Raw genomic sequence first — 430,889 nt, forward strand, 5'->3', positions numbered from 1 at the left:
GTGAGAGCAGTAAAACAAAGGAGAGATCACTAAAACTTATTCCTCTTATTTAACTGAAATTCTTGCACAGCACAGTGACTGTGGTGACTATATTTAGTAACAATGAACTGAATACTATTTCAAAATTTCTAAAACAGTGGATTTTTAAATGTTCTCACCACAAAAGAATGGTAAGAATGAGTGGGTGGTGAAAACGTAAGTTAGCTTTATTTAATCATTCCTTAATGTATACATATATCAAAACCTCACATTGTAACCCATAAATTATACAGCTATTATTTGTCAATTAAAAATTTTTTATTTTGTTTTAAATAAATGAAGAAAAAAGAAAGAAATGGTGAAAAACTTGGAATGTAAGCTGATGGAAATTCCCCAGAAAGAAAAAGTTGACATTCAACTCAACAGGTCATCTGCTGTCCCTTTCTGTTACTCCATGACTTCAGTAATGTTGAGTGCTGATACAAGTGCCTTTGGGCATGATAGTCCTCCTTGGGAATAATTGGTGAGGAAAGGATCAAAATTCCCAGAACAGCTAAATGAGCCATTCCCTGCATTTCTTCAGCAAAATAGAGACACTGAGCCAGAAAAGATTAGGAAAAATGTGATTTATGCTACTGGGTCTCCAGATCCCCCACTGCCAACAGGAAAGATTCTAGCCAATTCCACCTGATTCCCAAAGGTCAGCCTAGCTCAAATAACTGCTACAGAAGCTAGTTAAAATACAGATGTCACTGGTGCAGCTCACAGTCTCAGAACACAGGCAAAAATATAGGCTGCAACAACACCAGGTTTTTCGTAGACCAGTTAGAAAAGCAAAAGAGACCAGGTTGTGAATTTCTTTGTTCCCTGTTGTAAAAGTTGTCAGAATCAAATGGATTCAATTTAATGAACCCTAAGGAATGAATGAATGAATTCAGGAGTTTATGAAAGAAGAGTTCTCAAACACCATTTCCTGATAGTCACTCTCACAGAAGATTCTGCTTTTTGTGAGAAATGAACATATGTTCCAAAGCCATAACCTTGCACAAAGTTCACTGCAGCCTTACACAAAAAATTAAACACTTCTGCAAGGATACCTGCCCAGCAACTATCTACTCAATTCCACACTGCTGCCACCCTGTTATTTACCCTTGTGGCCAAGGATTATTGTCTTAAAATATTTCATGTAATCATCCTCATTTCACCTGCCTCAGTTTCTTCAAATATGCTTATAATCTACTATCATATATTATCTCCATTGCAAGGTTCTTCTGTTCCCAAATAAATGCCATTATTCTTTGGAGATTCCCTTTCTGATTACAATTTAGGTTGACTTTGTCATTCTGCTTAGGTTTTGTGTAATGATATCTGTTGAACAAATGAAAGGTCCTTTTCCCTCCCTCAGGAATGTCACTTTTTCCCTGGAATTCTCTTCCCTCAGGTTTTGAGGTTTCTCATATAGTCTCATCCCTAAGTCATAATTTAAATTTTTAATGTTAAGCAAAATAAAATCTGTGATGTTTACTTACTCTTTTACTACTTTCTTTAAAGCAAGTTACTCTCTTAATCATATTGCTTATTTCCTCATAGCAAAGTTTACAATCTGTATTTATCTTCTTTCTTTACTCTTCCATTAATGTCTCTCATAAATGATCTGAGAGCTAGAGCCTTCCTCACACTGTCTACAAGGCTCTCCCCATAAGAAGAGAGATGGCACTCAAGTGTTGACCAGCGACAGATTTCTAGCAGAGTTCTGCATTAGAGTTTTCTGCTCAGAATGCAAACTAAGAAAGACCAGATAGTCAGGAGGCCTTTTCTGAGTGTGAGTGTTTTGGGTTCCTTGCTAGGTTTGTTTGGCCTGTGAAGTTGAAGTATGATACAACAGTGCTCCATGCCAGTGTCTCTACATCATGCATATTTTTTCCACACATACATTTCTTTGTGGTACTGGCTTAATTTTGTTCTGGTATATACAACACTTTTTCTTTTTTCTTTATGTACTTATTTTATTTGTTTTAGGGAAAAAATGGATTCAGTTGTTGCATCAAAAATGCTTGTTAAGTCTCAAGTTAAAATTGACTTAATTTTGTTCCACACTTTTGAAAAGCTAATAATGCTTTTAAGAATGAAACCAGCCAGGTAGGGTGATGCACACCTGCAATCATAGCACTCAAAGGATGAGGCAGGAGGATTGCAAGTTCAAGTCCAGACTGGACTACATAGTGAGTTTCACACCAGCTTGGACTATATACCAATACTCTATCTTTAAAAAAAAAATGAAACTTATATTCACATGTTAGAACTATTTTCCACTTCAAGTGACTGCATGTATACACAAGAGCCTTTAAATAACTAGAGAAGATATTTTTTCTTTTTGGCGACTTCAATTAATCTTACTCTAAATGCTTTGATGGTGTCTAATCATAGAAAATCTCCATTTAATCATGTAATTAAAATTCTGGAATAATGTCATCATGGAGAAACTGGCTTTAGGACAAAGTTATGGCTTTAAAACTTATGTTCATTTCCCTCAGAAGCATTGCATTTCTTGATCAAGAGGTAATTTTTTGCATGAAACTACTTTGCTGGCTCAATTTTATACATAATTTTTGAATATTCTGTTCCAATTTTCCATCAAAAGGTACCATGGAAAAAGCAACCTGCTGTGCCCACACAATATTTTATTTTATCTCTGTATGTGTGCAAATGTCACAGAATCAGTCAGTTAAAACCAGTAAATTTGTGGGTATTTTTTTAAAATAAATCAGTCTGGAAGTAAAAAGCAAACCAGTTCAGGGAGAAGGCAGATGAAAAACTGTACTGTAATACAGGATTTAAAGTCCACCATATTCCATATATACTTTCAATCAATATATTTTTGTTGCTCAAATTTAACATCTTAATAAAAACCAACTAATAAGTCTACCCATTAATTTAAAAAGACCCTAACCTCTCTACTTTTGCACAAAATCAAATTGCCATCTTACCATTACAACAGGAAAATTTTATAAAACCAGCTCTTTTATTGATGTCAGATGTATTAGTTTATTTAGGAGTGATTTTAATTTATTTCATTGAGTTGTAGGTGATACTGATGAAAACACTAGGGCTCGGGGTTTGGCGATGTGTGGTAGGTGAAGTTCTTTGAGGTCATGTAAACAGACTGTCTCCACAATCAACGTATTTACAACGGAAGGCCACTCTATCTGGGATGGCCAGTGTCCACAATCAACATATTTACAATGGAAGGCCACTCTATCTGGGATGGCCAGTGTCCACAATCAACGTATTTACAATGGAAGGCCACTCTAACTGGGACGGCCAATGCTGTGGACTTTCCAGAACCATCACATTTACCAAACATATAAAATATCATAGCTCCTATCTTGTGTACATCTGAATGTGTACCAAGACTCCTTTTTCTAAATGTTCATTAAAAGAATAAACTTTCCAATTCTATCAGCCTCCAAGAACTCTTCTATCATGAAACTATGTATATCCTTAAAAGCAATCTTTAAAATTCTAACACATACTAGAATGAAACAATTTGAGAGCTCAAGAATAGACAGGAGCTAAAACTAAAATTCAGATAGTGGAAAAATATTTTGTCTCAACAGCCAACAGAACGGGAGAAAATCTTTGCCAGTTATACATCTGACAAGGGATTAATAACCAGAATTTATAGGGAACTCAAAAATTTAAACTCACAAAGAATCAAAAACCTAATTAATAAATGGGCAAATGAACTGAGCAATTTTCAAAGGAAGAAGTACAAATGGGCAATAAATACATGAAGAAATGCTCAGTATACCTGGCCAAGAAAGAAATGCAAATCAAAACTACATTAAGATTCTACCTCACTCCAGTCAGAATGGTTGTCATCGAGAACACAAACAAGTATGGAAATGTCACAATGAAACCCCCCCATACAGCTAATATATATTAATAAAAGTGTTTATAACCTTTTCTAAGGAATATTAATAAATCATTATATCATTTAAGAAGAATATAAACCTTCAAAGCACTGTAAATGCTACAAAAGGATAAGCTACCCTTTTGTTGTTTGTTGCCAGTTTTCTCTCATATGTGGAAGATAGATCCAAAGATAAACATATACACAAAAACAAGCATGACCATATACAACTCAGATGTAGAACATGTTTGTGATAGTGGAACTACTCTATGGAACTTGGGGAAAGGTGGTAAGGAAAAGAGAATGATAGAGCATCAGTAATATCGTAGAACATAATACGTGAAGATAGAGGATATCAAGATTTGTATTGAAAGATGTTGAAAAACGGGGAGGTAGGAGGTAAAGGAGTGAGGGAGAATAAATGGAAAGGGTTGAACAGACCAAAGTAAAGAATACCCACAGTGGGAATACATTGAGACACCCCTGTGAACATCAATTTAAATATTAATAACAAAAAACAGGACTGTAAAATAGGTACTGTGTGTATGTGTGTGTATATGTATACTAGTGGGAGGGGAGAGGGTGAATGAAGGAGATTAATATAAGGGTGAATGGTCGATGGACTTCATATACCTATACCAAATAGAACTAAGAAACCTCTTGCAACCGCTTTAAGTAGGGCAGGGAAGGGTGTGAGGGGAAGAGATGATGGAGGCAATGCAACTAATGTGCAACATAAGTCTAATCTGAATTGTCACTCTGAATCCCCCTCTATATGATGAATATATCCTAATTAAAAATTTATTTTAAAATGTGTTAAATTATAACCTATTAGTAAATATTTGTTTCACATTTATTATTGTACTAAATACTTGTACTAAGCAGTAAGGAAGTTTTAAATTTTTGCAAACATTGCTAATAGTCATGGAAATATCATTAACTTTCCTATTGATTGCTTTTCTAAGATCACTTTGTACAGTTTCAGCTTTCATGGTCATTTTTAAGTCCAATATTACCAGGCAAAAGCTACACTAGAAAAGAAATGTGGCAACTCAGTAAGATTAGCTTCCACCTAAAGAAACTAGAAAACAAAAAGCAAAATAATCCGTAGCAAGCAAAGAAAGGAAAGAAAAAAGATGAGAGCAGAAAATGATGACATAGAAAACAAAAAGAAAGAAGTCAATAAAATTAAAAGCTGATTCTTTTGAAAAGATGAATAAAATTGATAAACCTCTATCAACACTGACATAATAAAAACAAGAGAGGAAGCAAAAATTGCAATGTAAAGAATGAGAACATATCACTACATATCACACCAACATTAAAAGGAGCATCGAGCTGCAGCACCAACAAGTCTATTCACAGTAGTGCAACAACCTACATAAAATAAACCAGTTCCTCAAAACTTCACCCTGGCCCCCACTGCTAGGGGCTTCCTGGATGGACACACCACAATAGCAGCACAGAGGAACATTCACAACTTCTACTGCTATGGCACCTGTGTAGTTCTCACCATCAGCTACCCCCACACCTGTGGAACACATTGCTGACAAGACTAGGTGTGGTCATCACCAAGGGGGTGTTGTGATTCCTGCCTCCACTTCTCCCTGGGAAGCACCTGGGCCTGAACCACTGTCAGCTGGAGGACATGTGCTGCAGGACACTCACCACTACTGGTGAGTGCCAGGGACTGAGCCAATGTCAACAATGCCTGAGAAAATCCCCATCACCTAGCAGGTTCCACCACTCCCTCTGTAAGAGTAGCCATACATGTACACCCCACACACTCTGTTGTCTGAACTCACAGTGTCTCCACTCTTGTATGACCCACAGAGACAGTGTGTCTTCCCAACAAACATATAGTATGTACTGTGCCCAAACTCACTAATAACAGCCAGGAAGCTACCAGGAAATTACACTATGGTTCCAAGCTGGAAATAAATTAAACATTGCATAGCAAACTAATGCTCCAAGACACATTTTCAGGAGAAAGCCACTTATGAAGAAGACCATCCCATAAAAGTGGTAGAGTCACCTAATACACTAGATCCACAGATCTCAGAATAGAAATAAAAGAAATATGAAGAGACAATGTAATATGACACCTCCAAAAGATCATACTTCTCTGGTAACAGATTCCAAATATAGTGACACAGATGAAATGCCTGATGAAGAATTCAGAAAACATAATTTCTTAAAAACTCAATGAGATCCAAGAGAATACAGATAATCAAAGAAAATTAAGCAGGCAATGCAGGATATGAATAAGAAATCCAGCAAATAAAGATTTTGGAAAAGAACCAAACAAATCTTGGAAATGAGGAGCTCAATAAGTCAAATAAAAATTCGTTGAATGCCTCAACAACACACTAGACCAAGCAAAAGAAAGAACAGTGGAGCTTAAATACAGACCTTTCAAAATATTACATTCAGTCAGAAAAAAAAAAGAAGAAAAATGGACAAGCATTCCAGATCTTTGGGACACCACTAAACAATCAAATATCCATATCATTGGCATGTCTAAGGTTGAAAGAAGAACTAAAGCATAAGGGCATTTTTAAAAGCTATTTAATAAAATAAGATTATAAAACTTCCCTAATCTTGGGAAAGACAAGAACATCCACATATAGTAGACTTATAAAATCCTAAATAGACATGAACAGAAAAGACCTTCACTACAACATATTATAGTTAAAATTGCCAAAAGTTCAGAACAAAGATTTCTTAAACCTGAAAGAAAAAAGTCCCAAGTCACATTTAAGGGCAACTATTCTCAAAAAAATAAAAGTGCTGGAGACATGGTTCAAGTGGTAGTAGCAAGCACAAAACCCTGAATTCAAACCCCAGTACTGCCAAAAATAAAAACTAAAAACATATTTGCTGGTGAAGATGTAGAGAAAAAGAGATTCTTACACATTCTTGGTGGGAATGTAAATTACTACAACCACTATGGAAAACAATATGGAGTTTCCACAAAAAACTAAAAATAAGTCTACCATATAAATCAGCCATCCCACTCCTGGGTATATTTCCAAAGGAAATGAAGTCAGTATACAAAAGAGATCCCTGTGTGCCCACATTTATTTCAGCACCACTCATAATAGCTAAGATATGGAATAAGCCTTGGCACCCATCAATAGATGAATGCATAAAGAAAACATAGCATATATACACAACAGCATACTATTCAGCTTTGGAGAAAAACAAAACCCTGTTATTTGCAGCAAAATAAGCCAGACACAGAAAGTCAATTATCATTTGTGCTGTCTCATATGTGCAAACTGAAAAAATGTCAATCAAAAAATAGAATAATATTAACTAGAGACTCAGAAGGGTGCTGAAGAGTAGAGGAGGGGAAGGCATGGAATAAGTGTGGATGGATAGGATCAATGAATGCTCTAAGCATATGTGGAAATATCACAGTGAACCCATTAATATGTACAATTAATATGTGTCAAGAAAAATTAAACTGTCTCCTTATGAAAAAAAGGCATCTCTGGCAAATTTTTGTCCATATTATACAATACTTGTGAGACAGGTAAAGTGATCCAACTCTCTCCACAGTATTTGCTTAAGAGAAATCACTGTTAAATGTTGTTAAAACACTGATAATGCACACCCATTTGAAGGTTTATTTTCCTTTAAGTAAGCTGAGCTGTTAGGGGCTGGGACAATTTGACTCCCTATCTGACAATTGCTGGACCCTTCCTGGGAGCCATGGCTGCCTCGAGCAGAGGACCATCAGCCAAGCAGCAGGTTGCACTGTCCTCATGGCAGTGCAGCTCCTTTAAACCCTCCACAAATGCCTTGAGGAAGCTTCATAGCAGCCACAGCTGCTTGCTGCCAAAGCACAGCTCTGGCTCCAGAAAGCACTGTTCCAGCCATGACTGTTCCAGACCTCTTGCATCACAAGCTTCTATCAGTCATTTTCACCTAGGCCAGAGGAAGAGCACTTCCCCTCATGGCCCAGTGGAAGGCCTGTGGTTGATGCAAACACTATCCTTTATTTGCATGAAGGACTGCCATTATTGATGCAAACACCTTTGCCACATTCTCCTTCTGGTTATTTAATCAGGTTGTTCATCCAGGAAACACTTTCCTGTGCTTCCTTCTGCTGTTGGAACTTTAGGCCCAGTAAAAGGCTTATCTTGGTGCTCACTTGTTGCCTACTGTTGTTTTTATCATTAGTAGAATGGGTTGAGCTGATAACATGAGTGGTGAAAGCTTCAATTGAAGCAGTGGTGAGGTAGTGGCTGAAGAGATCCAGAAAGCGTATATGTTTATCTTTTGGATCTATCTTCCACATAAGAGAGAAACATGTGACCTTTGTCTTTCTGAGCCTGGTTTGCTTCACTTAACATGATGTCCTCCAATTGCATCCATTTACCTTCAAACTCCATGTTGTCATTATTCCTTATGGCTGAGTAAACATAAACATAAAAACAAACATGATCATGTACAAACTCATGCACAGAACATATTTATGATAGTGGAACTATTTTATGAAACTCGGGGAAGGAGGAAAAGGAAAAAGGAATGATAGAGGATCAGCAACATCATAAAACATAACATCTGTGAAGGTGGAGGATATAAGAATATGTGTTGAAAGCTGTTGAAAATAGGGAGTGGGAGGTAAAGGGGTAAGGGAGAGTAATGGAAAGGGCTGAACAGATCAAAGTAAATACTCACAGTGGGGATACATTGAGAAAACTCCTTGAACGTCAACTTAAATATTAATAATGAAAGACAGGACTGTAAAATAGGTTCAGCGTGTGTCTGAGGTGGAACTACTGGGAGAGGAAAGTGTGAATAAAGGAGATTAACATGAGCATATATAGTTGATGGACTTCATATATCTATATGAAACAGAACCTCTTGCAATGAAACCTCTTGCAATTGTTTTAAGTGAGATGGGGAGGGGGTTAAGAAGAGAGACAATGGGGGTGATCTAACCAATGTACAATATAAGCCTATTTGGAATTGTCACAATGAATCCCCGCTATACAATGAATATATCCTAATTTTAAAAAAAGAGATCCAGAAAATGACAAGGCACAGATTGCAGAGCTGTGAAGAGCTAAATATGAGAAACTGTGGGCCCCAGTGACTTGAAGAGTTCCAGGGAGCTTCCAGGAATCAAGGGCAAAGGGTCTCAACATCCCAAACCTGAGAGCTGTTAACACTGGTCATTACAGTAGCTGAGGGTCCCCTCATCCAGGGCATGTTCAGGCACTGGCACACTAGCAGGCACTCCCTGCTGCTCCCTGCTGCTGCCACCGTAACTGCTGGAAGCCGAGAATTCCAGGACCTACCAAGTGCTGGGGTCACTGGTAGTTAAAACTGACAGCAATAAAACTCTAACCTGAAGACCTAGAGTCATGAGTTTCAGGCTTCTAAAACCAGGAGCAGTAGATTCTTAGCTCTCAGCGTTTGGAATTATAAACCTCTGGGTGTGCCAGTCCAACCTCTTGGGATTGGGGACTCAAGGAAACTGAGATACCAATACTGGAAGAGCTTCTCCTCACCTGCTTATGATTTCCACCAAGGTGTAGCAAAGGGATCCTAACCAGATGGTTGGTAACACCATCATCCTAAGAATAGTAAGAATAGGAACAATGAGAGTCACTAGTATGCTGGAAGTCTCCTGAGAGCAATAAGGGAGAGAGGAACATATAGATTAAAACAAAAGTACAAAACTGTTCCTACTCAGACAACCTGACTTCCTAGATAGAAAATTCCAAGGAATTCACACACACACAAAAAAAAAACTAGTAAGTGAAAGTAGCAAAAGATTACAAGATACAAGGTCAACATATAAAACCCAATCATATTTCCAAATAACACCAATGAAAAATAGTCAATCACAAAACAAAAATTTTAATGTACATAATTACAATAATTGTAAAAAATTGGAATCTATGTTCATGGACATAGATTCCAACATAGTAAAGATGCCCATCCTCCCCAAGTGGATCTATAAATAAAATATAATTGCAGTCTAAATTCTAGTAGGATGTTTTTGACAATATAGACAAGCCCATTCTAAAATTAATTTATGCCTAGGAAGCATAAAATCCTGAGTTCAAATTCCAATATTGCCAAAAAATAAAAACTATAAATTCATTTCTTCTTAGTGCTGAATGATGCTGCATTGTCTGCATACACCACAGCTTACTTATCCACCACCTACTGAAGGACATCTTGGCCGTTACAAGTTTTTGCAATTATGAATAAATATCCCTGCATATGATTTTGTGTCTACAAAAGTTTTCAGCTTTTGGGAGTAATAACAAGGATCTGGATTATATGGTAGGTGTGTGGTCACTGTTATAATAAACTGCCACACTGTCTTGCAAAGGGCTTGCTCCATGTTGCATTATGACCAGCAGCAAATTAGCATTCTTTTTACTCCACATCCTCACACAGTGGGATTTGGCGTTAGTAGATGGGTGTGTAGCTGCATCTCAGTTTTATTTTGCAATTCTCGACTGACATACGATGTGGAATGTCTTTTCATTTACTTATTTTCCATCTGCATATCTTCTAAGAAAGGTGTCTTTTCAGGTCTTCTGCCCATTGTTTGAATCAAATTGCTCATTTTCTTATCATTGGGTTTTAAAACTATTTGTATATCATGGATAAAGTCCTTCATCAGGTATCTGCAAATATTTCTTCTCAGACTGAGACTTGTTCTCTCATTCTCTTGGGCCAATTCATTTTTTATATGGTAAAAAGGTAAATAAATGAGGAGAAAGATGCCCTTTTCCAGAAATAGTTGAGACAATTGGACAAACATTTTTTAAAGAGAGAACTTCACAAAAAAACCTAAATTAATCAAATGTATCTAAGTCAAAATTTAAATGAAAAAGTATTTCAAAAAATTAGAAAAAAATCTTCATTACCTCAGTTAAGCATATTCCTTAAATATCATACAAAAAGTGTGATCTTACAAGTAAAAACTTCATAAATCAAATTAAAATCTTTGGTTCTATGAATGATACTATTCAGAGAAAGAAAATTCAAGCTATAGACATTTTGAAAATCATACATGTAACAGGACTTATATCCAGAATATGTAAATAAACTTCTAAACATACCAGTAAAAAACAATCCTATTTAAAATGGACAAAAGATTTGTACAGACATTTCACCAAAGAGAAAATGTAGATGACTAAAACATGACAGCAGGGCTGGAGTTGGGGCTCAAGAAGTAGAGCACCTGCCTAAGCAAGTGTGAGGCCCTGAGTGCAAACCCCAAAAAAAGAGAACATGACAATATATCAGCAATGATCAGAGTCACTAGGAAAATGCAAATTAAAGCCATTAGAAGATATAAACACCACACGTCTATTAGAATTTCTTGCGTGTGTGTGCGTGTGTGTGTGTGTGTGTGCTTGTGTGTTGTACAGAGAGAGAGAATATCAACTGTTGGCAAGCAGCTGCAAACCTTGTATATTGTTAGCAACAATGCAAAGTGGTAAGGACACTCAACAAAACAGGTTGGCAATTTCTTTAAAGATTACATGCATTTACTAAATGACCAAGAAATCCCTTTCCAGGGAATTTAACTGATGTTCACATAAACTCTATACATGACCTTTGTAGCATTTCTATTGATAATCAGCAAAAATGGAAAGCAAGCCAAATGTCCTTCAACAAATAAATGAATAAACAAAGATTTATACATCCACAGAATGGAATACTACACAACAGTAAAAAGGAATGAACTGTTTATATATGCAATAACTTGGATGAATTTCAAAGCATACGTAGTGAAATAAGTCAAAAATGTGCATGATTCTCCTTAAATGATTTCCTTTAAAAGACAAAACAAATACAAAAATATTTGCCAGAAGGATAGGAGGAAGGAGGGAAGGGGAGGTTCAAACTGCAACAGCATAGGAACAGGGAGTTTAGAGTAGTAGAACTGTTCTTATACAGATTGCAGAGTAGCGATGTAAAACTATCCATGTGTTAAAATTTATAAAACCATACACTCAAAATAACCAATTTTGCTATATGATTATTAAAAATTTAAATTCATACAAATCAAGTCTTTCAGAAAGGGCAATCTATCTAGATGAACTTATTTTGATTATTCTGAGTTTTAAATTTTAAGATCCTAAATTTTATCTTGAGGTATTGCTTTGAATAATGATCTTTCTTTTCTATTCCTATGCATTTCTTTCCCAATTTTGATCTGAATTGTTTGACTTTTGTTTTGGTTTGGTTTGGTTTGGTTTGCAGTACTGGGGTTTGAACTCAGGGCTTTGAGTTTGCTAGGAAGGTGCTCTACTGCTTTAGCCACATCCCCTACTCCCTTTCTCCTCTCTCATTGCTTTCATCCTAATGTTAGTATTTATGGTGTCATAGATACTTATTTCTTTCACACTCTTTGTTATCATGTTTTAAGGAAAACAGATTTGTGGCAAGAGAGCAGCATTCTTATCTTCATGCACAAGGAATCTGTTGAGATTTCTCAGCCCTCTCGCAGACAGCCTCATACACAAGCCTGGACTAGGTCCTTGAGGATCACCCCGTGGTGTCCATATGGGTGTTGCCCTGGCCACTCTTTGCAAAGCGCTGCATTGGAGGCACATGCATGCAGGGCAAGGTGAGGACTCTTTCAGTTGTTGAAGGTCACTCCACGAAATGTCTCAATCAGCCTGGAATTTGGTAGGGTGCAAAATCAAACAACTTCAGTTATTAAAATCCAGTAGGCTCTCTCAGATTTGCATATGAGGTTTAGATCATTATTTGCCTACTGCACCCAGCTATTTTCTGGAGTTTTAAATTTTATTTATTTATTTATTTGTTTTCAGTACTGGGGAATTTAACTCAGGACCTCACACTAGGCAGGTGCTCTGCCGTTTGAGTCACTGGCAGCGCTTTTTGTATCGGTTATTGTTGAGATAGAGTCTTGCTTTATACCCAAACCTGCCTGGACTTTGATCCTCCTATTTGTGCTTCCCCACATAGCTGGGGTTGGCAGGCATGCACCACCATATCCAGTCATTGGTTGAGATGGGGTCTCCTGAAGTTTTTGCCCAGGCTGCCCTTAAAGCTCAATCTTCCCAACCTCTGCCTCCAAAGTCACTAGGATTACAGACTTGAGGCACTGCTCCTGGCTGGAGCTTTGATGTTTTACAGCAATGTTATTAGGCATGTTATAGTGCTAATACAGACATCTCTCACAACTTTCACAAAAACTAAAGTCACACGAAAATATAATCACAAGTTATTTCTCCTTCATGGATGCAACCCCAAATAAAGTATTGATGTGATTAGCAATGTGTCAAAAAGAAAAGCCTAACACTATTTATTATGTATTTGTTTAAACATTTAAGAAACACTCCAAGCCCTACAATAAAATGAACATATGTGCACACATGTATGAGTATGTATATGCAGGTTGAGTGTCTCTTATCTGAAATTTTAGGGAACAGAAGTGTTCGAGATTGTGAATTTTTTTGTACTTTGGAATGTTTGCGTGTATATAATGATATTATTTGAGGGCTGGGACCCAACCCTAAACAAAATTCTTTTATGCTTCATGTATACCTTATACCCATAGCCTGAAGGTAATTTAATACAATTTTTTAAAATAATTTTCAGCATGAGAATTCATGGAGTAGAACATTTTGGGTATTGAAGCATTTCAGATTTTAGAGTTTTGGATTTGGCATGCCCACCCTGGATGTGCTAATGCATATACACACATACGTGAATGCACACACACTTATATTCATATGTGTGTGAAATATGTGATATTTGCTAGGTATTTTCTTGTTCCATGATGAAAGGCACATTCCTATATTACCACTTTACAAATTATAAAACCCAAGGACCTGTAGAAGCTAACTAACTACTTATCTTGCTGAAGGTCACACAGTTAGAAAGTTTCATGATAAGCATGTAGAACCCACATAACAACACACCACTGCATTGCAAATATGCCAACTGCAATAACAATTGATGAACCATTAGTGTTTACTTTAAGCTTCTCTTGAGGTAAATATCCTTCTTAACATAAACATTGCTTAGCATATGCCAACGTGAATTTTCTTGTTTTGATATGAAACTGAAATTATGTAGGCTATCACTTGCCATTTGGAGAAGAACTGAGGATTCAAGAGACTCTGTGAGGTTTCTTTGCAGTCTTGTAAATCTGTAATCACTTCAAAATAAAGAGTTTAAATAACTCAACTTTGCTACCAACAAATATTTGAAGGTTTTTCAAAGCTAAGATCTGGAGTTAAGGACAGTCTCCTTCACCTTTTATCCTCTCTCTGTCCCAAATCACAATCTAGAAACAGCTAGAAAAGAAAATCTCATATTGGTGTTCGTGTATGGTGAAGCAGAGGCAGGAGAGACAATAGTCTTTGGGCCTGGTGCTGTCAAATTGTTGGACTTCTCAGGATGATGTCATAGGCAGTGACAGAAGACTCAACACAAACTGGCTAACACAGTTAATGGAATGCATTGGGTCATGTGTCCAGATGTTTCAGCTCCTGCCATGGCTTGACCAGGGCTTTACTCCATTTCTTAGGATACACACAGCTCTGCCACCCTGATATTTGAGCTTTAGCCTGAGACTGGCTTTCCTCACAGTAGCCAAATATTTGCAGCAGTTCCAGACTTCACATCAACGCTTCTCCACCTGTGAACAAATGCCGTGGACCTGATTCTGATTAGAACTACTCATATCATGTGGTACCCCTTATTCAATTCCTGTGACCAGGGAAATGGGATTAGAGTCTATCTACGAAGCTAGAGGTCACGTCAGTTCTCCATACTGGTGGCTGCTCTGTATCATAGGGGAGCAATGAATTATTGCTGGAGAAGCAAACTAATGTCTATTGCATATCAGCTTACATTTGAATAACAGAAATGTGCCTGCCAGACAATCACTTGTTTGGGATTGACCAGGATGATCTGTTTCTTCATCCAAATAACAGATCTAGGATTCAGGGTGAAAGATATTTTTTCCTTCATTCATCCTTCAGTCATTTTTTAAATGGTTAGAGAATGAAGTCGTTGTTCCAATACTTTCACAAGAAGCCTTCATAAAGGAGGCATCCAAATAATGGCTAACTTTTATGAGAATATGTTCAGACTGTACTTACACAAGTGTGGTGTTTTTCTAAAGATTTTACTGCCAATTTCTATAAATCACTCAATCTTTTCAAGATTAATTAATAATCACTTACTAATATAATCACTTGATTTCTTCATAATATAAATTTAGTGAACATGAAGTTACAGGGGAAAGCAAGTATTTTCTTAAGAGAAAACTGATTGCTTCCTTCCCCTCTATCAAATTTACTTGTAGTTTTATCAGATCAACTGATTGTTTTGGCACTACTAACCCACAATATATATTTGAGCTGTTTGCCAGTTAGTTAACTACAGTATCATGGAAGCATTTTCATATGCAAATGTAGCTATGAAGCTCACAGAACAAAACAGAAAACCAATAGCTGTTTCCTCTAAAATTTGAAAATCCACTCTTAAAATTTATCTTCTCTGATGATAGTACTCAGTGACATCCTAGAAAATTTGTCTATTTCACTGGCTTGAGAGAGGGTAAATTTTTGTTTTAAATATCTATCATTAACTTTGTTTTCAAAGGAATCAGTAGAGGGGATATATATATAGTATTTTATTTGTTTTATGTATAAAATATATATGTTACATACATATATAGTATTTTCAGTCTTCTGGAATGTTTTTCCCCTACATATTCCCACTTAATCTGTTTCACTATGATTCATATAGTCACATAATTCTTTTTGAAAAATGTCTTTATATATACAAAAAGATTTTTGTTCTTTTGATTTATCTTTTTACCCTGACTGGTTCGCAGCCATCCTTTTCTTTTATTTAATTATACTGTGTCATCCTCTACCTGAATCTCTTTTTAGCCAATTAGTGCAAAGGACCGTGCATACCTATGGATTCTCTTTTATTTTTAAAACACAATATGAACATCATTTTCTCCATGATTTCAAGATTGGTCTACTTTTAAATAATTGAATATCCCTTTTCACAAATTTCCCAAAAGAAAACTGTTTCTCTTAAGATTTACTTCTCACAGATAGCTTTGGAACTTCCTGGCACAGAAAAAAGATCATAAGCCGTTTTACTTATAGAAAAAGATATGTTGATTGAGCAACCATAGAGAACTGGCCAAATGCAAGATTTTAGAGATTTCAAAATCACATATGTATCATTTTCTCTCTGATTTAAATGTCATTTGGTTCCAAATGATGGCTAAAAAACCAAAGATAATGCACTATATCTACATAAAGCTCTGTTGCAAAAAAGATTACGAACAATTTTCATCCCTGATATTATTTCTTCCACCTATTTCCTAGTTCTCCAAATACCCAGACAGAACTACAATGCAAGGAACAGAAATAGATTGACTCCCAGAGGTCTCTAGCAAATGCTTAGATAATTTAATCTTTAACCAGCAATAAAACAAAATGCTGTTTAGTGAGAATGACTTTGTTTTATATTCTTGAGGAGACATATGCCAAATAATTTAGCAATTCCATGGCCAGAGGAATTTTCATGCTCTTTATTCTCTTGAAATAAATAACTAACTCAAGACAGATGGCCCCAGAGAGAGCAAAGCTAATGTTTCTGCTGTATGAAGTAAACCCAGGAGGAACACCTTTGCAGCTGATCACCACGCGGAGAGGACTCTGGCCCATGTGTAGTCTGCACACAAGTTGTCAGACTGTGATTTCATGGCAGGGGGCTTACCTCAGCCACACTGCAATGATGTGGCACTTGCTTTCAGATGCAACACTCTCTTCCTGTTTCTATCATAACCTTTTGTCATCTTGTTTTCCTCCATCTGCAAGAAGGAGGAAATTGCAACACCTGCCTCATAGGATTATTCTGAAGACATATTGCTTTTGCTAGTTTGAGATAAAGATAGCAATACTGAGAGATTCCTGGTGTTGTTTCCATGCACATGTGTATTGCAATCCACATTCATCTCTACCAGACCTCTTTCCTACTTCCCACAGTGGCCTCTGCCAGTTTTAGATTACTATATTCACTCCTCTACAGTGAGCACATCAACCACACTTAAGTTTTAGGTTTCCATGTCCAATAACATTTCTGCTTTTGTTTGGGGTCTACAATCTGCATATAACAAAGAACATGCGATTTTTGGCCTTCTGAGCCTGGCTAACTTCACGTAAGATGATGTTCGCCAGTTCCATCCATTTACATGCTAATGACAAAATTTCATTCTTTTTTGTGGCTGAGTAAAATTCCATTGTGTATAAAAACCACCTTTTCATGAACCGTTCATCGGTTGTGGGGCATCTTGGCTGTTTCCATAGCTTATCTATTATAAATAGTGCAGCAATAAACATGGGTGTGCAGGTGCTTTTGAAATAACTTGAGTTGCATTCCTTCAAGTATATCCTTAAGAGTGGGATTGCTGGATTATATGGCAGATCTATGTTTAGTTTTTTAAGAAGCCTCCATATTGCTTTCCAAAGTGGTTGTACTAGCTTACACTCCCACCAGCAGTGTATGAAGGTTCCTTTTTCCTGGATCCTTGCCAGCATTTGTTGTTAGTGGTGTTCTTGATGACAGCTATTCTAACAGGGGTGAGGTGGAATCATAGTGTGATTTTGATTTGCATTTCCTTTATGGCCAGAGAGGGTGAGCACTTTTTCTTCTGTTTTTTGGCCATTTGGATTTCTTCCTTTGAAAAAGTTCTGTTTAGTTCAGTTGCCCACTTCTTTTTTGGTTCACTGTTTTTTCTGGAGTTTAGTTTTTTGAGCTCTCTGTATATTCTGCGTATCAATCCTTTGTCTGATATATAGCTAGCAAATATTTTCTTCCACTCTATGGGTGGTTTCTTTGATTTAAAGACCATTTCTTTTGTTATGCAGAAGCTTTTTAATTTCATGTAGTCCCATTTGTTCATCCTTTCTCTTAGTTGCTGGGCTGCTGGAGTTCTACTGAGGAAGTCCTTGCCTTTGTTTCCGGATATTCCCTGCTCTTTCATGTACTAACTGCAAGGTGTCAGGTCTGATATTAATGTCCTTAATCCACTTTGAGTTGATACTAGTACAGGGTGACAGGCATGGATCTAGTTTCAGTTTTCTGCAGGCAGATCTCACTTTTCCCAGCAACATTTGTTGAAGAGGCTATCTTTTCTCCATCATACATTTTTGGCACCTTTGTCAAAAATAAGGTGGGATAGCTATGTGGATTCATATCCAGGTCCTCTATTCTGTTCCACTGGTCTTCATATCTGTTTTTGTGCCAGTACCATGCTGTTTTTATTGCTACGGCTCTGTAGTATAGTTTGAAGTCGGGTATTGTGAACTCCAGCATTGCTCTTTTTGCTCAGTATTGCCTTGACTATTCACATCTTTTGTGCTTCCAAATGAACTTTAGGGTAGAGTTTTCAATCTCTGTAATGAATGTCCTTGGGATTTTGATGGCAATCTCACAGAACATGTAGATTGCTTTTGGTCGTATAACCATTTTTACTATGTTGAGTCTGCCAATCCATGAACATGGGAGAGCTTTCCATCTTCTGTAGTCTTCCATGATCTCTTTCTTCAGTGGTTTGTAGCTCTCCTTGTAGAGATCATTTACATCCTTCATTAAGTTTACTCCTAGGTATTTGATTTTTTTTTTTGAGGCTATTGTAAATGGAATTGTTTTCCTATGTTCTTTCTCAATTTGTTCATTGTTGGTGTATAGAAAGGTTACTGATTTTTGTAAGTTGGTTTTGTATCCTGCCACATTGCTGAAGCTGTTTATGGTGTCTAGAAGATTTTGGGTGGAGTTTTTTGGGTTTTTGAAGTATAAGATCATGTCATCTGCAAATAGGGATATGTGTCTATGCTTTTAATCCTACATACTGTCTCCCATGGATAAGATTCATAGTCCAGCCATTCTGATGGTATTAATAACTAGCATTTGATTTTTCCACGATGTGAATCAGTTCTTTTCTAAGAGACTCAGAAGTATGGTGACCAGGTGAAATTTTCCATGCAGAAGTAAGACAACACATTTACAACACAGTCTTTTAGCTCTAGCCCCTGGATTACCAACTTGGGCTTGAAAAGCACAACAAAGGGCCTGAAAACAAACATCTTTGACATTTTAAACTACCTTTATGATTATTAACAAAGAACATCCAGAATGCACTCATCTTTCAAAGTATGAGAAATGTTTCAACTCTGCAGAGACTGGAAGCATCTTATACATTTCTGGAAATGGGACTAAGCTAACATTTCACTACCATGAGAAATTGATGTCAATATCACCTAGTGATATTAATTAACATGATGGATCTTAGGCTTGATTCATATGGGGTTTGAATGATAATTTATTTCTCAAAATAAGGCTTCTTTCATCATCTACACTTGAAAACCCAGATTCTAGAGTGACCCCGGTATAGGTCTCTTTATCACAAATAAACTTTCATGGCAGCTGCTGTGATGGCCCCTTTAAAATTGAGACACTTTTTCTTCTGGCTGCTAACAGCATTGATCACTGAAGATTTTCGGCGTTCATCCAGAATTACCTGTGTCTAAACTGTCACCTCACCCAAAATTCTACCCCTTCTGTCAATCACTTCACATTTGATGATGGTCAGCTTCAGACTATGAAGCCCCACACTTTTGCCTCTATTTGGTTCACTCTAGGGCATGCCGGCTCCATCCACCCATGAGATCTGCTGAAGTCTCTATTGCCACTGCGTCAAGGTCCAGCTTCTCCCTTTATCTAATCTTACTTTATTCTTCCAGAGGTAGAGCTCAAGAACGCTCCTCCCTACAACACACTTGCACACAAATCACTGTTTGAGCCTGCTTTCTGGGGAACCTTATCTACAACGATTGTTTGACCAAAGGTCTATAAACCTTCCCAACTTCTGCAGACTACACTGATATAGTCTTCTGTCTTCACATGATCAACAATATTTGTATTTCTGTGATACACAGGCACAGTGACATTTTCTCAGGTCAGTGTAATTATAAATATTACTTCAACCAAACATAGAGGGGTAGCATGTAATCTCAGCTACTCAGGAGATGGAGAGAGGAGGATTACTGCCTGAAGTCAGTCTGGACAAAATCATGAGACCCTACCTGAAAAGTAAACTAAAGCAAAAGACATAAAGGTTTGGCACAAGTGGAGGCCCTGAGTTTAATCCCCAGTACCACAAAAAAAAAAAATTGTTTCAAACATGGTCTGCCATAGAAGAACTTTTGTGTAATTCAACACACAATATAATCCCATGTATTATGTAAAGATCTCTAAAATTTTAATGTCAGAACTGAGAGCAGAGTCTGCAAAATAATTGTCAATAACTTTATAGGACCATTGACTCAATCTGTGAAATTCAAACCTCTTATGAATGACCAAGAGTTCTACTGAAGTGATGATTTCAATAAACATAAAATTTCATAAACCACTCATCTCCGTAAAATAGAAAAAAATGTTCTTCTAGCAAATGTTTCTTTCTCTCAAGTTTTTTCAAGAGTATACTTGTGTATCTCCAGAGTTCTCCTTTTATTTGCACAAAAGATTCAAATGTTGAAAAGTTTCCATTCCACTAAATGAGGACAAAAGGCATCCCAAACAACCCTGAGCAAATGTATCTCTTCATCAGGCAAAACTCCTCCCAATCCACCTCCAGTTGTGATAACTAAAAATGTATCTGGACATTTCCAGATATCCTCTGGTAAGAAAAATTGCTAAGAGTTAAAAATCATTGGTCATAGAGAAAAACGGAAAATCTGCCAGGCAACCATCAAGCCTTTGCCTAAGGGTTCAAGGCTGGTCATGCTGACACCCAAGGTGTCAGTGCCCACACAGTGCAGCTGGTGACCTCACCAGATTTTCTCATATCTAGGTTCAAAGGGGTCTGGTTATACTCTGCAATAAGGGCTTCAAAGCAGTGCTGTCATGCATTAAATGACTTATAAAGGCTTTCAAAAGCAACTCTTTTAAACAATTATTTTACTGTAGTCCTTCTAATAAGGTCCAGGATGAAGTAAAATGGACCTACCAGAGTACAATTGATAGACACATGCTACACTTGGGAGCTCCACTACTCTCTGAAAGGGCTTCTTCAGGGCTCAGGGTGTAATTAAATATATAAGTACCCAATCATGAGCATATCTTAGGCTCAACCTAGAGCCTTCACCATAATCATGTAGGAAATGAGAATGCTCATAGCAGGACAGAGAAATAAATAACTATATCAATCATCTGCCCACATTTCTATTCCCAAATCTTGTTGGAAAACTTATATAAAACATTAGCTAACATCTACTTTGTAACCATAATGTTCACTCAGAAGGATCTAGACAAGTTAAATGCCATAAAATGAGAATTTCTGCACACTCCTTCAAGTAGACCAGACATTTCCAAAGGTCTTATTCCAAATGGTATTCCCTCAAAGACATTTCTACATTTCAGTGGATTAAAATTGATATTGTCTCCTGAGTCCCAAGCAATAGAAATACAATAACTCACATGCTTTTCTGCCTTCCTGCTGGTCTGATTATAGAGGAGGCAGCTTGCTAACAAATTATTGAAAAAGAAAAGTCAGATAATGATGTGTTTTGAGAACAGCCTCCAAAATATTGCTTGTGCACAATCCCGCTTGTATTTTAAGGCTGTATGTTCTCTGGCTGTGAGGGTCCTAGTTTAATGGGAACAATGGGGCTGTGGTCAAGCCCCATAAAGCTCACTTTAAAAGTAGTCTTCCCCTTGCAGAGAGAATATAGACACTCCCAGGAAACATAATAGCCACTGTCAGTGATCTTAAAGCTTATGGTTTTAACTGTTCTCATCTAAGACTGAAAAAAAATTAGAGTGAGGAGAATTTGTCTTCTTTCTTGACCTTGCCCAATGCTTTGGAGATGAAATTAAGGGTATCATTCAAGACTGATTCACATACCTCCTCCTGCTTCAATTTGCCTATGAAATGTCTGAGAGTTATTTTATATTGTTTAAAATTTCAGAGAATTCTTTACGTATTATAAAATAACTCAATATTAGAGACATGTGTGTTTAAAAACTATAATACTATCAGTGAGATTTGAGGGTTTTTTCCACTATAAAATAGGCTTATGTGATGTTATTACTGGATCTATGAACAAGAAGGAGCCAGAAGCTCAGATAGTCTAGGATATGAATATTCAGCTTATTCATGATGAAACAGAACTCATCACTCACATAAATGCCAATGACTCTGACCTACCTGCCCTGTATAATAGGGAACCTGTCAGTGAAGCATTTGGGATGCAGAGCAAGTGTTTCATAGAATGGTGTGGCTGAGGAGAGCAAAGTCCTAGGCAAAAGAAGCATCCTGTTCTTTCCAAGAAGGAGTAAAGTGAGTGGGGTGATGCATTTCAGAGGTTACAATGATTTGGCTATAGTTTGAGAATATCCCCCAAGTGTTTGTGTGTTGGGAGCTTGGTCTCTACCGTGGAGGTGTTAAGAGGTGGTGGTACCTCTAAGAATTAGGACCTGGGGGAGTTCCTTAAGTCATGGGGACGTGCCCTTAAAAAGACTGGTGGAGCTTGACCTCTCTGGCTTCCTGTTTGACCACATGGTGTAATTCCTACCATCCACCATGAGACCTTCCCCAAAACCAAACTGATGACAGCACTATGCCCTTGAATTTTCAGACGTGTGAACTGAATAAATACCTTTTTTTGTAGTTAGCCTGATTCAGGTATTTTGTTGTAATAATGAAAAACGGGGCCAGTAGCATTTATCAATTTTATCATAAACAATATCAGGCTCATCGACTTTGAGCAAGAAAATAATATTCTTTCACTAAGAGAGAAAACAGTACATTAAAAATAAAAGTTCATTACAGACTATGAGCTTTACATAATTTTGAAGGGAAGAAAATAAAATATCAATAGAACTTTGCAAACAATCACCAGAGCAACTCCAAGGTACTTCAGCTAAAGCTTTCATTTTGGACAAAGTTTAACAGCATCTCTATCCTATCCTTTAGGCTTTTTATTTTCTTGCAAGTGGATATTAGTTTTTGCTTCAAGACTCTCTAGGACAAGAATAGATGAAATTTTCACCAAGACTCTTTCCTAAGAACCAAAGCAGGTAAGCCTCATTAGGAATGTAAGGAAAAGAATGCAATAAGGATGTCATGGTATTTAAAACCATTAATCCATGCTTGGGGTAGCATTTGGGGTAGAATTCTGAGCTCTACTGCTTCTATTTATAGTGTCAGCTGACTGCAGAAAAGAAAATGTGGTGGAACAAATGACGGTAAAAATGGCAGTAAAAGGAGCTAAATAAGTATTCTAAAATACTCTTAGGAACAGCAGGAGTCATGTCCTATAATGAAGATAAACAAAACATTAAACTAAATGCAGCTAATACTGTCAAAACTTTCACTATTTATTTAACTGTCCAAATGTACCATTGCTGTGCCCACTGTTGAAATGTCTTTGCTACTTCATTAGAAATATCTAGTCTATGTACTGAAAATTGACATGCAAGAGAAGTAAATGTGTTCAAAGAAGATTCTAGTTAATCTTCTCAAATCTCAGTTGCACAGAGAGTTGGGTGGCAATGTGGCTGTGGGGCTATTGTATTCTTTCCAGATCCTTTTTGGGGTGGAAGCATCCAACTTCCAATTACTGAGAGTACACAGCTTCATCCCACACTGGGAATTGACTCTGCCACAGAGAACTCTCTTGCTCAACATTACTTCTCCTGGAGAGGATGATCTCACAACTAATGAGAATTTTAATTCTTCCGTTGGGAGAATTTTAAGGACCATTCCATCTCTAGACTCTTAAGGGTCAACTGAAACCTCACTTGCAACTGAACTGGAAGTCAGCTTCTCATATTTCCAATCTTGCCCCCTTAACTTTCTTACCCATGAATCTTCCAAGAATGCTTGCTAATAAACCTTCTAATTCTCTCTGCAACTCTTCATCTCTGAATCTCATTTCAAGGAACTTAATTTAATTGAATTGATGTCAGGAGCAATCCCAAGAAGACTCTAAATTAGGATTTTGAACTGGATTGCCTATCATCTGGATGGCCATGAGGCCCCCTACTAGTGACAAGCTAAAGTATTGATAACATGGCATTCTGCAGTGGAGCAGTTGTTAAACTTTCATTGGTATTACACTGGAATGGTGTACCAGTGGAAGGAGAGGCACTAACTACTACATTATATTTCTGGCTTTGGGAAGATATAGAGGAAAAACATAAGGATATAATTGGGGAACTGAGTAACATTGATTCATGAAAATTCATAATGACTGACTAAGGGTAATTAAGGACTAATTCAAAGCAAAAGTGAAAGCACCTATGGTGCTACAGAATCTTGCTGACATATAGTGGTAGGAACTTAGAGAGAATGCCCAGAAATGCCCATGGTGAGAGAATGCTAAACCAAGGGAGGAAGACGGGAAGTACATTTAGACTATGGATAGTTGGTTAAAATGAGGGACTCTCTCAGAACACAGATTTAACACTCTGGCAAAGACCCTGGAAACAATGCTTACTCACCATTAGGATGGCTCTTGGAAGCTTAACCAATGCAATAGTCCACATGAAGTGAAGTAGAAATGCCAGAACCAGCATAACAGAGGGCAGAGGACAGAATAACAATATGGCTGATAGGAAACAGAGCTCCTACAGGAAAAAAGATGGGGCCCCCATCTCATAATTACCATCTCCCACTTTATAAAAGAAAGGCACAACTCTCACTCATCTTCAGACTTACCATGGTACATTGGTCCCCAATTTAGAGAAACCCTTATGGCAAGTTCCCTGCTTTCACTACTTAACTTACTAGTTTTCTAAGTGTCTACCCTAGGAATAAATGGCTATCTGCAGCTGCATGTTAATGTATTTATTTAAATTACAAAATAAATTCAGACTTCTTCCTGACCAAAAAAAAGAAATCTGATTTAGCTGAATGATTTGACAATAATAACTGGCTTTGTTAACCAGGTGACATAGCAATATATATCACAAGGAGCTAACTTCATCTACCATAGTTGAATGAGCTAAATAAAAGGTTTTGATAAGCATATGTTTAAAATTCTTACACAAAACACAATATGCACCCTTTGTTCTTACACCCTTTGTAACTAACTAAATTTAAGATATGTCAACTTTTAAATGTGGGGCTGTAACCTTTTTAAAGTTCTTTTAGTGAGTTTTAATGAATGAGAAAGACTATTCTACAGTAGATAGTAGAAAAAAATTTTAGACTTGAAAGGAATGTGGTTATTTAGTACAATTTTATTTCTAGAGAAGCAAACAGAGAAATTAAATGACCTGCAACCAATCTGTGACAGAACTGGGATTAGAACCTGACTATCCTGGTCTGTAAGGGATGTTTCCATTTGATATATGCCTTTTCTGGGATTCTTCCATTCCCCACCACCACCTGGCTTTCAAAGAGCCCCTAATGCAGAAAGCAGACACCGTTTAAATGAATGAACAATTCACTTCAGAACAGAAGTATCAAAGTAGGCAGAATCTACTGATTGCTTTTCCTTAATGGACTCTAGCTGAGAAGCCAATAGAAAGAAGGGGAATGAATTCCCAGGAGTCTGAAGGATTAACATTTGTCACAAAATATCCTGATTGGCCACAGGTTACTTCACAGTCCCTGGCCAGTCATTCAGAGGGAAGATAAATTTCACCCCAGCCTCACACAGTGATCACATCTGTCCCCTGAAATGTGTGCTCTTTAAGCTTACCCAGCTCCCCTTATTCTTCTGCCAGACTTCAGCCTGACACCTGGTAGCTTCCCAATATGTCTGCCTTTCAGACTTAATTAGCAGGATGCTCTGGAGGATTCTGCAGGCTCCTCACAGAGGCACAGCAGTCTCTGTCCCTGAGTACATTCCATCATGATTTTGCCTCATAGACGATGAAATTATCTCCCCTTTGGATCCATGAATACTTTAACTGTGACACTTCTAAGCTTTATTGTCCTAGGGTTTTTGCTTGGTTTGGGGGAAGGGGTTGTTTTTTTCTTTTGTTGTGTTATTTTTTTGAGGGCAGGTGTTGGATTTTTTTGTGGTTGGGGGTTAGGGGTGCTGTTTTGGTGCTAGGGATTGAACTCAAGGCCTCACATGGTAAGTTTGTGCTTTAGCACTGAACTACATCCCTGGCTTCTTTACTTTTTAGTTTATTTGTCTGGTTGGTTCAGGGTTTTTTTTAATGTTGTTTTGTTTTTGTTTGGGGGTTTTTGCTACTCCAGAGATTTTGGTTTTTTTAATTCACCTTAACTGAAGACTTTTACCTGATTGGGCTTAGAAGAATGAGGGATATACAAATTATCCCTGGGAGCAGATAAGGGAAAGTATTTGAGTTTGTTAAATTCCACTGACTTTCATTTGCTAACTAGACTAAAATTGAAAACTGCATGTTAAAAGCAAAAGAACTGCCTCTGTTAAATAAGCATATTATTGCAGTAGAACATTTAATAAGCAAAGTACAAAGGCAGAGCGGGCACAGAATAAAAATCATTGAAAGAGATTCAGTGACCATCGATTTTGATTGGGTGACATTAATTTATGAGCAATCGATACTTTTTTAATTGGAATTTTGCTGCCTCCAGGTACCTACACAGCACAGTCTATTAAAGCAAAGGGTAAGTCCCCTTTGATTCATAGCTTACAATGGGAAATTAGGAAACAGATCTTGCTTGGATCAGGGCCTTCATCCACTCACTTCTTTCATTTAGCCAGAAGATAAAAATAAAGGAGCAGCTTCCTTAAGTCAGAGACTCCAAATTTAAAGAGGCATTCTATCCCTCTGTCCATATAAATTCTTCCTGATTCACATACTTCTGCATCCTCCTCTTTATCATCCACTACTTCAGAAAAAGCCAGACCAGATACTTTAGAAATGGAATCTTCCTCTCTTGGGAGATTAGATGTTGAAAAACCTAAAGACCAGAGGGAGAAACCCAGATTTCATTTGAACACATCTCATCCATTCACTTCTTTGTCTTTCAGGTGAATCTGCTATAAAATGGGGAAATAATAACTATTTCTTCAAGATTGTGGCAAGGATCAAGAAGCAGAAGCATTGCACAGTGTACATCCCCATGACATCAGCGTGTGTCAATGAATACTTCTGGATGAATAGTCTGTGTTCTCATCTTAAATGCTCACCCATTAGTCAAAACAAAAAGCCCCCATAATTTTAGGAGCTCGGGTAGTTCTCACAGGCAGTGCACTACCATCACATCTACATCAGCTTTCATTGCTCTCCTGTACCATCAAAAGTCACATCCTTCCCCTGGTTTCTCATAAAAAAAGCCCACTGCTCTCTGAGCTAATTTCACCAGGGCTTGTTACATAGTGCCAAACCTCCTTCCAGTTCCAGTCAAAATGAAGGATGAGAAAGTGAGATGTTGCCCCATAGACCAGGAAGGATAGTGAGGGTGGATGCTAGAGAGGCTTTCTGTCCTGTCTGTCCTGATTCTAGAGCAAGTCAGTCCTGAGCAAACATTTTCCACATGATCTCTCACCTCTCTGGACTAACATTCAATGGAAAAATATGAAAGGAAAGCTCCTTAAAAGGATTGGTGGCAGCAAAATTGTGAAAGCTATGAAAATGAGCGGGGAGCTGCCAGAAAGAAAAACTGGGACCATATTATGCCCAAATGCATCATCTGTTCTGACAGGCAAATTTCACAGGGAGCCAAACTTTGACAATTCTCCTCCCCTGTTTTTTTTTTTAAACTGCTTTCTCAGCAACCCCTTACTAAACTGCAACAGTCACACCATATTACAGGTGCACTCTTTGCTGTCATGCCCCTCTCCATGAAGCTAATTTATGCAGGTGAATGGTACAGGTGGAGAATTTGGGTATAAGTAGGAGATGGAGACTTCTGCAGAGCTCGGGTCCCCCAAGAAGACACCACATCTTCCTCTTTTGCTCAACTCTTATAATTAATAAATTATCCGTCTCTAAAATGCTATTGAGGGGCATTTGTTTTATTTCTTTAGTTGTTAGTAGGATAGAAAACCAATGCCAATTCACTCTATAAACATTATAGAAGATCTAGCAACATAATGACCATATCTGCCACAGTGAGAGATGTATATTTAAATGGTGACAGTGAAGTTTAAAAATAAATAAGTGAAGACTATATTACAATATTCCAATACGAATGCATAGGATGTGAAGTGTGTCCTCATGCACACATACATTTGCAAAAAGAAGAATACCATAGAGAAGGAGCTCTATCTTTAAAACTACTTTAAAGATGCAGACATAGAATTCTGTGGGGTTTTTAATAAATACTTATTTAATATGGTTACACATGACCAAAAGAGGTCAAAACACAGAAAGGCTTTAGGAATGACTGAAGTACTACAGGTGTGTGCAAACTCCATTTTCTGTATGTTTGCAGCAATAACAGGCATATAGAACATATGCATTTCTATTTTTAGTTTTAAAACATCTCCAGTGTCTTGAAAGTAGAGTCAGAACATCCCATGGAAATGGATCAACCCTTGGACCTCTAAAATATGATATTTATCTCAATTGGTAAAACTTTGCAAAGGTACAAATGCTAGATTGGTATATTTTCCCAATAAATTCAAATAAGTTACATCCTTTGCTCCAAATCTCAATTCCTCTCCCTAATAAATAAATAATAAATATATGTTTGCTGAGCTTCTGCTATGTGTGAGGCATTGAAAAAAAATGAATGAAACTTTAAAACTGAGAACTTTCCCTTCAAGAAATTCCCATTCATTAAGGAAATTCAAACAATTAATAAATTGTTGAATTCAAGATAGAAAATGATATTCAAAACAAAAACATAAGGAGCTACTCTGATCAGCCAGTGGATTGATGGATTATTTTTGCTGGGATTAATAGGGAAAAGAAATTACATGTAAACTATTTTTTAGGAAAGGTAAAATTTGGAAAACTAAATTACGGAGGAGCAAAAAAAAGAAAATGGCAAGACCTTTAGTAAAGCAGAGAGCAATTAAAAATTGTGTTAAACATGAGGATAGAAAGTAGCTGGCTGGCTGGATTTTTCCCTCTCAACAGATTTGAACACAAATGTTCTACCACTTAAGCTATGTCTCTGGTCCTTTTTACCCCGGTTATTTTGGAGATAGGGTCCATTTTTTTTGCCCACACTATTTGGACTTCAATCCTCATATTTTATTCCTTACTGCTGTAGCTGGAATGACAGGTATGGGCCACCATGCCCAGCTTTTTTCTGTTGAAATGGGTCTCAGGAACTTTTTTTGCCGATGCTGGACTGGAACAGAGATCCTCTCAATCTCAGCTTCTTGCATACCTTGAGATGACAGATGTGCAAACGAGCTATTGGTTGAGATGAGGTCTTGCAATGTATTTCCCCGGGCTGGCCTCAAACTACAATCCTCCTCATCTCAGCCTTCCTGATAGCTAAGATTGAAAGCAGAAGCCACCAATGCCTGGAGTCTGGCTGGATTTGATGAAAGAGATCAAGAGAAATAAAGTTAGAAGGCTATGGAGGGCCCTAAATGTCAGGATAAAGAGTTTCCGTGGTGACTCTAAAACAGTTCCGGCAGTAATATTTGAACACACATACTCTAGAGTGATTGATGTGACAACATGGGTCAGACAAGTTTGTGTAGGCAGTACAGAGAGAGAGGGACTAACAGAAATTGTTTAAGGACATGGATTAAAATAAGGCAGTGGCAAAGAAAATGGAAACAGGAAGATAAATGAGAGAGGAAAACAAAATTAAACAAAAGCTCTGTCAATTAGAGCAAGAAAAGTCAATCCAGGCTCATGAGACTTAGAGCCTATATGACTAGAAGCACCACCATTGCTTTGAAAGACAGAAAAGAACAATTAAGACATGATTCCATCAGGAATTGTATTAGTCCCTTTAGTCAAAGTGACAAAACGTATGAGGTAAACATCTTAAGGGAGGAAGGACTTATTTGAGTTCAGTTTCAGATGATTCACTCTGTGGCCAGCAGGCTCCATTGCTATAAGCCTGGGGTGAGGTAGAACATCATGGCAGTGGGAGCATTGTGCAGGAAGGCTGCTCACGTGGTAGGTGTTAGGCAGACAGATAGAAAGCAGAGGGACAGAGTAAGGAGCCCAGGACAAGTTATATCCTTCAAAGGCATGCCACAATGACCGAAGTCCTCCAGCTAGGCTCCATGTCCTGAAGTTTTCACCACCTCCTTATAAAGCTATCAAATTATGAGTCTATTGGTTGATTAATCCATTGATCAGGTCAGGGTCCTCAAGATCCTGTCACTTCCCAAAAGCCCTTAAGCTGGCAACCAAGTCTTTAACACATGACCCTTTGGAGGGACATCTTCTTAAAGATGAAAGAACCAACCAAATTAACCCAAATGTCCCAACACAAGTAAATACTACCCTTGGAGAATCCATTTGATTATAACTTATGATATTATTAAGGTAAGGGTTTTTTTGTGACACAGGCTTACCTTGAACTCCTGAGCTCAGGTGATCCTCCTGCCTCAGCCTCCCATGTAAACAGAATTACAGGAATGCATCACCTAGGTCCTGAGGTAAGAATTTAATCCTGTAGTTTTCTGATGGTATAAGAAGCATGTTAAAATAGTAATGACAAAATAAACACAAAATCCTGTAGAGAAGATCATAACAATGTTAAAATATGCATTAGAGAAGACTGAAAGTTAATATATGTAAGGATTAGCAATTTTTCATATTAAATGATGAATGATGGTTTTTTCTGCTATTATTTTTCTGCATTTTCTAAATGTTATACAATTATCCTTACTATAGTATTAAAAAACAAACTTCATGCTAGGCAAGTAGCACATGTATAATCCCACCACTCAAGGAGTTGAGACAAGAGAACAGTGAGTTTGTGACCAGCGTGGACTACATGGCAAAACCTTGTTTCAACAAAAACAACAACAAATAAAAAAGTTTATTGTTTCAAATAGTGAATAAACATAGATCTGCCATATGACCCAGCAATCCCACTCCTGAGAATATACCCAAAGAAATACAATACAGATTACTCCAGAGGCACCTGCAGACCAATGTTTATTGCAGCGCTATTCACAATAGCCAAGTTATGGAAACAACAAAGATGCCTCACTATTGATGAATGGATCAAGAAAATGTGGTACTTGTACACAGTAGAATTTTGCTCAGCCATGAAGAAGAAAGAAATCTTATCATTTGCAGGTAAATGGATGGAACTGGAGAACATCATTCTGAGTGAGGTCAGTCAAACTCAGAAGACCAAAAATCATATGTTCTCCCTCATATGTGGACTTTAGATCTAGGGCAAATGCAGCAATGTGGTTGGACTGGGACCACATGACAAGGAGGGAGCACAGTTGGATGATAGAGAAATAGGTAGAAAACTCAAAACATGAAAGCGTCTGATGTCCCCACTCCAGAGGAAGTAATACAGAAACCTTAAAGCAACAGAGGTTATCAGGAGAAGGGGATCAGTAACCAGGGTAAAGATCAGTTAGAGATGAATCAACATGGATCATAACACATGTATATGAAAACAATGCTCAGAATATTTCTGTACAGCTATCCTCAACTCAGCTAGCAAAAACACTTTGTCTTCCTTATTAGGCTTATCTCTTTTCTTCCACAAAACTAGTGATAAAGGCAGAACAGGACCTGCCTGGAACTGAGTAGGGAAGGGGGAAGAGGGTGGGGGAGGGGGGGCAGGGGGGAGAAATGACCCAAACAATATACACACATGTGAATAAATGAATAAAAATAAATAAATAAACAAATAGTGAATAAGCTGTTGCTCCATGTCACAACCCATACCCTTTACGTTCAATTTTTGAGCAAATTAATGGGACTAGATGGCATCATCCCTAATCAACGATAAGAACTGATCAAATATATATATGATACATACATATATATCATGAAGTTTGTGCATAAATAAAACACATACAAAGAAAGCAAATTAGCAAATTCATAACAGCACTGGAAACATATATATATATATATATACATTTATATCATGAAATATATGTATTAATAAAACAGATACAAAGGAAACAAATTAACAAACTTATAACAGCATTGGAAACAAGGTTTGCCAGCAGACCATAACACAGAAAGATTTTTAGATGTGATAAATTAACAACAAATCCCAAAATTGCTGAGGAACCCCTCTCAGTAGAAAAATAAAACATACAAAATAGCATAGACAAATAAAATCTGTAGACCAGAGTGAGAGCTCCAGATTTCATTTGGATGCTTCTCAGCAGACAAATAAAAGACACCAAAATCATGTGCTTTCTCAATGAAACTCGAGTAAATCCATGGTCAAAGTCAGGGGAGGCAGGAAGGAGAGTGGGGCAATGTTTTGGATAATTAAATAAAGAATGGCACTGATAAGACAACAACCCCAAATTGTGTATTTGTCCCCAGATTGTAGTTAAATGAGTATTCCTTCCTAGGAAGTCTGACATTTGAAACTACTAGGGTGACTACTGAACAAAGGGAGAGTGTCTCTCAGCTAAGAGGATCCAGGAGCCTCATTTCAAAAAGTCAGACCACCTTCACATCTTCTAAGCCACACTTCTATCCTGTCTCCTGTAAAGTCATCAAAGGGAATCAGAGTTTGCATCAACTTCCAGACAAACAGGGAACCTCATCTGCCTGAGAAAATACAATCAAAAGACAATAAAAAAAAAAAGAAAGAAAAAGGAAACCTGTTCAACTTAGAGCTCAACCACAAATAGGAACAAACAACACAAGTATTTAAGGAATTTGGTACTCACAAAAGAGACTCTCTGAACTCAAAAATAGCTGCTACAGGAAATTGAAAAAAACCTTTAAAATATTAAGAGAAAATGGTGTAAATATTAGAAAGAACAAGAAAAACTATTATTGTTATGAATGTAAGTGTTCATCTAGCGGACGGGATGAAGTTCAGTGGTGAATGCTGAGCATACACAAGGCCGTAGGTTCAGTTCCCAGCAACAAAAACAAAACAAAAAATTCTGAGAATCCATCCAGCTTACACGAAATACTCTATTAATAAACATTTAGAATAAACAGGTTTAGTTGGGTGGATACAAAATCAGCACAGAAGAATCAATAGTAGGTTTTGTTAATACTTGAAATATTCAATTAGAATGTATTCAAAGATTCCACAATAATAACAAAGAAAATCATAATATATTCATAATTAAATACAATAAGAGATGCATAATAAATACATTTGTAATAACAGTTGTATAATAAAAAGAAAGCTGTAAAATTTTATAGGTGAAAATGAAAAAACTCTAAATCAATAAAAGGGCAAACTATGTTTCTGAATAGAAGAGTCAATAATAAAAGTTGTTGGTTCTCTCCAAATTTACATGTAAATTTGAAACTTCCCAATCAAGATTCTAAATGGATGTCTTAAAACAAAATAGCCTGTACAATGTTGAAGAGAGGGATAATGAGGAAGAACTTGTTTGATCATTCTAAATATCAGGAAAATGTGGCATTGGTCCAAAAATAGATCAATATGAAAATATAAATGAGGTGATATATCAAATTGAAGAGAAAGTACCAATAATTCGAAAGATAGTGTTGGAATAATAGGGTAGTTTTCTACAAACAGATTAAAAATTACATTCAATAATACATTTAAAACTATGTAAGGCCAGGGATGTAACTTAGTGGTAGAGTGCTTGCCTAGCATACTCAAGGTACTGGGTTTGATCTCAGTACCAAAAAAAAAAAAAAGCTATGTATTTTAGGGGAATCCTAACTATTCAAATTTGATTATTTATATTGTGCGCATATATCATAGAATTGTCACACTCCACTTTGTGAATCTGTACAATTAAAATAAAATTCTAATGCAAGTGCTAGGAAAATTTAAGTTATGTACAAGAACTTTGTGTCTTAATATCAAGAAGGAAAACACTCCCATAAGCAAAAACACAAAAGCCTTGAAGTTAGAAGATTTAGCTTTATAAATTTCAAATGTTTTAAATACCGGGAATATTACAAATTAAATTCAAAGATGAGAAGCTTGGAGAAAGTTGTATCCAGCACCTTTAATAACTAGTTAATAACCAATATAAAAGAATCCTGGAACCCAAAAAGAACTAAAACTACACCTACTAACAATAGACAAAGGAATTTACAGAAGAATATACGTTCATGAATATTTTTATTAGCATATAATAACCATATGGGAGAAATTTATTGTGACATTTACATATGTGCTTGTAATATTTTTTAATCAGACTCACCACTTGCATCAGCTTCACTTATGTCCCCTTTCCCCTTCTTAGAACAATTTCAAGAGGTTTCATTGTTATGTTTTTATACATGTATATAAAGTACATCCACCATATTCACCCTCCTACACCCTCTCTGTTTAACCTTCCCTACACACTGGTAGCCATCCCCTGACAGGACCTGTTTTACCTTGTGTCCTTCATTGTTTTTAAGTGTTTGATTGTTCAAATGGGTATCACCTTGGTATTTCACACACGTATACAATCTGCTTAGATTAACCCCTCTATTCCTTCCTCTTCATCACCATGTCCCTATTATTCAACAGTTTGCAGTGTTATGTTACACTATCTTCAAACACAGATGCATTGTCTTTCAATATTATTCACTACCATTCTCTTTTCCTCTCTTGCTTCAGACAGACCCACTAATAAAATCATGTTCTGTGTGTGTGCATGTATAGATCATACATGTATCTATGTATTTATCATATAGGTCTAGCTTCCACACATGAGGGAAAACATGTGGCCTTTGTCCTTCTGAGCCTGGCTTACTTCGTTTAACATGATAAAATCCAGTGTCATCCATTTACCTGCAAACAACATAATTATAATTTCATTTTTCTTTATGTCTAAATAATACTCTATTGTGTATATATACCACATTTCCTTAATGCATTCATCAGTTGTGGGGTGTCTGAGCTATTTGCATAGCTTGGCTATTGTGAATAGTGCTGCAATAAACATGGGTGTGCAGGTGACTCTATTGTATCCTGACTTACATTCCTTTGGGTATATGCCCAGGAGCCTCCTATTTCCTCACAGAAACATTTAGTGGTAAAAAACTTGTGAGTCAAATAAGACTGCAGACAGCTATTCTTGAGGAATAAAAACCTCCTTGATAAATTCTTATCACACAAGTGCTGCAATCAAAAGAAACTGAGAAAGGAAGACTTCATGGCATTAATGTGTTACTGATTTGTATTAAATTGATTAAAATACAGAAGTGAAGCTAAATAATTTGCAAATTCATAACCATAGAAATGTGTAAATAAGAGTATAGCTGAGGGCTGGAGGTACAGCTCAGTGGTAGAGCTCTTGCCTAGCATGTATAAGACCCTGGATTCAATCCTCAGGACACCTCCCCTCCCCCCACCAAAAAAAATATAGCAAAGACCTAGACACTGGAAGAATAAAGAGATCAGGAAAAAAGGACAAATTTTTCTATTTCTTAATCTTTTATATCAAGGAGTTAACGAATGTTATTTATTCCTGACACTCTAAGTTACCTTCTGATATTATTTCCTTCTGTCTGAAAAATCTCCTTTAGCCATCCCTTCAAGTCAGTCTACTGGCAATGAGTTATTTTCATTTTCCTTCATTTGCGGTCCTTATTTTACCTTCACTTTTGAAGAATGTTTTCACTGGAAATAGGATTGTAGATTGACATTTCTTTACCTTCAGTGCTTTAAAAATACTGTTCCACTTTCATCTGATTTTCATGGCTTCTATGAGAAACATACAGTCATTATAGTCATAGTTCCCTATGAATAAGGAATGTTGTTTCTTTAGCTGCTGGCAATATTTTTTCTTTGTTTTTAGTTTTCAACAGTTTGTCTTTGATGTATCTAGGTGGATTTTTCCTGTTTTGTGTTACTATAACAGAATATTACTGTGTTAGTCTACTTTTCATTTCATGAAATATCTGAGGTAGGCTATGTCTGAAAAAAAAAGATAGATTTAGAGGGAAGGAACCCTAGTACACCATTGGTGGGAATGCATATTAGTGCAACCATTATGGAAATCAGTATGGAGATTCAGCAAAAAGCTAAAAATAGACCTACCTTATGACTCTGCCATACCACTCCTGGGCATATAGCCAAAAGAGTATAATTCAATATACAAGACAGATATCTGCATACCCAGCTTCCTCACACCACTATCCACAATAACCAAGCTGTGGAATCAGCCCAGGCACTCAACAACTGATCAATGGATAAAGAAAATGTGGAAAATATATACAATAGAGTATTATTTAGCCATAAGGAAGACCAAAATGATGTTGTTTGTAGGAAAATAGATGGAACTAGAGATTGAGTGAAATAAGCCAAATTCAAAAAGCCAAATACTGCATTTTTAGCTCATATGTGGAGTCTAGGGCAAAAATGGTAATAATAATAATACTAATGTGGCATGAGAGTAAAAGGACTGTCAAGAGGGATCGATAGGAGGGGAAAAGGAAGGGATACTGGGGTGTGAAGAGGTTTGAAGAATATTACATATGTATATATGAAGATAGCATAATGAAACTCTCCAAAAACTGTTTGAGAAAGAGGAGGAAAAGGAAAAGCTAAAGGAAGATAATGGATGGGGTGAAATTCAAAGTATACTGTACCCATCTATGAAATTTTCACAATGAAATTCCCAGGTTTGAGAAATAATTCCTAAAACAAAGAAATTTATAAAGAAATTTGGACTGGTGGAATGGCTTAAAAGGTAGAACGTCTGCCTAAAAAGAAATTTATTTAGCTCTCAACTTTGGAAGTTGAAAGGACAAACAGCATAGCTCTGGCAAGGGCCCCATGGTAGACAGCAGATGGTATCATAAAGAGGGGACCATGTACAGGAGGAAGGAAACACATTGATAAACTGAAAGCCAGAAAGATACTAGGTGGGGACAGGCTCAGGATTTTCTTTCAAGAACTAACCCTAGTCTCATGAGAAATACCTTAATCCTTTCCAAGGGCATGCCCTCAATGACCTAAGGACCTCCCACTAGGCTTCAACAATTAAAGGTCTTCCACCTCCACCACCCCAGTGAGGATCAAGCATCTAACATATGAACCTTTGGGGAAACAAACAACATCCAAACCACAGCAACAAAAAACAACCAGTAGGGGTTCATTTGGTTCATGGTTCATGCATTTGGGCCTCTAGTGAGGTCCTTCATGCTGCATTATCCCATGATGAAGGCAGAAAAGAAAGACTGGGCAAGACAGCAAGCAAGAGCTGTATATAACAAATACACTCAATAACTAATTCATGATAATGATAATTATCTTATGATAGTGAATTAATCCATTCACAAAGGCAGAGTCTCATTATGCCTTATCCCCACCATTGCTGTTCATAAAATTGGGAAGAAACATTCAAATCATAGCACTAACATGAGTTTGAGTTTATCTTCTTTGGGTTTCTTTGGGGTCCATGAAGCTACAGGAGCTAGATAAAATTTTTGAAAAATTTAAGAACTTATATTTTTCATCAAGGAATTTATACTTCAATATTTTTCCTCCTTCTAGTATTCTGATGACACAAAATTATTCTTTTTTGGAGAGTCCCACAGATTCCAAAGGCTCTGCTCATTTTCTTTATAATTATTTTTTCTCTCAGTTGTATAATTTCTAAGAATTCTCTAATTCTTTTCCATCTTCATTCTGTTGAAACTGTCTGGTGGGATATCTGCTTTGATTCCTATATTTTTCACTGCAAAAACTTAAATTTGCATTATCTTTATGTTTTCTTATTTGCTGAAATTTTCTATCATTCAATTCATTTTAAAAGAATTCACCTTTACATTCTTTACTTCCTTCTGAAGAACTTTTCTGACCATTTCAACAATTTCATCTCAGCATTGCCTTTTGTTGATTATCTATTCCCAGGTAGTCTAGATTCTCCTGATTCTTGGGTTTTTGAAATTCTTATAATAATATATTACACCACAGAAAAATGGCTCTCTGGGTTTTATGTAAATCCTATGGAGAATGTTAATAATTTTGTTTTGTTTTAGTGAATGTGTACAGGCCACAAATTCCAACTGACCATCTCTGGTTTGTGGTTTCAATATCAGTTTTGTTTTCAAAGCATTTGTAGTGGTTCCCATCTGTGTTACATGTACATTACCCAATAGTCAATATCAAACCTAGGTGATGATCTATAATTAATGCTGGTCTCAAAGTCTCTCTTATGCTGTTTAGGATCAGGTTCACATATGGGTAGCTGAGAAATGAATCTCAGAACTTTCAAGGGTTCCTTCCCTCAGCTCCTCCTTTTTCATAATGTTCCCAATCCTTTTCAGTTCCCTACGGTTCCTCTTTCAGTCCTGTGGTCAAAGAGTTGCCACACTCTTCCAGTAACTGCAGAACATAGGCAGTTGGTGAAATGAAAAACAGCAATGATTCATATCATTCACTAGGGTGAAGTTACTCCAATGGAAAGGAAGTCTTTTTCCTCAGTTAGACCACTGCAGGCCACTGCTGTCATTGCCATTGCCACAGGATTTCCTGAGGATCAGGGCACAGGAAAACCAAAAAAGTAAAGAAAAGTGATGAATTTCCTCGACTGTGTCTGAAGTTTAGGAGGCCCCTTCCCACACTTTGAGCTAACCCTAGAGAGCCTCTCCTAAGCTCTGCCTGCACGGTCTTCCTTATCCATGCAACATCACATGTCCAGGGTTTGAATTTCAGGCAAACTTCAATTCAGGTCAAGGGAGAACAATACTATACGTAAATACACAAATAATGAATAGTAAACTGACTGGCACTTCAATGAAACTTTGAATTCTGGTCCTTTTCCCAGTCTCGCTGCTACTATGCCCTTTACAGGGTCCTTATATAACCTCTCTATGCATTTCATTCATTTTACATCTGTTTTCAAGGCACATTCAGAGATGGGGGGAGTTGATATATTTAGAAAGAAAGTTTAAGGTATATATTTATTTAAAATTTTGCAGGTAGTATCAAAACTATACTCAGACTTAAAGGTTTTCAAATTATCAAAGGTAAAGATGATGTATGGTATTATAAGAAAAAAACCTATAGGCCAATATCCTTCATGAACAAAGAAAGATCCTTACTAATATTTTATTTAATTCAAATGTAGGATAGGAATAATGCATGATATTCATTGCAGTTCATCACAGTAATTTAAGGTTGGCTTAGCATTTAAAAAACAATATGAGTCATCATAGTACTAGACTAAAACTAAACAACCATTTAAATTTTCTCAAACTTTTTTGCACTTACAAAATCCAATGGCCGTTTGTTATTTTAAAAGCATTATTTTCAAAGCACTAGTAATAAAACAGAATCTTCTCAGTTCAAAAAAGGAGATTTATGAAAAGCCTAAAGACACTATCATACTTTATAGCAAAAGATGGAAAGCTTTTACTACAAAGAAAGAAAAGGTATACATATTGGAAAGAAAAGAAATGAAACTATATTCACAAATAACATTATTATCTATGTAGAAAATTCTAAGGAATCTATAAAACATGTACTAAAATTAATGGCAAGGTCATAAGATTCAAGGTCAACATACCAAAATCAATAGTATTTTTATATACAAATAGTGAATTGTTGGATATTAAAACCAGAACCATAAAAAGGCAATAAAAATAGGAAACAAAAGAATAAATTTAACAAAACATGTAAAACATGTAAATAGAAAACTACTAAACATTACTGAGAAAAATTAAAGACAACTAGCTAAATGAAAAGTATAACGTTCTTATGGACTGAAATTAAAATCACAAGTGTCCCAAAATCAACCTATAGATTCAGCAACAGTTCGTAACCCAGCATCATTTTTCATAGAAATTACAAGGAGATTCCAAGATGGCGACTAGAGTGAGGAAGCAGAAAGTGTGCTTCCTAAAGTAAAATCTTGGGGAGACACTGGAAAAACACCTTGCAGGAAAAAACAAAAAGAGGCAAAACTCTGACACCTCCACACCCCCAGCCCACACATAGCACCCCCACTCCACGTTAAACCGAGAAACCAGGAGGGCTCCAGTGCAGCCAGATGCCAGCTCCTACTGACTTGAGAAAAGCAGACCCCCAGGTTAGCTAAGCGGCACATGGTACTCCCACAAACAACCCTGGGCCAGATCAGCATAGCCGCCTGGACAGACTGACCCCCACCCAGGGAAAAAAGAGAAAAAAAACAAACTGAATAATAAACAACAACAAAAAAAGACAGGTAGCAAAGAGGGTGGGGTACCCTGAGCACTGAAGGGGGGGGAGGGACAATCCCTCATGGAACTATAAATAAACAAGCCGGCCAGAGAAAGCACAAGGGACAGCACTGCCCAGCAACCTTGGAGTGGGAAAGCTTGTAAAAGTGGCTGTCATGAGGAAAGCTCCACTGGAGAGGGGGGAAGGGACACTTCCGACATGAACTGTAAATAAACAAGCTGGCTGGAGAAGGTGGGTGTAGCACCACCTCCCACAGTGTGCTTGGAGAAGGGAAACCTTTTAACAGTGGTAATGGCACCCAGGAGAACTCTAAATAAACAAAGTCTGCAGGGCTAGAGGAGTGTTAAGCTCATTTCTGAAATCTGCATAAATAAAGCCTCCAGCAACAGCTGGCTGACAGTAGCAGGCCGGTGAGCCGTAGCCTCAGATAGCCATTCACAGAACAGTCTCCAGACCCTTTTTTTTTTTTTCTGTCCCTTTGACGAGACAACAACTGAACTAGAACTGCATGCTGAAGGACTAACTGAAATTGTATTGCATTTGAACTTAGGAAATTTTGTTTTGTTTTTATTTTTTTTGTTTCTTTTGTTTTTTGTTTTTTTCCCCTTTGATGAGACAATGACAGAACTACATCTGATAAACCATCTCCAGGATTGGAGGCTGAGGGACTAACACCAAAATTATTAAAACTGAAACTTTATTGCATTTGAACTTGGGGATTTTTTTTTTATCCTCTCTCTGTCTCTCTAATGCCTGTTTAGCTTACTGTTCATTAGTACACTATCTCCCTGTTTATTTCTTTGGCACTGGTTTTTTTGTTGTTGTTTGTTTGTTTTCTTAGTTGTTTGTTTATTTTTCCCTTTTTCTTTACTTTCTTTGCTTTCCTTCTCCTCTCACCCTTCCATTCTAAATATCACCATTGTTATTATTACAAGCTAGAAAATATTTAATTTCACACAGTACAGGGACAGTAACAATACCAAGGGCAATGATGGGAAGACAGAAAAATGAGGGAAACCAGTTTCCCCCCAATAATAAATTAGTACAGGAACTACAGAGAAATGAAGAAAACAAATACTTAGATCCAGACTCCAACAAAACGAAGATAAACTATGCCAAAGAACCCAATGAAGCCCAAAAGAATAATCTGAACGAATAAATCCTGCAAGTAATCAATGAGAATTTTATAGAGATGATACCAGACATGGTCAACAAAAATGTACAGGAGACACTCAAGAAATTCTTAGACAACAAAAATAGAGAATTTGAGAAAGCACAAGAACAAATAAAAGAAACTATAGAAGCACTGTGTAAACACCAAAGGGAAACAAATAAAGCGATAAAGGAACTCAGGACAAAAATAGACAATATTAAAGAGGAAGAAAATGTGGTATTTATACACAATGGAATTTTATGCAGCCATGAAGAAGATTGAAATGTTATCATTCGCAGGTAAATGGATGGAACTAGAGAACATCATTCTGAGTGAGGCTAACCTGGCCCAAAAGACCAAAAATCATATGTTCTCCCTTATATGTGGACATTAGATCAAGGGCAAACACAACAAGGGGATTGGACTTTGATCACATGATAAAGAGAGAGCACATAAGGAAGGTATGAGGATAGGTAAGAACCCAAAAAACTAGATAGCATTTGTTGCCCTCAATCCAGAGAAACTAAAGCAGATACTTTAAAGCGACTGAGGCCAATAGGAGAAGGGGACCAGGAACTAGAGAAAAGGTGAGATCAAAAAGAATTAACCTAGAAGGTAACACACATGTACAGGAAAACAATGTGAGTCACCTCCCTGTATTGCTATCCTTATCTCAATTAGCAAAAACCCTTGGTCCTTCCTATTACTGCTTATACTCTCTCTTTAACAAAATTAGAGATAAGGGCAAAATAGTTTCTGTCTGGTAGCGAGGGGGTGGGGGGGTAGTTGAGGGGGTAGGGAAGTCAGGGAGGGGGCGGGGGGAAGGGGGGAGAAATGACCCAAACATTATATGCACATATGAATAAAATAAAATAAAATAAAATAAAAGAGACAGGGCCCCAAACATAAATAGTAAACAAGAAAAGAAATTACAAGATTCTAAAATTTACACAGAAATACAAAACACCTAGAATAGACCAAAGAAAAATAACTGAAGGTCTTTTTAAAAATAAATAAATGGAAGCCATATAGGCAGGCTTACTGAAACACTTATAAATAGACTTAACATAAAGTTATAGTAATCAAGACAGTCTGATACTGACATATAAATCATGGACCAGAATAGCAAGTCCAAAATAGAACTACACAGATTCAGCTAATTGACTCTCAACAAAGATGCCAATGTATTTCAGTCTGGGAAGGTTACTCATTGCAACATGCAGTACTGGAAAACTGAGAGAGAACTTTAACTTTCATCTCCATATTATATTCAAAATTTAACTCAGAAAGTAGCACAGACTACATGTAAGAATTAATACTTTAAGATTTCTATAAGAAAGCATAAAAGAAATATCTGTTACTTTAGGTTGCACTAAATTTTTAATGAGTTATAATAGCAAAAATATTAATAAGTTAGACTTAAAAAATAAAAAATCTCATTCTCAAAAGATACTAAGAAAATAAAAATGCAAGTCATAGAAGGGGAAAAAATATGCAAAATATAGATGATATGGGATTTGCTTTAGGAATATGTAAAAAAAAACTTTTACAACTCAGTGAGACAAATAATCCAATAAAAATTGAGAAAAATTCAAACAAGTGCTTCAACAAATAATACATATAAGTGGTAAGTAAATACATGCCAAGGTGTTCAACATCACTGGTTATTAGGGAAATGAAAATTAAAACCACATTGAGACACTGCAAAGTACCCACTAGAATTTAAAAAAACATAAAGACAATACCTGTCTTAGTCTGTTCTGTGCTGCTATAACAAAAATAACTGAGACTGGATAATTTATAAAGAAAATAAATTTGTTTTCACACAATTCTGAAGTCTATGAAAATCAAAGTCATGTCATCAGCAACTTCCTTGTCTAGTGAGAGCCAAGTCTCTGCTTCCAAAATGGTGCTTTCAACACTCATCACACAGAAGGGAAGAAGATTGTGTCCTCAGATCAGACTGCATGTCCACATGGCAGAGGAGTGGAAGAGAGCAAACCCACTCCTCCAACCCTTATTTTTATAAGGACACTAATTAATTCATGAAGGAAAAACCTTCAGGACTCAATCACCTCCCAAAGGTCACACACCCTAATACTGCTGCAGTGGGGATTAAGTTTCCAACACATGAACTTTGGCGGACACATTTGAACCACATCAAAATCAAATGCAGGTGAGAATGCTGGGCAACAACTGAATTAGTCAGACATTACTGTTGAAATTACAAGACGGTACAATCACACAGTTTGTTGGTTTCTTCCTTTTCTTCTTCCCATACAAACAGCAGTCTCACTCCTAAGTGTTGACCCAAGAGAAATGATAACTTGCCTAGAAAAGAACATATGCTTGAGTGTTCCTAGCCTCTTTATTCATTAATCACCCCAAATTGGTAAAAATCCCAAATGTTTGTCAAGTAGTTAATATTAACAAGTTGTATATCCATTTAATGGAATAAGTGAAAACAGACAGAAAAGGCTTCATACCATGTGATTCCATTCATACAAAATTCTAAAAGGGCAAAACTACAATGACCAAAATTCATTTAGTGGTGCCAGGAGCCAGGAATACAGAGAGGCCATTGACTGGAAAGGAGCAGCACAGAACTTTCTGGAAGGATTTCTATATTATGATTATGATTTACACAATCATGCATGCTTGTCAAAAACTAGAATTGCACACTCAATATTGGTAATTTTGTATCTAATTTACCTCATCAAAAGATATCTTAAATGAGGAAATTAGAAAGAAAATAATATTCCATTCTAAAATACATTCTATAACAGAATCTTGGAAAACCCATAAAAATCAACCAAAAATTACTAGAAATACTATGAGGATTCATTATGGTGATTCACTATGAAATCAATATCCAAATATCAAGGTTTTGTGTATGTAAATAGCAGCATGAAGCTTCCTTATAAGAGGGGGAACACCATGCTATGTGTTAGAAACCTCATCAACCAAATTCATATGTTGACTGTATTTGGAGGTGAAGTCTTCTGGAGATAATTAAGATTAGGTAAAGTCATGAGTGTAGGGCCTCATGATGACATTAGTGGGTTTCTAAGAAAAGGGACCGAGCTCGTCACCATGCCCTGCCTTACATGTGACACCTTCTCCATGCTATGATGCAACAGGAATGTCCTCGCCATACCTTTGGAGTCCCCAGCCCCCAGAACCCCAAAGAAACTACTTTTTATCAATTGCTCAGTCTATACTATTCAGTTATGGCAACAAAATATTTACTGAGATACATGGCATTCCAAAAATTTGCAAAATACTAAATCCATATGTAATAACTAAATGAAGAAAGCTTTAAGTCACTACAAAAGGAAAATATGAATAACTGAAAAAATATATGCTGTTTTAATTAAGGATACTTTGTGTTGACAGAATTTCTTCTCTAAATTAAATAAAATTAATTGTAATCTTAATCAATGGAATTAACTCTGGAAATAATCCAAAATACATATTCTAATTTTTAATAATATGCTTCATACGGTAGCTCATATCATTGGAGAAGATACAAATTACTTAGTACATGACATTGGGGTAACTTTTTTTTTTGTCATTACTGGGGCTTGAACTCAGGGCATCATGATTGCATGGCAGGTGCTCTACCAATGGAGCCATTCCGCCAGCCCTGACATTAGAATAACTTTTAGGCCTTAAAAAATGTAAGTTTACATATATATTTCATTCCTTAAGTCAAAATAAATTCCATTCACATCAAAGATTTATATGCTAAAATAAACCATAAAGTTAGAAGAAAATATGAGGGTTTTTATTACCTAGGTTTGGGAAGAGTTTTCTAACCATACATAAAATTCAAAATTCAGAAAGATAAAAACATAAATTTGACTACATAAAAATTTTAACTATCTGTAATGCAAAAAATGTATTTAACTAAATTCAAATAATGAATGCACACATGGCAAAAGAAAACTTGTACCACAAATAAAAAAGGGCTCATATCCTTAAAATTAAAGTAGCTCTCACAATTTAATAAAGACAACCAATCTATAGAAAATGTAGCAAATAAAAAGAGGTATAAAGAGAAAGAAGAAGAAAGTGGCCCACAAAATTTTTTAAAAAAAGATGCTTTAATTAGAGGTGAATCAACCTGGGTTGTAACACATTTGTACATGGAAGCAATGCTAGCAATCTCTCTGTATAGCTGTCCTTATCTCAACTAGCAAAAATGCTATGTCTTTCTTATTATTGCTTATTTCTAGTCTTCAATGGAACTGGAGAAAAGCACAGAACAGGTTCTACCTGGAAGTGAGGGGGAAGCGGGGAGAGGATAGAGGCAGAGGGCAGGAGGGAGAAATGACCCAAATAATGTATGCACATGTGAATAAATGAATAATAAAAAAGAAATTAATATTAAGTAGGAATGAGGTGCCATTTCTCAGATATTCAAGAAGTCAAAATTTATTTAATATTTGATGTGCCTACTGTATACCACCTGATGTGACAAGAAATATAACACAGAGACTTACGTTAGGAGAACCAGAGTTGCCTTACAAGTAATTAAGCACTCCACCAAATGCTAGTGTGCTCTCCCCCACCTATGGCATTAGATGCAGAGAGTATCTTCAACCTAAACCAGAGATTGCCAGGTTCACTTCCAAGACACATGAGGAAGGCACTGGGAGAACATGTCCTCTCCTTTGTCAAGCTCCTCTGCAGTTGTTCTCAAACTTTGGCAAGCAAAAAAATTAGCTAAAGAAATCATTAAACCCAGATTTCTGGGCACTGACTGCCTCCACAGTTTCTAACCTAGCATGTCTAGGATGAGACCTGAGAACTTACATTTCTAATAAGTTCAATAGTGATACTGATGCTCTGAGTCCAGGGACCCCATTTTTAGAGCCACTGGTCTAGCAAGCACCATTTGCCCTGCATGCTTGCTGTTTCAATGATAAGCTCAAACAAAAGCAGCACTGATCAGAGTCCTGTTCTTCCCTGTCAACCATCAAAGCCAGCCCAGCCCTCTCATCTGACTGAGCATGTTGCCATAGGCTGAATGAGTCCTCCCAAGGTTCAACACAGCAGTGCTGAGAGGTGAGACCTTCACAAGAGTGTTAGGCAGAGCCCTCGAGAATGGATAAATGCTGTTATCATGGCAGTAACTTCATCATTTGAGAGTTGTTTTGTTATTATATGTGTATATATATGTATACATATACACATATATATGTTTATCTCCCTCTTATTCTCGCGCTCTCTCTCTCTTTCGTGATTTCTTTCACCATGTGATGCTTTTCACCATATCATCATGCAGCAAGAAGGCCCTCACAAGATACAGCCCTTGCTCTTGGACTTGGCAGCTTCCAGAAACTTGAGCCAATATACCTGTCTTCTTAATAAATTACCCAGTCTTGGGTAATAATGTTATAGCAGCACAGAATGAACTAAAACACTTACTAGTAAAGACACAAATGATAAAAAATACTTCTCTATGTTGTTAGTAGTAAGTTAAGTCCTTTTCAGTTTGGTGATATTTCTCAAAGTTCATATGTATAGATTCTTAACCCAGAACTTCTATTTCTACATATGTACTTGCCCTAGTGCATCAAGATTGGATGCACAAAGAGATTTATTACAGCATTATGATAAAGGTGAAAACTGGAAGCAACTTAAATGTCAGCCAATTGAGAATTGTTTAAGTAAACTCATGCATTCCTTGGGGAAATACTTTGCAGTCATTAGAATAAATGCAGTAGATTTGTCACACTAAAATGAAAATATATCTATAATGTGGAAAGGAGAGTGCAGAAGGTAAATTGCAGGAAAGTAATATGTAATTTGTATTATATATATACCTGTATACTGCGACTGCTTTTGTCTGAATGCTTATATTCTCGACAAATTCATATATTGAAACCATAATCAATGTATGATAATCACCCAAGGTGACAATGGTCTTAGGAGTGAGGGCCTTTGAGAGGTTATTAGGTCATAAGGGCAAAGCCCTCAAGAATGGGAATAGTATTTTGATAAAAGAGATCCCAGAGCACTCCTTTGTCCCTCTTTCTACTAGGTGAGGACACAGTAAGAAGATCGCCATCTATGAACCAGGAAGTGGGCCCTCTCCAGCCTGTGGATCTACCAGTGCCCTGATCTTGGCCCTCTCAACCCCAGAACTGTGAGAAATAAGTTTCTGTTATACCCAGTCTATGTTATTTTGTTATAGCACTCCAAGAAAACCAAAATGATGGCAAATATATAAAGATAGGCATTTACCTTATAATACGCACACATATGTACACAGAGAGGTTTCTGAAAAGCTTTAACAAGTTACTTGGGAGAAAGGAGAAAGGTGCTTCAAAAGACATGAACTGCATGAATAGAGGAAGAACATGTATGACATCAAGTGATATGTTTTACAATTTTCCTATTTGAATTGTGTTACAGTAAGCACATATGCACTGTTTATTTTAAAAATTGCTTTTTTAAAAACAAAGCAAAACAGCCAGCTTAATACCACTGGTGCCTCAGCATTAAGCTGTCAGTGTGCGTGTGTGCATGCACGTGTGCAGTGGAGACTGAACCGAGGGGCTTCTACATGCTGAGTGCACACTCTGTCACTGAGCTACATCTGCAGACCCAACATTAAGCAATTTTTATCTATGGGTTATATGTGGTTTTTCCAGTGTCCATAATTGAGAACATCTGGGGTTTTTTTGTTTTTTTGTTTTAATTTTTATTTTATTCATACGTGCATACAATGTTTGGGTCATTTCTCCCCCCTTTCCCCACCCCCTCCCTTACCCCCCACCCCTTCCCTTCCCCCCCTACCCCCTCGCTACCCGGCAGAAACTATTTTGCCCTTATCTCTAATTTTGTTGTAGAGAGAGTATAAGCAATAATAGGAAGGAACAAGGGTTTTTGCTAGTTGAGATAAGGGTAGCTATACAGGGCGTTGACTTGCATTGTTTTCCTGTACATGTGTGTTACCTTCTAAATCAATTCTTCTCGAATTAACCTTTTCTCTAGTTCCTGGTCCCCTTCTCCTATTGGTCTCTGTTTCTTTAAAGTATCTGCATTAGTTTCTCTGCATTGAGGGCAACAAATGCTATCTAGTTTGTTTTTGGCTTGGGTTTTAATCACTGTATATAACTGAAATGAATAAAAGTGCTTATAAAAAAGAAAGAAAAATAGAAAAGGTATCCACCACAAATGGAGTATGACCCAATAGGTCCTTGCTCTTGCCATGCCCCATCCCTGGCCCCCATCTCACTTCTATCTCCAATGTCTTGAAGAAAACATAGCATTATCACTTAACATCCTTATATAATATGAAAGGTGAATGTTTACCTTATGTGTCTATAATTTCTCTGTTGACTCAATAGTTCTTTCAGTAATCATGCTCTGCTGACTCATGCCTGCCTTGTGTTGCTGCCATTTCTATGAATTCTGGGAAAAAAGGATATATCATCAAAAATAGTACATAATGGCAGTATTGATGACAAGACATGGGCCAGTATATGATAATAATATTGGGGACCCAGAATTCCCCTCGTGGGAAGAATGTACCTGAAATTAGCTTTAGTTAGGAGAAAATGGGAAATTACCAGCTTGTGAAGAAAAATTAATGGATTCTGGTATTGGCTTGACATTCAGGACTTTCAGGCAGCTAGGTCAAGTTGGCATTTTGATATGCAAACCTCCTGATATAAAGTATAAGGCCAGATCTCAGAGGAGAGAGAGAAGACTAGATGTGTATCATAATCTTAGATTTCTCTTTAGAGTCATGAAAGCTTTAGCTATATAAAGATAAATATTTATATGCTCTGATTTTTCTTAAATCCAGAAATCCATAATGGAGCAATATCTCACATTATTCCTCAGCCTAAAAGAACAAAATAAGACTTAGAATCCAAATAATGATGCATTTTCTCCTTCTTGCAAAGGCATATGGTGAGGCCCTAGTGCAATCTATCGGCATCTTCATGAGGAACTGCTGTCAGGCTCCTCTGCAAATTCTATCATTTGAAGAAAAGTGTTAAATTGAATCACTGACACCAAAATATACCACAAACTTTACACATCAGACAATGTGAATGAAGTTTCTTTATATCCTGAAATCAATTATCCTGTTTTCTTAACATGGCAAGAACGTCATATGTTATTGGTCAAGTGCCAAAAGACATAACAACATTTTGGCTATGTCCCTAATTCAATTCATGCACTCACTGATAACCTCTATTCACAGAAATCATGGTGTTTTCTTTAGTCACCTTAAGAAAGACTCAAAATCCTCTAACTTTTCTAATTTCCTACATCTATCTAGTTAATTTAATATAGCCCCATCATTTGGGATATATTATAAATTATCATTCAACCCTTTTGATTGTGTTTAGGGAACAAGGCTGGAATTGGGAAAGCCCTGGAAAAGTAATTGCAAAAGAATGCCAATGCAGAAAGTCGTTCTAAGTAATAATCCCAGTTAAATCTTGTCTCCTACTTTCTCTGTGGAACTCAAGTGCTATACAGTGACTATATCAAATGAATCACCCAAACATCCTTGTACATCAGCAGGGGGAATGTACTATAATAAGACATTTAATGGATTGGAAAAACTGCACTGCAGAAAGGTTAAGTGACTTACCAAATATTGTGAAATGAGCCAGGATTAGAACAGAGAATAGTCCTCAATGACTTTGATCTGGTCAACTGTCCAAACTGAATAAGCACCTTTTGTTTGTCTGCTTTAACTTTTTCCATGTAATTGGGACTAGAAAGTATTTAATCCTCTCTTTATTGACCACTATTGCTGATATTCTTTTCTTCCTCCTTATTTTCACTCCAGAAAAATGGAAATGGTGCTAGGAATCTCACAAAGTGCTTTTACATTCATGATCTCATCTAAGTAAGCAAACTCCACCTTGCATTCTGCATTTCTCCTGTCCCTGACTCTGGCTGACCTGAAGTTGTCCAAAGACATCATATGGGAAAGGAAGACCAGATTTCCCTTGAGTCATGATTTTTACTGTAGATCCCCAAGATCTACAGGGCAGCTTTTTATTCAGCAAACACACACTGGGATCCCTGTGTGCAAGATAATTCTAAGCACTAAGTTCATAGAGAGTCCTTAAATGAAGGAGCTGAGATCTAAGTGTGAAAAGACTTTACATATAATATCCCAGGTGCCTCAGTGAAGTATGAATAGAATGTTCTTAGAATATCAATGAGGGAGAAATATGTTCTGCTTGGCAGAGTCAGAAAAAGTGACTGTGCTCTACTGTCTCCATATGTCCGTTTCCCTGGCATTTCCAGTCTCCCTCTCCCTCCACCTATTCTATGCCCTAAGAAGCTAATTGCTATGGACAGTATCACCCAAACTCTCTTGCTTGTCCTATAGTTTTGGTTGGGTTTGGCACTTGGTGGCCTCAACAGATTAGGGGCCAGGCAGAAATAAGTTAGGATGTTTATTTCTCCTGGATTCCTCCCCTTCCAATTATAGTTCCTATATATGTCTATATTTCTCTGTCAAAGGCCAGTACTCCTGTCCTAAACTCTCAGGTTGCTCTAGGTCACTGGTCCTTGCTTCCTCAGATGCAGGGATGTTAGGTTTCCACCCATATTAGCCCTAGACAGCTTCATCATCTTTTATATATCCTTAACCCTTTGTAAATAGCATCTCTATTAAGATTTTAAGCAGGAGAGTGACTTAATGAGTTCAGAGTAGGGAGTTATTAAGGAAAGATGACCTAGAAGCAGAGTCTAATTGGATAGTGTTGGGATCATCTATGTGAGCTAGAATACAAATCAAAGTAATGATAGTTCAGAATGGAAGGAGATAACTGACTTGTAAAGCATTTTTGAAAGTTGAATTTCCAGGCCAGGTCACTAACTGGACATTGAGGAGACTGTTAAAAATATATATATATCCTTAAAAATATTTTTAAAACTATGTGGCACTACTTGTGAGATACACACATATTTTTTTTAATTAAAGATAATTTGACATAACTGCTGCCATCTGTCTATGAAATCTCCTGCCCTTGTATTTGGAAGGAAGTCAGTAGTCACCTGCAAGGGAGCTTACACAGAAAACTTAGGTAGCATAACACATCTGAGTATGTGCATTTTTTTCAGGTGTACTCCTCTGCTAGTACATATGAATGCAACCTCCTGAGTACCTTGTGTAGTTGTGCAGACATCCAGGATAGCAGGGACTATCACAATGCCTTTAGAATTCAATCTTTTTGCAGACATTGAAGTCAACACCTTCTGACAGTTTGCACAATGAAATTACTCCACAGTCTAAACACACGGCAATGATCTTGATGTCAGGCGTGAGGAGTATACCACATTCTGACATCATTTTAATGGTGAATCAGCTTGCCGCTATGATTGCTTTTTCTCCAGGCTTGGCTGTCCACCTGCACTTAAAATTTCCATTACCTTTAAAAGTACAAAAAACAGTTCCTTTAATTTCATTGTCAGACCTTTACATTGTTGAAATTCCTTGAGAAATGCTCATAGAATATGAGTAATACTTATAAATGGGTGCAGATCTAGGTAAAGGGGAACTCGCAGAGATAATAAAAAGTATATCCTTCTTTCTGAAATATTAATGGTCAGATATTATAACCATATTATAAGTGCATTCAAATATTACTAAAGATGGAAATCAAGCGTTTAGCAAATATTAGGCTCAAATAAAAAGAGGACAAAATGATATTGTCATTATTTTCATTCATTAATTTGTTAGGTTTTGATAAGGAAATCTTTCCCTTCAAGTAAAATCATACTAAATCCAAGGAAGCTGAAACCTTTCTGAAAGTACTCTGACAAAATGCAATACATAAAAATGTGTATGGGCAAAAAATTAAGACCATTTGTAAAAAACATGTTTTAGGATGTTGGTGGCATTATTCATGATTAAAAACACATCCATTAATGTTCAACATTAAAGAATAGAGAAGAAAATTGACAAACATGAGTTGGACAGGCAAGTGGAGCTAGAGATAGAAATGCAGACAAAATTGGAACCTCTAACTTGAGTATGGTTGTTATAGTTTGGATCTGGAATGTCCCCTAAAGGCCATGTGCTGAAATCTTGTTGCCAGTTGATATTATTGGTAGGTGGTGGGAACTTCAATAAGTGGGAACTAGTTGGAAAAGTAGGTCACTGAGGGTGTGCCTTTGAATGGTGTACGTGGTCCCCAAACTTTCTTCTCTCTCTTTGCTTCCTGGCCCTCATGATATGAGTTGCTTTTCTCTACTACCTACAGGGATGTCATGAAGTTCTGCCTCACCACATACCCTGAAACACCAGAGCCAAGTGACCATGGACCAAAAACTCTGAATCTGGTGAGCCAAAATCAATCTTTCTTCCTTTAAGCTGATTCTCTCAGGTATTTTGTCATAGCAATAGAAGGCTAACGAACACAGTGGTCATGTTTTTCCAGCATTATATCAGTGAGCAGAGATCAGGTCTATGTGCGCAAGAAACTTGACTCTGTGGAACAACTGGCCTGCTCATCCCATCCTGGTCAATCCTCCCCAGACAACACATACTCTAGACCATGAGTCACCAGCAAGAAATACTTATTGGGGGTGGGGTATGTAGTTCAGCGCTATCACTGGCTCAGCATGTTTGAGCCCTTAGGTTAATCTCCACCCTCACCCAAAAAAAAAAGAAGAGAGAAGAGAAGGGATACTTTGAGATGCTCATGCCCCAGAAACCAAGCCATGTCCTTGCCTAGTCCATTAAAATTTCATATCTCTTCCTCTTTCTTGTACTCCTTGGAGACTTTCTGTAAACAATAGATAAGCCTAGAAGCCTTCTTATCACCCTTGCTTTTTGGAATCCCTGTTGCATCATTGTCTTTGATCATGCTCCTCTGAGCAATCACAGTAGCATTCCCTATAGAGGGAATAAATTTAAATCTTTCCATATTTTTGAGTCATTGTCAGGTTATTAAAGATAAAATGATTTGAAGAAAAAGACACGATAAAACTGACTGAGTACATCTCTTTGGGTTCCAAGGAGTTAGTTATTTGGTTTAGCCTCATGAAGCCAACCCTTGATCCAGCAGGATAGGTAGAACATGGGATTACCAGCACCGTCTCTCTTCTCAAGGTGCGTATGTCTCCGGAGTTCTTTGTGTTTTTTTCTCATCTGCTGCAAAGGTTTTCTTACCATTGAATTTTGAAAAGAAAAATTGGTGTCTCTTCCAGAAGGCGTTTGGGCTTCTTATGCAGATTATCCCACATCACTACACCTCAAAAGTGACACAGCCTTTAAAAGTGGCTCACATTGAAAACATGTGTTATATCTTCTATTTGCTCTCAAAAATACCGCTAAAATGGAGATTTGTTTTAAAATCACCAGCAAAATACAAGTAGATGAGCCAGACAACAGCAATCAAGTTTGGAGACCAGAAATTAGATGGTAGGGCTATAACAGACAAAGAAAAAAATAGAACCTGTCCCCAAGTCAAGAGCTAGGCATCTGTCTTCTTAACAGAAGCACTGGATACCAGAGAAGCACTGGATACAATAAAGCCATGACTTCAAAACTCTGAAGGAAATGATTCCCAACTGGGAATTCTATATTGAGGCATACTTTTATTAGAATATCAGGGTAGGATATTTTTTTCAGACATGCAAAATTTCAAAAACTCTTGCCTCCTACACACCATGTCGCAGGAAGCTACCAGAATAGGTACTCCAACAAAAGAGAGTTTAACAAGAAATCAAAAGACAGAAACCCAGGGGACCAATCAGGACAAGCTAGATAATTTCCAGGACCCTGTGGACAATAAGCACACAGAGCCCTTTGCTCAAAGTTCATTAAAATTTTTTAAATGGCAACAGAAGAGCACTGAACCAAATGCAGACCCCTTCTAAGTACAATGGCACAGGTCATAGACACATGAAACCAGCCCAGATCCAATCCAAGTGTGAGAAGAAGGAATTCCAAAATCATGGAAATCCCAGGACAATAGCTGTCCTGCAAGTCTAGGGCTTCACCAACTCACAAGTTAACCAGAAAGAGACCAGCAGGATGACAGTTTGAAGCCAGCCCAAGCAAAAAGCAAAACCCTATCTCAAAAATACCCAGCACAAAAAAAGGGCTAGCAGAGTGGCTCAAATGGTAAATTTGAGCCTGCCTGGTGAACGTTGAGGCCCTGAGAGAGAGAGAGAGATTTAAGCCCTCAACTTGTATAATAAGGAAGTAGATATTCACTAGCATGGAAAAGTCCAGAAATAGAAATATAAGCATGTTATTTTAGAAATAGAGAGGTGAGTGCTAAGAAAAAAGTGCGACTGGGTTGAATGCCCTTAGCAACAGAGATGGGAGGTAGAAAGGAAGGAAGGGGCAGTAGGTTCAGCTTGCTGTTATGTCTTTTCAAAATTTTTGACTCTCCAGTCTTGCTTATTCTTGAAGTTTTTCTTTTTTTAATTATATAAGTTAAAGGAGAAAAAAAGCTATACAAAAGTGCCAAAATCTATTAATGCTTTTTCCCCCAGGGTGAGTTTCTAGTTAGTCTTATAAGACAAAACATATAGTCTGTTCAACTGACCCTTTCAAGAATAGCATCACTTTTCATTTATATTTTTTTGCTTTTTGTTTTACCAGCCACTCCTATACATACACATGTGTGTCTGTGTGTATAAATCTCTATAAAAGCCAGAAAAGATAAACAGTAAAACTTTAACTGGTCTTCTGTAGGTGGTAGGATATCAAATAATGCTTCCTTATATTTTCCTCTACGGTCTAAATGGTTTACATTGAATGCATATTAATTTTTCAAGCAGAAAAATTACAAGGTTGTTTTTCACTTAAAGAAAATTCATTACAGACGTTCCCTTTTCTGTAGTTGTGTGTATGTGTGTTGAGTATAGAATTTGTGAATCATTGTGAAAGCTACAGGTGTGAACAGGCACAAGTGAGAAGGAGGGCATCAACAGGCAGCCACGCTGCTCTAGGTGAAACAGGGCCTTCCTCCTGTGATTGACTCATTCCCCTCTTTTTAGCAAGATCTGAGGATTTTTTCAGTCTGACCACTGATATCCACATGTGTGCATTCATTTTTTCATTCAACAAACACGTATTGAATACTGACAGTATTATAAGTACAGTGTTGTGAAGATATAAGGATAAGCAAAAGACTGACCTCCAGACAGTTACATGATGTTGGGATACACAGATGTGAATCTAAGCCAGTCTTAATAGAACAGTGAGACTATTCTAGGGACTCAAAGTAGAAAGAGGCCTTCTAGTCAAACGTGAACATAGACTTCACAAGGCATGGACAATTATGAACAAGACTAGACCAACCAAATCTTCTTGGCTGATGAGGACTACCAGAATGTGGAAATAGTCTTCATTTCTTACTCATCATCCCCCAAATTTCCACTCAAAGATAGATGTGCTAGAAATACATGTTAAAAAATGGTTTCTATTTGGGATCTTATTAGGGCTTGTAAAACAAGCACACTTTGTTTTGTGTACATTGATTTCAGTGTATTGATTTTAATTTACTTGCTGTAATTAAACTTGTGTAATCATTGCAGGGAAATTTAATGAAAACAGTCTCACATATTTCCTGTTACTCGAGCTCTCCACACTGCTGTAGTTTATTAGGATTCTCCAGTGGCTCAGACTTAGGGAGTCAGAGTAGTAATGGTATGGCTTTCAAAACAGTGAGAAACTAAAGCAATCTGCATAGTTCACAGCAGATTTAATTCTTTATTAGTTTTCTTATGGCACAGGCTGATTTCCTCTTTTAAAGCTCTAACAGAGGAGAAAAATCTCAACAGAAAGTAATCCCCAAATCCCAACATCTAGGTGTAGTATTATTCAGTTTTATCATTCATCCTGCTATACATCTATGTACATACATGCAAAGAAAAAAAAGTGAACACTTTCATACAAATGGTAAAAGACAAAAGGTAAAATTGCATGTGACTCAGTGATCTACTTTGTTCATTCACCAATATATCATGGGTATTTTATACGTCAAAATATTATCTCCATGTCATCGTTTTAATGGTTATATCGTACTCTTAACTTTTAAATTTTATTTATGAATTATCATACATTACCACTATAAGGGGATTCCATTGTGGTAATTCCATACATGCATACAGTGTATCTTGAACAAGTTCACCCCTCCGTTATAGTTCCATTGTTTCTCTCTCTTCTCCCTTCTTTTTCAAATAGTGTTTGGTGGGTTTCAGTACTCTGTTTTATATACGTGAATCATTCATTTTAAAACTTCTTTTGCAGAATGTGTTTTCAATTTTTATTTGTTGTTTTAAAAAGCTACAATAATTTAGCACACGTCATTTTACACTTTTATAATCATCTCAGGATAAATTCTTACATATGGATTTATTGGCTTAAAAGAATGAAATTGCCAAACTGTTCTCCAAAGTATGGTTTCTATAAGAGTACATTTTCTTAAACACTCTAAAAATATAAAAATGGCAGTACACACATGAAAAAGATGACGGTGCCATTAGCCACTGGGGAAATACAAATCAAAACCACAGTGAGGCACTACTTCACACTCTCTGGGATGGCTATAAACGAAAAGACTGCTGAGGCTGTGGCACAATTGGGACCTCGTGTGTTGCTGATGGGATTATAAACTGGTGCACTTTGGGAATCAATGTGGCGATTCTTCAAACATAGAATTACATGACTTAACAATTCCATCCCCAGGTATATAACCAAAAGGATTGAAGCAAGGGACCTGAACAGATATTGATATGCCAAAGTTCACTGTAGCATTAGTCACAATCACCAAAAAGTAGAAACAGCTCAAGCATCTGTCCACACACGAATAGGAAAACAAAATGTAGAACATAATAGAAAGGTGCTTATTGACCTTCGGTCATGGTAAGTGAGTGATCCAGACACAAAATGACATATATTACATGATTCTACTTGTGTGAAATATCTAGAACTTCACTCCCATGAGAGCTCAGGGATCCTCTGAAATCTATCTTAATCCATCCTGACAGCAGCTCCCTCAGTGACTTAAGGACCTCCCAATAGGCCCCACTTCAAATGTCCTACGCCATTTACCCCTGATCACTACCCTACACACGAGCTCTTGGCCAGCAAAGCAGAGCCTAACCATGTAATTAGGATTGGAGGCTGGGGAAGGAGGGACTTAAGTTGAGATGAAAAAGAGAGTGATCCCTGATAGGTATGGGGTTTTATGGGGTAATAAAATGTTCTAAAATTAACTGTGGTAATGGCTGTACAAGTCTGTGAGCATACTAAAAAACATTGAAATATATTTTTAAGTAGATAGCCAATATGCCATGCAAATTCTTTCTTAAGAAAGTGTTAGGTTTTTCTAAATTCTAGATCTCTCTAATAATGGGTGAAGTGCTTGGTTTCTTGCCCTGGTTTGTTGAGATCCATGAGTTGCAATCTGACAAGATTGTTGCAGCTTAGCAGGATCCTGACAAAGTCAGAGACTGCAAGTGCACCACATCTCTCAATGGGGTTTTGAGGGAACATGGAGTGGCTCCCTTTGTCTGGAGAAAAGAAACATTAACCTGAAGGTATTTGTTTATGAAAGGTTAGGAACAGGGCAGCATGTCCTTGGCAACCAGGCCTGGGTTTTGTGTATGTGAAACTAGGGAGGTTCAGGTTTCGTATATGAAACCAAGGAGTTTGGTGTGAGGGCATTGTTTCCCAGGCATAGAAATTCTCCTTGCATTGTATAAACTCCTGCTTTGTACTGCTTATAAGCCTGATGCAAAAATTAAAAATTTGCCAGTTGGTCATCAGCCTTCTGGTCCTCTCAATTTGTGTCTTGTCTGTTCATTCCTTTCCCTGAGCCCTTTCAGGTCAAGAACCTCTGCAATCCTGGCACTGGTTGTTTGTTTGACTCTTTTTATTTTTAATAATGTAAGGATTCATTCAGAGTTCACATTGAGAAGTATTTTCTAAGTACATTATGTTCTTGAAGTTGGTGCAAAATTCTGCAGATGGCATGCCTCAAGCCAAAAGAGAAGACCGGTTCTGAACATGCTGATGTGTCTAACAGATTGAATTAATTTTGTTTGTTGCAGGATAAACATGGCAGGAAAGGTCACTGCAAAGAGAATGCTTCTTGAATTCGTAGTAGCATATGAAGTGCTTTACAAAGACGACCTCAGGTTCTCCATCATGCCTATTTACAAAGAAGAAAGGTCAAGTTCCCCCACATTAGACAGCCGGCTGCTTCAAGTGGGATTTAAAATTCTGCCTACACAGTGCTGGTGCAGCTTAAGTCCCTTCTGAAAAGAACTGATCACAGAGTCGTGACCCATAATAAGGAGCTGTGACAATGCCTTTGCACTTTCCAAGTTCAGATGCCAATGGCTGGAATAATGCTTACAGACCCCTGGCATTAGGAAATTGGAGCTGTCAGAATACGCGTTTCTTTCATTGCTCCCAGGAGGCCAGGCAGAAAAAGTTACCAACATGGACATAAATTCTTCAAGGTCCCTCAAATGTTTCTGTGGGGAATTATGAGCCTCTCTGGGTCATAAGGAAGGCACCTGGACATCTTTGCTCAGGGAAAGCTCTGGTTTGGGATATGGCGGTAATAGGTCAGATGCCATAGACACCACGAAAGATCAAAGTCCCACAGGCATCACACAGTCTAATAGCTATCATGCTTGGGGAATTAGTATGCAGATTCCACAGGGATGGATTATACATCTGTGTAATTGTGCATAATGCCCTACAAGCACCAAATTTTTATTTGAAAAAGACCTTAGGGCTAATCTATTCACACATTTTACTTCAGAAATGCAGAAATGGAGGTATTTGGACATTTATTAGCTATTTACTCAGAGAAAACTCAGTGCGGGAAAATAGCAAGATTCCATCCTCCCCACTCATGTGTCCTTCCTTCCCTCTCTGAAAGCCTCCATGGTCCATTTCTAATGGCAAAGTCTGAGCCTGGGACTTTAATATTTTCCAGCTTTCTCTGTTGCACTGAATTGTTCAGTTCTAACTCCCTTTAGCTATGAAGACTGGAAGATAATATACTTCTCAGCACTGCTCATGTTTTCAAGTCACATGTCCACAAGTTGCTAAAAATTTCTACTCTGTGAAATATGAAATGAAATGCCAGGATACTGTTTTTGATTGACACAGAAAGCAAGGAAGCAGATTTATATACACTGGAAAAATCTGAGGCAGATAGTGAGAAACTGCTAGTAATGAGATGTTACTACAGACCGTTGACGAAAATTCTACTTTTCCCATTGATTTATGTGACAGTGCCTCTCTTTAGCCTCCATTTTCTAATATTCTAAAATTAAACATTTTAGTTTACTTTTAATTACTTATGAATACAATTGTATCATGACATTCAGCCATGAAGAATGAAAAGAACCACTAACAGAGCTCAGCAAATCTTTATCTTTTGTTGTCTTCTATTTCATCTATGTTTTCCTTCACTTGAACTTTAGCAGATTTTTTGGGGTGGAGGTGGCATGGGGATTGAACTCAGGGCCTCGTACTTACTAGGCAGTAAGCACTTAAGCTGTTCCTCCTTCACTTGGAATTTAATCATGTTAATATATTTCAGTGTCTAAAAATGCTTCTTTAAATAGGTATATTCAGAAAACACATGTGAATTGCTTTTTCTAGTAGTTAAGATACTACAGAGGAGAAAACTTACTTCAATAACTATAAATAAATGTTTTAATCCTAATGTAGAATCTAAGATAATACAATAAATTGCTCAAAAGATAGAAAGTATTCAGTGAACTTTTAAAAGAATACTTCACATGTATTTAGGTGTTTGGCCAACCCCTGCCACAGTAGCAAGCAATTCAAGATAAGCACACTTAAAACATAAGGAAAGTATTTAAAATATGGCAGTTTACACAGCAATGTAGAACTCTGCTTCTTACTCTAGTTAATAAACACAATAGTCAGGCTTAAAAATAAATATTTAACAATACAGTGCAATTGGAATTAATTTAAAAGATTATAATATAATTCAATATACATGCATATGTGAGTACATATTCTGAGTTGAATATACTATACACAAATATATATCAACATACAATTTGATAAAAGTATTTTGAAACCTACTATATAATATATATTACTATATATAATACATCCATATATCCATATGTATGTAATATAATATATATTACTACATGTAATATATCTATATAGATACAGATATATAGATCATAAGATAAATACTGATACCTTTTGTCCACTGAATTATGTAGACACAAACAAGTATTTGTACCTATACAGCCAGAAAACAACCTGGAGGCTTCATTTTAGCTCTTCTTCTATTGTCCCTCATTTTGTTAGGGAAATAACCAGCTCTAGATGGGAGTTTTTGTGTTACTTTTTTCCAAGTTGATTTTTGTTTCACTCTTTAAGTTTGTGCCATTGTTTGCTGACATAGTGAAATGTGATTTACAGCACAAACACCAGCCAACTGGAGAACATATTATCTGGAAACTGGCAATGCCAACAGTGAAGAATGTCAGGATCCACTAAAAATAGGCCATTTCATACTTTCAGTTTAGTCATCTTTTTGTGGTATAAAAATCTCTTCAGCTCATCACGAGATTTGGGGGGGGTTGTTATTTAAGACAGGGGAAGGGAACAATTCAATGTGCAAGTCATTTTTTTAAACTGGATTTTTTTCTTTTTAGCCCATCAAATTTCAGTACACGTGGTTAATAACCACTTCAAATTGCTAGGAGAGGAGAAACTACTCTTACCTAATTGCCTGCCAAGGCTCATAAAGTGCTTCTGCGTCATTGGCAATTCATTGGTCTATTGATATCATAACTCACACTGATATTTTCTGGCTCTTATTTTTCACTCACTCTGATGTTCTCTTCCTGTGGTTTTTAAGATCCAGTAGCTCCAAAATGAAGACACATGCCTTGGCTATTCAATTTTTAGTAGGTTCTGCACAAGCCTTCTTAAGTAGGTGAATTTTCTCTTTCTCTCCAGTACGCAGATGGACACAAACATACACACATGTGTGTGCATGAATACACATATAGACAGGCACATACACACACACACACACACACACACACACACAAACACACTTGTGGTGGTTGAATAGATTCTTTTCCGAGTGGAATTTTTCACTAGATAGGCTCATTTAATTTTCATGTTGATCTACTATGCCTTTTAAAGCTACTCTTTGTGTGACATATTGGTGATCAAATCACTCAATCTCAAAATGCCAGGGTTTTTACAAGATCACAGCTAATGAGCTAGCTTCCAGCATCGTGTCACAAGGCTCAGTTCCTAGAACCAAATCATATCTGTCAGCCCCTTTCACAGTAGCACTCCACTTGTCAGTTGGTAGAGTGTCATGTAGTGGCCAGCACCATGCAAGGGGAAGCAGTCACACATCAGAATAGCTCCGTCATTTTCCCGCATGACTCTACAACGTGAAAAAAGAATGTTCACACCTATCATTAGGAGAAATTTCATCCTTTCTTACTACTCACCTATTTGTTTTCTATTTTCTGGAGGAAGGCAAGAGTGTGAAAAGTTGTCTTTTGGCAGGACTTGACTGTCCTCCACTACTACCCCAGAGGACAGTAGCATTCTTCCTCACTGGAAGGATGAAGAGAAATTTGGGAGGTGGTGGGAATACATTCCTGTAGAGAGTAAAATTGTCTTGAATGTGTCAAATTCATAGTTAGCTCAGCAAACATGTCTGTCTGGCTGCTTGTCTCCAGGTAAGTCAAGGTCCTCATTCCTCTCAATGCCACTTCTTGAGTCACTCAATGACCAAAGCGAAAGAAATAATTATTTCCATTGAGGATTGTGTAGCCAAGGCTGGTTAGGTTAGCTGCCACCAAAAATCCAAGAAGTCAAGTGTGATGGCACATGACTTTAATTCCAGCACTCTGGAAGCCAAGCTTGGATTGCAAGTTCAAGGCCAGCCTGGTCTACACAGTTAGACTCTGTCTAGAGATATAGAAAGAGACAAATCAGTCATTGTGCAGAAATTAGTCTAGTTTATCCACAGGCTGCCTTGACAACCACAACTTATAATTCTGATCAGTAAATGTGCCATTTGATCATTTTCCACAAAGTGACTAAAACATTTTAAGACACAATAATTATATTTACCTTTTTAAAAAAAATTAGTCCAATTTTTAAAGCCTGTTGAATTCAAAGCTACTAAATAAAAATCTTGTTTAGATCAAGGAAACTGAAAGGAACTCAAGGGAGCCAGAGTGACTAAACTGCAATCAAGGAACTGTTTGCCAAACAATTTCTCCATCAAAGGTCACCTTGCTGACCTCCCAGCCCCACCACTTCCTCCTTGGGTTTTCCAGCCAAGACAGCTAATGCCTCTACCGCATGTTCTCTGACTGTCATGGGAATGTCTTTGATTTTCTAGTTGTTGCATCATGAAGAGTCACAGTGTTCAAAATTTCAACAGTAATTTTATTGCTGTCATGTTGGCATGCAGTATTTGTGCAAGTGATACGCCTTAAAAGGAAAAGAATCTGAGACCTAAATGTCATGACCTTTCCTGAGTGGGAATGAGAGCAGTCGGGGAGAGGAAGGGTAGGGGTACGGCAGGCAGGTGTGAGGAAAAGAAAACAAGGATGAGTATAAAAACAACCTGGGATGAAGGGGCAATCTTCCCCCAAATTGATATTAAAAATAAAATAAAATGAACTCTCAAAAGTACAACAGAGTCAGGCATGATGGTTCATGATTGTAATCCCATCCAGAGCAAAGTTAGCAAGACCCTATCTCAAAAACAAGACAGTCATGGTGGTCACACCTGTGGTCCCAGCTACTCGAGAGATGGAGATAAGAGAATCAGGCCCAAAGCCCAGGTAAAAGTTAGCATGAAACCCACCTGAAAAACAAACCAAAGGCAGAAAGACTCAGGGCAGGCATGACTCAAGTGGTAGAACACTCAAGCACAAGTCCCCAAGTTCAATTCCCAGTACTGCAAAAAAAAAAAAAACCCACAATATAATCACAGTGATTCCACACTTAGATGTAGCAATGTCACATTGCTGTCAGAGTTTCTTGAGGCTCACCCAAAATTACTACTCCAATAGAATACAAAGCTACCTCGCCTCTCAAGCAGACCCCATTTCACATTGGCCTGCTAGCATAATAGGTCTGACAGAATTTTCAGATCTGAAACTTCAGTCTTCTCCCTGGCCATGACCTGCAAAGAATGATCTCTTTGCTCTTGTGTATTTTAGCTATGTAGCTACCCTGTTCCTCTGGACAGTCCAGGGGCCTTGGACTCCCATATGACAAGTCATTCCCAAGCTTTGCCTGAGGATCCTGACCAAGCTTTTCCCAACTTTCTTTCACCCATTTAGAGATCTCAGAGGTCCTGGGGTTCTGAAATCTGTTCAGAATACCCCTCTATTACCTCCTGGCTAATAAAGTTTTCTGAAATGTGCTTTCTCTAACTGTTAACGATTACTCAGCTTCTTTTCCACATGCCTACTGTATGTGGAATAAGATGAGGAACTCCAATATCCAAATTCTTCCCTCTCCTCTCAGGTTTTATATGTATTCCAAAGAGGTCCCAAGGCCCATATTAAGCCTCCTGCTCACTGTGGATCTGCAGTTTGGGAAAAGTAAATGATTTATCCTTTGCATATCCAAGACATAATCCTGCTGTCCTTGGCTAATCCAAATGTCTAATTTCAGTCCAAATGGCAAAATGCTAACTTTTTTGCTGATGCTCTAACACTTGAGCCACTCCCCAAGCCCTTTTTGCTTTGGTTGTCTTTGAGATAGAGCCTCACTTTAATCCCAGGCCAGCCTGGACCGAGACCTCTTATTTGTGCTTCCCAATTAGCTGTAATGACAGGTGCATGCCACCACACCCAGGTTTTATTGGTTGAGATGGGTTGAATCACTCAAACTTTTTGCCTGGAGTTGACCTTGAACTATGATTTTCCTAATCTCCGTCTCTTGAGTATCTAGGATGGCAGGCTTCAGCCACTGTACCGGGTCACAGGATGCTAACTCTTGCCACTTGTGATCTTAACAGACAGAGTTGACATCAAAAACCCTGTCCACATGTGGGAATACTGCCATCCATGTCGAAAGCAGAACTTTGCCTCCCTCAAGAAGAAGATGGGAGATTTATAAGCTTTCAGTGGAATTCCTCCTGATATTTGGTTAATGCCTAGACAGAAGCAGGGAAGATTTATTTCCTGACTGGCCTTCATTTGTGCAAGCTCAGTCATCTGCAACCCAGATAATTAAAAAGGTCAGTTGTACCTTTTGAGTAAAGCAGAGAAATAGACCTGAGCCAAACTGAAAATGCACATATTGCTAATGACTGTGCTGCATTAAAGCATGGAGGGACTAAGAATAATGCTCTTGTCTAATGGAGAACCTTCTTCAGAAACTTTTAAGGCAAAAGAGTGAATGCTGCTGCTGGAGCGGTCACTGTCAGCAGGCTCTGTGCAAAATTACTAACATAGCATGGCTGCTACCATGTTTCCTTGTTGTAGAAAGGGGTAGTTGCATTATGAATAAAGCGGAAATTATAAGAGTAAGAAAGAAAATATACAGTATGGAATATTCTTAGCTCAAAAACAGACTGCATATGAGCCTATGAAGCTACAAAATGCCACTAGCTCTTTACTGTAATTTTTTTGAGCATTTGGTATATTCTAGGTACCATATTAAGCTGATTTTCTGTATCACTGAAGTAATAAACTATTGTCCTCTTGTGTAAGTGAGAAAGCAGAGATACAGAGAAGCTATGTATCTCCAAGATCATACAACCAGCAAGTGTGAAGGCAAGGGCCACCATCTACCTGAATCCAGTGTCCATCTCCTATGTACCAATCGCCACTCCAAAGCAGATGGGTACAGGTTTTAATATCAGAACACTAGATATAGCAGTGCTACGTCAATTTAACTCATCTATCAAAATTAAATAATAGTATGATTACTATTAGATTAGATTATGATGGAAGCACTAGGATATTGCCTTTCACATTTGTTAAATAATACAATATATAAGAATTTGGACTTATATAGTATAAGTATACAGACACAAACTCTCATTTCCCTACTATGTTAGCCAAACAGATGTCATCAAGTAGCTAAGTGGTATTTGGTTTTATCAAATTATATTCCAACGCCAGAACTACAAGTATACTCACATCCTTAGCACATTTAGTTATGATTGAGAACTTGATAAAAAAAACTAAATTTCTCTAGAACATATCAGAACTTGAGAACAATAGGAAATTATGCCCCCTGTGGAGGTCAGAATACTTTATGAAGCCTATCACTACTGATATTGCTATTGTTTTATCTATAATAGAAAGTTCTACCAAAAATATCCCAGCTCATTTGAATTGCAGACTCAAAGTTTTACCTTCATTTCTTTTTTTTCCTACTTTCATTTCCAATTGGGTGTTTTGACACAAAACAAGAATAAGTGTTTCCAAGAACAAGTGTCTGCCCCAGCAACCCATAAATGAAACCAAGTCCATACGTGATAAATCCCCAGGATATGCCTATATGAGACTTGCCTTTACAAGAAAAACTGTTATTGAAGTTCCGTTCAGAAAAGTACTTATTTCCTTTTATCTGATCAAGAATGTTCTTTTTTTTATTTTACTGTTTTTACATTTGCTCGCATGTGTATACATTGTTTGGACCACTTCCCATAAACCTGTGATCTAAAAGAATTCTGTCTTTATATCCTATTTTCTATACCTTCAGCATTTCTAGTGTCAATAAAACTTTTTAGTTACCCAGAATCATCAACCATAGTGTCCAATCAAAGTAGACAGACCCTCCCTCCCGTGCTCTGGATTTCTCTCTACTTGTCCCTTCAAGATGTACTCCATCCTTTTCCCATCTGGTCAGGATCCTAGCATCATTACAGTGACAAGATTGTAAAACTACACATTAAAATGCATTAAAGGATTAATATTTTTCTTGGGAACCAAACTAGAGCTGAGAGGCATATTCTACAATGTAAAATAAGGTTGATAAGTTACAATGACAATGTCAAGGAAAGTGGAAACTCAAGTACATTCTTTTCTCTACTTTTCTGTTAGAGAGGACACACACATAATTAATCAGTAATCTACTGCCTTTGTTAACAATTGAACAAGGTCATAGAAAGAGTTAGCCATTCAACATGGCAAAACCTAGATGGTAAATATGTTTTAATTTTTAAGGAAAGTTTAGGATACCTCGTCAGGAATACATAATATAATCAAAATCAAAGATAAGTGCTATGGGTTGAAGGTGTAGTTCAGTGGTAAAGTGCTGGCCTAACATGAAAGAGACACTGGGCTCAATTTCGAACACTGCAAAAAACGAAAACAAAATATCATTTATTTTAAAAAATGCTTAGAAAATGGGAGATTTCAACATGATGTACAGTACATAGTTCCTGTACACCAATTACTGTATCATTGAGGACAGAATCCATAGACAAGCACAATTCTCAGGGGTAAACAGAGAAAATTGGTTGTCCCTGGAAGCTCTTAACAGGAAGCAGAGATTCAAGTACAGTTGAGCATCTGATGACCTCATGGAACGGACCTGACTAATGCTTAAATGTACCAGAAAAGAGTACAGTTTAGGAAAGACAAAGGAGCAGGGAAAGATTCTGTAATTTATTGACTTTACTTTATTTTTTTAATTTTGGAGTATATGCTTTATTTTATCTTTTTAAATTATTGTTGTTTTGGGAATACATTGAACTTTTTGTAGAAGTTCTTACAATAGACCATAGTTGGGTTCACCCCCTCAATTATCCTCCTTTATAACCCTTCCCCCTGCTCCTGGAATAGTTTCAACAGGTCTCATTTTTCTAGTTTCATACATGACCACATAGTACTTCCATTCCATTCAGCTTCCTTCACACTTTCCTTATATCTTTACCCTTCCCACTGATACCAACCCCCCCCCAAACAGGACCTATTTTACCTTCGTGTTCTCCACTTTTGGAAAAAAAAAGGCATTTTTGTTTCTTTAGGATAGCTTTACAGGGAGTCATTTGTTTTTATTTTTGTTTTGTTTTGTTTTGAGACAGGATCTCACTAGGTAGCCCAGTTGACCTTGAACTCAAAATCTTCCTGCCTCTGCCTCCCAAGTCCTGCATTACAGATGTGTGACACCAAGTCTGGTTCCATTTATTAATATTTTTGTATCATTACAATCATCTGAATTTTTGACTCTGTCCTTGAATTCAGACATACATAGAAGCTTTTGACTTCTTAGTGAATAAATCACTTAGGCATAAATTTTAAATTTTGTGATTATAATTAGTACTTAAGCCTTAATGAATGCTGATGGGTTACTTTTCTAATAAGAGTAGCATGTTATATTAGCAGGGGATTTTTATATACAAGACCTTAAATTTTTCAGATTTAACTGGAAATTTCAGACACTATACTAAGATCTGAGGATAGATATTGGTAAGGGAGGGAAGTGACCTCGTAAATCTTAAATAAATAATTTTACATTGTTATCTACTGCCCCCAATGTTTAAATTAAATCTCATACTCACTTTAATATGTGGCTCATAAATGGTCTGATTCTAGCAGCAATTGCCTTAGTCATCTCCTAAGATAGAGAAAAGAAATATGATTCATAATGAGAAATAGGTCCATTGGAAGAGAAAGCACAATCCCAGTTCAAAAGAGGTGTATCAGGAAAAAAAGTGTACTCTTTAAATGGGCTGAAATTGAATTTGAACTCTTGGTATCATAACTTCAGAATAACTCACTTGCATTAGAGGTTTCTTGAGCTGAGCTTACAGATTTCTGGTATGCCTTGGGAGAGTCAGAGAATAAATACAGGGAGTCCTCTGTAGACCCTCATTCTCAGCAATCAGTAGGTCCTGGGAAGTTGGATGCCTGGATTCTATATCTTTCACACATGGGAGAATATCTGGAGCTCAAATTGACATGATAGTGGTAATAAGATGACCCTACCTGCCAAGAATACACTTAGTTCTTTGCTGTGTTGAAATAGGGTGTCTCTAACAGGGGTAAGGTGGAATCTTAGCGTGGTTTTAATTTGCATTTCCTTTATTGCTAGAGATGGTGAGCATTTTTTCATGTGTTTTTTGGCCATTTGAATTTCTTCTTTTGAGAAAGTTCTGTTTAGTTCACTTGCCCATTTCTTTATTGGTTCATTAGTTTTGAAAGAATTTAGTTTTTTAAGTTCCCTATATATTCTGGTTATCAGTCCTTTGTCTGATTAGAATAGCCATCATCAGCAACACCACCAACAACAGGTGTTGGTGAGGATGTGGGGAAAAAGGAACCCTCTTACACTGTTGGTGGGAATGTAGACTAGTACAACCACTCTGGAAAAAAATCTGGAGGCTACTTAAAAAGCTAGACATCAATCTATCATTTGATCCAGCAATACCACTCTTGGGGATATACCCAAAAGACTGTGACACAGGTTACTCCAGAGGCACCTGCACACCCATGTTTATTGCAGCACTACTCACAATAGCCAAGTTATGGAAACAGCCAAGATGCCCCACCACTGACAAATGGATTAAGAAAATGTGGTATCTATACACAATGGAATTTTATGCAGCCATGAAGAAGAACGAAATGTTATCATTCGCTGGTAAATGGATGGAATTGGAGAACATCATTCTGAATGAGGTTAGCCTGGCCCAAAAGACCAAAAATCATATGTTCTCTCTCATATGCGGACATTAGATCAAGGGCAAACACAACAAGGGGATTGGACTTTGAGCACATGATAAAAACGAGAGCACACAAGGGAGGGGTAAGGATAGGTAAGACACCTAAAAAATTAGCTAGCATTTGTTGCCCTTAATGCAGAGAAACTAAAGCAGATACCTTAAAAGCAACTGAGGCCAATAGGAAAAGGGGAACAGGAACTAGAGAAAAGGTTAGATCAAAAAGAATTAACCTAGAAGGTAACACCCACGCACAGGAAATCAATGTGAGTCAATGCCCTGTATAGCTATCCTTATCTCAACCAGCAAAAACCTTTGTTCCTTCCTATTATTGCTTATACTCTCTCTACAACAAAATTAGAAATAAGGGCAAAATAGGTATTGAGGGGGTGGGGGGGAGAGGGAGGGGGAGGAGTGGGTGGTAAGGGAGGGGGTGGGGGCAGGGGGGAGAAATGACCCAAGCCTTGTATGCACATATGAATAATAAAAGAAAATAAATAAATAAATAAATAAATAGGGTGTCTCAACATTTCCCTCAGTCTCTTCTCCTCCATCTGTTCAATGGGAATGATGACACTATTGTTACATTAATAGAATACCTGAGATTGTGTCATGAAGAGCAGAGATGTTTCCTACAGTTCTGGATACTGGGAGGCCTAAATTTGAGGAACCCAGAGCTCAGAAGAACTTCTTTCCCATGGTGGAACGCAGAAGGGGGAGAAAGATTGAGAGAGAGAGAGAGAGAGAGAGAGAATGAGAGAGAGAGATGGGAAGGAAGGGGATTCATTCTTTTAATTAGGAACCCAATTCCATAGCAGTGGCATAAAGTTCCCTACTGTCAACACATGTTTACGAGTTATGTTCTTAGCACATTAACTTTGGGACACATTTAAACCATAGCAAAACATATCAAAAAGGCTACAGTGATGATAAAATAAGGGTGCAAGATTAGTACTTGACAAATATTTAAGCCCTACACAGTTCTTAAGCATTTGCAATACAGAATCAGATCTTCTATGCATATCTTCAATAAATAATTGGTGTTAACTCAAATATAGAAAAACCCTAAGAATCATTCATAAACAACTAAGAATCTAATGCACATTAAGAGAGGCCTATCAATAACCTTATTGTTTGGGCTTCTGCTCATTATAATTGGAAGAATTATTAAGCCTATTTTAGAGATTTGGGACAAATTTCAGTGCAGCTGAGTAGGAGGATATTGAAAACCCAAAGAAAGCCCTTTGCTATTTATCTACAAAAGGACAGATATTAAATAGTTAATTATATAGCCTCATCCCTCTCTCCTGTGTTCCAAGCCACAGGGACCTTGTGTGCCTGGGTGCAGACATGCTTCCCTTGCTTCATCTAGCATCTCTGTTCAAGGTCATTATCTCTGGGAAAGGGAACCATTGACCTCATTCCAGAGTAAATCAAACTTCTCAGTTAATACTTGCTCGTAGTTTTGTGTGTTTCCTTTCTTAGTAGTTACCACAGTTGAAGAATATTGCTGTGACTCTCTGATTAGCATCTGCTGTAAGTTCATTAAGGTAGAGAAGATGATTATTAAGCTTCCCAGTGTATCAATTCAGAGTCCAGGACAGGGTGTGGCACATGGGAGAATATTTGGAGTTTTAATGATGACTGAGAACTTGAAGCCCAATAGTCTGACACTGAAGCTAGTGTTCTTTTACTCCCAAAGAAATGCCTTTATATAAGTTTTACCTGGGGATCACATTGAAACACAATTTTCTTTTTTTTTTAATTTTTATTGTTTTATTATTCATATGTGCATACAAGGCTTGGGTCATTTCTCCCCCCTTCCCCCACACCCTCTCTTACCACCCACTCCGCCCCCTTCCCTCTCCCCTCCACCCCCTCAATACCCAGCATAAACTATTTTGCCCTTATCTCTAATTTTGTTGTAGAGAGAGTATAAGCAATAATAGGAAGGAACAAGGGTTTTTGCTAGTTGAGATAAGGATAGCTATACAGGGAGTTGACTCACATTAATTTCCTGTGCATGTGTTTTACCTTCTAGGTTAATTCTTCTTGATCTAATCTTCTCTCTAGTTCCTGGTCCCCTTTTCCTATTGGCCTCAGTTGCTTTTAAGGTATCTGCTTTAGTTTCTCTGCGTTAAGGACAACAAATGCTAGCTAATTTTTTAGGTGTCTTACCTATCCTTACCCCTCCCTTGTGTGCTCTCGCTTTTATCATGTGCTCAAAGTCCAATCCCATTGTTGTGTTTGCCCTTGATCTAATGTCCACATATGAGGGAGAACATACGATTTTTGGTCTTTTGGGCCAGGCTAACCTCACTCAGAATGATGTTCTCCAATTCCATCCATTTACCAGCGAATGATAACATTTCGTTCTTCTTCATGGCTGCATAAAATTCCATTGTGTATAGATACCACATTTTCTTAATCCATTTGTCAGTGGTGGGGCATCTTGGCTGTTTCCATAACTTGGCTATTGTGAATAGTGCTGCAATAAACATGGGTGTGCAGGTGCCTCTGGAGTAACCTGTGTCACAATCTTTTGGGTATATCCCCAAGAGTGGTATTGCTGGATCAAATGGTAGATCAACGTTTAGCTTTTTAAGTAGCCTCCAAATTTTTTTCCAGAGTGGTTGTACTAGTTTACATTCCCACCATCAGTGTAAGAGGGTTCCTTTTTCCCCGCATCCTCACCAACACCTGTTGGTGGGAAACACAATTTTCTAGATCTTACTCCAACCCCATAGACTCAAAAACTCCCAGATTTCTGATTTTCTGCATTTTTGTATGTTCTGTATTTTTGTAGGCAGTTCATGGTTCAGTTGTCAGAGCCATAGCACTACATTCACACATTACAAGTTTTAACCTCAATCAATGTTCTCATTTATAGAGGATCCAGAACCTGGTATTTTCACTTCCGTCCTCCTTCTCAATGCTGGAAGGGAAAGTCCCCATCTCTTCCATATTGGATAAGGATGCAGGCAAATATCAACACCAGTTCTCATGTCTTCCCATGGAACATGCCTTGTGTAGTCATTTTCATCAACTACAAGTCACATGCATTTATTTTTTTAATAAATGAAACTTGCAGTTAGGGAGTATAGCCCAGAATTGGAGTTCTTGCCTAGCATGCACAAGGCCCTGAGTTCAATCCCCAGTACTGTGTAATAAGGAGTAAATAAATAAATAAAATTTTTAAAAGAAAATGTAACTTCAAGGCATATTTCTAAATAACAGAGGCAGTCTGAAGAAGCTGCAAACTATATCATGGCAACCATATGACATTTTGGGAAAAAAAATATCAATAGAGACAACAAAATGACCAGTGGCTAGCAGAGACTCACAGAGAAGAATGAGGAAATAGGTGCACAGGGGATTTTTTTGGGTGGAGGAGGAAATTTACTATAACCTCTAAGAGTTTGTGAGCAAGGGCTTTATAGAAAGTAAGTGAAAATTCAAAGTGGTGGTCACATCTGGGGACTTAATTGAACAAAAGGTGGAAGAATGACAAGACAAATGTTTGGGCTCCTCTGGTAGTAAATATAAGATATACAGTGGGTAAGCAAGACTCGTTATGCAAATTCAAAGCCTCTCAGTCGTAGGAGTAAAAAGTCATTCTCCTCTCTTGGTTCAGGAGTGGGGATGAGTTTTCACAAGTGGGAATGTATGCCCTGCTTCTAGGCAGAAAGGGAAGGGCCGAGTTATTCCTGAGTCTCTGCCTATAAACTGCCTTCAGCTCAATATACTTCATAGGGCAAAGTAACACATTGTAGGGAGGTATATTCTGAACCTTCCAGTGGCTACCTCTATTATGCATTTGAAAGAACTCATAGAACTAGACAACGCAAAGAATGAACACTAATGCAGATTGCAGGCTGTACTTAATAATAATGGCTCATTAATTGCAACAAATCTACAACATCAATACAAGTTGCTCATAATTAGATAAACCACTGGGGGTATGGAGGGGTGGAAGGAGGTGGGTATAGGAAAGGCTAAGTAACATCTGTTCAATTATTCTATAAACCTGAAACTGTATTTTTTTTTAAAGTTTAAGCAATCAGCACTCACACGCAAATGACCATGAGAGGTCATGCCCAGTCTCAATCATCACAGTTCATTCACTGAGTGCTCTCACTATGAGCAGCTCCAAGCTAAGGATTTTCAAATGTCACCTCTTTTAACCCAGCCAACACCACATTCTGGTAGCTGACACAATCACACTGACTTGAGGCTTGAGGGAGAACAGTTAAGCCCTTGCCCAAAGGACACAGCAAGTGTCATCAGGCTTCAAGCTCAAGTCCAGTCTCTAAAGCCCTCACATTTCCCACACCGAGGCAGGGGGAAACTGCTTTCATTTTCTTATAGCTGCTTTTGCTTTGCACAAAACAAGTGGGTCATGCTAGTTCAGTCAGTAAATAAGCAAAAAAACACAGATATCCTCCTTATGGTGGAAGACAATTTCCAAGCCCCCCAGTGGATGCCTGAAAACATAAGGAGTACTAAACCATGTTCTGTTTTCCCTACATACTTACCTATGGTAAAGGTTAATTTATAAAGAATACACAGGAAGTAATTAATAGTAACTAATAAAAATAGAACAGTTATAACAACATACTGTAATAAATATTATGTGACGGTCGCTCTCTCTCTTTTTCAGTATCTTACTCCCCCCTCTCCTTCCTGTGACAATGTGAGAGAATGCCCGCATGATGACCAAACGCTTATTACACACTGGAGTCCGTAACTTTTGCAGTGCGAGGTACAATAGCAGAATGAATATGAATTTCTTTTTCATTGGAAAATGGCTGTTTCGCTTCCAGAAAGGAGAGCAGGTTGCTGAAATATTTCATCACACCATTCAGAACAATATACAATTTAAAACTCAAAATTTTTCTCTCTTTTTTTTTTTTGGTACTAGGATTTGTACTCAGGACCTTGCATTTGGTAGGCAAGTGCTTTTATCACTTGAGCCACACTCCCAGTTCTTTTGACTTTAGGTTAGTTTTCAGATAGGATCTAATGCTTTTTGTCTGGAGCTAACCTCAGACCATGGTCCTCCTACTTACGCTTCCCACACAACTAGGATTACAGATGTATGGCACCATGCTTGGCTTGTTTGTTGAGATGGGATCTCACTAACTTTTTACCCTGCTGACCTCAAATTGTGATCCTTCCAATCTCTGCCTCCTGAATAGCTAGGATTACAGGTGTGAGCCACCATGCCCAGCTATTTCTGGAATTTTCTATTTAATATTTTCATCCATGGTTGACCATAGGTATTATAGCTTAGACTGGGAATTTCCCCCAAAGGCCATATGTTAAAAGCTTGGCTCCAAGAGTGACACTATTCAGAGGTAGTAGAATCTTTAAGGGATGAAGCCTTAAAGGGGGGTCTTTAGGTCATTGGAAGTGTGTCCTCAAAGGGAATTATGAGATCCCAGTCCTTTCCTCTGGTCATGGTGTGTTTTGCTCCACCACACACTCCCACAACAATGTGCTGCCTCACCACAGGCTCAAAGCAAAAGAGCCAAATGATCATAGGCTGAAACCTCAAAACCATGAGCCAAAATAAACTTTTTCTCTTTATAAGTTAATTGTATCAGGTATTTTGTTACAGTAATGGAAAACTAACTAATATAGTAGGTAACTGAAGCCACAGAAATCCAACAGCAGTGAGGGGACTATTAGAACATAAGGAAGGCTCTGGTGAAAACTTCTCACAGTCTACTGATGATCCAGGAATACACAGGGAGTAAAACAGGCAAAGGTCTTTCCTTCATGAGGGTGGGAAAGCAGTGAAACATTGGGGAAAAAACATGACTGCTTCGCATGGAATAATGTTTTGAATAAACCAGTAGTGAAAACACTGATGTGCATACTTAACTGATAATATTTTACTATAAAACAAGACTATCAACACAGCAAAAAAAAAAAAATGGCAGAAAACAAGCCAGAAAGAGAAAGAGAGAGAAATTTGGACTGCTCACAAATTGAAGAGAGACATTGGGACATATTGGTTTATTGTAAGCCCCATGTGGATCCTTTTTTTTTTGGAGACAGGGTCTTGAACTTATAATCCTGCAGCTCAGTCTCCTATGCTGGGATTATAGCCTCAGCCACCACATCTGGCAGCCTCATCTGGATCTCAATTCAAACAAACCAACTGTAGGAACAGTTACAGATAAACAAGTAAAATTAAACATAGATTGGTCACTAGGTGATACTGAAGAATTGGTAGCTTTCTGTTATGGCAATTTTATTGTAGTTATGTTTAAAAACAAAAATCAAAAACCTTATCAACCAAGCATAGTGGTACATGTCTGTAAACACAGCACTCAGGAGGCCGAGGCAGGAAGATCAGTAGTTCAAGGTCAGCCTGCCCTATATATACTGACCCTGTCTCTGAACAAACAAACATTCAAATGTTTAAAATTTAAGCACTTGATGAACCATCAAAAATAGGTAAATATTATGTCTGGCATTTGCTTCAAAACCATTTGAGGAGGGATAGAGAGCAGGTGCAAGTCAAATAAAATTGGCCATAACCTGGACAACAACTGAATTGTTGGAGCAACTAAGTAATTGCTTAGAAGACACGTGAAGTTCATTATACTATTCTCGTTCCTTTTGAATACATTGGACATTTTCAACACTGAGTTTTTTATTAAGCATTAGCTGTGGCACTTATCTAACATTTTGCATTGCTTTTATTCAATAAATATGGGAAGTAAACATTAATTCTAAAAAAAAAGAATAGTAATTAAAATTGAAACATGAGACTACCATACACAAGCATTTCCACTCAGATTATTTCAGTAAATCACGCCTGTAGTTTCTGTTAACCTTTTCAGTAAACAGTCCACATCAGTCCCCACTCTTCCAGCCCTCTCTGGGATCTCTTAATATTCATTTCCCTCAAGTGCCTGTGACCAGAAAAGGACATCCATAGCAGAAAGAAGGAATCTTCTCTGTTACTTGTTGTGTTTTCCCTGGAGGTGAAGGGCAGGATGAGCTCTGACAGCTGCGTACTGCTGCTCTGAATACAGTAAAAGGTCTCCTTGTCTCCTGGGATCACTCACAACTTTTTACCCTTCCTTGGACCCATGTGATCAAGAGGATCTCAAGAGAGTTTTTCCATCATCCCCATGGAGTTTGAATTCATTTAGCATAACTGGAAGGGATGATTCCAATGGCTCTAAAAAATTAGATACAGAAAGGAAAATAAAGAGTGGGTGTACATCAGTGGTAGGACTTTTGTCTAGTAGGAGCAAAGGCCCTGTCTTCAATCCCTTGTACCACCAAAAAAATTAAATAGGAAAATAAGGTTCTATCTCCTTCCCAAAAGAAGTGAGAGTATTTCTTGGACAGCTATTGGGAGACATTGGCTTGGGATGGTTGTGAACATGAGGCCACAGAGGAAATTCATGTCCCCAGCAACAAAAGTATAAACCAAAGTTACAGCACAACTTCATGAATTCTCCTGTCAGAGGCTGGTAAATTATTTTGCTGTAGAAATTTCTTTGACAGTAATGCCCTAGGACTGGCCTGACATGGAATGGTCACAGCTATCCGAATGCAACATATGTGCCTCATTAGGTTCAAAGTTTAGTTGTGACATATATTTAGCACACTGGTTTGCAATATTTTCTTTCCAGTAGGGGCAAGAGATCAAAGTACTTACCTGTCATCCTCTTTCCCCCAAGAAGCTCCTCAGTTCTAAAAAGAAAAATTCCATAAGCAAGTGAAAGGAATTCTTCAATTCTGGTTGATTTGTTCAGCCAGCTGTTAAAAGTATTCTTTTTAAATGATGCTTGTCATTTACCTGTACTGGCTTTGGCTTTTAGTACTCAAAACACTCAAATGCCTGCATTCATAAGCCTTTCTTTCCACCAGTTTTCAAAGGCATCTGGGGAATTTCACTAAACCCAATGATTTAAAATTCTAAAGGTCAGAAAGTGCATCACTGTGTACTTAAACAGTGACCCTGCATGATGCAAAAGTGAAATATTGATTATGTAAATTGACAAATGCATATTATCTATGATGACATTGCAGTGTGTTGAACTAAATTCCACTCTAAATAGTTCCAGCTTATCCATGCATAAATGACTTGGTATTAGGTAAACTATTTACTTCTATTGGTTTCTGTAGAATGAAGGATACAGGTTAGATTACGTTCATGATCGTTCAAAACCTCAGATAAATTATTATCCTAATAACTCATCAATTTACAACTCTTTGGTTTTCTCTGGGATAAAAATTTGATACATGATAATAAGCCTCACGTAGTTGCCTTAAATCTTAACTACAATATGTTATTCCATGTATTTAGACCTTTATCTGAAAGATGGCCGTTTGCACAAGACTTTCATTTCCTGAGAGTACGTCCATCTGGGACACCCAAATACAGATCTGTTCTTGGTTAATGAACTTCAGATTGGCATTGTGTTTCCAAAAACTGCTTCCTTCAAGCCAAGATAGCTTGTTACACTAAGGCCATCACAGAAATATGTCAATTTAGATACTCAATATTAATCATGAGAATCACAGCATTCTCTTTTCTGAGTAATACTAGAGAAACTCCTTTATCTCTCATTTTGAACTATAGGGGAAGGAAAATAATTTTTTCTCTTAAAAGGTGGCTTTGAATTCATCATCTGCTGGAAGAAAGAAAGAAGAAATGAGAGGGACAAAATAAGGAGATGACCAAGAAAAGCACAGAAAAGAAGGATAATATGTGTCATGCAGATTAGAAACAGTACCTTGGACACTGCTCAGTCACTTCTCTTCCTGGTACAAAGAACGGACACCCTTACAAATGGCAATTTCCTTAACAAGTGTAAATGTCCCTTATAAAATGGTAACTTCTGTGTCTTTAGAACTCCTACTGCATCTGTAGTTTGTCCAAATAATCAGCTTAATGGAATTTTTATGCCTAAAAAAGCATATTTTTGGATGGCATATGCTGGTAACCAGAGTCCTAGGCCAGAGGCCCAACTCCAGGGATTCCAACATGTCAGCTTGGCAACTTTCCCAAATATACCAATTAAAGAGATGGGTAGTGATGAAGGGCAGAGAAAGGACATTTATTAATGTACAGGCTAACATAAGGGCAGAGAGCAGAAAGTATTTTAACCCAACTTTAAGTTACAGAAATGAGTTTCACATTTAAATAGAGGAAGAATTCGTTTGGGCAGGGGCCAAGAGGAATGCACAATTAAACAGTCTTGGTGAAACGTGTGGTGGCCAAAGGTATGGTCCAGCAGAGCATCATCTTAGCGTTGGTCAGACAGGGACTTGTCAGGAGAAGAAAATCTTTGTTGCCTGGGGAGCAGTTATGTCACAAGATGACGATCCATAAGCCCTGTCATTCTGAATCCAAGGTGACCACAGAAGGCATTGACTCAGAGCAAGGGTGCACAATGGAGGCAGACCATTTGCAGGCCCAAGGGAAGAGTCAGTGCTTTTAGCAAAAGCAGTCTCTAAACACCTGGTGTATTCTGATCTCTTGTACTACTTTATAAACATGTGATTCGAAAGCTACCACATTGCCTCAACTTTATTAAAAATGAGTAGGTAGATCTGAAATGTGCAAGGCTCTGGGTTTGATCCCCCAGCACCACAATATAAATAAATCGTATGTAGATGGATGAATAAATAGATAGATGATAAATAGATAGATAGATAACTTCTTAGTTTTTAGGAAAGTGGAGATCAGGAAGACTGAAGTTTGTGACCAGCCCATGCAAAAAGTTAACAAGACCCCATCTCAATCAATAAGCCAGGTATGCTGACATATGCCTGTAATCCCAGCTATGAGGGAGCCATAGGTAGGAAGATAGAGATACAAAGCCAGCTCTGGGACAAAAATGCAAAATCCTACCTGAAAAATAACTAACAGCAAAAAAGGGATGGGGACATGGCTCAAGTGGTAGAGCACCTGCCTGGCAAGCACGAGGCCCTGAGTTCAAACCTCACACTGCAAAAAATGAATAATAACTTCCCTTATACTATTTACTTTCTCTTCCTTGTAGCAGACACTTGTAGTGCCCCGGTCACATCCCTTAGTTTATAATCCTAGCACTCGAGATTCTGAGGCAGAAGGAACCTGAGTTTGTTTGAGGCCAGCCTGAACAAAAACAAACAAAAAACCAATGAGGCCTCTCTCTTATGGGATAAACAGGAACAGGTAGCAACACCAGCTCATCTTAAGGAGACACTGGTAACCTCTCAAGTGTCTGGACTCCAAGAAAGATGGTTCATTGAGCATGCAAGGTAATTGTAGCAACCTGATAAAACACGAGAGCATTAAGACTCATTTTGATCTAGCAAATCAATGATCCACAAAGTAAAAAATCCCTCTAAAGTAGAACTTGACAAAAAATTCTGCAAAAACTAGGCTGCCAAAATTCTGTGAGACCCGTTAGGCTTTATCATATTAAGGTCATTCTGCATTCAACTGATAAACTACATCAACTTTTAGAGATATGTTGATGCTTAGGAAAGGTGTGACCATTGATCAGTGAAATGAGGTGGTAGGATGTGAGCCCTTAAATCCTATCAATGCCTCCTGTTACTCCACCTGAATAAACCATGACCTGCCTCTTTGCGATTATACTAACTTTGTTATATAATAACAGTCAGAGTTCTCCAGAAAGACAGTACAAATGAACAAATGAGAGGAGAGGATTTATGGAATTAGCTCACATGATTACGGAGGCACTAGTCCCACAATAGGACATTGGTAACCAGGGAAATCAGGGAAGCTGGTAGTGCAGCACAGTCCAAGTCTGAAGACTTCAGAACCAGGAGGCCAATGGTGTAATTCAGCCCCAGACCCAAGGCTTGACAACGCAGATGGCTAATGGTACAAGCCCTAGTCCAAAGGCCGGAAAACGTAAAGTTCTGATATCCAATTCCAGGAAAAAGGCAGGGAGCAAGTTCTTTTGCTCTCTTTTTGTTCTGTCCTGAGTCTCCAGCTGATTGGATTGTCCACACTGAGAGATCTTCCCCACTCAGTTCACTACCTCACATGCCAATCTCCTATTGAAACTTCATAGATTCAGCCAGAAAATATGATTTGCTAACTACCTAGGCATCCCTTAATGCAGTCAAGTTGACACATAAAATTGACCATCATGCTAGGCTTCTGTCTTACTAAGTAGCAGTTATATTTTGTGGAAATGGATTCTCATTCCTGATATAAAATATGTGCTGTACTGGAGCCCCCAGACATAAGGCCTGGATCTGGAGCTACAAACAAGCTATAAATGTCACAAATAACAAGGCCAAATTTCCTTGCTAAACAAATGGTTCACAGCCCCATCACAAACTGGCTAAGAAGCCACAGACAACAAGGCCAAGTAAAAGAAAAACAAGGTCCAGTGTGTACAACCAACAAGAGTTTACCAGGGAAACAAATTCTGGGCCTGTGAATTTAAAAATTCATATTTCTTTCTTCTTCCCTTCCTTTTCTTTCTTTCTTCCTTCCTCCTTCCTCTCTCTCTTTTTCTTTTTTCTTTCTTTCTCCTTTTTTATCTCCAGAGGTGGCAAGGGCTGCCAACACTGACCAAAGGGAAAGAAAAGAAGTTTCTAGGACCAGCAAGCCACAAGGGAAATTCTGGAGTGATGCATCCAAAAGACATCATCAGATATTGTTCCTTTGTGGATCAATTTGTTACAGGAGTCTCCTCATCCTCACCTCCCGAACCAAAAGGGTCTGAACATTCACCTGCATTAAGAAAAACAAATAGAGAGAAAGAAATGCAAAAATTAATTTACTTATAGTTTTTATGCGAAACTGAGGCAAGTGAAATTTCAATCTGTCTCTGCCTTGCTCATGAAAGAATCACACGTATAGAAAAGCTGAAACAAGAACCAGGAATTATGCACATGGAGATATTGTTTTTCCTGGTGTCAGGGCTCCTGGAGGTGGCTCATCTTCCTCAGCATGGAATTTTCTAGGGGAATCCCAATTCCTAGAGCCCCTGTTACAATGCTACTTTGTGACTTGGTAAAGTAACAAATGATTTAAAATGGCTTATCACCTCCAAGAAAATGTTCTCTAGAAGCTTTAAGTCAGTCCCTTGCAATCTAAAAATCCAGGCCTTGCCTAGAAATGAAAAATAAAACATAACAAACAAGAATATTTTAAAATGCATCTTAACTAAAAGAAGGGCACTAAGTCCTAAAACTGTGTCTTTGGTGAAATTGTATCTGTTGCTCTCCCCTACCACTTTTAACCTATCAAGACTTTCTCTTCCCTGATGCCATGATTAACTTTACCAAGTGACACTTATTTTTCATCTAGTACTCTTTATGAACTAATAAAAAAGTTTCCAGAAATACACCTTATCCTTCTCTTTTAATAATATACTGATTTCTTTAAATATTTTAGAAGTTTGGTGTTTGATTTCAAAATCTAATAAATTGTTGTTCCTTTCCTTTTTGACCAACTTAATCATAAATCCAATACATAGGTCAGCCAGCTAATGTAATACTAGGGGTGGGAATATATGGAAACTGAAGGGACCAGCACAGGGCATCCTGTGAGAGAAGTAACAAGTACAACCACGTAAGAAGGCTACCTAAAGTGGGGTATCAGAGCCTAAAAGAGTGAGAAGGCGGTCTCATGGAAAGTGGTCTGGCACAGCATATCAGAGCCCAAGCAACAAGAGAGAACATCCAATAAAGGCAAGAAAGTGAAACTTGGTTACATCTGGAGGTGGGGTGATGAAATACAAAAATATATATTTGGTGGGGCACTGGTGGCTCACACCTGTAATCCTAGCTATTTGGGAGGGTGAGATTGGGAAGATCAAGGTTCAAGGACAGCCCAGGCAAATAGTTCGCAAGACTCCATCTCAACCAATAACCGGATGCAGTGGTGCATGCCTGTTATTCAAAGCTACATGGGAGGTTGGGTTTGGGAAGATTGCCATTTGAAACCAGCCTGGGCAAAAAAATTTGCGAAACTACATCTCAATAGAAAAAAACTGGATGTGGTGGCTGTCACCTGTTATCTTAGCTACAATGAGAACCATATAATAGGAGGACATGGTCTAGGTCAGCCTGGGTAAAAAGTGAGACCCTAACTCCAAACTAATCAGAGCAAAGAGGCATAACAAAATTTACAATGAGTTCAATCATATTGGATTGAAAGTGGAGAATTGGTAAGAATTCATGGATTTCAATAGATATAGGTATCCTATATATGTAAGGAATAAATATATGTATGTGTGCATATTACCACATACCCCTTGGTTTTTATCATCTGAGACAGTCTGGGAGGAGCAATGATCTCCCCCAACAGCAATGATCTCATTTAGCACCCAAATCTTTTTTTTTTTTTCATTTTTCTTTTATTATTAGTATGTGCATACAAGGCTTGGTTCATTTCTCCCCCCTGCCCCCACCCCCTCCCTTACCCCCCACTCCGCCCCCTCCCTCTCCCCACCCCTCAATACCCAGCAGAAACTATTTTGCCCTTATTTCTAATTTTGTTGTAGAGAGAGTATAAGCAATAATAGGAAGGAACAGGGTTTTTGCTGGTTGAGATAAGGATAGCTATACAGGGCATTGACTCACATTGATTTCCTGTGCGTGGGTGTTACCTTCTAGGTTAATTCTTTTTGATCTAACCTTTTCTCTAGTACCTGTTCCCCTTTTCCTATTGGCCTCAGTTGCTTTTAAGGTATCTGCTTTAGTTTCTCTGCGTTAAGGGCAACAAACGCTAGCTAGTTTTTTAGGTGTCTTACCTATCCTCACCCCTCCCTTGTGTAGCACCCAAATCTTGCCTTCTAAATTCTATTCTCACCAAAAGGAAACAAGACTCCTTAGGAAAATGACCAATTCCAGGTGGAACAGTGAAAGAACAAAATGAGTCTACAATGTTGTATTGTGCTAAAAAATCAGGAAATGCTCAAAGCATCTTGGAGATATGTCAAAAGATCAGAGTGGCTTCTCCAGAAACAATTTGAACATTAAAATAAATAATGAAGATAGTGGATTTTAGTCCATGAAATAAAATAGACCACAAAGTCTATAAAGATATAAGTAAATAATTGAATAACAAGTCTGAAGAGGAATGAGATATTCACATAACTTAAAGTAACTACTATGAAATACATATTTTTTTACTGAAGAGGCAGAGTAGACTTGACTATGAAGAAACCTGTCAGGTAACACCTTAATACAATTACCAAAGACAGTAATTGCACCAGTTGAAATCATGTACCACAGATAGGATGTAAAGAGAAGAAAGCAGCACCACTTCTGTGATATTCCTTCCAAAGACACATGAATTTAATCATGAGATAAAATTAGTGTCAAATTTAGGAAATTCAAAAAAAAAATTGACTTACTAAGTCTACAGAGGTTAAGAGACATGGTAACTAAATCCAACAAATAATTCTAAAATGCATCCTTGTTCTATAAGGAACATAATTGGCACAACTGGTAAAGCTTGATGTCAGTAATACACCAACTATAATTTCCTGATTTCAGTGGTTGTATTTCAGTTACATGGTAGGTGTCTTCACTTGTAATCTATTGAAGTAACCTGGGACCATGGAACATCATGTTAGAAGTTCATTTTCAAGTGGATGGGAAGCAAACTTTTTTTGTATTTTCCTTCTTACTTCCTATACTTTGATGATTGTTTCCAAAAGTGCTTAAGGTTAATGACAACTCATTACAAGTGAGTTATAAATATTTGCTATAATGAAGTTATAAATGCTGAGCTTTTTGTTTTTGTAGTGTTGGAGATTAAGTCCAGGGCCTTTTGCATGCTGGGTAAATACTCTCCCACAGATTTACCCCAAACTTAAATGCACGAACTTTAATACTTATAAAATACAACTTTCAAGAAATCTCACACCTTAAGTAATGTTCTTATTGGAAGTCCTATACAGAGTTTAGATTAAAAGAAACTGGGTCATGGATCATATCACATTAAAAAACAAATAGATTGAACAGGAACTGAACAAATTAAATTTGGCTCAGTTGTTATCAATCCCCCAAACCACACCCAAACAGAAGTTAGGAAAATTATATTTTAGTAGACTATGGTTCTGCCTAGCTTCATAGAATAGCAGTTATATTTGTCAAACTCTTTGATTTGCCCTCTCTGAGTGTTTCCATATGAATATGACTATGAAATAAGCTGGGCCTATCTCAGGTCACACAGAGGGAGAGAATTTCATGCCTGAAGAAAGTATAATCCCTTTCCTTTGTACAATAAGATTTAAATGTGTATAAATTTAACTTGCTTTGATAACCAAATTTCACTGGTAAAAGTTGTCTCTTTATATCAGTGATTGACGACTGGTAAAAATAAAGTTACAGATTGTCATCCAGCTTGCCAAGGCTGTGAAGGATGTTCCAGGATGGTGTTTCCTTCTCCAAATAGTCCTAATTATACTAATGTTATTTCAGCCCATCTGTGGATACGGTTTTTTTTTCACTATTTTTTCAATTGTTTTTTCTTAAGCAATTACAATTAACTGGCAAACATTCTTCTGCTCATGAGGCAACATTGTACAATGGAAAGAACACTGGACAAGAGTTAAGACCCAACACTGACACAATACAATGCTGTCTTTGGATATAAACACTTCATTTCAGTATATCTCAGTTTCTTCTTACATAAAAGTAAAGTACCAAGCAAGGTAATTTCTAATGTTCAACTCGTCTTTTGTCTTTTTCATTTGCAATCAAGCTATTGTCTTAATTAAATTGCAAATTTCTTTTCTCTATTTCATATTGGCTTGAATAGTGTTTCTGCTTATCATAGGACTTCATAAAACTGTCAACAAACTGTCAATATCTCGTCTTAAATTTATGGAACCTTTCCACAAAATAATGCAGAAACAATCCCCTGTCAGTATATGTTATCTCTGTGTTGTTTCCATTCATGGTTCTAATTTTGTACCTGCTTAGAAAATTCTTTAGTAAGAGTAATAAAAGACGGTAAAATTTCAATGGTCTCAGTGTTAGTCTTCTAATTTGCACGCCTCAGGACCAACCTCAGTAAGATGAATCATGTTAAAAATTCAACCTATTTGTATGACACCAATGAATCAGGAAACTTTAAAATGTATTACTGTAGAAGCAGTGAATAGAATCTATAAAATGTACAAATTCTATAGAATGCACCTTTGCTACTTCAAAGTATTACTAAATTATTTTCTTATTAAGGCTTTTCTTAGAAATTAACAATTGAAGATACAAGTATTGATTTGGAACAAATGAAACATAATTGGCTTACAACTATTTGCATTTTTAATATTTATTAATGTATATAAATCATGTCAAATATTTCATTGTGTAAATTATTTGCATAACAGTCTTTTAGCAATGTAGTGAAATGAAAAGGTTGCTAAGTACCTTCTCAAGGATGAAATATCAAAAGTAAAGAACTCTTTGGTAGCATTGGATAAAATATCATTTTTCTTTTACTTAGGTATTGTCCATTGTATAGAGTCCACTTGATACAAATGAAGAATTTCTATGGGCTGTAAGTTGACATAGGCATAAATATACTGAAAAACATTACAGTGATAAAGAGAATTCATATAAAGAATTTGCACACTATATTAAGGCACAATAATGTGAGAGCTATTCTCAGACAGTGTAGTTTTATAAAAAGGAAGACACTTTTAGAAATTTGTAGTCCTGGGCTCCCAATTTCAATTATATATTTCTGTTTAAAGAGTGAGGTACAAAATCCTTGTGGTCATAAGAGAAAAAAACAACATTCTTTCATTAACAGATGAGAGAGTCACCATAAATCACTTTCTTTAAAGTACTTGGGAAATTTATTGCTATCAATTCACCTCAGAATAGAGTTAAAATATTCATCAAAATGTAACAAGCCGTAATAGTACAATAGAACAAATTCTTATTCTCCATTTACCCAGAATCCTAACTGTTGTTACATATACTAATAATATATTTAATTTACTAAAATAAAATTCCCAAAGTTATGACAAGACAAATGTAATGAAAAGGTATGCACAATTATTAGTTGCTATGGTTACTGAAATACTGGTGGGTTGGGGACTGACAAGAAGAAATAAAACATGACAGTGAACTCCCTAATGCAAGGTGGTCTAATCTCTCACACGTGGGAATTCTCGTGCTCAAGAATCTGAAGAATTTTACAACTTGAATACTAACACTTAGAAAAGGGCTCACAGACACCTAAGTAGCATTTTAATTTTTTAGGGAAAACAATTAGGATCTTGAATATTTAATTTTGGAGTATTCACACATTAAGTTATCATAACTGTGGGGATGTGTTTTTTGTTTGGTTTTGTTTTGATCTGTTTTGCTTTGTTTTCTGGGGAGTGTAAAGATCCATTTCTCCTGGTGACAGTTCTGGAATACGAACTAAGTGGAGTTTAAGGCAATCAGGAAAATAGTTAAAATCCCTACTAAAGCACATAAATGTCGACAGAGCCTATAAGCCTCAGAAATGGTTTGTAAAAGCATAGAAATAGAATCAGAAATAAGACAATACAGAAAAGTTAGCTTGGGAGCCCATTTCTGCCTTTCTATGTCTGTCATCGCAGCAACGAGCCCAAGACACAGCACATAAGTGGTATTCTCCAAATATTGGTTGAATCAATAAATGAATACCTCAACCTCAAATATCTAGTCTTTTTCTTTTCAAAAATCAGAACAGAACTTCTTATCCAGTGTCTGACTCAGCACTTGACATTTCCCTTTATTTTCATTCTTAAGCTTTGTGCTCCTCTGGACTTACATAATCTCCTCTGGCCACATAAGCACAGAATGACCCAGGAGATACACCTTCCATTCTTTGGTCATTTAGGGCAAAACAGAATTGCTTAATTTCTCTTACCATTATTTGGAATTTTTGTCCCATCCAAACCAACAGATTTTAGTTCACACTTAATAAAATGTGTTGAAGATTCTGGTTCTGCATGATTCATAATGTTAATGAATTCATCAAGCCCACTATCACACATCTTTCTGTAAATGTCAAACAGGATGTAGCTGACAAGGTCATCGCCATCAAACACAAGTTCATGGACATATACACTAGTTCTTCACGGGAGGCATCTGTGGCTAACCTTTGGCTTTCTCTGCTTCTTCACTTGAATGTCAATAATTGTATACACATTTCCCATTTTTTGTCACTATATCTCAACATTTCCAAACATTTCCAAACATCTATGCATATTTCTACACACTTCATTTCATTTCGTTTACTATTTTGTAAATAAGTGCCTTTTTCCAAAAAGGTTTACATCATTTTTTTTAAACATTTTTCAGTACTTATCCTCATTTGGGACTCTTATAGTTTAAATGCCTCATCCAGAACTCATGCTGGAATTTAATTGCCATAACAATAATATTAAAAGGTGGAACTGTTAAGGGATTAGGTGGTCAATGTCATTACTGTAAGAATGAGTTGTCATAAAAGAGAATCATTTGGGAGCCAGGTGGCAGTGGTTTATGCCTGTAATCCTAGCTACACAGGAGGATCATGGTTCAAAGCCAGCCTGAACAAAAAAGTTTGCTAAACCCTATCACGAAAAGCCCTTCACAAAAATAAGGCTGGTGGAGTGGCTCAAGGTGAAGGCCATGAATTCAAGCCCCAGTACCACACACACACACAAAAAAGGTCATTTGACCCTCTCTTGCTTTCTTGTTCTTGTTCTTTTACCTTCTGCCATGGAATGATGATGTGTTATCCTTTACCAGGTGCTGGCTCCATACTCTTGAACTTCTTAGCCTTCAGAGTCATGAGCCAACACATTTCTGGTTATAAGTTAACCAGTCTTAGCTACTCTGTTACAGTAGCAGGGAATGCACTAAGACAGGGACTATACACTTTATGTTTAGTGTCTTATTGATTCCACCATGTCTGCTTCCATAGATCGCTTGTTGCTTTCATTGAGATGACTATGAAAGATGCAATACACCCTTGCAAATGAATGGAAGAAACAAAAACAGTTGCTTCTCATCTCACCCTTATATGCATGTACAACTGAGCCCATCATTTAGGCACAGGAGCATCAAGGCATTCCTGTCCTCCTGGCATTTCATAAGTATGAGATAGTGAGTGACAGCAAAGGCTCTGGAAGCTGACATATGCCAAACTGTGCTCAAGGGTACGGCACAGTAGTAGAACACATGGGAAAGGCCCTAATCCCCAGCACTGCCAAAAAACAGAAACATAAACTGTTTCTGTGTTACTTGGAGCATTGTGCTCCTATTTGCTTGTAAATGGTTGCCATAAGCTAGAGGCAGTAAATGACGATGAAAGATAAAGATTTAAGATGTTTAGCTTTCAAAAAGGAAGAGAGGATCTGGTGACTGACTGATGGAGTACAGATAAGAATAAAATGTGATATGCCCTGATGAAGCATCCTCTATCATCTGGAAATAGCCAAATTTTTCAGGAGCACAGAGGAAATACATTGTCTGTGAAGAAATGTGTACTATTGGATTGTTATGAGCAATCACAATCTTGAGAGCAAATGTTCCAAAACAACTATTTGGGAGGAGCTGAGGTCAGATAGGAGGTGTGAATTTTTTGTGAGTCATGGGGGGTGGAGTTGAAGAGGGATAAATGCAGACTTGAACTTGGGCTTTGGGAATTTTCTTTTCCAGGCTGAGGCATGAGTGGGTTGACATCCCTGAACCAAGTTTACAGCCAGTTTGAATTATTTTTGTCTCCCTTTTATCTTTTTATAAAAGTTCTTCAATCTGTTTAATCTGGAACCTAATCTATGACATAGTTTCCTCATGGTAAATACCTTAATCTGCCCAATACTTAGCTATATTTGGAACAATATTAGAAAATTCTTCAGACTTTACCTTTTTTTTGGCAACTTATGCATCACTTTTGAAAGGAAGTATTTATGATGTTCAATTCCCATTCAACATCTGATGACAGACAAGGCACAGAGAGGTTAACAGCTTGTCTGATGTCACTCAGTTATCTAATGAATACTTACAAATCATTGCATAGTTTTTCTCCTTTATTATTTCCTAGTAATTAACTATACATTAAGCAGTTAAATGTTCCCTTCTTTGAAGATTCTTTATCAAGCTTTATGATATAGCAACACTAGGCTAGCTGTACATGGTATTTCTCATATAAGACATGGCCTTGCTTTCTCTTTTCCTATATCTGGAAAGCCTCCCAGCCCTTCTTCATCTCTGCCCATTGCCTATTTCTATTTTTAGGAATAGACATAGCAATCCCAAGATGGGTTGAGAACATCTTGTCAATATTATATTGTCCCACAAAGTAGCCTACAATTATATCTGCTGCCAATAAAAGTAGTTGTGCTGGTCAGGCTCCATCCAGACCGGGAGAGACTGGGACCCAACATATCCCCCAAACTACCAAGTGCCTAGAATAGCATAAAATATCCAGTGAGCTTTCAGCCACTTTTAACAATGAATAAACATTCAGAAAACTAAGTGTTCTCATAGGAAAGGGTTTTAGGGAGATGAGGGTAGATTCACTAACTCTTGGTCTTCCAAGTGATATTATAATCAAGGTTGATACCTAGAAATTTCATTCCTAGGCATGCTTAATAGAAAAAAAATTAAAGTTTACATAAAAACTTATACACAAATATCTATAGCAGCATTCTTCATAATAACCAAAAGGTGGAAATAACCCAAATGCCTGTAAATTGATAATAAAAGGATAAATAAAATGGGCTGTATTGTATGATAGAATAGTATTTGGCATGAAAAGGAATGTACCCTTATATATGCATGCTGTGGATAAGCCCTGAAAACATTATGCTAAGTGAAGAAGCTATCACAAAAGAGCACACATTGCATGATTCTATTTGTATGAAATGTCCAGAACAGTGACATCTATAGAGATGGGAAGTATATTAACAGTTACTTAGGGCTGGGGAGAGGGAAAGGAAGAGGATTTAAAGGTGATGAAAATGTCCTAAAATTTACTGTTGATGATTGCACATGTCTATGAATATACTAAAAACCATTGAATTATACATTTTAAATGAGTGAATTGTAAGGCATACAAATTGTATCTCAATAAAAAGAGAGAGAGAATGTATGTGTGTGTGAGAGAGAAAGAGAGAGAGAGAAAGAAAGAGAGAGAGAGAGAGAGAGAGAGAGAGGGAGAGAGAGAAAGAAGATAGAGGCCACAGTATCTCAGATGAAAGACAGCCCATCAGAACTCTCTTCTTTCTTGTTTGTGTAACAGTCAATTGAACCAGATGAAAAGTCCTTGTCTAAGCCAAGACCATGGCTTCAACACCAAGCTAACACTTACTGAATGCTCATTATGTGCCAAGCATGAACAGATGTCATCTCTAAGCCTCATAATGACCCCAAGAAGCTCTGTTCTTATTTTACACAGGAAGAGAGATGGAACTAAGCTAAATTAGTGAGATGTCACCACATGGGAATGGATGCAACCAGGTTTAACTCATCTGATTATGTTTCACCATTTCTTTGTTCAATTTGCAATTTGTGTCCTTAAAATCTAGTCTGGTGGAAAAAAATGCATAAAGTGAGTTTAAGAGAGGGACTAGAAAGAATGTAGAATGTCTGATAAAGACAAATAACCTGATTCACTACTGCAACACAAAAGAGCTAAGTGAGAATTCTCTTTTAAAACTCTGCCCTAATGGTCTGCACAGTGACAAAGTGTTCTCCCGGGTGTGGGGCTGCTCAAGATGTCTGTTTGAAGTGGAGCTTTTAAATCTTGCTCCAGCTGAGCAAGTAATAGCATACAGGTCAGATTCTTCTGAAAATGACCTACAATTTTTCTCTCTTAATTTTAGTTGTCTGTACTATTCCACCAATACTTTGTGCCATCTATAAAGCCATATTTACATTGCTTTGTTGAAACATGAGATTTTCTTTTTTCCCACTCTCAATCAATAGTACATACACATTGGAAGCATCAATGTAAGTTTACTCCTTAGTCTGCTTCCTGTTATTTCCTGCGAGGGTATGTGATGGACCCCTTTTCTCTGCCACACCGCTTCCTTCATCTTCCTTGGTGTGCTTTTTTGTTTTGTTTTGTTTTGTTTTTTGGTGGGACTGGGGTTTGAACTCAGGGCTTCACACTGGCAAAGCAGGTGCTCTACCACTTGAGCCACACTTCTAATCCATTTTTGCTCTGGTTATTTTGGAAAAGTGGAGGGGGCTTCCTCAAACTATTTGCCCAGTCTGGCCTCAAACCATGATCCTCTTGATTGATCTCAGTCTTGCCAGTAGCTGGATCACAGGTATCAGCCATCAGGTACCCAGCTCTTGGTGTACTTTTAGCTAGATATTGTCCTCCACCCAACCCCTTTTGGCAATTTAGTTTCAAATAGTTTCATTGTTGATGGCCCAATTTCTTGCCATGGTATCCTCCAGGTAATGCAAGCTCTTTCTTGCTTACAATATTCTGGAATCTTCAATTCAGGTCTAGTGAATCAAACACAGGCTTGCTACCACTTACATGGCAAGAGATTGTTCACTTTCCCATCTTCCTTTACCCACCAAAGTCTGTTACTTAACTATCAGAAATAAGAAGAGATCCCCTCCCCACAAATGAGAGTAAAGGTGTAGACTACATTATTAAATGATTAGCAAGAAAGCACACAGAAAAAAGAAGCAGGACCAATCTGTATCATGTACCCAAACTGATTTAAACTAAATCTACATGTTTATTGAAAAAGAAAAAAGAAGCAGGAACCTCCGGAAGCTGAAGCTGTCAGATTCACCAGGAAATGCATGCCAGATTGACCTCTATTAGATAAATGGTATTTTTGGACTTTAGCAGAGCATGTGACTAAGACTCTCATGATACTTTCATGGACAAGCTAGATTGGGTTAAGCTCGATTGGGTTAGATAAGAACATAATTTTTTGTGATCATACCTGGCTGATCAAAGATTGATTATATTATAAGATGTTTGTATTCCAAGAGGAATGCTTCTTAGAAATCACATTTGGTCTCATCACCACCACTCAGGACTGTAGTGTCCATCTTACATGCAGCTTCTAAGGTCCTGAAATGTGTCTGCTCCATGTATTAAGCATAAAATACACACCAAATTTGGAAGACTAAGTTCTTTTAAAAGATATCAAATATCTCATTAATTTTGTACTGATTTCATGTTGAAATGTTTTTCATATATCTGATAACAAAATATATTATTAAAATTGTTTTCTTGTTTATTTTCTTTTTTCATGAGTTTTTTTTTTTTTAACTTTTAAACTATCTGTGTAGTGCACCTTGCATTTCTGTTGACTGAGCTGATTTGGACAAACACAGCAAGTCTCCTTGTGCCCTTTACACAATTTGTATTTGTTACCCAAAAACCCCTGCATTCTCAACTCATTCCTCATCTCCCATCAACCTGATCCTATCACCTACCACTCCACAACTCCTACATGACTTTCTTTGCACCTTGTAGTGCCCATGGTTCATCACCAGTAAAGCCCCCTTATCTCTCACTTCTCTGTACATTTGCTCCACATTCTTGCTCTACTTCTGTCGTTCTCTGCGAGGCTGTTTTAAATAGATCAATGCTCAGGACCCATTTTCAGAATTTTCCACCAGATCCTCTATCATCTGTGGAAAAGCTTCTCATTTTTTAATGGTGACTCAGGTGATTCTAATGTGAGCAGATTTGAGAATTCTTTATTCAACTAGCTCTGTCCTTCCACCTACTCCCTAAATTAGAGACCACTAGCTTAAAGCAGATGTTGAAAGCTGTCCAGAAATCCCGCCACTTTTCCCTTGTCCATTTACTAACACTGTCTCCTAGAAGAATATTCTATGCTGACTTAGTCTCTTTTCAGTTGCAATTAGAATAATACATACTTTGTAAAGGAAAGAATAGTTTTTGGCTTATGATTCTGGAGGCTAGAAAACATGAGATCAAGCAGTCACATCTGGTGAGGCCTCATAATGAATGAGGTAAAAAATACATGGCAAAAAAATCGAAAGTGCAAGAGAGTTTATGCAGAAAAGACAAAACATGAGGGGTGGCCTTGCTGTATAGCAACCCAGTCTTGTGATAACTAATCAGTCCCTCAAAAAAGGTATTAATCTCTCTTAACAGCCTCTTAATGGCCCCACTTTCCAACATCACCACCACAATGTCAATTGAATTCCAATATGAGCTTTGGAGAGAACAACCTACATCCCAACCATAGTATGCACTCTTTCCTCAAGGTTCCAGATCCTTCCCCAGCTCCACTTATGGCCCATGATCTTTTTTCCTAGTTCAGTGAGAAAATAAGAAGTCAGTAAAAGGGCTGAAGGCATGGCTCTAGTGGCAGAATAGAGCACCTGTCTCACAAGTGTGAAGCTCTGAGTTTGAACCTCAGTACCACCAGGAAGGAAGGAATGAGTGAGTTAAAAAGAAAGGAACAAAAGAGAGGAATAGAAGAGAAAAGATAAATAAATAAATTAAGACCTTTAGTAAGCTCCCATCATCTCATCCCCTGACTGACCTATCATGCCTTATCAAGGTTCCTTTGTTATGGATATAATTTCCCTCTGCATATAATTATATGTTAATCTCTTCCATTTTCTTTAAAAAAAAAATAACCCTCATTTGGGATTGCTTTTAAGGAATTTTCATTGCTTCCTTTACAGCAAAAATCCTCAAAAGAGTATCTTTTTTGCTAGCTCAAATTCCTATCCTTCATTCTCTCCTGAACCTATTCTAACCATACTTCTGTCCATGGTACTCCTTGAACCTGCTCTGCTTAATACAACAGTGACAGTGACTTCTCCGTCCTTAAGTCATATGTGGTCCTTATCTTGTTTGAAGTACCTGTAGCATTCACCCCAGTAATCAGTCTTTTTTCATGAAACACCTTCTTGATTTGGCTTCTTGGAAATCAGTCTCTCATTCCCTTCCTACTTGTTGCTCCTTCTTTCCTTTTTTTTCCTCATCGCTGCTTAGCATAACAACCTCAAAACCTCCATGTACACTAGAATGCAATCCCAAGTCCTTTTTTTGGTGTTGTTCCTCATTACATATTTTCAAGGACTTACACTATCAGGCCCTTTGCTCTTCCCAAGTGATCTCACTCAGTACTGTCCAGATCTGTGTCCTGATTGCTCCTCTGAATTCTAAATTCATACATCTAACAACCTTATCAGTATCTCAAAGATGAGTAAGCACCATCATAAACTCAGTGTGTGCAAAATAACTCTTGGTCATCCCCACTAAAACCTTCTGTTCCTAATCTTTCTCATCTTAATAAATATTAGCTTAATTCTTCCAGTAGCCATGAACAAAACCTGCCTGTCATTCTCAAGTTCTTAACTATTTAAATCCTCACCCATCACAGTTCCATTTCATCCCATAATACTATTGGCTCTGAGTTCAAAATATATTCTAAAATTTCTCTCTTCTCACCACTTCTTACCCTCATATAAATTTCTACAATAGTTTTCCACTGGTTTTCCTTCTTCTTTCCTTGTCTCCTATGGACTACTTTCAAAACAGAAGATAGATTGATTCCTTTCAAATATCAGTTAAATCACACTCTCAGTCTGCTCAAAAAAAACCTTACTGATTCCCATTCAACTCAACGCACTGAAAATGACTTTCAAGGACTTATACTGTGAGGCCCTTTGCTCTTCTGTATTAGTTTGCTAGGGCTGCCATAACAAAGTCCCAGAGACCACACGGCTTTAACACCATAAATTTGCTTTCTCTCAGCACTGGAGACTGGAAGCACAAGATCAAGGTGGCAGCAGGGTTGGTTTCTTCTGGGTACTTTCTCTTTGATTTGTAAGATGGTCATCTTCTCTTAAATCTTTATATGGTTTTCCTCATATGCAATCTGTGTCCTAATTTATCCTTCCAATGAGGACACCAATAGTATTGGATTAGGGCTTCACCTAATGACCTCATTTTAATCCATTTCCTCATTAAGGACCCTATTTCCAAAGACAGTCACATTCTGAGGTGGTAGGTGTTAGGGCTTCCACAGAACAGTTCATTCTATAACAATCTCCCCAACTTTACCTCTTTACCATTATCCCTCATTTCTTCCACCCAAGTCTCAAAGGTTGTCTTGCTGTTTTTCAAGCATTCTAGATTCATTTCTGCCTCAAGAGTTATTCCCTATTCCTAAATCTTATCTCTCCAAATAGTTGCAAGTCTTCCTCCATCTTGTCCTTTATAGGTTTGCTCAAATGTCACTTCATTAGCGAGGTCTTTCCTGGTCACCCTAAGTATAATACAAGTCTCCAGCCCCTAACTATATACATATTCTCCATCTCTACTTTTCCTTGCTCATAGCCTATATCAGTATATACCATATTATATTTTCTTATTTACGTGATTGGGTTTTTTAAAAATATATTTCAACTTAGTATGTGTTCATTAGACATTTGTTAAATGAATAATACCTAGAATAGTCATTTGCAGAAAGGAATATATCCAAAGTTCAGCATGATGAGGAATTCGACAGTTATATCTTAGAAGGCACAATTTAGAAAACTCAGACTTAGCTTTGAGAATAGAAGACGAATGGAATACTAGGTAACTGTCACTTCTGAAGGAGTGTCCTGTGGATAAACGCAGAGTCACTCTGCATTTAGCATTATTTTACATGACATTGGGACCACAAGATGTAAGTGTAAAGAAGGTAAATTTTAGTTCAATGTAACAACATGCACACAAAAATACCTGGTGATGTGTGGTGTTTCCTGAAGCTAGCTCCTGAAAAAAGAAAATAAGGAAGTAGCAGCCAGATGATTGTCTCAAGAACATGGCAGGATCGTGTGTTCTCCCTCGTATGTGGACTTTAGATCTAGGGCAAATAGAGTAACGTGGTTGAACTTGGGTCACATGATAAGGGGAGAGCACACACAGGAGGTATGGGGATAGGTAAGAAACCCAAAACATAATAGTATTTGATGTCCCCACTGCAGAAGAACTAATACAGAAACTTTAAAGCAACAGAGGTAAATGTGAGAAGGGGATCAGGAACTAGTGAAAAGGTCAGTTAGAGGTGAATCAACTTGGGATGGAACACATTTGTATGTGGAAGCAGTGCTAGGGATCTTTCCGTATAGCTATGCTTTTCTCAACTAGCAAAAATGCTTTGTCTTTCTTATTATTGCTTATACTTTCTCTTCAACAAAATTAGAGATAAGGGCAGAACAGATTCTGCCTGGAAGTGAGGTGGTATGGGGGAAAGAAGGAGGAAGAGGGGAGTAGAGGGGAGAAATGGCCCAAACAATGCATGCACAAGTGAATAAATGAATTAAAAAAAAAAAACATGGCAGGAGAGACACCTGTTTTCAAGGGAGAATCAAACAGATGATTTCTGAGTGGGCTCCATCTCCAAGATTCTAGAACGATGACCTAACTTTAGATGAGAAAAAAAATGTCACTAGTTCATAAAGAATATCTTCATGCCCCACTGTTTTCATGACTCAGGTCTGATGAGATCACAGATCTGGGAAACACCACAGGATGCAATGACAACAAGTCAGGGACACTAGGGCCATGCTTTGCCAATAAGTAATCTTGATCTTATGTAAGTTATTCCACTTCTCTGGCACCTGATAAATGGACTAAATGACCATTCCATCCCCTTCAGTTTTAAACATTGCAATTCTAGATTCTTTACTAGCTCACAGGATCTGGAAGAGAATTGCTAAAGAAAGGGCCAAACAGTTGCATGGTATGAAGGAGATAGGAGAGAGGTATTCTGACATTTTCACATTGGAGGAGAATCGTGGTAAATTGAATCCTTCCTTATCACAGGACTTCAGAAACAAGAAGAAAATGTCTTGTGTGCAAGGCGTCCAACACATTCTCTTCCATGTGTAAAAGACTAGAGGGCTCTGAGCTTGAAAAATCAGGATGAACCTGCTATTTATTCCGAGAACTGTGATTGTGATATGTGATAGAAACTGCTTTGCCCTCCCAAGGAAACTGTAAGCTGTAAGTCATGCTGTGCTTTGGTTCATGGAGAGCAAATCTTACTCTGAATGATGATCACTAAGGACTGATTCCAAAACAAGCAGGTCTATGAGTGAATGCACATCTCACTGTGCTTGCCAGAGCATCTTCATTTTAGTTGATAAAATCTTTCCTGGATGTTTGCTAATACATTGAATTACTGAGACCAAATGAGACAACATTAAAGACTTCAGTTACTTCAGCATAGTTTGGAATTACGTTGATTGCTTTTCTAGGCTATATGCATAGCCTGCATACGGCTTTGGAGATTGCTCACAAATTTGGATGGAAAGGCCACAAACAATGTTGATAGAATCTGATAAAAAAAAAAAAAGAAAATCCCAGTAGCTCCCATGTAATTGTGGCTGTAAGCAAATCTATGACATGATTTCTTATACAGCTCAAAAATTAGTACTATATTTGATATTTCTCAGGATTTAAGCCAGGGTTTATACTAGGGCTCTAGAATTATCTGAAAACCAAGATTTGTGTTTTCATTTTTTTTTTCTGTTTATTTCCACCTCATTTTATTCTTCCTCTATGAGAGGAAATGGGCCTGTTAGTACCACTTACCAAGTTTCACAAACTCATCAGAAGGTGGTTATTTTGACTTTGGCTCCGTGAGGTTTAAATAACAATCATTTTTCACTGACAGTTGGAAAATAGAAATGACAACATTCCTTTTCAGTCTTGGCTCCCTAAACCTTTTCCTTATTTTTCTTTTTGTTACAATAATGAGGGCTGACAGGGCCACTTGATACCATTAATGGTAAATGAATTTTTCAATAAGAACTAACGGTGAAAAACTATGGAAATTCAGATTTTTTTTTGACCCAGAGAGTTCTATATCCCCTTATGCCCTTGCTCTCTATGTACACTTTATGAGAAATTTCAGCAAAGGAGTCTCTCAAAATTAATTCCAGAGCTGTATTCTTCAATTCTCCTCCCTGAAACTCTTCACCCGTCTTCACTGGGGTCCTGGGCCAGTTCTTGAGGGCTTCACCCTGGACAATTAAAGGCAATGTAGTGAGCTCAGCCGTTATCCTGAGGCTTATCTTTGTAAACTTAGCAATACTTACTCCTTTTCTCATATGAAAATTTAAAAGTAAGCAGTCTCAAATGCAAATTGAATTCAATTACATTTCTCCCCTAAACTGGGAAGGAGCTGGCCATATTACTTGCATGTTTGTATAATAAATATTCAAAGACTCTAATCCAGTACCTTCCATATAACACACATTTTAGCTCCTACTTTAAACTTTCAAAATGCTTTTTGTGGCATGCTATGCCCTAGTTTTAAAATGTCTGCCAGCCTAATATTTCTGCATTCTTCTTTTATTAATTTATCATCAAGGTCATGTGTGGAAACACCTTTCAATGGAAAGAACCCATCTGCTTTAACAAAAATGCACACTATAAACTTCTATTTCTATAAGAAATAAATCAAAAAGTCTGATTAGAATATTTCCAGATCAGAGTTCCTTAATGTTTACTTTGTGTAATACCAGTCCAAGGAGCTGAACACAGTAAACAAAAATAAGAAACTAGAATAGAGGGAAGCTTCAGACTAGAGCTACCCTCTTTAGAATTCAAAATGCACCTTAGCATTTTAAAGGGTTGTAGACATTCTAAAATAAAGATATTTGCTTAATTTTATTTAACCCTGTATTTTTCAAATTTATTCAATTACCAATTCAATTGGTATTTCAATTCAATTATTCAATTTCTCTGGATAACTCTTTTCATGGATGGATTTAATATTTGGTACCATACTGCAGAAACAGTTCCATGTTTCCACAATTTGGAAATGATGCTAGAGAAATGCTATTCTTCATTTCTCAAAAATTATTATTCTAATGTACTTATGCATAGGAAAATAACTTTGAAATGGAAATGTAACTCAGTTCTTTCCATATCATATTTAGCAGGTGTGATGCTTAATTTTAATGTGCCGACTTGACTGGGTAAAGAGATGCCCAGATAGCTGGCAAGAAATTATTTGTATATACATATGTAAGAAGGCTTCTGGAAGAAATTAGCATTTGAATCAGTAGGCTGGGTAAAGAAGAACCTTCCTCACCAACATGAGTGAACATTACTAAACCATTGAGGGTGGAAATTGGACAAAAAGAGTACATTTATTCTCTCTTCTGGTACTGGGACATCCATCTTCTACCATCGGACATCAGAGCTCCAGTTTCTTAGGCCTTTAGCTCTGGATCTTTAACCAGTGGTCACTCCAGTTCTCAGGTCTACAGACTCAGGATTATGATTGACTTTCCTGGTTCTCCAGCTTGATTGCAGGATTTCTTGGACTCCATAATCTCATGAGTCAATTCTCATAACACACACACACACACACACACACACACACACACACACACACACACACATTTCTATTGGTTCAATTTCTCCGGATAACCCTAACTAAAATACAGGAGTGTTTATAGCTCATCTCCTAAATATTAGCCAAATCTCCAAGTGCCTATTGGCACTTACTTATAAGTAAACACAAAACATATCTGCTTATATATTATGATGCTAACTTCCTCTGATTGTTTTCAACACATCTGTTGGGGATAAGTCATCAATTTTGATGAACAATGCCTATGTTACATCTCCAGTGTTCTTCTACCACTCACTTTCCCTCTAAACTTTATTCATCATATTCAAGTTACTTCCTATTATATGCTTCTGATCTCTAAACACAAGCTGGGTGTTGAATTTATTATTTCCCTCATTTCCAAATCACTCTTTCTCCTTGGCAATTCAGCATCATAATAACAGGTGTTTAGGTGAGAAAGAACTGGGCTCAAATTCTCCCTCTTGTCCTCCTTACTGAATTAACCTCACTCCTCATCTGCAACATGGGATATTAACCCAATACATCTCAAGAGTATTCATTCAACGAAATCCTGTTTGTAAGTCCTCAGCTAGGCACCCAGTAATCCTTAGGCATTCCTACTAATGCATCCTATCATAATTTTTTTAAAACAAACTTTTCACAGATCCCATTTATGGAACTATCTGGACTCTCTGGCACTTTGTGCTTTATTCTTCCAGATTCCAACTTTTTCAACCTTCAAAACTACACATCTTCATCCCTATACAATCTCCACTGGGAAACTTTCTCTGGAAGTATTAAGGTATGTCAGGTTGTGATTTAAAATTTGCAGTGAGTAGTTGCCTATTCCATCTGACATAAATTCCTCAGCTCTCCTAACATTAAGCCCTTCTACAACAGCTAATTCCCACATATCACCCCTATCATGAACACTCTTGATATGTTTATCTGAACCCTTTTTAGAAGATCTCTTCTTTCTTTGTTATCAAATTCCCTAGCCAAGGAAATCTCCTCCTGATATCCCTAATTCACTCTTCCCAATGCTGCAGGTCTGTAACTGAATTTTCTTTTGGCTGATTTACATATATGTGCAAAAATGCTTCCTACTGCATGGTACTTACTAATGTACCTTTTTCCTTATTCATATTTTCTCTTCCCATATGTATTTTTTCATATAAGCACAAGGTTTTAGATGAGTAAATATGAGGTTTTTATACTTCCCACAGTGGAAGTACAAAAATTAGGGCTGATTCTTCAATACTAAACACTTTCATTTTTAATATTCATATTAACTTTAGCTGGAATGAATTACACAGAGCAGAAAATGTTGGCTGAGGGGTGAAGTTGGGTGTTTGCCCAGAGACAACGTGGGGTATTGAATAAATGTGGTGCTTTGTTTCTTGACTGGTTTTGTATGCTTGCTTCGTCATCTAGGATGTTGTTTATTTATCTGATGCATTTCCCAACTCTCAAAGTTTGTATGCCTCTAATCGGCTATTCGCCCCAGGCTTAGGTGACACTCCTCCGACCACAGCTTTCACTTAGAGCTTGGAAGATGATTTACTCATAAAAGTCTTTAGGACTTCTCTGCTTTTAAAGAGACTATGAAGGACAATCCCTACATGTAATTTGTGCAGAGATAAAGGCGATCCTTACTTTGGAACTTAATATTTCTCATCTTCAATATTTGTCACCAGTGTTGGGTGCTGGTACTGGCCCCAGACCCCAGCAATTCCTGTTAAAAGCAGTGACTCCCTGCAACTGCTTGGGGAGAGATTTTGCTTGACCACATGTTGTGGTTCTCCGTTTTGCAGGGCAAGCCCAGTGTCATCCTCTCAACACCTGTGGCAAGCAGCAAAAAGCTCTGTGCCATCTACAAACAGGATGTATATTTTTCACATGCCCAGTACACACCCTTGGAAGTGGTCAGGGTTTTGCTTAGTTCACAGCTTACCAACTATAGCTCCATTCCTTTCTCTCTTACTTGAGAAAACGTATGTTGGAATACTAACTGGAGAAGATTAATGGTAAACTTGAGTCTGCTTTTATTTACATTAAAAAAAGAAAAAGTCATTCACAAAACTGGAACTTTTATTAGCAAAACATTACTTAGGAATCCACTTAGGTAGCACTGGGTTTAGAGTCACTGTCCTCACTGGCAACCCCTGGCAAAGGCAATGCAAGTTCATTATGAGTTGCTTTGTTCTCAAGAGAACTGGTTTCTGTGGTAAACCGGCACCTTATCAAGCCATTACCACACCATGGATGGTGGGAGCATTTTTCAGAAAAGGAGGTTCTGGCGGGTTTCTAACTATTTCAAAAGCTGATATTCAATGATCAGTCTTTCTCAAAGTCTGAGTTCTTTTCTACTATAGGGTATCACCACCCACCTATGTAAGGGAGAAAAGCCATATAATGCTCAAGAGTCTCCACTAAGTCTTCCCCCTACTGGATTGGTTTTCACACTTCCTACCTCTGGGGTTACTATGTACAGCCTATTTGTTTCTCCTTTCTTGTTCTTCCTTTTTATTCCATGAAATATAGGAATGTTCATTGATATCACTCCTTGCTACAATCTGGGATTACCATCATTCCTCAAATAAGTTATGTAAGCCAACTGCCAATAGTGGTCCCTGGTTAAACTTTTAATTCTGTTGTTCCACTGAGTTACTACTGAAATACTAAGCCTATTTGTAAAATATGATTGATTTGATCTGAAGTCTGTCTCTAGTTTAGGTAGAGATAGTATTGTATTGTTTGAAAATATATGACTATTTCATAGATACACCAATAAAGACCCATAAACAAAGTATTAAGATAAAAGGTAAGTAAAATGTCACATCCCCTACTCACATGCAGGTCTACTAGATGCGTATAGTCAAATGTAGGTATCTTAGCTGCCAATTACTAATTTAAGCATTTCTTTATGTCTGCTCATTAAAAAGAAAGGAAAAAAAAAAACATGACTAGAGGCCAGCCCAGAAAAAAAATGAGATTCCATCTCAACAAATAAGCTTGGCATGGGATGGCATGTGTCTATAATTCCAGCTACAGAGGAGGTGTGGGTAGGAGGATCTCAGTCCTAGACTGGCCCTGGGCAAAAAATATAAGACTGTATTAAAAAAAAATAGCTAAAGCAAAAAAGGGCTTGTGGTTTGGCTCAAGTGGTAGAACACCAGCCTAGCAAGGTGAGGCCCTGAATTCAACATCCCCTCTCCCTCAAAGAAACCCAAACTTACTCTGCAAGAAATCAAGCCCATGATTGGGAGAAAGGATTTAATTATGCAAAGCTTGAATGCTGTTTCCAGTTTAGACTTCTATTAATATTGGATGCTGCAGTCCATGTAAAGAAATCCATAGCACCCTCTGTCTTGGAGAAGGTAGAAAAAAGATGAGCAAGAATGCAACTGAGGATTTGCTTTTGATCTGCAAACAGAAATTGACTTCAAGTTTGGGAAGGGAAGGCAGTTTCTAAGAAGCATGTGAAATGTTCAAACACATCATTGTTTCTGCCATCACAGATAATTCCTAGCAAGGCCATCCACGTGAGGACACAGCAAAAGGAATTCATCTGTGAGTCAAGGAGACAGGCTTCAGAGGTATCCAATCCTGCCTATACCTTCATCTTGGACTTTTCCAAAACTGAGTGATTTTTAAAGCTACCTGGTCTGTTGATATTTTGTTACAGAAGCTCTCCCAAACGAATACAGATTTTAAGTGGCAATACAAGTTTAAAATTTGATAGCATTTCCAAGGTGAAAACGTCAAAGGCCTTTTTATTTACTTGGAGAGTCTGTTAGTCATGAGAGCAGTGAGCCAGCTGCGCAGGGATCAGGCTTCCACCTTGGCGTATGACTGAGAAAAAGTTGATCTCTTCAGTTTCTATTTTTCTGTTCAGCAGGAAAAAAAAGAATCTTCCAACTGAAATGGGCAGAAGCACTATTGGTTATTGGTAATAAATGCCAAAGATTAGTGACAGGGTTATCCAGTAAACCTTAGCTGCTTTAAATGTGGCCCTGTTATCCCTACTCATTCTTAGATTCCAATGTTGATGTCCTAATCCCCCAAACCTCAGAATGGGTCTATGGTTGGAGCTGTTTTTAAATTAACGAGGTCAGTAGAGTGGGCTTTAAATCAATGTAACTGGTATCCTTTAAAAAAAGAAATTTACACAGACACACATGGGGAAGAAGATGTGAAGACCCAGGGAGAAGATGGCTGTCAACAAGCCAAGGACAGATACCACAGGAGAAATCAACTGTGCTGATACCTTCATCTTGAACTTCTAGTTTTCAGAACTGTGAGAAAATAAGTACCAGGTATTTAAGCCACTTTGTGGTGTGTGTACTCTTGTTTTCCCTTGGTGTTGGGGATCAAACCCAGGGGCCTCGCAGGGGCTAGGCAAGTGACCTACCACTGAACTACATCCCCAGGACCCAGTCTATGGTACTTTGTCATGGCGGCAGTCCTAGCAAATTAATAAAGCATTTATCTTCTGGCTGAGGCTTATGATTGTTTTTTGTGATATTTATGTGACACAATTGTGATATTTATGTGGCTTAATACAAGATGATAGAGACCTGGCTTACTTATGTAGCATCATGCATAAAACAGACTGGAAGATCTGGTAGCAAGTGTCACCAATCTGAGTTCATAGTAGGATGTAGCTACTAAAGTCAAATGCAGCACTAGGCAGGCTACAGACACAGACCAATCAGAACCTATTTAGAGGGGGCTAGCCAGGTTGTAGAAGGAATCAGAAACTCCATTTGTGTGACTGTCTTAGCTTTTGAAGTGGAGCAGAAAGTATGGTTTAGAAAAGGATCATTTTGCCTTGTCAGAGGCAGTATACGAAAGATATCTGTGTGGAAGTTTAAAGAAAGGGGATGTGGGCTTTGAACAGGGTAAGAACTTTCTAATAACCAGAAAGCTCAAAGCTAACATGTTGAAGAACTAGTGAACGTCTCAAGTGACAGCATTTAAGTCTAGTTGTTGTAAGGATTCCAGCAGATAGGTGGCTGGTCCCTTCCCCAGGAATGTTTCCTGCTCAGATGATCTAGAAGATACCTCAGGGCAGGAAATGACATTAAATGTATGACAGAGGTAGTGGGTGAGATGTAAAAAGCCATCAGGATTTCTCCAATGGTGGAACAGGAAAAAAAAATGTAAAGAATGTCCATCATTCTGACACAACCAGCAGCTAATCATTTTACCCAGGAACATCTTGACCAGGAATGTGTGAGTGGGATGATTTTCAACAGTGCAAAGGGAAACTGCTAAACCTAAGACTCTGCTCTTAGAAGGTCTGTGTGCTTGGTTTAATGTGGTGTCATCATCTTAAAATTCTTAATATTGGAACAAAAGGTAATACATTTTCATTTTGCACCAGATCCCACAAAATGTGTAGCTGGATCAGTTTCCTCCCCATGTTCAAGTCACACTCCTCTCTCATTCAGACTCCTTCCTTGCTCAGACAAACCTGGGATAAACAGGGAATCATGGTAGTGGGTCTATGTGTTTGGGAAGCAGTATGGTGGTGGAAGGTCAAGAACTGTTTTTTTGTGTTTGTGACCTTGGGCTTTTCCCAGTTCTTAACTTTATGTCACTTTCTTGCTGTCAGACTTAAGAGAAGTTCATTAGCTTTAGTTTCCTGACATTTAGATTTTGGGGAGAGGGTTGTGGGGATTGAACGCAGGGCTTCCTACATATTAAGCAAGCATTCTACCATTAAGCTACACCACAGTTTCTGGACTTATAAATAGAATAATAATACTAGTGGCCTCCTTAGCTTTTATAGAAGGTGAATGACATGAAGTATGAAAATTAATATTGTATAACTAACATTTGCCATTATTTGAGAACATTCAGGTCCAAAAAGAGACCAAAGGGTCAGGACTGAATGTGTAGAGCAGGAAAAGACAACACCTGGGCAAGCTAGTAAATAATGCTGACTTTTCAAAAAGGAAGAGGCATCCCCTGGTTGAGCTATTATTCTACATACAGTGCTGGGTATCCCTGACCCGTGCAATGAGCAGTTGAGAGGAAAGCAGGTTGCAGTGCCCAGCAAGGGCCAGAGCGCCCTTCCTTGCTTCATCCTCCTCCCTTGCTTCATTCTCTTCTTCTAGTCCTATAGGGACTGCGGCTTGGTGACTGATACCACTTCAGGGCAGGAGCAGGACTATGTCTGGGCAGTTCTAGACCATTGTAGACCAACTGGACACTAAGCACTGGACAGTGTGTGTTTAATGTAGAAAAAAGCGGAATGCGGAGGTTCATTTCTGTAATTTAGGACATATACTATGAAGAACAAGGATAGAGTTCGAGGTCGGAAGTCCTTAGTTAGGGAGGCAGGACAAGAATCATTTCCCAAGATTTCGTCTTCCCTCTGAACTTTCACTTCATCTCCATCTCAGATTTAAATCTCTGCCTGACCAAAAAAAAAAAAAAAAATCCAGTATGACTGTCACCTCCTGGGGGGGTGGGGAAGTCAAAGAACAAACAAACAAACAAAAACACAAAAACTCCTTTGCAGAAGAAAATGGGTCGCCCACTTCTTGGCCAGTTCCCGCGCCTCTCTCCTTTGCTTCCTTCTAAAGATAGAAATTCCAGGTTGCTCCTGCCTGCTTTCGACGGAAAAAACCCAAGGTTTTTCTTTTTCTCTTCTCTCACTCCTCTCTCCCCTCTCTCCAAGCAAAGAAATCCTATTTCCTTTAAGCTTCCATTGCAACCGTTCTTTTCCAGAAAGAAACGACTGCCTCACCTCTCCAAATCGAGACAAAAAACGAAGTGCGGATCAAAACGCACCCCAGCACGACCCCTTTTTTGCACGACACCCCCAGAGGCCTGCGGGGTCGGATGATTCAAGCTGACGGGAACGAGCGGGGAGCGCTCCCGACTTTCCAGAGCCCAAACGTCCTAGGACTCACCTTTCCATAATCTTACCCTCAAGGTCCCCCCTGCTGACCCCAGGCTCTTCCCTTCCCTGGCTCCCCGAGCCCAGGTGGGCCGTGGGCTCTGGAGGTGCGCGGGGTGCAGAGCGCAGGGCACTTAGGGGCGCGGGGGGCGCGGGCCCTCGCGGCGCGCGCGGGCGCAGCTCCCCGGAGCTCCGCTAGGGGTCTCTCTCGGGTGCCGAGCGGGGCGGGCCGGATCAGCTGACTCTCCGGGCTCCGAGCCCCGCCGCCGCGCTCCAGCTCCGTCAGTTTCCTCGGCAGCGGTAGGCGAGAGCACCAGGAGCTGTGCTAACGCGGGGGCCCCCGGAGACGGCGTTGGCGACACGGGTAGAGCAAGGGCGCGGCGGATCCCATTCGTATAGCAGCGCACTTGGTGCCCTGCGCAGGGTCGCGATGCTACCCAGTTTGGCGCTGCTCCTGCTGGCCGCCTGGACGGCTCGGGCGCTGGAGGTGGGTGCCGCGCCTTGAGTGGTAGTGGAGGGGGTGGGGTGGAGCACAGTGGGGAACTGATCCCCCCCAAATCTTTAATACTGAGAATCCGGGGACTCCCTAGGTCCCCTGCGCCCCCGCTTGCGGGTGCCCGGCGCATCCCCGCCTCTGGCCCTGCCCTGCCCCGGGGACGCGGGGAGAGAGAGCGAGTGAGGCACGGGGCTCCCCTGGTCCTCTCCAGCTCAGAAGAGACGAGGAGGGAGCGACCCCGATCTCAGACTCCCTGACTCAATCCCTGCCTCGAGAGCTGGGGCCCGAGAAGGCGAGAGATAGCCAGATGGGGGGAAGGGGAAGGGAACACGTGTAGAAAACCGAAAGCGCAGCGTCCCTGGATCGGGTCCCCAGCTCTGAAGTCGCCGCCCTTCCCTTTCTCTCGGTCCCGGGGAGGAGCTGGGATGGCTTTGGAACCCCCCCACCCTCTGGCGTCTCTCTGCATTCTGCACCCTGTTTCACCTTGCCTTTCTACCCCCACCCCGGTTCCTGGCCCGATTCCTGAACGGCGGCGGCCTGCGTGCGATCCTAGCCGGATCCTGCGCGGGGGTCGCGCGCCGCCTTCCGCGGGCAAACTTTGTACATTTCCGCGTCGCCCTTTTGTGTGAGTTGCTGGAGAGGGGAGGGGTCGGGGACCCAAGGCCACCCCGCACCTGCTCCGAGCCCATTCCTCCCCGCGTGCTTGCACCTCCCGCTCTCCGAGCGGGAGCATGTCCCGGGGAACAAAAGCCGCGACACCCCGCCCTGGCCGTCCGGGGCGCGGTGCCTGAGCCGCGGCGGGCTGTGCGCCACTGGGGCTCCCTAACCCCGCGCTCGCTGCGCGCCAGCCCTTGGGCGCTGGGGCCTCTCCAGCAGAGCCTCGGGGCCCTCCACTTCCCACTGCCCGATCACCACCCACGCGTGTTAATTCTGTGCGGGCTGTAAAGTCCTCGGGGAGACCTCGCGGGAGGAGAGTGGGGTGTGCGTCTGCAAAGGGCAGTGGTGGGTGGTTAGGAAGGCGCGGGCTCTCCCGTCCTGTGCATCAAAGGAGGCGTTTATCTGATTAAGCGCGGCCTCCTCTCTAGTTAGGCCCCTTGGGTGCGCAGAATGCTGGGGAGGGTCAGTAGGGTCTTTTTTGGGGGGAGGGGGTCTAGATAAAAGGATTGAATAGAGAGAAGATTAAGACGGAGAAGATGGCGCCTCTGCAGTGCAGCAAAGAAGAGCTGGGTAGAGGCTGCAGCCTGGTGAAATCCACCCACCACTAGGTGTGTAACAAGTCTTCCTCATTCACGCAACTCTCAACCTTCAGCTGGTGCTTGTGCAAATGACTATTTTTCTTTTTCCGTGAAGATGCTTAGAAGTTGTTTGCGTGACAGTTGTATTTTGCATCGGTTGGGTTCCTATTAAGGATCTTAACCATTTACAACCTTCCCTTCCCATTTTCCCCCCTCCTTTCCCCCTACCTCATAGTAATTTTCCAAAAAAAAAAAAAAAAAGCAATTTTCGGACAAGTGTTTTCTTGTAATTTCACTGTGGCTGTGTACACTTACTATTATTAAGTTTTTTAGTCCTTAATTTGCAAGGTCATTGAACTTTCTTCCTACGGCTTTTTATCCACAAGTAACTTAGGAATCACTTCAGGGCTAATTAAGACATTGTTTTTAAGAGTGTAAGAATTTGTTTTCCCATGGTTTTATTTAAAAAAAAAACATTAAGGAAATTCTGATGTCTCTGAAGATGTAAAATTTCATTTGTATAATTATTTTAAGTTTTTTTAAATTGTACTACAAATTTTAAAAACAAATCAAGTAATTAAAAACATGACCTTTATTTTTTTGGAGCTTTTGCTTTCTTGAATTTTTTTTTTTTTTTCCTGCATGAAGAGGCAGCCTGTAGGCTGATATGATTCAGATTATTTATTTATTTATTTTGGCCTATTTGATTGCATTTTCTTGCTTTTCCTGGCATCCTTTTGGAGATTTTTCCTCCTGTTATTGTCTCCTTTAAAGGGTGGAGATTGACATGAGTCCATTTTGCAAAGTATTGGTAGAAAGCTGGGTAATTCGCTCTAATAAGGTTCGAGGGGGATTTATGCAGCTCCGCGTGTGTTCACTGAAACCATGTAATTACAAGTTGACTGTCTTCTGTTGAGCTTCGAAAATAGGTCTGCTGCAGGTGGCTCTGGAAAAGAAGTGAGATAAATAAGGACAGTGATAATGGGGCCCTGGCTTGCAGGGAAGTGTTAATACCTACCTGGGTTGATGCTTTGCCTGGTGCATTGATTTATTTTGTTTACTTATTTATTCATTTGTTCTTGTGAGTTTTATTTTTCTGTGCTGAGGGATGAACCCAATCATGATCATCTTGCCTTGGTGGTGGTGCTGATTCACTGTAAAAAGCAACTGCTACTGAGTAGTACTGCCCCGGAGGTAGAAGCCAGCGCAGAGAGCGAAGCTGAGACTCACTGCGTGGTGATCTGTAAGGAGTCACCATTCTCTTTCTCATCAGTGGGAAGCCATGATCACTGGCAAACATATCTCTCTTGTTATCCTCAGCCGCAGAGTCCCCTGATGGCACTTGCGAGGCTATTAGTACTGCAGAGAAGTTACTAGATGGAACAAAATCATTCCTAGTCCAGACTGAGGAAATGAAAAGGAATATGCAAGATTACACGTTTAAATTAGAAATGACTGGTTTACAAAAACGAAAAGAAACGTGATCCATTGAATACTGATTTGAAGGGAAATGAAGAGGTTATTTTTATGGTTAAGGCTTTCTCCTTTGTCCTACAGGATCCCTATTTTGTTTTAGCGTTTATGACATACCAGAGTTTTCTATACAGGTAGTGGTATGATGGAGGCTGTCAGTCACTCTGGAAATAAGCACAGCTCATATGGACCTGAAGAAGTGAATAAAAGAAGTGCAATAAAATTCAGTAGACATGTATATTATTTCTGCAAATTTTATTGCCTTGAGATTTACAAAGCATCTCTCATTGATAGATTTCTTTTTAAATCTCTGCCTTTTATGTCAATCATGTCTGCAAAGGCAAACCTGCACAAATGTGCTTTAAATGTCAAGCTCCCAGAATGTAAGGTTTATTTTCCCTGTATACACCACATTACTTACATCCTTCTCCGCCTGGAAGTTTATAGGGTCAAGAAAACATGCACATAATTATAAAAGAAAATAGAGTGTGTTAAGTACTAAAAAAGAAAGTACAGGTTAAGTGGTAGACTGGGTAAAAGTGTTGCAGGGTAAACACCCATATTTAAAGAGTAAAGAAGCAATAGGATTATCTCATCCTGGAGCATTTCCTGGTAGTAAATTTCCAGCCAGGTTTGTATCTCAGGTCTGGGAAGCAGCATTTAAGTCCTTGCTTGTACAATATTTGTTTGGATGCCTCTTTCCACCTCTGCCCCACTCCCCCTCCACCACAGGACACTGTGTAGGCAGAGCCTCTGTTTTACCTCTCTGTTCTCTGTGCCTGCTTTACCACGGAACACAGGTGAGGTTCTCAAATAATAGAAGAATGCACAAGTGTGGAATTCAATTTGATTAATCTCTTCATCTATTCATTAGGGAAATTTTTATTGATTTACTTTTTTGGGCCAAACCCTGTGTCTCAGTTCTGATGATATTGTGACAAACCAAATATGAAGCTTCTAGTCTTTTGGGGAAGACAAATAGTAAACAAATGGTACACACAGGGACATAAGTAGTGACAGGTGCGGGTTCTGCTCTGGAGAGGAGCAGGAAGGTAGAAATAAGGAGGCGAGCTATCTGAGAGCTTATGGCGTCTTCAGGTGCATCTTGACTGAGGGAGTCCATGATGAAAACAGGGATTCCCTGGACAGCAATGAAGAGGATGGGGAAAACACTATTTGTAAAGCACTTCTTATCGTTATTTGATAACCAGAGGTTCTCACCTTGATTGTACATTGGGATCATGGGGATTTGTGTGTGTGTGTGCAAGTGCTGGAGATTGAACCCTGATTTACATCCCTAACTTAAGGCATCATGAGGATTAGAGAAAAAAACAAAAAGAACTCCAGTAAATGAGATCCCTAGGAGCAATGCCAAAATACTGGTATTAAAAAAAAAAAAAATCTCTGGGCAGTTCTTACGTGCAACCAGGATTTTTGAGGCCAGTTACGAACACCACACACAAGCCACCTTTGTAGACTCTTCTAACAGGATTCATCAAGTTGGTCTGAAAACAGAAGGCCAAGTAATGCAGAGATGCCAAGTAGAGCAAGAAATATAGAGAAAAGCAGAAGAAAACACTTGGCCATTTTCATATGTTTTTATCCCTTCTCAAAGTTGCTTTGGTAGCAAGGATTCCTATCAAACTGCACTCATTGGCCCAGAGACCCTTGCCTCTCATGTAGGATATTCTCATCTGCTATTTCTGAGGCAATTGGCCGGTCCTCAGCTCCTCCTCTGTTCTACTTGACCGTGAAATCTTTTCTTTGTCATAATGGTGCTAACCACCGTCTTATTCAAACCGTGGAGATGCTGTCACGCTGTGAGTCCTACAGCCTGTCACAAGATACAGATGCCTCCTCATCCGGGTGTGCAGAAGACAGGGGCACAGCAGACTGGCGAACCTTAGATGAGCGTGACCCTGAGTAAGAAGCAGGTTACAACAGTAAGATAAATCTCTCTCTCTCTCTCTCATCTTCTTATAAAAAGAAAAGCAGACAACGCCCAAACCTTCCAACTTGGTTTGCAGGTGAAAACCTTTATGAAGGGGTAGATGTTACATAACTATTTCTTCAGTTTAATTTGGATAGTTTAAGAAATAACCGTTTGTGTCAGTGAAGACTCCTTGTTATCTTCCGTTGGAAAAAAAAAATATGAATTTTCCTGCTCAGATTAATCCTGGTTAATAGCTAGATGTTACTGGTACCTCTTTAGAAGTAAAAATCCACCAAAAACTGGATTAGAATAACTGCTTTAAGAATAAATTTATTTAAGAGGAAAAACAAAGGTTGGACATGTTTGTCCATTATTAGCCTTTGCAGAAGCAATGCTTCATAGATAAGCTGACTGTTAAAGAAGGATACAAAGGCCGGGATGCAGCTCAGTGGTAGAGCACTGGCCTAACATGTGCAAGGCCCTGGCTCAATCCCTAGCACTGAAAAAAAAAAAAATTAAAAGAGAATCCAGAGGACTTAGGTTCGTTCACAGGTCTTAAGTCTTATTTGCTATAGGAAGGGAAGAGGCCATTGTTCTGTTTTGTTTTATAAGATGGGATCTCAGTGTGGTGCTCACAAAGGTCTTGAATTCCTGGGTTCAAGTGGTCTTCCTGCCTCAGCTTCCCTGGTAGCTGGGACTACAGGCTTGTGCTACTGCTTCCCATATGCGGCTACCTATTGAAGATGCATGCAGCACAGATTTAGCTTGAGTGTTGCTAGAATTAGAGTATCTTATGAAGGAAGATAGTAGTTGAAATGAGGAAAATGAGAGATTTTTTTTTTTAATCCAGCTCTATGAAAAGAACTGGAGTTGTTTTCACATTTATAATGTTGATTTGGATTCAGGTATGATGTTGGGCCAGTAACACTGAGTCATCGAGTGTTTTTCAGGTGTAGGTAGAGAAAGCAGTGTTGAATACTGTATTAGTCAGCTTTCTCTTGCTGTAACACATTACCTCAGGCAGTATACTTAAAAAGAGGAAAGGTTTATTATTTTGACTTACAGTTTTATAGTTGGTTGGCACCATTACTTTTGGACCTGTGGCAAGGCAGTACAGCATGGCAGAGAGTGCGAGATGAAGCAAACTTCTCAGCCATGGTGGCCTGAAAGCAAAAAGCAGAGGAAGAGACCACTGTCTCCCAGTGCTCTTTAAGGGAACACCCTCAGTAATCTAAAACCTCCCGCTAGGCTCTACCCATTAAAGGTTCCACCACCTCCAAATAGAGCCACCTGGTGACTAAGCCTGTAGTCTGTTGGCCTTTGGGGACATTCAAGATCCAAACTGTAAGATACTGTGATCCAGAAACTGGAGGGGACAAGATGACATGGGCATAAATCCTTGCTCTGTCCCCATTGTCAACATTTCCTTGCCTTTGTAAGTGTAGCTAGAAGTATTCATGGTTATTAAAATTAAATTGTTTTATATGTAAAATGCTGAGAACATGTATGTGAATTAATATTTATGCAGCAAGATGGCTCAATATAAAACTGTGTCAGTGCTGTTACTATTATAGATGACCATGATGCTAAGTGGATGTGTTTAAAAACTATGTATCTTAATTTTCATTTTTGAAAGTTAAAGAAATATACATGGTGTTTCGTTTACTAGACTAATTAGTTCATTTATCGGCCACCTAAGATAGGAACTGACACCTCGCTCTCCGAAAGAATGAATGAATTCAGCCAACTGTGTTGAAGCACATCTGTAATCCAGGCACTTGAGAGGTTGAGCCTAAAGCTAGCCTGCCTGGACTATTAAATAGGAAGACCCTGTTCAAAGGAAAAAAAATAGGAAAAAGAAAGAATGGATGAATTTGATTTAAATATAAAAAGCACATATCTCAGTTAAAAAATTTCAGAATATATGTTATAAAATTTCATTGATCAAATATATGATTAAATATATGACTTTTTATTTCAGTTGGCTTTTTGAAAAGTGTTAAAATAACTCATACTCATTGAAAAGCTTAGTACAGAAACATGCAAAAAGCATTAGCAAGTTTTGGACAAATGGGAAAGACCCACTTTTAATGTGCACTTTGACGCCTGCCATGGACACTGAGCAAGTTTGTACACTGGCTTGATTATTAACCCAACTATTAGCTGGCCATCAGTTATGTGCAAGGAGCTGTGTGAACAAGCTTGGTTTAGTTTCCAGCAAAACCTTTTCTAAACAGGCTTTGCCAACCTGAGCAGAAGAGGAAGATTTCAAATGCCAGCAAAAAGAATTTTGATACTAGAATGGAATCTCGATGTGAGCTTCACCCAGGGCAGGAAACCGAGGAGCAGACTGCCTGAGAACGCAGCCTTTCTGTTAAGAAACCAGTTTCAAAATAAAATAAACTTGTATAACCACTCATATTTTGACTTCCAAAACTTTTTAGTGATCTGCTGCTTAATTAAAACTTCATTAAAAAAAATCCATGTATTTTGCTCTCAAAAGGTTTTCCACACTTTATTTCAAAATTAAGCTAAAGGTATTTGGAAACTGTGAGCACATGGATCTGAGTATACTGTGATCAAGGTATGATTAACAAATGATACTTGGTTTGTAATTGAATTGATAGACCCATGTGATAGGAATAAGACAAGGACTATTTCTTAACCAGGTTTATTTATTTATTTTCATTATGGAAGGATTAAAAAGCAAAATTCCAAGGAATCGGTGTAGGTTTTTGCGGAACACCTGTGTATTTTTGATTGTCCTAGTCAACCAAAAGGAGATCAGAGGTAGGTTCAGGCAAGGGCATGTAACCCTAACTACAGAAGCCATAGTTGTAGTAAACTCTACTCTTAACTCTGTTAAGAGTAGATAAAGTAAGGTGTAAATGAGATGGCCTCAGAGTCATGTGCCTAGAATCCATGAGCAGGAATAAGAAATAAACAAAATAAATATTTCAGAAAAGGTGAAAGAGGAATAAGCCTGATTTGTAAGTTCTCATTCATGGTGGTCCTAATTCCCACATGGTCTCCTTTATCTTCTGAAGTTCAGAATAATTTTCAGTTGAAAAATTCAAATCAACAAGAAAAATTACTTGTTTTTTGTAGTTATGAAATTGTCCCTTGCCAGACCAGATTTCTTTCTTTCTTTTTTGTTTTTTTGGTGGTACTGGGTTTGAACCCAGGGCCTCACGCTTGCTAGGCAGGCACTCTACCACTTGAGCCTCTGTGCCAGACCTTTTTTTGTGTTAGGTGTTTTCAAGATAGGGTCTCGAGAACTATTTGCCCAGGATGGCTTTTAACCATGATCTTCCTGATCTCTGGCTCCTGAATAGCTAGGATTACAGGCAGGAGCTACCAGCACCTAGCCTGATTGTTTTTCTAATTTTGTTATGTGCTCTCAAAGCCACATACAATCCTCACTGAAAAAAAGTAAAGCATTTTGAGTGATGGAGACTGACAAATTGCTTTCCAATCTTAAAGGGCACTTATGAGGATAAGAGACTGTTGTATCAAGGAAAAGCCATTTATATTAAGTAAAAAAATGCATTTATCACTCTTGTTGCTTTAATGGCTGTAAAATTTGACCCCATGGAGACCCTTCACAGGAAAATAAACAAGAGGCTTTATCTTTCCCTCCATACATTCATGTGTTTTAGACCAGTCCCCTCTTCCCCAGGTACCAGACTCATTTGTTCAGTTTTTCTTTGTCTGTATATACTTGATTGGTATTTTACAATAAAATTAATGAAGCAATATACATTTCATTTTTAATAGAAAATAAAATGGTGTCTGTTAAGGCTTGATTAGTCCAACAAAAGCAATTTTTATATCTGTTCCTATTAGATGAATTTTCTAAAACATAATTATATTTTGTGCAGTATTGTTATTCAGTTATTTTGTTTGTAATTGAATTGGTAAACCACATGATAGAGATAGATAAGCACTACTTCTTACCCATATTGATTTGTTTTTAATCATTCAGAGAAAATTCCATACCTACTTTGAGAGTAATGCAAAGTGTTTTGCCAGATGTGGTGGTACATGCCTGTAATCCTAGCACTCTGGAGGTTGAGGCTAGGAGGTTCTTGAATGCCAGGCCAGGCTGAACTTCACAGCTAGGGCCTGTCTCAAAACAAAACAACAGAACACAGCAACAGCTAGAAAAAGAAACCATATCTCACAGCCAGTATTTCCCATCCTGATGCTCATAATTGCTTACTGTATTTTATTTAGAACAAATATAACTTTGGTATTACAATATATTAGTTTGAAGTGAAGAGTTCTTAAGAAACTCCCATGGAAATGCACAAATCTGCAGACTAATTCTGAAACATTTTATTCACAGATACTAACATATTAAATTAGTTAATTACTTTTAAAATTAAAATCCAATTTCTATAGAGAAGGTACTGGCTTATTTTCGTACTCAGAGAAACCAAGATTCTTAGGGGTATACCATAAGAAAAGCAAAATTCACTCTTAATTCACAAATATTTTTTAAGTCCCTGCCCCCAAAGGAGCAGTGAGGGGTAAACAGCAGGCTGTAGGTGATTTGGAAAAAATTTAGGTGGACAAGAGGTGTAGGGGAGTCTCATGGAAGTATCTTGTGGGTGTGATATTTCATGTGGTATTTTCAAAGGTCTGATGAGGTCACCACCCAAAGGTAAACTTAAGTATCTGAACTATATATTCACTGTAATATAAAAGCATAACAGCAATACAATAAGGGATCTAAGAATGAAGGTGGAGAGCAGAGAAAAGTTAACACTGATTATGACCCCACTGTTTTCTATATAGAATAATACCTTAAGTCTAGTGGTTACTAAATATTTGATAAATATTTTCAGTGAGTACTCCAGAAATTCTATATTGTGGTGATAAAGTATTATATGTTTGATTTTGGACAGTTGAAGGCATTTCTTTTATGTTTAAAAGATTATGGGGACTGAGGCTGTAGCTCAGTGGGAGAATGCTTGTCTAGCATGGGGAAGGCCCTGGGTTCCATCCCCAGAACCACTAGAAAAGGAAAAAAGATTATGAATAAGCATAGATAGAAAATTAAAGTCTTTTAAGTAAGAATTATGCTTGCAGCCTTTTCTAAAACATTTTATTGTGGAAAAGTTAAATGCTGTCAGTAATAATAATAGTCATTCATTTGCAACTCTTTATTTTAGAAATTCAGTTGACCCTGCAAAAATGCCTCCTTCTTTAAAATATATTTCATATATCCCCTGATTTGTTGGGACACTGTTGATTGAACATGCCTAGAAATTACTTTGCATGAGTAAGATAGTGGACTTTAGGAAGAAAATTGTATTGGAATTAATTGTGTAGCTATCAAAATGAAAATTTTATTTTCATGTCTTTTTTTTTTTCAGTTTGCCAAGTTTTTGCCGTTTGACAGCTAATATTTCCTTTTTATTTAAGTGTGAAGAGGAATCAACATTGGTCCTTTAAAGAAAGTATTCTGTTAGAATTCTGTTTTTTTTTTTTTTCCCTAAAGAAATTGTACTTTTCAAGTTGAAGGCCTTGCAGCCATGCCACCATGTGCCATCAACTTGACAGGCATTGAAAATGGAATTGAGGTAATTATGATTAGCCTTGTATCTTACTGTGTTTCCTCAGCCTTGTTTTTAATGTTTTATGTCAAGTGTTAAATCCCTTTACACCAAACAATCCAGAAAATTTAAATCCAATTTAAAGGCAGACGAAATTTTAAGATCTTCTAGTTGTTTGGGGATGGAGGGAGGTTCTTTTTTATCTCGTAGGGTTTGAATGTGAGGGTAGCTTACGTACTGGTGTTAGTTGAAAAGTAGTGAAGGAAGGGCTCTACTTTGAAGAGTGTATTTGTGACAAAATTGCAAGTTTGGAGTGACTGCTTCCTTGTTCAGGGAAGTCTGAGAGGAGAGACTCCCTGAGGGAAGTGGGAAGACTACAGGAGATGACAGGGTAGCCATGTGACTGTTTGGCTGAAACAGACTAGAAGGGAACGATGCTAGGTTGAGATGTCCCTATGACAGAGTAGTTTGTCCACGTGGCCATTAGCACTGGCCAGGACAAGGATGATGAATGGTGGGATGGCAGAGATGGTATACTTAATTAAATAAGCAGTGCAGGAAACGGATCTACCTTGTTCTTTCTTTTTATTTGCCGTTTGAATGTTTCTCTTTACTTTCCTGAGCTGGACTCTAAGGTTAAATTTGTGACTCTTGGGAGTCAGGTTGCATGGACCAAAGATGGGACAAGTTCAGTTTGTTGGGAGTGTTTCTTGTATGCATGGACTTCTAATAGTTGTTGGTTTCATAAATAACTGGGGAGATGAGAAAAATGGTATTAAGTTTTTCTGGAGAAGAAAAGACAGTGGATAAAATTTTAGTTTAAGAGTTAATGAGTACAGGTAAAATTGTTTAGACTTTTTAAGGAATCTGATATGTTGACTTTAATGCTCATTTGCTTGTTCACACCATAGGTCATTCATATCTTAGGTTGAACACATGATACCCAAGTCCAAGCCAAAGACCATGATTCTTTTGTTAGCAGAGGAGGGGAAGGTAAATGCAGGATGTTTAATTGGTATTTAGATTGTGTGTTTTCCTGTTCTGTCCCTACTCCAAATTTTCTCAGGACATTTGTGATTGACTTCTGTGATGTTGACATTGATATGGTCTTATGATTTTTTTATTATTTACTACTCATTATGTCTCCCTCTTGCAACTTTAAAAATCATTCAGTTGCTGGATAGGTAATGTATGGCGTCTATGTTTTGATTATGACAGGAAACTTTAGTATCAGGGAGGGGCTGTAAGTACACAGGTAACTCAGTCTGTACCTTGAGGAATTCTGTAGTCCAATGGGGAAGAAATAAATGCAGAAATAAGTAGGTGTGGTATGCAAAAGGCTATAGTAGAAGGATGTATAATGCCTTCACAGAAAGGGAGGCAACATTTGGACAAGATTTCAGGGATGGAGGGAGGTTAACTGGGGCAAGGTATGACTTCCCAGACAGACAAACAGTGAGAGTAGAGGTTCAAAAGAAGAATGCATGAGTGTGTTGGCAAGGGAGATGGTAGGAGATTAATGATTTGGGATGCCTCTGGTGATTTGAACTTCATTTTCCCAGCAGTGAGGTACTTTTAAATTCTCCTAATATGGGGTAGCTATTGATGACTAACATTCAGTCAGGTTTACTAGCTTTTGCAGAAGGCCTTATGAATATCTGCCTGATTTCCTTGGCCAGATGGTGATACTTAGCTGCAAGGGAGTCTGATAAATGTACTCTTAGCTCAGAACATTGCTACCAGGAACATATTCCAGGTTCTCTCTCTCTCTTTTTTTTTTCCTTCAGTACTGGGTATTGAACTCATGGCCTTATGTTCACTTAGCAAGTGCTCTACTTCTATTTTCCCCACCCTTTTTTTATATTTTGTTTTTGAGATAGACTCCTCAAGTTTATGATCCTCCTGCTTCTTTCTCCTAAGTAGCTAGGATTGTAGGCACATACCATCACTCCTTGCTACTCAGATTTTGTTAAGGATAAAAGAGTGGTAGAATATTTGGTGACAGGTGGCATTCTGGGATGCAGAGGAAATACAGTGCTATAAAGAGATGTAGAGGGAAATGAGGAATAATCATTCTGAACCAAAGTAGAGATTCTCCATGAGCAATTACAGTAGGTTTGGGTGGTTTGCCCACTTTTCTTACCTGCTAGCTAACCACACAGGAAAGCACATCTTTGTGGTGTGATGGAGGAGGGGATGGGAAATGCCAAGAACACCCAAGAGCTGTGCCTTCACTCTGTCTGATTGAACCTATGATGTATTCAGACATGTGTTCTTCGGAAATCCTTCCAACTGGAGAGATGGAAAAAAGGGATAATTTCAGTGGCTCTGTGGGTAGTAATGGCAGTGTCACTTTACTCTCCCTGTTGGTAAACTATCTTTCATTTGATCTCCAGACTGTTAGTTGCACTTGTTCTTTGAAAGGAATAGTGGATCAAACAAGCTTTGAGGTTTTTAGAAAAGAGCTCTCTATGCCTATCAAACTGAGCCCCTTTTCTGATGCTACACAGCTTTTCACATTTGCTATGTCTCCTTGTGTTAATGAAACAAATTGGAAATATTGATGGAAGAGATGCATCAGTAAAAATGGCGATGCTGATTTAACATTCACTTGAATTACATGTCTATTTTCTTAATTATTTACATTATTCTAAAAGTGTTCAGATGGAAATGTGTACCAGAAAGCACGTGATAAAATGAAGATGTGGGGGAAGAAAGTATAGTTCCGTGCAGGTTGACGTGGTCCTCAGGGCTCGCAGATTTTGTTGTAAATGTTGCACCTGCATGTGCAGGTGTGCATGTGTCTTAGTAGTGACACATACTGTACTTGGTTTTGTGCAAAGAACAGACTAAAATGTGGTTTCTCCAAAACTTGTTTTATTTTCAAGGTTATTTCCTTTTGGACTCTCTCTTCCTTTTAGGTGTAATCATAGTGTAATGCTTGACTATTTTTAAATCTTGGTGTTTAAAAAAAAATTTTTTTTTGAGTTTCTGTCTTATCTTACCCCACTACTAGTTTCCTACAGAAAACTAGATGAAGTTTTGTGTATGTCAGGGATGGTTGTTGATTGATGAAATTAGAAAAGTAGCCATATGTTTGAATGTATTTTTTCTCACATTTCATGGTCAGTATTTTAAAATTATACTTTTTATGCCCCATAAAGAGAGAGTAGGTGGTAATTTATGTGGCCAAGTTTTATTTTAATATTTTTAGATTTGAAAATAAAATTATTTAATTGCTGCTTAATTTTATAGCAGTTACATAGTTCATATCATCTGAAAAATTTTATTTAAAAAATTCTCCAAAAGAATATATATTTTATTCTGAATTCTGTTCAGCTTTCATATATCTGAAAATATTTGAGCTATCATAACTAATTATGCTTTGAACCCAGTCTGAAATAGGTGGTTGTCACTGATTTGGACTGCAGATGTAGGACTTGGTGGCTTTACTTGACTTTAAATAATCAGTAGTCAGTGTTGCAGGCAGTTGGATATATGCCTTTGTTCAAGATCATCAAATTGAAAAAGTTGTCAATGAAGGGTACACGAGAACACTTGAGTACTCTCGGCCAACCTGAATCTCTCTTTGCCTCTCTCTCTCTCTCTCTCTTCTCTCTCTGTTTTTTTCTTTTTCCCCTTTTTTCTTGGTTGGGGATTGAACCCAGGCCTTGTGCATATGAGGCAAGTGCTCTACCCCAGCCCTGACTAACCTGAATCTTGTAAATATTTTACTGGCAGCGTTTCATAGTCTGTTTCCTATCTAAGTAGATAAACTCACTAGAATCTTTCTTAGTTGAAAAAGTTTTAGTTAGATAAAAATGAAATAAAATGTGGCCCATTCATACAAATTCATTTTGGTTGTTCCTACTAAATTAAGACACATGTTTTAAAAAATGGAAAATTATAATTTTTATGAGGCAACCTAGATTATTACTATGAATACACATGGAATTCGAAGGAAACTGAAAAGCTAAAAGAACCTGTATGAAGGTATGTCCTTTTAGGATTGTCCTTAAGGCCGGCAGTTGATAATTAAGATTCACCCTTGGAATAAATGAAGAGACAGTGATTATTTTTAGACACAGTGTTATTTGCTTTTGATTAATTGTTGGTATGCAGAATAAGAAAACTGAAATATGGCTTTAAAACAACCATTAGCACATGGTGTGGCAGTATAATAAGCTCCAGTCTTACCATGAAGAGCCAAGGAATGGCACTATTCCATTCAAATGGCCCCTGGGGGTCATTTTATCTCAGAATTCCAGCACTGTCCTATAAAAGCATAATGGGACTCCTTTAACATCTTCAAGTAGCCACATAAAAAGAAAAGGGGAGCTAATGGTGTCACTCAGTAGTACAGAGTGTGTTTAACATGCGTGAAGCCCTGTATTAATCCCTAGCACCACAAAGCAAAACAAAACTAAACAGAAAAGTAAGGCAGGTAAAATTAATTTTAACATGTTAATAAAACTAAGATATTATTTCAACTTGTGATCAATATAAAAAGTATTCATGAAATGTATTACATGCTTTTTTTCATGTAATATCTTCAAATTTTAATTCATGGAACATATTTTAATTCAGATAAGTGACATAATCTCTAGTACTTGATAGCCACACGTGACTAGTGACTGCTCTGTTGGATATTACAACTCAACTTACTGCTGTCTAGGAAGAGAATCATAGTTTGGAGCAGATGGAATCCTGTCTTAGGCCCTCTCATTTTACAGGTGAAGAAAAGATCTGAAGATAAAGAATTGCTGCCTAAACTCACACAAATATTATTAAGTAACAGAAGCCCAGTCTCCCTTGCCTGACTCTCAGTCTCTTCATCACTTTGAACTCTTTGTCTGTGACCTCATTCACTTTAATATGGAGGAATGTTAGATTGTTGCTGTTAAGTATTGAGCCAAGAATCTTAGGAAAACCTGTCCCACTTAAGAAGGCATGGCCTAATGTGGACAAAACTCTGTTTTGGAGCAAGGTAGGTAGAATTACCAGGCATGTCTAGAACTTCTCTGTAAACTGGGTTCAGTGCGGTGATCACTTTGTCTTTGTTGTTGATTTGGGCCCTGTTGATGTGGGAATGGGTGGAGGCCCCCTTTGGGACCCAGGGCAAGTAACTGAACTCTGACATGTTAGCTACCCATTAAAAAGAAGTAGGACAGACATGGCATTACCGTCCACTATTTATTGTATATTTGGGATGCAGACATACACATACAATATATTGTGCTTTGCTCTGTTTCTGGGTTTCTGGAACTACCAGGGCTAAACTTTAATTTCTCTTCCCCTCACCCCCCGCTTTGGAAGGCTGCTTGTGTGTGTGCCCATAGTTCTTACTCAGTTATACTTTAAAGTATGATAATTTTTGACAACTTAATCCTATTGCACTCCTGGCATGTATTTTCTGAACGCAAGCAAACGTGGAAAGCTTACCAGCGTGGCCTGGTAAGTTGGCAAAGAGGAGGGGTGTGTTGTAAAGCATATGTTTTGCAGTATGAAAACATGCATGATGGATGAACTTTTACAACTAAAATTGTTTTTTCATTTTTTGCCTAAATTACTGATCATCATGGATGTTGTAGACTGTTTTAGAGTGCTTTGAAGAGAGTTTACGTTTATTCCTGTGCCTTAGTTTTAGTGATTTTACATTTAGGGCTAACAGTTTGTCTATTTTAACCTTCAGACTTCTCATCTGCAGCCAGGCTTTATCCACAGAGGAATTACTGACCTTCAAGTTAAGCTCGCACTGTATTTTCTTTATTTTTTGATGCAAGTAATGAATTTTGCCAGTGCTGATGTGTGCACAATACTCAGAAATTTCACAGCTGGTAGCAGTTACTTGGAAGTTTAGGTGTCTCTGTAGTCCCTTGGGCAACTACCTATAAACATTTAAACTTAAAGAAAAAAAACATTTAAAAAGCGGTTTCTTCTGTATTTTTTATAGTGTATGTAAGCAACAGGAACAGAAGTTGTGAGCCAAAAAAATGAGTGGGGAGTCATTTTAAATTATGCTTTAAGTTGGATTTTTGAATTGGGGAGCAATTATAAGTATGTTGTGGGCAACTTAGAATAAGTACATAAAAACATGCAAGTCCCACCAACCACAAGTGTCCTTTTTTGTTTTCATGTTTGAAAAAACCTCGAAATTATGCTGTGGACCCTGTTTAATATCCTGTGTTTATTCTTCATCATTAAATCTCATGCCATTACACATTCTTGTAAATAGAATGGTTGATGGACATAAAAATCTGTTTAGGGCACATGGGCCTTTGCAGTTGTGTACATGTGCATTTTTAATTGATGTTCCCATCCCCACGTTAGGCTGGAAGTAATGATGTAGGAAGGGAATTTGTGTGCTAAATACTTGGTAATAGTTTGATTATTTATTAAATGATCTAAAATTGCTCCTTTTCATCTGGAAGACCATCAACTGTAATATAGTACTTGAAGAAAATGAGATGAACAGACACTGTAAAGATTAACAAAAATAAATAAGGAAAAGCTGACCTAATAGTTCAAATAACCAGTCCTCTTATTTAATGGTGCCATGATCACTTGTGTAGGTGGAAGTTTCGGTGTAAGAAGTTGTTAGACTTGTCAAGCACACACAGCTGGGGCTTGGATGTAGACAGTGAAATTGTGATTTCAGTTCACTGGAATTGTTCAGTGTGAGCATAGTTGGGGTATGTGGCTACACAGATACTACTGTGTTGTTAAAGTCTCTCCTGATTTTATGTGGTTAAAAAACAATTCAGAAACATTAATCCTATGAAGTCACCAAGGGTAATATTAATTAATTGCTGCTCGCATGGTCCGTGAGCCAATTCTGTATTATTATATTTTGTATTATAGGTTTTAAGAGCAAAGATTATGTTGTCTATTGTTTATTTTTGTTGAGGGGGGGCTGCTGAGGATTGAACTCTGGGCTTCATGCATGCTGAAAATGCATTCTGCCACTGTTGAATGCCAACCCTATGCAAAGGATTGAGATGATACAGTCATGAAAAAGGACAACTCCCTAATTCTGCAGAGTTTATATTCTGTTAGGCCATCAATCCTGTCATATTGTTTGTGGTTTATTAGTTCTGGATTGAGCATCTGTATTTCTGGCATCTGTAAAATCGTACATAGAGAGGTTCCCTTGCCTGTGGCAATCATGATAATAAATAAGGGCTATGTAGCTCTTTCAATAAGCCAGGCACTGCTGGAAGTGTTTCTCATACCATCCTCAACAGCAGTCTGCAGCCTTAGAGGGAGCTGCTGCTGTTCCCAGCTGGGAGGGAGCTTGCCAGTGGACCAAATTGAAAATTCATCTTCATTGTCTTCATCTTCTTAACTACTTATGTCTCCTTCTTCTGGAGAATGTGCTGTTTCATCTTAGATCAGACAGCTCTGTGAAGAAACTAGCTGTGGAGTGTAGTAGACTGATAAGAAATCAGGAATCTGCTAGGCCTTCAGTTCCTGGTTCCTCTCCTGCTGCCTCCTTCCCCTGCAGGAAGTTCTGGTCACTGACATCTCTCCTTGGTGTCTTCTCTGTTCCTTCTCCAATGACTCCTTTTGTTCTAGTACCATTCTTTCCCTTTCTATCAATCCCAAATAAGGTAGTCCTGGTAGACATTGGAGTCAGTCAGACCTCTTTCATTTTACTAGAAATGAAATGCAGGAGAACACTTAGCTTCCTAGATCTAAATTTACACCTCTACAAAGTGTAAAGAGCTTGGTCTGGAGAAAAACTGAATTTAGAATAAGGTATATCATGTAGTCCACAGAAGGCCCTGAATGAATGCGAAAAAGTGGCTCTGATTTTCATTACTCAGACCTTTTGTAACGTCCCTTCTCCTACCCTTCTGAAGAGATCTGGATGTTCAAGTCAGCCCCGGTTAACACAGTTCAAGTAAACCCTGCAGTTAACACAGAGGCCAGGGAAGAGCCCAGTTGCCTAGGACTCTGCTTTGTCTCACATGTCAGTGCTATCAAATAGCCGGAAGGCTGTCCCTTCTCAGCTTTTCACTGGTAACATTTTTGATCTCTGAGAACAAGTGGCTTACTTGTATTTCTTCGTCAGCTTTGTTTGTGGTCAAGTTGTTACGGGTTTGAAATGAGCCTTTTAGGCTCCTTACTATCCCTCCCTACCTGACTGGCCTCTTCTTAGTGCACCTAGAAGAAAAACCCCTTGGAAAGGAATCTAAAGAATGTGACTCTCTCCTCTCTGTCCACTGTCCTCCTCTCCTTGTGTTTTCTGCAATGTCAGGGCACCAGTGACAACCTTGGTTGCGCGGACCAGCTGGAGACAGCCACAGAATTCCTGACTGCTTTCATTTAAAGTTCTCTGCTAACCCCTTTGAAAACAAAGGATTGTTTATCACATATCAAAGGGAACTGGGAGGTGGGTAGTTAATTGAGAGATCCTTCTGAAGGGACACAAGGCTTCTAGCACCAGCAGAGGCTTCCTGAAATGGTGGGTATGTCCCGTGCCTCAGGGACCTGCTCTCCTAGCATGTCCAGGGATCTGCTCCCTGTATAACTTTGACTGTGTATTGGAAACATGCCTTTCTGATTACATTTGATCATTGTTTTTTTTTTTTTTTTTTTCGTATGTCCTTTGATGTTAGATTCAGGAGAAAATCACCTTGTACCTTTGGTTTCAGATGTCTCTTAAATTTCACTAATTCACAAAATCTGAATTGAATGGAGCAGTCAATAGTAATATTATTATTATTACTACTGTTGTTATTATTTTAAAAGGATGGGTAGTTGAGTTGGGTTGGGGAGGGATTGAATTTTTCAAGACAAACCCAAGAGGCTGCAGGAATTTTTGATGGTCTGATTCTAGAGGGATATATTTTCCTCCCTCTCCAGTGCTTTGTCCTGACCTGGCGTGTGGATGGCCCTCTCAGATGTTAGGCCTCATGATCCTGTTACACCCACATCCTGTAGCTGCATCCAAGTGCTTTGAAGCCGACTTAACACGGATTAATTTAACAGTTGCTCTGTGAAAACAGATGTTCCTTGCTGCTTATTTCTGATAAATTGTCAAGCCATTTAAAAGACCTTTCTCTTTAAGAAGGCACATCTTCTATGAGGCTGTAACCCAATAAAGCAAAATCAAGATGCTTATGTCTAAACTTAGTGTTTTGTATTTAAAACCCTTGGCCTCAGACTGATTAGGACTTGCTTTGTTACGGCATCTGTGGTCATGTGCTTATTCATGAAAACAAGGCTTACATAAATGGCAGCGTTCAAATGTTACATCAGTCTGTCTTGGCAGTTTGACCTTTCACAGTATCTAAATAAATATTTTTTACACCTAGAAAAGAATTATTTAACATTTGTGTGCAGCAGTATGCCAAGAGAGTTCTGAATGCCATAGATGAGTCCCTAGGTAATCACATGAAAACAAGCCAATGGGAAAGAGAAAAGCCAGCTATGCTGTTTGGGAGGCAGTACTGTTGGGAGATCTGTTTATAAATATAATAAACACTTAAGAAAATTAATGTAATTTTTCTCCAAATTATCTAGGAAAATCAGGTAAGAAGAGTTAGAAGAAAATCTGAAGAAAAATGTAAATATAGATGTAGAAATTAAAACTGCACAGCATAGGCACAGATAAATCAGCGGGACAAAATTGAATTCTAGAAATAAATTTGTATGTATGTTGGAAACGGGTGCAGGATAAAGCTGGGGGAAATGTGGATCATTCAGTAAATGGTGGGTAGATCCAACTGTCCACTGAGAGAAGGAGGGAATTTTTTGCAGTGCCTGTAACAAAAGGCAACCTCCTTGACACTGTGAAGTGTTCTTACAAATCACTAAGACATGCTGAATATTAGCCTTTTTTGTGTACTGGGGTGTGAACTCAGGGTATTGCACTGGATAGGCAGCTACTCCTTCACTTGAGCCAAACCCCCAGCATGAATATGACTTTCTTTTTCTTTATTGTTGTGCTGAGTGGGGGTACACTGTGGCATTCACATTTACAAAGGTTCTTATACTGTATCAAATATATCATATTTGAGTTACCCCCTCCACTGCTGTTCTTCATCCCCTCCCGCATTGCTGGGAGAGTTTCAAAGGTATCATTTTTGCATTTAGATACATGTGTGCACATTTTTTGCACTGTTGTATATGAACATCTTAAGTGAGAAACAAGCAGACATTTGAGAAATTACCAAGAAAGTTTCTTTTCCATTTTGGGGGGGGGGGTGCTCATGCATGTTGAACACATGCTCTAACACAGAGCTGCACCCCGACCCATATAAAAAATTAAAACCCGAGGATAGTATGATGAATCTATCAAGTCTCACCCACTGTCAGCTCTCAGCTAATCTTGTTTTGTTTGTACCTCTCTTTTCTACCCCTCAGTGCTCCATTCCTTCACTGGGTTATTTTGAAATAAGCAAGTTCACATAGATGAGGATATTAGAACACTGTATTTGTCCATTAAACAAGTCAGTCATCTGAGTTCACTGGATGTCTAATGGAATCTCTGAAAGAAATGGACCAAAAGGCAGAGAATTCTATAGACTATAAGAAAAAGATATGCATAGCCGATAAGCCTAGGGAGATATTCTTAATGTCATTAGTGGTCAGGAAAATGTAAATTAAAACAGTGAATTAACATTTTTTTAACCCTCTGATTGAAGGTCTTGCCAGATTTGGCACTTTCTTCTACTGCCAGTTGGTAACAAAAAATTTTAAGAACAATCATTGCAAACTTTATATGCATCACCTTGATTTAGCAACTCTAAGTAATTAGTACCATAACATAGCGTATTAAGTGCACACAGATGAAGTTATTATTTATGTCAGTTAAATAAGCCCTTCTTAAAAACTGTGTTGCACCATACAGTGGAATATTATGCTGTCATATATTAAAAGTAGGCATAACTGTATGGGTGTAGAGAAATATCTAGAATATATGCTTAGGTGAAAAAAGGAATTTGCAGAAAGCAGGCATGATCACTTATGTTAAGAAATTATATATAAAATGCAGAAAATTTATGTGCATAAAATTTCTGAAAAGTTCAAGTGAATCTGACAGAATTTGACTCTGGATAGTGAGATATTGTCATGGAGAAGGCACTGCATATTCCTTTATGTCATCACCTTTTGTGTTGTAGCCATCCTTTGGTACTCTGCAAGTGCATTGGTTCCTGGACTCCCCTCAGATACCAAAATCCACAGATGCTCAACTTCCTTATATACAATGGCATAGTAATTGGTGTGATGTATTCACATCTTGCATATGTGTTCAATCATCTCTAGATTACTTGTAACACCTAGTCCAATGTAAATGCTGTGTGAGTAACTGGCATTCTGCGTTGTTTAGGGAGTAATGACAAGAAAAGTCTGTACATGTTTAGTATAAGTGCATTTTTTTCCCCAGGTATTTTTAGCTCAGCGGTTGGCTGAATCTGCAGATGCAGAACTAGCAGATAGATCTATATGGTGGATTGTGTTGAGTTTCCTCTAACTATAAGCAGACAATTTAGAGGTTGCTCCCTCTGGCTACACCTTGGATGTAGGACTGCTCATTCTGCCATCCTGGTATGTGGTCAAGCAGTTTCTTGTCCCCCGGAACTCTTCCCCCCATAAACGAGCCATCCCATTTAACTTAAGACATCCTTACAGTTAGGAAGGATGGGTATGTTGATGTGATATCTAGAGTCCTCCTAGTAGTTCTTCAAAGGAACATTACTTTTGTGAAGTTGAAAATAGTAAGTTTTATTGTATTATAAAGCTAAGTCATTTCAGTGAATTTCATCTATTTATTTTCATTGGTAACTGATTCTTACATCAAAACTGGTTTTGAAAGAATTGGAAACATAAATTACTTCAGGCCCAGTCACCCTATGCTGTACAGGACACAGGACATCAAACATCAAGAAGTAACTCCCTCCATCCAAAATTTGTAGTGTCAGTTTTTATAGTGTCACTTCTCAAGTTGACATTATTGCTAACCATGGAATTCTCCTGCTAAACCAGAAGAAAACAGTTTAACGGAACTACTCTCTCTCCAGATTGGTTATATTTTTTGCATCTTAATCCAACTACGGGAAGCAATTGGCCATGATAAGACATTTACCTTTAACTTACCTTTTATTTTCTTTGCAAATGGAAATTATAACTGACTTAAGTTTAAGGTTGAGTGTAGCCTCCCCGAACCAAAAACTTTTGAGTATGGGAGAGTGTAGTAAGATACATCTTGAGTAAGGTAGTAACCTCTTGAATTAAAACAGTAAATTGAGATTGTATCTAAGATAAGGTAAACCAAATGCAAAACGTGGGGCACATCTTTCCAGTTCACAAAGATGTATATAGTACAAAGATCCAGGTACTAATTTGATGCCCGTCATAGCTTTATAAGAAAGGCAGAGCAGACACTCTCTTAAAATGAAATTCAAATCAAATTAGATTCAGAGAGGCAGCATCATTTGTCCACATAGCAGTGACCAGTAAGGCTCAGGCTAGAATCTGGGCTCCCGATGGTCCGCTAAGTGAACTAGGCCAGACACAGAAAGAGCAAACTGCATAATCTCAGTTACGAGTGGAATCGGAAAAGGTTGAGATCATAAAAGCAGAAGAAGGGTGGCCTCCAGGGGAGGTGCAAAGGGAGGTGTTGGTCAGACGGCACAAATTTGCACTTAGGAGATGAATCAATTCCAGAGGCTAAATGCACTGGGTGGCTATAGTTAATAAAGATGTGTAATACACTTAAACTATGCGGAGAGAGGAGGTTCTAGGTATTCCCACTGCACACACACACGCACGTGCGCACATGCACACGCAGTGACTACATGAGGTGAGAGATGTGGTCATTGCTTCCTGAATAAATACAATCTTAACTTGTCAGTTAATACCTCAGTAACCTGGGTCTTGCGTTGTATCCCAGGATGAACTTATCTTTATCTTTTTTTTGGTGGTGCTTTGAACACAGGGCCTTGTGGATTCTACTACTTGAGGCATGCCCAAAGCCCTTTTTGCTTTAGTTGTTTTTCAGATAGATCCCAGGGCTTGCTTAGGACCAAGATCCTCCTACCTCTACTTCCTGAGTAGCTGTGATTACACCCATGTACCACCATGCTCAGCTTACTGTTTGAGATATGGTCTTGCTAACTGGGGTGGCCTTGAGGATTAATCATTTTATCTCCCAAGTACCTGAGAGTAAAGGTATGAGCCACAGTGACAATCTCTTTCTTTCTTATTTAAATACCTAATATTAAATATTTAACTTGAAGTACTTTTTTTCCTATCTCAAATTGATTTCCCACTCATTTTAATTGATGAAAAGTATTAGATTCTATTCTGATGCTACATTAGTTAAATGTTGGAGGTTATGGAAAGCAAAGTAGTACTGAATTTCTCTAAAATCAACTAAAATTTTTCTTGTTACTGGAAATGAATCCAGAGCCTCTTGCATTCTAAGCACACGCTGTACCCCTGAGCTACCCCCCAGCCCTCTAAAGTCATCATTGACCTTGAATTAAGATTTTATGATTTCTTATAACTTCAATGATTTTTTTAAAAATTCATCTTCATTTTTCATTAAAAAATCTAGCATTTGACACTCCATTGTAAGTTTTGTCTGTTCCTGAATTATAGGTGGGGCTTATTGTTAATTTTGAATGGGGAGCATCTAGTCATACTGAAATGAAGAAGTGGATCTGAGGCTGCACCGGCTGTGTTAGGTCCCAGGCTCCAGCAAGGGCTGTGTGGCAGTCAGCTTCGTAAGATCTACCACGTGCTCAGCTTGGCAGCTGTGACATTTTGCCTGTCCAGGATGGGAGGTGCCACGCTAGAGCAGCCTCACTGGATACTTACCAAGCCTCTTAGACTCTCAGCCATGTTGTCACCAACAGTCATCTTAAATGCTTGTGAACTCTCCTTTTGCATACCTTATCACTGGGCCTGGTATTTGCACACCAGACATTGCTTATCTCTCCTTCCCTTCTGGTATGTAGTGTGGCCCAGCGTCACCATGTGCGGGCTCCTTGTAGCCATAAAGAGGTGACCTAGTTTTTCAGTGTTTACTAGGTGCTGGGCATGACCTTGGTCAATTTCTTTGCAGACTGAATTTTCACACTGACCCCACGAGATAGGTACCCTGTTTTACAGATGAGGACCCCAGATCACTGTCTTTTCCCCAGGATCCTAGAATTTAAGCATAGGCAGGCTGATTCCAAATTGTCCTGTGTTTGCCACTCTAGAATGCCCTGTTAAGGGAACGCTTCAGAATTGGGCAGTGCTAAAGCTAAAAGGGAACTTGAGAACCCAGCCCCATGATGTGTGCAGGATGAGTTACCGTTCTGTCAGTAGGTAATAATTTATCTGAGTTTAAAGGAAAGTCTGTGAATTGACATCAGCACCCAAACCTCCACGAGGAGGTGGCATTGGGGATGACATTGGGGATGAAATTATTATTATTTTTTTGTAGTACTGAGGTTTGGACTCAGGGCTTTGCACTTGCCAAGCAGGGGCTCTACTGCCTCAGTCACATCTGCAGCCCCTTTTGTTCTACTTATTTTGGAAATAGGGTGTCACTTTTTGCACATGTCAGCCTGGACTGAAGATTCTTTTGATCTCAGTCTGTTAGATTTTTTTTTTGTTGAAATGGGGTCTTGCTAATTTTTTTTGCCCGGCCTGTCCTTCAACTGCCATCCTTCCAGTTTCAGCCTCCCAAGTAGCTAGGATTGTAAGCATGAGCTAGGATTACTTTCTAAAACTAGAATTTTCAAAGGTGTTAATTCAGTTATCATCTGCCTAGTAGATTTCCTATATTGATTGTGTAAACTTTGCTTATTCCAGTTCATATGCAATAGACTTTCTAAGTCTTAGTTTTCCTCTTGCCTTATGCTGTTGTGTCAGAAGCCTGGTATAGAGGAAACCAGATAGAAACCTTAGATAGAACTGGGGCCAGTAGTGCCCTCCCTCTCCATCTGGACACTAGGCCTTGTGTTAAGAAAATCCTACAGAGGAAGTTGATTTTCAGCACACAGAACAACCTAAGACTTGTTGACTCAGAACCTTGTGGAGTGTGTGTGGGAACCACATCCTATACAGCCTGGTCTGGCTGTGTCTGGTGGAGGCTGGGTCAGTTCTGACGGCATTGATTCACCTTCCCAGGATGGAAGCTGTGGCCTGGGTCAGGTTTGTTGAACTCAGGCAACATTCCACAGCTGCTGATGTAATTGAAAGTGATTGGAGCCAACTCTCTCCCAGATTCAAGTGGACCAATCAGAGAACTTGCTGGAACACAGTTCTGTGTTTTAGGGCCCTCCTTGGGTAAGATGAAATGCTATTCTCAGACAGTAGTGTTGTTTTTATAAGACACAATGCTATTTGTAGCAGCCAAAGGAGGAATAAAGTTTATAAATTACTTGGTACATAGTTTTTTAAAAAATATTTTTATTAGTGTATATATATATATATATATACATATATATATATATATATATACACTAATAAAAATTTTATATTTATCATATACATATATACCTGGGGCTTTGTTGTCACATTTCCATGTATACATATATTATGTCCTGTTTGGTTCATCTCTACTTTTCTCCCTCCTACCCCATTCCCCTTCTTAAAATAACTTCAACAGGTTTCAGTTTACTTTGGTCATTTATTCAGTGCAGTTTTCTAAAAAAGAGTTATAGTTCTTTTTGTAAAACACTTGCTCTGCCTGAATTTTTTTTTTTTTTTTGTCGTGGGGAAAGGCAGACAAAAAAGAGTGCTAGTTAAGCACTCTGTGATATACCCCAACCCTGACCATTCTTTTTACTATGATGTTTCTCATAGGATGTATATTTAGTTTCTTTTTTCAAAATGTGATTACTTTCAAAATCAGGTAATTTGCAAGAATTGGACATGCTATAAACACATAGTTCTCAAAGTGTGGTGCAGCGAAGCTGTACAGTTGATTCTGATGCAAACTGAAAATTGCATTAGTATAAGCTAACCTACAGACTCAACAAAATGTTGGCCAGATTTTGAGCTCCTAGAAGAAACAACCCCTTTTCTATCCCTCACAAGGTAAAAGATTTTTTTTTCAGTTATTTGTTAACAAGCTTACATTTGAGATTATGGTATGTCTACAGGATAACACACATTTTTCCTCAAGGTCAAGAAGATGTACCTTTGATTGTTTTTGTCTTTTTCTTTCCAAATACAGTGCAGTATTTGATTTTCTGCATTAGTAAACATTTTTCCTCTTACCTATTCCTTAATTACAGAAATTCTTGTAGCCCCTGCAGTTTAAAATATTAACTAGTTTTTTAAAAGATCATATTAAAATTATAGGCTCCATCTAAAATGATTTTGAATAATAGGTTATAACCAAAGTGTTAGCATGTCAAAAGTTTCCCCCTAGTCTGCATAGAATTACAAACACCTGTGGTTGGTTTGCCAAGAAAGAGGACAACAGTGTGGTGATATTAATTTAGACAATCTTTATAAAGCGTATTAAAGCTTTTATGAGTTTTCTAAGTATTCCTTAGAGCCAAAAACAAAAACAGAAACCACCTATCAGATTATGTCTTACAGAAAGGTAGGTTTCCTGGGAAACCCTGTGTTATGGAACAGGTATCTACTTGCTTCATCAGTAAAATCATGGAGACAGCCATGACTCACATTCACTAAATGAAGGAACAGAAATTAGATCTCCCGGACTTTTTTTATCTCTGGGATGGTTGACCAGACATTTTTATATTGTTGCTATGTAGGGTTTAAAAAAAAAAACAAAACTGAGTTATATTTGAATTTTGGAAACATATTGTCCTTTTTTTTAATCTACCTAGAGCTTCCAAACAAGTGGTTGTGGTTCCTAAAGCCGTTCTTGGCCTGGTGTTTACTTCTGCTCTTGGGTTTAGTTTAGCTCGCCCTCTCCCTGCTCTCCATTCCCAGCAGGGAAGGTGCCCTCCTGTCGCTGTTTCCTTCTCCCCACCCTCCCCCTACCTGTTTTCTGACAAAAGAAGTTATCTAGTATTTAAAACAACTTGAAATTAGAATGCTTTCAATCAAAGTATAGGGTATGGGATTTTATTTAGATTAAAAAAAAAAAAGCAGAGTGGCCTAGCCCATCCTTTACAAACAGAATATAGCTTGAATAGAACCTTCATTTATAAAATGGAATTTAAAATCCCAGTTGCTTTCATTAAAATTTATCTTATTCCTTTATTTGGCTTCCTTCAAAATACTGGGGAACCTCTAAAAAACCCCAAAGTCCTTTAAACACAGTTTGAAAACAAGTGACTAACAGTCTGGTTCCTGCTTTCTCAGGAGAAGACCATTCTAGACTCTTCATAGACTTAGAGTTGACAACAGAGAGGTAAAACTGACTTGCCTTGGAGGGCCAAGACTTAAACCTAGGTTAGAAACCAGCTCTATGTTTTCAGAAAACACTCATTCTGTGTTCTGGTCCCATGTCTACCTTGTAAGTTATTTGAAGATCAAAGAAGCAATCAGCATATACCATGATGATAGTTGCCCTGGCTGGGGAGCAGTGTTAGATGGACTGAGGTAAATGAACAGCTCTTTAAAAATCTATTTTTTGAAATGACTTCTTAATCAGATTGGTACAGATACTGAAGATGAGTTATAGAGGCCAGACTCCTGTCTTATACTTCAAATTTCAGTTTTTCTTAGGGAGTAAAACACCCCAGTGACCTGCTGAAAACCAGAACAAGGCTGTGTAGATTTTAAAAGTGACACCCCCTAGAGCATGATGGCTTCAGGATGAAGTAGAAACATCAAATCATTTAATTCTGTTTTGAAGATTTATCTGATTGCTTGGTTAGTGATAGAGTAATAATGTCGCCATTTTGTGAATCTGTGGCCATTTTATCCTCAGGCCTCACTTCTTGAGAAATGGAGCCTCTCCCAAGTAGCTCCACCCCCAGTGGCAGCCCCACCCTTAATAGAAATTCCCCTGCTCTAAGCCAGCTCCACCCCTAATGGAGACTCCCACATATGCTAACTTCCCCAAGCTCCCGCTTCTATGAAAGCCACCCCTAGCCCTGGTATTGGTTTGGAGCCTGTGGTGAGGCAGCACCTCATGGTAGGAGCACATGGGAGAGGAAGCTGCTCATCTCATAGTTAGAATGGGAAGATTAAAAAAAGAGGAAGAGGAAGGTGTGGGGTTTCCAAGGGCATGGCTCCAGTGACCAGAAGATCTTCCCCTAGGCCCACGTCTTAAAAAGTTCTGTCCCTCCCAATTACCACCATGGGCTGAGGACCATGAGTCTTTTAACATAGGAGTCTTTGGACACTTAATCCAACCCTAGCACCTGTGGGGTGTGTGTGTGTGTGTGTGTGTGTGTGTGTGAGAAATATGAAAGAGTCACAGATGTTTATGTGATAAAACTATTTCTCAAGGGTAATTCCAAATCTTTCTATCAGAGAGTTTCTGTTTTTCTCCCGAGTCATATGCAAAACGCCTGGTTTGGCACTGTTGGGAAAATGCAAGAGTGAGTGTGGGACAATAGGTAAGTGTGTTACCTCCTGTGTTTGCCCTCATATATGACAAAGGTTATTAAACATCAAAATTTGGGGTAGTTAAAAATCAAGTCTATAAAAAGCAATTCAATTAGGGCGGGGAATATAGCTCAGCTGCAGAGCACTTGAGACCCTGGGTTGATTTTCAGCACCAAAACAAAACACTTGGATTGATTTTGCATTGTGCTAAACAGTTCTGCTGGGTGTGGTAGTGTACTTCCAGAGATCCAGAGATCCAGAGATCCAGAGCTGAGGCAGGAGGACCTTGAGATTGAGGCTGAGTGAGACCCTGCATGTCTTTAAAGGAAAAGGAAGAAAAATAATGACTGGGAGGTGGAGGACTGGGGTGAGGATTCTGTATTTTGCATGATTTGTCATAGTTCTGTGGTCACTAGTTAGGAAGCCATGTAAAGTTCATTTATATTCGAGATACACTCAGATGCCTGTGGGTTGCAGAAGTCATGCATATTGTATGGCTGTTTTAATTGCTATAAACTTCCTGATAGCTCATGAGGTCTTGAATTCCTGAGTGCTATCTAAGTCATCGTATTAACCACCTTTACCTTCTTGATAAGCTTTGAATTTGAGGTAATTCTAATCCTGGCTTTATCTTTGGTTTGCTGTGTGATTATGCACAGAGATTAAGTTTAATAAGGAGTGATATCTCTTGGCTTTTATTCCCTAGGAATAGTGTGAGTGTAAGGATTTTTAAAAATATTAGGAGATGAACATTATGGTGTATTCAGAAAGTTTTTTTATTTTACAAAGTTTTTATTATGATATATTCATCATACCGGGGGGATTCATATTGATAATTCCAATTAGACTTATACATTATTTACGTTGCCCCATTGTTTCTTCCTCCAATACCCCCTTCCCACCCCACTTAAAGCAATTGCAAGAGGTTTCTTAGTTCTGTTTCATATAGGTATATGAAATCCATGAACCATATACCATCACCTTTATCTCCTTCCTTCATCCCCCCAATGGTGCCCCCATTATACATTATGCTTATTTTTCAGTCCTGATTTTCATTATTAATGTCTAAACTGATGTTCAAAGGGGTGTCTCAAATGTATGCCTCTGTGGGTGTGCTTTACTTTGGTCTGCTCAGCCCCTTCCATTACTCTCCCTTACCCCTTTACCGCCCACCCCCTGTTTTTCAGTACACGTCCTTATATCCTCTACCTTTATATGTTATGTTATGCAATATTACTGATGCTCTGTCATTCTCTCCTTTTCCCACTTCAGAAAGATTTGATGAAATGTTAAAATATTGGATGGTTTTGAATAATCTATTGGAAGCATAGCAGTAATATTTTACTTTTAGTCTTAAGTGAATACCTTCAATATTTAGAGACATTAAACTTTTATGAAATGTCAAATAGCTTCACTCCAAGGAAATGGTCAGTAGTGGGTGTCGGGAAAGTCTTTATAAATCTTGGGTTTAAAATGTGTTCTCATTTTGAATTTTGGCTTATTCACAGTAGATTTTACAATGTAATCATAGAAAGTTATCATCATCCCTGTTTTACACCAGAAAAAAGAGAACAAAAGGGGAAAAATAGATGACCAGGTGTTTTCCCCTCAAATCACATTTAGAAAATTACTTTGAAAAAGCACATTTTTTTTTTTTTTTAAAAGAAAGCATTTGTACTTTGTGTTAACCAACAGGGGCTGAAAATTCCCATAGGGAAAAAATCAAAAGTCAAGAGTAGATGGATATTTAAAAAAAAATTCTTCATAAAATGGTTTTTATCTAATTTACCTAATCAAAATATATTGCTTGATCACCTGCTTAAATTATGTGCTCTTTTAAGGTGAGTTTTGACTGATTTACAACCAAAGTTGTCTTATTTGGCTAGTAGTGATTTTTTTCATATTTATTATTGTCAGTAATTTAGAGTGTATCTTTTGATGGTACTTCTTAGAGTAGGTAAAATATATGTTTGTATTTAAAATATATAGGCAAACACTGTTTCTCCCGTAGATGCTGTATTTCCTATCACATTTGAGAATTCCTTCAATGTAATTCCATTGTTAGAATGTCAGTTAGAGGTTTATAAAAGATTGGATATCACTTTGAACCTGTCTAAAATCAAAGTCATAGCCAAGTGAAGTTCCAGATCTGGGACAGGAAGACAGATTTATTATCTAGGCCCCATATCAGATCTCTGGTGGAAGAAAATTTTCTCCTTTTGGTTTTTCCTTTATTCTAATGGTTAATTCATTAATACAGCTAAATAAAAATGTCTAAGATGGTTGTACCCCTAATCTATAGTCTAGTGGTTTATCTTCCTAGTAATTGTAATGAATAATTAAGAGATTGAAAATTAATCAGGATCTAGCATTATACAAACATTGGGTCAATCTTAAAATCAAAATGCTGGATAGAGTGAGGTTAGCCTGGCTCAAAAAACCAAAAATCATATGTTCTCCCTCATATGTGGACATTAGATCAAGGGCAAACACAACAAGGGGATTGGACTATGAGCACATGATAAAAGCGAGAGCACACAAGGGAGGGGTGAGGATAGGTAAGACACCTAAAAAACTAGCTAGCATTTGTTGCCCTTAACGCAGAGAAACTAAAGCAGATACCTTAAAGCAACTGAGGCCAATAGGAAAAGGGGAACAGGTACTAGAGAAAAGGTTAGATCAAAAAGAATTAACCTAGAAGGTAACACCCACGCACAGGAAATCAATGTGAGTCAATGCCCTGTATAGCTATCCTTATCTCAACCAGCAAAAACCCTTGTTCCTTCCTATTATTGCTTATACTCTCTCTACAACAAAATTAGAAATAAGGGCAAAATAGTTTCTGCTGGGTATTGAGTGGGGGGAGCGGGAGGGGGTGGAGTGGGTGGTAAGGGAGGGGGTGGGGGCAGGGGGGAGAAATGACCCAAGCTTTGTATGCACATATGAATAATAAAAGAAAAATGAAAAAAAAAAAAAACTAAATATTTGATACTAAGAGACACTCCTTCCTTAGGCTGCTGATTTGCAGTCACTATCAAATTCTTTAATCTTCTCTTCTTTGAGTTCCAGCAAAGAAGTATAGACAGAGTGCAATGCATTGAGCGAAGAGGACTACTACTGTTTACTTTTTTTATACCAAATAAAGCCAGTTCTTAATTCATTTTGCACAAACACTTAAAACTTACCATAAGCAACTAAAGGGAGGGTCTTTTGTGAGTCAGCACAGATGATTTTCTTAGAAATGGTTTTAAAACTCAATACTATAATCCATAACATAATTTAGTGCTTTTTTTTTTTAATGAAACTAAGTTGACGTGATCAAATATTTGTGCGTTCTGTGGGTACAGCACTGTATCAGAGTATTCACTTCTTACAGAGACAAATGTATGTTTGAAATACTCAATACATATTCAGGTAACAAGGCAGCCATCGTGTCCTCTGTAATGGAAGTATACAGTTCTGTGGGAGTTCAGTAGTGGGACAGAGATTTTAAAATGTAAGGTAGAACTGAAATTAGTTTTTTAGAAGGCAGACTGTTTCATATCTCAGATGTTGTCTAATTCATGGAACTGGGACCTTGCTCTTTTTGGAGATTTTGGCTTGAATGACCATCATTTTGCTGAAATGTCGAGGGGGCACAAGGTACAGATTTAATTATAAGGCTGAGTTAAAATCAGAGCTCAAGCGTATGGCATAATAATAAATTGTGTTTTTCCTTTCAAACAGCCTTTTTGGTGAACTTCAAATATCATGTATGAGGCGTATCTTTTTACTGTGGCAAACAATTTATCTTGAGTTGTTTCTTTTTTTTTTAAACTGTCCCTGTTTACAAGATTAATCCCTTTTCTAGTGGCACGGCAAAATAGTCCCACATTTGTTATCTAAAAATTTGATTATCGGTTTGCTTATTTGTTTAAAGGGGTTTGTTTTCCTTGGGATTTAAGTAGAAGACCTAATGATCACTGTTCCAGTAGGAAGTAGACAGATGTCATCTGTATACATTGGGTGTTAAGTTTGAATGTCAAGGTTTATTATTCTGAAGGTTTGAGATTCTAGGTCAACTTTTATATATTTTATTGCTTCTTGCTTATGAGGACAGTTACTTGGATTTCTTGGGATGACTTAATTCATTTGACAGCTTTAAGTCAGTTGTCAATAAACTCAGCTTTCCACTTGGGGAACTTATTATTTTAGAAATGTTTCTTAATTGTTACTTGGTCACTTATTTTGACTATAAAATATTGTCCTTCTGTGCTTTAAATTACACTTAGTACAGTAGAAATTTTCTTGCTTCCTTTACGGTTGAAGCATGTCTCCATTACAAAGCCAATGTCTCAGACAAGAGTTTAATAATCTTTGTTTTTCTCTTAGTAAAAGGAGCCGACATACCTTGACTGGCTGAGTATATTGCTCTACACTCAGTTGTCTTTAAGGGAAAAAAAGTTTATAGAATCGTTGCAAACTATAAAATGGTTACATTTTGCTAGGAAGCCTTGGAACACCTTGAGTAAATAATGAAGTGTTTTATTTTATGAGCCTTTTCACTACTTTATTGATAACATAAATTTCTATTACCCAGAAATAGGTGTACTCAAAGGGAAATAATAGAATTTATTCTTAGTAGTGAACTTCCATCGAAAAGATGGCTTGGGCTTTTTAAGTGGATTTTTTTTCTTCTTTTCTGTGGTGGTGAGGAAGGATGGCAAGACTACTAAAAATATGAATTGCTAAATGGAAGCAATTCATGTGTTGAAGCTCACATACTTGTGTTGTCCAGACCTGACAAATTTAGAAACAGGAATTTGCCTTAAGCATAATCTAGCCACACAGCTGAGTCATTTCTAAGTACATATCTTAACGTTATAGAATGTCTTAATGAAGTATTATGAATATCTAAGACAGGTTTTCTTGAGGATCTCATTAGTTTGATAAAAGACAGAGAGGAACTTGACTTTCACAGTGGGTACCTAAAACTTAAAGATGCCAGTTATTGGTGTGCTCTTCTTGTCAGCTCCAGGCCACACTTGTCATGAGCAAGCTTGTTTCCTTAGGAAGAGAGGCCTTGCTCTTTAAGACAGAAGTTCTTCCTCCCTCCCGCTCTTCTTCCTTCCTTTTTCTTCTTTCTCCTCCTCCTTTTTTTGGGGTAGTGCTGGGGATGGAACCCAGGACCTTGTGTGCATGACTTACCACTTAGCTACATACTGACTTCTCTTTTCCTTTGAAAGTCGGTGCCATGACACCTTCAGAGAAATGATAAGCAGCCGGTGATCTTCCACAGGTGTTTTAAACCTTTTGGTGAATGTCATGTACGAATCATGATGAGGATCTGATGATAGCAAAGCTGTTGTTTTATTAACAGTACACATTCTGCCATTTTAAACATGACAGAACGGTGCTCTGTCTGTAAATGGAACTTTCAGGTGAATTACTATTCCTAACTGGAAGTGTTGCAGTCTGGCATCTGTGTGATATTCAACACTTTATATACTGACAAAGAGCCCAACACATTCTCCCTTCAGTGAGGGTTCGGAATATTAAATTATCTTGTACTTAACTCTTGTTTTTTATTCTAAGGTAGACAGCTGCCTCACATCACCACGTGTTGTAACAGTACTTTGTAAAAGACTTCTAAACCCTTCTGTTTATAGAAAGGGATGTGTAATTCAGGAGTCAGGCTGACCTCTCACTTGTGTGAAAATGGGAAAATCAGAGATAATTTGTATTTTCCACTGTGAAATCAGAAGCTATTTGTGCTTTACGTGTGGACACAGAAGCACTAGTTTGTGTCTCTCCCTCATGTATGTGCTTCAGTTTAGGTCATGCATGGCATCTGCCTTTTCAGATCTTACTTTTATTTATTTATTTTTACAGTACTGGGACTTGAACTCAGGGCCTACACCTTGAGCCACTCCACCAGCCCTTTTTTTGTGAAGGGTTTTTTTTGAGATAGGGTCTCCTGAACTATTTGCCTGGGTTGGCTTTGAACTTCGATCCTCCTGATCTCTGCCTCCTGAGTAGCTGAGATTACAGGTGTGAGCCACTGGCACCTGACTTGGATCTTAAGTTTTTCCTCATCGTTTTCTCCTAGTATCACTTTACTAAATTTTACTACTGTGATTTAAGTCAACCCATTATCAACCCCTCTCACAATAATTTAGTTCATGAAATAAACGAACTAAATTCATTCGTGAAATATTTTGTCTGGAGTCCAGTCTTAACGGTTTATGATAATCATCTATCCTGCAGGTACTTGGTAACAGCACTCACTGTTCTTCTCCTCTTCAAGGCTTCTTTTGGTGTTGTTTATTTAGTTTTATTCAAAATGATCTGGTTAAGTTTTGCTTGATCAGCCATTTCAAATCTCCAAGAATGTTGTTCAAATTCTGTTCCAGTTATATTAAAATACATCACAATGGAAGGGTCCCCAGGGCAAATACATTTGGGACAGCCTGGTTTTTAAAATAGCTAAACTAGCTTGATTATTGTGGGATTTTCTCAAAGTTTCTAGCATTCATCTTGAAGGGTCCACTTCCTATCTGTGTTTAACAACAGAGTCTCTTAACATCTTCTGTAATGTGTTTTGAGAACACTCATTTAAAATTAAACATCTAATGTTTTAGATGCTACTGGACCATTGTTAGTATACATTCCCTAATGTGTATATATACACACACACAAATATATAATGTATATATTTACCACTCAGTGGTATGAAATAGATTGTAATAAAAAATTCTTCCATAAGAGAAATTCTATTTAAGAAACAAACTTAATACCTTGGCTAAACAGATGAACCAAAAGATTCTTAAAATCTTGAAATTTGCTTCTTAACCCTGTTTAGGGTTAAGTGAGCTGTCAAAAATGGGCTTCATAAGCTCGAGGTTTGAAGCCAGCTCTGGCAGTTTGTGAGACCCTATCTTGAAAAAAAACCCATCACAAAAAAGGGCTGGTGGAGTGACTCAAAGTGTAGGCCCTGAGTTCAAATCCCAGTACCACAAAAAAAGGGGGGAAGTGAGGGCTTCATGAACCATGCATCAGACATCCGAGCTAACATTGCAATAAAACTGCATGACTTAAAATGTCTCCTCACGCTTGGTGACTCAGCCCTGCCTCACTGAGCTTGCAGCATGGTGACTGGGAGCGAGGACCCATGGGCTGTGGTGTCCTTGCTAGTTTATCTCTTTTAGAGACAAGTTGGCAGGCAGACATCTTGCTGATAAATGTGGAAAGATTTTCTGTTTCAAGTGGCATAAGACATTCTTTAGGCCAGTGTGTCATGTAGCTGGTTATAACTATCAGCATTCTCTTTGGAGCAGAAAAGCCTCTCTCAGGATTCTTGAATAAATAGCAGACATCTTTGTAGGGATGGCTTTCAGGAGGTTGCTTATATTCATTAGTTCGGTCTTTTCCTTATTCTTGCTAGATGTAAGCTGAGTCAATGTGGATAGCTCTTAAAATAAAATGCCTTCTGTTTATTTTATAGATACCATTGAATTTTAATCCTCATGCTTTGAGGTTGAGCATTTTTCTATCCATTTTAGAGATAAAGGAAATGAAGAATTGAAGCTGACAGGATCCCCACCCCCCCAAGTTAGATTCACAAGGTGACCTTGTACTCTTAATTTCGGAGATCAGATTGGTCTCTTCAGGCATGGGTTGCTTTATCTAGTTCCTACAGGGACCCTGAGCCAACAGCTGTAAGTCCCCTGAGCTGTCTAGAGTTAGAGGCAGTGATGGATTGGACCTGGCTCACAGTTGTAGATATTAGACATGGAGAGGTCTCTGGAAACCATTTTCGTAGCCATCTACTTTTCATTTTTATTTGGAAGTTCATAGGTTTGAACTCAGGGCCTGTGCTTGCTAGGCAAATACTTTAAACTTGAGCCTGACTCACAGCCCTATTTTGCTGTAACTATTTTTCAGATAGGGACTCTCTTTTGTCCAGGGCTGGCCTCGAGCTGCTATCCTCTTCTTTCAGCCGAGTGGGATTATAGGTGTGAATCACTATGCCCAGCATGTTTTTTTAGATAAGGTCTCAGTAACTTTTTGCCGGACTGGCCTTGAACTTGTGATCCTCCTGTGTCTGCCTCCTGAATAGTTGGGATTACAGGCATGTACCATAACACATGGGCAACCCTCAAGACTTCTTAATTAATAGATTACTGTTATAGATTGACTCATAGTGAATTAATATAGCAAAAGTATTTTGATCACTGTATGTAACATAACTGTGAACCAATCTCGTGTGATCTTGGGTTGAAGGAGTTAGTCTGCTTTATATTATTAACTTTTGATCTCCCAGCTACCTTTTAAAAATTTTGAGATTTTTTTCTATCTTTTGTAGGATTTACAGTTTTAGTGCTAATTTTGATCTGAGTATTCTAGAAATATAGAAATGAGTAATAATGACACTTTTCCCCTAAGAAAAAAAGTCTTAGGCCAGAATTTTCAACCTATGCACTGTGGACATTTTGAGGGGGTTGCCTGGGGAACCTCCCTGGCTTCTGTAGCAGATACAAGTATTACCACTCACTTGTGACAATCAGTATCCCCAAGAACCTTGAGTCTTCACCTAGAAACAATTCTGGATCTCTGTGGGTTAACTCTGTGGAACTCTGTGGGTTTCCCCAGGGGAGAACCACTGCACAGCTGAAAACAGTGCCAGCTATAGCAGGCCTTGCCTGAAGTCTGACCATACACGTAAAGGGCAGCATATATACGGGATGTTTGAGAATTTCCCTCCAGTAGGCCAGGATCAGTTAGTGTCAGGGTGTGCGTAACCAAATCACTGTAGAAAACAGCCATGCATATAAAACTCCTAGCAAATCTGAAAAGGGGCCTCTTTCTAAGTACTTCAAATTCTTAGAATTACCTATGACGATCAATTGCTGTACAGGAAGAAGCCAGGATTCATATACTGTCTTTTTTTCTCTTTTTTTTTGTGATCACAGCTGTGTACTTCTCTTGGTTTATTTGAACAAATGTGTTTAAAAATTTTTTGTGCTTATGTAAACACTGCCTGGTTAGATTTCTTAGTCGAACTTAAATCTTTCCAACACACTGTAAGACCTCTCTGACCTGGGGCAGGATGTAGGTTGTCATTTCTGTTTCTGGGTTTATTCCTATGTAGACAAGGCCAGCAGCACCCTTGGGGGTCAGGAGTTCCTTAGTGATTCTGGATGATACAAATCGGCATGGTGAGCGTGCACATAATTCTTTCCCAGCTCAGAGGGGCTCTAATCTGTGAACATCTGCTACTTTGGAAAATAAAAATAATTTCTCATCACCTCAGTGCAGTGAATGCAGATGGATTACTCTACCAGAGTGATTCTGAGAACTCCTGATGTGGTGTTGGACTCGCAGAAGGAGAGGCCGAACAGGATGTTTGCTAATAAATCAGGAAGTGGAGACTTGTGGGAGGAGCTGTTTTCTTCCTTCTCCCACCCTAATGGGAGGAACCCAGATTCTCCATCTCAGAGCACTCTGATTGGTGCCTGTTGGTCCTAGCTATGAAGGCTGCGAACTCCTTCTCCACCACCACTCCTACCACTCCCGGTGTTCTTGTCCTTGGAGTCTCTCCCTCTCTTCCTGTGCTTGCTCTGGCTGTGCACATCTCCCCTTTCCATGTGCCCCGGCACCTACTTCTCCTTTAGAGCACAATAGGCACAGTGCCTGGAGCCTCACTACCTTCAGACACCCTCAAAAATAATTTTTAATTTATTTTTCTTTCTGAGGTAGCTTCTCACTGTGTTGCCTAGACTGGCCTCTAACTCTTGGGTTCAAGTGATCCTCCTGCTTTAGTCTCCCCAGTAGCTGGGACTACAAGCATTTGCACCGTGCTTGGTAAAAATGCTTTTAATTTACTATAAAGTCAGAAGGAAAAATAATGAATATAATAATAAGTCGGCCAGCCTGAATTAGTGTTACCTTTGTATCAACATGGTCCTAAAATATAACTTCCCATTGTTTTAAAAGGAAGAGGCTCATGAGTCCTCCTCATACACCAAAGGGATACCACTCTTCCTTTCTTTGAACTGTAGCAATAACTTCCAGTGACGTCAGACACTTAGCACAAATTCCAGGTTGCTTGCCTCCTTGTCCCGAACCTCTCTCACGCTCGCTTTCCCCACACTCACCTGTGCACACATTTTCAACCCCACTCCGTGGTGTGCTTACTCCAGGACAACTGTCCTCTTCCTCCTCCAAGTCAATAGGTCACTCCCTGTTCTTTGTCATACCATTGTTGTACTTTGCTTTATTATTTCAGCTCCTTCTGTGAGCCAGGTGGGACTCATTTGTGCCTGCACATTGGATCGTAGGTTAAGGATGTTTGGATCACTCCTCTGCCTCCATCAGGAGATAAGTTCAGTGCAATGTTCTGAATCTAAAGCATTAACCAGAATTTCCCTGAAACTTAACCCAGCCCTGAAAGAGCTCTGAAAGCTATCTGTTTGAAGTGGGAAGGACAAGTGTTCGATAACCATCAGCATATGCTAGTTGGCTTATCTGTCAACAGTGAGTTTCTGTGTCTTCCTCACAGTATTTTCAGGTGTGTTTTTCTTCCCTAGCCTTTCACTTTTGGTGTCAGGTTGCAGGCTGAAATTTCTGACGATCTCTGTGCTGCTGAAGGCTTTTACTTGCAGGATTTTTTTTTTTTTTTTAAAGCTGATTGGCTGCTTTTCTTTTTTTTTTTTCAAGAAGTCTGGCTGCCCATACTGTTTTTGCAGTTCTTGGAGTGTAGTAAGATAATCTGATTCCTTTTTTAATGCTGCCTGAATTGTAAAATGATGCTCCTCTCAGGAATGTGTTATCAGTGAATCAGGGAGTTAACATTGAAGTTTAGAGCCACATGGCTCACCTTTTTGAGCCCTTGTTTTTAGAATATTCTAGGAGTCTAGGTGGGGATAGGATGAGCTGCCTGTGGTGTGTAGAAACTGATTGAGACAGAGGTGTGGATACCATGTTTTCTTTTTTTCTACCTTTGGAAGTTACTCTCGTGTTGCAATAAACACACACACACAAATCTCACAGGTATTGAAGTTGGAATTTATTTTGTATTGCTCCACACCTTTGGCAATAATTACATTCTAGTTATTATTTTTCTTGCCAGGCATTCTTTAATTCTTTCTATAAAAAGAAGTGGGAGTGAGAGAGGCCAGGCAGGCAGCAAAAAAAAGGAAAATCTCTTAGTGATGTAACTTTTACTTGTTTGCAGTTTACAACAACAACGAAGACTTGCTCTGTGCAGGTGAAATGCTTGTATCTTGTAACAGATAAAATGCAGATGCATACTTACAGGCAATACCATCAATTGCACGTTATGGTAACAACAACCCTCTTACCTATACCGTTGTCACCTTCAAATTGCCTTCATGCCCTTTTTTATGTAGGCAAGAAATAGTCTTCACTATGACTTCTCTTTCAGAATTATTTTTTCCTAGTATTGCAGTTTTTGATAGTCTTTGTTCTGAAAGGAATGGCAATTTGAAACTTCTCGTTGTGAGACTAAGTGCTCTAGAAAGGGAAAGCTTCTTTGATAGTGCCTGGGTGTAAGTTATTTAAGAAGGATAATCTACCCTCGTTTATAAAGCAAATAGTCTGAAACTTGAACCATGAGCATTTTGGGGGGGTTCCAACTCTGGAGAAGAAGTAATTCTTGGCTTAAACCAAAAGTTAACAGAATACAGTTTGAACAATGAACAAGAATGCTGTCTGAAGGTTATCAAGAATTTTCACATGAACTTAAAATTCTCTGGATTTCTATTATGTTTGCAAAGCAGTTTGCTCATACACCAGAAGTCCTAGCAATAAAACCACAATAGTATGACAGTTATAAGCAGACAGGAAGGAAGATAAGTAAATATTATGGAACTCTGAAAGGAAGTAAACCAAAGGATAGAATGTAAATATCTGTTCTGCTTATCAGAAATAAAACACCTCATGTTCCCCTCCTGAAATATTTCTGTAAGGGTGCTAAAAATAGAAAGGTAAAGTTCTCAGACCCCGTAAGTTCTTGATGCTTCTCCTTTGAAGATATTTGGCATTTTATGTCACATAATCTACTTATTTTTAATTCCCTTGTTGTAACTGACTACTGGTCTCTTAGCATTTGTACGTAAATGTGCACATGAGCTTCTCTGTGTACAGAATTAATGATAAACATCTGAATTACTTTCTCAGTGAGTTTTCACATGCAGTAAATTCTTTCTTTCTCCTTTCTCACTCCCCTGATCTCTTCTAATCTGACTTGCTTTAAAGACCTTTTAGAAATCTTAGCAAAACTTGATAATTACCATTCTTCCACTTCATGATCTTCCTCATAATTGAAAACAAGGTCTCAATGGTGAGACCTGTTAGTACCATTTTATGAGACCACAAGTTCATGCTAGCACACACAAGTTCCTTAAATTTGGCATCGATGACAGCAGGGTGACTGGCTTGAAAAGTGTTCCATTCTCTCTACTAAGGGGGTTTAACAGGGCTCTGGACTTGCCGTCCCCTTATCCGAGAGCTGCTGTGATAGTTGAGTGCAAAGTGAAGGGCAGTAATGGTAACTTACCTGGAAAATTAATAATTTTTTGTTAGGGTATTCAAACTAATTAGTATATTCCTACCATTTTGGTACTAGAAATTACAATGACATTCAAGGGTGTGGACAGTGTGGTGTGTACTTGTCCAGATATGGCTACTTAGTCCTTCCCTGGAGCTGGCTCTTCGCATTCTAGCCTCCTCCCATTCTAGCCTCCCCCCATTCTAGCCCTGATTGCCTTTCCACCTGTGTGTTGGTTCACAATACTTGAAGCCTGAAGGCTGTTAGAAGTTGTAAAGAAAAACAGGACTGGGAGGAATTTCTGGGTTGACAAAAGATAGAAAAGTAGGCTTCTTTTTTTCTTTGTCCAGTTGTAGCGTCTAAAAAATAGACGTTAAGGCTGGCCATACTGTGCGTGTTCTAATTAAATGATAAACCCGCTGCCTCTTCTGGAAGCTTCTTTTCCATTATTTTCCCACCTGCAGATTTTCAAAGACATGATGCTTTCTTCCCCATTTGATGAGCTCTTGGAGCACTGATTCATCTTGCTCTATAGTACAAATAGGTCAACGTTGCAGTGAGTAAATGGGAAGAAAGAAATAAAGGGGAAAAAATAAAAGCTCAATAACTTTTGAATTTGCTCTTATTTTTACCTTAAGCATATTAGCATAAGACACAAGTTCTAGAAGACTCATTGTAGCGCTTTAAAGTGCTATTGATAAAGTCAAAGACCATTTTAGTGCTGTCATTAGTGATGAATGTGGTATTACATAAAAGACGAGACGCTGTCCTTTTGCCAGGTGACCAGTGAGGTATTATAGATACCATGCCAACATCCCAAATTTTCAGGTACGAGGAATGACTGTAGGAATAATCTGAACTGTTTAGCTTGTAAATTATGTGAAGATGGTCTACAACAAGACAATAGGTAAATTGTGTCCAAAGCTCATAAGTATTTCACATACGCGGTTAAGTCCCTGACATAAAGTCCAGTGATAATGAAGCTGTAACTTGGGGATTTTTTTGGAGCTAACACTGCTGCATCCTGAAATCAGGCATAATCTCAGTACGATTATCAGTCAGTCGGTCGGCTTGACCAGCACTCTTTATGTGTCACTCCACCCTTTTCTCTGCACACAGGCTGCCTACCTCCCAGCAGGCCCAGACCAGAGCTGGTGTGTACACTAGTTATGTACATGGGTTTCAATACAGTGATGGTAGTGAAGTGAAATTGGCACTCCCTTGCTGGGAGCAGTGTAATTAAACAGGATTTTATATTCACACAGGAACAAGATTTTTATATTCACGTGTAAAATGTGAGCAGAAACAGTCTATTTTGTAATGTTTGTAATTTTCCACCTGAAATATTTTCTTTTAAAAGGATATATATCGAGTGAAACAAAATACATAGAATTTAGAAACTTGCAAATTTAAACAAATCAGTTATCATCTGCAGAGGTCTAAAAGAAGACAAGAAAAAGACCATGAAATCAGTCAAATCTAAAGATTGCAACAATTGATTTACATCTCCCTAAAGGTGCATGTGTTTGGAGCACATGCCCTTATTCAGGTTTTTCATTTCCAGATCTAGGAGTGAGTACCAAGATAGTACATTTCCTGTCCTAACTGATCCTACCTACATTGTGTAACACATTAAGTATCAAAGATTTGTGACATTTCTGGTTATAAATGTGCAGTCTATGCAAACTGAAGCAATTGAAATTCTCACTTCTGGCTCAAGTCTGTAATCCTAGCTACTTGGGAGGCAGAAATCAAGGGGATAGAGTTTTAAGGTCAGGTCAGACACAAAAAGTTCATGAGACCCCATCTCAACCAATAGCTGGGTGTGGTGTATGTTCCCAGTTACGCAGGAAGCACAAGTAGGAAGATGGAAGTCCAGGCCTACCAAGGCATAAAGCAAAACCCTATCTCAAAAATAACCAGCACGTGCACACAAAGGCTGGCAGAGTGGCTTAAGTGCTACAGCGCCTACCTAGCAAGCACGACTCCCTGAGTTCAACCCCTGGTACCACAGACCCAAAAAAAGAAATTCCATTTTTCCAAGAGATTATAAAAAACATTCCAAGAGAGGTAGGTATGCAGTAAGATTAATGAAGGAAAAATGGGTGGTTTGTTGTCATGAATATTATTGTTGTGTTGTATATTTTTAGTTTATTTCTGGCATGTTTGGCACAGTGCCATCCAACAGAAATGTTATGCAATCCATTTGCATAATTTAAAAGTTTCTAGTAACTACATTTCAAAAAGGTAACTGGGATTAATTTTAGTAATATATTTTATTTAACCCAATTATTATTTTACCATGTAACTTACATAAAGTTGCTAATGAGATCTTTTTATATTATAGTTTCATAGTAAGTGCTTGAAATCAGTGTGTATTTTACATTTAAATAATACACTTCCATTGGGACACTAAATTTTCATCAGAAACATTTGTTTTTTAGGTTTATAAAATTTAGTTAAAAGATAGAGGCACCTATCCAAATTTTAAACATACTTTTAAAAGTTTTCAAGTTTAAATTTACATTTATTATAGTGAAATGAAAGGAAAAAGCAGTTCCTGGGTCTTTGTTTTGTTTGTACAGGGGTTTGAACTCAGGATCTTATGGCTGCTAGGCAGGCGCTCCACCTTTAGAGCCACACCTCCAGTCCTTTTGCTTTAGGTTACTTTTCAGATCGGATCCAGCCGTTTTGCCCTGACCAGCAGGCATGAGGCATTGGGCCTCTCCCCCCACCCCCCCAACACACCCATATTTTTAGACAATATTTTTTGTCTTTGTGAGCAATGGAAGAGAGCAAAGGTGCTTATTGGGTGGAGGGTGGTGAGGCCCACAGATGAATAGAAGAAAAGAGAGCAGAAAAGCAAATCTGTAGGTAAGCTCATCTACTGAATGAGTACCAGCTGCTTCTTCTTTTTTTTTTTTAACCAAAAATTAACGCTGTAAGGTGCCAGTGGTCGTGGTTAATAGTTAAGGGCACACTGACTTTAGGTCACAAGTCCAGCACTTTACAAGCACTGTGGGGCAGAAATCCTGGTTCCTAAGGGTTCACCGGTGCCCAGCAGTGAGGGTTCCACGCTAATTTTATATGAGCACAAGGTTCCGCTGTGACCCAACTCAGTCTCCTCTGAGACATGGATGGATGTTCTCCCTCAGCTTCAGTGGCTCATCCCCTGATCCTTCTCAACCAAAACTCTTTATACATGTCTGTGTAGGAGCTCCCTTCAGATACTCACTCTTCTGCCCGCGTTTCTTCAGATGAGCTAGTCCTATTTTCTTTCTCTCCAAGGTCACTGAGTTAGTCAGGTTTTCATCACTGTGACAAAATAACCTGAGAGAATGCACTTTAAAAAGAAGGAAAAGGTTTATTTTGCTTTAAAGTTTCAGAGGTTTCAGTCCATGGTCATTTTGCCCTGTTGCTTTGGGCCTGTGGTGACACAGTACATCAAGGACTTATTTAAAACAGGATATTATGTTCTATTTTTTTTAATACTTAAAATGAATTTGAGAAAGTTTTTGCCTTCTCAAATAATGCCGATCTTGGGTTCTATCATTTAGGATCTTAGCTGTTCCAATCAAACAAATGCCTGTGTTAGTTTCTCTTGCCACAATAATGCTGTAAGGTCACAACCCATGCCCAGTTTTAGTGCCTTAAAACAGTAATTATTTGTCCATAAATCTGAGAGTCCATGACCTTGGCCAGATTTGATGGAAAACAGTAAGCTTCAGAAATTGAGTCTTGTATCTAAATATTTCCTGTATATAAAACACTGAAGAGTAATTACTTTTGTTTTTCCTGTGTTGTTTCATGAACTGAATGCTAATCTGTCCTTGCTGCCAGAACTGGTAGAATTCATATTGGCAAGTTGTCCGTGTGTTACTGTGAAGTGTCTTTACAGTGAATACCATCCAAATGAGTATCTCTGAGGATCCATTTGTTAGCAATATGGACTTAAGTACAGTAACTCTACAGTGAGGTTTTAGCACAGCACCTGCATTTGAAGTTTACAGGTAGCAATACAGAAGGTTCTTGCACAATTACACCTAATGTAGGGATGTGCCCACTTTTGAAAAATTAGAAAATATAGACTGAGATAAGACTTGATGAACATGAATTGACAGAATATTAAAGCTCGTGAGTCTTTAGTTTGCAGGTTCAATTGACAGCATTTGATTTAAGGAAATAACTAAAAGTGGAGAAAGTTACATGTTTGTATTTTAAAGGCTTTGTCTTAAAGAGGAAACTACGAAATAGTTCCAGATGTTAATCTCCAGCGATTTAAATTTTAAAAATGCAGCTTAACATTTAAACTGTGGATATGCTTCTCCTTTTATTTGTTCTAAAATACAATTTTTTAGAAGGCTAGTCACACAGACTTGCAGAAAAAGTATTGCTGTGGGGGGAAGTTGTTTGAAAAATAATAATCAAGATTAAAAAATAAAAATGCCTAAGAAACTAGGATCACAAATGCTAGCTCGCTTATTATGAAAAAAGTAAGAGTGACCTTTGAAGTCACAGCATTGGTTAGACTGCTAGGCAGATTTTGAGTTTTTCTGATTATCTCAGTAGATGTGGAAGTTACTTATCTCAGCTCTTCTGAGAGTCAAATGAGATAACGAGGAAAGGCCTAAGAAGACGCTTTGATTTTTTGGCCTCAATCCTTCTCCTATCACAAGGTTGAGGCTGATGAGAGATCATAGTAGTGAGAGAATCAAGCAATATAAAGGTCTCAATACCGTATATTTTTGTTTGGTAACTCTAGGAAATAGGCTAGTAAAATCTTAAAAGAGAAGATGTTTTTATATCAAAAGAACCTTGAAAGGAATTTAACTCTGGAACGGAAGAGTACAATATTCGACAGAATTATATGAAGGATGATGTGCTAAATAGGTTTGTGTAGGAACATGCAGTTAAAATATAGACTTTTTACTTCTTAGGACTAAGTAGGCATTAGTTGGATTACAAAATGTTTTGAACCTAATGGTTTGGTTGCCGTGAGGAAGTCTCTATTTTTAAAAAAATTCCACTTTTTTATCCATTTATGAGTTTCAACAGTGCTCACCAGTCTCTTTTGGGCCTTCCTCCAATGCAGCCTTTAAATGTTGGTTATTAATTTTGTGGGTGTTTAATAACAGACATTTCTATTGATAAGACTCTTGATTTCCTACTGGGCACCAGTAGTAAGTATGCTTTCAACTTGAGAACACCTAGCCCTTGAGCACAAAGGAAAGCTTGGTATCCTAGAGGCTGTGATCAAGGAGCATCAGGAAGCAATAACTTGTAGTTCGAAGCCATGTCAACAGGGCTCCTCGAAAGAATGTCAAGTTTCCAGGAGTGAAAAATACATAGATTAGTTCTCTGAAAGGAATTTTTTTTTCTCTTTTCACTCACTTTTGTGACAAATCATTTTTAGGTTGAAGCTCAAGCTCTGAAATAATTATGCAGCTGGTTTTGGTGTGAATAGATGTGGTGACTCTCTTCGTGGGTAAATTGAAACCCTGGACCAATTCAGCAATCACATTTCATTCCCCTGTATGCTTTAACTAGCTTCTCTTTTCTTTCACACTGCACATACATACATGCACACACAAGGGTAAAGCCTTGGAAAATTGCAATTTTCCATTTTAATTTGAGTTACCCTGGTCATGTCAACAGAGTCTCTGACCTAGTAGTCCAGCCCCCTTCTCTGCCTCTGAAACTCTAGCCTCAGACAAATAAATCTTTTGCCAAGTCTTTTCCTCCTTTGAGTTGGCATGAATGATTTTTTACAGATTCTTCAGTCTGTGATTCTAATTTTCATTTCAGTTCTGTTGTGATAAAATGAGCAATTGCAGATGTGCTCCATTGAAGATAGATTTTTTTTTTTGAATTGAAAGGAAATTCTTGCATGTAGTTTTGTGCTTTGAACAATGAAAATTAGCTTAGGATATTTTACTTCTTGAAAGGAATTCACTCTCAAATTTTCTGGATTGTGACTATAGAGAGCAGTTCTTTACAGTTGAAAATGGAAAATTTCAATGTTTTTCGCATGGAATTTAAAAGCTATGTGGAGTGTGCATTTTTATCGGGAACAGTTGAACTATGCTCAGGTTATGGGAAAACCTTATTTACATGAGAAAAGCACAGGTGGGATAGAAATAGAATTACCATATACTGTATTGAAAAAAAAAAAGATTATACAAGAATCCCACCCAAAGGAAAAAAGGTACAAAATACTTCACCGTATGAAGCCAGCTATTCAGACCAGTGAGAGGTCTGTTCGGATGCAGAAACCAGATGGTTTTCATTAGCCAGAAACCTCAAAATTGCATAAATCCACAGATGCAGCTTCACTATGGATCTGTGTCCCCTCCTTGCCAAGCAGGACTTTTCATCCAGGGAAACAGAGAGCTCCTTGTTCCCTTCTTCCTTGTAGTTGTGACTGTGGGGAAGAATGCTGGCCAAGCCTGCTCTATAAGGAATTTTGATCTTCTTGATGATAATAAAGAGAGAAGCTTTTTGGAGAAAAGGAATACCCTGGTTGAAAGGCAGCTGGAGAACTAGTTCAAGAAGCTGGCTTTGCATTTAATTATAAATTGTGGCAGTTGTCCTTGTAAATTTCCAAGTTCATGTCTGCAGAATGATCTAGATTATATTTATTTTAACATTTATTTTAACTTGCCCATTTAAGGCTAATTTCTAGCTCAATTGCTTTGAAAGGTCCATTTCACTTCAGTACTCTATATTGTGACTTGAAAATATTTTTTTTTCTGGTAACAAAGGATTGTTTCAAAAATTTTGCAGCATTTTAAGGTGTAATGTTTGCCTCTCTGAAGTACAGAACATTCTATAAGCAGCCTCTTGCTTTTGGACCGTGAATGAACACTCCATTGTTGGAGTAACAGCCAGTTATTTTGTTCATTGTCACTGAACACAGTTTTCCCATGGGAAAGTATGGCCAGTTTATGATGTCACTGGAAAGTCATACAAGTTACAAGGATTATTTTCATATTCAGTCTCCCAGAAATGTTTTGACCAGGAATGGCCATTTACATATCAGGGTCTTATTGCTGAGGTGTTGTCTTAGATTTCTGAATAGTAACCTTAAGTTACCTCAGATGGTTTAAAATGTAGTGGTTATTTAAGTGATTGTATTTTCCATCTACTGAGGTATTTATATTTCTTTTCTATTCAGAGAAAATTTTTTTAAGTTAGGAGTAAATATCTGTAGAATGGCTTTGAGAGCATACATTTTTACTGACAGCAAATGTTCTAGGACCCAAAGATGTCAATTTTATGAAAGTCCATATTAATGGGTCTTAAATAGGACCTTGCAAATGATTTGCTAACCTATTTTTTTAAGGTTTCCTTTCAGGAAAAGGAATTTGAGTAAACCTGTTAGGTCCCCAAAGGGACAGCAAAGTATCATCTCCTGTGTGGCCACAGTGTGGTGCTTTGCTTTTGTCTGAATGCTTGGGCGTGTCATGCTTTTAGCAATTAAGCTTTGTTTCCTAAGTGGGTCATTTGGTGCAGGATGCTGTGAGTCCTTCATCTTGGGTTAATTAACTGAGCCAGGGATATGTTATTTCAAACAAGGGATTCTTTGCAGGTGGGCTTCAGTAAGACTGAATTGTACCTCCACACTAATTGCTTCAGTCTTCAGGTAAACAACTGATGTGGTTGTTTAGAAAAGAATTTTGACAGAGAAACATGGTTTTGTGATTTAAGTATTTATCTGTGAAGGGTCTTTTGTAATGTCAAGAGTAATAAGATGTCTATGTACAACCAATTTTATAATTTCTAGTTCAATAATTTGCTGGAATTTTTGAGGAATCAGTTTAAACTATTAAACTGTCTCCAGCTTTTGGAAATAAAGCATGTTAATTATCATGTTTATCTATACTCTTATTCTTAAAATTTGTATTAAGTCTGATCTGGTGGAAAACCTGAAAGGAGCTGAAGCATCTATTTTCTAGTCTATACTAACATTGTTAAAATTAAGAAATCACTAGATAATTACAGCAACATAATCAATTTATTTGAAGAAATGTGAAGAAAATGGCAACCATTTATTTAGTAGCTAGCATATACACATATCCTATCAGATGGCATTAAAAATAAAGTCAAGAAGAGGAAAGGATGACAACATGAAGAATGGAAGACATAAAAGTAAGTTAGGAAATCAAAGTAAAGAAAAGTGAAGCAGAATTGATAGGTTTTGTTTGATAGGTTCAAGTAGAGTATGCCACTTGTCCATTTTGCCAAGGGCTTTCCTGATTTTAGCACCAAAAATCTCTTCTGCTAACAGCACTTCTGTCCTGAACAAGCTGGAGTGCTTCATCATCTCATTGTCTGGGCAAGGACTTTGCCTCATTTACTGCTTTGCCCCCAAAACTACATCATTGCCTAGTGTCCTCATGTAATAGGTGCTTAAAAGCTGCTTTTGCTGAAAAGCAGTGACTCCTTATTTGGGCTCACAAATAAACTAGAAGCAGGAGACAAGTTTGGTATTCCTGCCTCCATTTTGTATTTGTGTTTAAGCCATTTTCTGTACAGTCACTTTGTCACCTTGGGTTCTGGGAAGGACAGGATGGATGGATAACATCTTTATGACAAGGGACTGAAAGTATCCCTATTCCTAAGGAGAAGCAGAGACTTACAGGAAAGACCACCCCCCCCCAAAAAAAAAGGAGGACAATTACCTATAATGATGAGGCTGCTTCCTGGAGCAGTAGTAATTATCTCATGGGAACCAGATTGTTCCCCTCAAGTGATGACAGCGATGACTTCTCTGGAACCCTCAGAGAACCAGAACTGGGATACTAATCAGGCCAGGACTGAACCCTTTGAGGAGGACTGTTTAATTGTACATACTTTTCTCCCCCTGCCCCAGTTTTTCTTCTGTATAAACCTAAAGCTTATGTCTGTACCTCAAAGATGGCTGAAGATGGGCAGAAATGCTTATGTGGCCTCTTCCCATGGTATTTCCTGGGAAGAAATAATGAGACCCCAGTTATGGTCTCATTATTTGGTGAATAGGGGTGAGTGGCCCGACCTGATGTGTGGAATGCCAGGAGTTTGGGCCTAGGATCTAAAACTCTGGTTTCAGCTTTATTGTCATTGTGTTTGTGCAGTGAGAAAATGAAAGAGTAAGACCAACAAGACTTTTCAGTAGGTAAAAGAGAAGCAACTGCCCCGTCTTTAGGATTGTCTAGTGTTGTGGAAATGGAGAAGGATAGTAAATCAGTAAAGGGATAATCAGAGAAGTAAGAGCCAGGGTAATTCATTGTAACAGAAGCCAAAGGAAGATACTTACAAAGAGGAATTCATGTGTGGCAAAGAAGGTGAAAGGTGACAGGTACTACCAAAAAGCCCAGCGGTTTCTCAGATAGGAGTCATGTAACTTGAGAAGTGAGGTCAGTGATGGGAGTGTAAAGTAGACTGCAGGGGTTTCAAGCAAGTGGGAAAATGTAGAGAATGAGTGTTTAAATCACAAGATGACTGAAAATTTGTGATCAGTGAAAGAAATGGAGGTGGTTTCTTTAAAGCGGGGGTCTACAGACTATGGCTAGATTTAGCCTACTGCTTCTTTTGTAAATAAAGTATTATTGGAAAAAAAGCCTCATCTGTTTGTGTGCATATTTGTCTAAGGCTGTTTTTGTGCCATACAACAATACAGTTGTATAGTCACAAAAGAGACTATGGCACACAAAACCTGAAATACAAATAGATCCTTTACAGAAAACATTTGACCCCCTGCTTTATAGGGTAATGGAGTGGAGGGAAGTGGTTTTTGTTGTTGTTGTTTTGTTTTTGTTGTTGTTGTTTATTTGCTGTTTTCAATAGAGAAACTCAAAGGCTGTGTGTGTGGATGTAATGAGGAGCTGAGAAAAGGGGGTGTTAGGTGTGTGACACTTCATCCCAAACTTAATAGTTTAAAACAACGAACAGTTATTGTCTCAGTTTCTGTGGTAAAGAATTTGGAAGAGTCTTCTAGGTGATTCTGACTCTGGGTCTGTCTTGAAATTGTAGTTAAGTTTTCAGGCAGGATCAAAGTAATATAAAGGCACAAATGAAACTGTTGGCTGTTTCCAGGCTCACTCACGTGGCTCGTGACAGGAGAGCTGAGTTCCTTACCACCTGGGCCTTTGCACAAGGCTACCGAGTGTCTTTGTAATGTGGCACCTGACCTTCACAGTGAGTGATCCCAGAGAGCAATAAAGAACTGTGTTGCCCATCATGACCTTGCTTTGGAAGTCACACAGCACCACTTCTGCCATACTGTATTTGTTGCACAGACAAAGCCCAGTGCATTATGGGAGGAGACTGCCCAAGGTCCTGATTATCGGGGGAGGAGGATCTTGGGAGACCTTCTTGGGGGGATCTGGCTACCACAGGAGAGAAATTTTCAATTAAATGTTCCATGAAGGGAAGAAATAGATTCAAGTGCATTTGTACTAACCAGGAATAGAACAGATTCCTTAGACTTGATAGTGAATGGACTGTAGAGAAATTAAGGGAAAATTTGAGGTTGAGAGGACAGAATTCGTTCACAAAATATTTACCAACTGTGACAAAGGCTTTAGTTAGGAATAATGTACCAAGATGCTGCTAAGACTGAAAATGTTCTGGACAGGAATGTGTTTAAAAATTAAGCAGAATAAAATGCTGCAGGAATACCATCGGTCTTACATTTCTGCATTATGAATTATTTCAGGGTAGTGCCTTCCTTGTCACCTACAGAGCCTCATCCATAGATATTGATCACTATTGACTTTCTTAAATGTTATTACCTGTACTACTTATTTTACTAAAATTGGCAAAATCTGTGTTCTGATCTTTCAGATCAGGCATTGAATTTCCTTTCAATCCATCAGGAGAGCCACGAAGCCTAACTTCATAGAGTGTTCTGCCTCAGCTATGCTTTGCCCCTGGTAGAGATTGGGTTCATTTTCATGGAAGTTGTAGGAGGTGGCAGGACATTTGGTGGAGGGGCTGAGGAATCCCAGCTATTGTGCAGATGATCTGACCTTGTGGATTCAGCCGCTGTTTGAAATGAATGGCCTAAACATCTAGCACTGTAGGACATAAATTTATTAAATATAGAAAATTCCCCTGGAAACGTGGTTTTAGGAATTCTGCCAGCAGCTCTTGCACCCATGGCTAGTTCAGTGTAAGGTTCAGTTTGTTTTGATTTTAAAAAGTCCTAAGTCCTCTGCTGTGGTTGGACAAGATACTTGTGCAGATGACTTGAATAGACAGATGTTTGATGTATTTTACATTTCTGTGGGAAGAAATGTCAGGAAGCTTCATTTCTTTTTTTTTTAACTCGTTTATTCATATGTGCATACATTGTTTGGATCATTTCTCCCCTTTACCCCCACCCCCCACTGCCCCCCAACTCCCCTCGCTTCTGGGCAGAATCTGTTCTGCCCTTTTCTCCAGATTTGTTAAAGAGAAGACATAAGCATTAATAAGAAAGACAAAGTGTTTTTGCTAGTTGAGATAAGACAGCTGTACAGAGAGATTCCTAGCATTGCTTCCATTTACTAATGTGTTACATCCCAAGTTCATTCATCTCTAACTGACCTTTTCACTAGTTCCTGATCCCTTTCTCATATTGACATCTGTTGCTTTAAGGTTTCTGTATTAATTCCTCTGCAGTGAGGACCTCAAATACTATCATGTTTTTTGGGTCTCCTACCTATCCCCTTACCTCCCGTATGTGTTCTCCCCTTATCATGCGACCCAAGTCCAACCACATTCTGTAGTTGTCCTAGATCTAATGTCCGAATGTGAGGGAGAACATACGATTTTTGGTCTTCTGAGCCTGGCTAACTTCGCTCAGAATGATGTTCTCCAGTTCCGTCCATTTACTTGAGAATGATAAGATTTCATTCTTCGTGCTGAGTAAAATTCCATTGTGTATAAATACCACATTTTTTTTCTTTTATTATTCATATGTGCATACAAGGCTTGGGTCATTTCTCCCCCCTGCCCCCACCCCCTCCCTTACCACCCACACCGCCCCCTTCCCTCTCCCCTCCACCCCCTCAATACCCAGCAGAAACTATTTTGCCCTTATTTCTAATTTTGTTGTAGAGAGAGTATAAGCCATAATAGGAAGGAACAAGGGTTTTTGCTGGTTGAGATAAGGATAGCTATACAGGGCATTGACTCACATTGATTTCCTGTGCGTGGGTGTTACCTTCTAGGTTAATTCTTTTTGATCTCACCTTTTCTCTAGTACCTGTTCCCCTTTTCCTATTGGCCTCAGTTGCTTTAAGGTATCTGCTTTAGTTTCTCTGCGTTAAGGGCAACAAATGCTAGCTAGTTTTTTAGGTGTCTTACCTATCCTCACCCCTCCCTTGTGTGCTCTCACTTTTATCATGTGCTCAAAGTCCAATCCCCTTGTTGTGTTTGCCCTTGATCTAATGTCCACATATGAGGGAGAACATACGATTTTTGGTCTTTTGGGCCAGGCTAACCTCACTCAGGATGATGTTCTCCAATTCCATCCATTTACCAGCGAATGATAACATTTCGTTCTTCTTCATGGCTGCATAAAATTCCATTGTGTATAGATACCACATTTTCTTAATCCATTCGTCAGTGGTGGGGCATCTTGGCTGTTTCCATGACTTGGCTATTGTGAATAGTGCCACAATAAACATGGGTGTGCAGGTGCCTCTGGAGTAACCTGTGTCACAGTCTTTTGGGTATATCCCCAAGAGTGGTATTGCTGGATCAAATGGTAGATCGATATCCAGCTTTTTAAGTAGCCTCCAAATTTTTTTCCAGAGTGGTTGTACTAGTCTACATTCCCACCAACAGTGTAAGAGGGTTCCTCTTTCCCCTGCATCCTCGCCAACACCTGTTGTTGTTGGTGCTGCTGCTGATGGCTATTCTAACAGGGGTGAGGTGGAATCTTAGCGTGGTTTTAATTTGCATTTCCTTTATTGCTAGAGATGGTGAGCATTTTTTCATGTGTTTTCTGGCCATTTGAATTTCTTCTTTTGAGAAAGTTCTGTTTAGTTCACCTGCCCATTTCTTTATTGGTTCATTAGTTTTGGGAGAATTTAGTTTTTTAAGTTCCCTGTATATTCTGGTTATCAGTCCTTTGTCTGATGTATAGTTGGCAAATATTTTCTCCCACTCTGTGGGTGTTCTCTTCAGTTTAGAGACCATTTCTTTTGTTGTGCAGAAGCTTTTTAATTTTATGAGGTCCCATTTATCTATGCTATCTCTTAGTTGCTGAGCTGCTGGGGTTTCGTTGAGAAAGTTCTTACCTATACCTACTAACTCCAGAGTATTTCCTACTCTTTCTTGTATCAACTTAAGAGTTTGGGGTCTGATATTAAGATCCTTGATCCATTTTGAGTTAATCTTGGTATAGGGTGATATACATGGATCTAGTTTCAGTTTTTTGCAGACTGCTAACCAGTTTTCCCAGCAGTTTTTGTTGAAGAGGCTGCTTTTTCTCCATCATATATTTTTAGCACCTTTGTCAAAGACAAGTTGGTTATAGTTGTGTGGCTTCATATCTGGGTCCTCTATTCTGTTCCACTGGTCTTCATGTCTGTGTTTGTGCCAGTACCATGCTGTTTTTATTGTTATTGCTTTGTAATATAGTTTGAAGTCGGGTATCGTGATACCTCCAGCATTGTTCTTTTGACTGAGTATTGCTTTGGCTATTCGTGGCCTCTTGTGTTTCCATATAAATTTAACGGTAGATTTTTCAATCTCTAATGAATGTCATTGGAATTTTGATGGGAATTGCATTAAACATGTAGATTACTTTTGGGAGTATAGACATTTTTACTGTGTTGATTCTACCAATCCATGAGCATGGGAGATCTCTCCACTTTCTATAGTCTTTCTCAGTCTCTTCAGAAGTTTATAGTTTTCGTTGTAGAGGTCATTCACATCCTTTGTTAGGTTTACATCTAGGTTAAATACCACATTTTCTTAATCCTTTCGTCAGTAGTGGGGCATCTTGGCTGTTTCCATAACTTGGCTATTGTGAATAGGGCTGCAATGAACATGGGTGTGCAGGTGCCTCTGGAATAACCTGTGTCACATTCCTTTGGGTATATCCCCAAGAGTGGTATTGCTGGATCATATGGCAGATCTATGTTTAGATTTTTAAGAAGCCTCCAAATTTTTTTTCCAGAGTGGTTGCACTAAGGAAACTTCGATTCTTAAGCTGAAATCTCCCCATGCAATTTTGTGGGGTTTTTCCCTTTTTTCTCCTGGGTACTATTTTTGGGACTGATTCAAGGTATTATGGAATCACCAGGATGTGACTGCATGAATGGCTGCTGTTGGAAGTTAATTCTTCCTGGCATGGATGGCTCAGATTTCCTCAGCAGTGGGATTTAACAAGGGAGGAGTTACACCTAATGTGTCTTTTGATTCCTTGGTTCAAGTAACTCTTTCACTCCTGTGGATTTATTTCTTATTTCTTGCAGAACCTAATTGAGTGAGGTAGGAAAGATATTGCAGAAGTTCCATTTTCCCTTTGAAAAATATTTATGTGAAGGTAATAATACCTGTGCACCGAAGGGACTGAACATACGGAAGGAACCCTTTTCAGAGTCATTTTTGTGAATCGGTATATTGCCTGCAATGGTCATAGCTAAGACTGGTTTCATACTTAACTGCTCTGCTGAACTCTGAATAAGAGGTTGTGACTGATCAGAGAATGTTCTGGGGGAAAGCAGGTGGAGTGGCCAACACACTGAGTTGCATTTTCAGTGGTCGATTCTACAGCAAATTCTTAGGGAGTCACTTGCTAACTAAGGAGGCACACTAATAATGACTTGCTGTCAGTGCTGACAGTTGGCCTATGTGACACTGTCAGGCAGAGACTGGCATCATACTTTGTGTGTCACCTGGTGGTTATTATAAAAATGTGGTTTCCTCCATAGTGATTATATTTATTTTAGAAAACCATCTTACTTTATTGTCAGAACCTTTCAACAGGTACTGCAAAATCTTCTACGGGAAAATGTATAAATTCCTTTCAGCATTAATTTCTCCCTCTATTTCAGTATAAAAGAAAGCACTGTATATAGGTGATTGGAAATGCCTATCACGCATGTAATACTTAACCCATAGCAGTGCTGAAGGCAGGGATAATGCGTAGTTGAGGATTAGCAGGAACAGAACTTTCTGATATCGTTGCTGGTTCCCCATTCCTCTTTCAGTGGAATCTAACTAACCGAAGCTTAATTTTTTAGGTACCTACTGATGGCAATGCTGGCCTGCTGGCAGAACCCCAGATCGCCATGTTCTGTGGCAAATTGAACATGCACATGAATGTACAGAATGGGAAGTGGGAGTCAGATCCATCGGGAACTAAAACCTGCATTGGTACCAAGGAGGGCATCCTGCAGTACTGCCAAGAAGTAAGTCCTGTCTCATTGGTTGCCGTGGTTCATGGTAGATCATGTACATTCATTTGTTTTTTAATTAACTTCGTAGATTTTATCTCCTACAATAAAAATCTTGATTCCTAATGATTTGCCATACCATAAATATGTATATTTGCTTTACCCTACAATTTACATGACTCTTTTTCTAAAATGATGATGTCATATTATGACCATCAATAAACTGAGTAAAGATTAAGGTATTTTAGCAATTCCTTTATTAAGGTATTTTAGCAATTCCTTTATCTTTAGAATGTATCCTGCTTTTGTTTGTCCAGTTAAGGTATTTTGGTTAAAAGTGCTGGAATTTTTTCTGCTAACAAATCAATATTATTTTAGTTCATTTCTGTTGGTATTCAATTTTAGTTTTTCCCTCTCATTAATTTTACTTTTTGAAATTGTAAAAATTGTTTAAACTGCTTTAACTCTATAAAAATTATACTCAAATCTCACTTTCACCCACCCATCCTTTTCATTATTTCTGATTTATCTTCCTCACAAAAGGACATACAGGTTAGGCTTCCCTTATCTAACATGTTTGGGATCAAAGGTGTTTTGAATTTTACATGGTTTTCAACATTTCGAAAATTCATAGTGAGTTGTCTTGGAGGTAGAACTCAAGTTTAAACATGAGCCTCATTTATGTTTCTCTACACCTTATGCACATAGCCTGAAGCTGCTTTTACGCAGTTATTTTAGTGTTCCTGGTGACCTGTCATGTGAGGTGAGGTGTGGAATTTCCACTTGTGGCAGGCATCATGTTAATTCTCACAAAATTTCAGATTTTTGGAGCATTTCAAATTTCAGATTTTTGCAATAGAGATGCTCAACCTGTTTTCTTTTTCTTTCTTTATTTTGTGCAATAAAAGTTCTTATAACAAAACAAATGTATCATACTTGAATTCACTCCTTGAATTAACAAAAGATAGCATACAATAAACACTTGCTTTTACTTTTTTACTTTATATCTTAGAAATGACACTCATCTAGTTCGTAGAGCTCTTCCTTCTTTAGGTAATTCTTCCAAGTTTCTTTGCACTTATTATACAAAGTGCTCCTTCCTTATTAATTCCATTGAAATTAACTGGAGTCCCAGGCATTTTCTGCTACACTTTCTGACAATTACCTATTCTAGGACATGTGGCTGTTTGTATTTTAAGACCATTTAAAGGAATTAATCTTATGACTGTTGACAAAGCAAAACTCTTTATGCTCTGTAAATAACAGATAACCTAGTAACTTTTTCTTTCTTGTACCCCTTTGAAATTCTCCTTGAGCCTATTTGGATCTGAAATATTTAACCAACATTGTCATTTAAATATTTTTATTTTAGCTACAAATATTAAAACTTTTAGGAAGATATTTGTTTTATTGGTAGTACTCTGTATAAGGACCGTCTTTAATTATTAACTTGTGTTTTAAGAAGCAAAATAGCACTTTATGTAACAGGTAATTTTTGTCTTGAAGGAGTAGGAATCATGGTGTGAAAACATAATTCTTCATATTTATATATATTTTTAAAAATCTGCTTGCCTGAGCTGAGTGGGCTGGAGGATAGCTCAGAAGTAGAGTGCTTGCCTGTCATGTTCAAAGCCCTGGATTTGATCACTAGTGCTTTAAGAAACCTGCCCGCTTATGTATGAAGTACTGATTACTCATAAATTTGTTCTGACACTCATGACATTTGTGAAGCATGCATCTTAGAAATAATACTCACATTTTGTTGAAGAGTTCCTCTAGTACAATATCATAGGTAATTTGTGAATTTGGTAAATTGGAACTCTATTGTATGCTTATGTTTTTGGTGCTGTCTCACTTTTGTGAATATGCATACAGATTCTGCAGTCTGAGTGTCAAATATCTTCTGTTACACTTTTAATTGACATGTGATATAGGGCATATGGTGTGACATTTCAGTGCACATGTACCATGTGTAAGGATTAGACCAGAGTAATTGGTCTGTCACTTAAAATATTTATCATTTCTTTGTTTTGGGAACATTCAAAATCCTCTCATTTGAAATATTCAAATGATTGTTACCTACCATTTACACCACTGTGCTATAGAATGTTAGTAGTTATTTCTCCCATCTAGCTACACCATAGTACCTTTTTTTTTTTGCAGTACTGGGGTTTGAACTCAGGGCCTACACCTTGAGCAATTCCACCAGCCCTTTTTTTGTGATGGGTTTTTTGAGATAGAGTCTCGAGAACTATTTGCCTGAGCTGACTTAGAACCTTGATCCTCCTGACCTCTGCCTCCTGAGTAGCTAGGATTATGGGCTTGAGCCATCAGTATAGGCTACCACTGTCCTTTAACCATCCCCCATCCCCAGCTCCTCCCAATCGTTCCCAAATGCTGATAACCACTGTTGAAGTAGAACTTTTGAAGAGACTGGGGTTCAAATTTAGTTAATGATGTTGACCGTGTCATTCTTTTTTGGTGAGTGGCTATCTTCCTATTTTTTTAAGTTTTAGCAAGAATTTCTTTTAGTGTAACAGGATGAAGTTGGACATAGTGGTGGAAGGGGGGAGAAACATTTCCTGCCCCTCAGGAAGGAAATAGAAGAGTAGAGACTCCTTGAATGGCTGTTTTGACATGTTTGTATCATAGCTTATAGTTGGGTTTCTGTGTCTTTAACTTCAGTTACAAACAAGCAGATGTTCTTTAACAATTGTATGTTGAACCTCCAAAAATTACTCTTGTTGACCCTGAAAACACCCCTAATTTCTTGTTTCACTTAGAGAGCCTGCTAACGTCTGAGTAGCTTCACTTCTCTTTTAGTGTGTGGTTTGTGCAGGGCTAAACCACAGAGTGGTTCTTCCCAATCCCAGACTTTGCCAGATTTTTGGCAGCAGTGTGGGAGTGGAGGGGAAAGAGAAAGCCCCTGGGTTTTCTCCTTCCTCTTGCTGTCCTAGTTTTACCCACATGTCTCTGCTCACCACCCATAGTGCACTGGACAAGTAAGAAAGGCCCAAAACATTAGGCCTTTTGAGCCATTCTCATGAATTTGATCTTTATTCTGTAGTAACAGGAAGCGTTGAAGCTATTTATTCACTAATTTTGTAAAGAAGACACTAGATTTGAATTTTAAAAAGTCTCCCTTGTGCTATGTCACTATGTCCCATACCAAACTTCTGTGTTCCCTCAGCCTACCTGGTCCCCATGCTTTCCCTCTGTGGTAGCCAGAGCCACAAGTCCTTCTTAAGCATTTGAAATGTTGCCAGTCCAAATGGATGTGTGCTCTACATGTAAGATAAATGCCATATTTCAGAAATTTAGTATGCATAAAGGTATAAAATATCAAATTAATAAATTTTATATAGGTCTCATATCGAAACAATTGTATTTGGATATCTTATTAAATATATCATAAAGCTATCAAATTTTAACTATGTGGTTAAAATTAATTTTACCTCTTTACTTTTTCATGGGGCTAATAAGAAAGTTAAAAGTACATAGACAGTTTGGCATATATTTCCATTAGACAATGCTTTCCACTCCCCAACCCTCATCCCATGCCAGTGACTGGGCTGCAATGGGTCCTAGATCCTATGATATGGAAAGTGGGAGAGAGAGGTAGAATTAGGGAATTCCCACAGACTGTCCCCCTAAAGTTTACTGATGGTTGGGAGTCAAGATTTTCTGGGGCCTTTTAAATCTATTTCTCATTTAAAATATTTTACTACAAGGTGATTACAGAGAACCGATGGTTCCCTCTTTCTCCTTCAAAGGTCTGTCTGTAGGACAAATAGAGGCATGGAACATAGGACTTGTTCTTAACAGGGGAGAAACTATCACGCTAGCAGTCTAAAGACTAAAGTGGCAAGATGATGGTGATGCTGTCACCAGCTAACCCTTCCTGAACGTTAGCAAAGCACTAACTGCTGTGCCCAAAGCTCACACGCAATGATGCCTCTGGGGAAGAACCTGAGGAAAGACCTTGGGGACCTGCAGTATTTACGGGTAACAAAAAGAAAGAACATCCTCAGCAGAGGATGGGAAGTAGCCAGAGAGACAGGCTAAAAATCAGAATTTGTTACGTGCTGGAAGACAAGCTAAGTTAATTGCCAAAGGGAAATGGTAAGATAACAAGTATAACTTTTAAAATCATGTCTGTTATGCAAAATGACCATAGGCTGAAAGATTCATTTCACATCTGCCTTTCACTAGGACTTTTTTACCCATTTCTAAGTCTTAGATGTTGTTTTGTGACAAAACATTCTTCAGAATAGGCAAATAAAAGGTTTTCACTGATCTTAGGGAAGCAATTCAGTGGAATAGCTGGAAGTCCAAATTGCTGGAGGATGTTATATTGCAGTAGTTGCTACAGGAAAGACATGAATGAACGCAGAGTTAGACAGCTAGAGTCTTTGAGGAAAAACATAGAGGCAAAGAGCTTGAGGGAAATTAAGGCAAAGGGAAAGTTTTTTTAGTATTTTTTACACGAGTGAAACTTAAACTAAAGGAACTTAAGCAGAATTATGGAAGGGTAGCTATCCATCATAAGAACCTGGCTCAACTATGTGGCAACGAAGAGACTGGGCATGTGCGGCACTCCTGTAATCCCAGCACTTGGGAGGCTGAGGCAGGAGGCTGTCTAGTTTGAGGCCAGCCTAGGCTATGTAGTGAAGAAAGAAAGAAAAGAAAATAAAAAGTAGGAAGAAATGAAGTGAAATAAGTGATTGATGGGGTCGTGGGAAGATGAGAGAACATCACCTGTTCTAAGAAAGAAAAATGGGGAAGTAGCAGCAGTGGGTTAATTAGGCAGTGCATGTTGCCTGTGGTGACAAAAGCCGCTAAACAACTTGTATGTATGAATGTTTTCTGTACATACAAGGCATTACTATTGGAAAGAATCCTGGACCGTGCGGAGCTTACAAAACTGAAAAACAAAACAAAACAAAAACACTGAAACCAGGTCCTCAAGTACAGGAGTTGAGACCTAGAATTTACTTGTTAGAACTTCTTTTGTATTCTGCTTTTTTTTTTAGCAGTACTGGGTTTGAACTCAGGGCCTCGGACTTGCTAGGCTGGAACTCTACCACTTGAACCACTCTTCCAGCCCTTTTTTGTGTTGGGTATTTTTGAGATAGGGTCTTGCAAACTATTTGCTTAGGCTGTCCTTTGAATCATGATCCTCCTGATCTCTGCCTCTTGAGTAGCTAGGATTACAGGCTTGAGCCACCAGTGTGGTGCTGGCTTTTGCTTATTCTTTCTCCTGTATATTCACTCATTTTCTTCTGCTATGAGCCGAGGGAAGATGTCACACAGAGGCTCTGGGAATGGGTAGTCTCAGCCTGGTATCCCAACTTTGTTTTGGTCCCGTGCATTATAATTGTAGGGGATTCTGAGTGGCCTTACTTTTGGCCACATTATATAGCCTTGGACCAGTTCCCGGGTACGTAGACTCCACGTGGACTACTGCTTCTTGGCCATGTGGATTTGTAGTCTGGCAGCCTATATAATGTGGGCTGAAGGAAAAGGATAAAGAATGTATGAGGTGGCTGCTACCAGAAAAGGGAAGATGAATGAGTGAGGCCAAATAGGATGATGACCACAGCCCAACCCAGTGGGTAAGGAGCAGAAGGTTTCAGGGTTGCAGAGTGGTGGCCGCTGGAATTCATAGTGCATTGTGACTTTAACTAGTTCAGGGAAGAGTAGGAAGATGGAGGAGAAATATTTACTGAGAACTTTAAAAAAGTGTTTGACATTTTCTACCCAGTGGTGCATCTGGAACCATCTAGAACATTCCTTATTGGCATTGTAGGGTCTTCTTGCCACCTTGCACATTATAGCTGTTCTGTTAGTTTTCTTTTGTAATTAGAAGTAATGAGTGGTTTTCATTTATAGGTTTGAATTATTTTGTGTGTTCCTGGAAGGTGTTTATTTTGCCTTTATTCCTGTTTTAAATTCCATGTTTTTATTTTGGACAGCATTGATTGACTCAGTCCTAGGAATGACAAGGAAAATAATACTTAACAATTTTTCTGCCTCCTTGTTCACAGGCATTGTGAGTTATATTATTTTCATATTTTCAAAGTTATAATCTTACCCTCTGTTTAGTACCATTGCCGTAATTCTCACAGTTCTAGGTTCTGTCTTTAACCAGATTGGTTGTTTAATCTTTTCACCCAATATTTTGTTGTTATTGAATGATTTTTATATTAATTCAGTTTTTTCAGAAATTATTATTATTGAAGAATACCTCAATTGTGTATAGAATTCCAGGTTCATAGGTACTTTTGTTCAGCACCATAAATTTGAGTGCTTCTATTGGCACCTAATTCCTTCTGTTTTTTTTAAACTGTATTTTTATTAAGCATACATTAATAATGCCATGGGGCTTCATTGTGACAATTGTATAGCTGTGGACAGTGCACTTTGAACAAATTCACCCCGTTGTATTCCTTCACTGTCCCTCTCTCCTCCCCCACTTTTTCAAACAGTGTTTGGTAACTTTCATTATGCTCTCTTCCTGTGTGCGTGTGCATGTGTGTGTTGTGTGTGTGCATGTGTGTTGCATGTATTTCTGTATGTGTGTGTGTGCATGTGTTACATGTATTTCTGCAAGCATGTGTTGTGTGCATGCGGGTGTTTGCATGTGTGTGTTGCGTGTGTGCGTGTGCATGTACGTCTGCATGCGTGTGTGTGGAATGTACTTGTTTTTCTTTAAGACAGGGTCTCACTACATAGCCCAGGGTTGCCTTGAACTTTCAAGCCTCCTGCCTCCACCTTCTGAGTGCTGGCATTGCAGGCGTGTTCCATCAAGCCTGGCCTTTTGTTTCTAATTTTTGATTTATCATACATTAATAATACAAAGATTTTTCATTGTGGTAATTCCATACATGCATACGGTGCACCTTGAACAAGTTCACCCCTCCATTCTATTCCCACTCTCCTTCTCCCTCTTCCCCTCTTTCCAGCAGTGTTTGGTGGCTTTCATTATGCTGTCTTCATATGTGCATGTGAGCATTCTTCCATCCTCTTCACCCTCAGCATCCTTTCCTTCTTAAAACATATGCAGAAACCATTACTGTTACTTACCATTAGGGCTACTCATTTAATGATTTTTTTCCTCTAATAGTAGTGAATTTCTTTCCTTTATGTGTTCCCACAATCCCTCTTACGACCAAAACACATGTTTTAAGGCAGCAGGCTGACTAAGAGGCAGCTGTTAGCAGTCTGTGATCTTGGGCAGAAGACACCAACTGAACTCATGATTGTGACCTCATTTTGACCTTTGCTAACCAGTTTAACTCACTTGCCACATTTGTTTTTTTGGAGAATTGCTTTAATTTGTATAAGTTGGTGCTTAGCTTGGTATGATGTGTTAAATATTTGCCCTTGAATGGTGAATTGCCTAGTCCATGACCTCCTTCACAGTCTCATGTCCTCAGTTGGTAGACCTTGTTATTGAGCTGCTTTTAAAAAATTTTCATTAACAGTGTCTTTTTTGCCACTGTGATTTTCTTGGTCTTATCCTTGGTCAAGGGCAAGATTCAGGAGAAAAAGTAAAACTTGAATTCTTTACTTTTGCTTCTAATTATTAATCCTTACAGAGTTTGAGATGGTAGGTTGAAATTTGTGATTTAACTTGCATATTTGTTTTATTCCAAGTTCTACACGTTTGGTACCCATATAGTCCCTTTTCTTCCCCAATCTTATGTTTTCTTCTGCCTTGTCGTTGTTCAAGCGCTTGGTTCCTTAAACTTTTTATTAGAACCATTTGTGGTTTTTCTTTCATTTCAGCATCAAGTATGTACTGAGTGTTGTTAATGGACTGAATGTTTGTGTCCCTCCCCACCCGATTCATAGTTGAAGCCACCCCCTTTGTAATGCTGTTTGGAGGTGAGACCTTTGAGAAGTGATTACTGTTGATTTTAGGTCATGTGGATGGGACCCTCCTGATGGCATTTCTGCTTTTATAGGAGACACAGAGGCATTACTCTTTTCTTGTTCACATGAAGAAGAGGTCATGTGAAGATAGAGCAAGAAAGCAGATGTGAGCCTTAGCCTCAACCAAAATCCACATATGCTGGTTCCTTAAGCTTGAGTTTTTAGCTTCCAAAACTGTGACAAAATAAATTTCTGTTGTTTAAGCCACTTAGGTTGTGGTGTTTTGTCATAGCAACCCAAAGCTGACCAAGACCAGCCACCTACTGTGGCTTCTATTGTAGCAAGAAAGGGAAGGCCAGAAAAGAAACAGACTGTGTTCTGACAATGAGACAGGGCGAGGGGATGGCAAAATAGAGATAGAACTTAAAGAATTGAAACATGAAGGTCACATAGCACTGGAGAAATGAAATAGCCAATGAAGTCACATGCAGCCATATGTGGGTTGAGCTTTGCTTTTTGCTTCTTGCTTCTGTAACCTGCTTGCAAGGGTATATAAGGGGAGACCCCTTTGTTCTTGGGGCTCAGCCTTTGGACACGAGTCCTGGGTCTGTGCCAGCACAATAAACATTGCTTCCTGCTAATCTGCCTCAGAGACTCCTATCTCAGCTCATAATTTCCCACAACACTATAGGCAAAGGTGTTGCTGCATGCCTCACAAAGGATTGTTTCTGTCACTTAGCTCGGGAGGCCAGAAAATGAGCATGCTGGTCATTGTGTAATATTGCTTGTGGCTGACATGTCATTGGCACAGGATTGGAGCAGAGTGGACAGGGGCCTTGCAGCCATCTCTACCCTGAATTTGCTCCCCATACAGTGGAGTCTGTGGTTTTCCTTCACAGAGTCAATTTCTTCCCATTGTTAGAATTCTAAAGAGATGTCTGGACAGAGTTGGGGGAATGTTGGCCCATGGTGCAGATTTATCCTTTGTTTATTTTCACCCTGTTAGATGCAAGTGCCATGGTACATAATATGACTTAAGTATTCAGTTGGCACATCCTGAACAACCACTAAGTACACCTGCTGGAAAATTAAGCCTGTAAGATCCCTCAGTTGTCATTGTTTAAAATGACTAAGTTTTAAGGTGGTTTGTATGCAGCAGCAAATGACCAGAACAGGCCTTCAATTATTATCTTCTCTGTGGCCCTTTGATGGGGGGAAAATGCCTTTTCTTTGTTCTATACTCAAGGCAAAAAGGGCTGGCATTATGGAAGCAACTTGAATATAACTATATAAATTATTTATAGTTAATTTAATAGCAGAAAGGGGACACTTGTGCTTATTAACTGTTACAGTACCCAAATTCTGGCCTATGGAGTTTCTAAATAGACATAGAAGACTGTATTTCTCTTGAAACACATACTAAAATGTAGGATCAAAAATAAGAATTATTAGATTATATCATACTCTTTCTTTTGGATGAAATGAGATAAAACAAACAAACAAACAAGCATGGTTTTGTTTAAACCAGATGCTTCAGTATATGAGAAGGAAAAGGGAATTATATTTCAACTTTATATCTCAAGAATCTTTGTCTTCCCAACTTTAATTCAAGTAAATTTAGTCAATATTGAACACCAGCCAGGGTATTTTGAGTCAGGCATTGATGAATGACTTATAGGGAGCTCAGAAATACACAGTTAAGTATAATTGTGAATAGCATTTACAAAATTGACAAGGCGGAATGAGGTTGAACAATGGTGGGTCTGGATTGTAAATCTAGATGTGTGGGATCTAATTTTGTAGATAAATAGGAAAATTATGGAGGGGGAATGAATCTAGACCGTATGTACACTTCTGTTTTTGTGTTCACATTCCTGTCCTGTCTTAAGTGTTTTCATGCCCTCCACACCCCATGTTTTTACACTCAGCACTTTGAAAGTATATTGACTTCTTGATCAAACAAAATCCAACATTTTCCAGCTCTGACTATGAATGTGTGGATGTAGCAGTATATTTGTATACAGTGTCAGAAGCAGAATGGGCAGATTATTGAGGATGCACCAATGCCCTGCAGCTTTTGCTTCTCTGAGGGAGGCAGGCATTGTGAAAATAGCCCTGTTGGAACTTCCCGATTGCTTAGTGTTTCATCAGCTGCTGTTATCTCTCAATACTGCATTACGCAGAGGAGCTTCTCAGCTTCCAGTTCTCTTTCTCCATTAAATTAGGTATTCTGTTTTTAGTTTCCCTTATTATTAATAGAATTTCTGTTGAAAACAGTTTAAGATGCGTTTTCTCTTCTTATTTCAGAAAAAATTTAAAATGTGTTATCTAAATACAGAAATAGGAATGTATTCTCTAAAGCATGCTTTGCTTGGTCGTTCACCAGAGTTTAAATAGTTTAAAACTTATGATTAATATAGTCTTCAAATGGTTAGAAAAGCCACCTTCTTTAGTTGTTATGTTCTAGTTTTATCTTCTGTGAAGTGGAGGAATTCCTCAGCTTAGAGGATTATGTGACATGGTACACGTAACGCATTTGCAGTGATGTCTGGCACTCGTTAAACCCTCAGTTACTGTTTATTTTTCTTATTCTCTTCTTGGACATGTTCTTTCAGAAGGGAATTGGTACATAAAATCTTCCAGAAATTGAAAATATTCATGATTAAGCTGTGTCTGAAGCATTTTGTTATAGGGTTTTTCTGTTTGTTTCTTTGCTTTGGGAACAGATCTTGCTTGCTATGTAGCGCACACTGGCCTGGAACTCACAATCCTCCTGCCTCTGCCTCCCAGGCTCTGGGATTACAGGTGTGTAGCACCACACTTGCTACAGCTTTTGATTCATTGCCTATGAATACCAGCTGCAGTAATCCAGATACAATGCAGATCTTGAGTTTTTGTTTTTTCATATACAGTATATCTTTTAAAAAAGTTATTCATTTTATCGTTTTTACATTTACTCATGTGTGTACATTGTTTGGGCCATTCCCCCACCTCCCTCTGCTTCCAGGCAGAACCTGTTCTTCCCTCTTCTTCTCTGATTTTGTTGAAGAGAAAACATAGATAATAAGAAAGACATAGCGTTTTTGCTAGTTTGGGATAAAGATAGCTATACAGAGAGATTCCTAGTGTTGCTTCCATGCACTTGTATATTGCAACCCACATTGGTTCATTTCTACCAGACCTCATCACTACTTCCTGGTCCCTTTCCCATAGTGGCCTCTGCCAGTTTAAAATTACTTTATTCACTCTTCTACAGGGAGCACATCAACCACATTCAAGTTTTAGGTTTCCTTCCCTTTCCTAATTCCTCCTGTGCATGTTCTCCCCTTAGTGTGACCCATGTCCAATAATATTACTGCATCTGCAGAATACCTTTTTATTCCCTCCAACAATGCTGGGAATCATACTCAGGGCCTTATACATGCTAGGCAAGTGCTGTGTCTCTGAGCTACATCCCAGCTCTTATATGTTATATAAATATAGAAATCTGTTTCCCTGAACTTTTTTTTTTAACTTTTTATTTTTTATATGCGCAATTTCAGACAACAAAAAAGAGTAATAAAAAGAGCCCCATGTGCCAATGACCAGCTTCAGTATTTGTCAGATTTAGTTGTTTCTGGGTAAGTCTGGAACTCAAGTTCTTTATTCAGTATTCGGGGTCTGTGTCACTTCTGGCAAGACACTGGAGGCTTGTTGGCTGGTCACATCTACTGACCCGTAACTGAAGCGTCCATCACATGTTACTCACCGACTGCTGACATACGTACTGAAGTCATTTCATTTCACTACATGTTTTCTAGCACTTTTCAGAAAGAAGTGGCCTTGAGAATTTGGTTAAATTTTAATTTCAAAATAGAATGACCCAAAAGAACAATAGGCAAATAATTTTCAGAATTAGTAGAATATTCCCACTTTCCTCTGTTCATTAACTTCATCTTCAGTGTTTTATTATGCACATTTGATTTTGCATTCTTAAAATGGTTGTCTGGAATTGAGTCATATACAAATTGACTTTAGGGATTTTACTGCCTGCCCTAGGTGGCTTGTTTGCAAAAGGAATTTGCCCTTAGTGTTGAGAATAAAGTTCTGTAGGACTCTAGCATCGTGTGTCTTAATGAAAGATTTTTATGTATTAAACTACATGCTCTTGGCTTCCTTAAATACCATCAGTGTCTTTCCTTGCTTTGCTTACTTAACAACTTAAATGTCATCTTGTTTGGGATTAATATATTTCCAATTTTGAGAGACAGAGAAAAAGAGACTTCAGATTTTTTTTTAAATTTAGAAAAGTATGGTGTTGGTGGCCAAATTTTAAGACATTTCTACAGTGAATAAAACCATCACCAACTATAATCTTTTATTGCAGATCTAAGATTATTTCTACTTCACCACTTTTCTGGCTGTTAGTATTTGGAATTTCTTCACTTCTTCATTTTATGCACTGATCCTAGAGCTTTCAAAGATAAAACATAGCTGGATGATCACATAGATGAGCTGCTTTTCCAATTGTTAGACCAGCCCAGCCTTTAATTCTTCCTGAATTTCTTCTTCAGTGTGCATTATTCACGTTAATGTACTTCTTACATAAGATGCTATTATGCGTGTAAATTGCTACATCAGCTTGGAAGAATATTGGAAGGGTTATTTTTTTTTCAGGACGCTCATAATCCAATAACCATGTAGAACATCTTACTTAGGAGATAGGTTTATAATTCCCAGTGGGAGCATAATAGATACTGAGTGTCTCTATAATGAATGGATTCAGAACTTAACTAGAAATATTCATGAAGTATGTGTCAGACACTTCTGTGCTAGCACAGTGCTGGCCACTGTTGAGGGACCACAAATGAATCACATTGCCTCTGCCTTCAGCAAGTACATATTCTAATAGGACAGGAAGGCATGTAGGTGTCCTAGGAGGTAGGAAGTGGGCAATGGTTAGGTATTGTGACAAGATGCACTGATAGGACAAAGTGGTATGGGTGCTAAGACTGAGGAGGGGTATTAGTGAAACTGGCAATTGAACTGGACCTTTTTCATAGGGTTTATTTAATTGGAAGGAACATAGTCTCTCATTTTAGCTTCTTTCTCTGAACATCTTGTGTTTTCTTCTCCAGACCGAGCAGCTTCTGCCTAGTTTGATCACCTGTGCATCTCTGACTCTGACTTATTCTAATGTCTAATCAAGTTCCTTGTCCCCTAATGAAAGCCTGCATGTGTGTGTTTAAGTCTTGAGAAGAGAATGCAATTTATAGTTTGCTTTTATCTGGCTCCAGTCAGCTATAGGTGAGATGGAGCTGCAGAGTTAAAATGTCACCAAAAAGTCCTCCTTCCATGGCTGAGGATTGAAGCACCATAAAGAGTGCTATGGGGTTGGCATCCCTGCTAGCTTTACATCCAGTGGTGATGAATGTGGACACCACAGGGAGGCTATGCAGTACCAGCTCATGTTTCCTGCCCTTCAGGAACATGCCTTTTCAATGCAGAGGTCATACACACTGCAGTAAATACCATGAACATTCCCCAAATAGAGAGGGTTGATTTCTGTTACACTGTGGAAGAGGTTTCTGTGCCTAGGAGGACTCCAGTGAGCTCGAGCACTTCCAGTGTGATGTAAGGAATCTCAGGTAGAGTCTCCTTGGAGCACAGTGCATGTATTTATGTATAGGGACGTCTCTGCGACCTGTAACTTAGGAGGATTTGTAGGAATTAGGAAAACTTTATTTTTTAAGTAGCTGACTCAGGCCTACATTTGCTTCTGCTTTAAGTATCTACAATTTTTATTTAAAAAGTCCTTGTTTTAATAATCAAGAAAATAACTCATTAGTAGGTTTCATATAAGAGACATGTAGAAGAGACAATGAGAATAAGGATCTACTACTGTTGTATTAGCAAATTATTAGCATATATATGAATATGTATAGTTATTCTAACATTACATGTTTGTGTGTACATGTGTGTGTGTGTGTGTGTGTGTGTGTGTGTGTGTTGGAAAAACTCATGCAAATTAAACAGTTTGAAGAACCTTGTTTTTTTTTTTATTGTGCTGGCGGGGAGGGGAGTACATTGGAACTTTTACAAAGGTTCTTACCACGTATCAGCTATATCCTACTTGAATTCACCCCCTCTACTACTCTCTTTCATTCCCCCTCCCCCGATTCCTGGAACAGTTTCAACAGGTATCATTATTGCATTTACATACATGTATACACATTGTGTGCACCACTTCCCCCCTCCCTGGTACCAACCTGCCTCTGGGCAGAACCTGTTTCACCCTCCTGTTCTCCAATTTTGTAGAAGAAAACACATAAAAGATAATAAGAAAAACATGGCGTTTTTGCTAGTTTAAGATAAGGCTAGCTATACAGGGAGATTCCTTGTGTTGTGTCCATGCACATATGTGTTACAATCCAAATTGGTTCATCTCTACCAGACCTCTTCACTCCTCCCTCGTCCCCTCTGCCAGTTTAGGATTACTATATTCACTCCTCTGCAGGGAGCACATTGATCACGTTCAAGTTTTAGATTTCCTTCCCTTGCCTTATCCCTCTCGTGCGTGTTCTATCTTCAGTATGACTGTGTCCAGCAAAACTGTTGCATTTGCTAGGTCCATGTTCCAAATATGAGGGACAACATGCGATTTTTGGCCTTCTGAGCCTGGCTAACTTCGGTTATGATGATCTTCTCCACTTCCATCCATTTACCTGCAGATGACAAAATTTCATTGTTCTTTGTGGCTGAGTAGTATTCCATTGTGTATAAACACCACACTTTCTTAATCCATTCGTCAGTAGTGGGGCATCTTGGCTGTCTCCATAACTTGGCTATTGTTAATAGTGCTGCAATAAACACGGGTGTGCAGGGGCCTTTGGAGTAACCTGAGTCACATTCCTTCAGGTATATCTCTAGGAGTGATATTGCTGGATCGTATGGCAGAATCTTGGCATCTTTATTTCCAATATTAAGATTTGAGATGCTATAAAGAAAATATTAAACATTGAGCTGATACTTGTAATTAATTATGATGAAAAGTAGGGAACTTTTAGCCTTCAGAACATGTGTCTCATTATTTATCCTTGACTAAACCTATGATCCATGCCATCCTTCCAACATAAACATGTCTTTGACTCTAGACATGTACTGGAGCTACTTAATAAGAAACGAGGTACACTATTTGGAATTTTTGTCATTTTAAAATATATCTGTCTCATCATGGTTTTGTTTTGGTTTGGTCTCTTGCTCAGCTGGGAATTTTTTGTGCTTGTGGTCATCACATCTATCTGTGAGTAAAAGTAACTGAATTAGGTTGAAGTTTGTTTCTATTTGATTGATTAGCGCAAAAGGCAAATTATGCCTCGGCATTATGTGTTTCAAATTGCATAATTTCCACATCTTTCTGCATATTAACAATTACTGTTGTCAGCAATATAGCAGACATGCTAATGCCCAGGAAATAACACATATGACCGAGGAGTTTTTTTTGGTGGTAATGGGATTTGAACTCTGGATCTTGCATTTTCTGATATGTGCTCCACAACTTGAACTATGCTCCAAGCCCATTTTTGTCTTTACTTTTCATATAGGGTCTTGCTAATTCTTTGTAGGATTTGGCCTCAAAGTGCTGTCTCGTATCTCTGTCTCCTAAGTAGCTGAGATTACAGGCATGAGGCACCACACCTGGCCTGCCTTAGATACCGTGGTAAGAACTGGAAGTAAATTTTTTATGGTTAATTACTTTTCAAAGCTCTAGTGATCTTTAGGAAGAAACCCTGTGTTCATGGGTTTTGATATGTCAGTTTGCAATTCTACCTGGTAGGAAATTCTCAGCTTAGTAACTTACTGTTCTATTATACTGAATATTACCATAGGAATCTGAGCCAATGTGAATAGAAAGAGGTACCTTTTTTCCCTACTAATCAGTTTGTACTGACAGTTTGTTTCTTTAAATTAAAAGGAGGAAATGTGGTATGACTTTATTTGCTACAAGGTTTACAGAAAACTGAGAACTCCTAAGAAAATTCTTAGCAGAGTAGTATTTCTGTGAAGTGGCAGCTAAGACCCTTTAGAAAAATGCAGTAACTCACACTTCACTGCACATAAAGCCATGTCCCTCAGGGTCAACTCTAATGACATCGAATTATATTTCTGTACAAAGAGCCACTCGTCTTTCATTATGTAGACTCAAGCTGTGGGGCTATTAAATTTTTAGTGGCATTTTCAAATGGAGCATTATCTGTGACCTGAAATACTTGTATTGAAGTGTTGAGATCCTTAAGAACAAAATAAAATAGGAGGACGGTAGCTGCAGTCTTGGGAGCTGTGTTGTTGGCAGTGTTTAAAGTATCTTTTCAACACCCAGCCCAGGATTCTGACTTAACTATTCTCTTAGCATACTCTTACACCATTGAATTTATTCTACATTACTACATTGATTGATGCCTCATTTATTTTTTTTTTAGAGAACTTACAGCATCACTGCAAAATCTAGAGGAATCTACAGAGATTTTCCATATACTCCTACCCTCCCCACAGCCCCTCGCTGTCCACATACTCTATAGAGTTGTACATTTGTACCAATCAGTGACCCTACAGTGGACCTGGGGTCCATAGTTTACAGTAGAGCTCATTCTTGTTCACTCTTTGGGTTCAGACAAATGAAATTAGTGTATTTCCTCCATTTTAGTGTCATATCAGACAATTTCACTACCCGAAAAATACCCTGGGTGCTGCCTGTTTAACCTGCCTCCATGGGTTTGCCTTTTCCAGAATGTCATGTTGTGAAAGTCACAACAGTATGTAGCCTTTACTGATTGGCTTCTTTCACTTAGTGGTTTAGCTCAGTAGCCCATTTCTTTTTAGCACTGAATAATATTCCATTGTCTAGAATGTACCCATAACTTATTTATCCATTCTCACTGCTTTATTTTCAGCTGATTTTCCTTGGGACCAGGGCTAAGGTGAAGTGAACGAGGCGCTCAGGAAATCTAGATAAACAATACTGGAATGCAATATTTTGTAAAAATAAAAATTGATGCAAAAGAAATTCATGATAAACAAAATATCAACATTTTAAGTAAAAACAGGATCACTCGGACCCTTATCAAAGTCACTGATAACCATAAGCAAAATACCCTTTTCCATAACTTTCATTGTGGATATTATTTTCTTGCTCTGAAACCTGGATCTCCCCCAAGGCATTGCTTACCTGATAGCAGTCTCAGGTAGAAGTTTTCTTCTCAAAGTCCTCACAGCACTGTGCCCAGAGGTGGGGGTGTTTTTTCCTTCTTCTGCATTTTCCAGACCTCCATTCTCCTCTAGTGTTGGAGTCATCTGCAAACCCCTTCCCCCTCAGTGGTGCACTTCCTCAATCTTGGGAGATTTTAGCTCCTGGCTGTCTGTCGTCCGGCATGACAATTCGCTTTCATGGCTGTAAGTGATTTCTACTAGATACCTCAGTGATCCTTCCAGTGCTCAGTTCTCAGTTCATGATTCTCCTTCCTTCATTGATCTTGTCTTCCTCCTTCTTTGTCACCCACTCCCTCCAATGATTGTGTATAACTAACAATTTCCAGTAATTGCCACTCCTCCAAAATCTTAACTTTAGTTTTCCAAGTCTCCAAGAACTACTTACTGCCTCACACATCTATACCAAAAATTCTTTAGCCTCTTCTGGAATTTACAATCCATTGACCCTACACCACTCTTTAAACTGTGCAGAATCCCGTGTGTTTTCTTTCACCACCTATATTCATGACCAGTAGTTAAAACCATCCCCTTGCTTATGCCCTTAGTTTTCTCTTTCTGTTGCTCTTTATCTGAGAAACAACTCATTTTATTTGCATATATTTGTGTTTATATTTTTCTTTCATGACTTTACTCATTGTTAATACTTAGAGTTGTTTTATACTTCACAAATATATTTTAGTTGATTGAGTTTGACCTCTCATTCCAAGGACTCAGCAAACACCATGACTGACTAAGAACAGTAATCATAGCAATCATAGTTTGTTATTGTGGGAGAACCCATGAGTACAGTTTTATATCTAAATGACCCCTTTGCAAATGTTTTGATAAGTTTTTTTATGCAAACTACTTTGCATCAAGAGATTGATTTTTTTTTATACAGAAAGCTTGGTTGGTGTCATATACTGTGTACTATTTGTTTAGCTAATAAGGCAAGGATAGTTTGTACTAGGTAAAGTGTAACATTTATTTAGAGAATTATAAGCTATGATCATCACACTAGCTTCTTCATTCAGCATTGAAATGGCCCCATGCTTTTAAGAATTTCTTCTCTCCCTCTCCCTTTTCTACTTTATCTCCCTTAGGAAAAAATATTTTAAATATAAGTCACATTGACTAATGCCTTGAATGTAATGACTTGATGCTTTGTCTCTTTGCCCCTTTTTCTTTATACTACTGAATCTCTTTCCCTCAGTCAGAGGTAAAGCAGGTTTTACTCTACACTATAGCAATAAGTTCTAATAATGGTGGAGGTTCTTCAGGTCCATGTCAGCAGCTGCCAAGAGTAACAATGTCCTCTTCTGTGCTCCACCAGGTCTACCCTGAACTGCAGATCACCAACGTGGTGGAAGCCAACCAGCCAGTGACCATCCAGAACTGGTGCAAGAGGGGCCGCAAGCAGTGCAAGACCCACACGCACATTGTGATTCCCTACCGCTGCCTAGGTGAGCCGGCCGCCCACACAGGTGGCACTGCTTGGAGGAGGATGCTCTAATTAGGTCACATCCACAGACTTTTCCTTCAGCATATCGCCACCTTTCCTTCACAGTTAGCTGTTTATATCCATGGGTGTCACATTTGCATATTCAGTAAATATATTTAAAAAATGATATCTGTATTCATACAGCATTTGCATTGTATTAGGTATTATAAGTAAGCTAGAGATTCAGTGAATCTCTATATAAAAAGAGATGGGCCAGTTCCAAGACTGCTGAATGAACAATGCCGGGTGGTGGGGCCTGGAATCCTTTTTCTATCATATCTCTGTCTAGACTTATAAAATGGGAACCTTGGTGTGTGTTTATTCACATAAATTTCATGGAAGAATCTAATGTGAAGTTTCAGCATTTTGCTAACTTCTTAAAAATCTTTTTCACATAACAACCAACTATTTTTCCTATAGTTGGTGATAGGAAAGTGGAGTTGAGTTGGGAAATTTTCTTTTTTCTTTTTTCCTACTTAGATCAAACTGGAACAAATAGTTTGATCCCTAAGGTTCAAAATCTCTCACTGGCTTCTATTTCACTTTCACTTTTTCTTTCAAAAATCGAGACATTTTATGTGGTGTCATGCTTGTTTTCTTCTGTAAACACTGTCCTAAGTCCATGTTCAATCTGTCTTGGTCATTGGTCTCTTCCTAGTTGACATTGTAATGTAACGAGGCATTGCAAAAGTTTGATCTGATAACTTGCAACAAGGTGTTTTCCACAAGTTTAGTCATCAGTAGAAAGGTTGTAACTAAGGACTAGAGATCTTTACATGGAGACTGTAGACAAATATTGATGTACATTCTGATGGCTTCTTGTAAAGGCTAAAAGCAGCCTTTCTTTTAAAGGCCCTGCTTGTCCAACACGCGCCAAGACCCTGAGTTTGAGTCCCAGGACCGTCAGAAAAAAAAAAAAAAATCTCAGTAGCAAACTGGGAAAGTAAGTGTAACTACTGTAGATTCTAGAGACCTCAATATTTGGTGAAAAATGAATGTCATAAAAGCAGAGTAATTGCCGTTCATTCATATACACAATTGGAGATAAATAAAAAAAACACCAGGCATTAGAATGAAGAGTTATCTGGAGGATTTACTGCTTGATGTGTAATTGATGAAGAGAGAGTATCTGCGAGTTTTTTGTTCCTCATTATTCCTTACTCCTCATTGCTTCCTAAGGTCTCTAGCCCTTTTCAGTGTGACTAAGAAGTAAAAATTTAATATGGTAATGTAATGTTTAAATGCGAGACCCAGAATTCATATTTCAAGACAATTCTGCAGTGGTTCAGCTGTTGCCAGCAATTGTGTATCTCAAGTTAACTTGGTTATTATACACAGAGACTACAATTCAGTAGAAGTTAGGAGTTAATCATGACTTAATTATTATCATGAGTTATAAGGTGAGCCAAACCTTATAAATGATTTGCTTCCTTCTGTTCTTACTTGGCTGATGTATGCAATGGTTGAAATAAATTTTCTTTAGAATGTAAGCTCACTGAGAACAGGTACTAGATCTTTAAACATATATTGTGTGTTATATTTGCTATGACACTCAGATGTCATCAGAAGTGAACTTAGGTTTAAATATTATTTTGCTTAGATCATAATTGCTTTTAATTCTGTTCAGGATAATTGCTATAGAATTGTCTAGAAGGTGAAATCCACATTAAGATTATAGCTTACTGTCTAGTGTCAATGATTGTGGCACATGTTCTTTGATCCCCTTTACAGATCACATATTCTGTCTTTTCCCCAAACTCCCCACTTCTGAAAAACTGTCCTTTTTTTTGGGAACAGTGACTTTTAATAATTACTCTCATCGGACAAATGCCAGTTGGTTAGTAATGTTAATGACCTGTCCTCAGCTTATATTTTTAACCACTTAAGAAAGAGAACTGTTTCACTGGCTGATGTTTACAAAGATGTACAGAGTAGACATGTGCAAGGAAAAATGTAGAGAAACCCACAAAAAACTGTCTGAAAGATGATGTGAATCAGTGAGAAGGAGTCGATTCCTGCTCAGGCTTTGCCTTCAGCAAGTACCAGATATCTCTTTTATCTTCTGAATAGATTCTGGGCTCTTTTGATCAGAAGTACATAACTGAAGGAGAAGGCTCACTTGTGACATGTTTAGCAAATTTTCCAGTTACTGGTTTAGCATCTGATATAAACTGAACCTGTTGACACTAACACTTCTTGACTAACTAATGGGACTGAATAGTCATGAGATATTCCCAGTGGGGATTTGTCCTGTTTTGAGTCATTTATCATATTTCTCATTTTATAAATTCCTGGCCTTTTTCCACTGGACTTGATACTGACCCTGATATGACAAATAGAACATACATGATCTTCTGCTTTGCTCATGAGCTTAGATTATATTTAAGGAATGTGGGCATTAATTATTTCTTAGGTAGTGGCAAATTTTCCAAAAGTTTCAAACAAAAAAATTACACAAGGCATGTAAAATAATGCTGATGTGTATTTATAATATATGCTATGTTTCAGGAAAAGCAATTGAAAAGTATGGATATGTAACTCCTATATACATTTTATTTGCACTAACATTGTAAGGTCTAATAATTTTCACAATGTTTTAATTTTCTTCCTTTCCTTTTCTTTCCCTTTTGTTTCTTCTTCCCTGCCTCCCTTCTTCTCTGCTTTTTAAATTTCTTATCCATTGTGATATCAAGCCACCTGTAATTGTATATGGCATCCATTGGAATCTTCTGTGAGGCAAACAGGCTTGTTCTATTAGTCTTCCTTTGTGTGTGTGTGTGTGTGTATACATATATTTTGGCAGTACTGGGGTTTGAACTCAGGGCCTTGTGCTAGGTATAAATATGGAGAATCAGACAGGTTGGATATTTTGCTATAAGTCACACAGTTACTGTGTGATAGAATCAAAGCTACACCATACTGTGTCTTAATTTTTAAGCTAGTGCTTGCCACAGTGTATAAAAAATTTGTATTAGAGCAAATATCTACTTGATTTATAAAATCAGGTCGTATAAGAAATGCTGTGAATCAGAGGTAATAAGTAGCATTTTAAATAGTCATAACAGATATTGTATTGATAAAGGTGGTAACCATGGCCCCCAGTACAGGAAAATCTCCATGTAATAATACTTTCTACTGTATAGTAGTATTAAGTAACATTTTCACATATCATGGGGTAAACAAAGAATTACTGTTTAGCATTTACCTAAGCACTCTCTGAAATTTCTGACTGTATCCAAATATATCCTCTAGACAAAAGAGAGTTTTACTGAAGTTAGTTCTTAGAAAGATGGGGCCTAGGAAAGAAAATACTATTGTCTTAATCGTTATGCATATTCAAGTTCAAAGCAAAGCTTGAACAGACAAAAATGCCTGTTATGTCTGGCTTGCAACATTTCTAACTTCTCTATCGATGAAGGACCCAGTATTACATGGAGTTAATTTTCTCTAAACCCTGTGTTTGCCTTGGCCACACTAGCTCTGCAGTATCTTGCATTCCTTGTGAGATTTTGAACATGTATCAGGTTGCTGTCACCACTTTCCTCCTGTGTGGGCTGGATGAGTTCCCTTGGGAGAGTGCTGGGTTTCTCACTTTAGTCCTTGTTTGGTAGGACCACGAGGACGATGACTGGAGTGTAAGATCTGTATCAATCATACAAACACTTTATTATTTATTTATGTGGAAGTCAAAGCACATCATTTATCATCACTCAGGAAGAATGATTTTTTTGCAAAGCTTTCAAACCCTGTTTTAATGACTAATCTTCATGGTGTAATGGATCCACTGTTAAAATTGGCAAACTTCTGCACTTGTCTCAAAATTGGCAAACTTCTGCACTTGTCTCTGACCAGCAAAGACAAGGTACATTGCATAAGAAAAATTACTGTTGATTTACAGGGGCAAAGGCAAGTTAATAGCTTAATTCAAAAGAAGAATTCAAATTTAAACAATTACTACCTGAAATGTCATTGCATTTCTTTTAATAATGAAGAGCTTCCAAACGTGTAAGTGGTAACGACTAGGAAACTATTAAGATGTGGCCAAATGAAAAATTAAAGGCATTTAATTCATCTTAATTTTGAATTTTATTGATTTAATAAAATTTTAGGATACGTGTGCCTTGTTTTCTAGTTGGTTGTTTCTGTGAGTGGTCAACAGCTATCTTAACCTTCTTTAAGACTGAAAAGTTTGTATTTATTTACTCTGACCAACACTGTACCAAACCATTTATTTTTAGACACATCACACAATAAAACAGTGTTCAAGAATGTTCTATAGACTTCACTGAACTTCAAAAATGGAGATTGATGAACATTTTATTGTAGACTTTAAGATTCTTATAAATGCCCAGATGTCTAAGCACAGTAACCTAGTGTGAGGAAACTAGGAAACATGACTTTACTGGCTTAAAATCTTTCAGTTTTAATATTTTGAAGTAAGTACAGCATGTCTTTATAATATCTCCAAATACTACTGATAAGTGTTGATTTATTGTGAAAGGAAGAATTAACTGTATCACGAATACTGAAACTGAGTGAAGGAAAATATTTTTCTCAAGTAAGAATTACTTAATGAAGGCGTTGACTCAAAAGCACTGAAGAAACTAGTATATGCTTTCTTGTCATTTGCAGAAAAAAGCATCACAAGTGCAAGAAATGACATAAAGATGACAGTGGGTTGAAGACCCAAGTTAAGAGGTGTTTTACTTTCATATCAAAGGGTGTTATGAAATGTTCAAATGTTAGAAATGTTTTTCTGTACAGTATAAGGATACATTTTGCTATTTTTTATGGTGAGTCATTGAGTGGAATCATTAAATTTTCCCTTTTCCATATCCCTTGATAAATTTTATCTCTTACTGGTGATGAGTCCCAGGAGGCTCCCTTTAATGAGTCAGACTTTGGCTTTGAACCCTGAAAGGAGAATGGAAGTTCAAGGCTACAGCTGTGCAGCGGTCTGGAGAGCAGTCAGAAGGAGAATGGGGGTCATTGTCTACATTCTAGGACTGGCCTGGACTTAGCATGGTTTTAGGATTTTCTCAGAGAGCTTGGGAAAGATATAGTACTGATGAATGCATAGAAAATGAAAGAAATTTTAAAGCAGGGCAAGTACTAATTTTAGTAAAAGAAAAACCAAAAGTTGAAAGTAACAAAATTTGTAAGATAAAAAGACAAAAATACGTCCTTGCCCATGTATGAGCAATTTTGACATAGTCAAAATTAGTCAGCTCTCTGTCACTATAATGAACTACCTGAGACAATCAACTTATAAAGACAAAAGTTTTGTTTTGGCCACAGTTGCGTAGATTCCACTCTATAACTCCATAATTGTTTGGCTCTGTTGGTTTGGGCTGTGATGAGGTAACACATCATGGCAGGAACATGGGGTAGAGCAACACTACTCAACTCATGACCAGAAAATAAGAAAAAAAAATAATAAAACAGAGGAAGTTGAGGAGACTGGGGTTCCATCATCATCCTTACTCCTCAAGGTATACCTCCAATGACCTAATAAGGACCTACTACAAGACCCCACTTCTCAAAATGTTACACCCCTCTCAGGAGCAGCACCCTGGCGTCTAAGCCTTTGTCTGGGTCTTTAGGGGTCATTGAGGAAGCTACAAACTAATCTCTGTGCTGATGCAAATACCATGCACACAGTAACACTGCTCCTAGGGGAGAAGGCTTAAGTGTAAAATTCCATCTCCTATAGTGGGAAGAACAAAAGTAGAAAAATCAAGAGAATGGGTATTTGCCACAGGGTTTAGAAATATGGAGGATAGCAGAAGAGACTGCTAAATGAGATGGCAGGGAATGATTTAGATTGCTTGCTCTTTCTATGGGAAAATTTATTAGTTAGACCTATACTGAATGACAGGAAGAAGTAGAATTTAAGGCTTATAGGCCTTTTTTTTTCCTTAAGCCTAGAAAATTCTTTTAAGATTAAAGTTACAAGTCTAATTATTGGTAATGATGTCCTTATTTAGCTGTCTAACTTTGAGTTGGATAAAGCTAAACTGATTTATTTTACACTACATACTGACTTTTCCTTGGGTATAATTTGCAGTTATAAAGCATAAAGTTACCTTTGTGCCCATTTAACATTTTCCCTATTTATGGCATAGAGGCTTATGGTACTGATTAATTCTACACTGGAGATGTGTTGATCTTTACTAATTTGGTGACAGGTATTTTTCAGGACAGGAACCTCAAACTCAACATGACCAAAACTAGACACATCTTCCCCTAAAATACTCCTTACAAGTCTGGTTTCATGTCCAGTCCTAGTTGATGATCTGCTTTATGACCAGATGTTAGGAACTTTTTCATGTAAATAAGATGAGAGATTGCCTTAGGAACAGAAGGTGAGGAAGTGGTGGAACCAGTGGAGGCATATGGATAAAGCCTCAGGAAAGAGGGTAGAACCATGATAATCCCCAGGGACATGTGGGGAAAAGGAAGAGGCCGAATTATAAAATGCATAATTTGTGTTAATAGTATTAAGGGAAAAACTAGAGAATTAGAATAGAAACACAATAGTTGATTATTTAAATTTGGAACAGTGTGGAAATCACATTTTTAATTTGGAGAGGCATTGATTTCACTTGATTGTTTTATCAGCTTTCTAGAAAAATATGTGAACTTTCAATGTGGTTTCACTTATTTTATATGACTCATTAATGTGCTAAAGTGACCTCTAAGATACCCACTTTCTTAGTCCCTGTTAAAGTGTTCATACTGTGTACCAGGATAGACATAATTGGAGTATAGAAAAACCATCAGTATACTTCAGGGCAGTATTTCTGAAACTTACATTATCCTTGTGATGTTACCCCTCATAATCTTTGAATTTTAAAGGCAAACTCATAAGAAAGTTATAGTCTGGGACAGAGTATTGCCATCAGTGTACTTGAGGACTTGATGAGAATAATTGCAAAACTATATTGTGAATAAATAGTATATGGTGCTGAAAATCAAGAGTGCTTTCTTAGAATACCCACAAGCTTGAAAATAATTGGTTTCTGTTTGAAATGTAAGCCCTTTGGTGAGTGGGACTGGTGTTCATTCACTGGACTATCCCCAGGGCCTGAGACATGTCAGCACATAGTGCGTACTTAATAAAGATGCATGGAAGAATAAACTGAGGATTTAGCTGAATATTGGAGAAAGGAGGAAAGAAGGGGTTATCCAAGCCCTAGGAAGCAGAACACAGAGAGTAAATTCCACCTCCATGGATGACTAAGATCATAGTAAATGTCATTTACTTCTTTTGTTCATGTAGTGATCAGCAGAGGAAGAGCAGGTTTTATTTAGCAACTAAGAAACAACATAAGAATCCGAGAGCAAGTGTCTTTAGATTTTAATGAGAAGATCCGAACTCTAGGAAATAGAGTCCACTAAAAAGTTGGTATGTCCCACAAAAGCATTCCATTACTTTATGATAGTTTCGTTGCCCTTAGCATTAAAATCTAATGAAAAAAGCATCGTTTTGTTTTGTTTTGCTGTACTGGAGCTTGAAGTTTTACCTTGAGCCACTCCACCAGCCCTATTTTTCTCAAGGGTTTTTCCAGATAGGGTCTCACGAACTATTTGCCTGGGCTGACTTCAAATCATGATCCTCCTGATCGCTGCCTCCTGAGTAGCTAGGATTACAGGCATGAGCCACTGATGCCTGGCCAAAGCATTGTTTTAATAGAAAACTACTTCTAAATATTGTACACTTCTAAATATTATGAATTTTAGAAACTCGAAATTCTTATACTTTAAGAATACTATTTATGAATGCTAAACATTATCGCCTGTCATCATACTTAAATGTCTTTATTAAATAATTAGATAAATGTAATATCTCAGTAGGTACTCAATGTAGATATAGGTACTCCCCTTCTAAAGGCTTAAATCTTTTTATATCATTAGAAGTTTTGGGCATTTCAATGGTTTTTCAAGAATATTACCAGCCTGAGTTCCCTAAAAATCTTTCTCTTTAGTGTAACTAAATGGTACAACCTTTCTGAATTTTATCTTTTGTAGGTTTGAATGTTACTAAAGATCCCTGTATTTAATTGGGTAGAATCTTTATCAGCTGGGAAAATAGTTTGTTTCTCAGTATTTCTGGTTTCCTACGAACAGGTTCAGTAACTCTTGCTTTATTGAAAGCTTAGCACTAATCTTAAGTCAGAGATTCATGTTATTCTCTAAGCCTATTTAAATTATAGACTTATGTCCAGCATGCCAAGAAATTATCCTGTATTTTACTAGTTAAATAATTTCACCTACATTTTCTTTTTCCAATGTTCTCACCTTAAGTTCTTAGTCAAAATTCTCAGTTGTGTCTAAATTCATGGGGATCATTGCATGCGCACACACACACACATACGCACACATGCACACACATACACACATGCACACACATACACACATACATACACACATACACATGCACACACATACACATACACACATACACATATACACACATACACATACACATACACACAATACACACATGCACACTCATACACACACATACACATATACACACATACATGCACGCACATACACACATACATACACACATACACATATACACACATACACACACATACACATATACACACATACACACACATACACACGCATACACATACACACTCATAACACACATACACACACATGCACACACATATGCACATACACACATACATACACATACAAACACACACACACACATTTTCTTCAGGAAAGTCATTAACCTCATTATACTTGAATTCATGAAGAACTTTGGACTGCTGACTCTATTTAATGTCTCCTTTCAGTAATGTTTAGCCAGAAGATCTTTAACCTCATCATGTCTGATCTTTGACTTCATGAAGACTTTTGGCCTTACTGACTTTTTCATTTCATTTATCGGTAATGTTTAGCCCTCTCACATTCTCCCTGCCCTTCAGAGGCCCGTAGACTCTCACTGCGTGACCCCACGTGTTCCTTGAGCTGCACCCTTGGTCTGCCTTTCACAGCTGAGCTTCTTGATGTGGTGGCCAGAAGTTCCTGCATGATTTTCCTAGCCTCAGAGTTCCTCCACAGTCGGCTGTTAGCACCCATCCCTTCAACTCCAGTTGTCTCTGACATTGCCGAGTCTTAACTTGAGTGGTATCCAACCCTGATGGTTGCCTTCTCACATCACTATCAGTCTGCTGTGTCCGCTTTCCCCATTCTCTGTATCAGGCTTGTTCTTTTTCCCACTTGAGAAATTTTAAATACTGGTGTTTTCTAGCAGTCCTCCCAGATTTTACCCAAGTCACAGTCTTCCTCAGCATTTCTGAGATAAAACTACTCAGTTCCTAAATATGACTTTCCTTTACTGTACATTTTAGTCAGCTTTATAATTTTAAATGAAAGACAGACTCTATATTACTTGAAAGGAGGAATAGTCTCTGTAATTACAAACCTTCGTCACACATAGCGTTCTCATTCCCAAATGTTAAATTTAAAAGCAGAGATTTGCCTTCTCCAAATACTTTTTTGTGTGCCTTCTATGTGTGATAGTTTTACTTTGAGAAACAATTTAAATCTTAGCTTTCATTTAAAGGCTGAGCTTTTCGTTGCCTGGAATGCTCGCTCTTCAAAATATTTGCTCCCCGGAGAGGTAAACTGAAGTTGGCCTTTTCGTGTGACTTTGGGTGTTGACCTGGAAGACTTTGGGGTAATGGAATGGGCTTTGGCACAGCTCCACTGCTTTCTGGTTGAGTACACAGTCTGGAAAGAAGGTGGGGCTGACCAGGTGCAGCGGGTAGATGTAGTTTGAAGATGTCTGAAGCATGAATGCACCTTCACTTGATGCCTTGGCTTTATTGCTTAAGACAGTTTTAAAGTGCTGCTTCCCTAAATGTGCTGTGGCTTATAGTGTTGCATATTTAAAAGATTTTGCGTCTAAACAAACGCATTCACTCTTTGCCTGGTGGGTAAAATTTGAATGACACTTGTGCTCTGTCTGAGACATTTTCATTATCAAATTCAGTCAAGCAGAAAAGTAGCAAGGGGAGCAGAAATTTCCATTTACATCTGTGATTGAAGTTGTAGTGATAAAAGAAAATTACTAGGTTGAAGAAGAGCCTTGTTCTCATTCTGCTATATGACCCGGAATTTTGTCAGTTTGGAAATGGATTTTATACTTACGTTATGGAGGAAGGCTCTGATCAAAGGCTCAAATTATACATATCCTTTAAATAACCTTAGATAGTTCTAGGATTTTCTGTTCATTTGTTTCTTAGTCATATATAAATTCTGTATAGACTCCGTCTGTATCCTCTTTATTCATAAAATCCATCATTTATTACTTACAAAGAATTAACTGTTAGCTTTATGTTCCATTATCAGAGCTTCCCAACATTCCTTAGATTTTATTTGTATTCTCAGGTGTACACAGATAAGTCAGTAGTCATCATAAACCACTGGATTACAGAAGTAGATCAGAATTCTCCAGGGAAATTTTCTGTTAAAGAATGGTTGGGGATCCAGCTTTTGAAGTCTTAATGTAGTTATTTCCTGACCAAACCTTCTTCCATAGAAGTCCAGAAATTCAATTAATTCAGCTCTCTGAGGAGTAATAAGCCCCAGAAAATTGATTTACAATAATGAAACTAAGCCTTGTTTACAAATTGGAGGGACAATTTCTAAGTCCACAGTAGCATGGTAACAGAGATTCTAATTTATCTGAGGATTTATCCCCATTGAAAAGATCCTGCGTTTTCTAAAATTTCTAAAGGATACTTATATTGAAGAACTTGATGAATCATGATAAGATATCATATTTTTTATTCTATTAGGTATTGTGTTCTCATCCCTAGATGCTGCTACAATGATAAAATTCTGATACTTCTTTTTATTTATTTTTTTCTTTTGTTTTTCACAGCAGTTTGGAAACATAAATCACTGTTTTAACACCTGGCAAAAGGTTGTGCCAATTTCAAGTACTCCTAATTTCTTCCAAGCTGTTTTTTTTTTTTTTTCTTATTGCTTGGGTCATATCTCCCCCCTTACCCCTGCCCCCTCCCTTACCCCGCCCCCCACTCCCTCCCTAACCCCTCCAACCCCTCGCTACCAGACAGAAACTATTTTGCCCTTAATCTCTAGTTTTGTTGAAGAGAGAATATAAGCAATAATAATAATAATAGACCAAGGGTTTTTGCTGGTTGAGATAAGGATAGTATACAGGGAGTTGACTCGCATTGCTTTCCTGTACATGTGTGTTACCTTCTAAGTTAATTCTTCTCGAACTAACCTTTTCTCTAGTTCCTGGTCCCCTTCTCCTATTGGCCTCTGTTGCTTTAAATTACCTGCTTTAGTTTCTCTGAGTTGAGGGCAACAAATGCTACCTAGTGTTTTGGGTGTCTTACCTATCCTCATACCTTCCTTGTGTGCTCTCGCTTTATCATGTGATCAACGTCCAATCCCCTTGTTGTGTTTGCCCTTGATTTAATGTCCACATATGAGGGAGAACATACGATTTTTGGTCTTTTGGGCCAGGCTAACCTCACTCATAATGATGTTCTCCAGTTCCATCCATTTACCTGCAAATGATAACATTTCATTCTTCTTCGTGGCTGCATAAAATTCCATTGTGTATAAATACCACATTTTTTAAATCCATTTGTCGGTAGTGGGGCATCTTGGCTGTTTCCATAACTTGGCTATTGTGAATAGTGCCACAATAAACATGGGTGTGCAGGTGCCTCTGGAGTAATGTGTGTCACAGTCTTTTGGGCATATCCCTAAGAGTAGTATTGCTGGATCATATGGTGATCTATGTTTAGATTTTTAAGAAGCCTCCAAATTTTTTTCCAGATTGGTTATACTAGTTTACATTCCCACCATCAGTGTAAGAGGGTTCTTATTTCCCCACAACCTTGCCAACACCTGTTGTTAGTGGTGTTGCTAATGATGGCTATTCTAACAGGGGTGAGGTGGAATCTTAGTGTGGTTTTAATTTGCATTTCTTTTATTACTAGGGATGGTGAGCATTTTTTCATGTGTTTTTTGGCCGTTTGAATTTCTTCTTTTGGGAAAGTTCTGTTTAGCTCACTTGCCCATTTCTTTATTGGTTCCTTAATTTTGGGAGAATTTAGGTTTTTGAGTTTCCTATATATTCTGGTTATCAGTCCTTTGTCTGATGTGTAGTTGGCAAATATTTTCTCCCACCCTGTGGGTGGTCTCTTCAGTTTAGAGACCATTTCTTTTGTTGAACAGAAGCTTTTTAGTTTTATGAAGTCCCATTTATCTATGCTATCTCTTAGTTGCTGAGCTGCTGGGGTTCCATTGAGAAAGTTCTTGCCTATACCTATTAATTCCAAGGTATTTCCTACTCTTTCCTGTGCCAACTTTAGAGTTTGGGGTCTGATATTAAGATCTTTGATCCATTTTGAGTCAATACTGGTATAGGGTGATAAACATGGATCTAGTTTCAGTTTTTTGCAGACTGCTAACCAGAAAGCTGGTTCTTTTAAATGCAGTGACCTCTTTTTTCTTTCTCCTCATATAAGAGTTTGAACCAATAAGAAAAAGGTCATTGTTCTTTGGGTACAGTCTTGGGCTTTGATAAGTCAGTTGGGCACTTACTTGATTGTGATACATTTGCTAAAAGCAATAACCTCTAAGTGGAAGTATCTAGCAAGTGAGTAGAAATGTCAAGTGAAAGTAGTAACTGGAAGAGTAGAGGAGGTTGTTGAATCCTTAGGCAAGGACGATATATCTGAGTGAGAAAGTAAGAGCAGAGAGTAGAAGACGGTTTTATTTTACATCAGAATTAATATAAGATGGGGGAGTGAGAGGGAAAAAATGATCATCTTAAGATACAAGATGGAGAGCAGGGTGGTCTAGATTGGAGGAAGTATGAGAAGACAATTTAAGAAAGTCAGTGATGTGGTCCAGTGGTCAGGGAACTTGAGGGCTGAGAGCAGTATGCATCTGTTGTGTTGACCTTGAAACGAGAGTTGATTTCAGATTGTTGGAACTGGGCCAGGTGGAAAGGGTTGGAGAGAGTGAGTCAGGGGCTGGAGAGTGACTCTCAAGCTTTGAGGAGAACTTTTATCTGTGAAAGTGCCTTTCTGTCATGATTATAGCCTACCATACACATGGGTTTCTGAATATGGCATATGGAAAAAACAGTCTTGTGTATTTTTACCTCCCTGTATGATTTAAGGTTTTGCTAACTTGTAGTTCACTTGCCTTAATTATTCATCGTCCTGGTGGTATTTTGTAAGCAATTATGTGGTTTCTTTAAAAGCCCCACTTATAACCCTAATTAATTGCATCTTTAAAAACCTGTGTGGGTTTGTACTTTTTAGTAAGAAAGGAGCCAGTGAAGACACTTGTGTTTTCAAGAAGCAAAGCCTAAGGTAAATAGTCTTACACACACAAACACAAATTATAATGAGAAATCAAAAAAGTGAAATGAGGAAAAAAGAGCAGTTTGCTAGGAAATAGGGTTCATGGTAGTGACAAATAAAATCCTAGAGAATACCTTGCAGTGACTAAGTATATGTTATTGTGATTGTGTACAGAATGAAACTGTAGACAATCTTGGCATAGCTGTGCTTAGAATTTGTGGTTTCTCTGCCTGAGCTGTATCTTTAACTTCAGATTTTTGTCCCATGACATCAGCCTGTCCACATCCAACCTGTCACTCTTAAAAAGAAATTCCTGATTGCTAAATTCTGGTTTTCCCATTAATTTTTTCATTAGGATATGTTCATTGTACAGGGGGGATTTATTGTGACAAGTCCATATAGGCTTATATTGTACATTGGTTAGATCAGCCCCACCATCTCCTCCTCCTTGACTTTCTCCTGCCTCACTTAAAACTATGGCAAGAAGTTCCATTGTTCTTTTTCATCCAGGTCAAGGATAACTGACAACCATTTTCCCTCGCCTTGATCTCCTTTGTTCACCCTCCCCCACTCCTACAGTTACTCCCCCACTACCTATTTTACAGTCCTGTCTTTTGCTATTAATGTCTAAGTTGATGTTCAAAGGGGTTTCTCAATGTATCCCCTCTGTGAGTATACTTTACTTTTGGTCCATTCAACTCCTTCCATTACTCTCCCTTATCCCTTCCCTCCCACTCCCCATTTCTCAACAGCTTAAGTACATATCCTTATTTCCTCTTCCTTCTACATAACAGATGTTATGTTTCATGATATTGTTGATGCTTTCTCATTCTCTTTTGCTTTCCCTCCTTCCCTGTGTTCCATAGAGAAGCTTCACTATTACAAACATATTCTACATATGACTTTGTGTATAATCATGTTTGTTTTGGTGTGTATGTTTATTTTTTGCTGATCTCTAAATTCTGATGTTAGCTTTATCCTGCCCTTCACTGGCCACTAGCCACATGTGACTCTTACACACTTGAAATATGGCTAGTCCAAACTGTTGCAGGTGTAAAATATGTTTCACATTAGTAAAGTTAGTCTGGAAAAATGAAAGAATGTAGAATGACTTTGTAATTAGTTTTTTATATTGATTGCATATTGAAATGATAAAATTTAGGGTATTCTAGGTTAAATAGCATATATTATTAAAACTAATTTTACCTATCTCATTTTGCCTTTAAATGTGGTTAAAATCACACATGTGACCTGGATTGCATTGCTGTTGGACAAGGCTGCTGTGAGCTCAGTAATACACCTCAGTAATTTGTATCCTCCATGGACTGGGCTGCAGTGCAACATGGCATTTAGTAATGCTCAATGGTGGCAGAGATAATCACTTAAAATTAAAGCAAATTATGTTAGGTTTTCATTTTTATTCTTGTTCTTCATTCTGTTGAACATCTCTGGCTAGTAAGCATTTATAACATGAGTCTTTAATACAGGTTAAGTATTCCTTATTGCTCCAAAATTCAACATTTTTTGAGTGCCAACATGATACCACAAGTGGGAAATTCTACACTATGAAACTTTGCTTCATACACAAAATTATTAAAAATATTGTATAAAATCATCTCTAGGCCATGCGGATAAGGTGTATGTGAAAGATAACCTCATTATGTATATGCGAATATTTCAAAATCCAAAACGCTTAGATCCCAAGCATTTTGGGTAAGAGAAATTGAGCCCCAATATGGAAATCTGCCTGAGTCATCGTGTTGTCTCCAAATCTAGAACTCTTTTATCATATTTTTTCATTGTATAACTAAACACAAGGCAGAACTTGAGCAGCTTGGCTCTTGGGGATGTATGAAAAGGAACTTAGACCTGGGGATGGTGTCAAGGCAACAAGTCTGTGAGACAGAACACAGCTTAAGGAAGGAACACATGAAAAATTGGATTCTCCACCTCCATCCCCCCACCCCCGCCCACAGGACAAATAGCAGTATCTAGTCAAATTCAAAAAGACAGAAAATGGAATGGTGATAGCCAGGGCCTGGAGGAAGGGACAAATAGGGAGTTATTATTTAAGGCTTGCAGAGTTTTAATTTTGCAAGATGAAAATAATTCTGGAGATGGACGGAGGTGATGGTTACATAGCAATACGAATGTATTTAACACTAGTGAGCCAACCAAACACTTAAAAATGGTTGAGATGATAAATTTCATGTCATCTGTATTTTACCACAATTAAAATGTAGCCTGTGAGTCTTAAAATAAATTAGTGAGATGAACTGTAATGAATTATCCTAAGCAGACCCTTGCTACCTAAAGAAATAGCAGAATCGCATGCGTCACTTGGGAGCTTGTTAAGAAAGCAGAATTGTCCCCAACCAAGACTTGTGCAGTCAGAGCCTGCGTTTTAACAAGATCCCAAGGTGGTTAATATGCACAGTATAGCTTAGGAAGCCTTGGTGGAGCACCATTTCTCAGAGTGTGTTCTGTGAGCTCCCTGTCTCAGAACCACTCTGCAAGCCTGGTCTCAGGCCCTTCCCAGAGCACATAAAAACCATATCCAAGTGGTGGGACCGGAGGGAGGATGAAGCCACAGGCTGAAAATCCCAAGTCATTCTGAAGCACGTTAGAGTTTGAGAACTTATGGCCAGGAAGGATTTAATAGAAATTTATGCTGTGTCCTTGACCAGATATTGTAATTTCTACACATCTGAGTAGCAGAAGGGTCTATGATTGATAAAATCAAAAATATGGGTAACAATGCAGTAAAAAAAAAAAGACTACAGAAGAAGTACATATAACTTATTTCTGGTTGGTTAGTGAGGAAGCTGCCCTTCAGGATTGGTGGAGTAGCTGCCCTGGATACTACTGAGTTTTCAAAGTTGAGGCAACTTCTGTTAGTTCTACAGAAGTCCATCCAGTCTGAGGTTTCTTATTTGTGAAGGGGAACTGCATTCTATAACCAGTTAGTTTACATTCCTAAGACAAAGTTAAATTTGGAAAGCAAAGTATTTCCTTTATTGTTGACACATGTGTGATTATTTTTAAATTCTTAAAGTTTTTAAAAGAATTTAAATGTCACATGTTATGTACAAAAGCTATTTTTGCTAAGAAAATCTCTAACCAAGATCTGTCTTGTTTGCACAGATGCTATAGATGAGAACCCAGGTTAGTAAGGTCTTTTTAATACTAGCTCTTTTTAGCTATACTAATTTCACTGACATTGTTTTGAAGACTACAGTGCTGATGTAGAAGCAAATAGGTGTGGCCTAATTTGCAAATTTCATAGGTAGTCTTTGACTTTTTAAAAACTATACTTTATTTTCTATAATAATTTTAGATTTGCAGAAAAATTGATAGTCTAGAGAGTTCCCATAGACTTGGCACACAGTTTTCTCTATTGTTAACATCTTATTTTAATATGGTACATTTGTTACAAAAAATGAACCATTTTTGGTACATTATTATGAAAGTCCATACTTCATTATTCAAATGTGCTTAGTTTTTGTATAATGTCCTTTTCTGTTCCAAAGTTCCATCCAGAAACGCATGTCACATCTGTTCTCCATCCCTAGCCTTCCCTTGGCTGTGACAGTTTCTGATACTCCTTGTTTTTCATGACCTTGACAGTTTTGAAAAGTACTAGGCAGGTGGCCAGGTATTTTATAGGATGCCTCTCTACTGGAATTTTCTCATGCTTTGCCTAGGGTTATGGTATTTTAGAAGGAAGATTGCAGATGTAAAAGTGCCCCTTTCATCACATCATTAAGAGTACATGTTATCAACATGATGTATCAACACTGAGGCTGAATTTGATCTGTTTATTCAATTTGTTGGACTCATGCATATTTATATTGTACTTTGACTTATAATCTTATACTATATTATATGTAATTGCCCACAGCCTTTTGGAGCTCTTCATTTGACTCCTATGCTCAACTGTCCCTGTCACTCTGCCTCTCTCCACCTCTCTCTCTCTTTCTCTCTCTCTCTCTCTCTAGTTTAAATTCTCTGGGCTCATCTTACATATTTTCTGCCCCAATCACAGAATCAGCTATTTGTCCAAAGAGCCTTGTTTCCTTTATTGGTGAATAATGTTGAAACTCAAGATCTGGACTTTAGATATGCTGGTTGTTACTGGAGTGTCTTTGCTTTTAAGACTTCACAGCTGTAAAGTCTGCAATGTATTTGTCTCTACTCACCCTTGTATTATGCATATCTGCAACTATCTATATCTTTATGAAGCTAAATATGAGTTCACCCTGATGTCTCCAGCTTGTTAGGTAGGTCATTCTACCTCCTCTTGCTTATCTGTAACTTCTCACTCTTAACAGTGGGAAATCTGGCTCCCCCCCATCCACGTACTTTACTGTTCACTTTCACAATACACACTTAGCATTATCAGAGTTGTTAACCTATGTAAGCCTTTTTAAATCTGTAAAATTGTTAGCAATTTTTATTTTGTTCCCTTCTTTTTAAAAAATACCCATCCTTTTCACTGTTTCATTAAGATCAGTGTTGTTTATAACCTGGGTCAAACACCATTTCTGTCTCATATACATCCTTGCCATTTATGTATGGTGTGTGTGTTTGGAATGTGTGTATGTATGCATTTGGTTTGTAGGTATGTGGTATGTATACCATAGAGGCTGAACTCTATTCACTTCAATAAATCTGAAAAAAGATTTAAGTGAAACTTTCAGTTTTCACTTTTGCTGGTAGCTTATCTTGATCTATTTAGTTTCTGCCATCTGGCAGGTAGTTCCCATCTGAAGAAACCCATCTGTCAGTTCTCCCTATTATTTGGTGATGGTTACAGTGAAGTGTTGGTGACAGCAACAGTCACTTTTAAAAAAATGTATCATTCACTCCTATGTTTTCTTTGAGAACTGTCCACATTCTGAAGCAAAAACCATGACCATTTTATCACACACAAATTTGGTTGAGAAACATTTTGGCCACTTCTCTATGTACTTTCTCCATTTCTTTGAGTACAGAGACCTCCAAGAAAAGTTTTCTGAGCATATGAAAGTTATAGAATGTTAGGATATAATGAATAAATTCAAGAAAATGCGTGTGGAGTAAGAGCTCCAAAGTGGTAAAATAAAAAACAGCTGGTGTAAACATTTTGTTTACAGTTATTTTTGATATACATAAATCTAGTGTTCTACTTGTCTATTCATCTATGAGGAGCAACTAGGAAAGTCTTATCCAATGTTTTTCATCATCTTCAGCATAAAATATAGCTCCTTATCTTCTCTGCACTTGATCCTTTAGCTTTGACTTTCATATATGATCCACAACCTTTCTACTACACACTGTATCTAGTGCTGTGATCTGATCAAAGACATTGTTACCTTCTGTCTGAATTATTGCAACAGCCCTGAACCTTGTCTTCCTCCCTCCAAATTTGACCTCTAGGGCAAAAATAGGTGGTTTAGAAAACCATGCCATAGTCTTCTCCAGTGACTCAGTTGTTCAGAGTATCCACAATATTCAAGGCCCCAGCAGTCTGCCCTCACTCTACTGTAGATTGTCCGCCATCATTGCCCTCTGACAAGTCTGGTCCTCTTGCTCTTCTGTTCACCAGACCTCAAGACCTTTGTACTTGGGGCTTCCTCTGGCTGAACTGTTCTTCCTTCTAATTTTAGATGGTGCATTCCCTCCCTCCCTTCCTTCAAATGTCCTGTTTTCATGAGACTTTCCCTGACCACCCTCTAATTGTCCACCCATCTGAGAAGAAGAGCCCCTATTTCCCTTTCCCTGCTTTGTCTCCAAAATATCTATTATCATTTATCAAGCACTGTAGTTGTGGGGCTGGAAGCATGACTCAAGTGGAGTCTCTGAATTTAATGCCCAGTGCCACACACACACACACACACACACACACACACACACACACACACACCGCTCTATTTGTTCTGTATCACTTTTCACCAGAATGTTATTTCATTCTTGGTTACAGCTGGATAGTGCAGCATAAAAATGAAACTCTGTTGCCTTCAGTTGATGTATAATGGGTGATCAGTAAACAGAGACAAGTATCTGTTGCTGTTGCAATGACATTTATCAGTATGAGACATGTTAGATGAATGGATACTGGGGAAAATATAACAAGAGGAAGAATTTGTTGAGCACCTTCGTTCTTGGCAGTGAGTTGAGTTCTTCATGAATATTAACTCTCATAACTCTCTGAGCTCTACATTTGTGTCCTGAGTTGGGGTCATAGTCTCTCAGGCTCATTTTTTTCCTCATAAAACTAAAGTGAGGCACTAGAAGCTGCCTTTGTGTAGTTCTAAGGACACAGAGAGAAGTTGCACACAAAGCTCTTAGGGCTGTGCCAGGAGCCAGATCAGAGTTAGTAGAACTATCCCGTCTCACCTTTGTGAGCCAGGTATGGGGCCATACACAAGGAAACTGAGGCATCACCATTTCTGTTATTCTATTTCTAGAACAGTTTCCCCTTTGCCAAAGTCATCTTTAACTCCTGAGGGTCCAAGAAGGAGGCCATGCCTTGGGCAGAAATCCAAAGACTTCAGATCTTTCAGTCCTTTCATTCCCATAATTCTAGCCTCCTGCTTTATCCTTAGGAACTCATAGGTGTACCTTTCTTTCAGTCGTATCTTTGTGCCTGAAAGAACCAATGTGTGGCTCTGAAATCTTTTAAGTCAATCTATTCGGAACCATGTTGACTCTCATAAATTGTGTAGCAAGACTGGGGGTCTCTGTGTTTCTAGTAATAGTTGTTCATAGTCTTAATTTGGTCTTCTTGGAATGGTGTGTCTTTTGAAAAGGCACAAGGAAATTGAAAACTACATTCCCCTCTGAGAATTCTGTAGTATTGGAGACACTGCTACTTGCTTGTTTAGTATGCATTCCCACTTTTTCCTTTCTAAGAAAATTCTAAGTTTTTTGTTTGTTTTTTGTTTAGGAATGATGGCAGTGTGCTCAACTGAAAACACTTTTGCAGATTCCTTTGCAGCTAAGTGTGGGCAGAGAACACAGTATAGGCATGTGCACTGTTGGTGGGCGTTGCTGGGAAGTTTGTCCCTTCCTATGTAAAATAACAAAGCTTCATTAGGGCAAAACAAACAGAAAACGTTCAACCCTTGGCCTGTCTTGCCTGTGTTCTGCCTGGAACTTGGATATGAAGTCTTTGCTTTCTGTAGCCATCTTGAGTTGGTGTGAAGATAAAAGTCAACACACCTAGGCAGTACAATAAAAATAGCCTGGTTTCTAATGGCATGGTTGAATATCTATAGAAGCCCAGCCTCAATCACTGAGTGATACTGACATTAAAAAAAAAAAAAAATCCCACAGTGTGTTCAAGCTACTGTCTGTCATGTCCTGTGACATGCAGTTGAATGTAATCCCAGCTGTTTGATATGGCTCACTAGATAATTTAAGTCTGTTTTTATTGTCAAATTGATCACTTGTGGATTATAACATTAATGTATTTCACAGCCTAAAAGTGAATCTGCTTTTATAAAAGCCAGGGGATACTGACCAAATAAACCATTTTGACCAGAGTTGAAGTGAGTCCAGTTATACTCTTGGATGGAAAGCCAGGAGACCTAGATTTACAGCCCAGTTTATGCCAGTTGTCTCTGTGGGCCAGCTACTTGACCTTAGCTTTTCCCCTCCCATCTGCAAAATGAGGTAATTTGAGCTAGTCAGTCCACTCAAAGACCACCAAAGAGTCAGAGGATGGAGGCCTGAAGAGTCCTATTGAATTCCACATCATTGTTCACCTGCCAAGACTTTTCAGCCAAATTCAGATTTTGTTCATTAGCTTTGAAAACTCCCTTCTCATTGGAATTGGCATGTGTGTTTGCATGTGTTTTAAATACAAGATTTGAGTTGTTTACCTAGGAAACCAGGTTATATGGTTATCAGTAAACATGCATAATGTATACTGATGAATATTAAATGGTGCCAAATTTCCCGAAGTTCAGTATGAACAATAACATGGGTTTCTCATTGTGATACTTAATGTCTTTGAGTACTTGGTCTCCTTCACCTGAATTCTGTTAAAAAACCTCTTTCACCTAAAGGGCCAGACCAAATAAACATGTTGGTTTAGAACTAAAAGTGCACATGGTTTTATATATGGAAATTCCAGGTATATACCATCATAGATTTTTTTTCTTAATTAATAAACTTTGTTTTTAGAGCAGTTTTAAGCTCACAGAAAAGTTGACCAAACAGTAGAGTTCTAATATGTCCCTTGTTCTAGATTTTAAGAAAAATTCTTTTCTAATTAGAAAGCAAAAACATAAACCATGCTGAGCTAAGCCAGTTTGTGAAAAACATGTTTTTGTATTTTTTTTCAGCACCCTTCTTTAATTCTTTTTTCTTTTTTTCATTTATTCACATGTGCATACATTGTTTGGGTCATTTCTCCACCCTGCTCCCCTCCTCCTTCACCCCCCCCCCCCAGTTCTAGGCAGGTCCTGTTCTGCCCTTATCACTAATTTTGTTGAAGAAATGACATAAGCATAATAAGGAAGACAAAGCGTTTTTGCTAGTTGAGTTAAGGATAGCTATACAGAGAGATTCCTAGCATTGCTTTCATGTACCCATGTGGGATGTGAGGGCGATCTGGCTGCGACATCTGTCACCCCATTGATCGCCAGGGTTGATTCAGCTGATCTGGCTGGCTAGGCGGGTGTCCCCTTCCTCCCTCACCGCTCCATGTGCGTCCCTCCTGAAGCTGCGCGCTCGATCGAAGAGGACGACCATCCCCGATAGAGGAGGACCGTTCTTTGGTCAAGGATATACGAGTAGCTGCGCTCCCCTGTTAGAACCTCCAAACAAGCTCTCATGTACCCATGTGTTACGACTCACGTTGATTCACCTCTAACTCATCTTTACACTGGTTCCTGATCCCCTGCTCATGATAACCTCTGTTGCTTTAAGGTTTCTGTATTAGCTCCTCTGGAGTGGGGACATCAAACACCTTCATGTTTTGGGTTTTCAACCTATTCCTATAACTCCATTATGTGCTCTCCTCTTGTCATGTGATCCAAGTCTAACCGCATTGCTGCATTTGCCCTAGATCTAAAGTCCGCATATGAGGGAGAACATACGATTCTTTAATTCTTACTGAAAAAAATTTAACAGATTTTTATAGTCCACTGACTTTAACGTTTCTGATGGGTAATATTCTAGCATGTTTCATCAATCCTCAAAGTAATATCAGCAGTACTATTCATTGCTAAATTTTATTTTAATGTTAGGATGCAAGGAACGTTGTATTTTGCCATTAGTCCTGAGGGCTTGTTAAATAACCAGTATTAATCCTTTCAAAAAACAGTCTCATTTGGGGAGACATATATTTCTTAGCCATGTGCCATATTAAAACCTTAAGACCATCTTTACAATATTAAATAGAGCATTGTACGAATTAAAATTTCAGTATTCTTTTATCAACACAGTGCACATCATGATTTATGCAGTACATGCGCTGGGAATGTGCAGTAAGTATCTTTCAGTGACTGGTTTTGCGTTACAACCTAGTCCTCAGTGAGTTGGCTAAGAGCAAGTGAGAGAAGATGCATTTGGTTTTGTTGGTTGGCACTTATAATCCAGTTGATGCCCCAAGAACTCATTTAGGCTGAGGTTCAGAGTATCTTATATCTGTTCCTGATCTACTCAGGAACTGATCTAATTAATATTAGATATTAGCCTTGGGTCAGGTATTTAATCTTTCCAATGGTTATTTGTAAAATAGAAAACATCACTTAGCATTTTGGACATTTGCAAATATGGATGAATAGCACTAACAAATAAGGTGGGCACCTGTGGCCATTGGGCACTTCTGGCCTCCTATAACCTTGAAAATTGGAAAGCCTCGGGTATCAGGTGTCCATCCTTGCAGCAAGGATGCATGGTGGCCGGAGCTCAGAAACCATGAGGAGTCCACCTGGAAAAGCTGTGTTAACTTTGGAAGAAATTGCCTTTATTTCCATTCTCCAGCTCTTCTGGGGTCTTGTTTATTTGTTTTTGTGCTATATCATTCTATGTAAGAGAAAAATGTGAAATCACTTGTATTATTATATTATTTCTTTCTTTATAATTTATATATTGATATTTATCTCTGAAGTGAGTGTACAGTCTCCTGACATAGAGCTGGACTCAGACAGGTCTCTTGGCAGGGATTTCCCACCTAGGAAGTTGTTTATAGGAGATATCACATGGCTTTGTGGAGCCCCAGATGTAATGACACAGTTGTAGCATCAGCCACTGCAGTGGTGGCCACTAAGTGCCACCAAAGCTCATTTGCTTTTTTCCCTGTTTGTGCCATCTGCAGCCTCTTGAGGCACGGCGTCCTATAATTCATTGCATTAAACACAATATAATGCTCTTACGTCACTGATAAATCTTAAAGAATTAAGGAATGACAATATGCAAGGCCCTTTCTCCCCTAGGACTTGCTTAGATTTTATCTAAACTTTATTTAAGAAAATAAATACTGAAATATCATGAGATACCTTACATGTTTGAGCTAGAATCAGGCTAATGTTTAAACACTGTTAAGGGAATGAAAAATTTTTTTTCCTTCTTCTTTGCGCCTTTATTTGCTCTTTATGTTACATTTTTTAAAAATGTTATATACCATACAATGTAAGAAAAAAATCCATTCCTGTTTTATGCAAGAAAAAAATCCATTCCGGTTTTTGCTGCTGTGTGGACAGTCTGTGTTTGTTCTGTAGTCGGAGTCACGTTTTTAAATATGCTCTTGCATGTCTTGCCTGAAGGACGGTAGTGGCCCACTTGGTGACCTTCCTGCCTTCATGTTCTCACTACTCTAGTCCATCCTTCACTTGATGACAGAGTCTGTCTGAAAAACAAACGTGATCATGTTTTCTCATGTTTAAAACATTTTTTTGTTTATTTTGCTTCCAAAATGACTTCCAAATCTTAGACTGTTTAAGTTGAAGCCCAGCATATATCCTGAATCTCATTTACTTCTGTTCGCCTTTTCCACTTACCTTGCATTCCCAGCCAAAGTGGTACTCTGTTCTTTAACTTTACTCTTTCTTTGCGTAGGAAGTTTCTTCATTTTGAAGGGTCCTTTGCCACTCACTGATCCATCAGTCCATCTACCCATCAATCCACCTATCCATCCATCCATCCATCCATCCATCCGTCCATCCATCTGTCCATCCATCCGTCCATCCAACATGGCAATGGCATGTTTGCCAGAACAGGGCCAGGGTCTGGAGGTATAATGGTAAATGAGGTAGATCCTGTGCTGTCCTTACACTGTGACGCTTATATTCATTCCTACCTGGCATACTGTGCTCATCCATTTAGGTTCATCTCTAATGTTGTCTAACTTGAGATCTTCCCCAGTGCACCCAAGCAGATTTGCTTACTGACTACATTGACATAGAACTTCTTCCTGTCTGTGATACCTTTTAAATTGTTGATTCATCAAGAGATATTTATTACCTACTGTGTGCAGAATTTGTATTAAAAGCTGGGGATACCATACTGAATAAAACAAGCAAAAATTTATTCCACAGGTTACGTATTATATGTCACTCTTCTCACCTTTAATCCTCTTTAGAGTGTAAGCTCATGAAGGACTTTTTGTAATATCTGTGTGGTGCCAGCAATGCCATGAAATAGGATACACATTTTCTTTAAAAACATTTAAACATCAAGTGGACACTTTTCATTATTTAATTGACTCAGTCTCTCATATTTATTATATAAATGCATATATAATGCACATCTGCATATATAGATTTTTGGTTAACATTAGAAAAATGCTAGAGTCTTTGATAGTTTGCAAGCAGATTAAAATTTTCAAAAAAGTAGACAATGGTTTATATTGATTCTGCTCAAATAGAAAATGTTCATTTTTGTGTTTTACCCCTTGCTGTAATTGAATGGCAATTGATTGTCTAGCTAAGCAGCTTTTGTATAATTAACTAGGAAGCAGAAATTGGGATTGATTAAAGAAAGGTGTCACTTGCAGTGTGTAAAGGTGTATAACCATCAGGGTTGACATGACAAGGAACTGGGCTGCTTCAGGCTATACTGAGCATTCTGAAGGCAGTTGGGGTTTACGGGGCTTGCCTAACATTGAGAGCTGTGTGTCTTCTCTGATGTCTGTCAGGCCCATCTGGCCTTGGTAACTGTCTTTGTGTGGAGATTCATGTTGTGCTGACAGAGTAATATGAAGTGATTTTCCTTTCTTTCAGTTGGTGAGTTTGTAAGCGATGCCCTTCTCGTTCCTGACAAGTGCAAATTCCTTCACCAGGAGCGAATGGATGTTTGTGAGACCCACCTTCACTGGCACACTGTCGCCAAAGAGGTACGGGCCCATAAGTTCTTTCTGGCAATGTAGAGATTTCCTGGGGACATACTTGATAGGTTTCAGAGAACATTTTGAGGCAACAACTTCTTGAAAAATAACTTCTTTTTTTTTTTTTTTTTTTTTTTTTGTAGTACCAGGGTTTGATCTTAGAGCTTCACACTTGCTAGGCAGGCACTCTACCACTTGAGCCACACCCCAGCCCTTTTTTTTTTTTTTTTAATTATTCATATGTGCATACAAGGCTTGGTTCACCCAGCCCTTTTTTATGTTGTATTTTTGAGACAGGGTCTCATGAACTATTTGCCCTGGGCTGGTTTTGAAAATCCTCCAGATAGCTGCCTCCTGAGTAGCTTGGATTACAGTGTTGAGTCACTGTTGCCCAGTGATAACTTCTTAAAAAAGCTATCCAGAGCTTTTTTTCTTTTTTAATGGACTTTATTTTTTAGAGCAGTTTTAAGTTCACAGTGAAATTGAACAGAAACTGAAGAGAGTTCTCATATACCTTGCTCACGTACATGCTCAGCCTTCCAGTTTAAGGAGTCAAAATGCGGGCCCTTCAGGTAGATTCATTATATATGCCCATGCCGTGCCTTATAAAGTAAAAAATACTATAATCTTTAGTAGCTATTACCTTAAAGTTTAACTCTTTCCCATTATTTTTTATTGTTTTCTTTTGTCAAATACAGAGTTTTTATAATTTAACCTTTTCCCTGTCAGCTGCTGGTGAAAGCAGTGGTAGAACAGGGAAGCAGCCTTGGTTACCGTCATGAAAGCTGTAGTCAGGATTCCTTTTTTAAATTTACTGTATTCACCAGACCATCCTAATGCTACAGTTGTGAATCTGTGGCACCAAACCCAGCCCTTTGCTAACCTCTGCTTTTGGCTAAGCCAGTAAAAGACACAGTTAGTATGAATTGTCACTTGGTGGAATTTCCACCCTCGAAAACGTTCCATCCCTTTGATATAATGTTTTTGTCTTAAACAGTTTGCATGTAGTTAACTTACGGTGAGATGGTAAGACAAGTCTCACAGAATTAGGTGCCTTTTTCTAGTTGAGGAGTTCCCTGCTAGGGTTGGTTTTGTACCCCATCCCTCTCCAGGAGCACAGCACGTTTTTGATTGTTAAAACTGGAGCTGGAGGTGCGACAAGTAAGGAGTGGCTAGAGAACAGGAATTCTGCTAAACATCCTATAGCGAGCAAGAAGGCCTCCCTCCCCAACAAATGATGCAGTCCACAATGTCCATAGTGGTGAGCCTAGGATCTCTGATTCAGTGCAACTTATCCTTCCATCAGAACCTACAACTGTTAGGCAGGAAAAATATCACTTCAGATATAGCAGTTTTACTTTACCATAAATTTTTATTATTAATACTCTTTAAATTTTTATTTTAGTTTTGAATTAGTATACATTAATACTATAAGGGGATTTCACTGTGATTATTCTATACATGGGTACAGTGTACTTTGAACAAGTTCACTCCTCCATTATATTCCCATTCTCTTCCCTCTCTCCTTCCCCCTTTTTCAAAGGCTGTTTGATGGGTTTGATGGGCAAATAGGTTCTCACTCATTATAAAATGAAATGCAACTTTCTTTATATAAAAAGTATTTTGGAGGTGGCAGAGCTTGCTGAGCTTAGGAAAATAAGTCATGTAATTTGAAGCCCAGATCCTTATCTGAAAACCTCATTTTTTCATTTCTTCTGAGTTTTCTTTTGAAAAAAGAAACCAAGATGATTCTGATACCTATGAGGTCAAAATACACTTTGTAATATTTTCATTGTTTACCTAGTTGTATTGAATTATTAATCTTTCCTTTGTCTCCAGTGGATGATTTTTGAGTTTTATATTAGTTCAGATTTGTGCAAATTTAGCAAACCCTTGTGAATCAGAAAGATATTGACAAAGAAATCCCTAACAACTGCAAGTGCTGACTCATAGTGACTGCAGACGATGATATCCTCTCTTCTGTGATTGTGACTCTGGGAAGCAAGCCAAGAGAGTTGGAGTGTCTGGAATAAGGCAGATCCAAGTGAGAGAAACTTGCATCTGTACTGGAGGTGGGAGTGGGTTGGGGATGAGCAAGGAACACGTAAATTCCTGCTACACCAATAAAGTCAGAAAGCATAAATTCTCTGATGTCTGTTCATAAGCTTAGTTTCCTACATCTTTTTTGCCATTCAGTTTTCATTCCAGTTTTTATGAACCTCTATTGTATAATGTGCTCTTGTTAAGGAAATTGTAAACTGTGTAAGGTTTAAATAAGAGTCCTTAGCTCAGCATGGTGGTACACTCCTGTAGTGCCAGCTACTCTGGAGGTGGAGATAGGAAGATCATTGTCTGATGCTGGCCCCGGGCAAAAGCATGAGACTCTAATACAAATAAACTAAAGCAGAAAGGGCTGGGGTTGTAGCTTAAGTAGTAGAGCAATTGCCTAGTAAACACTGATCCCTGAGTACTCCCTAGAACTCCCCCCTCCCAAAAGAAAAAGGAAAAGAAAAAAAAAAGTACCAAAGTAGTCAGTGCTAAAGATCCTGTTGTAAATGCAAACAAATAGGATCAAAAAGCAACTGATCTTTTTCTTTGTGAAATTGGTTCTTAATATGTTGGGTTTGTGTTTTGATCTTTGTATCTTGGATTTTCTTACACTGGAAACACGTCTGCTCTGCACCCTCACCATTATTTCCCTCCCTTTGTAGACGTGCAGTGAGAAGAGCACCAACTTGCATGACTATGGCATGTTGCTGCCCTGTGGAATTGACAAGTTCCGGGGGGTGGAGTTCGTGTGCTGCCCGCTGGCTGAGGAAAGTGACAATGTTGATTCTGCCGATGCAGAGGAGGACGACTCGGATGTCTGGTGGGGCGGAGCAGACACAGACTATGCAGATGGAAGGTAAGGTGGCCATCGTGTTGGGTCCCGCAGATAGTGCTGGATCTTCATGCATATAGTGTTTATATTCTTCTACAAATGCATCTTTCTGATTCTCACCAAAAAGATCTCTGCTCACTCCTGTCAAAGTTTGCTGTTCTGGGGAGGAGAAAAATAACCCTGAAGTCCTGTTATGATTATAACACATTATATATTTTGTTGTGATTGACCAATCATCCTGGAGTTGATTTTAACTATTTTATCTTAATGTCAAGAGCAGGGATCAAAATCCCACTAATACTTCTGTGAGTCACTGGGAATTCTAACAGCTGAAATCTGAAGTGGATGGCACAGCATTCTGTTTTGGTCCGAAATTTGGAAACATAGTCTAAGCACTATTTTGGGATTATTTTGTCAATCATTAATTTGGTGTGTATTTTTGTTAAAAAAGATTTGGTTTGGGTTTTCGTTGTCTTTGAGGATTTCTTTGCTTTTGTCATTCCCTTGTCCTTCGTTGCTAAAATCAGAGACCTTCATAAATGCTTCTTGTGTTCTTTCACTGACTTTGGTTTTATGATTGTAAAGAACATATTTTTATCTTTTTTTCTTTGAGAACTTAGTCTCATAACTTTTTATGTGATTCCCATTTTTAACCAATGGCAAACCTCCATATTTAAGTCAAAGACAGATAAACCAGAATCTTTGGGTTAGAAATATCATCTAGTTCAGTCATCAATTTCCAGCTGTGTCATTCCCCCGCCAAATGTGAGGGTTGTGTTACCTCTGTTTCCCTGTCCCACCCTCCCCTTTCTCTCAGATGTTCCCCCTGGTAGATCTCCAAACAGAACATTAAATATGAATTGTAAGACATAAAGTTTTTGGACTTCAGAGACAGATTTTCTGCATTAGTATGAAATATTTTGAAAAAATTTAAAAATAGTTTTATTAATATCCCAGAATCTTTGTGCACTCAGGAACCCTACCTGCCTTTTCTTTTTAATTGATACAAATGGCTTCCTTTTAGGGGATATTGCCTAATTTTATCAGGGCTTACCTTTTGTTAGTTAAGTTCTTTTGTGTTCCCTCTACCAGGATAAAAAAATTATATTCAGGGTAGTTGGACCTAAAGCTAAACAACAGCAAAAAGAAAAAAACAAATTTTAAAGGATGACAGGAAGAAAATGCAAAAAGCAAACTGTATGTTCCCATCCCTCTGTTCCATGTGCAAGATGTGGAATATCCATTGGTTTGGATTTAATTGTTGCTTTTTCTAAAAGTGGAGCCTTGTTCTCACTTTTTAAAAAATAGCTCTTTTGTATTCTTCCTTAGTCATACCTAGACTTGAAAGTTTCTAAGACTGGGGCCGTGGCTCAAGTGTTAGGGTGCTGGCTTAGCAAGTGTGAGTCCCTGAGCTCAAACCTTAGTACAGCCAAAAAAAGAAGGTTTTAGACTAACTTCTTGAAAAGAATTCTTGGCACCGGAACTCTGACCACACTTTGCCAATGCAGCCAGTTTTAAAAGGGGGAATTTCAAGTTGTAAGGTCATTTTCTTCATTTGCAGGTTCTTGGATATTTGGTTTGCTGATTTCCCAAGACTGAATTGACTGTGTACTGAGTAAACAAATGTAGATTGCCCGGTAACCCAGCAAAGCTCCATGGCTGGTGTTAAAATTCGGAAGTGCTAGATAATGCACTTGCAGCCCTGCATCAGTGTTGATGACCTGCCATTCATGATCATCCTTATACCAGGGACTTTTAAAATAAAAAAATGGATTTTTTGTTTTATCTCTGGACTGCCAGACCATTGCCAGGCTTTGTTCCCCATAGAACATATATATGTGTCTTGTAAAAATTCTTTTTTATTGGGAATATATTTTGACAAGTCATGACCTTTTCATCTTACATGTTTTCCAACTCTCCGACTGAATTCAAAGTGTTACTAGCATCATGTTTTAGGAAACCCACTTAATCAGTGGTCTTTTCTGTCCTATACTCTTCTCATTACTGGAAACGGATCCACAGGGCTTCCCCTTCTGACCTTGAGTCTCTTGTTTGTTTATTATTGTCATTGAGTAACTGTACCTTCTTTGATACCCATCTCTCTGATTATACCCTTCTTTCTGTTCTCATTGTTACAAACGTGTTTGTGAGTGAGAGAGAGAGAGAGAGAGAGAGAGAGAGAGAGTGTGTGTGTGTGCATGTTTTAACTTTTAATTTGCTGTGTTACTTTTCTACAGGGAAACTGTACAGTTTATTACCCAACCCAGTGAGAACACTGGAACTCATCAACTGAAGGATCCAGGCAAATTGGGTCATAAGGTCACCTTAGGACTATCTTTAGTGATACCCCATCCTTAGTGATATCCCTAGGCTAAAATGCCAACTAGTCACCCTCATTTGTATTCTGTTTCAGATAGCTGCCCTTCAGTTATCTCCCGGACTCTCATCCCTTAGAAAAGTGTACCTGTAAGCTTTCAGCTTTGACCTTCCTCTCTGAACATGATCTACTGATCAGGTCGCACTGAGTTTCACCCTTCCCTCATGAGCGTCATCCTGATTTCACCTTGTAGTCCATTACCCTCTTTTTCCTCCTCACTGAACCATCCTTCTAACAGGATGGAATCAGTGGATAACTGTTTTTACCCTTCCATTGAACATCCTGGACTTGCTAATACCCTTTACATTTTCTAAACATGTTTTTGTCAATTCTCCATTCCTGAGAAAAATAAATTTCTTCGTTTATTGCTTCTGAAGTTTTCTAAGGTATTAAGTCACGTAACCCTGCCAGTAAACTCCATTTCTTATTCATGTGGTAACATTAGCTGGGATCTTAATGTTACAAGATTCACCTAACATCCCTATTTGATGACTTGTCATCTTCCACTAGCAGTTGATCTATGTGGAAAGCCAACTTCTTTCTCCTTGCTTTCCCGCATCACCCTTTTCCTGATGTACTGATAACCTTTTCCCAGACATCCATTGTGAATTTCTGCAACACATTAACTGGCATTTGTTGGACCCTCAATAGATATTAATGAATCTCTCCCTCTTCCTCAGCATCTCTCTTACTTCTTCCATCCCTTTGCTTCCTGTCTTTCTTTTATAATTATGTTCTGCCTGAACTCTCTGAATACCTCCTTTCCTCTCTCTTTTCTTGTCTTTTCAGTCTCATTGGCTCTTCTATCTTGACCTACAAACCTGCTATTTTCTGAACTACTACTGCCAGAATTCAAATCATTCACCACCTACTAGACTAATTTCTTTGACTACCTCTTACTACATCAAAGCTTCCCTTTCTCCTGTTACTCTTTTGGGTTTTTTGTTTGTTTATATTCCTCTTGGATTCATTAATACCTTGACTTCTATTTGCATTACTTGGGATAAATGCTACTGTTCCCCTTCTCCTGTCTTTTTCTACTTTCTTTCCAAATAATTCTTCTCCGTGCCTTTAATATACCTACTGTGCATTTCCTACTGTTAGCACTTGATAGGAATTATTTGATGGTTTCTTTTACCTATACAAAAGTCCAGATTTCCCAGTAGGGCATTGAGAACTCTGCATTATTTTGCCCCAACCTGTATTTTCCGCTTTAGGCAGGTACATCACTCTATCTGTTGACACCTTATAATCCCTTGCTTGGCTTTTTTTGTTTCTTTTATTCCCACTATTCTCTCCTTCTAACATGTTTCTCCTTTTTTTACTGCCTGGAGTTAACATATGATAAAGACACCTTATCATGACCTGTTAAAATCCTATGTATTTTTAATGTTGACCTGGAAAGATACCTCCTTTATACATCTTTACAAATGCTTTGCTCTCCTATGCTACCCTTGCCTTCCCTCTGAACTCTTCCTGTAAGAATTCATACCCTAACTGATCTTATAGTTGTAGCCATGTCTCTTTTTATCTGCCAGAATCCAAACTCCAATAGATATACTCACACATAGGCCTTCAATAAGTACTAGCCAGATTGAATTACATATTAAAATTTGTTTCATAGCTTCTTGCAGACTTCATGATCTGTATTTTGGTATTATAGAACCTCCCAATGTTTTAGCAGAAAGCTGTGCACTGGAATTATAATGTGAGTCATGTACGTTCTTTTTATTTTTCTAATAGCCAGTATTTAAAGTATACAAAGAAAAATGTGAATTTAACTCAAACAACATAATTTATGTAATCCATTGTATCCCAAATATAATTTCAGCATCTAACCAATATGAAAAAGTTATTAATAAGATAGTTGATCTTTTTTGCTTATTCATTTCTTTCATAATAGATCCTCAAAATCTAGCACTTTGGTGTTTTTAACTTTTGTGCTTTTAAGTTTAAAAAACTTGGTTTGGACTTGATATAATTAGGATATCAAGTCCTTGGACCATTTTCGAGTGTGTTCTCAATAGCCTAGCAGGCAGGCATGCCTTCTCCCTCACTGGCAAAGGTAGCAAAGCGAGAGAGATGCTGTATCAGTGACCCACACAGAAGCTGAGCTCCTGCGAGCTGCAGGTCTTCTGGTTCCAGTAGCAGCCTTCCTTGTGACCTTTGAATGTAGAATTGGAATAGGAATTTAGCACACCTGACTTAAAATGCCCACAAGGGACACTAAATGACAATTTTAAGAGGTAGAAAAGATTAAGAACTCTGATCCTCCCAAGGCAGAATTTGTTCCTCAGTTTATTGTACATTTGGTGAGTAAGGAGACTTATTTTGGAAGAAGATGAGTGATTTCCTGTTGCTTAATGAGGCATTTGCAGAATCATTCCTAGTGGAATGAGCTCTATCTTAAGACCTCATTGAAAACGAGATAAATCTTTTTAATATAAATGAAACATGTATTATTTCAACATAAATTTTTGAATACCTCAGAATTCATTTCTGAACGAATCTAAGTTATCAGGCCTCTTCAGAATGCCTGTTTATGCATTCAGTATCTTAGCTGATATTAAGAATATACATTTCAACCATTAGTGGTAAGAGTTTTTCAATGGGAAAATTTATTTGGAAAACTAACTGATGGGCTTTGGGTATAGCTCAGTGATAGATTCCTTTCTTAGTGAGACCCTGAGTGTGATCCCCAGCACCACATTAAAATAAAAACAGGAAGACCAAAAAAAAAAAAAGGCCTAAAAGATCAGATATATGTCCCATCTAGCCCTAGGAGTGAGGATCTGGAAGCTGGAAATGAAGATCTTGAATAAAGCTAAGGGTTGGGGTGGGGGGATTGATGAAGGGAGGGGAAACCTTTTAATTGCTCTGTGCCAGCACTTTTCCTCTCTGTAGCAGAGATGAAGAAAACAGAAATCTTGAAACAATATATTCTCTTATTTTTAGGGTTACAAACATTAGTGAGAATGTGTTGACAGGTAACATGTATCCTCTTGGATAATTAGATAATTTTTAAAATTTCCTTTTTTAAGAAAAATGTTGCTTAAGGTAGATGTGAGTAATGATTGCTTTTGGCCGCATCTTATTCTCTTCTTCAGAGCTGTATATGGTAGCTCTAGAGAGATTTCGTTAGTTAAGGTCCCCATCCAGTTTGTGGGGAGGGTAGGTGTGTAAGTGGGTGCGTGTACATGGCAACACATTACAAATTACAGTGCACACTATGTTCAATCAACTAAATCTGTTGGTGATTACAAGAGGGACAGATAAGGCAAGAGGTCACCTTGCCTCTCCCTATATGAATAAAGTCAGCCCCACACCATTGACTGTCTGGTACAATGGGTCCTTCATATCATTATTGCTATTGTTATTATGTAGTTCTCAATTCCTTTAAAAGCAATTTAAAGGACTAAGAATAAAGGTATAGCAAAAAGTAATTTTATTGGATGTTTAATAAGAATTTCTACAGTAACTGATTTTACTTTATTTAGAGCTTAAATATAGTAAACCAGATTATTATTTCATACCTTTCCACTTTTGAAGATGTAGAATCTTGAAATGAGCAGTAGACTTAGCTGCTAGTCACCTTCAATACATGAATGTGGGAGGTACTCATATTGTAAGCAATGATTCCACATTTCATGTGTATATTCAGTTGTAGCATGTCACAGTTCTGGATCTTTTCCTTGCACTTGCAATTCCACTTAATTATCATAAAAATCTAGGGTTGGCGGAATGACTCAAGTGGTAGTGTGCCTGCCTAGCAAGTGTAAGACCCCGAGTTCAGGCCCCAGTACCACTAAAAAAAGATATAGATAGATAGATAGATAGATAGATAGATAGATAGATAGATAGATAGATAGATATAGATAGAAGGATTGGTAGATAAAATAATAGTGTTACAGAAAATCAGAGATTGGAGATGAATACCTTATATTATTTTACAATAATATATTGTAAAAACCTAATATTTTCAAAGCACTGATAACTCGTAATTTTTGTTGACAATAGAACAGCTATCCTCTCTCCATTATTTTCCAGTTTAGATTTACATAGTCTTTATTTTTCTCCTCCAGTTTGTACATGATCTTTTTTCCTTCTTAGGAACTTTATAGACATTCCTGCCTCAGGCATTTGTCCACTTCAAACTATAGCAAATAAATTTTTGTCCACTTCAAACTATAGCAAATAAATTAGCTGTGTAATCATTACAAAATTTGTTACATAAAGATCATAAAAAAGGAAAGAATATTGTCACACATTGTTTTAACAGAGGGTGGCTCAGGTTTTTATTGCAAAATGTTGAGCAACAATATTCTTCCTTTTGAATGACTAGATGAAATTATCACCTGTCTTAGAAATGCATTGCTCACTTGTGGGTTGTGGAACTTGCGAACATTCACTTGGGATACCCTCATTTGAAGACTCATAGTCTTAAAATTTAATTTCCATGAATCCTCTGATTTATCTAGCAATTGGAAAATGTCCCTTTCTGTCTATTTTTCCTTTTTGTTAATATTTGGAAAACAAAAAAAAAAACTTGATTTTTCAAGTGTTCAGTGAGACTCCAGACTTCTTCATTGCCATTTTGAAGGGTGACACGGTACTTTGGGACTACCGTAGTAAAAATATGATCATCTCCCTGTGGAGTCATCCTTCTAGGAAGCCCCACCCTCCTTTCATTTTCCTGTTATTTGATCTTCGTTAGCACAGTTGGAAGTAGCTAGTGAGTAATGATGAGATGGTAAAAATAGGAAATGAAATATATGAAAAATAAGATTAAGACGCACAATGTGTCTTAGAGATACAAAAAGCTCCACTGGATTCACATGCTAATTACAAGGTAGAACACATGTTATTCCACTAAGTTTTTTCTCTAAGAGAGAGCAAATGTCAGCATAAAATACCAGTTCTTCTTACAAGTAGTCAGAACTTCTCAACAAGAAACTCAAAAGGTAAAATTGTGGTTAGTGGACACCTATGGTATTCCAAGGGTTAACAGCCTGTCTTGTTTACCAGGAGTTTACATTTATGATGAGGCCTGTGTAGCTTGACCTAAGAAAACATGTGACATAATTTTCTACAAGTTAGGTGCTCAACAAATGTTTGAGTTGAATGAAAATACTATTCATAGCTGGCGCCCAGTGGCTCATGCCTCTCATCCTAGCTACTTGTGAGGTTGAGATCCAGAGGGTCAAAGTTCAAGGTTGGCCTAGACAGTATTTTAGACCCCCCCCTTCAGAATAACCAGAGCAAAATGGACTGAAGTCATGGCTCAAGCAGTAGAGCACCAGCTTTGTAAGCACAAAGCCCTGAGTTAAAACCCCAGTCCCACCAAGAAAAAAAAAAAGAGCAAAAAAATAATACATAGAAATTGTCATGGTAGCTCAAGGTCAACATATATAATTAAAACTAATTGGTCAAGCAATGTCATTCCAGACATGCAGCAATTAAGTGAAATTGCATCAAGAATCTAATGCTAGAAGTAGTGAAGAAAAAAATGCTGGGACCACAGCATTTCTTCTTAGCACCTTTACTGATGTTAATACTGGATTATTGATCCCGAGTTCATGTCCTGGCAAAGTCCATGATTAAAGATGCTAGACCAGGAGTTAAGAGTAAAGCAAGCACAAAGTTTATTGAAAGGATACCAAAGTACCCTAATGGGTGAGACTTAGTGAAAGGCTGAAGTCTAGGGGATAATATAGGGCTCTACCTGACTTGGGCATCCCCTACTCTACTTTGAAACTATATCTGCAATTGGATGTCATCTAATTGACTTCTCACTGAACCCCCCAACCATTTGGCTTCCCCTCCACCCTTATCAAACTGGGCATTTCAGGAGGGTCCTGTTAGTTCATCTTGTCCTTGGTGCCTGACATATACATTTGATGATTGCCTCTTGTTATCTTGGTGAAAGCCACCATTTACATTTTATAACTCACCTTTGCTATCTTGGTAGGAGTTTGCTGTGCTACTTTCCTTGAGGAGCCCGTTTCTTATCCCTTTAGATGTTTTTAAACATGCTTTTCTGTCTCTCTTCTCTAGGAGAAAGACCTCTATATTTTATTATCTGGGTGAGAGACCTGCTCTGTCTCTCTTACTTAAGGCAAAGTTACTTCTGCCAGCTGCTCTCCTTACATTTTTCTATTACTTGTTCCCCTTACATTTCCAAAGTCACTTCTGCCCTTTGCTTGCTTCCCTCACATTCCCAAAGTCACCGTTTGTTCCCCTCACAATGTGAATGCTTGCATACCTTTTTTATGTTTTCAAAAAGTGAAATAAAGTAGAATAAAATGAAATTGCAGTTACCAGTGCATGTAGGATTCCTCTCTATCTGAGCTTTTGTATAAAAGTACATTCCTATAGTGACTTTCTTATTTGAACCAGCAAATTGCATTTGTTCCCTAAGTTGTGACATTAGCTAAGCTCTGTTAGCTGTTGGCAAGCATTCAATAATTTAAGAAATGAATAAATACAGCAGTATTTCTCAACAGGGGTTATTTCCATTCAAGAAACCTTTGGAAATGTTTTAGTTGTCACAGCATGGGTGGGGCTGGGGTAGGGATGCTGCTGGCACCTGGTGGACACTGCTAAACATCCCACAGTGCACAGAACAACCCAAAACAATGTCAGTCGTGCTGAGATTGTGAGAAACCCTGGTGTAGAGGTTTCTTTAGCATTGGAATTCTTTTCTAAGAAAATCTTCTATTCAAGGTTTGACCTCACTCTGATTCTCTATGGATAGAGAAGCAAAGACCTAAGGTTCTAATTCTAATTCCTCAATGCAGTTTTTATTAAGATAGAAATCAAAACAGACCTTCCTAACTGCATTCATAGCTAAACATGCCACCATCAATACATCCTGAAGTGCAATGAATTTTAATGAATGGTTCTGATTTGTACCTAGTTAGCTTCATTAATTCTAATCATTATGTTAGTCTTTTTCCTATTATTTTTACAATTATTGTCCATTTTTACTACAAGAAAATACTAGCATATTTTCTGATACAAAATGTTTTTTGAAATATGAAAGACGATCTTTATTCAAAATATTTGCCTTTTACAGTGTTTTGAAAGATATTTAAGCTGGGGTTGATGGTACAGTCGGTGATCTCAGCTCCTTGGGGGTGGAGGTAAGAGGGTCATGGTAAGGGAGACCTTATCTGAAGAAAAAAATTCCAAACACTATTTGAAAATGGGGAAGAGAGGGAGAATGGAAATATAGTAGAGAGGTTAAGCATGTTCAAATTATCACAATGAAATCCCCTCATATTATTAATGTATGCTAATTTTCCAATATAAAATAAAATAATAAAAAAGCAAGAGGACTGGAGGTGTAGCTCACATGGTCGTGTTTGCCTAGCAAGTGTGAGGCCCTAAGTTCAATCCCTAGTACTGCAAAAAAAAAAAAAAAAAAAGCCCTTAAAATATAGTAAGGCATGGTGGTACACACTGTAATCCCAGTTACTCGGGAGGCAAAGGTAGGAGGATTATGAGTTTGAGGCTATCTTGGGCAAATTTAGGGAGAGCCTATCTCAAAAATAAAAGGGCTAAGGGTGTAGCTCAGTTGATACAGGGCATATCTAGCGATTGTGTAGCTTTGGATTCAACCCCCTTCCCCCTCAGAACTGAAAATCAATTAATCAAGACCTAAGTGTAAGTTTGGTATTTCTATTTGGTCCTTCCCCCCATATGTATATATTTTTATTTGGTTATAGTTCGAAAGTAAAATTCTTATTTTAAAACACTAGTATGTATTTTTCATCTGTTATCTTTGTGCTTATCCCTTTAGTTTTGTTTGTTATAACTTTAAAGCTTGTGCTTGTGTGTGACGACCATCAGGTGCTGTACCCGATGTGCTGCTGTGTGTGGGTGAAGCTGTCATCAGTGTCATCATTTCAGTCAATGTGTGTGGCTCTAGTTACAGCTGGATTTGTGAGTGGCACAGTGCTTGGGAGAGCCAAAAGCCAGATTCATAATGGTCTCTCTGCTCCAAGAACTTCTCTCAGAAAATAATAACCCGATGGCATTTTAATTTTTTTTTAAGTTTTAAAATTTTTTGGCAGCAGTATTGGGGATTGAACTCAGGGTCTAGTGCTTTCTAGGCAGGTGCTCTACCACTTGAGCTATGCCCCAGCCTCCAGATGCTATTCTGGAGGGTACATTTCACAAATACATTGCTTGGCATTTATGATAACTTGTCATTCAACCAAGTAATAAATTTTGTACGTAGGATCTTCCAGTTAGCCAGCAATGCTGGAGTAGTCCCAGCCTTACCTGATCTCAGGCTGTCATGAGAATTTATGTCTGTCAGTGGTTCAGTACTTTCTGCACAAGAGAGAAAGTAGGAGGACAGCTCTATTTGGCTGTGCATCTCCTTATTTGTATATTTGTATGAAATGTATTTCAGTAGGTAATCTTGTAGCTGCTTTTTTGCCTTGTTAAGAGAGTACTGTTAAATACTCAAGGGAGAGAGAGAAAAAAAAAAGACTAACAACTTTAGAGAGGGCCACAAGTGAATCAGACAAAAGATAAATTAAAGCCTTAAATCTTTGCCAGTCAATGAGTCCAATAAGAATGGATTTGATGGAACAGCTTAATGGCTTTGAGAAGCGACTGTCACAGTGCTTGGTTGGCAGCTTCTGGCACTGTTTGAGGCTGTCTGACTCTTGTACTGAAATAAAAAAAACTAATTTGAAAGTGATGAATAGGAGAAGAACAGAAGCTTGAATTTCTTTCTTGAGGGAGCAGACTGCCAGTTCTGAGGTCTCATTAGAAATGCTACATTTCTGTATCTAATAAACTTGGACTGCATATATGTCAAGGAGAAAAATAAAACATTTCAATACCTATAACCAGATTACAGATGGGAGGCCAAACCAGTGGGATTTGTTTTGGTTTTCAAGCAAGTAATGGCTGGGAGAGGAGATGCCTTCAGAGTGCAGGGCTGGGTTGCTGCCACCAGCATGGCATGTGGCCATGAAACTGTGCTTCCTGACACCTGGTGGCACAGGATGCCCAGGAGCAGGGAGTAGTTGAATGGTGAGAACAGAAGCACAGTACCTTTGTAGGTACTGTGGAAAGCTGGATTATTCACTACTAGGAATTTTAAGCCATTGAACGATGGATTCTTTTCCTTCCCTCTCTTTTAATTAAGCTGTCTGAATTTCCTGACTTGCAAGGTAGTAGGAAAAGAGGAAGAAAATACAGATTCTTAAGATTTTAACTGGTTTCTGGCACTCTGACTCACAAACACAAATTTCTTGCTGAAATCAACATCTGGATATTATCATTTTCAATGTAAAACCTGTAGTTGTATAGGATTTACCATTGTCACAAGTAAAAGTCATCATTAAAATTATTTAATTTAGCTGGACATTTAAGGCCAGCCTGGGCAAAAGTTAGTAAGACCCTATCTTGAAAACAAGCTGGGCATTGCAGTACATGCATATAATCCTGACTACTTGGGAGGTACAGGTAAGGGGATCATAGTTAGAGGCTTGCTCGGCAAAAACATGAGACCTTATCTGAAAAATTTTAAAAAAAAACAAAAAGCCAAAAGGATTGAAGGTGTGGCTCATGTGGTATAGCATTAGCAAGCATGAGGCCCTCAGTTCAATCTCTAGTACCACCAAAAACAAACAAACAAAAAAATTTGTTTTGTTCTCAAAGTCTACATAGCAGAATATTATGTCAAAAGATGTTTCTCTTACTAGCATAAACTAATATCAATAGCTAGAATTCAGTGAAATTATAATAAGCCTATATTTATTTTAGAAGGAAGACAGTTTTTAGGAAAAATAATTTAGAAACAATCAAAACTATTTCCTTTGATAAGAGGTAAACAAAATATTTCACAAGTACGAACTAACTCTAGCTTCCTGTCACCTTCCAAGTTTAAGAAGTAACATTTTCAGTGGCCCCAGTGGAGACATCCCATTTAGCTGAAGTCAGTCGCCTGAATATATCCAAATAGGTGAGAAAAGGAACAGGGTGATCGTTCTCTGCCTCGGCGATGTCTTCAAAGGTTGCAAGGGGCTTTCTCCCTGTTGTATCTTCTCGAGCCTACTTCTTTACCTCTCAACCTGCGTCACAGTGTTTTCTTCCAGAACTCTGAAGCAGTAGATGAGGAAACAGGCTGAACTTGTAAACTGTACATGGACTTGTTTATAACGCACAGACTACAATTCTAGGTGGGAGAGGCCAGTGTGGGCCTGACTAGTTTCCTAGACAAGTCACTTGCCCACCCAGTGTTTCACACTGTCGAATATAAAAGAATTCCTTAGAACTCAACAGCTGATCTTCCACCTCTGGCTTGATAATCAGTTATTATAACAAGTTCTCTTTTTAATGAGGTCTTTAAAAAAATACTGTAGGCCTTGTAATTACTATGATCAATAATAATAGATAATGGCTTCTTAAGCACTTTTGTCTTAGATGAGGTTGAGAACATTATTACAATAGGTTTTGGAAGTAAACAATTAATGACATTCTTATTTTATAAATATAAACATGTAAGAGTCTATTATTTTAGAGAAGTACAAAAGGTAGAATATGTGGTTTCCTATGAGTGGAAAATGATTTAAATTAACACAGAATTGATTTGGGCTCTTTTGGACATTTTAAACAGAAATTCAGTAGCCGTTTGTTTAATAGCGCTAACATCACTCTACTTTCAACTTCTATATTTACATTTCAGGATCTTCTATTTTATATTTAAATTGTATTTCAGAAACTGGTTTAGATGTATTATTGTATCTTGAACTCTAGTAATAAGTAAGAGAAGAGATAAAAAGTTTTAATTTTCTTCCTCCTGGAATATATTGTTCATTTGTTTCATAACATTCTTGGAATGTTATGTTAATCATTTGCCTCAAGCGGGTCTCAGGAGAATTTTATAGCTATGATTATTGGAAAATTGGAACCAAGGAGTCATTCACGTATCAGAAGCACTTCAGTTTTAGGAGAATGTGTTTACAAGGTGGTCTCAGGGTGGCAACATTGAATTTAATGTAATTTAATGATGGCAGAACTAGTCACAGCGGAAAAGCGTGCTAAGACCATAGTTACAGAATTTCTAGAAATCTGTCTTGTTATGGTCCCATCTTAAATGGAATTTATACTGGTGCTGAAACTCACTTAGCAACACACATAGACCATCTACACTAGCAAAGCCTTTCTCACTTTCTTCCATTTGAGGACGTCCTTTTCCCATGTGCACATTGGTAAATTGGCTATAAATGCCATTTTTTCAGGTACTATATGTGGACATCTGCAGTGTTTGGCCATAACTCTGAAACTGAATGATACTTTTGCACTTTTATCAGTATTAGTGACAGGTAAATGAGGTAGTATTTTTTTTTTCTCTCTCATAACTCCTTTCTCTGTCTAATCAGGGTACCAGTTCAGACAGGCTCAGGAAATCAAACAATTTCTGCAGTTGGACAGAAATTCCCGTTGTAAAGCAGCTTATGGCTAATACACCATTAGAACCCATTAGCTCTGTCATTTCTCAGAAGCCCTTTTTCTTATGTAACTTGTCTGTCATTGTCATTGCCAACCTTTTTCCCCCATATTCTTTGCACAAGATTTTAGTGGGGGGGGGCTCTTTATTGGTTTATCTGATTATCACTGTTCACTTAAAAAAAAATCTTGCCCATTAAATTCTTCTCCCTGGTTATCTTTATTAGATTGTTAGTATTTTCCCTTTTGGCTCATTCTCCCTGATTGCTATAATCTGTGACCTTGATTTTAAATATCAGTTGTCAATTGAGTAGTCCAAGTTGTATTTCTCCATTCCAGACTCTGTAATTATTCCATAGGCGTGTGAATCCTAACATGTCCAAGGAGAGGTCTTACTTTCCACCACTGTCCCCTTCCCTACTTGGTTCTCGAAGCTTTCATATCTCTAATGGCCCACATGCCTCCCAGGAATTTTTCCTTCCAATCTGGTACTCATCATTGTCCCCACTGCAAATGCTGACAGTTCCGGATCCATCCTCTTGTCCATCTCTTCCAGTACAACCACAGTCTAAATTACCATTGTTTCTTGCTCAAGTTATTGCAGTATCTACTAATTCCTGTTCTCCTTATCTTTCTCCTACACATCACCCCTTGTCTCTACCATCCTCTGTACAGCAGCCAGATGTAGACCATACATGTACATCAACCTCAAGGTAGAACATCCCAGTTAAACATGCATTCCTAGTTTTTCAATACACTTAAAAACTGAATGGGCAGAGCGAAAACTATGATGCCTTGCTTTGGTATGCTGAGGATGATGATAATAAGTAACACTGAACATGTCATTTGTGCCAAGCCCTCATCTGGTCTGCATTCTTTATAAGTGCTAGCATACTGACCAGCTCCTTCCTGCCTCTCTAGTGTCACTCATGCCTCTCTCCCCCACTGAGTCAGTATCACACAAAACAAGGTGACAAGCCTTCCTCACCCTGGTCACACACATCTCACTGTGTCGTGGTTACCCCAGAATCCTGCTGGGCTTATTTCCATCTTCAGCATCAGATTTGCTGTCATGGTCTCAGATGAATGAATTCCCTGATTACTCTTTTTCAGAAGAACACATCCTTTTCTCATTATCATCAGTGTCAGCCACCTGTTTATTTCCATCCTGGCACTAATCACATAGTTTAGTATTTTACTTGCTCGGTGTCTTCCTCTAGCCCAATGGAATATAAGTGCTGAGGACAGGAAGCTTATCCTTTTTGTTTTTAGAACCCCATCTAGCATGGTGTGTGGCATATAGTATCTACTAACATTTTCAATGCTTGACTTTTCCTATGGTCTCCTTTATCCACAGTTTTGGTTTCCATGATCTGAAAATAGTGTCAAATTCCAGAAATAGGCAGTTCTTAAATTTTAAATTACATCTGTTTGGAATAGCATGATACAACCTTATGACTTCTACTCAGGACACGAATAAGCTCTTTGTCCTACAGATCCAGACTGTATATGCTACTTGCCTGTTAGTCACTTTGTAGCCATCTCAGTTATCAGATCAACAATTGTGCTGTCATGGTGCTTGTGTTCAAATAACACTTATTTGCTTAATAATGGCTCCAACATGCAAGAATAGTGAAACTGCCAATTTGGTGTTGCCAAGAGAAACCATAAAGTATCATTTCACATTATCAGAAGAAGAAGGAGGTTGAGTAAGTACAATGAGACAGATAGATAGATAGATAATAGATAGATAGATGCAGATATAGATACCTTATAATAGGCATTATATGTACAGGGGGAAAAAAACCATAGTATGTATCATGAGGTTTAATTTACAAGATAGACATAATCTTTTAAGCTTAACAACAACAACAACAGCAATTATAACAATGTTCTATGATAAAAGTTATGTGAATGTGCTCTCTGTACATATATATATACACATAGATAGATAGGTATTTATATCTATCTATATAATCTCTATATAGAGATTTCTGTCTATATATAGATTTGAGATCTGTTTGAGAAATTTCCTGATACTTTCTACTACTGAGCTGGTTGGGAACAATGTATCAAACAACAGTACATGTGATGATATGTTCCAAGATCCCCAGTGGGTACCTGAAATTGCAGTGAGGACATTTCCTCACGTTCTCACACTTGGGAAGCCATGTTAAAATGTGCTTGTGGGGAGAGAGGAAAAGGAAGGAGAAATTCAGAAGGCTGGATTCTGTCTCTACTCATCTATGATATTGTAATGGAGCCTAATTAAGAATGCTTGAAGTGAGTGGCCATCTGGTCTTATTATCTGTGATCTTTCAGGAATGGTAGCTCTTCAGCTTGAAAAAACAACAGAAATGTGCAGTGCTGTTTATTTAATGGAAATAGAAGAATGGTGCCTCCCAGATCTGTGTATTCATGCCCAAATTTTTCGTCCTTTATTTCCAGCTGTCTGCCAGCTGCTTCTCCACCAGTGTCTCCCAGCATCTCAAATCATCACGATCAAAGCTTCTTTGCTTTGCCACCCATTCTTCCTGCTGTGTCTCTTGTTGCCATTAGTAACCATCTCCACCCCTTCTCTCCATCTCAAAGCATCAGATTCATCTTCCCACTAACCCTCTTCATCCAGACGCTCCTCAACAGCCTTCTCCCCATCCCACCTGTCACATCTTCACCTATCTGTCCTCCATACTTCCCTCAGCTCATGTTTGTTGAAGGACAACTTATCTTGCCACATTTATGTTTAAAAGTTTCCTATTAATGTCTGTGTCTCAGTAGATTAAGGTGCAAATCCTCAGCCTTTAGAGTGGTGCTCTTCATGGTTGAGTTGTAGCCTATTTTCTATTCACTATCTGTATCTACATCTGTTCTCTGATCATGAACAAACTTTGCTTTTATTATATGAGTGTGTGTGTGTGTGTGTGTGTGTGTGTGTGTGTATCTAAGGTTTTGAACTTAGGGTCTTCAAGCTTGAGCCATACCCCCAGTCCTTTTTTGCTTTAGTTATTTTTCAGATAGGCTCTTATACTTTTTCCCTGGGGCCAGTCTAGTACTGTGATCCTCCTATCTCTGTCTCCCTTGTAGCTGGGATCGCAGGCATGAACCACCACACCTGACCTATTTTCAAACTCCTAATAGCATTAAAAGGAAAAAAGTTTTATCTCAAATATAAATTTAAGCTATAGTGTCATAGAAGCAACTAGATACAGTATTTACCTTTTACTATGTGTTATTGCGAGTGTCTTATTTACATTAACTATTCACAGCAACCCGTAACTAAGGTAATTCATATTTCCATTCCCAGCAGGTAAGTAACTTGCTCACAGTCATAGCAGAGCTTGTAGGTGGCAGCACCGAGATTTACACCCACACAACTGAACTCTGGAAAGTGCACTTTAAATCACCATACTGTGCCCCCACTCTAGGATATAGGTAACTGGAACATCCAGTTTACTGGAGTGTGCTAGTTCCTCCTTATTTGCAAGGAATACATTCCAAAATCCCCAGTGGATGCCTGAAACCTCAGATCTCCTGAGCCCTGTATATACTAGTTTTTTCCTGTACATTCCAAGCTGTGATAAAGTTTAATTTGTAAATCAGGCCTGGTAAGAAATAAGAATAAAATTGAACAATTCTAATAGTATGCTGTAGTTGAAAGCTATTTAAAACTTATGAGTTGTTTCTTTCTAGACTTTTCCATTTAATATTTTAAGATGCGGTGAACTGAGGGTAACTGAAACCATGGAAAGTGAGAGCATGGATTATGAGGGGAAGCTCTGTGTATTTAAGCATAATCTGTCTTGAGAAGAGGAGAATTCAAAAATCAACTGTTATCAGGAATTAAGGAACACATAGCCTCATTAATTTATTACCCTTTATCTTCTGCTTTTTTACATTGTGTAAATAGTTTCAATAATTGGTATTTTGTCAATACACATGTCTCAGATATTAATTACAAATTTGTTTTTAAAATATGCTTATAAGGCAGGAAGTGGGCTTGTTGGAAGGAAAAACCTTGGCTCATGAGTAAAAAATGAATACCCATTTCTAGCTAACCCATACGAAATGATAGTAGAATAATGGGCGAGTTCTACTTTACCCTTAGTATACAATTTTAAATACTTTGCTGTTTCAAACCGTCAGAATAGAAAAACAAGGGAGGCCTTGGTCTGTAAACCCCACTGGGCCATGATGTGACTGTTTTATTCCTTTCACTTTTTTCCTTTGCAGTACTGGGGTTTGAACTTGTGCTTGACAGGCAAGCATGCTGCCACTTGAGCCACACCCCCAGTCCTCTTTGCTTTAATTTATTTCCTGGATAGGGTCTCATGCTTTGTCCATTATCCTCTTACCTTCCCCCACTTTTTGCATAGCTGCAGTCACAGAAATGAGTCTTTTAGGGTGTCTTCTTTTATTGCCCTCTTGAGAAATTGTAACAGTCACCCACAAACTCTCCCAAGTATACCCTCTCCAGCCTTCTTATTTTCATTTTCTTCATAGCATTTGACACCTTGTAATGTGCATCTTTGCTTTGGTTTCTTAGTCTTTGTCTCTCTGTAGAATATTAGTGACAGGAGGCAGGGTATTTTCTCTGTTTTATTCCCTGCAGCATCCAGGTTCTGCAGATACCATGGAACTCAGGATGCATGCAAATATTTGTTACTAAATTATTAAAGATCATGTATTCCCAGCTATCCAACTAAGATAAATGCACCACTCACCCATACTTATCAACAGCTCAGTCTCTGAGTATGGGGAATTTGCTCATTAAAGTTTCCCAGCATGGAATCTGATTAACCAAAAATTTGTCTCCCATGTCAAGAATTTACAATGATTTTGAAACTTCTTATCTCCTTAAGTGCTTCTCTTTCATCCTGGTTGACTCATAAAGTTGTCAGCACAACAATCTACATATGATTATATTTGGCTTTTTTTTTTGCCTACAAGATAGTCTTTTAGAAAAAGCAGTTTGGCCTTTTATTGTAATTATATTTCTAGTTTAAAAGTCTTGCCAGAATATCATTTTTCCCCCCTTTAACATGCTTTTTATGAGTTTAAAATATTTTCAAAAGAAGTATAGACAGAAAGCATGCTAAATACATCAGTGTGTTAAAAATATTCTGCAGAGCCCAAATGACACCATCTCATGTTACAAAATTAACAGCTTTCTAATATGATCAGGTACAAGTCAGTCCATAATCATATTTTCCCAGTTCCCGAAAACGTCCATGACAGCTTTTCCACATCAGATCCTATTTAGTACAATCCCAGCTTCTCATATCCTAGCTCTTAGGATTCAGAACAACATTTTTATATCGTGACACCAGTTTGCTAAAGAATCTAGACAATATTCCAAGAAAGTAGAGCTTCGTCTTGTTCACCCGTGTACCCCAAGTACCTGAAGTGGTACTAGCACTTGATAGAAAACGCAATAAGTGTTGTTGATTGAACGACTGGTGTGTGGTAGAGTTTCTTTAATGGAGTAGTTCAATTGGAATGACTGGAGTTGAGTGAATGGATACACTACTGGGGGTTTTTTGCTCTATATCAATTTGTATAACTCTTTCAGCTCAAATGTTCAGCTATCCATTGGCTAAAGAACAAGTATCAGAATATGTGGTTCTCTAAATTTTAGCTTACTTCACTGTTAAACTCATTCCCTCTATGAAATTCTATTGTAGTCAAACTTATTTGCTTATTATTCCCAACTGTGTCTTGAATGGGTATGTCTGCCTCATCTGCCACCCACCTTTCACATCATGCCTGCTCAGATGCCTCTGGCTGGCAAGAATCACTTTCTCCTTTGAATTTCTGAAGCATATAATATATATTACTTCTGTTACACATAGAGCAATTAGTGTAGAATCTCTCACCCAGAATGGACATAATTAAATGTGTAATGATGATATGACCTAATATCAGATCAAAGTAGCGACCTGAAGCTCCTTCTTTTTTTTTTTATTGTTTTATTATTCATATGTGCATACAACGCTTGGGTAATTTCTCCCCCCTGCCCCTCCCCCTCCCTTACCACCCACTCCGCCCCCTCCCTCTCCCTCCCACCCCCTCAATACCCAGCAGAAACTATTTGCCCTTATTTCTAATTTTGTTGAAGAGAGAGCATAAGCAATAATAGGAAGGAACAAGGGTTTTTGCTGGTTGAGATAAGGATAGCTATACAGGGAGTTGACTCACATTGATTTCCGGTGCATGTGTGTTACCTTCTAGGTTAATTCTTTTTGATCTACCCTTTTCTCTAGTTTCTGCTTCCCTTCTTCTCTTGGCCTCAGTTGCTTTTAAGGTATCTGCTTTAGTTTCTCTGCGTTAAGGGCAACAAATGTTAGCTAATTTTTTAGGTGTCTTACCTATCCCCACCCCTCCCTTGTGTGCTCCCATTTTTATCATGTGCTCAAAGTCCAATCCCCTTGTTGTGTTTGCCCTTGATCTAATGTCTGCATATGAGGGAGAACATATGATTTTTGGTCTTTTGGGCCAGGCTAAACTCACTCAAAATTATGTTCTCCAACTCCATCCATTTACCAGTGAATGATAACATTTCGTTCTTCTTCATGGCCTGCAGCTCCTTCTTAATTGCCTGATCTATGAAGTTTTTGGTACCTCAGTCTTACCGTTATCTTCCTAGGGTGGAGTTCTTAACATGATGCCCTGGCTGGGCTTGTAAACCTTCTGCAAGAAATACATTTAGCTGAAAATACAGGAAGCTAGTCATTGGCTGGTACAGTGATGCAAAGATAGCTTAGAATCTTTCTGTGAAACTATGCTTACCTGACTGCATCCTATGACCCCAGTATTTTATCACCTAGAAGCTAATGGATGACATTTGCCCTTCCAGGTGGGAAGAAAGTAGGTAAGTGAAAAAGTAAAGAACAAAAGGGCTCTGGCTCCTGAGAATGAACCTTTTCATCTGGAAAATAAAAATTTTCTTAGAGGCCTCTCCAAGAAGGTGTCCTGACATTAGAAACGCATCAATCACAAGGCCTTCCCAGCTACAAGGGAGACCAGGAAATGAAGCATTTAGTACTGATCCTCTGTAGTCGAGGAAAGGGGGAAAAGAGTTGAAGATGGTTTGGGGTAGCATATAAATAGTGTCTGCTGCAAGAGCTGATGCCTTTTTCAGGAGAACAAGGTTCACCAGATTTTCAAAGCGAATACCCACTACCTAAAACATGCCATCAGGACTACTCCTCCTCCCACACATGTGGGAGATACAGTCCAATATATTTCACGTATGTCTGAGACCTCAAATAATACCAAATCGTGTGTGTGTGTGTGTGTGTGTGTGTGTGTGTGTGTGTGTGTGTGTTCCCTACACACAGATAGCTATGGTAATGTTTAACATGTAACTCAAACAGATTCTAAGATTAGCAACAGTAATAAAAGAGAATGATTATGACAACACCCTATAATAAAGCTATTTAAAATTTATGAATTATTGATTTCTAGAATTTTCCTTGTAATATTTTCCGGCCCCATTTGGTTGCATTTTGAAAGCGAAATCATAGTGCCATTTAGTGAAATTGAGGGAACTGCTGAAGGAAAGTTCACAGGGATTGAGATTTAGATGACAGTAAACTATATAGCAAACAGATTCTAATTCTCAGCAATAAAGATAGGAAACTGTTAGTAATTATGAAAATGTGATGAATTGAATCCTTTGACTATATAATTTACTTATAAAATATCTGAGTTATAAAATAATCAGTTTTAGAGGATTAGTTATTTAACTCAGTCTAGTTAGTGGGGCTGTGTCAAAGGGGTTATAGATTAAAAAAAATAAACCCTAAAGCCATAATCACTTTTTCCCTTCAATTCCTCATAATGTGTGACTTTGTGGTGATGGGAGTATAACTTATAGATCTGGAGGTTCTGAAAATTACAGTTTTACCCATTAAAAGATCTCTTATTCTAGACCAATCTACAAATGTTTACAAAAAGAGTGAGACATTAACTCTAGCAGAATCACCTTTGATGCCTTCATATCAACCTGTAATGTACATAAAGAGAAGTGCACATAGCAAAGGTAATACAGCTTGATGAATTTTAAAAACTGACCCCCGCCAGATGGCCAGTCCCCCAAGCTCCCAGAATCCTCTCTGGTATCTCCTCCTTCCAAACCAGCTTTCTCCTTGAGCTTATCTGCCTGACATTTGCCTGTTTTCATAGTTTGTGTAGATGGAGTTTGTATAAATGGTCTGAGGTGGTGTGTTCTCTTTTGTTTGCCTTCTAATGGTTCCTTAACATGTCAGTGGTACTGGTTTTTCCTCTTTGGTCTACCCCATATTGAAACATTTCCTGAAGGCTACAAAAAACACACTTCTTTTCTTTTTTCATTCTCTGAAACTTCTGATTTTCTTAATTTAACCAGCAGTATTTCCAGAAACTGCTTTCCTTTAGAACAGACTGACTTATCCAGCCATTGTACCTTCCGGTTGAAAAGCTCTGGCAGCGCTAATGTCTGAGGCAGAGAAGGGAGAACCTTCTGTTTATTTCTGTGGGAAAAAAAAAAAATTGCTCATCTTCTCTCAATACCCGACTCAGGGAGATTCCTGGAGACCCTTTCTTCTTTTCTCTATATCAACATGCACGGGTTTAAGGATCTTCCTGGTGAGACTTGCTCCTCTGGCCTTTCCACTGGGTGGTTGCATTTTGGGGAATGACATTCATTATTTTCCCTCATCACTGCAATAGTTTAGATCTCATGATTGTTCACATTCACACAACCATGGGAATCAGAGCTTTCCCTCGTTATTTCCTCTCCTTTGTCCTATGACTGGAAGAAAAAAGGTCAGTCTTAACAGAGACTATGAAGGAACAATACAGATTTTTGAAACTTTCATTTACTTGAGTTTTTAAAGGACTTTTTGTTTTAGAACAGATTTAGTTTCGCAGCAAAATTGGGCAGGAGTTACAGAGATGTCCAATACACCCCTCACATCTCCATCCCAGGTTCCCTCATTATCAGCATGCCCACCAGAGTGGGACACTTGCAAGATGCTGTGTGCCCACCATGACAGCATCATACAGGACAGCATCACTGCCCTAAAGTTCTTCAGTGGTCTGTCCAGTCATCCCCTTCTCCCCCCTTACCCCTAGTAGCCACTGATTTTTTGTTTTACTGACTATAATTTTGCCTTTTCCAGAACGTTGTATAACTTTTTTAGAGAATGCAAATGTTGAATTCTTTTTGCATGACTTTAAAGGAATTAAAGCTGGCATGTGAATTATGCTATCTAAGGAGACTCATAGGAGACAACTGCAAGCAGGATCAGATCAGGTCAACCTTCATTTAGAAATAAAAAGAGTGACCTTCACGATACAATTTTTCCTTCATCAAAGTAAGATCTTGAATGCAGATAGATAATTTTTTTCATCAGTGATTTATTTTCTCATGATAATGTCCTTTTGAATATTCCTGAAGTGGTCAGTGTTTTCATACAGTTTCCTCATCCTGTAGAAGTATTAAAGTATGTGGTAAGAATATTCTACGATTTTATCAACTGTTCCTTTTATGGTGAGTCTTTATTTAATTGTTGATAAAGGCATAGCTTTGTGATGTTTAGTTTCACATTTTCATAAACTGCTCCCTTCAGGGTCCTTATACTGTGTTCTGCTTTTCAAAACCAGCTCACCTTAGTCGCATCACAGAACAACCACATGGCTTTTCAAGCAACAATGGAAAAGTAATTTTTTTCCTCTTCAGGTTTTCTCTACTCATGAAAGCCACAATTAAAGTTGTAACGTTGGCATGATTAGCATTCTTGGGAAAGATACAGCATCATTAAAACACAGTGGTGTGCTTCTGTTTTAAATGGTGTTTTAATAGATAATTGAATTCATAGACATCTAAATTTAATTCCAGAAATCAAAGCTATGGTAATAAGAACTGGACTCGAGTTCTCTTAGGCCAAGTAATTTAATTCCTCAGCCAGTTGAACTATTATGTATCTCTGCTCCTTATTATTATGCCAGTAAATTATGCAGGCAGATGCGGTGATGGATGATGGGCTTGTAATTCACTCTTCTTCATGACTAGACCCATACCAGAATGCAGATCACTTTAAACAGTTCTTTATGCTTTATGCATACTTTCTGTTTGGAGTTTAAAGATATTCAGGTAATAACAGAGAAGACTGGGGCGGCGGTACCTGGGGGCGTCCAGGGTCATGGTTCACCATCCCACCTGCCACACTAATCCTGGACCATACACTTGGACATTATTACTCTAGTCATGGTTCAAGGTTCATACACTATTCATGATTTAAGAAGAATACCAGCTTGATTTAGTTTTTCTCCCTGGCTTTACTTCAGTTTTTGACTTAAACTGGAGAAGTAAACAGTTTCATGCTTATGGTTTGATTGAATAATGAAGAGATCTCAAACCCAGTAAATGCCCTGTTGGTAAGCATCAAGTCTTCTCTTTTTTACTTGCTAGTAGTACGGCATTGAGATTCAGTAAAAGAATGCAGAAGTGGTACCTGAGCAACCTTAGTATTCTTTTGAACTCAGGTAGTAGACTTCTGTTCAGGAATTTTGTGCAGGCAATCACAAAATCAGTTATCTCATTTATCTCTAAGCAAAGGAAAGTTTATACCATCCCAGTGCCAATGTTTTCTCTTCCTCTTCTCTCCTAATTGTTCATAATCTTATGAAAGTAAGTGGTTATAGTCTTCTGTGTTAGCACTTTATGCATTAACACATGATTAAATTATTTGCTTAATACTTTGTCTTTGTTCTTTAGCCAAATGCTCAGACTTCTTTGGATATTCATTCATTCATTCATTATCCTTACATGGAATGTAACCAGCGTTGGAAAAATGTCCTCTTGAAGAATCAAGCGCATTTTTAAAAGTTTCTATTGAAGTCCTTTTCCCTGTGTTTGCATCCTTGGTGGTCATCTACAGTCTTTATACAACTTGTTTAAAAACCCCTTTTTGTTTGGAGGTAACTGGAGAATTCCTTGTAGTGCTATATTCATTTCTTAATGTGTCTTTACTTTTTCAGTCTCAGCAAAATTTCTTGTGACTGTCATATCAGATAGAGCCATCATGCTTTCTGTCACCCCAGACCATGGATAGAACCCATGACTTGTATGAAATCTGGTTTCTTCTATAGCACTGTATCTATTTCAAGGCTTCACATCATGGCTGAAAAACTCTCCAGACTCCCATTCCTTCTACCAAAAATGGGCTTCTTCTTCTTGGCCAGAACCAGCTTTGGGGTAGTAATTCCCTTCTGATTTCTTTTTTGGGAGGACATTTAAATGACAAGGCCTGTCTTAATCCTATGGCAGTGGTGCTTCTTCTCAAAAAAACCTTTTACAGCTTCTCTGGTAGGTTGAAACCCTCCATCATATTCAGGTCTTTTTCCTGTATAGGTTTTGAGGTCTGATCAAAGGCATCTCTCTCCTTTCCCACCAAGTAGTTTATGATAGACTTTTGATGTGTAACACGCTACTGCCTGCCTTTGTTTCCTTCAAACTCTCAAGTAACCGGCCTACCGTGGCAGGCACATGACTTCTGAATAGATCTTTTTAACTTTGTCCCACACATGGCCTTCTTTTCCCACCCAGTCTTTCCGATTTATTACCCACCATTAGTTCATTAGCATACAGGTATTTAATGCCATAAATATTATTTCTCATCATTTTCCAGATGTACTGTGGGTTCCAGGTATCTTTTGCCACCATCCTCTGTATTTTATGTCTCTCAGATTCTCAGAATAATCTGCTCTAACAAGCAGCATCAGTATCACTTGGCAGTTTGTCAGAAATGTAGAGTCTCAGGACCCATCCAGACCCACTGATTCTGAAACCTTGCGAATGGAGTCTAGTGACCCGTGTTTTAATAAGCCTTCTAGGTGATTCCCATGCTCACTGGAATATGAGAAGCACCGAAATATCTTATATTCTCCAAAATATTAAGCAATTAACAGAGCAGGGAGCTTAAGTAAGTTTTTTCAATAGTCATACCTGACAACAGGCTATTACAGATGAAGAAAGTCAGTTTCTTCTTGCCCTTTTGTGTCCACTTCAAAATTCAGTGGCAGGTTTTGAACCAGTGTCTGCCCACATTTACTGAATGTCTTCTGCCGTGCAGGCACTGTGGGGCTCTTCCACACATGACGAGAAACAATCCCTGTAATACAGTAAACTCAGTTTTGGTATTCTCCCCTGTCTGCCCCCCCCACCCCTACCCTTTTTTATACACTATCTTTTAGAGCAGTTTTAAGTTTACAGAGAATTTGAGTAGAAAGTACAAAAGTTTTCCTTTGCCTCCCCTCAGCACCGCCCCCCCAAGCCTCCACTATTCTTAATATTTGCCTTAATGTGGTTCATTTGAACCAGTATCGATACATTATTACTAATCAATGTTCCTATTTTGTATTCAAGTTCACTTTTTGTGTGGTACAGCCTATGGGTTTTGACAAATGCATAATGCTATGCATCCACCATTATGGTATTCTAGAGAACAATTTTATTACCTTAAAAATCCCGTATGGTCCTCCTACTCATCTGTCTTTCCTCCTGCTTGAACCCCTGGCAACCACGGATCTCTTTGTGGTTTCCATAATTTTGCTTTTTCCACGGTGTCATGTTATGTCATTGGAATTGTGGTATCCCTGTTTATGCAGCTGTGTAAATTAAGAGCTGTGTCCACATGTAAAAAGCTTGCAGACCTATTGAGCTGGAATTCCTACTCTAACCTGTTGGGTTCAAGCCTTCGTGTGTGCTTTTTCATGAGTGCCATGTTCCTTCAAGAATTACCAAAGATCCTCGTTGGCTTTTTTCCTTTTCTGATCTTCCTTTATTTGACTGCTACATAGTTATTTCTATTTGCTGTTACAGTGAAGACAAAGTTGTAGAAGTAACAGAGGAGGAGGAAGTGGCTGATGCTGAGGAAGAAGCTGATGATGACGAAGATGTGGAGGATGGTGATGAGGTGGAAGAGGAGGCTGAGGAAACCTACGAGGAGGTGACGGAGAGAACCACCAGCATCGCCACCACCACCACTACCACCACCGAGTCCGTGGAAGAGGTGGTCCGAGGTAATCCTGTTTGCTTGGACTTTTTTTTTTTTTCATTTTTGTGGATGAGCGAAAGTATATCAGAGTTTGAAATTTCAGTCCACACTTACCACCACTGCCTGCCCCAACTAATAACAAGGCTTCTTACACTTGTTGATTGTTTCTGTGGGGGAAGGTTGGTTTTTGTTTTTGTTTAACAAGCAGTCCAACAATTGATTTCAAATAATATGAATTCCTGATTATACAGTCACATCTGTGCCTTGTGTGTAGTGTTGAGGGAATCCCAGATGATTCTACACAACTCCACCTAACCAAGGAGCTATGTCATTTGACAAACGCTGACTTACAGGAACTCTTTTGTCTGTTGCCTCTTTTTCCACTGGAACTATAAGCTCCTTGAACACGAGGACTGGACTTTTCTCTGTGTCATACAGAAATCTGGGTTTATAAGAAGTCTTTCATGACTCTTAGTTGTAATTATATTTTCCTAATGATAATTGGTGTCATATTATTTTGTGCTGTGAAATTTAACTTGGATGCTTTGTGTCGTATTGAAAGTGTTTAATTGGGAGGTGTGACAGCACCTTCTTCAAGAGTAGATGTAGAGCTAACATCTTAGACTTTCTTTTCCTGTTAATGTTGAGAATATTGTGAACCCAATGAACTAAAAGACTTTTTGTCTTCATGAAATAAAAGCAAATATTCAGTTTACATTAAACAACCAAATGTTAGGGCAACTAGCACATTCACTTAAAGGATATGCATTTGTTTTGTAGATAGTAAATGAAGCTTCTACAACTAGATTGAATGAATATGGATTGACTAAATTTTAGTGTATTGCAATACTTTCACAGTTGGTCCACAAGTATTACATTGGAAGACTTTCTTTCACTTTTTGTTAAGGCATAATGATTTCAGTTCTATCATTATATTGAACTTAAAACAATGTTCTCTGTCTGAAGTTCAATGTAAATTATCACTGCTAATGCCTCCTTCCTTTGGTCACATTTTTAAACAACATTATTGAGATATAACTTATCTATCATAAGAGTCACTCACTTTAAGTATATAAGTTAGTGGCTTTATAAGTTTACCAAATTATTTAACTGTCATCATAATTCGATCTTAGAACATTTCATAAACCTCAATAAGATTTCTACACCCACTCACTTGTACTCCAAACAAAAGCTAACCTACTTTTTTGTCTCCATAGACTTGTCTTTTTCTGAACATTTAATATAAGTGCGATCGTACGATATATGGTCTTTTTTGTCTGGCTTCCTTCACTTAACACAGTGTTTTTTTTTTGAGATTCTGCATTTATTTAATCTTGTAGCTTTTATAACTGAGATTATCCTCAATTGAAAACTCTGAGTTAGCTCAAAGTCCAATGAAAGTATTATACCCTCTTAGAAAAGAAATTCTAGTTGTAGATGTGTTAACTTTGTCACTCCCTACTTAATGACAGTTTCTTACTCATTTTAGCACATAAGAAAATGTGCAAACAAATGCACATTTCATTTGAACTGCTGACCTTCAAATACCCAAGTCATTCTTTCCCAGGGTATTTTCCAGATGCCTCCTGGGGCCAACAGTGGCAACTGTGGTCAGTTGAACTTGTTAACTACAATTTCCTCAGCTGGGCAAAACAGATTTTTTTCAGGATTTCTCTTCTTGAAATCCATACAGTGTATGTCTACGAATTATAGTAGCTAGTATTCCACAATGGGACTGAAGTGCTTATGATCTCCACCAAGATAGCTGTTCATAGAATAATTAAAGTTCATTTACTCAACAGGTGTTTAGAACACCTGTTCAGTGCAAGCGCTTTTACTAGGCTGAATGGAACTTATGTTGAGCACACACAGGCTGGCTGACCCTCTTGGATGTTAAGATCAATTAGGAAATCAAAGCAAAGAAATACAAAGTCATCTGCTTTATAAGAAATATAAACATAGCGTCTCCTTCAAAGAGTAAGAGACAACTACCAGATTGATCAAAGAAAGTTTCAAGTTTGAGCTAGGACTCAACAGGCCAACTGATAATGAGGTAAATTTTGTTAGAGTCCTTTAGAGTCAGTAGGACTGTAATAGCAAACCAAATAGGGTGCTGTGAGAAGGTAGATTGCTTGTTTAGGAAACAGGACTGAGCTCAATCAGATGTCCTACATAAGAGAGTTTGAGGAAGTTTGATTGGGACTAAATGTGGAGGCCTTGCATGCCAGACTGGCAGGTATGGGCATTAACCAAAAGTAATGAATTTATCAAGCCTTAATTCAGGACCTTTGCTCTGCTGCAGATTTTTCTAGTAGACAAATGAAGAGATTTTGATTTAATGTCAGAATGTCAAGATGAATAAGGAGTGGCATAATTTATGTAATATACTCCAGGTCAAGACAGAGTTTTCTTGAGATAATGTGGTCTTGTTATCTTCTGAGTAGTCCAGTCTTTTTGCTTTTTAGTTGTACAGATAGCATTGTTCACTATTGAGGCAGAACATAGAGAGTCATGTATGTTATGATATTTTCTCTAGAAAGACAAAAGCAGTTAAAAAAAATACTCTTCTAGACTGAGGGTTTAGAAAAAGCAAAAACTAACATTAAAAAATAACCAGTTAACAATGTTGATAGCAAGAAGAGCAATAGAAGTGACTTTCTAAAAGCAAGTCTGCCTTTGAAAAAAGGCACCAACTGTCAGTGTCAGAAACAGAAAAATCTTTAATAGGAATCCATTGGATCTAAGACTCCTGTAGTGGACAAAAGCTATAATTGAGGCAATCCTTCTGGAAAATAGGTTATTGAATATTATGTCCATAAGGAATAGTTTTGCTTTGTTTTATGTTCCTCACTAATTTCAACAAAGATGTAGACATTTGGAATGGTGACGTTAAAGGAGACAGACCTTTTTCTCCACTCTGTTAGTGTAGAAGGTGAGTTGTGGTTCTTCCCTAATTGAGAGGAATGTCAATGCCATGGGTCACTGCTTACTCTGTACAATTCTTCCTACAGGTAGCCTGCTTCTGTAGACTGAAAATAAACTCTCAAAGTGACTTTAAAAGAAGAGATATTGAGTGGAGGCTTACAACCTCATTTTCAATGTTCATGTTTCAACCCCTGAAAGAAAATGGGATGTACAACCATACTTAATAAGAAAATTGTTTCCTCATTACCAGCTTGCCGCTACTAATACAAGTCCTTAAAATGTTTTATAAAAACTTAATGCTTTTGTAATGCATTAAAATTTGAAAGAAAGAGAAGGGGTGGGGAAACTCTGGGCGGGCGGTGGGGGGATGCAGTGAGGGGGTGGAATTTCAACATGGCCATAAAATTTTCAACCAGAAATGAGAGATGTCTGTTCTGTGTTACCAATTTCAGAGGGAAAAGAGATTGTTTGAAAGTCAGCACATTATTGCAAATTTCGTTTGGCTTTCTGGTTTATTGTTATCTTTAGTAATTAAGAAAAATGTGGATATTGATCTAGTAGAAAAGCCATTACAAATTTGAGAAAAACAATAACCTATTTAGATACTTATTCCTCATTTTCTGTGTTTTGAGAAGGAATTACATTTCACAAATCCAAGATGTCAGGGTAATTCTCAGCTTGATTAAATGTGAATATTGTATTAAGTGACAATCTTTATTTAACTTAGTCAGTTTCACTGTCCAGAGGAACTCTGTGTTTTACCTTGCACTTGTTTATTCAGCAGATTTGTGTCCCAGTGATAGGTAAGTACTCTACAGAGGTAGAATGGGGCCAATGAAGGCATGGTTTCACGGGCAGATCCAAGTGAGAATTCTTTATCGTAGATAGAGCTTTTCAGGTTCACCATTCCCCTTCCCTTTTAAGGCACTGATCCTGTCTTTTAATCCTTATGACTATGCTGAATGGTAGAAATTATACACTCCCCACATATAAGTCAAGACACTCAAGGCTTAAACTTTAAAAAAAAAAAATGCTCCCAGTCATATAACTGGTAAATGGTGAAGCCAGGATTTGGACTAGGTGGGTTAGAGTATTTCTGCTACATTGATGCACAAATTATACTTCTACTTTACTTTTCTTTATAAATAAACATTATGCAGTTTAACCTATGCCCCTTTGTGTTTATTCCTTTGCTATAAGGCAAATTTTCTTCCTATTTCTTCTACACTGAGCATTTCTGGAATTTGAGAAATTTTATTTAAATAATAGCAAATAATAATAATAATAATCAGAGGTTGAAAACTATGACCCACCCAAAAGTGGCACGCTACCTATTTTCTAAACCATAGGTTTTAGTGAGCACAGTCAGTCCTGTTCGTTTACATATGGCTGCAGTCCTGTTATAGAACCAGAGTTAAGTAGCTACAAGACAGATCACATAGTCTTCAAAAGTCAAAAACATGCACTGTCTGGCTTTTACAGAAAGTGTTTCCTAGCCTCTCATTTGCCCATAAGGATTCTATACCGTTATTTTGTGTGTGTTTGTTTTTGTTTTTTGAAACAGAGACTCACTGTATAAACCAGGCTATCCTCAAAGTCACAATCCTACTTCAGTTTACCAAGTGCTGGAATTGTACGCATGTACCACCACTCCCAGCTTTGTATAAAGCTCTTTATATCTTAAACGTACTGTATCAAGTTATTTAAAGTAGTTTGTTGTTGTGTACATGTATGTTTGAGGTACACAAATACAGTGTTTAAGAGAGAATTTTTAATGATAATGGCCTTGGATCAGTTAGGTAACCTGTTTATCATGTGTTTTGTAAAGCAGACACTAAGGTTACTGTGCATGTTTGTTGTGAGAATGACTTACGGTCATTTATGTTAAGCATTTGCTATTGTGTCTGATAAGTAATCAGTTTGTTTTATAAGCACAGACTGCCCAGATCTGAATCCTTGCCCTATAACCTACCAACTGTAAATTTGCACAAATCAAGCAACCTTTAATTCTCATTGCTTCTCTCTATAAAATAAGAATTAATAATACCTACCTAATATTTAGCTACTTCGTAAGAATTAGATGAAGTAACCCATGGGAAACATTTAGCACAGTTCCTGGTAGGCAGTAAGTGCTTAGTTAACCTTAGCTACTATGGTCATTGTGGTTATATCATCATTCCAGTCTTCTAACGTATTCTAAACACGAGAGAACTAATGCTTACTACTAATTAGAAATGTTAAAGATAAGCCAACAAGTTGACTTTTTTAATTATAAAAAGCACATGTGCAATATAGCCATTATCTATTGGTGTAGAGCTAGTATTTGTAGACATTATGATTAAAAACACTTAAACTCTGTTTTTTGCTTAAAATATTTTTGTGAACATATATTGTACATTAAAATACCTGCAATTAAATTTTATATCCAGTTGAAAATTGCATAATTTTAAATGCCACTGCATTTCAAGACGAGAGTCGTTTTTCTTGCCGGTATTTTAAACCTTGTGGAGATTCTTTAATTAAATGGAGAGACACTGATAAAGGTGACTCTTAACAGTTCTTAGGATGATGTTACTTGTCTTGGGTTAGTGCTTGATCTTGGCAGAATTAAACCATTGGTCTTCTCCTTCTGATGAGCATTGGTCTAGGAGAAGAACCATTCGGTTTACTGGTGTACGTTCCGCCAACATGAGTGAGGTCCTCAAGACTTTATACTGGTGACACAGAGATATGAATAAGGTGGCTAGCTCAGGTTGCCTTCAGCCATTCCTACACAGTCCTTGAGAAGAGTAAGTGTGACCTGGCTAGAAAGGGACTTTGGCAGCCTGGGAAGAGAAAAAAGCTTAGCCTCAGACAGAGGCTTTTGGCATTTAATTGATTATAAAGGAAGAACAAGAATTTATCAGGTGATAGCACCAGACAGAATGAATCCAGCAAGCATTAGAAATAACTGAGAGCCACTTACATTGTTCTCAAGAATAAAACCAACAAAGCTTAGCTGAAATCTCATCTCCATTGTTACTTGTTTATAATGGGCATGGCAGAGGGTATGCTATAATTAACTAATGAGATTCTTCTTACATTTGTATTTAACTTTCTCAAAGTTTGGGGAAAACTGAACTTGACATGCTATGAACATGAAAGTGAACTCACATCCTTGAGTTGGAGGCCCCAGTAGCAAAGTGCTGCAAAAAAATACAAACAAAGCCCCACGGTGTGTTTGGGAATAGGACAGAAGGATGATGGCTCCTCCTCTTATAGCAGGTTTCAGGCCTATTACTTCCCTTTTTTGAGTAAGGCAAATAGGATGCACTCATATTTCTGGACTAGGATGTAGAATCCATTTTAATGTCAAGAGAACTAGTGTCAGCACTGATCACAGATGTGACAGGTGGCAGCCTGTTATTTTGTGCCCTGTGGCATGGCAGCCATTGATTTTGAGGTGTTTGATACATGCTTTGCTGGGAACAGAATGAAGCACAGCTTGTTCTGTGTGGCTTCATGGTCGTAATCTAGAAAGCCCACTGTGATAATTAGGTTGCTTAGGATGCAAGTCTGAAGATAGAGCCACACAAACCAGACCGAGAGCTAGTTACACACACATAATAACATCTTCATTGAGATATAATTTGCCTAGCATAAAGCTTAAAATTCCATGGTTTAATAAATTCATAAATATTTTCACTGCTTTATAGAAAATTATGTTTGGAACTTGCTTTTGCTTACAGTTTTACATGGCTGGTAGGGCTTGGTTGTTTCCCACAGTCCATTTCTACACTTATTTATGCTGGGATTATTTAATTTGCTGGTAGAATAATGGAAATGATCTAAATGTTTTCAAAATAAAAAAATATGTTTCAGTCCATTTAAATTGAAGGCCAGAAATCAGATTTTTAAAGGATACTGTTCTTTCTTGTGTTTTTTCCCAAATCAATTCTATTAAAACAATATACCTAATAATGTCTTAGGCACAACAGTTTATGTATCTAATTAAGAGTTTGTACTTAAGAAAAAAAGTAACAGCTAAAAAAGAAAAAATCCAGCAAATTAGAGTGGTTCATTTAAACATGCATGTATTTTCATAGGCATACCTTGTCAGCTCATCTATGTGTCTAACTGAGTATTGGCTCAGAGTCCTCAAGTGGTAACAAAGCTGTGGATTTATTTTTCTTTTATTCATATGTGCATACAATGTTAGGGTCATTTCTCCCCCCTTACCCCCCTTCCTTGCCCCCCGCCACCCCCTCACTACTAGGCAGAAACTATTCTGCCCTTATCTCTAATTTTGTTGAAGAGAGAGTATAAGCAATAATAGGAAGGAACAAGGGTTTTTGCTGGTTGAGATAAGGACAGCTATACAGGGAGTTGACTCACATTGATTTCCTGTGCATATGGGAATGAGGTATCCTCACCCCTCCCTTGTGTGCTCTCACTTTATCATGTGATCAAAGTCCAATCCCCTTGTTGTGTTTGCCCTTGATCTAATGTCCACATATGAGGGAGAACATAAGATTTTTGGTCTTCTGAGCCTGGCTAACCTCACTCAGAATGATGTTCTCCAATTCCATCCATTTACCAGCGAATGATAACATTTCGTTCTTCGTGGCTGCATGAAATTCCATTGTGTATAGATACCACATTTTTTAATCCATTCGTCAGGGGTGGGACATCTTGGCTGTTTCCATAACTTGGCTGTTGTGAATAGTGCCGCAATAAACATGGATGTGCAGGTGCCTCTGGAGTAACCTGTGTCACAGCCTTTTGGGTATATCCCCAAGAGTGGTATTGCTGGATCAAATGATAGATCTATGTTTAGATTTTTAAGAAGCCTCCAAATTTTTTTCCAGAGTGGTTGTAATAATTTGCATTCCCACCAGCAGTGTAAAAGTGTTCCTTCCCACCACCACCCACCCCCTCTGCTGCCGCATCCTCACCAACACCTGTTGTTAGTGGTGTTGCTAATGATGGCTATTCTAACAGGGGTGAGGTGGAATCTTAGTGTGGTTTTAATTTGCATTTCCTTTATTGCTAGAGATGGTGAGAATTTTTTCATGTGTTTTTTGGCCATTTGAATTTCTTCTTTTGAGAAAGTTCTGTTTAGTTCACTTGTGCATTTCTTTATTGGTTCATTAATTTTGGGAGTTCCCTATATATTCTGGTTTTCAGTCCTTTGTCTGATGTTTAGCTGGCAAATATTTTCTCCCACTCTGTGGGTGGTCTCTTCAGTTTAGAGACCATTTCTTTTGTTGAGCAGAAAAAGCTGTGGATTTTAATGGAAATCTTTAGTATCTGAGGTTTTATAAAGTAGAGTGGATTACAGCATAAATACCTGCTTCAGTCAGCCTTGAACCATTTTACCCTCTTAAAAATTCATCTTTGGCTTCCAGCCACCTCTGCCAACATGACTGACCCTTTGTGATTCTGTTAGTGGAATAGTGAAAAGTCAAGGGGAGACAAGACTGAATAAATGTCTTATAAAAATGTTATGAAGTACTCCCAGCTTCAAGACAGCAGCTCAGATTTTTAAAATTTAAGAGACTCTTCTAGGGTTGGGTGTAGTGGCTCACACATGTAATCCCAGCTACTTGAGAAGAAAGATAGAAGGATCTAGTTGCCAGTCCTAGCAAAAAAAAAGTTAGTGAGACCCTATCGCAACAAACAAGACATGCAGGTGAGGCGTGGCTGTAATCCCAGCTATGAGGGAGGTGTAGATAGGGGGATCGTGGTCCAAAGCTGGCCCAGGCAAAAAGCAAGTGACCCTATATCTGAAAAATAACTAAGGCACAAAGGACTGGGGATATGGCTCAAGTTGTTGAGCACTTACATAGCAAGTGCAAGGTCCTGAATTCAAACCCTAGTATTGCCCCAATGGGAGAAGGAGAGAGAGAAAGGAAAGAAAGAGACAGAAAGAGTCTTTTTGGTTTTTTTTGCAGTTCTGAGCATCTTAGGGCCTACCCCTTGAGTCACTCTGCCAGTACTTTTTTGTATTGGGTATTGTCAAGATAGGGTCTTGTGAACTGTTTGCCCTGGCTGGACTCGAACTGTGATCCTCCTGATCTCTGCCTCCTGAGAACTAGGATTACAGGTGTGAGCCACTGGCACCTGGCTAGAGAGAAAGTCGTATTATGTAGAAAAGGAAGTTAGGGCAGAAGAAACATTAATGGTATGCTGTATTTATTGTATAGTGGGAAGACTGTTCAAACTGTTCAAATCCTTGAGAGGGTGGGATCTTTCTTTCTCCTAAATCTATATGTGTTCTTGTTGAATATAATTTCTGAGACAGAACAGGAAATTGTCGTAGACTTTGAACAGAAATTTCATGTAGCTTGGGGTCTGATATTCAGATCCTTGATCCATTTTGAGTTAATCTTGGTATAGGGTGATATACATGGATCTAGTTTCAGTTTTTTGCAGACCGCTAACCAGTTTTCCCAGCAGTTTTTGTTGAAGAGGCTGCTATTTCTCCATCGTATATTTTTAGCTCCTTTGTCAAAGATAAGTTGCTTATAGTTGTGTGGCTTCATATCTGGATCCTCTGTTCTGTTCCACTGGTCTTCATGTCTGTTTTTGTGCCAGTACCATGCTGTTTTTATTATTATTGCTTTGTAATATAGTTTGAAGTCAGGTATTGTGATACCTCCTGCATTGTTCTTTTGACTGAGTATTGCCTTGGCTATTCGTGGCCTCTTGTGTTTCCATATAAATTTAACAGTAGATTTTTCAATCTCTTTGATGAATGTCATTGGAATTTTGATGGGAATTGCATTAAACATGTAGATTACTTTTGGGAGTATAGACATTTTTACTATGTTGATTCTACCAATCCATGAGCATGGGAGATCTCTCCACTTTCTATAGTCTTCCTCAATCTCTTTCTTCAGAAGTGTATAGTTTTCCTTGTAGAGGTCTTTCACATCTTTTGTTAGGTTTACACCTAGGTATTTGATTTTTTTTGAGGCTATTGTAAATGGAATTGTTTTCATACATTCTTTTTCCGTTTGCTCATTGTTAGTGTATAGAAATGCTAACGATTTTTCTATGTTGATTTTATATCCTGCTACCTTGCTATAGCTATTGATGATGTCTAGAAGCTTCTGAGTAGAGTTTTTTGGGTCTTTAAGGTATAGGATCATGTCGTCTGCAAATAGGGATATTTTGACAGTTTCTTTACCTATTTGTATTCCTTTTATTCCTTCGTCTTGCCTAATTGCTCTGGCTAGGAATTCCAGTACTATGTTGAATAGGAGTGGAGATAGTGGGCATCCTTGTCTGGTTCCTGATTTTAGAGGGAATGGTTTTAATTTTTCTCCGTTAAGTATAATGCTGGCTGTAGGTTTGTCATATATAGCTTTTATAATGTTGAGGAACTTTCCTTCTATTCCTAGTTTTCTTAGAGCTTTTATCATGAAATGATGTTGGATCTTATCAAAGGCTTTTTCTGCATCTATTGAGATGATCAAGTGGTTTTTGTCTTTGCTTCTGTTAATGTGGTTTATTACGTTTATTGATTTTCGTATGTTGAACCACCCCTGCATCCCTGGGATGAAGCCTACCTGGTCGTGGTGAATAATCTTTTTGATGTGTTGCTGAATTCGATTTGCCATTATTTTGTTGAGGAGTTTTGCATCAATGTTCATTAAGGAGATTGGCCTATAGTTCTCCTTTTTGGAGGTGTCTTTGCCTGGTTTTGGGATAAGTGTAATAGTGGCTTCATAAAATGTGTTTGGCAGTTTTCCTTCCCTTTCTATTTCATGGAACAGTTTAAGGAGGGTTGGTATCAGTTCTTCTTTAAAGGTCTGATAGAATTCAGCAGAGAATCCATCAGGTCCTGGACTTTTCTTTTTGGGGAGACTCTTGATTGCTGCTTCAATTTCATTTTGTGTTATAGGTCTATTCAGGTGATTAATTTCCTCTTGGTTCAGTTTTGGATGATCATATGTATCTAGAAATCTGTCCATTTCTTTTAGATTTTCAAATTTATTTGAATATAGGTTCTCAAAGTAGTCTCTGATGATTTCCTGGACTTCCATGGTGTTTGTTGTTATCTCCCCTTTTGCATTCCTGATTCTACTAATTTGGGTTTTTTCTCTCCTCATTTTAGTCAGGTTTGCCAGGGGTCTATCGATCTTGTTTATTTTTTCAAAGAACCAACTTTTTGTTTCATTAATTCTTTGTATGGTTTTTTTGGTTTCTATTTCGTTGATTTCAGCTCTTATTTTTATTATTTCTCTCCTTCTATTTGTTTTGGGATTTGCTTGTTCTTGTTTTTCTAGGAGTTTGAGATGTATCATTAGGTCATTGATTTGGGATCTTTCAATCTTTTTAATATATGCACTCATGGCTATAAACTTTCCTCTCAAGACTGCCTTAGCTGTGTCCCATAGGTTCCGGTAGGTTGTGTTTTCATTTTCATTGACTTCTAGGAACTTTTTAATTTCCTCTTTTATTGCATCGATGATCCATTCTTCATTAAGTAATGAGTTATTTAGTTTCCAGCTGTTTGCATGTTTTTTGTCTTTACTTTTGTTGTTGAGTTCTACTTTTACTGCATTGTGGTCAGATAGTATGCATGGTATTATTTCTATTTTCTTATATTTGCTGAGGCTTGCTTTGTGCCCTAGGATATGATCTATTTTGGAGAAGGTTCCATGGGCTGCTGAGAAGAATGTATATTGTGTAGAGGTTGGATGAAATGTTCTGTAGACATCTACTAGGTCCACTTGATCTATTGCATATTTTAGATCTTGGATTTCTTTATTGAGTTTTTGTTTGGATGACCTATCTATTGATGATAATGGAGTGTTAAAGTCTCCCACAACCACTGTGTTGGCGTTTATATATGCTTTTAGGTCTTTCAGGGTATGTTTGATGAAACTGGGTGCGTTGACATTGGGTGCGTACAGATTGATGATTATTATTTCCTTTTGGTCTATTTCCCCTTTTAGTAGTATGGAATGTCCTTCTTTATCTCGTTTGATCAATGTAGGTTTGAAGTCTACTTTGTCAGAGATAAGTATTGCTACTCCTGCTTGTTTTCGGGGGCCATTGGCTTGGTAAATCTTCTTCCAGCCTTTCATCCTAAGCATATGCTTGTTTCTGTCGGTGAGATGAGTCTCCTGTAAGCAACAAATTGTTGGATCTTCTTTTTTAATCCATTTTGTCAAACGGTGTCTTTTGATGGGTGAATTAAGTCCATTAACATTAAGTGTTAGTACTGATAGGTATGTGGTGATTCCTGCCATTTAGTTATCTTAGTTGTTTGAAGGTTTGATTGTGTGTACCTAACTTGATGTTACTCTCTACTGTCTTGCTTTTTCTTATCCTGTGGTTTGGTGCTGCCTGCCTTTTCATGGTTAAGTTGGGTGTCACTTTCTGTGTGCAGGATCCCTTGCAGAATCTTTTGTAATGGTGGCTTTGTGGTCACATATTGTTTTAGTTTCTGCTTATCATGGAAGACTTTTATTGCTCCATCTATTTTGAATGATAGCTTTGCTGGGTAGAGTATCCTGGGGTTGAAGTTATTTTCATTCAGTGCCCGGAAGATCTCACCCCACGCTCTTCTTGCTTTTAATGTTTCTGTTGAGAAGTCTGCTGTGATTTTGATGGGTTTACCTTTGTATGTTACTTGTTTTTTCTCTCTTGCAGCCTTCAATATTCTTTCCTTAGTTTCTGAACTTGTTGTTTTAATGATGATATGTCGTGGAGTAGTTCTATTTTGATCTGGTCTGTTTGGTGTCCTGGAGGCCTCTTGCATTTGTATGGGAATATCTTTCTCTAGATTTGGGAAATTTTCCGTTATTATTTTGTTGAATATATTACGCATTCCCTTCGCTTGCACCTCTTCTCCTTCTTCGATGCCCATGATTCTCAAGTTTGGTCTTTTGATGGAGTCGGTGAGTTCTTGCATTTTCTTTTCACAGGTCTTGAGTTGTTTAATTAGTAGTTCTTCAGTTTTTCCTTTAATTACCATTTCATCTTCAAGTTCTGAGATTCTGTCTTCTGTTTGTTCTATTCTGCTGGATTGGCCTTCCGTTTTGTTTTGCAGTTCTGTTTCGTTCTTTTTTCTGAGGTTTTCCATATCCTGGCTGTTTTCTTCTTTATTGTTGTCTATTTTTGTCCTGAGTTCATTTATCCATTTATTCATTGTGTTCTCTCTTTCATTTTGGTGTTTATACAGTGCTTCTATGGTTTCCTTTATTTCTTGTTTTGCTTTTTCAAATTCTCTATTTTTATTGTCTTGGAATTTCTTGAGTGTCTCCTGTACATTTTGGTTGACCCTATCCAGTATCATCTCTATAAAATTCTCATTGAGTACTTGTAGTATGTCTTCTTTTAAATTATTCTTGTAGGCTTCATTGGGTCTTTTGGCATAGTTTATCTTCATTTTGTTGGAGTCTGGCTCTGAGTTTCTGTTCTCTTCATTCCCCTCTGGTTCCTGTACTAATTTTTTGCTGTGGGGAAACTGGTTTCCTTGTTTTTTCTGTCTTCCTGTCATTGTCCTTGGTGTTGTTACTGTCCCTGTACTGTGTGTAATTAAGTATTTTCTAGCTTGTAATAATAACAATGGTAATATTGAGAATGGAAGAGTGAGCTGAGATGGAAAGCAAGAAGTTAAAGAAAAGGGGAAAACAAATATACAGACAAGAGGGAGAAAGCAGAACAAGGTATCAGACAAGAGAGTTTCAAAGGTATAAACAGGGAGTGTTAGTGTACTAATCGACAGTAAGCTGAACAGACAATAGAGTGACAGAGAGAGGATTGAAAATCAAAGATAAAAAAAATAAAAAATAAGTATATGAAAGTAATATCTATTTATAAAAATGAATTAAAATAAAATGGAAAATAGAAAATTAAAAAAAACAAAAAAAACCAAAAAACCAAAAAACTTCCAAGTTTATATGCAATGCAATTTCAGTCTTAATAATTTGGATGTCCGTCTCAATCTCCAGTCCTGGAGTTGGTGCCTCAGATGTTGTTCTGTAGTTGTCTCATCAAAGGGGATGCATAAAGTAGAACAAAACTACACTCACACACACACAGAAGAGAAAAAAAAAAAAAAGCCCCACCAAGTGTCCCCAGTTCAAATGCAATACAGTTTCAGTAAGTTTTTCGGCTTGCAGGTGTAATTCGGTTGTTCTCTCATCAAAGGTAGGGAGAAAAAGAAAAAAAAGCGTCTGGAGGCAGTTCTGAGGGTGGTATCTGCAACTGTGGCTTGCCTGCCTGCTGCTCTCAGCCTGTAGCTGGAGGCGTTATTTATGCAGATCTCTGGGGTGAGCTTAGCACTCACCTGGTCCCACAGGCTTTGTTTGCTCAGAGTTCTCCTGTGCGGGGGAGGGGGGCCTCTGCTACAGGCTTTTCCCTTTCCAAGCACTGGGAAAGGCGACACTGCCCCGCGTTGTCAGGCCTGCGTGTTTATTTACAGTTCACGTGGGAAGTGGGTCTTCCCTCCTCTCACAAGTGTCCCCGCTCCTGGTTGCTGGGCGTGCGCCCCGCTCCCGCCAGAGCCTCTCCGGCCCGCCCGGCTCGTTTATTTACAGTCCCGGGAAGGATTCCCTTCCCCCAATCTTCAGCGCTCAGGGCGCCCCACCCTCTTTCCAGCGTGTCTTAACTGTTCTTATTGCTTAGTACTCAGTTTCTCTTTTTTTCCCGGGTGGAGGTCAGTCTGTCCAGGGGGCTATGCTGCTCTGGCCCAGGCTTGTCTGTGGGGGAACCGCGGTACCGCGAAGCTCACCTGGTCCGCATCTTCCCAAGCCGTATGGGCGCCGGCCACTGGCGGCCCGGGGGCCTCCTCGGTTCTCCGTTTAACGTGAAGTGGAGATTCTCTGCACCGGCTGGAGATGTGGAGGAGTCAAAGTTATGCCTTTTCTCGGTGATTATGCCTGCAAAGTGTGTCTCCAGCGTCTCTCCAAGATTTCACTATAGGAGGGTCGCTTTCTGCTTCCTACCTCTAGCCGCCATCTTGGAATTCTCTGGACTCCTTTTAAAAGGACAAAACCTATACAACTTTTATTAATTCTTCCCCTTTGGTCCTGTTGGACTGTGAGTGAATCTTGTATCACTAATTTTGGCTTTTTAACTGCATTTAAAAGATATGGTTGATCACAGTGCCTCTCAAACTTTAATATTCATTTGGGTCACCTAAGGTCTTGCTAGACATGAATTCTGAGTCCGCAGGTCTGAAGAGGAGCCCAGGCATAGCCAGTCATGGACTGAACTCTGAGGAGGAGTCTCAAGTAGCATCTTCTGCCCCCTATACTGTGCAGATTTGGGGCACTGAGGCAGGGAGTAAGGAACTGAAATAACTTTTTCTATAGTGGTATTATTCTTAATATGTTAGCAGTATCGACAAGTGTTAGAGAGTCTTGAGATGTCTACCTGTAGAGGTGTGTGTGTTTGCTTTTTAAATTCAAATCCCAAGACTAAGAAAATTGAAAAATTTAAACAATCTCCCTAAATGTATAATTGCTACTAGTTTCCCCATGCCCTGTTTCTTCTCAGAGATACTGGTAGAGCCAACTCCCAGTAATCTGTGAAAGTTAATTAGTACAGAATAGAGGCATTTTGTGAGCCACAACCATTGTGGCCTGACATACCAATGGTGGAAGTATTTGCACCATGGAAATTGGCAAAGACTACAACTCAAATATTTTATTATTTGTTTTTCTGGGGAAAACTAATTTCTGAGCATATCCCTATCAGATTCAACAAGAAGAATTACTCTTTTCCATACTTTCCAACACAGGATGGATCTTATTCCTAGTTTCAAGCTTGTTAATGCTGTTTGTGGTCAGACTAACCAGGAGGAAACAAAAGTTGAGGGAAAATCATAATGGCACCCTTTGAATGCTTACTCACAACACCAACACAGAAGAACTTATTAATCTAAAATTTACAAGTAAGTCTCCTTCAGGTGGCATTTTATAAATAACCTTTCATCTTGGATAGGATGTGAGAATTGGGTCAGGTATAATTAGAATGACAGATGTATTGGACAAAGAACTTAATGCATGTCAATAAAAAGGCTAGCCAATATACCTTCTAGAGAATTCCATAGCATTTTAGGCCCCATCACCATACTGAGTCAGTAGTTTCATTACCATACACAGCTGTTTATATCATTTGTCTGTATTTCAAGCCATATTTGGAGCTTAAATGAGATTTGTCATAAGGCTTCAGTTCGGGCCTACTTGCCTAATTTTACATGATTCTATTTAGTAAAATATGATTACCAGGTAATAAATATTTAATTGTTTTTGCACTACTCCTGTTTTTTTATGACTACTTGCTAATATGTATAAGCACACAATAAATGCACTTTCTACTAAAAGTATATGGCAAAAACATTTATTAAAATACCAGTTTTCTAGTGTGCTGACTTTAATTCTTTTTATCTACAAAAATCAAATGCTAATTTGTCTACCTAAGCTTCAACAGAATACAAGTTCAATTGTAATTAATAACTTGGGCTCATAAAATGTATTTAGAATATTTAGAATTTTAGCAATAAATCTGGCTTCAAAAAGCAAAGCTGTTTGGAACTATATTTTCATCAGCCTTTTTCATTAGTTGATGGATTGAATACAGAGAACAAATCAAAATTTACTCAAACACATTCTAGATACATATACTTTGTAGATTTCAATACTGCAATCTTGTTTTAGTTTTACTTCACTGTTAGGTTTGCAGGTGCTTTATTAGAAAGGTGAATATGTTTATCTTCTTACATTTTCCATTCTACTCTACAACTATAGAGAGAATTTTTAACTAGAGAAAGGGAGATACATTTGTATTATATATGTATTATGTGTAATGAAGCATATGCTTACAGAATTTGGAGGAAATTATGCTACATAATGTTTGTTGTTGGTTTTTTTGTTTTGTTCTGCAACTTCAGAATCTACAGTTCCTAGCTCCATTTATACAACTCTAGTTTGCTCAGAAGCCTTGGGCCCCATGAATACTTTTCAGTGATGCAGAAGGACAGAGGCCTATCTCAATCCTGTTCTTCCATTCACATGTGCATCTACTCCCCCATACACGGTGTATGGGGTGTTAGATTATCATCCACTGTTCTGACCATGGTATCGCAGGTATCCTTTTGTCTATGAAGGGCTCATTGGTGTTCACAGGAGATTTGTGGACTCCACCATTGTCATGAAACTATGTGGAACCTTTGCTGATGGCCTTGATTTTGAGTTGTAAATGGTTTTTTTCTTATTCATTGGGGCTTATTTGGCCAGTTGATTTCTTCAAATTAGCTGTAGCTATGGCTTCGTAGCTGGTTTAGAATGAGGCAGATGAAAAGCAGAAATGAACGTACCATCCTGTTTCACTGCGGGTGTAGGAAAATGATAACGTTGTAATGCCATTTGGGTTCTGGACTGAGATTTTGCCTTTATCAAAAGTTTAGGACTGTTACGGGGTGATACACAAGGACAAATACTTTTATCCTATTACCTAACTTGCACCCACCCAGAGTTCTAGCAGTTAGTTAGTGCCTGAGAGAGCTCATGAACACAAGTATACAGTGGGGCGTGCAGCTGCCAGGTATCAGAAGATGTGTATTTCGTGCTCTAATAGGTGTCAGCTGTGAAGGTCAGTGTGGATGCTCAAGGCATAGTGAATTTTGTTGCTAATACACCTGTGACCTAGGGTCATGCTGTGCAGTGCAGGAATTCTGTACTTCTCTTGGTATCAGTAGCCACACTGCTTGTAAAACCAGTTCCAAGTTCAACACAGTGAAGGCTCAGAAGACATTGTTGTCTTGTGGTCTTATTAAAATGAATACAGCCTAAGGACCAGATTAATGATAAGTAATACGTCTTAGAAACAAGAAAAAGCATATGTCACAAATGTCTACAGATTGTTGAGGGAGATACAGCAAAGGAGGGAAAACCCAATCTGACAGCGTTTGGTCAGATCCAGAGGTAGGGGACACTGATAGCTGTCTGTGGTCAGCAGGACCCCCCCATGTGGACATGGCTATTTGCTCCACAGTCCAGAAGTTGCTTTGTCTATAATTTAGAGGTGGTAAGACTCTCAACGCTAAAATTTCCCTTTATAAATTAGATGCCAGTCCCTTGTTTTAGGGAGGATAAAACTAAGTGGATGGAATCTTTGCATCAACAAATCAGTTGATTTTCATCTTACTGGAGTATTCTGTACAGAAACCTAACTAAAACAGCAAGCTTGGGAATCACGGGCAATTCAGAGCAGCAGTGCTAAATGAGATGATCTTGATGATGCTTGACATTGAGCTTGGTGCTCCTGGAATCAGATAGTTCTATCTGAAAGCCAGCGAAGAGAGCCAGAATCCTCTGACACCTCCTGTGTCTGCCCTAGAGTAGAGTGTTTGAGGCTTACCTTCTGGGCTCTAGGCTGCCCATGTCTCCTCTGTTAACATTATGGCAGGGGCTTCTGGCTTTGCTATGACTTCATTGCATCTGTTGAAAGACCAGTGTGTGTGGGGGGGGGGTGGTAAAATGGTAGTTCCTTTATATAAATTTGCGAGTCATTGTCTTTGGTGATTAGAATCAATTTCTAACTTGGAAATTCTGTGTGGCTTATCCTGTAGAAAGGTATTTTTTCTCTTGGCATGTTAGTAAAAACCAAGTATAAGCAAGATGTGAGTATGCCAAAAGTATCAGTCAACAAAGGCAGGGGAGCAAACGCGCGAGAAAAGGGGGGCTGCTGTTTTACTTCCAGCAAAAATGAGCACATGGGAGGTATACAGTTCTATTTCTAATTGTGATTAATTTTGTCAGTGGAACTCAAATGGATTTAATACATTTTGAATCAATCAGGGATTATAGAACTGATCTTGGGGAGGGTGACAGGACATGTTGACAGGTAAGATGTGTTTAAATGTAAAACAGTGCTTGGAATATGTTAACAAATTTGAGTTGGGTGACTAGAATATTACTGCCGAAGAGTCAAAGAAGTACACAAGTGAAAATTGTCTTAGTTAATGTAATTAACTGTAAGTTACATTTACAGATGTTGCTTATGTTTTCAAGTATAATCAATAGACTAGCTCTCTCCAAACACTGGAAAGCAATCAGAATATGTGCAATTTATTTTATATGTGAGTCAGGGCAGTCATTTATTATGGAAAACAGATGTTTGCAAGAGCTTAAACTTTTGTATTATAACCAAAACAGCCTTTTCGTATCAAAATTGAAGTTATCTTAAAAGACAAGTTTATTTTTTAATAAATGTGCAGACACCCTCCATCTTTTAAAATCCATCTAAAATTGGCTAGAAGAATCTTTTCACCTCTAGCCAAAATCCTTTTGTTCCTATGGAGCCTTATCCAGTCAACCACATGAGAATGCCCTGCTTTGTCAGAGGTGATTCTGAAGTCCTGGTGGGTGATTAAATTCCTCAGTCTGTTTTCCGTAGATGTGGCCTAATCAGCCCAGACCAGGTTACCACTGGGAAGATTAATGCATAAGACAAGTAAACGTGTGTACGTGAACAGCAGGACAGTGCCTTTTCATGCTAAATGTGGTTCCCCACGTCTCCTCTGATTAGAGGTGTGCTCTGAACAAGCCGAGACTGGGCCATGCCGCGCCATGATCTCCCGCTGGTACTTTGATGTCACTGAAGGGAAGTGCGCCCCATTCTTTTACGGCGGATGTGGTGGCAACAGGAACAACTTTGACACAGAAGAGTACTGCATGGCGGTGTGTGGCAGCGTCAGTAAGTGGACCCTACTCCAGCCCAGCCACCTTTCGCCTTTCTCATCACTGACTCTGCTCTTTGTAACAGATTGATTTTCCTGGTTCCTGGGAATGGGCCTGTTGCTACCACTAACCACATTTCTGTCAACTTCTCTTAATTGCCCAGAGGCTCCACGCTATGTTCTTTCATGAGCACATCTCTCATCTATCTCTAATAAAGCATGGCCTTGGATGTGTTCTTTTCTCAGCTATGGTGGATTTGTCTTGAAATCTGCAGACTTTTGAGTGCTTCTCTTTAAAACAGAGCTGGAGTGGCAGTTTTTTCTTCTGCAGCCATTTCTGCAAGTGCATTCTTACATGTCTATTTGTGTGCATATGTGTTTGTGTTTATGCATATGCCCCACGTGCAAATATAGCCTCCCACTAGATGGCTGGCGTCAGTTGTCTTGATAAGGTGGATTGCTGTCGTGAGTACCTGTGGGTTATTTCATGAGATGAGTCTTTTATTGAGGTGATTTGGGAGTGTGACTAAATTAAGCTCATGACCTCAAATGCCAGAGGGTAGAAATGCCCCTGAACTCAGCACAAAGACATTTGCAACATCAAGTTTTCATTTCTTCTCTTGGAAATAGGTAAAAAAAAAAAAAGTGCTCTTAACATTAAAAACCTTCAGTGACATAAAGCTCGGGGAATACCATTTAGAAAGCCTTTCTCTCTGGAGGATAAATATATGAAGTCATGATTTTAATTAAATCCAAGGTGAGAATATTCCCTGAAGAGTTAATTCTCAAGAGATTATGTACCACATAGATGGGATTTACATTTTTGTTAACAGCCTTCCGAGTTAAATCTCCGGTTCTGCTCATTTATTTTTGTTCATGACGGGGAAGTTTGAATTACTCAAGAAGTTATTCCTCGACTTGCTAAACTAAAGATGAAACTGAACAATTGTGCATTTCTCTTTGAGAGACCTCCTGTATTTTCTCCCTAGTTTTGCAAGGGTGGCAGCCACCCTTGTTGGCCTAGGATTCCTGGGGATTATGTAAATTATTTCCCAGCTGGAACATAGGATTAAACAAGGCAACAACAGGACCTGCACCATTCAGACCTCCTATTGTGAAGGAGTCTGGTATTTAAGTGGAAGCTAATGGAAAATTCCTGCCATCACCACCTGTGAATTAACTCTAAAAGCATCTCCTGTGAGAACAGGTGTAGGAACTGGTAACCCAAGCCCTCTTCTCTTGATTCTGATTGGGTGATTGTACCTTCTTGCTCAAATGACTCCCTACTTCAGTTTCCATCAAAGAAGTTAATTAGGTCAGGTAATTTGGAACACAATGGGGGATTCTGATGCCTGCAGCCTTTGGAACAAGTGGCTTTTGTTCCTGTGATTCTGCTTAGCTGCTGGGTGAGACTTCCTGGCAGAGTTCCAACTTTTTCCTCCCTTTCTCTGAGGTGAATTTATTTTCTGAAATATAATATCACGTGTTAGTAATAAATAAGTATGGTTTTGATTATTAGTAGTGATAAATGTGCTTTAATTACCCATACCCCCATCTCACCCCTGATAGCCCTTCCTTACCAGCCTAACATTTGATCAGTTTGGGCAAGGAACAAGCTCTAGGCACCACAAGCTAGTTGGAGACACCCTGGGTATCTTTACTTAGAGATTTTCAGGAGGTACACTCCCAACTGGGATACCTGAGACAAGGCAGACAGTACCCATACTTGGTTTTTAGAGGGAGTGGGTTACAGAATATCAAGAAAGCAAAGGCATAGTGGGGGCAATCTCACCAATGCACAGTTCCTCTTCGGAATTGTCACAATGAATCCCCCTTGTACAGCAAATATATCCTAATTTTAAAAAGAAAGAAAGAAAGCAAAGGGAGGGGTAGAGATGTAACCCAGTGGTAGGGCATTTGACTGACATGCACTAGGCCCTCAGTTCATTCTGGGAGGAGGGAAAGAAGAAGAAAAAGAAAGGAAAAAAAGGGCAAGGAACTGAAGGTCAGTTAGTTGGGCAGACTGGTATAAGTGAAGAAAAAAAACCTCATCCAGTAGCTGAGCCAAGAGACAGAGAAGCTGCCTTGTGAATGGGTGAAATGCACAGAGGTGAAGTGAGAAAAGAATTGAAAGGAGTTGATTTCTGGTACTAAGGGGGAAAATGGACCAATAAATCCTCTGACAGGTTACTTAGATGTCCTATCAGAGACATAGCGTCTAGCTTTCCAGGCTGTTGATCTCTGATCAATGTTTGTTTATATATTTACTTTGGTTCCATTTAGTTTACTGTTTTTTATTTAATGTGCTTTTTGTTGTTGTTTTAGATTAGTGGGATCCTGTGAGTTCGTTTCAGCCATCATTCCCATGTTTTTGTTTTGTTTTTAGTTATGTTCTCTTATTTTCTCCATAGTGTCCCAAAGTTTGCTCAAGACTACCCAGGAACCTCTTGCTCAAGATGCTGTTAAACGTATGTTGTCATTTGCTTGGGGGAGGGAGGAGGGCAGGGGTCAGGTGCATGGATGGATTATAACTTAAACATCAAGACCTTCTTTGCATGGGTTTTGTGATTTTTTTGAACACCTGTCTTTTAATAAATTGTATATTCCTATTGTCCTGCTTGTAAGTTTGTCAAAGTTTGCCAAGCAACTTCAGATGTTGGGCTGAGAGCATTGACAAAGCTACTTCTATTTCTGATCAGTTTCCTTTCTATTTGTGTGGTTCACTTAAGTATTGTGTGTACATTATTACTGTTTGATTTGGCATCACTTTTATTTCCTTAAAACTGCTGGCATGCCATGATTCAGTAAGAGACCACTTACATTAGTATCTTGTTTTTCCCCACCTATTCAATATTTACATATGCTATTAACCAGACTGATTTGTGTACATACATCACAGCTTCATGTGTTATAAGACAGTTCAGCTTTAGAAGGTAAAAAGTCACTTAGACTTCACCTCTTCATCCTCTCCTAGAATGTACAATGGTGGGTCAGAAGTCCTTTGCTTAGAATTTTGTCGTTAGGAAGAAGAAAATCAGACGTTGTATTCAGCCAGCCACTGTGGGTCTTAACAATATCATATGTTTTTTGATTGTTTCAGTTGTGAAATCTGTCTAGTTCGGTGTTAGTATGTGTTATTAATTGCACAAATACTCACTTTTAAACTTTGGATTATATCTAGCTCCCTAGGTCAAGGATTATATATACTATTGATATTTAGGATTGCCAGGAGACACAGTATCAGTCGTGACTTGGGTATTTTGTAATTAAAAGTAGCATTTATCACCATTATCCTGGGGGGAAAAATCCTAGTCTCAAAATTGATGAAACCAATTATTTTTTGAAAAATATGTTATAGATGCAGAATTATATAGTTCACAAAAGATTTCACTGTAAACAATAAGATTTTTAATGACCTCCTCAAGACAATCAGATTAATTCAAATACTGCATAACTTTTGAAGGATGTAGTTTTTACTGCCACAATAAACACATATCCTGCTATTATGAAAGAATGTTTTTCTGGTAAGCCGTGAAGAGAATCACAAACCTTCTGTCACTTAGTACTCAAATTTTTGCAAGAACTGTAGTTTTCTCAGTTTTTTTTTTTTTAAGCATTTTTCTGTAAACATGAAAGTGTGGCATGTGGGTGGACATTGAAGAAGTAAGAAAAATCTCTAGCTATTCCACTGCAGGGTTGATAATACACTGGTTTGCATGTATTGTGTTGTACTGACTGTTTTCACAAATCACTTGGTGGACATTTTCTTCATTTCCTATGTGCATTTGAGAAAACGAGACTTAAAGAACTTAGTGACTTGTCTAGAGCCGTCAAACAAGAGAGGCCCAGATTCAAAACCTGAAGCATTTCAATAACATTGTTTTCCAGGTTAAACAATTATGTTTGAGGTTCAGAATGTACATTTTAAGAACATTAAAAATGAAGACTATTAGCATTTTTCTAAATGTCATGAATGTTGATGGCAGCCATGAATAAGTTACGTGCATTTCCTGCCATTCTTATTGAAAGTGATCATTTTCCCTTCAACTTCATTTTGTATCCTTTCAGCATATAAAAGAAATGTAGTTTTTCCATTTTTATTAATTGATAGAAAAGAACACCATTATCTGATAAATTTATTTTTTGAAGTATATGTAACAACTACATTTTCATCTACCCTTCCAACAGATAGTGAAACTCTTTCGTAGTTTTCAACTTCTCGGTCATTTTCTTCATCTACTTGCAGTGTCCTTAGAATCCCGACACCCTTCCATTCTGGGAGGATGGTATGATTTTGTCAGTTATATTTTCTTCTCTACCTACAGAGACTATTCAGGCACAGCAAGTGAAGGGTTCTGCAGTGCTAGTATCAACAGACAGGAGAAAGCATATAATTTCTGGTTATTTATAGCCTGCACAGCTATGCATCCTTATTTATTGCAAAGCTGCACATTTGAATTGAAAAAGTCATGGTCACCTGGAGGTCAAATGCAGATAGCAGACTGGATTCAGAGAAAAAAATGAGCAGAACCAGAAGGTGAGCCAGACCAGTTGATTGGATGATTTGGGCTTACACTTTGCTCCTTCACCAACCTGGGGCTAATTGGATGATACTTCTTTGCACTAAGGTGATTGGTTTTACAGGTTGTTCAGTCTGAGCTGCTTCTAGACTAAAAATAAATGTGAGATGTGATAGAAAAAGCTCTTCATTTGAACTCATATAAGATTACACTTACAGAGAAAATGTACCATGAGTTTGCATTATGAATGTAATAATTTTCTTGTGAAGACTTCTTATTACTCTAATCAGGCATTTCTAGATTTTAAGGGGTTGTCATAAAATCCAATTTTGAAAGGCATTGCAAATTTTGGGGCACACATTTTGGTTTCTGTTTTTATCATTCTCATAAACAAGAATCTAAACCCACAAATGTAAGGGATAGAGATATGAGGCTAAGAACTGTCATTTTACTCGTGAACTTACAGATTTTAATCTTTTAAAAAGTCATTTCCATTTGGAATAGAGAACTGTGAGATTTGGTTGTTCCTGACATTAATTTTGTATCTACCTATTTAGGTTTAAGGCAATGGAAAAGTTTCACAATCTGCACAATGCAGTGTTTGTGAACAGTAAAATTACTATTTAAATATTTATTGACTACTTTATATTTCAGTTATAACATGTGACTATCTTTTCCAGTAATGTTGCCATCAGACTGCATCTCAAAAGGATTTCATGCTAAACCTATAAGTAGAATTTCTGATTTTACTTGTATGACACCATTTCCTTGGCTTCAAATGTAGTCAGAAAAGAAAAATGCCTGAGAAAAAGGTGACAGAAAGAAGGTGAACCTCTTGTCCTTAACAGACTATATCAGGGAAAGTATGATCCAAGGCCAGTATGGGGTAAAATTTTTAAGCCATAAATGAAGTTTTATTTAATCTACTAGAACCCAGTCTGTATAATAGAATAAATAGGCTTGTTGGGAAGGCTCAATAGTACCTTTAGCAAAATGGGTTATAAGTGAGGCATCTGGGGATCTATGCTAAGGAAAAGCCAGGTATAATTTCTGTATTGCTTTGCAAAATAGTTGTTGTTCTAGAAGTCAGCAACTGATGTTGGCAAGTGAGAAATGTACAGAGGGTGGTGGGGAGGGGATAATGACACTCTGTTGTTCTTTCAAGGAAAGTGACTATGAAAAACCAAGCACAAGCAACAACAAAGGAGACTCAGAGAAAGTAGTAAATCTAGGAATCATTTTAAGACAGTAGAGTAAATAATGTTTAAATAAATGATGGAATATATTGAGAGGAAGAAATTGGGTACAAAAAAAAAAACTAATTGATTAGCTAATCTTCCTAAGAAGGTAGAAGATACGGGACACAAAATAAAGATGCAAACAGACCAACTCGTTAATGGCGTTGAATTTTAGAGTATCGTGGCAATTTTTTGTCAACTGATTGACCCATGGGGATCTGACCAAAGGTTAGTTAACCCATCTCTCATTCCTTCACTTCCACTTATGTATGATGCAAATGACATCCAGACCAAGGCTTCTCAGTCTCAACACACTTGACATTTATTTGGTCCGAATAATTCATTGTTGTGGGAGACTGTACTGTGCCTACAGAATCCCAGGGCCCCCCTCCATCATCCATCATCCACCTGTGATGACTAAAAATGTCTCCAGACTTTGCTAAATATGCACCGGGGGTGCAAATTCACCCTTGGTTGAGAACCACTATTCTAGACTAGTAATTTCCCCACGCCTGACTCAGAGATAGAAGTAGGTCGGACTAAAGAGGTATGTGTTCCACAGACTCGAGGCCATGTTGAAGTAAGCGTAAGGATGTAAGTTGTCAACAGATATTTCTGAAATTGAGGTTATCGACCATTATCCCAGCCTCAGTACTTGTGAGATAAAGTAGGAGTGGCTGTTGCCGTTCTGACACAGGATTAGAGGTCTCATTGTGTCTCTATCTACTCTGATGTAAAGTACTGTGGAAACAGAACTAAACCAGCACTCTCCTGTGTTGGAAGTTCATGATCACCATGCACCACCCCTTCCTCTCTCTGTCTCATCTCTAGAATCCCAATGTTGGCATTGAGGCCCATGGCCTTGTACCCTGGTTACTTGTACCTTGGGGTCACGTTTATGGCATGTTTAGGTAGGTCTGGCTCCATGCTGGATTGAGGGAGGGAAAAGGTTAATTTGTGAGCACATCTAACTAGTACAGATACCATGCAGTAGACAAGTACACTTCCAGAGAATATAAAAAGTCAATTTATCAGATCAGGCCAAACCACCATCCCTAGGTCCTAAGCCTGCTCACAATTTGTGAATTGTAGGTAAGTCACTGCAGGCATTGAATGAAATATGCAACTTTAACCTCAGGGTCTTTAGTTATCTTAATCATATCCTATGTTAATGCCTACGTCATTTAATATTTGGCCAGATCTGAACTCTTGGGTGTTCCCCCTTTTGACTTCACAGGGGTTGGGTTGAACTCAGTGCCTCAAGCTTTCTAGGCAGGCACTCTCCCACTTGAGCCATGCCCCCAGACCATTTTTGCTTTTATTCATTTTTCAGATAGGGACTAATGTTTTCGCTCGGGCCAGCCTCAATCCCCCTACGGCTTCCTGCATAGCTGTGATGACAAACATATGCTACTATGGCTGACTTATTAGTTGAGATGGAGGTCACACCAACTTTTTGTCTGGGCTGGCCTCAAACTGCAATCCTCCCAGTCTCTACCTCTATAATCCTGGGATTATAGGTGTGAGTCACAGCACCTAGCCCTGAACTCTTGTTCTTAAGTCATGCTCTTCTCATTTTTCTGATTGTGAGATAGCAGATATTAGCTTCTGTTAGCACGTTCTCAATACTAATAATTGACCGATGATATTTTTAAACTGTCAAACTTTACTAAAAATAATTATTTGAAGATACGGTGGTGCATTAAATTCCATATCACATTGTTGCCAGTAAAATCTATCAAATTGATGAGTATAAAAAGGCAAATCTTTGATATCCAGAAATGCCTAGGTAAAAGATAAAAAGCTTTCTTCAAAGCTATAATAGTGAGAAACTCTAAGACAAAAAAGTGGTTGAATTGCTTAGCAGAGAAGCTTTTTTGTTAAGAAGGGCCACTTCTAAATATTAAAGAATGACCATTATAAATCTGCACTGTCCACTAGGTATTTGCTAAAGGAGAGTAAGTGGATTGTTTTTATTAAAGGGATTGACAAACTTTTCTGTAAGAGGTCAGATAGTAACTACTTTAGCCTTCACAGGCTCTGTGGGTGCTGTCATAACTCCTCAGTTTTGCCGCTGCTGAATGAAAGCAGCCACTGATAATAAGAGAATGAGTAGATACAGCTGTGTCACTCTTATAAAACAGTATTTTTTAAAAGGCAGCCAGGAAGCCCACCCCTGGTGTATACAGCGGTTACTTCTCAACCCAGGTTGTGCTCATGCTAAGTCAGGTGTTTTGCAGGATAACAGCAAGGTCATCCACACATTCAATAACTTGATAGTTTTATTGATGAGATGAGATGAGACTCAGGTATGAGACTGAATTAAGTGCTATATAAATAATATATGTGAGGAGGAAAATGAAATTGGTTTTATCTTCCAGACCCATAGAGGTTAAAGTTCCAACTGCATTTGCTGATACACTGTCCATAAAAGTAGACAATGTGGAATATTTTGACTTTCTGAACTCACCTAAGGAGTGTTGAGTATCCATGACAGGTCCTAAGACACTCTAGGTGTCAGTTATTATTGATATTATGTGTTTTACGCATGTTTTTTAGATTCAGACTTGAGGTGGCTTTTAAATGTGGGTGCATTGTGAGTAGAGAATGTAGATGTTAATAAAAATAATGCCAGCATTCATTCTTTCACATTCATTTCACATAGTTGACAGTTTCCATGTCACTCCATGTCCACGCATAAAAAAGAAATGTGGCCCGAGTAGCATAAGCACAGTACATGGATTGCATTTTATTACCTTATGTCCACACCATGCATTGACCGTGTTCTCTGCCAACTGTGCTTGCCTTAACTATAAACCAAGTGTGATGCAAGGGCATTTTAGTGAAAAATGCCTTTCTTCTTTTTCCAAAGGAATATCTAGTATCACATTGAAGGATTATACATTTCATTTATTAAAAACCTCCAGTATCTTGGATTTGGTGGAGGTGGTAAATAACTGAGTTTAGAATACATTAGAAATTTGGGCTGTTTTGAAATTAGAGAAATCAGAGGAATGGCAATTTGAAAGCCCAGCTATGTTGAGATTACATTTTCACACAAAATCTTTACAGATTTGTATTTTACTCATCTATAAATTATTACCACTTCTTATAAATTACAGCCATTCCAAATGACAACATCACTAGTTCTATATCAAACAGCAAAATTATAAGGGCAATTTTTTTTACAGTGTCTTTTTCACCTCACATTCTTACTGTCTTTAGTATGAAATAGAGTACAGTCAGCTCTCAGTACCTATGGTTTCCACATCCACAGATTCAACCAACCATGGACCAAACATATTTTAAAAAAATGGATCTGTACTAACATGTACAGATTTTTTGTCATTATTCTTTAGACAGTACAGTATAACTACTACTCACACAGTGTTTGCTGTGTATTTAGATTGTAAGCAATCCGTAGATGAGGAAGTATACCCTGGGATGTACATGGGTTGGATGCAAATCCTATGCTGATTTATGAAAGAGACTTAGGCATCCATGGATTTTGCTATCTGTGGGAGAGTTGGAATCAATCCCCCATGGGTGTAACAAGAGGCCACGAAACTGGAGTGATTACCACACCAGAACTAAAATGAGGGAAATTGGTGCATATGCTTAATTTTTTCTTCTTTTTCTCTATGGTACAAATCACATACTAACAATATGCTTTCTTATTTGTTCTTTTATTACCTTTGTGTGTGCATATTAATTGTTTATCTCACTGGAATAGTACACCATGATTGACTTGTCACATCTACTGGGAGCTGTAACATTGGGGTAGAGGAACAAAGGAATGGAGAAGCTCACTCAAGCAACACAGCCTGTCCACAGCACTCAGCTTCTCCCATATCTCTGCCTTCCCAGTATTGGTGTCAGCTTCTCATGCTGTAACAAAATGCTGAAGAAAAACAACATAAAAGAGGAAAGATTTCATTGGATCAAGGTCAGAAGTTGCAGTCCATGGTCACTTGGCTCCCTTGTTTCTAGGCTGTGGTGAGGCAGAGCGCCATGGCTGCAAGCATGTTAGGTCAAGGTGACCAAGGAGGAGAGAGAGAAGAAGAGGAAGGCACAGGGGGTAAAAATATACCCTTCAAAGGCTTCCCTGAGTGAGCTGTTTCCTCCAACTCCTAGTTTCCACCACCTTCAGTAGCATCACCAGCTAGGGACCAAGCCATCAACAGATGAGCCTTTGGAGGACATTCTAGATGTAACCCAAGACACCAGGGCTGCAGAGAACAAGGATGGTAGATAGACTTATAGATGGATGGATAGATGATAGATAGATAGCATTAGTTATGCAAAATGTCACTGAATAATTGGAGTCAGAATGTTCTTTTTGAGACAGTAGTGTGCTTTGAGTTCTACTGGGTTTTTAAATAGGAAGGTCATTTTTAGAAAGTTAAAAGTACACGTGTATGATGTTGGTGCTGTAATGATTTTGCATCTAGAGGTCGAAACCTCTACAGCTGGAAGTGTTTCACTCTTGAGTTTGGAGTCTGGTTTTCTATGGCAAACTGAGTACACCCAGCCAGCTTGCCTGCAGAAAGCAGCAGTGAGCTCTTGTGAGCAGGGCCTCAGGCTAATAAGTTATCAGTACTCCAGCAATATGGGATCCTTTGCTTGATCCCTATTTTATAACTTTGCTTCCCCTGGAGGTCATTTGCCATTTGAAAGGAAACAGGCCTACAGAGATCATAACAAACCATATTTTTTGCCAAATTATGTTGTTTAAGATAAAACAGCAAAACCGCTTTCCAGTACCCTGGAATGTGGATGGATTGGCTCCTCACTGTTTAAAAAATAAAATTCATAGCCTTTTTTATAATCTGAATTCAGATATGTGTGTTCAGAGATGTGAATGAATATGTTAATACTAGATTTCCCCTCTACACAAAAAAATTGGGTAATTTTTTTCTCCTTACATATTAAGTGAAAACATACCTACCATAGTAAATGCCAATAAAAATAGGCTATTATTATTTGACTGGTTTAGAAATCAGAGCCCATTTTATACCTTCTTAAGGAACCTCAGAGGTCTCAAAACAGGCTAAATGCTTTGTGGTGATTTAAAACAACAAAAAAGGCAACCCTCCCAAAGCCAAGTTGCTGCCACTTTGTGGTACTAGGGGTTGAATTTGAGTCTTGTGCTTGCTAGGCAGGTGCTCTACCACTTGAGCCACTCTACCAGCCCTTTTCATTCGGGTTATTTTTGAGGTAGGATCTCACTTTATGAACAGACGTTCCTGGCTGCGATCCTCATATTTGTACTTCCCCACATGACTGGTATGACAGGCATGGGGCACCATGCCTGGCCATGTTGCCACTTTTGAAGTGGTTCCATTGACCAGCAATCTGTAGCTTCCTGTGTTCTTTGTGCCCTGGGACAGAACCGGACATTCCTGAAGCCACTCCCTTTCCAAAAGGAAACACCTTTGGGTTTGTTTTCCTTCCCCTGCCCACCACCTATTTTAGCAAGTGCTGCCATAGACTTTGTTATAATAGAGAGCCAGTCCTGGAAACATAATGGCTTGGCTTCAGGATGCAGGGATATAGAGAATGAGAAGCTCCATTCTCCAAATAGGACCTTAAAATGCTCTTCCCTTCCTTGTCACCACCTGCAGGGCACCAATAAAATATATCAAATTCACTTTAAAATATCAACATATACTTTCGTTGTTCTCTCTTTGAGTAAATAGAGATCTGATATGAATATAGGGTAATTTCACTTATTAATACCCATTGAGGTGGAAGGTTAGTGTGAATAGATAAAAATTTTGAATTAAATGTTTAAAAAAAAAAGAGAGAGAGAGCTTATCTTAAATTCCTCAACTACAGGTTGTAACTTGGACCCCTAACAACGATTTACTTGAAAAATTGTAGCACTCAGATTTGTGTGTGTGCACATGCACATACATACATATATATGAACAGATTTATTATTATAGAAGCTAATAAGTCCCATGATCTATCATCAGTGAGGTGAAGACCCAGGAAAGGCAGTGATATAATTCAGTCCAAATCAAAAGGCCTGGGAGGCCAATGGCATGAATCCCAGTCTGAGACCTATGTCCCAGCTCTAGCAAGCAGGCATGCAGGAAGGAAAACGTGCAAATTCCTTCCTCCTCAGCCTTTTTTGTTCTATTCAGGCTCTCAGTGGATTGGATGATGCTCTCCCACGTGGAGGGGTGGGGTACTCTACTGTGTCTGCATGTCTGAGTACTGTTGTTCTCAAGAAATGACTCACACACACACTCAGAAATGTTTAAACTGGGCACCCTGTGGCCCAGTCAAGTTGTCATGTAAAATTAACTGTAATGGAAATTACCAATTCATTGGTAATGTAGAACTGTATTATTTCCCAAGTGCCTAAAACATGGGGGTTGATTCTTAAAATAGTGAACTCTTAAACATACCTCACATGCTTATTTCTTGATTATTTTTTATTCCTGATAATACAAAGTTACATTTCAATTTAGGCCATTGAAACTACAGTGTCAGAGTATGGTATTTTATATCCTTTTCATTTTACAGTAAGCAATATTTGTAATTTATAAGAACTATAGGAAGCTGTAAAATTTGCCAATGATAAGAGCTGGAAAACTTCTTACTTAAATAGTGTAAGTTCTTTTCTGCAGGGGGTGCTATGCTATGTTGACAATTTACAGCCAGATTGCTATCTCGATTAGTGTCTGTGCCCATTTACACATTTTCACTTGCTTAAATGTAAATGATTAAGTAAAAAATACTTGGAATATTGACTTACTTGAAGTAGGCAGAAAAAACATTTGCGTTGAGTTTTTTCTTTTACCAAAAAAAGAATTTGAAATTGAAGCCTATTTTCCAGTCTTTCAAATTAAGAATTCATTTGACTTATTTCTGTATTTTATGTGAGATATACCTCGAATTTTTAGAAAACTTACATGTAGGTGACCCTTCATAGTCTTGTAAATTTGAAATAAAAGTAGCTGATTTTTCCCATGGTTAGCATCAGCAATAAGATTTAAATAAGACTAAAAAAATGTAATAAACAGGAGAAGGGAAGGAGACCAACTTGTATGAAGTACCCTGAGTAATACTTTCTACCGCTTAACTTACCCATAGTGTGGTATCCTCATTTTTCCAAATTGTATCATACTGTTCATTGTCTCCACTTGGTAAACCCGAATATAGAGTACTTATGTTACTTGCCCTGGGACCAGCTGGACTAAAACAAGAACTGAGATTCAAATCCAGCTGTGCCCTCATCGCAAAGCAGCACATTGTCTTTCCTTCCTTCTCCCCTTTGCTGTCATGTAAGATGGAATGTCGTTCCATCTTACACTACATAGAAAATGGGGACAGCTCTGTGAGGTTCCAGGAAGAAGTGCTACCTTCTTCCCTCCACTTGAATGTAGCATCTGCATAGATTCATAGATTTCTCTTCTGTCTTTTCTTTTTGATAAATGATAAATCAGTAACTGAAGTAGAAGGGAAGAAATCAGAATGGATGTTTCTCTTTATTCATCATTTAGTTATTTAGTTAACTTTGGATTAAGATTCCAGACATTTCCTTAATCGTGTAAGAAAGACATGTAACTTAGACTTTAACTGTAGAACGCTTTAGCTATAAATTCTTCTCATTCAAATTCTCTTTGGAATATTAATACTCAAGTGATTAGTTAAGAAGAGTGAAGAGAATATCTGGGATGTTGGTGATATTTGAATAATCTTTTGAATAAAACACTTAAATTGATTTGACCTTAGAAGATAGTGAAGGCATCTCATTTCAGTTTTAAGGAAAAAAGGGGTTCTTTTTTAAGTCAAAATCTTTTTTCTCTTTTTTTGAGCTCCTAAATACTCTAAATTCTTCCTAGCCATTACTGATCTTTTGCAAAACTGCTTGTTATGAGCATTATACTTCACTTGCTCACGAGTTAGGACATTTTTGTTTTATGGTACACTCTTCAGTTTTATGAGCATTTGTGTTTCCACATAATATAGCAGTGTGTGTTGCAACTCAAATATTGCTTAACAGTATTGAATTCAAAACAGAAATCACTTTCTTTTTGACAAGTAGTATAATGAATTGTAGATGGTTGCCAAGTTTGTGAAGGCAGAAGGTCCTTTTGTGATTTCAAAGATGCATTTATTGACATTTATATTTCTTTTTATAGTGCTTTGAATACTCTCATGAAGGATAGCTTTGTAATTAAGCTATCTAAAATGCATCCTGTAGAATTTACATTTCCTCAGAGGTACAGTTATTCTTAATTTTCAGATTTCTTTGGCTTCTGCAGGAATCTTTAATATGTGACATTGATGAGAACGTTATTTATTTTCAAGATTACAAAACATGAATCCAGCAAAGCATGAGGATTTGGGGAAACGAGGCCATATTAAGAACCAACTGCTCTATGTGTGCTTGTTTTGCAAAGAATCTTTTGGTGCTCTAATTGCAAAACGGGCTGTTTTAGATTTTCCTTTACCCAATGCTTTAAAGAGGTGAAATACATCCTTACTGTGATGTAAAATGTCTCATGTGTTCTCCAAAATGGCATTAACATCTTGTGTGTGCTTCTTTACTAAATTCTTTGTCCTGGGAAATAACTGAAAATATGGCTTTCTTATAAATGATTGGACACTGTGTTTCTCTTCTCAGACATCTTTCCCTTCTGCTTTACAGTACCTACGACAGCCGCCAGCACCCCTGATGCCGTTGACAAATATCTGGAGACACCTGGAGATGAGAATGAACACGCCCATTTCCAGAAAGCCAAAGAAAGACTGGAGGCCAAGCACCGAGAGAGAATGTCCCAGGTAAGTCTGATTCTTCCATCTTTCTTTCTGCCCTACAATTCTGGGCCCACCTCTGCCTCAGTCTCCATAGGGACTTTACTGAGACCTTAAAAGATACTGAGTTTTAATTTTAAATGTTTGCTGTGAGGGCACCCTTTGTGGGTTTTTGGTATCCTCCATGACCATGCTACATAGGAAAGACATGGTATAGCAGGTACAGAAGGATTTTGTAGCACAGGTTAAACTATGTCTACAACATTCTCTCTGGTAAAGAAAGGTACTTGGAGGGTGAAATGGTGAATATGTTAGTTTGCTTCACTGTAGTGACCCTTTCCTTATCTGCATGTGTCTCATATGCTGTATACCTTAAATATACACAGTAAAGTTTATTTAAAGAAAAGGAAGGTGCTCAATTTTATTACACTGTGTATATGGAGTATCATTGCCACCCTACTGCAAATTAAAATCTTCTGTAGCAAAAATGACTAATTTTGTATTAAATACTAGATTATTACCACGTTGGACCTACTGTTTCTTATAAAGGGGATTCCTAAAAAATAAAACTGGCCAGCATGGTGGTGCCTGCCTGCATTCCCAGCTTTTCTCAAGGTGGAGGCAGGAGGATCTCATGAGTTCAAGGTCAGCCTGGGCTACATGGCAAGACTGTTTCTCAAAATCAAATAAATAAATTTTTAAATAAAGTTAAAACTAAACAGAACAGTAGTGATCATTTTATTTACTATAGTCCCAAAAGTGATAAAATGGAATAAAGATTCAGGAGAATGGATTCTCTTTATGGCACGAAACAACGTCATTTTGCAATCATGGAGATGATGTTTGAAACCAAGTTTTTCTGTTCCCAGTACAGTTCCCCTTTCATTACACTGACTGCTACTGTTTTTCTTTTAGCAGATTCTTAATTAAACAAATTGAAAAAGAACTTGTGTCTGAAACATGATCAATCTATTTTAATATAACATCAGCTTCAATTTAATCTGTGCTTTTTGCTAAGCAGTGAATTTTTGTATTAGAGTTTGATAATACAGAGAATTTTAGCCCTTTCTCAGATGCATTATTCAGTCAGTTTTTCAACAAATATGTATCCAGCACTTATTATTTGCCAGTTACTTTTCTGGCTCATGATCAGTTAAAAGTAAATGTGGGGAAAAAAGAAAGAAAGAAACCGAAGTGCTTGAGGAAAGATCTCATCGTTTTGGTGTTAGTATTCTGTGGTAAATATCAGAAGATGTGACAAGGTTTTGTCATACCACAAACAATTAAAATTCTTTTGGTAGACATTAGATGTGATTCATGAATAAATCTGCCATGTATTTTCTAAGGTTAAGTTTTTAGAAGACTGTTAATCATGCCTTTTTCTTCTTTGTTTTTTCTGGGTCCTTACTGACTCTAGGGAGACTCCACCTTGGTTAATTCCTAGAGATAGCAAACGTATGGCCTGTAAAGCTTGTCCTCCATGTGTAAACCAACCAACCCAAAGCCCATACCCCAACCACCTGCTTTACCTGATCCATGCTTGGTCACTGACCATCTGCTCGACCTTTAGGATCAATCCCCCATGCCTCAGAACTGCCAGATTTATTCAAACTAGTCAGTCCTAAGCCTGCCTACCCTGCCTTGGACATTCCTTCCTGTGAAATCCACAATAAAACTCTTATTCATGTTCTCTCCTTGCTCCCTCTGCCTGCCGACCAGTTTTGGTGCTTCCCCATTTGGGTCCCTGTGTCCTTATGCGTGCCTGCCTCTTGGGAACTGTGGTACATACTATCTCCTCAGATACCCTGACCTGTGGGCCTCACCCTCCCTTTGTAACAGTATAACCTACATTTTTAAGCACAGAACTAATGATGTGCCCAAAAAAGCACAACACAATTACTGTTTCTTAAAGATGACTAACCACAGTGCTTAATCTACTTTAGAATAATAACACAAAGAGAAAAGGCCCTTATAATCACAATGCTTTTTGGCTCTGGAATAGAATGTACAGTTCTAATTTTGCTCATGATAAAAACCTAAAAGCAACTTACCCAGAAAGCTAGATGGAGTGGAATAGTGAAATTTCACCTGGAACTAATTCCTTTGGGGGAAAAAAAAAAATAGGATTTTTCACTAGGACCATCCTAGGCAGGTATATAATCATTAAGAAATCATGGGAGCACTGCAAGTAGGACTTACTGCCACTGATGTGTCCTACTTTAATTTAAATCCTGTCTTACTTTTTGTTTGTGAAGCTCTCAAGGTTTCTCACTGTCCTCAAAAATCCAATTCTGGCCACATGAATTACACACAGTTTTAAAAGAAGAATAACAAAACAAACACTGTTTGCTCTGCTGGGTGCCACTGCACCCTGGCCCCTGTCTTCCAACCGCTTCTGGCTCTGCTGCTGCCCTGTCTTGTCTGCAGCAGGAGGCTGCTGCTCTGGTTGGTCACTGCCCACCTCATCTGGGGCTCCCTTTGCCCTTGGTCTTGACTTCTTCCAGAAGTGCCCTCCCGCCTCATCCTTGCCTTCCACCTAGTTATTTTGAATTATTTAAAAGGCCATGGATTTTTTTTCCCCAATGTATACAAGGCATTTTTAACCAGTCAAAACTATTTTGAAGTACTGTTAGTTTCAAGTATGATATGCTGCTGAAGTAAGAATGTTATTTTAGCTTATCTATTTTTAGTTCATGTATCTTTTTTTATAGCTTTTCTTTATCTTTTAGTCATCAGAAATCTGAGATAAATTAACAGATGTGATCCTACTGCAGAGAATACCACCTGCTAGATTTCAGCAGTCACAGGAAAGTGAGACTCCTGAGTTAAAATTCATCTTCATAAGCTATGGTGCTGAATTCTCGGGAGTTTTTTTACTTTGAACTTGTCTGCCTCTTAAATCTACTTAGTAGTAGTCATTTTCTCTGCATGAAACAGCCAAGTCTTTGAAGAGCCCTAAATCCAGATGAAATTGATACCTTTATAGACATAGTGGAACATTGCTTTAGAGAAGGATATAGACCAACCATGATGTCGAGATCCTGAGAATTCCAGGTTTAAATATTTGGGGCTTTCCCCCACCCTGATTTTTATTGTGATTTTGTTATTATTTGTTTTCTTACAAGTACAGAAGATTTGAGGGAGAGGGTTGGTATTTTGTTTGTTGATGTTACTAAAGATTGCAACCAGAAACCTATAGGTTTTTCTTGCTATATGTTATGGCTAGCATCTAGCAGATATAAATATGCATCCAGTGGACTTCATATACTTGTGTGAAATAGAACAAAGAAACCTCTTGCAGTTGCTTTCAGTGGGGTGGGGAGGCAATTGAGAGGAAAAGAGGATGGGGGGGTGATCTAACTAATGTACAATATAAGCCTAATTGGATCTGTCACTATGAATCCCCCCTGTATAATAAATATATCCTAATAAAAATTTTTTATAATAAAACAAATATGCATCTGCAAGTATAAAAATGCTTTTATTACTTAACCACCTTTAGTATGTACATAAAATGAAGTTCTCCAAAGTAAAGTTAAGTAGACAGCTTTTCACTAAGTATAAATGAACAGCTCACCTGAAAGATTTTCCGTTTCATAATGGCAGATTGAGCCAATAGGGAACTTGGTTTGTCATCCTTCTTTTTCCATTTGTTGTTTGCATGACCTTGAGCTCTGTTACCCTTGTCCATAAAATGGGATGGCCATGCCTAATCTCACAGTCTACTGTAAGGAATCAATGAAATGAGATAGATTTTGTAATGTACTTAATCCAGGGTCAGCAGTAATATTATCTGTTAACAGTGTACCATAGTGAAAGCCATAGATAAAAAGGAGATGTTCAGCCTTAAGAACATGATGATTTGTAGTAAATGATCCTGGGATTATGGTATAGGTGATTTGTTTTATTGTGGAAGTATAGGATATTGCAAAATTGTTTAAAAAAAAAATCAATGCTTGAGTTCTTTTCCATATTAATACTTACTTTCAATATATTAGCTAAATAATTATTTCATGGATTTTCAACTCAGAGCTCAAAGTCCAGGTTCTAAATGTACAAGGTGAAATGATAAAAATGCAAATGTAATGCAGGAAATCAGTTTTTCACATTCCAATAAGATATTTGGCTTCTCTCTCAAACTAATTTTGAAATTCCTTGCCTGAGGAATTCTTGGTAGAGTTCTGCCACTGTGAATATTCTCAATGCAGGAAACTGAAGTATTTTTACTGCAAGGCTTACCTCAGCCATAAAGCAAAGACTGTCTTCAATATCCCTTGGCCCTTTATTAACACAATAGAAACCCCAAAGTACCTGGGACAGCGTGCTGATTTTCTGTGTGTGCTGGTCTTCGTCACTGCAGTGGGCATTTGTCCCAATTTTGCTGTGAACTTTGAAATTGTTTTGATATGCTGTTCAAGTGCAATAGAATATTCATTCCATCTTACTTTCTCCATAAGTTCACTAAAACAAGGATGTTTTATCTTACACAAAAATGTACAGTCTTGGGTAGTGTACAAAAATTAGATACTCATGGTGAGTAGATGAGACTTTATAAGCCTCTTTTTCTTTGCAATTTTGAAGGACTTCACAAAAATTCCTTAGGGATAAATACCTATAAATAACAAACTCTTATAGCACAAAAATCAAGTTTTCTCATACTTTGGAAGTACACAAAGGATGCAAGTACAGGTCTGGCAATAGACCAGAATTTTGCTTACTTAATCTCTTTCTTCATTTTACCTAGGAACTGCATGCACTGCACTTAAACTCACTTGACAGCTAGTACACTTGAAAAGAAAAAGACAGCCATAGGTGGTGAGAAGCTAGTATTTTCGTTTAACAGCGTGCACAGCTGCAGACAATGTGCATTCATGTAAGTGAGTGAGCGTCTCTCAGGGGAATCCAGATGACCATCAAGGTTGAGAGATGGAAGTGCTGTTCCCAACAAATGAGATTCACCTGGTCACTAAATTAGTGGGTGAGGGGGTTGGGTTTTTGCTACATTCAGAATATTGTATTATGTATTTTCTTAGAATTTCTGCAGGGATTTGGAGTAATCCTAATTCAGAAAGCCTTAATTTTTTATTAGTGCTATAAGAGTGGATTTTAGGGTTTCAGACAACAGTCTTCCTTTTCTTCTCCCATTATCTGCTTCTTTTCTGGCATTGTATTCATGACACCTACACACATCTAAATATTATCTTTGTGTTTTGCCCCATACTAAATATGCATATTTTGAAATGTTTGACTTTCTGGCATGAAAGGTTAAAACCAATGTGTTTAATTTATTAACGGAAGACCTTATTTAGTAAGTATAAGCCTGTTAAGAATAGTCGGTATTTATTCACTTTGTAAAATGGATTTCAGCCATTTTTCAAGGGAAAAAAAAAAGACTAACCTTGTTTCAGAGGGTTACAGTCCTACAATAATTTATGTTCAGTATACTGCTATGATAAATTATATTCTTGTGGAAGGTCAAATATTATCGCATAGGAATGAGTTGTGTGATACACTTTTTAAATGTTCACAGTGACAGAAGTAGAAGAAAAATACAATAATCCATCCATGTAAATCTATATTTGTAGAAAGAACTGATGATTTTCAATTCAAGTGTTTTGTCCTTTTTTAGGTCATGAGAGAATGGGAAGAGGCAGAACGTCAAGCAAAGAACTTGCCCAAAGCTGATAAGAAGGCTGTTATCCAGGTAGAGTCTCAACGCCTTCCGTCCCCAACCACACAGAATGCACCCATTCTGCTTGCTGCTTGCTGAGAGCCTCCAGGTTTATTTACCAGCGTCCGCTGGACCCTCTTGTGATTGTTCTGTTCTATGAACCTGGACTCTTCCCAGCCATTGTCTTGTAATTGAGCTGCCTCAGTCCTGCCTTGCATTTGCTCCCAATCATTCAAGTTATAATTAATTGCCACACAACTCCTATCATCACTTGCAATATGGTTTTCGTAATAATACATCTTTTTGATTGCCCTAGTTCTTTACTACTTTTCCCTCTGGAAAAAAATTAAGTGAAAGTATGAATTTTGGACTGAAACCAGCCTTCAAATTACCTTACAAAAATAGACTTATCATGGTCATTTGCTTAAATAACTACCTTGAGTAAGAAAGGCTATAGCTTTTAAAATAAGTAATGAGAGAGCCTTTCCTCAGTCAAATCAGTCTTCAGGGACTCTATGAAATACTAATTTCTACAGAGAAACAAAATTTGGTTAGTTTGTGAAGAGTGTAGGAAAGGGAGGTAACATAAAATGTGCAGAATTAGTCAATCTATTGGGATGACTGCAGTCTCTGGAATAGTTTGGCGATTGATTTATCACTTGAAGAAAAATGAAATAGGATATTGCTTTTAAAAGACTTCAGTTTGCTGCCCCATCCTTTTGGTCCCGTTCCTGATTGATGTATTTTTGGTGCCAGCATTTCCAGGAGAAAGTGGAATCTCTGGAACAGGAAGCAGCCAACGAGAGACAGCAGCTGGTGGAGACACACATGGCCAGAGTGGAAGCCATGCTCAATGATCGCCGCCGCCTGGCCCTGGAGAACTACATCACTGCTCTGCAGGCTGTGCCTCCAAGAGTAAGTCTCTGCTGAGACTTTGCTTTGACACAGACAGTTGGGGTGGGACACAGGAGGAGAGTGGAGGCCACATAAAAGAAATGAGGAGGAATGCTGCATCTTATTTGTAGGTGTGACTCTGTCCATTCTGTCTTTGAAGGTCATAGGGGCACCAAGGAAGCTGACTTCACAGAACCATCTAAACCTTTGCATTCATACTTCTCCTTAGAACAGTCAGACAGGCTTCGTAGAAACTCAAAGTGCAAGACTTGATTTGATTTAATATTCCCAAGGTGGGCCATGTGTCAGTGACTCACACCTGTAATCCTAGGTACTCAGGAGGTAGAGATCAGGAGGATTGCAGTTCGACACCAGCAGTTCTCGAGACCCTACCTCGGAAAAACCCTTCACAAAAAAGGGCTGGTGGAGTGGCTCAAAGTGTAGGCCCGGAGTTCAAGCCCCAGTACTGCAAAAAAAAAAAAAAAAAAAAAAAAAAATATATATATATATATATATATATATATATATATATATATATCCCAAGGTAGCTGGCTGAGTGACTTAAGTGATAGAGCATCTGCCTAGCAAGTTGAGGACCTGCATTCAAACCCCAGTACCACCACTGCCACCAAAAAAAAGAAAAGATAGACAGATAGATATCAATTAAATACTTGCACATAATATTACTGAGGTGGTAACAACTGATGATGTAATCGAAATCTGCAACACAAAAACCAGAAGGGTGTCTTAGTCTATTCAGGCTGCTACAGTGGAATACTATGGAGTGGGTAGCTTATGTCACAGTTCGAGGCTGAGAAGTCAAGATCAACTTACCAGCAGATTTGATGTCTACAAAAGACCTGCTTCCTAGATTCAAAGACATTTTATTCATAGGCTATTCACTGGCTTCACATGGTGGAAAGGGCACAGGAGCTCTCGTGGGGCCTAATCTCGTTCCTAGGGCCCAGCCCTTGTGACCTAATCTTGTTCACACACTTCATCTCCTCATGCCATCACGCTGAACAATAAGTTTCAACATATGAATTTGATGGGGGACACATTCAGACTGTATAGCAAAGGATTTTAAAAGTAATTTCAGCCCCTTCACTGTAAACATGATGCAAGTAAGATTCAGAATAGTTGAGCCTTGGTTGAGTTGTAGTAATTTCCAGTGTATAGGAACTAGAACTTGAATTTCTGGCTCAGCACCTTGGCCACATTCCCTAGAGGGAACTCAAATCAGGCATGATGATGTCAGTGGTGAGGTGACTGATTTGTGGTTTGCCCTTTAATTGGGAAAGCCATGTACATTTAATGAGGTAATGGTATGGTTAAATCTATCATCTTGATATTTGTTTTATTCAGCCCGTTCTCTTTTCCTCTTTTTGTTGGAAAAATTGAATTTTTATGATTCTATTCTCTTGTTGGCTTATAAATTATAAATATTGTTATTTCAGCAACTATATTAGAGTTCATAGGAAGCATTTTTAACTTCTCAAAGTTTTACCAGTTCAAGTGATAGCATACCACTTCACAGATACTGTTGCGAACTTTGCAATAAAGTACAGTTCCGGGACCTGCTTAGATAACCAAAGTCCACGGACACTCAAGTCCCTCATATAATATGGCAGGGTATTTGCATATAAACTATGCATATAACTAATGCAATGCAAATACTATGTAAGTAATTATAACACTGTATTTTTAGGAAATAATGACAAGAACAGAATGTGTGTACATGTTCAGTACAGACACAGTTTTTCTTTTCAAATATTTTCAATCCAAGGTTGATTAAATTCGCATATGGAAAATCTAGAACACAGGGCCGGCTTCTATTTCCTCTCTCTTTTTGAGCTGCTATTGTTATACTTTTTCCCATAGTACATTGTTGTTATTTTTCTTATCATGTTTCCCTGTGTAGTTATCATTTTTGGTCTTCTTAATTCCTTGTACAAATCTACCAGGTGTCATTGTCCTTCTGTCCAAAGGACTTCCTTTAAAATGATTTGCAATACATGTAGGTTGGAGGTGGAATTCATTTGCCTTGGAGTACATGCAGGTTAGAGATGGATTTTTTTGCTTGGAGTATGTGTAGGTTGGTAATGAATTTTTAAATTATTATTATAAATTTTTATTAGGATATATTCACCATACAAAGGGATTCGAAATGACGATTATAGTTAGACTTATATTGTACGTTATTTACATTGCCCCCATCGTCTCTTCCCCTCAGCCCCCTCCACACCCCACTTAAAGCAATTGCAAGAGGTTATTTAGTTCTGTTTCATAAAGGTATATAAAGTCCATCAACCATATACCATTACCTTAATCTCCTTCCTTCACTTTCCCCCCTCCCACTAGTACCCTCCCGCACACACACTGTGCCTATTTTACAGTCCTGGTTTTCGTTATTAATATTTAAGTTGGTGTCTCAATGTGTGCCCACTGTGGGTGTGCTTTACTTTGGTATTTGTCTTAAATGCCTCAACTTCGCCTTTAGTTTTGAAAGATATTTTTGCTGGGACTTGAGCACTACAAATCCCCCCATAGAATGAATATTTCCTGATAAAAAAATTATTTAAAAAAAGATATTTTTGCTGGCTATAGAACTCTTAAATTTTTTTTCCTTCTATTTTAAAGATGATGCTTATTGTTGTTTCCAATAAGAAAGCTGATAATTATTTTCTCTGTAAATAAGATAACTTTTTTAATCAGATTGCTTTTAAGATTTTCTCTTTCTCACTAATTTTGAGCAATTTAATTATGATATGCCATGGATTAGTTCCATCTGCCCTTAATTACATCTGGTCAAATCTCATCGTCACACATACTTTAGTTTTTATATCTAGAAACTCAATCTTGCCTCCTCCACCCAAGATATTCTGTATCTTAACTTTTGAACTTCTGTAGCACAATTACAAAAACATTTGAATATCTTCATTTGCTAATTCTAACATCTTTATCAACCTTTGCTCAATCCTGATTGATTTTCTTCATTATGTATATTTTCTTGTGAGTGCTGGGTACTTACATATACCTTAAATATTCTCAAGCTTTGTTCTGAAATGTAGTTAAGTTACCTGGAAAAATAGTTAGATCCTCGTGGGTTTCCCTTTTTTAGATTGATTAAGTAGGATTGGAGCATGTTTCTGCCTTATAGTTAAGTTACTCCCCATTAGTAAGGTAAAATCCTTCAGACTAATCTGCCATAAATGCTGAGTTTTTCCCATCTGGAACTGGTAGGAACAGATACTACTCCAATCCCTGTGTGAACTCTTGGCACCATTACCTATAATCTTCCAGGGCAGTTTTTTCCCCCTGGCCTTGGCTTCTTTCACATGCATGTGCTGATTGTTACTCAGCTACAATCTGAAGGAACACCTTGTCCAAATCTCTGGGTTCTCTTTCAGAATATTGGCCCACCAATATTCTGTCTTATGAATTCTAGCCAATTGGATCTCTCCAGACTCTTCAAGTCCAAGGGTCCTCAGGCTGGAGGGGAGGGGTTACCAACTGGATTGCCCATGTTGGTCTATATCCTGGAAACTGGAGGCAGTAGGCTTGCATAATCATTGAGGGGGCCCTCCCCTCATTTATTTCCCCCTTCTCTGGCCTCCCTGTGCTTCACTTGAGATCAAATACCTTGCAGAAACTGTTTCTTATATTTAGTCTGTGTTAGTTGTTTCATGCAGGAGGGTAAATCTGGTTCCTCTTAACTGATCTTGGCTAGAAGTGGAAGTCTATACATTAAGTAACTAAACCAAAAGCCACCCACTTACACTAATTTTCCTCACTACTTTGATGTTTCTTTCTCTGTAAAGCTATAATGCAGAAAGCTGTGAGGAGCTGTAGGAGAGCTCCTGGCATTCCTCCAGATAGCAAGATGTTTTGACCCTGTTGTACAAATGACATCACTGTGATCTTGGGAGATGGAGTGGCAGGCTCAGGATGACACTGCTAGTAAGGGACAGGGTGGGGCTGTGTGTCACATTTGCCCACTACATTGCCTTCTCACTAGACCATGCTTCCTTTCTGAACAAAGAGCTTTTGAATCTGAATATCCACATTAGCATTCTCATTTTCTATGAGCAAAAAAAAAAAATATCTTTGTCTTCCCCAGGCACTACTCAGTAAAATTCTGTTGTGTCTCTTTGTAAATAAAAAGTTCCTTGATTCTTCTCTCCAGAGAATATGCTTTTGGGGGAGGAATCGTGGGGATCCCTTTGCAGAGAAGAACGGTGTGGTGGGCATTGAGACCAGAGCCTTCACGGGAGACAATGTGAAGTGATCCAGCAAAATCCAGTCTCTGAAACGATCTTTGCTCAATAGTCATTGATAGGAATAAAAGTAAGATGAGAACTGAATAGGATCCTTAGCAAATGCACATTTAAAATCTCTCTCTGAGTCTCATTAATAATCACAGGAAAGGCAGTGGCAAGAAGAATGTTTATCAGAGATTCATGTTTCATCAAAGGGCAAGATTTTGGATTGCTCAGAGTGTCATGGGCCTGAAATTCATATCATAGGAACTAGACATCATGTCTATTTGAAATAAAAATTTTAAATTGCATTAGGAAGAACAGTTTCACTGTTGAAAAAAATCAAATTACTATTGATTGATCCAAGGATTCCTATTAATGTCTTACCTCAGAATTGTGTAAATCTCTCCTTTATAAAATATCCTGAAATCTTGAGCATCACCTGCCATTTTTGTTAAGCTACCATCTTTGTCTGTTTATTAAATTTTAACACATGGCTTAGAATTACATATCATTCTGCACTTTGGAAAGTTAAGAAAATTCTAAATCTCTTCTTGAGCACTTTTTTACATTGCTCCTGGAAGACATCAATCAGGAGGCTCCTGGTGATTAACTGAAGGAAGTTTGCATCTTGTAATTTGATCCATAAAGAAAGATTTTGCAGATATCCTTTATAATAAGCATAGTGCCTGGAAAATAAAAACTCTCAGTAAATGTGATTGAATATATTAGTGACAGTGAGTTTGTTCTATAGCATCTATATATGTTATCATTTTACTTATACCTAACCCCTTACCCTAACCAAATTCTCTCATGTATTTTTAGACTTTGCACACATGAGTTGCTGAAACAATATGGACCGTATGCAGTCATTTCAAAGCTCAGGTTTAAGCTGTACTTTTATTTATCTCTCCCATATCCCTCTCTTTTTCTGTTTCCTTTTTGAGAAGGGTCTTGCTAGGTTGCCCAGGTTGCCTGCAACTTTCCCATGCTGCCCTCAAATTTACAATCCTCCTTCCTCAGCCTCTGGAGTATTGGGATTATAGGGATGTGCCACCACACCTGGCTGTATTTTTAAATTCAAACTTGGAAGTGTTCTGAGGCAATGTTTTTGTGCAGTTTGAATTACTACTTTGACTTTGAATTTCATTTTGTAAGTCCCTTTGTCTTTGTGTTCTTTCTTGTTACAAATTTACTTTTTAATTAATTGTGTACCTATAGGCTACACTGAATGACCAATCTAAAAGTACATTCTTCATCTCATATTTAGAATCATATTCATATTTCAAATATTACGATAACTAAAATTCTAATTTTGGTTAGAAAAGAGAAAGAAAAATAGAACTCCCCTGTACCTTTCTCCTGATGATAAATCTTACTCTGATAGAGTCTAGACCAGCTCATGAGCTCTATTACAGTCCTAAAAGTCTCCTTGGAAAATCAAAGATTGATTATTTCTTCCCCTAAAACTGTTAAATTCTTGTCCCAAGTTGCATCACACCTGGCTAACCCCCATCACCTTTTGGGAGGCCTCTAAGATACTAAATCATCATCACTATTAACCAGCTCTCTGTGGTCTTGCTCTTCCTGTCTCTGCCCTTGCCAGGGCTCTTAACAAAGCTACTCCCAGCTTCATGAAATAGGAGGTAAATACTATCTGAGCCTTCCCACCTATAAGTGTCAGGGTCCTCTTCTTCTTCATGAGTGAAGAGATGACAGTACTTCCTGACTGTTTAACATACTCTCGTCTAAAGAGAGAGTGAAATCCTGTAAAGTTAAATCAAAGGCTGGATAAGATGTTTTAAAATAAGTTTTCTGTTGTAGGCGTTGGCCTGGAAAAACTTAGCACCCCTAATTAGTAAGATTTGAAATATTTTTAAAATGAGAGTAAAATAATCAAACCTTCCTTTGTAATTCTGAGATAATTTTTGGTATTTTTATATTCTTCATCTAAATCTTCCTTTAGGCAGCATCATAATTATTATCCTGACTTTACCTAACTGGAAGTGAAACTTGGGAGCCACTCACATGTATCTGTGTGCCATTCTTATGTTCTCATTTTTCCAGTCCCATGATTGAAGCCACTAAAAGGTATTTCGTGCTTGAATCTGCTGCTTCATACTTCACTCACATTATTTAATTGAGCGAAATAATGTCTCAGTTTCTATAGCACCAGCTCCCTATCCTTTGTCGCTTCTGAATAGTTCAACCAAATGTGAACTCTTCCTAAGATTCCTGAGAACGTCTCCATAGATTCTTCAGTAGAACACTATTATGAGATTCTTGGGGATGGAGAGTAGTTTTGTCACCAAGTTGGGACTTTTCTTGAGAGATAAATACTATGTTTAAAGGCTTCTACTAGCAAGTTTTGAATATTGAATATAGCCAAAGTTTTGTCATGCTAATCAGAATGTACTGAAAAATGTAGACTGTTAGATTAAGAATAATTTTTAGAAATGTAATAACTACTGTATACCTTATGTACTTGCTATTTGCTCATTCACCATTTGTTTATTTTTAGTTGTTTTTTATAAATTAATGAGTACACAGGGACTTACTAACTTCAGAGCTTTTGTTTTTCTTTTTTTGTTTGGTGGTGGCCCTGTGGTTTGAACTCAGGGCCTTGCACTTGCTAGGCGGGTGCTGTACTGCTTGAGCCATGCTTCTAGACCTTGAGAGCTTTTAAGCACAAACCCAGTAACAAATAGTGGGTGGAAAGAAAAACGGGAGAATTAACATTTATTGAACCAAATCCTATTTCAGTAAAGCCTCTCAGTACGACCTCCTCACTTTCTTTGGATGTTTTCCAAAGTCAACATACAGAACTTGCTTAAGACCCATGGGAAAACTCATGTTTTCTGTTTTTAATTAGGTCAAATAGAAATTTAGGAAAGGAAGTATGTTGGCAAGCGTGAAAGCTATTCCGTGTCTCTGAGACCAATTCATCCCCCAGATTCCCTCCACAAAGGCACTGCCTTGGAAGTGGAAATAGGTTTTTATTGAATGCTGTCAAAACTTATAGCTCTGTAAGGACACTTTACTTCCTTGCAGCAAGTGTACATGTTTATATGTTAATATCTGTCCTTCTGTCATTCTTGAAAATGAAAACCTGTTGTGAAAATACAAATATTTAGGTTTTTGAGACAAATGTATAGCACATTGGCGATGCCTGGCATCTTGATCTCTGCTCTAGGGAACAGATGGGCAGCAAGAGATCCTCCTCCTACACACACACACAAACACGTACATATAGTATACACATATACATACATGAACACATATCCACACATACACACACATATATACACATGTACACACTTTCACATCAGTTTCAAGGGGTTCATTTTGTGAAACTTAACCATGCATCCCAATTTAAAAATCCTAGATTATATTTGGATTTTGAGAACCTTTACCTTGAGTTTCCTTATATAAATGCTTTTAAATAAACAAAAACCCACGGAATCTCCAATATGTCAAACACTGTAGGTGGAGAAGGAGGGGAAGATGCCATTAAAAGAAATATAGCCAGGCGCCAGCTGCTCACACCTCTTAATCCTAGCTACTTGGCAGACTGAGATAAGGTGGATCTGCAGTTCAGTTCAAGTCCAGCCTGGGCAAATACTTCACAAGATCCCATCTCCAAAATAGCCAAAGCAAAATGGACTGGAGTGGTGGCTCAAGCGGTAGAGCAACCTGCTTTGCAAGAGCAAGGGAGGGAGGAGAGAAAGAGAGAGAGAGAGAGAAAGAACGAAGAAGAGAAAGAGGGAGGGAGGGGGAAGGAAGGAGGGAGGGAGGGGGAAGAAGGAGGGAGGGAGGGGGAAGGAAGGAGGGAGGATAGATTGTCCTTGAATGTTACCCACCCAGTTAGAGGATGGAGGAAGCAAGAACACCAGTGTTCAAGTGTGAATATGCAAAATTAAAGCAGACTGTTGTAAATCTCCCTGAAAAAGTCAAGAATATGTCACAGTTGGCATTTTTTGGACGAAGAGACCATCTGACAAATCTTTGAGAGGGTCTGTGTTACTTTCAAACATCTTTTGTTTACGAGTTCTGCAGCTCTGTGGGCGTTTGCCTTCTGTGCTGCATTAATAAGTCTGCTCCTCCCTAAGAGCTTCAGCATGTTTCAGTATTCTTGTTTTTGTTTTTGAGGTTTTTTTTTTTTTTTTTTTTTTTTTGCCAGACTGGGGTTGAGGTCAGGGCCTCACACTTGCCAGGCAGGTGCTCTACCACTTGAACCATGCCCCTATCCCTTTTTGCATTAGTTATTTTTCAGAGAGGGTCTCATGTTTTTGCTTGAGGCCAGCCTAGAACCACAGTCTTCCTCCCTTTACCTCTTAGCTGAGATTATAGATGTGTGCCACCACACCCAAGCTTGTTAATTGGAGTCTTACTAACTTTTTTGCCTCAAACTTAAATACTTTGATCTCTACTTCCTGAGTACCTGAGATTACAGGTATATACCACCATCCCCAGCCCTGTGTTTCTCTGTTTGACTAAACAAGACTTGAAGACATATAAGTCTAAATAATATCTTGTTCTGTGTCCTAAGTCAGACGATTTTATCTCTGTCTCCACTGTATCTGAAGTTTATCTAAAAGCAAAAACCATGGGGTTGGGTCAGGTGCTTAATTTCAGTTCTGTATGTTGTCTTTACTGTTGATTGTTGTTTTTGTAACCAAAATTAATTATTCCTAAAAACTAGCAAAATACTTAGAAAAAAATTATGAAACCTAGCTGGGTGCAGTGGCTCAAGCCTGTAATCCTAACTACTTGGGAGGTGGAGATCAGGAGCATGGTGATTCAAGGCCATTCCAGGCAAAAAGTTAGTGAGATCCCATCTCAGACAATCTCTGGGCATGGTGGTGATTGCCTGTCATCACAGCTATGTGTGGGGGGCCTAAGAAGGAGGGCAGCGGTCCAGGCTGGCCCAGGCATAAAAGCAAGACAATTCAAAAAATAACTAAAGTAAAAAGGTTTGCCAGCATGGTTGAAGTGGTAGAGCACCTGCCTAAGTAAACACAGGCCCTGAGTTCAAACCCCAATACTGCCAGAAAATAAAGCTAAAATTTATGAAACCTACCAGATTTGACAAAAAGTCACTAATTTGTGAGTGAGGATACAACCACTCTTACTTTCTACCCTTTGTAGTATTATATGGACACCTGAATATAATTGCCATCCTTATAACCTGTAACTTGGAACAAGGGGTTAGTAAACGGATTCTTCCTCCTCCATCTGCAAATGGGGGTTCATTTTCTACTGTTTTTGCAATTAATATTTTCCAGCTTTTTTTGGACATAATTAGCAAAAACAGAAGGATTAATTAAAAGTTGGGACAAGACTGAAGAGGAAGAGAGGTCTTCCTCCCTAAGAGGAAAGAGATGGCTAGGGTAGAATACATGGAGGTTTTGGTGACTGTGCCTGTTGGAAAGTGACCTGTGTTCATCTGGGTGAAGGAAGGAATGAATGGGAGATGACCTGTTTTCCTGGCTGCTATTGAGTTCTGTGATTGCAAGGCCCAAGCCAAAGAAATAGCAGGAGGGGCGTTAAGGTAAATCCTTGGTCATGTGTGGGATTTGCTCTGGCACTGTGATCTAGGTGATGAAGGCTGGTTATCCAGTGTCTTTCCATCTAATGCATCATTACTATCAAAACTCAGAATCACTGAGCAGGCCAAGGCGCAAGAATCTACTCCCATTTTCTTAGTTGCTTTGTCAAGAATTCTGTGTTCAACCTGGCATAGAATTGCTGTTTGCCTCCTGATACTCCTTGTAAACTACAAAAATCATTTATGTCCTTTTCTGAATAGAAGAGGGTGGGTAAATTTTGCAGTGGGCCTTAAAAATTCAGTCAACTCTGCTTTGAAGACCAAAAAGGTTGCTCTCCAAAGGTTCTAATGAAAGCTTCCCCCATTAGTTTTGTTCTGTTTTGATTTGGTTTGGGTTGGGTTTTTTGTTTTGTTTTGATTTTGGTTTGGGTTTTGGTTTTTTCCCCAGATTTTTCTTGAAATAGCAAGAATGCATTTGAAAGTTTGAAAGCCAAAATGGCAAAACAAACTCACCTGATACCATCTCAAGCACAGAGATGCTTCGCTTTCTTAAGTGAGTCTTTAAACCTGCACACGCAGATTTTGTACATTTTACATTACATATTTAAGATTTCTTGTAAGGCAAGGTGTAAAACTGAAAATAATGGCCTGAACCTATTCTTGAAAACAGGAGGAAATTGCTTTTTTCTTGGTAGGCAATTAACTTCCATAGTCACAATTTTGGAAACCACGAGGGTACAATTTAGCACTCCAGGAGAGGGTTTTCTGGATCTGGCCCAGGTGCCCTGGACAGGTGAGGGTATTTTCCCTAGAGTGAGTCATTCACTTCCTTCTCGGCAGGATTATGGCCAGGGTTTTCAGAAGCTCTTGACAGTTCACTCATCCCCATCAGGAGATGGTTTAAGGCACAAGTGTCTATTGTAAGATGCCAGATTGCTAGATCAAACATAAAGCTACAGAGTGAGACGATAGAGCCACGTAGTCACGTTTTAATGTGCTTCCCATGCGAACTGGGCGATAGCAGACTACGTATTCAGAAGCAGCTGGCGCTGTTCACCACCAGTCCTGTTCATCATCACTCAGTCAGATGTATGTCGTTCATGCCAAGTCCAGGAAGTCCAAATTGAGAAACTGTAAAAGAGCCAAGTGGAAAAAGCAGCCCATCTGAGAAGTCGGGAGTTTAATGGAGGAAAAAAGTGAACTTCTGTAGAGAAAGTCCATGACATTTCCTTCAAAATTTTCTCAGCCTGATACCAAAACATGAGATTGTTGACAATAAATGATTATCTTTGGGAATTGGTGAAATGAACCTTTGGTTGAGAGTAGTTTGGATGTGCTACAACCCCTTTAAGTATTTTCTGGAAGGAGTTCCCAGTTACAGACGCCTTCCTAAAGGCCCCTGGCACACTGGATAACTAGATAGATCCAAAGTCAGTGGATTTGTAATTTCGGTATATTCTATGAAAAATAGAAATGCTGCCTTTCTAATCTGAGCAATTCTTATTTTCACAATTAAAACACTAGAAAGGATATTCTGCACTCTCGGAACTCTTTTGAAATTATATTCAGCTCTAGCTCATTCATTAACTTAACTAACAAACATTTTTTAGAAGTCGAATAGTTCCAGGAGCTGTTTCAGAAGGCAGAAATATGTTATACTCTTATTCCCAAAAAGGAAAATGGTTCATGTTTCAAAATGTAACTCTTCTGTTTTCAGGTTAATTCTTTTCCTCTTCGTCTTCATTATTAATCCATTTTAGTAATGCCTGGTCTTCATCCTTTAAAAACATTTTAAATGGTTTTTTAAAATGCAGTGCGGTTCCATGGTGAATTCAGTACAGATTGAAAAGTGTCACATCATTTGCAGACAGATAGGATGTAACTACAGGATAAACACTCTTTCAGAAACAGTAAGGACAATAGAAAGGACTGGATATAATTCTCCTGGGGCAGATCAGTTTTCTCTTCTTCACAATAAATTTTAGATTAGCTGTCCAGTACCAGTATAACATCATAGTATTAATAGGCAGAGCATCTTAGCTGTGAAGTAAGAAAGAATTTGCCAAAAATAAAATATGTATTGCTAGTTATAATAAATAACCCAAATTTAAATATGAGTGATAGGGCTGTACTCACATTTATAGTACAGTTACTTTAAGAAGATTTATTCCCATATTCTATAGAGAAACTAAGTATTTCTGTAGATACCAGCTATTTTTTTCTACCATTCCTATATGAGTACATCTGCTTTGTAAATAAAATTTAGAAAATTCATCCTTGTCACAGCATAATAAAATAAAGCTCCCTGGGCAATCAGGGTTCCCTGTTGTCCCATACATTCTGAAATATATGGTGTGCCTCTAGACTTAAGTAGTTGTAAGCCTTAGGGAATTCTTTGTTGTGGATAAAAGCTGTGAGGATGGTTTGGTTTATTTTGGTTTTGGTTTTTGAGGCAGTATCTCACTGTATAGCGCAGGCTGGCTTCAACTCTCCTGATCAATCCTTCTGCCCAGTTTAAGTGCTGAGATTATAGGCACTCACCACTCTGCCCAGCCAATTCCTTCTCTTTTTTTTTAATACAATACGTATTAATAATATACCATAAGCAGAGTTCTTTTTTTAACCTAAAGTAAATGAAAATATAAAAGAACAAATAAATGTTGTCCATTTTTCTTTCTTAGTGGAAAACAGTGTTCACTTCTAGAAGATAAGAGTAAATTCAGCACTAGAATTCATGACTATCACAAAAGCCCAATTTATAACTAATACCTTGAATCATTTTCCTGTAATCTGCTAATCAGATTGACAGAGGACAGTGCTGTCTTGCTAGGTCCCCTCTCCACTACTGATCATTAGCTAATGAATAGCCAAGTGCCAAAACCTGAGGACAGTAAATGAGAGCCCAAACAAGCTAAACTTGAAACTTATGTACAGTTGAAAAGAACTGGTATTAGTGGATTCCAGACCATTTGATTTGATTTGATTTGATTTATCTGCTTACTCTTCAACAGAGGAGTTAATCCCCCCTTTTTTAATTATTTCTAGAAATGTATTTACAAGGTCCAAGCAGCCAAGCAGAAGCTTGCAATTGACTTATTGAGGGATATACTAAAGACCATGTCCCCTTGCTTTGCTGCCTATCATGCAGGCATTAGGAAGGAAACACATTTCTGTAGTTGCACACACAGCTGTCTGGGTTCCCAGGTAAAGGCAGAGCTTCTTCTGGCTCCAAGGCTCATTATCCATGCTGGAGCCCAGGCCCCAGGGGTCCTCACAGCCTGGTATGCCACTGCTTCATTAGCAAGCTCTGGGGATTTTCAGGGGAAATCAGGAATGGATTTTTGAAGCATATAAAGACATGGCAGTATTCAGCCAAAAGCAATTGAAAATGTATGAACACATTCCCTTTAACTCTCCATCTTAATAGAAGATAAGGGAAAATTCAGCACTAGAATCCACGACTATCACAAAAACCCAATTTGTAACTAATACCTTGAATCATTTTCTTGTAATCTGCTAATCAGATTGACAGAGGACAGTGCTGTCTTGCTAGGTCCCCTCTCCACTACTGATCATTATCTAAAGAATAGCCAAGTGCCAAAACCTGAGGACAGTGAATGAGAGACCAAATGAGCTAAACTTGAAACTTCTGCACAGTTAAAAAGAACTGATACTAGTGGATTCCAAAGAATAGTACTGTGTCTCCTTATCTAGGGTCTCCTTTTTCCGTGATTTCAGTTACCTGCATCAGTCGTGGTCTGAAAATATTAAATGGAAAATTCTAGAAATAAGCTACTCATAAGTTTTAAATAATTTTGTATACTATATTGCTGTGGTTTTATTTTATTATTAGCTATTATTAACCTTTTAGTGCAACTAATAGATGAACTTTATCATAGATATGTATGTATACAAAAAAACATAGTCTGTATGGGGTCCATAGTATTTGAGGATTCAGGGATTCACTGGGGGGGTTTGAAATGTGCCTCCCTCCCCATTAGGGGGAGTGTATTATCTGGGCTTATAAGAACTAGAAAGCCAGGTGAAGACTCATAGAACACACTCTTCTCATCATTTACTTACCTCTTTGTCAAGTTTATCATTTACTTTGTAGAACTGTTGTTCCCTTGGTCCATATTAGATTCTCCTTGAAAAGTAGGGTGACAGCAGTCATCAGGAGAAGGTGCTCTGGAGGCAGACAGCAGGGTTGGACTATTCTTGCCCTAACACTGACCAGCTGTGTCACCATGGACCAACATGTAGCCTGTATACCCTTGGCCTCCTTGGTCCTCATGTCTCATCTATAAGATGGAAGTACCCCTCCTTCTGCCATAGGACTAGGGTAGAGATTTAATGAGTTACTGCATGTAAAGCACATCAAATACTATGTCCTTCACAGAAAACCATCAAATGCTGAGCTATTGTTGCTTAGAGGAAAGAGGGGGTGAGGGGGAGGTAGAAGGTGAGGACTGAATAGAAGACATTGAGTGCCTGCCATGGATTAAGCTTTACATTAGGCAATTAACACAGAACACATTTCAGTCCTCTCTCTCTCTCTCTCTCTCTCTCTCTCTCTCTCTCTGAAAGATTCTGATGTCTGAGTTGCACAAGTGGAAAATTAAAGTTTTCATGTTTATTTTTAAATCAATGTCAACATTGATATTTAGCAAGTAGGAATGTGTGCTGTTGGTGGTGATAGTGGAAGACAAGGGGTGGGGCAGGGGGGAGGGGAAACAAATGTTAGTTATCAGCAATGATTTCTCCAGTTCTCTAAATTGAGATTTAGTATAATGTAGTAATGTCAAGGTCAGCCTGGCTAGGGCCATAACATCTAGTACACTCACTTACTGTCCACATCCTTTTAGGACAAAATGCCTTAATAGAAACATTCATAAGTAGCTAACTGGGAGGAAAAGTTATGATGAAAAGCAATTCTTACATTTTTTATTGGAGTGATTTTTTTTTCTTATTTGAACTCATAAAAGAAAAAAAATCCCATTTTCTTCAAAACAATAAGTCCTTTTTGAGAGAGGAAAATGGAATAGCACCACTTACGAAAGCACATTAAGCTAGCCAGCTGCATCGGGGCGGGCAGGAAGAAACATTGAGGCTAAATGCAATTAGTTGCATTTAGCAAGTCTTCAACCTTGGAACATAATAGTAGCAGAACTAGAGGGACTTTCAGGCCTTGGTGCTTAATACCAAGCAAGCATCAAGGTTAGGTAATAGCCTGATTGCATAAGCTTGCATATAAAATATTCCTCCTTGGCAACAATTGTTAGCCTTTAATTTCTGATTTTTTTGTTTGTGTAAACTTACCAGCTTTTAAATATGCATTTTATAACTATAGTTTGCCCACTATCTCTTTCACTACTTTTCTTCTAAGATTAGATTTGAAAGGTCAGTCTCTGATTGTAGATTTCACAGTACAAATGAGAATTGCTGCCAGAAGCTGTGTTTCAAACTGTGATGTCTGTCTTGGGAATATGAAGAAACACATTTCTTCTAAGAGAAAGGGGCCAAGTCCAGCAGATGAAATTTATTTTGTTTTTCTTATATATATTTATTTTGTTTTCTCAAGTATGGAACCATGTGGCAAGCATGGAATGAGCAAGTGCCAAGTACAGAGCACCTGCACTGGGTCGGACCCCACTGATTGAGGTCCTAGCAGAATGGCCCATGAATGTCACATTGAAGAGGGGAATCAGAAGCATCAATAAGTTAACAGATTGTGTTAAATGCAGTCATGGAGATTTTTACACAGTATTTCAAGATAGTGTGGAGAAAGGGCATCACATTCTACCTGGGATGGCAAGGAGATGTGGAAGGAGAGACACATCCCAGAGAATATGGATAACATAACAGAAGCATTGCAAACCACCCCCCCTACACACACACACACACACACACATACATACATACATGCCATCTGTGGAAATAACTCCTGTACATCTAACTGGTGTTTAAGGTACCCGTGACACATTGGTTCATAATACTTAGGATTGTACAAATGGTCCCAGTTCTATTCCTGACATGAATTTTCATAGCTGTCTTTTTTGTTTGTTTGTTTTAATGAAGAACTGTGTATCTTTGCAAATCATTTTATAAAATCATATACTAGAATGCATATAGTGATGAAATTATGGAAGACAAAGGAACCTCTTGGTTCTTTTTTTTATTGGGATGAATGTTTTCATGTAAAACTAAGATAATGAAATGGAACCAATTAGAAAAAAATAGAAGCACTTAAGAAGAAACTTAATTGTGGCTAAGAGCATTAGAATCTGATGGCTTAAAAAAACTTAATTAAAGTAAAATAACTAGTTTTGTGACAGCCTTTCTCCTAGAAAAATGTAATGCCTCTTAAAGGTGATCAATTATTCCTTGGCCTACAAAAGAGTAGTTTAAATTGCCTGTTATTTTTCTTATTTTGATTATTGCCCCATTGTATGTTACTAATGATGAGATAATGTGTGCAGCATTACTTCTGGTCTTAAGAACGTGCACATGGAAATATAGTCTCTTATTTGTCCTTTAATGTTTGGGGTGGGGAAAACACCTGACAGATGAAAAAACTGTCCTTCTGTAGCAGCGTACACCTGTTTGAAAAGAAAATGTTGATTTTTTTTTTTGTATCCCTACCATACTTTATTTTTTTTATTGTTTTATTATTCATATGTGCATACAAGGCTTGGGTCATTTATCCCGAAAATGTTGATTAAGGATAGTCACCATGTATGTTGAAAATGCCAGATCTTCTTGTAGAAATGAAGTGACTATTCTATGCACTTAGCCAATAATGAAGGAGTGGGAAAATTTGCAGCAAGGTGACTTGCCATATTTGCACATTGTGGGATAGGTTAATGGGACATCTGACTCAAAGCCAGTGGAAGAAGTATGACTTTGCAAGAGCTTGAAAGGGTTTTTCTCACTCCCCGCCCCCACAGCCTCATCATGTGTTCAACATGCTGAAGAAGTATGTTCGTGCTGAGCAGAAAGACAGACAGCACACCCTAAAGCATTTTGAACATGTGCGCATGGTGGATCCCAAGAAAGCTGCTCAGATCCGGTCCCAGGTAAGCATGCGGGGTAGGAGTCCAAGGTTCTCACTTCTTGGATAGGTGGTAGGATTCCCAGAATACATATGGGTGTTGTACCTCTATGGCAAGAGTGTTTTAATGCCTGTTAAACTCTGAAAGTTTATTTTAGCCAGGCATGGTAGTGCACAGCTGTAATCCCAGCACTTGGCATGAAGAGGCAGAAGGACTATGAGTTGGAGGCCACTCTAGCCTAGGGAGACCCTGTCTCAAAGAAAAAAAAGCTTATTTTAGAGTAACATGTAGCTTGACATTTTCTAAGTTACACAGGTAATAGGGAGTATAAAAATCTTAAATGTTCACTGTAACTAAATACTTAAGCGAATCATTTAAAAACTGAAGTCGTATGCACTAAAACCTTTATACCAGGCTCAGCTAGGTTGTGGCAGGTACTCATAAACTCCATTGTCACTGCAACACTTAAATTTAATGTGAGCCTAAATGAAGCCCTGTAATAATGTTTAATATTCTCTCATTTACAATGCTTAGAAGCTGTGGGATCTACCTCTGGAAGTCTGAATGGAATAATTTTAAATTATTGATATTTAGCATGAAATATCCAATCAAATTGAAATGTTCCTGTGTATTGGAAAATTTACCAAATATATATATATTTTGTGAGTATATGTATATATACATACATATACTCAAAAAATCAGGCTTATTTAGGAAGCTTCAGCATTAAGGATTAGAGTTGGCAGGTATGGTCTTTTTAACTGACTGTGAAAAGCACACGAAATGCTAGCAAATGTAAAGGTAAATCTTAAAGCTGAGCTCAAAAGTTAGAGGACACAAAAATTAAAGCCCTTTCACTTAAACTTACAGCAGTGTCTGTTTTACTTTGGAACTGTCTGTCTGCAGTTCTTGGTAAGGCAAATGCCTGTTCTTACTTGAGATCGTTTACCTGGAGTTGTCATCTTAACACAGGTTATGACACACCTCCGTGTGATTTACGAGCGCATGAATCAGTCTCTGTCCCTGCTGTACAACGTCCCTGCAGTGGCCGAGGAGATTCAGGATGAAGTTGGTAAGTAAGCTGTGTTTTTCATGCTCTGCACATAAATATATTTTTGCCTAGAGATGATATCAGGGAAGTGGGTTCTGTGTCAGGAATGGTTGGTGTTCAGATGCACGAAAGTTAAAAGAGCAGTTTGCATTTGACAGTGATCTGGGGAGGATGGACTGGCTCTCACCTTCACAGTTGCTTCAGTTCTGAACTCTCCTTGCATGTGTGATTGGAAAGATGTGACCTGACTTAGGAATATTTGTATAACAATGAGCCACTTATTATTGAATTATACTTGTCAGCAGTTATTTTCTGGCTTATCCAATCTTGTGGGTATCTCCTTACAATATTTTGCAGTTTACAATTTAAAAAAAGAAAGCCCTTTCCCAGCATAACCTTATGAATGGCTTGATAGCTCTATTTTACAAATGGAAAAACTCAAACTTACCATTTAAGTAACTTTCTTACCTGTGTCCTACACAGCTTAAGTAGTACAGCCCTCACATTTACCTGACTTCTGACCCTGATATTATTGTTATACTCATTAAATCACAGCTATCTTTAGTATCATGAGTGTGCGCTAAGCCATATTGTTGTTTAAACATGAAAAGTCATAGACTTATTTGAAATAACCATACTTCCACAAGAAGATGGAAAAATACTGCAGAAAAGTATCATGTATTCACCACCCAGTTTCCTCAGGGATGATATCTTCAATATCTATAGGTAGATATCAAATCCGGGAAACTGACATTGTGTGCCCACTGTCTTTTATGTTCCCGTTTTCCTAATGACATGTTTAATATTTCATATGAGTAAGTTCTCCCATTTCTGCTTTCATTGCAAATGGAGTAAAGTATTGCACGTGGCATGACTACAGAAATCTTCAAAGTGCTCATACCTCACAAAGGCACATAGATGACAAGGAGAGTACTGCATCTTTCAACATAAAGCAGATGCTAAATTCATGTACACTAGGGATTGGCACATAGAATATCAGCAAGTAAGCAATATGTGCCTGGCATACCCTTTTCTATAAAGAATCCTGTCTCTTGTTAACTGAATTGGAAATAGATACAGGTAAACACCTGCTTTGAAGTCCCTGAAACCCTGCTCATGAGAGCAGGTGGGACTTGCTTTTAACAAGGGACAAAACCAAATAATTTACCACATTCTTAATTAACTGAAGTTAAATTTTTTAGATGAATGTGTCTTTATCTTAAACCTATTTTCATCTGTGACTTCAATGGAGGTGGCATTGATAATACCAGACTATAGGAAATAAGTCATTACAAAGAGCTAGAAAGATGATGAACTATTCCACTTGCACCCAGAAATCATGGTTGGCTCTTTCTAATTTCTAATTAATTTTTATTAGAACTTTTCATTGCTGATGTACTAGTGAAAACATTAGCCACTGATGACTCACCTCCACAGATCAGATGGTGATTCGGATTCTGGAGTGTTGCAAAATGCTCAAGAAAAGGGCAACCCAGGAAACTTGATCTCAGAGACAGGAAAGATAGTTAGATAATTAGAATCATGGATTGTTTTTTTAAATAAAAAAGAAAAAGCTCTGCCATTAGACTGGATCAAGAACATATTATTCAAAAAATATTTGTGTCAATCTAAATATATTGGACATCAAATCTTGAAAGAAAATATTTTTTAAAAATCCTTCATTTGGAACTCTAGATGCTTCCATTTTTAAATATCTGTTTCCTACAGAAAGAGCAGTTTGCAGTAATGAACTTCGATTAATAGACCTGTGTGCACCTTTTAAGCACCTGATACTAAAGCTAAAGAAGCTAACTTGCTGGGGAGAATGAATTTTTTGGGGTTGACCTTGGTTGGCTTGCATAGTCTTTCTTCATTTGGGGAAATATTTTAAAAGAATTTACTCTCAAGTAGGATGTAGATGAAACAAGATTGGCTGTAGAATGCTAACTGTTTAAGGTGAGTGGCACTTGGGAGTTCTTACGTTATCTTTACTTTTGTATGTTTGAAATATTCCATAGTAAAAATTGCTGTATTTTTGGCATCCTTTCTAAAGAATATTTTCTTAAATTTCTTCCAGTTTATGTTTTGTACTGTTTACAATAGTCTCCACTTTCATGCTTTATCATTAATTGGATTTAGATTTGTCAGCCATTTCTCTAAATAATCAAACTTTATATTTGGGAACCATTCAGTATACATAAGGAAGATACTGAACTTCAGAGTCACTGTCAAAAGGACAGGATGTGAAAGTACCTACAAATGCACAACTTTTGCATAAAGGTTTGTGGTTATAAATGCTGGCAATTAAGATATCTTTGATGCAGTCAAACATCTGGAGAGAAATTTAATCTGGAGAGTAGTTTAATTAAATATTGGTCACAGATACTCTCTGGATGAAGGGTTTTTAATAGTCTGAGAAACGGCCAGTATCTATGTTTGTTAGTGCTGCAGTTATATCTACTTTGGTAAATTTTGCTTCCAATTAGAATTCTCTATTATGGATGAAAATAAGAAAGAAAAGAACTTTGCTAGAAAGAAGGAATGCCATGAGTGAAGGGAATTGCAATCAAATTTGTGAGAATGAGAAATAATGACTAGAGCACAGGCCTCATTGTACCATTGAGTTCTGGCCCTGGTTTCATTTTGTCCCCATCGTGCTTCCCTGAGGCATCCCATCTGTTTGTGCTACTTTGCTACTACTCCAGTAAATCCTAGATCTATAGAGCTGGCGATAGTCTCTTCTACTAAGTCCCAAAGCTGTATTCCAGATTATCAGAACATCTCGCGTGCCTTTGAAACTCCAGTCACTATGCATATGAGAGAACTCATGGTGTCTCGACATATATTTGTTTTACACTCTGTTATGAATTTTCCCAGTTCGTGTAAATTTACCCATGCCACCTTCTTCTCCCTCACCCCTGAAATCTTATCAACCTCAATTCCTCTCTGTTGTGCCTCCTATTCATGTACATTTACCTGGACTCCCTGTTCTGCACATCCACCACCTTTCTTCAAACCCTGTCCTCCTCTCATTTCACTGGACTCCCAGATGGTGATCCTACCCTATGTCTCACACATTCTTCCTGTTCAGCCCAAGCTCCTGGACAAAACACAAATAAAAGCTGCACATGGTGTTTCTTGCTTGAAAAGCTGCATCCTTCAGCTCCTATAAACCATTACTTGTTCCTATAAACCCTTACCTGTTTGCATAGAGGATGAGAAGGAAGAGCTGGCATTTGAGTGATAACCATGTCATGAACTAATAAGTGTCTGTGATGTCAGTGATCCAGGTTCTTAATGAAAGACAGGCATTCATTCTACACCCTACTCACAGAGCCAAGCCCTTTGGCATTGGACTGTGTCCACTTTTAGCAGGGCTTTCTTTTATTTCACACAAATGCATCATATGAGCTAATGACAACCCTAGGGAATTTAGTGATCCTCACCTCCATTTTTAATTGAAAAAAGTGAACTTTAGAGAGGACTCTTATTTGCCAGTGCAGATAGTAAAAGGATAAAAGGGGGATTGAAGTCTGCTTGAATCCCAGTTCCATTTTCCTCTCTCATAGGTTGAATTTTCTTCTATTTTACCTCCGTGCACTACAGAATGGTGCCTAGCTCCATCACCATACTGTAGTTTGTATTTAATTATTTGTTATATTTCCACTAGTGCCCCATCCTGTGAGCTCTTTTGCCATCCATGTCTTGGTCATCTGAGCCTTGGGATCCAGCAGGGAACCTGGTACTTTGTAGGTATCAGTAATTGTAGACATAAGATTAAAGTAAATCTGTAGGCTGCAAGGTAGATGCTTCTTAACTTAGATTGATCAGATGGCTCCTTTAAAACCCTAAAGACCCCTGCTACATACACATACCAGTCTCCTTCCTTGGTACTACACATGAGTATTGCACAAAACAAATCTCTTTATTCTGCCACGACATTCTCTATGAAGCTATTATAATTGATCAAGCCAGGAAAATGATGTGGTTGACAGAGGTTATTAAAATAAAAAATAAAGCAGAGTTCCCAGGACTGATATTAGTAACATTTTACATACTTGTATGTAACAGTCATGTGTTTTCCTATATGACAGTTATCTCCCCAATACGCTTTGACACTTATTTAATAATTATGTTGTCTGATTTGACTGTCTTGTGAATTTTTCAAAACTGCTCTATTCTAAGTGATTTACCTTTTTAATTTTGTAAAATTTTTAATTCAGTTTGAATTATGATATGTGAGTTCCCAGACAGTTATTTATTACTTAATGTTTTCTTTCTTTCAAAGAGATCTGTTACTTGCATACAAATTTTGAGACTTTTTTGCTAAGAAAGGCTTAATGCATTGTTTGTAGAAGGGAGAAATTCCCTAATTTATGTCAAATAGCTGTTTAGCACTTTATTTTTTTTCACTTAACAAGTGATAAAATTGTTTTCTTAATGAAAAGATGGCTTCTCTTCATTGTCCCTATTTTGCTTAAGTCATGTTTTTAACCCTTCATAAAGGCAGAATGCCTTCATCACTGGTAGTGTTCATCTCAGCCTTTGCTTTGTCCTCTTGTTATTTTAAAATGATTGGATTTCCTTTACCTTTTGTGGTCTTCCTTAAAATCTGTGCTAAAGAGTTCTGTCTACTCTTTCTCTTAGCACTAAGTTATCTATCAGAGTGCTTCATTTTGTAGCTACCTCAAGGCTAAAAATATTGTAGCTCTGAAGTCAGACATGGCTGTTTAACAGAATGCTATAATGACCAACTCATAAGTTAGGCAGTAGGAAGAAAGGGGAGGGAAGGCATAATTGTTTCATACCTGATTTTTTTTCATTTAGCATTCAAAATTAATAAAAATACAAATTATCATAAATCAGGAAGGATCTCTGAACAAATCTATGGTTAATGAGGTTGGCATTGAAAGATATAGCAGGGATTAAGAAACTCACTATTAAGATAATGCTTATTTTTTTTTATAGTTTTACTGTGGCCTTTTGATAAAAATTTCCCCTCTTTGGAAAAATATGCAGCATACTTATTTCAAATACAGTTTTCATCCTCTGTCCCTAAGAAGGGATTTGGGGGTATAATAAATCCAAACTAGACTAGGTTGAAAATAGAATATTCACAGTACTTCCCAGTACACCAGAATACAACATGTAATACTATTGGAAATTATAAATATCTTTCTATGCAATTGCTAGACAAGAAAGAGCATCAAGGAAGAAAAAATCATAAAAATAAATAAAGTGAGAAAGCCATCAACTTATTCTGTTCTTATTCTTCATTTTTTGAGTGACTTCTAAAATGTAGGTAGATTTTACAGCTGATTTAAATATTTGGAAACAGTTATTCATATCATAAACAACCACTCTTGGTTTTGTAATAGTCTCAGTGTCCGTTGTTCATATTTTCCCCAGGATCATTAGCTGGATAATGGGTATGACTTATTTTTGACCGTCTATATCTAAGCATACATCTTTGACCCCCTCACACACTCCAAACAAGACTGTTCCTTCCAAAATGGAACGATTTATCTTATAAATGAAAACATATTGTCAAGTGAATGAGCCTTCATACAAAATATTTTAATCTTCAGAATGGGAATGTGTATATTAAGATGGGGGTCACAATTTTCTGACCGATTAAGTGCTGTGTTACAGGATCTCCAGATAGCAGATAGATGGGCGAATGGCAGGGCTAGCAATACCTCAGATTCCCAGTTGGTCTGTATGCAGACCATCCTGGTATGCATTGAGTCCTCTGTTATGTAAGCTCTCTTTTCTTACTTAGGAGTTTAATTATATCTGTAGAGTGCACATATAGAGACATCCAGATGATCTGTAGATGTAATTGATAAGAACCTTTAAAGGTAGACATTTAATACATCAGTTCGGAATAATTTTTATAGTTTCTCCTCTGGCAAACAGATATTTTCATTCATATATTTCCAATCCATAATAAAAGAAAAGTTAATCTTTATTAGCAACATTAAAAATACATACTTTGTAGTATGAATGAACATCAAAAACGGGTTGCTTGGTGTGGTTTGACTTTTAAATAAGCACTATTTATACTAGCTACCATTTGGTAGACTAATTGTTGACATTGATACACGTAATTCAGTACAATACATTGGACACTGGTAGTCATTAGCTAGTTAAACATCTACTACATTGTGGTGGTTTACTGTGGATTATTTTGTTCAGTCCAGATAAATAAGTGATACTGTTCAAATTCCTTGCCCATTTTAAATTGAGTTGTTTGCTTTTTGTTGCTGAGTTGTAAGAGTTCTTTATATATTACAAGATAGTGGATTTTTATCAAATACATGACTTATAAATTGTACCCATTCTATAGGTAACATTTTTGCTTTCTTGATAATATCCTTTTGACATGCAGTTTTTTTTATTTTGATTAAGTTGAACTGATCAGTTCTTTTGTTGCCATTCGTTTGATATTATATGGAAGAAAACATTGCTAAATCCAAGGTCAGAATAATGTAAATGTATTTTTCCCTCTAAGAGTTTAGTTTTAATTCTTTCAATGAAACCTTTGATTTATCTTGTTAGTTTTTATGTATGGTGTGAGGTGAGGATCCAGTTCATTCTTTTTCATGTGGAATCCAGTATCCCAGCACTAGTTATTGAAAAGGCTATTCTTCCCTGTTGAATGATCTTTACACTCATGTACAAATTCAGTTGACTATAGATATCTTTACTCAATTCTGTTCTTTTGGTCCATGTGTTTATTCTCATTGTGTTACCATACTATTTTGATTACTGTAGTACTGTAATAAGTTTTGAAATTTTCAGGTATGGATCCTCTACTTTTGTTCTTCTTTTTTAAAATTGCTTTGACTATTCAAGACACCTTGTATTTCCACATGAATCTTAAGGCCTTTTTTCTACCATTAAAAATGGGCAGGGATTACCTTGGATCTGTGAATCAGTTTGGGGAATATTGCTATTACAGTTTTTTAAATTGCTCTGTATCGACTAGAACAGATTCCACCATGAGATGATTTCACCTTGGGTTCCATTCAGGAAGATGACTATATAGAAGTAACAGAATTGATTTACAAAACTTTAAATCAACTCTAGGTTTTGGTGAGATTTCAAAGAATTTCTTTGGGAACTTCTTTAACTGTGGGACTGGTATACACAATAGTTTCTGCCTGTTTTCACGCTGTGTGGGGGGGGAGGGCGCATCTCTACAAGTGGATGGAGCCTGAGGCAGGGTCTCCCAAACCAAGCTTCTGTTGCCTGTGATGATCCTGTAATGTTCTAAAATTATTTTCCCTATTCACCAGCTCTTGTGTGTGGCCCTGTAATTTGAAACAAAATCAAACAAAAAACCCTAACAAAAATGAGTGGGGAGTGAAGTCAGACCACAGTGGTGGCAGCAGGACTATTTCCTGGCATTCCTGGCATGGAATGTTACAACAGATGTGTCCTGGTTTTTTTTTTTTTTTTTTGTGGAGTGTTGTGAAAAACCAATGGCTGGCTTTGGACTATCACAAATTAGTTTTAGTCCAAAACTAGTTATCCTACTTTTCACAAGCAGCAGCCTTCTAGGTTCATTTAAAAAAAAAAAAAAGGAGAAAAAAATCCTAGTGATGTTTGCCACCTCAAATATGGAGATGAATCCAAATAGAGATTAATTTTGAAATCTGTTTCTACAAAGAATAACTGGGAATGGGATGAATTTGTTTGCACATAAGTCAGAGTTTGAAAGGAATGTTAATTTACCTTAACTGTTCAGCTTGGAAACAAATTTTGTAATGTGTTCCCTAAGTAAGCGCCATTATTCTTTGTTAAGAGTTCTATAGGCTGCTTTACATAGTAAATCATAGGAAATGGGATATAATATCTCATTTAAACATCATGGTTCAATCTCTTAACCTGTTCTAAATTATGAGACATGTGTCCAAAGGAATGTTGACTTGGTCTGCATCAAAACATACCCAATGGCAGGATCATGAGTTCCAGCCAGGCATGGGTGACATAGGGAGACCCTGTCTCAAAACACAAAACAAAACTATTCAGAGTCTTTTGGACTTGGAGAATGAAACAGGTGGTCAGATGGTCAAGGCCAGGCTTTTCCTTAATTTTCAACCCCTGAAGGGATCTAAGAAAAGCAAAAAATAGAGGGGATGAACCAATTCAGGTTATAATACATATATACATGGAAATATCACAGTGAAACTCCCTGTATAGCTATCTTAAATAAACAAAAATGTCTTTTTTCAAAAATGGAGAATAGGAAGATAAAGCAGGGCCTGTCTTGGGTTGACACCAGTAGTGGAGGTGGGGAGGCATAAGGAAAGCATATAGGAGTATGAATATGGTGGAAATACTGTGTACTCATACATGGAAGTGGAAAAATGAGACCTGTAGAAACTATTCCAGGAATAGGGGGAGAGGGGATAAAGGAGAACGATTAAGGGGGCAGATTCAACTATGATGTATAAACTTTGGTAAATGTCGCAGTGTACCCCCAATACAACAATAATAAAAAATAAGTAATTATGCTTTTCTCATTTAAAAAAAATCGACCCTTATTGACAGATGCATTGACCTAGGCAGATAATGTAAAATAGCCTGTTTAACGTGTCTTAACTTTTTATAATTATTCATTTTACATGTGCTCATAAAAGCATGAGTTAAATTTTCTTTGTACAGGGCTGGTGGCATGGCTCAAGTAACAAAGAATCTGCCTAGCAAGTATGAGGCCCTGAGTTCAAACGCCAGTGCCATCAAAAAAATTTTTTTTTCTTTGAAACAGAATTCACAGCTACTTATGTTATCTTGTGCTTACCCACATGTCTTTGCATTAGTTTGGTGACATTTCCATGCGTCTTCCTGAGAGCAGATACCAGGTGTATATCCAGTACTTTCTCTGTAGCTTTGAACTTGGTGTGGCTGCTCATTAGGCCAGGGCAGATCACGACCACTGGGATTTTTGTTTTGTTTTGTTTTGTTCTGTTCTGTTTTGTTTTTGAGAGGGAGAGTTTGCTATTTGAAATTATAAATTAGTGTTTTTTAAAGACCTGCCTTCCTTTTATTGATGATTATTAAGTCTTAAAAAGAATTAAATTGGGTTTCCTCTCAAGTGATAGCAAATATCTTTTATAGAAAGGAATGTTGCTGCATGTACTCTATAATGTGACACAAGAAAAGTATCAGGAATCTAGCTGGGCATGAATACATTAATCAGTCATCATGGGACCTTTATTGCAGTAAAACTTTTTTCTTTTCTATTGTCTATGGCCAAATGACATGCGTTTCTTGTTAATTATAAATAGGGGCTGGGGTGCAACTCAGTGGTAGAGCAATTACAATAGGTAATGTTGAATGAAAATGTTAAGTTTTGAGAAAACTTAGGTAGAAGTGATTGAATCAGCCTGAATGATCAAAGAATGTGTTAAAAGTCTGTTTTCTCCTCCCAGACTTTATACTCAAAATACACCTTACAGCTCTCAATTTCTAGACAATTCCATTAAAAGGAAGAAGATACTTCTTAATACACTGTTTCTGTCTTCCCTTCCTTAGGGTAAATGATGTCAGTCAAAACAGATTTGAGAAATTCTTGAGCAATTTCCTTTTTAAATACAGATTTAGTATGCTTTACTCAAAACGCTTAGAACCAGAAGTGTTTCAGAGTTCAGAGTGTTTCAGACTTTGGAATGCTTGCCTAGACGTTACTATGTGGCCATCACTAATCCGAAAGTCTGAAATCTGGAATGTTTGGAAGTTTGATTTCAGAGCATTTCACATTTCAGATTTTGGGGTTAGAGTTGTTCAACTAGTACTGAAAACTCTTGGCGCTAATAAACCCAATTTAAGTGGTTTGAGGATTTTAATAGGAACAGGAATGTCCCCCCACAATTTTCTGCTAAGAATTAACCTGAGCAGTGTCCATTCCATTGCTGGCAATGTCAGTGATTCATGAGGAAAATCGAATAAAAAGAGTGACGGTCAGAGCTCAGGGGAAGGCTCCATATATAATCCAGTAGTTTGGCCCAACCAGAGTGTATTTAGTGCTTGTAGGCTAAGTCTCTGCTTCTTTTCCCTTTCCCTTCTTTTGGCAGAAAGCCATCGCCTTGACTCTTGAGTGAGATACGTTCTCATAACTGAAGTATGAAGTACTTTATTCAGGTGTAGGACAAAAATTTAAGGTGAAAACATCTGTGGATTGCTAAAACACAGTTATTAAGGGATAGAAAATGGCCTCGTTAATCCCATCTTTTGATACACATTGCATCCATCTGTAAATCAAATGCTGCATGTGAGAGCAAATTTGCTCTCTAGGTCTTTTTGATGTGAAGGGCATGAACCTCCATCCACCCTACTGCCAACAACCCTTCAAGGGAACATGAAAGTGGACAGGAGCCCCCTTGCTTTTCAGATTAAGGGTCCTGAGTGATTAAGTGGCTTGATGAAAATCAGAAATTGAACAGTCTAAAAATGGTTAAGGCCCAAGGGCTTCCTCATGTCTTGCCAAAGCTCTTCAGAAAGCAGAGTGGGTTTTTAAATACTTGGGGTGTGGAAAAAAATAAGATGCTTTTCCTTTAATGAAAAAATAGGCACATTAGAGCAGAATTGGGATCCCTCTGTGGAAATCTGAGTGTAGATTTCAAATGTAGCCTGGTTTCTGGAACCCATCATTGTCAAGGCTAGTGTCACAAGCAGTCTGACTCCAGTCATCACTGGAGCTTTCTTTCTTTCCCCAGACATCTTCTTCCCTTTTATGCCATCCCATCACCTACTAGATAGAGAGGGGCCTGGCATTTGCTAATGTCTTCAGTTCAGTTTCTGTAAGTCCTCAGATGTGAAAGACCATTTAGAAACCTGTAAAGAAAAAAATCACTCTCCGTGGGAATTTTTGTGCTAGAAGTCATTGTTTATTAATCTGTACTTGAAGCCAGGTAAAGCACAGTTATTTGAAGGAATTCTTGGCAAAAATACAGATTCTTCAGCTCCACCTCACACCTGTGGGATCAGTATTTTTCTTATCTCTTTAAGTGACTCTCGAAACATTCAGATTTTAAAACTCATGCTTATATGTAAATAGTAAAAATATAAGGATTCCTAGAAACTTAGGATATACTTGTGTTTGTATTGAACATGGAAGAATGGCAGACATTGTCATTGAAAATTAACATATCCTAGTAAATTAGCCATGTGAATTTCCAGCAGTGTTTACAGATTGCCCCTGACTTATAATTTTCCACCTTTGAGAAGGAATAAAAGCAGTATGCATTCAGGAAAAACCATACTTCTAATTTTGAATTTTGAATTTTGATCTTTTCCTGGACTAGAGATGTGTGATACTACATCACGATGCTGACCACCAGCAGTAGCTCACAATCTTCTGTTCTAACTGCACAAAATGGACTGAGACACCAGGTTTTACTTTGGCACCCTTCATGCTGCGTTTATGGACTTCACATCCAAGACCTCCTTGGTAGATAGAAACATATACTTGGCATGGAGGAATTTGAAATGTATTTTAAACTAATGTAACCTCCCTTCTTACCTTGGTCTCTAAGTGGCAGAAACCAGCCATTCATAGTGGTAAATTATGAGAGACAGACTAGATTGGACACAGTATAACATGACAAATCCATAACCAATGTTGGTAGCCATGTTTCTCATGTCTGCAGCCAAAGGGTGACAAATAATTTAGTTGTTGCTACTTAGCACTCATTCCACAAAATACTCAGTTCCAGTGATCCAGATTTCATACAGGAATAAAAGCATAACTTTTAGACTACTTGAAATTTTTTTTGCTGAAGTCCAACTTGTTTAATGTGAACCCTAAATTGAAATTGATGTGCTAAATTTTATAAATTACTCCAGTTATACCAGCTTCACTAAATCTAGTTACTGGACCCGAGTGTGAGTCCGACTCCATTCTGGCACTGGAGATGGTGGTGTTTTCATCACACTGGGATTAGTAAAACCTGAAACCTGCCAGGCATTTGCCACACACTTTGCTGCCAGGAACAACTCAGCTTCTGGCTTCTTGGAGAGGAAATGACATAACCTCTGTGTTTACAAGGTGTTTGAAAATGAGACCCTTCCATTTCCTTGCTACATTTAAGGGTTGATACTAGATCTAAAAATTCTCCTGGTCTTACCAGGATAAGGAATGCAGGTCAACAAATGGAAATAGATATGTTCCCTGCAGAAGGGTTTTGGAAAAGAGAAACACAGAGTGGAAATGAAGGAACATTTAGTCTCTACCAAAGGGCCTTCTAGTGTTTGGAGGGAAAGTGTGCACTAAAAGAGCCAGATTACATTGCTAGATTATAAGGCTCCTTGTTCTTCTCGCTGATCTACCATAATCCCACCCTTGAGTAAAGCTCACTAAGAACCCACATTCTACTCCAGTACGTTTGTATTTGCCACAAATGGTTGTCTTACAGCATAGAGTTAACATTCATTCATATGGGCAGTATATTAGTTTCCTAGGCTTGCTGGAACCAACTGCCATAAACAGGGTGACCTCAACCATCAGAAATCTCTTCTCCCATCATTCTAGAGGCTGGAGGTCTGAAAGCAAGGTGTTGGCAGAGCCACCTCCCTCTAAAGGTGCTAGAGGAGTATCTGTTCCAAAACTTTTTCTTGTTTCTGGTGCTGCAGACTGTCCTTGGCCTTTCTCTGAATTGTTGAAGCACCACTCATTCCCCAGTTGTATCCTCACATGGTGTTGCTGCTCGTGCCTCTGTCTGTGTGTCCTCTCTAGCATGACTAGGGGCCATCCTCCTCCAGCGCCTCATCTTCACTTGATTACATCTGTAAAGAATCAGTTGTCAAATAAGGTCAACCCATAATGGGAAATTTTGTTTGTTTTCTTTCTTTTGACTTCTAAGAATCTGAAATGTCCAAGATTCTTTTTCAAACACTACCAAAATTCAATCAAGAGCTACATCTTTAATTTGTACCCTCTTCATTTAAAAAAATTAATTTCTGTATTTAATTGGTACTAAATTGTAAAAGATTTGAAATGCTTTGCCTTTCTTTGATACTGATGAATAAGTAAATTTGTAAGCCATGGCTGTTTTAATTAGCCAGGGTTAATTAATGTTACTTGGAAGATGAAAAGACATATAATTCACTGTAATTTGAATCATTTTTCAATTTATTGTTGAAGCATAAGGTATATTTGAATAAGGATTATTTTTTCAAAAAGGATATTAGAGCACTGTCATAATTATGAGAAGTAAACTTTGAAGTGCATTAATTATGTGTTATTGAAGATAATTATGCTTTAATAGTATATATGTAGACAAAGGTAGTTACTTTTTTAAGGTGAAATGTTTTGAGACTGGGGTGAAGGTAAGGAATCTACTGACATGAGAATAACAGTTTAAAGTAACTTTTGTGTGGGTGAAATTTTTTCTTGGTTTATTTATTCATATGTGCATACATTGTTTGGGCCATCTCTTCCCCTTACCCCCCGACCCACCTCCACCCCCCTTGCTGCCAGGCAAAACCTGTTCTGCCTTCTTCTCCAATTTTGTTGAAGAGATGACATAAGCAATAATAAGAAAAACATAGCATTTTTGCTAGTTTGAGATAAGGATAGCTATACAGAGAGATTCCTAACATTGCTTCCGTGCACATGTGTATTACAACCTGAATTGTGTGTGTGTAAAGTAACTTTTTAAAGAAAAGACGTTACTAAAATCTTGTGTACTTTCAACAAAGCCATTGGAGCTTGAATAAGGTCTTGTGCTGGGGTTGGGAAATGTGGAGATTAGAAATAGTTTGGAGAGATTAGAGTGAGATCTCCTCCCATATGAGGCCTGTAAACTGGAGGTTGTCCCTCAGTATCCAAGGAGGGTTGATTTCATCCCCTCTACCTCCCAACGATCTTCAAATCCATGATGCCTCAAGTCCCTTATGTAAGATGACAGTGATAGTGGTATTTGCATATCACCTATGTACATACTCTAATATACTTTAAGTTATTTCTAGATTACTTACTTACAATACCTAATGCAATGTAAATAGTTATAATACTGTATTGTTCAAAGAATTAATGATAAAAAAAAAAGGTCTGTACATGTTCAGTACAGATGCAATGGGATTTTTTTCCAAATATTTTTTATCTAAGATTGGTTGAGTCCATGGCTGCAGAACACATGAATACAGAGGGCCCACTGTACATCATGGAAATCATTTGCCCCACACAGCAAAAGGAGTTGCCCATTCTTGGTGAGGAAGAGTCAGGCTATGTAGTTTCTATCATGTTGAATTGAACACATCTTGAAGCAGGTTCTCTAGGTAACTAAAGCAGAGCTAGCCTCTATGACACCACCCCCATTTGCTTTCATCATTGTCTGCAGGGAACACATTTCAAAATCAAATCAGAAAAAAAAAAAAAGAAAGGATAGATCTGCTTTACTTTTCACCTCAACACCATTTTCTCCTCTGTTTTTTGTGGGAGAAAAAAATGAAGTAGCTTTCCATTACCATCTCATGGATCCTAATGTTACAATCATTCAGGTTTTTTTAAGGACCATTAATTCTTTATTTGGAAACAAAATACCTTACTCACTACAGTTGTTGATAACCACCAGCCTGATTTGTGTCAAGCACTGCAATTGAACATCGTAAGGGATTTTCAGCAAGTGCAGAGCCCTTCATTGTGCAGAATTCAATATAAGATAAATCCCTTTGGACTAATCTCATGTGGGTGTTTTTCTGTTATATCAGGAAAACACCATTTTCATTCTAATGCTTTCCTGTTTCAGCATAGACATGAGCTCTCAAGCCTTGAATTTCCAGTGGTTCCAAGACTTCTCTACAACAATGTTCTGGAATACTGCAAACTCAGCATATCTAAATAGAACCTTTCTCCACCATATTGCTCTCCTCATTGATTAAACTTAAGCCAAGAATTAGACTCACTGATCACCCTGATAGTATTTCGGTCCTATCCCAGGTACAACTACCTCACCACCAAAGCACCCCACTATCCTTCCTTTTGCCGCTTCCTGAAATAGCTTTCTGATTTTATATCTCTCATGTGCATCCTTACCTGTTGTCTTCATGCCCATGTTTAATGTTGACATATCATTCATGTCTCTTGTAAACCTCAGGCTGCCCCTCCATGCTTTTCTTTACTTCTTAATAAAGCATGGGTCACTTGGCCTATAGAATTCCTAGCCTGGAATTTGGCTAATTGTATACTCAAGTGTATTCTTCAGTCCTCAATCTGTCCCGCCCCTGACTCTGTCTAAGTTGCTTCCCCTTTCACTTCCCTTGTGACCCAACAGCTACTTGATAGTCCGTCCCCTATACTTTGGTATATGTACTTATATCTGCTAGGAAAGCAAACTCTTTCATTGTATTAGTTAACTTAGTATGACAACAATGAAATAGCTGAAGCAGCAATTTTATAAACAGAAAAGATTTATTTAGTTCACAATTTTGGAGGTTCAAAGTCCCAAGATGAGGCAGCTCCATTGGTTTAGTCATGGGTAAAGGCAGTTGAGTGGTAGCACATTGTGTAAGGAGCTATGGTCACATCTCCAGCCTGGGGTTAGGGGGACAGAGAGACTGGGATCCCACAATGCCCTTTAAGCACAATCCCAATGACCCAAGATCCTGTGTCCTAAAGGTTCCACCACCTCCCAAGGTCTCCACCCTGCAGACCAAATCTTTGCATGTGAACCTATGGGAGACACTCAACATTAAACCACAGAAATCACTGTTCTCAACCCAACAACGCAATCTTGTTTCTTTCTCACTCTGTCCATGGCACTTATGGGATTATTTTTCTGCCTGTCTTTCTCTGAACCATGAGTTCTTTGATGTCAAGGAGACTCAGCTGGTTGTTTCTATCATGGGTCTAGAAGATGGTAGGTTTGATGAACAGATGAGTGAATGAGTAAGCAGTTTCATCTTCCTTGGTTCTAGATTATTTTCCTTATAGCCAGTCCTTTCAACTTCTCTCACTTGTGTGCATTGTGAATGCCTTCCTGAACAAACACCAAGCACTTTACTTGGTTTCCCAATTTGTTGTTAAGGTAGCAAGTGAAGAAACTAATGTAGAAAAGTCCATTACCACATCTAGGATTGCTCAATGGAAAGCAAGTTTTGTGTTAAAACACAAATAGGTCAGTGTACAGAAGAGCATAGAGGATTTGTTTCATTTTTAATCTACGTAAATTAACATTTCAAATCAGCTATCCTATATACAAAGATGTGCTATGTGCAGGGACAAAAGCCCATCCTCCATTGTGATGATATGTGTTTATGCAAATTTTACACACATCCTCTTCTCCTTACAATTGTCAGGCTAACTATGTATGGAAATTGAAAATCTTCTTTCTACCATGAGCTCACCAACCTCGCTAACCAATTCTTTCCATCCTCCACAGTTTACAGTTCTATCAACTAAGCACCTGTCAGTATGTATCAATTAGAATGTGCCTTCTTCACAGCTCAGCCGAGTGATTGTTGGCTGTCAGGTGGGGCACTGTTTACCATTCTGTTCATTTGCTTCAGTTTCACACAAGTTAGGTAGACCTCTCTCTGGAGCTTGAGAAAGGGTCCTAGTCAGACAGGACCATTGCATGTGAACATTTGTGCCAGTCAGATAGGATACACCACTCACTGAGACCACAGGGAGAGCTCCTCCTAGAGTTGTGTCCAGAGCCTGCACAGCTTTCAACAGCATAGCCCTCTTCATTCTCCCCTGTTTTTTCTACCAAAAATACAAGTTGGAGTTGAAACTTGGTCTACATGCAGCTGGACAGTTCAGGTACTCTGTGTGTGACTTGACCACCATGTAGGCCTAGACCTTGCCTGGCCTTTTGGCCTTCATCAAAGTAAAGGTGGTGTCTTCATCACTGCCTGCTCTCTCTTAATTGGCTCAGAGCTCAGGTACAGAAAAGACGACACTATGGATTGGTGCACAGAACACCCAACACCAGAAGTGAAGGAACCTGGGAACTGTGGGCTCAGACAGTCTCCTGAATGACTTTGCCTTTATAAAAAGGAATACCAGAGCATGAAATCTGTCATTTGAGTTTTGAGGAAAGATTATTTTCCCTCACTCTTCTTTCTTCATACTTAAAAAGCATTAGGAGTTTTTCAAAATGAAATATGGTATAATTCCAACTATAGTAAACCTCCTGTTTTATTTTTCCAGTTTACTCTGTCTGAAGACTTGGCTAGAAGTAAAAATAAACAAACAAAAAGTATACCAGTTATGCAAAGCAACCTCACAGAAAATTGAAAGTTTAGTGCTGGAAAATGAATCCTAATTCCAAGGCTACAGAATGCCTCAGTAACCTCAAAAAAACTTATTCTCATTGGCCAGAGCCATAAAAATTAGATAAGAAAATGAGGATCCAGAAGAGATGAAAGAATTCTGAAAGGATAAAACCATTTAAAAAGTAAAATATTACTCTTGATTATCTCTGGTGTTGGGTTACACATGAATTCTTGTTATTCATTTATCCTACATTTTTTTGCATTGAATGTATGTTAGTGTTGTACTTAGTATCATCTGAGTCCTTTATACGTACATAAAGAAATATAAAGGAATCTCTGGATTCATAGCTTTGCCACAGTTAGGCTCTTCCCAGCAGTTTTGAAGAGAAAAATTCCACATAATAATTACCTTGGGAATCCTTTAGCTCAGCCCTAAAAGTGTATATCTCCCAAATAACCCAAGACAGTTAGTTTCTTCTCTAGCATTTGAAAAGATAATGTTTCTTGGGTTGAAGACCGTTTGAAATAATTATCCTGTAACATGAGCGTAAAAGTTCATTTTGGGTTTTTGTTTTCAAAAAACTCGTAGTTTGTATCTGCTTATGTTAGGGCCATCCAATGCAATTTCAATGTAAATTGACCAGCGAAAGATACCCAGATATGTATACAATGAAATCTGCAATGCCTACAATACTAAATTTTTTTTATTTTCATAAAATTTTAGACTTACAGAAATATTTTTAAAGTAATTTTTGTTCTGTTGAGTGTTATTGTTTAGTGATACTGGGGTTTGAATTCAGGGTCTTACATTCGCCAGGCAAGCTCTCTACCACTTGAACCATGCCCCCAGCCCTTTTTTGCTTTTCGGTATTTTTCAAATAGGGTCTTACATTTATGCCCAGGCAGGTCTGGATGGTGAGACTATTTATGCTTCCTGGGTAGCTAGGATAATAGGTGCACACCACTTTGCTCAGTTTTTTATTGGTTGAGATGGGGTCTCACTAACTTTTTCCCCAGGTTGTCCTCGAACATCAATCCTCCTCATCTCTGCCTCCTGAATAGTTGTTATTACAGGTGTCAGCCACTGCACCTGGTGGTAGGGTTTTTTCACCCCTGTTTGTTTGTGACAGGGTCTCACTATGTAGCCTAGTCTGGCCTCAAATTCGTGATCCTTTTGCCTTAGCCTCCTTAGTGCTGTGACTACAGGCGTATACCACTATGCCTGTCAAAATTTCTTTTTTAAAGGCTTCAGTTGCAAACATAAGAGCCCCTTACAGCTAAATTCTTAACTCTGTGCTTTATCAAAACAAGGACAATTATATCCGTGAGAATTGCAACCTCAAAACAACACATTGTCAGAGATTATTTCTCTAGTCTATAAACTTGCTTTTTAGTCTTCTCTTCAAGTTGCTGACAATCCATGTGGGAGTAAGACTCCCTCATAGAGTTGGGAATAAGATCAAGGCGTTAGCACTAATTCCTCAAATAAATGTGAAAAGAGAGTCTCTTAATCTTCTCTTAGATGCCAGAGCCTGACCAGCTTTTATCTTGATTTCTGACTGATACCATTGGTAGAACCAAGTTGTTTGATGTATGATTTGGAAAGCCAAAAGGAAGTTTGTCTTAAATGGAAAGGGACTCCTTCCATACCTTCATTCTGAGCCAGGCAAGTGATAGTTCAGAAAAATGTCACTTGAACTAAGGAATACTTTCATGAATGATGTGCAGTCTTGTTTGTGTCCCCTCCAGGGACAGTTTGTTGCCGTCAGTGGACAAAGGATGGCCCATTTAAAAATCTGTGGCCAGAAAACTGCTAAACAAAAATAAACAGAGATTTAGACATGGACTCTGAACTTTTAACTCTGGAAGATTTTCAGAATTGATAGTGTGGCTAAAAATAAGAGGACTGTCCTGATTTTCTGGAGGTCAAGATAAAAACTAGATTTGTGGAACAGCATTACTGTCTATAAATTTTTCCCCCAACTTGGAAAAAAGCCCTACAGGGCTTTTTCACTCTCACCCATTAAAGCATCCTTGTCACTGCAACACATCACAGATGAGAAAGGACATTGAGTCTGCAGAATCAATGTAAGTTCAACACTTTTAGCCGCTCAAACATACTTTAAATTATTTTAAACATGACTTGAAGTTGGTGACATTGATGGCAGTCGTGTAGCCATCATACTCAGGCCAGTCTTTCCAGAAAGGGAAATCTAAAGATGTGGGAGGCAGTGTTCAAGGGAAAAGCACTTACTGAGAAGGGAATGTCAAAGTAGAAGTGACAGGTTAAGGCTTCACTTGCTTAGATGAAGGAGCCTTATGTGGCTTTGCTCTTCCGCCATCAAGAAGCTCTTGGGCTATGGGTTTAACCTCTTCTACCTTGGTTTCCCTTTATGAAAAAAAAAAAATAGCATTGAATTCATCCCTTTCCAAAAAATATCAAAAAATTTAAAAAGGAAATTTTGCCAAGTATGGTGATGCATACCTATAATTCCAGTGTTCCAGAGACCAGCCTGGGCTACGTAGCAAAACTGTCTCAAAAAAACCAACTGTGATTGTAGCTCAGTGACAGAGCACTTGCTTAGCATACTCAAAGCTGTGGGTTTAATCCCTAGAACCACCAAAAAAAAAAAAAAAAAGAAAGAAGTTTTCATGGAGAGTGAAAAGGTTACGCTAAGAATCAGAATATTCAGGTTTCAATACCAGTTCTGCCACTTGCTGGTTTTAAACCTACTTCTCAGGACGGGTGTCTGTTCATTCAGCTCTCTGTGCGAGCAATACTTCCATCATCAGGATTGTTGTGGGAATCCGCTGAGCTGATGGACAGGAATGAAAGGGCCCCAGATATGGATGGTGTCAAGAGTGTAGTTGATCTCTGACTTTTAAGGTGTCACAACATGCATGGTCACAGCATGATCATGGCATCACAGATGGCTATAGTATGTACGCTAATCAAAACATTCAAATGTGTGTTTGCAGTAATCACTTGAAGACCTCATTGGTTCTTCCCCAAGTCAGTAGTTGCTGTTCCAGTGATCCCCTGGTAAGTCCATGCTAGGAGGAAACCACTAGAGTGTGCAAAAGTGTCTTTGAGTGGTGAAGAGCCTCTGCACTTTTTGTTTTTCTTTTTTGCAGTACTGGGAGGTTGAACTCAGGGCCTTGTGCTTGCTAAACAGGCCCTCTACCACTTAAACCACTCCACCAGCCCTTTTTGCATTGCTTATTTTTGAGATACGGTCTCACTTTATGCCTCAGCTGGCCTGGACTATGATCCTCTTATAGCTGGGGTGACAGGTGCGAAGCACTACACCAATCTAATGGTTGAGATGGGGTCTCAACAAACTTTCTGCCTGGGTTGGCCTTGAATTACAATCCTCCTGACCTCTACCAAGTTGCTAGGATTACAGGCTTGAGCCACCAACCCCCAGCTGCCCTCTATACTTTTATGTACCTTTCTTATTCTTAAAGTTTGCATAACACCGACCATAAATGTTTACTGAGTACATCCCTATTCTTGCTGGTAGACTTCCTACCAAATAAATGGTCTGGTGAAGAAGGAAATCCCTGACAGTGTTTCCTTTGCTGTGGCTTTGTAGTTCAGAAATGTAACTGGAAATGATAGCTTCAAGGCAGCCAAGTGTGTTGGATTTGAAGAAGACTTTAAGGTTTTTGGAGTGAGATTTCCTCTGGCAGTATTGTTTCTTGGCCATGCTCCTCTCTCGTTCCTTGATTTTTTTAATGTTCTGTTCTAGGGACTGTTTTGTCTTTTGTGAAGGGATAGCCAAGGTCATAGCATAGTGCCTTTGTGCAACTCATAGCTGTGGTCAGCATGGTGGAGAATGGGTCTTCTCAGACTGTACCATGCACAAGAGTCAGCTGGAGGTCGCATTACCATGCAAAATGCATTCTCTAGACATGGGTGGGAACTGAGATTCTGCATTTCTAATAAGCTCTCAAGGACACCTATGTAGCAAGAGTGAAAATAGTAGGATTTCAGTAAAGGAACTGTAAAGGCCATCCAACCAACTGCCCAGGATTTTATGGATGAGGCATGGAGACATTAAACATAATAAACAGCATAGCAGTCATATGCTGAGCCAAGAATCAGATGTGCACAGAACATCCATTAGAAAATTAAATCTGATCTGTCATAGTCCTGGTATGGGCAAAATGCTTAGAATGGATGACAGCTGATTTATCATGGAGCATCTTGATAGGGAAAGATTAAATGCCTTCTACAAATACTTACAGTGCAGCAGGGCTTGGAGTTTTGGGTTGTGCATGCTGTGTAGTGTGTAGGGTGTGGTCCTCTGTCCCCTCAGACAGATGTGTAACTAAATATCTATTTCAATGAGAAGAAATGTCAGAAGAGAATCCCCTGTTAGACAAGATTAAAAAGAAATTCTCATTATGGATAGAAGCTAGAGATAAGTATTTTTTCTCCAGCAGCCAGAAGAATCACAAACTAAAGAAAATTATAATGGCGGTGGAGTTTGATCCTAGACAAAAGAACCTACAAGAAGCCTAGGGACCTCGTGTTCTCACTGGTGTCAAAACCAGACCTTTAACATCTATGTTCCACAAGGGAAAGGTGGAAATGGCTCCTCCTTTCCTCCCTACCCCAGATGTACATGGAAGACACCAGTCAGTAATTATAAGTAATTGTACAGCTTATGAAAAAGAGAATTGATGAACTTAGTATTAGCTTTATTTTCTTGAAAAATAAAATGTGGCTCTTAAATTTTTGGAAGGAGATTAGTTAGTAGATTAATAACTAAAAGAAGAATGTTAGATGAATTAAGTAGAATTCATCTGTTTCCTCCTCAGCAGTCCTTTTATTTGTGGGTCCATTTCTCTCAAAATCAACAACCATAGATATATATTGCTTCCAGAAAAACAAAATAGTTCAGCCATTTGGAGATGAAATCACTACTGTCTCTTTTGATGATTCCTTCTTTGACATATTTTAAATGTTTTCTTATAGTTAAGTGCTAGGTTTTTTTCTTTTTCCTGTTTACTCTAAATATGCCTAAATACATCCTCAAAACATTCTTAGAAGAGCAAGGTGATGGAGTTCACTGTGTGTTTTAATATTTGAAATTACCTCTGTTACTTAAACCATAGATTGAATGTCACCATCAGTCTATGAATACTTGAATTCAGTCAAGTATTCCTACTTTAAACAGCAAAGCTCAAGTGTCTGGGTATTACAGAAGATATTTAGCTCCAGGGGTAAATACTGCAATTTTGGGCAATAGCAAATGGCTTTTAGGAAGAAGGAGCTAAAAAAAAAAAGAATCTTGAATGTAGTTCTTAGTTTAATATAGCAGTTGGCAAATGTTAGATGCTTAAAAGCTTTGGAACTCCCTGATATAGGTCATCAAAGCATTATAATAAAATATTAAATTAATTCAGATGAAAGGGTAATCCATCAAGCCCACTGCCACACTAGAAGGTGGTTTCTATTCATCTCACCACAGAAGTAAAAGATAAGTCCCACTCAAAATGAACAGTGAAATAATCACATTGGCCTCTGTGTATTTGGTCACAGGCACAATTGCCCTGCACCTGAGTGTTTGCTTTTGGTAAAATCCTGAGCCCTTAATAATGTCAGGTGATAGCTAGCTGCCTTAAATAATTTATGATCACAAAATTGAGCCTTACCACCATCAAATTCACCCTCTTTTTTTCCTTGATATCACACTGACTTCATTGTCCCAAATGATATAGCCGCAGTGGTTATTTCTAAATCTCCTATGTTAAATTAAGAATTTGAATTTCTGCTATTTTATACAAAAAGAAAATGCTAAACACTTTTCACTCAGCTAAAAATATAACTTTTCTAGAATATTTTATCCTTTGACTTAAATTTTCCAAAAATAAGTATAATAAACCAGAAAAATTCACAACCGTGGGGCCCAGCATTTTGGTCTCCATTTGGAGGAAATTTCTTGCCAATGTATAAGTGATAAAAGATAAAGCAGGGTGCCATGATTTACCTTTGCCTGAAATGCCTTGGATGGTCTATGAGAAAATATCCAGATAGAAGAATATACAAACTAAGATGTTCCTCTGCCATGATTCGTTATCCTACCTTTTTTACTACCAGGGGTTAAGGTGGGCACAGAGACCCTCTCCACACTGCCCATGTCCAGAAGACAGCTATTTGGGAGGACAAAGGCAATTTCCATTCCCTAGGACTGTGGAACTTAACTGATTAAGTTAACTTACAACCCCACCAGAGTAGAAGACATCCTGATTACATTTACACCGTAAATAAACTCTCTAATAGACACCAAGAGTGAGCCCTTCTGACCCTGTGAGAGGCAGAAATAGGTGAGGGCTGAGGGCAGAAAAGTTAATGTTATGCAACCTTAAACTTGGATTTCAGATGCCTCCTGGCGATAGGACCTTGAGAGTAGTTCATCTCTTCCAGTTTCCTGTTCTGTAAGGATGATAATGCCTGCCTTAAGAGGAGAGTCAAAGGAGAGAATGTATTTAAGCTATTCTTTAAAGGATTCAGATAATTTAGATGAGCAGAGATGGGCTCCCCAGATAGGAACAGAGAACAAATGTGTCATGATGGAAATACAGGTTAATCTTAAAACTGTTCATCCTGAAAGAACTGTAGTATAGACAGCCAGAAGCTGAGTTGCACAGAAGGAAATACGGAGTGGACTGTGAGGGCCAATTGAAATGGGGAGGAGTCATTCCTCAGTATTCTCAATATTGGGGAAAGATCTAGGGAAGAGAGAAGAATAAGAATAGCAGGGAGAGCAATAGCTTAGTTTGTGCTGCTATAACAACCTATCTGAGACTGGGTAGTTTATAAACAATAAAAATTTTTTGCTCACAGTTCTGGAGGCTGAAAGTCTAAAATCAAGACACTGGCAGGTTTGGTGCCTGGTGAGGACTCAGTCTATCTGCTTCTGAAAATGGCTTCTTATTACTTCATCCTTCAAAAAGAACAAATCCTATGTCCCCACATGACAGAAGAGGGGAACAGCCAAAAAAGGGCCTAAGCTAGCTCCCTCCAGCTCTTTGAAAAGGAGAGTAGAGCCCTCAGCTCTTTATCACATCTCAAAAGTCACCCCCCCTCCTTATCCCTACCACAGTGGAAAGTAAGTTTCAGCACATGAATTTTAGGGGACTTGGACCTACAGCAGCTATAAAGGAGACTTTTACAATTATCTAGGCAAAAAGTAATCATGATCCAGAGGAGGGAGTGGTGAGGAGAGGATGCGAGGATTCAGAATGGGAATTTAAAAGCTGACAGTGGTGTTAAATTTAAGTCAAGGATGGTTTTGAAGGCATCAAGCCTGGGACTGGGAGTATGGTTCTGCCATGATTACAAAATGGGAAGACACCATAGAGAAGGGGACTTGAAACCAGTTCTGTATCTCCGAAGTTCATGGGTCAGGAAGGAGTTCTAAATTAATAATATACATCATATATTGTATTAGATATATTAACCTATCATATATTATATATCTTGGAATATATAGAGTGGGACAGAGAAGTTGGAGCTGGGAAATACATTATAAGAGTTTCCAGTATGAATGGGATTTCCACAAGAAAAAAGATACAAGAAAAAAAGGTGATAAGGTTAAAGAGGTTTTTTTTAAGAGTGAGGAGAGTTATTAACAGGCATCGTGGGGAAGAAGCTCAGTACTGTGTGTGCAAGACAGAAAAAATTTCCAGGTGTAGGAGGAAGGTAAATACCATGCAGATGCCAAGAGCCACATGGCCCAGGTGGAGCCACCTCACTGGCAGAGGTTCTTTTCCACTGAGGTGGAAGTGTAAGCACAGTAATTATTCCAGAATATCCTGCCTTTGGGATAGTAAGTGCTTAACAGTCATAAGCATAGGGTTTAAGTAAAATAAATGCCCATTTAATTTATTAAATAAGACATCCGCTAAGTATTACCCATTACACATGACTTTGTAATACACGAAAAAGTTGGGAGGAAATCTAATGGGGCCCTTTTATCTGTAGAATAAAGGTTGTTGCAAGCATCAAATATTGAATTGTAGAATGGTGCCACAGTGAATAGGTATATAAGTCAAGTTAGACTCAAAAGGACTAATTTCCTCAGGATTCTATCATTTAAAATAATTTCTTGCAATAAAACTGACTCCATAAGGGGATATTAATCACAGGCTTTAATGCCATCTTATCAAATTACTTTAATGGGCATATTTGAACCAAATTTTAATTTTTTTAGATAAATTGGTTTTTTGTGAACTTAAAAGAGAATTTAAAGTATGATAATAAAATGATACAAATCAAATTTAAATATTGATTTTATTTTCTTCATTTTCTCCAGCATTAATACTAACTGGTGATTGATTTGAAATATATAATATAATAAACTCTTAACAGGTATGATTGGAAATGAGATATTTTCATTAATCAAATATTGTTAATAGCACATATGCTATCTATGGTGCTCTAGTAAAAAAGTCTAGCAAATCTTTGGAATGATAAAAGTAGACCACTTTTATAGTTTTATTAAGTGATTATACTTGATACAAAGTTATTTTCTAAGCTCTTTTTTCATCAGTGTGTTTAAGTAGCAAGATGTATGATTTGAGGGTTTTTACTAGACCACCAGAATTCCAGATAAAGTCAGTGGCATTCAATATAATTGATTTTTGTCTGGTTGGGTTTTAAAGTGGGATTCCCATGCATTTGTTGAAAGAGAGAAGCTGCAGAATGGAAAGGCAAGATACCTGGTCTCCAGCCACAGAGTAATGTTGGGAGGCAGGGTGTTCAGCCCAGGGACGGCTGAGCGCAGCTTCAAGTCTGCAGGACTACAGGAAGGACAAGGGAAATGCTTATAAATTGTGCTGCTGCACATGAGAAGCATTTAAGGAATGCAGGTTTTTCTCCAGGGAAAATGATGAGAACTGTTTCAGAGTAGGCTGCCCATCCATAATGCTTTTCTTACCCATTCATGTCTATGGGGAACACTAGGGATTCACGCGTATCCTCGGGCTTAAAATAGCACCTTGCCTGTGCTGACATTGCACCCGTGCGCCCCACCCAAGCACTCTGCTGAGTCTTTTGTGATCACTGAATGCTAGGGGAATCTGTGTAGAGAAGGAAGTGGCAGTTTAGCGCTCAAGGTCTTTCCCTTCTAGGAAGAATGGTGCTTCAGTTCAGAACATCAGCCCATTGCCATTTTCTGTGGGTTCAAATCCTGCCTGGGGTACTTGCTATCTGTGACTTTGCTTAAGTGACTTAACTTCCATATGCCTCAGTTTTCACATCTGTTAAGTGGAAATGATGACGGTACCCACATCGTGGCTCTAAGTGACATCCAGTTGTACCTGGCAGAGACAGTCACTGAAGCTCCTGCTGTTACTGTTGTGATTGTTGTTGTCACTCACCAAGGTGTGCTTTGGTTTTATTTAGATGAGCTGCTTCAGAAAGAGCAAAACTACTCGGATGATGTCTTGGCCAACATGATCAGTGAGCCGAGAATCAGCTACGGAAACGATGCTCTCATGCCGTCTTTGACTGAAACAAAAACCACCGTGGAGCTTCTTCCTGTGAATGGAGAGTTTAGCCTGGATGATCTCCAACCATGGCATCCTTTTGCGGTGGACTCCGTGCCAGCCAATACAGAAAATGAAGGTAAGAGCTGTGTGTGTACACAAATGACTTTTTTAATGTTTTGAAGTGATGATTTTTATTGGTAATAATATTGTCATTTTTGTTTTCCATTGACTATGAAGAGAATATGAGGAGTTATAACTATTTAATTATTAGAAAGGTGTATCTTTATTACATAAAGGTAATTTTGAATGATTCTTTACATTTGTTTATGCTACAAAGCAAGTAATCTGGTGTTTGTGAACAAAGACAGTAGTCCCATTTTGTAGGTGACAACAGGGAGTGATTATAGTTGCACTGAAAACTTTTGAGTCAGGGCCTATATTGCTCCCCCAAAGAGCCAGCTTTACATCCCAGAGAGTATCATCCTTGGAGTTACCGCTCAAATAAAATGGGAATCTACATACGTATATCCAAGAAGCAATTCTCAGACTGGGAATGTGGCTCAATGATAGTGTGCTTGCCTAGCATATACAAAGCCCTGAGTTCTATCCCTAGGAATTAAAAAAAGGGGGGGAGGACAATTCTTTACATGAAAAACATGTGGCAATAACATACTACTATTTTTAATGTCCCCATTCTCTTCTTAAACATTATGTAGAACTGGGCATGGTTGAGCATGCCTCTAATGCCAGATGCTTGGGAGGCTGAGGTGGGAGGACCTCTTGAGCCCACAAGCTGGAGACCAGCTTGAACAACATAGGGAGAGGTCATCTCAAAAAAAAAAATATATGATAATAAAAGAGGACACATAAATTCATACTGTATGCCATATACTGTTTTAATAACTTTTTTCAAGTAAGGATTGAGGCACAGGAAACTGAGTTCTATAGTGCTGATATTTAGTAGGAATTTTTAAAAACACTTTCTCACTGAGGTGTTTTGCTTCACAGATGAAAGAACAACATTCAACTTGTGTTTATGAGCTAGTGGTCTGGAATGCCCACTTTTAACAAAAGTAGGTGATCAGATTAAGCACATTACAGTCTGCCCAGCAGAGAGAGAGGCTTTGATGGGACCCCTGTAGAATGAAGATTTGACAGACACTAAAATAGTCTTTGTTGGATATTTATTCACACATGAAAATTCAGATCGCATTAAATTGTAAAGGCAAAAATAGAGAACCATGTAAAAATAAAGTGTAAGTTTGCTCGGGATTTAAACAGTATTTAACAATTTAAACTTAAGGCAACTGTCAAAATTAAGGAGCGCATTGCTCTCAATATTTTTTCCTATGAAAGTTCAGAGAATGAATGTTTTCTCTTATCAACAAATTTGTGCACCTGGAAGATGTACTTTTTCACGAGGATTTCTTAGCAGAAGTATCTACCCTTAGGAAAGGACATCTTTTAGGGGGTTTTTTAATGTGTTTGGAAGTATAGAATTGCAAGCACATAATACCTTGATTTCTCAAAACTAGTAACGTGTTTTTCAAGAACACGACAGGATTTTACCTATGATTTTCTTTCTTAAAGTAGCAAGCTTTGATGATGGCTTCAGATTTGTAATGTGGTTACCTTATAAAATGTCGTAAGTGCATTCCCCAAACTAAATCTAAATCCAGAATTAGACCCAGACAAGCATTTTTTTTTTAGAGAGCCACTGTGGAAAATCTTTGTTCAGGTTATTTTTACAGTGTAAGTTTCCTTAATTTGAAAAGGGGGCATCTTAAAATTATCAGATAACATACAGCAATGTTAGTTATGGTGTACAAATAAGTCTTTACTATTCATCAAAATTAATCCTACTCATGTTCAAGAGAAAAACTTAAGGACACTTGGTTATCAATGACCTAGGTAACTTCCATATTAAATTATACTGCTCTGAGAGTACTGGCGGTGTTATTTTTAATAGGTAGGTATACTTTGGCCATTTAAAATCTTCATCATTCGGTCTCTAATAAGAATTTTTTTTTTAAATGTGTCTTGTTTTCTAAATTGAATACTTAATGCACTAGGTTGGCCGTTTTCCTAATAGCGTACATACACTATGACATCAATCCAGAGCAACCTGTGTACATGTGCATACCCAGCACACACAAACACACACACGCGGAAGCCAAGATGCCCAGCAGGAAAAGGCTTTCTTTTAATGCTTCTGGATCCATGACCAAGATTCAGTGTTACACTACTTATGTTTCATCAAAAGCTGATGTTCTTGATAAATAAAGATTTGCTGTTGATAAACAGTAAACTCTCGTATAAAAGTTATCGAGAGAGGTTGGGAATATAGCTCAGTGGTCGACTGTTTATCTAGCATGAGTGAGGCCCTGGGCTTAATCCCTAGCATGGCCAAAACAAACAAGAGTATTAAGAGGTAACAGTACTTAAGTTCTCAGAATCTTGAATTACGGTTCTCAGCTTCATCAGACCCGACACCCTTTTTATAAAACAAATTTTGAAAAACCTCCTCAACAATTAATCTTTTTTTTTTCTATGATCAGAGGCCTTGTACATCCAAAGTATGCACTCTACCACAGAGCTACACATCCAAGCCCACAGCAATTAATCTTTGACCAAAATTGACTACCAAGAGTTGACTGCCAAGTGGCAGTCAAATCAATATAACCAATATCATGAATATCATTTACAACATGTGTTTCAGTGTGTAAGTTGTTCAGGTCCCACAACTAATAGAAATAATCATACAGTCAGTTATTTGTCCCAATATAGAAGTGACAGATACAGCTGCCAGCTGATTCAGGAACTGTTTCAATGATTCCAGTTCCACAGGCAGCAGAAGCATCAATGATACGATTTTCCAAAATAGTGAAAAATCTCTTGGGAAAGCTCTGAATCAATTTACCCAGTGGTTTCCCCTCAATTTACCCAATAGTGTGCCCCTGAAATATCCAGGTTACAGTAAAAACTCTTTGTGCTCATATATAAAGTTGAATTAGGTTCTAGATTCACATTATATCCAGTGGGAAATCAGAAAACTGTGTAGGCTGGGATTTGTTGGGATTGCAGTGTGCAGAGAATCTAACATCCTTGATCCCCACCCACTAAATACCAATAGTGTTCTCTCTTTCCCTAGTCTAGTGACAACAAAGACACTCCACATTCCCCACCATCCCACAGGATAGAAGATACTATACTTACTCCTCACTCCTGAGTGATAGAAATATGAATTACAGTTCAGCTCTCCAGTGGAACTTTGAGCAAGTTCCTTAGACTCTCCAGCTGTTGCCTTGTCTGTAGAACAAGGTTATATCTATTCCTACGTCAAAGATATGGTGCAAGCATTAAGTGAGATGGCATAAAAAGCTCTTAGCAAAGTGCCTATAGCACAGCAAATGTTTAATGATAGCTTGTTTTGGTTTTTGTTTCTAATTGACCAGGATTACATTTTCATCCCCTCCAGATGAGTCACCATATGGCCTGAACAATGAATCCCTAAAATAAATGAATATAAAAACTCATATAATGGTACATTCCTGAAGACTTCTCAATTCTTCCCTTCTCACCTTCCTCCTGATAATTTTCAGTATTTTCTTTAGTAGTATTTGTAGATGAGTACTTTATCATTTGTAAGTTTCTTTTACATACATAAATGTGTACGTTTGGGCTCTAGAAAAGCCTTATCTAGTTGTGACAAAACTGAAGATCATAAAGAAAGTAATTTGCCCAAGATCACAGAGGAAATAAGCGATGGAACAAGCATCTGGCCCTGAAACTACCAGCTCTCCATCCGGACTTTAAATCACAGGTGCACCTGTGCCCCTGAGTCAAGTACACATTTCCTTAAGATGGACTGTTGGTGTGTGTGTTCACTGCCACTCCAGTTTACCTGTTTGCTCTCGTGAGTGCAGCTTTATGTGTTCTTCCCCACAGCTGCAGCACCACTTGGGCTCTCAACAGGAAATGCCCAAAACCCACAAAATTCTTCAACTGCATTTTCCAATGAGTAATAAAATCATTGAGGGATGGGGGAAGAACGACAAAATACAGAGAACTACACCTCATTGTTAAAATGTATTTGGGAGTTGCAGAAGAAACCATCTTATTATAATGCACAAATAAAGTTCCAGAAAGTCTTTATCCACATAGCAACAGTTGTTACAGAATATTTAATAATAGGATATTTAGTTATAAATATTTGGGAGTTTCTGAAACAGACTTTAAAAATTATTTGTTCTTCATGACAACTGGAAGATACAGATGTTATTATTTTTATTTTCCATGTGGAGAAACAGCCTCAGAAGTGGTTGTTTACCCAAGTTCACAGACATTGTAAATGCTGAGCCAAGGTTTGCATACCATAGCTGGACCTGGGTTTCTACACCACACCCTCCTCTCTATTCACCAAGCTGCCAGTGTCTACGTGAGAATGGTCGGAACCACTTTTTCCTTTTGATGCACCCAAATATCTTACGGCCCCCAGAAGCATGATTTTCTCATGCTTTGGATACCTGGCTTTCTGCCACTCTCTTCCCCCTCACTATCCCTGCCAGTGTATGACATTCAGAATTTATTTGAGTTTCTAATCCCCCCTCCCTTTCAATGCTTGGCTTCTGAGCATCAGTAAGCTGCTCTGATCCCAGAGCCATCCATCAAAAAGCACCTTGTCTTCCCTCAACACCTGTGTGCACGTTTTCCTACCTTCTTACTTTTCCACTTGCCAGACCCTGTGCTAAAAGGGCCTTATTCTCCTCTGTTGGCTTCATTTGCCCTTTAGCCATCTGTTAATCCTAAAAGCTTTATTTCTCTCTCCCTTATTTCTTCAAAGACCAGTATAAGCTCAAGGAAGTATTTTCTAACATTGAGAAGCACTTTAGAAATGTCAGATGATGGTGAGCAGTAGGGCTATTATTGTGCCTCTGACACTGTTTTCTTGAGTCAGACCCAGACTGGATGCAAAGGAATAACTGGGAATGTAGCAAATATAAAAGGAAATAGTGTTATTTCACACATTTCAACTGAATGTCATCTATCCAGCAGGAACCTGCCTTTTCAAAGCCAGTGAGAGACTGTGGTTTACCTCTTGTACCTCAAAGGAAGGGCAGATTTGATTCACTAAATGGCATATTATGTGTGAAACTTCACTCTCCTGATAAATTCATATTTGCATTTCCTCTGGCAACATAACAGAATCCTTTTGTAGTTAATTAACTGTAAAAGGAGATAAGATTGAACAGTTGTAAAAGGAGGTATCTTTAAGGTTTACCGCTGGGCTGGGTATAATATATTTTGTTTCTAATCAAAAGCTAAAAAACTATATCTAAACTAGCCCAGAGGAAAACCCACCTTCCCTTTCCCCTGCCCTTTGATGTTGCTGTGCATCCTGGTGAGTGCTTTTATGAGCAAACTAAGGAGATGGGATTGACACATCAGTGACGCTAAGCCTTTTGAAGCGGTCCCCTCCCTTTCCTGATGCCCAGGATTATCTCACAGATTCTTTTCCAGCTGCTCTTTTTTTTAATAACTTGTTTATTGCACATGCTTTTGCCTATTCTGTATTCAGGAGCCACAACTTACCATCTTGATTTGTCTTGTTTGCTTTCTGTGTTTCTTGCTTCCTGCACCCAGTTGAGCCTGTTGACGCCCGTCCCGCTGCTGACCGAGGACTGACCACTCGACCAGGTATCTGATCCACCTGACTTCTGCCTCTCAGCATCTTGTGCTTGAACCTGAGCAGACACGGTCCCCTTTCTCCACAATGAGCCTCCTTGAATCACACATGTTACAGAATGGACTTTGAGATGACCTTGGAAACCAGTCTTTTAAAAGAGTCCCTACTTTTCCTTACACTTTGTTTCCCAAGTTCCTAACTACATAATCTACATTTTTTCTGTGCTTTCCTTATGAAATTCAAAAGAAAGCCTTAACACATGTTGGATTCTTTGCTTTTTCTTTTTATTTTTCTTTTCTCTTTTTCTTTTAGATAAATGGAGAAAATTAATGTTGAACCTCAGAAGTAGAATCCCAGACGGGTGCAGACTCTGGTGGGACCTGGTTCCTGCTGTGAACATGTTTCTTCTTTCTTGTTTAGTATCCCTTTGTCCTTTTGTAGCCAACCAGGCTCAATCTTTAGTTAGTTACTAAAGTAGACACGATTTCCTGAAAATACCAGAATTGGTGTATCTCCAGAGCCAAAAATGCTTTTTCTCTTTTGTGGGCTGTATATTCTTAACTCTGAATGAGTGGCTAAAATAGCACAACAGATGTATATGCAGAATTTTGCACATAAGCCATTTATTTTTTATATTACAAATTACATCGATATCAAAATAGACACTACTTTTTTTTATACTTTCCCAAACTTTTTCAGCCTCTGTCCTGTATTTAGCCTATGGCTTGAGTTCAGTTACAAGAATAATGTCACACCACGAGAGAGACAGATATACATGCCTAATGTCTACTCCATGGACAGCCTCACCCAATGGACAGTAGCCAGTGCGTTCGGTAAAAAGTCTTTGAATTTGAAAATCTGTGTGTAAAGGGGTGGATTTTACTCCCAATAACACATATCTTCCCATAGTTACTTTCTTCTTCCTGGTGTCCTATGCACCAGGAAGGTGTCCTATAGTTAAGGAACAAGAGATTGTTCCTTCTTTGAAGACATCAACACAGGGAGATCAACCTTTGCTCTCCCCATTTCAGATACAGTCAGCAGCAAGGCCACAAGTAGGCCCTGTCTTTCTTGCTGCTAACACAGGCTCCAGCAATGGCTGCCTGTAGTCACAGTGATGGGTGAAGACTCGAGTCCTTATGATATCTTTATGCCCTCACACTATGATTCACAGTGGCAGGAGAGACAGTGGTGTGATGGATCTTCACAGCTGATCTCACTAGTTTTGTGAGCCTCTTGTCTGAAGGGCTTTTAAGGAAACTTGAATTATAGTAAGTCTGAGACACTTCGCATCCTCCTAATGTCCTCCATATTGTCAGTGTCACATAAGTGAACTTCAAGGAGCCAGCAGCTGACATTCCCATTCTGCTCAGCCAGCTGGTGAGGCCTGAGGCTGAGGTCAATGCAGTTCTCACCACAACTAAAACAAGCTTGGGTTGGTCCTTTGTCTTAGGACTTTTTTAATGGCACTTTTCATTTTAATTTTGAAAGAAGACATACTTTTCATCTACTTATATAAAATGTAATATCAAAGCACTCATTCAACCAATTTTTAACAAGTTCCTGCACTATGCAAGCCTGGCCTGTATGTTCCTATTGAAATAAGTAGGAGCAACACACACCACCGGTTTTTTTTTTTTTTTTTTTTTAACTTTTTTGTAATCGAATATGTAAAGGACATTTCCATACACTGCCAAAACAAAAATAATCTGTTTTAAGAGGATAACAAGCAAATAGCTTGTTACATAGCAGGAAACACCGTCTAATATCTTTACAGTAGCAGTAATGTTATTATTCCATGTTGATATTTCACAAAAATCAATGCAGTAAATTCTGTGGAGATTCAAAAGAAATTATATGTTAAGGTCCCCGCCCTCAGGAGCTTGAGGTTTAATAGAATACATTTCATGTATTTAGAAAGATAATACAGAATTCAGAAGGCAGAGAAACACAAAGCTGCCTAACTGGAAACATAGAGAACTAACTTAACGGTATGTTAACCAGGGAACTTGGTAGAAATGAGCCTCCAGAGAGGTTGTGAAAGATTTGAGGCACACACTAATAGCACGAGCTAATAGCAAGGAGAACAATTCCTAACAGAAGAGAGAATATCCTAGACCACCTGCTCCACCATGTAAGGCTTGTGTCCCCCCGAGAACGTGGCCATATATGAGAATGTTCCTCCATGACATGGAAAGATTCTAGCTAAGCGAAAAGAGCTGAAATATATAAACAAAATATATATTTATGAATGGCAGACACAGGCTCTATATTTCTGTGCTGGGAGTGAGTCTATCAGGCATTTGCTAATTTCCTCTTATGTTTTATAGCATTCCTTTTGGTATCTTAACCATCACATTTCATGAGACCACATACTTGAGCCTAAATATGCCAAGTTATTTCTCTAGACTTTCCAAACTTAGAAGCCCTGCCCAGGACTGTTTCATGCCATTGCTTTTGAGTAATCACTGTTGTTACCAGAAACAAGTAAAGAAAGGGTTTTGTTTTTGTTTGCTTTTACCCAGTTATGTATAGTCAGGATAAGATTTACTTCTCCTTGATTTTCATATCTGGAAAGCAGAATTAACTTCTAGAAATAGGAATGACAGAAATAATTGTGCCAGTTTCTAGGCATATTGGCCATTACAACCACTCCCCATGGCTTGTTTCTAAGGAAAAGTAGACTTTGAAGGACAAGTTACAGATATTAACAGCCTCCTCACATGGGGGGAAAGCTTCCCTTTCATTGTAGTAATACCCCATCCTTCCTCAGTCCTGATAAAGGAAACCATGTACTTGACTCCATGCCATGTAAGAAGTCTCTTTAAGAAACATACCTCCCCTAGCCCCTAAATGAGTGACAGGCCCTTCCCACCAACATGACGTAAGGAGAAACCAGCGTCACTGGGGCTTAGAATGCAATCAGCACAACTCAGAAAAGACCCAGTCCAACCTGTGAACAAAGCTTCCTGCCCTTTATTTAAACCTACACACTGCATTTCATAAATGAAGTATTATCTTACTATTGGTAATATTTTTATTGATTTATTATTTGCTATTTTAACTCTTTTAGTGAAGTTCGAGTAGTGTAGAAAATCTTCACCAAATGACATAGTACATGCTGAATAAATTAGCAGGTGGTAGCCTGCTGAAGTCTCTCAAACTCCTCAACTATAAACATTAATTATCAGTCACACTGACTTGTTATGTGAATTTGATTTTTGTTTGATTACCAAAAATATTTTTAGTATCCTTACAGGAGTACTGTGGGCTTATAAAATTTTGAATGGCGAGGTCATTCTTTACATTAGTTTTTCATTATAATTCTTTGCCTTCTAAATCTAAAAATGACGACTGTTCAAGAAAGTTTTCTTTAAAATCTCAGATATAGAATCTTAACAAGTTCATTGCTATATCCTGATGATAGGAAAAGGGTGAGTTTTAAAGAAATCACCATTGTTACTCATGGATCTCAGATTTTTAAAAGGGCTTGTAGGAACATATAAAATACAACCAGTGAGAATTAAAAGAGTGTTAGTGTCACTATGCCATAAAAGACAGTGCCAGGAAAGTTAGAGGGCAGAATGAATTGAAACTTCTAAAAAATGCTAATGCATTTAAAGTAAGTAAGAATAGAATGAAGTAGTTTTTGGAGTAGGGTTAGGAGGGATGGGTCTGGTTGCAGGACCAGAGTTAAAGTGATCAGAGAAAAGGGGAAACTGCCCTGCTTTGATTTGTGTCTTTTATGTCAATATTAAGGAAAATGATCTTCTGATAAAAGGAAATTAAAGCCCAAGATATGGGAAAGGGAAAGACTAGCCTCTTCTATTAATTATCTTTTGCTGTGTAACAAGTAGTCCCAGAATTTAGCAGCTTTAAAAAAAGCAAGCATGTAGCTTCCTCTGATGAATTTGTATTCATCAAAGCAAGGGAAGAGAATTTAAGTTCTACCTCTTGAAGGAAGGGAGTATCAAAAAATGTGTGAGTATGTTTTTAAAATGACCACATCTCTGTACCCAAGTCCGACTGCTTAGGACCCAGAGGCCAGGCCAAGAGAAGTTGAGGTGGGGAAATAGAACTGCTGTCCATGGGTTTTTGTAGGACTCCAGAAAACAAGAGAAGAGTAGGAAGGAAGGGATAGGCAAATGTAGTACCAAAAAGCAAAAGGGAGAGATGGTAGCACCATAGCCTACAAGCCATGTGCAGATTGACATTGAGCATGGGTTTAGGTTGGGTAAGTTTATTACCTGGAAACTTTGTGAGCAGTTGGACAAAGAGGTAGTGATACGTCACAACCAGCATGGGTTCCCTGGGTTTTGTCAAATTATCTTCGCTTTCACTCTGCACAGGCTCTCCTGTTAGAATGGCACATTCTGTTCTGTAGGCATGAGTTTCTCAGTGTCAGCAGGTGGGTGACAAGTTTCATAGTACCTTGTAGATAAGATTGGGAGAGCAATTAGACCAAGAGCAAGAAATTAGTTCCCACAGGAGCTGAAAGAACTCAGAATATGTAGCCAAAAAAAGAAGAAACCACAGGAGTGAGTTGCTTCTCTTTTGGTGTCTGATATGCCTGCTCAAGGCTGTCGTGTGGAGGGGGTGGACTTGGCTTGCTCTGTGTTGAACCAGGCTCTCAAGTTATAGGGAAGGAAACTGATGTTGGCTTAATGAAAGGAGAGAAAATGATATATTCCTATGTTCCAGCAGGAGCTGAGAACCTGCCCATGGGGCCAGGATTTTAAAAGCCTTTCTCTCATTCTAAAATTCTGAGTTTTGATATTTAAATGCTACAATGTGAAGACTGAGACTTATACTTTGTGCTTTCATTTTTGCTTCTCAAATGCCTTTGCCTTTTGTTTTAGCAGTTGTGTAAGAATCATACAGTAACTTAGAAAAGGAAGAGTTAGTAGGTTATAAATTCTTTTAGTCCCAAATAAGCACTTTAAAAATTATGTGCCACAGTTTCATACTGAGCAAATGAACATGGGGTATGTAGAATTAGAATGCTTGCTTAACTGAATAAAGTATATAATTTTACAGTGCTTCTCTGCATAGATACATGAACATAATTTATTTGTAATTGGAACAAAGCCCCAGATTAGCAGTGCTGTCCTATTAGGTAATTAATGTTCGTTTTTAAAACCTTTTATTATTTTTTCTGAAGTAATGACAGCATATAGAAAAAGATACATAATACTCTAAATGGTAAGCCCTAAAACCAAGCCAGCATTTTTCTAGAAACCAATGTTTGCCAACCTCCCAGCCCCCTGATCGTCTCTCTCCCCTCTTTAAATTATAGCATGTGTTTCAAGGCAATAAAAACCTTAAGTTCATGTTTTTCAGTTTTCTTTTTTGTTTGGTAGGCAGTGGTTAACGATTTAAATACAGGATGTGATTTTCCATGAAGAAAGTCCTTAATCTGTTTTCTTCTAAGTTTGGGCCTAGAAGGAAGTTGTTAGCAGCCTTTCTCTGATCATATTACTGTTTGTAGGTGAAACTAACTGATTTTCCTCTGTGTTTTAACTCTGGTTTAATGCAGGTTCAGGGCTGACAAACATCAAGACGGAAGAGATCTCTGAAGTGAAGATGGATGCAGAGTTCCGACATGATTCAGGATTTGAAGTTCGTCATCAAAAACTGGTACGCAAAATAATTCACCTCTTCCCACCACTGTTTGTCTTACCGAATGACCTATTAACTCTTCTTCCTCCTGTGCCAGAAATAAAAATAAAATGCTTGCCTGTAGGATCATCGTGAAAATACGAAGGAAAGGGAAAGGGTTTCTATATGTTGCCCTTTCTGACTAAGGCAGCTAAATCCATGCAGGACTTAAAGTGGAATTAATTTCTGTTTAGCAGCCACATTCATTAACATGCACCGTGTTTTCTAGAGAAATAGATTCATACATGCTAACAGTCTCTACTCTGAAGTCCAGAATGCTCCAAAACTCAATGCTTCATAAGCACTGACAGGAAGCCACAGCTGGGAAGTTTCCTGCTCTGAGTTACTAAAAAATACTGCATAAATTACATTCAGGCCATGTGCATAAGGTGCATATGAAACAAAAAGGAATTTTCTGTTGAGATTTAGGTCCCATCCCCAAGATAACTCATTAATTATTTGCAAAAATTCCAAAATCCAGAATGCAGACTCTTCTAGTCCCAAACATTAAAGATAAGGGATTCTCAACCTGTAACAGGTTTTTGAAGGATCAGAGTCTCAAACATGTGCAAGCACTTCTTGGTTTTATAGCATACTTTTTAGACTGCTTAAGTTCTCATCTGTGACTTTCTCCCTCTTCTCCTTTGTCTTTTCTTCCTGCCCTTCCTTCCCATTTTCTGCCCCACCTCCATGATTTCAGTTATCTTGCAAGGGAAAGATGGTGGGAATCTTGCTAAGGTGGGTGGGGACAGAAAGTGAGCAAGACCCCCTACTCTTCCCAGTAGTGTTGTTCATCAAAAGGGTTGGACAAAGAAGACAGCAGTTTCCTTTTCAGACAAAAATGGATTTTTTTCTTTCTAATGCTAAAACTGGAATGAACAAAAAAGCAAACATCTCCTTTGCAGGCAAGCAGCTCTAGTAATTATATAAAAATCTTTATAAAAAGCTTAGAAATTCAAGTAAGTCAAATCCTGGATTATGTTAGGGTTCCTTCCATGTTATCAGTAAGCACAGTAAGGGGGTTGAATTAATAAAAGAAAACAATCTTATTGCACATTCAGTGTGAACAAAACATGGTAAGAAATTCTCATGGCAATAATACTTGAGAAATGTTCTCAAGCACTTCTTTTGGAGTGTGTGTGTGTGTGTGTGTGTGTGTGTGTGTGCTCCTTTTCAGGTTAAATGTCTTTCCAATATTCATAAATAAGGCTTATAAATCCTACCATTAATCTCCAAAACTAACGCCTTTATTGTGTATGCCTCTTTTCTCTCTAAATTATTGTAGCAAATCCACAACTTACTAGGGATTCAGATGTGCATTTTAGCTCCCATCATCTGTTTATAAAAAGACATTTAGCCTTTTGAAGCATGGTTTTCACTGCTTTCAAGTTAATCTTATATCAATTACTGTGAAATCTGGAGTGCTCTGGTCTGGCGGATATTGAAGAGATTTTTAAAAACCAAGAGAACTGCCACAGGATCGAGAGCTGGTGGGATAGAGAGCTGAAGATGAATGGGCAGAATCACATTTTCCTGGGCCTATGTCAGACAAGCCCTTCTCAGTAATTACACTAACTCCTGTAATGTGACAGTGACTAATGGTAGCAGCAGCAATTAGGGGCATCAGCTCCCTCTACTGAACTAGTTGATAAGATAATGTGCTATAATTACTGCAATGAATATTACAAAATTACAGTATTTTCTTAAAGACATAGGGATAGGTCCAGACTCACATTTATTCCTGATTACCTCACTCTAGTATCATTAGCTAATTAATGATTTCCTTTTATGAATATGTTGAGCTAGCATATTTGGTTAGCAAGGGGACTAATTAGGAACAATTTCTAATTTTGTTGCAGATACACATGTGTAATGTCCTTTTAGAAATTTGCTTTATCTGCTGCAGTTCATCTTGAGAATGCCACAATGATAGTTTTAGCAATGAAAGTCGGTCATTTGACTGTCTCGAGACTTTACCGAAAAAATTATTTCGTGAGCTATTTTCACTAACTTACATAACAAATGTGGCATGTGTTTAATAATAACTTTTTAAAATCTGGCATAAGAACACCTCCTTATATAACAAGATGATAAAAGTTGCAGTCTTCATTTATTATTTCATTGAATTAGATAAAATTTAAAATATAAGGACTTGTATTTGTAAACAGTATGAAGAAATGTAGTGCAATAAATTTATCATAGTGAATAGATTTTTTCCTTACAGTGTTCTCCAAGTTCTCTTTATATTTAATCCAAATAAACAACCAGAATAAAGCAACGTATGGTTTCTGGAGACAGCATAGTAAGAAAACATGAGTTATGTTTGATTATTAAATCCTTTGTCTACCACTTCCTCCTTTTGAAATAACATTATGCTTTTAAAATGCTTTGTTCTTCTCAAGGTTAATGAGAATCTTCTTGAATTATTGCAGCTTTAAGTAGGTAACAAAGTATCTTTTTTCTTCTGCTTAACTCCTTTGTTTCAGAATGCTTACTGCTGCATAGTGGACATGTCTCTGCCAAGAAATGAGGACATGCCGGCTTGGAAAGTACCTAAGTCAGAGTCACTTGACACACATGAGATCTCCCAGTTTTAACCCTGCTGTGACTGGGGAAACACTGACCTCCCTTCATAATCATGATCCATGCCTTTACAGCTTGCTAGATCTGACAGCTCCCATCCCACTGCTTACCACATGTTCACCTGTGGAAGGGTTTCAGGTTCCTGCAGACTTCTGTTTTGACATGTGGTAAGGCAAGTAGACTTCCCAGAACTGGAAAAGTCACATGGTTTTCGTCATTCTAATAAGTAGTATTATCATTCTTAGTGACCAGCCAACTAGAGTGAAATTGAGTTACACCAGAAGATCTACTGAAACTTTCCACATATCTCATCTCAATGTCTCCTGCAATTAAAGTCCTCTTTCTTGATTTGTTTTCAAGGTGTTCTTTGCAGAAGATGTGGGTTCAAACAAAGGAGCCATCATTGGACTTATGGTGGGCGGTGTTGTCATAGCAACAGTGATTGTCATCACTTTGGTGATGCTGAAGAAGAAACAGTACACATCGATCCATCATGGCGTGGTAGAGGTAGGCAAACTTAGAGGTATTTTCAAGTGTGAATTAAAGGAAAACCTTGAGGGAAATGATGCTGAACTTTAGTCTAGGGTCATACAAGTAACCTCTTCTTTGGGAAAAGGGAATCCGTATTTCTCCATGGTGCTCAGATTACATCTGTTCTTTTCTTGCTTGGGTTTCCATTCATTCCACCTTACTGTGAATGTATGAGCAAAGCATTGAGATTGTGTGTTGTTAGGTCAGTTTATCATTTGTATTGAATGCGCCAAAATAATACTAATGATAATGCCTGGCTTAAAAAGTTTGAGTATTGAAACTGTGTCAGAAGTCAGATAGGAAAAAGTAGGGTGGACTGGGGCGTGACTTGATTGGTAGAATGCTTGCCTAGCAAACGCAGGGACCTAGTTCAATCCTCTAAATAGTCTGAGCTCTAAGTGAAACCAGACAGTGATAAATGGTAATGAATTTTCAGTAAAGACTGTTACCTTTACATTTTTGCAGAAGATCGCATTGTTCCACATAGCTTGGCAAAACATGTATGATTGTCATTCAAGATGTTGTTTAACCTCTTACAGGTACTTTCACCTGAAAAATCTTAGTTGTGAGGGTGGCAGGGAGACACTGACAATCACAGCTACTCTGCACAGGCCAGTCTAACAGTGGGTTACACCAACAAGATAGAGTACTGCAAGATTCAAGTATAATTTCTCAAATTCATGATGCAGGAAAAAAGAAAATCCATGAAAAACTCTCTCTATGCATTCAAAGTACAGTTTGGGTGGGAAATCAAAGTCTCAAAGTGCATACAACTTTTTTAGAGAAAGAATGAATACACTTAAAGAATTTAGAGTTTTTAGACCTTCTGAAAGAGATGCCAATGATCAATTTGGTCTTCTCATTTTGTAGATAAGAAAACTGAGACCAAGATGAAGCATTCACCCAACATCAAACTAAGTAGGGTTAAGATCAGAGTCTAGATACCCCCTCCACACCCACCCCACAGCACTCATTGCTTTCTCCCATCAGAGGAAAGGTCTAGAGACTCTCAGTGAATTAAACAACTCTCTGACGTCAAGTAAACTTGCTCCAAAGCCTTCTTGATTCTAGGAGGGCAAGAACAGTTTAAATCACCTAATTTGTAGCAAAGCAAGAAATCTCATTGTGTTCAGCACTTACGCTCTCCATGGACAACTTGTTTACAGGAGCTGATGATGGAAACTGGAATTGGGTACAGATTTATTTTCCTGTCTTTACTGGTGTAGATGTGCTGAAGAACAGTGCAATGAATGAAGCCCAGGAAACAGTGGGTAGCACTAGAAAAGATTCACAAAATAAAGTATAAACATATAAAAATGAGTAACTCATTATCGAGTTTGGGTTTTGCTCGTTCTATAATAGTATATCTAAGCTTGTTTCTCTCAAAACAGTGTAAGATGTTATTACCAGTAGTGTCCATTACTCATTTCTACTCACAGCATTTTCCCATATTAATTCCCTATTTGGAAAAATGTTTTCATGCTTGAGTAATTTTTAATGTCATTAATATAATTCTGTTTTTTAATGGCTTTAAACTTTTAAATCTGCCCAAAAAGCAGTTTCCTATCTGAAAAATTTCCATCAGTGGAAAGGCCTGTCTTGGTGTACTAAGAGTGCCATAATAAGGTTGCCACAGGCTGGGTGGATTAGACAACAGAAATTTATTTTTTTACAGTTCTGAAGTTGGAAGTCTAGGATCAAGGTGTCAACAAAGCTGATTTCTTTTGAAGCCTCTCCTTGGGTCCTTGGACCATTCTCTGTGTCATCACAGGGTCCTACTATGTATGTCCTGATCCCCTTTCTATAAGCACACCAGCCATACTGGCTTAGGATCCACTTAACCTTAATTACCTCTTTAAAGCCCTATCTCCCACTTCAGTCACAATCTGAGGTACTGGGAGGTTAGGACTTTTAACATGCACATTTAGGAGGTACCCGATGATGCCCAGTGATGCTGGAGAAAAATGGTGCTTTCACGAGGGCTCCCTCTCTTGGGAGTACGTAAGACTTCCTGGGGGTATATGAGATTTTTTTCAGTTACTGTTCTAAAAGGACACATACCAAGTCTTCCCCACCTCCCAACACAAACAGAATTCCCAATAGGAGACTCAGAATCTAAGTGTTGAAGATTTGCCTGCCTACATCAGATATGTAACCAGGTTTATGAATCACCAGCACATTCCTTTTAGTTACTCTGTAACAAACCTTAGGGAATAGAAAATTATATCTTCTCTCTAATATAACCAGTTTCCTCTTAAGTGCTCTTCTTAAAACCTGGGCTAAATGTTCTTTTGGTGAGTTACTCCCAAGAAATGTCCCTTTGGAATGACAGAAGAAAAAAAGTTGGCACATTGACCCTGATTCTGGAAGGAAAAAAAAAAAAAGGAAGAAAAAGAAATTAATGTTTAAGTCAGAGGCATACTTACAGGGGTGAATCAGGGACAGCACCACTGTCCAGCCCTTCTGGGTTGTCATTTTGGTTGATAACCCAGCTGGAACATTGTGGCTGACAGCAGCTGGACACCTGTTTGAACTGAATGCCCCGCCTAATTTTGCATTTCATTTTATTTCCTCTCACCTCCTTCCTTAGAGAAGGACGTTGTTGAGAGTCTGGATGCTCACGCTTTCCTTCCAAGGCCTTTGTTTTTGTGCATTCCAAACACTTGTCCAACTCTGTGTTGAGTCTGCACAGCCAGCACTATTGGAATTTTTTTGTTGTTTTTTTTAATGTTTTGTTTTTTATTCCTTCCCACTATATTTTTGTTGGTAGTGGTTTTTTCCAATACTAGGCTTTGAACTCAGGGCCTAACACTTGCTAGGTAGGAGCTTTATCACTTGAGCCACTCCTCAGCCCTAGCCAGCAGTACTGGAATAGAACTTGTCTATTGTGTTTCTCTCCTTCCCTGCCCTCAGGGTCTGTCATCTAGATGGGGTGGTAGAAATTGGACACCAAGAACTGCAGCCCAGGCTGGCTCGATCCTAGTGAGGCAGAGTGTCACCAGGTTTCAGAGTACCATTTCTCTCAGAGCATCCTGGAGTGTGCACTGGGTGGGAGTGGACTATCTGCAGCCACAGGTTCAACCAACAGCACGTGGGAAGTATCCAGGGGAAAAAAATTGCATCTGTACTAAACACATACTGATGGGTTTTTTTTTCTTGTCATTATTCCCTAAATAACACAGTGTAACAACTACTGACATAGCATTTACATTTATTAGGCATTATAAGTCATCTAGGGATACTTTGAAGTATACAGGAGGGTATCTATAGGTTATGTGCAGACACCACACCATGTGATACAAGGAACTTGAGCATCTGTGGATTTTGGTCTTGGAACCAATCCCCTGTGGACACGAAGGGACCACTGCACGTGGAAATACCTTTATTTCCAGCTCTGGTTAATCTCCTTTATTAATGAGTAGCCCTACTTCACTAAGATCAAAGATGAGGCATGAACCATATCCAGCAGAACTGGCCTTGGTCTCTAGGACATCTTTGCTTCTTGGAGTGGAAGACTGCAGAAGGTCACAGAGATAGAAAGTCTAGGAAACACCTGGGGGAAATTCCAAAATGAAAACAAACCTAGTATTTTTATGAATAGTCTTAACAATTGGAAATGAGCAGTTGCTAGTTTTTGTGTTTTAAAAATAAGCAGTAAATTGACTTAATGATTTGTGTAACCATCCATGAGACCAGAGATTCACTCTGCCAGCCATTGGCCACCATTCCCTGAGGAGTAACTGCCACATACAGTAAAGCAGTGGCCCTGTTACGTTGTTTCCCAGATGTGCCCGCCCACAACATCTAAGTCTGTCTCTGATGGCAGAGAATCTTAGTGCTAGCTGAGTTATCTTCCACTACTTCTGTTTTCACGTGGTCATGTAAAGCCCACTGATCTCAGGTTCTGTGTAGAAGGAGAACAGCTCTTCTCTACACTAATGTACATGGACACTGGATATTTGAAAATATATGAATAGCCAACGTAGTGGTGCATGCCTGTGAACTCTGCTGTTTGGGAAACAGAAGCAGTAGGATCACAGGTTTCAGGCGACCCTGGGCTACATAGCAAGACCCTGTCTCAGAAGCAAAATAAAAACAAATTGGCTCAAGTGGTAGAGTGCTTGTTTAGCATAAGGCACTGAGTTTAATCCCCAGTACTTCAAAACAGAAAACACATGTATATATTGTAGCTCTTATTGGAGATTCAGTAACAACGGGGGGGGGGGGGCACACCATCTGTTTATTGTAGGATATTAAAGTCTTCCCTTTGCAGATCTGATGACTAGAACACCATCTCCCCCCACATGCACACCAGTCATCTCTTTAATAATCTAAATAAGAAAAGTTGCTTATTTAGCTTTCTGTGGAGTCATGATAAATGACTTTTGTCCTGAGGAATATGCTGTCATACTGGTGACATAAAAATATGTCCTCAGAACTTCTTTCTTCCTGAGAAGAAGTTGACCCACCAGGATGGAGGCGCCTGGTAGCCACCAATGTGGGTGTCATAGAGCAGTTGGAGAAAGTCAGCAGGTTAAATGGGAAGCAAAGGTAAGAAATGTGAGGGTGGACAGCAGATCTGCAAGTGGCTCCCAGTGAATAGCAGGAAGAGAAATTGGGAGGTCGAAGGAAAATGACCAGGGACTAGCCAAGGATGTCCTGAGCCTGCCTGAAGAATTACTTGATATTGGCAGTAAATGTAGCTGAACTACTTGTAAAGAATGGAATCATAATTAAGAAAGTGAGCATGCATAGTGATGAGCAGAAAACCAATACTAGGAGGTTCCTAGGAGAGATGAGTCACTAGCTTGGAAACTTCATTGCTCTTTTCCTGCTTTTACTTCCCTTCTCAACTGCCAGGTCTTTTGATGCTGTTGCATTTGTTATAATGTACAATTTTGTTACCTTATCTCCTCCACATGTCTGATCCTTCTCCATGACCTGAAATAGAAGCCAGCCCCCAAGATTTCCTCTTATTTGGCCTAACTCAGTGCTATGTATCAAGAGACATCCATTAATGCACATCGTGATGGCTGCTAAACATAATATAATTTAAATGTGTTCACTATCCCTCCCAGATGGACAGTAGGGGAGAACTAGAAACTAAGGAGACCCAAATAGAATTCTCTCTCTACCATTTGATAATTGAGCCGTACATTCCTCTAGATATACTGAATAAATAAATGGCTTCAAAGAATCAAGTTCAGGAGAAAGGGATAGGAAGGGGAAATAAGCCAAATATTCAAGACTTCCTCTCAAGCTGGGGGTGTTAGCTCAGTGGTGTCTAGCATGAAGGAACCCTGGTTCCATCTTCAAGCACCAAAAGAAAAAGTTCTACTCAAAACTATTTTAGAGCAAGACAGATCTGGCTGTTTGGACTCAGCTCTATGCAGTGTCGTCTGCAATAGCCAGTGGAAGCCACCCTAAGGTGCTGTAGGAGTGAGTGGGGGGGACTCCAAGTCTCAGGAAGACATATTGCACCTCACTGGGAGCCAGATGCAGACTTCAGATCAGTTCTTTCTATCTCATGCGGGCAGGTGGGAGAGAGAATACTCTCAGAAACTAGGGTGCATGTGTTCTCATCAAAGCAAGTGACAGATGTTCCTTCCAGGGTAGAGGATGGATTCTGCCCCCTTACTACTTAATTCTATCATTCTTTCTAGAACTGGCATTGGCTCAGGCTGCCTCCAGCTCAGCTTTAATGGAAATAATATTGCAGTGTCTGTGCAGAAGTGCTGTCTGCACAGTCACACAGAATGGCTTGTTATCACTGCTGCAGCTTTAGATGTGACAGGCCCTTGCCCCTACCCAGTGCTCTTTCTTTAGATGAGTCTTACTCATATCTGTCAACATGAGTAGCCAGTTTTTCTTTTCTAGCTCTCAAGGGATTGGGGATAAAAAAGATGCAAACTCTTCGGGTGCCATTTCATCAAGGTAATCCCTTCTTTGGAAACTCAGAGTGCTTTGAGTTCCAAGGGCCAAAACACCCACACAGGAATGGCGCAACACAGCTGCCCTCAATACAGCAATGGACACTAGGATTAGCAAATGGAATTGAGGCCAAGAAGGGATGGGAAGTTGGATGCCTGCATTGTACACCAACCTCTGAGCCTTGTGTTTCTGGGAGGGCTCTCCTAAATTTTGGCATCAGAGTTTGAAAAGGATAAACTAGATAGGACTATTAAATTTTTAGGTGTTCTGCTGCCTTTGATGAATGCAAATGATTGTTGACAGCCAGTGTGAAGGTTGATGTGCTTCCTGGAGGAGATAAAAGCATAATATTCTAACACTGAAGAGACCCGATGTTTTTTCTATACTCAGAATCATAGCAAGCTTTGTGCTGCATCTCCAGAGCAAGATAGTTTTATGTTAAAATCCTGGCCTTCTTTGCAATCTTAGATACCAGGTAGTACAGAGCAAGAAAATGTCACAGTTCTGGTGGTATACTACTGCAGACAGGCTGTTCCCTGGCAAGCAGATTTGGAGAGTGAGTGAAATCACTCATGGGTGCTAATCTTTAATGATGGTGTTTTAACTTGGAAGACTGTGGCTAATTACACAGTTGCCAGTTAAAGCCAGGTGACCTCATTTGTTGACAACAGTACAGATCAAAGGAAACAAGAAGAGCTGGGGAAAACATCTGTGATTTTTTTTCCCATAGGACAGTGATGCTTTGAGCATCCATTTGATCAGTGTCATCTGAGTACTGGCTCTTGGGCAGTACTAATTGGTGACATTGTTCTAAGGGGAATGTCCCAGGTCCATCAGTGGTATAGCATGAGGATGTGGCTGCTGGCCACTGTCACAGGACGGGAGATGGGAACAGTTCACAGGCGGCAGTATATATATTAATTTATACACAAGATCTAGGATACCTTGTCTTTACTATACTTTTCCTTTTTTTCCTGTGCCAAATATTAGCCCCTTTAACTAAGTTTTTACAAATATAAATTATGATGGAAACAGATTAAAATAAATGTGAAAAGATACTCTGCACTCCAGGAAGTGGAGTATTTTTTCCTATACAGGCTTGAGTGTCACCCATAGGATACTTCATTGATCGCTCTCTGTGATTCCCCTAGATTTATTTCTAGCTTACCACATATGTCTGAATCAGTCTTCCACTGAAGCTGTTTGTCCTGTTACAGCCAACAGGAAAGCAAACAACACTAATCCCAAAAGATTTAACCAGTTAACTATTGAGTTGAAGAAACAAAAGCAACCAGTGGGTACTCTGTGAACCTGAGGCCGCAGGTCAAGGTTTTTGTCGCCACCTAGTGGCTACATGGAGCATCTGTGTAACTGGAGACAAAGACTGCTGTGAGGTGTCAAAGTAGGGAATAAAGAGAAAATCATGGGCGTCTGCAATCTTGGCAGAAGAAGAGTACTGGGCACTTTCTCCTTTTACTGTGTGCATTCTTAAAGGATTGACATGTGTATTGTCTGTGGCCATCTCACCCTGAACATACCCGATCTCTCTGGTGTATGTATATGTTGTTTTTCAACTTAATTCTCATGCTTGCTTTTCAGGTTGATGCTGCTGTGACCCCGGAGGAGCGCCACCTCTCCAAGATGCAGCAGAATGGCTATGAGAATCCAACTTACAAGTTTTTTGAGCAGATGCAAAACTAGACCACCACCACAGCAGCCTCTGAAGTTGGACAGCAAAACCATTGCTTCACTACCCATCGGTGTTCACTTATAGAATAATGTGGAAAGAACAAACCCTTCTGTTTTATTATTTACACTCTATCGCCTTTTGACAGCTGTGCTATAACACAAGTAGATGCCTGAACTTGAATTAATATACAAATCAGTAATGTATTCTCTCTTTACACTTCAGTCTCTACACTACATTATTAATGGGTTTTGTGTACTGTAAAGAATTTAGCTGTATGAAACTAGTGCATGAATAGATCTCTCCTGATTATTTATCACATACATAGCCCCTTAGCCCGTTGTATATTATTCTTGTGGTTTGTGACCCAATTAAGTCCTACTTGAAACATGCTTTAAAAATCGATGGGAGATGCTTCATGTGAACGTGGGAGTTTAGCTGCTTCTATTGCCTAAGTATTCTTTTCCTGATCACTATGCATTTTAAAGTTAAACATTTTTAAGTATTCCAAATGATTTAGAGAGGTTTTTTTCCATGATTGCATTTACTGTACAGATTGCTGCTTCTGCTATATTTGTGATATAGGAATTAAGAAGATACACATTTATTTCTTTGTGCCTGTTTTATGTGCACACATTAGGCATTGGGAATTTGAACTTTTTTGGTCCATGTATCTTTGGATCTTTGATTAAAAAAAAAAAATCCCTGTTCATGGTAAGCACTTTTACAAGTGGGGGGAGGGAATGCTCTGCTGGTCTCAAATTATCAAGAATTCTCCAAAAAGTTTTTCTTCAGGATGATTGTACAGAATCATTGCTTATGCCATGATAGCTTTCTACACTGTGTTACATAAATAAATTCAATAAAATAACCCTGGGCAAGACTTTTCTTTGAAGGATGACTGTATGGACACTAAATAGTCAAAGTAATTTTGTATGGTGAAAAAAAAAGGCAGATTCAATTTCCTTTATCCAGTCTAAAGCATTTTACTTATGATATTAAAAGAAAATGAAAACAGAAGGAGCAAAGTAGGAAAGTGGTGAAGGGATGCCTAGGCAAACCCTCTTTAACTTGTCTAATTTGTATAAAATGGTGTTTTCATGTAAATAAATACATTCTTGGAGGAGCGCCATTGTGCCCGTCTGAATGATTCTGTGGTAACAATCTTGATTATTTAATGATCTAAAGACTAGTGAGGAATCTTCTCACGTTGGGCATTCACTCCTAATGAATCTTAGTTGTGAATCTAAGTAGGATATTGGGCCCAACATGCCTCGCCCAGCTGCTAGCAAAATATCTCATAGACTAATATTTAGCAGTTTTTACTTGTTCTAAAATATCATGTTGCCATGTCTTGGTCCTTAAGTTTGTCCTATATGAGAGACAAAGAGAAAAGTTCCAGGGAAATAAGAGTTGAGGCCAGCTGATAGTTATTTCTAAAGCAGGGTCTTAACTTAGGCACTACTCACATTCTGTAGGAAATCATTCTTGATAACAAGAATCTGAGCATCGTAAGAGTATCCAGAAGCATCACCTCCAGTCAAAAATGTCTCCAGAAGACTTGAATCATCTGGGCTTATTCTCTAGCACTGAGGAAAAAGCTAAATGCGTCTTAGCTGTCCCCGTTTGAGAACTGTGGCTCTTTAGGTCATCATATGCACAAAGCCTATCTTAGTTTAGGGACTATAATAGAAAACTATAGACTGGTGGCTTGAACTACAAATACTACACCAGTCCTGCAGACCAGAGATGTAAAATCAGGGTACCAGTGTGGTTGGATTCAAGAAGGACCCTCTTCCCGTGTCTCAGCTGGCTGCCTCTGCTATTTCTCATGTGGTGGAGAGAAAAGGTTTTGGTCCTCTCAGCTTGCATTGACACTCTTCCCTTCATGAGGACTCTGCTGTCATGACCCAGTATAACCCTAATTGTCTCCCAAACGCCCTACCTTTCCATACCATCACCAGGAGCTAAGGTTTCAACATGAATTTTGGGAGGATACAAATACTCAGTTTATAGCAGTGTTAGCTATACACAAAGGTTGGAGAACACCTTGTCCCAGCTTTTGCTGTGTTGTCTTTTGTCTCAGGAAAACAAGAATGAGACAAACACATTTTAGCTTCAGATTGCAACCTTTAAAACACTATGCCAAAAAATCAAAATTGTTTCATCATGTCAGTCTGTAGTATGAACAAATCCAACTAAAAATTACCTGAGTGTAACATGCTTTCATGAGAATAGTACATTATCTCCTTGTTTTGTTAAGGGCTATTAGCGCTGCCATGTGAAGATATGTTCATATGGCAGATTGTTTGTGTAAGCTACAGTTCCATGTTGCCTGGCCCAAAGAAAGTTAACTGGGGACAGGATGTGGGGAATTAACTAATGTAATAGTACATTTCTAATGACATCAATAAAACACCAAATGTGGTTTGGTTTTGTTTTTTTATAATTTTTATTGTTTTATTATTCATATGCGCATACAGTGCTTGGGTCATTTCTCCCCCCTGCCCCCACCCCCTCCCTTTCCTCCCACCGCTTTCCTCTCCCACCCACCCCCTTGATATGCGGCAGAAACTATTTTGCCCTTATCTCTAATTTTGTTGTAGAGAGAGTATAAGCAATAATATAGGAAGGAACAAGGGTTTTTGCTAGTTGAGATAAGGATAGCTATACAGGGAGTTTACTCACATTAATTTCCTGTGCAGGTTAATTCTTTTTGATCTAACCTTTTCTCTAGTTCCAGGTCCCCTTCTCCTATTGGCCTCAGTTGCTTTTAAGGTATCTTCTTTGGTTTCTCTGCGTTGAGGGCAACAAATGCTAGCTAATTTTTTAGGTGTCTTACCTATCCTCACCCCTCCCTTGTGTGCTCTCGCTTTTATCATGTGCTCATAGTCCAATCCCCTTGTTGTGTTTGCCCTTGATCTAATGTCCACATATGAGGGAGAACATACGATTTTTGGTCTTTTGGGCCAGGCTAACTTCACTCAGAATGATGTTCTCCAATTCCATCCATTTACCAGCAAATGATAACATTTCGTTCTTCACGGCTGCATAAAATTCCATTGTATATAAACACCACATTTTCTTGATCTATTTGTCAGTAGTGGGGCATCTTGGTTGTTTCCATAACTTGCCTATTGTGAATAGTGCTGCAATAAACATGGGTGTGCAGGTGCCTCTGGAGTAACCTGTGTCACAGTCTTTTGGGTATATCCCCAAGAGTGGTATTGCTGGATCAAATGGTAGATCAATGTTTAGCTTTTTAAGTAGCTTCCAAATTTTTTTTCAGAGTGATTGTACTAGTTTACATTCCCACCAACAGTGTAAAAGGGTTCCTTTTTCCCCCGCATCCTCGCCAACACCTGTTGTTCGTGGTGTTGCTAATGATGGCTATTCTAACGGGTGAGGTGGAATCTTAGTGTGGTTTTAATTTGCATTTCCTTTATTGCTAGAGATGGTGAGCATTTTTTCATGTGTTTTCTGGCCATTTGAATTTCTACTTTTGAGAAAGTTCTGTTTAGTTCATTTGCCCATTTCTATTGGTTCATTAGTTTTGGGAGGATTTAATTTTTTAAGTTCCCTATATATTCTGATTATCAGTCCTTTGTCTGATGTGTAGCTGGCAAATATTTTCTCCCACTCTGTGGGTGTTCTCTTCAGTTTAGAGACCATTTCTTTTGATGAGCAGAAGTTTTTTAGTTTTATGAAGTCCCATTTATCTATGCTATCTCTTAGTTGCTGTGCTGCTGGGGTTTCATTGAGAAAGTTCTTACCTATACCTACTAACTCCAGAGTATTTCCTACTCTTTCCTGTATCAACTTTAGAGTTTCTGGTCTGATATTAAGATCCTTGATCCATTATGAGTTAATCTTGGTATAGGGTGATATACATGGATCTAGTTTCAGTTTTTTGCAGACTGCTAACCAGTTTTCCCAGCAGTTTTTGTTGAAGACGCTGCTTTTTCTCTATCGTATATTTTTAGCACCTTTGTCAAAGACAAGTTGGTTATAGTTGTGTGGCTTCATATCTGGGTCCTCTCTTCTGTTCCACTGGTCTTCATGTCTGTGTTTGTGCCAGTACCATGCTGTTTTTATTGTTATTGCTTTGTAATATAGTTTGAAATCAGGTATCGTGATACCTCCAGCATTGTTCTTTTGACTGAGTATTGCCTTGGCTATTCATGGCCTCTTGTGTTTCCATATAAATTTAACGGTAGATTTTTCAATCTCTTTAATGAATGTCATTGGGATTTTGATGGGAATTGCATTAAACATGTAGATTGCTTTTGGGAGTATAAACATTTTTACTATGTTGATTCTACCAATCCATGAGCATGGAGATCTCTCCACTTTCTATAGTCTTCCTCAATCTCTTTCTTCAGAAGTTTATAGTTTTCCTTATAGAGGTCTTTCACATCTTTTGTTAGGTTTACACCTAGGTATTTGATTTTTTTTGAGGCTATTGTAAATGGAATTGTTTTCATATATTCTTTTTCAGTTTGTTCATTATTAGTGTATAGAAATGCTAATGATTTTTCTATGTTGATTTTATATCCTGCTACCTTGCTGTAGCTATTGATGGTGTCTAGGAGCTTCTGAGTAGAGTTTTTTGGGTCTTTAAGGTATAGGATCATGTCATGTGCAAATAGGGATATTTTGACAATTTCTTTACCTGTGTGTATTCCTTTTATTCCTTCTTCTTGCCTCATTGCTCTGGCTAGGAATTCCAATACTGTGCTGAATAGGAGTGGAGATAGTGGGCATCCTTGTCTGGTTCCTGATTTTGGAGGGAATGGTGTCAGTTTTTCTCCATTAAGTATAATGCTGGCTGTAGGTTTGTCATATATAGCTTTTATAATGTTGAGGTACTTTCCTTCTATTCCTAGTTTTCTTAGAGCTTTTCTCATGAAATGGTGTTGGATCTTATCAAAGGCTTTTTCTGCATCTATTGAGATGATCAAGTGGTTTTTTTGTCTTTGCTTCTGTTAATGTGGTTTATTACGTTTATTGATTTTCATATGTTGAACCACCCCTGCATTCCTGGGATGAAGCCTACTTGGTTGTGGTGAATAATCTTTTTGATGTGTTGTTGAATTCGGTTTGCCATTATTTTGTTGAGGATTTTTCCATCAATGTTCATTAAGGAGATTGGCCTATAGTTCTCCTTTTTGGAGGTGTCTTTGCCTGGTTTTGGGTAAGTGTAATACTGGCTTCATAAAATGTGTTAGGCAGTTTTCCTTCCCTTTCTATTTCGTGGAACAGTTTAACCAAACGTGGTTTTGTATAGCATTTTACAGGCCTACCTTCAGCAAGAGTAATCACAGGCTTTTATCATTTCAAAATTAATGGAGAAAAGTTCAAAAGCTAAATAAATACATGTATATATATTAAATGTATTAATTTGTAAGTATATTAGCTATGTATATATAAGAATTATGAAAATAATGTTTTATAATCTTGGTTCTTTAATTGAGGCATATTGACATAACTCTCCAGATGGTCTGGAAATTAATCAATACATAATTTACATAAAGCTGAAGTACTGCAAATATAATTTTAGTAGTAGCTTCCCAGGCCAAAGATCAGTGAGACTTGGGGAGGTGATTTGATATGGCTAGTCCACTGTACAAGAAATTGCATCTCAGTCTAGTTTTACTTTGTGTTTATCTTCTGAGTAATGTTGGATGTTTTCCCTATGTTCAAGAGCTATTTTATAGCTCACAATTTTCTGTTTTTGCCTTTTGTTTTGGACTTGAAGTCGACTTTGGTATCAGGGTTGTAACTCCTGATATATTTCCATTTGCTTGGTAAGTATCTATCTGCCCTTTTTAGTTTAAATTTTTTCAGTGGCTGCATTTTTAAGTATACCTCTTGTCTACAACACATGGTTGGTTTGGGCTGTATGAGCCAGTTTGAAAATCTTTCTTTATAGGCAAGTTAGGCCATCCAGTTTTATTGATATAACTTCTATATTGGCTTTTAATTCTGTTAAATCTAATGTTGTAATTACTAAGTATACTATATTTATTGTGCCTGTATTTAGGAAAAGCAAAGATCCTCTTTGCAATTTTTCTTAATTTGGCTTACATGAAGCTTTGTACAAGTTGAATGTCCCTAATCAAAATATTCAAAATCTGAAATGCTCCAAAATCTGATTTTTCTTTTTTTTTTCCATGCTGGGGATTAAACCCAGAGCTTCACATGGACCAAGCAAGCGCTCTACCACTGTGCTACGCCCCCAGCCCCCAAAATCTGAAACATAGTGAGCACTGACCTGACACCATACATAGAAAATCCCACACTGTGAGCACTTAAATTATTTTAAATGTTTAAAATTACATTCAGGCTATATGTACAAGATGCATATAAGACAAATTAGTTTCATGTTTAAAATTGGGTTCCATCCCAAGATCTCTCATTATATATATGCAAATATTCCAAAATTGGAAATTAAAAAATCCAGGCTCAAGCACTTCTGGTCCCAAGCACTGGGAATGAGGAGTATGCAGCCTGTATTATTAATCTGCTGGTTTCTTTTGTACCAATACATTTGCAGTGCTCTTCCTCCCATTTCATCTTTCTTGACCATCTGCTGGCTTTTCTAAATGATGCCCTTTGACTCCTGCCTATTACCATGCACAGTGAGTGGTCTTACTCTGCTCTTCCCCCTTCACTCTCCCTTCTCCCACTCTTCAGTTGAACGCTTGTTCTGTTTGATCAGTACATACATGTTTTTCTCTTCACCCCACAGTTCAACCACATTTTAGTCTTAACTCCACAATTCAATACATGAGATGCTCTCCTTTTATTCCCAGAAGTCTTTTAGTGAGCTGAACCTCCCTGCTGGTCCATGCCTGGACAAAGCCACATGCTACAGTGCTGGGGTTTTGGAACATTTAAAGCTGATTTTCAATGACCTTAAACCTGGAAGGACAGTTTGGTTTTCCTTAGGTTTCTTGAAAATGGTGTTCCACTTTCTTTGCATATTATTTTTGGGAAATCTGAGGCTGATCTGATTCTCTCTACTTTGTAAACTATTTCCTTTTTTTCTTTTATCTTTAAAGTATAACTTTATAAGTTAAGTCTTGGGGTCAATTATTGTGGTCTGTTTTCCTAGGTACCCACCTCAACCTTCCAATGTGTAGATTTAGTTCTTTTATTTGTGAACTTTTTCTCGTATTTAAGTTTTAAATATTCTCTTTCCTTCTTTGGAGACACCAATAATATGAATATTTAGCCTCCTCTGCCTAGCTTCTATTTCTCCCGCTTTCTCTCTGATCTTTTTTATTGTCTTTGTCTCATTTTTGTTCTTTTGGCTGATTTATTTCTTTCGCTACTCTTTGTTAAGTGTTTATTTGAACCAATTCTCCCTTGTGCACCTTTCAGTTTGCTCTTTTTAACTGGTATGATTTTATTATTTTCTTTTTTTTATCTAAGTTCCATTAGCTCTCATTTCATATTACAGTTTTTTTGTTGACTTCTTTACCTAGTTTTTGTATTTCTGATCAAGCATATTTTTCATATTCCCACATTGGTCTATTTACAGTAGCCCCTTGGTACCCGTGGTATGTGGTCCCAAGGAGACCACCATTGAGGAAAACCCATGAATGCTCAGGATTGATAGAGTGCAGTGCTGTACTGTGAACACTTGATTCGTTTTTCCCATAATGCAGCCAGACTCCCCCTAAAAACAAGCTACCTTTCAGCAAATCTAAAATATTCATTCTATCACTTAAACACATTAACTTTTACCTTACTTTGGGGAAACGATTTGGTTTTTGGGAGGCATTGTTTCGCAAAATTGAGGACAGGGAAACACTCAACTTTCAGCAAATCTAAAATATTCACTCTATCACTTAAGCACATTAACTTTTACCTTACTTGGGGAAACAATTTGGTTTTTGGGAGGCATTGTTTCGCAAAATTGAGGACAGGAAAACACTCAGAAGATCACACACAATTTAAACACAACAGAACAGCATAATGTGTATGCTGAAATTTCTTTTGATTTTTTTGTTTGTTTGTTTTTTCTTTGACTGCCCTTGATCAAACCTGCATGTAAAAAATCAACAGATAAGGCAGGTTTATGGTAATTAATTTTAACTTCCTGGTTGTTTTGTAGACTTTATCAGTAGAGTGTCAGTAGGTCAGGAAGAAGAGAGAGATGGCGAGTCTTCTTAGTTTTATTCTCTTATTTCCCCTTTTCCTTCCTTTCCTGTCTCCCAGGAGCACCATCTCTTCTCCGTCTATCTGGTTCTTCCAGAGGCACTGCCCTTCTGCAAACCTTAGGTCCCCTTTCTGCAGACAGAACTTTGGGTACCACATCACCATTGGGTTCACTATCTTTTTCTATATTGTTTCTCTCTGTCTTTGAGGGGTGGTTTTACTTGTTTGTTCTCTAAGTCCTCTGCTCCCTCCACTCTTTGGTGGTGGACTCACCATTGGGACGCATTTTCCCTCTCCATACAGATCATTTGAAGGTCGCAGTTCTCTATCTTAGTAATGCCAAAGGGAGATTGAGTAACCTAGTTCTCATATGTCTTAAAAGCTCCCTGGGTGATTCTAGTACACAACCAAGGTGCAGAGCATCCTGTTATATCATGGTGCTTTTAATATGTTTTATATTATTTTTTATGAAAAGCTTTCTGACTTCCCAGTATGACTATGTCATTTTTCTTCTTCCTGAGTTCTTCATAGACTACTAGTCTTCAGGTCTGTTTCTCAAAGGGCTTACTCATTTTTGCACCATTATTTGTGGGTCTTGCCAAAATTTCTCTGGATCCCATTCTAGGCCTACTCTGGACTTTATTTTGAATAATCACCCCCACCAATTTAATTAAGCCATAGAGGATTTAGATGCATTTCTGCCCCTACCCTTCTACTCTACACACTGTCTACTCAGCCACATGGGAAGAACTTATTTTAATTCATATGTGCAAAGCAATAGCTCAAACCTAGCCTGTTTTCTCTGAGTTAGAGACACAGATTCCTGATTTTGTTCTAATAACATGCAGCATAATTAAACACAATGCGTGTTAATTGTAGAATATACAGAATGTAGGAAGAAAAAAAGATTCACACATAAACCCATTGTCCAGAGATAAACATTGCTAATACCTTAGCCTGTATGCTGCTTTAGTTCATCCAGGCTGCTGTAACAAAGTATCATAAGCTAGGTAATTTACAAACAACAGAAACTTACTTCTCATAGTTCTCAAAGCTGAGAAGTCTAAGGTCAAACCTCCAGCAGATTCAATGTCTAGATTCGGCTGTGTTCCACGTGTTGGAAGGGTGGGGGATTTCTTGGACTTCTTTTATATGGCACTAATCCCGTTCGTGAGAGCTCCGTCATCTAGACCTGATCGCTTCCAAAAGGCCCCACTTTCAGATACCCTCCACTTGTGGTTCAAGATTTTAACATTTGATTTTGGGAGAGATACATACACTCAAGAACTGTAGCATATACTTTTCAGCATTTTAAAATCATATGTGTTTACCTCATTGGCCACTCTTTCCATATCTTATAGTCCATATCCTGCTTTTCCATTTGCTTTAATGTGCATATCCTCTCATCCTTACAAATAACCATATTTAGTCTCTGCATAATAATATTTAATTCAGTTCTTTAGGAAATGTTTCACTATTATAAATAATGATTGAAGAGGTATCTCTGACAACAAATCATTGTTTTGCTTTCACTGTTTAATAAAAGGCAACTACTTCAAGAATGCAAACTTTTGAGCCAGGTTCCATTAGGTCTGCTTCTCCATTTGTAAAATAAGAAAATAGTAGAACTTCCTAATGTGGTTGTGAGGATTGAATTTCTCAATTTATAACCATTTATATAAAATATTTAGAACAGTGCTGGCTAATTGTAAATGGCATTTAAGTGCTAGTTACTGGGGAGAGTGTCCAAGAAGGAGAGATTATTTATAATTCTTTTTTTTTATTCATAATACCAATTTGATTTCCAAAAGGAAGTCCTCTCATTAGTAGGGAATTGAGTGCCCTCTCAAAGTAGCGCTAGCACTAAGGGAAACTTGGATAATATTGTGTATCACTAGGTTAAAATAGAAAAAAAAGACTAATTTTGGCTTAATCATACACACATTTTCCTATTAGACTGATCACTCAGGAACAATTCCTTTGTAGAGGATTTTGGCATGTCTTTGAGTCCATTCCCTTCTATTGCCTCTTCCTTACCTACAAACATCATAAAAAGCCTACAATGGTATGGTTTTCTGCATTCAGGAAAAAATAGGATACAAATCACTAATGTAATTTCTTTTATTTCATTATATTGTACTTTATTGAGTATACTTGCAAATCAAATCAGAATATGAAGTTCTACTGTGGTGATGAAAATAGCACAAGCTATCCTCCAGCAACTATCCAGTTCTGAGACAACCGGCAGTCAGCATCTCATTCCTAATGGTGCTCTACTTGAAAAAGATGAGTAATTTCCAAAGTAAATGACTTTCATTGCTAATAAGTTTTCTTGGATAACCAAGTTTTCTTGGAACATACAATGTTTAACTACCCAGAAATGTAGTCTTCCTAAACTGAGCTCTATTCCTCCAAACTAGGAACCTTTCTTAGTGGTCAGGAACTTCCCTCTTTCAATTTGTGAGATTGCCACAAGTGCTTCATTTTGGCTCATTCAAAAACTATTGAGTAACTACTTTATGCATTCAGAAAATGCCAAGGCCTGGGAATATAATGGATAAAAAACAAAAAAAAGAACATAAGGTCCTACTCTTAAGATGTTGCAAGTTAAGTCTACAGGTAACCATTCAAACACTGGCTTATACAATAAAGTGTTTATTTTGCCACTAATCTACAGTTTGGTAGGGCTCAATAGGAATGTTCATGCTTGCTCCACACAAGATCAATAGAGGCAGTTCAACTGAAGGATAGAGGACCTCTTTCCAGGATGCTGTATCAGTGTGGCTGATGAGTGGGTACTAGTTGTCAGCTTGGGAGTACAGATAGGGGACTCTTGCTTCTGCATTTGTACCTCTGTTTTCATGTGGCCTTGACTTTTTCAAATCCTGGTGACTGGGTTTCAAGGGTAAACAACCCAAAGAAAGAAGCAGAAATTGTATTTCCTGTTATCTCCAAGTCTTAGAAGTTTGATAACATCACTTCTTTCATACCTAATTGGTTTAGACAGTCTGAAAGGCCTTTCCAGGTCAAAGGGAGGGAATGTAGACTATCTCTTAATGGGAAAAATGACAAAGAACATATGGACATGTTTTAAAACCACCATATTAGGAAAATCTATAGTCTATTGAGAGAATAGGGGTAATAGCCATCCTCCTCACTTGAGCTACTTAGCATAATTAATCAGTAATGAAAGACGAGCATATAAGTATGTGAATTAATTCCTTTAGATAGGATAATTTCTTTTTATTTTCAGTATAGTCCTGTTCCCTGAACTCCAGACTCCCAGTTGCCTTTTGACATCTCCATTTGAATATTTAACAGGTATTTCACACCCCTGAGCCACCACGTCCAACATCAACTCCAGATGTCTTCCTTCTTCTTTGGCCTTTCACATCAGAGTAAGTGACAACTTCATTCTTCCAGTTTCCAGTTTCTTAGGATAAAAACACAACTGTTACTGTTACCTACTCACTTTATTCCCTTGCCACTTTATGTCTTTGATCAAATGTTATCATTTTGATGATGTTTTTCCTGTCCATGCTTATTAAAACTAAACTCCCTTCCTGTCCCAGTATTTCCTATACCTCTTCCCTACATCATTTTTCTCCTTGACATATATATTTTTTTCTTTTTTTAAAATTTACCTTATCTTACTATAATACATGGACAAATCTTTAGAGCCTCGAAATGTGTCCCACATATGATGACTGCTCAATAAGTACTTGTTGAATGAATGAATGAATGAATTCAAGTTGGCACTCTTTGGCAACTAACACAAAGAAAGGATCAGAAAAGTGGAGAGAGGAGAAGGGGAATATTTCATTTGAATTTAGAAGGAAACTAGAAAGAAACCACATAGCTGTATACTTTGTCTTGCTTCCCCAAAATCCATTCATAGGCCAAATAATTTTAAACACTATTCCTGGTATGTTGTCTGGATCTAAGTAAAATGTCTATGTCCGTTTCCCATGGCCATTTCCTCCATGTAGGCATGGCAGAAACTGGACTAAGGCTCTGGCACACAAAATAGGTTTCCAATAAGTTTGTGTAGCAAAAATCAAGCTTGTAAATAGCCACCTTCATTTTTATTCATCCTTCCAAACCAGAGAGTTTTATCTATAGACAGCTCCCATTTCACATCAAGCAATAGAGCTTCAACAATGAGAAAAAGAAAGCAATCATTTGATGAAAATTATACCTATTACTAAAGAATTTTACTTCAGCTTAGAAATTATGATAAATGCTTGGGTGAATTACACAGAACTCTGAAATATAGATACTTAATAGGAGAGAGAGAAATGACAAGCACAAAGAAACAGAAACACCTCAGGAGCAATCAAGCAAAGGCAATATAGTACAGAATCTTTAATAAGCTTCAAGAACTGAAACAGTAAAACTGTCTACAAGTAAATGAACCTAAGAGAGATGAGTTCCTATACAGTCCACCTTGCCAATTTCAGGGCACATTTATAATTTCATATCTGGTCACTACTGGCTCATTTAATAGCTCTGTGTATATGGAAAGAAGATACTTCTTCAATCAGAAAAATGATCCAAAAAATATTTGCTCCTAGAAGAGGTCATCAGCACTGTCCTTCAGAGAATTTCCTTATAGAGGCCATTGTACATGCAGGGCTTTGGCCAGGGCCTCTTCTAAGCGTCTCTGAAAATATTTCTTAAGATTTTGTAATCTTTACCTTCAAGAGAAGAAGTGTGTATTATGCCTGACTTTCTGCTATCTTAAAAAATGAATAAATTGTCCTCAGGCCCCCAAGTGCCCTGTCTCATGCTTATTACTGAAATGTTACCCAAATCCTTAACACAAAACCTCATTAAAAGTGAAAGGACATTAGAAGTCATTTAGATGAATTCCTTTATTTTAATGAGGAGGAGACTAAGGTTCAGAGATGGGAGGTTGCGCTCCCACAGCTGATAGTGGGTATGAGCAAGACTGTCCTCAGTTCTCTGCCTTTCTCTCCCCCAGCTCTGATTGACCCAATTCCTTTTTCCTGTGGGACTACACATTAGGACCTATAATACCTTCCCTTAAAACTACCATGTCTTAATTACTTCTTCCCAGCCCCATCTTGTGGTATATTACAAAACAGCCCTCCAGGAGATCTTAGAACTTTCCCTACACAGCTTTTAGGGCAATCTTCCCATACAGGAGACATAAGTACCAAGAACCATTTGGTGTTTCCCTCACACACCAAGTGGTATAAGGCATGTGCTGTTTTACAATGGTAAATATTGGCCTGCAAGGCCAAATTCATCTTAAACACCACGGTCAATACACGATAAATTATTTTCAAATTATGTCATAGAAAGACCAACTTCGAAGTACTATTAAGGTAAAAATAGAAAGTCATCTCTCGATAGACTACATGTATTGGAGCCTAAAATAATTATCTTACTTTATCTTCATCTTATGGCCTTCCCCAGCCCATTCCCAATAGAGTTAACTACGGAAATAGGATTTCATTGGGCCAGAGAATGAGTTTACATTCCCAATTTTCACTGTCAAGAAAAAATTGTTGAAGGAGTCAAGGAGGTCAGCTTGGGACTGGCTATGAGAGTGCTGATTTACTGGAAGGAATAATGTTACTAATAACAAGTCATACGATTCTGACGATTTTATTGTCTAAAAGGCAAAAAACTGAGGAACAAAGAAAGGAAAATACAAATAACTTCTCTCCTGAAGAAGGTGAAATGAAGAATTTTGTTGTCAAAATTACAATAAAGCTAAAATACACTATAGTCTTAGCTAAAGTAGGCAGAAGGACACCTCGGTTTTCCTTGTGCTGCTTACATTCTGAATGTCAAGACCAGAAGGGAGTCCTTCTCAGCAGTCACATAGAAGAAAGAACAAAAGCTCAAACACAGTCATCCTATTTCTGTCCAATGGACAATGGTCATTTTCATGGAAGCAGATGCTTTTGTAGAGGGAAAACAGAATTCTCTTGCTTACTCAAGGGAGAGCTTTTCCCCATCTTAGACAATAGACAGAATTCTAAATTCTATCATCAGAAAACTTTGGGAGAGATTAAAAAAGCAAAGAAGTAACAGGATACAGATGTTTTCTTTTTAAGAAAAGGACAATAGCCACACAGGAAAGAACCCAGAATTAAAGTCCAACACATTTCAGTCTATTATGATGCAAACTGCTCTGAGACCAACAGTCTCATTATATCTGCATTTTACTAAAGTAATTTTAGTGCTAGCACCATGCAGTCTGACCAACTCATTTTTTATTGTTTATGCTAATGGGTTTTGTGGGTGGTAGAGCAGTTGCATTTTAAAGCCCAGAGGCAAAAAAAGATGAAAATATTCAGATGACAATAATGAATGAAAAAGCACCCTGCTGCTGGCAGTTTCAGACACAAAATTACAAGACTTTTTTTTCATGAATGTTGCCTTTGCTCATTTAACCATTTTCACAAAAGTAGCCCTCAATTACAAAGGCTTTTCCCAAATGATCCGATATTTCTGCGCAGTATTTTTTTCTGAACCATCATCTAAGTTCTTCCTAGAATTTCAAAAAATTACTGAAGTCTTACAAATGTATGAGTATTTAATTTTTATATATAGTAGTGTATTTATTTATGAGAAATAAAATAGCATGAACTTAATAACAATAATTCTTGATTAAAGTTGGCGAAAGGTTTGAGAATACAGGTAAAGATTCTGGACTTGCGGGCCAATCAAGTCTTGGAGAATGTTCACTCTGGTTTGCCCAGCAGTGAGTCTATCTTAGCATGATAAAATACTGGATCTTACCCACAACCTTTATAATGGTTCCTGTCATGGAAAGAATAAAACTTGGCAGGCACAAATGGCCTCCTCAGAGCTTGTCTCCTCTCCCTAGAGTGAAGTCTTCAGAAAACAACACAAATGTGCAGACATTCTGAGAGTTAATGATGTAATTATCTGCTTGCAAATACCAGTGTGGAGACATTTTAGATTAAACTCAGATGGACCAGGAGTTCATGCTGCCCTTTTAATACACAGCCAGTGATTTCTAATTATTCTGAGAGCAGTGAGGCTCCACAGATGTTTAAATAACCGGGACAACAGATCACAATGGATTCTCATTTCTTTCTCTCTCTTTCTCGCTCTCTCTCTCAGACTGGTGGAGAGAGAGAGGTAAAGTAATGTAGGAAGAAATATCTTACAGATACCACAAATGCTCCTTGTGAATAACTCTTTTTTTCAATCTGAATAGCAAATTGACTTTGTAAATTTTTCAGTGTTTGGCTTTTTTCTTCATTCAAGAAAGCCCAGACCCTTCCTGCCAACAAACCTCTTGTAAAGCAAGAAAGGTCAACATAAAACTTCTAATGGATTTTTCTTGCACATGTCAAAGAAGAACATCCTAAGAAGGATTTTCCTACTGTCATGGAAAACATAAAACCAGCTCTTGACCCCAAACCAAGGGATCTCAGAGATGGCATTGACCCCAAACCAAGGGATCTCAGTAAAATGTCACACACACTCCCAAGACCACAGACACACACACACACACACACACAGCATAACAAGCTGACACTGAACATTGACAAGAAATCATGAGCTAGAAATATGACTCTTCAAATGAATCTTCTTGTTTTATCAATTTTCATAAAGAAAATTCTTAATTTTAGAAAGAAATGTGCATATTCTTCCTTGCCTCCTCTTTGAAATAGTCACCATATTTAAATATTCTGAAAATCATTAAAACAAACTAAAGGTAGTGTTTGGAACCATCACGAAATAAATGTTCCAATTGCACATAGTAACTCCATGAACATACATGTATTATATAGAGAATTTTTTATTGTGAAGGAATGGCATTAACTGAAGAGGTGTAAACTTCCTATTAAGTATGTAGTATGTATCAGCATGCAATAAAGATTTGGGCTATTAACATGAGCTCTGGCAACAAGATCCTGAGAGTTCTTAATACAGGAATGAACCAATATTCTGAGCCCCAGGCTAAAACAATGACATTTGATGTCACAGAAAAGTGAAGCTCAAAGCTGTTAGGAAAGGAAAATCTAAATAGAAGAGCCTAAGCCTGGAGAATGAAGCCATTGCCTGAATCTTAAATTCAATTTTACCCTCTCTGGAGTAAAGAAGCAACCAAGATCTAAAGAGATGTGAAAGGAAAGTATAACAAGAACACCAATGAGGGCACATTATTTTACATTTGAAACAGTACAATATTTCTAATTTTGATAGCTGTGTGCTACAGTTATGTAAGATGTGGTATGATTATATACAGAAAGCTGAGCAAAGGATATATGGAGTACTCTTCTATTTTTGCACATTTTTGTAAGTCTAAAACTACTTCAAAATAAAGATTAAAATACAGTATTATATGAAACAAGTCTTTAGAAAGGAATTAGCAGAGGCGTACAGACGTTTAGACAGGGTCTGTGTAAATGTATCTGTTTTCAAGATAATCCTTGTGACCACTGTCATTATTTGTAAACTGTTAAGCACTCTGGAAGACTCAATAACTATTGCCAATGAAAACCTCAAGATGTCCCTTTGAATCAATTTAGGCTGAAATGATACAGAACATAAACTAAGGAAGAAACAATTAATCAAGAACGTTAAAATATGCCCAGAGACCAAGAAAAAAATTAAATTCATTGTAAGTGTGTATTTTTTAGCAGTATTATAAGAAAGTTGTTTTAGCTAAAAATGGAAGAACTGGACAATATGCTTTTGCTTTTTGTGGGGAGGGGAGGTATTTCCAGTTAACTTTCTTGTTAGGTTGCTTATTTTTAATGAAGCCCCATGTCCCCTTCAATGGACTAATTTTGAACTTACCATAACTATTACCAGCATTCTAACATAGCAATAATGCCAAACAATTTGCATAGAATTTTAATTTTTTATCAACCACCTCTCCCAAATCATTTTATTTATATTTAGAAAAAAACCACATTTTATTCTAAATAATCTTTTGCAGATGTGCCATGTGTGCCTCAGCATTACTAAGCACATGTTATACTGTCCCAAATTGTGGCACTGCAAGACACCTGGGAAACAGGAATAGGGGTGAGTACAAAGATTGGAGACAAAAAATAAATTTTTCTTTTATAACATCTCCCAAACCCTTGAACAGCAGAAACTGTCAACAGGCCAAATAGTTGCAAAATTAGGGTTTTGAGTTGCAACAAACTGAGTGCTGTATCCTACTCCCAACCCTGCCAAATTCATTTGTTAAAATCTTGAACCTCAAAGTGATGATATTAGTAGATGGGGCCATTTAGAAGGCTTTGTCCTAGTTTATCTGAGATTCCTTTTATTTTTAGCAGGACTAGGGTTTGAACTCAGGGCTTCACACTTGCAAAGCAGACACTCTCCACTTGAGCCACACCTCCAGTCATGTCCTAGATTTATGTGATTAGTGCCTGTATCATAAAAGAGACCCAAGAGAGGTCCTTTGCCCCTTCTGCCATATAAGTATGCAGCTAGAAGACAGCCATCTGTGAACCATGAAGCTTGTTCTCACCAGACACCAAATTTGCTGGCATCTTGATTCAGACTCTATAGCTGTAAGAAATAAATTCCCATTGTTTAGAAACTACCCAGTTTATGGTATTTTGTTATTGTAGCTCCAACAGGTTAAGACACTAGTCATTTGTATATTCTGATTAACAACCTTAATTACATTTGGATCATCAGTTTTGAAAGAAGAAAAAGTACATCTAAGAACATTTAATTGTGCTGATCAAAATGTGGTCTTTGTATATTTAATACGATGCTTCTATGTGGTTTGTTTCTTCATTTAGCAAATTTTTGCTGAATGCCTGCTATGTTCTGGGTATTGGAGACAAAGCAGTGATCAAAATAGACAAAATTCCTGCCCTCATAGAGTTTACATCCTAGAGTATTATGGTAAATGTCAGCTATTATGTGGATTTTCAGAGGTCAATTTTAATTTCTCTTAGCTTATGATCACTTGAGAATATGCTGGCAATTGTGGGCCTGATCCTTTTGAAAAAGAAAGAATAAAATTCAGGGGCATGTACATACTGTCTGCTACCTGTCAATATCAGCTGTGATCATTGTTGCCACATCCTCTGAGATTTTTGAGCTTTTCCTCTGTTTGGGACCCCTGAACCTATAGTACATAGATCTTAAAACAAGATACAGAGACATTAAAATTGGGCTCCATCTGCTGATTTCAGAATGTTTCAAAGAACCACTGATCTGTGCTCTAGAATGTTAATCTTCATATATGACACACAAGAGAAACCACTGGCTTTTCACTTTTTCAGTTATATTTTTGAATTGTTGACTATGTCCTATTGATTTTCCTTGCTTTGCATGTTAAACTCGGTTAAATCCTATTCTAATACATAAAGTCATGCTTTTGACAGAGAGAAATTATGAATTGTACCAACAAGAAGAAGCCTGGCTTCAGCCAAAACATACATCATTGAATTATTTAGCTTTTAGGAGGGTCATGTTTTCTAGGCATGTCTTTGGGTTGCTGAATATGTCATTTGTAGCATGAGAAGTTAGGCAAGGCAAAAATTACTTCAAAATAGAATATTATATGGCACAGAGGAAAGGACAATTAAGAAATACACTGGGTGCTGAGTTGCTTTGTCATTAAATTGGGCACTCAGATTTCTATAACCTAGAAAAAAGAAATTTATTTACCACTAAATCAAATTTACTCACCGCTAAAGAGCCATTTACATTTTGAAGTGATATAAAGAAAAGCTGATGATCTCTCCATAGACTACAGAAGCTAATCCTGAGCTATATTTCCAAGGTAAGTATATAAAAAGAGACAGGGGACAGAAGGCTAAGTGAAGATCACAAAATATCAAGCATTCTTTTTTTTTTTTTTTCAGTACTGGGGATTAAACTCAGGACCTCACCCTTTCTGGCTGGTGCTCTTCCACTTGAGCCACACAGCCAGCCCCAAGCTATTTTTAAACAAGTTTGAAAATCATGTTCTCCTGTAACAATGGGCATAACAATTGCAAGGAAGTATTTTGCCATACCCAGCGCAAAGCGCAATTACAAAATGGTAAACCACCTAAGTCTGCATTTCTCTTGGGGCCCCTAACATGAAAGCTAAGGTTACCTAGTTTGAGTTTTGAACAGAAGAAAGGAATGCAAGTAGGGAGGAAAGGAGATGGGGAGGTATGAAGTGAGTTAGGGAAGATGATTCGTGATCTACGTGTGCTGTAACTGATTGCTTTCCCCTCTGGAATAAAGAAAGGAAGTGAATGGCTTAAATTAGCCTAGTAAACATCTCCTAAGCAGGCAATTTCACTACACTTTCCTTTGTCTTTTGGCAGTACTGGGGTTTAAACTCAGGGCCTTATGCTTTAGGCAGGAGCTCTACCACTGGAGCCATGTCTCCAGTTTTTTTTTGCTTTAGGTTGTTTTCAGATAGTACCTGTTTTGCCTGATGTTGGCCTTGAGCCATGATTCTCCTACCTACCTATGTCTCCCACATGGCTGAGATTGCAGTAGTGTACCGTAATGCCTGTTTTTTTTTGTTGAGGTAGAGTCTCACTAACTTTTTGCATGGGTTGGCCTTGAATATCAATTTTTCCAGTCTCTACCTACTGAGTAGCTGGGATTGCAAGCATGAGTCACCATGCCCAGCTGTTCCATTACTTTTATAAAAAATATCATTTTAATTTACATAATCAAAACCAATCCCTTCCATATCATTTTAAAAGAAATTTCCTAGCAGCCCATCTATTATATTCCTCATTAGACTTTTTTTTTTTTTGCAGTACTGGGATTTGAACTCAGGGCCTTCACCTTGAGCCACTCCACCAGCTTTTTTGTGTGTGTGATGGGTTTTTTGAGATAGATTCTCACAAACTATTTACCCGGGCTGGCTTCAAAACACAATCCTCCTGATCTCTGCCTCCTGAGTTGCTAGGATTACAGGCATGAGCCACCAGTGACCGGCGTCATTAGACTTCTTGACCCTTGTTTTTGTAGACTCATTTCATTTTCTTGAATGGATTATTTCACTCTTAGGAGATCTTGAAAAACTGCAAGGTCAAACACTTTTGTTTAATCAATTTTTGATGAGTTAATGACTTTACAAAAATTATTTCTGCTATAAGGCTCCCTTAATACACAGACTTTCAAAGTGAATAATATTTTTACACTCAAAGAATAACAACAACATACCTTTAAAATGTTAGATTTCCTTCCTTATCATCCAAGCTGAAAATACTCTTAATTCCCCAGGAGATTTTAAAGAGAATAAGCAAATATAAATCACCTGCCTGACTAAACTTCACCTTTGCACATGTAGTAGACTACAGAAGATGGTATTTTCTGATTTATAGTGTACAGTTCCCCTGACGACTAGTAAATAATGAGCCAAGGGACAAGAAGCAGAAAGTCCTGGAAGCCCTGCTGGGTGACCTTGACTAAGCATGCACCTCTTCGTTCCAGGTACTCTATCTCCAAAGGAAGAATACTAACTTCCCAGGACTCATCCGCGAGAGGCAATGAGGTAACAGAGCAAAAACCAGCACAAAATGTCTGCTGAGACCATTAGAGGCTGGGAGTTGAAGATCAAAAGACTTTCCTGCTCATAAGTGAGCATCAGGTAGAACTACAGAGAATCAAAACTACTAATTCTTTCCCTATATCTGATGTGATAAGAAGAAAAAAATGTTCTATGGTAAAGAAAAAGGCAAATACAATTCTGGCTTATTGTTAATGTGAAAGGTAATTTATGAACTCAGCTAAGTATTGTTTGTCAAAAATAAAGTTCTCCATCTTATTTAAAATAGAAAAGAAAAGCCTGGCACCAGTGGCTCATGTCTGTAATCCTAGATACTCAAGAGGCAGAGATCAGGAAGATCATGGTTCAAAGCCAGTCAGGGCAAATAGTTCTCAAGACCCCTATCTCAAAAAAATTCATCACACAAAAAAAAAATGCTGGTGGAGTGGCTCAAGATGAAGGCCCTGAGTACAAACCCCAGCACTGCAAAATAGATAAATAAAATAGAAAAACATTATGATAGTTGTGTTAGTTAAAAACAGAGTTTCTCAAACTCAGCACTTACTGACATTGGGGCCCAGATGATTCTTTGCTGGAATGCTGTCCTTCGTGCATTATAGGATGTTTAGCAGCATCTGTGACCTCTACCCTCTAGATGCTCAGAGAATCTCCTCCCCAGTGATGACAATCACAAATACCCTAAGAAGCAAAATCATCCCTGGTTGATACCACTGTTTTAAAAGGGGAAAGGAGGATGCTGGTGGAGCTCAGTGGTAGGGTAACTGCCTAGCATACCCAAGATTCTGGGTTTGATCCCCAGAACTCATAAATAAATAAATAAATAAATGGAAGAGTATCCACTTACAGTACTTAAAGCATCTTTAGTTTTTGCATAAAATTCTCAGATCCAAATATCTGAGGCTAACAGAAGCAAAGACAAAAACCACTTGATCATCTCAATAGATGCAGAAAAAGCCTTTGATAAGATCCAACACCATTTCATGAGAAAAGCTCTAAGAAAACTAGGAATAGAAGGAAAGTACCTCAACATTATAAAAGCTATATATGACAAACCTACAGCCAGCATTATACTTAATGGAGAAAAACTGACACCATTCCCTCCAAAATCAGGAACCAGACAAGGATGCCCACTATCTCCACTCCTATTCAGCATAGTATTGGAATTCCTAGCCAGAGCAATGAGGCAAGAAGAAGGAATAAAAGGAATACAAATAGGTAAAGAAACTGTCAAAATATCCCTATTTGCACATGACATGATCCTATACCTTAAAGACCCAAAAAACTCTACTCAGAAGCTCCTAGACACCATCAATAGCTACAGCAAGGTAGCAGAATATAAAATCAACATAGAAAAATCATTAGCATTTCTATACACTAATAATGAACAAACTGAGAAAGAATATATGAAAACAATTCCATTTACAATAGCCTCAAAAAAATCAAACACCTAGGTGTAAACCTAACAAAAGATGTGAAAGACCTCTATAAGGAAAACTATAAACTTCTGAAGAAAGAGAATGAGAAAGACTCTAGAAAGTGGAGAGATCTCCCATGCTCATGGATTGGTAGAATCAACATAGTAAAAATGTCTATACTCCCAAAAGTAATCTACATGTTTAATGCAATTCCCATCAAAATCCCAATGACATTCATTAAAGAGATTGAAAAATCTACCATTAAATTTATTTGGAAACACAAGAGACCGCAAGTAGTCAAGGCAATATTCAGTCAAAAGAACAACACTGGAGGTATCACGATACCTGACTTCAAATTATATTACAAAGCAATAACGATAAAAACAGCATGGTACTGGCACAAAAACAGACATGAAGACCAGTGGAACAGAATAGAGGACCCAGATATGAAGCCACACAACTATAACCAACTTGTCTTTGACAAAGGTGCTAAAAATATACAATGGAGAAAAGACAGCCTCTTCAACAAAAACTGGTGGGAAAACTGGTTAGCAGTCTGTAAAAAACTGAAACTAGATCCATTTATATCACCCTATACCAATATTAACTCAAAATGGATCAAGGACCTTAATATCAGACCCCAAATTCTAAAGTTAGCAAAGGAAAGAGTAGGAAATACTTTGGAACTAATAGGTATAGGCAAGGACTTTCTCAATGGAACTCCAGCAGCTCAGCAACTAAGAGATAGCATAGATAAATGGGAATTCATAAAACTAAAAAGCTTCTGTTCATCAAAAGAAATGGTCTCTAAACTGAAGAGACCACCCACAGAGTGGAAGAAAATATTTGCCAGCTACACATCAGACAAAGGACTGATAACCAGAATATATTGGAAACTCAAAAACCTAAATTCTCCCAAAATTAAGGAATCAACAAAGAAATGGGCAAGTGAACTAAACAGAACTTTCTCAAAAGAAGAAATTCAAATGGCCAAAAAGCACATGAAAAAATGCTCAACCATCTCTAGCCATAAAGGAAATGCAAATTAAAACTACACTAAGATTCCACCTCACCCCTGTTAGAATAGCCATCATTAGCAACACCACCAACAACAGGTGTTGGCGAGGATGTGGGGAAAAAGGAACACTTACACACTGCTGGTAGGAATGCAAACTAGTACAACCACTCTGGAAAAAAATTTGGAGGTTTCTTAAACATCTAAACATATATCTGCCATATGATCCAGCAATCCCACTCTTGGGGATATACCCAAAGGAATGCGACACAGGTTTTTCCAGAAGCACTTGCACACCCATGTTCATTGTGGCACTATTCACAATAGCCAAGTTATGGAAACAGCCAAGATGCCCCAGTATTGATGAATGGATCAAGAAAATGTGGTATCTATACACAATAGAATACTACTCAGCCATGAAGAAGAATGAAATCTTATCATTTGCAGGTAAATGGATGCAACTGGAGAACATCATCCTGAGCCAGGTCAGCCGGGCCCAGAAGATCAAAATTTGTATGTTCTCCCTCATAACTTTAGATCAAGGGCAAACACAACAAGGGGATTGGACTTTGTTCACATGATGAGGCAAGAGTACACAAGGGAGGTATGAGGATAGGCAAGAAACCAAAAAAAAAAAAGATAGCATTTGATGTCCTCAATGCAAAGGAACTAATGCAGAAACTTTAAAGCGACAGAGGCCAATAGGAGAAGGGGACTTGGAACTGAAGAAAACATTAGTTCAAGAATAATTAATTTAGAAGGTAACACACATGCACAGGAAATCAATGTGATTCAACTCCCTGTATAGCTATCCTTATCTCAACCAGCAAAAACCCTTGTTCCTTCCTATTATTGCTTATACTCTCTCTTCAACAAAATTAGAGATAAGGGCAAAACAGTTTCTGCCTAGTAGAGAGGGGGTAGGGTAGAAGAGGGAGGGGGTGGGGTAGAGGAAGGGGGTGAGGGGAAGGGGAGAGAAATGACCCAAACATTGTATGCATATACGAATAAAAGAAATTTAAAAAAGATATCTAAGGCTTTGACTTGGCTCATCAAGAACATCTAACACTTCTCATTTGAGGGGCTATCGATTTTAGAAATGTCCAGAAATATGCTAATTATAGTCATGCATAGCAAACAATGAGAATATATATATTGTCAGACAATTTCATCATTGTACAAGTACCATAAAGTGTACTTACACAAACTAAGACAGCTACGAGGTCACTAGGCAATCTAAGCTTATGGGACCATTGTCATAGCATTATGTGACACATGGCTGTATACCAGGTTTGAGAGTCTGGAGAGGCAAAGCTATTCCTTGGACAAGGATTGTGTATTTCCTATCACACTGCACACTTGAGTCTTGGTGTGGTATGGGCATACGGTATGCTCTCGGTAAATGAGTGAATGGATGGGAAGGTAAAGCAGGAAACAAGTTGACCTGGAAAGATAAGAATTTTTTTCCCTTGCTGTCTGTAGGGTCTATACCAGACCTCCTTTCCTTATACCAGATACTGCAAAGAGCATCCCACTGATGAAAGAGAGTTAATGTGTGTCTTACTCTAAAAGAAAATCTCACTAAGCTTCTGACAGGTACTTAAAGGACCCGGAATCCTGTGTGATACTTTGGGCTTTGAATCCATTGTTCTGCAACAAATAATGCTGCTAGGTTGAGAAAGTAATCAATCATGGTAATCAATGCATACTGGTAGGCATATAAGTATACCAAGGCATAAGAATTTACTATGATCCTGTTCTTTCTCTTATGGCTTGGGAGGAGAGAGCTTAAAGTGGATCAGCTGGCAGCATTATAAAGATGCAAATTTCTCAGAGAAAGCTCTCAGCTCACACTGCACTTGAGGTTCCAGGGCTGCCTGAGGTCTGGAAATGCAAACTCCTTTTCCAGAGTAGTAATTTAATATGCCATCTTCTGTTGTAGTTGGCAGAGTTTGCTTCAATTACTTCTTTTATGATACTGAAACTTGACCTTGCAGATTTGTTTTTGGAAAATTCTTTTTGTAGTCTGAAATCAGTTGGCCTCTGGTTTGAAAATATCATACTTATTCAATATAAATAAAAAACTTCTGCCAAAGTATCCTGTCTCTGACATTTCTAAAACAACAATGTTGGGTCCTGTGGGGGGCTGGGGATGGGCAGTTCCTAATGTTTTGAATTGGGTGGAAAGTGTTTTTCTTACTATAGAAAGAAGTAAGCAGAATATTCCCACTATTCCCAATTACCATGACCCCTTCCTTACTGGATCCTGCCAGCATTTCACCCCTTCTGTGAGGAAATGGCTCCTTCACAAGGCTATTCATTGCAGGGCTGTTTGGCTCCCACTGACAAACATCTCATAGGGACCTTTTGCTTCCTGGAAATCATTTTTTCCAACTCAGGGGAAAGATTGCTCTCAACAGTTTTTAAGTGGTACCCTGTGCTCAGCAGACTAAGGAAAGAAGAGGAGTTAATCACTCCTTTTAAAAGATTAAAATTGAGCACCAATACACAGATGGAGGAAGCTTTGAGAGCATGAGGAATGTAAAGCAAAATAATATTAAGAATTTAATGGTGGTGTGCAGGAGCCCAGTATTTTACAACCCAGCTGTGTCTCCAGGTCTCTCTGTACCTAGGGTCTCAAAGCTCCTGACCTCACCAAATAGCACATGCTCAAAGATGAGAAAGACCAAGATCATTCCCTGATCTTCAAAATTTTCATTTCAGATGGGAGGTTGACGAGGAGTAAGAAATATGCACAAATAACAACAGAAACAAGGAAGACTGTAATGGTATTAATATCAAAACAGTTCTGACATCCTGTGAAATGAGAACACATAATCATTTTGGAAAGGATGAAGAAGGATTTCATGATATGAAATGGTGAAGAAGGAATTGGGTTTGGACAGGAAGAGATGAATATATGAATAGGGAAGGGAGGACTATATTTTACAAGATAGAGAAAATGGGCAAATTACAAATGTGGGGAAGTGCTCGGAAGTGAGAAAAAAGAGCAGGAAGATGTCTACTTTGTTCTTGGATGTTGTATCATTTAGGATCTATTCATGAGCAAGAAATCACAAAAGTTATTTTAATGGAGAGAAAATAATATAAAGACAGGTAACCTGTGTATAAAATGGTGAATTAGATAGTGAAAAGGTAGTGCCACGGTGAGCCCTCTTACATCCTGAGGCAAAAGGAAAATTTGTTATTGCTTAACTACATGATTTTATACATATATATGTGTGTGTCTAAAGTTTTCCCAGATCAGAGTAGTTGAAAAATTGAAAAGTAGGTACATTATTTCATAATTTTTATAAAAAACTAATTTAGTATCATTTTATCTCAGCTTAAGCTAATTAAAAATAATTTAAGATCATCCCTTGGACTGGAGAAATTGTCAAACATACCAATTTTCTCAACTGAAATGAAATAAGCAACAAAGTAGATTTTGAAAATACTATTGATGAGGGGTTTTTTTACACTAAAAATAGTGGTCTCAGGCTCCAGTGTGGCTCAGCATACCACTCTCTTTTTAAAATTTTGATATTTTATTCAGAAGGGAGTTGTATTTAATTTTGATTTAAAAAATTATTGCATTAGAATGTAATTTATCTTCATTCCTGAGTATTTTGGTACTCTTAAATTTTTTGCCTGAGGTAAAGGTCTAGTTAAACTCAACCTAATCTCTGCTCTGGGAAAGGGTAAGAGGACAATTTACAACCTAGATGGGAATAGATAGTGGACAGGAAGCACCCAGGAAACAAACAGGAAGGGCTAGTCCCTTCTTCCTCTTCCAGGTCTGCAGTCTCACTGCACTGCCCTCTGCAGGTGGAGTCTAACAAAAGAGAAATACATACTGCCAAGCCCTGGCTCTAGCATCAAAAAGTCCATCACAGAAGAGTGGCTTTCTTTTTTTTTTTTTTTTCTTTTATTATTCATATGTGCATACAAGGCTTGGTTCATTTCTCCCCCCTGCCCCCACCCCCTCCCTTACCACCCACTCCACCCCCTCCCGCTCCCCCCCCCCTCAATACCCAGCAGAAACTATTTTCCCCTTATCTCTAATTTTGTTGTAGAGACAGTATAAGCATTAATAGGAAGGAACAAGGGGTTTTGCTGGTTGAGATAAGGATAGCTATACAGGGCATTGACTCACATCGATTTCCTGTGCGTGGGTGTTACCTTCTAGGTTAATTCTTTTTGATCTAACCTTTTCTCTAGTACCTGTTCCCCTTTTCCTATTGGCCTCAGTTGCTTTTAAGGTATCTGCTTTAGTTTCTCTGCATTAAGGGCAACAAATGCTAGCTAGTTTTTTAGGTGTCTTACCTATCCTCACCCCTCCCTTGTGTGCTCTCGCGTTTATCATGTGCTCATAGTCCAATCCACTTGTTGTGTTTGCCCTTGATCTAATGTCCACATATGAGGGAGAACATACGATTTTTGGTCTTTTGGGCCAGGCTAACCTCACTCAGAATGATGTTCTCCAGTTCCATCCATTTACCAGCGAATGATAACATTTTGTTCTTCTTCATGGCTGCATAGAATTCCATTGTGTATAGATACCACATTTTCTTAATCCATTCGTCAGTGCTGGGGCATCTTGGCTGTTTCCATAACTTGGCTATTGTGAATAGTGCCGCAATAAACATGGATGTGCAGGTGCCTCTGGAGTAACAGTCTTTTGGGTATATCCCCAAGAGTGGTATTACTGGATCAAATGGTAGATCGATGTCCAGCTGAAGAGTGGCTTTCCAGCTCATGGGTAATAACCTAATAACCGTCACAGAGGTGATCCTGAGTTGAATCTTGAAACTAAGATAATAATCATTTCTTGAGCATTCTTTGAATTGTCACGCAGTTAGTGCATGAAAAGTGTCTGAATACAAACCTAGTTTAATTTTACTCAAAGCCCAGGCTCTCAGCCACTATGCCAAAAGTAAAGCAGGACAAGACCACTTCATGCAAAGAGAAATAGAGTAATACAAAAACTAGAGAGACAACTGGCATATGATGGAAACAAGCAATCTGTTGCTAATATCACTAACATAGAATTATATTACGTGTCAGACACACTTTATGAAATGTCCTGTAAAAATGTTTTATTTAATCCTTCCAACAGCCCGATGGATAGGAACTTTTTTTATTCCCATTTTACAGATAGGGAAATGAAGCCATACAGTCATAATATGCCCAGAGCCACTCACGTATGGATGAAAAAACCAGAGTAAAATCTCTGATATTTTGCCTACAAAGACTTTGCTCTTAGTCACTCTTAGGATGGTTCATGGAGGCCATATTAAGATGCAGGGATGATCATTCTCTGAAGGAAGAGGTTGCTAACACTTTAAACAGCATCACTTTTGAATTTTGGACAGATCACACTGAGCCCAGTTTGAAAGATAGATTTACAAACACAGTAATTAGAAAGGCATTGCAATAGTTCAAATGAGCAACAAGTAGTTTTGGTAGTAAGAGTTGAGAATAGGAGCATATTTAAGAGACTAAGAGATATTTAAGACACTGGTGTTGGCTGTGGATATGAAGAACAGAGAAGATTTCCAACCTTTATTTTGGATGGCTAGTAGATTAGAGTACCACAGAACTGTAGAACTGTCAGGAAGAATCTAGCAAAGTAAGCTAGTTACTTTCAACATTTGCATTTTCTTCTGAGTCAGAGACAAAGGACTTCATTGCTGATAGCGTACGCAATAAGCAAAATAACAACATTTTCACTAGTCCTCCAAGCCCTAGTTCCTGCAGAAAAATGTAAAAAGAGTCATATGAAAGCTACATAAACAACAGAATGTGTTGAAGGAGAGGAATCCAAGCTCTGGGAATCCATATATATTGTAATGAGCAATATATATGTAATGAACCCATATATTTTATAATAAGCAAAACGTCTCCTTTGCTCCAGAGGGAGATGCTATCATTATCTTTCCAAGATAAGCAAATCTTCCCTTTGCTCTGGTGGGTGACACTATATCTTCTAAGACTATCTATTACACAAAATCCTTTAAAAGCCTAGAACAAGGGTAGCTCTGCTCTAAGACATGAAGAAATGTGTGAGCTCTGTGGAGAATTGTCTCCCAACAATTAATATTTTCATAATTTTCAAGTGACTTTACAGAACTGTTGACTTTAACTTGCAAGTGTATGACACAAAGATTTAGAGGCATAAAACATGAAGAAAGAATTAAAGAGGCTCAGCGAATAAAATGTTCAGCAATACCTAAAACAAACAAATCAGTTAAACTCATTTAGAAATAGAAAGACCATCACAAATATAGACTCTAACGAATCAATCAACCACCAGTGTTTTGGGAAGAAAGAGACAGGGGACCGAGAACAAACCTCAAAACAGATGCCACTTATCTCCAGAAGAACAAATAGAAGAATTTGGGGAGTGGCTCATTTGCTTGTTGGGGCTGACATTTGCAGTTCTGTCAGCAGCAGAAAAATGTAACAAAAATTGGAGACCAGTGATTCATATCCTGGCTGCAAAGACACTGCACTAAAATGTGTTTTAATGGGAGTTAATAATCCCATCTTGTATTCATAGTTAACTATCTGGAGTTTTTACATATATCATTTTATATGCTTTCAATCAGCCAGAGTTCAATGTAATGAGAGAATACAAGAGGCTCTCAGGGAGCTGAGAAAGGAAGTTCCCCCTTTGCTCTGCTTATAAAGCTACAAACTTGTGTTAGAAATGATGTTGCTAGGCAACCACTAACTTCTATAGGCATTGGGACTAGATGTTCTTGCTCTCTAGTAGAGAGAAATGCCAGATTGTAGGCTCAAGAGAGAGGCTTGTTCCCTTGTGTTATGCTTTGAATATGAAATGTCCGCCACAGGTTCATGTGTTAAATACTTGGTCCCCAGCTGGTGATGGTATTACAAGAGATTCTGGAAACTTTAGGAGGTGAGGACTTATTGGAAGAAGTAGGTCACTAGGGGTGGAACTTTGAAGGCAATACCTGGTCCCTTCCTTGCTCTTTGCTTCCTGCCCACCTGAAATGAAGAACATCCTCTGCCAAACACTCCTGCTTTCATGATATCCTGCCTAAGAAATCACTGACTAGATCCTCTGAAACCACGAGCCAAAACAAATTCCTCCCTTAAGTTGTTTTTGCCACATATTTGGTCACAATAATGCAAAAGTAACTAATGTACCTTGCTGAGTATAAACCAATCTTACTGGCTATACCATGAAGGGTCATTGACCACTGGGTTAGCTCCAAGGAAAATCATGGGTCTCAGGCAGACCTCACACATAGCAAATTTCAGAGGTTTTTTTAGCCTTATGTAGACAGATGCAAATTTTATTTTGCCTTTCATAAATTATCAATCAAAATAATTTCAGCATAGTCTCTGGAGAAACTTAAAGCAATATAATATAACAAAAGAATTCAGCTCCCTCTTAGGCTGTCAAAGTTACTACTATTATTCTTACTACTACCACTACTGGAACTATTACCACCACCACCACTATCACCACCCCTATTGTAGGGAGGAACTGGGATAAAGAAAAAAGAAAAAGTAAAGGTTCTCTTGGCCCTGGATTATTTAAGAAAATAAGAAGTGTAAACAAATCAGAACTATCCAAAAATGTTAAAGCTAAAACGCTAGAAAATTGGAGGATCCAAGACGGCAGTTAGGATGGGGAATCAGAAATGCTGAGCTCCATGGCTCCAGAGACCACCTTGAGACTTCGGAGCTACACTTGGGTAATTCTGTTTGCTTCTAGCCAAAATAATAGCCACCATCATATTAGGTGCACATAGAATTCAAGACTGACCCTTAAATCAGCCTTTAATTGCACCTAACAGATGCAAAAATGCTGTGTAGCCCAACCAGCAAGGTGTGTCCCACCCTGGGAAAAAAGCCCCCTTGCTGTTTCTCTCTCTCTCTCTTTTTCTCCCAAAAAGCAGAAGACAGAACATCAATCAAAATTGAACTCTGTGACATCCTGGACCTCTAATCCTTGGACAGACTCCCTACAGCACACCATTTCTTCCTGCTAGCCAGTTTCAAAGCTGCTTCATTCTGAGTGAGGTTAGCCTGGCCCAAAAGACCAAAAATCGTATGTTCTCCCTCATATGTGGACATTAGATCAAGGGCAAACACAACAGGGGATTGGACTTTGAGCACATGATAAAAGCGAGAGCACACAAGGGAGGGGTGAGGATAGGTAAGACACCTAAAAAACTAGCTAGCATTTGTTGCCCTTAACACAGAGAAACTAAAGCAGATACCTTAAAAGCAACTGAGGCCAATAGGAAAAGGGGAACAGGTACTAGAGAAAAGGTTAGATCAAAAAGAATTAACCTAGAAGGTAACACCCACACACAGGAAATCAATGTGAGTCAATGCCCTGTATAGCTATCCTTATCTCAACCATCAAAAACCCTTGTTCCTTCCTATTATTGCTTATACTCTCTCTTCAACAAAATTAGAAATAAGGGCAAAATAGTTTCTGCTGGGTATTGAGGGTGGGGGAGAGGGAGGGGGCGGAGTGGGTGGTAAGGGAGGGGGTGGGGGCGGGGGGAGAAATGACCCAAGCCTTGTATGCACATATGAATAATAAAAGAAAAAAACAAACAAAAAAAAAGAAAACAAAATTGAACTCTGACATCCTGGACCTCTAATCCCTGGACAGACTCCCTGTGGCACACCATTTCTTCCTGCCAGCCAGTTTCAAAGCTGCTTGTGAGAATCTGCAGAACAAATAGGTGAACATCACACACCATGGACATGACTCCCTACCCACCCCCTGAGAACATCCACTGTACCCTCTGGGCAGACTGAACCCTCAACCCCAACAAAACTGAAAAGCATAAAGCATGAGAATTAACTGTAATCTAACACAAACAGTGGGGTTGGGGGTGGAACACTGAACACCAAGAGAACTGGGGTGGGCAAGGAGCTGGACCCTCAGTACCTAACTCTTAGTGACTGAGCATGGGTAAAGCAACAAAGCTGAGAGCAGAGGTGGGGCAACAAGCCAACTTCCCAGAGGTGCCAATAACAGAAAGCAGAGTTCAAGAGAGGCACAAAGACTGAGAGAGGAGGTGGGGCAATAAGTCAACTTCCCAAAGTGGGAATTGGTGGATTAAGGAGCTGATCTCCAGGGACAGAAGGCAGTATTCAAAACTGAATTGCCCCACCTTGCTGGGGGAAGAGCTGACCAAACAGACTTGCAGCTGAAGGGCAACACAGCTGCTATGTGGTGAAAACAACAACAGCTCTGACCACCCTACATGAACTGACAGACTGAACTCATCTCCCAATTGCAACTAGCCTTGTGGACAGAAGGAACCAAATGCTACTCATAAGCCAGCCACTTGGTGAGACCACATCTGAGCTCCTGCTTATATGCCAATACCGGATTAAATGCCTAAGGAATCACTCCAGAACTTTTACCAAAAGACTGAACTTTTTGTTGTTCCTATACTTGGTGTTTGGAGATTTTTTTTTTTTTTGCATTATTAACTTCACCATCACTATTTTCTTATCCTTATTCTACCCCCTTCACTTTCCCTTCTTTTCCTGTGCTACAATCCATTGTTCATCCTCCCAACTACTCTTTCTGCCCCCTCTCATCAACTCTCTCCCCCCTCTTTACCTCTCCCTCCTATCCTCCCCTAAGCTGTCACCACACTACCCCACCTCCTACATACTCACCACCCTCTGACTAGACTACTAAGCCAACTGTATACACCCAAGCTCCCTGAAATCCCTGATATAAATACCCTCCACTACACAACAGAAATACACACAAGGGCCACAAAACCCAGCAGCCCCAAACCTCTTTCCCCACCAATCCACCCCTTTTCCCACCCACTCCCCTTTTTAGTGCCACCTATACCAATTTCCCAAAATCCACAACTAGCCTAATAACCATAACCCCCCCATCCAACTTCCAGTATTTATAGATATTATCACCAAGGGGTTTTCTATATAATATGTAAACAACTAGTCTGGCATTGAACCTGTGAATTTGTTATTACTAAATTATACCTCCAGGCCAGGGATAAAAAGAGCCCATCAACCTAGCTAACAACCAAGTCAGTCACAACACAAAAATTAAATCAAGGGAAAGAAAACAGGCAATTAAAACCACCAACTAGCCTGTCAAGAACATGGTTGCACAGCACCAAGTGGAAGAAGGGATGGAAACCACATTCCTCAAAAAAAATAACTCAACACAGGACTCAGTGTAAAATGAAGAAAATGGAGACCTATTTCCTGACCCCAACAAAACAATGATAAATTTCACCAAGGAATCCAGTGATACCCACAAAAAAACCCTCAAAGAGGAAATCTTGGAAAAAAACACTGAGAAATTAATGGAGAAGATACTAGACACAGTTAACCAGAATATATAAGATGCACTCAATAAATTTCAAGACACCAAAGATAAAGAACATGAGAAGACACAGAAACAAATAAATGAACTCAGCAAACACCAAAGTGAAACAAAGGACACTATAAAAAAAGAGAGAGATGAATTAAAGAATGACACCAGAAAATATAAAAGAGGAACTGAACAAAGATATGGAAAACCTTGGAAAAAAGAATCAAACAGAAATCCTGAAAATAAAAAGTCCCTTTAGTCAAACAAAAAACACAGTGGAAGGCCACTCCAGCAGACTAGTGGAAGACAGACTCTCAGAGCTCACCGATAAAATAGAAATTAAAGGAAAATAGAAGAAATATGTTTCAAACAACTCAAGAGCTATGAAAGGAATATGCAAGAACTCACCAACTCCATCAAAAGACCAAACCTGCGAATCATGGGCATTGAACAAGGAGAAGAGGTGTAAGCCAAAGGGATACATAATATAGTCAATAACATAATAACAGAAAATCTGCCAAATGTCAAGAAAGTTTTGCCCATTCAGGTACAGAAAGCTTCCAGGACACCAAACAGATGTGACCAAAATAGAACCTCCCCACAGCATATTATCATTAAAATAATAAGCACAGAGTACAAAGAAAGAATATTAAAGGCTGTAAGAGAGAAAAAACAAAACATATAAAGGTAAGCCCATCAAAATAACAGCAGATTTCTCAACAGAAACCTTAAAAGCATGAAAGGCATGGATTGAGGTATTTCAGGCACTGACTGAAAATAAGTTCAGGCCTAGGATACTCTACCCAGCAAAACTATCATTCAAAATTGACAGAGCAATAAAAATCTTCCACAATAAACAGAAACTAAAACAATATATGACCACTAAGCCACCATTACAGAAGAGTGTACAAGGAATTCTGCACACAGAAGATGAAAATAAAACCACAAGAAGACAGGAAGTATCAAACCACAGGAGAAGAAAAGAGAAGTAATCAGAGAGCAGTATTGATTTGGCTGCACACAATCAAACCCTTAAGCAACAAAAACAACTAAATAGGATGAATCATCACAAACATATCAATATTAACACCAAATGCCAATGGAATCAACTTCCTCATCAAAAGACACTGTTTGACAAACTGGATTAAAAAGGAAGATCCAACAATCTGTTGTTTATAAGAGACCCATCTTATTGACAGAAATAAACACTGGCTTAGGGTGAAAGACTGGAAGACAATTTACCAAACCAGTGGTCCCCCAAAACAGGCAGGAGTAGAAATATTTATATCAGACAGAGTAGACCTCAAACTTACATTGTCAAACAACACAAAGAAGGACACTTCATACTAATAAAAGGGGCAATACATCAAAAGGAAATAAAAATAATCAACTTATATGCACCTAACGTCAGTGTACCCAATTTCATCAAATATACACTGAAGGACTTAAAAGCATGTATAGTTTCCAGCACAGTGGTAGTGGGAGACTTTAATACCCTTCTATCACCAACAGATAGGTCATCCAACAAAAAATCAATAAATAAATCCTAGAACTAAATGACACCATAGGTCAAATGGACCTAACGGATGTCTACAGAATATTTCATCCAACAACAGCACAATATACATTCTTCTCAGCAGCCCATGGAACTTTCTCCAAAATAAATCATATCTTAGGGCACAAATCAAGCCTCAGCAAATAGAAATAACCCCTTGCATTCTATCTGAATAGAACTCAACAATAAAAACAACAACAGAAAATATGCAAAACTGGAGACTAAATAACACCTTGCTCAATAATCAGTAGGTCATAGAAGAAATAAGAGAGGAAATCAAAACATTACTGGAAGTTAATGAGAATGAAAAAACTACATATCAAAACACAGCAAAGGCAATCCTAAGAGGAAAGTTTACAGCCATGAGTGCATGTATTAAAAGGTCAGAAAGTTCTCAAATAAATGACTTAATGCTACCTCTCAAATTCCTAGAAAAACAAGAACAAGCAAAACTCAAAACAAGCAGAAGGAGACAAACAGTAAAAATAAGGGCCAAAATTAATGAAATAGAGATAAAAAAAAAAAGCCATACAATGAATCAATGAAACAAAAAGCTGGTTCTTTGAAAAAATAAACAAGATTGACAAGCCCTTGGCAATGACAAGTCCCTGGCAAAATGATGAGGGAAAAGACCCAAATTAGTAAAATCAGAAATGAAAAAGGGATCTCTGATGATCCAGGGAATCATCAGAGATCACTTTAAGAACCTATATCCCAATAAATTGGAACATCTTGAAGAAATGGACAAACTTCTAGATACTTATGACCATCCAAAACTGAACCAAGAGGATATTAACCATTTAAACAGATCTATAACATATAATGAAATTGAAGCAGCAATAAAGAGTCTCCCAACAAAGAAAAGTCCAGGACCTGATAGATTCTCTGCTGAATTCTACCAGACCTTAAAGAAGAACTAGTACTAACACTCCTTAAGCTTTTCCACAAAATAGAAAGGGAAGAAACACTGCCTAACTCATTCTATGAAGCCAGTACTACACTCAACCCAAAACCAGATAAGGACACATCCAAAACAGAGAAGTATAGGCTGATCTCCTTAATTAACATTGATGCAATAAAATAATGGCAAACTGAATCCAACAACATTTCAGAAAGATCGTTCACCATGACCAAGTTGTGTTCATCCCATGGATACAGAGATGGTTCAACATATGCAAATCAATAAGTGTAATACAGCACATTAATAGAAGCAAAGACAAAAACCACTTGATCATCTCTATAGATGCAGAAAAAGCCTTTGATAAGATTCAACACCATTTCATGATAAAAAGCTCTAAGAAAATTAAGAATAGAAGGAATGTACCTCAACATTATAAAGGCTACATATGACAAATCTATAGTCAACATCACACTTAGTGGGGAAAAACTGAAACCATTTCCCTTAAAGTCAAGAACAAGACAAGGATGCCCACTCTCTCCACTCCTATTCAACATAGCCCTGGAATTTCTAGCCAAGCAATAAGGCAAGAAGAAGAAATAAAAGGAATACAAATAGGTAAAGAAATAGTCAAAATATCCCTATTTGCAGTCGACATGATCCTATGCCTCATAGACCCAAAAACTCCACCCATAAACTCCTAGACACCATAAACAGCTTCAGCAATGTAACAGGATACAAAATCAACTTACAAAAATCAGTACCTTTTTTATATACCAACATTGAACAAATTGAGAAAGAATATAGGAAAACAATTGCATTTACAGTAGCCTCAAAAAAAATCAAATACCTAGGAATAAACTTAACCAAGGGTGTGAATGACCTCTGCAAGGAGAACTACAAATCACTGAAGAAAGAGATGGAGGAAAACTATAGAAGGTGGAAAGATCGCCCATGCTCATGGATTGGCAGAATCAATAGAGTAAAAATGGCTACACTACCAAAAGCAATCTGTATGTTCAATGCAATTCACATCAAAATCCCAATGACATTCATCACAGAGATTGAAAAATCTACCCTAAAGTTCACTTGGAAACACAAAAGACTGCAAGTAGTCAAGGCAATATTGAGTAAAAAGAACAAGTTTGGAGGTATCACAATACCCAACTTCAAAATTAGTATAGAGCCATAGCAATAAAAGCAGCATGGTACTGGCACAAAACAGATATAAAGACCAGTGGAACAGAATAGAGGACCTGGATATGAATCCACACAGCTACACCCAGTTTATTTTTGACAGAGTCACCAAAAACATACAATGGAGAAAAGACAACCTCTTCAACAAATGTTACTGGGAAAAGTGGATATCTGCCTGCAGAAAACTGAAACTAGATCATGCCTATCACCCTGTACTAGTATCAACTTACAGTGGATTAGGGACCTTAATATCAGACCCAAAACCTTGAGGTTAGTACAGGAAGAGAAGGAAATACTCTAGAAACAACAGATATAGGCAGGGACTTCCTCAGTAGAACTCAAGTAACAAAGCAACTAAGATGGACAAATGGGACTGCATGAAATTAAAAAGCTCCTGCACAACAAAAGAAATGGTCTCTAAACTGAAAAGACCACTCACAGAGTGGGAGAAAGTATTTGCTAGCTATATATCACACAAAGGACTGATAACCAGAATGTAGAGGGAGGTCAAAAAACTAAACTCCCCCAAAATCAATGAACCAAAAAAAAAACTGGGCAACTGAACTAAACAGAACTTTTTCAAAAGAAGAAATTCAAATGGCCAAAAAACACATGAAAAAATGCTTACCATCTCTGGCCATAAAGGAAATGCAAATCAAAACCACATTAAGATTCTACCTCACTCCTGTTAGAATGGCTATCATCAAAAACACCACAAAAAACAGGTGTTGGCAAGGATGTGGGGAAAAAGGAACCCTCATACACTGCTGGTGGGAATGTAAGCTAGTGCAAACTCTGGAAAACAGTATGAAAGTTTCTTAAGAAACTAAACGTAGAGCTGCCACGTGATCCAGCAATACCACTCCTAGGGATATACCCAAAGGAATGTGAGTCATGGGTGGGCACCTGCACACCCATGTTTATTGCAGCACTATTCACAATAGCCAAGCTATGGAAACAGCCAAGATGCCCCACTACCAACTAATGGATTAAGAAAATGTGGTATTTACACACAATGGAAGTTTATTCAGCCACAAAGAAGAATGAAATTTTGTCATTCACAACTAAATGGATGGAACTGGAGAACATCATCTTAAGGGAAATTACCCAGGCTCAGACGGCCAAAAGTCACATGTTCTCCCTCATGTGTGGATTATAGACCTAAAATAATTGCAGTAATATTATTGGATATCGGTCATACTCTAAGGGGAGAATGCACACAGGAGGAATCAGGAAAGGGAAGGAAACCTAAAACTTGGATGTGGTTGATGTGCTCACTGTAGAGAAGCGAATATAGGAATCTTACACTGGCAGAGGCCACTATGGGAAGGAGACTAGGAAGCAGTGAAGAGGTCTGGTAGAGATGAACCAACTCAGGTTGTAATATTCACATGCATGGAAACAATGCTAGGAATCTCTCTGTATAGCTATCTTTATCTCAACTAGCAAAAACGTTATTACTTTCTTATTATTGCTTATGCTTTCTCTTCAACAAAATCGGAGACCAAGAGGGCAGAACAGGTTTTTCCCAGAAATGGGGCAAGAAGGGGAGTGGCAGAGGGAGCAGAGAGGCAAGGGGGGATGGGGAGGTGGCCCAAACAGTGTATACACATGTAAGTGTAAAAATGATAAAATAAAAAAGAAAATTACAAGGAAAAGAATTTGAAATGATTAGCTTATAAGGTAACAGACACTTTATATATATATAAGTGTGTATATATATATATATATATAAGCATACATATGTGCATATATACATATATATATGTACAAACATTGGTTTGGATTATTTTTATTTATATATGTCCATCTGCATTTTGAATAGATAAAAGCATAAAGTCATTCAATAATAAATCCTCCTAGGTATCCCATTCCACCCAAATTAATTCATTAATTCAACATAATAATTGATGTAAATGAATGTTAGGCAACCATGCTAGTTGTTAAGGAGTATTATACTGAAACATTAAAGATTGTCAGCTTTTCTGGACATCGATCTACCATTTGATCCAGCAATACCACTCTTGGGGATATACCCAAAAGACTGTTACTCCAGAGGCACCTGCACATCCATGTTTATTGCGGCACTATTCACAATAGCCAAGTTATGGAAACAGCCAAGATGTCCCACCACTGACGAATGGATTAAGAAAATGTGGTATCTATACACAATGGAATTTTATGCAGCCATGAAGAAGAACGAAATGTTATCATTCGCTGGTAAATGGATGGAATTGGAGAACATCATTCTGAGTGAGGTTAGCCTGGCTCAAAAAACCAAAAATCGTATGTTCTCCCTCATATGTGGACATTAGATCAAGGGCAAACACAACAAGGGATTGGACTATGAGCACATGATAAAAGCGAGAGCACACAAGGGAGGGATGAGGATAGGTAAGACACCTAAAAAACTAGCTAGCATTTGTTGCCCTTAACACAGAGAAACTAAAGCAGATACCTCAAAGCAACTGAGGCCAATAGGAAAAGGGGAACAGGTACTAGAGAAAAGGTTAGATCAAAAAGAATTAACCTAGAAGGTAACACCCACGCACAGGAAATCAATGTGAGTCAATGCCCTGTATAGCTATCCTTATCTCAACCAGCAAAAACTCTTGTTCCTTCCTATTATTGCTTATACTCTCTCTATAACAAGATTAGAAATAAGGGCAAAATAGTTTCTGCTGGGTATTGGGGTGGGGAGAGGGGAGGGGGCGGAGTGGGTGGTAAGGGAGGGGGTGGGGGCAGTGGGGAGAAATGAACCAATCCTTGTATGCACATATGAATAATAAAAGAAAAATGAAAAAAAAAAGATTGTCAGCTTTTAATAGCAGAGGGACAATTTAGCTCCCTAATAAGCAAAGAAATAGGTAAATACAAATATGTAAGAACAGGTAATCATAAAGTGTGAAGTTTTATGATGGAAACAAACAGTACACCTGAATGAGTAGAGGACAATTAGCAAAGACTTGGTAGATTTAACCAGTAGACTCCCAGGCAGAATGGTGAGAACTGAGTTTACTGAAGAGGTCTGAAAGGTGTGACTATAGCTTGGTGCTGAAGGAGGTTTGGATAATTTAGCCCACCAAGAGGAGATGCAGGCAGCTATAAGGCAGGTGGAATGCTTTTGTTAAACCTTCTCTGTTTGTGAAGCAGATAACTGACTATGAGGATCCTGCTCAACTATAGGAGAAATAGCCCTACATGTGAGGACATCAAAGGCTCCTAAGCTATTTGAGGTGACAAACAGTGTGGGGTCCAGGCTGGGGGTCATGCTACATGGTATCCTAGAGAAGTGGGAGTAGGATTTGTGGCTGTAAGGCCATGGGGATCATCCTGTACAGCAAATGTGAGACCTACATCCCAGCGATATGTAGACCCAAAGGAGGAAGAGGTCTGTCTGCTCTGTTTTAGAAATGGAGACTACGATTCATCTGGGAACAGATTAAGGAAGTTAGTTTCAGGACAAAGGCACCAACTACTCTCATAGACACTTAGTGTGTCTGCAAGACACATTAAGGTTTGAAGAGTTAAAGGATAAGGTATGCCACATAAATAAGATTTTTATCTAGCAGAAGACTAGGAAGTGGGCCAGGGTTTCAGTCTATAAAGGACATGATTGGAAAAATAAAAACCTTACCAGAAAAGAATTCAATGGAGAAAAGAGTATTTGGTACACATCTCAGAGGATATTTCATGGCTTGGGGAAGAATACTTTGAGGAGTTGCTGTTGCTGAGGTAAAGGGTGAGACACAGCCCAGAATTGCCTTCCAAGGAGGATGAACACATGCAGTAACATGCAGTTTGTTTAGCTACATGGGTTATGCAAGCTGAGGTCCACAGCTGAGACTCCTGAGCAATAGTAAAGAAATCAAGCATAGTCCCCTCCCTCCTTATTCTTCCTTCAACACAGCACTACATCTTTTCTTCTGTTGGAAAATACTTAAAGAATTTTTGTTTGAAAGGGTGCCAAACTTACTCATTTGCCTATGGTATCTACATCTCCATCTGTCTCTGACTGAGGGTGACTCATTTTCATAGTCAAATGCATTCTTTAAACCCATTAAGGGCTACCCCAAACACCGGGCCAAAGTTAAACTCTGGAACATTTACTTCTTTCTAATCTGAAGCAGAGATCATCAAGGTATTGCATTCATAAATATATGAACTATTCTTTTGAGAAAACAAGACATCACAGTTTGAGGAAGAAAACATCACAGAGGTACAGGTCACTGATAACTTTTACCTTATGTCTGCCTCATCCAAGAACAGTTTCTGACAATGAACAGTCTAATGTTTTTCAAAATTAAGTCACACAGGGAGCAAGTAAATAATCTCTGATCTGCTTGTTAAGGGACACTTGGCTGATCTAAATTACAGTTCTGTTCTGACTCTCATCAAAGGGATTCTTGGACTGAACCAAAGAAAGAAAATATAAGGGAAGCACTGAAGATGCTAGGATAATTGAGATTAGCTAAGTAGTTTAGTACAGGTTTCATTGCCTGTCATCCTCTATATCTAAATAAAGATATTCAAGTTGCAGGACAAGAATTTTGAGATTACAGTATCATGAGCATATTTCTATGTAGCATATGATAATCATGTCATAAACAAACAAAGATTTAGCTATAATTTCCACCCCTCCTCACACATACACCTGTAATTCTTCTATAGGTGTTTTTCTTTGTTGATAACTTTTAAAAATGCAGTGCTATGTGTGGTAGATTCTGGGGATGCAAAGATAAAAAGTATCCTTGCCTTTAAGGAACATGTAGGATAGTAGGGAGGAAGAGATGTAGACAACTGTCATAGCAAAGGTTAATTACTATAATAGAGGCAAGTACCAGGTGCAGGGGAGATCTGAAAGAGTTAGGACAGCATCCCAGAGGAGAAGTCATTTGAATTAAGTTGGAAAGATGGACTGAATCTGCAATGCATGAAGAAGCATGGAATATCCAAGCAAATCCTTTGCAAAGAGGTAAAATGAGGACCTTATATCACAATTCTTAATAAATATGGCATATATGACATCAGATACTCCAAGAAAAAAAATCATCTCAACATTCAGATATTAGATAACTAGTGATTCCTTGACTAATACCAGACTTAACTACGAGATAACATTGCAATTCAAATCTGATTACCATCTCAGAGATTTCCTTTTGTTTGTCTAATTGTCCAAGTAATACACCTAGTTACAGTCTACTTCCTCCTTTAGAATGCATGGTCTATTAGGAAAAGACCTCTGTGATATCCCTCAAATTGAGGACAGTGCTTAGCATTGATAGGTGCTTGATAAATATTTGTTGAACAAATAAGATATTTAAGCCAGCTATTTAATGTCCTTATCTATGAGATGCATCACACAGAGGTTTGGGGAAGAAATTGAGAGAACTCTCCCAAGATAACTAGTCCTGTCTAGTGCTGTGACTGCTACATAGAAATATCCCAATTGTAGCTATTGTTTTTGTGAGTACTGTCTTCATCAACAGACCTGGCACTGGGTAAGTATTTTGTACTCATTATATCTTATCCTATCCTTGGTCCTTTCAACAACCCAGGAAAAGCTAGGCATTATTCTCATTTTGCAGATAATAAATAGATTCAAAGAAGTTCAATACTTGAAAGAGTTAAAGAATTAGGATTATGGCTACATTTCCAAAACCCACTCTCCTATCCACCATGCTGTTCTGATTCCCAGGGGTCCACCTTACTGTTATTTGACATGTTGTTTGACAGCTGGTCCACCTTACTGTTATTTGACATGTTGTTTGACAGCTGGTTGTGTGTTAGGCACATAACATTTTTCCCACTTAGCTATAAACTCCCAAAGGGACTTAACCATGCAATCTGCTCATCTTTGTGGTAACATGTAGCGTGGATTTCTAATCCTGCAAACCAAAATGTTCTGTGGATGAACCTGGGGAATTCCTACAGGGAAGGAGAGCGGTTCTGAGCTCAGTACACCATTTCAATGAAATGACTTAAAAGCATAAGGACAGACTCTAGATATGAGAAGCACAGAAGGAGCTAGTGGTCATCACATGGTGGTCATTTCTGTGTTGTTTATGTAAATGAATCTAAAATTTAAGTTTTATTTCCACACAAAAGTCAGAAGAAGATTGTGTGGTATGAATTTAGAAGAGAAGTTAGGTTCATGATCAATGTGAAGCCACATTGGAAAGCAAAAGGGGAGCATAAAATTGTTGAAGATAAAACCAGAAAAGCATGCTTGGCTGATGTAATATAGATACAATAGACTTGAAAGGGAAGGTGCAAATTTGGTGTCACCCTTAGGTTTTAGATGAGGAACATGCCAAGATGTGTTAGGGCAATGAGAAAACGTGCTTTCTCCATAGCAACGACCTGAAACTCAGCTCAATTCTCATTACCAGAGAACGTTCGACAGACAAACCTGGAAAGGCAATTTTTTCAGGCTGCAGAAAGGGAATACAGGGAAGAAATAGAAGGAGAATGAATGCCAGGAGGCAGAGCTACCAAGATGTAGGAGGTGCTACATAGTAGAAAGGCTAATAGCTTATTAACCAAGTGCCTGAGTTACTCACTCCAAACCCCAAACCCCTCTGCACCAAAGAAGGGATGCTGAAAAGCAAATTATTCACTATTGACAAGGAGATATGCTCCTCAAAAGGAACAGTGATGCCAGACTAATTCACCCACAGGATAAGCCGGTCCTATAGATGGACCCTTGCTGAAAAGACTCCAACTCACAAAGCTACTTCAGGAACTGTGCTGAGACAGGTATGGTGGTTCATACCTATAATCCCAGCACTCAGGAGACTGGGGCAGGAGGTTCACAAGTTTGAGGCCAGTTTGAGATACATAGTGAGACCCTGTCTCAAAAAGCAACAAAGCTAGGTGCTGGTGGCTCACACCTATAATCCTAGCTATTCAGGAGGCAGAGATCAGGAAGATCATGGTTGACTCTATTTCAAAAATATCCAATACAAACAAGGGCTAGTGAATGACTCAAGTGCCTGCCTAGCAAGTGTGAGGCCCTGAGTTCAATCTCCAGTACTGGGAGGGGAAAGACAGAAAAGAAGGAAGGGAGGAGGGAGGGAGGGAGGAAGGAAAAAAAGAAGGGAAGGAGGGAGGAAGGAAGGAAGGATCGATGGAAGGACGGAAGGATGGAAGGAAGAAAGGAAGGAAGGAAGGATAGAAGGATGGAAGGAAGGAAGCTCTAGCACAACAAGAAATCCGTCTGGGGAAAGAACACCAAAACTCCCATTTTGATGCCATTCTGAGAAACTCAATCACAGCCAGGGCTACAACTCATTCATTCATTCATTCATTTGATTTATTTGAGAAATGTTGAGCAGTAGGCTCAGAGCTAGATACAGATGCAAAGATGACTAGCACTGGGCAGGTGCTTGAGGACTCCCTTTGGGCAGGCATTCGGTTGCTGCCATGATGGAAGGTTGAACAGTAGGTGTAGTCAAGGACACCTAGGTTTGGTTTGCATTCTGTGTTTGGCATTTCCCAACTGTGCACATGTTGCTGCAATCTCTCCATGCCTCTGTGTAGAAAGGGATCATTCTCCATTTGCCAGGCTGTTTTGGAGACTTTTGTACTAGTGAATGGAAAGATGTCAGCACTGACCCAGACATGCTGTAATTAATTTGAGAAAGGGAGAGAGAAGGAGAGGGAGAAAGGGGTGGAGACAACAAAAAGAGACAGACAGAGAGACAGAGCGAGAGAGAGAACTTTACTATTATTACAGCATATTAAGAACATGGAGAATGGTCACATAGGACTGGAGTTACACTTTATTGGCAAAGTGCTTGCCTAGTATACACAAGGACTTGGGTTCAAACCCCAGCACTGCAAACAGAACAAAACAGAAAATGATCACAAAACTTGCTTCTCTCTACCCTTGGAGATTCCTTTCTAAGTCAGTTGCGTAGTACAAAGACATTGAAGTACCTCCATGGGTTTGAACAGAAAATACACAGTGGCCATTGCTAGCAGTAGTGCTATGGCATAAAAGAATGTGCCACCCAGGGTTACAGCAGAATAACTGGCCAGCACTCACAGCGTGCGTTCTTTCTAACATGACTCAGATACGTGTTAACATGCCTTTTGCCACATTTTCAAATTGTATCATAACTCTAGGGCTTTAGGAGCATACGAGTGAATTCCACTTAAATTAAGGCTACTCATTTCCTTTGTTACATCAAAGTGTGAAGAAAACTTCCCAGAGGGAAAGTTTCAAAAATACTCTCAATGCCAGTCATTCCAATCAAAGGCAAGACAGGGTCTCAATATGCAACTCTAATGAACAGCAGCCTCTGGACATACTGTCAAAATGTTATCTTCTGACGACACCTAGCCTGTTCTGTTACCCTCAGTTCATTATTTCTCAGTCTCCAGTGGTGACAGAATTGAATTTCAAGGGATTTCTGATCAACTAATGTGGGCTGGGAAGAAGTAATAAGATCCCAAGGCACCTGGCTCCTTCAGGAAGTGCTAAACCCACCCTGAAGAGAACGAGGGGACAACTGGACTGAGTCAAAGGAGCAAGCTCAGTTTGAGCCAGTCTTGCTCTGTGTGTCCCTTGAACAAGATTCCACTTTGCTCTCTGCCTCAGCAGTGCCTCTTACAAAACAGAGTCACTGCCAACTGCCTCTGCACAGGAGGTATCCTGTATTCTGGCTGTTTGGTTCCAACACACTAGTTTAAGTGCAGAGGGGCAAGCTGATAACATTCATGGTGAACAAATCTGAGCTTCGTAAGAGAATAAAACCTACAAGAGGAAATTGAGCTCAATTTGTCTCTAACTCTCTGGGTCTCTTGCCTCTGCCCCGTCTCCTCTACCTCTCTCTGTCTCATTTAATCCTTTCTGTCCTCCCTCTAAAAACCTCCTTTCTTTGCTCCAGCACTCAAACTAGAGTAGATTTGTCATAAAGGGACTGAAGCTTAAGGGTCAGGATCCTCACTTGCAGGGCCTCTTCCAAATAAGGATTCAATTTCACACTCCATTTTGTATTTATTTTTTCCTGAAGAGGACCCCGACTTTGTATTCTCCTCAGAAATCTACCCACATGTGTTGTCATAGTTCACACAGTTCATGTTTCAAATACTTTTCATTTATGTTACACAGGTTCCATACCTGGAGCCTAAGTGAGACTGGCTAGACAGTATTTTAGTTTGTTGTATAAATGAACAGCTTGTGTTTTCTTTTTAGGGCAGTTTTAGTCTTGCAGAGAAATTGAACAGAAAATATACTGAGTTCTCATTCACTGTCCTATTATTAAAGTCTTGCATTGGTGTGGCACCTTTCTGCTGTGGTCTGAATGTTTGGGTACCTCCCACCCCAAATTCATACATTGAAATCCTAACTCTCTAGGTGATGGTATTTGAAGGTGGGTCTTATTGGGAGGTGATTAGGTAACATGGGCAGAGACTGCAGTAATTTAATTAGTACTCTTATAAGAGAGACCTGAGAAACATCCCTTATTCCTTCCATCATATGAGGATGTGGCAAAAAAGATGCTGTCTATGATCCCAAGAGAAGGCCTTCTCCAGACATTGAATCACCCAAGCACCTTGATCAACTTCCCAGTTTTCAAAACTGTGAGATATAAATTTCTGTCATTTATAAGCTAGCTAGCTTATGATATTTTGTGATAGCAACATGATCAAGCTAAGATAATTTCTTACAATCACTAAACCAATACTGACAAAGTATTATTAACTAAAGTCCATAGTTCATGTTAGGGTTCATGGTTTGTGCTTTACAGAGTTTTGTGTCTCAATGCCAAGTACTTAGATGAGAACAACTAATGGGCTTTGTTTAGTAAGTATTGACCATAGCCAGAGGGTGAGACCATATACCAGTAAACTGCCCACTCAGGTTACTTGAGAATAAGTTCTCTGAGGCAAGAGATCAGCAATGCCTGTGCAAGTGATGGGCAGGTATGCACTGGGCAGGTATTTCTAAAAAGATCTACTCTACAAGTATAAACCAAGATATATATATATATATAAGAAAATGATTAGTGAAGTCTACAAGATGAGTATTAACATATTCAGAGGATATTAGCTTTATGTTCTTTTTTGATATAATAGAAAGAGCTTTTCTTCCACCATCCATTGCTGTCTAAATGGGTTGAAATTGATTCTAAGAATTAATCAGATTGCTCTTGACACCCTTTTTAATATCTTTAACTTTTCCACTTAAAATCAAAGATTGTCCAGCTAAAGGAAAACCTACTATAACTCCATGCAGAGAATTGGAGAGTAATGGAGGAGATAGCAAGGTAAAAACTGGACATGGTTTATTTTTTAGTTTCTTTTAGTTCACTATCTGACTCATTAAAATGTATTTACAAAGCAGTTCAGGACAAAGCTTCCAACCTTTCTGATCAAAAACACACACAACTAACCCTTGGGATATGCTTACTCCCTCAGATAAGAAGAATGGTCCTCCAAAGATGTCCACTCCATAATTCTTAGAACCAGCTACTACATTAGGTTGCATGGCAAGGGGAAATTAAGGATGGAATTAAAATTGTCAATCAGCTGACCATTATATAAGGAGATTATCCTGGATTACCTTAATGGGCCCAAAATAATCTTAAGGGTCCTTAAAAATGGAAGAGGAAGGCAGAAGTCAATGTCATAGTGATGCAATGTGAGAAATACTTAACCAACCATTACTGGCTTTGAAGACAGAAAAGGTCCATGAGTCAAGTACTGTGGGAAGCTTCTAGAAGCTGGAAGAGTGGAGAAAATGTGCACTCCTGCAAAGCTCCCAGAAGAGACCCAGCCATGCTCATATCTTGCTATAATCCAGTGAGACCACCTGATAATTTTCATTCCAGAATTGTAAGATATACGGCAGCAAAGGGAAGCTAACACACTCTCCAACTTTTGTTTTCCTGTAATTGATTTATTCTTAGAAGTTAAGATAATAAGATCTCCAAGGGCAGGTATACTGCCCAGATCCTTTGTCAGTTCCATAGTCACCAGTATTATTGCTCTGCACACCCCAAGTCTTCAAGACAGAGGGGCTGAGTCCTAACTTATATCTACGTGTAGATAATACAGGTTGAGAATGTGGAAAGCACTAATTCTATTACTTACCAATATTGTCTATGTCTCAAAATACCTTCATTGAAATTTCTAAACACTAATGAAATAGAGAAAAAGTGATACTAAAAATTCTGTCAAGGGACTTGTTCACCCTTTCTGCCCATGTATTGGAATTTAGCAGACTGAATTATTTATGACAGATGATATAATGAAAATTATTAGTACAAAGCCAGCTCCAAAGCATGCAAGTCTCTAGTGACAGAAATTCAGTCCAAAAAAGAACTTTGATGTGACATTTTTGTGCCCAAGGAAAATGACAGCACAGATACAAAGCAATAAATTATGGATTTTAAAATTATAAAATGAAAAGAACCCAAAGGAAACCTAATATAATGTATAACTCCCAGAGATGAATCATTTGAATTGTAAGGAAAGAAAAAATATTTAGTTTATTTTAAAAGACATTAATATCCAACATACTGTTCATCAAGTAAGTTATACAAATACAAAAGGACCGTGTCTGGCAAATTTCCTAAAATAAGCTATACAAATTCTGAAGTGTTCCAGATACCATCAGGATTAACAAGAAACTACCACTGTAGCCTCAAAACCTATAAAAGGCAAATCTGAGGCTTGGATGATGGGGTAAGTAGCTGTTCCTCTTCCAAGGTACAGTACATTGGAAATAACCATAATTTTGACTAATATCAGTGGTTTCAAGTTTCCAGGCCAGACTCACACAATTTGAAGAGAGCAAAAGTGCCTTAGGTGCTAAACAGAGTGGGCTAATCTGTTTTCCACTACAAAAAATTCCAGGACCTATTTAAATCTGGGACATTTTTCATTTTCCCTAAGGGATCCCAGCTTTGACAAAAGCCTGAATACATAAAAGTTATGATTTGTCACTCAGTATACCAAGTTCACTCCATACATGCTAAATGTGGGCTCTTCTGCTAAGTTTTTATAAATGCCTATTGCTCAACAAACAGCCTTCCATTGTTGTTTGAATTGTGTCCTCCAAAAAATAACGTGGTCAAACTCCACTATTGGAAAATAAGAGATGTGTGGAAACATTTACTCCTGGAACAAGTAGATGTGAATTTATTTGGAAATAGGAAATAAATTTATACTTGGAAATAGGGTCTTTTCAGTATAAGCACATTAATATGAAGTTGTTCTAGATTAGGGTAGACCCTAATTCCAATTACTGGTGTCATGTTAAGATGTAGGAACACAGACACATAAGGAGAATGCCATATGATAATGGAGGTAGAGAGAATGCAGAGCCTCCAGAATGAACCAACCTTACTGACACCTTGATCTTGGACTTCTGGCCTCTACAACTGAGGGAGAACGTATTTCTGTAATGTTAAGACATTCAGATGATCATCATTTGTCATGGCAGCCCTAAGAAACTAATACACTAGGTATTGCTTCAACACTGGATCATTGTTTGTTTTTTTGTTTTGTTTTGTTTGCTTAAGTTGGCTTTCAATTCTAACAAAGACCTCAGAAAAAAATTATTACTATTACTCACAGTGAAAGTGGAGCTGTCTTACATAATTACCCACTAGCTAGTAGGTCTTGGATATCCATTCTTTGTACTTATGCCAAAGCACACAAGGTACAGTTGCTAAAGCACAAAGAAAAACATGTGAGTCAACCACAAAGACTGATTTTTACCACACTGTCAAATCCTGCCTCAAATCACCAGTACACAGTACGATACAGAGAGACATTTTCGCCATGGTAGATTTGTGAAATTATTATATGTTCATGGTCTGCTATATCTAAGCATATCATTAATATTTACAAAAACCATTAAGAGAGTTACCAAAGATCAGATTTCTCTTTAGAGTATACAATATTTGAAAACAAAGCAAGATTCACTCCCTTAAAACATTTTACTTACCTCCACTCTGGTATGGAGAATTCCCAGCTTACACAAATCTATCTGTTCTAAGGATCTTATTTGAATATGTGGCTTGGAGCCTACAGGGAAGCCACAAAAGAGAAATGTATAAGTTTTTGTAAGTATCTGAGATATCAAATCAGCTAAATTATGAGAGGAATGGGCTCCCTTTAGGATTAAGAGAGTCAGGAGACATCCCTGCCTCACAGTACATGATTCCATGGAACTTTGAACCATGACTCAAAAGGCTTTTGTTGCTGGGTATAGGAGCACATGCCTATAATCAGAAACTGAGGTAGGAAGGTCAAATTTTGAGGCCACACTGGGCTACATATCTAGACTTTCATGGTGAGTCTGAAATGATCTTCATGTAGAGGGCAGAAGCCCAAATTGGCCTGATGTCTGTCCTCAGCAATGGCAGCTCATTTCCAGTGCTATGTGGCACGTGCAAATATCTTTCATCTTAAACATAAGAAAAGAAATTCTCTTTTTGTCTAATTTCTCCTATAGTTAGGAAATACCTCCTCTTTCCAAAGAGATTTTTTCATGAAAGAGAAGTCTACACTTTACTACTTCTTCTTCTATCCATGACAATCTGGTTTCCCAAAACATCTCATTCCATCTTTTCCCCAAATCTCTTCTCAGTATTGACAAATTTTCCCTGTCAGATCAAAAGGGCAGTTTTCCTGATCTCACCCGACCTCTCTCTGTCATTCAATCAACTTCTTTTGGACACTGTGTCCTCTTGTGGCTTCTGGGGCATCACCTACCTCCATTATGATATAATTCAAGTCAACTCTGATAGGGAAAAAAAGGAAAAAAGAGGTCTTTTCTCCTTCCTCCTACTTCCCATCTTCCTCTAAGTGTCCCTATTGTCAGAATTAGCAGAAGCCAGGGGGCGGAGAAGGTCATAATCCAGAGCTCAGTTTTACTTCACTTAGGAATGAAATAAAGCACAAGCCAAGGACAACCCCACCAAACAGTGGCTTAAAAAATGAGGATTTTTTTTAATAGAAAGAAATGTGGGGCAGGTGGCAGTTAGCATTGGTTCAGTTACTTAAAGGTCAGGACATGTGTCTGAGATGCTCTGGGCTGCTAAACTTCTAGGTGTCACATTTAGAAGGAAAAAGGGGCAGCATCAGCTCCCAGAAATTCTTACTTATAACTCTGCTGACTTCTTATTGACCACAACACTGTTTAGTGTCCACCCCAGCTTCAAAGAAGACTGGGAGGGAGGCTGGTGCTAGTTTTTGCTGCTTCTTACTGGAGTTTTGCAAAACAGAAGGGAATGATATTATATTGAGGTTGACAGTAGTAGGCACTATATGAGTTAAGCTTTTGAATTTGTATAAAAGTAGAGAATGCTGCAAAAAAAGTCTCAATGAACAAGGTTGTTATAAGAAGCTCCTTAAGTTGTCTGGCATGGTAGTATATGCCTGTAATCTCAGCACTCAGGAGGCTGGGGCAGGAAGATCATGGATTTGAGGCCACCCTGGGTTGCGCAGGATATTCAAGGCCAGCATCAAAAATCCCAAAAAGAAAAAAAAATGCTCCTTAAGTAAAAGAAGTTTCTACTTGGGTACTTGGGTACATCCAATGCAGGAGATTTAAACTGCTATATCTGGCTTCTGAATACCTGAACATCTGAAATGTGGCTGGACTGGATTGAGGTGTGCTGTCTGTATGAAGTATTCACCAGATCTCAAATTCTCAGTATGAAGAAAATGTGTATTATTAACAAAGTATATTGTTAGTAATGTGTTACTTGTTGAAATCATGATAGTTTAGAAAGATTTAGAACTGTATTGCACCAGTTTCTTTTTACTGTGTTTAATTTGGCTGCCAGAGAATTTGCAATTATACGTGTGGTTCATATTGTGTTTCTAATGGGTTGTCTTGCATTGGATTCTGAGTGACCTTTTCTTTATTGAGTCCCTGATAACCTGCCTTAGTGTTGGTTGTCATGGTTTCCTCAATCTGGGCAGATCTTACCAGAAGAGTATCTCCATGGCCTGATAGCTCACAAAGTATCTTCTAGTGATAGAGAACAATCATAAAAATGATTAAGTAGAGAAAAATATGCAAGCTAGGGATCAAATTATTCAACATCAATAACACCTGAGGCTATCAAATGAGACAATTTGAATAACTGGCTGCAGTAAGAAATCCAATTTAATTTAATCCTTTACTTAATCCTTAGCTTCTTTTAATTATAGCCAAGGTATCATGAAATTCTAATTTTGCCATGGCCTTCCTCATGACTTTACATTGAAAATTTTTTTCAGTGTCAAAGGGTAAAAAAAAAAAATGGATGAATTGCAACAAAGTTTATGATAGGCAGAACAATGACTCCTCTCAAGGTGTCTGTGTACTAATCCCCGATCCTGCTAATACAGCAAAGTGACTTTACAGACACGAATAAGTTAATGGCCTTGAGATGGAGAAAATATTATGGATTGCTCAGGAAGGCATGTGATCCATGGGTCCTTAAAGCAGAGAACCTTTCCTAAGTGGCATCAAAAGATGTGATGTTGGAAGAAAGATCAAGTGACAGGATGTGACACAGATGGCTTTGAGGATGGAGAAAGAGGGCCATGAGCCAGGGAATGTGGGTGGCCTCTAGGATCTGGAAAAAAATGGAAGAAACAGTTTCTCCCCTAGAACCTCCAGAAAGCAGTAACAGCCTTGCTGGCACATTGATTCCAGCTCAGTGAGAACTGTGTCACGCATCTACTTCTAACCTCAGAACTGTAAAGCAGTAAATAGGTGGTGTTTTATGCCATAAATTTGTGCTAATTTGTGTCAACAGCAACAGGAACCTAATACGTGACTGAAAGAGATAAACATGAAAACACTCTTTTGAGGATATTTTTAACCATGAAGCTTCTACCACAAAATGCTTACCAGCCTCCTGCCCACTTACAGAAGCAAGCTGTAACAGAGCTTCTAGGTTATGAGAGGCAGTTTCAATGTGAGACTCTTCTTTGTCCATTAGCCCTTTCCCCCACAAACACACACAAAAATGCTCTATTAATGTTTCCCAAAGAATTAAAAACAAGTTTCTCTCTTACATTATTCACTTTTTCAAATAATGTGCAGCACCAAAGCCAGATGAAAAAGTACCTTCTCTATTTTCATGTTTATGCCTTATTTTTATTAGCTTATACATGAGTTTCTTTTGCTTTAAATTTTTCTTAGTTTCTTATTTTTTATGACAGCCGTCATTCTATCCAACCGCCTTAGTGAACTGTAATTCACTAAGCTACTGCTCAATAACTTTTGTCTGTGTAAGAGAATTTGTTTGTGCAAGATATTTTGCTGTCAACAATGGAAAAACCACAGTAACAAAAACTTTTATCCACTTCATGCTTAGACTGGATGTACTTGAACAGTCATAAGCAAGACTTTATTTGAAAACTCACCACTGTGCTGACAATAAGAATCTCAGACAACTAGGAAAACGATTGGGGGAAAAAATTGCTAGGGCAGACAGACATTTGTTATCAAAGTTGCTGTTCAAATTCCTCTCTGAGATCTGCCGGAGGACTGGAGAACCTTCAGTGAGTCCGAATTCATGCAACCCGGAGTCCGTAAGTCTTCCTACCTTTCATGGGTCCAAAGCAAGTAACTCAAAGTGCCGCACAGAGAAATGTGGATATTCCAGCACACCCACCTAAAATTCCGAGGAGTCCCAGAACAATCTATCTTCCACCATTGCCAGGTCCTCTGATTCTGCCTCCTGATATTGCTTTATCTCTCTGATCTACCTTGTTCCTGTGCTTCAAAGCATCACCCGTTAACACTAGGTTATTCTGTAGGAAGGGTTAGGATAACAGAGCACAATTTGCAAAAGACAGAGTAAGGTAGCATTAATCCTAAATCTGATCCACTATTCTCTGCCCAAGGAACCCTTCTGTGGCTAACCTCCCTAGCATCCACCCTGTCTCCAGACTATTCCCTCCTTATCTTCCTTAAATTCCATGAATCTGAAGCCTTCCAGAGCTGGATCTTTCCAGAGCTTTGTTGTCAAAGAAATTCAGATAGCAGTTTATATCATGGATCATTCCCTCCATCTCCAGGGAGGCTTTTCATTTTCATTTTCCAGGAAAATGCATGCAGCTCCTTTTTGTGATTTTCTCTCTAATCCAGATGGACCCAGGTCTTCTTGTTTTATAACCAAATGGCCCACTATGTAGTTTTTCTAAATGAAAAGTATAAATTTTTCCATGAAGGGATTCTGCTATCCCTACAGAGTAAAAATGTGGCTAGTCAGTTAAGGTTTTTCTTTAATAATATTTTCCTTCCCACTGTAACCCAAGATGTATTTCTTCATTTACTTTTCAGCTGTGTAAGCCCACAAATAGCTGCATTAAGATGGGATGCTGGTTTTAACAAAACGCAATTGCAGCACATTGGAAAGTGACCCTGCCAGTCCAAGTGGGTACAAAAGTGCTTTTAAGAGGAGAAAGAATTGGGTTAGATGCTAATTATTTGTTATGCCATGGGGAGATGCCAAAAAAGGAGGAAATTTTCCTCCACTCCAGTACCACATAAATGGAAATGGCAACATCTAAGTGGTATCAAGAATTTCTTAATTTCCCTTTGCAGTTTAGGTCTATTTTCTCAAAGTGTGTATAGTCTAGAAATCAGTGTATTAGAGTACAAAAATATCTTGCTGGGAGCATGGTTCAAGTGGTAGAGTGTTTGCCTAGCAAGTGCAATGCCCTGAGTTCAAACCCCAGTACAACCAAAAAAAAAAAAAATGTTGTCTCCTGCCTAGAGATTCCCTTGACCAAATGAGCCAGGTGGACCAAGGGATGTGCATTCTTAAAGTTCCAATGTGATGTTTATGGTTGGCAGAGTAAAGCCCCACCAATACATAAGTGAAAACCATTGACCCATCCCAATAAGCATACAGTATCCCTTGCATTCTTAGCTTCCCTGAGTTAAAAAAATAAAAAACAGGGATCTAAAGCAGCAGCACCTTTACAGTGGAGAAACAACATTTCCTCAGCCAAGTGATCAAGTTTAGCATCAATTGTTAGAATTGACGATGACAGTATGTACCTTGATGTGATGTGGAAAGAGAGGCACTTTACCTCTGTTTTCTTTCCTCTAAAACCTATAATCCTGCTCTCACCACTAAGGAACCACTAGGGAACATTCTGGAAAATTCCCAATGACTGCTTCTCAAACCTATCAAAGTCATCAAAAACAAGGAAGGTTTGGGAACTATAACAGCCAGGAGGAGCTGAAGGAGACTTGATGACTGACTGACCATATTGCATTTCCTACATCAGAAAAATATTAAATAAAAACTGATAAACATCGAGAAAATGTGGATGTTAGTTGTCAATATATTAACATTGGTTCATTAATTATAGAAGTATATTAATAAAAGGTGTTAATAATAGGGAAACGAGTGTGGAATGCTTTGAAGCTCTGTACTACCTTAACAACTATTCTAAAAAATTTACTTTTTTAAAGTCTATTTTAAAAGTTTTTTAAAATGGGAGTCAGTACATCAAGACTGATCTATGTTTGTGTTCTTGGCGTTCCTTCTAAAAGTCTTGCCCATCAATCAAATCTCCATTCCACATAGCCTACAATCATTAAAGTGAGAACGCTGATCAAATGATTGACATCAAGGTGTATAAAACCAGTAGGTTTAATTCTTTTACACGTTTTGCACACAAGGCTCCCGTGCTATGTAATTCCAGAGAGTTCTATTCTCACAAAGTAAAAATGAGGGAAATCATTCCTCTATAACACCGTTCCTAGAGTATTTCTGGAGTTGGTCTATCTTCTGGCCTGTTTACACATGAAAAGCAAAAGTCATCAGCCAAACATGGTGGTACACACCTGTAACCTTAGCACTAGAGTCTGAGCTTGGAGGATCACTTGAGCTCAGGAATTGGAGACCAGCCCAGGCAACATAGGAAGATCTCATCTAAAAAGATCTGCTTCTTAAAAGTAGACAAATTATTATTCCAAGTCAGCCTCTGGATGGTAAAATGTACAGGGGATATAGATATAGATACATTTAATTGGAGCCACAGGTATTCCATGTTCATTTCTCAAGTGAATCTACCAGGAATAAAATAAAGGCCTAGCTCCTCATGTATCTGCTCCCCACACAACTAATTTCTTCACTTGTGAATGAATACTGTATTCAGCTTCTCAATAGTCAAGATATTGATACACTCCATCAGGAGTTACCATGGCTCTTCCTCCTCACTGCTTTCTAGATAACTTGGTCTCCTTCAACTGAGATGCAGCTTCTTACCAATCAGATCAAAATGGGAAAAGAAGATAGAAAAGCTCTGAGGATCTTTCTCTCTGTAACCCCTCACCGTCTATGGTACGCTACTGCAAGCTTTTATTGGCTTGCTTGTAAGAGTGTGTTGTTAAATTTATAAGAATTTTAAAATTGATTGTTAAGCCTTTAGTAGCTTTAAATCAGCACGGTGGGACTATTTACACCTCAAAAATTGGCAGGTACTACACATCAGGGCTTTTTCTTTCCAGAGAGTCGGTATGCCAGCATGCCACTTTGCCTGATTTCATAAATGTATCTACCGATCATAGAGCTCTATTCTCCAGTTCCTGTAAAGACCTGTAAGAATTTTCCTCTGAAATGTAAAAGACAATTTTTGGTTTGATTTTGGGGGTTGTTTGTTTTTTGGTTGGTTGGTTGAGTTTGTCTTTAAAAACCTACTTTCCTTATTTTTATCAAGATTTTTGCTCCTGCTGTTGTTTTTGTTTTGCTTTATCTTTTTTAAGACAGAGTTTTGCTATGTAACCTAGGCTGGCCTAGAACTCACTATGTAGCCCAGTTCAGCATCAAACTCATGATCTTCCTACTTCAGTCTTCCAAGTGCTACAATTATAGGGATGAACCACTGTGCCTATCAGGATCAAAGTTTTTTGATCTCAAGAAACTGAGGAAACATGAAATTTAAAAGCTTCTGCACAACAAAAGAAATGGTCTCTAAACTGAACAGACCACCCACAGAGTAGAAGAAAATATTCACTGGCTACACATCAGACAAAGGACTGATAACCAGATTATACATGGAGCTCGTAAAACTAAGCTCCCCCCAAATCAATGAACCATAAAGAAATGGGCAACTGAAGTAAACAGAATTTTTTCAAAGGAAGAAATCCAAATGGCCAAAAAAAACATGAAAAAATGCTCACCATCCCTGGTCATAAAGGAAATGCAAATCAAACCACATTAAGATTCTACCTCACTCCTGCTAGAATAGCTATCATCAAGAACACCACCAACAACAAATGCTTGTGAGGATGCGATGAAAAAGGAATCCTCATATGCTGCTGGTGGGAATGTAAGCTAGTACAACCACTTCGGAAAACAATATGAAGGCTTCTTCAGAAACTAAACATAGCTCTGCCACGTGATCCAGAAATACCACTCTAGGGACATACCCAAAGAAATATGAGTCAGGTGAATACAAAGGCACCTGCACACCCATGTTTATTGCAGCACTATTCACAATAACCAAGCTATGGAAACAGCCAAGATGCCCCATAACCAACTAATGGATTAAGAAAGTGTGGTATTTACACACAATGGAATTGTATTTAGCCACAAAGAAGAATGAAATTTTGTCATTCACAAGTAAATGGATGGAACTGGAGAACATCATCTTAAGTGAAGTTAGCTAGGCTCAGAAGGCCAAAATTGTATGTTTTCCCTCATATGTAGATTATAGACCTAAAATAATTGCAGTTATATTATTGGACATGGGTCACACGCTAAGGGGAGAATGCGTACAGGAAGACTAGGGAAAGAGAAGAAAACCTAAAACTTGAAAGTATTTGATGTGCCCACTGTAGAGGATCTAATAAAGTAATCTTAAACTGACAGAGACCACTAAGGGAAGGTGACCGGGAAGTAGTGAAGAGGTCTGGTAGAGATGAACCAATTTGGTTTGTAATACACATGTGCACGGAAGAAATGCTAAGAATCTCTCTGTATAGCTATCTTTAGCTCAAGCTAGCAAAAATGCTTTGTCTTTCTTATTATCGCTTATGTTTTCTCTTCAACAAAATTGGAGGAGAGGGCAGAACAGGTTCTGCCTGGAAGTGAGGGGAGTAGAGGGAAAGGAAGGAGGGCAAGGGGTAATGGGGAGAGATGGCCCAAACAATGTATGCACATATGAATAAATGAATAAACAAAAAAACCCAAAGAAACCGAGTCCTCCTCATGTAACTCAAAGAAATAAAAACTGAGGTAGTAACTGAAAAACAGCAAAGAGTCTCAGATAAACAAAGGCAGAAAGTACTCAGTGTGATATTGGGGTACACTAGAAATTCAACAGAGTCACCTAACTGGCTGCTGTAGGCACAATCAGTCACAGTTTGAGTAGGCTGTCCCTCCCCTTACAAGGCGGAGCTTCACACAGACTAGTACAATGAAACATAGCCTGCATATCTATCTAACAGATATATGGCCTGCTGTCTTTCTTTACAGCATGTGAGTAGAAATAAATGCCTTATTTTTATTTTGCTTTTTGAAGTGAAATCCACAAGATATAGTGGGGAAAAAAATAACTGAGTGCTTATTTGAGTGAGTGACAAGAGAGGTAAAGAAGAAATGATCAGAATCTATCATTCTCCTTAATAGGTAAGAAAGGGTTAAAAACTGGAAGCATTTCACATCAACAATTATATAGCACCTTAATGTATGGCAGTCATTGTGGCTAAATAATGAGGCTTGAGGGTATACCAAGGATTAATCTTCTAGAAACTTATCACTTAATATGAAACCCATGTTGTAATTGGAAAATAAAGGCTAATGGCAGCAGAGTTCATAGTATGGCATAGATCAAGCACAGGATGCCTCAAAACGGCCAGACTAAATTCAGAGGTTGCCCTCCAGATAGCACAGGTCCCCAAGGCACCTTTGTGCCCCCTGCCCTCCTATTCTGATTCTTTATCAGTCTAGAGGAGCCTCCTCCTGTGTAGATGAAGACTGAAAGCACCATCAGTTTCACAGACAGCAAGGGGAGGGTGCAGGGAAATGTAGTTCCTAATTTCATATCTAAGAAAGATGTATTTCTGGATCCTTATATTGAGAAGCTAAAAACATCCCATACAAAGATCATTACAAATGGAGGCTGGAAATTCTAGAGCTATATATATCTAACTGCCCTTTGCAAATAGGAAGATTAATAGATTTCCTTGACCTGCCTATGGGACCTAATGCCTAACGTTGTCTCTCTGGGAAGACATACTTCAAGTCAAGCCACCAGACTGCAGCCAATTGTTGAAACTCAAGTCAGCAAAACTAGGGCTGTTGAGCAAGTTGCAAGCCCAACTACTGACCTGCCCTTTCTCACCTGCAAGTACCTTTGCAAAATGCAAAAGCATCAAGAAGGTAACTTTGAAAAGGAGATCATAAGCTATTACAGAAATTAACTGAACTGCTGACTGGAGAGTTCCCAAATGCAAAGAACATCCTATGTACACATGGATATATTTCTGGGTTTATTTTCATTCTTCAGTTGTAGTATTAAGAAAATTTTGGAGAGCATGACTGTGAAAATTATGGATTTCAGTCAGTCTTTTCAGTGTCTCACACTCCAAAAATATTATTCTAGGGAATTTTCATAGAGGGAAATAGTTAATGTGTAAATGAACATTTACCATGTAAATCTGTGGTGGTTAGAACACAGTACTGTTCTCTTTCGAGGACCTTATGAGTTCTTTTTTTGTGTGTGAATTATGAACATAAATAGCCAGTTGCTACTAGGCCCTAAATTATAGAGTTTAAGGTAAACAAAAAATAAGCAGGACAGAAGGCAAGACAAAGCCAGTTGTTCTATGCATTCACTCCATTGCTGCTAGGTCACTCACAAATCTTTATTGAGCACACACTATTTGCCAGGAAGTATAGCTTGGCTCTGTAGATATACTGATGTACAAAATATATATGTTCCTTGTTAAAAGCCTCAAGAAGAAGTAACACAAGTTGAGTGTCCTTCATCCAAAATACTGGCAACATGAAGTATTTCAAATTTGTGTATTTTTTCAAGAATTGGAATATTTGCATATATGTAATAAGACAGCTTGAGAATGAGACTCAAGTGTAAATTCACTTGCGTTTTGTATACACCTTGTACACATAGCCTGAATGCATACAATATTTCCAGTGTGCCTGCATTTTTAACCTCCACTTGTTAGATGAAGTCAGGTATGAAATTTTTCACTTGTGGTGTGTAATGTCAGCACTCAAAAAGTTTTAGAGTTTGGATTTCCAGATTCAGAAGGCTGAATTTATAGCTAACATTTATATAGCGCTACTACTTTAAAGACTCTTCTAAGTACTTTCGGTAGAAAGTAGAAGCTTTCATAAACTCATGTAATTAACCCTTTAAGTAGGTGCCATTACTATCACCATTTTAGAGATGAGGAAACTGAGGTATACAGAGTTTAAAATGGCAATTCCAAACACATTAGTGAATATATAATTTCAAACCAATCTAACGTGTCTGAATGAAAGTAGCACTAGTAATTTATTTCAAACTGTGGATCTTGGGATGACAGATAGATGAGTTCTGTGATGAAGAGCAGATCCAAAAGATAAATTATTATATATGTGGCTTTAGTCCTTAAAAGAACACAGCCAGTTGGAGATAGGGCAATTGTCTTCTTAGATATCCAGTGTTCAAGCTGTATTCTGCCATTGCCCGTGATGAAATGCCACAAAAGTCTTGGTCTCCCATCTTTCTAACTTTTAGACAAACATCTTTTACAAGATTGTTAGATAAATTAAGTAGCAGCTATTTTCAGATATTATTATAAATAAGGTTCTCTGTAGGAAAATGAAGTTCATATCACCAGAGATGTCAGTCGAAATGTTTGAATGTTGTCCTTTAACAATAATAGTTGGATACATCTCCAGCTGGTAACCCAGTGGCATGTGTTGATGTGATGGTTTTCTGTCACTATAACAATTATCTGAGATAATCAACTTGTAAAGAGAAGAGGTGTATTTTGAATCACATTTTTAGAGCTTTTAGTTCATGATACTTGGCCCCATTGCTTTTGAACCTGTAGCAAGTAAGTGGGAAGTATGAGGTTCAGTGGAACTGCTCACCCCATGGCTGGAAATGAGGAGAGAGAGAGAGAGAGAGAGAGAGAGAGAGGAAAAGTTGCAAAATCTCCTTTGAGAGCTCAGTCTCAATGACCTAAAGACTTCCCACTAGGCCCCACCTCTTAACATTTGCACCATCTCCCAATAGCACCAACTTAGGAATCATACAGGCCTTTGGGAACATTCTAGATCCAAGCCATAGCATTCCACTCCTGGCCCTCATCTCATAATACAAAATGCATTCAATCCATCTCCTGGAGTTCCCCCAAAGTCTAAACTATTCCAACAGTACTCAAAAGTTCAATTTCAAGGTCTCCTCTGAGACTCAAGGCAAATATGACTATGAATCCTATAAAAATAAAAAAGAAAGTTATATACTTCAAATACACAATGGTTGACTAGGCACAGGATATATAGTCCCATTCCAAATGAAAGGAAAAAGAAAATATTAATGAGGGAGTCTCCCAAAATCAGACTAAATCCAGTAGGGCAAACATAAATCCTACAACTCCATGTCCAGCATATGGACATATGGTGGCAGGATGTGGGCTTTTAAGAATGTGGGTTGTCCTGATTGTGCAACTTCTCTGATTGTAGAACTTCTCTTTAGAAGACTTTGCATTCTATATGCAGATTCCCATTGCAGGTTTTTCATGTTCCTGGAATCCCTAACTTTTTAGGGTTCATTGGAGGTTCTGTTTCATTCTCACAGCCCCACACATTGCCCTGTCAGGGTCTGCTTGCAGGATCTCCAACCTTGCTGCACATTGCCTTACTTCCCAGGCTTTCCTTTGAAATCTTGGTGGAAGCTTCCATGACCCCATAGCTCTTGCATTCTGCATGCTTGTAAAAACAGCATCATATGGATAATGTCAAAGGCTGTCACCAGCATGAGTTGTACTTGGGATCACATAAACCACTGTTGTAGCATTCTGAGTGCTTTTCTGCATCTCTGAACCTATGATGGGTGTGGTCTTGCCAAATTCTGAGATGCTTTCCAGGCATCTTTCCTGTTGTCCCAGTGAAAAGCACTTAGCTTCTTTTCCACAGAGTTAATTTCTGCACTCTCCTTGGCTTCACCTTTACTTGTGCTTTTTTTTCCACTCTGAACAGAAAATTTCTCAAAGCTTTTTGCCTTACCCTCTTTGCTCACTGCCCAAAAGCCAATACTTGGGATACAAGAATTGGAGGGAAAGAAATCAGTTTATTCAAGGAACACCATGCAGAAGATGGAGGGGGTTATCCCCATCCCCCAACCAAAGACCATATTAGGAAACTTAGGGCTGTGAAAGGGTTTTTACAGCAAAGGAAAAGAGGAGCAAGAGGGAAAAGGGCAGGAAGACTCCGTGTTAAATTAGGCACCCACACTTTAGTCACTCAGGATGTGTGCCTCTTTCTCTTTTCTGCTGGAATATCCTTGTGATAATAAAAACTGCTTGCCTCCTGGGTCAGTCTCTGTACTAAACACAGTATGTTTCTGTAAAATAAACTTCTGCTTTTAGTTAAAGAATAGAAATAGCAAATTGTGTATTTTGTGTATTTTGTGATATATGATGCATATTCTGAGGGTCCTGGAAATCATCAGCTACCCTGCATTCTGAAAAATCCATGGAAAAGTTCCTGATTAGTAAATTTAATGAATAATGTCTTTTTAGTTCCTTTTCCCAGGAATAGCTGAAATTGAAGCCAATCTTTAAGATGCAAAGTATATCATTCCATGGAGAACAGGAAGGGATAGTGAAAGGCAGCAGTTTCAACCTATTAGGCAACTTCAGTCAGAGGGGTAATCTATAGCAAAGCTAAAGGAAGATTAATAATATATAGTCCAGCTGCATCACCTCCAAAATTAGTGATTTTTGAAGCCAACTATAAGTTAGTGAAGCTAGAGGGCTTATTTAGGTTTCCTTCAATAACAATTCTTACTGTAAATTTGGCTCAAATTTCAGCAATACCTGTGCTACTATCTGAATGCTTTGCTGCCTTGAAATTTGTTCCATCAGATAAACTAGTCCATTACCTTTTAATTCAGCCTTCCACAAAGTCTCAGGGCATGGATAAGATACCTCCAAACTCTCTGTAGTGGTGTAATATGGGTGGCCTCTAGTCCAGTTTCCAAAAGAATTTTCATTTCCATCCAAAACCTCATCAGTGTTGCCTTTACTAACTCCATTCCTACCAGCATTGTGGTCTCCTGACCCCTCACCAGAATTGTCTGTTGAGTTCCACTGATAGCATTCTAGGCTTTTCTAGACTGTTCCTCCAAATCTTTCCAAACTCCTCTGGAAGGCCATTTCCAAAGTCTTTCCCACATCCTCAGGTATAGTCATAGCAATGATCCTACTTCTAAGCACAAATTTTCTATATTAGTTTGCTTTCCATCACCATAACACACACCTGAAGAGACAGGTTTACTTTATTTATAGTTGCAAAGGTCTAAAACCATGGCCAACTGGCCCCCTTGCTTTTGGACGTGTGGCAGGGCAGCACATCGTGTTAGGGAGCACGCTGTGGAAAAAAACCTCATGGCTGGGAGCAAAGGGAGAGGAAAGGGACAAACCCACAATGCCTTTGTGAGACACCCCAGTGACTCAAGGACCTCCCATTAGACCCCACCTCTTAAAGTTACCCCATCTCCCTATGCCAAGCTGGAACATTTACTATATGGGCCACTAGGGGTATTTTAGATCTATACTATAGCAACTGATTACACACTAAGAGGACAAGAGTTCTCCTCTAGACATGGGAAAGATACTTTTTCTGGGTTTTTGTTGTTGTTCTTGTTGTTTTGTTTTGTTTTCTCATCAGAACTAAATTCTACTTTGGTCTCATCAGCATTACATTCTCATCAAAATTCATTGACCCAGCAAATGTTAATAGTTTTAATAATGACAGAATCTACCAAAGAAATGTACAAATCATTAGGTTATAAGTAACCTGTACTTTGCTCAGTGTGTGTGTATGTCTGTGTGTGTGTTTGCTTTTTGTTTTATTTTGTTTTTGTTTTCTATCCTGGGAATTGAACCCAGGGCCTTGTGCATCTAGGCAAATTTCTGTGATTTTTATTATTTAAAGCAACTGAGGTGTTCAAAGTAGGGAAATGGCTAATTAAATCCAGACACAATCATTTTAAATATACACATTTATCACAAATAATAGCAGACAATATAGGAATGTCACTATTAAAATTATGATATGAAGATTATATAAAAGCATAATATGTGACCTGAATTTATTGGGAAAGCTAAATTTTAAAACTGTGTGAATAAAAGCCAGGTGTGGTGACTTATGTCTGTAATCCCAGCACTTGGGAGAAGGATCTCAAATTCAAGGTCAACTGGGCTACATCACAAGACCCTGTCTCAAAAAAATGTGCACTATGTTTATAATGAAATGACCACAGAGTTACAAAAATAAAAATGGCTTGAGATTGTATCAGAGTGAAGAAATGATGACACTTCCTTTATTTTCCTAGCTTTCTATAATGGGTTTTCTAGCTTTGTGTGATGTGTCAATTTCAATTTGAAAGGAAAAAAATTAATGTTTATTTGCTATGTTAAAGCATTAAAAACCTTGACTTGCTGCTTACTGCTCTTGCTGAAGTTTAAAAATACAAGCTATATCATGGTGAGTAATCACATCCTCCCTCATTAAAGTAGAAATCCTGACAAAAATCATCAATCTGCACAGGCCCAGAGCATAGAAAGTTGCATGGTAACTTTGCTTAACACAGCCATTTTTGGTTCATTTTTAGAACAACCCATATCTCCATATCTATTTCTAATCTTAAACACATATGATGGTTTCTTGCTAAAATAAGAGCTTGTCCTGGTGGGGATGTGACTTGGTGGTAAAATATTTACTTAGTATATGTGAGGCCCTTGGTTCAATCCTTAGTATGGTGGGAGTGGGGGGAATCAAATTGTCTCTGTCCACTTAAGAAGCATCTACTCTTTCAGGTATGAAGTTGACTGCTGTATGTCACAAGGTGGTTGCTACCTCCCTGATCATCCCCGTAGTATCTGGGGAGTGTATGAAGGAATGTGCAACTTTGAGTCTGTCACACACCTGAATGTACATGCTTTGTGCATATAGATAATGCCATCCCAGTGGTTCTTCAAAGTGTTGTACCCCAATCAATGCATCATCACCTGGAATCTAATTGGAAATGCACATTTTTTAAGGCTCAGCATCCCAAATCTGTTGAATTAAACCTTTAGAATAAAATGGGACTGTTAGAGGAGACTAAAAGAGGAATGAAAGAAGAGAATTATAGTGAATAATATTGAAATCACATCTGCATAGGAACACGACACAATGAAATGCACTGAAAACTGTTGAACAATATGGGGTAGGGGGAAAAGGGTGAGGAAGAGTAATAGAGAAGGTTAGACTGATTTTTTTTTTCTTTCTTTTTGGTTAGACTGATTAAAGTACAATATATTTACAGGGGAAATACAAAGGCAAACCCCACTGAACAATGAAGGATAGGAATGTAAAAGGTCATGTTAAGGGGAGGGTATTATTGGGAGGGAGATGGTAAGGGAAGGTGAAAATGGTTGATGTATTTTCTATACATATGTGACTATGGAATGTTGAAACTTGTCAAAGTCATTTTAAGAAGAGGAAGGAGGAAGGGAAGGGATGAACCAAACTGGGGTAATTGTATGTGTATATGGAAATGTCACAACAAAACTTCCTGTACAACTATAATGTACTAATAAAAATGTTTTTAAAAAAAACTTTAGAATGAGGCCAGCAATCTGTATTTAAGCAAAACCCCTAAGCAATCCTGATACCTGTTGCTATCTCATAACACCATTTAATCATCATACGTTTCTATTTGGACACAAACACCACAGCTAGAATATGTTAAGAATATACTAATTTTTAATGCACTATTGCAATCACAGATTTAAAATTTTTGTTTTTGAAATAATTATGGATATAGAAGAATTTTTTTAAAGTACAATTTCCACATATAGACTCCACCATCTTCTCCTAATGTTAACACCTTACATGACCATTGTATATAACCATGATATACTTATCAAAACCAGGAAATTAATTTTTTACAAGACTATTAACTAATTAATTTTCCACCTAATTTTTCTTTTCTGTTCCAGGACTCAATCAAGGTTTCCACATTGCATTTAATTATCTTCTTCTATCTGTGACTTTTCCTTGGTCTTTCCTTATCATTTGTGACCTTGACACTGGAATAGTATTAGCTGGTTATTTGTAGAAAATCCCTCAAGTTGAATTTGTCTGATGTTTTCTCATGATTAGGTTGAGATTATGCATTTTGGAAAATAAACCACAACAATATGTGTCTGTTTCATTGCATTTTATCAGGTGGTATATATCTTATTTCTGGTGATATTATCTTTGATTACTTGGTTAAACTCTTTTCACTGTAAAAGTACTATTTTTCTAATTCTAATTAATAGATATTTTGGAGGAAGTAGTTTAAGACTCTGAAAATATCCAGCTTCTTTTTAAACTTTCATCTACTAATTTTAGCACTCATTGGATAATCACAGGTTTTTATTAAACTGTTCCCCTAAATCCACATCACCATAGTGTGGATGACTCTGGCTAAAACTGCCCAAGTCAGTCACAGACCTGCCTCTGATGATATCTGGAAAATAACTTTTTGAACCAGAGACTTTAAGACCTGAGGAAGAAAGAGGGTACAGTCCCAGTTCTCATGTTCCCCAGGAATTTATCAGATCCCTTCTAGAAATTGCTAAAGAGGAATGTTCCAAAAGCTACACTGCCCCAGGGTTCAGATGATTAAATGGAGCCCTAAAGTGGGAGGCACAAGCATTTCTGCATTGAACTCCAGAGAATGAGTGATAACCAAAAATAAAACACAATTCTAGCAGGAAAGCAGTGTTCTCTCTTAGAACAGTATTTAGGTAATGCACCATGGAGACTGGATTTAGTCTGGGTGCTGGAGCCAAAGAAAAGAGTGGTCATGTTCTAGAACTATAGAGATTGTGAAAGGAGTCAGTGATGAAGGAAGAGGCAGGAGAGTGAGGCAACAAGGTAGTAGGTGAGTGGATAAGCCAGAAAATTGGGCAATTAATGTTACGTCACTCCATTTGTACACGAAGACTGTAGTGAGGGCAGAGAGGAAAGGTCTGGGGATGTGACTATGACTTCAAACATTCAACTTATCACATGACCCAATACCACTGTATGTCAAAAGAATTCAATTATATTATCAGAGCAAATTGCTGAAATACAGCCTTGAAGTTTGTATGAAGTCCATTTTATTATTGGTTTTGACATTAGTGTGAGTTCTATTCCCATTCTCATTATATCACAAGGAATTGGATTTTCTTAGTCTTCATCTTTCACCTCTCATCCCTGGCAGCCATGATGCTGATGTTTGCCCTTCTAGTCCTTTGTCTTAGACCAATTCCATAGCATCCACTAAAGCTCATTGCTTCTGAAACTTTCTGAATGTCATTCAATACAAATGACACTAGAATGATCTTAGAGTCTGAGACCACATAATTCAACAAGGCTGTGAGGGTGATATGTAGTATCCAAGGGGATGTTGTTTGTGTATCTAGTAGGTGTTGTGACCTTGAGATGAGGAAAATTTAAGTTCAAAATGCTCTCAAATTAAAAGTATTTTGGATAGAGCTGGAAAAATTAAATATATTAAGCACAAAAAATGAAAACCCTACAAAAGTGAAGCACTGTCCTGGATGAAGCTTATAATACTTCATTAGTAGATGGAAGAAAGAAATGGTGATATCAGGCAAATCCAGGGAAGTGGTCAACCCTTTCTCTAACTCTAACGTTGGAAACCATGATAATGTGACAATGGCAAAGGTTATCTTAGCAGCTGAGATTAAGAAACAATCCAGTCAGTGTCCTGTGCAACAGTTCTGTTTGTTTTGCAGCCTCACGAATGGAGGAACCCATAACTTGAGGGGCTATTGTGGTGATGGAAACTTTAGAGGATGGGTCTATTGGACGAAGCTTGATCGTTACAAGGAGTGCCCTTAAAGGGCACATTTTGTCCCAGGTCCCTTCCTCCTTGTTTTTGCTTCCTGACTACCATGAGGTGAGCATCTTTCCTCTGCCACACACTTCTACTATGAAATCCTGCCTTACCACAGGCCTAACAGCAAATGGGCCACAGGACTATGGACTGAAACTTCTGAACTTTGTGCTGAAATAAACTTTTCTTCTTTTTAAGTTATTTGTCTCATATTTCATCACAGTGATAGAAAGCTGACTACTACAAGGGTGTTTGTTAAAATGTGCTTGAGTAGAATGAAAATTGTAGTCTAAAGTTATAAGTACGGTTTGAAAGTGCTCTTTTAACAAACTGATTATTAATTTGTAAACCATGGCATCTTCTCAAAGTCACAAAGCAACAAGGACACAAAAAATTTTATTTAAATGGCTCTGGTAAGATGGCTTTCCTTATGCTTATTGTATTCTGACATTTCCTTTTGAAGAGATCAGAGTCTCTGCTTGACATTCACCTGCACTGACTAAGGAGTCTTAGGCAAAATGAACACCTAATCACGACAAAGCAGTTTCAGAGCAGGATTCCATCAGAGGGCGGAAAAATACCCAAAACCTTGAGATGGAGCAGCACTGAAGAATGCAGCTGCAAAGATGCATCATGTGCAGCTGCAAAGATTTCTCAGGTGGAGCCAAAAATAATCTTCAGCCAGTTAAAGGAAAGTAAACCACAAGAAAAAAAAATTGTCAGTGTTTTCTATTTTTAGGGTCTTCAGGGAACAGAATTCTAAGACAGAAATGATTTTTAGATAAAAATATACTAGCTAACTCCAGTATATCTTCCAAAAGTCAAGTGATCTTGACCAGAAATGAGCTCGACCATACTTTTTCTGTAATGGTTTGACTACACTGTCAGCCAGCCGAGAGTTGGAGACAAGGGGCTGCAGATCTGCCCACTGAAAACTTCCCAGATTTTCATGACTTCTGAGAGGCAATCTGTAGCAAGACCCTGGAGGAAAAGTGACATGCTGTATGTCTGCTGGTTGACAACAGAGCCAACTAGGTAAGGTAATGATGAGCTACTGTCAGAGAAGGGGATTAGCCCCCACACAGAAGCACCTCTCAGCTTAGCTTTCCAAACAGCCAGAGAAACCAGGTGTCAAAGGCAATTCCTGGAGGTTAATTTACCATGTCGTCATAACATAGACTTCAATCTCAAGAAGCAGGCTTTTTTGGTCAACATTTACTATATGTGGTTTCTCAGGTATATACCTTTTTCAGCCAATTATGGGACTTCTCTAGCAATTGTATCTTTATTCTTTAAGGAGACTGGATGAAAAATTCCTTGATTTAAGGACCTTAATATCAGACCTGAAACTCTGAAGTTAATGCAGGAAAGAACAGGGAATATTCTAGAAGCAATAGATATAGGCAAGGACTTCCCCAGTGGAACCCCAGCAGCTCAGCAACTAAGAGAATGGATGGACAAATGGGACTACATAAAATTAAAAAGCTTCTGCACAACAAAAGAAATGGTCTTGAAACTGAAAAGACCACCCACAGAGTGGGAGAAAATATTTGCCAGCTATACATCAAAGGACTGGTAACCAGAATATACAGAGAACTCAAAAAACTAAACTCCCCCAAAATCAATGAACCAATAAAGAAATGGGCAACTGAACTAAACAGAACTTTTTCAAAAGAAGAAATTCAAATGGCCAAAAAACACATGAAAAAATGCTCACCATCTCTGGCCATAAAGGAAATGCAAATCAAAACCACACTAAGATTCTGCTGGGTAATGAGGGGGTGGGGGAGAGAGGGAGGGAGTGGAGTGGGTGGTAAGGGAGGGGGTGGGGACAGGGGGGAGAGGTGACCCAAGCGTTGTATGCACATATGAATAATAAAACAATTAAAAAAAAATTGCTTATTGCAAAGATGGTCACATGATTTGAAGGAAGCATGATAAGACACATTCTTTGTTTAAAGGAAAGCTCAGACATCTATGTCATAATGACCACTTTTGAGACTACTGTTTGCCATAGAGCTCAAAGCACTTTATATGAGTTACCCAAATGTATTCAGATTGGAGGCTGAACAAAGAGAAAATGCAGAATATAGAAACTTCAGCTGATAAAATAATGGGGAAAATTTGTAGCCATAGAAGTAAAAAGACATAAGATGCAAATGACAACAGACTAAAAAGATATTTTCATATTTGAAAATAGAATAACAAAACACGTGCCAGTGGCTCACGCCTGTAATCCTACCTACCTGGGAGGTTGAGATCATGAGGATTTCAGTTTGAAGCCAAGCTGGGGAAAACTTTGCAGGACCCCATATCAACCAATGGCTGGGAACAGTGGTATGTGTCTGTCATCCCAGCCACAGCCAGAAGTACAAAATAGGGGGATCAAAGTCCAGGTCTTTCCAGGGCAAAAAGTGAGACCCTATTTCAAAAATAACCATAGATAAGAGGGCTGGAGATGTGTCTCAAGCTGTAGGGCTCCTGCGTAGAAGGTGTGCAAGAATACAACACCCAGTACCACAAAAACAAAAATGTAGAATAATAGAACTACTTACTAGCCTTGGTTTATAAAGAGCTTTAAAACTGATCAGGAAATATTCATAGGCTATTGCAAATTGGCGAAAGGCTTAAACAAACATGTCCCCAAAGAAAACAAATTATCCAAAACATTTGTGTTAACATTCAACACTATTAATGTAGAAGGAATCCACAACAGAAGCCCTTCTGAGTTGCTGTTGGGGTCTGAGGTTGACCACCCCTCAGAAGAACAAAAGACACTCACAATAATGTAAGCCACAAAGCGAGGTTTATTTCCAGCCAGCTGGGGTCTGGGTATCCACCCTACGCAGCGGGTTTCAATGAGGACCCCGAATACAAAGTTCAGGCTGCTTTTATATTTTTTAGACATTAGTCACGGTCACACAGCAATTTTTATGGTCCCTGGGGTCACATATTTCTGATATCACCCACATCCTGGTGGTGGGGCAAGATTACTTGAAGATTATTTATCAGGAATTTGGTAAACACCAGGTGTCTCAACTCATTGACTCATATACCGTTTTAGCAAGATTAACCAGAAACAGTCCCTATTCCCAGAAACCGTCCCACCTCCCTTAGTTCCAGTAAGTGGTGGCTTGGGTCATGTTAGCCATGGCCGGTTTCAGGCTGAGTGGGCTGCAAGCCTCAAAGGTACCCTAACATTTGTACCCTAACATTCCCCCCTTTAGTTGTTCATAATGAGGAATCATGCTCATCTGGGCGACGAGCGTAAACATCCTCAGGGCTAGGTAACTGTTCGTATTGCTGCCTCAGGACCATTAGTTGGACTGTACTAATTCGATCTTTCACAAAGGTCACTAGCTTATTCAGAATACAAGGACCAAAGGTTAAGATAAGCAGTAGTATAACCAGAGGGCCCACCAGGGTAGAGACCAAGGTAGTGAACCAGGTGGACCTATTGAACCAAACTTCAAACCAATTTTCTTGGGCTTCCCTTTCCCATTTCCTTTTTGCCAGTCCTTCCCTCACTTTAGACATAGACTCCCTAACTACCCCTGAATGGTCAGCATAAAAACAACATTCCTCCCCTAAGGCAGCACATATTCCCCCTGCTGAAGGAACAATAAGTCTAGGCCCCGTCGGTTCTAAGCACTACCTCAGATAGGGAGGTAAGGGATTTTTCTAGGTGACTAATGGAGGCTTCTATCCTCTCTATATCCTCGTCTATGGCCGCGCGCAGTGAGGACATCCCTTTATGTTGAGTAGCCAGGGAGGCTATGCCAGTTCCTGCCCCTGCCACCCCTAGGCTAAGTAGGGCAGCAATGGTTAATGCAGAAATAGGCTCTCTCTTCTTTCTCTCACCTGTTCCAGTATTCCAGTATGAATATAGGCTCTCCTCAGAATGATAGATGCAGCCACTAGGACACAGAATTCTTTAGAGCCGTTAAACACATTAGTCAAGGGGTGAGCCCAGATTGTGAGCATATCCACCATCCATTGCCTTTTGGAATTACCCACTTAATACCATCGCCCCAGGTGGGGTTGTTATCTACAACAGCACATAGTCCTGTTTTCCCACCGGTACCTTCCCTAAGCAGGTTCCTTGGCTGCTCACTTGTTGTATGGTCAGATCTTTCTTACGGTCTCCCCAGGAGCATTGAGTGGGGTTTTCACTAGTCAAGATATCATAGGTGACATTTAGCCCTATTGCCTCATAGAATGGGGGCCTCACATCATAGCACAGCCAGCAGGAGGTAGTCATATTAGGGTTGGTGTGGTTCAATGTTAGGAATGCAACATTTACCAAATTCCAGAGGGGGTCTGTGGACCCGGTCATGAGACTGGGCTTCACCAAAGGAGGGCCGATGCCTAATGGGTCCTGGAGTTTTAATACTAGCCTTTGTGTGAGGCCGGGTAGGGACCGGGGTTGTGCGAGGTCGGAGAGGCAGCTCTACATAGGGGGGCTTAAGTACTTTGTTGGGGCCTACCATTTTGGACAGTGGCCCCATGGGCTCAACTTTTAATCTGATTACCACGGTTGAGCCAGAATGTTCACCATATTTATAAAACACAAGTCCCCACACCTTGCTTTGTATCCACCCGGGGGTGTCCTCTTTGCCACTGTCAGTGAAAGTGACCTTGATTCTATCTGTATCTGTGGGCTGGCATTCATGGGTGGGTGACAGAATTCTGCACCCCCAGGGTACCCCGTTCACAAAGGCAAATTTGACTAGGTCCGGTTTTGATATCCCCCACTTCCATTCACCATCGTTGGATGTGACACATGCCCATGACTTCAGAAGGAGTATTGTATCCCCCACAGTCCTTGTTCTTTTTGTGGCCCGGGCAAGCATAAAAACCATAACGTCAGGCTGACTCCAGGGCAGTAGACTTGTAGGCAGGATTGATGTCTCTAAAGCAGAATTGCAGCTCCGGCCACCAAGTTCCTATGGGGGCAGTGCGAGTAGTCTCGTTAAGGGTGAAGGGTGGTATGAGTCTCCCCATCGGTGAGTATCCAGGTTTGCTTATAGGGCTGGTGAGGGTTGGTTTCTGCAAGGCTCCTGCTCTGGGCATTGAGCAAGATCAGAGCGACCAGCCAACCCATCCGTGGCTGCTCCTGAAGACTCTGCATGTTCCCGGGGTAGCAAAAGCTTCAGCTTCAATGGGTTATCTGGGTGCCACCACACGGTCCACTCTCTAGCCTCTTTCTGTTCCTGCTGATTGGCTTGACACACGTGGGAGTGATGGACCCAAGGCCCAATGCCGTCAACCTTAAGAGCAGTGGGGGTAACCAAAATGACCAGGTAAGGGCCTTTCCATCTTTCTTCCAGAGTGTGGGCTCTGTGCCTCTTTACCCATACCCAATCCCCTGGGACGATGCCATGTTCCAGGTTCGATGTGTCCTTTGTCTCATACAAGGCATGCACTATGGGCCAGATTTTACGTTGGACCTCCTGTAGGGTTTTTAAGCTGGCCAAGTAATTTGGGGCCGTACTGGGGTCTTGGTCCAGTAGGGTTCGGACAACAATGGGGGGCAGAGCCCCATATAGAATTTCAAAAGGTGTCAATCCATGTACATATGGTGAATTTTGAACCCGGAAGATGGCATAGGGTAGGAGGGCCACCCAGTCTCCACCAGTCTCGATGGCTAATTTAGATAAGGTCTCCTTCAGGGTCCGATTCATTCTTTCTACCTGCCCTGAGCTCTGGGGGTTATATTTACAATGCAGTTTCCAATTAGTCCCCACTGCCCGGGCCAGCCCTTGTAGGATGTTACTGATGAAAGCCGGACCGTTATCAGAGCCTAGAGTTTCAGGGATGCCATATCTGGGTATGATTTCCTCCAGCAAAAGCTTAGCTACACCTTGAGCAGTCTCTCGTTTTGTAGGAAAAGCCTCCACCCAGCCTGAGAAGGTGTCTATCAGAACCAACAAATACCTATACCCATACCTTCCCGGCTTCACTTCAGTAAAATCCACTTCCCAGCTCCATCCCGGTGCCCTCCCCTGTACCCATGTACCTGTATGTAGGAGTCCCTTTTTGCTGGGTTTCATAGCCTGGCACCCGGCACATTGGTCCACAATCTTTTGAATCTGGGCTGTTTGGTGCGGGAACTGGAGGTGGATCGACTTGAGGAGGGCAAGTAGTTTCTTCTTGCCTAAATGGTTGGCTCGATGTAAATTGGAGAGGAGAAACAGTCCTAACTTTTCAGGAAGGATCAGCCACCCTTTGATATCACGATACCAGCCTTGCTGATTGGGCTCTGGGCATCGGTGATCTTGGATCCACTGTTTGTCTTCCAGGGTGTACTCAGGTTGCGGTGGCAAGCGTGGAAGCTCGGGCACAGGTAAGGTCAGCGCTAGGGTTGTGGAGGCATTTCGGGCCACTTTGTCCACATGCCGGTTCCCCGTAGCTTCCGGAGTCTGGGCAGATTGGTGACCAGGAACATGTACTACCGCCACAGCTTGGGGCTTCTGCACCGCAGTCAGGAGTCTCTGGATCTCTGCAAGGTTACGTAGCTCCTTTCCTTCCACTGTAATGAAACCCCTTTCCCGGTAGATGGCACCATGTACATGGACGGTGCCGAAAGCATAACGGCTGTCGGTATAAACAGTCATTCGTTTTCCCTCAGCTTGCTTGAGTGCCTCTGCCAGCGCAATCAGTTCGGCCTTCTGGGCTGAGGTCCCCGGGGACAGCGGGGCACTCCAAATTATGTTCCCACCTTGGTCCACCACCACTGCGCCCGCCTTACGCACCCCATCCGAGACGAAGCTACTCCCATCTGTATACCATACTAGCTCACTGTTGGGTAGGGCTGAGTCCTGGAGATCGGGGCGCACTTGGGTGATTTCAGCTATAATCTCCTGACAGTCATGTAGAGGGGCTTCCAGGTCCAGATTTGGCAGCAAGGTGGCCGGATTTAGAGAAACCGGGTCAGAGAAGAGGATTCGGGGAGCATCCAGCAAGAGCCCTTGGTAATGAGTTAGTCGGACGTTGGTCATCCATCTACCTGGAGGGTGCTTTAGGACTCCCTCTACTGCATGAGGGGTTACCACCTTCAGACATTGCCCAAAAGTGAGCTTATCTGCGTCCTTTACCATTAGGGCAACTACTGCTATGATCTGCAGGCATGGGGGCCAGCCTGCTGCAACTGGGTCTAACCTTTTGGATAGATAAGCAACTGGCAGCTTCCAGGGCCCTAGGCGCTGCATTAGTACCCCTTTCGCTATCCCCCTTCTTTCATCTACAAAGAGGGTGAAGGGCTTTAGAGGGTCTGGTAGCGCCAGGGCCGGGGCTCTCAGGAGGGCGGTCTTGAGCTCCTCAAAGGCCTTTTGTTGATCTGGCCCCCAGGCCCAAGGGGCCTTGTCCTTAGTTGCCTCGTATAAGGGTTTTGCCAATTCAGCATACCCCAATATCCACAGCCAGCAGTAGCCCGCCGTCCCCAGGAATTCACGGACTTCTCAAGCCGAGGTGGGGATGGGGGAGTCTGAGAATAGTTTCTGTCATAGCATTTGTTAACCATCTGGTTCCCTCTTTTAGTTCATACCCCAGGTAGGTGATTGTTTGTCTACAAATTTGAGCCTTCTTTGCACTGGCCCGATAGCCCAACTTCCCCAGCTCCTGGAGGAGGTCTCCAGTGGCTTGCTGGCAATCAGCTTCAGATGCACCTGCCAGAAGCAAGTCATCTACATACTGCAAAAGTGTGATGGAACTGTGGCTCCGGCGATATGAGTCCAGATCCTGATTAAAAGCCTCATTGAACAAAGTAGGGGAGTTTTTAAAACCTTGTGGAAGTCTAGTCCATGTTAGCTGTCCGGGGGTTCCTGTATTTTCATCATACCATTCGAAGGCAAAAATGTGTTGACTATTGGGTGCCAGGGCTATGCTAAAAAAAGCATCTTTCAAGTCCAAAGTGGTATACCAAACATGGGAGGGGGGCAAATGGCTCAGCAAGGTATAGGGGTTGGGGACTGTGGGGTGGATGTCCTCGACCCTCTTGTTTACTTCCCTTAAATCTTGGACTGGCCTATAGTCTTTTCCCCCGGGTTTCTTAACGGGGAGGAGTGGAGTGTTCCAAGCAGAATGGCAGGGCCATAATATTCCGGCCTCTGGGAGATGGTTTATGTGAGGGGCAATCCCCCTCCATGCCTCAGAAGACATGGGATACTGATGGACTCAGATGGGCTGAGCCAAAACCTTGATCTCTACCATTACCAGGGCTCGATGTTCCGCTAGCCCCACACCTGCTATTTCTGCCCAAGCCTGGGGGTAGTTTTGAATCCAATAAGCCATTTCAGGGGACCACTCATTAGGTTTCAGGGGAGGTCCCGCAAGGAGAACAAGTGATGTTCATCCTCGAGAGACATGGTCAAGACTTGGAGGGGCTGTCCTTGTCCATCTGTCACTTTGATACCGTCCAGCTCAAAGTGAATGTGAGCCCTCACCTTAGTTAGCAGATCAAGTCCCAGAAGGGGGGCAGGGCACTCAGGAATGACCAGAAAGGAATGGGTCACCTGATGTCAGCCCAAATCTACCTGACATTTGCTAGTCCATTGATATGCCTTGGATCCAGTGGCTCCCTGCACAAGGCTAATTTTCTGGGACAGTGGCTCAGTAGGTTTATTAAGGACTGAATATTGGGCCCCTGTGTCCACCATGCATCTCACGGGCTTCCCCTCTACATATATGGTTACCCAAGACTCAGGGAGGGGGTCCGAGTCCCGTGCCCTCTAGTCACTGTCCATTCTGGCTAACAGGACCCGGGCATCATTATTGGGCCTGCTATTTGGTCCCGGGCGACCCTGGAGTTTGGGACATTCCTTCTTCCAGTGTCCATATTCCTTACAATAGGCACATTGTCCCTGGTCTAGCCTGGGTCGATCTCTTCGGGGACATGCGGGGCCAGTCCATCCAGAACTCGGTCCGGCCAGACCCTGGACTCCTGCTAGCAATATCTTAGCCATCTTTTTTTGCTGTTTCTTGTTTTCCTTACTCTGGTGTTCCCTGTCCTTCTTCTGAATCCTTTCTTGTAGTTCCTGATTCTTCTTCCTGATTCTATCCTCTCGTTCTTCTGGGGTTTCTCGGGTGTTAAAAACCCTTTCAACTACTTTCATCAGATCCCGGGTAGTCATCTCCCCAAGCCCTTCCTGCTTATATAGTTTCTTCCTAATATCAGGGAAGCTGACAAGTGGGGAGGCTCAGGGGAGCCATCTGCCTCTGGCTGGAGTGGCGCGGCAGCGGCATATGGCGGGGGATTTACTTCACAATCTAAGTCTATCAAAGATGGATGGAGAGTTGGGTCTTCCTACAGAATAGGCTTCTTAGGGGAATTAATGGGAGTGGGGGTGTTCCCCGACACAGCCAATATTGCGGGCCGGTCTGTAGGTGCCCCATGGATAAATGGTCGCAGCCAGGAAGCGGGGTCTTCTACTAAAGTCTGCCACATAAGGACGTAGGGATATTGATCAGGGTGGCCATGAAGACCGGGTCTATTAGTGACATCTCGGACCTTCTTAATCGTGTCCAAGGAGAAGGTACCTTGAGGAGGCCAGCCTACATTAAAGGTTGGCTATTCCGCTGAGCAAAGGGTGTCAAACTTACCTTTCTTAATTTTCATGCCATAATTGTGTCCCTTAGCGTGGATTTCTGAAAAATGACTCAGAAAGAGGGTCATAGGAGTTACCTGAGCCTGTCCCATGATGATCAGGAGAGATGGACAGAGGAGACAACAAAGAACAAAAGAGTCAATTCCAGCAGACAAACAAATTTGCACAGGACTCTCCAACATACACAAGTACTGGCTGGTCAACCAGACCACTCTCACAGGCGCAATTCCATTCACACCAGACTCTGGATCCTTACCCAAAGACTGCCCAAATGGCGTCCACTGAGGACGTCAGTGCAGTTCCTGACTGTTGGGGATGTCTCCCACGACTTCCAATAGTGAAGCCTCCAGGGCAGTAACCCCTTCCTTCCACTCAATGAGAATTCTCAACATAATTCAGACGGGGATTCTAAGTCCCTCCAAATGGAGGTGGCCAATCCTCCTTCAGTGGTCTTTCTCAACTAAACCTCGATATCAGAGGCCGTTTGTTCCTCTCAGGGAGGGGCTGAGATCTCGGTGGGACCTCCAGATGTTGGGGTCTGAAGTTGACCACCCCTCAGAGGAACAAAAGACACTCACGATAATGTAAGCCACAAAGCAAGGTTTATTTCCAGCCAGCTGGGGTCCGGATATCCGCCCAACGCAGTGGGTTTCAACACGGACCCCGAATACAAAATTCAGGCTGCTTTTATATTTTTTTAGACATTAGTCACGGTCACACAGCAATTTTTATGGTCCCTGGGGTCACATATTTCTGATATCACCCACATCCTGGTGGTGGGGCAAGATTACTTGAAGATTATTTATCAGGAATTTGGTAAACACCAGGTGTCTTAACTCATTGACTCACATACCATTTTAGCAAGATTAACTAGAAACAGTCCCTGTTCCCAGAAACCATCCCACCTCCCTTAGTTCCAGTAAGTGGTGGCTTGGGTCATGTTAGCCATGGCCAGTTTCAGGCTGAGTGGGCTGCAAACCTCAAAGGTACCCTAACATTTGTACCCTAACATTATGAATAATGTAGACTTTACTATTATAATGTGCTTTATATCTGCCAGCCCTCTAACAGCTCAACATTAGTAATTACTATTATTATCCCCATTTCACAGATAAGGAAACTGGAGAACAGAAATTCAAGGAATTTAACCAAAATCCTGAGGCTAGTAATTGGCAGAGCCAGGCTCTAAACTATGTGCTCTGTCCTCATCTGCATACTCTTAGTCACTATGCTTAATTGTTTGAGTACTGTTGGATGCGGTGAAACTCCTCACATATTGTTGCTAGGCAAGACAAATTGATTTAATTAGCATATTGGGGCACTGGCTTGCAGAAAAATTCTGGGATATCTTTGCATAAAATTACATTTTTTAAAAAATCGGTCACATTATGTAGCCCAGGCTGGCCTCAAACTCATGATCCTCTTGCCTCAGCTTCCTGAGTGCTGGAATTACAGGTGTGTACCACCATGCCTGGCTAGAATAAAAGAAAAACCTTTTAAGTGGAGAGGTCAGATACTTCATGACAATAAATAGTATATATGTGGAGCCCTGACCCCAAACAACTATGTCACAAAGAGTGAACAGAGAGAAGAGGAACCCTGACCTAGGGCTAGGTTGTTGACAAAACTGGAATTTCAGAAATAAAAAAAAATGAAGGATTAAGGAGCATATGTAGCAGGAATTCACATTGTATAATCTTATCTTCCTAACAATATCAGAAGCAAAGTGACTGGCAGAAATAAGAGCTGTGGGATGGGGAAGACAGAATGCCTGAAATGATTACCACAAGGGTCCTGGTGGGAAATCAGAAGAGACAAGTTAGAATACTTCTGAGATGCAGAAAGCTGACCTTTAAGCCAAGCAGTGGGAATTTTCAACAGACTTGGATTTAGTGGTGAGTTGCGTTAGCTTCTGTGGCATTCTGGGTTCATAAACTGGTTGAAGACAGAAGCAGACATCCAAGGACTGGAGTTGATGGGAAGTCAAAGGGAAAAAAGAAGAAAGATCTGAGGATTACTGTGAACACTGGTGCTGTAATTTTACAGCAAGATTCAGGGTAGATGTTAGCAAATGGTATCCACCTAGGCCATCCACAAAACCCTGCTGTTTCCCATTTGTGAATAATTTCAGTGGAAGTTCTTCAAGCAACTCACTGAAAATATCAGGGACCAAATCTATATTTTTATTGAAAGCCAAGCATTCAGAAGAAGAAAAATTTTTGCCTTTATCAGAATCTTGGAAAATGATTTTTATTTGCTTGATGGAGAAAGAACATTGCTTGATTCCCCCAAAACTAATTGCAGATACAGCCACCAACACAAGATATAAAACATTCCATCACTGAGTTTTCTGTTGCCTCTTTGCAGTCAATTTTCTGCCATGGCTCAAGTGGTAGACAACCTGCTTATCAAGCATAAAGAAAGCCCTGAGTTCAAAACCACAGTGCACCAAAAAATTTTTTTTTCTTGTTTTTATTGTTGTTGCTGTTGCTTTTAGTTGAGAATGTTTGTGTGGCAAACTCTTCATCTTAATATATTCCTAATTCTTTGAGTACAAAACTCTAGGCTAAAAATTTATGCCTTTTGGACATTAATCTTTGCTGATAATAACTCTTTGGTGACTAATCTGTCTTTTCCCCTGAATTTTCTTGGCGTTATACTGAAATTTATCTTTTTTGAGGTTTGCATTTGCTAGGCAGGTGCTCTACCGCTTGAGTCATTCTGCCAGCCTGGATTATTATTTTTTATAATTACTATGTATTAAGTACAAAGGTGTTTCACTATGATATTTCACTGTGCGTTTGATCAAAGTACATTATTTTTTATAAAACTGTATAATGTATTACATAATTATTATATAGTTATATTACTATAAAGTATATTATTATAAAGTTCTCTGATTCACCACCTTTATTTCTCTTTCTGATTATTAAAAAATTTTAACTTGTTTCATTATTCTATTTTCACACGTGTGTATGAAGTACCTTGATCATATTCACTACCCCACCCCTTTACCCTCTCCTTTCAACCTCACTTGTCCTGCTGACTTCTACACCAAAAGTCCCCTGTCTTATATTCATGTCATTCTTTTCTTTAAGATCTAGATTCCATAATTTAAAAACTTATTTTCAAATTTAATTTGAAAAATTTGGAAATCCTTTGTCTCTCTTTAAATATCACTCCACCATTCCCTGCATTTTCTTTTTCTAGACCTTCTTTTGGGAATATAGAGATACATTCAGTCTAACCACTGTTTCTGGATGATTATCTCCATGAACTAATTTTTCCTTCCATTATATCCACTATAGTTTATTGGGTATAAATATATATAATGGGCTCACTCACCCATTCTTGGTTCATTATTGTCTTATAATTTTTCTATTTTATTTTTTCAAGGAGGATATTGTTTTTTAATTTTATCTTTTAAAATCTTGAAATATTTACTTTAATGTCTTCTTAAGTTATCTACATTTGCTTGATGATTATTTTACCAGTTTTCTTTCTTGCCATTCCATATCTTTGTGCATTCTGACTATTTGGTTTGCAGGCTCTTTTTTTTCTTTTCCATTTTTCTTTTATTATTCATATGTGCATACAAGGCTTGGTTCATTTCTCCCCCCTGCCCCCACCCCCTCCCTTACCACCCACTCCACCCCCTCCCTCTCCCCCCCCTCAATACCCAGCAGAAACTATTTTGCCCTTATTTCTAATTTTGTTGTAGAGAGAGTATAAGCAATAATAGGAAGGAACAAGGGTTTTTGCTGGTTGAGATAAGGATAGCTATACAGGGCATTGACTCACATTGATTTCCTGTGCGTGGGTGTTACCTTCTAGGTTAATTCTTTTTGATCTAACCTTTTCTCTAGTACCTGTTCCCCTTTTCCTATTGGCCTCAGTTGCTTTAAGGTATCTGCTTTAGTTTCTCGGTTTGCAGGCTCTTTATGAGTTGTTTGGGCTTTGTGTGAGTTCCTTCTTGGTACTCACCCTACCTCCAGTGGTTTGGTCATTGCTTCCACTCATTCCAGGGTCCCCAGTGCAGAACACAGTCGTTGGAGCAGGTGCTTCTGGAGACATTGCAGTTCAATCAGGAGCCACTAGGAGGCTTGTGACAACCAGATCCTGCTTAGGAGTCTGTGTTCCTTAGGTCTGCAGTCATAGAACCATTTGAGTCAAGCAGCAGGGGAAATTCTGAATTATACCTCAGGAGCAGAGGAGCTACACCAGCCCTTGTTTCAACCATGCGCTCACTCTGACCACTGACTTTTATGAAGCAATTTATCCACCCAGGGCCAAACTCCCAGCTCTCAATGCCACTTCCAGAACCACAGTCCTGGGTCATCAGCTGGCTCTCCTTTCTCTGACCAGTTGTCCAAGTCTATGGTAGGTCCTTTTTATGATCTTTGAACATCACTATGCATTTTTATTTTTCCATTTTTAATTTTAAGTACCACTGCTATATGTTGGGAATGGAAGGAGTATCCCAAAAAGTGAAGTCAGTATCCGCTTAAATGGAGATTATGTATTAATTCGGGGTCAAAGAACTTAAAAAGAGATATTTTTTGCTTTCAGTGGCTATATTTTAGTTGTTATATTTTGTAGTAGTTGTTCAAAAGTGGAGATGCATGAAGGGCATAATAACCTTGTAAATAACTTGATAAATGAGTTTGTGACTTCCCTGGGTTCCGTGGGCAAGAGATAGCATTGTTGTAAAAGACTGTAGAATAAACAGGGGTGGAGGCAGGCTCAAGTGGTGGAGTGCTTGCCTGGCAAGCACAAAGCTCTTAGTTCAAAGCCCAGTCCTGGCAAAAGAAAAAAAAAATAGAATAAAGAGCTCATGAAGCATTCTATTGTCTGTGTTTCCTCCCCCGCTTTTGGGAAAACTGGGACATATTCCAAATTTGTCGTGTTTTCACTTTTTGAGAATGGAAACATCTAAGGAAAGTTAGAATTTCAAAGAGTAAATATTTTGCCAAACTAGTAATGGCAGGTATAGAAACCACCAGAAAAACAAAAATATAAGAAGTCCACAAATGATTTTATCTTTCCTCGTTCCATTCCTACTGGACGGAAGATGTTACTGTGTGGGGGGTTGCCAAGAAAATGAAGGGGATTCTTATTTCTTCATAGTAATTGGTTATGGGAAGAAAAACATCTATACCACTGGGAATGATTATTTTTCTAAAAACCTATGTTTAATTTTGGTTTCATGCTGTTTTTAAACCTTTCTAGGTATGATGCCCCTGACATTTTCCTCAGCAAAATTCAGGCCAAAGTGGAAGCTTTTTTTCAAGTATGCATTTCTTACATTAACCTTAATAAAATCTAAAGATTCTAAATTTTAAAACATTGATACAATAGAAATGTCTTTTGCATGACTGATAGCCCTACACTTGTGGAGTTTTCAGGTTGAAGTTCATCAAAATGATTTCTGGGTTTTTGGTTTTATTGATAATGGTGATGGTTTGTAAGCTTAGCCTAACTAGATGAGAAAGTTATATTCAAGTAATAGGAGACCCAAAAAGGTGAATAAAATTACTGTGTGGCTGTTAGTCCCAACTTTCAAAAGAGTAGTATTATAATAAACTCTCTCTTTCCTAGGTTGAATTTTAAGAACTTTATTTCTTTGGAAAGCAATAAACTTCACATTTCTATACACTGCCAACTACAAAGACCTTTGGTCCTTTTTTCAAGAGGGTTTTGGAGGTATTGTACACACACATGAGTCTAAATATGGAGACACAGCACACATCCAGAACACAGACACCGACTGAGAAAGCTGTTTGTCAACATCCTCAGTGCCGTTCCCACAGGATGCCCTTTAGAGATTATTTTTAAATGCCCCCTCTGTTAGCTATAGAATTGCTAGTTGTGCCAAGAATGCTACAGAGCTGCTTTCTTGGCATAAAAAGAAACTCTGAAATCCATAAGCCTTTTTATACTGAAAACCAACATAGAGCAACACTTGGGCAAAGAAGGACGTTGTGAAGGACAGCATTGGCTTTGCAGCAAGGTTGGTCTGGACTGCACCTTGCCATTGCCACTGATTCACAGTGTACACCTGGGGACTTCATGAACTCCTTTACACCTGCATTTTCCTCATCTGTAAGATGATTGTGAGTCCTAGCCTGGAGACGGTTCTTTGACCAGTGACACATCCAGAAACTAGGATAAGATGCTATTAGAAAAATAGATGAGGATGTGCAGGTAGGAAAAGAGTGTGTCTAAGCAAGTTATATGAAGGTAAACTAAACATCTGAACACACATGGCTATTATCTTCCTGTCTAAGAAAAGCAGTACTAGCTGTTGTGATTTAGTTCTAGGAAATCTTGTTTCAATGAGTAATAAATTCTTCCACTGTTTAACATTTTTCAAGAACACCCTAGATGTAACCTACTAGTACTCCAATATATGACTGGCTCTCTATGCAAATACTTTTGAGTTTGGGACCAGAGGAGACACATTTGCCGAACATTCATTAGACAGAAGACTAAAAAGCATAGACAACCTGTGGGCTGTGGGTGGTGACACACATCTATAATCCTAGCACTCAGGAGACAAAAGCAGGAGGATCAAGGAATTCAAAACCAGTCTGGGTTACATAGTGAGATCCTGTCAAAAAAAAAAAAGATTGTTGAAGTGTTGGGAGTCCTCTAGTAATTCATCCTTTTAGGAACTTCCTAAAAAAGAACTTAAGACTTAAAGGAGCATCTGGATAGGAACTCATAAGACAGCTACTACAAAAATAGGCATTACAACTCTTTGCAAACACAATGGGAAACTCGTCATACTTTGAAACCCATGACTGACATTCAACCTGAATCTCAAAGATAAGACATGAATTTTAAGAAAGATGAAGCTGAAATGGGAAAACTAATGGTCTGCTCCCTTCCCTTGCCTAGGGGGCACCTGTGGCTCCCCCCAGACTCAATTCCCAAACTATGTTGTTCTCAACCACTAACCAGTATCCATGGACACAGAAAAAGAATATAACTGAGCATCCTTGAAAGTTAAGCTCTGTTCCCCCAGTCACAAAGTCTGCTTTTGTCCTTCACACTTTCCAACTCATTTCCCCACCTAACATCTAAGTAATAATTTTTTGTGGTGCTGGGGTTGAACCCAAAGCTTGCACAGGCTAGGCTGCACTCTACCTCTTTGTTTTTATTTTGTTTTTGAAACAGAGTCTCTCTCTACCTTTACCTGTGTTGACCTCAAACTAGAGATCCTCCTGCCTCTGCCTCCTGAGTAGCTGGGATTATAGGCACACACCACCATACCTGGCATGAAATTACAATGATCATCATCACAACATCATCACGTGGGTCAGATATTATTGTCATCTGTTGTAGTGACAAGAAAACCAACAGCTAGCCAATCTGTCAATGATTTGTAAGAATGAAAAGAGCTTTCTATCCGTTTTAATCCTCTGTTATTTGGGGCGTTCCCATTCCTAAAAGTCCAAACTCAGTGGTATAGCAATATAATGCCCTATCTTTTCTAAAGTCAACCTTATATAGTCCATGCAGCTGTTAACCAGTCTCTCAAAATTACTTTTTAAAGAATTAGCTCTTGTTCACCTAAGCAGTTTCTGCAAGTATCTGATCATGCTAAACTTTTACTTTTTAAATGCTATTTCCAGAGGTCCTTTTCTGCCTTTTCTTTATGTCCTGGATTTTGTGTCCCTTTTACACATGATCTTTTAAAGCTATCAACTTATTTATATCCTGCCCCAGTTGGAAGTAAATAGGAGTTGACTGCTTAAAGATATCAAACAACTTCATAGTAAAGGAACCTAAAATACACTGTGCCTGAATCTTGGCAGAGTCTGATCTGAAATGAGCCTAAAAATATGGATGTCATTGTTATTCTTAAAGCATTTTACATGAGAAGGCCCTGCCAACTTGCTTAGTAGTGAGTTCACCCTCTCAAGCCAGATTTAAAAATTTTAAAGTAAGCATCATTTCTGTGGCAGTTTTGGAACTATAGAAAAAAAGATGATGAAAAAGTTCAGAGACCTTCATATGTCTCACACCCTGCTGTTAACATTAGGACAGTACATCTGTTATAATTCTTTTATTTTTGTCATAAGAGGTGGATCTTGCTATTTTTTCCTGGCTGACCTAAAGCTCCTAGGAACAGCAAGCTGTCTCAGTCTCCACCTTAGCTGGGACTACAGACGTTTGCCACCGCAGTCTGCCCTTTGTCACAAGTATTCAATCAGTAGACATACATTATTAACTGATGTCCAATTTTTAATTTC

At 38.4% G+C, this 430,889-nt stretch overlaps 1 protein-coding gene across 7 annotated transcripts; it reads left to right on the plus strand.

Moving 5' to 3' along the window:
* Window positions 1–106,466: 106,466 nt before the first annotated feature.
* On the plus strand, window positions 106,467–345,933 carry App (amyloid beta precursor protein). 7 transcript variants are annotated; one of them, XM_020186107.2, is made up of 18 exons: window positions 106,468–106,692; window positions 163,158–163,325; window positions 181,747–181,876; window positions 207,512–207,624; window positions 210,327–210,520; window positions 237,211–237,410; window positions 256,844–257,011; window positions 259,406–259,462; window positions 271,418–271,551; window positions 277,154–277,228; window positions 277,952–278,110; window positions 294,844–294,972; window positions 295,921–296,020; window positions 322,644–322,865; window positions 328,373–328,426; window positions 333,952–334,052; window positions 337,017–337,163; window positions 344,718–345,933. In XM_020186107.2, the coding sequence occupies exons 1-18, from the start codon at window positions 106,636–106,638 to the stop codon at window positions 344,817–344,819; spliced, it is 2,310 nt and encodes a 769-aa protein (XP_020041696.1). In that variant the 5' UTR covers window positions 106,468–106,635; the 3' UTR covers window positions 344,820–345,933. The 7 variants fall into 7 exon arrangements, with proteins under 7 accessions (XP_073928963.1, XP_073928965.1, XP_073928964.1 ...); XM_074072862.1 differs by lacking the exon at window positions 259,406–259,462 and having other exon boundaries at window positions 106,467–106,692; XM_074072864.1 differs by lacking the exon at window positions 256,844–257,011 and having other exon boundaries at window positions 106,467–106,692.
* The last annotated feature ends 84,956 nt before the right edge of the window (window positions 345,934–430,889 follow it).

The sequence above is a fragment of the Castor canadensis genome, chromosome 5 (assembly GCF_047511655.1).
Source record: "Castor canadensis chromosome 5, mCasCan1.hap1v2, whole genome shotgun sequence".
Taxonomy (NCBI): domain Eukaryota; kingdom Metazoa; phylum Chordata; class Mammalia; order Rodentia; family Castoridae; genus Castor; species Castor canadensis.

Bases quoted from the DNA above. Each gene is read 5' to 3' on its own strand.
- App (XM_020186107.2), top strand. From the start codon at position 106,636: ATGCTACCCAGTTTGGCGCTGCTCCTGCTGGCCGCCTGGACGGCTCGG. The intron at 259,463-271,417 runs GTATGTTGTCAT...TCTGCTTTACAG, and splicing joins TGCTCAAGATGCTGTTAAAC to TACCTACGACAGCCGCCAGC. The intron at 296,021-322,643 runs GTAAGTAAGCTG...GGTTTTATTTAG, and splicing joins GGAGATTCAGGATGAAGTTG to ATGAGCTGCTTCAGAAAGAG.